This window comes from Corvus cornix, chromosome Z, assembly GCF_000738735.6.
Source record: "Corvus cornix cornix isolate S_Up_H32 chromosome Z, ASM73873v5, whole genome shotgun sequence".
NCBI classification, from domain to species: domain Eukaryota; kingdom Metazoa; phylum Chordata; class Aves; order Passeriformes; family Corvidae; genus Corvus; species Corvus cornix.
In genome coordinates, this window is record NC_046357.1 from 27,327,780 (window position 1) to 27,864,336 (window position 536,557).

A 536,557-nucleotide genomic window follows, 5' to 3' on the forward strand; every position below is an offset into this window, starting at 1 on the left:
GATAGATCCCATTCCTTGTTTTAGCTCTTGTTCCTCTTATGTTCTTGATGGAGGAATAGAAATCAGCATATTTGGAGGAGCAGCTCAAGATGCTGCTGTGGCAAGTATCTGCTTAATTTGTTGCTGCAAGCAGATTCCATTATTTGATTAAAAATAAACTGGTTATTCTTCATCCCCTTGACTGACTGCTCTCTGTAGATCATCCTTTTGGCCCACTTGGTAAAACAGAGAGGAAACAGAAAGCACTCCCATTGTGGAAACAAGTGTGGGAAACATTTACAAACACTGCTGCTCTGTTTTTTGGGGCCTTTTGATTGGTTGGTTGGTTTTTTGCATAGATTATCTTAGCTTTTCCTATTGCACAGTTAGCTCTGAATCTGCTTAAACTTAGATTCTTGAATCATAAAGTCTTATGGAAAAGGCTGTAGGGGATGGAGAAGAAGCTGGGTTGGTGTGGGGGCTGGTGCTTTAATCTGGGCATTTCTTAGACATGGCATCTTAGCAGCTATAGGGATGATACCTTCATTTCCTAGCAATCAATCACACTCCAGGCAGCCAGCACACAAGTCAGAACTGATGATAGCCCTTCATGGCATATTGTTCTCTGCAGCAAAATAGAACTCAGTTTTAAATTCTCCTTTTCATCCAACAGAAGACAAAAACAGGAGCCCAGGAAGGAGCATAGCCCAAGTAATTTTTACAGCTGAGCAGACATCAATACTTATAGACCTACTCAGGGTTTACAAACACTGCACAGTAGGGCATCTCAAACAGGACTGGCTAAGGATCAAAACAGGTTATGAGACATAATTAGCCAGGAACACTAATGTGTCTGGCAATATGGAATTACTCATAACATTGATCACTTTGTACACCAAGGGGTACGTATATCAGCTTTGAAAGCAAAAAGAGACAGAAACAAAGTCCCAGGAAACAGCATGTATAAACAGCCTCCTCTTACCACATCACAGGCACTCACTGGGCAGTAACTCTGGCTACAAATGCATGTTCGTGCACATGGTGTTTTGTTGCACTGGTTTTGCACATGTTCCTGCATCAGCTCTCCTTCACCCTGGTGAGACCCAGGCAGCCTTTGAAAAAGCCAGCCAAGACAATAATGCCCAGCCTGAACATACAGACAGAATGAAGAGTACAGACAAGAATGAGTAACATCAGCATTCGTGCCACAGATGTACTGCTTTGAGAAAACCTCCCTTTGTAGTTCTGTTTATAAAATAGTTAGTGACAATAAATATGCAGTCTGACACCACAGTAGTATATTACTAAACTCACACGAGTGAGAAAAATTGTGCACAGCTCACATCCTCAAGACTTTTGGTTGACCAGAGATATATGCACCAGTGGAACACTACACTGCCCATACTCCCGTCTCTCCTATTTCTCCTTTTTTGAGCTTTTAGAGCTCATTTTGTCCTTGAACATCAGCATAAAGCCCACAGCTACCTTACTGTAGGACTCCTACAATTTGGTGCCTTCTTTGGACCCATATGTCACACACCTTCAGTCTTCCCATGCTTGGAGGTGTCTTTGGGTAGTGAGATCTGAAGACTGACAACAAAAGCACATAGTGAGACTAGGCTTATTTTAAATGTGAGCAATCACTGCATGGATTGTAGTTTTATGCCTTTATGTCTCTTTTCTTTAAGGGTTGTAACACTGATTGACTGATAGAAGATAGTCTATAATGTTAAAAGTAGCTATTGTAACTGAAGCAACAGCATACTTTATTGGAGCAGATGCTCTGCAAATGAGCAGGGAATAAGGAGACCAGTCGTTGTTTTGATGTTGTTTAAAGGGCAAGAGTGATGCCAATCATAATTACCATCTGCTATAGTACATAAAGTATCCATATGCTCTTTAGATGGCCCCAAAATTGATTTGAACTGCCATACTGAAATTTCTCATTTGAGGACATGATAGTTCTATATACCCTTATTAGCTCCTGACTGACAAAGAGTCCTCAGAGCAGTTAACACAAATTTCTCAAAATCCTGGCTCAAGTAGTCACAGATTAAATTTATAGCAAAACAACCTTTTCCATTCTTTCTTGGATCTTCTGCCATGATAACATTTACCATCTGAAGCCTAAGCATGCCAGGCAGCTGTTCAAAAACATAAACCCAATCTACAAATCCTCACTGCCATACTCTGCAGGGCTTGCAATGTTTCTCATGGTTCTAAAAATGTCATGTTATGGCCCACAGTCTTCTGGGCATTGGCTCAGAAACCAGCTCTGTAGTTAACCTTCTGTCCCCCAGCTTCCAACTGGAAAGTGTGTTCTTTCAGCTGAGTGCATTTCCAGCAGTATTTCACATAGTTAAAAGAAAGACCTCTCACATTTATCCAACATTCAGAAGCAAAAGTATTTTTAACCTTGCAAATCCATTGACCTCTTCATACTTTGCAACCAAACTGTACATGAGCTATCCAGCAAAATTTTATGTCAACTGAGTTAGCAAATGTTATCACAAATCCAAGAAAGAAGTCCAAATTCATCTATAATAGGATACTAAAATATTGTACTAACTCACACTCCAGCTTAAATTTAGGATTTTTTTCACTAGCACAGAAAATAATGAAACGTATCAGCTATGGAGATACAGTGATCATCTATTCATTCACACATTTTTTCCACAGCAGTCCAAATAACAGATGTCTGAAAAAATGGTGCCATACCCAACATAAAATAGAAGTCGTTCAAATGGCATTCTGTTGCTAAGCCCAGTCAGTTAGCAACAGGCTTATTCTACAAAGGAGTTTATCTTATATTATCTCTCCTTTTCTTTTTTTATCAGACATATTTTCATTATCATGTGATTGTCTAGTTTTGGAACCTACCTGTGATTTAGTTGGCAGCAAAACTTACGAAATGAGGTTAAGACATCTCACATAACTGGATTTAAACACATTGCAGATTAGGGTATCTCCTTGCTGCTGTGTTCATGATAATGCATGACAAGGAAAATCTGGGGTATGGTGGGGGGGGTTTTGTTGTTATTAGAGGGGCTTTTTTGGTTGGTTTTTTTAATTTCTTCTTATGAGGCTATAAGCAAATTATGGGGCTTAGTAATTTCTGAGATGTTTCAATTCGTACTCAAGGTTTGAAGTGATCGCTTTAATGGCCAGCATGCAAGAATATGGGCAGTACTCCTCCAATTTTTAATGACATCTGAGAGACTCTGTTAAGGTTGCCCTGGCACAGACACATCTCTCTCTTTTTCAGGGACTATTACTGAAATGCCCTGGGGAAAAAAATAGCTTCCTGGGTTTCCTTCTTTTCCCTTAATCCTTTAAAAGGGGTTATTACAATTCCCCTTTCATATTTTTATTTTAGTTATTTCCCTCTTGGGCATAAGGATGGACATTTCAAAGGGAAACCACTCTCTTTAAATCAGGGATAAAAGACATGCCAACATCTTCTACAAATAGCAGCAGTTACCACAAAACCTTCCACATTCTGCTCCAGTAGCAAAATGGAACAACTCTTTTAACATGAACATGCAGAAAAATGTGTATGCTAATAGAGACTGTAGAGAAAAAATCTTACAAATATAACAGCACTATAAACACAATTACTCTCCCTCAGGAAAGGATGAGATAGAAAATTTATCTCAGGTTGTTAGTCACATTACATAATGCTAGAGGGCATTCAGCAACAATAATGATCCAGTGATGAAGCTGGAAAAGAACTATTGCAGAGAGTGTGGTGTTGTATGTATGCTTTTAGTTGAAAGAAATAAAATCCTAAACAGAAAAGTGTCAAGATAGTTCCTATTACAACTCTTCCAATGTGAAGCTCCTTTGTATGATCATTATGCTTTGAAGGTACTCTATTTTGCTTTAGTTTATTTAGGTTTACTAATCTGTGAGTAACAAGCTATACTTTGATGTGTGAGAAGTTTTACAGAACTCTATTTGATTTTATGTTAACATAGACACCCATTATTAGGATACTGCTCATAGCTAATTTTATCAGCAATATGGTTCACCAAAAGCTTAATTAATATTCTTTGCTTGGCTGGAATATTACATTATATTGTTCTTAATACTGAATGCACAGAATTCTACCTATAGCATAATTGCAACATGCAAGTTGTCTATAAGGACTAAAAGGTAGTAATAATATATTGATGACTTACATTAACATTCATTATCATTCTAAAAAGCAGCAAAAATGCCATAAAGAGTTGTAGGATTCATATAATTTCACTCTAATTATTTTAATTTACTGTAATTAATATACTAAAAAAAAAAAAAAAAAAAAAAAAACCGAACAGTGAAAGAAAGCCATTAACATCCTTTCTGTTCCAGTAAAAGAACCACACTCTTGCATTTATCGGGTGTTATTAACCAGAATCCTGGGTGAGCAGGGAAAAGGCACAAAATGACACTCCGATACTAAGAAAATCATTTATATATTTGCATAGGTATTTATAGAGTAGTAATTTTTAAAATATACTTGTGTCCCTGCATTTTGTCCTTCTTTCAAGGTCGTCACCAGCATTAAAAGCCACAGTGTCAGAAACTGAAATGTTATGATTAATGGCTTAAACATTGTTATGAAGGACTTTTTGCCCATTATGGCAAAACTGTATGAAGAAGCTGCAAGCACCAAAGCCCACCCCTCCCTGAATAGGCTTCCTGAGGGGAACTTTGGTGAGTTAAGCTGCCCAAGGGAACTTGAGGTAAGACAAAGGTGCCACTATTGTCCAACTATCTCAGGTCTAGGGAGAAGTGAACAAGCCTGAGGGGAAAGAATATATCCACAACAAAGCCAAACCCAGAAGCTTTCCCGCAAATCAGCTCTGGCTGAGTTCAGGGTGGGGAAAGCCACAGCCCACAGACTCATCTGCTGAGGCCAGGTTTGCACACACTACCCCCAGCCAAGATAGGAGGAGGAGGTGGTTTCGGGTGCAACCTCTGGTCAAAGGCAGTGGACACCCATCCTCCCTTACACAGACTGGCTCAGTTGTAAACCTTCCCCACAACCCAGGAAGGCCACATCCATGGGATGTTCACATGAGGTGCAGCTGAGGAGGTGTCACAATCCATCAAAGACCCCCAAGACTGAGGGGGTTGCACCAGGCAACTAACTGCTCAGGATGCAAGGTGATGGAAGATTTTGGTCTTTTGCAAGAGACAGTGTCAAACTTGCTCTCCCCAGGGAAGGTACCTAGGCATTCTCACCTGGCCCAAATGTATATTAATCCATTGAACTCTCTGTTTTGTGGGACCCTCACAACTAAGAAGACGAGATCGAGAAGATCAATGGGATGCTGTCAAGATCAACAGAGTGGTGATATTTTCTACTTAATCTGTCTCTGTCACTCTTTCTCTCCCTCCCTGACCTCTTTTTCTATTTCTTCCTCTCTCTCTCTCCCTCTCTCTCACTTTCTCATATTTACTGTTAAATAAAATCCATACTATTGACTTTGGCATATGGTCTCATTTGCGCCTTAATTCAGTCAGAGGCACCTCCCTAAAACTTTTAATAACTGGATCTTAAAAAATGGGGCAAAACATTGGATGAGGTCTCAAGGACCCTAGCTGCATTTACAGTCACAAGCAAGGGCTATACAGTGAAACAAGATGATTCACCATTATTTTCAACTGTGCAGTTAGGAGACTGTCCTGACCTCTGCTTCAGACTCTTAAGATCCATGAACACATCTGAACATTCATCAACCAGCCACCTGCGGTGTATACCCACTTCCTCTTGCAGGTTCCACTTTCCTATAGGAAAAACATCTGTGTATGGTATTGAGCCATCTCTTGCACACATGACGCAGCTCAGTACCAGAATGGCTCCTGTGTTTAGTTGGTAATCACTTAAAACAGTGCTGACAGGCTCACAAAGCTATTGTTGATGCATAGTCAAAGGTTTAGCTGTCAAATGGAGAGAGAGGAAGGAAAAAGCACTTCTTTTTTTTTTTTTTTCCTTTTTTATTTTCCTTTTTTTTTTTCTTAATTCGTAAAGGACAATGAAATACCTGGTTCTGATGGAACCATTTCACAATGACTGACACCACTGTTCAAACTGCAGGTGCTTGACTTTCCTGCCTCATATCAACAGCCCAGGAGTTATAGGGGTGCTGGGAAAGGTCAGGAATCATCAGTTTCTTGTCTTGAGAGGAGAGGGTGCACATGAGGAACTCAAGGGAGGGGACAGGAAAAGACAGTGTCAAGATAACACCTTCATTATTCAGACCTGGATGCTTCAAACCAGCTGCCTGAATTCTTTTGTCAAAAATAGCTCATGCATTTCTGAATACCCTCCGATCAAGTCCCTTCTACTACTGTACAAAATCTTTGGCAATTTGCCCCTGCCCTTGGCTTAAATTATTTCCAGCCCATTTGTCTCAGATGTTACATAACAGGTATTATGAATTTCTATATGCTTCCGAAGTGCTATATGATCTTCAGTTGAAAACCACTAAGTGCAAAATACCATTCAATATAGGAAAGAAACGAATATGTGAAATAGGGCTGAAAAAAACCCATTCATAATATAAAACAGGGTAACAAAAAGAGAATGTGATTTTCTTGACAGGCCATGATTCCTTTTTAATGTATAATCACTGGTCTAGACATAGAGCTCCCTTTTTATGAATGTCAAAGAATGACAGGACAAGAGGAAAAGATCTAAAAGTACAGGTCAGAAATAGCCAACAATTCAGGGTCTCAGAGGCTGAGTGGCATGGACAAAATCCACTGAATTTAGAAACTTTCTCAGCACTTCAAAGTGCTTCTGCAAATATCAAGTCTGGCATGTTCCAAGTCTTGTATTAGGATAAATTTTCCACTCTGTGACCAAGAAAATTTAGGGTCTTTAAATATTTACTGGAATCACTATATAGGTCTGTACCTAAAGCTGCACATATAGATATGTAACTAAATTTCATACAATATGTGTGTTACGTTTTGAAGTTGATTATATACTGGTAGGAAAGAAATCCAGATTTAGCTGTTTGGGTACCGAGATCAACTGCTTCTAGGATTCAGGACACGTCCACCACAAGTAAAAGTCATCAAGCTGTAAGCAATATCAGCGAAAGGTTTGTGCTTTGGACAGGTGGATGAATCTCTCGAAATTAAAACTTTTCATGCATACAAATATTTTCTCCCCTTTTACTTGTCTGTCCTATTTACAATGTAAGAACAACCTACATTAAGCACAGTGGGAATCCTTATTTTAAGGGGATTGTGAAGCACTGAAACAACACAAATGGAAAAAAATGATAAAACAGCTTCACTGTTTTACAAAGAATGTGTATGTGCTTCACAGCCTGGCATGCTGCATGCTGTCAGCATGCACCAAGATGCAACATGCATGCTAGGAAAGGGCAACCACAGAGCTGGGAGATGGCCTGGGAATTTCCAGTCCTGCGAGGGCGCTCGGTAGAGGTCTTCATCACAGAGCACAGCCTCATAGTGCTGAAGCAGGTACCTCATTCAGTGTCTTTCCAGGTCAGACCCCCAGTAATTATCACATCCAATGGGATACTGGAAACCTGTTTTGCAACACTGAGGCCCACAAATCTCAGGGCCTGGATCTCTGGTAAATCTATTTCCCGGTCACCTTCAGGGAACATAAAACAATTCATAAGAAGCTAAAGTACAGATCACTAATAAAAATAAGCATGTTAAGAGTATTTAAATGGATTCATACCTTAACATAATGCATATACATACATGAACAGATGTACCTTTCTTGAAGCAACAAGTTGATAGTCATTTAAGCCTATGCAACATTTCAGAAGATTTTCCTACAGACAGACTCCCACTGCAGATCACTGTAAGCTTATGTGAAATTACAGAAGATGGAATGGACAAAAGGTCTGCAAAATCACAGCATGCTCTTTACAATTTAAATTTCTATTTCCAGAATTTCTATTTCCCATTAAAAACAGATTTTAGAAAAAAATTGTCTGCAGGCTTTTTTTCTCCTTGAAGAAAAATCTATTTCATATGTACACTCTTCCATTCATCAAAAAAGTTACTGAACATTTGTGAGGAGCCAATTCAGTTTTGTTATGGTTGTCAGAGGCATGTGGAGGAGTGGCGCACATGTGCCAGGTGCAGGAGGCAGCTAGAAGAAGCCTTGTCTCTGGGGTGACTTCGCCTGGCAACACCTCCCATGAGGCAGGCAGCAGGAGACACTGTGGAGGGGCTTCTCCGATCAGGTTGCAAAGAGGTCTCCACCAATGGACGGCAAAGAAAGGTTGGACTGGGCCAATGGTTCCCTGTCCTCGAGCAGACTTTGGGAGGGGCCGGGGGTATAAAAACCGACTGTGTTGCTGCTCGCTGGGTGGGGGCTCGATGCTGTTCAGTTGCTGGCCTGCTGCTCTCTCCTTTGCCCTGGCCTGGCCTGGCCTGATGCTCTCTCCTTTGCCCTGGCCTGCCTTCTGGCTCTCCTGCCCTCTCCGGCTCGCTCTCGCACCTGTCCTGCCTTCCGGTGCCCCTGACCGCCGCCTTGCTGCCTCCTTGCCCCACGTCCTTGCCTGGACTGCTTGCATTCAACCTGCTGCCCTGATCCAGCCGGTCGCCACGACCCTGTCCAGGTCCTGGTCCTCCCGTCCGAGCGCCCACTCACCGCGTGTCCGGTGCCGTCGCCGCGGAAGCCACGCCCGTGGAGCCGCACCCCTCTGGGAGCTGCGCAGGCTCGGTCAGAGCCAGCCTGGCCGCAGGCAGGCAGCGAGCACACCCCGCACTGCCTGGACACCGACAGCACTGCCCTGACTCGCTGGTCGTAACGCCCTCTTTTTCTCTCTGTCCCTTCTCTCTCCTCTCCCCCAGTCCTTTTCCATTTTCCTTTCTTTTCTGCCTCCTCTAGCCATCTTTCGCTCGGGCAACTCCTTTTCCTCCTCCTTTTGTTATCAATGAACGGTTCTCAGATATAATGTTTGCCTCGTTTGGCTTCATTCCGTTCCCAACCATCCATTTTTAAAAGAACTCCTCGCAGTTCCCCACAGTGGAACACGACAACAGTGTAATGCGAGGGATGGTATATCCAGCTTCTTACTGAAGTGGAATATTTCTTTCCCAGTCTTTCTACCCACGTGCATATGTTTTGTCAGCAACTACTTCAAGAATATCGAACTTGCACATTGCCACACAAATTAGCCTGAAATAAAGGCTACTGAGGTTCAAAAACCTCTCACATTCCTATTGAAAGAAAATTCTTGGAGGCTGGGCAGGATGAAGTTCAAATAAAGGGATGTTCAAACTAGCATGTTGTTCCGGTTTGGCCAAATTTAGAAATATATCCTCTGAGAGAAGGCACAACCACCCCTCCCCCCACCAGGTTCGGGAAAAAATAAATTTTCCTCGAAGGAAAGTGAAGAAGATAAAACTATTTATTTAACAAACACCCGGGAAAGGAAAATAATGTTAAATGGTAAAATCTTTCACTGTGGAGGAAAAACCTGGGAAAGCGTTAGAGTCCTCCCTTTGGTCTACTCGGAGCTGGGGCTTGGCCCAGGGCCAGGCCCTCTGTGCCCGGTGGAAATTCCTCCCGATGTGCTCTGAGGTTGAAAGCAGTCCAGTAGAAAAGGGAGAAAATCCGGAATTCCAGAGAAGGAAAAAAGCAAAGTCCAACTCTCAGTCTCTCTCCGGAGAACGAGAAACTGAAAACAACTGGCCAAAAGCTGACTGGAAAACAGCAAGCCAGGTGCTTCCTCGCTCCCCTGCCGCAGCTGGGGGGGAAAAAACCTGCTATCTTTATATGACCTTGAACGAGCTGCAAACTGCTTTGAGAAAGTTTTACTCAGTTTTTTCCTCTTCCCCCTCTCAGGCTCAGTTTAGAGGCATAGAACGGCATAAAAATTAATTTCTGGGCATAGGCAGCGATATGGGATACACATCATAACATCACCCCAAGACACATGTAAGAATGTCTTTGATACATACATCCCACATCTGGGCTCAAAGTCACTTTAACAAACACTTTGTTCCCTCCTGCCAGCAGACAGTAGGTTTAGCATCAGATGTTGTGTAGCTGACCTTCATCTATCCAGCAAGACCAATACTTGGCTTTATTGTACATAACATTGACTAACTTATTCCACCTGTGATCCCTGCTAAACATGATGTGCCTCCTGAATTATTTAAACCTGTCTTCTGGGACCCAGATTTTACTTGAATACTATGCAGGTAGAAAAAATATGTCCATGATATTTGATAGATATCAGCAAGACAGAAAAAGACTGCAAAAAGGAAAGGAAAAGTGATATAAAGAGAGGTCTTTGTCTTTTCTCTGACAGGGTTTATGCCCTGTAATTACAGGAAAATACTTTCTCTCTCTCTGCTATCTCCCCTTTTTAATACCAGGAAGCTCCTATTTCAGATGTGAAAGAAATTAAAAAGATTTAATTAAATAGCAACATATCTTGGGAGAAAATAATACCCTGAGATACCGATGTCTTATCTTTAGTAAGGCCAAATGGACTTTTGGTGGGGGAAATGGTTTGCAAACTCTAATCCATCAGACAGTGCTTATAAGGTTTAGCACCACAGACCTGTATATAACAACTCATCACAAGATAGAAAACACCACAAAGCATGCTTTGAAGAGTGAATGGGACACAAAAATAAGATGCAGCCTGCCAAGTCTGTGGCAATGCATTTTAATAAGCTGAAGTCAATCTCTGTGTGATTGTTGAAATGCATGGGAAAGGAACTGCATTTTTTTCACTCATTCCAAATTATTTTTCTTCCTGTTTCTTGTATTTACTGAACTTAGGGTCTGAGATCTTGAGGAGACAGGGAGAAATCACTGTATGTTTCACTTAATTTCAGTTTAAAACAGAAAGGTTGGGTATTACTATTCTTAAGGAAACTAGAATAGATTCACTTTTGATGCTAGAAATAGAAGTCCCACATACAGACTTTTTTGGTTCTTTGGGACAGGCTCTAGTTGTAAATAATACTTCATAAGGCATTACCACAAAGCAGATTTTATTAATCTCATATACAGATAAGGTGATGAATGGATGTGTTTACAAACATGCATGCGCTCAGAGAGAACAAGGGAACTAGTTGTCCAGCAGCCCAACAGAAAGTCATCTGCGGTAAAGACTAAAGACTAAGAAAAAAATGTACTGCTTTGATACTAAAGGCTTAACAATGCACTTTCCAATATGAATGTTAAATACATCCTAATTCATACTGAGTTTTGTTATAACTTGAAGAAATTTGAATTTGATTATGGTAGCAATGATAAAAATGCATGACATTTGAAAAGTTGTGGCTGTCAGGTAAAGTCCCAGTTGACTGGAAAAGGGAAAACATTGTACCCATCTTTAAAAAAGGGAGAAAGGAGGACCCTGGGAGCAACTGACCTGTCAGCCTCCCCTCTGTGCCTGGGACGATCATGGAATAGATCCTGCTGGAAGCTGTGCTAAGGCCCTTGGAGGACAGGGATGTGATTTGGGACAGCCAGCATGGCTTTACCAAGGGCAAGTCCTTCTGCAGACCTTCTATGATGGAGTGACCCCATCAGTGGATAAACAGGCTATAAATGTCATTTACCAGGACTTCTGTAAAGTCTTTGCCATTGTCTTCCACAACATCCTTCTCTCTAAATTTATGTCTTAGTTTACAACAAAAAACAGGTTAGAAACTCCAAAATGAGTTGCTTCCCCTTAGTTGTAACCACTGGCCTTTCACCATTAAGGAGAAATGAGTTGTTCCTCATAGGAAAGGTCCTTCAGCTGTCTGATCATCTTGGTGGCCTCCTCTGGACTCACTCCAACAGGTCCCTGTCCTTCCTGTGCTGGGACCCCAGAGCTGGATGCAGTGTTCCAGGTGGGGTCTCACCAGAGCAGAGCAGAGGGGCAGAATCCCCTCCCTCCCCTGCTGGCCATGCTGCACTGGAAAACTTGTGGAGAGAGGGTCGGACTTTGGGGATTGATGTGGAGGAAATACGGAATATGCAGTATTTTTTTTATTTTTTTTGGGTCACCTAGTTCAACTAGGACAATTGAAGAGGGGTGGATTTGCTGAGAGGACTGTTAGGTGGATAAGGAATTGGCTGCACTGTGGCATCCAGAAGGTAGTGGTCAACAAATTGCCAGTTGTGTCCTGGGCTGCATCCAAAGCAGTGCGGACATCAGGGGAGGAAGGGGATTCTGCCCCTCTGCTTCGCTCTGGTGAGACCCCACCTGGAACACTGCATCCAGCTCTGGGATCCCAGCACAGGAAGAACATGAACCTGTTGGAGTGGACCCAGTAGGGAGGCCACCAAGTCAATCAGACAGCTGAAGCACCTCTCCTGTGAGAAAGACTAAGAGAATTGGGATTGTTATATTTGGAGAAGAGAAGGCTTCAGAGTGACCCAGTTGTGGCCTTCCAGTACCTAGAGGGAGCCTTCAAGAAGGAGAGGGACTTTTTACAAGGGCATGCAGTGAGAGAACAAGAAGGAATGGCTTCACACAAAGAGAGTAGATTTAGATTAGGTATTAGGAAGAAGTTATTTTCTGTGAGGGTGGTGTGGTACAGGAGCACATTGTCCAGAGAAATTGTGGATTAAATTAGCAGTTGTATACCAAGGGCTAGATTCTCCAGTTATACAGATATCATTTTTAAAACATCCTGCATGCTCTAAGGTTTTTAATTGGGCATAAATTACATTTGTAGTCCCTTCAGGGCACCTTTAGCCTTCTGGAACGATGACAGTTGATTTTACATAAATGAAAGCCCAACCCTAAAACTCATTATTGTACTTGGATTGAAGCCTTCTCAGCAAAGCCAGTTTGAAATAGAATATGCCAATTCACAGTCTGTTCCTCCTGTTCTCTGCATCTCCTTTCCTCTGTATTTGCATAACATTTCAGCCCAGCCTCTGAGAACTTGACCCTCCACACACCAGCACTGTACCACAGCAAATGAAATCTATGGGGCCATGGAAGAGGAAGCTGCAGACCATCAAAACATGAGACAGAGATAATGTGGAAAAATACTTTTTATTTAAAAAGAGTTCTTTCCCCTTGAGTAAATGTCAAGCTAATGAACGGTAGCCCAATATTAAGTGTTTTCAAATTTTCATGGCTAGAAACTGGAACTAAGTTAATAAACTGCAAATTTACATTGACTATTTGTGCGGCTCATTTTTTCAACTGTGCTGTTGTCTACCTCCCATGCACCTGACACTACAGTGGCCTTAGATAGCCTTCTTTTTTCATATGCCTGTATATACATATATATATATATATATGATTTGCACGTATATGTCCAGAATGTGACTCTTTATTGGCATTTTTTCTGTTAGAGTTAGAAATCCCAGGCTAACACCTTCTGGATGTCAGAAGAATTTCATGCATGCGAATCACTAACCAATGTCTGCATCAACTTCCTGCAAAATTCTATGACTTAAACTGAAAATACTCAACATGCAAGATGCATTCTTTTCTCCTCTTTTACTTTGTGTATCAAATTAATTGCTGAGCCTCCACACAGTATGCATTGTCACTATTCCGCCTCTATTTGTATTCTTCCTACATTTTTCTGCACAAAAATTAGAGTTAACAGGAAGTGAAGCATTTATAAATAATAGCAAACATTTACATGTGTAGTTACTTTGCCTATGATTACATAAGCCAGCCACTTAGTTTGTGAAATGGCCCGAATCTACATTTATAAAGTAATGATCCTGTTTCTGTCCATATACCTCACATTCTAAGCCACCTGTTTTGAATTACTGTGTTTACACTAGAATAAACAAGGAATGTATGGTCTTTTATTTAAATTGAATAAGATTAACAGCTTATGCTATATTGCTTAAAAACATGGATACTCCTATGTGTTACGGAGATCCATTCTCAAAAGTTCTTCCTAACTTATAGAAGGTAGAATTTGCATAAGAATAGGTCTGAAGTTATGTTCCACAGAGTGCCAGTGGGAAGGCAGTTGTGTTTAGCTAATACCTAGGCCTAACCAGAACTGTTGAGGAGGAATATATATGTAGAAAAAAGGATTTAAATGTTCTTTTGCTCCTTTCAGGAAAATTGACTTCATTGTGTCATTTTAGATGGATTTTTAACAAAACTATGCTGAAAGTGATTGAGAGTTTCTGCTGGCTACAACATGGGCTTTAGGAAAATCCAGTATTAAAGAAGCCTTTCACTAAAATACTTAAATAAGTATTTAGTTCAAGCTGGTTTAGGAGTAGAATATATTCCTTCACTTTTTCTGGGGGGGAAAAAAAAACCACACATTTTTTGTTGGTTAATCACATATATCATTTGAGACAGTCCAAAAACTTTCCAATAATTCCATCATTTATTTCTAATTTGAACTCTAGTCACAAGGCTTCATTTTGCTTTTATCTGAGAGATTAAATTTCCCAAGTACTATTAATCTTCTCCCTGCAGAGATACTTCTCTATTGATGATACTTATCCAGCCCCCATTATCCAAGAAAGAGAAGAATGTGCTCAAGATCACAAAGATAACTTTGATGAAGAAAGCACCTGCCAATTGCTTCTGTGTAAAAGCTTAACATCCAGACCACTCTTTATCTATGGAGATCACCATTTTGCAACCAAATAAAACTATCTCAAGAGGGAAAAATAGAAAAAAAATCATAGGTTTCTTGCTGTATCATGTTTTATGCTGATTTTCCCAAAGGTACAGAGTGAGGCTAGGCCTTACTGTGCGTCTCCTGTCCTGGACAGACACACATAGACAGAACCTTTATAGCAAAAATTCATTTTTTGAGGTCTTTTGAGTGGGGTTGTATTTATACGGTGAACAGAAGCTCTCAAATACATGGGTCATTTGGTGTCCAGATGTTGGCAGGAAGCTCCACTGCAAGCATCGGTGTGGCACTATCTTCAGCAGAATTAAACAGGATGTGCCAAACCCTGATTCTGGATAATTTGTATGACCCAGCTCACCTATGGCCCTGTGCAATTCCTCCAGCATACACACGGCCATTTATTATTGATTTACTCCAGCTGCATGTAGAAAACTGTCTTATGGCACCCCATTTGCATAAGCAGGGACAGTTTCTATTGAGTATTTAAAATCTGCATATGACTTGTTCACAACCTTCTTCCACAGCAGGAACAGCCTGGGGATATCCCTGCTGCAGACTGCTCCAGATATTCCCACTGAGACAGCTAATTAATGCATATGAAAAGGCTAACAGGGAGCCTGAGCACAGTGGGGCTCCCCCAGGGTGGGGAGTGATTCAGGAGTGCTTGGTGTGTCTTCCCCACAAGCTCCTTTACCACATTTTCCTTTCCTCTGTTGTGAAGGTGGCTATGAAAAACTCCTTTATTTTTGTTGATCTGTCTATCATTTTGAACCAGCCTGGTGCGCAAACTATACAGAGAAGAAAGTGAGGATGGACTGCACAGGGCAGGAATACAGGCAGAGCCCTGGTACACAGACACACTGCAGCTGTAACTATCAGTCAAACTTGAATTTCGGTCTGATATCTTGAAGTTGTAGCTTCAATAATACAGAGAGTGTGCCACCTGTTAAAATTCTTGTGATTTATTCCAAAAGAGGGTTTTTGCCCCTTACACCACTACAGATTAGCAAATACATTCTATTTTCACCTTAAGGTCTAAAGACCAGTATTGCAGTTGGAACAATATTAATTACATGACTGTAAAATGAGATATCATCTGCCTGGTTTCTCTCACTCTGGTATCCATCTGCCTAAATCATAAAGTTCTTCTCTTTTCTGCTCATCATCCTCAGAATCTGTATTCAAGGAAAGCCAACACCAAGAAACTAAGTGAGGATATTATGATAAATAATATGAAGCAAAGCAGGAGTTGAGTAACAAGGAGCAAATGTTTTCTCTACCACTGCAGGAATGGACAAGACAAAAGATAAGGACTTCCCAAGACTGCTGGAGAGTGGAAGGGTTATGGGGGAACAACCAGTGAGCAAGGGAAAGGAAAAATGGGAAGTAAAAATGAGACTATTTCAGCTGAGTGACTGAATAAAATACTGGAAGGAGCTGTATTGTTAATATGAGTCTGACAAACAGTTCAAAGGTGATATATCTCCCCTTACTTTAGGTATTTAAAATACTGTCCAATTCATCTTCCTTTACATGTAACAAAAAGAATTGTGCAGTTCTGTGGTGTGATGCATCTTTCCCATTGCAGGTATTTTTTAGCTTGTGATGAATTATCACTGCATATGTCATTCCCCATCTGCAAGACATGTAGTACAGCAAGCACCACTGCTGTAGAGGACTATGTGCAGCAATTCCATATTTGGCAAAGTAAATTCAATCCTCTGGAGCCAAAAATAGCAACATTTGCCTACTGAGGAAGACATAATGGAGGAAAAAAATACTTAGTCCTTTTTGTAACACTTTGATTTTTTTGTGCATTGTTTTAATTACAGCAGACTGATCTAATTCCTAATCTGCAGAAGCACAAATTCAAGCCTAAGGAATTTAATCTTCACTCATCATAGTACTGATATAAATGGCCACTGATTAAAAATGTGCTGCTCTACCTGTCAGTAATTAAAACCGTATCTTCTCTTCTGCTGGGTTTCCTTCATACAAGTGAAATCTGCTGATTTACTGGGACTGATTTACAGCAGTCAGACCTTCATATTCTTCACAAGAGCTTTAGCCAACGTCATTGGCAAGCTGTTATTTTAAATAGACAGCTGCTTTTTCCAATATAGCACTTTCATACTAGAATCAAATAGCCTTTGAAGGGAAAACCCATTGTCCTAATTCTAGCAGACTGAAGATTTTGCTTTCCTACTCATACTGTTGGTCATCACATCTTTAATAGCACAGGGGCTTCAGTCTCAGTAATTCTTCAAAAGGTCAGTTGTAATTCTGATAAAGCCTTTGAACTGTGTTCCATAATTTATTCATGCTGAGAATCACTTCTTTTATTATGAACTTCAAACTGATGAGCTAAACAAATTAATGCAAATTTACCTTGCACAAGGTACTGCCTTTCTAACATCTGTATCCAAGAAAATGTATTAGTCTGGGAAGAGATGCAACTGTAGCCATTGGTTTGAAGTTGGTCATTCTGCTACAGCTAAGATCTACAATAAAATATTTTAAGCCCTTCTAAGCCTAATGCATGAGGTAATAGCCTATTAAGGGGTCTCTCTGATACTGTTTTCATATGCAAGCTTGTGCTATCAAGCTTGATTTCAGTCCTGCGGAATTTTCTGCTTATTGTTGGTGATATTCAGCTTCTTTAGTTGGTTGAAATTTTCTCTCACGTTGCACTCTCTGCAGCTGACAGTTATATTCAACATGTTGTTGTGCCATATGCTTTACCTGTTGCAGTGCAGTTGTACTGAGGAGGCTTGTCATGAAAATGTTGTACCATCAAACAGCGTAGTAGTTGTCTGTTTGCCCTCATTTTCCAGAGCACAATACAGCACAGTTTTAGCCTGGCAAAGAGTTTCCTAGGCATGGCAACCAACTGCAGCAGTCAGATTTTCCTATTTTTCACAAGACTTCAGCCTTCAGTTGACAAGTCATAGCATTACTTCAAAGCACATCAGGTCTGCAGTCAAGAGAATTAGCTGTTTAATTCTAACTGGGCCAGAACAAGAATGCTGGCATATTCAAGCCTTTCTAGAAGGAAGGGGGAAAAGGTTGCTCTGAGACAAAGGGGTAAGACTACATCAATCAGCTTTCTGCCACCAGTCCCACTTTTAAATTGCATCCATCAAGGAGCAATGGTATGACCCTTCTACATCTTTCTTTTCTCATCTCACCTGTGAAATCTTCAAGTGCTCCATTCTTTTATTTTTTAGGCAACAAGGTCACTAGAAGAAAGATAAACTTTTGTGCAACCTATATCAAACTATCCTATTGTGCTGCCTTGTATCTTGCTGAACCTTAGCTCCATCTCTTAAAAACTTTACGTAAAAAACCCCAAACAAACACAGATAAAAGAGCTGAAATAAGGGAAGACAGAAAATTATAACCTGCTAAACTGAGAGCAGCTTTTTACCAAGTTGGAGGCAGTTGTGAACATTAAGTCTTTCAGTCTATTAATAAAAAGAAATCCCTCCTCTCAACTAAATTATTTGTATGGCAAAGCATGGAATAGTGAAAAAAAAAAAAAAATACTCTATCAGCAGTAATTCTTCAGTGCCCCTGCTGGAAACTATGCACTACCCTAGTTAATTTCAGATGGGTCTGGCACAAAGTAGCTGAAGGACCATCTTTCACCCCACCAATTCTGAAACTTTTTGCGCTATATTCTCTATTTTTTAAGAGCCTTTAGAGCAACCAGTCTGTCTGTGGATTTAGGTATTGATCTAGGCTCAGTGGTGCTGAGACATCAATTTACTAATCAGTGTTTGCTATGCTTTATTTTACTTTTCATTTCTCCCTCTATGCAGCAAAAATAGCTCAATGATTTCAGAAGCAGTACAGCAGGTGATGTTATTCTGTACAGTGGCAGAATGAATTGCTCCCTCCAAGGTGTTTAACAGCAATCATTTTCCCAAACATTTTATTACATGCAAGTTTTTCCTTTTCAGCAAGATTTTCAAAGTGGGACTATGTTGAGTACAGAGGAAGGAGGGCCTAGTCAGAACTGCTTGCCAGACCTCTGGGGACAGGAAAGGCTGAGAGATAAAGCTTGGAAAATTCAGACACGTCTCTAAATTAGCAAAATATTTTTGGATGGCTGCCCCTCTCTGCTTACCTGGCCTTCAGCTGGCACTCCTCCAGCAGCACTGCAGCACTCTGCAGAGCTGCTGCTGAAGGTTACTACTTTGGGCTTCTACAATAGGGCTGTAGCAGGAACAAAGACAGAGACCAATGCATCAGGAAGGAAGAGAAGGAAAGGTCTTGCAATAGCAGCATTTGTCTGAGATTTTGGTGATCTACTTAGCAGAACAAGCCCTCTGAAGAGCCTGCTGTGATTTTGAGTAAGTCACTTGTCCCAAGGTTTCCCTCTTTTCAATGCAGACCAAGCTGTGAGAGTAACTCACATTGAAATTTACTGAATCCCCTCCTAACCTTCTCCCAAAAGCGAAGTTATTTTGAGTTGATTCTAGAACCCTCTTCTTCCTGTCCTTCTTCCCTTTTCTGTATCTTAATTTGAAGCACATACTAACCAAAATTAGGTACAGATACAAAAAGCTGTAGATTCCAAGATCATTTTTTCTCAATATTTTGTGAAAGTAGAATTAATATGTTAATTTCAAAAATGTAAAAATTAAACACAGACTGTTTTTCTTCCTCATTTTTCTCTTACCTATTATCATTGAAACCTTCCAAAGATTAAAAACTGTTTCAGAAACTCAAGAGGAATGCACTCCTATGCATAAGTTAAGCACCTCAGCCTGTCACCTGGCTTAAACTAACTAGTTTCTAACTCTCCTGAGGGATTAGAATGAGAAAAAGGAAAGACAGAAAAATGCGGTTAAGGCACTCATTATTTCAGAGGGAGAAGTACTTCTATTGAACAGGAAGGAAGTAATGCTGTCTCTCTTGGTATATGACAATTGGAGGAATAAAAGTAAAGTCAAACTGTAAATTACCAAGGATAGGAGTTTAGTAGGTGTAGGGTGAATTTGTTTTTCCCTCTAGTAATTCTAATTTCACCATGTGCTGAAGAAGCATGTCAAAACCTAAAGTGCACCTGTTAAGGGTTGTCTGCATCTTGCTCTAAACTGGCATAGATTTCCTATGAGAATACAATGCTTCAAATAATTGCCTTCACCAGCTGTACCTTGGAACATCAGCATAGCAATGCCCCAGATACAGGCTATGCTCAGTCATCTGAGATGAGAACAGAAAGGTGAGAATGGCAAAATGAAGAATATGTTGATGAGAGGGCACTATACTTTGCATATGGAGGATAACAAAAAATTGTCTTCATTCTGGGCAGTCAAAGAGCAGACAAGAGAGGAGACATCCAGCCAACCCTATTCAGATTCAGCAGCTTCATAAAAACAGCTCAGCTTGTTAAGGAATTTGGTTCTTAGTTTTATATGCTAATGTTGAAAATTAATGGCAAAATATCATGATCTGGGGAATCACAACCCACCTCCAAATATTCACTCACTTTACTGGCAACACACTAGAATATCTGGAAGAGGAGTTAAACAGACCTTTGCTAGCCTAACATAAACCTAATGACAAATTCTTAAAAACAGAAATGTGAGGTTCTATCAACAAATGCAAAAAATTAAGTACAGTGTATCAGTTTGGAGATATACAGAAAAAGCAAAACTTTGTCCCAACTCAAGTTGTACTCAATAATACCAGTGTTGTAGCCGCTGAGCCAGCGGAGGCGCCAAGGAGCCCCAAAATAACAGAGGCCTGCTGGTGGACCGATTCCAAGGTTTAAGAACATCCCCTGACCATGGATGAAAGGAAAAGCCTCTCCCGTCAGACTTTGTGGTACCATGCAGACTGATTGACTTGTACCCCTACATGCCCCCAGACCCTCCCCATTGGCTCCTCTCCCCTAGTCCTGCCTTTGTACTGCCCCTGTGCCCTCAGATCATAGGTCTCTGATGCTCTCCCCGCTCCAGTACATAAACCCTGGAGCCTGCATGGTCCGCTCTCTTTCGTCTCTGGTCTCCTTCTTGGCAGGACTTCTGCAATAAACCATCTCCTGTGGAGTACCATACGGGAGAGCCCGTCTGACTCTTTGCTTCTGGTGACGTGTGAGCTATCCAGCCTGAGTGTGTGTGTGTGAGAGCCATGCCGTACAGCCACACAGGTGAAAGAAGCTTGCCAGAGTGCTGTACTGCACCCACCGGCACAATTCCTTGCCAGGGACATTTCAGGGACCCACAAACCCACCTACAGTGCATTATACCAGTACAATGCACTGAGTTTCCATATCCTCTCCAGCTAGTGTTGAGGAACACATTCAGTGCAGGCAGCTCAGGGTGCAGCTGCAGTGGGAGCTGCAGGTTCAGTTCTGAGTGGAAGCCCAAGGCAAGATGCCAGGAGCTGCCAACCCTTGCCCCCACAAAGGGCACGGGGACCTGTGGTGCCAGCCAGGGGACCAGACACTGAGACACAGCAGGAGCTGATGGCTCAGGAGAAACAGCGATAGTTTTGCCCTTGGACTCTGAGGGAATAAAAGCCCAGGGGTTCCTTTGTTGGGGGCCCCTCCTCAGAGGCACCAGCTCCAGCTGTTTCTCTGTTACTGCACTGTGAATAAATTGCTTTATGGAATAAGACATCTGCAGCTCTTCTAAGGGAAACCTGGCATCGAGCTGGTAAGGAAACCTGGTCTGACCATGTGAGAGTGGGGTGTGTGAAGGTGCCTGTTTCAAAGGGACTTCAGTCTCAGCAGCTGAAGTCTCTGGTAGTGGAAGTGTGACTGCCAGATTGCTACTGAATTGTCAGACTGGAAAGTTTCCTTAACACTGGCACCTGCTAAATGTCGCTTGTATGTTATGAGATTCATTAAGTTCCATGTTGCATGTGATTTACATGTCATTTACCAGGTTGGATATTCCATGCTCCCAAATTTTAATTCACATGTATTCAACAAATTTAGACTTACTGTGCCAAGGTTGGTCCTTAAATCAGAGGGGAAACAGCAGTTCAGATTGCTGAGGACATTGAAAAATAATTTTCTGAGGTTTTTTTGCTTCAGTAAGACTCTTCCAGCAGATCTGTTTCCCATCTTTCATGACATGTTAAGCAAACAAAAACCAGATATTTAAGCTAGGCCAGGTAATGAAGGGTGATGATTTGCACACTGGAGGGTAGGATTGATCTTTCTACCATTTATATATCAGCTACCTGAAGTAGTATTTAACTGCATCCAGAAGATCTTTAAAGGTCAGAAGTAACAAAAATACAGGAAAAGACAATAAGAATCTGTAGTGAAGATTTCTGACAAAAAAAGTCAGCCACAGCAGATGCTTGCACAACCTTTTACTTTTCATTTCTCTAATACACGCATACACAAAAGAAGACTCAGTTGTCATTGTTGAAGCCGAGAATAATAAGATTCAGGAGAGGACCCCTATGTTTAGCATGCTGTTCTATATCTATGAAACACTCAGAAGCAACAGGAGTTTCCACTGAATTTGTTGAGAGGCATTGAAGTGAGCTTTCTTCTCGCAATCCTTTTTTTCTGTCTCATTGAAACCATTGGAACTATATGAGAAAGCTTTCTCCAAAGCATATGCTGTCTTGGATTTTTTTCACCCTATGTCTCTCATTTCTGCTTTGATAGGGTGTACAAGAAGTGCATGAAGAGCTATGAACTGCTGTAATGCACCAGCTGATCATCTACAACATTAAAACATGTCTTTTGTACATCAACCATTTAAACACAAATCTTCTAGAAGGCTGAAGTGTACTGTTTACCATAATAAATGTAAGAAGTAGCATGACATGCAAGTGCATGAGTCTATCCACAAGTTTTTTTCTAGAATATCTGGTGTCAGCCCCATTTAATAACTATTATTGATCTGAACAAGGGAATCCAGTGCACCTTCAGTTGATCTGTACATGTTACCAAGTTGGGCAGGAGTCACTGATGTGCTGTAGGCTCTAAATAAGGATCTGGACAAACTACATTGATCGACTGAGCCCAGTTGTATGAGGTTCAGCAAGTGCCAAGCCCTGTCCTCAGGTCACAACAACCCCATGCGGTGCTACAGGCTTGGGGAAGAGTGTTTAGAAAGCTGCCCAGCATAAAAGGACCTTGGAGTGCTGGTTGACAGCACCTGAACATGAGCCAGCAGTGTGCCCAGGTGGCCAAGAAGGCCAATGGCATCCTGGCCTGTATCAGCAACAGCGTGGCCATCAGGGCCAGGGCAGCGACTGTCCCCCTGTACTCAGCACTGGTGAGGCCACACCTTGAATCCTTTGGTTCTGGCCTGCTCAGTACAAGAAGGATGTTGAGGGCCTGGAGCATGTCCAGAGAAGGGCAACAGAGCTGGGGAAGGGTCTGGAGCACAAGACTAATGAGAAGAAGCTGAGGGAGCTGGAGGTGTTTAGCCTGGAGAAAAGGAGGCTCAGGGGTGACCTTATCACTTTCCTCAGCTACATGAAGCCAGGAGGGGCTGGAGGTAAGATCATATGAATACTTCTAATTATCACATATAAGTATGTTTCTATTGCAGGGATTATATAATCTGTATTATCCATTTAGTTACATTGAATGTGCTACTGTGCCTATTCCATTACATAATCTGCTGTTATTTTATATACGAACATTGGAAAAGAAGCACCCCATCCCACAATTGTGTTGTTTTGCCCTTGAAGCTATGGGTACACATTAATTCCATCAGGAAGAACCTGAAAGCTTCTTCATAGTCATGGACATTGGAATAGTTAACAAAGTCTCCTATCATAATGCATGACTTTGTTAGAGAGAACCACTCTGCTCTGGAAAGAAGCAGTCTTGGTTTTACAAATCTACTTACCTTTGTTCTTTACATTTGTTTTCTATTTTTATTCTGTGAGTAGTCATCAAATATTTGCATGTTTCATGCATATGCTTCACTGTAGCACAGAATTTTGCCATATTCCATCAAAATTACTTCACTTTTTATGTACTCAGTGTGTTGTATGATTAAGCTGATGGTTAAATTATTTAGATTCTGGTGGATTTTTGAAACTCTTGTAATTTCCCAAGTAATTTCTGTGAAGCAATACTTGCATCAAATGCATTTATTATTCCCTCAGCTGACATCAAAGCTCACGGGGAGGCTTATGTGTGAAAAAATGTATTCTGATTTTCTATCTGGTGAGTTATTGTTGTACTCATGTGGAATCATATACAAGAATAACTCAGATAAGATCACTTGAAGTTGCTGTCTACAAATCCAACCACAAGTAGTGGGACTTCTGCCTCAAAAGCCTACTGCTAAATTCATTTCAGATTATACTTGCATGAGAATGTTTTATCCCAAGTACTTTCTAGTGTGAGAGAAAATGGTGGCATTATCCACAAAACCAGGACCAAATGTTTGGAAAATAGTGATGCAGTAAACAAGATAAACATATTCTAAGTCCAGTAGAGCCAGATACTATTTTTTAACTTAGCTCATGATATATTTTCTATATGCAGAACATTTAGTTTAAAACTAGGACATACTAGTTAAATATAGTTTCAACTAAACTTTACAAAAGGAAACTAAGATGCAAAAATAGAAGCTCCATGCAGCAGAACAGAGGACAAACTCCTGTTCCTCCCAGCACAGATGCAATTCCACCCAAACTTTCATGTCTTCACAGGCTATATCTACCCAAATATAAAAGTCTTCTGAATTACACACACAGGCATGGAGCTTACAAATCTGATTGTCTGACAAACATATCCTGCTCAGCATCAGATTACTGCACAGAATACAAGAAGTATTCAAGTTCCATTTGAAGACCTTGAAAAAGGTAGAGGAAATGTCACAGTGGGAGGAAGATTTTACTTATCTATCACTGTAGGATATTTTTTCTCTTTTCTTGCTTCTGCCTGATGGCAGCACTCAGACCTACATATAATCATTGGTGAAAAAAAACAAGCCTACTGCTTTTTAGCCTTGGCAAGCCATTAAAACAGACTGGTTGGAAATAACAAGAATATATACTGTTAATGCTTCCTGCATCTCCTAGACAGAATCACTTACTGCTGTAATTAAGGCCAAGAATAAAAGCTATAACCCTGCTCATAGTTGTGTTAGACTGTGGGACTGACTGAAATTAAAAAAGGCACTTGAACTACAGTTCAGGCAGTGACTGTGAGGAATATTTTAGCTACCTGCCCTTCTTTTCCTATGTTTGGCAACATTTCTTCCAAATTTAGAGCTTTGGCTGCCATGGCTGCAACTTAGTCCTGACAGCTGCCTTTGTTGCTGCAGCCCCCCCCTGTTCTGAACAGCTTCAATTTAGAAGATGGAAGTAAAATAGAAAGTTATCTCTTCCCACTCAGGGCACTGCCTACATGGTGACAAAATATTTCCTATACCAAAGCAATCAGAATGTTCTATAAACCATTAAGCACCATTTCTTAAGAGGAATGCCGTCATCTTCAGAGCCCCTGGAATGAGTACAGACTGTTTGTGAAGAGAACAAACTGTTGTTTCATTGTGTCTTTTTTTAAATAGGTAAAATTCACGCACATCACAAAATATCTGAACAAATAATGTTCAGAAAATAGGGTCATTTGCTTTGAGTAATTTGTATTGACTGTTTTGGTTTAAATTAAGCCTATCCAGTCACAGTTAATATCTCGGGTTCCTGTATCTTAGTCCTCACAAACACATATATCACAACCTGGAAGATATTGACCAAGAGAGTCTTGGGTAAGTGGCTGCTTCTTCTCATTTGCAATCCATAAAACAAGAATTACATATTTATGATATTTGGACAGCAACAAAACTTTGTCTCAACACCCTTTGTCAAAGAGCTCTGCCATGGGTCTTGGCCTTGTCTAAAAAGCTAATTCAAGCAGTAATGACTTTTTTTTGTCACTGTACCTTCTTAGACACAAATCAGATTAACATGCATTTTTCTTCTATCTCTAAGGCAGATCATTAGCCAAATTCTTTTTCCAGAAAGTTTTATAATATCCAGACTGAACCATTCATAAAGAAACTCATTGCACCAAGGACTTCTTCATTAAGAGAAATTATGCAAACCAGCATGCCACATAAGAGACTGAGACTACCAGGTGGGTAGCCTGCAATGAAGGGATGATTCTCCTAATTTCTGGAAACTGATTAACATTCTGCTTCTGGCTTAGAAAGAACAGTAGATTTACAGTTATCCTTGCCTTAATTATTATTTTGTCTATTTTCATAACTCAAAGAATCAAATTAGGACTTCAGCAGATAATTTTAGGTTCAGATCTCTCTACATTTCTGTAAATCATTCCAGCACACACTGTAGCTCAGTTTCCCCTTTTTAATTACTTGTGTCCAATTGCATGCCTACAGTACATTGATGACATGATTTTTTGCCTCTTCTTTTATACCCCTTTTATACCTTTTTACAACTTCTGTATTCTTAGTGCTTTTTGCCTACATTCTTGGACTTGTTTGTCAAGCTCGGAGACTCGGAAACATCTTAGAAGTTTTGTAGCTAGGGATCAGTGTGCCCCAGACCCCAAGGTCCTCTCCAGAACACATTCTGTAAACCAAGATAGAACCATCCAGGGAAAAGTTCCTTGGGGAGGGGGGGCCCACTCGAGCCTCTCATTGGGGAATTTTTGATAGATATGCTAATTAGTAAAACCTATAATGTTATACCTGATCTATTGCGGTGTGCATTTCGGTGCATTCAACCTGGACATGTGCACCTAAGGATCCTTAAAATAGATACCAAGGTAAAATCCCTTTTTCCCTTTTAACCATGTCTGGCTCTTGATTTTAAGACCAAGGAAAAGGCATCAATATGACATTATTCATTGTATGTAAGAACTAATCAAGCCACATTCCTGAGACGGACAATCATGCTGGCCCTTTCACTGTAATAGGCAGCAATTCATATATACCTACATGGGGAAGCACAGTCTTCATTAAAATCTGGCACACTTTTGAAAGCCCACATCAGTAACCCTGCACTTACACAAGTAAACCAGTGCTGGTGGCTGGCTCTTTGGTGATCCTGAATCACATTCCTGGGGCTGGTCCTGAATCACATTCCTGAGGCTGTGGCACAACATCTCCAGGTCAGCTTCCAAACACATTTGTCAACAGCATGACTTATGGGTCTGTGCTGCTTTTGGGCCAAGAGTTCAGCATCACCGTGGGCAGCTCTGGACTCTGTCCAGTGGAAACCCTAGGCTCTCTCACAAATGGTTCTGATCTGAATTTAGAATGTATTTTCTTCCCCATCCATGGAAATTTTCCCTTCTCAGGGAGGGTGGGAAAGAAACTACTAATGTGAAAAATTTAGAAAATAAATGCATGCATACATCTTGTAAAAACTAGCTTTACTTAAGTCATCAGGAGTCAGTTTAGCAAATGAACAAAGATTCAAACAGTCTCCTAGAGACCTTTTGTTGGTGGTAGTCTTTGTTGAAAACAGAGTCTAATTTTACACAATATTACCTGAAACATCTAGCCCACTTCTCTGTGGAGCAACATGTGGTGCAAAGGCATCTCAGCTTGATCCAAATTAATTTTAGAAAAGCAAAGTCTCATACCTTTTCATTCTCTTTGAAGACACAGCAGTCAAGAAAAGAGATATGTAGAAAAGGGAGATATGTAGAAAAGTTCACAGGTATGTTTTCCAGATGTATTTTTGAGCTTTGCTTCTACCTGAGGAAAACAGGAGCAAGAGTGACAAGGATGGAAACAGTGCTATCAGTGATAAAAAGTAATAAGTATCTGTAGGCAAAAGTTGAATAAAATGTTAATAGCAATTTTTTGCCCCCCACAGGCAACAATGTTACTACACTGAAGTAGTGATTCTGTGACTGACTTACTGAAGACTGAATTTTATTTTTTAGATTGTATTGTTTTAGAAACTGGATCTTGTGTTCAGACCTCAAGCTTTACAGTCTGCTCAAAAAGTTACAGTGAACTTATGTTTTCTAAAGTAAACAGGAAATGTAAATAAGCCATAAAGATCACTTTTAAGGAGAGCTTTAAGAGGCAGCAAAGCAAATGCAATTATGACAGCTTGTGGGAGGTGATTTCAGTGTTTTTGCAGCAGTCAGTTCCATAAATCTTCCACCATAAATGGTTTTGTTCAAAAACATACCTCAGCCAGGTGTCCTTTTGCCTTTTTATACTGTGAAACTTTTTGTTAGATAGAACTACTTGCTCAGATAAACAGAATTTTCCTTTTTTTTTCCCGCTGTTAGGACATTAAGAACTTGGGTTACCTATTTTAAAAACAAGATTCATTTTACTTCAATGTTCCAATCAAGGTCATGGATGTAATGCCATATTCTTAGCAAACCTTGTTTAAAAGCCTGTGCTTCATTCCATGTGCTCTTATTGAATGTAATCTCGTTGTTCAGAGGCACAGTGTCAACACAAACACAGGAAAGGCTTTCTCCAATCTGGTATAACAGCACAGTACAATTGCTTGTGTAAACGTTTGCAGATTGTTTACAAGCTATTAACATATAATTTCTAATTTCATTACTTGTAGAGAGATTAAATAGATAATCCCAACCAAATGAATAAAAAGATGCTTGGCTTAATATACACCGAGAAATAACCAAGAAAAAAGTGTATTTCAGCACCTGATGCCATATCTTTTTCTCTGATTTATCTGCCTCTGCACACAGCAGTGGATTACAGCTGGGAGCCTTTCATCTCTATCAATCCTACATTCCCAAGGCCTTTCAAATTGGTAGATAGGTAGATAGACTGAAAAATTACTGTAAATTTTTTAAGAGAGAAGGATTCGTATTGCATATTTCCAAGCTGTTCTTGGAATCCAAAGTCACACCAATGCTTCCAGGAAAGTTGCCTAAGATTATAGCAGAATTATTAGTAAATTTTATTTAGGATCTCGTATTACATATCCAAGTTTCAAAGAATTATGTTTAATGAAAAATGAAATATGAAGACCTTTTTTTTGAGAGCACAATGAAACAAATAATGATGCTATTAACTTTCTCTGATATGACAAGGTGGCTAGTTGTTTGCTGAAACTATCACCACTGAAAGAATCTGCACTGACTTTGAATTATAATTGTTTATTTCAGTGTAACATTGTGATGCATCAGATTCATAAAAACACAGCCTTATTGCTGTAGCTTTATACAAAATTTCCCAGAAACAAAATACTGAAAAACAAACCAGCTGGTGATGGATTATGGTCTCTTACTCAAGAAGCTGAATTCAATAAATGCCTCTTAAATAGGTAGCATCAGACACCCATGCTAATTCTGCCCACCACAAGACACTACAAAATCACAATGCAGAGCATAACTGCCACCGTAGAGTCTCTCAGTTGGTCTGGTTGTTGACGCTGTTTCAAAGTCCAGGGCCTATAACAAGAAAATTTTGTTCTCGCCTGTATTGGTATCATGATATCTCTCCCAGACAGCCTGTCTGGTTGTGTTAGCTGAACTCAAGTGCTGTAAAAGCACATCTGGAGACACTCAGCACCATAAAAAGCAGCTCTAAACTGCTTAGAGTCTGCTGTGCAGACGTCATGCCTTAGCAGATCTTTAATGATGGCAAACAGCACACAGCAAGATGAAAATACAAAACCAAAGATAAAAGCAGTAAAAGTCAGTGTTGAAAAGTAGGAGGTGGGGGAAGGGCACAGGGGGAAGGGAATACAGTTGGGGGAAAAAAAAAAAAAAGAAAAACAAAAAAAAACCAAAATCACATGTCAGTGCACTGAGTTGTCTTAGAAGGTAGCATGGTTTGGTATCTCCATGGGTACAAGTCATTGCTCATTCTTCACCCACAATCCTCCACTGGCCACCAGTATGTTGAACTCTTCCTGTACACCCTGCAACATTGAACTTAAAAAGGATGCCCCTCAATTTCGCCTTTATTTTCCGTACATTTAAATCCTTTCCGTTTCAGTTATGTGAAAATGCCACAGGTTAGTGATGGTGTGGCTAATTTTCCCATTTGCTTTGCCTCAGAACTAGCTACTGCCTCATTGTCTCTGTTCTTTCTGTTTAATTAAATCATTTTGTTGTCTTGTCTCTTTTTCTTTTTAAGTAGATCTACTTCAAATATTTGGTAAACAAATTCCACGGTTAAACAGTTGGGATTTTTTCCTGTAGATAGAATTTATATAATATTCATAATGCATTATCTATTGCTCATGTGTAACACAGCACTGTAATTAAATTATTTTCCAAAATTAGCTTTGGTTATGTAGTAGCTGGAATGCAAGATCTAATTTAATATTAGATTAGTGAAACATCTCCTCCAGGGATAGACGCTAGAGAGCTAACAGAGCTCCTTCACTGTACTTACAAACGCCGCAAGGATTGGCACGCTCCACTGACTGCGGCAGGCAGCAGTCAAACTACTTGGTTCCTTGTTCACAGTCCCAGAAATTGAAAAGAAACAAGGAAAAGAGATATCCTCTGGAGCAAACAGTGGGAAAATGAATCTGTATGTACCAAATAAAACAGGAAAAAAGCCACATGTCATGGCATTTTTTGCACAGGTCTAAATCCAAGGTTTGTGGTGAGTGCCCAAATATTTTTATAGCCAATGCGTTCGAAGCAGTCCTCCCCATTTTCCTCACCCTCATATCCCTCACATTTGAGTCAGTTCATACAACCCAAAAGATGCTGGGAGTGTCACAAGCGTACATCAAGCTTGAAAAAGTGCCACTGCCTACCTGGAAGGGAATGAAGACATGGGAGCTTGGCCCAACTGCTGTGTATGGTGGTGACTGTGGGGAATGCAAACTTGCCACTGAGCACAGGTGAGGATCCACAGAGGGAGAGAAATTGCTGTGAATTAATGGATGTTTTCGACTAGGAGGGACAACACTAAAGATTTTAAAAGCCTCACAAATACAACTCCCCAGTAATAAAAGTTGCCACTTAATGTTCTGCAGGCATATTTGTATCCAGCTAATGAATATACTAGCAGAATGTTAAAGCAATAAGGATTTCCATGAGCCACTTCTATACTGACGTAAAATTGCAAGAAAATGTTCATGTCTAAGCAGTTGATTTTGCAAACCAAAATGATCTGCCAATTTCCAAGTGCTGCACAGATATTTTCACATTAGAACACAAACACTTATACTAAAAAGAAAAAAAATATTTCCAAAAAAATTAAACTCTTTAAACTTTATAGATGAGAAAATCCAGTTAGGAGATAATGTCTTATTAAGACAGGTGCTTCTCTTGTGCTTAAAGCATTACTGATAAATATGACTCTCCCTGAAGCGTACAAAAAAATGAGGCATAAAAGGGAGAGGCATGCTGCTTCACTTTTAAGCTTTCATTAGCATTTCCATAGACCCCTCCTGCCAAAGTTTCACTCCCTCTTTAATAACACATTTTTGTGTTATTAAGCATGGAAAGCTGTCTTTCTCTAAATTCTGTCCTATGTCATGTCATTTCTGTGCTCTACATCACTGCATTAGGTCCCATTTAAGAGTTCTCACATGTGAGAATTTTATCTATCTATATTATATTATATTGTCTGTCTATAATATATGACATTATTACGATAGAGTCTGTGCTTTTCTTTCAGGGTAAATTTTAAGGTGTCACATGCTCATACTTCTATTTACTCTTATGATGAGGAGAATATTTTATCAACACTCATACAGTACTGAAATACTCCCAGGGTATGAGAATAGTTTTGGCTGCAGTGCTAAAGTAAATTACACAGGAGGTAGTGTGTTTTTGGAATAGCAGTTGAATATGCAGGATCTGCCTTAGTAATGCTTTTTCAACTCATTCCAGTTCATTCTCAACAAAAATAAATAGCAAATTTTGAAATAATTATTTTAGTTGCATAACTCTTCATGTGTCTTCATTTAGTGCCAAATGATTGTTGCAGGTGGCAGGGTGGATTGTCTCCACAGTGCTATTCATCCCTCCAGGAAAGAGACACACTGTCCTTTATTGAATCATGCATCTGAATTCACGTGCATACATATCTCCACACAGATCTACTATTGCAATCTGCAGAAATGCTCCCTTTCAGCTGCACAAAAGCAGAAATCTTACAAAAGGATGTAAATTGCCCTTCTGCTTAATGAAGGTTCAATGTAATCTTCTTTGACTTTGAGTGTTTTGTGTTCCTTGGTGCATGGAAAATTTCTTCTGTGAGCTATCAACTGAACAGATGAGAAAAATTCCCTCTGAATGCACAAACCAGATAATACTACAGCTCCATTCTGGGGCAACAAACATTTCAGGTGGATGCCATCGAATTATTAAGATTGCTATTGGGTATGACTAAGTAGAGGCAAGTATAAGTTTCTAAAATTTAGGTCCAGAAGGCCTCCGGATAATCTGCTGTATCAGACGTTTTAGCTGATACAGTTGCTCTCCTGCATTTTGAGGTGCAGCAACACTTAGAACAATCCCTAGATGATTTACAGGTATAGATATACTTCCAGGAAGTGTAGACATGTTGATCTGAGAGTCACCCCCACTCTGAGCTGCATATCTAATGTTCAGAGTAGAAATAAAAGTAGAGCTGCTGGCATTACCAGGAATGTAATGAGGCAGAAGCTCATCTTTACCTCCATCACCAGCTATGGGAAGAAAACAGATCCTTGAAAAATAGTCCATTCTTATAAACTGAATGATAATATAACTCAGAAAACCCAGTTTCAGCGTTGTCTGATTTTTAACAGCTGGCTGCCTAACTTTCTGTTTTGACATCTGAAGAAAATGATGACACAGTATATATAGTGATTTTAAAGTAATAAGCAAAGCTTTGCTAAATGACCCCACTGCATTGACAACTGGCTGTTCAGGGTGTCATTTGAACAGCAGAAAAAATTCAGGATACTCAGAAAACATGCAAAGGGGTACTGTATGATAAAATTCACTCTTTTTTGTACGCTGGGAAGACTTCTGGTCCTACTATTCAGAAAGACCCAAAAAGATTGTGTCCAATGGTTATTGCAAAGTGATGAAATGCCTACAGCTAAAAGCCCAGGACCTTGCAATTTTTTTGACCCGCAAAGCAAAAGATTGTTGTGCCTAAAATTATTTATTGCCTAAGGTACACCATACTAGGCACAAAGAACTATCCTGTTTATATAAAGCTATCACTGCCTGTTTAAAAAGGAGTCAGTCATCAAATAAGGTGAAAAATAAACAACTTCAAGAAACATGCATTATTTCATCTCTCCAGTGCCTATTACTTTATTTTGCTCTAGTTCTAACAGAAACAAAATGCTGAAACTGTGGCAAACTGGGACATTTTATTACCTAGAACATCATACCAACACATGCATAGTGACAAACCTCAATTCCAATTTCTCACATGCATTTAGTTTTATTCCTTGGTGCTGCTTGTACATAGGGAATTAACTTTGCACTTAAACTGGGCAATCCATTGCTCAAGCTGCTTCAGACCCTTTGAAATCTCTGAATCCATGACAGTCTAACAGCCTCACTAAGATCATCTCCATTTCTGTGGCTGCTGATTGGGAGTCTGAATTAACATACAGGTTTCTTCTGGTTTCTGCTGTAGGTATTAAAGATTTCTTTTAAAGCATTATCGTCGTTGCTCTTGTTTTTATTAATCAGCCATGCTGCCTCAGATTTATGCAGTTTTGATGCTGCAAAACAGTTTTCACTTCAGACACCTAAGGATGTTTCAGAAGCTCCAGAGCTTTATATTTACCTCTGTAAAAGGAGTTACTGGCAGCTTCTTCCAGTGTGTCCTGTTCTAAGCTTCTTGATTGGGCTTTTTAATTAACCCATCCCTTCTTAGTGTCTGACATAGGCATGTGGAAACAGATACATATACTTAAGGGGTTCACAAACAGTTACCAGTAAAATAAGTCATAATAGGGTATATGCATGTTCATTAAAATTCACTTAATGCACCACTGGCCATGTTGCATATGTGTGGAACCGCAGACAGACAAAGCATTGTGCCAAAATTTAGGTCCCAAAATTAAGGGAACTTAAATTAAAATTCTTGAAGGGAAAAAAAGTAGTGTGGTAGCCATGTAATGGAGAGACACAAGGAAAGTTGAGCCGAAATTATTCCTGCGCCACTTTTAAAGATTGTCACCTCTTCTACAGCTTTTTTTCAATAGCACTCATGTGATCAAAACAGCTGTCTTCCAACCTGAAAAATGGAAGCTCATTAGCCACCCCAGCCCATCATCAGCGAACTCTCCATTTTCCCAGATCATGTTCCTACTTAATTTCTTAACTAGGGAAAGAGACCAAAGTATGTAAACTCAGACCAACACATGAAAACCATGTGAATGTGAAACCCATTTTAATTTCCTGAAACCACACAAAAAAAAAAATCACTAGCAAAATCAGAGGCAGATTTCTAATGCACATCTAATACATCCCTCAGGAGTATGTTGCTTTGCTAATGACTGTTGAAGATCCTTGGAGTCGATCACACTGACAGAAAATACAATTAGTAGAAGACCATAGGCACTTACAATTGACTGCTCAGGGTACAACCAAACTTTCTCCAGTCTCAGGCGTAATTTATTCACAGTGGCCTTCAGTAATCTTCAAGCATGGGGAAACCTTCCCAGGTGCTCACCAAAGTTCCAAAAGAACTTGCAGCTCAAGGCTTTCCAGAGAAAGATGTAATTTTGTAGTAGTACATAGTAGACTTAGTAGAGTTTTCTTACATGAACTCATCCTCCCTCCTTCTAAACTGATGAAAGCCCAGGAAATCCCAGAGCAGGATATCCACAGCTCCATATCCACAGCAAGACATCCACTTATATCTTGAAGTCACCTCCTTTTCTTCTTTTGAACCTGTCTCCTATTGACTTTATGTGATGCCTTCCATAATGTGAAAGCAATGGGCCAAGAGCCAGTGGAGGGAAACACCACTGGGAAGTAGTTCTATGAGTACCTTTTTTATTTCCTGAGTATTTTCTCCACAATTTTTATTCCCTGTCCTTATCACTGATTCAAACACAGTAGAAAAGGCTTTCATAAAAGCAGTCTGACTTAACCTTAAGAAGCCAGGAGATAAATTGATAAGTGTATAAAGTCCTTCAGAAAATAATATCAGAAGGGTGTTCATCTTAGAATTGCTAAAGGTCATTTTCCAAAATAACAAATTTGTGGCTAAAATGCATCCATGTGAAGGTGCCACAAAGACCATCTGTCACTCAACCCAGCTCAAGACTAAAGCTTCACTGGGCTTGCAATTTAAGTTGCAACGTGTCTTGAGTTTCCTTCTGTATTGTATGTTACTTTGCATTAGTTTATGCAATTGCCCAAAAAGAAGTAAAAATATTTTGTATATAAATATTATGTTTGTAGATCAGATTCCTGACTGGTTAGTGACAGGGTAAAGCACTATCTCAAGCAGATTAAAGTTATACAAGACAGCACCACTAAACTGGGTACTCTAGTACTCCCAATGCTTTAAGGTTGTCCTCCTTTCACCCCAGAAAATGTAGGCACTGCTCACTTAAACAGTTTATCATTTTACTATAGAATAATTATGTGGCTCACAAATAAACCATTAACATTCTAGTTAACCAGTTAACCAGTTTGGGCTGAAGTAGAATTAGCTAGTTAACTACTTACCAGTGGCTAGTGTGGTGCTGATTTGAATTTTTGCAGAAGCCCGGGTTAATAACATAGTGATGTTTTAATTATTGCTGAGAAGGGCTTACATAGATCCAAAACCTTGTCTGTTTTTCATATTACCAAGCTGGCAAGGTTTTCATATTTTCATATGTTTTTCATATTACCAAGCTCCCAAGGGTGCTGGGAGTGCATGGAAAGTTGGGAGGAGACACGGCCAGGACAGGTGACCTAAACTGGCCAAAGGGGTATTTCAGACCATTTGATATGATGCTCGGTATTTAAAGTAGAGGGAAGAGGGAGAAAGGGGAGGACAGTTGGAGTGATGGTGCTGGTCTTCGCAAATAACTGTTATACATGATGGAGCTCTCCTTTCTTGGGGATGGCTGTAAGACCTGCCAGCGCATGGGAAGTGGTGAGAGGTTTCCTTGCTTTGTTTTGCTGTGGGCATGGTTTTTGATTTTCTTATTAAACTGTATCTCAATCCACCAGTCTCCTGTCTTTTACTCTTCCACGTCTCTCCCCCATCCTGCTGGTGAAGAAGTAAGTGAGTGACTGTGTGGTACTTGGTTGCTGGCTGGGGCTAAACCATGACACATGCATAACAGAAAAGATGACCTAACTGAAACGCCAAAGCAAAAGGCAATAGAAGATTAGATTAATAGTAGATTAGGATGTTAACCAAGACAATATCAGGTTTTACCTTTAAAGACTGCTAGAGACTATTCACTTTCTTTCTAGATTTATTTAAGATGCATATCTGGACTTTGGGTAGTGCTGCTGCGAGGATCTGCACATCCAGTAGAATTAAATTATATCTACATTTCAAATAGCCTATTATTATGTCATGGTTTTCTCCTGTTAATTTTGTTTGTTTGCCTGCATACGCATTGTGTAAATTTATACATACATAAAACTTTCCAATTCTTCTGCATTATTACAGAACAGAAGAAAAACTTAAAAAAAACCTCAAATACATTCATTTCTTAGTCTCCTGGGATGCCTATGTACTTTTGCTGAGTGGTCTATGTTCAGAGCTGCAGAAATTATATTATCTGTGTATATACAGTATGTATTTAAAGCTTACTTGCAAGAAGGAAACAAAGCTTCAAGTTAAAAAAAATCATTAGATAGAAAAATACTTTCCTTGTTTGAATGCCTGGTCAGCTGAAAACAAACAACAGTGTCATGTTGAAACACCAGTGATTACAAAACATTACCATACTATTCCACTTTTATTTGATAGTCTTTTAGGAGAAATAAATTGATATAAGATTATGACTAATTTTGTAACTATTTTTTATATATTAATTACATAAAATGGTAATGTAGCAGTTTTAAATGTCCCCTGGGAGAAACAAAAAACAGTCTTTGTTTTTTAAGTAACGAAGGCATGAAGCCAAAATGTTGATAGACAAGTGAAGACCAGCATGAATTAGGAACATTCCAGAAGCTCTAAATTTTGTATGTATGGTAAGTAACATCCATTTAAAAATCTTTAATTAAATTTCAAAAGTAGCTAGACTAATTCCTTTTGACTCAACACACACACCCACCCATTACTATGCCAAAGTTTGAAACATGGTTAAAATAAAAAAAAAACAACATAGAAGATGTCCCCTCTGAGACAATATTTCAAACTTATTGTCCAGATTCCACCAATCCAATTAGATTATTTGAAGTGATAGCTCATAAATTGTTAATATATTGCCCTGAAACTGAAGAAAAATACTTATCTCATTTTCCCAGCCTGCTGGCTCAGTTTCTGCACTTTACAATAATATGTTACAAAATTTTCATTTTTCCATTACTTTTTATTGTTAGTTCAGAAATAAAATCCTATTAACAGAGGATTTATGATGACAAGATAACTACAGTGTGGATAACTAAAGGAGCGGAGAGGGTGTGAGTTTAACGACACACAAAGTTTAATGAAATATTATGAAATGGAAATAACATAGAGTCTGAATAAATCTCACTGGTAACTATGTATTATAACTGTAGGAAAAGAAAATTCATAAAAGAAAAAGGCTGTAAATATAAAGAAAAACAGTACGCTAAGCAAACAGCAGAACTATCCAGTATGGCAGCACTATTCAGACTTAAATTCCTAAAGATTTCCTCAAAAAATTCTTGAACCCTGTATTTCTATGCCAGCCTCTGTTTTTTCTCTCAGTCTGCAGAAAGGTGTCTGCCAATTAAAAAAAATTAATTCATAAAATATCAATACACCTAAATTATACAGATTACATATTCTAATCTATCCAGAATGGAAATTATCAAGGATACAGCATAGTGAAATGAACCATGCAATAAAGAAATGTGTATCAAATGCTCCATTCAAAAAGTTATTTACTTTAAGCCATCTCTAAAATTTTCTAGTGAAAAAAATTCCACACAATGAACAATTTAAAACAATTAACATAAAACCGCATTGGAAGGAGAGAATTATCAACCCGTCTAACACAAATCACAAGGTATATGATAATTTACATCTTAAGGAGAAGAGGACATGAAACCCAAACATTGGGAAAGCTAAAGGTAAGTTAAAGAACAGCATAAAAACTTTGTTAGTGAAGAATTTCTATCTAATTTAAGACAAGTTAATAACTTTCACTTTCTTTTTTTTTTATATAGTCCTCCAAAGGAATACTTCTAGCAAAGCTGTGCTGTTCTGTAACCTGTGTATCCTATTTATCTTTCTAGGAATGTCTCTGCAAGATCAGTTGTTCCAAGTCATCCAAAGACAGGGATGTAGGTACAAGCCTATTGCCAAATTTGACTCTATTTGGGGTTTGGAGGTAGTTGCAGCTGTTGTTCATATATTCATGTCTCTGTCCTACCATTGTAGTCTCATTTGTTAAACTGTGTTCCTACAAATCATTTTCTACTCTGCAGAGAAATTACCTCTAAGATGCCTGTCCTGTCCACACTAAAACTCAGACATTGCATAAGGATTAAATCAGATACAGTGTCGGATTCATGGAAAATTGTGTGCAAGCTCTGCTAATTATAAATTTCTAGGTGATTGAAACTATTTGAAAATTCTTCAGCTAGATAATTTATAGAGAAGAGACTGTTCACTTAACAATAATTAGTTCAATTATTCATTATAACTTTTTGATGATGTACTATGTAACCACATGTTATATATACATCTCACTTTGGAGGCAGTAAGTTAAGCTTACTTTGAATTTGGCAAAACAAAATAATTTCTATAGATAAAAATCAGGTAATCACACTTCAATTCATTGAGCAAACTTGAGACAAAGAACATTACCAAGTGTAATTATAGATCAGTGTGCCCATTTTTGTAGAAATTATTTGTTGCATTGAATTACCCATTCATTAGGGAAATTATAGGTTTACTTATATATAACATATCTATTAATAAAATTTTCAAAACTGACCTATTAGTTCTGTTTGTCAAAGAAGGAGTATCATTCCTACTGTGAAAGATTACTTTGATCAAAACTGGCTCATAAAATGAACCCAGTGTGGTTTTGAGCATGCTTTTCTAGTAGTAATCTCATCATCTCTTTAACAGAAGATAATTTTAAAATATTTATGCCATTTAGCAAAAAAATTTCTGAAGATAACCAGGCTCAGAAGTTTTGGAAGTATGATATTTAGGTTTCTCCTGGGTCTTTTGCTGCTATCCTTATTATTTTTGAAAGATAATGAAAGGTTCATGAGAGTGTTACATCAGGAAAACTGTGGCTTTCGGTTGTCCTTCCTCTTCCTCTAATGCTTTTTAATTTTCTCTTCTAAAAAGGCCTCCAGTCTAGAGCCCTGATACAGTCTTTGTAGTTTTAAAAATTATTTCTTCTTTATTTAACTTTTGCGTTGCAGTCAAAAAGGAGTCCCCCAACAGAAACAGACTGCACTGGGATAAAAGCAGCACCTTTTTCTTATTTTGTCTTAAACTCACACAAAAGGAGAAAAACTTATATCAATACAAAACTCACATTCAATATACTGGAGATGTGTGAACACATATGGGAAGATTTTTGAAACAGTCTATAGTCAAGTTCGTAAGGGTGATGCTACTGATAACATGTATTTCACTGTCCTGGAATCTTTGGACAAGACTATGGATTAAAAGACATTCTGGAAAGATTAATATCTGGAAAAATACAGGAAAAGGTGTTGAGAATTACCCAGGAGAGGAAAAAAAACAGTGAAAAAATATTTCTCTTTCTACCACATGGAATCAGAGTATGAAACTACATCACCAGATAGCATGGGTGCCAAAAGTAAGTATGTTCAAAAATGCAAGCAGAAGAGTTTGCAGAAGAAAAACCCTTCCAGAGTTGCAAGGCACAAAGGTATCCCCTAATTTTGTAAGCAGTTTTCTGAAATCTATTTTGTTACATGTTTAAGGTAAGATTTAGAAAGGAAGTTAATTCTATCACCTCTTTCCTGTCTTTCCATCACCTCTATTTCTATCAAGAATACCTTGTATATCCTTCCCTTTAAAAGTTACTCATTCTTTTAATTATTTTCCCTGGTATATTTTGGCATTATGTCAGGGTTCAGGAATGGTTTTCCCCAATTTAGCAATTCCACTAAAAAGAAAACTACAATCCACTGCCCTCCCCACTCCAGTGAGAGATACAAGAGGCAGAGATTACAGACTGAGATAAAAACAATTTATTGGAAATAACAATTAAATAAGAAAACGAGCAGTAACTGAAGCAATGTTGGCAACAACAGTGTACAAAAGAGAGGGTGATTTACATGCAAAATGCTCATGAAACCCAGGACACTGAAAAACAATGACAGACAGACTCTCCATGCTGCCACGCTTTTTTGCCAGACTGCAAGCCACACCCACCTTCTTCTCAGAAGTGGGAATCCCTTACTCTTGCCACTGGTGGTGACATAAATGGTATAGAATAACCACTTACATAGCTCCAGACTCCACCCTCTCACAGATACTGTAAAAAAATTAAGTCTGTCCTGGCCAAAACCAGGACAACTGCCTATGTACTTATACAGAAAATCTCTTTATTTTTCTATTTCAGATTCTATGGGAGCAGTTGGAAATGCTTCCTGGTCAATAATTTTGCTTGAAATAATGTTTTAATTGCCAATTAAGTGCTTTTTCTTTTTATTTTTCTTCCACCATACTTTTTTTCCCCTCTAAATCAGTGAAAAAATACCTGTCTCTACAATCCATTGAGAAGCCACTGTTCATCAACAGATACTTTTTGTAAGCATCTTCCCCACCAATATTCTTTATGGCACCAGCCTATTTATGAAAGCTTTGTCTAAATTTCTGATATTTTTGGGTCTCAATTGTCCACTGAAAGGTCTACCCATGGAGAGCAGGAATGCTAAAGGAGTTCACAGAGAAGACTCATTTCAAACAGCTTTTAATTCACTCAAACCCTTGAGCATCTGCCAATGTGCGCAGTGAGCTAATCCTCTTTGGCAGGCAGCTGGGCTATGAAGCAATCCTTTTTTGCCATGGAGGGATGCTCATTTTGTGGTACCTTAAGGGTTTCCCCGTAAACTGAAGGACCTGTCACCATGCAAAAATGAAATTTCATAAAAGCAAGTGCAAATTTGTCCACTGTTATGAAACGTTTCTGCATTGTATCTTTAATGTTAAAATGTATGCAAAATGTTACGGAGTCTGTGTGGTCATTCCTGCTCCTGTGCATATTTGATTACCTGCCATGTAAGAAATGGAGAACTAGGAAACCTAGTTCCTGTTTGAATCAGCAGATCCCTAACCTCAGCTGAAATCAATAATTCTTATAGTGCATTTACAGAGCTGGTTTGGGTTAAGAAGGAGATGGATAGGGGAACTGGGTATTATTTTGACATACACAAACATAGTGCTCAAGTGTAAATTATTATAACAGCATGAAAAAAAGGAAAGAGAAGCTTATTTTCAGATGCAGGCTAGAATACAGTTTTTTTGTAATTCAAGTTGTCTTTTGAGGGTGAGTACAAAGAAGAAAGGATAAAAAAGAAAGGAGAAATTATGAAAGAGTGACATAGTTAATTACAAATCTGCATGTGTAGATCCTAACTTCATTTTGTACCTATCAAAAAAAAAGGGCCTATATTTTATTTGGCTTTTTCTATTGTATTTAAAAGTGAATCTTATCACCCTCAAAAGTTCTTTCGTGATAATAAAAGTGCCTTGAATTGAAAGAATCCTTACTCAAATTTGAATAAACCTATTCATAATTTTTCAAAACCTGTTGAAGAAAGAACCGAGTGTGCAGGGAGATTTGTATAGCTTTGCATAACTTGGAGCATTTTTTCCATTACACATTTGAGGAATATTTTCTTTTCCTATTAAAAAATATTTGGGATGAGAAATGCCAATTCACTGATGGTCATAGGTTTAATACAGCTTATGCATATGAAGGTCATATTAGTCTGTATTCTATGATACTCAGTTCAGCCTCCTCTGAAATCTCACATTCTTAGTCACCTTTTTTCAGCAGCCATATGTACTAGTTAGAAAACAAACCAGTGGAAGGCACCAAGTCAGAATAACAATTTAATAGGGAAATTAAAAAGATAAAGGCAGAAAACACTGGTTCAAACTGACAGAGTCAGGATACAACCCGACACCCTGTTAGTCAGGGTGGTGCTAGCAGTCCGGTAAGATGGTGGCTGCAGTCCTCCTGAAGTGGTGGGTGTGGTTCTGTCAAAGCAGTGATCCTGTAGAAGGGTCTGCTCTTCCTCGGAAGGTCCAGTGGTGGCTATGTAGCTCCTGTCCCCTGGGAATCCAGTGGAAAGGGTGTCTGTGGTGTTTGGAATCTCAGATTATATCCAGGATGGAATGCTTGGTTCCTCCCTCTGGGTGGAGCATCTCACAATGGGATGATGAGTCATGAGGCCAGGCGTTGATGGGCTCATTAACAGAAGATAGTCCAGAGGGAGGAGGCAAGAGGCAAGGAAAACACTGCCCCACCTGGTTTCAACAGCTCATGAGGATGGTAATAGAATACGCTGCAACCCAGGACACCATAAAAGTGAAAACTAATTAATTTTCAAATTCTTTTACATGCCATAGAAGCTGTGAAGTTAAGCACTATACATGCTGCACAGTAAACATGAGAGTACTTCCTTACCAGTTTATGATATGGAAGGGCTTGACAGAAGTACCTTTCTGCTTCCTGGGACCACATATGTATAAGTTCTCTGACTTCAGTGTCTTTGTGGCTAGTCAAACATTTCCCTTGGACCCACACAATCCAACTTTTATCAAGAGCATTTAGAAAGAATCTTGAGACATTCCTAGCATCATAAACCAGCTGCTGTTCATTTATCCCAATCTCTGAAAGTAAGAAGCTCTAATAGCAAACCCCAGATTGCTATTAAAGCTGTCCTGTTTGAGATGATATCATTACCCACATTTTCAGAAAGAAATTGCAATCATTTTACCCTTTCTGCATGCCAAGGAGTTGTCCGTTTCAGCTTTCTGAGGCATCCTTTGGTCTCCAAGACAAAATTTGCCTTTACTTTTTCATCTTGCTAATGTTCTGCTCCAAATTTCAGATGTGAGCTTCCTACTCTCCTTGCAAAAGGTCAATCCAGAACAGCTCAAACAAAAAAATCTGCTGCTTTACAGAATTTCTGAACCAAACACTAACTAACTTTTTGCGGCAGAAGCTTTTTTGTTTTTCTTTTTTTAATATAGAGGCCACTTGTTACAGTGTGGATACTGCAACACGATGTATCAAACAAGGAGGCCGTGGAAAAGAAATATATATGGACAGATTCATGGTAGATGTTTCAGAGATGTTTATTTCTCCAGCCGCATGGCCGGGGCTCTGCCGAGGAACTGCGGCAATCACGGGACCCGAGGGTCCCTGCCCACACAGGGGAACACAAAACAACCAATGGGGAACGAGGCTGAGCAGGGACAGGGAAACCCCGTGCCTCCCCCCCAGGGCCCCTCTCCCAGGACCACATGGCAGCAGGGAAGGGACCCCGACAGCCACTTATGGTCCTAGTTCTTCTAAGATTCTCTAGGAGCTCCCTCCATTCGAAGAGCAAGCCAGTCAACAAATGCAAAGTAGATATATGAGAAAACAACTGCACATATTATGTGTTCCCATTTCACAGGATCCCCTGCTATTTCTGCATTTCCCAGGCCTAATTTTTTAACCATTGCCTTTGCCCTTGCCAATTGGCATCTGCTGTGTGTCTGTTACTCCCCACTGACAAACACATACTCCCTCCTGAATGACAGTGGACCACTCAGACAGAAGCATAAGTGTGCCTCTGTTATATATGTACTGTAAGTGTACTATTTAAGTATATTCAAGTATAATAACCATCATTTAAAGCGCTGATGAAGTGTAATGACAATAAATTGTCTTTTCACGGTTCTGTGCTTACATTCTATTGCATTAAACAGATGTTTGGCAAGAAAACATACTTCAAAAAAAATTTTTTTTAAAAAATCCATACTGAAAGGCTGGGACTTTTCAAATACAGAAATCCAGAAGTTGAAAATTATGGGCTTCTTTGAAGGTGTTATACTTCAATACCTACTGCCTTTGCACTTCTAGAAATGTCCAAGAGAAAAGTACTATAACTTAAACACAGGATTTACTGAGATACACCCGAGACAAATCTGGCTGGTAGGAAGGAATGAGCTGTGATACTCAGATTAAGATTAATTATTTTTGCAAATAATGTTCTGTAGTCCCTGCTTGAAAAGCACTGCTAAGCATTTCAGCAGGAAACATTTCATCCCTGTAGCATTCCACAGAGATTTGATTTTGATACAACTGTTCTCAAGCTCATTGCCTGTGTGAAACATAATTTTTCCTTAAGTTTGACTATTAAAATACATTCTAAAATTGGGGGGTTTTAATCATATGTCAACCTCCACAATTTACAGCAGCCAAAGTGAAGACTGTGTTAAATATTTGGGAATATCCTGTTCCAAAAGATGTCCTACTTACAAGTATTCTGTTAGGAAATCACAATTCCCAAAGGTAAGCCTTCAAGGCTTCACCCTCAGGTCATTCAAAGATCAGAAATTACATGCAGCTGCCTACATTCAAGTTTTCTGCATAGCTGCTACAAGGCCAATATATCTTATTATTTGTGCTGCAGCAGCATCTGGATAACCCAGAAATTTCATTAGCAAGTTGTGAATCGTTAGGTGTTTTGGGTCTTAGCTTCTCTACAGTGACAGAGCATACGTAAGAGATGATAGGGGGTTACTTGGGGTTTTGCTATTATGACACTGGATTTACTGCTCTGTACTGACAGTGGCCACTGACTGTAATCAGTCATCATAAACCCCAGGAAAGGACACCACATGCACTCAGCCTTATTGGTCTGATAGCTGTCCTATAGGTCACTGATTTTCTGAACTGCAGGTGTTAAGGCTCAGCTTAGAAGGAATTTAATACTACCGTGGCCATGCCTGTAGAAAGGATATACTCCACATGGCACATGCAGACCCAGACTCACTCATCTTTCATGTGCCTCCTCCCCCCCATGGTGTTTTGGGCCTTTGTGGAATCCCTGATAGCTCACGGCTTCTCCCTAGTGTGTCACATTACTCCGGCTCTCCTTCTTCATTGTATTTCTCCCCCAGAGCTCACTCCCATCACCACTGCCCCAGTGCAGCACCCTGTTATCCCACAGCCACAAGGAAGAGATTCCACTCATCCCACTCCCAGCTCAGGCTTCCCTCTTTCACTTTTTCTCATGGGTCTGCCTGTGAGGAAACTATGGTCACTAACCAGGAAACATGCATGAGATTGCTGGTTCACACAGTATGTAACATGTACAATCTTAGATAACATAAAAACATTTCCAGCTGAAATGTTTTTTCTTTTTTCCTTTTTTTTTTTTTGATAAAAAACTTGTAGTTTTCCAGCAATGCAAAGAACAGCAACATTTTCCTCAAATGATCTTTAGCTATAAAATGAATGAACTTCAGCAGCACAGTCATTGGACAAGTTTGTTTCACTCCTGACTCATCCAGTCTTTGGTTATATCATTTTAACACACACTTTATGACATATATTGATCTGAGAATTAAATGAATATGTTGTTTGTGCCACTGCCCTCTTTCCTGTTTAGAGTCCATGCATACAGTCCAGCACATACACTGTGTGTTGACCTGCTCCATGAACAAGAATAAATTCTGGTTCATCTGAGTTGCACAGAAATGGCTTTCTTTTCTATTTTTACAAATAATTCGATTACATGTTCATGAAAATATGAGTGCAAACAATCCTCTGTTGTACCAGAAATAAGGAAAAGACATCCTTATGATGGGCCAAATGAGTCAAGAAACAGGGTTTAATGAAACAACACCTCAAAACTAACTGAAGGTTAAAAAAAGAAAATAAAAAGTTGTGGAATAATTACAAAACCATACTGAAATGCAAACTTTGAGTTTAGAGAGAAAGCAGAAAAATGTAATGGTGCAAGCAACCTGGACAAAACTAAAAGCAAAAAGAAAAATACCCTTTTAGAAGACAGAAATTAAGGAGTCGAATCATCCCTTACCTTATGAAATTTCATCCTCAAGAACATAATTATTCAGGCACCAGAAAAACAGGCACAGCTGCAGATTCTACTCATACCTAAACAAATGTCTCAAAAGTAACAGAGCAGTTGCTCTCTGAAAACTTTCTGAAGAGGCTGGATGGCTTAAAATATTCTTGTAAGAATAGTTTTTCAAAAGGAGAGGCTTAATTTATATTCCTAACACAAAGACTTAGGAAGTGATGGGAACATTCTTGCAGGTTTTGGTGAGTTTGGAGTCAGCCTTCACAAAGGAAAGGTGCTTGAAGATCAGTTGCACCCAGTAGAGTATGCAAAGTTCAGTGTTTTTACATGACTGTGCTTTCACACAGAGGGGACTGTGGCATGCAAGTGCAGGTCATAGTACTTGGTTTGGTTAGCTCTATAAATCTTTAATCCTCATCTGTGTTCAAAGGAAGCCCAGCTGCAATATCTAAAGGAACACCATTAGATCTTGCTGTAAAAGGTGTGAATTCTTTTTTCTCTTTAAAGTAAAACTACTCTCCAAACCCTAATGTGAATGAAGCATATATGTCTGTATCACTGGACAAAGAGGATATTATCCAGTTATGTGGTATTTTAAACAGTGACTTTATCATGTTACACTGATAAATGAATCTGTAAAGCTATTGCAATAGTGTTATGATTACAGTTAACATCATCTGCTCTATTTGATCACTTAGGTGTAATTAATGTAGAGGTAGTCTTTGGTTATATGCAACTTAGAATCATAGAATCATAGAATGGTTTGCGTCAGAATGGACTGCAAAGATCATCTGCTTCCAAAACCACCAACATGGGCAGGGACACCTTCTACTAGACCAGGTTGTTCATTGGATTGCTGACAAGAGTCTTCACTTTACCAAAAACTAAGCAAACCAAACTTGTCATCCTAATTAACAATTAATCTTTTTTTTTCTGACTATTTCTAATTATTGGACACCTGTAACTCCACTTCATGCGCTCCAACTGACCAGTGAACTGACCTGTCTTACTTCAGTGTCATTGAAGATGATAGAGACAGTTCTAAATAAATCACAAGCATTTAGAATAGTTAATGAACCGTTTAAATATATGAGTTAGTTATGCTGATATCTTAGTAGAAAAATATTCTTATTTTCATAATTTTTCCTCAGGAAAATATTTCAGATTCAGCACAGAGATAAAACATAAAGTAATCTTATGAATAGGCACTGTATCTTGAGTAGATAATGTGAAAGCTAAAAGCATCCAGGAGAGCTGGCAGATTATAAAGGGTACTATAAGAAAGCATGACAAGAAAGTCTCTCTCAAAGAAGTGAAAAAGACAAAAAATGACAAGATACAGCTATGACCAAATTTGAACAGGCATCTCTGAAAATCAAAACATAACACACAAAAAATAGCAGGGGAAGACAAAAGAAGAGTGCAGCAATATATGAACAGAAACCATAAGGACAGAGGTATGAGTTAAAACTGGCCAAAGATACTCAGCATATGAACAAAATCACCGTACTGCATTTACAGAATCAGAAAAGGGTAAATGGGAAGTATAGGCTCACTGATTGTAGAGCAAGAGAGCAAATAAGCATTGAAAGAGAAAGTCATGAAGTATTAAAAGGCTTATTACTAGAGTTTTGAAAACAGAACTAATTACACAATTGATTTTAACACAGAGATAGGAGCATGAACAAGGAGTGTTGAGCAGAGTCCAACTCAGTTAAAAAAACAAGTCAGTTAATTATCTTATTATAAGAATATTCAAATGTATTGAGAATAGTGGAGATAAATTGAGTACAAGCTCATAAAAATATAAGGAAGAGGAAGCTGTTAATCATTGTGGACTGGTTTCCTAGTCGAGCCCATGAATAAGGTCAAACTGTTAGTTCCATCAGGGAGAACTGAGAAACTGGATACAATTTCATAACCATTTAAACTCTTTAAGCATGGTTATCAGTAGTTTTCTATCACTTTGAAAGGACACACGAGTGGCTTTCTTAGATATAATCAATCTTTTTGCTTATGATTTGAGAGATGCAACACTTTAAACAGTAATATTAGGAAGCTTTATAAGTTTCAGAGGTAATGCAGAAAAAAGCCATAAAAATCCTCATATGTCAAACAGAAAGTGGCAAACGGGAAAAAGGAGATTCAAAATAAGTAGATATGAGAAGAATAAGTCTTGCAACAATAATACTGTGAAAGAAACCCTTCCAGTTTATACTAGCCAGCAAACTGATTTTAAGTTAATGATGCTGCTTTAAGAAAAGCAGATCTCAGTCAAGACAATCTTAGTCGAGAAAGTATTATTGTCAGCTGTATTTTCTGGAAGGCATGGGAGATAACCATTCAGCCATACAGAGCAGTGTCAAAGCACTGGATGAGGTGCTGCCTCAGTTTTTGTCCCTCCACTTAAAAGGGGGAGAAAATCCAGCAAATAAATTACAACAAGGGTCTTGAACTGTGGGAAAATATTAAAAGATCAGCTTTATTTTGACTGGAAAAGAGAACTATGATATTGAAAATTATAATTGTGTTATAGTTCTGATGTAATAAAGGGATGAGAAATCATTCTTTAACCATTTGGAGTGGATAGCCGAACAGTTAGCTCCAACTGCCAAAACAACAGGTTGGGTAAGGGGAAAAAAGAAACAACAAAGAAATTAGCAGCATATACTGGCCAGGAGATCAATTAATTTAGCAGCCTGCTTTCATTATTGAATATTCTGTTCAGAAAGCAAAATGGCAGTTCCAGAATTACCCTGCTACTTCTATAGATTCCAAAATTTTTGGTAAAAATCTGCACATTTAAGGAGGAAAGTATATTCTTAATTCACAACTATATAGCAATATACTATTGCTTAACTTTGTATTGCAAACTTTCTATTTGCAATTATTAAAAAATACAATCATAACCTGTATTTTGCTAGGTAACAGTGACCTCCTGTACACAGTGTACAGTCCTTAATCTGCAATTAAAATACTAACATTTCCTTGTTTTGTGTCTATTTTACCAACAGACTTTAATATTTCCTACTATGTAAAAATTTATGGGTTTAGTTCTAGATGATTTACTTTTGAGAAACACTTTAGCAACAACCATTGTACAACTTCATTGCAAGCCTAATTGGGAAAAACATTGCACACACTTCCAGCAAGTGGAGAACATTTATGTCAGGGGCAGCAATTCTCTAAGACAAACAAACAGGAAAAGCAGAATAAATTAGGAACAATTATACTTATATATGAAATATTTCCATTATTTAACTAACTCTGTTCTATTTTCTACCAAACTCTACAGCTCTCCCCCCAAAAGTGATAAATTTACACATAATGAGGTAATATGTGAAAGTAATCTCCTGATGCAAAATTTTTATTAATACAATAATTCTTTCTAAAGTCATTGTATCTGGTGTTTCCTCTGCACAATTAAGGATCAGCTTCTTATTTATTTAATACACTCATACAATTTTCTGCTTAGCCCAGCTAAGCAAAAGTGTTGCTCAAGCGAACTTCAAGCTCATTGATCATTATGGTGAAAAAAATACAGTCTCTCCCAGCTGCATTTCTACCGTAGACAACATTTTGCTTGAAAGCAGAGCCTCTGCCAGTTCTGTGTTACAGACAAAGTGCTTCAGAGTAGCAATGAATGCCTGTTGAATGAAAAACAATAACACAAAGAAGGAAAGATAATCTGAGATAGCTCTAAAAACAATAGGACCTCCACTTACTGAGCACAGAAATTAAGTTTCAAAGATCCAGCAAAGTGCAGATAAAATCTGCTAAAGTTGCTGTGCCTTTGCAGACATGCTTTAGTGAGTTATAGAATAGCAAATATCAAAGCAGACTCTGAATTAGCTAAATATTGGGCTTTTTTTGTTCTGTCAGGCCTTTCTAAATTAATTACTTGAGAGCTCTTTGTGTAAATTCACACAACTTGGGGAAGGAAAAGAAAAAATTGGGTCATTTAACTTGCAAAGAATAGAGTCTCAAGTGGAGGTACAGTATAGGAAGTGAGAGAGGAAGGCAAAGGGAAGAAAGAAACCCCATCCCCAAACATTTTTGTGGGTTACCCAAAGGAGACTACAGTCATCCCAGCCCTACTGATATAAGTGAAGAAATTCTAAGTGGCTCTGGGGATTACTGGCCTGACTTGTGTAAAATCCCTAGCTATATTTAGATTTGAGACTAGTCTGAGAACTAAATTAGACAAATCAAGAGCCAAGATTCCTGGAAGTTTCCTGGTTTTGCTCAGAAAAGACAACCAAGGAAATAAGGCTGTTCACCAACAGTTTTGGAAACATGCTTCAAACAACCAAAAAAAGTTACGCTCTGTAGCTGATGTGTATTAGAATTAAAATGTCTCCATTCAGTTCTGTTGAAGGAGCAGAAAGTGTAGAATTTTCTGCTTTCCAATGTTATTTTCTTAATCAAACCAGATTCCACTGAGCAATATGGGCATCTCTGCAGGACCAAACAAATGAAACATGGACATAGGAATATATACATATTAGTATATTATACACTTATATTGTATGTAATATATATATCTAATATATATAAAAATAACAAAGGAATTAATTATGCAAACTGGCATCATTTTAAAATCTCATTTTTAAAAACTACAAAAATAAAATTAATTTTATATTAACTGCAAAAATAATTTTCATTGTCTTCTGAAGCATACTTCATGTAGCATCTTCTCAGTTCTGGAAGACATAATGTGAGTATATGTGCTTGTCTAGATTTTGGGTCAGGCATTATGACATCCCAAATGAAGGAACAAATAGTGTCCTATCACATACATATCAGTGTATTTTGGGTTTCAGCTTCCTTCAAAGACAGCCTTCTGTCAAACAAATAATCCCAATAAAGGACAAATAACAATCCAAGCTCATGAAAATATCTCTGTAGATTAGGTTCTCATTTAGCTTCAATAAGAAATGGCACATAAAGTTTGCTTAAGTACTAAGGCTGGCAGATTTTTTGAGATATCATTAAAAAAATAAATCATTGGATGAAAAAAGAACAGTATGCACAATGTTGGGAAGCTAGCTGGATTAGAATTTTGAATAATGCTTCATGATTAAGGCTTGATACCCTTTCAACCGGAAAAAATATTAATGTAGCATATGATGTACACAATAAGATTAATTTACTCAGTAAAAGGTGACAATGGTTAAGAGAACAGTGGGAAGCTGGGTGATGTTCAAGCTCTACAAAAGCACTTGAGGGGATTAAAAACTGAGTCCTGTAACTGAAGTTACACAACCTGTAAAAAGACCACTTAAGCATTTAATAGTAGCTTAGACAAGGGATTTTGCGTTTAAATCCAAATGACATTTTGTGTTGTCATAGAATCATGGGATTATTTAGGTAAGAAAAGACCTTTAAAATCATCAGGTCCAACCATTAACCCAGAATTCCCAAGTCCACCACTAAAGCATGTCTCTAAGTGGCACATCTACTAATCTTTTAAATGCCATGGGATGGTGACTCAGCCACTTCCCAGGACAAACGTTCCAATGCTGAACAATACTTTCAGTGAAGAAATTTTTTCCTAATACCTGATCTAAACTTCCTTGTTAGGGACCGAGTCCAGAGAGATGGCCGGACAAACGACACGTACGCCGATACGATTAAGCATCGTTCTCCCTTTACTGTTTACCTACACAAGTTTATATCTACTTTTGCAAGATTCACACCCAGTCCCTCTAGACAGCCTCTAATCCGTGGGGGAGACAACCAGTGTATAACTTTGCCAAGGACTTTCAGGGCTGCCTGCAGCCAGGTGTTTTCCAGGCCTGCCTGCAGCCAGGGGCCAGTTCAGGGGCCTTTCCTCAGCAACCCTGGGTTGTCCAATCTTTCCAGAGGTATCATATGCCCCTGTTCCACAAGGAATCCCTCTACACTTTCTCTGGGTGCAATTTGAGGACATTTCCTCTTGTGTCACCTGTTACCTGAGGAGAGATCAACATCCACCTCAACACAACTCCTTTGAAACAGCAGTAGAGAGCAATGAGGGCTCCTGTTATGCAGGGTAAACAAACCCAGTTCCCTCAGCTTCTCCTTATAAAACTTGTGCTGCAGAAACTTCAGCAGCATCATTGCTCTTCTTTGAACATGCTCCAGCACCTCAATACCTCAGGGTCCTTTTCAACTGAGCCACTTTCCAGCCACTCTGCCATGAGCTTGTAGCAATGCATGGTGTTACTGTTGAATTCATATGGTTGGCCTTGGCCCATCAATCCAGCCTGTCCAGGTCTCTCTGTAGAGCCTTCCTACTCTCCAGCAGATGAACACTCCTGCCCAGCTTAGTGTCGTCTGCAAAGTGGGTGAGGATGCATCGAATTCTCTCATCCAGATTACGGATAAAGATGTTAAACAGGACTGGCTCCCATATTGAGCCCTGGGGAGCCCCACTAGTGACCAGTCAAAAACTGGATGTGACACCATTCACCACTTCTCTCTGGGCCCACCCATCCAGCCAGGCTTTTACCCAGAGCATATTTATCCAAGCCATGGGCAGCTATTTGTGATACAATAAGCTACTATAGCACTCAACCAAGACCAGTGTTCTCTGACCTTTCCACTGGACAAAGACTTATTACCACCTCCAGGATATCAGCGACTTGGAGTAAAACCTGTTTTGTGACTAGATAAATCAGACAGATCATCACTGCCATCAAGACATCCACTCTCTGGGGTCTCCTACAGGTATTTCTGTATTCTTCACCTTTCTCATATCCATATTTCTTGAACAATAAGACCCTGCATTTTATAGAAATCCTTTTTTCACTACATTTCTTGCTTTCCTCAATCACACAGTTCACTGATGTAGGAATAAATTAAGCAGATGTTTATTACAACATACATGAACCAGCAACACATTAACCATTGTAGGACCACATTCATAGAATTGCCACGTGCTGTTGTAGAGAGTAGAGGGAATTAACATTCTTACCAATTCCTGTGCTCTTCCTATTCCCAATATGAAGTGTGATCATAGAAATATAATTATTCAACAGTCCTCTGTGCACTTCAGTGTGTCCTGGCAGCCAGGAGGGCCACCCATGTCCTGAGGTGCATCAGGCACAGCATCACCAGCCAGGCAAGAGAGGGGATTGTCCTGCTCTGCACTGGGGCAGCCTCACCTCGAGTGCTGGGGGCAGTTCTGGGTGCCACAATATAAGACATTGAGCTCTTAGAGAGTGTCCAAAGGGGGACAACGAAGATGGTGAAGGGCCATGAGGGGAAGCCATATGAGGAACAGCTGAGGTCACTTGGTCTGTTCAGAGACCTCATTGTAGTTACAGCTTCCTTGTGAGGAGAAGAGGAGGGGCAGGCACTGATCTCTTCTCTGTGGTGAGCAGTGACAGGAGTGAAGGGATGGGCCTGAAGCTGAGTCAGGGGAGGTTTAGGTTGGATATCAGGAAAAGGGTGTTTGGGCACTGGAACAGGCTCCCCAGGGAAGTGATCACAGCACAGAGGCTGACAGAGCTCAAGAAGTATTTGGACAATGCTCTCAAGCACATGGTGTTATTTCTGGGGATGTCCTGTGCAGGGCCAGGAGTTGGATTTTGATGATCCTTGTGGGTCCCTTCCAACTCAGCATATTCTGTGATTCTATGAAAACAATAATTTCTGCCAAATTATTACTGTTTCTAATTCATGAACTGCCAATTTCTCCTTAATGGATAACATTTCTAGATAGTGGTAAATGAACCATAAGCAAATAAAGAGAAATTACATGTTCTTCCAGAACTGTTTCTTTCAGTCTGTCCACTAAATGTTTTAAAGCAAATAAACATTACCTAGATGAACAGTTAATTCCCAAAACATTAAATTCTCAATTGCAGTGGAACAAAAATTTCTCCGTCTTCCCTTTTCAAGTCATGCATTTAGGTATCCTTGTTTAAACGGAACCTCTACCATCTCAATTGTATGGCTTCCTTTCAGTAAGGGGAACAGTGATGTATATTAACAAAAGATGTTGGTGTAAAGAAAAATGTAAGGTCAGTTGAAGGATGATAGAAATAAAATTCCACTCATTTTTCTTTATTTCTTAGCAGATTCTTCCAAACGTAAAGAAAGGTATAATAATTTAATATGTAAGTCATCCTAAGATTTTATTCATTTAAATCTAATGACAAATAATTAGTTATGCATGAACCTTCCAGTCTGAGTATGCTTTAAAGTCTTTTAAGTATTACAATTCTGGTGTATTCATGTACAGGGTACATTAGCTACTCTCCTATCCCAGACTAAGAAGTAGGAGGGCAAAAATCTAGTGAAAAGTTGTGCTAACAGTAACTGTGATCACTCTAGGAATTACTGACTTTAATGCTGTAGATATCCAACAACTTTTTTATACCTCTATGTAGCAATTTAGAATAACAACCCGTATGACACACCCATAAGGCTCCAGGCTCTGCAAAAATAATTAACTCTGTCCAGGACACTCCACTGTCATGATTTTAATTACAATTGGTCAAGATGCTTATCTTCATCATCTCAGTAGTTGCTTTACATCCATACAGATTACAATATATAAATTTGCAGATGAGACCAGCAACATCACTTGCTTCAAGGAAAATACAACAATGGGACCACTACTTACTCTAAGATAACATCTCAGGGTTTAGACAATAGAGCTTCACAGCTTTCTGAGTTGGGCTTTACAACTGGTTTATAATGTCTAATAGCTACCAGTGTATCTATCTTCCAGCCTCTCTTCTGTGGACCTTTTGAACAACAACTAGAAATTAAATTTGCAAGGATGACATGAGGTAAAATAATATTTGTTTTCTTATTTTAAACTAGCTATTCAATAAATTTATTGGATATTTTATGAAGGTGCAGTATCACAAGGAATAATAGATAATTGCCTCTTTTATTAAGAGAATTAAAGCCTTTAAAATTTTTAACCATAGGAAAAAGGTATTATTTGTTTGAAGGAACAAATAAGGAAAAGTTTGTTAGAGGAACAGTGCAACCCCAATATATGAGACCACATCTGAGAAAATATTTTGAAGTTACTTTTGGAAGTTTTTACACATTCCTAGATCTAGTGTACAGTAGCAGCCCACCAAAAAAAAAAAAAAATGCCTTCAAGAAAGCAGGTACTGAGAACAAGACAAAGGTTTTAATTTTTTTCTGTTATACACACATATTTATTATAGTCACATATTGTGCTTGAATACTGTCAAGAGGAAGAAGCAGCTGTCTTAAAACGAACACCAGGAAAGGATGACATACTTTGCTTTAGAGACAAGTCTGACACAGATGTCAATAAGTTTTCCAAAACAGAAAAGTGAGATCAAATTGAGGAACCATAGTTGACTGTATTCCCTTTGCCTCAAAGAAACAAAAATACAAGAAAAGAGCAAGGTATTCACTGAAAATAGCAGAAGATCATCTTTCAATGCTCAAAAACGCTACTTTCTACAGAGGATTGCAAAATTAAAGACTGCAGTACTATGAGATCTCTGTAGAGGGAGTCAGTATTTGAACGTTCAGAAAGGGGTCTAGACAGTTTCATTAATCGTCCTTTAAATGGATGCTTAAAAAAAAGAAGGCCTGATAGAGATCTGTTACACAACATCTGTGTACACAGCATCCTTTATGCAACAACTGGAGACACAGAATATCCAGTGTACAGACAAGAGAAATTGGCTATTTTGTCCCTTATCTTGGAGCCACATTGTTGGTCTCCACAGACTACTGCTCTGATTCTGCAGATATTCCTTGGGCAATTTAAGTGCATGAGGAACACCTCTTTCACCTCTCTCTTTCAGTATGATCTATAACCAGATAATTGGAAAATTAAGAGTTGTCCATAAGTGAACAAGGGGCAGGAAGAAAAAAAAAAGGTAGGAGATAGAAGATTATTTAATCACCAGTCATGCAGAGGTAAATTGGAAAAAAAAATAATAAAAGTGAGAGCTAGAGAAAGAGGAGGAGATAGTGGACAGATTTTCTATTTTCAAAATTGAAGTAGTCCAGTCACAAACACCAAGTTTGGGGGAGAGGGGATTAATGTGAAAAAATTAGCATTCAAAATTACTCAAATTACTCACAACCATTTTTAAAAAATATATTTTTTTGACAAAAACATTATCATCATTGTCAAAAACATCTCATCTGCAGAACTGGTGCTTTCAGCTAGGCCTGCAAAAGTAAAACAGTCAAAACATGGCAAATCTCACTTTAGCTTGTCAGCTTTCATGTCCAGTTACTCAGGAGTGTTATGAGTTCAAACTCCAGGAGGGGAACAAATATTGTTCATAGAGCAGCTGTTGGCTTTGAGATATATTGTATGATTTGATTAACTTTTTTTGCCACTCCTCAGTTTTATAATAAAAGAAATCTTTTTCCAAAATATTGAATTTTCAAACAAATTTGTCTCCAAAAATTTCTAATCTCATCCCTTTAAGTTGGCCACGTTCATTTATTGAAAGTTAAATGGGAGACAGTCAAAGTAAACAGTTTGTGAATTTCCTATAAAATAACCTCTGCTAGTTGGCAAATACATAGCAATAGTGAAACACATTTGCAGAAATTAATGCCCTTCCCTCGTGGATTTAATGGGGCTCAACAGACCCTGTTCATGTAGGCAAATCTCCTGAATCACTAGGAGCAGACAACAAGGAGCTGGCTCCTTCATGAGTATTGTCTGCAATGAATTATTCAGCCAACTGTATTTATGACCACCTGTGATAAAAATGTGCTACTAACTCCAATTGGCATTAAATTGCCTTCCCTCCCTATCCCCACTGATGGTCAGAGAATATTGATGAAGTATATACTGCAGCATTTGACGTTTATTTAATTAACAAATGCTCCACTTGCTAATTGTGGGGTTCCCTTCATGAATCAAGGTAAGAGCACTTGCTCTTTAAATCCCATAAAGATTATGAAATTTCTCAGGTTCATTTCCAACACACATTCACCAAAATGAGCCAACTCCATTCCAACAAAGCAACTCTTCTCTCAAAAAACTCGGTTAAATGCATAATGTGATAAGTAATGAAAAGAGTCCATTGAGTTTGAGTGTAGTTATGAATAAGTGCCACACATGGAGAGTAATGGGATTCAGTAAACTGACAGGATTTTGGTTTTAAACTTATAACCTATGTTCTCAGCAAGCAAAGACATACTCAAAAGGGGAAAAATTATTGTGGTAGCTATCAGTAAGAAAATATGATTTTGACAAGCCCACATTGGGTAGGAATTTATGTGTAAGTAATAGTCCGAAAGTACAAGTAGTGGCTTTTGGGGTGGAGAAACAGGAAAAAAAAATTCAAATAGCCTAAGTTTTGCAGACAGCTAAAAAAAAGCCCTCTGGAAGTCACTAAATCAAAAAGTGAGACACTTAATTGGAAAAACATTTGGGGGACACCTTTGCACTTTTTGGAGTTGTTTCATTTTTTTTTATTAGCTTTTTGAAGACTGTAAAAGGGAGTTGCTTAGTTTTGCTATTAGAAACTTCAGCTTTTCTGAGTTTTCCAGTGGGAATGATGTTACCAATGAACAGAAAGGTCCCAGGAGGCCACCACATGTAGGCGTAGAGAGACAAGCTTCCAATGTTCCTTTGACCTTGTCGCAAATACCTCAAAAGGGTTAGTCAGCCAACTATTCACCCAGCAAGCGCTTTGTTGTCCAATCAGAACAGCATAAAGCAAGTAACAGTGGTTGACATGAGGGAAAAGAATCAAATGAAGCCAAAGTCCTCAGCTGAGTCTTATGTCAGAGACTGTTTCCACAGTGATGGTATTTTGTCAAAGTGAAATGCAGGAGCTGTAACAAGTGTGCAAAACTGATTGGACAGTAAACCACAAACAGAAAGTCACAAGCTGAAAACCACCAACTAGAGACCACTTCTGCTGATGGCTTAAGGTGGCAAGTTTCAGAGTTAATTAAATCCCTTATATTTCAATTGCACTGCAGGGTCACAAACACTGTCATCAGCTTTCACAGCCACCACATAAGAAAGAGAAATTCTCTACTGAGTATGGTTCAGACAAGTAGATATTTTGGAGTTATAAACTGAGGGTTAGAGTCTGACCAGATGAACACAGAATGTAATAAAAAGTCTCATTAGATTTCCCTGGAGTGTGTAAAGACCAGGATGGACAGAGTATGGAGCTGATGCTGTTGCCTGCCCCTCTGCAACAGGCATCCTTTTCTCAGAGTACTGGAGGTAATAAAGCAGTCCAGGATCAAAACAGTTCCACATTACAGCCAAACTGCTCTAATTGTTGTCTGGAGGGCTAAGTTGGGGACTAGAGTGTCCCACTATTTACTTTTCCTGTCAGCACATGGTAGAAACCTGTATTGCAGTTAGAAGAACCTCTATGTGCAAGCCTGCATACATAACGTCAGCAAAGAATTATATGGTACATCAAAGTATTTCAAGCACATCAAGACAAAAGCTGTTCGCCTGGGAGGAAAATACATGATGCTGTAAACTTACTTCTACTGTGCACGAAGGCTGTGAGGGGCCACTAAAGGACAGGATGTCTTATAAATAGTATGCCACAGATGCATACACTGGAATTTTTTAATGTGGGCTGCAAGATAAACAAGGCTTGTACCAAGAGTTTTAAATTTGTTTTGACTAATGAGGCATGTAGGTTCAGATCGGCTGGATTGACTGAGAATCTAAAATAAATTCCCAATGCATTTGCTGTGAAGCTTTCAGTAATTTCTTTCATGCGTAATCAAATCTAGGGACTCCCTTCAACTAGTCACTAAAAAAACAAAAAACAAAGAAAAAAGAAGAAGAAGCAGGGAAGTGAAGCAATGTTGCAGTTAAATGCACCATAAGCTGTCCACAGTGACATCCAGGTCAGCAGCACACAAGCATATCATTTGAGCATTTGAATCTGTTCCACTCATTACTTCAGCTTTGGCAAAGGCAGCAAGAACATTGATGCTGTGTGGGTCCACAAGTCAAGGAAAGCCATTGTTTCTGCTCTTTGCTGTTGCTTAATATCTGCAGTAAACAAACCAGAAAAATAACAAATGGGGCTATTGCCTTTTTTTCCAGGCAGAAGAAACAGATAGACAGTTTCCATTTATCAAGAGACATCGTACCAATATTAGGTGAATTGAAAAGAATCACAACAAATTTGAAATAATGAATTGAATTTTGTGTGGCTTATGCATGCATTTGGCTGCCAAACATTTCTTGGTCCCTTTTCTCCCACGTGGCAAGTACCCATCTCCCAAAACAGAAAAGCAGTAGGTGCATAAATCCAGGTTTTCCAAGAGAAGAGTTTAAATTACATCACACTTGCAGTAAAAGTTTGTACACTATCAGCCCAAAGGGATTCAAATTGTATTCATCATGGAGTCCTCATGCAACATGAAGGCTCTGCATACACAACCAGCACCAGGTCATGGTCAATGGCTGCAGAACTGCACAAGGAATCAGACCTGAGACCAACACACAGACATCAGCATCTTTTCTCTCCATCCATGGAGATACTCTTTTTAAATTGACAGGATGAACTAGGTAAGTTTTCAAGGCTAGAAGGCATCTATGAAGGCTAACAGAAGATTATATTTAACACATAGAAAAATTAAGATGCTAAATAAGTAAATTTTCTCTCTAAACATTATTATTACAGTTTTGCATGTTTACTACTGGCCATCCACATATAAGAAGGATACAGATAAACAGGAGGTTGGTGTTTGAAGAAACAGACAGAACACTGGTAAATCTTTTAGAAGGAGTAATCACATAAGAGGCATTAGACTTGCAGAGTCAGGAAATAACTCTGGACTTTATATGATTACATGGTATAAATCACAAATAAAATCAGAAATTATACACACACATATATATTACAGGGGTGAACTGCTCAGGTCACAAAGCTTAAACTACATTAACATACTTAAATCAGGATTGAAGCACCTATTTATTAGCAACGTACAAATAGCCAGCAATGAGTGAAATATACTTTCAGGTCCAATACCAGCAACCCTAGCCACTTTTAAAATGTTGTGAAACACCTATGAACTACTAGACACCCCTCCACACTCTCTCATAGGTCCCCTCATGGAGGTGTGGGTCCCTTCTCAGTGTTCCCCCAAAGATGTGCCATTAGCCACCGGTAGTTTTATCCACACTATTCAGTATCCTGTCTTTATCATTGAAAATTTATAGCTGTCATTCAGGTAAAGCAATTTTTGTCCCATCATAAAATAATCTGGGCATCCTATAATAATGCAAACAACTAAGCTCCTGCATAGATGTGACAACTCTCACCCTTGGGACACACATTGGTATAGCCACACAATCTGCACAAGATTAGCCCTGGCACACCACTGTCTGGCTACTGAAGAAAAGCTCCTCTCCTGTTACTTGAAACTTAATTTGCAAAATAACTGGTTCTTTAAATTAAAGACTTAAATTAGATTATTATATCTGTTTTCCTAATGACTATATATTTTAAGCTCTAATTTTCTGTAAAATGTTTTGATGTCAAAACCAACAAGCCAGTAAAAAGCCATATGCTATGTACCATACACTGGATTCTCCTTAAGCTCTCTGCTGTTTGCTGATATTGTGACACTTCTGGTCTCCACAGTACTGAGCAGATCTAGGAATTGGTGGTTCGGTCAAGAGTTACTGCATCCTTACAATGTCGTTTTGCCTTTCAGCACCAAAATGTATAAAACCAAAATTATAAACTAGAAACAAAAGGAATTCTCCCTCTTGGCACCTTTTTTTCCCCTCTACCACACTGTTTCTTTGCAGCTCAGTGCTGTAACTCATAAATCCTCTCCCAAGACCACCAAACTTTAGGTGTCTTGAAAGTGGTTTGACAAAAGTACATAGATTGGCCAAGTCTGTCATGCATTATTATTGCTCTCAATTTATCAGATGCAGGAAGTAATTCTTAAGAGAATTACTTAAGCGATACCATGATTTCTGCTGGAATCTTTACATTTCATTGATAGCATCTGTTTTTAACAGGATTCCTTCAACTGACCCAAAATAAAATTATTATTAATCAGATCAAAAAGACTTCAGCACTTATAAATCACTGAAAAGTGCTATTCAACTTAATATGGTTCCTCTGTTCACACTTAACCCAACGTGGGAATCAAACCAACTGCTTTGTAAGAAAAGACTATAATGCAACTAAATAGTTCTATTTCTTTTTGGAATTGCTCTTTTTCACAAAGAATGAGATCATGAATACAATGACAAGATATTCCACTTCGTGGCTTCAGATAAAATACTGGAGTGTATCACATTTCACCTCCTACCTGTAAATACAACAGCCTTTTTTTGGGGACATCCAGCTGACAGGTATAAAATCATTGTTAGCAGACCATACAGACGATTGTGAAGACATGGTGGGTAGCACAGAAGAGGGAGCAGAGCAATGCACAACTACCAAAGGCTTTTAGTCAAACTCCTTTACCTCTTGTACCTGTGAAACCATCCCCTCTCTCCAGCCTTGCCAATGTTAAACCACGAGCATATCATACATATTTGATATATGTATGCTTCCATTGTACACAGACTCGCTCAGTCATAACCAAAATCTGCCACATTTTACTGCTCTCGTCTGAAAAGTTTCCAGCATTGTTCTTCCAGATGAAAGAACATTTCTTTATTAGTGCTTGTTCAAAGAAACAAGCAATTTCAGATGAGAAGAGCATCCACTGGAAATAAATGAAGACAAATTATTGTTATTTGATTTGCTGACCGGAATGATTAAAATGGAAACAGAGGGGTTTCACAGTACAAGTGCATTTTATTTCAGTTTGGAATGATGTCTAATCCTGATTAAATATAGCTTGAGGTAGGAATGGGAAATGTAACCCACTTAACTGTGATGTTCTGAAAGAAGGTTAAACATTACAAAGGAAAACTCCTTTTCTGGCTTTCCTTAAAAACTGTTCTGCCTTAACTGGCACAATTTTGGGAATACAACTTAGTGTCAAATAAAGCTATTTCTGTCTTACACAATATTTGCACAGGAAAGTGAACTGTACTTTTAAAGGACAGAAACTAAGATGGAGAAGTATCAGGAAATTCTTCCCTTAAGGCAAAATACCTGTCAGAAGGAGAAACTAACTAAAAACTTCACCCCTGCCTATGCATTATCTCCAGTTAAAGCAGTATTCAAGCCCATAGCAAAGTGAGGGAATCTATTTTACTCCTTCTTATTCATTCTTTTGGAAGGACAGGATCATATTTCCTCTTATATGTGCAGTGTTACCACACTACAGCATAGCTCCATTAGTCTCCATCCTACAATCCAAACCACAGGTTTATGCACCCCAGCATAGACTCAGGAATTACAATGAAACTTTGAAAAGGCCAAATCAGACACACTGAGAGATCATTTGGATAACTGGGACTGGGTTGTCATTCTTCTACATTTTGTATGAAATTTTTATCTATCAGTGGGAATGAGAAAATATTTTTCAAAGAAGGAACAATCTGATTGTGTACTCACATGAAAACCACTGAGTGAGGAAGCTAAAGCCAGTTGTAAAATCTGAAATGTCTTCTTTTTTTTTTTTTTTCCAATAGGCCAGATGTCAGTTTTGAAAATGTTTCAACTGTAACGAAAGCATATCTAAAAGGGGAAAAAAAAAAAAACCCTGCACTTGAATGAATTCTTAAAGATTGTGCAAAGAATTATCTGACAAATAACTGCAGTGCTCAAGAGCAGAGCAGATGATGTGAACTACTCGAAGAGGCTGAACTCTGTCAGTTTCCTCACAATGTACTTGAATCACTTTCCACAGTTTGGCATGGGACTTCAGGTAGGGTGTATGTGTAAAACATCACCTGTCACTGTGACAACCAAAGATTTTCATGGCTTTCTAGAGCATCCAAGCACTCCAGAAATTAAGGAAAGTTTGGTTATCCCCTAAGAGACCTCCCAGACCTCTGCCCAAATGCTGCTGACAGTAAAGCATTTGTGCAGACTTCTCAACTGAATTCTGAGAAAGGACATCAGGGGAGGAGGGGATGATACTGCCTCCTGCCTTTCATTGCTAATTTGCATTTCCTTAACTATAACACTGTTCCCTGTCTCTTGCATTGTCTATTTAAAATATCAGACCCTTGATGCCTTTATATTTGAGCCAATATAAAACCAGCTACCAAGTTAGAGTTCCTGACATTTGCAGGTATCAGTCTTGCTAAACGAGCTCTCTGTTGTCTACCCCACAGATCATGTTCCTTTGCTCCTCAGTAAAATCTCATAATAATTAGCTTTTGATAAATCAAATGCCATCATTAACAAAATGTAATAAGTAACTAAATATCTCATAATGCTCTAGTTGGCAGTTATATAGATTAAAGAACAGAAACAAAAACTTTGGCATTCAGACCAGTTTAAAGGTCTGGTATCCATGGAAGTGAAATACAATTGAAGGTACAAGTATTCTATATATATTCTCTCTCTCTCTCTCTCCCTTCATATACATATATATTATATATATATAAATTATATCTAATATATAATATAAAAGTTATATATACATAAATATGCATATATTTTCTTTAACAGTTCCTTTCTCAGGGATCTATATAACTGGATAATCACTGTATGTTGACACAATACCTAATTTTCTCAGAGGTGACCTAGAACATGAAGTGTGCTTGGATGTTTCACTGGGTCATTGTGTGAAATTTTTTGTACATATTTATCCTATATGGCAGCTCTGTAACGCAGCGTTTGGTGCTCAAGGCACCAACTCTGGCGTGCCCCAGGTCAGAGGGAGTCCAGCTGCGTTACTTCCACGTGTCACTGAAGCGACTTCGGAGTCAGGAAAAGAGCTGCTGGCTCAGTTAGCTAGCTGGCTTCTTGGCAGAGGAAACATGGCAGGAGCCGATGGGATCGGCTCACGGTAGCTCGGAGACAAAGGAAGAGAGAGGCTGTTCTGGTCTGGCTCCTAACAGGTTTGTTGTTAGAAGTTTCGCAACCCAAACAAGCTGGAATCCGATGGGATGGGATGGGATGGGATGGAATGCGATGGGCTTGTGATGGGATGGCTCCTCGGAGCCTTGTCCTCAGTTTTATAGGGAATTTGAAAACCGCAGTGAAAGGGGAAAACAACCAATGAGTTACAAGCCAGGGGGAGGATACAATGTAACAGGAACCACTGGGGGAAACTGAGAGGCGGGAATTATAACAGAGAACAATGAACAACCGAGGAACCGAGAATTTTCCCGAACCTGGGGAGGCGGCTTGGACCCTGGCACGGCTTAGGCTTCTGAGCCGCCCCTCGACCTGCCCTCTGAGTCTGCCTCTTCGGGAAACTTGATCCAGGGGAGGGGCTGGGATTGATTGGCATCACGTTGCCCCAGCCCCGCAGTGGGCTGGGTCACGCCAACAGCTCTGGGCATTTATCCATTCCAAGGATGGTGACAAGGGGCACAAAAGAAAGGACTCATCACAATCCAACCCAGGCACACAAAGTCTGACAGTGCACAGAACACGCACTGTAACTCAGCATCGGGGACACATTGCCTCAAGGTCAGTCATTTGAGCTGGCGGAGTGACTGATTTGGGCATCCACATTTGCCATTTCTTTGGTTGGGTCCCCAGCCTGCAGATGCTCCATGTAATGCAGCACTTTCCCTATTCTCTTTAATAAGAACACTCCAGTTTTGCAGAGTGCCGCAGGCATTTGTCTCTGGGCTGCCCCATGGTGTCACAGTTCCTTGTGCTCAGTGCGGGTCCACAGCCATGCAAGGCACACAGTCCTCTGGCTCATTCCAGGCTCGGCCACCACCAGCCGCTGCCTAGAAAGCTGCTGTGAAAGCAAGGATCTTATGAGGCATGGAGCAAATACATATCCAGTGACTCACTTCCCTGACGATAAAAAAGAAAATTGTCACTTACATTTTCTCTCCTTTGGCTTCTAGAGCAGTATCCATCCTGTTCAGTGAAACTGCCTTCAGCATCACCAGACAACTAGGCTCTGGGACAGCTATCACAGTAACTGAATAGCATGTGGTCCAAAATATTTGAGAGACTGTTTACTTTTTCTGCAGATCAGTTTCTTAACTCAACTGTCATGACATTAATTTCTCATGGTAACTGTGGGGGAAACCTGTGACCGCTATCTGTGGAGTATCCTGAGCAACCTATTATGAATAAAAGTGAAAATAGCTTCCTACCCGCATATAAAACCCAGAGATTCTTTTTCAAAAATAGCGTTTGACCCAAATTGTACCAGAGGCATTTTCACAAAATGTCAGCTGCCAAGGAGACATCAGCTGCAAATCCCAGAGCTAAGCCTATCGTGCCCCAGCCCATTTGGAGAAGAGCTGTGAGTCCTCAGCACAGGCCTGACCCCATGTCCATTGCAGCCATCTCTGTACAGATGCCTCCTGTCCGCAGAAAATGCCCAGCACAACAGAGCTGGAAACCTAAAGCAGCTAAACACCATCACTCACAAGAATAGTTAATCTCATAATCACCAGCTCAGCTGGCTGTAATTGTCAATATATTGTTTTATGAGGTTCCATTGGCAGGAAATGAATGATTTCTATCTCCCAAAGATGAAACAACTCCCCGGGTACGGTACAGGGATTATTTATATAGAAAAGAATAAATCATAATGAAAGTGGCAGGAAATAAATAAAAGGGCAATTCTGCTGGCTGAGTGTCTGGAGTTGAAATTTCTATTTGAGAGAGGTTCCAGGGATTTTCTATATTACTTTAGTTATTTAACCCTAGCTCCAATTTTAATGGATACTGATTTCTGTTTTGTTCAGATATATTAAGTGTCAGGCTATTTGTGCCTTCAGAATGTAACTATATATCTAATTTGGAGGGGGAAAAACCTCAAATAAATGTGGAAAGTGCTTTAATCTTCTGGTAAAATATACAGTTATGAAAGAAACATCTAGTCATTCTGCACCGTCAAAGTTCCCGTTTTGCTGCACCCCTCTGCAAGGGATATAGGTACAAAGCCAAAAGTAAAGCTAAATATGTGTCAGGAAATAATATTTATCTGCTACTGAGTGTGGTATTCACTTTAAAAAAATGAAATGATCAGGTGAAGTGGCATGATGAAACAAGATTCACCATAGGAAAAAAAATAAGATTCGAAGCTGAAACCTCCAAGAGCATTGAACAGGGAAGCATCTGTGGAAGAGCAAAAATTTTACCATTTGCTTTGCCTCCTTTTACATCTCACAGATAAAAACAACTGCACCATCACTTTCCGTATAGGCTTTTTATTTTGATACAGTGTCTTTTTTAGCAGATGCAGTGAAAATAGAAAACAATGTGACTGGGCACAAGTTTGGCACGCAGCCTTCCCTTAACCAACAGAACTGGCATTTGTTTTTCTTCTGACTTTCTCACATGCAAATAGATTTATTCAATATTTTTACAGGAAACCATGAGTATATTTAAGTCCTCTTTTCCCATAATTCTCTTGCCTACCAAGCTCATTCCACAATCTTTTTAGTGTTGCACTAACATATCAATTCCATGTTACCTCAGAGCAATTAGACAGAGTTTATTCTGTGATTTTGAGTCACAACACCCATTCTGTCAACACAGTGACAGTAGTTGGAGACCAGATGTCAAAACAGCTCCAAGGTTTGTCTCATGAAGGGAGCAGCCTTCAGAAAGCCTTCAATCAACTTGTACGACCTGATAGACCTGTGGATGGGTGATGTATATCCACCGGGCATGTAGATCAACTCTGGAAGTTTTGCAGGCTTCTTCCCCTGTGCACCTACTCTTGCACTGTCTCCAAGAGCCCACATAGATTTCACCAGAGGAAAGCAGGCTGAACTAAGAATTCAATCAGCAAAAGTGGTGCTCCATACATCAAAAATCATTTTAGTTGATTTTACTATTTAAAGTGTTGAAACAAGGTTTTACCTCTAGGTAAAAACACTGTCAACAGCAAGGCAGAAACAAAAGCCAGGAACCCTAAAAACAGCTTCCTGCCCTGTTAGAGCAACTGAAGACTTTGGGTTTCCTTTTGGCATGCTTCTATGCAAATGTTGAAACTCATCTCCAGAAATACACACTCGTAACCTAACACACTTTCTTGAGGAGCAACCATATGGTCTGGATGTGAAAAAGCAGTCTGCACGGTGCATACTGCATAACTGTTCAGAGATAGATGTGGTGGTTTGATGACTTGTACAGGCTGCCTGCTCTCCTCTGTCTTTATAATTAAAGCATTATTTTAAACTACATAGCATGAATTCATCCTCTTGTGTCCTCAGTTCCTCCTTATAGCTTTTCCCTCTTCTAAATTTAATATATTTTCCCATTCTTTTTCCCTTTACAGCCAAGAACTGAAGCAATTCATTTCTCAGCAATCCCTTCTTGCTGCTTTCCTAATACCCATGTGCATTAAAACCTCATCCATCATTGTTTTCAGAGTCAGCTTTTTAATCAGATCTGTATGTATATTGGTTTGAGCATGTGGCAGTTTAATTACCCTCTTGAATATGTGAAACACATCTTTGTCATATCTACTTATATCTGAAGAGAGCCATCCTATAACACTAATTAAAGAAGGATGATGACAATTTTTCCATACTCAAATTATGTCCCATCTGTCTAGTCATCCTCCTGTTCACTCTCTGGATTAATTAAGGGTGGGGAAAGGTTGTTTCCCTGGAGTTTTGCCTAATGCAGGATGAAAAGTCTGTTTTAACGAAGAAACATACCAAATTCCTTTTTTCTTATCCCAGAATAAAACACATTGCAAGGCAGAACAGTCTTTTGTTTTGCTGCACTCTGATCATATATTGAATGGCACCATGAGTCCTGTTCATGCAAGTTTGCTGATTCTAGCAGTTGGTCTGAAGGGACGTGCAGCAAGGTCAGCAAGTCACAGCTAGATACTGTCCTCTGATACCTGGAACCAGAGTAGAACCCAATTTTGTGTTGGTATGATTAAGTAGAGGGCACCACAGTACCAAAGGGGCACAGTGTGAAGGCACAGCAGCTTTTCGGCATTGCCTTTTATCTGCATGAGAGTATTTTGCCCATAGGCATTTTCTTTAGATATTTGAGACATTGGGGTAAATTACAGAATCTTCTGGTCTTTCATAGTCAGAAAAGTTTCAAAGAATTTATTCTTATTAGCGAGACTGGGTTTGCTTCTTTCTAAACCTACCTGCACAGATCCTGTTGTACATTCAGTCAGACCTCCCAGATGCCTAAGCCATTAATCTTCATGTAAACAGCAACTGAAAAAGCTTTTAATGCAGGAAAGGATGGAAAGCCCTGAGGAGTCAGGACTGTGTATCACCAGGAAGGAAGGGATGCTACTTGTACTAGATGCTGGCATACTTCCACACAACTCTCAGAGGACACGTGCCAGCTGCTATCACATGCCAAAAAGTGAAAAATGAGGCAGTAGAATTGGTGTCAGCAAGGCCTGGGCTTCCCTGGACATCATTACAAGGGTGGGCTGAGACAGAGAATCATTTTGATCCACTCCTACTTTAAAAGCTTTTCCACTGCTTTTTCTTGCTGCTGGTGGTGGTGGGTTCAGGTTTTGGGGGCTTTGGTTTTTGCTTTGTTTGTTTTGGTTTTTGATTGTGTTTTTCTTATTCCCTTAGCTGAGACTGATGACAGTGTCCTTCACTCTTAAGAGTGAGCTGCCACCAGAGATTTTATTAGCTCAGAGAGTGACGGTGCTTTTATTATCCTGATTCTCCAGTTTATACAAGGCAAATATGCTCTATGAAATTAATTTATAGAAATTACTACATGGTATTAATTTAGGGTCATCAATTGCGTAGTCTATTCTGATCCTTTAGTTAGGCCAGGAGATAATAATGGCTATAAATTTGCATAAAACAGAGCAGCTAAATATTAAAACTGCTAAAATAAATTTCTTTAATAGCAATCATATTTCATTGTCATTGCTCATATACTCTATATAAACCTAGTTTTAATTCCAATATTTCTTCATGCCTTCTGTACATTTTTCCTTCTTTTTCCCCCTCTGGCCTAATGCAAAGCTAAACAAGGTTCTTACGAACGCTTCACTTTGCAGATTATCTGTCACATGCTGATCCATTTTCCAAACTACGTGATTAAAAAAAATACAGCTCACCATACATAACAGATTATTTACATGTATTTTTTCTTATGGAGTGTTGCAGCTCATCATTTTATAACTTTAAAATAAAATTTTCCTGGGATGATGATAAATTCAAACCATGCTAGACAGGCAGCCTATGGCTAGGTATTTCAGCATTTGCTATGACACAAGGTTAAAGAAAGTTTTTTACAATCTCAAAGTTTCATTGTGGTGAGTTTTTTAACCTCAAGTTATTACAGCACTGGAAGATTAATTACTTAGACACAGAGATAAAAAAAAACTTCTGTTTTCCTTTTTTTTTTACTTTGCATAGTTGTTGCTATTGTATCTACACTACTGCATTACTCATTTCTGTCACCATTTTCTCCTCAATTAGACCCCAACAGTCAATGGCTCTTCTCCCTATTAAATTTGTTTTATCTTTTTGTGGTCTTGCAACCTTTAACCCTTACATTGTTTTCCATCTAGACCAAACTGCCCTGGAAAGAAAATGAACTCTTCTTTAAGTGAAATTACAGAGGTTGTCTCACACAGCCATTCCAGCGTACTCCTGCATGAAAATCCTATGCAGAGCAGGTGAGAACCACACAAAACAAAACCAAAATATCAGGTTTTTTTAGTTCTGTCAGCCAAGAAACATTCTCCAAGTATTTAAAATAACACTTCCAGACATCCTAAAATCTGCTACCTTTTCTACATGCATATGGTTTTGAGCCACTTGCACAGTAACTCTTGCCTCAGATTTGGAATGCTGTTTTCTCCCATGCAACTCTGCAAGTAATCAGCATAAAGTTGCACACTTAGATTCATTTTAGAATTCTATAGGCTCCTAGGGATTTTGCACCTGGCTCATGCAGTAAGCACACATTCTTTAAGACATTAAAAAGTTCTGGCCACAAGAATATTTGAATTTAAACAATACATTGGTATTTGAGTCCTTAGACAAATATTCTTTCACTAAGTACTGTGAAAAAAGAAGACAATTTAATAATGGATCCTATTTCTAGTATTTTTTTATACCTCCAACCCAGCTCTACAATATGAATGGTAGAGTAGCAAAAGGGGACACTAAGAGATATGATGAAAAAAAATTTTTGCCTTAGTCAAGTATAATCATGAGAAAATGGGCTAACAGTAGTATGAAAAAATGTGACCCTGCTATCCACACACAGAGGTTGAAACTGCATTCTCCCACTCCAAAAAAGTCTCAATAAAATCTTCAAATGTGATTGTTTCATCCCGCCTGCAAAATAGAAAATCTAGTCTTGTAGAAAGATATGAAAGTATTTTATTTTTGTAATATGTTGTTAAGTTTCCTGTAAGATTGCAATTTAGTATTCAATTTCTCCTCTTGCCTCCCCACTGCTAAGCTGGTTAATTGGTCACCCTTTTCCCCCTGTTTTGGACATCTTAGGAATTACCTTTACAAGCAGTGTTTACAAGATTTTACTTATAAGAACAATGTCAGTAAAACCTGAGCATTTGCTTTGAAAGCAATAGCAGCATAGTCAATACCAAAAAATAAATACAAAGAGGAGTGGCTTCACTTGCAAACTCTTTTTTAACTAGTCCATCATTGTAAGCATTTCCATGAATTTAATAACAGTACTAATATTCTGAACCTAATGTAATAAATGAAGGGTGATCATATTACCCAGTTTTAAAAATTGCCTTAGATAATGTAATCATTTACTTGCTCTAATTGAATTCCACTTTACATCATTTAATAAATGAATGCTGATCATTTGACATAATTGAATAAGTAGTTCAGCTCATTCTCTGTACTTCTTAGGTCAAAAATTATTTGTGTCATCTTCCAGGATGGTATTGTGATATTTTAGAGTTAGGCTCCATTTCTTCTCTCAGCTTCTTTATTACCCTGTGTAATTCCACCTTACAAGTAGGAAGGAGCCTACCCTAGCCCAGCAGGCCAAATTTTTCAAGAAAATACATAGTGTAACTCTACAACAGACTACAAAAGCCATAATTTCAATTAAAGAGGAATTTTAACTGATTTAACAATATCCAAGTGAGGTAGGCAGGGACTGAGTCTTCAAACACCTTCTAGCAACGCCCAGATTTTCTCCTTTGTGTTTGTGAGACAGAATTTAATTTTAAGCTGAAAATACAGGAGATTTGATGAAGAAAATCTCATAATTCAGAAGCTGAATTATGTGCAACTCAGATTTAAATCAAGCCATCATTCACAGTAAAGGAAAAAATGGAAAAAAATACAGAATTATTGGGAAAAAAAGACAGAAAGAAGGAAAGACAAAGTTGAGAAAAAGCTGCAACAATGCATTTTACATTTCAGCAATAATTCTACCTTTCTGACTCTTGCCTTCTACAAAAGATATCACAGTATAATCACCAGTTCACACATGGAATATATGGGTACACACACACACACATATATATAAACTCTATAAAAGAGTAACCACAGAATGCATTTCCAGCTTTGCACTGGACATCAGTTTTTCCCCCTTCAAATCCAAAGCAACACAATTTTCAGAAATGTTAACTGTAAGTCTGCTGCTGCTTTCCTAAAAAGCTGTTAATTTTTTTAGATTATGAAAAACAACTGGTAATCCTTTCAGAATTAAGAACACAAAATGCATAGAATGCAATAGCACCCAAGGATTTATGTATCTGATAATATAGAAATAAAGTGCACTTGCTTAAAACAGTGATGGCTTAGGTTTTAACTTTTATATTTTTCAAATCCTGTACTGCACAGTGTGTAACTCTGAAGTTTCATGTAGCCTGTTAACTGCTGTTCTCTCATGCTGGTTAGACATAACAAACCTCTCCAAGCCTGCTCTCCAAGGACACCTGGACTGTCCTAGGCCTAAGATATGTAAACTAACATCTTAGGAAGGGGGAGTAAACTTGGGGTAGTCACATCATTAACTGGGGTTGTAACTGGAGAACTGATCCTGATATGCAAATGGACCGAATTTATAAAAGTGGGAAGAACTCATGACTTGGGGTCCATCTTGGGTGTAGCCCCTTGACTCCTCCAAGGGGTGTACCTTGAAGGCCCTTCAAATACATACGTACCTTTTTTCCCTTATTCTTGTGTAGTCTCCGTGTTTTTGGTGGCCATCTCAGGCATCAATAGCACCATTTTTATTTCAAGAGAAGTTATTCCTGTCCAGAAGTAATTATTCAGAATCCAACTGCCAAACACCTAAGGGGTAATAAATCTATTGTTTTGTCTTCTACTCTACTACCAGCCATTTGTAGCTGTAGTATGTCTGTCTCATGCATCCTCACACTTATTACCGGGTTTAAGATCTGCTCTTCTACGGGGAAGAACATGCAAGGGCAAAAATAACTACTAAAAGCTATTTCATTTTATGTCCAGTTAATTCATATCATATATATCTTGTAATTTTCTTAGTACAGTAAGAGTAGAGGGAGTCATGCATGACCTTAACTTTTAGCAGACAGGACAGCAGATGAGGACAGCCACAAAATTAACTCTTTAATCACCTTGAAATTATTACTTTCTGCTTAGTCATGAAAAATATGGGCATTCCCCTCTGAGAGGCTCTGGCTCAAAACCTGTGAAGGAAGTTGTAAGGTATAAGATTTGAGAAGAATAATAACCCCCTTAATAAAGGCAAATGGTAAAAAGGTACTGCATCCACTCCACTCTTCCACTTTCCTTTCTCCAACATACCCTTTTCTCCATGGGCCTGTTGCTGTCACTTCATTTTCACTATATCTTTTTAATGTCATAACCATAATTTGCATTACAAAGCATTTATGTGGTGCCAGGGTACCACAGAGTCCCTACTGTGGTGCTTAACTAGACAAACTTCATTCTTTGCCACACACATCCCATGTCAACCAACATGAAAGAAACATTTCCTTCTATTATATCACTCAAAGACACAACCATTTCCTTTATTTACTTTGGAACATTTACTTTTTTTTTTTAAGAATTAGACATCTAATGAATTAGTTATTTTTGTTTATCTAAATCAATACCTTAACTGTTTGAGGTAGGCTTGTGGGAAAGTATTTCATTTTTGGTGGGTTATTTTGGTTGGTGTTTTTGTTTGGTTTGGGGGGTTTTCCTACTGAAGAAGCTCTGCAGTATATTTCATGTTTGATCTTTACATGGCTAATAATTAGCATGAAAGAACTTACCTAATGTCCTCTGGTTTTTCTTTTTTCTGCTCATGAAAATCAGTATCTGGTGATTTAGGGTCTGAAATTTGCAGTAAGTTACCTGAAATTTAGCAGTAAACTTAGAGCAATCATGATTGAGCTATTACTTCATGTGATAAGGGAGTTGCCAGATCCAGCAGTTTTTGTGACCCAGATCTTTTCCTTGTTTCCAGTCCATTAAAACCTGATGTGGTGCAGTTGTAAGCCCTGGAGATCCCCTACATACACTTACCAAAGGACCGAGCTGCTAGAGTTCCCATTCCCAGGTCAGCAGAGAGGCTTAAGGGACTTCCCAAGCAGACACATGTATACGAGCAGACACACTGCACAGCCCGATGCAGGTAGAGCACAGCTCTTGCCAGCACCTCTCTAAACACCGACAGCACTAACACAAACAAGCATATGAGTACCACACATGCTAACTTAGTCCCTTTCAGCACATGCAGGCTAGAGGGAGACTGACAGAAAATGGGCGACAAGAGGAATTAGTAAGAAAAGGGTAGACATGCCTTAAGAAAAAGCAGTGTATTGCTGGTGTAATTCAAGCACACATGTGACCCCACATTGTTTTTCTGGCAGAAATAATTGACTCATTCCTTGCTCTGTCATGAAATAAATGAATGAATACAGACAGACTTTCTTCCTCTATGATTTGGGAATTGCTCCTGTGCAACTCCCAAGACTGCTTTACCTCCTGCTGCATGCCATCTTATTAGTTATTCTGTTGCTGTCAAACCTATTTAGATTGTACCCTCACACCACTTCAAAAACTGACATGTATTTTCACTGAAGAATAAGTTAGTTCTTAAACCAGAATTCGAGGAAGAAAAAGAAAAAAAAATATTAAACTTTCTCGAAAGGTCTTCTTATAGAAAAACCAAAGCATTCAACAAGTTTGAAAGCAGAAGAATCTGAACATTAATTTCTCTCCAATATTCTACTACAGTTTAGCTTCAGTCCAAAAGTTCAGTTCATGACCCCATAACAAGCTGCCCTGAGCCAGATATGCCTTTTCTTACTGCTTCCCCTGCCCTCACATACAGTAGTTTTGTGTCTGCACATGTTGAAGACCCAACCCCAGAAGCTTTTCAGATAAGAATGCTTATTGAAAAAAGCACCATGGGAGGACTGATCTAATATCATGACATTAAAGAAATAAATCCAGCAGTGATCAATTAGTTTGATTTACATGAAATTTTTTTTTTTTAAGTTGTATTCCAATGCAAACACAAAGTAGTACAAAACCAAGGACACATGCAGCAGGTCCAGCAAAGCAGCTAGTACCTATAGACCTGTGAGAAGGTAAACGAGTCCAGAATATTGAGGTCATGGAATGGCTGATGTCTCATGAGGATGCCGTTGCTGACACCAGCCAAGAACTCCAAGATGCTTAGCAGAGTACAACACCCAAATACGTACATCATGGCAAAACACAACTGGTCTTCCAGCTTCTTTAGACAGCCTTCTGGAGAAAGCTGCTCTACATGGTCTAAGTCTCCCTTACAGTGAGGATGCTTCTCCTTACAGCAGCTTTCAGGGACACAAGCTGGATGATACCAAGAAGATGATGCCTTTAGCCAGTCTGTGTAGTTGTGGACCCCACAACACCGCAGCTTCCTCTGCATTACATCCACAGCACTGCTTCCAGGATCCTGGGAACACGTCCAATTGTGCTGGTGAACAAGGTAACCCATAGCACTTTCCAGCTGAGAAGATGTCCTAATACAGTAGGAACGTGCCAGAACTGCTGAAGACATTTCCAGGCAAAGAAGGAGCAGCAGCAAATACATGAGAGTCCCTTGCTTATTGCGGGAACACTTAACAGAAATAGAGACAGCCAGAACTCCAGTAGGCAGCAATGTAAGTGCAGTTGCAAGAGCCAACCAACCAGGGAGAGACAAGTAAGACTCCGGAAATAAGTATCTGTAGTTCCTGAACAGCAGGATCACCAAAACTCCACCAAAGGCCTGAGCTGCAGCAGTACCCCAGAAGATGAAGCCTAAGAGCTTCAGTAGAGATTGAGCAAAGGACCTGAGATAGGTATCCTCATAGCACCACAAAGATAGCAGCCCCACCATAGCCCTAACCCTCCTCATTCTGCTTGCTCCAGCTACCTTTAACCCTCATCACCACCATTTAAGAGGCTTCCGCCCCACTTACCCAGGTGCAGCAGATGACACTTCCACCTAAAAACAATTTGCAAGAGAGCAGCTGTGATGAGACTCCTTTAGGACAAAGACTATGCCCTGCATCAGCTTAACCACATGCTGCTGCTGCAGCTTGTTCAGCACAGCCTGCAGAAACCAGGAAAGTATGTGCCCAGTTTGCTGTGGAGGGTCCCTTACACTGCTGTCATTGGAGACATTTGCACTTGAAGGACAGCTGGGAAAAAGCTGCACCCCTTTCATGTGTGGAAGATCAAAATGCTAAAGATCTAAAGACCTGAATAGCCAGAGTGGTAGCCAGCAGTGCTAGTCCAGATTATTTAGACTGCCCAATTCTCCAGCAGTAGCCAGTATGGCAAAAAACGTGCAAGTCAGAGCCATAAACAGATGAATGGTTTAAGCAGAGCTATTCAGTAAGGAATCTCCAGATGTGATACTCACCTAGACTCATTATCCTCCTCAACACCTTTATCATTCATTCAATTCTATAAGGTCTGTAATGGTGTTTATAATATTCTGCCCTTTTTCACTCAGCAAGATTTCTCTGTAGATAGCTTCAATTACTCAAGACACCTGGATGAGAAATCCCTGCCATTTCACACTTGTACCCCTCAGCTTGCATTACCAGTGATTTGGCTGACTGCTGTAATGACTGAATACAAGCAGCAGTAAGTGATATATTAACTTTTCCTTGTGTGTAAAGAAACTGAATTACACACCAGCTAAATCATTTCACAACAATAACAAAGGGAATTGATGCCACTTATCAGCATTATCAGAAGAAAATTATTGCTCAAACTTGTGGTACACATGAGCCATGCAGGATGGGAAACCTGCATAAATCTTGCCACAGGTGCCAGGAAGGCAGATCCCAAGTCCAGCAGTGATTCCCTAATCATCCTGATGAATTCCCTTAACATCTCTTCCATTTCTCGAGACATAGAGCAAGACTAATGCAACATACATACTTAAGGGAGAATACAGAGAGATGATCCTCATTTTCAGAAACATGAGCACCTGCAAACCTGGCAGAAAATCAGAATAATTTGGTACTCAGATCCCTGGAACTCTGTTAAAGTCTCAGCAAAGCTGATGATCCCACATCTGTCAGACATTTAACAAAATTTTATTGCTGGTGTATACACCATGCATACACAGATGTTGGGCGGATTCCCAACAAAATCTCTTTCTATATGCTGTACAAACAAGTTATTAAGGCTAATTATTTTGGAATGAGATGAATGGCTTTTATTATTTTTAATCTTTTCATTAACAGTAATTAGCATGCAGTGATTAACTTGTTAAATCTTAACAAAATTATTCTTTCAAAGCTACTCCTGAATGTGTCTTCTTTCTCTGAAGTCTGTGTCTACCCTCTCTCCTGTTCAGACTGCTGCTACCCCCCAGCCCTCTTGCTGTGTTGGTTTTGCTTCCATTAACTCATTCTGTTGAATGCTTTTTTCTCTGATTTCTGTCTTCTGCATCAGAGAGACAGAGAAGGCGGGCAACAGAGTTCCCCTCACATCTGTACACACATGGAAGCTACACTGATTTGTTTCCACAGAGCAGAAAAAAATAATCAGAAAAGTGTGAGGAAACATATCAGAAACACATCAGAAAATACTGTGAGGAGGACCAACTAATTTTTAGCTTGAAAGCTTTGTGAAAAAAAGCATGTGAGCCTGACTCTTCCTTTCTGCTCTTTCCCGTGCTCATAAAGCTAAATGAGATATTAAGAAATGAGTTACAACATTGCTTACTTTAAGCTTATTCTACGTCTCTGTTTGTTGCAGAACAAATGGGCCAGAGATCATACCTGACCACCAGTTCAACACGGGAATCAGAAGCACCAACACTAAACATTGACTGGGAGGTAGTCCCCAGGTGAGAGCTCTGAGTGCCCTTGGGGAAAATAGAGCACATTCAGCACCATGGAAGAGGAAATTGCAGCAGCGGGGATTACTATTGGCAGAGTTATCTAAAATCCTTCATCCACTTTGTGCTATGTAATGCATAGGAACTCAGGAAAAGAAAGCTTCTGCTCAAAATGTAAGACGAAGAACAAGAAAAATAGAATTGGCCCCTGAAGTACCCAGAAGACCTAACTAGCACGCTCAATAACACTGCCTTTGTGCTAACTAATTTTACCTGTGTACATGGACAAAAGCTTGAAAAAGCAATGGGCAGAGCTATCCTTCAGGAGACTGTAATGCAACAAAGAGAATACAGGTATGACAGAATAGGAATGCTCCTCTGTTTTCTTTCCAGTGGTAAACAGCACAACATGATAAATGCTGTCCCTGTTTTCTCTGAAGTTGTTTCTGCTTATGAACTGATGAGTATTGAAATTCAAATGTGGGTGTAACAGATAATACACCATAGATAAACTATTTTCTGGAATGTTGCTGAAAGTATAATCCTTCAAGTTAATAAAATGTCAACAGCATACTTTTTTTTTGCATTCACTGCTCTGGAAAGCCGTGACTGACATTGAACTGCTCTGACGTGCCCAGAAGGCCAAAGAGGTTCATTCCATCTGGCTCCAGGAGTGGGACCAGAGAGCCATCAAGTCAATGTTTTGTTTGTGCAATGTAGGCAGATGACTAAACTCATTTTGGATGACACAGGCTGTCATACAGATTGATCAGGGAGCACAGCTGAGCTGTAAGGGGCAACAATTCAAATCAATAAGGCCAGCTAGTCTGTTCAGACTTGTGTGAACAAGACAAAGCCTAGAGGTGACCATGGCATCAGGCTACAGTGACGCAAGCCCATCTTAGAATTATAGAATCACAGAGTCACATAATGGTTTAGGTTGGAAAGAAGCTTGTAGATTACCTAGTTCTAGCCCCCTGCCACAGGCAAGAAACCTTCCACTAGACCAGACTAGACAATCTTTGAAGTTTCATCCAGGCCTCCTATAAAAAGAGAAAAGATCTCAAAGCCATACCTCAGGAACTGCTCTTAGTATCCCAGTGACAGAAACAAACCCCGAAGATGCCTCACTAAAACAGCTGCCATTTCCCCTGTAATGCATGTACAGATGAACCTGTAGCAAGACCTTGCAGGTGAAGTTAAAACACTCAGAAGGAGGTTTGTTTTGAGAGTGTAGAACATTTTTAAAGGCCTTGTTAGATTAAAGTACACATACAGCATAAGATATGTCTTTAAAACATTACTAAAGCAGTTTTTATCAGTTTCCTCTACTTCACTTTTACATTAAGCTTCCCCACCGCTACACACCTTCTTGACACCTCCACTGGGTGGAAGCTGGTCTGTGATCCAGTTGAGCTGGCAAATCCAGAACTGTAAATGGGTATCATTGGTATCACTCCTCCTTTCACTGGTCTCAATCCTGTCTGCTGGTATTGGCAGCATATCTTTCCCAAGCCAAATAGAATTCACATACACTTTTTCCAGTTTCCAAGAAGAGCCCTGGCTGCATGTAAAGTGTCAACAATTAAATAGTAATATTTGGGGGGAAGGGAGAAAGAAACCAAAACCAAACTTTGATTCTTCTCAATCAGATCACTCAAGCTATAATGGGTACTCAAAACACCGCACAGCAGAAGGACTGTTTCCAACTGGAAAGCTATTTCTAAAACACTGAAATCTGCTAATTGTGCTGCCTCTTTGAGAATAAAGAACATAGTTTTATGCAACACATCACATTACAAGATCATTCAGACAGCCCCAATGCAAAAAGATAAAAAACCTGTAGCCATTGCCTACAGCTGCAACCATGCACAGCCAGTTTCCATAGTAACCAAAGTCAGATGATGTTGCCTTGCATGAGACTGATACCTCCCATGGAAATCTTGAAGCAAACAGAGGTAAGACTACCAGCCCCTATTCAAGGAGAATATATATTCCACTCAAGAACTGATTTACCATTATGAAGGTGTTTGAATTCAAGTCAGTCAGTTGTTTACCCCTGGCTCCATTTGCCATGTCAAAAGTGGCCCTTTTTTGTGATTGAAGAAGCACATCAAATGTTTTCAGACTTTTATTTGGTTTTGCTTTTAATATCCCACATATTCATTGGTGTTGAAAATATTCAAAATCAAATGTCAAGAGTTTGGTGTCTTCATGTATTTCCCTCTTCCTTTCCTTTTATGAACTGAACATTTAAAAAGTGCAGGCTAAAAGCTTTTTCTTTTTTTCTTGTTAAATTTTATTTTTCCCTTCCTGTTTTTGTTTGCCACTCTGGAAATGCTATGAAATATCCTGTGACTGGGATGAACACAGACTATCAAGCTAAGAAAAAAGGAAGGGAAAAAATCACTTTCTGTATTTCTGTCACTTTGGAAATTGGAGACGATTTTAAAAGACACAGAATGGCAAAAGAAAAAAAAAGAAATTAAAATGAAAAGGGAATTTCTGTTCTTTTGATAGTCTTTGTTGCAGCTGGCAATAAAAACAGGTTTGAAGAGAAGGTACTTTGTAAAACCTTCAAAAAATTAAGAAAAGGCTGAACACCATGAAATTCAAGTCACCTTGACATTTAAAGTATTTTGTGACTTGGTTTTCATTGTTTTAAACCATCACTAGCTACAATATCACTCATGTGAATGCAATACTCTCATTTGTGTTTGAAAACACATGCAAGGTTTCTGGGCATTTTCTGAAGTTATAAAAAGACTTTTAATATGAAATAGAGGCTCTTTAATCACTAACTCATAAAAATAGCTAACAGATTTCTGTTTAGGGAGGAGGCAGGAGTGCCTGCATACATTATCTGGAAGTTATTGAAGACCTGACAAGAAGCTTACACTTGTCAGAACTTCTTGTGAGTAAAGTTTGTTCTCTGTTGTGTCTCCTCAGAAAATTGAATCCTTGTAGAATACTTTTTCCTCAAGAGACAGCATTCATGCAACATTGTGCTGGAGCCCTGCTGGGCCAGCCTTCTCCTCTGTATTGCCTGTTAAAACTCAGGCAGATCCTGGCAACGCATAGCGTTCTACTTTTGACCTTCTGCCCAACAAGTGAATGAATCTAGCTGCACAGACATAAAGCAGCAAGCTGTGAATAAAAATTTGGAAATCTTTGTTTCATATTGATGCTATAACATCTATATACAGCACCTGAGACAGGTCTTTCAAACTAATTTTCTGATACACCTTAAGATCAGTCAGTCTCAGCATCCTAAATTACAGAGGTACTTTTACAAATGTTGCTTTTGGATACTCTGTTACCAGAGAATATAGGCCTATTAAAGCTCCTCAAGCTCCAAAATTTCAACCTTAATTCATCAGGGTTTATCACAATATGGAAAATTGGATCCAAATGTTTATCTCACAAGGTAAATCTAGACTCAGTATCAGTTTGTTCTTGAGAGCACTGCAGCAGCAATGTAATTGTTTGAGTGTTATTGGTTCCTATAACTACTCAAAACTACACTGTAGGGGAGAGATTCAGCATGATCATATACAAAAAAATCTTGATTACATTTTCACTTAAGCAGCAACTTAGGAGGAAAAAAAAACATTGTAGCAGCAATTGATGTTATGAGTATAGGACTGCTTCTGAAATACTTGTTCTGTCCAAAGACAGAACATACAGCAATTACTTTCAAGATGAGAGCACTGGATTATCTTGGTGTGAGCATCTTGCAGACCTGCTTAGATCTGTAATGGGAGCTCACACAAAAGAACGGAATTTGTGCAGCTCATGTTTCATGAACTCATTGGTAAAGTTTGTCAGGGTGTAAGTTCTTCTGGTGAATAACTGAATCCTTCTTCAGTTCATTGACTGGGGAAAAAAATAGATGAAAATATTCATTTGGGGTCAATCTGAATAATTATTAAAAGTTCACTTTTCCACCAAGAAAGATATTAGCAAAGAATGTTTTCAGCCTACAAGGCAGCTGAAAATTTAGCCAAGTGAAAGTAAAAGTATTATTTGATAGGGTCTCTTTTCACTGGCATAGTAGTAAGTATATCTGTATCAAACATAATGTTCATCTCATGCCAGGTTTTATGGTGACTATACAAGAGAATTTATTTTTATTACCTTTTGTAAGTCATGATATGAGCATATAAAATGTCAACTTTGTTAGAATTAGTTTTACAGCACATTTCAAAGAAGTGGAACCAATTTTAATGGGATTTTTATGCATCTCCATTCAGATGAAATGCAGGTTTTAGAGGGAAAAAATCAAAACCAAAGATATATGCAATTTATTTCTGTGCTCTATTTCTATCTCCAATCTCTCCACCAAACAATTGCCTTCAAGCGGTATTCTGCGTTTAAATGGAGATGCTGTCACTGACATGCAAAGGATCTATTAGGTTTAAAATCATACAAGCATCTAAATACAAAAAAAAAAAAGCAAAAAAAGGAAAATATATTTGAACATGGACTCTAACAACACATTTAAGGGAGAAAATGTGAATGCATTCCAGTACTGTGATGATGTCTCTGCTAACTTCCAGACCAATGACAAATAGAACAACTTGGCTTTGCCTTGGTAGGAGTAATTTTATTTTATTTCAGAATTTAGGTACTCACCAAAACTTAATTTTCAAGCCCAGCTGCTGGGAAACAGGAGCCTTTTCAGAGGTTCCCAAAATGATGAAATCCAGCTAGGTCTACCAAAAATATTCCAGTACTCCAGAAGCATCTTGCCTTTTCCCTCAGGATCTTGACAGGGCTGGTTATTGTTACCCAAGGACCTCCTCCAGCACCCTCCAGCAGAACCAGGCTCTGGGATATGTTCTCCATGAGAAAGCACAGGAGAGACTGCTTTCTTGCCTACAGTCTGGGGCAATTTTCCTCAGTACAGATAGTGGTCCTGAGTACTTGCTCCAGCATGAATATCCATGACTATATAAGCCAAGACACATAAGTATTCTCATTTTCAACAGTCAGATAAAAATTAGAGACTCAGTGTGAAGCTGAGGGGTGACAAGGGAGAAAAGGACTTGGAGGAAAAACAGTGTGAGTAGGTTTAGACAAATTCCATTCAATGTTGCTACCAATGAAAAAGACAGTGATGAAGAGCATAGCTGCTGAATCAGGATAAATTTTACCAAAAATACTCAAAAGAGAAAAAGCATTAACTGGATTTTTCACCTTGAATCACCTTCCAAATTTTTTGGGGGTGCTCTCTATAACAAAACAAGATAATTTCTATTTTTCTGATTGGCACTGTGGGAACAATCACTCAGGACAGAATAGAAAATTGCTCCATAATCTTGGTGGTAACTGTGGTCTTCCTTTTGCAGAGAATACTGAATACTGCTACCCTGAGCATTCATCCGAAATAAAGCAATCAGGTATTACCTACACTCTCATTCCCACCACCACCCACTCATTGAGCTCAACGTGATGTAGTGCCCATGACATTCAGGCAAAGAGGGGCATTTGTGTTTCATGCCAATAGGAAGGAAACCTTGCAACTGCTTCTACACATTTCTCCTCCCTCAATATTCATGTTCAGGTGGAGCATTGGAAAAATATCAGTGGTACAGGTATAAGAAACATTAGAGGTAGAAATCCATTCATTTAGGGAATTGAATGGCCATTTTGGAAAATTGATCAGCCACAATAGATAGACAAAATAGGCAGTCAGGCAAAAATATTTCTTATTTGTGGAGAATTTTTTCAGTAGTGTGAAATTTTAGGCAGGCAATCTTTCAGAAGTGACTGCTCTGGTCTAAAATCCTCAATGTGTGGATTCAAAGGGAGGTTAACACTGCAATTTCACTTCACTGGAAGCCACATGGGCCTCCCGACACACAAACACAAATGGTCAGGAACTCCATTTAACAGCAGTCCCCAGAGCCCCAGAGTCATGGAGGGAGGCAGAATCTCAGGAGCAAGACAAAAGTTCTACCCATGCCCTGAGGGCTGCACCAATGGTGGAGGTGACCAGTACAGTTTCATTTTCTCCACAGGCCATGCTTACGTATTTCACGATCAATATGTTCAGTTTAGAAACAAAGTGATATTTACGGATCTGTCATCAAGTGGAATGCGTAAGAAATTTATTGCAGGCACTTAATAAGAGCTCCAGTTTCCAGAAAACATGGGCTTCAAAGGGAGTGGAACCAACTGAAGCTTCTGTAAAGATGTTTTGCAGAGGAGGGAAGGGGCAACAAGTGAGACCGTGGACCTTCCTAGATTAGCTTTGGCACAGACTGGCTCTCAGCATCTTCCCTTTCCCTGTGTACAGAGGCAGTGCAAAATACCTTCCTCCTCTGCAAAATGCTCAGAGGAAGACAGGACATACTGCGAGGGAAAGTGGAACCAAATTCCTCTGTGTTCATGGCATTCCTAATAGGAACAAGCCTTCTCTTATTCAAATATTCAAGTCTTTCTCTGCTCTGGCTGTTGGCATGGGTTTTGCCAAGTGGCAGCCCCATTCATTTTAGCATAAAGATGTAGTGTTGTTCAACTTGTCTTTAACAACAAGTGCCACTTTGACAAATGCTTTTGATAAGCCTTAAAAATACTGAAATATCACATGGAATGGTGACAGAGTCCATCGCCCTGACCAGCATGGTAACAACCACTACTGAAAATCAGTGTTTCTTTAGATTTATAAACACTGAAGTAAACACATTCTAGGTTTGTATAGGTTCAGTCCAGATAATAACTGCTTTATTTGTAACAAATGCTTATACAGTTTACCAGGCAGAAGTATCTTCTGTTTAATTAAAAATATCTTCAATATTGCACAGTTCGTCTTCCAGAAGAATGGCAACTGTGGGTTTGGGTTCACCATGCTTCAATATTATTCTTTCAAGAAGTAATAGTGGAATGTTTGCTAGTGGCTAGTAGTAAAGCTTTTTATAAAAATACATTGTCCTTGCAAATAAGAAGATCTCAGATACCATGATCTGTGCCTCTGTTTCACACTGCCCTCTGGACAAATTTGCAGGTAGCAGTAAAAAGTAGAACTCAATTGAACAAAACACTCAGGTGCCACAGAGATGAAAGCAGCAGGAATAGAAGGCAATAAAATGAGCTTTGGTAAGTGAAAGAGCCTGCACTTAGAGAGAAATACGAACAAGCACCTGACAACACAGAGATAACCCAGCAGCCAGAACCGGCGCATTAAAGCAGACTTACTGTTTTTCTCAGTCATGTCCTCATACTTGCAAGTGATTCTGAGAAAGAAAATTGCAGAAAAAGATACAGGTGAAAAGTCAAAGTAAAGTGGAATACTACCAGGGATTTCAGAGTTGGCAGAAAAGGTTCAGTCTAAGATTCTTTTCTGTATAGAAGGAATTCTTTATGAAAAATGAAATCAGTTAATAAACATAATAAATACTAAGAATTTTTCTAGCCTAAAAAGTTAATATTTTCATGAATCTAAGTAGATTTTCAGATTTCGGGGGGAAAAACCAAATTTTTTTTTGCAAGAGTTTTTTAAATATTTCAGGGAAACTCCAGAGATATAAAAAATGTTTATTTTGGACTTACTTTACTGACAGACTTCATTTAAAATTAACTTTGATTTCAAGGGTATTTTTTAAAGTACTTTATGTATCAGGATATAATTCAGACTAACATGTTTAAGGACTGGAATAGTTTTCTGCAATCTCCCTGCAGAAAGGTATATTGCTTGATTTTTTTTCCTGAACCAAAATGAAATCAGATTTTCCACAAAACAAAGTGGAGACTACACTGGCAGTAAAAAAAGGACATTAAAATCCCCATAATTTTAAGGGAGGAAAAGGAGATTTCTATTTATATTTCCCTCTTCTGACCCAGATCTCATCCTGCCTCAACTTCTGCAAAACCTCCTACACTCTAAGAATGAAGAGAATGGTTCCAGCACTAGGCTGAATTTTTCTTATTATCAAGGTAAATGCACCTGAAAATTTTGAACCCTTTCTGATCTCTCTGTAGAGAGAAACATGTATCTTAAATAGATGTGTACAAACAAATTCAGAAAAATTCCCTAGACAATATGTGCATGAAAGAACTAGCTGTTGCCCACATTAATGAGTTTTAGTACTTTTCATACCCAGTAATCCTGCCATGTGAACCTGCACAAAAGATGGTCTCTTCCCAGTGGTTTTTTGTGTAAGGAAGAGAAAACCCTAAAAACCATTCGTTTATCAATGCAGTTCACTGAATAACTCCACAATAAAATCTGAAGAAAAGTGGGAAGACAGCTTTCCAAACCCCTGACAGTAATTAAATATGAGCTTGGTTATAAAACAACTATTCTGGAGTTGGAATGATACAAAATCCTATGAACTCAAAATAAGAGCCAGCCTGCACATTTTTATTTAAATCACCTCACATCAGATAAATTTAAACTGCTTAATCTCAATATATATGTACTGCCATTTTAGATACTAAACTGCTAAATAGTCCACACTGACAAAGCTGGAACAAGTATTAAAGAAGCAAAAAGCCTGAACAATATAAACCCATTAGTTTATCAGCAAGGATGTAAGAAATGAATATTCATGCAGCAGATAATATTTTTTTGAATAGATTAACAGGTGGAGATAGGTGCTCACTTTTGAATTTAATTTTCACTCTTTCTTAAAATGAAAGAATAAATCATATCAATGCAGACTGCTTAGACAGGATTTTACTTGAATTTGAATAGCTGCAAAAATTGACATAGTAAGGAAGGTTCACTTTGTAAAACAGGTAGTTGAATATTAAAGAAACCTTTAATTTGAAATTTAACCTTTTTAAATGTATATATAATAAAAGTAATTTAGGACAATACCTTATCTTAGATTCTGTGCTTTTTGTCTAGGAATCTTTTTTTGGAGGATTTTTCTTTTCTGTTTTCCCTTCTGTTATTTGTAGAACACGAAGCACACACCAAAACCAGTCTAATGTCAGTAATATCAATAATAATAACAATATGCAGTCAAGTAACAAAAGGTAATCCAGAGAGTCCAGCCTTGGAAGTCTTCCCAAATTTGCAGTTACCTTTTCTGTATTTTTTTAATTATTTTTGGGTGACAGAAAAAGGAAAAGCTGCATATAAAGGAGATAGGAAATGTTACGACATAGGCAACTCCAAGCATATTGTCATCATAGTGAATAAAGAGAAAAAAAATGAAGATTTGTTTTTCTGACTTCTTAAATTTGTAGTTAATGCATCAGGGCCAGTCCCATAACAAACAAAATACTTTTAAACAGAGAATGACTGGATTTAAATTACAGATAATTTTTTTGACATGTACTTATCTCTTTAGGTAAATAATCTCAGGGAAGTACTGGCATAAGGTGATCTGCTAATCATGAAGAATATAAATAAGAGTTAAATATCTCTTACAAATGAGAGTTAAATATCTCACTCCCTGTAATGACTTTCAGGGTAGGGATGGCGGGATGGAGCTCAGTAACTCAAGAGAATGATCCTGAAAATGTGTGAATCTATTAAGGGAAGATTGTCTGCAAAACTTGAGTGCAAGCACAAACTTGAGGAAGGACAAACTACAAGAAAAAGCCCTTTGCTGCCGTTTGAACTGCTCTGAGATTTCCATAAACTGTAATGGTAAGCACTAAGTTATTCTGTTGATGACACCCTATACATTAAGGCAGGCAAGCAAAAGAAGGCTGATCTCTTACCATTATTGACATTATTCCACTTCCAAACTTTGTGTCCCTATTAGACTGTATATTTTCATGCCATATATTTCTTTTCAAATTGCATGGCACTGTGTTCAATGGGGTTTAAGGTCACTTGACTTCTCAGGTAAATATCACAGTCGTGGTCATCAGGTATGTGTCTGCACCAATGTTCTGATTCCCTTTCACAGGAAACCTAAATATGGGAGAAACAAAGGCTCTGTTAGCCTCACCAGTAGCTTGTTTGCTTTGGATGGCCAGGATAATGGCTGCAAAGAGCATCTCCAGCAACACAATCACTTGGGATTTTGGTCCTGCTGCAATACTATCGAACAAATATTGCTATGCAACTCAAATAAAAATAACCAAAACATTTTTCAAGGAGCTTACTTTCTTTGCATGTCAACCTCATATTAAAACACTTGTGACTGTGTGCAGGATCTAGGTCGAGTCACATCCTCTTTATCCTAGGTAGGCTGACATTTATCCCATTGACATCTATCTGGGAAATGGCTGCCCCAGTCATAAAAGAAACACTCAGTTGTTGAATATTTGTGGCTATCTACTGTCATAAGAACAGGCAACTCTCAGAAGTCCTGTTCCAGTTTACACTTTGTCTTCACTTGCAAGAGTATGCATCAGTTTTCATACTTTATGAGACAGATTTTATTTTAAATACACCGTGGTAGTTTTTCGTGATCTAATTTGTGTCTTTCAGGTATCACAATTTCTAGTGGCCTTTTTTTCTAGAAAGTCAGTCATACGTGTAACATGACAACTACCTATATCTTCGTATCTTCTGTTAGTTATATACCCTACACCAACACAGAGTTAGGGATCCTTGTTCACATGCTCTTTTATATGTTACATGCGTAGTTTTTTGAGACTCTCAATTCATTCTCGCTTAGAATGCTTCACTGCCTTCAGCAGCCACTCCTGGCTTTTGAAGGCACATAAGAGAAGTGTTATTTTCTGTTGAGTATATACTTTACTCTTCTAACTGCATCATGAGAAGGAGCCTTGCAGTATCAAGTGTATTTCCTAAATCAGTAGTCATAACTGATATAGAAAAGTCCTGGAACCCTGCAAGCAAGAGACAAATTTTACTGCAGGAGTCTGACCCTAAATCTTTCAGAATTACCAGCACTGCATTTACCCTGCCCACAGTTCCCATAGACGCCCTCCAGTTCCTTTTGGGATAATTGAGCCAGCCACACACCTCCCACCAAGCTCCTCCTCAAGGAGGAACAGACAATATTCTTCTATCATACAGATCACCTCTTGAAATTAAATCCTAGATGAAGGACAAAAAGAAGCACTAAGGTTTGAGAAAGTTGTAAATTCAGGTCACTCTGAGTAGTGAAAGAATTTTAAAGGCCATGCTCGACTATCTATAAATCTGGGAGTATTTTTACCTTTCAGGTTAGAAGCTTTAATAAGAAGCAATTGAGAAAGCACAAGGATAATATGTGATGAAAAATTAGGTATACCACTGAGACCAGCAGGAAGTTTTCAGAGATGAAAATAGAGATCACAGCACTAAAATGGAATCATATAACTCTCCTCTTCTGTGCTTGTTTATTGTTTCTAAGTCCTGCACCTTGTCCTCAAGCAGTACTTTGCCTTCACTGTCTCCTACCAGCCTCCTGCACAACTGACTGGCTCATCAATTAGGGCACCAGAGCACAGTTCTTGAAGGAATATCCTGAGATCTGCACTCCCTTCTGGCCACCTACCTGTTTCCCCCCATACAGGTCCAGATGAATCCACCAGTGCTTACAACCCCAGACTTGATAAGCTTAGCTTTATTTAATTACATAAGTGAAATTAAATTTCCTGCTGGAGAGGGGAGGGATATCTACAATCTTATCTTGTGAAGGGAGAAACTAAGACAGGCCCAGTGGGTGTATCTGGGATTATTTCCAACTTCATGTCTCCAACTTTCACCCACAACCACCCTTCTGTGCTGCAGCCCTTGCACAGGGACATCTCCAGAGGTATTCTGAGTGATTAGATATGCAGTGCACCACATCCCTTCTGAGGACAGTCTACTAACTAGAGCCAATATATTATACAAGTTCAGAAAAAACAAAATGGTAGGAGCCACATAGAAAATTAACTTATGAATTTGTCTGTGGTCTGAAGACATACACTATAAGAAGATAGCTGAGTTGTGCTATTATTCTTAGATTTACAATTAACATGTATAAATTAATGGCAATTTCACATAATGTAATGCAAAATAACACTTTGTATGAAGTAACTGCCATGTAACTAGTCTGTACTAGCCATTAAGACTGATAAGATATAAGCTCCTTTTGCAACTGCTCAGTCCTCACAGCTAACCTGAGATACAGCATGCAAATATTAATTAAGGGACATACATTTGCCCAGGTGCTGCAGCAGAGACTGCTGAAGCTACAGCATTTACAAGTGGACCTGGAAGAATAAATCAATGACAGCAGTAAATATTGACCAGCTTTATTCACAACTCTTTTTACTCATTCATTACTTCCGCAAGGAAATATTAAAGAATAGATCTTTAATGCAAACAAGGCCACAAACTCTTACTGCGAGCAAAGCAGAAAACAGTTCTACATGGCTGAGTGAACCTGCAAGCCAAGAGAGGCAGTGGCCATTGTTGGAAGAATTTGGAAAAGAAAAACAAGTTTAACTCCTTTTTCTCTACTTCTGCCTAGACCACTGTCTGACAGTGTGCCATACCAGAAAATCTTATAACACGAACAAGACATGCTGGTGCATTTTATGAAAAACCAATGCAGAAGGAGAATTGTTATTGTCTCCTGCTTCATGCATTTCTGGAAAAATATGGTCATAATTTCTGTAAAGCACGGCATTATTTTGAGTCCTACAAAGAGTTTAGTAACCTCCTCAAAATCTGATCTGCTGCTTCCACAATTTAACCATAGTCGTTAGATCTCAGAAAAGTGGATCAATGTTAAGTAGAAGTGTTGAAATTTTCCTCTATAAGTTATACTAGTTAGAATCCCAGATAGAGTTGTCTTGTATCAAAGTACTTCTGTGCCTTTGCAAGTCCTTTGGAGGCCTTTTCTTAAATTGTGATTCAAATTGCTTAAGAAGAACATAAAATTCAAGATTAATTTGACCTGAAGTTTATCTAGGTCTTGCTAGGTCTGCTTATATGCTCTGTGACAGACAAACCATAGTACGAAATTCTCTAATTTCATCTTCCTACAAGCTTCAATGGACGCATAGCTTCTTATAGTCACAAAATTTAAAAAAACTTTACAAACACAGACCTTAAGCAGATTTAGCCTAGTCATTCATTTAATGTGGCTGATATCTAGAAAACATTGATTTGAGTATCTCTTACTTCTGTCAAAACATAATACTTAGTCCCTTTAACTGTCTGGAATTTTTCATTTGAAAACTTTTGAGAAAATTTGTATTTTATACCAAAAAACACCCCAGATCTTCTCTCTGCAGCAAACCTGAAGGAGGTGTGCTCACCACACTGCTCACTGATGCCAGAATCAAATGATGAATAAAACTTGTACTACAAATGACAGAGCCATTCACATTCATCTGCCTTATGCCAGGAATATCTGCCTGAATCTGCATTTTCAAATTAATGTGCAAATCAATTAATTGATGTGATGTTTGTACATCATTTGTTACAGATGTCATCTTGTAAAGCATAATAGTGATTCTCAGATAGGACAAAAGTAAATGTACTGTATTTCATTTTTAATTCTACCTACACTATAAAATTCAGCATCGGTGCAGGTTAACCTTATATATTGTACAAAGAAATTTTACACTAAACCAAGAAATACATCCTCACAGCTGAAAAAAGTAGTGGGTTAGAGGTGTACTCATAAATTAAGACTCTGTTCACATTAGCAGTGCAGAAGGGTGCCTGAGAACTGACACAGCCACCGAAGCTATTTGCACAGTTTGTTAAACAACAGCCTCAAGCACACACTTAACATTGCTATGCTGAAAACCAAACCAACACTTAAGGCTTTCTTGGAAATTAATCAAACAGAGGAGGGAAGTGGAATATGTAAATGACTAGACATCAAGGAAAGAGCAGATTGGAGACAAAGAGATTGAAGAGGACTTGCCAGTTACTAACCCAGGTTGGTTACAGTCTCATTACTCTCTCCAATCACACTGCCATTCTGCCTTCCTAAACAGTGAAAAAAAGTTAAGATGCATATGCTTCAGTAATTCCTTGATGAAGGAATTCCACTCCTGAAATGAAATAAAGCAATTAGTAAAACCAAGAAAAATAAATTCTTTGTTTGTTTGTCTTTGTTTCTCATACTTTTTCATTCTTGCAAAGCTCAATAGAAGCATAGAGCATGGATTCATGAGTTGTAAAACCTGAAGGGAGCATTGAAATATGTAATCCCGTGCAAACTTTGCAGTGGGAGATGCATTAAAAAGGGTTTAGTAAATTAAATCAGATACCTCCCATCCTCACATGGTACCAAACTGAGCTGCTTTGAGGATTTAAACTAATCATAGGACAATAGAATCATGGAGCAGTTTGGGTTGGAAGGGACCCTCCAACATCTTCTAGATCCAAGCCCACTGCCATGGGCAGGGACTTTCCACTTAGACCAGGTTGCTCAAAGATCCATCCAGCCTGGCCTTGAAGAATCCCAGGGATGGGGCATCCTCAGCTTCTCTGAGCAAGAGGGGTTCCTCTGCCTCACCACCCTCACACTAAAGAATTTCTTCCTAATACCTCATCTAAACCTTCTCTCAGTTTAAAGCCATTGCCCCTTGTCCTCTCACTATACTTCCTTGTCGAAACTCCCTCTCTGGCTGCTCCCACAATACAATACACAGTGCAGAAACATAGAAAGGGGGCATCCACAAGTAGAGGAGGAGCTGTGATGATCAGGTTTTTAAAAACAGTCTCATGTGAGCAATATTGGATGCAATGGGAGTGGTAGCTCCTTGACTATGGTTTTAATCCTATATACCTGTAACCCATCCCTTCTAAAAGTATTTCTGGAGGCCTACACCGAAATTGTCACAGCCCACCTTTGGTGAGCACCTCAAGGGACCCATGCAACTTGTAAAGAGAGGCATGTGTTGCCCAGAGCCTGTGGAGGGCGGGGGTATGTGTGCAACTGTGTGTGCATACATGTGGCTGCACTGGTGGGGTTAGATTAGACTTTCTTGGCATTTACCATGGAAGGGTCTTTGCAGATTTATGTCTGTTTCCTACTGTTTTATAAGTGTTTATAATTGTAGTTTATTTGATGTGTTTCTGATATTGATCCTGAAACAGTTCAATAAGCTGCTGATTAATTATGTCCCACTAATACATCAATAAATCACAGAAACCCTGAGTTAGTGTATTCTACTCAGCATTTCTTTCCATGTGATACTTCAGTGCCATTATGTTATTTGATCACAACAGAAAGTTTTACTCTTTGCCAGTATAAAGAATGAGAAATTCTGATATCCAGTACTTTGCCATCTTCAGCATATGAAACACAACTGAAATAAAACCCAAAGATGTTTATATTTACAAATAACATTTCTAGACATCACTAATGCAAATAAACCCTAATCATTAACAGATAGATGTTAATCTGAACAGAACAAAGACTGCAGATCTGCCCTCATTAGTTCTCAAGCCACCTGTATATTCAGAGGTGAGAAGTCTAGGGTTTTGTTGGGTATTTTTCTCAAAAAATAAAATTTAAATATTAATAATATAAAAGTAAGCAAAAATAATACTGTATTATTTTTATGAATTTATAGTTACTTTTTCAAGAGAAAAAAGTTCCCCTCCTCCAAATTAGGGGAGGCTAGAAGTGCTGTAATTCTCTTCCCTTGACTACTTCACAGAAGAGGTGTTTTATGTGTTGATGAGGTTTCACAAGCTGGAGTTAGCCTTCTGACCTAGCCCAAACAAAATTTGTGAGAGGGCAAAGCTTCACAGGAACTCTCAAAGAATAACATCTGCTTCCATGTGACTTCAATATCCATGTCATTATGGTTTCTCTTTTCAACAGTGCTTGTAATAATTTGGAAACTAGAATTTTTAAGCTCCATTTCTAGACATCCACTATTGCCATCTATCCAGCAAACTTCTTTCCTTATCACTATTTCCAGTCCTTCTGCTGCTGGTGCTTACTCAGCTGGATTCAAACTGTATCTTTCTACCTAGCATAAAAGCTCGTAAAAGACCACAAGGGAAAGAGTTTAAAAGAGTGAAATAATAAGTGGAAGGAATTTCAGAAGGAAATTTAAAAACAAGATTGTAAAGACAGCAGTAACACCTGAATCCAGTGGGCAGTGGGATGATTTCAACCGGTAGATCAGCCTGGGATTTATTGCAGTTGAGTTAAAAGTAAAACTTAAAAAAGCAAACTGAATACAGAAACATGTAAAGAGAAGAACTATGAAGACTTGCTGAACATTCTCCAAGTCTGCTTTTTTTCAGAATTTGTCAACAGTAAGAAAATCCTTCTTTGAAGCTGCTGTAAGGAACAAAGTCATTGAGGAGGATGTTAAAACCTGCTAATTGACAAGATCATCCCTCTGACTGTCGATTTCTAAACATGACATTTTGTAATAGATGAAGCAAGCAGCAGAAAAAGCAGAGGGATAGCTGTGCTATCATCCTTGCTGATACTGTTTTCAACCCGCTCCTTTTGTGAAGATTCCAAGTAGTGTATACCATACACATTTTCTATGACAAAGAATAACATATTCTTCTGAGTGCTTCAATACTCACCATCAAAAAGAAAAGAAAACTAACTTATCTAAAGCCTTTAGGCTGGTTTCTGGCCTCTTCTTCATCACTTTTATACCACTCTGGCCTTCACTGGGACTTCACTGGTTTCAGTGGGATCACAGTTGAGCAACGAAAAAGGAATGCAACTGGGGGTAGGCTAGAAAGGAGAACTGGAGGCACAAAAGGCAAAGACCACAGGTTGAGATAACCACAATTTACTCAAAACAGCAGTGGGAAAAGAAAATGCCCAACCCACAGCCAGTGACCCCCCACTCCGACCGCTTCAGCCACCATGCTTGCTCCACCACAAGGAACATGGGGAAGAAAACACTGAAGGAGTATAGGCTCCCACCACACACCAAGCAATCCTTGATGGTAAAAGTGGCTATGACTGCATTCAGGTGAACACCCCTAACACAAAGAAAAAGGTTGCACTCATGCAATTCAGTGAACCCTTGATTGTTTGAAACATGACCGAGTAGTATCAACAAGATGGAGAAAAGAGTTATATCAGTCCTGCAAGTCCTCTCTCTCATCAAACCTGGGCATGAGGACATGCTCTGGAAGGAGAGACTAGCCAGGCTCTTATCTCATACTGAAGGAAAATTACTCAGCTCTCACTCAGTCTGGATGAGAGGCCAGGGAAGAAAGTCATGTCTTATGCTGCCATCCCCAGACTTCACGGCTTGAAGGATGGATGTTGCTCTTGCCTTTTGATCACAGCTCTAAGGGTCAAGCCCAGCTGCACTTTCAGAACCCACTGCAGGTGCTGTCATTGCACAGCACAACACTAATCACCTGATGTGCTCTCCTTTAAAGGCCAGAGATTTGCAGCAATGTGTTTCACACCCCCTGGAGATCTTCTTTTTACTGAGTGACAAAAGCAGTTGTCAGCACTACCTTCCCCTGGGATAGCCATCCAGGTTCCCTCTCCTCTTCCCTTGTTCATAAATACCATCCAAAAAAGTCAGCATTCTCCACTGATTCCCAATCTAACACATCATTTCCTCTTGCAGATAGAGTAGCTATTTTTGTTTTTTGCATAATGATCAGCTAATCCAGGAGTTTCAGCTTTGCTTCATATTTGCTACTATCCAACCCCTATCGGGTCTGCTGTTATTCCTTTGAATTTCTATGGTATTATAAAACCTTTCATTTGTTCTTACAATATTGTCCTTTTCCTTTTTAGTCACCACCTTTTTCTGTGTTGCTGCAGCTCTGAAATTTCTTTCTGGGCTGCTAAGTGACCTGGCTTTTCTAATGAATAGGCCAATTTTAGGGGCTTTTCTTAATCCATTCTGATTGCAGCCACTGATTTTTCTGATGTTCAGCACAAACAAGCACAAAATATTTCAGCAGCCTGCCACACTAATCCTAATAATAACAGGCATTCATCCTTAGGTTTCACTTCATAGCACCTACAATATTCTGAGTACCTCTATAATGTATTATCCATTGTTCTGTGAACTGGATGAGCACTCTTCTTTCACAGGGAAGTGCCTAAAACCCCATTTATTTCCTACAGCATATCCATACCTTTTTAACATTCCCATTTTCTTTCTTCGCTGCATAGAGCCTGTTTGTCTTTTGTTCTACTCTTAAACATTATGCATAATAATATTCACAACCCGTCACATAAACTGCAGAGTATTTCTGCAGATCTGACAGGAGTATTCTGAATGATTGCTTCATGGAAGTAAAAAGACCCAGAAAGTGTGGTTTATACCACCTGTCCTCTCCTCTCCAGTAGAATTGCATTAAAATTAAAATATTGTGTTACCTTGTAGGGAGACATGAGCCAGGACAAGAGTTAAAAAACACTCTTTTATTTGGCCTGTAAATGTATTAAAAGAAGAAACCATAAAATCACTCTTTCCTATTTCCATCTGTTAATTGTTTCTTCATTCATACCTCGATAATCCATTCATTTCTTTTAAGGTTTAAATGACCAAAAAAAAAAAAAACCCACCATTTTTTCTTCTGAAAAGATACCTAAATATCTAAGATATCTATAATATCACATTCTCATATAAGTCATTCACAGCTAGCAAACCAGTGCCATAACCAGGAGGCCAGCCTTGCAGTGGAACACCGCTGGCCCTGGAACTGCTCTTTCATGCTTCCCAGTGACATTCCCTACACAATTCTTGCCTTGTTACAGCTGTCCAGATGCATATTTAACACTTTTCCCTCTGCACCCTTTTCTCCTGCAAATTATTTCGTACTTGTAATGATTAGGTTTGAGGTGGAGGGTTGTTTCCTTTAAATCTTTATCAATCAAGATGGTTAGAAGAATTCTTTTGTGTATCCCAACAGAGACACTTCCTGAATTTTTTTTACACGGACATGCCCAGCACACCAAGACATTCTCAGAAACAATAATTTAAATTCCGGGGGAATTTACCATAAAAATTTAGGTCTTCAAGCAGCAGAAGAATAAGGTCCTTATGTTCTGAATTTTGAACTACATGCTGTCAAGGTATCATATGAGTTGTGAGTTGTGTCCCACCCCTTTCGCATAGCTGGCCATTAAGGTTCAGGAACTAAAGGTGCTAAATTCTCTCATGTTCATATGACATCAACATAAGGTAGAAACTTGGTTGCCTGAAAGTCAACAGAAATTTGCAAGAAAGCTTGTTTGTCACTTCATTAACACTGTAGGAAGAGAAGTCAAGGCAAGAAGGAAGAAAATTCAGACTATTTGTCTTAGACGGTATTGCACATTATCTCTTATTCCAATTTCTTCTACAGAGACCTGGCAGTGTCCTAATGCATTTAGAAAAGGAAAGAATACCAAGGCATCTGTGTAATTAAGAGTGATGGTCTTATATTGGAGGAGGACTACTATCCCAGCCAGTTTGCTAAAGACAGGATTGGGAGTGCAGCCCTGTGTTTGTTCACCCAATGAACATCTGCACAGAAATCTGATATCAGGGTTTGCCAGGAATTCTTACTGGAAGGGAGCTGAAATATTTAGCACTTTGATGAGTCTGCTTCTCTGCCCCAAGGAGTATATAGAAGTGTGTCAGTTCTTGTTATTTCAGCCACAGTACTTGTATATCCTTATCTAGGTGCTGATTTGGCAGTTCAGATAAACTCCTACATAGCCTACTTAAGCTGCTGATTTTGCAGTTCAGACAAACTTGTACATATCTTAAATGGCACCCTGAGAATCTTCTTGTTTACTGATGTTAAGCAGTAAAGGCAAGTAGTTTAGGCAAAAACTCTCTTCCACAAAACCCACAGGAATAATTTGGACATTTTCAGACAAATTTCATGCATGTATCTGCACATATCTGTGCATGTATCTGTGCATGTATCTGCACTGAAATCTTGATTAGAAGGTCACTGTACCTAAATATATCTCAGAAGGAAACCTGTAAGGTTATAGGTAGGATTCAGTGCATTACCACAACAAGAGTCAGGCAAGAAAGATCATATAACCAGCAAGTGCTGTGTATGTGCCTGGATCTGCTCCTGCTATCAGCACATGGGTCCTGGGACACTCAAAATTATTCAGGACTGTGGAAAAAGGTATCCTTGGGCTGAGAAAACACCAAGCTAGCAATCACAGGAAACAAGAAATGCAAAATGACCCTTATATTACAGACTAATCATGTGGCTGCCCTGCAATGTCCTGGCTGTGGCTATGGCTCTCTGCTGGCAGTTTCCTCATTCCTGAAATCTGAAACTCCCCTCTCTCCCTCCCTCCCTCCCTTTTTTCCTTTTTTCCTTCTTTCCTTCTTTCCTTCTTTCCTTCTTTCCTTCCTTCCTTCCTTCCTTCCTTCTTTACTTCCTTCCTTCCTTCCCTTCCTTCCTTCCTCCCTCCCTCCTCCTCACTCCCTCCCCCAAAATATGCATCTCTGATTCAAAATACTGCATAGTTTGAAACTCAATTCAAAATGAGGCATTTCAGTGAGTAGGAACAATGCCTGCTGATACAGCATCAGGGTTAAATGTGATCAAATGCTCATCAAACATCAGCTTGCTCAAACCAGTGTAAACATTTGAAAAAGCTCCTTGTTTCTGAGCAGGATAAGGTTTATGCCCTCTTAAGAGGCCATGTTAAAAAAGGTGAAATTGTTTTGGATGGATAACGGTGCAGATACAGCTCCTCTCTTCATTTTTCCAAGATTGGACAGGTGTGGCCGCACTAACTCTGTGACATGGCTATGCTTTTACTCTGGTATGGTCAGAACCTTCTTTTGTTCAAAACAATTCATACTGTTAAACCACTGCATAAGCTGATACAGGAGGTGATCCTCACAGAGCAGAGATAACAAGAGGGTTTAGTGTGGAAAGCAAGTCACATCCCTTTCCTTTCAGTGCTATGGAAAAATGCACACACACACAGAGGCAAATATCTGCAGCTTACTTAAGACTTTCATCTACAGGCTTTAATGATGTTTGACTGTTATTCTTCTCTTTAACCAAAAACTCACCTCGGACCATGACCATTTCCCACCTCTGCTGTAGATGTGGATCCTTCCTTGGTTGCCCAATACCAGTAATAATCTTCCAGTTTTGTGGACAGATCAGCAACAGCCAGAGTAAAGAATCGCAAGCCTCTTAACTGTGTCCAACAGCAGTCTCCAGACCCTCCTCTTCTCTTTAAATGCACAAACATGAAAGCTAATGGAGAGATGGAGGTGAAATTGCTGTGTCATTTACAGCTTACTATTGTATCTGAAAATGTCTTTTGCCCTTTATGTACCTTTTTATAAATCAGTGTAAGTACTCTCCAGCAAGGAATGTGTGTACTATCACAAAACACAGGTATTGTCAGAGAAAAGAGGAATGGGGTAAAATAGTTGCATTTTTCCATTTTATGGAGCTTTTTCTCACCTATCTTGAGATCATTTTTAGGAAGGAAGGAAAGAGAAAGAAAGAAAAAGAAAGAAAGAAAGAAAGAAAGAAAGAAAGAAAGAAAGAAAGAAAGAAAGAAAGAAAGAAAGAAAGAAAGAAAGAAAGAAAGAAAGAAAGAAAGAAAGAAAGAAAGAAAGAAGAAAGAGAATTAAAATTGTTTCTTATAAGTCATCACTCAAATACATAAAACTTGCAAGAAAAGTCCTCTCTTTTCTCTTTCAGGAATAGGAAGTTAGTAAGTACACCATGTCTTTCTGCTTCCTTATACTATGGAAAGATCTATAACCTAAAGTAGCTTAAACTGTGGAGAAAAGCTGGCCAGGAACAGGTTACTGCATTTGCAAAGATTGGTTGAAGATGTTTCTCACCCTCTACACTCCTACACAGAATAGAGAAAGGCATCTGCTTCAAATCCTGCACCGTAAGTACCTGAATACTCAATACCCCAGGTGAGACTGGTTCTGCACACTGTATTCGTATGTTCTTACTGAATTGCAGCAAGTATTTCCCATATTTGAGTAGGAATATGACTTCTCAGCACATTTCTGCCACTTCTGAAATGTACACTACTGTGAACGCCAAAGAATTAGTATCAATTTAATTTTATTCATCACACATACAATACGTAGATAACAGACATGTTACATTTCTGGGCAGCTTTAGATATTAGGAACCCCAAGCTCTGTGATCAGAGTTTTCTAGCAAGAGAGGGAAGCAAGTCCTTACACTGTTCCTCACTGGCTTAAGCACATGGAATCTGTAGGAGTGGATATGTCTCCATCTCCAGATGAATTGTGCAAAAGACTGCCATCACACTACAGCACTGAGCAGTAGCATTTCTGATGATCCCTTCCACTATTTCATCTCTCCCCAGTATTCTCCCCATGCTATAAGTCTGCGTAGATCCTCTGTTCTGTTCTTCCACCAGCTCTGGGTCTGGCCCAGGGTCTAGTGTTACAACTTGATGAGGTAAGGAGTAAAAAAGCATCAGACTAATGTATATCCAGAGAGCACAACGATCTTCATCTGTTCAGACATATACCAGGAAAACATCTGTAACTGTGCAGGATTTCAGCACAGACTAAGTATTTCTTATGTCCCCCATGTGCAACATCACTCAAACAAGTCTCACTGTCTTTTTTCTAACAAATCAAAGCTCTTGGGAAAGCAAGAAGGACCATGCTGGGAACAGTAAATGTTTACAACTCCTACTACATGTTAGGAACAGACAAGGAAACCTTCCAGGTTCCACACTGGTTGGAAAATGCACTGTCCCTAAATCTCATAAACCATGTGAGAACAGTTAGGTCCATGGTAGACAGAAGTTATATGAAAGTTCAAAAATAGATGGAGCCCAATTACCCCCAGTGAAAATTAATATAATTATATTGACTTCACTGATATTTACACTATCTGAGCATTTTGCTCTACACTAATCTTGGTAATTATTTTTTATGGTTATGTACAACGATAAAAATCAATACATTTTTTAAAATCTCATCACAGACTTCCTAAGTCTAAAATAAAATGTTCATGATCATGGAAAAACTAATCCTAGGGACAGTTTCTAGGTTACCAGTGTTCCACATCAGCCCAAATAATTATAGTTTCCAGCCATTTGATTCTATTTTGTGAGAGACTTTCCCTCTTTCAGACTATCCATCTTATTCACAGTAGTGGTATAGTGGCATTAGAAGGGAATGACAGGAGTGGAGGCGGTGCCACCTGGAGAACACTGATCAGTGAACCCTGCCTTTCTCTGGGAGGTTGGTGCTGACCTGTCTGTGTCAGGAACACCACTGAGGCCCACAGAGCCATTAGGATGTTATGCATTATTAGAAATTAAAATATTCTATCTTGCTATTTCATCTTGATTCTGACTTTCATTTTAAATTACTTTGTCTCTTGTGTCCTGTTAAATTGATTTGTTATGCTAAATTTGTGCCAAATAAATAATGAGCTTCCTAATTAGCTTATGTTGAAGCAAGGCAAGGATGAAATTATATCCAACTGTCTTAGTGTCTGGGGCTCTATGAAAAAAACACACTGAAGATACTAGAAACTGTGCAACTCCTCAACACATTAGTTATAAGCATGTTGATTCCCAGTGCTTTGATGCTGCAGGGAAGTAGTTGCTTTGAATGCTTCTAAGAACACAGAGCTTAGCTCATCACAGCAGTCTCACAGAGAGCTATAACCTACAGATGAAAACTCCAGTAAGTAATAGAAGAAAAATGTGCATTCACACAAGTCTCCTGAACAAATAACTGACACAGCCCTCTGAATTAACATTTATTACTTTATTTTATTTTACCTTAACTAATCCACAGCCTAAGCAAGCAGGATAAATAGCCTAGGAACTCTGGAACATTTTCAAGCTTTAAAGGGATCGGAGCTCCTCTCCTATATTTGAAATAGGGCCTCAGCCTTGTACAGCAGAAAAATGCAATGGAAAATTTTGGCTAAAAAGATCAAGAGGGAATCTTTGCCTCCACTTAAGTCAATGGCAAAATCCTTGTTAGCCTAACAAGGCCTAAGCTGAGGATCCACATATCACCTGACTGAGGAAAGAATCAAAACTCAGACTCTAGTACGTCTGTGTGCTGTCCTAGACAAAACTATGCCTGTGACACTGGCCGTTACTACTGCTATCACAAGTGTTACTAGTATCACAATCTTTTACTATTATTACTTTCAAAATTGCTAATATTACTGTTGTTATTGACCTCTCAAGGATTACTACTCTGTCCAGACAATTTCTGGTATATTTATATGGCAATATTTCTGAGCAGATGTGCATACATTTTTCTGCTGCTCTTTTCAAGCTTTGTATTTAATGAGAAACTCAACAACAACATAAATTTTTGTCAGGACTTACATCCTGAAAATAGTGCAGATGAAGCAGAATAAGTACCAACAACTTTAATAGCAAACCAGGGAACACATCTAACCTATCAGCCATGACAAGTATTTTCTTTCTGCTTGGGAGAAGTGTCATGAAAATACATTATGAAATGCAATTAGACACATGCATTAACTCTTTAGTCAAGGTCGAGAAATACTTCTTTAGCTGCTAGGGTTCACCATAAGATGGATAATCACATGGCATAATTAGCAGAAGACTGAATCATGGAAAGGAAAGCTGTTCACCAGATATAGCTAGAAGCTAATGATGTCTAACCAGCAGAAAGAAGAATTCATATTTAAACAGCATCTCTGTTTGCACTAGATGAAAATAAAAGATAAGCATGAATTTTTTACCTATAGCAAATATTTTAGCACAAGCTTATAAACCTATGATGCAAGAATTGCCTTAAAAGCTCAAATGTCCATCAAGTTCAGTGGAACTAGACTACAACATAAGTCAGAAAGAAGAACTGAAGTGAAGAGTGAAAGAATGAAGGCATGAGGTTTACCATGAATATAGGAAAAGCTTCCTCATTATTATCTTAAAAATATACACCACATCACAACAAATATTCAATCTGTGGTCTTGAGGAATCATTCCAGGAATACTAATACTAACCTTGAGTTTAGTTAAGAAAGATGAACTTCAAAGTCATATAAGATAATTTATTTTAACTCAACATGTGTCCATATGTTTGCTGTAATGCTAATATATAAAACAAAACAAAATTATCATTTACAAGTGGGTATGATGTACGCTGCTTTGCTGTTACCAACCTGATGTAGGAGGAGTCCACTTTTCTCAAGGAATTTGGTCACAGTAAAGTCATATTTTTTACTTTAATTGGTTGGGTTTTTTTTTTTTTTCAGGACACAATCTGGACAGTGACTGGGTATGGTGAAGGGCCAAAATAGAGGGTAATACAGAGACAGCAACTTAGATTGAAGAACTGGGTGCACAGAAGTCAGAGTTATAGTAAGATCGGCTGCAAAGATTTAGTTGGGTCCCTCAGCATTGCTGAGCTGTTTGTCTGACAGACGAGCACTGTGTAACAACATGGATGACTGCAGGTGTAACAGGGAGGCTTCCTCATTTACGCTCTTAAACAATGCCCTGAAGAGTTGCATTTCAGCTCTGGTATTTACCTCAGAGTTCCTGTGTAACACAAGATATGTTGCCTCAATACTTTACAAATCTCTAAGTGTATGACACATTTTTTCAAGTGCCAGTGAGCATGGGGGAATGTAGAACCACTGAGCTCTCAGTGTTGCAACTGGAGGCAATGAGAACTGGTCTTTGACATCTTCCTCTGGCATATGAGAGTGAACCACTTGGTAACAAAAAAATTTTACCACAAGTGTTTTTCTAGTTGCTGTTAGAATCATCCTTCCATCAGTGAAACAGGTGCAAATACTCCTTTTAATTCACAAAAATATATAAAATTTTATGTTTAAAGCACCCAAAAAAGAGTGACACATTGACAGACACCTTCAAAAAGCCTGTGAAGAAATTAATTATTCTATCTTCACAGTAGAGTTTGAAGTGTGTATGATAAAGAAGGAAGATAAAATAAATGTCAAATAACTGCTCATGTAACCAAGCACCAACTGGTCACAGGTTGCTTTGAAGAAAAACAAGTGTACATGTAATTACAGTATCAGAAGATATAAAGTGGCAGCTGAAATGAGATTGGAGACATAATTCTGACACTCTGTGCTGTTTAAGTGTTTGGCTTTGGAACCCCCTAATCATGTTCTTTTATCACCAGGGGTGAAGTGAATTCATTTTTTAAATCAACAGAGAGCCACTATTTAAAATAAGGCTACTGCTTGTCATTGATTAGACATAAAAGTACCTTGCTCTCAGGACATATTCATGAAGCTCTTCAGGTACCTCGCAGATAATCTGAAAACACTTCGTAATGACACCAGGGTGATTAAACACCTCACCCTAGCTCAGAGGTGAGATTGGCTAAGAAATTTTTTAAATGTTCCTGTTGGTCTGTGGAGCTGCTTGTGTGACTTTTGTGAATAAATGGAGACTTCTGCCTGTATCAAGGTGCTCTCAGAACCACTGTGTTTCATCTGCAGGGTTGTATTTTTAAATAAAATATTACCAACCTGGTAAGCAACTGGCTACATGCCACAAAAAGCTAAATTTGTCTGTTTCTGGGATGCAGTTTAAGTTATGACATATTAGCAGCTATGAAAGACATTTGGGTCTCTTTCTAAAACTCTGTGCTCCTTTCTCTCCATCTTCCAATTCTTTTGGAAGCACCAAGAAACATTTTCAGAAGTGAAATGCATCATTTGAAGGTGCTGTGTACAAGGCAAGACTGCTGACATTTCACTCAATCTCAGGTCAGCCCCCACCTCCAGGAAGGATGAGAGCGGCTTTCTTAGAAATTTTTAGAGTGGATGCTGAGAGAGCTGACATCAGTGAGTCCCCAGATACCACCTGTCACTGTTCTTGCTATATGACCAGACTTTGCATGGGCTGTTCTTCAGCCAGTTGTGTCACCATTGTTCCCACTGTCAGCTGAAGGAAGCTGGTGCCCATCTCAGCTGGAAGTGCTCAGACCCTCTGGAGAGGAGGACGCTGGTTTGGAGAGACTGTGGATGGGTGAGAGTTCTGTTTTCTGGCTGTTTTTATCAACAGCAGGGGTCCTTGTAAATACTGAGGCTCATTAGAGGGTGGCTAACTGTAACAGCAAAATGGCTGCAGAATTTAACCTGACTCTTCCTCTCCTCCTCATTTCTTATTAAATTAGCTTCATTCATTAAGAAAGCTACTGGCTTTTCCTCCTCCAACACGAAATCTACAAAAATTCTTAGTTAAAAAGGATGGAGTGGGGGGCAGGCAGAGAAGCCAGTCCTCTAGAACAGGATCCTTGTAATTTTTTTCATGCACAGTGTCAGCTTTTTGTCCGCTGACATGGTTGTGTCAGGACAGCCATGATGTCTGAAGTGATCAGTACCAGGTTAAGGTGAAAAAAATGAAGACTCAGACTTAAGAGCTGTTGCACAGACACTCACATACAGCGAGCTGAAGAGGAAAATAAATTTACTGAGATCTTGGCAAGAGGTAATGTTCACACCAGGAATCGAATCTTCCAAATAAGGTGGTAGCTTGTTTTCTGCATGGTGAGAGCTGTCTCTGCTGCAAGAGCCCTGGCAGTAGCATCTTGAGCTGGGTCAAGCAAGATCACTCATACCTGTGCCCTTCTTAGTCCCTATAGCCCAGCTGGCTACAATCATATGTGACCACTCAAGTACAAGAATAATCCATCACTATGTATTTTATAAACCAAATACAAAATGTCTTAAATAGCTTAATGATGTACAAAAGGCTGCACTGCATGACCTCTTCTGCACAATAGCTTTAAATGCCTGCTTACTCATAGCAGAGTATTGTGAGAGCTCTGGGCAGACATAGACACAGATTGTGGGAATTAACTGGTTAACACAAGGGTTGATGTTGAAAATGCAGCAGCAGGCTTAGCTGAAGTCTGCTGTTCCACAGTCTCATAAAACCTGCTGGCCTCTTAGTAGAAAGCAGCAGGAATGGGGCTTTGCACAAGGAAAAAAATCACACTGGGGTTTGTAAGAATAAGCTGCCAATACAAGGCTGCTCTAAACTATTTGCACTGAAAGACAGACCAACATTTCCTAAGAGAAGTTTTACCCTGACATGAGAAATTAAAATGGAAAACATGGTTTTCCTGAGGACTAAAGTCAGTTTTGTAAACCAAAGGACATCACACAATAATAGTCCACATAGAGTGCATGCAATAAAGGAAAGCAGATGCTTTTTACCCAGTTTCTGGGTAATTTCTGATACTTAGCTTTCAAGAAAAGTTGAGTACTGAGTACAATTCCTGCCTAGTGGTGAGAAACCAAATGCAGGAGTCTTAGTCCAGAAACATAATTGCTCATTAATCGTGAACAAGCAGTACTACTGACCAAAAGTCTGTCAGTCATGTCTTCTGCTTGCCACAGCACCATGAATTAGGACTCCGCAAAAATTTGCTTTCATTGGTAAATTTTCTTCAAACAAGTCTTGCTGGTTTGTCATTTGCTATCATTTGCAAGGCTTCAGGAAATAAAAACCTACTAGGCTACAGATTTGTGTAAAGGGGAAGATTATAAAGGTGAAAGGAGGCAGAAAGCATAATGGGTTTTCTTACTGCAGGGGCAGACTAAGGACCTTCTACTAGATGAAGGAAAATATATGGGTCTGAAAGGCACCAAGAAAATAACTGACACCTGTGCAGAGGATATCATGAAATGAGAGGAAGCAAGAACTAGACGAGGGGAGAAAAAAGCAAGTATGTTGGCATACATCTTCAACTCATTTGGCTTCAACAGATTACTTTTCAAACAGGCTATGATCTCTCCAGTGCAGGAACAATCCTCAAGAGCATCCTCATGAGCACTGCTGATAAGTGTAGTGACATGGTTTTGGAGACGTAACATGAGAGAGGCTGTAAGGATCCCACCATATAAGAATCCCCCAACCCCCTCCCTGCAGAGCCTCACACAGATGGTGCACAAACAGGGACTCTTTCCTCTATCGTCTTTGAACCACATTTTATGAGATCAAGTCTGGAGGTGTCAGAGGGATGAGGACTTTGCAAGGAAAATGAAAAGTGACATGTTCTTCCCCAAAGTAGTGGCAAACTGAATAGCCCAGAGAGGTCAGCACCAGAGGAGAAATCAGAGTGTGACACTTGTTTGGTAAGTGAAATACCTGACAGACTAAAAAGTTTCTTTAAGTTACTGCAAAACATAATATCTGCAAAGCATAAGAATTTCATGCATATCTGAGTTTCAGCCCAGCTCTTCACTCCCAAGATCTCCTTAAAATTATAAAATCTGGCATGCTGAGAGAAAACCTGTTTAAAAAATATATTTTGCAAATCCCTGTTCCTGCTCCCTGTACTATGAGAGAAACTCTTTCCAGAGGAACACCTGGAATTTCCATGAATAGCATTCACATGCAATGATAGTCATTAAAAAGGTCTAATAATTATGCTGACTGTATTCAATAAGTTGTGAGAGTTACCTGCTCCTGGATTGTTACCTCTCCAGTGATTACTTTTTCCCTTTCATTAAGTGCTGCTATTATTTTATTTTCTTGGTCCCAGGGAAAAGGTCCACAGAATTAAAGTGTTAGATGAAAAGCTTTCATTCTGGTAAGTGCTTAAGGGGAAACTTGCATAAACACCAGGAGAAAATAGAAATAACTCATTTCCATTCCTTTATTTCTGAGGAGTGACTGATGTCTCTGTCAAACAAGTTAGCAAGGCTGGAACAGAAGTTGTTTCTCAAGTGAATAATAATGAGAAAAGAATGTGATTTGAGGTGCCTATTTAATTCTGACTTATGTATTGGCCTTTACCTTAGATCAAGTAGCTTTTACACTAAAATGAAACAGAGGCTCAGCCACAAGCCAGTGGAAAAGTCCTAGCTTTGAGTCAGGCCTGAAAAGGATGGAGATCTTACTGGGAATGGTGGAAGGAGGCTACTGGCTTTTTTCTGTTCCATTAACTTTTCTTAAAATCACTATTCTCACTTTTAATTTTCTTCTGTCCCTCTGCTAATGACTTTAAAGACTTCCAATGTAGCATTTGCAGATAATAAATAAATACACAACTAGATAGTACAACCATGAAGGTTTATTTTCTGTTTTTAACTTACCTGCATTTCACCACAAAGATGCCTCCCAGGCTTACAGTCTGTAAATAAAGAGCTGTGACTCTGCTCATAAATCAGTGCAGAAATTAGTAACTGTTTGTAGAATTAGAGCTGGTATGAAAGCTGTTTCTGGCAGGTGAGCCCACAGGCCAGACAGTCCATCAGCAGAAGACCTGCAAACCTCAAATTAGCAGAATAGCTAAAAGGCTGTGATGTATCCCTTATAACTGTTTTTCGTCCATTGGACCAGCAGGAAATGGCTATAGATGTGTCTCGTATATTTAAAACACGGGAGAAGAGTCAATGGACAGCAACCTGACCCAAGATTTATGAAAAGTGAAGCAAGCATGAACTGAGACAAAGCACTACTACATTGTAGCTGATGTTTCCTATTGGATATAAAAAAACTGTCCAAAACATGTTGTGTTGTTACCAGCCAAGCAGTAGCCAAAAGATGCAGGCAAGAATCCCATATCCTTGTGCCTCACCCAAGTGCCACATCCAGACCACAGGCATCTTGGCACTTGTGAGCATGAGAGCCTGAGAGACTGAAATCTAACTGCATGAAGATTTAGTATAATAAAAACGTCTTCCTTTTCCTTAAGAACATGCAGTAAATTTTGTGACTATTTTCTTGCACTGAAGTCCTGGTCCTGGAAGGGAAGAATCCACAGCATGTTGTAGAGGTGAAAGCATCCAAGGGGTCATAGTGATAAGAATAATCTTATAGTGGTTACTGTAAATTACAGAAATTTGAGACTCAAAATCACAGGCACAGGTAATTAGGGGAGCAAACTATGGCAGCAGCTGAGGGCTTTGCCCTAGAAATAACAGCCAAAAGTTTTATCCATCCAGTGATATGAACCTGCAGAAGGCAAAGCAAGATAGAAAAATAAATCCTCACCGTCACCCAAGCAGACAAAAAATGTGCATAGTTTGCCTCAAACAGGAAAAGCTATTTGCCTGCAAAGACGATGGGTGTCTGGAGGGCCGCCCCAGGTCTGAGTCTTAGTAAGAAGCTTCATCTCCTCCTTCTTCTGGCTTTAACTGCCCAGCTCTGAAGGCCAGACTGCAACAACAGGATAATGGGAGGTGTAGTAGGATGTGGATCATGGAAGCACAGGGAAGTTTTCCCCTGACTCCAGAGATAAATTTAAAAAAAAACAAAAAATCATGACAGCTCATCTGAAAGATGAATAAGAGCTTATTTTTAACTATCTAAGTAACACTTATTGTATCATGCAAGGAAAAGCACCCAGCAAAAAGGTCACTAAGTAGCCATGAAGGATGCCAAAGAGCAGAGAGAAGTGACAGCTAATCTGGACCTGCGAAGTGACAATGCTGACCTTTTCCTGCTTTTGCTTAAAATGTCTTCAAATACTTTCTTGTGGGCTGGGGGTTTTTGGTGGGATTTTTTTTTTCCTTCAGTTATTTATTTTGCTATTAAATATATTATATATCTCTTTGTTTGTGGGTTTAGGTTTGTTTGTTTTTTACATCCCATTAGGTTTATAAACTCTTTTCTATATGTCTGTTTCATTTATTTGAACTACAATAGATCAGACTGGATTAGTTGCTTAGCAACTTTTCAGTGGCAGAATCTATTTTGGAGAATTTGCAATGCTTATACAAGAGGTCAGAAAATTTTATAGCATCGTAAGCCAAACAGAAAATACGTTTCAACAACAAAGGTTTCTTTCAAGGCTCCTATTTCAATAAGAGAGGATTTCAGAGTACCACCAGAATGTTCTTCTGGAAAAGGGATAACATATATTTAAAATGCAGAAAGTAATAGGAAGGTAGGAGAATATGAGTAGATTTGGATGAAGTAATATTATACCTTTCTTAAGTGCTTTTCATATCTTCCTGCGGTGCAGCTGTAGTCTCTCCTCCTACACAGGCTGCATTCTTGTATTTGTAGGAAGCATAAACGGAATTAAAAATTTAGTTTTGTGAAAGTCTAATAAATTTTGATTTCTACCTGCCAATAAGTACAAAAGAGGCTATCAAATAATGGCACAATTAAACAAATTGAGTGTATGAAGGGAACAGAAGATATTCCATGCAGTGCTGGGGATGCTGTAGATTGGTTGAAAACAAATTCCCTCAGATGGAAGATTACATGGTGTCACTTTTGTGATATTTCTGGATTTACAAAACATTCTTGAATTAGTTTTGTGGAACACTTAGACACTGTACCTTGGCACATACAAACCACATCCTCCTCTGGTCCTTCCCAGAGATATTTCTAACTTTCATGCTATGATTACAGCATGCAGTACATCACACCTGGATTCTCCAAACCTGGAGATGAAAGGCATCAGTTCTGTGATGTTTTGGGTTGCTTTGTTGTTGGTTTTGTGGGGTTTTTAATGCTTGCCTTAATGTTCTTGAGATCACTACGCTTAACAGAATTAGTTAACACTTCAGTTGGTATCAGCAGCACCCAAGATGCAAGTGTATAATGTAAAACCAAAGTGCCTTTTGCAGTGGCATTCAGCATATAAAGTACACATTTTAGGAATGTGCTATTTCCATCCTGCTCTAGGTAGCCTTACGGAAATCATGAGTGGTGCTTCATTTTCAGGACTCTAGAAAGGAGGTGAATACCAAAATCCAAGTAACACAAGCTTTGTTTTACCAGAAAATTTTCCCCAGTAAAAGGTAAAAATCCTTCCCTAAGATTCTTCAGTGACCTTTTCTCCTGACTATATCAACAGTAGTCTGCATTCTGGACTCTTTTGGGATTAATCTCTTTGCCAAGTGCCTTTGCCTTTCTCTGTTTGGATACATGCATCCAAACTGGTTATGCTGGGCCAGGGAAAGATACACATTAACTGAAAAACTGAAAACCACAGGCAAAATTTAGGAAATTTGTTAGTGAAACCAGATATGCTCACCAAATTTTTGAAGATAACCAACTCCCAGCCAACTTTACAAGCACATTTTTGACTGCTTCCTGCCTTACATGATTGTTTCCCTTGGGTCAGACTGTTTAATGCTTTTTTCAGACAAACATGCATGACTACACACCACCAAAAGTAAGGGAGAAGACAATCAGCTCTCTTTCCTCTTGTTATTTCCAACATTATCTAAGAAACTTGTTTTAAAGAAAGAGAGGAAACATCACTGCATTAATACAAAGGTCAGATTTAGCCAGCAGGTGTTGTTTGTCTGCTTACAGAATACTGAGTAGTGATAGAGAAAAATGAGGTTTAGAGATAATTAATTTCCAGAGATAGAACACTGTTTATGAATAATAGAATTTATCCCATCTCTTCCAGGCAGCATTTTAGATTAAGATTTACATTATTCAAAGTTTTTTTAAGGGACAGTTCATAGTAATTTTTCAATGAGAAAACTAGTAATTTCTTCTAAGTAATCACTCATAGAAATAAAAGTGTGCTTTGATGTTTCACCATTTTAAGTTTAGCTAGCTTTTTGATGACTATTTTAACAGAGTAAAATAATATGACTGTTGCATGGTATTAATGCATTGGCTAGACAGAAAATGCTCTAGTTAATGTTCCCATACAGTTTCACATCCTTAAAAATTAATGAAACATTCATCTTTGCAAGTGGAGCTTTCCATGAAGAGTGTCACAATTATAGTTTTTGAAAAACTGAGCCAATTTTCATCTATTGCTTTCAAGTCAGCTAAAGGTGACTCTTATCTTTCATTACAGAAGAAAAATTCAAATACACTGCAGAGTTCTTAAGGGTGGGCCAACACATCTAAAAGGTCTGGCTGCAGAGCTGCACTGCAGTTGCAGGCTTTATTTGCTGGTGACGCAGGGCCTGGAGGAACCTTGAGGAGCATGGCAGGGAAATGGGAAGATTTGCAGCCTTCCTATCAGGCACTACAAAATAAAAACCTCCACTGTCGCCTCAAAAACAGGTCATCATGCCAATTCCACCTGCTGCAGCTGATGGACAGCTCACTCTGCAGAGGCTCAGGTCTGGCAGAAGGTGAGCCAGTCATCTTCCAAGATGTTGGGGTTTTAGGAGCTCTCCTGGGTTTTTTTTCTGTGAAAGGAATTTTCCCCATACGTGTTGCTAGGGGGACAAATTGCTGGGTATTTCAGAAAAACAAAAGAGCTGGCTATAGAGTGGGGTGCATCTGGCTACTCTTTTGTTTCACCTGGGTGCGTGGATAGTCAGTCCCCGGTCCCCGGCATTTGGACAGAGAGAGAGGTGGCTTCCTTCGGCTGCTTTTCCTTCTGTTAGAGAAACCCTGGGATCCCAAGCCCACCTTCCCTGCCCCACTTGGAGCCAGGTCGTAGCCACCCTGCCCCCGCTGTTGCTTCAAGCCTTCACTATGCTGTAGCCCTGCTCGCCCTGCCTGCCCAGACCTCCAGGGGGTTCCCCCTTTGGATACATGTCATCTGTCACCTGGGATTTGTGCTTGTCCCTGCCGTTCCAGTCTGCTGCTCCCGAGGGTCCGGCCGGACACCGGGATCGGCTGCCCAGGGGTTTGTGAAGCCTTTGTTCCATCCCTTCCCGGGATCCCAGGGCACCAGTGCCGCGTGCTCCCCGAGCTCGCTCCGGAGCGCCCCCTGCAGCCGCGGGGGAACCATCGCACCTGCCCTGCTCACCGGGAGCCGCCAGCGCCCCTGCCGGCTGCAAGCGGAACTGCACCCGAGGGGAAAGGGCCCGACAGCCGAGAAGGCTGGGACTGGGTTTGTGATTGTTCGCTGTTACTGCCATTGTTGTTGCTGTTTGTTTGACTGGTTATACACATATAGATATACAATAGTAAAGAATTGTTATTCCTATTTCCCATATCTTTGCCTAAAAGCCCCTTGATTTCAAAATTTTAATAACTCGGAGGGAAGGGGGGGTCGCATCTGCCATTCCAAGGGGGGCTTCTGCCTTCCTTAGCAGACACCTGTCTTTCAAACCAAGACACAAGAGATGCATTAAACCAGTGAGCTTAAGTTACACCTGGGTGGAAAAGCTGCACAGTAAAAAGCACTTGCCAGCTTGAAATTATGTGCACTGGAATGCATAGAAAAGTGGAGCTTCAGGATGGTGCATCACAAAACATATATTATGTCCTCAGGAACAGACAGGTTCATAAACTGAGAGCTGGAAATATATAGTGTGAGAGCTTCTTAATTTTACTCTAACGCCATGATTTACTTCAATCTCTTCAGTTCCTGTCCAATGCAAAAAGTGTGAGTTGATAATGACAAAAATGCTCAGAAGGTGCCTTATGTGATTTCCCAGGCAAACAGCTGGCATATTTCATGGCTGATGGTGAACACTGTCTTTGTATTCAAACTGCACTGACTGAAAAAATCTCACTTTCATGCCGTCTGCTAAACACCCTTGCTCAAAAAAGTGTATGCAAATAGTTATTTCCCTTCATTTATTTGCCAGAACCATCCAAAACTACTAACTAAAACAATAAATAAAAGAAATCAAAAACTTTCAGGCTGACACTTCTTTGTCATTGTCTTGGTTTGAAAGACAGGTGTCTGCTAAGGAAGGCAGAAGCCCCCCTTGGAATGGCAGATGTGACCCCCCCTTCCCTCCGAGTTATTAAAATTTTGAAATCAAGGGGCTTTTAGGCAAAGATATGGGAAATAGGAATAACAGTTCTTTACTATTGTATATCTATATGTGTATAACCAGTCAAACAAACAGCAACAACAATGGTAGTACCAGCAAACAATCACAAACCCAGTCCCAGCCTTCTCGGCTGTCAGGCTATTTCCCCTCGGGTGCAGTTCTGCTCGCAGCCGGCAGGGGCGCTGGCGGCTCCCGGTGAGCAGGGCAGGTGCGATGGTTCCCCCGCGGCTGCAGGGGGCGCTCCGGAGCGAGCTCGGGGAGCACGCGGCACCGGTGCCCTGGGATCCCGGGAAGGGATGGGACAAAGGCTTCACAAACCCCTGGGCAGCCGATCCCGGTGTCCGGCCGGACCCTCGGGAGCAGCAGACTGGAACAGCAGGGACAAGCACAAATCCCAGGTGACAGACGACACGTATCCAAACTGCGGAGCTGTGGTGGGAACCCCCTGGAGGTCTGGGCAGGCAGGGTGAGCAAGGCTAAAGCATAGTGAAGGCTCGAAGCAACAGCGGGGTCAGGGCGGCCACAGCCTGGCTCCAAGCGGGGCAGGGAAGGCGGGCTTGGGATCCCAGGGTTTCTCTAACAGAAGGAAAAGCAGCCGAAGGAAGCCACCTCTCTCTCCTTTCAAACGCAACCGACTGTCCACACACCCAGGTGAAACAAGAGTAGCCAGATGCACCCCACTCTATAGCCAGCTCTTTTGTTTTTCTGAAATACCCAGCAATTTGTCCCCCTAGCAACACGTATGGGGAAAATTCCTTTCACAGAAAAAAAACCCAGGAGAGCTCCTAAAACCCCAACAGTCATATGCTTAAATCAAAACAAAAAGGATTTCAAAAACAGGCAAAGGTCTTCTTCTATCCAACAAGTTTGGTGTTCGCTGCACTCTTTGACTGTGATCTGAACCAGCACATTCAGACTTCCAGAACAGTGCCATGTTGGAGCTACACAGCCATTGCCCCAGCTGGAGGCAGTTTTCTAAATACTGATTGATCTGGGAAAGAAACAACCATGTACACCCACACTGAGAAAGCATCTTGTTCAGTAATAGTATCTGTTCAGTCCACTGCCTCATTGCAATTTCCAAAAATCTGGGCGCTCCAGAAACCTTTTCCAAACGCTGCTTTAATTGTTTGGTTCATGTTTTGGCAACATCCAGTGAATTCAGCTCAACCTAGCAAGGAGTTTTTCTCACGTATATGTATTTTCCCCATATGGTGATTTACCAAAAAACTGGGCAGAAACATTAGCCAACCAAAATAATAATAGTGTGATTTTAGATGCACAAATGAAGAAGATAAAAAGGTTTTCAGACTGCCAGCAAACCGTTATATAGGTGTACCAAGAGACAATCTTTTTCATTATTCACAGCCATTCCTGTCTTACTCCAGAGAAGCAAAAATCTGTACCTTGTTTCTGCTCACTAGGCTGATGTAAAATAAGTGCATGGAAGCAAGTGTCATAACGTGTAGAGGCTGGGGAATCATTCACTGGCTTCCCTCTAAACTGCAGAGATTTCAGTTCTAAAAGCTGATGATGACTGTACTCCTTAGTTACTAAAACTTTGCATACATGGAAGGGTTTAAAGATTGGACCAGAAAGAGTTAGAGGCACGTTAGGACAATATTAAGTCAATAAAAATAAGGCTTTTGACTGACATTAATTGTACTTGTCACAAATGATGAAAGAAAAGCTGAAAGAAAGAAGACACTGCAGGAAATTGGTATGGCAACAGTTCTTTCATCGGGAAAACCTGATCACAGTCCTACTCAATGCATGTATAGGTGTCCTGGTTTCAGCTAGGGTAGTGTTAATTTCTTCTCAGTAACTGTTACAGTGCTGTGTTTTGGATTCAGAATGAGAATGGCGTTGATAACACACTGATGTTTTGGGTTTTGCTGAGTCATGTTTATCCTAAGTCAGGGACTTCTTTTTTCCCTGTCTCATGCTCTGCCAAGGAGGGAGTAGAGGGGGTTTGCAAACAAAGCTGTGAGGGAGCATAGCTGGGACAGGTGACCCAAACTGACTGAAGGGATATTCCACACCGTGGAATGTCATGCCCGCTGTATAAACTGAGTGAGTTACCCAGAGGGTGGCCATTCTCAGCTGGGGAATGGGAGTCTGGGATCACTCAGCGGGTGGAGAGCAGTTGTCTTGTGCATCACTAGTCTGGGGTCTTTTCCCAATATTATTACTATTATTACTACTACTATTATTTAACATTGTTATTGTATTTTACTTTGATTTCAGATATGAAACTGTTCTTATCTACGAGTTCTACTTTTGATTCTACTCTCCATTCCACTGTGGGATGGAGGTGATAGAGTAGGGCTGAGTGAGAGGCTGCATGGTGCTTAGTTTTCCATCTGGGTTTAAAGCAGAACAGGGTCAAAGCATATTACTTGACCCTCAGTAGAAGCCTTTTTGGATTGTTGTGGAAATGTATTAAACCCAGAGACACACAGATGCCCAAAGGCACACAGATGATCTTTACCAAGTGAGGTCAGATCTGGGGTTGCCGCTGGCATGGTCAGAGTGTGTTTTGTGTTGTCTGCACAACACAGAATACCGGTCTATGCCTTGTAACCGAGGTTGCAAGATTAATGCACAGGTCCCAGAAGAAGCATGGTCTGGCTATTTTTCATCTTGTCTTCACTGAGGGAGATCAAGCTGACAGGTTTTAATCTCACTTGGTATTAGCTGATCTCTCAATAGATGTGAAGTCAGAATTTTTCCCACAGACATTTAACTAAAATTAAGCTTCCACAGCAAACTTCAGATTTTACTTAGAGCTGCAGTAACATCTGGATAATTCTTGACTATACTGAAGATAATCTTAACAGCATTTTCATCCAAGTACTTGCACTGTTTCATTTAACTTCTTCAGCTGAACTGCAGTGAGGAAAAGGAGTAATTCCCAACAGTGAGATGCTGGCTTAAGAAGTGGTAAAAGTCCAAGACTGCTACAGACATCCTACAGGATCTGGTCTTAGCTTCATCATTCACCAGAGCTACTGGTGATAGAAGGTCCCCATCTCCCTTTAGCAGAAACATAATTAAGAAAGTGAGGCAGAAAAATAAATAAGAGATGTCATTTCTAACATGGGGAGAGATGATGACAAGAAGAGGTGACTGAAGGATGTGATTAAGACTGGCATCACAAAGGAAAACAGAGCTCCATGGAATGGGGTCCTGTGTCCTGCTTCTCTGGAGAATTTGGTGCTACCCACAAAACATTGTAAACCATAGAGTTTTTGGGGATTTTTATTTGTCTGGGGAGTTTTGAAGGTGGAGGTAGATATTTCAGAATGGGTAACAGTTTATCCATTAGAAGATTGCACACCTTGCATTGCCTGTGAGTAGCACTGCTGTGCTCATGAGGGTTGTGGTGGAACAGACTGTGCACACCTGGAGCCACAGGACTAAATCAGCTAAATGAGGAGACACCACAGTAGAATGAGTCCTGACTGAGAGCAGAGCATGTGTTAGGATGAGAGTGTTAAACCAGAAACAAAATTGGGTCATGGTTCAGCCATCTATGGCTTTTAATTTCATATACATTTACTTTTAAGATCTATTACGATATTCGCGTCTGAAAGGTTTTGGCAGTTATTCCTAATATATCTCCATTTCCATATGTCTGCAGATCCCACTCAGACAACATTTCCCATGTAATAAATTTGAAGGGCGTGTAATATTTGACACTTTATAAATAAGTAAAAATAAACTTTCAAGTGTTTATTTTTATTCAGAGGTAGAAATTCTTTCTGTGTTTTTCCAAGAGCATTACTGAGATGCAAAACAGCTTGAAGTCATCACATTGTCACTAGAAAACTATCTTTTTTCTGTGTTTTTAAGGAGATGGAAGCAGTACACTAATTATCAGCCATCTGTGATGGGAGCTAGGGACTCTCTCTCTCTCTTTCCTTCCTTCTTTTATATGTAGACAGATTCAGATCAGAATCCCTGGAGCATCAGCGAAGGGATAAAAGCACATGAAGAAGGTCCCTGTTGTGAGCTGATATGTGTCCCACAAGTGAACATCAAAAAAAGGATTGGCTAATCATCAGGTTTCTTTTGAGTATTAAGGACAGTGAAAGACCCTAAGTCTTCCTGGCTAATCCTATGATGCATCTATTGAGCCATAGGCCAAATACACAGAGCAGCACTGAAACCCAGTTGACATCTGCAGGAGCCAGGGAGGCTTGTACCCAGCTGCTGACCACCTGACAGCTCCAGCCACTGGCAGGACAGTGGGATGTGTTCAGGCTGTGCACACAGAAGTTCTCAAAGCTTGTATGCCCTGTGGAGGGCAGAGGCAGAGAGAGATGGGCCTTGCTGTTCAGACAACCCTTGTCACCAAAGCTGGGACTGTCCTTCCTGGTAGATGAACAGGGATCAGGAGAACACAGGTCAGCTGAATTTTCCTAGAAGCAAGAGCATTCCTTTGCCAGACACTGCTCTACTCAGAACCTCTTAATTTTTACAGATTCACATAAGATAAAAAATATCCTGGACTCATAAGTCTGACACTGCATGTTAAAGCACTACCAGACAGAAAACCTTAAAAAAACCTTTCCTCTGGAAAATGCCAGACTCAGAGGCTATAGAGGTTATAGAATGATGTTTCGGAACCTGTAATCTTTGGGGGAGCAATCCTCATCTATGAACTCTCTGTCTTTAGAGAGAACTTCAGCTGATTTTTTTGAGATTATTGCTCAACAGCATATGGCCTTAGCACAAAGCTGTCTGTGACACACATTGCAAATTTCTCTCTCTTCCAGCTAAACAAATTGAAAAGAAGTTTTTTTCTACATGAAAAACATAGAAATTACACTGACTGTTTCTTTGACAGTTTTCCAAAATAGAATATAATTAAAGACTAGACACCCCAAAAGTTTTAAGCATTCACATTTTTCTGGATGAAAAAAGGTGCAGTGATGGGCAATTTTAGGAAAGAAAAATGATAATAGAAGAAATGGGAGGAAGATAGCAGATACTATTCATTGTTTGAACTTGTTTCCAGCAAAAAGAAACCTAAAGGAAATCATCAAAGTAGCAGTAAAAGCTTTTTTTCCCCAACAATAACATTGTGGTTTGAAGTCTGGGGAAGTCAGCTTAGTTTCAGATTCTATGAACAGCCTTTCCAGAGCAGATTTATCAGATGATGTAAGGGAAGTTGGGGTACCCTGTCCACCTGCTCCTCTACCAGCCTCAGGTGTCCCAGAATAAACTCCATCCTGTGTGATGGCTAATACACTCATACACACACACATTAGCTCCCACTTCTTTCTGTTCCACCTGCTTCTACCCTGATCTGGAATTCCACTGAAACTAGCGAGGATTTTACCAGGTAAGATTAGGTCCACAGGATTCTACAAGGCACGTAGAATATCAAGCTCCAGGACACCATGTTTCAGAATTGTGATGGTGAACAAAACTGAGGAATTTTCTTATGTGAACAGAAAAAGAATTGCTGGAACCTGAAAAATTGTCTCTGGGAGTTGTGAGGGATGAAAAGAGATACAGATCTTCTCTATCTTTTTTCTAAGCTGGCTCACTCCTCAGTGGTATAAATTGTCTTGGGATGTGCACCTGCTATCTCTTAAATAGATCTTCCTGTGGATATAATAGGAAACTTTAACTCGCTTCTAAAAATATAATTATGGGTGCAAATTCAGGGAGCAGCCTGATACTGCAAACTGATAATGCCATTCCCTGTCCCTACTTTATACACTAGTGCTATAAATCAGAATGAATTACATTAAAATCAGTAAAGATTCAGTGATACAAAAGAAGTTGCCATTGCAGTTTGAGGGCACTGACTTTAGTGAGTGCTTAACTTTGACATGGTTTATTTTTTGTGCTCATTTTCCTCTTGACATTCTTCATTCCAGAATGAAATTGCTTCTCATAAGAAGAGGAATCCACGTAAAGTTGCAAGCTGTTCTGTTTCATGCTTTTCTTAGGCACATCATCGTATCCAGTCCTGCCCAGAGTCCCAGGGAGGCAAGCTTACAATTTACTATGATGAAGTGGCTCATGCTGAGACTGTGCCTTGTAGTAAAACTCTGGGATTGCAGCAGACCATTCCAACACTCAGTATAAGACAAGCCATTACTTGGAAAAAAAAAAAAAACACCAAAACTTTGAATTGCAAGAAAATTAAAAGCAAACACATCAACATACACCAAAAAAAAACCTACCCAACTTCACTGATCTTCTTTGTGTAATAAACACTCTCCCTTGGTTAATTAATCAGCAGGACAAAGAATTCTCCTTAAGTTTTGCCTCAAGCTCTTCCTTCCCCAAGAACTGGTTCAGAATTATTTACATTCTTGATTTTCTTTTGCTTCTGTTTCTTGGAACTGCCTCTCCTCTCTTCACTTACTAAGATTTTGTCATCCATACTATTTTCTAAGGAACAATTCTGTCCAACCAAGGGGAAGCCAAGATTTGTAATATGGGCTGTGATTTCATCAACCCTCCTTATGGAACCCTGAATCAAAATATAAAGCAACATGTATGGCAACATGGGAGAGATGAGCCCCAAATCTGCCACTGTCTACCAGATAGTTCTAGTTCACCTGTCTGGTGTGTCTCAGCTTTCTGTCTGTAAAATAAGAATGATGGCAGAATGGAAACCAGCGAAGAGAGGTCTTCAGAAACCTCTAGAGGCTTTGCTTGGTAGAAAATAATGTCATATAGTAAATCTCAAAAAAGACCTGGCTGGCTAAAACAGTACTCATCCAGACCTTTTCCACTAAAGTCAATACCAGTTTTGTCATAATTTTGATACTAGTATTTCCTGAGCTTATGATGGTAATAGGGACAGCAGTATACAGCTGAATCTGCAGATCTCTCAATAGAATCTTTGAAAGGCTCTTGAAGAAATATTTAAATAATTTAGACCAGTTTATAGTTGGGCTAACCTTCCTATACCACATCTGAGAAAATGCAGATAGAAGATTTATTTCGGAAATTATCCTTTTTTTCCACAAATAGGAATTCAAAAATGCTAGGAAAGAAAGAATTTTATCATGTGGGGCAAAATGACACAATGTCCCCTTAAATATTTGATGGACCCCCACCTTATTAGGTTCTGAAAGACGTGGTTTAAAACACAGTAATTTAGAAACTTACTAAGTTTGTCTGTGGTCTTCTTTTCTGCGTTTTACACAGTTCACTCTCAGTCTTCCCAAAATGAGGTCAATGCCAATCTGTCATCAGTTGTGGTGGATGCAATGCTGTGCTCTTTCAGTTGGTCTGTGCCACCTGAAACCATGAAACTGTACAAACTCAGTACCTTATCAGGGCAAGCTTTGCCAGACAGCAAAACACAGCAAAGTGCCCTGGGCCAGGCTGCAGATTGCAGAAGAGGCACACACAGACAAGGCTGACAGAGTCGCTTCCATGGGGAACAGGGGCACAGCCACTCCAGACAGAGAGGATGGCAAGAATATACCAATACCCCAAAGTATATAATGATATACAAGGAGGGATTTCCTGGGGAAGGGAGAGTTCTCATTGCAGTGAGATGCCCTGCAGTCTCCTCCCTGAGCGCAGAACTTGTCAGATCTACCCAGTGCCTTTCTCCACCAGGAGGTACAACCATGGTTGACTCCTGAAGCAGAAAAGTTATAAAAATCTAATGGGGAAGCTGGGGGAAAGGAGAGGTGACAGCAATGTTAACACATCTTAATTGCAGAGAATTTTGCCCTCGAGCCTTCACATGCCTTTCCACATCACTGTCGCTCTGAAGTGGGAATGATCTTGAGAGCAGAAGCAAAGCTTTAAATGCGTGTTTACATATATACGTAAGTGTAATGTTTGTGTAAAATTATTAAAAACACAACAGTGTCCCTCAGTCTGAGAGTTTCAGCATATCTAATTTATCTTCAGAGCAAACACAGAGGCACAGAGCAATGAACATCCCCTGCTGTTAGCTGTTTTTGAAAAGAGCCCCGCTTCGCTTTTCAGACGTCTCTTCCTCGCAGCAGTATTGCCCTGTAATTTCAAGTCATAAAACTAATACTGAGAGCAAACTAGAGTAAATACAGCTGCCACACTTTACTCCCACCCCTAGTCATTCCTCGTCTGTCTTTCTGGAGGGAGACCCTTTAGAGACTCACCCATGCATGCTTTATCTCTCTCCACCCTGCCTGACACAGCTGAGGGATTATTTTCCTCAGGCAGGGCTGCAGAGAGTTCAGAAGAGCTGGTGTGTTACCTGCCTTGCCGGTTTCCCCCTCACGTCAATCACCTGGTTTTGTACATTGAAAAGGCCATGGTCCCAGTTAAATGATGCAGTCACAGCAGAGGCCTTTGAAGGATCATTAGAAGCTTTACGACTGAGGAGGTGGGAGTGAAAAATCTACCAGGTTGGATAGAGGGTGTAGTGGTTTGGTCTAAAATACTCATTACTGTTTATCTTCTGTGAGATAAGAATTAGGAGAAATGCAAAGCAGGCACCAAACTTGAAAGAATATAAAGAAGTTTATTACCAGACCTAAAAGAGGGGAAAAAAAATTATACCACCTTCAGAACTCTCCTCCTCCCCCCACCTTCCTCCCTTCTTCCACTGACAATGTAAAAAGACAACCCATAAGATGTTCAGTCTGTTTATCACTTCCATAATAACCTTGTTCAGTCCATTTAGAAAGAGAAGTCTCTTCTTGCTTGTGCTATGAAAACATTATCACAACGAGACAGCCGCCCACTTCCAAATATTGTTCAGTCCATTTAGGAAGAGGTCTCTCTGTTCGTATGTGTCAGAGACTGAAATATTATATTTTATGACTTAAACATTTTCTTAAAGGACTTTTAAAAACTGTATTGCAAAAGCTGAAGAGAAGACTCCCACACCCTGAATGGGGCCCTGAGGCCTGACACTGCTCACTGATGAAGATAAGATAAAGTAACAACTCAGGGCTGGGGACATTCACGGAGCACAAGCTTAACACCTCCGAGGTGGAGACCACAGCCCCAGGGCTATCAGCTGCCAGGCTCGAACAGACCCTCGCACCAAGGGGTGGAGGGAGGAGAGGCTCTGGGTATCTTGGAAAAGCCTCTGGTCAGAGGTGCAGTGACTGCCCATCCTCCAACTGTGCAAAGGAGCCCAGCAGAGGGGTCCTCACCAGGGGGGAGGAAGCTTATCCACAGCAGAAGGGGGTGACATGGCCCATCACAGGGCCCCCCCCTCAAAAGGGTTCCCAGACCCTGCCCCAGAGCACCAGAGATGATGCAGCAGACCCTCAGTGTTGCAAGGGACAGTGTGTCAAGCTGGCCCCTGCAAGAGAGGCATGTGGGCATTCCCACCTGGCCCGAAGTGTGTATTAATCCACGGAGTTCTGCACTCTTTGGCGTGTGGCAGTGTGACATGGTGTGTGGCAGCATGTAGCAGCGTGGCCACAGCGGCAACGGGGGACCCTCACCACGAGCAGACCAGATGGAGGGGAGCAACGAGACATCATTGGGACCCTCGGAGGGGTGATCTGCTTCCACCTAACCCCTGTCACCTCTCCCTGTTCCCCCACCCCCCACGCACACTTCTTTTCTTTCTCTCTTTCTTTTCCCTTCTCTTTGCCTCTTTTACTATCAAATAAAATGCATCCATTTTTTGGCAACAACATCTAACCTCATTTGGTTTTAATCTCATTTCTGGGGATATTTTGAACCTTCTAAGTTCTTTCCGGTTTATGCACAGAGACTTAGCTTGCTTTGCTTTTCTAGGTCTAAACCGGATCGTAACAGTATGTGAGTCCCTTCCCCCGACTTGCAGCTTCTCCCACAACTGCTTTCGAGGGTCCACTCTTGAAGTTTTTTGGGGTACAATTTTAAGGTTGAGCCGTTCAGAAACAAAAACAGAGGCCCTTCTCCTTCCCTGGGAGCAAAGGGTCTTCCTCATCTTCATCGTTAGGACTATCTCTGGGAGCATCTCCAGGAACTGAGGTTTTCTCCTTTCCCATTTGGAGCAAAAGTCCTCATCTGGTCCATCTCTCCCTGTCCAAACTTCTCATGAAATTACAGCTGCATCAGCATCTGCCTAGCTCAGCGCAGGTGCTTTTGCTTACGAGTTGAACACTCCACCCCCCATATCTTCATGGAATTACAACAGGATACTCTGATAGATCATGGCTTCACAACAGAATTTCAGCTTTAAGCATCTCCTCTTTCTCTTCCCTCATGTTTTCAGCTCTTCACAGCAATAAAAGGGTTAATCTCACCTCGGCCTTGCAGCTGTGTGTCTTATCGCTGTTGGTCACCTGGCCTCTGCCGGACAGCGGTGCCGCTTTTGCTGAAATCTTGGCCGCAGTGGAGGTGGGGTGGTTCCGAGCCGCTCTGGCTGCCCACAGCCCTGCTGGGGGGGTCATCCTGGAGCCGTGGCCCGGCCCGGCCTGGCCCGAGCAGGACCTGGGCCGGCCCACTGGGTCCCACTCGGGCCCCGCAGCCACCTGTCCCAGCGCCAGAAATGAGAGAGAGCTTGGGGGGGAGTTTGCCTATTCTTAAGTGTGGATCACAGAGGCGGTCACAACTTTAAGTGGGTTAGAGAATTGTCCATATTCAAACTGGCCAACTGATAGGTTCTGTCAGGTCCCAGAGGAAACTGTAAGCACCCCTTAGCAAGGACATCCCTTCCGGGACTATGCTTGCTAACCCATGACAGAGGGGCTGTATAAACACTTTCCTAAGAGGTCCACTGTGAAATCCAGCAAAGGAAAATCTAAAAAAAGGAAGATGGTCAGGCCACTGTATCACTGCCCAGATGCATCCTCCCTGGAGCAGGGAGGAACAGGCAGCACTGCACCTCTGCATCTGCCTCTCCCATCTGTCTCACACTGCTAACACAGCAGCAATGCTGGAAAGATTATTACCTGGATGTATCTATACCAAAATCCAGGGAAGGGGACAAAGAGGAGAAAATAAGAGGGATGGTCATTTTATGCAGGAACAGAGTGTGTCATTAAATCAGAAAGGAGGATGCACCTTCCCCATCTTCCCCAAGCAAGTGGAAATCAGTGAAGGTGCATGCACCAACCATGGATGCACCTGCATGGTCCCTGTATCACAGCATCAGCTGGAGGTTTGTGCCACCAGCATCTCTGCAGCAAGTGCATAGCAAGTGGCTTCCAGCACTTCCTTAAATGCCAGGGGACCTGCAAGGTGCTGGAATGCAGTCTCCTTTGAAACAAACAAACAGTGTCCAACAAGACAACCTCAGTATTCAATATTTCCCTATAACCACCACATATCACAGTCATTTGCATGGCCTCATCCCATTATTAGAGCAATAGAGCAATTCTAAGCATGGGGGCAAATCTTTGTCACTTGTTCAAGAGGAACTCAAAAATTTATTGAATGGTAGAGACAAGTTTATTGCAGGTCTTTCTGCATGCAAAGTATGAGTCAGCATCACTACAGATCCTTATAAGGGGCAGGGGTTTTGTATTTCTTATTTCTGCATTTTCTACAAAACACAGATATGTGAGGGTAATAATCCAGCTGCCACCTGTATTAAGTGTTCAATTTCTGCATTGCTCATGAACAAAAACCCCTGCTAAAAGGTAATAGTGCCTCATGGGAGAATAAAGCAGGCTCAAACAAAAGGAATTGCACCAAAAGGAATTAACTGAACAAGTCAATATATCAGGGGAGAAGGTGAATCTATATAGCCAAAACAGGCAAAAGAAGAGTTAAATTGCAGACATAGTCCCCTCTTTTTAAATGGGTCCTATTGATTTCATCCAATCCTTCTGAAGAAAAAGGATAGTAGAAAGCAGTACAGCTCTGGGATATGTTACACAGGGGCACTGTGGCATCTCATTCTTGGAAGCTTTGAAGGCTTGACTAGGCAAAGACACAGACATGCTGACAGAAATCTCACTTTGAGCAGAAGGCTATACTGTGGACCTTCAGAGATCACTTTTCACCACTCTATCCATTATTTTAAGAAAAATGCTGAATGCTTCTCCCTAAAGAGGGTTGAATAACCATCCTGAAATCCCATGGATTTGAGAGTATTCAGCCTTCTTGATATCAGCTATGAAATTCAATGCTTATTTAACATAACCTTCTCAGAATAGGCCTGATAGCAAAGTTGCCATTCTCCCCAACTACTGCTCACTAAAAATCCATGAAAACCACCTATCCTATTATATCACTGATCTTCTATATGCAAAAAAGTAAGTCATGATGACCATTTCCAGGAAGCTCAGTTCAGCACAAAGCAAAGAAACACCTTTAAAACTGAACAATTATCTCTGAAGTCAGTACCTGTCAGTAATAAATTGAGCACTCTCTAGATGCATCATTTAATCTCACAGTCCATTAACTTTTCCCCTTCTTAGCCTGCCATTGGACTGTCATTATCTTGTAATCTTTAATACAGTGTGGGAATACATCAACCTTTAACCTTTAGGTCTCTCATAATTACTTATACCTTATGTTCTCTGTGTTTAAATAAAAGAAAGCTGAAAAACAAAATATCAAATTCATCTATACTTTTTGGTTGACAGCCAAAAAATAAGATGTTTTGAAAGAACATTGAGAGCCAGAAGAAAACATCCTGTATGAAAGACCATCATTTTCCCAGAGAGACTGTCATTAAGTTGCAGTTCATAGAAACATAAGAATTGTCAAAATGTCTCCCACTAGGAACCTAACTCCTGTAAGAACCAAATAATACTGCTTCAGGGGAAGAGAAACATTATGCTACAACAAAATATGTGCTTATATATACTATTATAACAAGGAATGCACCTCATCTAACCACTGGTCAACACTCTTTTCCATAAAATAACAATAAAACTAAGAGGTTCAAATAGATAAAATGAAAAAAATTTAAGAATCTTTTTAGAAAAAGATAATAGTAAGGGCTTTAATTTAAAAGAAAAAAAAAAGAAAAAGAAAAGGAATTTTATTCACTGCTTTTGTGAACCAAGTACGTTTCTCACAGCTGAAAATGTAGAGTTAGGCGTGTGTGTTTACCTCAGCCATGAGTCTGATTGTGACAAGGCAGATCATGGCACTCCAAAGCTGACTACAGACTGAAGATATGCAGCTCCTTCCTTGACTTTTTGTGAAAAAATGGCCCCTGCACAACTACTCCTTGGATAGCAACTATCAATTTTGCCAAATTTTGTGCTTGTCCAGGGATCTCTCCTTGATTTCTGCTCAGGAGTTTGACTTTTTCTGGTTTTTAGGAGGGCAATGAGAGGAGTCTAAAATATACATGTACCCAAAGCAGAAAATATGTCGTGCAGAACATTGCTACTGTGGTGTTCCCTAGCCTCAGTTTAAAGCTGTTCAACAGCTTATTAATTTCTGACTGATGCTGAAAATTGAGCAGACATCTTCATTGAGTTTCCACAATGCAAACCATAGCTTATTTTTTTCCCTGGGAGGTGACAACTAATTCAGAATCCATCGATGTATATAAGGAGATTAATTTGTTCCATCCGATTTGTATTCCCTTGCAGCCATCAGCAATGAATGTAATTTACCGTCATGTTGCCCAGCTGTCTCAAGCTACTTGCAGTAGTCTTTTCATCAACAAGTTTGGCCAATTTTATGTTCAAATCTCTTCATTCGGTAATAGCTAACCACGGGATATTTAGGAAGGGCATTCCCCTCCAGGTAAATTAACACAGAGCTCTGGGTAGCAGCCAGTACACGAAATAGGGCATAGGAGATAAATTATTATGTGGGCTGCATTTGGCATTCTTATGTATGTATGCAAGTGAAATTGACTGACTTCTTCTCCATCAACACAGCAACACATTTCTAAGGTGCAATACTATCCTTTTCTTAGCTGTGGGGGGAGCAAGCAGATTCAGGCCTTCTATGCCTGAACAAGCTGCTGCTGTTCTGTGGTACTAACTAGTCAAGTGCTTGCTTTGAGCATGTGGAAGCCAGGAGGCCTTTCAGGCTCAAATAGATCTTAGTGGAAAAGGATCAATTTCATTCCAGCTTACTCATGTTCATGGCCAGGAAGTTATTGCAGACAGGGATATGTCCCACAACTTAACTATGATCTCTGACCAGCCCTGGGTCAAGCAAGAAGTCAACAATGGAGCTCATAGCATGACTTAGACCTACAATAGTTCTTCAAGCATTCTTCTGTTTAAGAGGGGAGTGAAAAAGGCCCCTAGTTGATAAAGTGAGTGATATTAAGTACTCCTGACACCTTTTGTATTCCATGTATTATGTGGATACTCTGTCTTCCAGACGGTTAACCCTGTCTTTCCAGATCTGGACTGCATTAGTAAATCCCACAAGGAGTCATTTCTTAAGACTGTGCTAGTGCCACAGTCTCCATTACAATGACTTCACTTTCCAAAGGCATACAGAGCATGATAGATTGGACAGTTAGAATACGGAACATCTGAAAGCCTCAGAAGTCTACAATGAGTGTGATTTATAAGTGTGGTATTGCATTTATGCCAGAAAACATACTAACCTGCCAATTTCATTTCAGAAAGTCAGTGAATTTCATAATCCTCTTAATTCCAAATTCCCTCTGCTTTTTTCCAGATTTCTTTCAGCTTTTAACACACTGTAACCCAAGTCCTTGCACAAGGAAACAGAATTAATCAGGCAATGAATGTCACTTTTAATTGACACTAGCAAGCTTCTCCCCAGAGATACTGGGAGACTCCCAAAAGGAGTCTACAGGGCAAGGGACAGGCTGGATGCTGTTGTGGGGAGACTGACTTACTGCTGTGGGAGGGACAAGAACGAAGGAAACAGGAGCAGTGCTTTCACACCACTCTATGTCAATAATGTTCTAAAATGTGAAAGGGGAATTTCATATTCATGGAGGCTGTCACTCAATTCACAGGCTGGAGACGTATGTCCAAATGCCTGTAGCCACAGGTGATAGCTGCTAAGTCACACACTCTTTACTACAGGCCTTGCCAGTGTGTGCCTCAGTCCTGACTTAAAACTGTTACCTCTAGGTTTGTCAAGGTTACCTGCTCTGTGGCAGTAAGACATTATCTGCGATGTCTGCTTCACTTGATTTAAAGCGACAATGTCAGCCAACAGCAGAGATGTCTAGCACCTCCCACTCTTTTTTCTGGGTAGAGAAGGACACAGCTGCCCACTATTTTGTGATGGCCAGCAGAGCAATGACACTGAACCAGCTCTGCATCTTTTGTACTCCCATGTAATGATTCCAAGATGAGATACTCTGATGATGAGAATTTATCAAACTACTCAGAGGGATCAGAAGAAGCACAAGGGTGACTGGGTGCAAAATAGGTTTAAATTTGCAGGGGCTGAAAGAAGACCTGCTAGAATCTTGCCCATGCTTGATAGCGAGCAGGCATATGTGACTTTACAGTAAAGCTCATAGTAAAATTTATCAAACTTGGTCTACATTCAGTATCATCGGTCCTAATATGCATCAAAAAACAAAAACAAAAACAAAAAACCAAACTAAACCAAAACCAAAGCGAAACAACAAAAAACCCAAAACAAATAAAAAATTTTAAATAAACTTTTTTTTTAAGTAAAAATAAAAATAATAAAAACAAAACTTCCCCAAGTGCAGTGCTCTTTTTGTGAAACTCAGCACTAGGTGTGCAGATGACATTCAAGAAACAATGGAGAAGGGGATTTCATGCTCTCTGGTTTTAATAGTCAGTATAGGCTTTTATTTATCCAGAAAAACTGCATATCAACTCTCTCAGACCATCATCAAATTATGTAGTAAAAGGGAAGAGACAAAAAAAAAAGTAATTTCCCAAATCTTAAAAGGAAAAGAATCACTGTTGGAAGGAGGTCAGAGTGTTGAGGATCAGAGCAAGAGACACAACCAGGTATGCTGCTGTTGGACACTACCATGCCTTCACAAATTAGTATCATAAACAGGTTTCCTAAACAAACTCATTCTTGGAAAAGTACAAAAAATAATTACAAAAAGATAAGTCACCAGGGCCAAATAAAATTCAACAGAGAGAATAAGGACAGACTGAAATAGAAACCTGCAGACTGAAACTCAGTTAATCCGACGGAGGTCTCTAAGGTTTTTTCACATTACTATTCCGAAAACATTAGTTTGAGGTTTCTAGCTTTGTGAAATGATGAATACCTGCAGGCAAGACAGAGAAGGCACTGCAGTGACAAACAGCATATACCTCTAAAGTATATATTTTGACCTCCTTTTAACAAGGAGGAGTTAAGTCTGGCAAGCCAGTGAACAGCTATCAATCTGCCAGGACTGAAGAAAGTTGCACTATGAATGGGTTTTGCTCCCTGCTGGAACCCAAAGAGCACTGAAAATTAGATTAAAAATCTAAGATTACTGTATGGGACAGAACTGTTTTGTGGAGGTAGGAATTCATTGATCACAGCCATCATCTTACCAAGTTGTTTGGAATGCAGCTGCAGAAGACAAATACTCCATGAATGCCCTGGAAAATACTAGACTGAGCCTGTGTGACGTGCCCAGGGTCAACCAAGGAGTCCACAAGGATGGCTGGCTCATAGCCTGGCTCAGACCAGCCATAATTCTTTGTGTGTCATTGTGCTCCAGAAGAGACTAAGCAGGGCCATTTGACTATAAAGTGTGTGACATGAAGTACTCCAGGTACCTGGTACTGAGCCACACTCCTCTTCCAGCAGACAGGCGGATCAAACAGATAAATTTTCTTGTCTCCAGTGTACCAGAGTCATCACCATTCTTCAGCTTCCACAGCTTCTATTTAAAGTATCTATGAGTTAGTGCTGGCATAGTCTGTACTTGCACTTGGACTTGTAGTGGAAGTAATGAAAGAAAGAGGGTTAGGTCTGATGTCTCTGTAAAAGATATGAAGATTCAATGTGTTCCTCAAGGAAAGACTTCAAACACCCATCAGAAAAAAAAAAAAATCATCTTTTTAATAAAGATAATTATTTACCCAGAAAAACTGCAGATAAATTCTCTCAAACCATCAGCAAGTTCTGTATATCAGCAGACCAGAAGCAAACTGTACTGATGCCTGGGGTATATCTATGCAGAGTGTCTGCCTGTTCTCAGACTCTCAGCCAAACTACTCTTTCCAATACCTGTATTGTCCAGTTTCACAGGTGAAATACACACTTAAACAGAGACAGAGGTTCATGAGAAGACATGGATGTTACTTAGGTCATATCTAGTTAAAGTCTTCTTCCAGTTAACCAAAGTTTCACTGCAACTGCAAAACCAAAACAGCATGATTAAAGATGAGTTTGCTTTGCATTGAGGTAAATGTACATTTTTCCTTATGTCTATTTTTTCCTATACATGTCTAAAATAGTGTAATTGTTCATTACACTTTTGATATGGGTATGGCTATGAAGAGTTCAGAGCATAGTTCTATCGTCTTCCTCAAGAGTATCAAGCATGTGGCTCCTTCTTTTCTCGTGTACAAGATGGTTTCCCAGCCTGACCACCAAAAGTATGTTGGTCTCGGTATGCTTTTTTCACTCTTATTTAAGATATTCTGCACAGTAATGATAAAAGCTCATTAACACATCCACATCCTGAAATGTTTTATGCAGTAAAGGAAGTAAGTACAATATCATTACTGAGGAAAATGACATAATACATTCTCCATAATCATTTCAAAACCAATTGCCACAGTTCTGTACCTGTCTTAATGCTGTGGATTAATCTTAATCTTGCAATACAACATCCATTCTTCAGCCTACAACACAATCTATCAGCAGTTATGTGATCTGAACAGTACATTTAGCATTGCAAAGTACAATGTATAATTAACTGGCTATATGCACATGCAATAGACCAATGTTGACCAAATTACATACTGTGGTTTGCCCTTTAGTGCCTTATAAATATAATAAGTAAAAACAATCAACACGCCACTCTGACATGAAATTGATTTTCAAGGTATGCCATTTTCATACATAAAGTTGCATTCTGTATTACACTGAAATGTCTCCCCTCAATACCTACACAGCCTGAGATTGATTTATTTTGTACCTTTAAAAGACAAACTTAGAATGAGCAATTAAGATTCTATCCCTTCAGAAAGACTCCACATCAGCAGTTGCTATTCTTGTCAACATGAAAGATCTCTCCTCATAACCACACAGTTAGAGAAATGCACTCCTGGGGAGGGACGGGGGCAGGTGAGAACACACAGATGAAAGACGAGGAGTTTTTTAAAATAGATGAGGTTAAACGCTTTTTATGTAGTGCAAGTGGATGTCAGAGTAACATGATTTTCCCAAGAAGTTCCCAGCCAGCCCTGGAAGAATTAATAGTCATAGTCTGATGCACTGAATCTGGCACAGCTGGTCTAGATAAAGCAGTTTTTCCTCAGCTTCTTGTCCCTCCTACACATCACAGGCTATTGCCACCTCAGAGCTCCAGCATAATGTCACACATGATCTTTCCCTATCTCAGTTCACAACCAGGTTTGACCATTAACAGAAGTACTTAGTAGCAGTGCCCTTCCAAACTGTTTTCCCAAACCTGGTCATAAATTATACTGGAATAAATTATTGCTACAGCAAAGCAGCCAGGCTTGCTCACTCTCACATCCCACAGCATGCATCTGGGTGGTTTGCAGCGACCTGCTAGAGCTCTGAATTTTTGTGAAAATTATTTCCAGTGCTTCAGGAACATTAGGCCAGTGTCCAACACATGGATCCTGCCATTTCACAGAGGGGTCCTTGAATGGAAATGTAAGCCAAGATTCAGAGACACAATCCAAAGCATCTCTTGCTGACATTATGCTCAAAAAGGGGAGAGGGGAAAATAAACACTGAGGTCTCTGTGGATTTTTTCCCTCAAAGACAAGAGGCTAAGAATTTTTGGGTTTATATCTCCATATTGCTACTCCTTTCTTCCTCCCTTCCAAGAGAGGATCATAGGTATGAGCAGGTGTAAGTTCATCTACTTGTAGAGAGTACTCTGCAGTGTCAAAGGTGAGCGACCAAAACCGCTCACAACTACAGTGCCATGAGTTTGCTGCTGAATAAAGATGCAGAGTTTAAGGTTTTTTAATTAAGTTGTAGGATTTTTTCTCTTTTCCATTTTCCCACTAACATATTAGCATGAATTGAAAGCTGATTCATGGGAAAACATGAAAGGAAGGCATTAAGATGGACATCTGTTAAGTAGCATATCTCAGGTTTAGTACAGGAAGACATCAGGTCTGCACACTGATTTTGGGTTCCTGGCCTTCACAGCCCAGTCTCAGAACAAACCAGTGTTCTCTGGGCACAGTCAAGGAGATGCAGAAGAAGAACTGCTGAGAGCACCAGCTTCAGGAACATGCCAACTAGTCTGGTGGCTAATCCAGTGTTTGTCACCCAATGTATCCCTCTTCCATATGACCTTCTGCCCACTTACTCAGTGTGTGCTCATACGCTAGGATATAGAAGTGATCTATCTATTTGCACTCCAGACATACTTACAAATGTTGCCAGGGCTGCAAGGGCTTGATGGGGTTATTAACAGGTCTTGAATCCTGCTTTTCAACCCTTTACATGCTTGGAATGAATGAGAAAATTTTGCCTGCAATGCTCTGAACTGTAACTCTGAAATTTCATAAAGCATAGCAGTTTCTTAAGATCTAGCAATGGAATTTTCTATTACTTTTCTACTACTTTTGAAATAAAAGTCTTGTTGGTGCGAATCTTTCTATATCTATCAATGACATCAGGAAGAAGAAAGTGCCTTCTGTGCAGCAGCAATTTCTATAGACTTAAGCACTAGGTAGGAAAATCATTGTTCTAGGAAGCAGGGAATTTTCCACCAATGTCAGGGTTGTTCCCACTGAAATACTCTGTATATGTTCTCTGAAGTGAATGTAGTTAGCAACTTGAGATTAATACATTACTAATGACAAGATGAACATGAAATAGAAGGAAAGCGGTTTCTGTGTTTTCCCACCCATAAAGCTGCTGTCTGAAAGGTAGCATTCAATATGAATATGTAACTAGCAGTCCTTGTCCATGTCAGGGACTTTCTTGTAACAGTTTTGCCATTCACTGTTAAGGACTTTCCTAGGGATTCCATGCAATACGGATTTCAGTATATGTTTCAGTGTTAGTAAGGGTGAAGTTTTATTGTATTGTAAGTCCCCCAAGGTCACTATGAGAATTTTCCAATAACATGGAAGAAGATGTCCATTTCTGTATGACTGTGCCCATATTCCCATCATTTCATATGACACATCAGAGGTGATCCCTCTCAATACTGCTCTCTTGTTCTCAGTCAGGTTAACCCCTACTTGCTTTTATGAAAACTGAAGCCATCCCACTCCCTGCAGAGAGAGAACTCTGCTCTGCTGCTTTCATATAGAGCTCAGTGACATTTCCAGCCCAGGGGATAGGGAGAGTGCACCAATATCTCTCTCCCTAGGAGAGAATTTACCAGTATCTGACTGACAGCATGGTGGCCATTCCACCCAGGCCCATCTGTCTGCTGAGAGTTCCCAGCAAGCAGATGAGTTTATCCACCATATGGCTCGTGTTTTAGGTCTCTCTCCACACACTCTCTCCCCGAAAAAAAGAGAAGCTGTCATTTCAGATAGGAAATTCCTTTTCGATCACGCCTAGGAAACTGCCTTCTACAATGCCTAAATGAAAAGCTTTCACTACCCCCACTGCTACAAAGGCATGAAAGTACTTGGCTGGTGTTGCAGTGGGGATACTGCAACACACATATATCAAACCAGGAGTCCCGTGGAAAGGAAATATATATGGACAGACAGATTCTTGCTAGATGTTTCAGAGATGTTTATTTCTCCAGCCGCATGGCCGGAGCTCTGCCCAGGAACTGTTCCAGTCACGGGACCAAGGGTCCTTCTGCCCGCGCAGGGAACACACAACCAACCAATGGGAACGAGGCTGAGCAGGGGCAGGGAAACCCCGTGTCTGTGCCCTCAGGGCCCCTCTCCCAGGGCTACACGGCGGGGGAGGGACCCAACACCTCACCCGTTTTATTTTAATAAAAGGAGAATGAAAACAACTGGATAAACATAACAAGAACAGTTTCAAGACAAAACAAGCCACCCTCCTGAGTCTTTAAATGTCCAATCAGATTCTGTGGAACCTCTTAGGGCTGACAGAAGGGAGACAGAACTCTGAGCATGCTTTGTGGGGAAACTGAGGCAGGAGAGGGTTTAACTTCTTCCCTCCCCCTTTTCATCCCCCACTCGGCATTGGAAAGGGATTTTTGGGAAACAATTGGCAAAAGCATGGTTTTGTGAGGGAAACCATGGGTGAAAAAACGGATTGGGAATACACTGGGGGTAATAGGACATAGGGTAAAAGAGAAAGGTGGGATTAGGAAAGGGAGACTGTAGGGGGGTTTACAAGGGAGATATTGTCTAACATGACTACGATTTTTAGCATATATACTGCCTTTCACAGAAACACCATCAGGCCCAGTGACCTGCGATGCTTGTTACCCTTTTCTACCTCGTATAATTTTGAATTCCACGACTTCTCCATCTCCCAAGCCTGGGATGCATTTTTCAGGGTTATTCTTTTTAATAGCAGTTCTATGCACGAATATGTCTTGCTGGTTGTCACACCTTGTTATAAAACCACAATTTTGCTTAACATTATACCATTTTACTATCCCTAAGGTCTTAGTTACTATGATCTTTTCCTTTTTCTGAGTGGCTGCTGTTTTCTGTCTCGCTGCGTCTTTGCTCTCTCTTTTGGTCGCTCCCGTGTTGGAATTGTCAGAGCTGCTGGTGCCTGCACGCTCTTCCCGGGGTCGCGTTCGGGGCTGCGTGGGCCGGGCCGGGCCGCGCCGCTCAGTTCTCCGTGCGTCGCCTCCTCTGGTCGCAGCTTCGCTGCCGATGCCGGGCGCTGCACCCACGTCTCGGCCGGGCCCCCGAGCGGTGACCCCCCTGCACTCCGCTCCAGCACACGTTTCGGCTGGGCGCGGCTCCATTCCACCGGCACCAGCCGCCACCCGCGCGCCGCCCCTCTCGGCCGGGCATTCACGGGGCTCGCTCCAACACGCGCTGTGCGGGACCGGGCGGGCACTCCCGCCGCTCCTTGCTCCGCCGCTCCTCGCTCCGCCACCGACACTGCGGCTCGCGTGGCTCCGCCCGCACGCGGGAACTGCCTCGCTGCTGCTCGCAGAGCGCTCGGTGCACGTGGCCTGGGCCACACGGTCCCTGCGCCAGGCTTCCCTTCGCCAGGACACAGCTGACATTGCTCAACAGTCTCGGTAACTAAATAATATTCACGAAAATATTCTTCCATCGGCATATATTTTGACTCCAATATTAACTGTGTCCAAACGGTTTTCCAAAAGCCCTTGGTAAGAATTAAATCCCAAGAAACATAGAAAAAGTTCTTGAACAACCATGCCTGGAAGTGTTTCAGTTCTTTTTGAGCTTGAATCAAGCTAAAATTTACAAATCGTTGTTCAAGAATCATTTTAAGTTAAGATAAATGTCCATATGCGGCTCTGAGAGCCAAGAGTCTTCCCACGGTTCCTCCATAGTTTAGATGTGGAATAGCAAAGCAAAACCAAGAAGAGGAATCCAAAGTTTCCAGGGTTTACTCACACAAATCAGTCGCTTAGGGATCGGGGATCGTTCTGCTCTCAATTCTCCACCATTTGTTGCAGTGGGGATCCTGCAACATGCATATATCAAACCAGGAGTCCTGTGGAAAGGAAATATATATGGACAGACAGATTCTTGCTAGATGTTTCAGAGATGTTTATTTCTCCAGCCACATGGCCGGAGCTCTGCCCAGGAACTGTTCCAGTCACGGGACCCGAGGGTCCTTCTGCCCGTGCAGGGAACACAAACCAACCAATGGGAACGAGGCTGAGCAGGGGCAGGGAAACCCCGTGTCTGTGCCCTCAGGGCCCCTCTCCCAGGTCTACACAGCGGGGGAGGGACCCCAACAGGCTGGTGCTCAGTAGCCATCTCCATCTTCCCCAGCTTTCTTCCCGGTGTGCCCAGCCTATTTCTGATCTCAGAACCACAAAGACACTGAATAACAGAGCCATCAAACAAACTGGATGGGAAGGGATCTCCGGAGGGCATCTGCTCTAGCTCCCTCAAAGCAGCATCAGCGTTGGAGACAGATTCTGGATAGGGGGAAAGGAGAGACAGGAAGAGGAAAAGCAATGCAAAAAAAAGGTAAGGAGAGACAGACTCAACAAACACGGAGAAAAAGCTCACTTCCATTCCTATTCTTCTAAGAAACAAAAAGTTTAAGCAGAAGAGCAAGAAAAATTTAAATATCACTAGACTTTTTGTTAGCTCAAATTTTCTGACAGTTACATAGAGCCTCTGGCCTGACAACCAGTCAGGCAGAACCCTTCCAGTTCCCACAGCAGATGCTCTCCTTCTCAAACACACATTTAAGATTCTCAGTACCACTTCTGCTTATACATGGACAGCTTGTAGAAAGCGCCACTGACTTTCCCCAGCACTCCACTGTAGTTTTTTCCCTCTGGCAAGGTGTAACTTCATGGCTGCCTCTTGCGTACCCTTTAACGCATTCACTTACAAAGGCAGCTGTGAAGCTCAAGATTTCTGTTTGCACGCTGAACTCATCACACAAAGCAGAAAAGAGCACCATATGCTCTTATTCGCACAGCAGAATGGGAAATCTAAGGTGAGAAAACCACTTAAAGTAGACAGACACAGAAAGTTCAGCCTTGCAGGGCTGACTGCCATCCACGCAGAGGGCCGAAGCACGGCACCTTCTGAATTTGAATCATACTAATAACATGCTAATACCTTAATGAATTGAGAATTAGGCTAAACCTTGTGTTATTATGGGTTGCTATACTGCACTTGGGCCTATAGGTGCAATCCCCACTTAAAAGTTTGTTTTCTTATTTTCCATTTCTTAAGGAAGATATTTTCTTTGGTACCAGCATGTGTCTATCAATTCAAAGTTCCTTAATGAGTCTAAGGTTTCTGGGGAAGGAATGGACAAAAAGTTCATTATACCTTTCTGCAGAATTAAAAACAAACTACTTTAGTTGAACTCATTTTGTAGTGTAAGTGTGGAACTAAAACACTGGCTGAGAGTAAATTGCTGCAACACAATGACTACTCAGACTGAAGGTTTCTGATCAATCCATTTTCAATGTGACCCTTTCATTGGAGTAATTCTGAGGAAAACACAGCATGGTTTACACGTAGTCAGCCAGAAATTCATTATGACGAGTAACTCTTTCTAGTATGCCACAAAATCTTCAGGCCTAGATAGGATCAGTAATTTATATTTACATCTTTTGATAAAACCCTTCATTAATAATGTTAATAATGATAATTCTGTGGATAACACCACATCTGTGGAAATGTATTACAAATGTGGTAAGAATTTACCCTGTTTGGGCATGCAATGAAAACACTAGTTTTCTTCCTTACCCAGATGTTCTTCATGTGATCTAAGTTCATCTGGATATTTCTGTCAATGTGAAAGGCTTTTGAAAGGTTTGTAAATATGAGGTGGTAGTTTTCTGCACATAGAACAATTTAGTAAAACAAGAAAATTCATTCATTTTTCCTCAAGATTTCTAAGAAGCATTTAACTTAATAAAAATGCAATCTGGAGGAAAAAAAGCATAAACAAAAACAAACAAAAAAAGCAACCCCAACCAAAATAAAAACCCTAAAACAAAAGAAAACAAACAAACAAAAAAAAAACCACAACACATAAAACACCAAAACACAGCTCTTTGGAATACCTCTTCATATTATTTTTGCTAGTTTTACTTCCAAAAGAGCCTTCTAAATTTATATTTTTTAAAAAAAAAATGAAGTTTAAATATTTGGCTATCCAAAGCTATGCTTTCTTTAAAGGTTAGTTTCTTTATAATTTTAGTAAGAAGCATCAGAAATGGTGAGATAATATGGATGCCAGACAAAGTCTGGGGATTAAGTGATTTTCCTTTCCCCTCTTACATGAATAAATATTAGCCATCTAGTATATTCCTGTCAGCACATTGCACTGTCAGTTGTTAATAACAATATACCAATCAAAATACAAAGTCAATTGTATTTTGAGACAAGAATCACCCCATGACTAGATTGTGAGGGTTGCAGGATGAGACAGGTTAATCTGGGTTTGAAGCTTTGGTAGAGCTAAGTGCTGGGCAAGTTCAGATGACACATGAGATAATTTAAAAGCATTAGAAGGAGGGCTTCCCATTTTTGAGTTTTGCAAGAAGCCTTAATGACTCCCAGGGCATTGGAACATAACATGTATCTTTTTGAGAGAATACAAACCTAGTGTTACAACAAAATAATTGTTTGATTAGACTGTGGAGATGGGTGAAGAGAGAGAAGGGGGATTTAATATTCATTTTGCATTATCTGAATAGCCTAAGGGAAATATAATTCAATTAGGTCTATGTATATTTTTGAGACACCGTGTTCGTAGCTAAAGAAAATGAGTGCTGATACTCACTGTGCTTTCACCAAAATAAATAAATAAAAAAGACCATAGAACTGATTTCCTAAAGGAAGCTGAAAACAGTCAGAATGAATTGTATGGTGAATAGCAGTTGTAAATGCAAAATAATGAGAAGATCGTATCCTGGACTTAAATAACTTACAGGTAGTGAGTGCAGGAAATTGATTACACTGGCCGAAATGCATTGAGGTAATACTGAGAAGTGGGACTTCTACTAGAAAATTTTACAAAGTGCTTTGGAAATTTCTTGGTATGCAATTCTGTGTAGACAATTATCTTCAGATTGGCACTGAGGCCCCGCTATAGCAGTAGCTCATGCTCATGCTATCTTCTCATCACAGTGAAACACCTTGATGGGCTTAGCAGGAGAATAATGCTGAGCATACAGCAGTGTCCTGTAAGACCACAGCCTTGTGGAAAAGCAGCCAAAAAGACAAAGGTGTGAAGGCACAGGGTTAAAAATTCATGGATGCATGTCCCCTGTGGATACATCTGTGTAAACCAAAGCTGCAACTGCCTCCGAGTGCCTCCCCAGTAGCTAATAGGAATATCTTCCTAGCCTTTCCAGGTAAGCCACAGAGACCTGAAGCCCTGCAAAGGATTTGTCTCTTTTTTGCTGGGAAAAAAAACCATCTTTTAGACAGAGAGACTTTCCTATGAAAAAGGGGTGAAAACCTAGAGAAAACCTGTTAATTACCTGAGAGGAAGTCATGAAAAGATGCTTATAGAAGGAGGAAGGGCGGATGCTGAGGAAAAGTCCGTTTTATTTAAAAGCATATACATGCATATATGTATGTATGCATGTTAAAAATGATTGAGCTGAGAGGAGAATGAGATAATGGCAATCGTATTTGTGCACAGAAGGCAAATGCGAGAAAGAACGTGTGCATTCCTATGTCTGCTCAGTATATTTTGCCATGAATATTTTGAAAAGCATAAAATGTAATGGAAGTCTAGACCTGCTTTACTGTTTTTGTTGGACAAATGTTACAAATAATGCATTGGAAACAAGAAAAAGGTCTTTTTCTGTATTTCTTCATTATTTGAAACAATCAATCATATTCTTTTTACCACAATACTCTAAAGAAATCTTCACAAGGGAACTGGGCAGCTTGCTTTGTTTATTCTACAAAAACTTTATAAATAGTCACTTCTTGGTGAACATGATGATCACAAGTACAATACACATCCCTGTAGTCCTTGATCCAAGGATGATGGTTCTGGACGCTTAGCCAAGCTCTCCACCTTGACCAACACCTTAGTACCGGTGGCAGCTTCTGGGATATCCTGGAGAACTCACTGAATGATATTAACTACAAATGGACAAAAATTTCAGCTTCTTTTACCTCACTTGTTCAAGTTAATTCTCTATAGATTACTCTCACATTCACAAGTAAATGGAAACAAACAAATTCCTGCTTTCTCAAGAAAATCATCTTTGAGAGTGTTGTGAGGCAATGAGTTCTGGTCCAGACTTATAGACGGGAAAGGCAGTTAAGTGGAAGCAAAAAAGTCTGCATGTATCTGGGCTGAAAAAGAAAAGAATGATTCCCATGTCATATGACACTAATCCACAGACATTACCTGTACATGTAGACTACTTTTTCTCTCAGAGCAGCTCCAAAACTCACCTCTTTCTCAATTTCACCACTAGACTTCTGCTTTTTATTTCAAGTTCTTGTCTTTATTCCTATTCTCATCTTCAGGCTTCTCCAACATGGCCTCCATCAGTGTCTCGTCCACCTAGGCCTTGTGCCACATAGGTCTGCTGGGATGCCACAGTGGTGCATCCCGAGGTGTTTCCCACCTAATGCATCTGTGCACAGGCTGATATTCCTGGGTGGAACAGAAAAAATGTGAATTCTGTCTGGTATCTGTCTTTCTCCAGTTACATTTCAATAGCTGCAGAATCAGAATCAGAAAGGTGCATTTGTGGCTTCTTCTCGGTTTTGCTGCCACTGCCTCTCCCAGTTCATGGCATTTTGCTTCACAAACAGAACTAGTCATTTTTTACTTACTAAAACCCTGTATAAGCACTGCAGTTGCTAATCCTCATGTTTATGAAAAGAAAAAAGCCATTTAAATCTCAGAAGTTAACCCTAACCCTTCCTGAAGTTTTGCAGCTTGTGGGAGGCAGCATGAGGGGATGCTTATCCCAATCCCACTTGTAGGCAGCTGGATGCATGGTCATTAAGTGTTTGGCCTCAACAACTTGCATTGCAGAGTTCTGCCTACTACTAGTGCTCTAAAATATCTCATGTTAGCTGGTCAGAAAGTGAACTCCATTCCTAAATGCTTTGCAGTTCCCTGGAGATGACGCTTGTCTTATTTTTGCCAGTCTTTCTTCTATTCCCACTGGATCAGAAGAGAACAGCTTTATGGATAGCTGGGTCTTGATAGCACTAACACAGATCAGATGTGGTTTGCCAGAAAGAACCTGTGACATTTCCATGCCTTAACAGCAATTTGAATTACAGATTCAGACAAGGCAGCCCATTGTCTCTGGTTTAGATTTTTATTTGCCTTGAAGAGTCAACTTCCTTGAATGAAGTGTGCATAAAAATATAGGAAGCAAATGGAGCAAAACAGGACTTTGATCAAGATGCAATTAAATTTATATATCAATTCCACATTTCTTAGCCTAACCGTACGTTTGCCATGGCACATCAGGCCTCTGAAATGCATTGACAGGCTTCAATGACGAGCTCACTAAGCTGCTTCAAATATGTAGGAGGTGCATTTGCCCCCTCTGGCCACTGCTTGCCCCTCAGCCTGTCCTGGGATCTCCTTGAAATGAGCAGTTTAGAGGGTGCAGCACATGCACTGCAGACAGCAGGTAAGCCTGGCAATCATTTCACAAACAGAAATGTTGTTATTCCCACTCCTGTCAAATCTGGGAGAAGATTTGGTGTTTTGGTTTTTCTTCCTAATATCTGTGAAATCCTCTTTCCCTTAACGGGAGAACAGGAGGCCAGCAGGAAAGACAGACCAGATTTTTTGGCTCTTGTTACAGCCTCTTTCTCCCTGCAGGCAGCATAAAAATGGCTAAGAGCCTTCCACGTGGGTAGAGAAAAAGCTGTCATTTTGATTTCTCCTGGATGAGAAACTCAAAATGCTCAGCAAACACAGAGCTTCCCTGTAGCTAATCCCTCCCACCACTCTCCACCATTGAATAAAGGCTGCTGACATGCTTCCTGAGGACGACAGATTTCTGGCCAAATAAGAGACTGGTACCAGTACTGTGGATAGCAGTGGGAACTAAGACAGGGGCCACCACAGAGCCAGAGGTGATCTTTTCAGGGCAGCAGAAGACAAGTAACTCCATCAGGGATGCTAAATCCTGCCACTATTATTTCAGGATCTCCATATTCAGCAAAGAGCAGCAGCACAACCCTTTGAGGAGACACAGACTCCTTAGAAGAGCACTTCAGAGGAAGGCTCCTTGAGAGATAACTTCATTGTTATCTCTTCCTCTAATATCACCCGAGCTGCTCCAGCGTGGCTGGCTCTCACACAGTGGTTACCTGGGAAAAGTCAGGAAGCCAGTTCCAGTGAGCTGACACACTAAATCATGAGATCATAGGAATCCAAGATTCTCCAGTGCTGCAACTCTTCTGGCTCAACATGTAGAGGACCAAATACATATCAGGTTCAGGGCCCACTCCCCACTTCATGCAATTGCCGAGGAAGATGTCTCTCACACTCACTCATTTTCTAACTCATGGGTGCATAGAAGGACGTCCCTTGAAAGATGTACAATCCTCACCACTGACAGATATTAACACTCTTGACAAGGCAGGTAGGACAGGAGAATGAACCTCTCAGTCTGTGGGATATTGCTTCACATTGGAAGAGTCTCATCCCATGTTCATTCAACTTCCTCCACAAAACAGGCTTCAGTATAAAGTACCAGAATATTTGCGTTCAGGTTTCACTTGAAACAATAGGTTTCAAAATAAATTGGATGCTGCATTACATCTATTTTCCACTGGGCATGAAGGGAAGACAATAAATTTAGAAATAAACCAAGAGTGACCCAGAGCACAAAAGAAAATGAAATCAGAGGGAGAGCAAGGAAGGCTCACAAGAAAAGCATATCCCTTTGAAGCCACCTTCACATACATGCTTTTCCCTCTAGCTGCAGCCATTTTGCAGAGCTTTATTAAAATAGTGTATCTGCAGAAGAGTAACTTAAAAGAGAGAAGTAATAGATTTTTCAGGACCAATGAAAACAAACCTCCTATAAACTAGAGTGGTTTTCCTGCTCAGGTGGGAGTTCTTTAATTCCTTTCTCATCTGCATCCATCACAGGGATGAGAGGGATCAAACTATGACAGAGGTCTGTGATCACGGTGTTGTCAACCGTCTTTGGAATGCTCTGTCCAGTCAACAAACTAGTTAAACAACTGAAGACACTGCTGCTGATGTCCTGCAATCCAAAACCAGGAGGCAACGAATGTCCTTTTGAAGTGGATAAAGAGGCCACACTGAAAAAGTGCTTCAGTCAAATTTTGTGTTGTTGGTTTTGGGCAGCATTTCAGCAACTTGAACAGGAGAAGGAGTGGGATGATGTGTGGTCTCTGTGGGCAGCTCACTGTCTGTGGGAAAGAAGGAGAGCAGATGCAACCCTTGTATGCAGCTGATCACACTTTCTGGCATGCTGACATGTTTGAATTGCAGATTTGTGGCTCTTCCTTATTTCTTGGGTTTTGTTGTTTGTTTGGGTGTTTTTTAATTGAAGCATCAACTCTAAGGAGGCTTTTTTTACTATTTTTTGTATAAACTGTATAACAGTCGTGAATGAGATGCAATTACACTGGAGAAAAATAGGAATATTTCTTCTGCTTCATCACATCAGTGAAAACTACGGTTAGTTAGTTAGTTAGTTAAAGGCTAACCTGTGCAGATTTCCTTACTATAGAAGGTTGTGTATGAATGAATTTTACCTTGTTTCCAATGATTAAGTGTTCTACCTGGTGTTGACAGCTATGGCCTTGGCTGTCCATAAACTAAATGTCTTCAAGACCTCTAGGAGCAATGAGAGAATCTCAGAAAAGCCAAAAGGGGATGTAATTAATTCTCTCCCAGTGTTCATGGGCTTTCTCTCAAAAGAAATAGTTTTACTTGGCAATCAGCAGTTTCTCTCAGCTTGGTATCTGGTTGCCAGACATCAAGACTGGCTGCCCTTCTGAATACCAAAAAGGAGTCCTAACCCCTACAATGAGTGTACCAATAAGCCTTTATCCTTGGAAGCTGAGTCCAGTCCTGCATACTACCTGATCCCTGAGAGAAGCTCAACCAGCCAGTATAAAACCCTGGTTTATTACCTTCACAGTTAAAAGACCTCTAAGATCACTTCAAGTCCATTAGGCCCATTAGGGTTCTACTGGGAACAGGATGGGCTGATGCCATAGGACACACAGCTTAGCAGGTCTGCACAAACACTTGGAAGACCTTCTGCATCTCTTCTTGGGAGTGTGAAAAGTGACCCTGAGTGAGACACCAGTCCTTGACATACTTGTGCCACATGTACACCTTGGAGCATGGGAATGAACTTGGAAATGGAGAATATCCAAAAAGATGAAAGGAATTTGGTAAGGCAAGTCAGAGTTTCATTTAGTGCTGCCTAGGACTGCTTGACTGCAGCAGGGTCATCAGCCTTAACTTGCCCTGGGGGTGAAAACGGATTCTTTTGCTCAGAAGCCTGGGGTCAGAAAGGACCCACGGGTTTGCTATTGACAAAGAGCATTCCGATCTGAAGAACACACTAAAAATATCCCAAATGAAAAACTTATGACAAGACTGACAATTTATTTAAAAACAAAAAGAAAAGGGGGAGATAAAAACCTAAAAAAACCCAACACCTACAGAGCATTCATGTTATGGATCAAGCTGAAAAACTAAAGCATCAAAACTGAACTTTAAATCTGACATTAATGTTTAATGCAATACCCATTACTGAAAACATATTTGTTTTTCTGCTAAACTGGGACATTGTTTCTTTGAAAGGAAAACTCTCTTTGCTGGAATTTCTGTATTCTGCAAGAACTCTTTCTAAAAGCCAGTTCATTCCGACATCCTTTGGTAGAAGATGAAGGGATCAGAGAGCAAAACCATCACAACCTCTGTAATGTTATAACTAAATCCCTTTACCCTAAATAACAAGCTTTCTTCACTAAGCCTGGCTTGTTTGATTTCTGCTCCTGCAAGCTAGAATCTTGAGCTACTTTAAATCTTGTAAGCAGAAGAAAGCATACTATTCTTATATTTCTCCTCTATTTAATGCCTCCAGACAATCTCTGGGATAGCACTTTACCTGGTTTCAGAAACACTTGCTTCAGACAGTTTAACCAGGCAGTTACTGATTTTCCTGCAGTTCCCTGGCTGACAGTATTCACAGCAAGCAGAAGACAAACTGGGATGAACAGAGGGGTAGAAGAAAGAAAGAAGGAAAGCAGACTATTTTTTCTAGATCTGTTTAATTGTTCCAGCTGCTTCTCTGAGTCTGCTGCTCTGTTACTTCCTTCCCTGTGCCATTAATGTCTGTGGCAAGCTAGAGATAGGTGCTACAGCAACACACTGAACATAGTTTTCACCCTTTTCCACTGAGAAAAATTCTGGGCCCAAATCTGAATGAATGGGTCTGCTTCATTCATTACAGTAGATAACAGGGTTGAAACCTGTTGCAGGCACAGCTGTAACAAATGCCAGTCTTGACCAGAAATACCAGGACTGTAGAAGTACTATATACAGCTGCAATTACATCTCTCTTACATCTGTGTACACACCAGGTAAAGCTATTTTGGACGGATCACGAAAAATATTGGTTCTTGCCTTTTTCAAAATGAGCACTCTGAGCTGATACCAATTAGTAGAGTCATAGCAAGCCAAGTTCAGTTATTTGTCCATGCAGAACTTACCAACCCAGCACATCCATTTTATCTTGATGAGATTTGATTGGCTGCAACAGAGTTAATCCTGTCTTACAATGGTGTAAGTGGTAATGATCCCCAGAGTTTTTGTACATGCTGGTGATTTGAATTCTGCAGATTTTTGTAGAACATAGCTGGGACTACATTATATCCCAAGCTTTATATTCTACTTAAGTTAACTCTGACAATCTAAAACTGCTCTGAATTGCCCAGACATGCATTTATTTACTAACAACAGAATTTCTATGCTCTTTAATACCCAGGATATACACATAAAAATATTCTCATTTAAAACTATTTACGTAAGACTTTACAAAAGTATTTAAAATTAAAATAATAACCTTGATAAAATAGTCTAATTAGTGAGTAGATATAATTTCTGAAAGCTAGAAAGTTGCTAAATAAAGATCAGCAGCTTAACCTTAGCTTTGTTCTAGCCTTGTATGTGTAATCTACTTATCCCTGTATGGTGCCATGTGAGAAGACATAACATGTAGTGCAAGCCACATTGTGCCAAGCTTGACCTTCATATCCCAGGTTGAGTTGTCAAAGCTGTCAGGAAGTATCCATATGTAACATTGTGATTTTATTTATATTTATATGTGTGTGTGTGTGTGTGTGTAAATAAATAACACAGGGAGCACAGAAAGCTTCTAAAGAACAGACTGGCTTTCACACAACAGGCAATGTACCCTTGAAAACGAAATCATTTGCTTCAGTAATTTAACGACTGGATGCCTTTATCTTCCCATGATGCTTGCCCCCACATGAAGTGGGAATGGCTGTCATATCCTGACACACAAAAAAATTCGCAGGCTTAATTAACACTAGCAAGCTTGCTAAACTAAAGGACTAAATATAAATTTAGCACAAGCCACTCACACCTACACCCTCTGAATGTCTTTCCCACCAGCCAAATAGTCCCTTCCAGCAGAAACTGCTTTTGAAGCTGACACAAATCCGGCAGTCAGCAAAACACAGTGGGGAAGCTGCTTGTTTTCTGTTGTGCTTTTGCTACAGGAAGAATTTCAACCTTCCCAGCCCACCCCCCCTTAAGGATTTCTCAATCTCTGAAGAGAAAAAAGATGTGCATGACCCTGCAGAATCAATGTGATGGGTGGAAGGCTGCCCCCACCCGTATACAGTGAGTACCGAAATTATGCCAAGTCAGCATCCGCACTGCTCTACATAGAGCAAAATCTAGGAAGGGAAAGGCTGAGGTGAGTTAAGCTCCAAGCTCCCCATTCCTGTCACTTACAGCCAGTGCCACCAATTTGCTGCAGCTTTCTTTACTCTTTTGTAAATAAGTCTTTCTAATTCCACAGGATCTCAGGTTCTTCAGTGATCAAAATTTTTGGATTTGGAAAGTGTTATTTCACTTTTTTTTTTAAATTAATTTCTCTCATTATGAGAAGTGGGAAGGTATTTGCTGGCATCAAGAAACTTGTGTTGTCCTCATGCCTTAGCAGAATTTAGGCGCAGCAGGAACCCCCAAACACCAAGGGAGCAAAGCACATAAACAGTTGTACAGCATGGAAAACCCTTACAGAAAAGTAAAGAGAAGAGCTGTGAACATCTGGCATCACAGGCAGTGCTCTGAATACTCTGCATTTATAATGCATATATGCACAGTGGTGATTGCTTAACATCCTCCACTGCTTCCTGCCAAGTAAACACCCAAGAGCACTAGAGGGCTTTTGTTGGATCTTTCCAGGCTGGAGCACTGTTATAGGCAGCTTTTCATCCAGTAGCCCCACCGGTGGGGTCATTTTTCTCTTCTGGTAAAAAGTACCTCTGGAGCCCACTTTGGGAATGTAGAGGAGCTGTAGAGGGGATGCAAAAAAGCGTTCCAATTTCAAGGCTCTTATCCTGCTGCTAGAACAGGAGAGGGTGTTAACAACTGTCCCAGTTCCCTTCCCCAGCGCTGCCTCCCTGGTGTGTTGATGGGTGCTCTGAGCTCATACCCAACTGCATCACGGGGGAGGACACTTTGCCATTCTCAGCTAGACCAAACAAATGTGTGTTCAGGCTGGACATTAAACCCAGCTGCCTTTCAGCTGCCTCCTGTGACTGCCACACATTCTGCCTGCAGACAAAATTATGCAAACAAGCCTGAGAGATAGCACAACAATTATTTCTATATACATATTTATATGTGTGTATATATATATGAAAATAAAAAATACTAATATTCATTTAATTATAACAAGCACTTTCTTATATACCCTGTATCCAAAAGTGGGGAGAGAGGAAGGAATCCATAAATGTTGTGGAATTTTAACCTTATTTATTTGAAATGTCAACTGTCATTGGAATTTCTCATGCACTTTGTCTTGAGCTGAACCTGTTTTGTATTTTATATACATATTTCTGCCATTGGTTTTCAGTCCTTGACTTCAGAGGCCTGTAAATAGATGTTCAATAATAAATTTTTCTTTCGTTGTTGTTCATGCTGCATGAAAATTAGTACACCATCAGCCTAATTCTCTGATGTTCCACAACTGTATAAACACCACAAGACACTGCAAGGCAAAATCTAATACCCAGAACTTTAGAGGTATGTAGGTACTTCACTTGCATTGATTTCTTTGCAAATGGTTCATTAATGCTTGGGGAGAATGGTTCTTACTGTACTGATTTGAATCCAGACTAATTTTCGAGTGGTTCATGTCATTCCTTTTATTTTTTTTTTTTTTTTAACTTTTTTGAGGTTTTTTTAACTATAAGATACAGCTCAGGTAGAGTTTGAAGGAATGCAAGAGAATTACAAATCTTATCCAAATTTCTCAAATGTGCCAAAATGAACTTAGAAATGTAGTTCTTGCAGGATCCCCTGTCAGCTTTCCACACACTGTCCTTACGTTAACATAAGAACCCCTATATTCACCTTACAGTGCTCCTGTGTTATTATCATACCCTTCGTTGGACCTAGTACAACAGAGTAATGCTAAAAGGTGGGTCAGACAAGAGTCTATTTAAAACAAATAGTATGCCAGTTATAAATAAGATTTGTTGATGCTTATGAAGAAGTGTCATATGTCCAAATTTTAAAAGTGCTATGTCAATTTAAATGAAAATCAAAATCCAAAGCAAGAAAACTAAGTTGATATTAGAAATTTTACCTTCATATTGGTCTAGAAATTTTGTCAAACCCTTTGTCACAGTGTCACCCTTTCTGTTTCTAGTAAGGATCAAGGTTCCACTTTCACTGGATCACAAATAATCAGAAACCTGAGAAATCAGAAATCAGAAACCTGGAGAATTTGCAGCATGGGGGGTTGGGGGGGAATGGAACCAAAATTGTCTTTGCTTTCTTGGAACAGCTCTTTGACATGAAACCATATTTTTTAGTATACTGTTGACTGCCAAATTCACCTGTAGGCTTCCTTTGGGAATTGAATGAACTCTGGATCTGTCACCCTGCAGCACTGCCTCATTCTGCCACCTTCAGACATACATTTACACCAAGACACCTGCTCAATGAAGGTTGTTAGATAGTAACTGGCACATCATAATCTATAGTCATTCAGGCGCTGCCAGACAGCAGCATCAAAGCCACAGTGACAATAAAACTTTGAAACTGAAAAGTTACTTCCCCTCCAGAGCTAGTGATTATTTTTGGGAGAGCTTGAGGCATGTGTCTTAATTTAAAGATGTGTGGTGCCCAGAGAATCAATAGTGAAAGATATCAATTGTAAATCACGAGTCCAAACCCTTTTGCAGGGCTACTGCCAGACTTGCATCATGATCCAGTGAGTGTTTCACAACCAGGCAGATGCACACTGATGCTCCCAATGCACAAGCCAATGCTCAAAATGAAGGAGAGAAGTGACAGCATTTAGTTTTCTTTCTGTGCAGGATGCTGCATCAGAGCAGGCAGTTTTTGCCTACAATCTACACAGCTGTGCCCCACATCTAAAAAGAACAAAAACAAAGTAATCCAGCTTTTTTTCCTGCTGGTTAAAACGGTCTGTGTGATTCAGAGAAAGGATGACACTGTCTCTGTGCCAGACTATCTTCTTTGTCATGGGATGCATGAAGATGCAGCTTCTCTGCAGGGAAAAGTACTGATGGCAATGTATTATTGAAGAAAAGCATAGTGTTTTGGCTCAGATTTCGATTCCCATTATAAGGTAATGCTGTGACAATGTTCTGTTAATACAATGGCATTTTGGCAGTGTTTTGCTTCACTGCCCTTTTTAATAAAATAGGGAGCAAAATAGTAATGATAAATCTGCTTAGTGAATTAACTCAGGTGGCAGCCTTGTTTCTCATATCCAGACCACAGAAGAGCCCTCTTGATTGGACCTTGCACCTGCTTGTACTTTGTGACTACTTCTGTTCCCTGAAAGACAATCTGATTTGCATTGCAGATGATTCTTTAATCCTCAGGTCCTACCAGAGCATAACATTGCTAACACCTGGCTTGAGAGCTACAGGCCGTTCAGCATGATTTGAGGCTGTGAATACACATCATCTCCTGGTTACAAGTGTGTCTACAGGTTACTGCCCCTCTGCCACCCCTTCTCTATGTCACTGCCTTCCCACTCAGATGAAATTCTTAAACAGGAAAGAGACAGGTCAAAGCCACTCTGAAGAAAAATACCAGATTGTATACTAGCAGTTGATTTCATTACCCACTTTTTCTGCCTCAAACCAATTCATAAAGTCATTAACTAAACCTAATTATCTCTCCTACCTCAGTAGCTATCCCTGGTGCAAGGCTTTATTTAAAAATCAGGCACACATGGGCAAAATCAGCAGCCATTTTTGAATCAACTACCTCTCCAAAAAGAGAATGTAGGGCTTTGACTGTCCTCCAAGTTTTATGATCTTGTCTTTCCTCTGAAATTGAGTTAGACCACTGAAGGCGAAGACTGCTTATCTTTGTCACATATCAGCCCTATTTTGCAGCCAGGTTTCTACTCTCCTTCCCAGTCCTGAAAGGACTACAGAAAAAGATTCTCATGTTTTTTGAGAAATCTTGCATATGAATGAAATTCATCTTTTCACTATGTGGTTCTCGCATTCATGGTCAAAATACAAGAGAAGGAAAATCAGCTCGGAGATTTTGCATGGGTCACTTAGCAACCAAGTAGATAGCACAGAATCTGTTTCCATCTGGGACCAAACACCAGGTGTTGAAAAAGGAACATGGAGAGAAAGATCCTTTCAGATTTGTGCTAGTTTGGGTAAAAAATTGTTGCAGTGCTTTCCTGAGATGAATGAGGGAAGCTTCTTCATTTCTTTAAACTTGAGTTAGATTCTGAAATGAGTCCCAGCAGAAGGAACAAAATGCTATCAGAGAAAGAGGTTTTTATACCAACAGGAAATTTCTGTTGGTTGTAATGTCTGGAGAGTTTGGATTAGGGTCTTTTTTTCTGAGAGTCACAGTATTTGTTCTTAATCTTGTCATTTTAGTCTCACAAGTGCAGCCTCTGATGGGAGAAAAAAAAAGGAAAAAAACCCCAGAGGAAACAAATATGGTTAGTAAGATGGATAGTAGAGAATAAGAAATGAGAAAAACTGTGCAAGAAAGAGGTCACTCAAATGAGCTCCTTCGAGCTCCAGGAGATACAGGTCTTCTTTATCCATCCCTGCCTCACCGCACTCCTGGTCTTGTAGTTCATTAACATCGATCCCCACTGAAATTTCAGCATTAGCAATTCACGCAATATCAAGTGAAGTATGTGAGTGGCACTGCTGAGAGGGGTGCAATAGCGGAGGTTGCTCAATCACGCTGAAAGGTTATTTTAATATGCTGCTCGTTTACACGTCCTTAATCGCCTACAAATGGTTACAGCAAGTTGACTCTGGCACTAGCTTTTTGTGAGACCCTGGACAAATCAAACATCCATCAGCTCTGCAAAAAAATGAGATGCTGTTTGCTGCAGAGTGACCCTTTAACTCACTAGACCCTTGAAGAAAGCTGATGCATGTGCTGTGATTCAAATGCACATCACCATTTTTGAAGATCCACTTATCTCTTACTCTTTTGAAAAACAAGAGAATACACACTAAAAGAAAAGATACATTTAATTCAGTTTTACCAATATATCATCATCTTTTTTAAGCAGCTCTCTGAGTAATTTCTTCCCTGTCATAGTCTAAAAGTCTATTTTAATTCAGGGATCCTTTGATATTATTTCCCTTTAGGGAAAATATTTTCTTTTTCTAGGAAAAAATAAAGGAAAAATGTTCTTTTTTACTGAAAGAAAAACCTGTTTTTCTTTTTTTTTCCCTCTGGTACTATGTTCAGCTATACTCTCCATCCCTAGTACCTTTAATAAAACTCTTATTTGTAAATTTATTAATATATTTCATTTGATATTTCCTAAAAAGAGAAGAAAAATGGGGACTAAAAATGGGGACAAAAAATATATTCTGAGAAATTAAATATTAGGGAGAGGCATTTAATTAATATTTTTCAACTTTAATGATACAGAGCCAGTTGAAAATTCAGGTAGCAACAGGGAATTATATCTGCCTCACATGATTATCTCCAAGCATAACTTTTATAATTGTGATGGCTGGGAATGTAATTATTAAATCCACAGATCTCATCACCACATCTGAATGAATTTATTAGGCTGCCAACTTTAAATATTTTTAGTTGTATAACTGAACAAATTCAGTTTCTGTAAATATGGTCAAAACCTCACAGACTACTGTGAGTTACAAAACCTGAAAAAACTTATAGGATTACTTCTAGCTTACATCTAGTTTTTTACTGATTCTGACTTCAAAGTTTTTCATGGATTATAGAAAATTGTTTTTAATCACCAACAAATCTCATTTTGAGAGATTTCTCCACCATTATCAGACCACTCAGGATTTACCCCAAATATTTTAGAATATAAGTGTTTCCTTAAGATCAGTTTTAAGTAATTCTGCAGTGCCATAACTGGCATGAATCCTCAAAAAGCACAAGATACTCAGTGTAGTATGCTGGCTGCAAAAGATCACTCAGTCTCACCAAATGCAAGCTCCTCATCTGAGCCTTGAAAAGGGAACCCAAAGGAAAGGTTTGCACTAGCTTTCTCTCGGCATTAGTTTAGGTGAAGGATGAAATTATAAACATCTGTAGGGTGCATCTGTTTAAGAAACATCACTTTTAAGCACCACCTATACCAGAACCGCCATTCTCTGGAGCAGGAATGGTAACTTCCGTTATTTGGAAAACGTACATATGAGTTACCAGCTAAAACTTCTTCTTGGAAGAGACCCCTTGGCATCTTCGTTGCTCTTTCTGTAGCACCAAAACTTCCAAAGTGAGACATCCTCATGTCTGCCCCACTACAGAAAGGCTAACACATAGGTAACAGAATTCTCCAGGAAACAATAAAAAATGCCACAGATGAGTCATTTTAACTGGGTTTTCTGGTTTTAAATAAAATCCAGCTATGCTTTGAAACCAGCAATTGTTCCAAAATATCAAATCCAAACACTGACTTTTCTACGTCTTTTCCTAGTTTTTTCCGTTCCCCCTATCTTCATCCACATAAAAGAATTTGAATCAGTTGAGGTCACTGCAAAACTGCTATTCAGCAAAAGACAGCTGCCTGCAAATTTTTGTGGTTCTTTACCAGACTGCACATAGTGTTTCTCATTTTCTGTCCCAACATAACTGCTTGCACCATTCAGTTGAGAGAGATCATTTTGTGCATATTCCACACCTTTGTACAGATAGTTTTATTTTATATCCAGTAAAGAAAGTGCTGGCAGATGATTTTAAATGGCAATCCAAAAAAACCTCATCAGTTACTGTTTGGTTGTGTAAGGTACTCACCCACACCTCTTCTTGTAAATAGAGAAGGAACAATGAAAGCTGGTTCAGGTAACCTTAGCCAGTCATTCTGAGCTAACTCCAGATGGGATTTCTATTAAAAATAGATTGACATTGAATTCAGTGTCCCACAGGATCAACAATTAGTCCAAAAGAAGTACTTGCTAGGGGAGCAAGGAGCAGAATACTTTATTTGGCAGAGGTATGATCAAGAGGTCTGAGGACAGGGTGGATAGCCAGGACCTCACGGTGACCAATTCAGCTTCTTGTGCAGCCAAAACTCCTTTGTTTCACTTTCCTAGCCTCTGCAGCAGAGGTGATAGTTACTCACTGCATCTGTTTTACAGGTCACTCTGAGATTAGTCAATACCTGTAAAGTCCTTTGAAGCCATCAGGAAACTAGGGGACAGGATGACAAACAGACCTTTCAAATACAGTGTTGCAGCTGAACATATACTTGCTGAACCTGGTAGTTTTTTTATTTTCCTCCCCAAATCCATTTCAGGGAGCCCAAGCAAATACTATCATGTAACAGTGGCACTGAAATCAATGTCATGACAGAGCTGAATTTGGCCCAGTGTATAAAATCCTGGACAACTCCTTTAAAACAATGCATAAATCCTATTCTATCAATGTTATCTTGCCCTTACAGGCACAGCCTGAAGTCTTAAGTTTTCTGAGCTTGTGAGTTTTATGATCTCTCCCTGCCTGGCTTTAGAGCAGTTATTTATGCAGCCTTCTTTGGGTGGGGCTTGCAGGATGCCTCCTTGTATATCACCCCATCATCTAATGAGAGCCCACATGTGAGAATGTCGCACAAGATTGCACAGGAGGTGGCAAGCTGACTAGCAAGTCATCACCCAAAATGTATGGAGTGTTATGCCATCAAACAGACACTGAGGAGTTCAGCCTGCCTATTCTGCATTATGAATGCACAGGTCTGCAATTTTCAATGCCAGTAAAGCCACAGCACCAGGTGAGAACTGTTTGCGGCTTGGACTGAGTCACAGCTGCAGCTACATTTGGAAGCTGAATGAGGAAGGCCTAACATGAAGATAGTCCCCAGAAAGCATTTCTGGATGGACCCTTGAAGCAAGGTGGAACACCCTCTTCGCTCCTTGCCCCTGTGACTCAGTGCCTCTCAGCACCCTTCCAGGAGTGTTCCTCACTGCTCCCTCAACCCCAATCATATTCATTAACTGACCAAGACTCATGCTCTAAGTAACCCACAAACCTCCTCTTTTCCACAGCAATGCCTTTCAAACATAATAGCGCAACACACACAACACATGCAGCTATGCCTCCCACCCTCCCACCCACATTTCCCTTTCTCTCTGTTTTGATTTAACCAGGCTGAGCCCAGCACCTTTTGTCATATGGGATCCAATCCCTGTGGCCTGAAGACCTCAGAGGAAAGAGAAAGAAAGGGATTTTTTTAACTTTAGTCCTCTGGCATTAGACTTATAACTGTCATTAAACTTTTGGCTGGTAGAAGAACAGGACAGTGTTTTAATTTAGAACATTAGTCATACAGTTTAAGTGACAAAACAGTGAGCAAATAGTATTTTGCAGAAGAAATGAGCAGATTAGACAACTGCTACCAATGAAATAAATTCTAGCTATTATTTCCAGATATCAGATTTAACACTGGTAAGGAAGTCCTTGACCAATCATAGGTAAACTATTTTATCACTGTATCCCTGTAAAATGAAAAAGGTTTCTTCCTGCAATTAAATTCCCCATCTCAAAGCCTAACCAAATTGTGCATTACATTGGCAATGTGAGGAAACTGATCTCTGATTATCCATGACAATAATTTGGCTAATGGTAGCACTTTTAGGAGCCCTCCTGCAAACTGTTTGCCAGCTGCTGACATGCCATATGCACTGAGAAAATGAGCCTAATTGCTTTGTCTGCAGCTGACATAATTCCTGGTTAGTATATGCGGGTTTGTGGAATGCATGCGTAATTTAGACTACAAGGATAGCTGTGAGCACAAGTTATCTATTTGGCCAGGCTGAAAACTGAGGTTCTTGCTCCTTCTGCCTATCAAGGCTGTTAACCCTGATCCTGCTCTACTGCCCCAGCAAGACTCAGGCTGCATGTGATCTAAAAAGCCCAGGCCTTTGTCACACTACGACCCATTTGGCAAAAGATCACGCCGCCTCAGCAAAGACCGTGCAACACAAGTTCTGGACAGTGTTCACTCCAGATACTATAGCAAGGCTGAAGGTGACCTTGCTTCCTTTTTAATTTACTCACTACAAACTTATTATACAAGGTATTGGTATGCAAGCATAGGAAACTATTCCTATGCACTGAGGAACACAAGAGCTTTATAACACTTTTCAAATAAAAATCTGTGTTGTAACACAGCACTCAGCCAAGAAATATACAGAACAACATGTACAGTGTCCAATATGTATTATCTTGGTGAACAAATAAGCAATTATCGAACACTTTGAAAGCATTACAAATGCTACAAGTGACCCTATGGAACCAGTGAATTTGCTTTCAGGTGATGCAGAACTAGTAATTGTGAATGGCCCCAGTCTCCCTCCACACCAAGGATCTCTCCAAGAAGAGGTTCTGTCTTTTGACATAGCTCTCTCCTTCCTTCTGACCTCCTTATTCAGCCAGTGACTCAGCCTGTTATCAGAGGGCAAACACTTACCTGATGAGATTGAAAGCTGAGGTCCAGACGTGCTGTGATAATTAAAGATCATCAAGTGCTTTTTGTAAGTGGAGGTTTGTTTCCTGGCTAAATTGCACTTCAGGTAATGGCACTTGGTACCAGTTTAAATCACCTCTCTGACTCAAACAGAACAGTTTCAGCCCAGGCATAGTTTCAGCTGGAGACAGACACCTTCACTTTCTCTTCTGCTGGGATCATCAGCATATTCAGCCTTACACAACACAGAATTTCCCCTCAAAGGCTGCAAAATTTCAAACCACCTGGCTCCAATCCCATTTCACAGCTTGTGTATTAATTAATGAGATACTGTTACTCAGGCCAGACACTGAAGGGTTAGGGTTGGCACTGTGGTGATCCAAAGCTGCATGGTCTGCAGGAAAGTTGAGTCAGGCTCTGAATTTCAGGTGACCAAGGAGAAGATAATTCTTCTCTTCTTAAACACACAGGAAATGATGTTGTAATGCCTACTTTAAGCTAAGTTTGAAGGCTGCGAAGACAAAGCACATGCCAGAATAAGGTCAGACGATTAGCCCTAACTTCCTAACACTAGCTGCAAACTATTCTGGTAAGAAGGAAGTGTATGATTTAATCTCATGGTCATTCACTGGGTTCCTGCAGAGGCCCCCCAGTGTCACAAACAGTGTGAAGGTCTGGAGAGTTATTGCCCATATTCTCCTTGATAGAACACAAGATGGTGTCTGTAGCAGGCTCTGCCATCAATGTCAGCCAGCTGCTATAAAACACCAGGGCGTTTAGCTCTCTGTTGTTTGACACCACAGGGATAGTGGGACTCCAAGGTTTTTTATAGTCTCTAGCAATAAGCACATTACAATAGCTCAAAGCCATCCCTACTCTTGTATCACCACACTGTCTCTGCTCATTTAATTTCTGTATGGTGTCCTCCCTGTCTTCCCTGCCAGTCATCTGCTATGACATACCTTCTCCTCAATGGCCCTACGATTTTGTGCTTCTGATCCTCCTCTGCCATCTCTCACATCTACTCCATTTCTTTTCTCAACATTAAGACTTCCACTAAGCACTCTAAATTTCTCCCAGATGTTAGCATAGGGAGCACTTCAAAACACAAAACAATATATCCGCTTCTACAAAGACAGGTCCAAAGGATGCCCAGAACAATAAGTAGGTGGCCCAGTAGAGATGATGGACTCTAGTTATCCTCCTGTGGCAGAAAACACGTTGACTTGCTGCTGAAGCTGGTGTCCAGGACCTCCTTGTGCAGACCTTACAGTAGCTTAGCCTGGTATTGCAGATGTGGAAATAACAGCCCTTTGTTTTGAACTTCATGAGCAACACAGGGTACATAGAATATATACAGGCCCTCCCAGCGGCCCCACTAATACATAAAAACTACAAGCAACCATCACTCTATACTTGCTCTTAGATCTAATGATAAGTCATTCTTAGCAGTGTTTGTCAGGCAAAAGCTGCAAGTGTGGTCCCACCACTGATTTTTAGTGGCAAAAGTGAGTGGTAACTTTTGAAACAATTTGGTGCCAGATGAGATAAATCTAAGCAATATGTTCTTTCACTGTCACATTCCTTCTTTTTTCCTACTCTTACTATCCTGCCTCATGAAGCCCAGAAAAAAGGATTACAGAATCACAGAATAAACTAAGTTGGAAGGGACCCACAAGGGTCATCCAGTCCAGCTCCTGACCCTGAGCAGGACCATCCTCAAAAGTCACAACAGGTGCCCTAGATTATCGTCCAAGAAAAGGCAGAATTACTCCATTTGGTCCTGCTCTCCCCATGCCACAGAATTAGTTCATTTGCTGGTAGTCTGGAGAGCTTTGAGCCCAAAATCTCTGAAGGAAAGCATCAGGGCAGTCTGCCATGAAAACACACAGATCATATGTCAAAATACCATGGGGGCATGTGAGACTTCAGGAGGAGAGAACAGTGTTGCTCCTTGTATAAAAGTCACGTAAGATCACCTCATGTAAACAAAGCCAGCAAGGGTTTTCAGAAGGCAAACATGCCTGTATTCACTTCATGTGGGATGCGGGTGTTTTCCACCGAAGCTGTATCTGCAGGAGCTTCTCTTATCTGGTGGAAGGAAACTAAACCCAAATGGTGCTCTAACTTTGAGATGCAGCATTTCTTTCATCTTGTCCCAAGTAACATTGCTTTCTGATTTATGTCCCTTATATTAAATAATTTACAACCAAGGGACCTGCTGGGCTGGCTGATACTCTCAGTTTTTGTGCCAGGCTCATAGCAGAGAATATTTGAGTTTCTTTTTTTCTTTTTAATAGTCTGAAGAGAAAGGGATTTGATCCAGTTAGAGAAGTGATGTAGTTTCCTCCTTGTGCTTTCAATTGTTTGGGACATTTTTTTCTTTTTTTTTTCTTGTAATTAGAGTAACACAGTTTATATTGCCTTTAATCACAGCATATGCACTCTGTAATTACTTTGTAAATACATGCATATGAATTGTTTATATGTGTGGAGGTGGGAGAGCAAGAAAGTGGAGGTAATTATGTGTATAGGGAAATGTAATGATTAATTATCTGGAGTACATAGTCTTACCAAGAGGCTTGACAAAGTGCAAGCACAACTGTCTCTCCTGTGTGTTAATTACTTACAGAGAGTTTGATCCAGCTGTTTCTACTCACAGACATTCCCATCCCAGTCTATCTGAAAGGGAGTCCATAAGCTGAAACCTGTGAGTGCTTTCCCTGAGCAAACAACTCACATCCATACACATTCACCCTAAACGTGTGAAGCTGCCATTAGGTCATGGGGCTGGTTATGCATTTAGACCAGTTTAACCTTTCAGCCTTGGACCAACAAGGAAGAAATGAGGTGTGATATCACCGCAGTTCTTCACGTTCAGGGGAGACAGAATAGAGCTGTGCACAGCTGGAAACATCTAACCCAGGATGTCTGAATCAGCACAACATTGGTCTGGACTCTGTAACAACCAGGCACACAAAAGAAAATCCCCTTCTGCACCACTGACAGAGGGGACAGAGCCAGATTTTCACACCCTTCATCAAGGCAGTTTTCCAGAAGTGCTCCACGGTCAGTGAGCTGCTTGTAGGAAAAGCCTGCTTTTTTCTTCCAGAGTTCAATGCATTAGCAAATAGTACTTTGCCAAAAAATTGCAGCATAACTTAAGTTTGGGAAATTTCCAAGGGAAATGCCACTGTGTTGATGAACCAGGCATCACTTTAGTCAGGACCTGGTGGCCAGATGAGCAGTATGACTTATCGTGGTGTGGAGGTGCTTTGCATCAGGGAGCAGAGAAGAAGCAGATAAAGAACCCCTGAACTCCCTTACTCTAATAAGGTTGTGCTAGCCAGGCATGGCACAGTGATACCAGACTGACATGTATGTTTTCTTACTACACATACAAACCACTACAGGTCTTTCATTTTTCCTTAGCTAATTTTAGCACAAAAGTCTTTTTTTCTAGTGCTGTGAAAAACACATTTCATGAGTCCTCAAATTAAGGTCTCAAGCAGCAATACCTTTCTCTTTCTCATCCTCACTGTCACCAGAGGCCTCATTTTACTACCAGTTGTGGTGACAAGCAGAGTTGGTACAAGCATGCTCTGATGTGAGCAGGGGAAGTCCCAGGTTAGTTCATCACTTTCATAACTCCTGCTTCTGACTTTGGGGTCAATAAATGTCCATTCTTGATGGCCTCTTTCTCCTTCCACTACAGACCTCCAGATCTCCTCTCCAGAGGTACTGGTCCCAGCACACCAGCCATACATCATAGTAAGCCTGACTTGTCTGCATGCACGTCTCCTCACACTTGTCTGCTCTTCCTCTTAGCGACCAAGCCCGTCTGTCTTTTCTTGTGTGAACAGACTACATGAGAAAGTATGTTTTAAAAATTCCCTTTGGTTACTGCAAACCTAGATCTGTGGACAGGCAAGTGTGAACAGCATATATTTTCCTAATGCTCTGCTCCTAGATGTTCATCCAACATTGCAAGGAAGTGAAACGGCCTGGCAGGAAGAAATTACAGTGGGACTCATCTTGCACAAGGACAGATGTAAGCACCAAGGACATGCTTCTGTGTTGCTGCTTCACTGCAGCAGTCTGGTTCAAGAAAGAAGAATACAGATACTCCGCTTTCTAACATCCATTCATACTGGATGCCACTGTTTTTTATGAAGATGTCATTGCTTACTTTGCCTGACTGAATGCAGTCCTGGTTTTACAGGGAGCTTATTTCACTGGATTGCAATTATCCCATTTTGTTAAGTATACCATTCCATTTCTTTCCTAGGATATTCCAACCTGTGGTCTCATAGCTCATGCTAGGACACAGTGTAATCCTTGTCTGCTTAAAAACCATCTTGACATAAAACTGAGATAAAATTTTTCTTATTTTTATTACAAACCCAAACATCAGTTAATTTCTGTCCAGAGATTAATGGATCCCAGAGAAGGTATCCTGAGAATGTTTATAAAACAGCATCACATTAACTACCTCTGAAGCTACATTAATCCTTTTAATTTCATTCAACTTCTAGATGAAAACAAACACTTCAATGTCTTAGTCAAGCTGTACTGCAATATTGTCCTGTCTTTTTATAATTTCAGATCGCTCTTGTAGCAGAGAATCAGTACGAAGTTATAGTCTAAGGCTTCTGCAGTTCTCAGTTGCTGTTCATTACATTGAGGGTAGTCTCTTTTTAAATGTTTCTTCTTTCTTTACAATCCATCCTGTAAGTCAATGATATGAATATTGCAAACGTCAATAATTATTAAATATTTGAGAGCAACGCTAGTCCCCTTTCTTCACAGTGTTAGAGAAGCCATTTATCTTAATGATGTTGGTGGCATTCCGAACAATCTCAATCAATAGGCAGAATCTAATTTCACAATTCTGATCCCTCCACAGCCAGATTGTCTCAGCTGCAGTGACACCTATCAAAACACTGTGAGGTCCAGTCCTCAATCAAATGCTATTTTGATGAAATCAAGCAGAGCACAATTTCTTCATGCCCCCACCTCTAAAAAGAGCTACAGGAACATGCACTTCTCTGAAAAAACAGCACCATTGATATCAGACTCACTGTAAGTCGCTGAACTTTGTCTCAGTCTTGGCAATATTGAAAAAAAATTACTGTAAGTTCATGGTTTGATGTGAAAGTTGATGGCTCTGTTACCTAACTCACATTCAATACATGTCTTGACACTGCAAGGGCCTGAGCCACGGTAACTACAACATGTGAAATGTGAAACAGCCTATGAAACAGACCATCTAAAAGATAGTGTTACAGACAAAAAGAGACTAAATTTTACTTTATTTTTCTATAAAAAATAGCTAACTGCAATCCTTGTAAAATAGGTGATAATTCACAGTATCTCTGCCATGATTTAAGTTACAGGACTCAAACACGGTACAGTTACTAAGGCTTTAGGTATGAAAGATAGCAGAACTACTTCTGGAACATGGAAAATGAAGATAACTTGTACAAACATGAGATCTCTCAAATTAAATTTAACAACTTTAGCTTCACCGAGCACTTCGTTCCACTCCCAGAAGAGTACACTCGCTAAATATATGGTGATGATGTATAGATATGGCTCCAGATTTTCCAAGTTCCCCTTCCCCATGCAGAGAGCACAGACAGATCAGCTCACAGAGCAAAAAGGTACTAGATACAAAAGCCTTTCTGGCTTTTTGGGACCGTGTTGCACTGCACAAATCAAAGTATAAGCTTTAATTGTGTAAGCCTGAGTGAAAGCTTGTTTAAAGAGACATCATAAGAGTTCCAGCTTCTTAAATAATCATCAGGAACTTACTTGACATTAATAACCCACAGGTAAAAAATTACAAGATAACTTCAGTTAAGTTGATGTCCTGGTTTCCAACATTAAAGGACGTTCTTTGTACCTTCAAGGGTGAGTCCAAGGTACAATGGTTCCTTACTGCTGTTTCATTAACAATTAGCATCACTTTCTAAAGAAACTTGGGTTATTTGATTAATTCTGTACCTCTATCTCATTAGCAGTAACTTGATACATAATTCAGTAATCTTCAGGAGCATTAAGAGTAGGGCAGAAATGTTGAGGATATCACAGGAGTCAGAGGCTCACCAGATACTTGCATAGACATCCAAGCTACATATCATCCTGTGGAAAAAAACAGAGGAGGCCTCTAATGTGGAAAACCATGAAGATTCTTGTCCCACGGCTCCTTCAGTGAGCAAGAGGAATGCTGATCAATCCCATTTTTACAAAAACTGCTCATTAAGGAGCAACTGTAGTATTCCAGGGAGCCATGCTAATCTCTGGAGAAAAATCAATCTTTTCACGGTTGCACCACCTGACTCTGCACATACCTGCTTCTCCTAGTTATGGATCACTGGTCCATGTGCAAACATCAAAACTAAGACTTCCCACACCCATAATGTGGCATTTTACACATTTTATCCCATTTACTGATAAGAAAAGAGACAGGTTTGGAAATTGACCAGAATCACAATATTTTGTTGTCAAAACTTGTCTACTTCATGCTGCCTTGTTGTTGGGCCTGTGTGTTTAAAAGGAGCTGAGAGTAAACATGCTACCCAGCCAGAATGGCAGGATCCTGCCAAAATTCTGCATCCCCTTTCCTCAAGCATAAATGCTTACAGAAGGTGGGGGAACCCAGAACCATATCCAGCCCTATCACATCTCACAGTTCTGACATATTTAGAAAGTGTTTCTTTAAAATGCTCTTTTCCCACTGATTTCACTGGGGTTGCACTGATAAACACTAACCCACATCCTGGCCATCTGTTCAAAAGAGCAAAGTACAAGAGTTTTATGATGCATTTGAATCTGCTGTATGATCACATTGTATTATTGAAACATGATAACCTGGAGAAAACATAAAACATAAACAGAATTTACAACAGAACAGAAGGCAAATAAGCATTGTGTTCCATTGTTGAGTAAGCGTAATTCAATTATAATACATGTGAAATTAAATTTTCAGTTGCTAAAAGCAACTTGTTTTAATTCATAAGTGCAAGAAATCTACCAATATCCAGTGCAGAATATTTGTGAGCACTCTCACTTTTGAATAAAATAAAGGTACTAATGTATCAGATCAAGGAACAAATATTGTAATATAAAAAATTATGTAAAGGAAGGAGAAGCCCATTAAATAGAAATTATTAGAGTCACAGTTTCAAAGCTTAAGAAAACTTTTCCTGTTTTGGAAAATGTATAGACGTTGGAGTAGGTTGTCCAGGAAGGTGGTGGAGTCCCCATCCGTGGAGGTGTTTAAGAGGCATCTGGATCTGGTGCTGGGTGGTGTGGTTGAGTGGTTCAGGGGTTACAGTGGCACTGCCAGGTGAACGGTTAGACTGCATAATCTTAGAGGTCTCTTCCAACCGTGATTCTGTAGTCACAGCTTACTTTGGCCTCCTTGCCATCTTTCTAACTTTTTTCATTCAGTTTTAAAGCATCCTTTGACTTTGGTGGGCTTTGAATCAAGCCTCACAAGCTGCAGGCACTGTAATTAAATGCCTTCACTTTATAATTGGCATGACTATTAGTGAATCAAATGAAGTTATGCCTGCAGAGTGTGTCTGCAGTAAAACAAGTCTGGAGCAGATCTTAGACTTACTACAAAGCATTTCTGCAGCTGAAAAATTCCATGGCTTTTTCTGTGACAAAAGTCACTATGGATATTCATGATATTCTATTTCTTCAGAATGTCAGTAACTGTGATACTGACTGGATTGGGATCTTGATTTAGTATTGCCCTCTGTTATTATTCTATTACACAGGTATCAGCACCAGGACCCAGGAGGGTTGCCTACACATTGCCAGCCTGAATTCTGGAAAGGGGAAATGAAGCACATTGGGGCAGTTACTGGTGCTTTTGGCAAAGGCAGTACTTCATTACCTGAAATCAGACACTTTAGCATCAGTGAAACTCTGCAGTTATGGCCTATAGCTCAGTTTGAGGAGATTCACCCTGGGCCTGTTTCACAACTGATTCCATCTGCTTTGCAGCATGAGTTGAGAGAAACATACTGCAGCATTTCATCTCCTGTGTTTGGTACTACACTCTGCAGCCAGCACCATGCACTAGGTAACAGATAAAGAGGAAGATGCCTAAATGAGTTTTTGAGCTGTGTATGGGTGCTAGAGAAAAAAAAATCAAAGCGTCTACTACAAGCTGTTGTTAAACATCTTACTGCAATCTGCTCAGATTTGTCTTTCAGAGAAAACTTAAATAACAATTGTTAATGTACTTTGTGGAGTGAGAGCCATGCTCTTCATGAACGTCATGCCCCACAGGTCCTCAGCAATGCAGGGTACAATACATGCACAGGAAGAGATTTCTGTGAACAAAGTAAAAACACCACAGAAGAAGAAGTAGCCTTTGAGAACAAAACAACTGATACAGACAAATAGGCAAAGCCATGGAAATAGATTATTTAATAACAATTGAAATCAGCTGGGTCAGGAATCACAGGAGCCATAACAAAAAAGTAACATAGCAGGGCAACCAAGCAGTGTCCTACTCCTCTTGGCTGAGCTCTGGTTGTCACTTCCCTGCTGTCCTCCCTATTCTGTGGGATGGGATGGTTACACATGGATGAGTAATCCAGCTTCAGTGGGGTTGAAGGGGTTACTCACCCTAGCACCTTCTTGCCCTGGTAACTATGAAAGTGCTTTGACCTGCAGGAGCAACAAATCTAGACCCCACATGCTGAGGAGAAGGATTTCATTGCATGGTGAAAAGAAGTTATGGAGACTTCTTATGGAAACACACTGTGGTCAGGAACCTAGCACCAATCTTTAAAAACAGAATCTGTATCTCAGGCTTATTTTCAACCTTAGAGGAAGGACATTTATTGTGAATTAGAATGCATCCACACTTGAATGCAACATTCTATGTGCAACTGTGAAAATTTGAAAATATTTAATTATTCTTTAATGACTCGCCTTTTCTTATTTTCCTTTGCACAGCAGTTGCTGCCTAAGCAAAAAGCTATTTTGGGGTTTTTTAAGTGTGTTTTGGGGGAAGAGTCTCCAAAGAAACTTTAATGTGACAAAATTACTAGAACTGCCTGAAAATCTTTGAATTCATGCCATTTCAATTAAAAAGGTTTTAAAAAACAGAGTTTTCACAGGAGCCTTGTTCATTGTAACCATAGGACAAAAGACAACATCCACCATGTAAATTAAATATAAGACAGGGAAAGAGAGAAAGTAGAAGTTAGGAACTAATTAGCATAATATAGATAATGGGGAAAGTACCCCTAGAAATACTAGACAGGAGAAAAGTAGGTTTTGCTAAGGAGAGGGTGGATAATAACATTTTATTCCATGCTAAAAGCACATTCTTGACCATTATCATATTTAGCCTTTTTCAAAAGTGAAATGTAAATATAGATTTTCTATTCATTCATGGACTTCCAGGATTTTGGGTGAAAGATGAATGGGAGCTGCTAAGAGAGCTCTGTAAGAAGAGACAATAAAATAAATTTTTAAAAAAAAAAGAAAAAAGCCTTTCCATGCAAAATAAACAAATCTTACTGGTCTTACATACATACATAACTGGTGTTTGACATCAGGTACAGTTCAGCAGCTCCCAGGCAGCTGGATTTCTTTCTCACAGAGCACTATTGCCCCAGGTCCTGCAGGGGTCTGTAGGGTATGCCCAGCCACTGCCCTGGAGCAATGCCTGCTGAGATTGCATAATCGCCCAGCAGGACTCCCTGGAAAGGCAACCACTTCTTTAGTCACGGAGAGAAAAGACAGACCCACAGTCCTTTAGGAGACCCTACGAAGATCCCTTGTAACCCACTGGCCTTTACCCCCTGGCACCCACCCCCTGTATCCCTATAAAAGCAAGCCCCCTGCCCCTGCGAAAAGGAGATGCTCACCCATAGCTCCCCTTCGCCAGAGTACAGATAATAAAGCTACCTCGTGCAGAACCAGCTACACGAGCCTCTCGTCTCTCTCTGGTCTGGCTTGGCCTGGAGGCTGCCCTGCAGAGCTGAGCTGAAATCACGAGCTGATACCACTAAAGAGCTGACAGCCTCTGCAAGGGCCCTCCTGACAGCAGCCTCGGGAAGGCGATTCCTTTTGGGACCATCTCTCCGGACCGGTCACCTCTTCCTCGGTCAGAGCCACTGACCCCCTCACCAGCTGTAATAGGGGTCAGCTGTTTATAGTCAAGCTGGTGCAGAATAGAAGTTAAAACATCATCCCAATTTATTTTTCCTCCCTTCCCATTAGACACTGGTTTTCCAGCAGGGATTCAGGCAGTTGCAAACTTAGCAACCATGAACTTGCTGATGTTTCAGCTTTGACCAAGGACCCTGGCAGGCTGGCTGGCTACCCACTTCATCAAGGTGTGTTATGAGGGACTCTGTCCAAAACATACCCACAAACATTTTGTGTCATTAGAGCAGAGAGCCCCAAGCTGACGCCTTCAGGGAAGCTGTGCTGCACCTTTAGTGTGATTAGCATTGGCTTAACCAACAGCATCTCTGGTCTAACAGTGCGACTGAAGAGAGACTGAGGGCTCATTCTTCACAGCTGCTATTTTTGTGTGTCTTTTATGTGATATTTCATGCATGTTTACAAAATAGTTCATTTGGATGCCGGCCAATAATCTACAGGTACACAGAGCTTTTGACTTATTCTAAGGTGGGGCATTTGCTGGGATGGAGAGATGTATTGCACACTATGTTGTGTTACCAATAAAACATACACAGCATTTAAATTTAACAATATAGTATTAGACACACTGTCACTTCTCCTGTACCTGTTTCTTCAGCAGTTTGAGGAGTTAACAGGCAAAGTAGTCTATAGAGCCGATCCCTCTGCCCAAAGGAGCAAAGCACTTTGAATTGTTTTGACAATGGTTCGGTTCATTTTATTTCATCACAGTAGGGAATAAAGTTCTCTGCAGAAGGGAAGACATAACAGGAAATCACAGATGGGACTATAAGCATCAGTTTATGGAGGGGAAATGATTAATTCATCTCATTTCTGTTGAACCTACTTGGTTCTGAGACGTGGAGCAGGCTCCAAGTAGAAGTTGCATGGAAGACAAGCAGGAGCTGGAGCCATAGCCCCCAAAACCTGCGTCAATTACAGCACGACCCTTGATCAAAAAATATGAGTGTCCTGAGCAGTGCTTTCCATTACATTTGCAGCTGGCATTTTATGAGCTGTTCCTTCTTCAATTCAAGAATTAGCTTGAGAGTTAGCTGCATCCCACAGAGTAATGTTTTAATCACTAGCACTGTAACTACAATAAAGGGGACGTTCATTGCCTTTAGCATACCAGTTCTCTCCACTGTGTTTCATTCATTAGGACCTGTGTTTCCTGATTAGCTGCAGGGAGACCCCCTGGAGTCACATTAACCCTGTTAATTCAGTCAGCCTCTGCAGTTCTGCAGGATATGACTGCTAGCCACAAGATCACAGAGATGCTCTTCTGCTTGGTTTAAGTTCAGCATGGGTTCTAAGGCAAAAGCTGTGAACACCTTGCCACGTGCTCTGTGAGGAGGGCAGCACAGAGATCTAGCGGTGCTTTCACCCACACAAGTAGCAGCTCAGCAGGTGGGTGGCAGAACAGAAGGGATGCTACTCAAGTGCTGGAATGGTCACTGCAGAACTCCATCTCAGCAGCCTTCCAGCACAAAGATCACTCCTGTCACCAGTCACCTACGGTCTGCTTGCTAGGTGGGTGAGATGGAGAGCAGGCACACACATGTGCCAAGGAGAACAAATTGTCAGGGATGAGTGTTCACAAAAACCACCCTAATGGAGGTCCCATCAGCAGCAGTTCTGTGTGAAGGGAAGGAAGTCCTTTCTTCATCTCTTTGGGCACTCAAAGAGGAGATAGCGCCCAGACACCCTCTCTGGCTGTCCTGACCTGCCCTGAGAAGTGGCCATCTACAAGGACTGCCTGCAAGGAAGATTCACGAGGTGTCTAAGGATAAGGTCCTCTTTTATCTCCACAACTCCTGTGAGGCACTCCAAGACCACTGTGATAAATAAATAGATGGCTAAATGCCATCTAATAAAGTGTACTAACAAGAAACAAGTAACAAGCTGGCTGGGTGGGAAAGATTTCCTTGGCAGTTTTCTTTTTTTGCTGCTGTTCAGCTGTGGGCAGCATGAACTGGGACTTGTATTGATTGTTCTGCTTGTAATTTAGCATAAATGCAAATGCAGGTTGAGACCCAGCATGTTCTGTTAAGTAGAAACCATGAAGAGAAAAGGAAATTGCTATAAATTAAATGTTTCTGTCTCTACAGGCATTGAGATGGGGATTCAGATTTATTTTAGCAGTGGCAGAGAGAGGCACTAACAACAAAACAACATTTATTTGAGGAAGAAACATTGACTAGGAGCCTGCATCACTAGCAAAATTTTTTATCTAAGTAAGTAAAATAAGAGATTTAAGAATATTGTCAACAGATAATAGCATAGAAAACGTTTGCAAACAAATAACATGAGAGAAGCCATACATTTCAGACCAAAGGTTCATCTACTTCAGGACCCTGACTCCAGCATGGCTGCAAGCTGAATCCCAAAGAAGACTAAGCACAAGGCAAGTACACCTAGCACTTTCCTCCAAAACTCAACCACGCCTTCATTTGCAGCACTGGAATATTCCCAAGCCTACTGCAGATACATTTTTATATACCTTTGTTGGCCTGATGGTTTCCACACATCTGACATCAAAGATCACATGTGGTTTCAGCCACCTGCCAGCCCAGCACTTCTGATTCAAGCAGCTCTTTCAATGCAAGCTCAGATTAATTTAAGGTAGAAGGGTTGTCTCCTCTCCACAAATTACTTAGACCAGTGATCTCAGCTCTCTCCGTGTTTGATAGATTAGGACTTAAACAAACCCTACAGACTGCAAAATGCCATTCAGAGAGGAACTAACTGAAAGCACTTTTTTAACTGAGATGCATGACTTTAAAATCCATTCCTACCCTTGAAAATTTGTTATGTGAATGTTAAATCCTTCACCTTTACTTGGAATTTTATTACAGAATTTTATTAGCAGAAGAGAAAAGAATTTTGATTTGCATTGGTTTATTACAGTTAAGTTTTTTTAGCACTGCAGAGCCATTATGAATATGGAAAAAGAATCTGATTTTATTTTAGTTTGTATATCAACAATTGAATTATAACACAAAAGGAGAAATTCAGACTCAGCAGAGTTTCACATATGAGGCCAATAGTAAAATTAAAACCAAGTAAAAGACATTAATACATACAAGGTTTTGGGAGGATTTCACTATAGTACAGTATTCAAATTTACTGGATGCAATGAAGGAAAAATACTTCTCTTCCTGGGCAATTTTAGCCTGGGTTTTGTGGTCTTATTCCAAAATCATCACAATTGGTCTTATTCTTTGCATTCTGTCACAAAACCAAGTGATCTCTAAATTAACTCATACTGGGAAAACCAAAGCAAAGTTCACAGACCCAAAGCCCACAGTAAGAGCAGAAATTATAAAAATATTCTTGTGACTCTCTATACCTCTGCAGTGGCATTTTTTAGCAGCAGCAGAGAAGGGAGGCCCAGTGCAAAAATAACCTTGCTGTCCTTACCCTTACAAGCGTACCAAGCTGGCACACTACTGCTGTGCTGAGAACAGCTTGGGAAGGGCAGTGGGTTCCCATATCTCTCAGAGGACACATTGCCTTTGGAAACACCAGATAGTTCCTATCTGGCTGCACTGCAGTCACTTTGGTGTGATGCTTTCAAAAGCTCCCTTAATTCAGAAAAGTAAGTGGTTAGTAAGATGAGTGGCAGCAAAGCAAGGTGACATGAGTCTTGCTGTTGGTCATGCCTACATGGCTTTGGAAAGATATTGCTTGTTTCCAGAGAGAGGAGATGCCAGGGATGATGGAGTCACAGCGAGCATTCACAACTTCCCCACGCATGCCTGGAGCTCTGGCAGAGGTACTGCATGAATTTGCAGTATTTTATCCAAAAGGAAAAAAAATCCAAGACCTAAACAAACTCCAGGCACAGTACAAAACTCCAAAGCCCATAATCCCCTCCCTGAGAGAAATTAAGCACAAGCTAAGTCCTCAAAGCATGAATACAGAGTCAGACACCCACAGCCTGCCACCTGTATTCCTTAGCTGTTCCATTTCACTGCAGTCTGCACTGCTGCAGCTCTTCAATCTTCATAGTATAATCAGTCCTGAGCCTTTTGTAAAGCCCCAGTTCTAGGAGTCAGAACAGAAGAATGAGTTCCCATTTCTGGAAAAACAAAAGTCTTCCAACCTCCCTTGATGTTGAGAAAAAAATTTAAACCATGAACCAGAAAATGCAAAAATAACTAAAATGTATGTATTTATTTTTCAGTCTCAGAACTGGAGCTCACAAGTTTTGACTGCTCCACAAACTGCCACATAATTGTGTTTGTTGCATAAATTTCCCTCAGGCTCATAATTTTACAAATGCCTACGGCACTGATTTATTTTGTAGAAGTTTATTCTTTAGAAAGAGCTGAGAAACAGGTGCAAAGAAGCACGTAAAGCTATTTTCAAACTTGTAAAGATGTTTATAGTGGAAGAGTAATTTACTTGAAAAGAACCTACAGGAAAAAATGGGAACTCTTTTTCTCCAGTCGTTAGGTCAGTAGGTGAAGATGTAGAGTCGATTTTCCCTCCACCCTTTGAAGACTTTCGTGATGCTAGCCAATCAGGTCTCCTCTTGAACAACTGGTTATCATTTTCTGTTTACAGGGATGGGCACAGCAACCCCCAGGGATGCCAAGGCTCTCACCATGTTATTTACCTGGAGTCCAGTTTCCAAGAGGGGATGCACCCGTGATCTCAGGAGGAGGAACTGCTAATACAAAAAAAGCCTAAAAGAATAGTGAAGGAACTAGCAGCTGCAATTTTACCTGTGCCAGATTTTCTAGCCCAAAGGCTGCAGAGTCCCCTGGAGTTGTTGTTGCCAGACACAAAGCAGGTATCTCCATATCCACAGGGCCAGATTGCTGAGCTTGAACTTAGGAGAGTTGGTCCTCACACATCACTGTAACACTCCATGGCTGAGTTACGAATGCCAAGCCAAGCCACCTCCTGGCGACACAACTGCTTCCCCTGTGAAGCTGCAACAGCCAGTCCGTTAAACAAAATGAGTGAAAATTAGCACCTTTAACACAGCAGAAAAGAGTCTCCTGCACTAACACAAGCAGACTTTAACTCCATTCCCAGGAGATCTGAAACGTAGACTGCCCTGGACTGAAGAGATAATGTAGCTCGAACAGAGCATGCACAGTTCTCTGCTCTGTGCATTGTCCAGGCATTGAGGGCAGGTTATAATGGCAGAAATACATGGCAGAGCAGCTCCTTCCTGAGAGTCAAAGGTAGGGATTAATGTGGGGTTTAAGGCCAGAACTCAGAGTCAGTGATGCAGCACTGAGAGCTTAGTAATGTCTTCTCAATTTTTACTGGAATTACTATACTCATTTGCTTGTTTAGGAGCACTGAATCTGTCTCTGTTAGGTGAAATTTGGGGATGGATCATATACTCTAAACCATTTTTTGCTTCCCTAGGTGACACCTGTCAGTTACTCAATAGCTGACAGCAAACGTTGTTCTATTGATTTATTTTTCTAAACGCTACAAATCATGCCAGAAGATGGATGTGAGCCTCTTATAGTAAAAACATTTCTTCAAAACAGAAAGGAGAAAAACAACAAAAATAACCACTAAGCCAAGCTCACTTCCCCCTCTCCCCTAAGGTAAATGGATAGTTGTGAAAAACTTTTTTTTTTTTCCTTGGTTAAAGCTTGCCATCTGGTGGAATGAGACTAAATCAGCTGCTCTGCTGTGGGAGGAAAATAGGGGGAAACACCCTCTTTCTTACAGAAACAACCGTCTGATATTCCTATAAGACAGAAGCTGGATCAATCAGATACACCAGCTGACCTTGTCTGCCTGGAGAGCTAAATACAGGGCTGAAGAATGAATGTTGGCACACCAGTAGGTTTCGAACTTTGACAGCACAGGAGCTTTATTTAATTTGATCAGCTCACACAAGGGGTTTTAAATTGTGCTCAGCAAAGACACACTCCCATTCTCTCATAGATTTTTGAAAGCTAACATTATTTACGTTGTATAAACTAACTAAGTTTTATTATTTGAAATTAAATGAAAGAGAAATTCTTGTGACCAGATAAACACCCTTTGTCCTTGAATTAGCCCTTCATGAGGATTCTTACTGGGCAACATATTTTATTATGAGAAAAGATAGTACAGACAAAGAGCAAGAGGTGAGGGGGCGGAAGACGAAAAGTAAAAGGGAAGGAAACAGAAGGAGGGAGAGGAAGAGAGAAGCAGGGGAACGAGGAGGGAGGGAGGGGAGAATAAGGGGTGAGGGGGGGAGAGAAAGGGGAAGGGTAAAGGGGAGGGGAATAGGGAGAGATGGGGGTAGAGGGAAGGAGATAAACCAGATCCTTCACATTAATTTCAGTTTGACTGCACTAGTGATAGCGGTCCTAGTCACTTGAAACAGCTGCTTCAAAAAAGTAGGTTATGGAGCTGCCAAGGAAATGTGATCATCTTTCCATTGCTGTTCTTCATCCTATAAAAAGAGAAGAAAAAATACACTTATCCAGGGATAATCTACAGCTACCTTTCCCTCAGTTTCCCTCAGAATAGGTGCAATTTAGAATTAAAATGAGGTTAATATGACAAGATCTGCTTTTAAAGCAAGCAGAAAAATGCTTTTAAATCTATGAGCGTTTTTCCCATCTCCTGTATTTGAGCCAAAGCAATGATGATAACTTTAATTACCTTTTTTTCCTCCTCATACTCCTGTGTAGAAATGGGAACAGGTGAAGGACCTTCTACCAAGTGCTGAGGCATGAAACCTTATCTTTCTTGAAGGAAGGTACTCTCCTTCTAAAGTGAGATCCTGTTTCTGCTGAAGCCAAAGCCAGGAATTTCTAGCAGGGTCACAAGGAATCGGTTTGTTTGGCAGCACTGCAAGACACCAAACACCCTCCCTCCTCCCCTAATCCTAATCACATTTAGGGGTTACCACCTGGAACTATACATATCTCTGTATTATTTATGGGATCAAGAGCAGACAGTCTGCTCAGTACCTCTCCTGCATCCTCTCCCACTCTCCACTCCTCTTGCTGGACAGAGAGAGATGCAGGGGGGAAGAGCAGAAGCTCTTCAGAGACTCCTCCTGCCATCCTCCTTCGGTGCAACAGCAAAAAGCATAGTTAAACTCTCTCGGTTGAAATGGCTGTAGAAATGCAGGACAGTTTGCACTCTAGCCCCCACCTCTGGCTGGGAGAGCAGCTGTGGTCATGACTGCTGCTCATTTACATTTCCCTCAGAGCCCCAGAGTGAATCACAGTGTGATACAAAGGTAAACCCACCACAGTAAACAGATCTCCGGATCTGCTCCTCAGTCTGTGTACGTGTGTGTTGGCTTAATTCGCTTACTTCCATGACAAATGTCTGTGCTAAAACACTATTTCCCTTCCCTTTTCTAAATTCCTGAAAATGCTACCCCTCAGCAGAACTCCCCAGGAACATCAGCCAAAGTCCAGAAAACATCTCCCACCTCTTTTCAGACAGTGCAGCCCTGTTCCTGATCAGACTGTTTAACCCCCAAAATACCTCACCACTTTCTTAGCTCAGGGTTGCTGTGGCATGCTTGCCCTCAAGGTTTCCAGGCACAGAAATACTACTGCCTGAAGGCAGTGGGTAAGAAGTAGGTCATCCGAGTTTTTCCTGTCATTATTGTGCTCTATGTGACTCAGACATTTCCCTTTGATAGCAGTCAAGGCAGAGCATTAGGAAATAGCATGGCGATTCCACTATTGCAAGGAATGAACAGATACGTCATGCTGTTGTGTGGGATTAAAACACTAAATAGAGTCCTTTGTGTGTAAAAGTGTCATGTGAAATCATTGCACACCGTATTGAACCGCACAAACTATTGGTCTAATAACATTTCTCTTCTGCCTTGCTACCTACATGCCTAGTGGTCAGGGAATTTTTTAATCTGTTGTAATTTTGGTTCTGCTGGTCTGCCCAGCTTCCATCCCTTTTTCCAGGGCAGGTCAGCGGGGAGTTTAACCCCACCAGGTAGTCTCAGCTTTTTGCCTTGCTGAGTCTCTCACCATCCTCAGGGCCCATAATTCCAGCTGTGAACCAATCTAGATTAGCCAATGTGAAAGAATACAGAGTACTCTGGGACTAGGAACCACAGAAAATGGTGAGTTGGAAGGGACCCACAAGGATCATCAAGTCCAGCTCCTGGCCCTGCACAGCACCATCCCCAAGAATCACTCTATGTGCCTGAGAGTATTGTCCAAACACTTCTTGAGCTCTGTCAGGCTGGTGCTGTGACCACTTCCCTGGGGAGCCTGTTCCAGTGCCCAGCCACTCTCTGGGGGAAGAACCTTTTCCTAATACCTAACCTAAACCTCCCCTGACACAACTTCAGGCCATTCCCTTGGGTCCTCTAACTGGTCACAAGAGTCTAGATGTCAGTGTCTGCTCCTCCTCCTCACAAGGAAGTTGTAACTGCTGTGAAGTCTCCCCTCAGTCTTCTCCAGGCTGAACAGACCAAGTGACCTCAGCTGTTCCTCATATGGCTTCCCCTCAAGGCCCTTCACCGTCTTCGTTGCCCCCCTTTGGATGCTCTCTAATAGCTTAATGTGTTTTTTGTACTGTGCTACCCAGAACTGCCCCCAGCACTCCAGGTAAGGCTGCACCAGTGCAGAGCAGAGCGGGACAATCATGTTTGCAGCCAAAATGTAACAGCCAAGAAAAGGAAAGAGCAAATTATATATATACTGTAACACCCTAGAATTTATATGGTAAAATAAAATTACCATGTAACCATGTTACCATGTAACAAATCTGACAGAAAGGAGATTTACTTTTGTAACTTCAAGGTAAATTTGTCCTTCATCTGTGAGTAGAGGAGAATGTTTTAATGGTTTACAAACTAAACCTGTTGGGAAAAATGTGCTGCTGACTTTTAGTTTTCTGTTATTGCATTGTTGCAGAAACTTCAGGCTACATGAAGGATCAGGAATCACTAAAGACTCAGAGCCAAAATTCTTTTTAAATCAATGGAAAACTATTGAAATATGAATGATTTCAAACTGAAACAGGTAATAGAATGAGATACAGATTTATTAATAACTGGTAAAAGCAGTATGGTAGCTCTCCAAAACAACAAGCTAAATAACAATATTAATAAAGTTCCAATGTAAGTGACATCTAAGTGTGATAACCGCACCAGAGAATCACACGATGACAGAATGACTGAAGTTGGAAGGGACCACTGGATGTCATCTGGTCCTACAGCATGTTGCCATGGACAGTGTCCAGACAGCTTCAAAAACTGGATATTCAAAATGCCTCCAAGGACAGAGACTGCACAGACTCCTGGGGCAACCTTTAGCAGTGCTCAGTCACCCCCACAGCAGAAAAGTGTTCAGAGGAATGCTCAGAGGGAACCTCCTGTGTTTCATTTTGTGCCCACTGCCTCTGTCCTGTCACTGGGCACTGCTAGGCAGAGCCTGGTTCCATCTTCTTTGCACCCTCCCTTCAGGGTATTTACATCCATTAAAAAGATCCCTCCTTGAGACTTCTCTTCTGTACGCTAAACCGTCACACCTTTATTATTGTCCCCAGTCACTGAAAATTGTTGTCCCCCAAATGGAAAATTCCGAATTTTCAAGGACACATAACTCTTGCCCTTGAAGTTTAGCTCTATAAAGCCTCAGAGTTTTGAAGTCACCCAATTCACAGGCAGGTGACTTCTATCAAAATTTAGAAATTTCAAAATCAGTCCTCATCTTTAAACACCTTACTCCTTTGCAAATCTGTATCTGGAATGCTAAAAGATTTTGTAATAGCAAATTAAGTAAGCAAGTGTTGTCAAGCAAATGTTAAAAGGTGCTTGAATCAGTGCTTGAATTGAGATAAACAGACAACATAATAATAATGAAAGAAAAACCCTTATAGTCTTATTTCTATGACAGCTCTGAGAACCTTGCACAGGTCTCTTGGACAATCCACAGGGTGATTGACCACTGTTTCCACAGACATAACCAAATACTCTGTGGTTCTTACCCTTGTGTTGTCCCAAAGATTCAACAGCCTGGCCTTGGTAGAAGTATAAAGACACAGAGAACCCAAAAAGGGGCAGAACTCTCTTGTTCTTAAGCCATTTGCTTTTCCAAGGCTGTCTCCATCCAGAAAAGGGCTGCACATCTTTTCAAAAGTAAGGCTCTCCTTACTTTTGAGGTTCAGAGATTTTCCACCCTCCCTGGATCCAAGAAGAGGAATTAAAGCATGATCTAACTCTGAGATGCACAAAGGCACAGACATGTACTTCCATGCCCTGTTTGTAGCTCAGAATATGCCCAAAGAGCGTTAAGGTAATACTCTTCAACCTGTGCTCCCATCACTCTTACTGATCACACAGCAGATGTTGTTAACTAAAGGCTGCTCTGGGTCACACCCACTATGGGGTGGCTTTCTCAGCTCAGACAGCAGACAACATGAACTAGAAGCAATATCACCCTTCCCATCTGAGCCTGTAGTTCTGGAGTCATCTCTAGGCCTGGCTTGTAGATCTGCAGACTCCAGAGCAGAACTGCTGTGACACCAAATGTATGCCAACTTTCACCCACGCCTCTGCTTCCAAGACCAGATCAGCAAATGCAAAGCTAATGCATTAAAACGATGAGCAACAGGTCTCCGAATATACTTTAAAAAAAAATTACATTAGCATGACAGCTCAAAGAGATTTCTCCCTACAGTTTCCCATCTTAATTTTTACATATATATGATATTCTGGTATAAATTCAGGCTCTCTGAAATCACAGAGGCAAAAGAAATTCTTCATGGAGTCAAGTCTGAATATATTGAAGTACTTCTCTAAGTAAAAAGAACAAGTATGTCTTTAAAATTATGCAAAAGCAAGCAGGAGGGAAAACAGGACAAGGGAGAGTGAAGGCAGTTTTCTTCAATGATATAATCAGAAAGTACATCAGAAGAAGAAAATTGTGTCAAGCCATACAAGTAAATGAAATATTTAAAACAAAGCAAAATATTTAGGTCTAGAAGACCAGCACAGGCAAGAAAAACAGACATGATGATCCTATAATTAATTATGTCACATGTAGTTACCAAGTGATTCCTTTTCTTGTTTTGGATTTCTGAAGACTTTTCGTTGCCACTTCATCTAGCATACAGTGTCATTCATAATAATTTCTTGTTCCCATTTGATTACCATGTGACAGAGCTTTTTCTGAGCACAGCTCAATAATTAGTCACTGAAGAGCATGGGAGGGCTCCCCATCCCAGGCACACATGAAAGGTGAAGAGATAAACCTTTGTGGGGAAAAAATTGTTTCATTATCTAAAACAGCAAGAGATTTCTCAGGTACAAACTCTTCTCTTGTTCCTCCCAAACTCACCAGCAGGGAAGAAAGTTCATTTTTTCTCTCCCTCCCCACCTGACACACAGTGTTTCTATAAATGAAACAAACTGCTTAGATGCAGTTGTGGATGCAGAATTTGCTTGATTTAGCTGTTGGGTGAAAACTTGAGCACAGCCTAGAGCCTGGGAATTCACCAGTAAGCAATGTGTCAATAGATTAGTTATCCTGACAGTCCTCATCTTCACTTTCACTGATAAGACCTGACTGATGACTATTTTCCAAAGTTGTTCACTCTGGAGGATGCAGACCGTGACTGACAGAATAGAGCCAGCATGAGGGCGCTGAAGGAGCTCAGAGGATGGCAGCATCCACAGTCAGAAGAAGCCCTCTGTTTAGTCAGACATTTCAAAGATAATCAGGGAGAGAAGGGAGGTCAGTTCGTTGCTGGCTGAGAGTTAATACTGTGTACACAGGCACATTTTCCAGGAGCAACAAGAATTATTTCGTGTGCCTCATATCTCAACCTCGATGGTGCCTGGCACCCTCACCCCTTCCCCACCCATCCTTCAGCCCGCACAGTGCCACCATGCTGCGGATGTCGATGTAGTGTCCAGGCTGAAGGAACATGGACTGAGACCTTCACCTCTGAACTGAAAATCAACCCAGCAACGCTGTGAGACAGAGCAAAAGCTTGCTTGGGTATTTTCAAAAAGGGTCTTGCTTCTCCCAAGCAAGCATGCTATGGTAAATACCTCCCCTATCTGCAGAAAATAATTTCTAAGTTTTTAGTGATAAAATTAGAAAAACTGCTCTTACACAGACATCCCTGTGAGCCCAAGAGGCCAGACAAAAACAATGGACATGAGAAGAAAGTGATTTATGCCTCTTTTTTAAGAGAAGAATGCCTCTTATCTTAAAAAAGGACCCCATTTTTGCAGCACTATAATCTCAAAGATGCCTTCTGCAGCTTATCACAAGTTTCCAAAACTATGGCCTGTCATTTATAGCAACAATCTCAGGCAAGATGGTAAAAATCATGCTCTTAGCACCTTCTCTCAGTGATGTCAGCAGAAACTTGGCTATTCCCCTAGTCATTGTGGAAAGAGACCTGTGATCTGTTGTCAGCACATCTGCATCATCTCCTCACACATTAAGTGTCCTGTGCTGGGGAACAACTTTTGGTAATACATATTAATGCTGATCCAGATCTCCTGGAAACCATAGGAATTCTTAGAAAATGTGTGATAAAGAAGCAATATTCTTCAGCAACTAAATGGATGAAAATATCAAGTGAGGACATTATAGCTGTGATATGAAAACTAGCACTTTACTACCCTAAGCTGATAGAATTACTATTCCTAGAGGGCTTTCCCATTTGGCTCTTAAGATAACAGAATTAAAGGTGAGTAGGGGTGGGCGTCATATCCTTGCAGCTGTATAGATATAAAAATATGAACTTTCTCCCTGCTGTAGGTGGATATTAAATTCTACTTCATTATATCCAAGTACTACCAAACCCAAGGATTTAAGAATGAAAATGCTGTGTAATGTCACATCAACAATATTTTATGAACCCTAACTTCATTGACTCAGCTGTCAAAAATATAAACATAATCATTATCGGTGGAGGTAATTGGACCAATGTCCAAAATGCAATTTATCAAAACAAAATCACTACAGTTTACTGAAATGCATGGGCTTACACTATGTTAAAAAAGAGACAAACATTTCTCTGTCTAATATTACCCTCTAGATAACACCACTTCATGCACTGATCCCTGCCAGCAACTCAGAGCTTTCACTTGAACAGCAGTACACTTTGCAGACACATCTGAGATTAACCCTTCAAGCAATGAGGAAATTAAGACTCCATGTTGTCCCAAGATATTTTGCTTGAAGCTTAGTTAAGGTTTGAGAATGAAACATTTCTCCTGTATTTTGGCTGTGCTTCTCCTTCCTAGTTTATTTCTATATGGTTTGATTTCATTAATAGATTGAGGAAAATGCACTACACCTCCAGCAACTGCTCCAAGCAGTTTTATGAGGAAATGGTTGCCTAATTTCCATAATAAAAAACAAAAACCTCTCACTGTAATATAATAAGCATGAACGGCAGTCCATCTTCCAACACCAAAGATGTTCCCAGACTGACCACAGGGACCAGTATCTGGAAGCAGATGATATTTGTATTTTCAGCCTCCACTCCACAATGATAAGGTTGTGAAGGAAAGGGGCAGTTATCAGACATGTAGAGAAAAATAAGACTGAAAATAGTAAGTCCTACTTGCAGAAGTAAAATTAGGATTTGGGGGGCATTTCCTAAGTGGTTAAGAAAAGAATGTGAGGTGAGGAAGATAGCTTATAAGTCTAAATTAGTTGTCTTTTCACCAAGACAGTGAAATTGAGGGATGTCCCTCCTCAGAACATTTGCCTTGGCTAGCTTTTTCTCCTGCAGGGAGCACAAGTGTCTCTGGGCACTTGTCCAGTATTATTGGTGAAGTAGGTCCCAGACACTGGATCAATCCCATGCCTGCTCAGAACGTAAATTCAAACTGTATTACACAGACAGCAAGGCCTGCTCTCAGACATCCTTCACATGCCTTGGTAAAGCCTCTAGCTGGCTTAAAATGTGACCTCAGTGTGAGCTATAAATTTTGGTAGACGTGATTAAATAATTTTAAAGAGGAACCAGACCCAGTGGGCTGCAGGATCTGGGGAGAGTTTCCACCCCAGCCCAGTGGAGCTGAAGCAGATCAGTTCCCAGGGCCCGGATTATTCCCTCACAACCCCACCAAAGCAGGTGGCTGACATTCCCTTTTCTGCATACTGATGAAAAAGTATTAAATATAGAATGTAAACCAATCCCTGGAGAACTCAACTAGGAATAGTCAATTGGAGCACATGCCAACAGGACTAAGTTTCTCAATTTTACAATGAGTTTCTTCTAAATTAGGTTCATTCAACATACACTGATTTTGAGAAATGTTCATCTTTTTATATAGGTATAATGCAGGACTGAGAAAAATGTCTGAAGGAAGTATAAGAGTATTACGTCAATACATTTCTGACTATAAATATTAGTCTATTTCACACATTGTGTTGTCACCTATTTATTCTTTATTGACTCTGCCACCCCAAAACCTTCCCTTGTTTTGAGAGGTGGCTCCTACTTACATAGCTTATTATATTTTCCCCAGCCTCTTGTATATTTACTGAGTATTATTTGTTGCTTTTAAAAGGAAAAAGGCTGACAATCAGACTTTTTTATTATTGCCCTATGTCCTTAAAAGTCAGAAATTCTGATTCTCTGTGAAACTCTGCACAGAGAGTTTGCGGCAAATTATGAAACCTAGTTTATAATTGGCTTTTCCCATAAATTATCTCTTGGGAAAGATTGCTGCAAGCTTTACAAGTCTGTGCTGATTTTGGATAAACCTTCACCAGTTCATGACTTCTCATGAAGATCACACAATAGGCAGACAGCTTGCACAATTTTACCAGAGCTAAGCAGGAATATTTTCAAAAAAATTACATTGCATCTAAACACGTTACTTTCTGGAAGACAAGTATTTTTCAGAGACCTATTCATTGCAAGAAAGTCCACCTTTAGATCCTCTTGCTGCTGTCAAGTTTAGACAGTGAAAAATCTGTGTACTTACAAATCAGTCTCAATAAAGGAAAACGAGCTCAGACTTCTGCCTTCTTTGTGGGCATCTTCATTTGAAATTCTCTCTGGAAATTGCATTAGTTTTCATATGAGAAGGTCCCTATAATTTGCCTAATTACCAGCCTGAAAGTTTTACATGGAGCTTATGTGCAGAAAATGAAAGGAATGATGAGGGAAATTCATGGAAGAGGTTTTATTTCCCCTGACAGAAATATCATTTCAACCTAATTTGCATGTTAACATTACACACCACCCTCCAAATCTTATTGGTGGAAATATATCCACTCTCATCTATTCCCATGAAAACAGAAAACAAGGATTGACATTTGCTCATCTTGTTCCAGCAAAGCAGCTCCACAAAGAGTGAATTTGGGTCAGACTAAGATACTGCCTGTCATAGAGAAATTCGGCCTTTTAAAATTACAGTTAAAAGAGAACCATTATAGCATTTCTGCATTTTAAAAAAAAAAAAAAAAAAAGGGACAATCTAGGACTTACAGGCAAACAGATAATTGCATGCCCTTTTCTTGGACCATGTCTCAGCCAGAGCCTGAGACACAGAAAAAATTGGGTCTTGCTAGTAAATTGCTGCCACGTCCAGGTGGCCATTCCTTAACCAGATTCTTAAGAGTGCCTTTTGGTATGCAACCATTGTCAGCATTTGAACTTTTGAGAAGGCTGATATATTGTAAAGCTGTAGGACCTTCTGAGGCTCCTATGCTCAAGACTAATGAATACCATCCTGAATAATCACAGGTTACTTGGGAAATTCTCCAGTCACCCCCTGTCTTAATTTCTCCCTCTATAAAACCCACGGCACACTCATGCACACATGGAGTGTTTGAGCACTTACTTCCATTGAGGAAGGGTGTGCAGGTGCAGAGGTCTGTACTACTGATCCCTTGATATTCATTGATAGCATGTTTACAAATCTATAAACAATTGATTCAGTCACAGGATCAAGGCTAATGGGCTTTTTACATTACAGTACTTCATCTAGTGACAGAAGAACATCTTGTATGACCCAGGGCCAAAAATGGCAGGGACTCGCCTTCTTCAATCAGCCGTTACCCATTTTATTTTAACTGAGTACTATATGGCTGGAAGATGCACAGAAATTAAGGACTTAAAAGTCTATTTTCCAGGCTAAAAAAGGAAAAGGAATTGTACGAAGGACCATGTAACTACATGTAGTTGAAATTATTTGGCATCTCACCTTCTGTGTTGTCTCCTGTGTTCTGTTTAAACTGCTGTGTATGCCACTGGAACACATTTTTGTAGGTAACCAAGACACAACGGGAAAATTTGCCTCCACATATAATATAAAGTGAAAAGTTCAGCTATGTATTCAACATTTTTCAGATTTCCTTTTTTTGTGTGTGTACTTACCTATAAAACTTAAAATCAAATACATGTATTTTTACAGAGAATTTGATACGCATTCTATATAATATTTTACCCTTTTCTGTAACAGAAATTTCCAGTCAGCTCTTTTAAACATGGAGTATGCATTTAATAGGAAAAGGATTTCAGACACCTTCTATTTCTTGACAGAGACAGCTCTAGCAACATTCAGAATCTTAAACTGAAATTTTCAAGCCAACTCAACAATAATACTTTAAGCATAATATACTTCATTTACATTCTTCCTTGAGGGAATTAGAAACACAAATACCATCTTAATTAATTCACAAAAGATAGATTTAGTGTTATAACTAGATGTGTCTGCAAAGTGTCACTTGAGAAAATATAGGCAAGTGTCATTACACATAGAGCCATCTATTTTGTTAGAGAATGACTCAAAAAAACCTACAACCTTAAATCATATACAGCATCACATAATTGCTGTTGTTACTTCACTTACAGTGGGAGCATGGAAAGTGCTGATGCCAATTTATATTCGGTACTCGAAACTGTTCCAAAGGGAGCCTAAAATAGACTTAATGAATACTTTCAGAAAACTATTTCTGTTTTATATCGAAATAAATGGGTAAAAAAACCCCTAATTTAACCATAATCCATACCATGACTTCAGTCTCTGAAAATAGTTATACATACGTATTATTTGACTTCTTGTCTCAATAATTAATCCTAACACCATCATTTGTTTTGTATGTAGTTTACACATATTATTTGGCTACATCTAGAGTACAAAGTAAGAACTTTTGCTAGGATGAATTGAAGTAAAGCAGATACCATGTAAATAATATTCTGGGAAACACAAAGAAGCAAGTTATCAGGCTACAAAAGCTACCTCATGCAAAGCAGCAATGTTACTTTGGTTCTAGTCAAGTACTGACCCTCTTGCAATAAGAAATGCACAACCATCAGTGTTATCCTGCCATTGCACAGGCATAGCACATAAAAAGACTACTGTGATTATTTGCAATTTTTTTATTTCACTCTACTCTTCAAAGCTTCACTTTGCTTTAAAGATCAACCAGTCTCAATGGATATTAATAAAACTGGTATTTTATGTTAAAAGGAAGCTTCTCTCACTGTTCCCCATCTGTGCTCAGAAATCTTGACAAACTGGCACATACCAAGAACAGTAATGTTCATTTAGATTGCAATATTCAAATCTCAGGTGAACCTTCTCAAACAAGTCTCAGGTGAACCTTCATAAAAATACCTTTTTTTCAACATATGTTCGGCACACAAGTGCTGTTAATTAAAATGTACCTGTATTCAGTAATTTCTGTTTGGTGTTCATTATTGTGAAGCATTCCCTGGAAAAAGGCCTGCAGTCTGCAGAACCTCACCAAACATCTACCACAACAGATTTCTGGCACTAGAAAATGCTTTTCTCAGTTTACACACTAAATACCTGGTTAAAAATCAAAGCACTAAAATTTCAGCTTTGTGAAGAAATCAGTGTTTCACAGGACAGAGGAAGACTTGTTCAGTAGTCCAAATTAGCTGATAGGAACTAGGCATCTTCAGGCAAGTATAATGCCCTCTTACAGGAATTTCAATTTCAGGGTCCCAAAAGAAATAAATCTGGGAGGTCCTGTAGCCATTGTTAGGAAAATGCTTCTGTGGTCACAGCAGACTTCTCTAGGTAGCAGAGAAATTTCTGATGAAGAGGGGAAGATCATAGAATTGTAGAATCATGGAACAGTTTGAGTTGGAAGGGACCATTAAAGGTCCAAACCCCTTGCAGTGAACAGGGATATCTACAGCTTGATCATGTTACTCAGAGCCCTGTCCAACCTGTCTTTGAATGTGTTCAGGAATGGGGCATCTAGTACCTCTCTGGGAAACCTGTTCCACTGTTTTACCACACTCATCATATAAAAAAAATTAGTTTAAATTAGTTTAAACCCACTACCCCTTGTTCTATCACTACAGGCTAATAGTCTGTCTCCATCTTTCTTATAAGCTACCTTTGAAAGGCAGAAATAAGATGTCCCCAGAGCCCTTTCTTCCCTCCTCTAACATGCTCTCTGAGGCAGGGAGGAGCACACCCCAGAGGCTCTGGGGTGTTTCCTCTTTCTATACTGCCTGCACAGATCTGATAAGCCTGATCTTTTCAACCTGCCCACGAGAAAATGGAGCTCCTGTTGCAGCACAATGACATTTTCATGAGCTTGTTTAAAGTCATTTTTATTAGAAACGCATGGGAGGATAAAGCTCTCGGCTTTATCATAAATCCACACAGTTCAAGGGGAAAAAGGTGGCTCTCCCACCAGTGCTTCTGTACATCATACTGAGCCTCACCCTCTGATCTGCCTGCCAAGTGAATTGTGCTGATGCTGGCCTACCTGCCATTAGAGCAAACCTCACTAGCAAGTCCTGCCACAGCAGGATCAAGTGCCTGTTACGGATCTCCTATCAGGTGGGTATTAATCATTCAAGCACAGCAATCTACAGCAGACTTTTAAATGGGTGAGGGAAAAGCTGCTTCACTAAATTACAAGTTGCACGGAAGAGAAGAACGACCTACTGGTAATTGGTTGTAAGTAATTAGGTAACCTGAACAGAGAGGCTACTAATGATAGTCAGTTGCTAAACAGCTACAACTGTTAATTGTAAAAGTTTCTGGAGACTTTTGACACGATCTCTGGCAGGCTATATGCAACGGCACCTGGATGAATAAACTAATTGCAGTTTTGCCATGTCCAGAAAGAAAATGGGTAGGAAAAATGCACTGCAGCTTAAAAATAAAAAGGTGATTATCAGAATTAAATTAATCCTTCTAAAAGGAACAAAGTCAGACAAAAGACTTGGTCAGCAGAAACGTGACAAAATGGGAGCAAGTGTTAGAATACTTGTGTTAAGAATGTTAATGTTCCTTTTAGTAAAAGGTGTCTTAAGAATGATAAGTGATCAGCTACCGAATACGTTCCCATATAGATATCTACAAGAACAAAGCAGTGGTTCAAGCTCTATAGACCTATCAACAATTCACAGGGAAAAAAAGAAACAATCTTAAAATTAATTTTTTAACAGCCAAATTCTGTTTGAATTCAAAGAAAAACAAAATGAGAAACTAGATAAAATTGTCTGTTATGTCCTAGGTTTCTTTCTGCACTCATCTGACATGCTACCCACATGCATCTAAATCTGATTTCTGATACACCAACAGCAAGAGATTTAGTACAATGGACCTGGGTCATAAGCCAATTGTAAGTCGGCCTAAATCCTTTTGCAGCAGGCACTACAGTACACAAATACCCTTAGGCCTGGTCACCTTAAAAAAGACTCAAATTCTTGTCTGCTTTCAGTATTTCATACACACATTATTTGATACATCACCAGTTTTCTCCATATGGACTTTTTCACCTCTCAAGTATTCTGGAAATGCATCCATTTCTATTCAGTCTTTCTGCCCTAAGAGATTATGTTTTCTGAAATGTTTCATACAGTTAACCCTGTGACTCTATTATTGAGCTCAGAGAGTTACATTCTTCCAACTTGGCTTATGTAGTGGCCTCCATTTCAATCTAAACATCAAACCAAGTTTAAACTTAATTACAACTCAGGTTCAAAACATGTCATTGCAACTTTCAATAGGGAAGAAATTCTAACCTATGTTTCACAGTATATAGTCTGATCTGTCACATCATAATAGAAAGAAATCCCTAGACGACACAGCATTGCAGACCTTGTTAGCCAGGGAAAAAAGGTATGAAATGTAATTGGCCAGATGTAATCTCTTGACATTCCCTTGGAGGAGTGAATTATCTAACGTGAAGGAGTCTAACGTAAAAACCAGAGGTGACAGGGTGTTATTTTTGTTCCCTCCCTTTCTTGGTTCTTGTCACAGCTGAACATGGTTCACATTTTACCTGATATATTGGTTGGATATTTACACCAACATTAGGGTCCTAAAGCAGCTCATGTTTCTGAATTGCTCAGAAACCTAAGAGCTCCCACTTCACCTAACACCCTAACTTCAAATAACCATTATTTTGAACTTCTGCCAAAACCTGGGAAGTTTAACTGCCAGACAGCCACTGAATCTCCTATTACTTCCTTGTCTCCTAAAGTGCATGATATTTTATTTTAAAGTGTCCCTATTACATGTAACTATATGGTCAAGTATTATCTTCTCTGAGGTAGCTCCACTCTGGCAAAGTTACAAGTGCTATTGCACTTCCTATAACTAAGAATGATAACCTCCAACTCCTTCAAGGTTCACATGGTTTCCATAGATCCTTTTGTGTAATTTGCAAATGGCAGATGTTTCTCCTCTCAGGAAAAGTGTTTGTATTCCCCACCATTCAGGAAGAATTTCTTCACTGAAAGTGCAGTCAGACATTGGAATGGGCTGCCCAGGAAGGTGGTGGAATCACCATTCCTGGAGGAGTTTAAGGAAAGACTGGACATGACACCAAGTGCTGTGGTATAGCTGACATGGTAGGTTTTGGCCAAAGGTTGGACACAATGATCTTGAGGATCTTTTCCAACCTTAATGATTCTGTAAGTCTTGTATCATCTTCTATAAGATTTGAAGAAGTAAGGGGTCATGACATTAGATGAGGATTTTATATAATGCAAATTTATCTTTTTCACATGCAGACTCTCTGCTGCAATCCAATGAGTTATCCTGAGGATCAGAATTAACAGATTGTTCTTCTGAGAAAGTAACATAAACTCTTTTCCATGTACTCTAAAGACAACAAAGCTCTGGTCTTAATTCTGACAGATAAAGTAACTTTTCTTTCATGAAAACATGTTTTATATGCTTACCATTGTTAAGAGGTGTTTCGTGTCAGCCATCTGAGAATATCTTCATTACTATCTCAGCTTTTAATAGAATACCATCTATGTATGAAGGTCATCCTGAGCAGAAGCTACACATTATCCTAGAATGAAATACAGTGATTTTTTTTTTTTAATTGCAGTTGTTACAGGCTGCAATAGATTTTATTTGCATATCTGACTCTGGAGGTGATTTTTCACAGTGAAGCTGGTCCCATTTCCTGTAACGTGTTTTTCAGTCAATGTAATTCTGCTGCCCTCCTAGTTCTTGACCAAGTGAACAACAGCATGACAATGTACAATCCAAAATCTGTGTGAGGATACTGAGAAATTGCCACGTTGCTGTAGGAAACTGGGTTTGCTCCAAATCCATTTGCTCTGGAATAATCTTTTTTGTATCATAAAGAGTCAGAAGTAATTTGCATTATATGCAAGACACTGAATGTGGAATGAAATACTCTCTCTCTGAGCCTTGATGATGCCATTTGAACTAACAGGAGCAAGGTTTGGGATTGGTCCTTTAGAACTCCTATCCAGCACAGCAACCAGGAATTACTAGTGAGACAGGAGAGTCGGATCATTTGGCATGCACAAGGCCTCGTCCTGATGCCTGGAAACTCACAGGGCTTCCTGTGGCTAAGCAGAGCTGGCAGGTTACTGCACCACCTGGCACATCCAGCCAGGCTGCCTCAAAAAGCACAGCATAAACAGGAGAAAGGTGAGGGACAGGATACCCACACCAGCCTCACCTTTGACTTCCAGCACCTCCACACCATCCTCAGCAAAGCCCCTGAGGACAGACAGTACCACCCACCGTGCACTAGCAATTCTATTCTGCAAGTCATCTAAACATAGACAGTAACACATTTCCCTGTGAGCAACCCAGGAACTGGTTTCCAGCAGATTTGATTGTTCTAGTTGACTGACTTTTAGCTGAAATATACTGAGAATGTGCTCTGAATGAATCATGCTCTGCTGTGCTTCATTAGGCCCCTCTAGGGTGGAGAAGCCGTTAACTGAGGAATCAGGCCCCAGTGGCTTGGGCAATCACCCCATGCCTATATCCAATCTATTTGCCTTGGCCTGTAGTAGCACCTGCCTTCAAATAGCATTTTTTTCTTTTCACAGGGTGATCAATTATGTGTTCTCATTTACCAAACCAGCTTACTTCCATTACAACTACAGGAACTCCAACTATCTTTGGCTCCAACTACACCTGTAACCTGAAGAGGAACAGAGTATAGTCTTAAGGGATGGCACATGTACATTGATACTGTTAACTACTATGACATTATCTGGCACATTTTTTTCTGGTGACAACCACCCCCTACCAGGCAAAGCCTGAGCATCATTCTGGGAAGAAGCAATTCCAAAATATAGTAAAGGGACAAAGCAAAGAGAGTTTAACCATGTGAACATGAGTTTTGGCCTGGTCAAATTATAATTAAAGATTGAAAGGGGTGACGATTTAAACAAATGATTAATTTGATGATTAAACAAAAACTCTTAAGAGGGTGAACTCACATGAACCTCTCACAAGTTCATCTGGCAACATAAGCATGAAATTCGCAACATTTAAAAATAGATCAAAAGACTAGAAACACTTCTTGGCAACCCCCTACTAATGTGTGTGTTTATTCCAATAAGAATTATCCAAGTTCTCAGTGTTTCATGTGGCCATTACACACCATTCCCAGATTTACAGATCAAAATTACTAGCTTGAATATTCAAATGAATAATTGAAGAAAAATATTTTTCTTCTACAGTTTCTTTTATTTGCAGTATGTTACCAAGTTCTTACTGTCTTTATTTCATGAATGAAAAAGGCAAGGAAAGAGAAATGTCATCCCAGAATTACCCAAAAAATGACATAACTGAATGTAGAGTATGCTTTCCTTCTCTAGATGTTTACTTTCTCTTCCTTTCCTTTCTCTAGGAGCTGGTAATTTTTCACTTCTACGACTACTAATTCCCTTTTTTGTGGGTGTAAATTCCCACCACTCATGTAGCTAATATTGTTAAACAGGAAATTACTTTTCCTGATTTTTAACTCCAACTTTTTCATATCTCCCTAAGCACTGAGAAAGGCTTAGTTCATCTGTAAGTTTATATGCATTTTCCAGTTACATGAGCCAGTGTAACAAAATACACCTCTCTTAACAAATCTCTCTTCACGGCCTTAGTTCAGCACTGCTACCAACCTAACAGAAAGCCTAGTCAACACTGGAATGTGCAGATATCAGCACTGAAGATAGGGATAGACAGAACACCAACACCCTTGATGATCCTTGGCAGAGGAACCCAGACACTGGGACTGAATCCAGATTTGCTGAAGGCCACAGAGGATTTCAGTCATATTGTTAAGAATCCAGTCAAGACTACAGTCTGCAGTCGTAACCTCAGGCATTTCTGCTGTTCAGTGGTGAAAGATGAGAATAACTCCCTATCACTTAAAAATCTTGCAGATTTTTTCAGTTTTTCTCAGCACAGTTTTGTGAGAAGTGTTGGAAGTGTTAGACATCTGAGAGACCTTAATCTATTTCTTCTGCAGCCAAGCAGAAACATTTTGGCTCACATTAGAAAGCTCATTTTTAAAACTACTGACCAGAGGCACTGTAGCTGCACCAGGTATGGCTGTAACAGTTGGAAGGCCAGATAAACGTGAACAAATTTTTGCAAGACTTTGGCTTCATTCTCATCTTTTTTCAAGTCATACTTCCCAGCTGTCTTGCTGATACCCAACAGAGTGGAAGGATGGGTTTCAGCAGCACAAAACAAAGAGTAAGGAAGTCAATATTGACCTTGTAAAGATTCACAGTTGCAGCCTGTGAGAGTATAATTGTGCTTGCCAGCAATATCTGTCTAATTCATAATCTTGAAAAGTCCATTATTTAGAGATTTCCTAGGTCTTTCTTAAAAGGTACTTAATAATTGTATGAGATATTACCTTCCAGAACATGATGCAGAACAAGCTCATCATTGATTTTTCCATCCCTGTTTCCTTCTGTTCAAACAACTGTACAGATAAAAGTAGTTTAACTGCTACTCAGGTTAGCTGGGGAGAAAACTTTAACTTTACTTTCCATACCCAATAGTACAGTGCACTTTTTGCATTGTTATTCCTTATATTTGGATATACTCAGTTACCCATCCTGTCCTGTAATTAGCTGCACTCCCCAGTCCTTATCTACTTCTTAGGAAAGTACTGCTTTATAGATTCTGGAAATGAACTAGCACGCAAGAAAGTCGATAAAAGTATGGGCACACTCATCTTCCTCAGGGCCTCAAAGAATGTTTTGCCCAGGTTCTTGACCTCGGGGACCACTAGCAATTAGGTTTGAAAGATGTAGCCAGCACCAAAATCTCACAGAGCACAACAAACCTCTCAGTTATACATGAGCATCAGTTATACATAAGCTTGTAAAGACTGATTGCAAAAAAATTAAACAAGGCATGAAGAATGGAGGACAGTCCATATGTGAATACCAGAAGAAATACAGATCTCTCCCAGGACACCACTTCCAGCAGCAAAATCGAGGGAAATGCCAGTTTTGTCACAACCACCAGCCCAGTGTGCTCCTGCTGAGCCTACAGACCCTGCAACCCACACACCTGCAAGGTGGCTAGAAATCTGTGGAACATCAGAGATACCTATCTTTTTTTGTTAAGACTATCAAGAAAAGACACCTCAAACATATTTCACACAAGGAAAAATAGACAAGAAGCAGCAAAGTGATGTAAGATTTATAAAGGATGAAGTAAGCATGAACCCAAAGCAAAGGACTGCTTCTTAATAACTGATGATTTGTAAAGGATATAAAAGCAATATCCAAAAATAAGTTTGATGTGTCCTATCAAAAGCAACCACAAAAATCTGATGAGGACTTGACAACAAGTCCTTCTTTCCCTCTGTGTCCAGACCACATGGACGAACATATTTGGAATTTTACGAGTTTGCAAGTGTTGGAAAGTGAAATTATAAAATCAACTTGCTTAAAGACTGTGTGAATAAATATCATATTCCTCTTCAAAAAGATGTTGCACTGAACTTAGTTCATTTCCCTGCAAGTGAGAGTAAGCCTGTGATCTTCCTACATATGGGTTTGAAAATGCAGAGCAGGAAGGCTAGAGCAAATGGCTCCGCAGAAATGCAGAGCCTGCTCCTTATGTAAGAGAAGAGCTCTTTATACACAGAGAAGAAAAGTATTGACTTCTCTCCATCCCTGTGGGGGTTCAGTTCCTAAGAAGATGAGCAAAAGAGCAGGACCTGAGGGTGGTTACTCACAAGGTTGCTCTGCAGCCACATCTTAAATTTAAGGAAGACACCCCAGCTCCTTTAATCTACTCTGCTAGTTACGGAAAAGTTGGAACACAAAATATGCGGTCTAAATTCTCTTTGGTAATCTTTCCTTGCCTACAGAAGGGAACATGCAGTGATGAGACCTGTACTTGCTTATCACCTGGCAACAATCACAACAGAAAATCCCCTACATCATCCAGTTTCGGCACTGCTAGCCTGGAGGGACTTTTGTCAATGAGAGTAATGAATCTGAGATTAATTGACATACAGGTACAGCTAAACTGATTCTGGGGATTCATACTGCCAAGGACAGTCTCATTAAGTCTTGCACTGAAATGAATTTAGAATGCGCACATTTAGTGTGTAGGCTGAAATTATTCTGTATGTATCGCTGTGCATAGTTAAATAATAATGCTCATCAATCAAGAAGATTATTTTTTCTCCAAGGTATTTCCCAGGAATATTTTCATACTGACCACAGTGGAGTACTGTAGATAGGGTAAAACCCATCTGGCTAAAATACTCCTCAATTCTGTTTTTTCACTCCAGTTGCAACTAAAATGCCTCACAAACATCCATGTAACCTGAGGTAATAATCTTATTTCATGTCAGTAACTCCTTCATAAAAGCAAGCCTCTGCTGTTGCCCTTGTCATTTATGTTGTGGAGAAAGGGCTGGAAGAGTCTGTATTTAGCAGTTTTGTGCATAAAAACATCAGTTCCGGAAATACACAGTGATAGACGAGTCTTTGGTTTCTGCAATTGACATCTGTGTACCCACTGGAGCTTCCAAAGACAGTCTTTGTTCAGTTTAGTTCTAGAATGCTTCTGTCTGCACTGGATTACCACGGTCATGTTTGGAGAGTGGCGCTATGAGATCATGGCTTATAAATTCTGCCCTCTTTGCACTGCAGCTATCACTTGAAATTGACAAACAACCCTCAAAAGTCACCTCAGGATATGTAGCAGTAATGGAAGGAGTCAAAAATGCCAGAAGCCAGACTCAAAGATGCTACCTCTATAGTAAACTTCAGGGGAAGTCTAGATCAAAAGAAAAATATATTTTTTTTAAAAATAAATAAAGGGCTGGGGAAGAAAACTCTGTACAGAGTTGGAAAATATCTTTTAACAGCTACAGATAAAAAAACAAACAAGCAAACAAAATGGGTTTGTGTGATAACCAATCCTTGATGCTTTCCAGATATTTTACAGAAGTCCATGCCTCCATCTGTATCAATTAAATATGCTCTTTACCTATTCTCACCACCTCTATCCTATTGAAAGACCTTAATTTCTAAGAGAATCTCCAATCTCCTTGAGGACTTACTGGTTTTACAGGAAAGGCAGGCATGAAAATAAAAGAAGAATTTGCTGTGCTCTATGTTTTTTCTTTGTAGGTTGTTGCCTGACATCTTAGGCACTCCTAAAGTTCTTGTGTGGCCTGAGCTCCCTTCTCACCAGCCCTGCAAAGGGTGCAGGGCTTCCACTGTGTCTTACTCTGAGTGGTGCTTTGCAGAATATTTACTTGCTGACAGGCCAGCCAGAGTTGGCCCTACCCCTGGCCAGGCTTTCACCTTGGGCACAGGCTGCGATTCAGGCTACATCTTTCCAACAACTCCTCCATCTATCCCTGCATATACCTCCTGGGGCTGCAAACCAGACCTCACTGGGAAGTAACTGGACAAATGCTTCCTATCCCTGCCAGAAGCAGGCACCAGGGAGGGAGGGAGCCCTGGCTGCCCACGGTAACTCAACATCATCTCAGAGCAGAGGGTTTTCTTTACCACTACATGCTCAGAAAGAATTACAAGTTTCTGAGATGAAGAGGGTGGGATTTTTCTTCCTGAGCTGCAATTCCTTTGTTAAGAGGTTTTATGGTGATGTGTAGCCTGTTATTAGGGGCTGCGTCTTAGCCCTATGCAGCAGAAGGTAAAATACCTTCCCAGGCTTGTACATGTCTGTGCTGTGTGTGTCTGTATGAGAAGAAAATCTGTTGAAGCCAGCTTCCCTTCAGTTTTCTGTTACAGTTCAGCACCACAAGAACAACCCAACAATCACTCATGTAACTTGCCTGTCACATAGTCCCTTTCTTCCAACCCACATAAAACTCAAACCCAATCCCAGCCCAAAATTATGTAGGGCTAGCATCCTCAGCTCAGACTGAAGAGACCCTGGTTTCCTGTTTGTTGGACTCTCCAGCTGATGTCTTCACCAGCTATTACTGTGAGGAAATTATTGCGTGACTTACAGGTCTCTCAAGTGTTTTCTCCCATCTTAACAGCCTCTATGGAGCAATTCCCTGTAGCCTTACTGACATCCATCTCTACAAAATGGATCAAGCAAAGAGAAAGAAGGGACTCATTCCTACGGAGTCATGTATATGTCTGGACATATATTTTTTCTTTTGCATTTTTTTTTCCATCCCTGAGAATGCTTCTTTCTTTGTGCTGATGTCACCAGCTCACAGGACAGCACATGAAAAAGGAGACTGAAATGGAGCTGGCTCCCTTCTGCTCTGTGCACCCTGGTGAAAGGATACCATGCACAGCCCGAGGCTTACCTGCTAGCACAGCCGAGGGGGAGACATGAATTAAGTGAATATTTGGAGATGAACATGATAATGACCAAACCACTTCATTTATTCCTTATAAACAAAAGTATTTCTGTGTCACTGGTTCACTGAAGGCATATTGCCTTTATGTTAAAGATCAAAATAATTTGTGACAGTCCAAAACAAACAAGCCTCAGGTCAAAAGACTGCTCTCTGAGCCTGGACATGAATGGGAGTGTCTCCTCCTGCAGCACCACAGAACTGTCTGCCCTATTCCATAATTACCACCTGCAGTTTAATCTCATTCATCCTGGTGGAAACAAGCTGCTTCAGGAACCAAAAAGCAATTCTTTCAGCCTTTCCTTGTAGGACAGGTTCTCCCTCCCCCTAATCATACTGGCAGCCTCCTCTGGACTCACTCCAACAGGTCCCTGTCCTTCCTGTGCTGGGACCCCAGAGCTGGATGCAGTGTTCCAGGTGGGGTCTCACCAGAGCAGAGCAGAGGGGCAGAATCCCCTCCCTCCCCTGCTGCCCACGCTGCTTTGGATGCAGCCCAGGGCACGTTTGGCTCTCTGGGCTGTGAGTGCCCATGGCTGGGTCATGTCCAGCCTCTCATCCCCCAGCACCCCCAGGGCCTTCTCACAGGGCTGCTCTCCATCTGTTCATCCCCAGATGTGCTGATATTGGGGGTTGTCCTGACCCAGGGGCAGCACCTTGCACTTGGTCTTGTTAAACCTCATGAGATTCCTATGGGCCCACTGGAGCTTGTGCAGGACTTGACTCTCAAGCACAGGGAGACCTACCTGCCTCCAGTTCAGCACCCATCATACATCAGCAGCTTTTACAGTTCTCTGTCTGGCAGATACGCAGCTGTTTTGCAGGCAACACAGCAGAGCAACATGTACATTTTGCCAGCTCTGTAGCAGTAAAATCAAATTAACAACCGAAAAGGAACATTAATTTAGGTTTTTCAAAATAATACTTTTGCTGGGAGCTGCAACAATCACCAGTTAAAATCCCCCTTTTAGCAGGTAAAATTCCAGCCTGAAGAGATTGAACTGCGTAAACCAGATTGCTTTTTTTTTCTCTTTTAAATGGTATTAAAGTAATTTCTTACTTTTCTCATAAAAATTATTAAATGTTATTGCTTGTCAAACTTATTAAAGATTTTTTTCACTCTGTATTTACCTACCACATATCTCTCCAACATTCTTTCCCTTGAGGTCTCAATTATTCTCAAGTACTATGTCATTAACATTATCACTTATGCTCCAATAGCAGTACAGGTAAGTTAAGTTTTGCTTTCTCCTACTGGAGATCTGAATGATCACATTAAATAAATAAAAGCTTACCAAGGGCTCCTCTCTTCCTCACCTTTCTTGCTGTTTTCATGACTTTATAAATGTTTATGAGACCTGATGTGATATTAGACGTATTTTCACATTGGAAAAGAAAACAATTCAGGATGGGAAGAAGCTTGCTCATAGACTGCATTAAGGAATGCAGTGACCTTGTCCCTAAAGAAGCAGGAACTCTGTGTCTTGCCCTAAAAACACATGAGTTTTTAGGACCTGTTGCCCTATACTGGAAATAGCCAATTAATGATGGCTTGTTTATGCAATACATGTGCAAGCTGTTAGCAAACCAGCGGCTTTGCTCTTAAATGCACCTAATGTGTGAAGTGTTCTGTCATGTCACTTCTCTTTGGGCACTTCTTAGAAAGACTTCCTGATACTTTCTTTGGACACAAAGGACATATGACTTACCTCTTCTTCCTGAGTGGGTAGTGAGAAAAACACAGGTCCCCAAAACCAAAACATACCTTCAAAAATTATCTTTTCACAGACCTTGCCCAACACTAGTGACGTGCAGAGAGCTTTGCTGTGTGTTACTACAGCTCTCTTCCTCTATTCCCATTCTTCCACTTTTTATTGGCTGCTAGTCTTTGCATTATAGGAGCCTGAAAAAGCCCAGCCTAGATCGGGACTGTGTTTTGCAGGATTGTGTGTATACTAATACCTAACAGGAGACAGTCTCCTCCCTCAGCATCTCAAAATTACACTGAAAACTTACAGGAAAAGGGGAAAACATCACCATCCCTGTATCAAAGAAGCTATCAGTCACAGGTAATGCAACTTGGGAGAGCACTGAAGACTGAACCACGAGCAGAATTTCACCATCATGTTACGTGAGTATTGACATTTACCAGTGGCATAAACATCCTTGCATTTGTCCTTTGCCTGACTGCTTGGCTTGGTAGCATTTCAGCCCTCCACATCCTCATGATAGAACAAACAAACTGAAACACAGGATGGTCCACCTGAACGTGAGGATGAACTTTACAGTGAGGATGGCTGAGAGCCAAAACACGCTGCCTAGAGATCTTGTGGAGTCTCCTTCTGTGGAGATAGTCAAAAGCTGTCTGGACACAATCCTGAGTAACATACTCTAAGGAACGGTGCTTGAGCGAAGAGGTAGGACTAAATAGCCTCCAGTGGTCCGGTTCAACATTACGGATTCTGCGATTCTGTGAATCTATGATTTTTGCACCACAGAGTGAAGCAAGTCCAATATAAAGCTAGGAGGCAAAAGTGAGAAGGTGTTCAGTCTGCTTCACTTCACTGGAGAGATCCACCAAGCAACCATACAATTGCTTTCATTGGTATGAGAGAAGAGAGAAGTAAAAAGCAGCCAAGGGCAAAACTGTGTTTTCTGGAGACAGCATCAGTTAATGCAGGTCTGTGACCATGGCCAAGACATCCTGTTTTCTTAGCCAGGAGACAAGTCTTCTAGTGCAAAGGGACACGAATACTGGCTTGCCTTCCTGTTGTGCCTGCAACATGCTGTTGGGGTTTTAAGAGATCTAGGTTTTTTTCTGTTAAAGGAATTTTCCCCCATTCTGTTACTAAGATGATAAATCGCTGGGTGCTTAAGAGAAGACAAAAGGGCCTGGCCACTCTTTTGTTTCACCTGGGTGTGGGGTCAGTTCGCTCTCAGCGTCCAGAGAGAGAAGCTGGAGGGAAAGGAGCTGCTGGTTCCCTTTTTTCGGCCATTTTTCTTTCTGCTGGAAACAACGCCAGGCTCCCAAAAGCCGCTTGCCCTGCCCTGCTGGAGGCCGGGCTGTGGCCGCCCTGCCCCGCTGCTGCTTCGCGCTTTCTCTGCGTTGTAGCCGTGCTCGACCTGCGTTCCTGGACCTCCGGGGGTTCCCCTTTTGGATACATGTCGTCTGCCACCCGGGATTTGTGTTTGTGCCTGCCGCTCCAGCCTGCCGTTCCTGAGAGTCCGGGATCGGCTGCCCAGGGGTTTGTGAAGCCTTTGTTCCATCCCTTCCCGGGATCCCAGGGCACCAGTGCCGCGTGCTCCCCGAGCTCGCTCTGGAGCGCCCCCTGCAGCCGCGGGGGAACCATCGCACCTGCCCTGCTCACCGGGAGCCGCCAGCGCCCCTGCCGGCTGCGAGCGGAACTGCACCCGAGGGGAAATAGCCCGACAGCCGAGAAGGCCGGGACTGGGTTTGTGATTGCTGTTACTGCCATAGTTGTTGTTGTTTGTTTGACTGGTTACATATATATATATATATATATAGTAAAGAACTGTTACTCCTATTTCCCACATCTTCGCCTAAAGGCCCTTGATTTCAAAATTATAATAACTCAGAGGGAAAGGGGTTATATCTGCCACTTCAAGGGAGGCTTCTGCCTTCCTTAGCGGACACCTGTCTTTCAAAACCAAGACACATGGCAAGGGAAACCCATTACACCTTCAATCTGTGTAAATGAAGTACCTGTAGGAGGAAAATACTGCAGTCCAGGGGAGAACTGCTCATGTGATTATGCAGACTTTGCATAAGCTAGTAAATGGAGTGCCTACTAACACAATGAACACACTGGGTTCCCACTGTGCAGTAATCCTCATGTCTGTACGCAGAAATGTTCTGTTACACAGGACTCCAAGGTATTAATGCAGCACTACCAATAAAAAATATCAGTAGGCATACTCATGAACATTTGGTCCTTAATAATCATCATGAGGAAATTTATAATCCAAATAAGGAAAGAAAACAAAAAAACCCACAGAGAGGAGTTATTCGTAGAAATTGTGTTGCCCGCTGTGAGTTTATCAGATGTCACTCCCTCCAAAAACCTCTCTTGAGTGAGTCTTGAGCACAACACAAGGATGCTACAACCCAGCCCTGATGTTCATCTAAAGTCATTTATGCTCACAGGTGTCAAAGCAGCTCTGTTCTGCTTCCAAAACCTAGTCCTCAGGACTACATAAAATGACTGCACAAAAAATAATTTCACATTCCTGCTGCAAAATTATGCTTCTGTCCTGGGTCTCATCACAATATATGTCAATGCAGTGCAAGACATCTGCTTCTGGGCTCGATGCCAAATCCACAAGACTTAGTATGAAACCAAAGTTGTGAAAGATGCAATTATGGAGCTATAACAATTTTATTTTCTGGATCCCAAATCCCTCTGTTTCTTCAGAACCAGTGGGGACAATAGCCTTTTCAGGTAACACACTGCTCTGGAAAGGTGCCCATCCTGTATTGGCTTGCAGGAATTCTGATTTACCCCTTTTCATTTCCTTTCTCTTTATCCCTTCCACTTCCCCATTTAAAACACAAAAACAATTCAGAAGAAATAAATAGTGTGTGTGCTGTGCGTGGAAAATATGGAGTGCCTTTGCAAAAAATCAGTCATTTATGAAGTGAAAACTGGGTCAACAGTCCCTTACATAGTGGACAGATATTCTTCCATCATCTTGAGTGGGCTTTGCAAATGGTTAGTGAATATGTATATCGGGAGAAACAAGAACACTTAATGCCCCAGGCACTACCCAAAGCATCCTGCAGACTCCTGCTGAGGAGGTGGTTCAGGGACAAGTTCCATAGGTCGAAAGAATCAGCTAAAATCCATGAGGATCCAGCACTTTGCTGAATGCCTACACAAGAATCGACAATAGAATATTATTATTATTATTATTATTATTATTATTATTATTACTATCCCTCAATTTTAGTAGCCTTCCCTCAGGATTTACAGTCATATAAACAAGTTCACCTCTTCAGCTGACCTTATCCTGCCAATCCCTCTCCAACTGCTCACTTTAGTGCCAGTGTAATTATCTCCCAAAAATAAATAGACAAATAGTACAAGAGGCATGCAGAGAAGCCATTTTGAAGTCTTGTCTGAACCTGTTAGTGTTCTGAAAAACACCGCTATAACGAGAGACATTCAATAATGCTGCAATGCAGAGAAGAAGAGATCAATCAAGCTACATAAATCTCTCCTTTCCCTCCTACTGTGCTCATGTGCTTTTTCAGACAGGACACTCTGACTGTTGTAAGCCTTGGGGGCTTGGTTTTGTGTGTTTGCTTTTCTGTAAATGAGTCCATTAGCAAAGCTGTAAGAAGGAGTTACTCAATTGTGTGGTGGGGTTCATACGGACTGCCTAGGAGACAGACAGGACTCAAGCACTAAGTTTAGGGGAAACAAGGCCATCCCAAATATCAATAAGGTGGCCATAAAAGGGACCGAACCATAATCATGTCATGTAATTTGTAAAACTATCTTACGCCTGTCAGCTCAGAGGTCAACATACATTTATCAAAGATAGGCCCCAAAACTAAAGAGTAGGTAGAAAGTGGAGGGAAAAAAAGGAGCTTACAACTCTAAAACACATTTTAGTTCAGAGGCATGGGATGCTCTTCAGATGCTGCTTGAGTTGTGGCTAATTTACAGCAGAAGCTAAAACCAGCATCTGCCATCTGGATGTTCAACTCTGCTGGGAACTTGACAAACAGGAAAAGCCATGTTAAGTCTCAACATGCCTTCATTGCATTTTTCTTTTGAATCTTGGTGATATAACATCTGTAACCCATGTCTCTGGCTTTTTTCTTTTCCTAAGAAAGGTAGATAATAAAACCATAGAAGCAGTATGAGCACTAGCCTTACAAAAGTATCAAACATGCAAGAACTCTTGACACCACGCTACTGTGATGTGTTTTTATGATGACTTGAGAAGCACAGTGGCTCTGTCTGAGAACAGAATTTTCAGTGGTACAGCTCCCCACTAAGATCACGTGGTCCTTTTCCTTCACAAGAGCAGTGGAAAGAACAGCCACAAGAAAAATGCATTTAATTTTGCTGTGCAAGTGACTTTCTAAAGTGATTCTTTTATCCAGAAATGAAAAACAGTGAAGAAGAGCAAATGTTCATCTTGCAGTCTCAGGACAACTTAGCAAAAGTACAGTTTTATAGAAGTTGTGATCCTGCCTTTAGCCCCAGGCATGTTTAGACCAAGATCTTGCTCAGTACTGTAGATTCCAGACGAACGCTAAGAAACAAACTTCTAACATACACTGTGATAAAATAATTTTCCACTAAGGAAAGGCCTTTTAACCCCATCCAGTTAAATTTAACTCAATTCCTACACTTCAGGAATTTCTAGACAGTAGCTGCCAAAAATCGTCAACGTAACAACTAAGGAAGTCTAAACTTTCTAAGAATTTATGTATTCACGAACTCACAAGCTTTCATTTATTAATTATCTTTCAAAAAGAAACTACTTTTCTGCTTAATTTTAAAAATATTGTGTTCAATGCCATGGAACATTCCATATGTCCAGCTTCCCTCTGAGATAAAAAGGTAAAACATGAGCAGTGAGAACGCTTGCACAATGTCCTGTGTTATTTCTATTAAGTCTTATTTGTCTTCTTTTTCAGCTACCCAGCTGTAGTCTCCAGATGGAAGACTGGAGAGCAGGGAGAACACCACCAGCACCCTTTTCAACAGCTTGCAGCATGCCTAGATTAGCTGGTCTGCAAAAAACCTATGATGAAGAGGTTTTCCATAATACTTTAAGTTGTGCTGCTCCAGAAGCAACAGGTAAGGAGTAGTCTCATGTGGTCTTTAATATTTTCTTCAAAAATCCCGAAATTGCTAGTGCAACAAAGTACTACAGCTTCGCCCCCAGTGAATTTCAGAATAAGTCATCTACAATTACAAAAATAAAATGTATTTACACTGATCTACCTATTTGAACTTGAGTATTAAAAAACTGCCCAATTTTAAGCCTAGCTCTGCAACTGGTCAGAGATAGATTAGCACAGATAGATTTCCAAGTTAATGTGAAATATGAAAACAGTAACACTTCAAGAGGCTAACTGAACAACACATGATTCAATTTTTTGTGATGTGGGTTCTAACAAAAGTATTGAAGCACAGATATGGTATGCTCTATAATGCTTCATTTAACACTACCAGTTGTTAATGCTGTGTAGAAGTTTATCTAAAACACATACTTATACATTTTAATGGGATATACTGACTTAATTCCTCTCAGAGTCTGTCGCAATGACTGCTTTACCATAGCCCAAGCTAGCTCCGGCGGTGCGCGGCAGGAGTGGGGAGCAACCAAAGACGCAAGGCTTTAAAGTTGCTCCTCTGGAGCCCAGCTCTGCCCAGAAAAGCTGAAGCTCCAGGTGCTGTGGCTCTCAGCAGCCCTCAACAAGGGGAAAAATAAAAAGTACCAGGAAGGCTTGCCACAGAACACAACCCAAGGTTTATCCACAGCAAACAAGACACAGGTTGTGGGGGTACAACACTTTATAAAAGGGGGATTGAACAAGGGAGTGGCCCGTCTAGGGACCAATAGGAGGATAAGGAGAGAGGGGCGTTGGAGGGGAGTACCCACACCTGGTCCAATGGTCTTGGTGGGTGTAGGGAGAGGGGTCACATGCCCCAATAGGGCGTCAAGGTTTAGGGGATTTCCAAAGGGGAGGTATCAGGAGGAGCAGGGTCTTGGGGGATTGACAGGGACCATATAAGGGCAATTTAGGAAGGGCTTGGGTGATGGGCATAGAACAGTCCAGAACTCCAGGAGGGGTTTGGGTGATTGGCAGGGAAGGTGCCAGAACAGAGGGAGGGGATAACCATATTAGGAGCACCAGGGGAGACGCTTGGAATTGGGGCAGACCCACTGGGAACAGGGATGGGGGAAATAGGGATAAACCATTGGGGGAGAGAGAACATGCAGAAATATAATAAAACATTACATCACCACAGGGTCTGGTTTACTGGTTGCAGAAACTGGTTTCTGCTGTTCTGCAGTGAATCAAAATTACTTCCTGGTCATAGGTTTGATCTTGAAGAATGCATATATGAATTTTATTTTTTCTCATTATCTCCACCTGATCCATAAATGGATCTGTTAGGGATGTGGCAACAAATTTCAGCTCTTTCCCCAGCAGACGTTATAGATCCCTGGTGTTGTAAACGAGGCTGAGACTTTTAAAAAGAAAAGCCAGCTCGTTTATTTATTAACAGCTGAGAGTGGGAACCCAGGATAAGCCCAGGTTCCACGTGACAAGCCAGAATAAATCACGCACACACACAAAAAAAAAAAAAGACAGCAAGACGCACTGGGTGCTCCCTTGGACCCCAAGTTCTGCAGGAGCACCTGGTGGCTTTTAAAGTCTTTGGTACCACTGGATTGGTGCATTTCTTAATCCTCGTGCTGATTGGTCCCTTTCCTGTTTGCTGGTTGGTCTGTACCTCTGTGCATTCCTAACCAATCATTTTCAAATAAGTCCACTTCATTGGTTGGCTCGTTCTCCAATCACAGTCTAGGGTGTCGTCCTCATCCCTTGTACCCTATGAGGCAATGTGCTGGAAGGTTCTGTCTATTAAACCCCTTCGGTCCTTGTTATACCCCATCCAGTGGTTACATTCCAGTATTACACCCATACGGTCTCACAATCTCTCTTCAGTTAACACGCCCATTTATTCAACTTTCAACTCCCCTCTTTTATATCCTATCCAAACAGTAACAACCAACATCCTGAAACCGATTCGTTTACATCCAAACAGTAACGATCAACACCCCGAAACTGATGCATTTATTACACCTGGTGCTTTGCTGCATTTCTCTGGAGCTTCAGAATATGCTTTCTACTGATATGCTGCTAGTGAATTAATGCTTCTTCAATGGAAAAAAAATAAAGAGGTAAATTAGCTAAACTTTTTCAATACCATTCTGCTTGTGTCTCCAAGAGAGGGCAAATAAGGTGCTGGACAGAAGACGGAAATAAATGTAGTGAGGTTCTACAGCATTAGTAAAGCTCTGTGTTTATCACAGCTGAAGGGAAAAGTGCTGGCAATGTCTCTAAACCGGCTAAAGCTGGAAAATGTAATAAGTGCATCAGGATTGTATTTTGCTACTTTATCATTGGTGGAAGACAACGCTCTGTGAAAACAGGGAACAAAAATGGTTTTCTTCTGTTCTTGTGGATTCACTGTGAAGAATTACTCGTTAATTGTGAAGGATACAGAACAGAGGCATTTTGTGAAAAAAGTCATCTATTTTGTAATGATGCCTGAGGTGGCCACCTAAAAACAGATACTAGACAAGAATAAGGGAATAAAGATAGGTATTTATTTGAAGGGCCTTCAAAGGTGCACCCAGGGCAGTCAAAAGGCTACACCCAAGATGAACCCCGAGCCATGAGTTCTTCACACTCTTATAAGTTAGGTCCATTTGCATATCAGCATTAATTGTCCAATTATAACTTCAGTTCATTATGTAATTACCCCAAGTTTGCCCCTCTCTCAAAGACTTCTAGTTTACGCATTTTGGAGCCTGGTGTCCTTGAGGTGGAAACCTAGAGAGGTTTGTTATGTCTAACCAGAATGAGAGAACAGCAGGTAACAGGCCACAAGAAACTTCAGAGTTACACACTAGGCAGCGCAGGATCTGAAAAATATAAAAGTTAAAACCTTTAAGGCATAGCTCTCGAAAGATTACAGGTGGGACTACAATCTGATTCACTGGTGTAACAGCCTGTCTATTTTCTGTGATCTCAGCCTTAAGAAATTTAATTAAATTTTGGTCTGCTTGATCATACTTTGGGGTGAACCCTGACAAATCAATCTCTTTCTGTGGAATTATTGTAAGAAACTTTTTTTTTGCAACTCCCTTTGCTGTTTCATCAGCAAAGAGATTTCTCAATTCTGGAGTGGTTCTTCCTCTCTGGTGATCCCTAGAATGCATAATGGCTACTTCTGTGGGTTTTCTGATGCTCTCCAAGAGGGCAAGGATTTGTTCAGCATGCTTGATTTGATTACCTTGGGCGTTCAACAGTTTTCTCTCTTTCCAGATGGTGTGGACAACACTAAATGCATATGTAGAGTCAGTCCATATAGTTACTTTTTTGAGCATGCTTTTGATGAAAGTCTGTTGCATTCAAATGGTGTTACAACATTTTGCACCAGTGGAGGATTTATCCCACCCTTTTAATAATTTTCTCTTTTTTTTTCTTTTTTTATGTATGTTATTCAGCATCTTCCATCTGCGCAGGTATTTCATCCATTCCGTCCATTCCATTCCATTCACAGGTATTCCATCCTCCTACAGTTATTTTAGTACACCTATATATTTCCACTGTGCTTTGTTGAGGTTTATTCTTCCCTATATATTTGGTCTTGACTTGCAAAATGCCATAGAAAGTTAAAGAGCTGTTTACAGGTACAGTGCCATCAGCCTTGAGTTGGAGTCAACTGCACCACAGTGTGAAGTAGGGACAAGTATTTCCTTTCAATATGTAGAGCAAATCTGGAAGGAAAAGCCTTCTCAGCCAGAGGCAAGTCACAAATTGCATTCAGGATCTTTGCCTTACTAAGCCACCAAAGCCCAACTAGCCCATCTAAAACACCAGGTGCCACATATTAGTCTCTGACTGATATTTGAAGGAAGAGAACTGGCACTGAATTAGGAGAATGAAGCTTTTCTAAGAGTGGCACTAGCAATCCTATGAACTCACCTTCTGCTTGAGTTTGCCTAATAATTTTGTGTTGTCTTTATCCAGACACAGCTGTGTGCAAGGTTTGACTTCTTCATTGACACATAGGGGTGAAAGCTTGTACGTACCTTTGTACATCAGTGCATGTAGAGGTGTCCCCACAGATACTTTGCAACATGAGTGGATGCATACTCTGTATATTTAACAGAAACAATGGGAGGCTGATGTCTAGGCACCAGGGATGGCTCTAATCCAGTAGAAATGTGTGGAGAATCCAGATGGTGAGTTAGGAAGAAGCAATGGGATGTTGACACCAGGCTTGGGAAGAATTACAGGTCATCCCAACAAAGCACGTAAAAAAACTTCTGCACTTAGGCAGAACTGGAACTTCTGCTATTGAGGAACAGTTTTTTGACCCTTGCAACACCAAAAGTTATATACCCATTTCAAAACCAGCAACTGAAAGCACTACACTGACCTGCAGCTACCTCTCAACTCTTTTGTCCAAATAAAACTCAAATTCTTCCTTTTTCCTACCTCTCATAAAAATCTAACCTCTTTTTGCCCACCTTATATGATAATTTCTTCTCCATGAGCTAACCAGTTTATAACCACAGAATGTACGAATTTCCACAGTTCATGACATACAGAGAAAATTAATATTTTGCAAAGCATAAAACTGAGCTCACAAAACATTTTCTCTTAGTCATGTACTTTAATATGCCACCTCTAAGCCATCTCAGGTATATGAATGCTGGGAAATGGCATATCTGGGAAGTGTTAAGGGCCAAATTCTGCAATCAGTCACTACAATGTAAAAAGTATGTGCAGATGACCTCTCCTAGACTAACACAGCCATGATCTCATCAAGACCTTTGTTGTTGCAGTATTTCATTCTCTCCAGAACTGCTCTGCCACACAATGCACAGTTCTTCAGCTGCCTTGAATAATCTATATGCACAATGCCTGCTGCTTATTACTTTCCATAATCTTTTTCTTTTTGGTCATGGGCAATGAAGTCAATGAATCTGCAGTGTCCTTCCTAAGTGTTTTATAAAGATACAACAATGTCACAATTACAGTAAGCAAGTAAAAAAATTGTGTGTATGCACATATTATATTGCTTACAACAGCTTGCAGAATCATCAGTTCTCTCTATTTTCTTTCACTACCTCCTCTTTCATCTCTTCATTAAGTCAGTGAGCTTCTTATGACCCTCTTCACCCTTCTGCTATGAATAAATGGTAAACCTCTTCAAAAGCTTGGTACTGACAAATTCTGTTTTCTCAAACACTAATGTTCATGTAACCTGCTGGGCAATGTTTTGTAGAAATAATGATGAAATATTCATGGGAGCATGATGACAACAAATAAATGGAGCAAAGAGAGTCACAAAGCAAGACAAGAGGTCATTTATCACATTATTCTAAGCCAAAAAATGAAATAACAAGCACCCTTCTGAAGCCTGCTGGGTGAAGCATGAGCTCTCAGATAGGCCTATCAGTATCAGACTCCTCTCTGTTGCCACAGCAAATCAATCTGCTGACCTGTGCTTTCTTCTTAGTATGATAGCTACCACTGTAAAATCTCCTGGGTATACCAAAACAGATAGATTTTGCACTGTGGAAAAGCCTCTGTGTAGATAAGGCTGAATAATGAGATATGCAGCAAGACTGATAGCTCAAAACCAAAATATGAATGAGAAAATATTGCCATGGAAATTACTCAGAAATCAGGGCAAAGATGCCCTTGCATCTTTGGCAAAGTCTCAAAAGAGAGGAGTGGCTAGTTTCAGAAAGACATTCAAAAGTTGATTCACCCATACTTCTTTCAGTTTGGGGAAAGCAAAAAAAATGCCAACAGGGTATTCTTTCCTAGAAATTGCTAAAATTTCACAGTTGCCAGAGAAAAAATGTGGGACTCCAGTTTTATGTATTGATTTCCACTCCCCCAATGTAGATTGAAAGGGTTGAGCAATCAGGACGATAACAGTTTTACAGTGGAATTACAGAGGTGTAAATGAGCTTAAGCAAAGACCATGACACCTGACGTGCAGACCGCAGAGAGCAGGTTGCCCTTGTCTTCACTACTGCAAAGTCACAGCATTTTGATCATGGATTTGATTCATCCCATTTACTGCCTAAAATGATAAAATGTTTTAGTAAAGCAAAGACCTAAAATTCCATCTACTGCATAATCAGAGCTATGCTGATGTGAAACCTTCAGCTGCACTTTAAAAAACAATGGTCTATTGTTCTCTGCTTCATAAAGACATAGTGCACTTCCCAGAAAAGTGGTGGGAAATGTGGGCCCCAGAGGGCCCCTTATTCATCACCTGCACAGAGCAGTAGCTCAGCTCTAGGTTTGCAGCCTCCAAGAGTGGAGACCTCAGGGCACACAGGGCAGCTCCTCCAGGGCTTGGCTGTTATCCTTGGAAAGCAAAAGTAGTCTCTTGATTGCAGCCAAACACTGCTATAAAGAGCTTGTCCCTGTCTCATTGATGAGCACTGAGGTGCTGCTGGGTGCCCTGAGGCTCCAGACAAACTAACCCGACCCACAGCCTTGGTGTTGCTGACCAATCTGACAGAGTGTTCTTGTGACTTCCCCTGTTCACCACTAGAAATGGTAACCAGAAAAGGCCCCAGAGCAGATCCTGAAACACTCCATAGGACATGAGCCCCCAGGCAGATTTGGCCCGGTGACCACCACCTCTCATCTTGACCAGTCAACCAGGTGTTAACACGCCCAGACTCCAATCTCTAGCATGGATTCAAGGACCTTGTAGGATACTGTTGGAAACCTTGTCAAAGCTATATCCCGTGTCCTCCCCTTGTCCACAGACACTTTATCACACCAGGTAACCGGCTGTCTCAGACTTGATTCACCCCCGGTCAATGGTGCTGGCATTCCCAATGACCTTCTCTTTCATGCAGCGACGAATGTGCTCCAAGTGAATGCATGCCATGATTGTCTCAGGAAGCAAAGTGAGACTTGACTGCCCTGAGGTTCCCCAGATCATCTTTTCTCTCTTTTTGTGAAGACAGGTCTGATATTTGCCTTTCTTCAGTTGCTGGGATTCTCCCCAAACTCTCCACAGCCTTTCAAAAATGCTTGAGGATGACCTTACATAGGCATTGGCCAGCTCTCTCAGCAGCCTTAGGTGCAGCCTCTGGGGTTCCACAGCCTTGTAGGTGTTGAGCCTGTGTAAGTAATCCCTGACTCAGCCTTCATCCACTTGCTGGTTGTTGTCACTCTCCTTAAGTCCTGTCTCTGGGAAGTCCACCAGCAAAGAGTGAGGAAAAGACAGCATTGAGCACCTCTGTCTTTATTTATGCCTCTTTTCATAAAAACTGTCTGCCTTATTCAGCCCATATTTTCCTTGTTTAGCATTTCACTGTTGATGCAGAGGCATGACTTACAAGATTGAATTTTGATATTCGTTTTGCCCAAGATGAAACAGAAATGACTGCTGTAAAAATAAAGAACGACAAATTCATAGGTATTATCTGACAATGACAAGTTTTAGATTACACTGAGAGTCCATCATGCACTTATATCACACAACAATTATTATGGAACTGTCCCTTCAAACTGCTCTTTAATGAACAAAGAATCACTTTTCCTATAGAGAAAATATTTCTGCAGATTTACAGTTTATTTAATGGGAAACTGCTTTACCATTTTCATTCTTTTTCCTTATTTTCATTCCATTGGGAAGTTTTATCATATCATACCTTTCTTTCAATTGAGATCCCAGGAGATGCTTTACCAGGAGATTGCCATACTTAGACTTGATGCTCCTAGGAAAGCACATCAATGTAACATTTCTGAAAGGCCAAGTTGTTTCCTGTTGTCCCTTAGGAGACAATATCACTTCATCCTATCGTTGTTTAAATGTACCAAGAGCTTTTTGGCGCTGTGCCTGAACAGAGCTGTCAAGATTGTAAATTCAAGTTATAACCCAAGGAGTGTTCACAATTTTATCTTCTCCTGAGCTGTCTAACATCAAAAGAAATATTGAGAACACAACCAGCCTTCTGCATCCCTGAAATACGCAGCTGCAGAAGCCTCTGATTTAAAGGAGTTGAAAGTACAGCAGCTGTTTCAGGGAAAGTTGTAAATGAAACCCTGCTCCTTGCAGTCGTGAGCCAAGCAAAGTCCACACGGTAAGTCAAAAGGTGCCGCTCTAAAAGGCAGAAATGGAGGTGTATGCATAAAAAACATACCCTGACAGAGGACACTGCAGCACTCAGTTCCTTATTGCTGCCATTCCTCCTCTTCAAGCATCAGTGGGCTGAAGCTATATCATACTATCAATGATGTTTGTAATCCAAACTCATGGAGATGGATCTGGCACAGACATCTAGTAAACTGAGCCCAAACCTCTTGAAAATTTAGCAAGCCCTCTAGAGTCTCAGTTCATGGCTTGACCTATTTAATGGAAAGAAAATTTGAATCATATTTTGAGTAGCCATGCTTAGACACTGTTGCAGACATTTTGTGGTGTATAACTTACTGTCCATCATTCCTCATAAAAATTCACTCTTTTAATTACAATTTTCACATCCCAAGGGCTTGAGCCTACAGTAACTGAAAACCATCCCAAAAGTAAATAAAAGCATAGAGGACAACTGACCTCTGGATAACAATTCCATTCTGTGGCATACACAGTTTTGAAAAGGGATTTTGGTCCCCTGCTGAATAACAACTACTCAGAATCTTCTTATAAACACAGAAATGTGCTAAAATGCATTCTTTTAAATTGGATTTTCAGGTTTTCCAATTCAAGTATGCATGTCTTTGACTGGGACATAGGCCAAGCTTGGAAAAGTCCCAAATGGAGGACTCTGTCTGAATCTTTCATGTCAGATAGCTCTGAATGAGATAGATGAGGGATATAAATACATTTTCTGTATTTCATATTTGCAGTCTTACTGCAAAGCTGTTGAGAGGCAGTATCTCCTGGTCTTTTCTTCTTCCCTGCATTAACATGAAATAGTATCCATCAGAGAAATATCATTTGGCCATAAACTTACTACCTGATTCTACTACTCCCTGTGAATTGTAATATGTAAAATACATATGTGCAGGAACCAAGTAACTTTATGTGGGTTTTGCAAATGGTGTAATGGCAAAGGCACAGGTGTATAACCTAAAACATTCCTCATGAGGTGCACCTCTTAAAAAGCCATAGAGGGGTGTGTGCCAGTTACTAGAGTGCTGGGGTTATCTACAGTGTCCTCAAAGGTGTGGCGTGAACAAGAGTGTTGACACCCATCTCTCACCCCTCCAGTAGGCGTGAAGGAATGTCCACAGAACATCGTCGAAGTGTCCTGAGAATTCCCTAGAGGTTATATGGTTTCACCAAAAAGTCTTCCAGGCTTCGCCTCCCCCCCCAGTAAAACCCAGTGCTCACTGTTTCACAGGGAACTGGGAGTTTGTGACTACCCAGTACAGCACTGTGAGTCCTGCTGACCCCACAGCCCAATACAATACTAATATGGTGCATGGGAAAGAATCTGCAAGCTTTGCAGAGCTGGCCCACACCTGCTTTCACCATCTGCTGTCCTGTAGTGCTGGTTGTGCATCTCGCATGGTACATCTCCACCATCTGCATCCAAAGAGCTGGGCACACTCATGCCCTACACAGCAGGTTTCTAACACCAAAGTTCATCTCTACAAGGGATTTCCTTTTTAAGGATTCTGTCAAAGAGCCTGCATCCATGTATTGTATTGTTAAATCCAGTGCCTTAAGGTTTCATTATGAGGAAATGTGCATGGTCATGATGGGCACTGTTTCCAGAGATGCTGACTATTCTCATACTTCAATGACCCCAAGAAGTTAGGAGCGTTTAGTGGGTCTCTGATTAAAGATAAAAGTACACTTACAAATAATGGATTTAAGTTCCACGAGTCCCCATGCTTCAGATTTCTTTCATCTCTCTAAATTCTATATTCCTGAAACTCTGACTTTTTCAATACAAAACTTTTGGCCTTATCATATACCACTGTCGCATTTACAACTTACATGACTTCATGCATGATGAATAGAAGGTAAGATGTAAGTAGCTATACCAATGATAAGCATGGTTTTGATGTATGCTGTGCTGTTTACTGTGTCATAAGGACATAATAGAAAAAAATAACTGAATGGCTATAAGGCCACAGTTACAAGTAACTCTACAACAAATAATATTGTCCAAGTCTCTATTAATTGCATTGCAAACCTTCATACACTTTGAGATCTTAATTTAAAGGAGAAAAAAGCTAAAAGCTATTTATTTAATGATGTTTAATTTTTGATTTTATTGGAACCAAAAGTAAAAATACTCTAGTTTTTAGGTACTGCCAGACCAGTACACCTTAAAAATAGTATGCTTTGTCTCTCATTGGTTCACAAATTTCATGTAGAGATGAAAAAGATGTATTTCAGCTCCAGAGTGATTAGCAAAAGGTGTACAGATCCACAGCCCTGTGTCAGATCCCTCTCTTCAATCAGTTTCTTATCATATTTCTGTTGAGTTGACAGTAGGACTGTGATCCCAGCAAATAGGTCTGCATAATGCCAATGCAGAATAATGATAGCAGTGTATATGGAATGTAAAGCATGGTCTTAAGATTTCCCAGCGGGAGAATCTGTCCACCTCCTGGCAGTTCTGTACATTGGAGCAGTCCTGAACATACTTAAAACAAACAACACATTTAAGAAAAGGTCACAGGGCTTCACCACATTGGTGGGTGACGAGATTGGACAAATTATAAACTGGATTAATTTTGCAACTGTTCCTTCCCATTCCTGTTAGCATGGTGAAGCCGTAAGCAAACCTTCTGCTTAAATAATGTCTGTGTAAAAGCATATCCCCTGGAAATTAAAATGTCAGATCAAAATAGCATTAATTTTCCTTTTATAAAAACAAAGAGGTAGCAGAAATATACAAATCCAGTGCCACAAAATGGATCAGTTGCTTTAGAATACACAAATTATCAGTAGCTCTGAAAATACCAGGACACAAAGCTGAAAATGGGATTATAGATCAAATAACTAATTTCACAGAACTCTTCAAGTTGGAAACCTGACTATCCTAAATTAGAATATCTCATGCTGAACTTTGTTCCTCTTTATGTCTCATAAGTCAAATTGTAAAAAAACACCAAGAAATACAGATTAATGAAAATACACCCCTGCTGCCAAACTCACTGTCGGAGAAACAAATGTCATTACATCCAGAAAAATGATAAAACCACAAAGAGAACTAGACTTCACACACGTTAAAACATGAAAAAGCTTCACATGGTGCGGCATTACAAATATGCCCCACCCTTGGGCACAACTGACCTCTTCTGACAGATAGATCACAATTTGAACTCCAGGTCAGTTCAGTTTAGGGAGTACAAGTGAGTAAAGCCAGCCACTGTAGTTTTTTTCCAAAGCCCTATTAGTTTGACTTACTTCAGATAAGTAACAACTTAAAATCAGACCACAATGAGAGGAGCCCTTCTCCAGTAGCAAAGTTCTGGCTGAGGTCACTAGCTCAGCGGCACAAACCACACAAGAGGTCATGGAACAGCTCTTCTGTACAAGTGCCAGGACAGGGTACACACCACACTGCTCAGGGCTACTTACATCTGAATTACTGCTCTCATTAAATAGCAAAACTAGGCTCCAACCCAAAGATGATGCAGATCTTCACAGACAGGTAAGTCTTTGTATGCTTCAGTTATTTGGGAGAGAGCTAATCAAAGAATTATAGAATGGTTTGAGTTGGAAGGGACCTTTAAAGGTCATCTAATACAAAATCCCTGCAATAAGCAGGGACATTTTCAACAAGATAGGGTACTCAGAGCCCCATCCCATTTGGCCTTGAACTCTTCCAAGAACGTGGCATTGACCATTGACCATCTCTCTGGGCAACCTGTGCCGATGTTTTACCACCCTTATCATAAAAAATTTCTTCCTTAAATCTAGTCTGAATCCGTCCTTTTTTACTTTAAAATCATTACCCCTTGTTCTACCACTACAGGCCCCGCTAAAACTTATGTCCCTGTCTTTCCTATAAGCCCCATTTAAGTTTACTGAAAGGCCATAACAAGGTCTCCCCAGAGAGAGAGAACAGAGAGACCTTCTCTTTTCCAGTCTGAACCAGCCCAACTCTCTCAGCCTGTCTACAAAGGAGAGGTGTTCCATCCCACTTGTCATTTTTGTCTCCCTCCTTGAGACCCACTACAACAGATCCACATCTTTCTTGTCCTGAGGGCCCCAGAGCTGGACACACCACTTCAGGTGCGGTCTCACAAGGGCAGAGCAGAGGGGGAGAATCCCCCCTTGACCTCCTGGCCATTCTTTCTTTGTTGCAGCTCACAAGGTGGCTGGCTTTCTGGGCTGCGAGTACCCCTTGCTGGGTCATGTCCAGTTTAAATTCTGACATTTACTTCAGCCTGCTTAAACTTCAAAGTATATCAGATATTATGACACTTGAAAATAATTATTCTTTTTAGAATACCCATTTCAAGGAGCTGATTTTCAGTGTGTGATCTGCACACCCTTTAAGGCCCACAGACTAAGCACACCTGAAAAAAAAGTAATTAAGGGAAACAAGCCTATATTTGTTGACTTAAATTTCCTGTCTTAAATTCAGTATACAGTTGTCTGCATCTTCAATCTCCGTATACTTTAGGGATCTGAAAACTGAAGGAGGTTGAAAAACAGTGGTTTTACTGCCCTAATTTTACTTCATGAGGAAGACTCGATTGGCTGAAGAATCCCCATTTTCCATGTCTTATACCACAGGAATCTACACTTCAGTTGGAGGACCTTTCACACTTGTGAATATCTCTTCCGCCAACCACATGCTGAACCACAACTCAAGCCACTCAAGCCTCAAAAAACCTGAAGAAAGCTTCCTCCACAGAGTACCTGGACCTGTTTCAGCTGGACTGCCTTGTAAGAAACCATGGTGAACCTGGTCCTGGGAAGGCTCTCAGCAGGACAATGGCTGTTTGGAGCCTTACTAGCAACTCCTCTGTAACCCCACTTCAGCCACTGGACTGAGATAATACATTTGGAACCATACACTTCCATATCACAGCTCACTTTGTCTTCCTCTTTGCACTGACTTCAGGGCAAATAAACAAATACTTAAGTCCTAATTTGGATATTTCGACCCCTTTCCCAGTGTCAAGAGTGATGGATCCAAGCAATGGTCTGATCTGTGCCATCTGTGCAGCTGTGTTGATTGGCCCCTGCTCATGCCATAGGTATGTGTTTTAAGGGAAGGGGATGGTGAAATTATTAACTGACCAAGATCTGTGTCATGTTTTGGCAATGTGCTCACTTAGTGTGCATCTTATAAAGCTAGTGTGCTCAGACAATAGTCCCTGTAGAGAAACATGCACTTTCACTGTTCATGCTCTGCTGACACTGGATAATCAGCGTTGCTAATTCGTCTCATAGCCACTCAGCTTACACAGAGCCTGAGCAGAAAGCAAACAAAAGCCTTGCCCTTGACTTCAGCAGACTTCCAGCTGGGTTGTCTCATTGCTCTGTTTGTGTTCCGGGACCAAACTGTCGTACAGCACCTTTCAGGCCAGAGTGAATGCTTTCATTGCAGTACTATATTATCTGGAGGAACAAGTTTTATAATGAAAGCACTGACTGTGACCCTTAACTAAAACACAGCTTTAGATGCTGCTACTACTCTGCCTTAACAAGTCTCCTATCAGCTTCATAGCAATAAAGAAGAAAAAGCCAAGTATCATGGTGCTGTCAGGGAGCATTTCACTCATGTCCTGCACATATTACTTTTATTCAACCTATCTTTGCCAAATTTTAAAGTCTATTTCACATCATCTCCGAATACATCTGCTGTTGTCATGGCACTGTAACTTCACTTGGTCTTTGAGCTACACCAGCCATTAGATTTATGTCATCATTAACTTGCCTATCTGCGTACAGCTCACAGACTGATTTATAGCTTTAAATAATCTCTGGTCATCAGCATCTACATTCAGGCCAATTCTATTCCAAATGCAAATCACAGAAAACTCTGGCTTCTCCCGCTGTCCTAAGTAACTGCTCTGCATCTCCGTATTGACTTCAAACAGCTGAGTGGCCAGGTCCTGAAGAGGTCTCGCCTTCCCCACTTCTGCCACAGGTTTTGCTATTGTGCACATCTGAAAATGAGAGAATTGTGCAGATTTAGGAAAATTATACCTGCACAGGATCTCAAGGCTCAAGCCTATAATTCATCACACTGCCTGTGCTTGTCCATTATGCAGCACGAATAAAGCATGACAGAGAAAGTAGACTTTGAAAGCCCTGGATGTTTCAAGTGCCTCCTGCCAGCCAGCCCTCATTGCTGATCCATCATTTCACAGATGAAGCACTGCAGAGAGCTGTCAGTATTGCTGTCACTATGATGAATGAGGCAACTAGCTACAACTTTCTCAAGCAATATATTGAGCCCATCTATTGTCAGCATTTATAACATCCCTCTCCCCAGACACTCACATGCAGCTACCACTTTACCAGTTGCTTTGTTTATTTGAACTTGCTGGAGGGGTTCTTGGAGTAAACAGTCTATGATTAGAAGTACAGGGAGTGGCTCGCAGATGTGAAAGTAGACATAAGCCTTTTTGACAGTCATTGAGCTACAAAGAAAGATGCTTAGAGATCACGTTCTCAGCCATTTTAGCCATTGCAAACTATATTCCATTTTACCTAGTAATGACACCTTGCATTACAAAATATGTTAACTACAGAATTATATACATGACTGGGTTTTCTAACTCTCTCATCATTGTGGTATCTGTTTCTGTAATTTACTAAAGTATTGTCTTCACAGTAGGACAGGCTTAAGGCTTTTCCACTATCTTATCATCCACTTCTCTCCTATGTCCAGTTGTGGAATATTTAGTAAGCTGGAAGAATAAACTGATCCCAGTTTTAACCAAGGGAGTTTCCAAGCTGAAAATAATTGGACCCTGGAGGACATTTTACATATGTTTTCCCTGGTCCTAATTTCCTCTACATACCTGGTTCTGATTACAACTGAATAAGGAATTCTGCCTTAGATAGATCTTTGGTCTAACTCACCGTGACCATTTTTATAGCCCTTGCAGTGAAGAAAGTTATCTGTTTCTCTGCTAACTTACATACTAGCTTTTGGGGTATATGTGTATCCATTTAAAATTTTATGGTGTTATCAAATGACATAATGATGCACTGATAAACTCATCAGCACAGCTGAAATATTGAAGTGTTTCAAGTTTATGTGAAGAGAAATTTTTTTTTTAAGAAGTCTTATAAAATGATTTTCTGCACATGTTTCTCCCTGAAAGTTTGTTGCAAGACACATACAGGAAACCAGGGGATCAAACCCAGCCAGCATGGGCTTAGGAAAGGCAGGTCCTGCCTGACCAACCTGGTCCCCTTTTATGACCAGGTGACCTGCCAAGAGAATGAGGGAAAGGCTGTGGATGTTGTCTACCTGGACTTTGGCAAAGCCTTTGACACAGTCTCCCATAGCATTCTCCTGGAAAAGCTGGCAGCCCATGGCTTGGACAGGTGCATCTTTGCTGGGTTAAAAACTGCCTGCACAGCCAGGCCCAGAGAGCAGAGGTGAATGGTGTCACATCCAGCTGGGGGCTGGTCACCAGTGGTGTCCCTCAGGACACAGTATTGGTGCCAGTTCTGTTTAATATCTTTATTGATGGTCTGGAGAAAGGGGTTGAATGCACCTCACGAAGTTCCTAGGTGACACTAAGTTAGATGGGAGTGTTGATCTGCTGGAGGGCAGGAAGGCTCTGCAGAGGGATCTGGATGGGCTGGATCAATGGGCCAAGGCCAAAGGTATGAGGTTCAATAAGGCCAAGTGCCAGGTCCTGCCCTTGGGTCACAACAACCCCGTGCAGTGATACAGGCTGGGGCAGAGTCACTGAAAATCTGCCCCAGGAAAAAAGACTTGGAAGTGTTGGTCAATGCCTGACCATGAGCCAGCAGTGTGCCCAGGTGGCCAAGAAGGCCAATGGCATCCTGGCCTGTATCAGCAATAGAGTGGCCAGCAGGACCATGGTACTGATTGTCCCCCTGTACTCGGCACTGGCAAAGATGCATCTCAAGTTCTGGGTCCAGTTCTGGGTCCCTCAACTCGGGAAGGACATTGAGCTGCTGGAACATGTTCAGAGATGGGCAATGGAGCTGGAGAAGGGTCCAGAGAGTAAGAGCTGAGAGAAGTGGCTGAGACAGTGGGATTGGTTCAGCCTGGAGAAAAGGAGACTCAGGAAAGACCTTTTTTTGTCTGCAGCCACCCAAAAGGAGGTTGTAGCCACATGGAAGTTGATCTCTTCTCCCAGCCAGCCAGTGATAGGACAAGAGGACGTGAAAAGGTTCAGGTTAGACCTGAATTTCTTCACAGAAGGGGGTGTCAAGCACTGGAAGAGGCTGCCCAGAGAGGCAGTGGAGTCACCATCCCTTAAAATGTTTGAGAAAGGGCTGGATGTGGCACTTAGCACTATGGTTTTTTTGACAGGGTGATTTTTGGTGAAAAGTTAGACTTGACTGTCTTGGAGGTTTTTCCATCCTTAATGAATCTATGATTCTATGATCCTGAAACATTTTGTTCAGGTAAGCACAGTAAGTACATATTTATTACTTCTGTTTATAAATAATAGCTTCAGAAACAAAACTGAAATCATTTAGTGATGTAATTCCAAGTACAGAGTAATATTTTGTTGCATAATCCTAGGAGCTCGATAGCAGATCTCAAGTCCCTTGACTCCACTGTAATGACCTCCCACAGCTGCTCTGAGGTGCAGTCATTATCCACAAGTACAGAATGTGAAGTGATATATTTTGTCTTTGCTGTGGTTATACGGGAGACAGAAAAAGAGGAAACTGATCCACAGAAGGCTTCATTTTCTGGTACTGGAGATTAATGAATTATAACAACAGCAGTAGCTAGCCTTCATTACTCATCAGTTTGTTGGTTTTTTTAAGAGAGGGATGTGTTGAACTTCTGCTCCCCTGTATCACAGTACTGAATATCTTGTTGGAAAAATTCTGTCTCTGGAGATGAGACATGAGGGTGACAGTTACCCCTGCTCAGGCACATCTCTAAGTCACTCCTTCCTGTCCTGCTTCAGACTACATTCATGTCCTTGTCCAAGCAGAATCAAACTTCTGTAGCTGGAAGCAGGAGGATGTATGGGTCCATCCTTCATGGAGAAAGGAAAGTGTAGCTACCTTTTTTTGATCTTCAGAAGGATATGAAAAGCACATAACAGCAAATACAGCCCAGAAACCCAAAACCCTGATCTGCCTCTATATGAGATCAGCTGCGTTCAGGCTGGGATCATTGTCGTTTTGTTTCAATTTGCTGTAATCTACCTGTCCCTGACCCTGGGCAAGCAGGTAGAAAACATACTGGCTATCCTCCTACCTCTGCAACTGCTGCTGGTAGCCAAGGGTCACTACATCTTACACACCTCTTGCAAGAATTGCCAGAGTTTCCCCAAAGGCATCCCTACAACCATAAATAAGGCCTTTTCAAAATGCTGAGAAAAAAACTTATATAGCAGGCAAAGAAGCGCTAATGATGAATATCTGTAGCAATGGGGATGTTGCAACACGCGTATCAATCAATGAGGCTCGTGGAAAAGAAATATAAGGACCGATTCTTGATAGATGTTTATTTCTCCAGCCGCATGGCCGGGGCTCTGCCAAGGAACTGCTGCAATCACAGGACCTGAGGGTCCTTGCCCATGCAGGGGAACACAAAACAACCCATGGGGAACGAGGCTGACCAGGGGCAGGGAAACCCCGTGCCTCCCCCTGGGGCCCCTCTCCCAGGGCTACATGGTGGGGGGAAGGGACCCTGACACCTGTTTACTTTTAACAAAAAGAGATTTAAAACTTAACATTGAAAACAACTGGATAAACATAACAAGAACAGTTTCAAGACAAGACAAGCCACCCTCCTGAGTCTTTAAATGTCCAAACAGATTCTCTGGAACATCTTAAGGCTGACAGAAGGGAGACAGGACTCTCCAGGCATGCTTTGTGGGGAAACTGAGGCAGGAGAGGGTTTAATTTCTTCCCTCCCCCTTTTCATTCCCCCCTCAGCATCAGAGAGGAGTTGTAGGGAAAGGGAATTGTATAGGGAAGCCATGGGGTGAAAAACAGATTAGGAATAAATTTAGGATGGGATAAACTTAGGAAAGGGCTCATATTGGGTATAGGGTAAAGGGGAAAGTAGGTTGTGGGTAGGGAAGCTGCTGGGATGGATATTGTTTATAATTTTGTGCATAATGGCTGCCTTTGACTGGAATACCCCCAGGCCCAGTAACATTCGCTGCTTGAAAACCCTTCTTTCCTTGCACTATATCAAATTGCACAACTTCCCCATCTCCTACTCTTTGCAGGTAAATTTTAGGGTTATTCCTTTTAATGGCAGTTCTATGGATGTATAAATCTTCCCCTGTATCATCTCGTGTTATAAATCCATAGTTGTTTTTTACATTGTACCATTTCACAGTTCCTGTGATTTTCATTGCTATAACTACTCCTATCACGTGCTTGCGTGTTCGTCATGGCTGCTGGTCCCGCGTGGCCGCTGCCTCGCCGACTCCGACGTCTCGGCCGGGCCCCCGCGTTGCGGCTGCTCCGCGCTCTCCGAGCGGCGCTGCTCCGGCGCGTGTCTGGGCTCTGTGCGGCCCCGCGTTGCCATCGCCGCCGGCCCCGTGCCCTGTGAGCGGTTCCGCTCCGCAAACTCCACGCTGCTTTGAGAGCGGCCCCGTTCCGGCTCGGCACTGCGCGGCTTCTCGTGTCGCTGTGGAAACCGCTGCTTCTCCCTCTGCAGGGCTCTCCGAGCCAGTCGCTCAGAGTGGGCTTCCATGAAGACCCCCTGTCCCTGACTGCTCGTGGGGGCCGCCTCTCTGCTGCACGTGGCCCACAGCACCCACAGCACCTGCGGCATCGCTCCCTCACTCGCGGCCGCATGGCCGGGGACCCCGAGACAGGGATGGGGTCCGCAATAAGGCGCATGCTCCCGAGGGGGCCGGGCGCACCCAGCGCAGGCACCTCCGCTGGCACGGCTGCAGTCACACACTCCTGAGATGGCCGCCACGTGGTCTCGGCCACGGGATTACGGCCATCCTCTGCTCTAGGGGTAATGGGACCATAGAAATGCTCCTGAAGAGCTTCAGTGATTACAAGGCATCCACAGAGAGGTTCTATCACTAGTTCATGTTTTGTTTGAGCTATTATTTCTTCCAAGATCTCATACCAGAAGTTCCAGTTACCAGTTCCAGAAGGATCAATATCAAAAAGCAAGTCTCGAGAAATATAGAAGAAACTTTTGAAAAGCCAGTTAAAAAAATGTTCTAGATCTCCCGGAACAAATACTATCCTGCTTTGTTGTTCAAGGATTCCTTTAACTTCTAGATACATTTCTTTCTGTGACTCAGAGAGCCACATTTCCCGTGATTCTTCCATAGTCCAGAGAAAATATCCAAACCAAGGTGAGAAGAGAGAGATCTAGAGGGGTTTTTACTCACGAATTTTCTGTCCTTAGGGATTGGTGTCTTGCCAGCATTTCTCCACCATATGTAGCAATGAGGATGTTGCAACACGTGTGTCAGACAACGAGGCCCGTGGAAAGAAATATATATGGACCAATTCTTGATAGATGTTTATTTCCCCAGCCGCATGGCCGGGGCTCTGCCGAGGAGCTGTTACAGTCACGGGACCGAGGGTCCTTGCCCGCACAGGGAAACACAAAACAACCAATGGGGAACGAGGCTGAGCAGGGGCAGGGAAACCCCGTGCCTCCCCCCCAGGGCCCCTCTCCCAGGACTACATGGCAGGGGGGAGGGACCCCGACAAATATCTGCCATGCAGCTGAAATGAGGCCACAGGAATGAATGCCCCAAAAGGTGCTCTAAGAAAATAACAAAAGCCAATTAGTGCTGCACATGTCTTTTCACAAGGTTTTGCAAACCTGAAGTACCTACAGTTCCTTACTGTGTGATAGCTGAGCAGCAACAGTGTCTTTGCCCTCAATAACTTCCTTTGCGATAGAGAAAGAAAACTTCTCCAGTTTTAAGACTAAGACAGATTAAGGCCAAGAATGATCTCTCTAAGTGGCCCCTTTGATGAATCCCTTAGGATCACTGGGACATTGTGTTCAGGGTCCCTGCACCATGCACAGATTTCACCATTCTGAAAAACTGTCTTTTCCTACCTAAGACAAAATCCTCCTCCCTTAGAAGCCGGCTGCTCCTCCACTAACTTCATAGTTGTGTGTCTGGTCTGGAGCCAAATATATGCACACCAAGTGCCTACAGCTAAACAGGATGAAACCCCATACCAGATGCTGGCCCAAAATCACATATCTATAGGGACAGCAGAGTAGAGAGCAGTGATATGGCAGGATCCTACCTGCTTATTCATTGTCATTTCTCCTCAGCAAACACCGTGCCAATTCTCCAGAACAAAACCTACAAGAGAGGCATGTAAGATCTCTCCCCAGAGGTGGAAGATTAACATTTCTCTAAGAAATGTTTAGCTAATTTTCCAGGTAGTGATATATTAAATGCCCCTGTGCCTTTTTAAATGTTCTGAGCCTGACAGTTACCACGCATACCTCATCCACCTGCTTGCAGTCACAGGGACTGTTTTCTGCTCTGGCACACAGCTTGGGTTTTCCTTTTCAAGTCTATGGTGTCATCACCTCCCTACAGTTTGAAAAGTACCAGCACCACTTCCACTCCTGAATAAGCCCGCGGTTGTTTGGGCACTGGCTCTTTTACAGATGCCAAGGAAAGAATGCTCACAGCCCCTCCCTGAGTCCACTCACTTCTCCCCTGGCTGCGCTGAATGTTGGCATGGCCCTGCCCCAGTGCTCCTTCACAGCAGGAACAACGGCCGACTGTCCGCTCTTCAGCTTCATCCCTTGATGCTTTGTCTGTAGGCCTGTTAGGAATTCTATGCTTTCAAAAGGAATGTGTCTAGCATGTTTTTTGCTTTTCACACTTAAGATTATTTCTTACTTTTTCTTTCATTATTTTATCTGCCTTCCACCTGGAGTTTCCAAGCTCATATTGATAGTTGTGATATATGAGGCCCCTCTTCAAGAGTTAATATGCAATCCACCATTATCTTGTGTGGCAAGATTTAGGTTAATATCTCAACAGGTAACCTCTTCTGCATTTTTCTTATGGGTCTTCAGAAAAAAATGTTGGTATGCTGGTCCATTAGAAGCTCTCTAAAAGTGACCAACTGTTTTCTCTGAGAGCTTCTTGCCTTCACTGACACAGTGGCTATTATATATACAAGACAGAACAGTAATTACAACCTGTATATATAACATGCAACAATGTTTTCTTCTCTCATTTCTCACCAAAAGGTTAGATGCAAAAAGTTTCTTGGTCTCCTGCTTAAAGCAAAGAGAGCTGACATTCTCTTCTGTGTGCTGTACATGCACTTTCACTGAAATTTAAATCTTGTTGATGTGCTTCTTTTAATCACACCTTTCCTCACTATACATAACCAAATCTGTGGTAGAGGGATCAGCAGCAGTTTGTAAAACAGTCCTGCTCCAGGCACAAACCCATTTACCATGAAGAAAAAGCCACCGAAGAGTTGTCTTTCCCCAGCACTGCACTAACTCCATCTGTCTGTGGCTACTTGCCAGTGGCTTACACAAACAGCATGTTTGCATAGGGCAGTGTGCAGTAAGGCAGATTATAGCCAGATCTGCCTCTTTTCACCACCTGTCTTCTCCTATATCCTGTGTGCTTGCACTTGCTCTCTAACTCATCCCTTCATGTCACCAGCACAACATTCATCTCCCGGCCCCTGTGTAATATGACTGGGATATCTTTATATATCCCAGTTTACCACCCATCCCAACCTTACAACTTCACTTATTTGTGAAGCAGAAAGGAGTAACAAATAAATATCTTTGGCTGGTATCTACACTGCATTTGTAAAGGAGTACTTTAAGGTTAACAAGTGAATAGGAATGGATAAATATTGTTGCAAGAGTAGACTGTGCTTCACATTTCAAAGAATAAGTTCACATAACATCTATCTTCTATTCACAAGGAGTCTGCAGCTTAAGACTGTTTATTGTGTCTTACAGCGGAAAGAATGTGGTATGGAGTATTACAGAATCATCTGGACAGAAGGTCCTCATGTCAGCCCTGTCCCCATCAAAATGACTCTTGTCTTGTTGCTACTGCTGTCATTCTTACATAGTACTAGATGTTTATCAGAGGAAATCAGTGAGGGCTGAAGCCGTGCAGTTACTGATGCTAATATCAACATGAGAGAGTATAGGTGCTACAAGTTAATTCAGCCAACAATTTGTTTTACTCTAGTGAAAGGTAATGCACACTAACTGCTGCTCAGGTTCAGGATTCAAATTCCACTTAAAGGGGTTAAAAATGGATCTGATCCCAGAAAGTAGAAATCTTTTTTTTTTTGCTTGTTGGGACAAAGACAAAACCTGCCAGAAGATGTAGGACTTCAAAAGGCTTTCTGAAACTAAAAAAGTATTCACCTTTTCCTCACAAATGTTCTGCATTTCTGCACAAAGCCCTCACTCACCTGGCCGAAAGAAAGGACAGAACTGTAAGGAACCTCCCCCTTGATGTTTTAGACTGCTTTGTTCCTCCTTAAACACAATTAAGCCTTCTTGAAAGATTTTTAATCAAAGTGTCAGCTGTAATTATTTTCTTGAGGTGGGAGATCAGCCAACAGCCAGCAACAGTGTGAGTAGGTAGGCCAACAAATATGGTATTTTATTCTCCCTTTAAGCTCTAGAGAAACAGGCCTGGACAGTGGTCAGAGCAGTGGTTAGAAGTAAAGGCTAGTTGGGATTCACACAACCAGATACCATTCTGCTTTAAAAAAGTAAATTAAAATGCATAGCTTCCAGGCTCTTTTGAAAGAACAAAACAAAACAAAAAATAAAAACAAACAAATAAACAAACAAAAGTACAAAACATCCTGTTGGTGCCTGCTTCAGAAACAACGTAAACATGACCAGCTGCGCACTGAAAGCAGTCTACTACCAAAGTACTTACATACACGTCAGCAGTGGTGTGTGGTAGTGCATGTGCATGTGAGTATCATGAGAGTAAAATATGTCTGTACACCTGTATTTGTATAGATTAGTCACCCCTTGCACAACCTACTGTACTGAAGCAGAATGAGAATAAAGAGAAACTGAGGTGAGATGAGGTGAGATGAGGTGAGATGAGATGATGTAAACTAGCTCATCAGCTGCATTTTTAAGAGGGACAGAGAGATTGTTCAGAAAGGTTCACATGTAGGGTAAAGACAATGGAGGCCTCACACTCCCTACGAGTGTCCAAGTCAGTGTCACATAGAGTGGTACCACAGTCTCAGTGCCTTCCCTGAGGCAGGAGCTGCAAGGAGTTGGGCTGCCAAGGACTATCAGAGTAGCCTAAGGTTGTTGGCAGAGGAGAAGGTCAGCCAGAGCATAGAGAGTTGGAGGGGTAGAAGTGAGAGGGCATATCACTAACCCTCAAAGAAGCATCCTGGCAAACAAGTCCCAGACTGGTGTTAATGGCTCAGCTCCAATGTCCATGAAGGCATAATAATTTCTGAATAAGGAATCCCCTGAAGTAGGTAACCATGATGGCAGCCAAGTGCTGAACTGAAGTGCATGCTTTGTTCACAGGCACAGTGGCTATTTAAGCCTTTCTTCCCTTTTGCCCTACAGCATCATTGCAAATTAGATTCCTCACCCTGAAACTGCAACAATAAAAGCCTCTGCTTTGCAGTGTTATCCCAAAGAAGATGCAGAGAAATGGGTCGTGACACCTTCAGCTGGAGAGCTAATACATCATAATGCACCGTAGCTCCTACAAATTGCTGCCCCTGGCAGATAATGGCAGACATTTCCAATTGTTCCCAGATGGCTAATACGTAGCAATGGTTTGTAACCTGCCTACACTGGATCACCACAGCTGCTCCACTGAGTACTTTGCAATATTGATGGATGCCCCTTTTGACCCAGAACAGTGGACATGTTATTAGAGGGGTATTGCCACCAAAATCATTCCCTTCCCTTCTTTTTCTCCACATCCCCGGTTTAAAGGTCAGAAGTAAAATCAAGCTCTGTGAAACCTGTCTGTTTTCCTCATTTTGGAAGAGATATTTATGCTTTCATCTGACAGCCCAGTTGAAATACTCTATTCAATGCCAATAGAAAGGATGGCTTTGCCTGTTAAGAGGAAGTACACAAGTGAAATGATTCACACACCCTCCCCAGAAGGTGTATAGGTTCTCTTTGTGATGGAGTACACATCTGCTGATTTCTCTGTCCCAAACCTAAGATCTAGCTATTCTCTGAAATATGATGACATAGCATTTATTTTTTTTAAAGATGCTTCTTAATCTAATCTTTGAGAAAGCCACAACTGCACAGAAAATAGCCAACCGTTATTGACACTTGACACTGTGTTAGTCATAGTAGTGTCTTTCTCTCACGGGTGAACACAATTGTCATTTTCAAGTTCTGCCAAATAACCCTTCAAAATTATTTCTAGCAAAACAAACACCCGAATTACTAATGTCTGTGTGTGCATACATGCATTGGTGTACATACTTATGCTTACATATGAGTTATGGACAACTTAAGAGCCCAATTTGTGGACGTTTTAAATCTGCATCAATCTTCCATCTGACTCCTGCAGATGAACTTGAACCTCTGCTTTGTTACTCACTCTGCCCTCTTTAGAAGCCATATTGTGTACTAGTACTGAATTTCCCCCATCTTCTATCTTCCTTTTTAGCCTCCCTTCCTTGCCCTTGGGATTGTTAACAGTATTCTCACTGATCTTTTGCTCACTCAATGATATTAAGGCTGGAGGGACTTTTAAATTGTCTGTTCTGATCTTCCATATTACCCAATCCAGAAAAACCTCACCCAGGTACTTTTAGAAACATTTTATAAACAGTGTAAGAGGAGCAAATTAAAGTAAAGGTTGAGCCAGGTAGGCACTCACACAACTTCACGAATGGTTGAGCAAGAATAGCTGGACAACTGTTCGTTGATTTCCAGTAATTAAGACAGCTGAATTTCCAGTTGTTTTAATTCAACGTAGCACTGTAACCTCCAGAAAAAAAGAATTCGCCTGCGAGCTCTAAATGGCACAATTTTGAAGTCTGACCTCCCTTTCCTCCTCAGGCACATTTTTATTTCAATATGTTCATAAAATACTTCTACAAAGATGTTGCAGTGGGGATACAGCAACACGCATATATCAAACCAGGAGTCCCGTGGAAAGGAAATATATATGGACAGACAGATTCTTGCTAGCTGTTTCAGAGATGTTTATTTCTCCAGCCACATGGCCGGAGCTCTGCCCAGGAACTGTTCCAGTCACGGGACCAAGGGTCCTTCTGCCCGCGCAGGGAACACAAACCAACCAATGGGAACGAGGCTGAGCAGGGGCAGGGAAACCCCGTGTCTGTGCCCTCAGGGCCCCTCTCCCAGGGCTACACGGCAGGGGAGGGACCCCAACACAAAGACACACGAAATACTACACATAAACAGAAAACATAATCTGAAAAATATGAGAAGAAAATAATGTAGCAGCTCTACTGAAAGGGAGGTCAGGCTTACAGTGAATATATTGAGGATGATTCCATGCATTTCTGTAGGTAAACAAGAATTATACAGGCATTCAGAAACACAGCTACAGCCAAGATAACCTTTGAATGTACCCTTCCTCTGTGAGCCTGTGTACAGTGTTGCATCACAAGATTTGAACAGAACCACTTAAAAGAACCCCAAAGATCAGTGCGATGAATCCAATGAGAAAGAAGAGAAGGAACTGAGGGGTAATTTCACTGAGGGACTTAGTCTCCAGCAAGGCAAAGCGCAATCACAGAATAAAAAGGAACAGTGTGCTCTACAGTTCCATAAAATACAACAAAAAGTAACAACCTTAATTTACAGAAAGGAAAATCCAGACAAGACATTAGTGTAAATCCTGCTGAGGGTGAAGATGGAAAAGGATTACCTGAAGATGACATACATCTCCATCACTGGAGCTTTTAATAGGCCAAAAAAACACCTGCCAGAGTGGTGTGGGTGAACTTAATCTTGCCTTGGGCAGAGACATGGACTCATGCCCCCTTTAGTCCTTCCAGATCTGCTCCATACATAACTGGAATCAAAACTCAGCTAAGAAGGAAGAAGCACTGGAGCCAACCACACTTACTCTCCCTGGTGAGTTCCAGATCATATTTGCTTGAATACATTTGTATGCTTGTGTAGCAAAACCCTTTTGTACAGAAAATTCATAAAGAATTTCACATGGTGGCAAATTACAGCTGTAAATGCAAATACAAGTAATACGTGGAGAAAGATTATAATACAGCCTCAAGGTATCGTCTGGAGTCCTATCTACTTAGTTTATTGACAAAAGTTGAGCTACTCTAAATTGTCATTGAAATGTTTTGTGACCTTAACTGCAGATTAAGCTGTGATCTTACAATTTGGAATATCATTTTCAATCATTAAGATTCAAGAGCTGAAATTTTAATTGGTTTGGTTTGGTTTGGGTTTTTTTTGATGGTTCATAGGGCACCATAGTTGTCTTGCCACTGTATCACTATTTCCAGGGAAAATTAAAAAATCAGTGGGAAGGTAAAAGGACTGACAAAGAAGGAGATGAACTAAAGACAGAACATGCAAAATAGATCCTGACACTGCACCATGCCACAAATCTTAAGAGTGAGAACAAACTCACGTAACTGGCAAAACGTATTTCCTCCCAGATTCAGACTAAAAACAGGCTTAGTTCTACTGCAAAGTGCAGTGTTGACACACAACATATGAAACTCTCTCCTGATGTTTTATGTGGATTCACCTAAAAAACGTATTTAGCCTACTAACCACAAGTCATTCTACTGTGTCATATCCCAGACAGCTATACTTAAATATGGTTCGTGGATTTTGCCCTTTGTCAGCACAATGGACCAGTGACGGCTATGTAAGAGAGCAGAGAAAGCCATATGAAAATAGCCACCAGCATTAGGCAACACATCAGCAGGACTAAGACAAAGCCGCAGGGCTGATTTTATCACTCTGCATACACTCCCTTGTTGTTTAGTAGTAGCAGTGAGAATACTGCTGTGGTTTGACTGACAAACCTTTAACTGGCAAATTATGGTAGCCCTCCAGTTTCTATTCAAACCTAACCACAGATGCTAGCCAGCATCAGTGCTAGCAGTTCTGCAGACTTGCTTCCCTGTGCTAGTAAACTACTACTAGGGAGACCACACCCAAACATGTTGTCCACACGTTGTCCTGAAAACAGTAAAGGTACGATTCTCTCATATTCTCAGTCCTAAATTATGTACCCAGTCTTAGGTCCAAATAAGTTGATAGTAGTTCAATGACTTTGTGTTTTGCCTTCACTTGTCATCACATCGCAGTCATTTGCATGATTTTATGCACCATAACAGGAACATGTACAATATGCTGGGATAAAAATGCTCTATTTAATGTCAAGCATATAGGCTAAAAACAATATAGTTTACAACGGAAACATACCATCTTCACTGAGGAGATGTAAGAAAGAAGCCCTTTCTCCAAAGACAAACACTAGCTACAAGTGCACTGGCTGTTATATTATCTCAGCATGTACTTACAAGAACTGAATAATACAACTATAACTATAGAATTACTCTCAATAAGTGATTCTTAAAGAAACTGAGGCATTTAGAACATCTAAGTTTGAAGAGTGTTCACTTAAGTAAATTCTTGTGGGAAGGAAAACACCCCTCCTTTCTGATTCCTGGCAATGGCTTATAGCAGAAAACTGCAAATGAAGAGATTCTTTTTTTAATAGAGTATTTATTGTTCCCCAGAAAGGCTCATGCACTTAAAATAAAATCAAATTAAACCCAGGTACATTACTAAAATAACTCAATTAATATAATTTATTTCACATGTCAGAAAACAAGTGGGATCTCAGGTGCTCCTGTTCTATGGTAAGCAGTTCAATTATACTTACACATTTTTACATAAATCACCGTTATAAGAATACTCTAAAACCAAAGATAGATGGCATTTGTATGCCCTGATATTTTGTTGTTTTGGTAAAGTATCTAAATATCTCAATTTTCACACCTCATTTTTATTGTAGCTAGAGAAGACCATTTTCATCTTTTCATCTGCACATTAGAATATGCTCTAAACAATTTGCTTGGACTTGGCATACATGAAACAATAGTTCCCTCTTCTGGACTGAGGTAATGCTAGATTTAGGGCAGAGAAATCTCTGCAGAATGGAATTCCAGTTAACGTTTACTGAAGGTGTGGGTTTTCTTCCCTAATTGAACAACCTTACAATAACGCAAAAAGCCTTAAAGTCTATACACAAAGAAGTCAAGCACATAAAGAAAGAGAGGTGTAGAAATCAATTAAATATTGGATTGTGGGGCTTTGCATTCGATTTCAGCTGAAAGCACTGATAGCTGCAACAGATGTAAGTAAGGATCTGTCACCATTTTGATAGTGAAACATAAATTCTCTGGAATGCATTGATTCCCAAACTCTCAGGGTTTTTTAAAAAGTGGTACAAACCACCAATCTGGAACACAAAATTTATTTTAAACAAGTGTCTAATTCAATTTTGGACTGGAACATCGATTACATAACCAAAGATCAGCTACATACTAGATTAAAAAAAGTAACCACCCACCGAAAGAAGAGACAATGGATAGAGGAAGTAAGGCAAAAAAATCACAAGGCCCCATGTTCACAGAACAAAACATGCCCTCAAAGACACCAATTGTCATCCCCACTTTGAACAAAGCATTAGGAAGCAAATCTGTGAGGGGGCACAAGCACCTAAAACTAACTTTTGTTCTCTCACAAGGTTTTTTTTTTTTTTGTGAAAAGCAGCCCAGTACAGCAAAGTACTGGTATGGAAGAGCTGAAACACTCTGGGTTACCTGCAGCTGGAGATAAATGGCAGGTACAGAGTCAATCTTCTGAACAAAGGGTACCAAACTCTCCTCTGGAACAACACTTTCAAGGAAGTTCACACTACAAGCCTTGCTTCACAGACCTCTATGACTCTTGCCTTGTCTGGCAAGAAGAGTCTGGGAAGCCTGATGGTCTGTGGAGGACAGGGCCTGTATTTGAATCACAGCAACTGTTACTCTTGATCAAAATATCTCTGAAAAGAAGTTGCTCAAAGCACCCTCTCTTTGGAACAAAGCCCCACTGAAAGGGGCAAGACTCTGCAGAGGTTCACAGGGCGATGGGGAGAGTGAAAGCTGTAACTCCCAAGTCCAACTCTAGAGGTGAAATACAGATGATCAGTCTGTCTTAAACATCATAAAATTTTATTCAACACTCTGTGAACTTTGAATGGTCCCATTGGATTAGAAAATTTGCCCAGAGCCTGGGCATACTCCAGTAAGACAGGCAGAAAAGACCAATACACTTAATTTCCATTTCTTCAGTGCTCACTTGGTTTAATAACTGACTGCAAAAAACCAAGGTGAACTTTACCAGGGAACTGGGTGGTGGCCTTCCTGCTCTGATGTCTAAAAGATACTGTTCTAGGAGCCACATACTCCCAAAATTAGTAACCCAATGTTTGCTGTTGTGAAAAGTAATAAAAACTCCTCTCCACACATACGAAGGAGCCTGTGGCTAAAATGGTCCTGTGAGAGGAACATCTTCTATAGCAACATGGTCATGTTTATGGTAGCGGAAGGGGTATACTGACCTGCGCCTTTCTGGTATTGAATTCAAATGAATAGCCAAACGAGTCTGCTCCATTTGCCTTCCAATGGGGAGAGAAGCACATGTTTTGAGTCAGATGTTTATTTGTATGTTCTTTTTATGAAAGTATCTCAGACGCCTGTTCCATCACTATAAGATGAACCATATTTTCATGGACCATGAACACAGTGATTTGCTCCCTTCCAGTGGTCAGTTGAACTAAAATTAAGGTTTCTTCTTTCTGTATGATTGACACTTCCACTGACTGCATCTGACTTTCATCATGCCTTTACAATGATGTAAATTTTTTTTTCTTTTTTTTTAAGCCTTTTTTTTTTTCACTTCCAGAGCCTTGCAAAGCTTCCTATAGAATTGTGACATATGGGTCAGGGACAAAAGCACTGTAAGAACCTGAGTATGAACTGCTATGATTCACTTCTGCAGCCCTAAAAACAAGGTCCCCAGATGGGCCATACACTTAAGAGCTGGACTCAGAGATCCTTGCGGGTCCCTTTCAACTCAAATACTCTGTAATACAGGAACTATATCCTTTTTCACCACTCTTCTCAGATAAAGGCAGGCATTCTCATCTGCCCCTCACTTTTTCAGCATGCTTCACTTCCCTAAATGTCTATTTAGCTTGACAAGGATTGCACTTTTAACCTTACCAGCACCAAAAGCAATTGTGGGTTTATGAGCAGACAAAATTTATGGGTGTAGAAAACTGTAACACACTTCAGATCAGAGTGTCTAAGCCTTAAGAACACACTGACAGTCCCTCCCCTGAATCTACTTCCAAGTATTTTCAGCAGCAGTAGAAAATAAAATCAGTTCCTTATTTTGCAGCTTGCTGTAAATGCTGCTACTTTCACCACTTTTCCAGCTGGGACAAAGCATCTTGTGTCCTTGTTCATGAAAATAGTGCTTGAGCAGAATTTCACTTAAATCTTCCCAAAGAAGCTGCCTCACAAATCACAGTGGACGTATTAAACATACCTTTTGTAAAAGGCTCAGGTAAACTCATATGAAAAAATTCTGTAGGAACATCTTTGTGAAAACTGAAGAGAAGAATCCATAGTCCCAGGCTCTGGCAAAAAATATACCTAAGTATTTTGCATCACAAGCAGATACACAGTAACTGACCTAGAAATTAAGCTTTCCAGATTGCATTAAGTCAACGAAGCTGATGTGTTCTGTAAAGGCTGTCAGTAGGAAGTAAGGTTTGATTCAAAATACATTACCTTCACATTTAGGTGATTCCACCCTACAGACTACCCCTCAGGTTTACTCACCAGAATTTTTTGTTCCTTACTCAAATTTGCTCTCATCAAGTCCTGCAGAGATATGGAATCAGTGCAAAGATTTAACTTTGGCATGTAAAACACATAGACCTGAAGCTGAGGTAAGGTAGTGGTGTTATTTTCCCATAGACCTTGCAAGATCTGATCAAATATACCCATGTGAGTCAAGATGGTGAAAATACAATGCATCGAATCCAACACAAAGCAGAAGAGCTTTGTAGTCAGAAGTGTAGTCACTCTAATACAGAGGGAAGAATATGAGGCAACATTTAAAGCAGACGAAGGCCCAAGCTCTCTACTGTTAAAATAAAATTATGTTTTCTCTGTCCACTTCTAATGTCCCTCACATATGCCTCCCATATCTGATGGCTAAGTACTGGGAAAGATGAAGAACACAGATAACTCCTTCTGCTGTTAAGCCCCTTCCTCTGAGAGTCCTCAGGGGTGTTTATGGTTCAATCACAAGCTATTGGATGTGCAAATTTCTACTGAAGAAAAAACATGCAAAAAAACAAGAGGAGAGAAAATCAGAAGAGGAAACAATCTTCATTTATGCATGCATTCACCTTAAGAAGTTGCTTAAAGAGATTATTGTGCATCATTTTTTCACATACAAGGATTTGAAGAGAACTGGGCATAGTGTTTCCCATGTTGTGACACAGAAAATTAAACTCAGAAACTCTTTTTCTCTAGTTCTGCACAAAGATCTTACTCAGGAGAGATTAATTTGCTGACAGAAGCAGCAATTGCCGGTAGCTCAGAGGTGCAGAATTTTAAGCATCATAGCTCTAACCACGTAGCCTGAGTCCCAGCCTTGTCGGGACCAACAGAAAGGGGTTTCCTAGGTGCATGTGAGCCACTTAACTGGAAGGAAGTGACAAGTGATAGTTAGAGGACACTGCTGTCCACGACTCTGCTGATCAGATTTATCATTTAGGGAGGTTTGCTTCTGCAGTTTTCACTGAGAATGTTGTGCAGAGGCTACCAAGGCTTATCTGGGTTCCTACTATACAGTGCTGTTTTTTCAAGTCTGTACCAAAGACACAGCCAGGGGTGACCTGAGAGTTATCAAGTGTAACTAGCAGGCTTGAGGGGCATTGCTGAAGAGCATGGACTCCCAAGTGGTTTTCTCCATTGCGCCCAAAGAGGAATCAGCAGAAACCGTGTGAACCACTGGTTGCACAGCTGCTGTTCACAGCAGACTTCTGACTCCTGTGAGCATGGCAGCCATGGTGAGAATCTGAAAAACATAACCAGGTTTTAAGGGGAGGGAAAGCTGGCAGAGAAAAATTGATAATGTTGAGGTAGATAAGTAGATACCTGCTGCATACCAGATTAGGGAGTATAAAATACAGAGGACTGGGTTAAGGTATACTTCAACACCCTGCATGTACACAGGTTTGTGGGGCCAGATGGGTTTGATCCAAGTGTGCTGAGGAAAGTGAAGGCTGGTGGTATTGCAAGGCCACTCTCAATGTTCTTTGAAAGGTGGAGGTGAGTAGGAAAGGTTGCAAATGACTGACTCTCAGCCCTGCCTTCTAACCATGTAATGAAGAAGATGAATCAACTACAGCCTTATGCAATCCTTTGGAAGATGTTGGAGAAAATGCTCCTGGAGAGCATTTCCAAAGGCATGCAGAATTAGAAGGTGCTCAGGAGTAGTCAGCCTGGATTTCTGAGCAGAAAGCCAAAAACTGTTTACAAAACAAATCCAAAGCTGTTGAATCTCTCCATTAGTGACCTGCAGGATGTGACAGTACAGAGTCAAGCAAGTTTGCAGAGCACATAAAAGTGGGAGGAGAGGAAGGTGCAGCAGACAGTTGTGCTGCACTTTTGTCAAACCTCAACAGAAGAAATGCAGAGCTGGGCAGGGAGAAATGTGATGAAGCACAGCAAGGACAACTGCACAGTCCTGCATTTGAGAAGTAGCTCTGTGCACCAGGTGGGGACTTGTGCAGCTGACAAGCAGCTCTGCAGAGAAGTTCTGTGAGGTCCTGCTGGACAGTAAGGTGAGCTTGAGTCAGCAACACTGGTTTGCTGCCAAAATGACCAACAGTATCCTCAGCTGTATTTAGAAGTACACTGAGAGCAGCTCAGGGGAATTTGTCCTTCCTCTACCCTCAGTGCTACTGACACCATGTGAGGAGTCCCAAGTCCAGTTCTGGGTTCCCCAGCACAGTTAAGTTGTAGACAGACTGCAGTAGCTCCAGCACAAGCTCAGAGATCCCACTCGGAAATGGTGCTGCAGCATGTCCAAGAGGCAATTCCTGATACTGCAACATCACTTCAGTGCCTCCCTGCAGCTTGCAGCCACTCTGTGATAGGGTTGCATGCCATCCAGCCCAAGACCAACAAGGGTGACCTGCTGCTTCCCACTGCAGGGCAAATGAGGGGGCATCATCTCCATGTTCTCTTCTGCTTGCAGCTCCTTGGGCACACCAAGGGTACAGCCTTCCAAGATGAGAAATAAATAGAAAATGACAACTATTGACTAGGTTTTATTCTGCAGTTAGCTGCTGGCCTAGAGTAGAGCGTGAAGATGTCAAGTGTTGTGGCTCTAAATTAGCAGGCAAACTAACTGCAGGGCTGTGTTTTCCTCTCTCTTTGTGATTTAGTAACCATAACACCAGAGTCACAAAGGCACTGCAGGCTCTTCCTCTGCCTCCCACACTAATCTGCCTGCTGCCACCTTTTTCTAGGTTTTGCTCAGAGCAGTGAGACTGTGTCAGCCCCCAAGGACGGAAGCAGTCCCTGCTCAGACACTCTCACCAGCACGAGGTTCCTTACAAGACCAGGAGGCAAGGACGGCATAGCACCCTGGGGACATGGCTGGTGCACAAAGTCCCCAGCACAGTCTTCTCCAGCAATTTCCACCATTTTTTCTCCTTACATTGGCCTAAAATATGCTACAAGAAAGATTAAAAATTACATCTTGAATGCAGCCATGAACATTTCCATGCCCAAAGCTGTGACAGATCAACAAACTACTACAGTGAAAGACAGCTCACAGGACACGAGCACAGGCACTGGTTCTTCAGATTTTCATCACAGCTACCGTGCCTATGGGAATCAGAGCAAAACAAAACAAAAACAACAAAATGAGCTTTAAAGAGAGCTACTTGAGACTTGAGCTCACTTCAGCCAACACATTTTTTCCTGGTGATTGGAGATACCCAGCATCATGACAGTAAGCATAATGGGAATTTGTTTGTATTGTGATCTAGCTGGAGGTTGCAGCTGTTATATTGTGCTTGTATTGTCCATGCTACTTCAGTCTGCTAAATCAAAATCCTGTCTTCAAATAAATAAATTTGGTAATAACACACTAAGCCCTCCTTATGTGGAATCTAAAAGAGCCTGGTCAGAGTGTACTGCACAAGAGAAGAGCCAGGACTGCAAGACAGCAGGAAACACCTCATGACACAGAATGCATCTCCAGCAGGACAGACTTTACTCAAGACAACATACACAGCAATTCAGCACAAAGCAGTGTGAAACTGCCACCCCTTTGTGGCATCAAGGGTAACTGGGAAGGATGTAAAAAAACAGGGCCATCTGCATTAGACTGTGTACAACCTACCTACTAATGTAAGGCCACAGCTTGACGCAAGCAAAAGAGACAGTAGGTGATGCTCCTTTCTGACCTTGATTCAGCTTAAGTTTCAGTAACTTCAGCAATACAATAATAAAACAACAATTTTGCATGTATCAAAAAGTAAACTCTAAATATATTTATTATTCAGTTATATTTGCTTTTCATTGCACAGATTTGGTTTTTATCCCCATGTTCAACAGCTTCTCACAAAGCTTTTAGGAGTCTTAGAAACTGTTAAAATGATCACTCAAGACTATTTAGGCACAGATCATGAATGCATAACTCTATTTCCTCAAGGTTTTTTCCATGTGAAAGATTAGTGGTTGAAGTTAAGCTCCAAATTGAAATACATTTCACAGTCCACGCTTTTACAGGCATACTGTCTAAAAAAGAAGTTTTGATTAAATAGTCTCACCAAAGCCTAAATGAAAACACCTTCTTTTCCATAAATGCTGAAATCAACACAACCCTAGGATAAGAACCACAGTGACCAACCATTCTCTATGCTAGTCAGTCACAGAATAACAAAGAAACAGTCCTCAAGAGGATGTAAAAATCCCCAGGAAAAGTTACTTTACCTTGGAAATAATTTAAATAATTTATTTTGTATGGAAAAAACGAGCACAAAAAAATGCAGCCAATAAAACACATCTGGTGACAAGGATGTGTCCTAGACATATCCCCTGGACCTAGCTGATTCTGTGATTGCTATGTGCCACAATAGAGGTGCAAAGATACAGGTTAAACAGTGTTTGCTCTGCTTGGGTTTAAGACATCTCCATAAGGTCCAGCATTGAGCCAGAGAGCTGGTGCTGAAGGGCACAGATCAGTGTGGCCACAGGGCTCAGGAAGGCTGAGCAGCCTGGGAGGATGCAGGGGGCTGGACAACACAGCTGGCAAGAGGGAACCTGCAGCTGTAGATGGCTGCAGAAATGGGACAAGGTTCTGGCACCTGGGAGCTAAGGAAGCAGCAGCTGCAGGCATTAAGGACAAGTGATACTTCAGCAGCCCTGGAGGGCTGTTCATGACTGGCCACAGCCCTGCGGTCTTACTGTGGTTGACACAACTCTTCTAGCACCATTGCTGAAATGTCTGCAGTGGGTTGGGGGTCCAACTCCCCATTCATCCTTTTAAACCTTCTTGGCAAATTCCCCTGCTGTCAACACTATGCAGCTTTAAATGTTGTCCTCATTTCTCTGAGGACCCCCAACTGACTGCAGCTGGTCTTTGGCAGAAGGAGGGAAAGAAGGCCACTGACTCACAGGACACAGAGACTCTGCAGCTTCTCTGGTGAGAACTAGCCCATACCATCACCCTTTTAAAGTAGGATCCCCCAATGCCGACTCTTCTTTACCTATCACAAAAGTGCCGGCCCTTGGCACCCCCAGTGCAGCCTCCCACTCAGAGTGGGACTATCCCCAGCACCAGGTCAGGGCAGCCACAGCCTTCCCAAACCACCTGGGGGCAGAGCCAAGCTGTGAGGTGAGAGGGGTGCATGAGGATCCCTTTGGAGTTAGAGGTGCCTCTGAAGCTCAGCAGAGTGGACTCCCTGGGCAAGAGGACAGGAGCCACATTGCTGGGCCTCAGGGTGAGCAAAGGATCTGGCAGCTGCCTTCAGTCTCCCATCCTCCTGTCACATGGAGGGGCAGCAGAACAGGTTGTTCCTAGAGGTTAACATGTAGCTTCTCCAGGACCAGAAGAGCAAGAATTTCCAAAGTCTCTCACTAGCATTAACACACAAGTTTCTGACATTGGTGAGCAGGCAAGCAAGGAGAGCCTGAAAAAGCACAGCAAATCCATCAAAAACTGTCTGGTGATGATTAGGGAAACGTGATCACCACAAGCCAGGGAAGTCCATGCTGCCTGAAATATCAATTTTACCCCCAGTAAAAAACCTAGGAGGAGTTATCCACAAGAACTGAAGTCTCCCCCATTTTCCACAGATTCCAAGAGCTTCAGGCTAGCACCCTCAGTTATCCTGTGTGTCCATTCTGACATTCATGAGCTCCAGCTTCAGCTGTTTAATTTGGACATCTCTCTGGTTTACCAACAGACGTAGTCGACGGATTTCTTCCTGTTGCCGGAAATACATCTGCAAAAGCTGTAAGAAAGCACACATTTTACTTACTTTACACTAAGAAAACACAGGCTTAACCTAACAATGCCACCAGAGCTGTCATCACTTCTGAGAGAAACATCTAAGGCGGAGGCCTTCAACCAACCTATATATGCCTGACAACATCAGCAGTACTCCTGTTGTCCACTAGATTGGGCTGTGACTGCAGGTGTTCCACAGAAAGTATTTGGAGTCTAAATTCCTAGGTATGCCACATCTCCTTCTCTGACCTTAGGCAAGTTCTCTTTTCTTCTTCCAGTTGGGACTAGCATAGTCTTTCATTATGCATGCAGCAGAGCACCCAGCTCTACAAGGGCTGCTTCTGTAACCTTGGGGTGCCAGCTCAGAAGCATGTAGAAAAATATCCTTTTTCATACCACTGGGACATTAAGATGCAGAAATTCCTGCCCTATCAAGGTGCAGATGCTAAAATCTTGCAGAGATGAAAGGGGACCTCAGCACAGGTATGGAAAGAAAATTATTCCAGGGTTCCTAAAAGCAAACACATTGCATGTAGTTGAAAATGTCCCTAAGCTGCCAACAGTGGGAGGCTGACAAATCACCAGAGAGACGTACCACTGTGCCAGCTTTGATCACTATACAGAGAGGTGGTTGTCCACGACTAAAGACAAATTATGGAGCTGCCAGGACCTTTTCTAGAGCCTGTCTCAGGTGCATGCTGCAACCAGCAGCCAACCTCAATAGCACTGCACTATCAAGTTGTCCCTCAGTAGTGAGCTGCTGAGCCAGAGGCAGAAATAGACCCTTTCTCATGTCAGGGTTCACAATACAGTCAGGCAGTTAAGACTACATGGATGCACCAGGGTTACACCCACTCCTTTCACAGAAGTCCCTGCTGCCTCACCAGGCTTGCTGACTGCAGCTCTCATCAAAGGGTTATTCTGCATAAACCCCCCCCTTCTCTTCTCTAGAACCTGGAAGTCACAAGGACCTCCTTGTACCCAGCCAGCCACCAGGCAGGTCTGTGCCACAAGAATGCCTAGGAAGCGAGAACGCTGACTGCCCCCTCCTTTCCAGACCCCCTCAGCCGGGGTGCTGCTAGGACACATTTCTGCTTCCCATGTGGCAGCCAGGTCAGGCAGAGTTTTTCCCCCACAAAGAACAAAGAGCTTGCACTGACACAGGCCTGCAAAACAAAGCCTCCCTGAATTGCCACCAGGTGAAAGGCGTCCTTTTGTCATCTGGCTTTGGGCTTCCCCCACAGCCCCAACACTTCATCCCAGACATTCGTACCTCATTTTCAGTTTTTGGTGGTGGACACTCAAATATGTCAGAGCCATTGAAGAGGCACATTTTCTTACTGCTTGGCAATTCCTCCTCCGATTTCATCTTTTTTCTGCTATCTCTGATCTCTCCTAGCTTCTGCTTGTCCTCCAGAGACATTCTTCCTCCCTCTTGTTCGCTCAGGTCAGTAACTTTTGTAAATGGCTCTGGGTCAAGAAACTGTGGTAAGGAGCTCACAGCTTCAGAGCCTGGTTTTAGGGATACCAGAAGAGGTCCTAGGGAGGGAGGAGACAAGTTAGCACTCACAAACCACATCCAGAAATCAGCTGTAAGCAATTTATTCCAACAACCTGCAGAGATAAACATGGAGGCACTTGACCGGAGCAGCTTCCAGAATTCACAGCCACCAAGTTATTTTAGATTCCAGCCATATTTACTGTGTCTCTCCTTTTCCTTCTTTCCTCTTTCTCTGGCAGGTAACAGGCCAGAGAGCTAGCAGCATCTTACCCAAGCCCTAGTAAGCTGAAGGGCTGGGGAGCTCTCCATGTGCTGACCTTTGTTAAACCCGTTCAGCCATAGTTGTGCTGACAGTGCCGGTTGGGCTGCTGCAGTCAAGGGGTAGATGTCTTCCTGGTATGATTCCGACTGGAAGCAAACAAAAGTCCAGAGTAATCATGTCAGTGAGATTTTGGCTTAAAGAGGTTATATTGGATTGTGGTGGAGAAATGAGTTTATTCCCCTTCAGCACAGGGAGTGTCATGAGCACTCACTGGCACGGAGATAAAGTCTTTTCACCTGCTCTGAGCCTCTCTGCTCCTCACCCCAACTAGGAGACTTGCATCTGAAGGCCTAATTTAATTCATGCCAGTGAGGTCTTCAGACCGGGGGAAGTTGACATACGCCAACTCAACTCCCATGAAATCATGTTCCTCAGAATGAATATGTGGATACAAAGGATGGACAAGTCACAAAGCATCAGCTGATCATGAACTGACAGAAACTGGCCAAGGAGATTAAGCTGGAGGAACACGCCTGGTTGGGAGTTGCAATGAGCATTAGTTCTTTTGGGTCTCTGAATTCAAGGAACTCATACCTTCTTTTCATACTCTATTTTCTGGAAGTAGAGGGCACAGTGCTGCCATTTCCCATGTACCTATGCTCACACAGGAGCTACTTTGGCTAGCTACAGATTCAAGGCCTGTTTCTTTCTCTAATGACACCACCTCTGAGACTTACTTCTACATCACCCTCAGTGCAACGGGTCGTGCCTTACATGCTGCAGAACAACTGTCTGTAACACAACTGTACCCAAGGTGCAGAGACCCATGAATTCATAGTTCCTGTTTTGCCAGGGTGATTCTGCTTCCTTCCACAAGGAGATTTTCATGCCACCCAACATCAACTCCCACCCCTCTCCCTCTTTTGTCATTATGTCAAACAGATTCTATTGGAGAAGTTTACAGACAGCTAGCAGACCTGGTAGCATGTCTTAGAAAGTCAAACATTAAATAGAGACCTAACCACTGAGTAACTCTTGAGTTACCCAGACAGGGTTTATTGGCAGGGCTGCCCCAGAAACTGGCCAGCTATGTCCCTCACACCAGGAGAGAGAAAATCTCTTGTTCTACCTACTCTCCTGCTCCCAAGAGTCACAGAGAGGAAGCAATGCTCTCATTTTTCCACTGATATTTACCTCAGATATGAACACGACCTGAGGTTGACTTACCCGTCGAGGCACAATCATTGAGATGGGCTCAATCAAGCTTTTAGTTGGGATCAGTTTATAGAAACGGAAAATTTCACAAGCTGCCACATCAAGACCTCTCTTTGGCATCATTCCTGGGGGAAGAGCATTAAAAAATGGAGTATAAATCTCCGTAGGAAAGTTAATGTAATCAACCATGGGAGAAGGGACATCAAACAATGAAAGGAGTCATAGTATCAGCACCATATCAGCATGAAGTCTGCATCCAAAATCGGCTCAGTGGCACAAATTACAAAACTAAATAATTTTTTTTTCTGTCAGACCATGTTGTTACATACAGGGTATGTGGTTTTCATGCTAAGCCTCCTGCTCTTTATTCATTCTAATGAGCTCCAAATAGAGTGACCAGAACAAACAGAACTGGCAGGTGATGCCACAGGATTTGAGTATCAGAATCACCAGGAAGGGATTTCAGGACACCTAAACAACACCACAATAGCTATATATGGCTGAAACACCTTCCAGCCCAGTATCCTCCCCTAATGCTGTCCCAAAACAGAAATGAATATGAGAAGGATGTGAACATCTGTTCTGTCCATTTTTGTTTTAAGGACTGGCTAATCCACACAAGGTCTCTAAGTACCTGATAACCTCAGTGGGTTTCTCTCCCATTAGTTTGTACAGTCCAAAGCTATATCCATGTCAATTCCCTTAACAAAAGATATTCCCTATGCTTCTAGACCTTGTTTCATAGTGCCCAAGCTTAGTTTTCTACTAATACCCAGTGACTTCATTAAGCAGTAGATTTTACATGAAGGCCTGTTGTTCCTTACATTATGCAGTCTAAACTTACAATCTAAACTATTCTAATCTTACAATCTAAACTCCACTGCTCTACTCAGTACTTTGTTTTGGTAATATTGAAAAGAAAGTTTTGTGAAGTAGACGTGATTCACTGAGGCCTTTTAAAAACACTTATACACTTCCTTTTAATGAAATTATTTTTAAAGAGACTATGACAATGAGAAATAATGATGTCATACTGAAGGATTATAAAAACTGAATAATGAGAAGATCCTTACAGTTAAGTTTTAAATAATATATTCCTTTTAATTTTTTTTAAGGCAACCTGCCGGGACAAAATTCAGTGCTGCCAAATACCTGTACTAATTTCCTCTAACAGCAGGAGTGTCCACAGGTAGTGTGGAGGGGTGTTAATGATCCTAGAAACATGTCAGTCTGTAGAGGAATATGACTTACAGAGTAGACCAGAGAAGGTTCAAGAAAGGGCTAACAATATGGTTTGAGGGCTGAAAGCTAAATTCTGTAGCTTGAATTAGTTAAACAGCGGGTAGTACCCAGACAGGTTAATAAGCAAGGGTGTCCAAAGGAGGCGTGGTGACCTAATCAAAGTAGATCTATTTCTAAATAGGAAATGTCAGTAAAAAAGGAGGTAGACAACCAATAGACTGAAGGCATTAAGATGTGAAGCATTTGTTACCAGAGATATCACACAGTAGGAACAATGGAAATAGAGTTCAGTGACAAAAATCTTGAAGCAGATTGACAAATGACAAGGACCATTCTCTGCCTTTAAATCCGGACTATCCTCCTTTCCACCTTGACCAGGTATGTGAAAGGAGATGCAGCAGTGAGTGGTAAAACTGCCCAGCCCATGCTCTGCTGGTCCGAAGGGCCCAAGCTCTGACTCTGTAATACCACCTGTGATATATGGGTGACCTGGGCCAAGCTGACTGTAAGCACCTGTAAACCCAGGTGGAGGAATCTGACCCATTCTCTTTTCTAAATTATATTTTGGGTAGTCCTAGACTCTGGCAGCCTCTAAAATAAAGAAGCCACAATCCTCTTGAAACTTTAGACATGCTGCTACTCACCAATTCCCTTCTGTGGTAAGTGAGAACGATATTCCATCAGGTAGTTCAGGTATGGTTTCTCAGGGCTTATCTCATAGTACCGTATGTTTCCATCACCCTAAAGGCAAAGAAAATCAACACCAGCCAGACTCTGCTGCGCAGCATGAAAGCCTGAAAAGAATTCCTGGCCCCAAAAAGCCATGCAGGATCAACAATGAACCAAATGTTTACCCTAAGATTCCTATACGGGAAGGTTAGGACCCAGCTGTGTACCTCTCCACAATAAACATGGAACATCTGTAAACATGGTAAATGTGGCCCAATGCTGAAGCACCCTCTGCCCCCCTCCCATCTGCTCATATCCTTAGGTCAACATGCTTCAGGAGCATCTTTGACTTCAGTCTGTTGCAACGCCAGCTGAGAGCAGAATCAAACAGGCCTGCACTTGCTGATGTGGAAAGTACTTACCTTTCCCACCACGTAAAGCATGTGTGTGTCAGAGTCATAGACAGGAAACAGTAGTCCTGAGGAGCCATCCAGATCCTCCTCCAGTAAAGGTACAGAAAGGTCATTCTGGGCAGGACACAGAAAAAAGTCAGCTGCAATCACCTGTCAGTCACCTCAAGTCCGGACACCTCCCCTGAACCCCGCCTGGCAGTGGCATGTGAACGCAGCTCTGTGTAATGACCCACAGCCCTGAGGAGGGGGCCATGCACAGACTGCTGCAAAGCTCTGTGGGTGGGAAACGGGTGCTCTGTCCCAGGCCTTGACGGAGGGCAGGACATCAGTTCCTACCACTGTAGCACCTCAGGCATCTGATGGCATTTCAGGGTAGATACGGTAACGTCGCCTGCCCCTATGTGGGCCAGACCACAGGAGATGAAGGGGCCTTCAGGGTACACCTGCATTGCTGGTGTAAAATTCACACTAAATTTTACTCATGTTCTCTCAAAACCTCTAGTCAAGGCAATACCTCCACAACAGTGCACCACCCACAAGAGCAGTCTGCATCAGCCAAGCAGCTCAGCACTGCACAGTGGGGAGGTGCCTGTTGCAAGGACAGAATCTCCCACTGGATTTTTGCAGGTAAGCCATGTAGGAGGACACAGCATAACACTCCATATGCAAAGCTGGCATGTCTTGTACGAAGCTATCCCTGCACTGCTGAAGGGAGTGATCTTCGGAGGACCAACAGGGCAGACTATGTTGTCCCATGGCTGTTCATCTGGTGATTCTCACATAAACATGTGTGTAGCAGAGGGTTAACACACATTTTGTCCTGCAGAACTGACCAGCTGCAGGCTGCGGGAAGCCAAAGCTTCTGTTTAGATTCAAAGATGGCATGGGTGGATGTGGACCTGAGAAAGAGGCCTGCTGGGCAGGCCCTGTGCCGATCCCTGTTCCTAAGGAGACTGTACATACCTTGCCTCACAGATCTTCCCACTGAGTTTCTAAACCAAGCATGTGAAACCCTAATGTGACACCCATGATGTGTCACAGCACTGCTCAGCATTGTGGAAAGCCTTCAGACAGCAATACAGTGCTTTGCCTCTCACATGTGAGAAGAAGCCATGTCCAAACATAGCCAAAACATAGCAAATCATAGGCTTGGTCTACCAGCTTTGTCTGGTAACAAAGAGTGACAGCACTACAAAGAGACAAAAGATTGTGCTGCATGGCAGTTGATGCAGAGGGACATATTTAGATGCTGACAAAGTAAAAAATCTCACTGCATATGAAACAGTAGATGAGAGCAGGGCTTCACAAGGCTAGCAGCCATCCTGACGGGAGACCATGTCTTGGAAATGACCAATTAAGCACTACCTCAGTACACTACTGTCAGGAATCATCAGAAATCAAAAACACACTACATACTTTTCTTCATTGAGGGCTTCATCTGAGTAGGCTGTGTCTAGAGCTCATTTCTCTTTCCAGCAGCAGGACCAGTTTGCCAGTAAGACCAGTAAGAGCCACGTTAAGTCAGAGCTACAGTAACCACACAGAGGTCCTTTGAACAATTTCTTCTTGTAGTGGGCTGTTGTGGTTTAACCTCAGTCAGCTACTAAGTACCATGCAGCCATTTGTTCACTTCCCCTTGGTGGGATGGGGAAGAGAATCAGAAAAAGGTAAACTCCTAGTTGAGATAAGAACAGTTCAATAATTGAAGAAAAAGCAAAATATAGAACAAAAACAATTGTAATGAAAAGAAAAGGGAGACAGAGGAATGAAACTCAAGAAAAATAAATGATGCACAACACAACCACTCACCACTTGCTGAGCAATGCCCAACCAGTCCCTGAGTAGCAATCCATGGTTCCTGGCCAACTCCCCCCAGTTGAGCATGACGTTCTATGGTATAGAATATCCCTTTGGCCAGTTCAGATCAGCTGTCCTGGATATCCTCCCTCCCGGTTTCTCGTGCACCTGCACACTGGCAGAGCATGAGACACTGAAAAGTCTTTGACTTAGGGTAAGCACTACGTAGCAACACCGCAAATGTCAGTGCGCCTTCAGTATTAAATCCAAACTAAATGGCAGACTTGTGCCAACTACTAAGAAGAAGATTAATTCTGTCCCAGCCAAGACCAGGACATGGGCATAGCATTCTCTTTGCTCTCATAGGCTTCTGTGTTGAAAGCTTCTTCAGAACTCGGTTAGCTCTCACAGCAGTAAGACCTATCACCCCTCAGGAATCTGACAGATCACTTCTGAATTGCTGTTATAAATCAATTCTTATGTATGTGGCAGGTGGAAAAGTTAAAGAGACAGCAAAGAGAGAAAACTGAAGCTGGTATGGTTAAGATTTTTGGTCCAACTCACTTGATCCCATAATGCAATTTGCCTATTATTCCACCAAGATGTTCCAGTAGAGAACAGCTTTTTCATGTTTCCAAGGAATAAGACTTTATTGGCTTTGTGAGACTTGTAGCTTGCTTCCTGTAGAAGAGAAAGAACATTGCATAAGTAAGACAACATCTGTTGCATAGCTACATTTCATGTTACAAGACAACTTTCATTCACTAACATCTGAAAGATCTGCTCAGCCCAGCTGAACTACAGTGAGCAGGATTTCATGGGCATCTGAAAAAAGTGGCCTAAACTCTTCAGGATCATTCCCAAAAGCTGAATGACCAATCACTGATCATCAAATACTCTGAATTGAAGGGGACACACAGGGATCATCAAGTCCAACTCTTGGCCCATACAGGGATTAAACCCACCATCCTGGTGTTATCAGCACCTGCTCTGACCAGCCGAGCCAATCTCTCCTCCCTAACTATTGATTCACATATTTGCAAGACAGCAGTCTCTAGTAGATGCAGGCAGGACTGTCTGTGTACACAAACCTGTGCAAATGGCTACCAAATGCAGCCAGCTTCACCTAGCCAACAAAACCCAGGCAACAAGAACAACCTTGATCATTGGGACAGATGTACACTTGCATCCACCTGTCCACCTAATCTCTACACTCCCTCCCATCATGTCCCTCAGAAGGCTGCAGGAGGTACCTATGAAAATAATGCCATCCAAGTAAGGTTTCAGGGAGCAAGGATCACAGTATCAAGATGCAAAATCCCTGTTTTCAATAATGACAGCCAGCGTTCCACGAAAAATAGAAGGCAATAGTACCATATAGTGCCTTGGGCAATTCAGGGCACAAGATGCATCGTCCTTTATGGCAATGAAGCTACCCAGCAGAGGAAGCACTCCAAGAGATGAGATCAGCTGGATCATAAACCTCTGAATCCAACCTACCTGTAGGACTGTTCCAGCACGAGGGTCTATCACACGTATCTTCCTGTCCCTGCAAGCAGTGGCAAGGAGACTGCCATCTGTGTTGAATGACATGGAGAGGACCACATCTTTGTGAACATGAATAATCTTCACTGGCTCTGAAAGGACAGCATCCTTGACATCAAGGTTCCAGATCATTATCTGGAGCAAAATTAATAAAAAAAAATCAGTCCTTTATTGCCTCACACACCAGGGGACTTTGTGCACTCTATTCATTTTGTCATCTTTTCTCTACATGTATAGGTCTTACTATCATAAGTGATTGTTCTCCAGCATTTAAAATAACTAAAATAATTCCTGATACTAACAGCAGTGTATCAGTGTCAGCTCAGAATGTCCAATATTTTAATTTCCTTTGCAACCACATTTTATACATAAAAATAGACAACATCACTGCAGATATTTGCACTAGCACAAACAAAAGTGGATGGCATTGCATACTGTATCCAATTCAGTAAATGCAAAGTGCAGAGTAGACTGAAGTTCATCAGAAGACTCCAAAATTAGACAGTCCTTTTGAACTTGTAGCAATATCCTTGGATTATTGCTACAAGTTCAAAATTTCAATTGAATTCACCATGGAATTTCCCCCTGAAGAAAGCTTCCAAACTCTTCAGTACCATCTTACAGCTTGAAATTAAAATAAATTTCAAACACCCAGCCAAACAGGGTGCTCCAGGAGCACAGACCCACCTTGTAGTCATAGCCAGAGCTGAAGAGGATGTTACCAGCCGTGGGATGCCATTCAATCAGACCAACTCTTCGATTATGCCCAAGGAGTTCTTTCTTCGGAGTAGTGATGTTTCTTTTTAGCAACTGATTGGGGATGTCCCAGATTTTAACCTGAATGGCACAGGATGGGTCTTTGTGAGTTTCCTGAGCGGGAGCTAATTTGGAATTTACCAATAGCTATTACTGCCTTGGAATTATTATTCCCTTTGTAGTGAATAGGAATGTGCCTGGCTTTTTTGTATGCCAGTCCTTGTCATTTGTGTCTCTACTCTTCTGTGGACCTGAAGACTCCTCTTTACCTTCTATCTTCAGACAGCAGTCCTACCAGGGCTTTTTTTAAATTTGGCAATCCAACCCTTAGACCTGGCCAAGCTGTCAGCACAGTTATGGAAAGTTATTCCCAAGGGGAAGAAGTAAACCACTGATCTTGCAGACCTTGCCTCTTAACAAACTTTGAGTAGGAGCCAGCAAATCTGAGTCCCAAAAGATATTATAATTCTATGAATCTACAATATTATAGCAGTGATTGATCCAAGCTCAACCCTCTCCTGCTCTCCTGGCCCTCTTCATCCTGGTTCTGAGGATCTATTCAATGCCACCTGGCAAAGGAACTGAGAATTCCTCTGGTCAGACGACAGCTATAGAAAAGTTTGTCTCACAGAAAGCTGCTCCGGTGCTGAACGCTTTGCAAATGACACAGCCATTTGTCAAAGTACACAGAACAGCACACATGTGGCCTCAAAGTAGACACCCTGAGCAGAGAGACTGGGAAGCACTACACTGAAGTCACCCAGCACTGGGAGTGTGCTGTCTTGTAATAGGTCCACCTACAGCTCTGGGTCCTTCTAGAAGGATGCTGCATGACGACAGAAATGCTCTGCCCTCCTGTGGTGGAAGAAAACAGTTGAGGAAACCTGCAAGAAAGGCTGAACCTATGTGGGTATGAAATGTGTCTTTCTCACACTAACCCTACAAACACAAGTATTTAGGATGCTAACAGATGATTAATCCTTTGGCTCAATGAAAATTACTGTGTTTGTCAAAATTTTTCTAGGTCTTAGCTTGAAGCAAAAGTGAAATGCTCTTTGGAACATAGTTTGTGGAAATCAGCCACATCTGCGCAAGTGTCCTGCTGTTTGGTTGATGAGGATGGCTCCTTTCTAAGCCAAATAAGAAAGGAACCCAAATTCTGTGACCTCCTGGAAAACATCATGAGCACTCTTCTCAGCAGTGTTTCTCCCACTAAGGAATCAAGTCCACCAGAAACATAACAGCTGTAGAGTCCAGCAGTATCCACCTGAACTCCTGCAGCAGTTAGAGAAAAGATTGCACTTTACAGCTTCAACAGCTATCACTAAAGGAATGGGGCTGAGAGAGTAGAAAAGGGAAAAATAGGTTCTGTTCACACTGACAAAAGCTGCCTAGAATGAACCATCCACTCCTTACGCTGTGAAATGGTTGGTGATAAAAGCAGAGAAAAGCACCTGGCTGGAATTTCAGGCTGCATTAAATGGCAGAAATTGCCAGTTCTTTAGTGTGCAGAATAAGCAGGCCTTGGAGTCAGGCCTGCAGGCCAAGCATGAGTAATCCAAACATGAACAAGCTCTCTACCCTGCTACATCTTGAAGAAAACCTGATAAAATGAAGTAAAAGGCACAGAGTTTTCCCTCTAACCAGAGGGGAGAAGATCTTCAACAAGTTGAATTCTTCATGCCTGACGATTTGCCACGAGAAACAGAAGGGGTAAGATGATAAGCTCAAACTCTCAGCCCCTAGCCATTTGCATTGGCCTCAGTCCTAAGCCTGCCTCAAACAGCAGTGGGAACTGGAACTCAGTGTTCACAGAGAACATACAATCCTTCCCATGCCCAAACGTACCATTCTACATGCTCCAGCTACGCACCACAAAAGATAGCTGTAGTACTGCCAGATGAAAAATCGTCTGCACCTGGTGGGCTAACACAATGCTTATTCTTCAAAAACCACTGGCCTATGGAACTGCACAATGCCCATTCTGTAAGAAGGAGAACTGGAAAGCAACCAGCCCAGTTGTGCCGACTTTTACCAGTCCACTGGGCAGTCAGGTATGACTTTGGAGGTCACCAGCTACCAGGGACTACCAAAGAGATCCCCAGGACAGAAAAACGCATGTGTAAAGGGAAGAGAAAATATGCTACTGATTTGAGGGAAATGCTTATCATATGTATGTTTATTCAGGGAAAATCAGTGACTATGTATGTAAAATACAGTATCTAAACAGGAGTTTCTTCTGTTGTCAGCATGCACAATATTTCACAGGAGATATGCCCTTGTGCATCTGGCTGAATAAACAATGTCTGCTTCTTACTGCTATGTTAGTTTTAAGGAATTTTTATTTTTACTGCTTTTTCGTAACAGTGGTACCACCAAGGCAAGCTCCAGAAAGTCTGGTTAATGGTGAAGAAACCTCTGAGAAATGTGGGAGAAGTGAAATTTCCATCATCTACCCAGAAGCTTGTGGCCTCTTCAAAGAGAGGCCCAGCCCAGTAAGCAATTAGATGCATCTTTGCACACAAGCCAGAACAGTGCACAGGATCTGTAGCCTTAGAGATCTTCCCAGCTCATCTGAATGAGGCTTGGAACACCCCAATTCAACTGGCCACCTTTGAGCAGGGCTTGGACAAAGTGACCTCCAAGGTCTAGCTACAAGGTATCAGGAAAGACAGTCACCCCAAGAAACACACTGCTGTCCTCGCTGTCACTGTTGGAGCAGTAATGACACACATGGATAGTGCCTCAGACAAAGGGCAAAAAGCCATTTATTAAACAAAGCAGCCTCTTTTATACACCTTTTGTATGTTATCATTTGTGTTACAGATTCATTGGCTGCTAAACTACTACAATAGACTCCTTGGCTATTATTAACTTCAATATACTACCATTGGCTACCTATAGCACAAGCATTCAAGCATTCAGTCAAATAACAGGTGCAGATATGTTGCTGTTTTCTCCTTCTACTGTTTAACTTTCATGCTTCTGTTGATACTCCATTCTCATGGGAAAAAACTAATTGTATTTCTTCTCATGAACTTTTCTCACAGTCCTTCTCTAGCCAAAGTAACAGGCCTGAGCCATCATTTTACAAAGGCAACAAGGCCTTCCTTTTGTAAGGTTTTACTTAAATGCCACACCTCGCCACTTAGCAGGTAGAGAGGAGATGTCTCTATGCCATGTCACTGTGCAGAGGACCCCTAAGATACCATTTCCTGGTGCTAGGATGAGGATGGGAGAGTAGTAAAAAGAGAGTACAGTCACAGACAAACTTCCTGGAACAACTTTTGTATTGAGACCAGTGACATGCTCCATGTTTCCATTCTTTAGTCTGAGGAGTGATCCAGTGTCAAGTTTCTGTAGAAAACCAGAAAGGAAAGCTGGGGATAGTGCATCCAGCAGCCCCCTAGTGCAAGAAAGATGCTGATAAACCTGTGAGTCCAGGAGAGGCCACCAGGATGCTCAGGAGTCTGCAGCACTTGCCCTGTGAGTGGAAGCTGGGGGAGATGGGCTTGCTCAGCCCAGAGAAGAGACAGCTTCCGGGCAAATTGATAAAAGCCTTCAATACTTAAATACTGAGAAAATAGAGCCAATCTCTGTCTTGAAATGCAGGGTAGGAGGACAGGATACAGCAATTAACTATACTGGAAGGAAAAAAATTCCCCATGGGAGCAGTGAAGAACAGGAACAGGTTGCCTGGAGAGATGGTAAAAGAGACCACCCAACCTTGCCTTCAACACAAATGGTTCTGTGATTCTGTAACTGCAGTGGGATGTTTTGAAGCTTGTGTTCGTTTCTCATATGAGGCTCAAAAGAGTGGCCAAGGCAGTGCCCTCCTGCCACAAGTAAGCCATGCCATGCCATGCTTCCTGAGACAGCATGAAAACCTGGCATACAGGTCAGAAGATAAAATAAGATCTTTACCATCAGTTCAGAAACTGAAAGAAGTCTTCAAAAAAAACCCCAGAGGAGTATCCAAACAAGCAAAGACAAGTCACTAAACAGGAAACACAATCCAAAAATCTTACAATCAAGAGTGACTTTTTGGCAGAACTAAAATGGCAGAGCATGTGAACCAAGCCAGGGCCGGAGAAAATGACAGGAGAAACCTCTCTGATGCTGTACGGCAGAGTGAGAATAAACCCAGTAGGAGAAAGCTCATATGGGATCTCTGGAAAAAAACATGGTAGGTAGTCAGATGTCCTCATTATCACAGAAGTCAACATCACACTTTTTACAAGACCTCTTGAAAATGACCTTCCAGTAGGTAGATATGAGCTAAATTGTCCCTTACAAATATGACTTTAATCTTTCAATTCCTACAGTGGTGGCATCTTAACCACACTAACTTCAGCCAAAGCTCCCACTGCAGAACTGTATGATGCATATTCCACACTGCAACTGATCCAGAATGACTTCACAGAGCAACTGAGTGCAGGAACAAGCTCAGACTTGCTCTGCAGGGAATTAAACTGAAAGAGCTGGTCCAGATTATCTTGTGCTGAAGCTTTTATTCTAAAGTAAAGATGGAGTTTCATAGAGATTAAACTTGAATAGTCATTCCATTTTAAACTCGTATTTTGTTTTTATCATGCAAATACACCACAAAAAGGCACAAGCCCCCACAAAACAGATCTGCCTCATTGCACTGATTTCGTATCACACAGGTCTGAACTCAAGAGAAAGAAAGGAATCTTACTCTTACCTCACTTCTTAAGTAAGTATGTGCATGTTTTAACATCTCATCTATGGGCCTTTGGTTTCTTTTAATCTCATTCTCCAAAAAGCACATTAGCCAGGTACTAACACAGAGTACAAGGTGGTAAACTTACTGTGGCATCTTCTGAACACGACGCTATTACAAAGTCATTGAATGGGTTCCACTTGATGTCCAGAACATTTCCTTTGTGCCCACATACTTTGGGATAATGTGGATCAAGCTTGCCTGTCTGGAAAAAAAATACAATCAAACCCTAAGGTGAGCCATGGAATTATAGGACATTTTCAAGGCAGCTCCAGAGAGGAACTTCTTTCTGCTTGTTGTCCTCCAAATGCCCTAGGTGCTCTCTCTCTGTTGAGGATGGGTTTTTCCTGTCCCTGCTAGTCAAGTCTTGATGATATCACCATAAAGAAAGGGAGGATTGCCCAGGCCTTCCTAAGTACATGCATGCTGTGCATGCCTACACGCATATTAGAAGACAGTATTAGGTTCAGACACCAAAATAAAACTTGGAGGAGAAACATCTATGAATGAGTTGAATCTTCAACATTTTTTAAAGATCTGGTGATGGGGGGACAAAGAACAGCAAAATCTCCTTCAGAAGACATTTCCTACAAGCAGCAAAAAAAAAAATGGTTTACGTTTTAATTTTAGCCTCACCAGCTAGCATTTATTTAATTTCTAAAGCAAAAAGGTATTTGTGACACAAATTACAAAATTACTAAGTTTTTCTTTCAGCAAGCTATCTATTTCTCTCTGATCGTGTTCAAATCCAGCCATTCACCGAATTCAATCAGCATTCTGGATTTAAAAAAAAAAAAGAAGACGTGTTTAGGTGGCATCTGCAGTGGTAAAAATCCTGCACAAAGTGCCCTAAAGTGTATTGAGAGCCTTGTGCCACATGGGGGCTGTGTTGCATTGAATAAAGGCACACTGCAGGCATGATCTCTGCTAGAGTCAAGTTCGAATATTTAAATGATAGGAAGGGTGCTGGTGATTTTATTAACATTCAAGCAACACTTGCTTCCCCCTGTAAGAAGCAGAAGAAGTATGGGAAGTCCCCTGACCCACCCCAGGCATCAGTTCAAGAGCAAAAGTCAGTCACCTAAGAAGGGAGACATGATGGCAAGCTGGTGATGCTGACCTGCTTCCCACCTGGAAGGATCTTAGACCAAAATGATGGCAAATGTGTGCTTGCCTAGAAAGCAGACACTTCTGTTGATGTACTCCTACACCTGTCCAGAGGTGGGCCTTAGGAGTGCAGAGCCGAGGGGAATCACTGCTGCCCCTAACCTGGCTGTGGAGAGGGTGTAATTTTCCCAGCTTTTAAATTTTGGGGGGTTTTTGCAATTTTGAATGCAGAACGGGACACTGGTGTATGGCTTCACTGGAAAGTTTGTTGCATAAACTGGGACTAACCTGCTTTAGACTGAACATCCAAAGGGCTTTGAAATGTAAAAGACTGTGCTTTTTTAGACTACAAAAACAATTCCCTTTCATAACAGCAACAATGCAAAAAGATTTGGGAAGGCAGAAGAGAGATGAAAGACCTTTAATAAGAAGTGCTCCTCCACCCACAGTGTCCTTTTGTAGCTCAGTTTCGAGATGACAACTAAAAGGGGTGGACAGACAAATCCACAGCAATCCCTTGATCCCTAAGGGAACCCTGTCCCCTCCCAGAGCTAGTTGCCTGTCTGCTCCCCACTCTGTTTTGGAGACACCCAGGCTGACCTAAGTCTGTTTTGCCTGACCCATTCCGCAAGGCTCTCTTACCCTACTCCCACTTCCCCAACTGGCTCTGGAAAAGGAGCCCTTGTTCTCCCAGCCACCAGTCTCACCTGCCCCATTGCAAGCACTGGGACAGAGCAGGACTCACCACGCATGAACCCCCAAGAGCCAACAAACATATATGACATGAAGCTAGAGCTGCTGGTCTCAGATGCACATCTGCATGAGGAAGTGAAGATCTTCATTGCTGGAGGAAATTTAATTTTACACACCAAAAACTATTTGAGTAACTAGATGTGTTGTCATCCCATGAAGTGGTACCTGACTTCCACAGTTACCTACAGAGCTTGAAAATGACCCATTTTTTAACCACTCGCTTTCTAAAATTCCAGCGTTTCTGAAAAGTAGTCAAGCTTGGAGTTCCCTGACAAAAATCACTTGTAGTGGAACATCTGTCACAACTCTCCCAGCAGATTTGTACAGGGTAGATTACTATGAGGTAGGTCACCCCCACCTCTGCCCCTGAAGGGCGCTAGCACAGCGCTCACATATGTGTCAGTTACATAAGGCCAGAGGGGTCATCATGGTTTCGTTTTACAGTCCATATTCCCAGAGAGAAGGGAGAGGAGTTTGTGTCTAGGAGGTCTGCACAGCCACAGATGTCCTCCCTTTCACGCCGGGTGCTGACACACTGAAAGAGTAGAGATTGCAGACCTGGGCACAAATAACCTCCCTCTCTCCTGGGACCTTGTTCTCACTTGGCTTTTTGCTGCAGAGGAAGAGACAGATGCAGTCTCAACCGAGTATCACCATCGGAGATGGAAAAAGGCAGGACTCCATCTTTCAAAAGAAAGCCACAAAATTTTCCTCCCAGTCAAGATCCTTCCTTGGCACGCTGTGCATGCACTTCCCCAGCACATCTACACCCAGGCCACACTGTGGGAAAGCAGCTGATCTCTCAGTTACAGTCACTGAGCTCATGTCTCCTTGAACTTGCAAGATTTACAATCAGTCAGCCCGTTCTGGGCACCAGGCAGCCCCGGTGGCCACAGCCCCTTCCCTCCCTGGTGAGATGTGTTGCCCTTCCATCCATCTGGTTTCAGTGGCACATATTCACCAGGACCTCACTGATACACCCTGCAACAGACCATTTCCAAAGTGATGGCAAATATTCAACTAATTTCTTATAAGGCTGAATGCAAAGGCCTGCTGAAAGGATGGTATCTAGGGCAAAGAACTCTTTCTCTACCTAACCTCTGCTGTCCCCAGCCCCACCTCACCCCCAGGCTCTCAGAGAAGAAGACTGGTGCAGAAGGAAAGAAGTGGTATTTATTCAGGGAGAGATGAGAGACCTTGGTGTCTGTGACTCAGCAGGTGAGGAGTACAACAAACAAACAAGGAGGCACAGTTAAACAGAGCAAAGCTGAGCCTTCATTCAAGGATGTCCTTAGACAGGCAGCCCCTCTAGTAGCAGCACATGCAGAATGAACTCAAAAAAGCATTGGAGGGAGAGACAAGAACAGCTACCTGATCAGGTTGTTCATCCTCCCCAGCAAGTGCAGCCCTCCCTGTCCTGGCTACTATCTCCTGCTTTAACTAAATATGTGACATCGTGGCTCTTGGGTCCTTGGGCTCTTCCTCCACACTTTGTCACACTTGGGATGTGTCTGCTTCCCATGAATCCAGTCAAAAGTAACCACAGTCAGCTGTCCATCGTAAGAGGGCAATACTGTCCCAGACACATCTCCAGAACAGGCTGCCTTTGATGCCCTGGCAGCTGAGGGCACAAGCCAAGTGTCCAGTACACTGTCTGCCACGGTTCACCTTCATAGGGGGAGGTGGCAGTCACAAAAAAAGCACCATCAGAAGCACAAGTCAAAAGTTTCTGCTTTGCACCAGATGGTACCACTTTGGAAGTGTATCAAAGAAAACAAAGTAGCTGGTATTGCAGGTCCTGACTCAGGGAATCCCTTTCTTTGGGTGGCTGAAGCAGCTTTACCACCCAGCATGGGTAAGGAACTGGTGGTATTCAGAGAACAGTTGTGTGAAGCACCTAATTTCCCTGACACACAACCAAAGGTTAACCCTCAAGGGACCAACGCCTCTCCATAGCTCAGTTTTGAAGCCCTTAATTCTTCCAGACTCATCAACATCCAGGACAGTGAGCCCCACATCTAAACTGCAGCAGCATTTACATCTGCTGCTAACAGACTGCTCCCTGGTGTCCAGAATCCCCTTCACCAAACAAATCAAGAAGAGCTGCTCCTTAAACTTCTTCTCCTGACAGTTTTATACATCTTGCTCATTTGCCTTTTTTCCCAGACTGATTGAGGCCTGACCTGCAAAGTCTTTCCTCACATGAAAGTTACTTTCACATTTTCACTGACATACTTTAATTATCCTTTTCTGTATCTTTTTAGTTCTACCATGCCTTTGATTTCTACATGCAATATTTCAGAACTGGGTGGAGTATGTGAGCAGGTGTAAGAACGAGGAATTACTACAAAGACTAGCCAAGCTGAGAAAAGGTGAGAAGACAGAAAAATTAATAGTAAGAAATGCAAGCAACTTCAGCTACTTTTGCCAGAACTTTGAGAGCTTGGTCCCACACCACATCCCACGGTCAACAGCTGGCTGCCTACAGATGTAGTTCTGTGATAAAGACAAGTTGTTGAGCCTCAACAGACCATCATTGTGGGGGCAGAAGTGACTCAGTCAAGAAAAACAGGGTAGTGGTTAATTTTAGGACAGTCTCTAAACAGCACCATCATTGAAGGAATGAATTAACAAAGTCCAGAAGGGCCGGAAACTGTGCTAGGTTCTTCAAGCACAGCCAGTTCACTTTCATCCTTAGCAAATATATATTGAAAAAGTGGCATTGCAATAACACCATCAATTAACTTTTAATTAAAGGCTGAACTTCTGCCTTTCATCTGTTCTGTCCTGATTCCAGAGAGATCATAATCTCATATTGAAGTTAATCCACATAAGTGCACGCCTAATTTTACTGAAGCAATAAACAACAGACAGCCAGCTTCTCCCTCTCATCTGATCCTAAGTCATCAAAACTCATATACATGGCATTTGTTTCTGAAAGGGAAGTCTTCGCAGCATCAATGCTTGAAGTTTAAGAGCTTCATTGCCTGATAACTGTGCTTCCATTCTTTCACAAAGGAGAAGGTAGAACAAAACATACCATATTCTCCTTTGGTCACTGAATCCATGTTGCTAAAGCATCTTTCTGGTTCTGCTCTCTGTATCCACTAAATACTTTTTAATTTGCAGTTACTCCCAGGAGACAAACATCTGAACAGCACATTATGCTGATTATACAAGAAAGACAAACGAGTTATAAAATGAAGCAAGGTGTCAAAAATCTGCAAGCAGCAATGCAAGACATAAATACACACATGCCAGGAATCACCTGCTAGGGCAACTGGGGCCTCTTCCACCATTTTGCAATTTGGGCAACAGCATTAAATGAATATCCTCTGTGACCTAGGTCCCTAGAAAGCCTGTCCTTCCTCCAGCCTCTTGATGTGTTCTGGAAAGGCAGCTCGCCTTGGGGAGCTCACCTGCTTGATGGGAATGACGAGGAAGGCACCGCCGCCCGCGCACTCGGTCACCACCGCAATGAAGCTGGGGTTCACAGCGCAGAAGTGGTTGTCGTGGACGCTGCAGGTGATGGGCACACAGTCGTAGCACTTATCCCTGCTGGCAGCTTTGCCATACACGTGGCGGAACTTGGAGCTGCGGTACTGCGGGTGCCACGACATCTGCAAGGGGAGAAACACAATGTCCCAAGGCATAAGGACAGGCCAGGCTTGCAGAATCCCACTCCCCTCTCCCCACCACAGCCTCACCCTCCCCACTTGGGCTGCTCACACCAAGCCTCAGCCAGCAAGCCGCAGACACAGTTTTCTCTGGTGTTCACCCCTTTGCCATAATCCTGTTACACATCTCCGATGGATAGAGGAGAGTGCAGGGATGAAATGACAGCTCTCAGCATCACCAGCCAGCTGGGCTGTGCATGTGTCAGCAGTCCCTATCATTGGGGCAGGGCCGCATGGCAGCAAGTTTAAGAGGACATGAATTCTGGTAGGATAGAGCTCAGGAAGCATGGAAAATACAACATCTTGGGTAAGGAAAACCTGAAACATGGTGAGTGAACAAGCCAGTCCGGATGCATGCTTTGTTTAGCCCTCAGGTGGTTTAGGACCAAAAATTATTCTGAATTTTGCTCACATGAATGGAAAAAAGAAGTTTGATAGATCATAGGAATAGTTACAGCCACTTGTTGATGTTTTTTCAAGTGACAATTATGTTCTGCATGTCTGGTTTGTAACTGCACTACAGCCCTCTGACAGACAGCATTTTAAATGTGTTTAAATGACACACATAAAGCATGCTAAACACAAGAATCCCTTCTCACAGAGAGCAGTGAGGCTTAATGGAACTGATGTAACATTTCATAAAATCATAGAGTCACAGAGTCATAGAATGGTTTGGGTTGGAAGGGACCTTGAACACCATCTAGTTTCAACCCCCTGACATGGGCAGGGACACTTACCACTACACCACGTTGCTCAAACCAGCCTCGAACACTGTCAGGGACGGGGCATCCACAGCTTTTCTGGGCAACCCGTTCCAGTGTCTCACCACCCTCACAGTAAAGAATTTCCCCTTAATATCTAATCTAAGTTTCCTCTCTTCAGTTTGCATGCATTACTCCTTATCCTATCACTACAGTTCCTGACAAAGAGTCCCTCTCCACCTTCCCTGTAGAACCCTTCAGATACTGCCAGGTTGCTGTGAGGTCTCCACTCAACCTTCTCTTCTCTAGGCTGAACAGCCCCAACTTTCTCAGCCTGTTTTCATAGGGAAGATGCTCCACTCCTTTCAGCAACTTCATGGCCCTCCTCTGGACTTGCTCCAGCAGTTCCATGTCTTCATTATGTTGGGGGCACCAAAACCATATGCACTGTTCCAGGTGGGGTCTCATGAGAACAGAGGGGGAGAGTCCTGTCCTGTGACTGGCTATTTTCAAATAGGAAATTACCAATGTTGGTCAGAAAAGGTAATTAAGACTATTAAATCCTGCTCCTCCCACAGGATTTAGAGAGCAAAAGGCATATGGTGAATGTAGTGAGAAGATTCTACTGCCCATAGGAAAAGAAATGCAGATCAGGCAGGGAGGTTATGGGTAGGGAGCACTTCGCACAATAGCTGGGAATACGGGCAAATACTGGCAGAGGGCATGGTGTAGTGGGTTCAGTTGTAAACTGTAGTGGTTTGGTTCAAAATACCCATTACTTACTTACTTTCCTTCTGTGAGATAAGAATTCGGAGAAAGCAAAGCAGGCACAAAACTTAATAGAATATAAAAAAGTTTAATAACAGACCTAAAAGAAAGGGGAAAAAAAGTCAGACTAAACCTTCAGAACACTTCTCTTAGCCCCACCTTTCTCCCTTCTCCCATTGACAATGTAAAAAGACAGCCCTTGAGATTTTCAGTCAGTTTACCATCTCTATAATAATCTTTCTTCAGTTCACTTAGGGAGAGGAGTCTCTCTTGCTCATGCTATGGAGACATCTCCACAAGAAACAGTTCTCTCATGGCTTCAATGTCACAGCCAGACAGCCGCCTGGGTTGGTTCTCTGCTCACATGTGAGAGTCCCTTCCCTCGTCTTACAGCTTTCCCCACAACTGCTTTCAAGGGTTCAATCTTGAGCTACTGGGGTACCATTTTAAGGATGAGCTGTCCACAAGCAAAGGTTCTCTTCACCCATCTCTGGGAGCATCTTCATCTCTAGGAACAGAGGTCTTCTTTTCCCTGGGAGCAAGGGTCTTCATCACTTTCATCTCTCTCTGTTCAAGCTTCTCATCAAATCACAGCTACTTCAACATTTGCTCATTTCAGCACAGGTACTTTTGCTCACAATTGCAGTTTGAACGCTCCACCCCCCCATGCTTTCATGAAATTACAACAGGTACTCTGATGTATCATAGCCCATCACCATAGCTTTACAACAGAATTTCAGCTTCTAGGTTTGAAGCTTCTTCCTCTTTCTCCTGTCTCAGGATTTCAGCTCTTCCTTCTTCACTGACTTTGGTGTCTTTATGGTGTTTTCGTCACGTGCCTTCACCTTTCCTTTTCTTTTGACTTGGGAGAGGATTGATGTCTGCAGGCTTCATCTGTTCTGGAGGGAGCTTACAGCCCTACAAGGGTTAATGTCACCCGGCCCCGCAGCTGGAATTCCCTTATCGCTGTTGGTCACCTGCTCTTTGCCGGGCAGCGGCCTGAGATGAATTTCGGCCGCACTGGAGGGGTGAGGGCCGGCCTGGCCGAGCCGCGCTGCTGGCCCACCTGCACGGAGCAGGGCTGCGGGGGCTCTGGGGTGGCTGTCTCTCGGCCAGCCCGGCCTGCACTGATGGGGCTGTGCCGGGTGTCCAGCGAGCAGCAGCGGCTGAGATCTCAGCCAAGCTGCACTGCGGCCGACCCGGCCGGGCTGCACCGAGCAGGGCCCAGCCCCGCCCCTCTGGGCCACACTGCAGGCCCCCCCAGTTACCTGTCCGAAAGCCAGAAGCAAGAGAGCTTTCCCGGGCTTTGTTCGTTCTTAAATGTGGATCACAGAGGTGTGTCAAGCTTCTTAAGCGGCTTTAAAAAGTTGCCAATATTCAAACTGGCCAGTTGATTGGTTCTATTGGGTCTGGAGGAAGCTGTAAGCACGTCTTTGCAAAAGAATCACTTCCATGGCTGATGGAGCCTTCTTTAACTAAAAACCCAAACTGTCCTAAACCATGGCACATGGTTTTGTCCCTTATTGACCTCTTTAATGTGCATTTGGTGAACAGTATTATCAGTGATGTTGGATCAACAATACTCCAATTTGACAAGGGAACCCACCCAAGTAGCTTTTGAGCTGCAGCAAGGCTTAGACAGCTCTCTCACATAGTTGAAGGGTGAAGGGAAGCATGCATGCACTCAATGGCAGGAAGCCAAGTGCATGATCACCTGACAAGCAGAGGTCTGAGCAATTCTAAACCAAAATGTCCATGTTGCTGGCATGGTCATGCATCCTCCTGAGATGATTATTAAAGGCTAAGAAACAGGATGGCTTGAGGCTGGGCAGTCCAACTGGAGCTTTACAAGCACCCATCAATACAAAGACCCACAAAGTTCACATTCTGTGTCACACTGGAAGATTCAGGCTATGAACAGTATTAGGACACAAGTTCTATCCTATTTACTGCCTCCTCCCAATCTACTGACAGAGTTTGGAGCCAACCTCACCTTGGACAAATACACATGCCTGTAACAGTCCTGGCAGATCACCAGTGGCTTTCAGAGCCATCTTTGTTGCTCTCTTTTACCTTAGCATGTTTTACCTATGTTAACCCTGCATTTGTCCATATTTTTAGCTGAATGGATCTCTTCTGCAGAAAACATTAGGTGCAAAGGATCTTGGATACAGTGGGAGCTGCCTGTCCCAAACAAAAACAAAGAAATGCAAGTTATCTGGAAAAAAAAGCAGCAATCCTGAAAGCTAATCTTGGAAGAAGGGATGCTCACAGGCAGAAAGCAAGCTGAGGTTATATGCAACTGACTAGCTCCCCAAACAGCCCCAGAGGTGCAGTGCTCTCAAACAATTTCATGCTCATTACAGCTTTAGTGGTTAGGTTTACTCACACTGGTGGGGGGGAGGAAATCACTGTATTGTCCAGATGCAGCAGTTGCTTGTTACAGCAGTACCATTATCTTTCCAAAAGGAAATTAATTGCCTGGCTGCAAGGAACTTCTAGCTACACTGCTTTTGAGTTGGGAGAGAGTGCATGGTCTGACGTTTCAAGGCTCTTCTGGAGAAAGGAGTCACCAAGCACATGAGAGCAATTACTGAGAAAGCCAGGACTCTTAACCTAGAGAAGTTCAGAAGGATCTTATCAATGCACACCAGTATCTCAGAAGAGGTAGTAAAGAAGACAGAATCAGAGTCTCCTCAGCAGTACCCAGCAACTGGACAAGAAGCAATGGGTACAAACTGAAACTCAGAAAACTCCACTTATGTGCAATGGAACGCTTTTTCTCTGTGAGAGTCATCCAACACTGGCACAGGTTGCCCAAAACATTATGGAGTCTCCATCCTGGGAGGTGTGGTCCTGGGCAACCTTTCAGGTTGACCCTGCTTTGAGAAGAAGGGTTGGACTAGATGAACTCAAGGGATCCCTTCCAACCTCAATTATTCTGTGATCCTGTGATTTTAGGGCCTCTGGATCTCAGCCATGTGTATCTTGTACTGCCCTAAAAATGCCACTGCCAGCATACCAAGATGCACACCCACAGAGGCAGACTTTCAACCCAATAAACCTCACGTGTGCCTTGCAGGCTCAGCTTTCTCACCTGTTCCTCTGACAGGAAGTGATGACAACACATTTCTTCCTCATTCATAAAAAATGCTGTTTGGAGAGGCAACTGCTTTCAAAACAGTGCAAAGAGCAACTGGTGTAAGGAATGGGAGGGGAGAAAGTATTTTCAGTAAGTAAAAAATATTTTGTCAGTAAGACAGGATTGGTTTTACATTACAAAAGCTGACACTATCATCTCCAAATAATTAAAATACAGATTTGTGCATTTTATGATGTCTGAAAATTAAACGTTTTGCATGGTCTCTTAACAATATTACTCTAGGATTACAGATTTGCCTGCACCATTGTACTGGTTTTGCATGGCTTGGGTTTTGGTAGCAGGGAAATTACAGCGGTGGCTTTTGTGAGAAGCTGCTGGAAGCTTCTTCCATGCCCAGCAGAGCCAGTTCCTGGTAGCTCCGAAGATGGACGTGCTTCTGGCCAAGGCTGGGCCAATTAGAAATTATGGTAATACCCCTGTGATAACAGATTTAAGAATTTGAAACTAAAAGGGGTTGCAGAGTTGTAATTGTGACTAGAGAAGAGTGGAGTGAGAACATGTGAGGAGAAAACTCTGCAGACACCAAGGTCAGTGGAGAAGGAGGGGGAGGAGGTGCTTTGGGCACTGGAGCTGAGATTCCTCTGCAGGCTGTGGTGAGGCAGCTCTAGCCCTGCAGCACATGGGGATCCATGGGGATGCAGAGATCCACCTGCACCCCATGGAGGAGCCCCACACTGGAGCAGGTGGAGAGGAGGCTGTGATCCCATGCGAGACTCATGGAGAGAGGGGCCCTGCTCTCAGGCTGGAACAGCCTGTCCTTGGAGAACTGCAGCCCGTGAAAGAGTGACCCATGCTGCAGCAGTTTGAGGGGGACTGGTGCCCATGAGATGGAGCCACGTTGGAGAAGTTCATGGAGAACTGTCTCTCATAGGAAGGACCCCAGGGTGCAGGAGGAGAACGATTCCTCTCCCTGAGCAGTAGGATGAACTGACCATAGCCCCCATTCCCTGTCTCCTTGCACTGCTGGGGTAGGAGGTAGAGCTGGAAGGAGGGAGGGGTGAGCGGGGAGGTGTTTTTAAAGGGTTATTTTACTTCTCATTATCTTGTTCTGATTTTGTTAGCAATAAATTCACTTCATATCTCTAAGCTGAGCCTGTTTTGCCCATGATGGTATTTGACGAATGATCTCCCCCGGTCCTTAATCTCAGCCCAGGAACCCTTCATTAAATTTTGTTTCCTCTGTCCAGCTGCAGAGAGGAGTGAGTGAGCAGTTTTGGTGGGTGCCTGGCATCTGGCCTGGGTCAACCCACTACAACCATGCATGACATGTGTGAATTCTGGATGAATTTGTCTTGGTCCTGGACAAAATAACCACATGGAAAAAGTGAAATATGTCTGAGGAAACCCAGACGTATGGTAGCCTAATCCAAATCAAACTGAGAGCACCCTCTACTCTGGCGCCACAGTATTTTGTGAAAGACTCACAGCAGCAGTCATCCCCAATAGTGTAAAAACTCAAAACTTTGTCAACGCTTTATTCTACCGTTTCTCATCTTTGATATCCTTAGTGTTTTTGATATCCTTAGTGTTTTTGATATCCCTGGCAGTGCCAGGAGCAGACCAGGAAATTATTTTCCTTACATCCTGGGAAAGGCCTGAAAGAAGATTGATGGGCACCTTATCTCCTACAAATACCAGTTTTTGGGTGCGGCTCCACACACTGCTAGGAGGTGACCTCTCCAGCACACACTCCTGGACTGCTTGTGGTCTGGCACCTTCAGCCCCATCCACGAGCTGCTTTCTCTTGCTCTGAGCAGAAAATTAATGCGGGGGGAGGATGGGAATTATGAAAACACAAGCAAACAAACAAAAGACCACAACAACAACCAATCACAAAACCCATCCAAAAACTAGAACAAGGCACTTGAGCAGAATCAAATCATAAAGAGTATCTGATGTGGGTTAAAAAGAGCACAAATGATAGGCATCACATCACATCTGGAAGGAGGGGAATTGGAGTGTTTTGGCAGCAGTGGGATCTCTCACTCTGCTCACCCAGGGAACTACAGACAGGCAGTGTGACAGTATCACCTCAGGAAAGAAGTAGCTATGAGGCAGAGCTTGCTTGCCTCATTCCCTTATGAATAGACATGCACCAGAACATTGGGAGCCAGGACCTCGATGCATCCTGCTGCTGATTGCCAGGAAGGTGACTAATTTTCTACTTCCCAGGTGCACAGAGCAGGACTATGAAGTACCAGGCCCCCGTCTGCCAAACAAATGCCAAGGGTTCAGCATTGTGACTCTTCCAGAGCCAAGAGTGTCCACTGCCACCCATCCCAATTCAACAACGAGCTTAGCGTTGGTGACAATTTTTCACTGACTTTATACAAGGCGAAAGGCTGAATGACCTCACCACTTACCAACCCAGATGTTCTCTTGGGTATTTTCTTTCCTTCCAGGCATATTCCCTATTCTGAAAACACCAGCAAGAAATAAGGTAGGTTGGCTTTGTGCTGAAGTACCAAGTTGAGTTGTCTGTATTTCCAGGACAGAAACAATATGTAACAAGTGTGCAGACAAGAGGATGCTGTATACTGCATGCTCTCACTCCACTCCACTGGCCTGCACTGGGATTTCTGTTCAGCTTGTGCTTCAATCACCAGCAACATGAATACTAGACAAAAGACCTTCAGCTTTGGGCACTGCTCTTGAGGATGTGTCAGAGAGTTAGAGGAGAATTCAGGGTAGAACTCTGTGGATCAATGATCAAAGGTGTGAGATCTGCTAAGAAATCCTAAAAACTTTGAGGTAGAGATGAAGGAGGGAAGCCATGACAGTAGGCTTCAAACAGAACAAGTTGGTACAAGGAGGATATAAATCATCTGCTTTCAAAATCTAGGGGAGACAAGAAAGTCGAAATACATGTGTTTTAACTGCATCAAAGAAGTTTCCAATTAGGCAGCAGCAAAACTTTTATCAGTCATAGGAGTGGGAGAGAGAATGGCATTAATCTCTCCTGGCATTTCCCAGGCAGATTCAATAAAAGCCTAGCAATGACAACAGAGCTACAGCTGCTCATGATTTGGACAGAAAACAGACTCACAGAGACAGAATAGAAATTAAATAATTTTAATTTCATGTGCAATAAGTCTGCTATGTCCAGAGTGTGGCAGGGCTATACACCCACTCATTCTGGCTGCACTAACCCGCTCAGAAGTGCATCCAGTACCTCCATTTCAAGCGATTTTTGGTTGCAGTACTTAATGCAAAAATTTCAGTTTTTAACATCCAGGGATAAAGCAGCTGAATCAGATATAGCTACTTGAGAACAATCTGCTCCATTATGGTACCAAGAGTTGCACTGCAATTCAAGCTCTTTAGCAATGGCCATCATTCCAACCATTAACTGGCCAGAGTAGCTCCTTCCAAATATATCACTCTTCAGGGTTAATATTAAGAGTAGTATAATGGTAGATGAAAGCCAAAAGTTTAATCAGTTTGTTTGTTTGATGCAGAGTTTGAGCTGAAACCTTTTCCACTGCATTGTAAACAGAAGTAGGCCCTATTTCCTTGAGCTTAATCTCAGCAACTCTGTTAGACTGCAAAAAGGACTTGTAGAGGGACGAGACCACCCTGTCCAGATACGGACCTGAAGATAATGGTGGGGAAAAGGGGTGGCACCTTCAAAAGCACAGATCACATGAACATCATGGTAAAGGAAAGAAATGGATACATAAAAGCATTCAAAGCAGCACAAAACACTACCTGGAGAACTCACAGGAGCTGAACAAGTCCAACAGGCATAAGAAATTTCTCCTCTTGGCTAGGCCACATGGAGCTGCTTCAGGAAGGTGTCTGAGGTCTCTGGCACCAAAACGTTTTTTAAGCTAACCAGGCTGGAAATCACCTTCCTGTTTGCAGACAGCTGATTTCGGTGCCCATAGCTGCCTATGGCCCATCCCAACACCCATCTCCATGGGACCAGGCTCCAGACGTGAACTACACCCTCTCTCCACCTCTTACACAGCGGGGGCCTGGCAGCACCCAGCCTGCATCCACCCAACACTCATCCATCAAGACACAAGTCCTTGACCCCTTCTGTCCCCCATGCCAACACTTGTCAATGTTTGACTTACTCAAGGCTGCACAGGAAGGAGGCTCACAGCTGACTCTGGTAACACAAACAGGCATTCTTTGCCATCAGCTGTAAGATATTCAAAGCCTTTTTTACAAGGTTCATACAAACGAAGCCTGTGCAAGCACAAGATCACTTCTTGTAGAGCATCACATTAGATGAGTCTTGTGAGTCTCTCACAAGAGTGTATTACAGTTTTGGCATGGAAGCAGGGTACATAAAGTCTGTGTGGATTGCAGAAGCAGCACTCAATTAAACCAATGCAGTACTTTTAGTCCAAATAACAGTTTGTAAATTCTAACAGAAAGCTCTCCAGCTCTGTCTGCCTTCAGGTAAGCAACAGAGGGACAGCCTGCCTGTCTCTGTTCCTGTTCTCTGGATCATATGGGCCATTCAATGAAGAGTTGCATTTGATGATCCTTGTGGGTGCCTTCCAACTCAGAATATTCTGTGAAATCTGAGAAACACTACTGCAGCAATCAAAGAACAGACAGAGCTCTTCAGGAGACCAGAATCTGGCACAGCATCTCCTGAAAGGACTTGAAACTTGTACCTTTTCCCCATCCAAACCCACAATGAGATACTCACACTCCTCAGAACACCTGGGCTCAGAGCCTTCCAGTTCATAGTGCACAATGGTTCCATTGCACAGATCCATCATGTGTATGGTACATGCCCCATGCCAAACAATTGTTTTCTGTTCTCTTGTGCTGCACACCTCTGAGCAGGGTAGAAACTTGTGCCAACAAATTAGTAATGGTTATGTTTGTTTCACGCTCCCCCAGCTTCATGCAAGAAGTCTCCCTTCTCCTCGAGACCTGTTCTCCACATGGTCTATGTTGCATTCCTGCATGAAAGCTGCCCTGGCATTGGGAGACACAGGCTGAAATCCAGCCAGACCTCTGGAGACCTAGTCCTAGTGCACTCCTAGGGAAAGCACATAACATGACAGTCTACCAAAAAAACATTTAAGTACTGTTTTCTATTGTTCTTAGGCAGGTTTCCAAACTCTGCCTATACCTCTTGTGACTCTGAAAAGCACTCCAGATGTTCAGGTGATCTAGCCTGACAAGTTGGACTCTTTCTCCTGTTTCCTTACTGACAGGGAATCAAGAGAATTTACAGTTCTGAAAGACTTTTCAGAGGTCTCAATCTCTCAAAAGTTAGAGGTAAGTTGAAAAGCAGAGAGACCAGCAGAAAAAATACACTCTACCCTCATTCCTTCTCTTGTATGCAGGGTCAAAAGACATAAAAATGGGAGAAAAGAAGGAATGCCAATGTTAGTAAGGGGCATTTTGAAAGTAATAATGAGCATTTCAATTTCATATGCCACTAAAACTTCATTTCCCTTTTCACCTTCTCTTTTGGAATGCTAAACTTGTATTGCATAGGTAATGCCTTTTCCTTTTCAGCCTTCTCATTTTTAAGTGATGTTTCTATGGCCAAAAAACCCATAGGGGCAGCCTTGCAAGTCTTGTGAGACAACTGTTTGCAAGCATCCAAGGAGAATGCCACAAGAGATTCAAGCTTTCAACCTCATGCAAAAAAAGCAGATGGAAAGTGGCACAAAGATATATAGCTAGAAAACTCTTGAGAAGATACACATCCTCTTCTCAGTTCTCTACCACCAGTCCATGAAATAAAATCTTTACCTGCACTCAGCTCCAAGTAATAAAATCAAACAGAAGTAAGAATCACTGTCATTCCCAGAATCTGCCTAGATCCATTAGTTTCTCTGGTCCCTTCTCTCCTTTTTTCTTGAAATCATCCATTAGTTTCATCCTTCTCCTGTCCTGCTAAAATCTCTCTCCTCCCCTCCACTTTTCTTCCACACCACTTATTCCCTCAAAATTCATTCCTTCCCATCCAAAAATGAATAATATAACTTGATGCCAAAAGGTAAGAAGAGTCACTCTGGGAGACTCAAAAAGCCCTTTCAGCTCTCTTGTCTCTGCCAATGACAATTAGACAACGCTTACATCCAGATGACAAGAACAAGATATGTATGAAGTCAGCTTCAGTACTGCCTCACACTGAATACCAAGCTACGTATTGGAAATGGGGGATACATTCCCATTTACAGTACCCCAGGACTTGTAGAAAGGAAACAGTTAAACACATCATTTTAAATAAGGCAATTAATATATAATGAAGTTCTGCTGGTTTTCTGCCTGAGAGCCAGCTACATGCATTGCAAATTTCATGACATGGCTCCATATGGAGCAAACTGTACAAGAGAACTCCATAAAAACTACCTCCCCTCTCCTCACTCTGCTGCCCCCACAATAGATTTATGCTGAAACAGGAAGACATGTGCTACTTGCTTCCAAACCAGGCTTCTGCATTCTTCACACAGGCACAGGGTCCTGGTTTCCATGTCTCTACTTTAAACACACAGTTGTCCCCTCTCCTGATCAGAGAGGTGTGATTCTTGCTGCATCTTGGTTCCTGATGAATGTTGGCAGAGGAGTATCTGTCTGCTAAGCAGGCTGCTCCAAAGCCTTTCTGCTCTTGCCTAGCCAGCATCAGGGCACAGCTGGGAAGCAGTGCAATATGTACCTCACACCAGCAAGGTTCATGTGTCTCACACATCCTGCAGGAGACATCTGTCACCTGCATGGGACACACTAGCAAGACTCACATAAAAGCACCTTCACTGGTTTTAGCAGCTGACTAATCAACTAAGACAACTAAGTCCCAGGTCCACACAGCTGGACTGGGACAGTTTTGGCAAACAAAAATACATCACGTAATTGTATTTCCTCTGAATAATGCTACTAATGCTTCTTTCACAGGGCAAAGATCTCTCTCCCCAGGACCTGGTACTGCAACCCTGCCCCCGTGGTTAAGCAAGAGCATTCAAAGAGACAGGCACTGAAAAAAATTGTGTGCAGAGGAACTTCTCACTTCCAGACAGCTTTAAAACCTTCAGTTTCACATTGCTCCAAATGCATTCCTCACCCCTTATTCTTGCCTTATGCAGAGAAAAGGCTTCTGGCTGCAACCCTGACAGGAGCACAGTGATCACAAAGCAAGCAAGCAATGAGAAAGGTGTCTGTTTGTTGTGTTAGTCTGCAGGGGCCACTGTTTAAGTACAAGCAATAAGTGCAATTTCCTATCCCATGTGTCCCCATTTGCCACCAGCTTTCATGGCAATGAAAAGGGCTTCATTAGAAACAGTAGAATGGGAAAGACATCCCTCTTGCTAAATCAAGTATTGTAGTAAGGTGTAGTTTTCTTCAAGTAGCATGCATTCATCCCAAAAAGGTTTTGGAGGACAGGACAGACTCGTGCAAACACGGACCAGGCTCAGGCATGAGCAGTCAGCCCACTGGCGCACAGTCCAGTCATCATTTGTTCTTCCCCCCCACACCAATATTATTCCCAGGTGATTTAACCAGACCTCATCCTGCTCCCACTCTCCTCTTTTCCCTTTCATCCGAAGCAGCAGTAAGGGACAGCTTTATCACAGATACAAATTAACTTTCTGGCTAACAGAAAGGCCATCCTCAGTGACATCAGTGTAGCTGCAGCTTTCTCCAGCTGCACCTTGCAAACTCCCAGAAGGCAGACTCCCTCACTTTCCTGGTGCCCTGCACTGCTGCTGTGACCCAGCCCACTGCGGGGCTGGGGCAGCGTGATGCCAATCAATCCCAGCCCCTCCCCTGGATCAAGTTTCCCGAAGAGGCAGACTCAGAGGGCAGGTCGAGGGGCGGCTCAGAAGCCTAAGCCGTGCCAGGGTCCAAGCTGCCTCCCGAGGTTCGGGAAAATTCTCGGTTCCTCGGTTGTTCATTGTTCTCTGTTATAACTCCCGCCTCTCAGTTTCCCCCAGTGGTTCCTGTTACATTGTATCCTCCCCCTGGCTTGTAACTCATTGGTTTTTTTCCCCTTTCACTGGGGTTTTCAAATTCCCTATAAAACTGAGGGCAAGCCTCGGGAGCATCCCATCGCGTTCCATCCCTTCCGAGCTTGTTCGGGTTGCGAAACTTCTGACAATAAACCTGTTAGGAGCCAGACCAGAACAGCCTCTCTCTTCCTTTGCCTCCGAGCTAACGTGAGCCGATCCCATCGGCTCCTGCCGTGTTCCCTCTGCCAAGAAGCCAGCGAGCTAGCCCAGCCAGCAGCTCCTTTCCTGATGCCGAAGTCGCTTCAGCACAGAAGAACGCAGCTGGACTCTCTCTGATCGAGGGCTCGCCAGAGCTCGTGCTTCGAGCACGAGAACTGCGCTACTGCACCACCTTCTTTAGGCTGACCTACCCTCACAGGCTTCTGCCCACACTCTCCATGCATGACCTGGAGAACCAGCAGAGCAGGGGGAGGAACACCTGCCTCTTGCTTCCAGAGAGGACTCAGGAGCAGCCAGAGGAAAGCCAGTGGGGCTGGCCTTGTGACTCTCAATCACAGAGCTACAAATTATATGTGTGTACTCCCAAATAACAAGTTGTATGCAGGGGGGGAGGCAGTCCCTGGTTTGCAGCCTGCAAAGAAACTAGAGGAGACCCTTCAAAACACCAAGGTAATTACTGTGCTGCCAGGTTGGTAGAAGAGTGGGTGGAGACTTTGACAAGACATCGTTTTGCTTTATTGGTCTGGGACAACCTTTGTCTCAACCTTCTAGCAGATCTTGCTTCCCCATGAGGAAGGTCTGTATCATAGAGGCAAATGATCCTCTCATCTGTCCTCTCCTGCTTGGTGACACCTCATTTATTACAAGATCTTCCCATGAGAATGTACATCAATAAATCAAGGCCAAGCCCTCAATACAGCCATCCAAACTTTGTGTTGAAAGAGTCATGCTGTCCCTTCTCATTTTAAGCATTCCTTTTCTCGGGTTGTGAAAGCTTTTGGGTAAAGCTGTGTGAAATACACTGCTGTCCCTATGGAGAAAATATTGCTAAGAGCTGATCTTGGAGACAAGCTTTTAACAAATTATCTCTTCCAACACCTGGTAGTGGTACTCCATGGGCCACCTTCCAGCCTTCTGGTACTGAGGAGGCTGCTCACTGGTGCACCAGGAAGATGCATGTGTCACAACAGATCTCCTGCTTTTCAGCTCCTTTCTTAAAGGAAATGTGAGACTTTTATTTTGCCAAGAGAAGGCAGAAAGCATAAATACTAACTGTAACTCTGTTGTGTCTCTGGAAGTAGTTCCAAGCACAACTGAAGAAGTTTGTTGCAAAGGAGCAACAGAAAAAGCAGCAGGGACACTGGGAAGATTGAGGCATTGAATGCCTTCTTCACCTCAGTCTGATGCCTTGAGAGGCCACCTAAAAGCAGAGACTAGACAGGAATAAGGGAATAAAGGTAGGTATTTATTTGAAAGGCCTTCAAAGGTACACCCTGGGGAGCCAGAGGCTATTGCCAAGATGGACCCCAAGATGGACAACAGGTCACGAGTTCTTCACACTTTCATAGGTTTGGTTCATTTGCATATCAGGGTTAATTCTCCAATTAAAGCTTCAGTTAATGATGTAATTTTCCCAAGCTTCCCCCCCTTTTTGAGGCTTTTGGTTTATACTTTTTGGGACTAGGATGGTCTGGGTGTCCTTGGAGAGCAGGCTTGGAGAGGCTTTGTTATGTCTACCTAGTACGAGAGAGCAGAAGTTAACAGGCTACAAGAAACTTCAGAGTTACACACTAGGCAGTACAGGATTTGAAAAATAAGAAAGTAAAAACCTAAGGCATCATTTCTCCCCTTTAGGGGCTTGACAAGGCCTCTACCTTGTCAAGACTCTATTCTATTCTTTACTGCTATGATCAGCTGTCAGGTACCGTGGAGCCCTGAGAGATGCAGAAAATCCAAAGCAAGGAAGACAGACCCTTGTTGGAGGAAGATCAGGTCAGGGAACATTTAAACAGAGTGGATATGGACATTCCTGATGGAATGAACCCACAGGAGCTGAGGAAGCTGGCCTGTGTTGTTGCAAGGTCATTCTTGGTCATCTTTGAAAGCTCACGGGGATGGGGTATCTATTGTCCCCGAGGACTGGAAGAAATTCTTTAAAAGGGCAAGACAGAGGATCTGGGGAACCACAGGCTGTTCAGCCTGAGCTTGATCAGAGAGTTAAATGTTGAAGGGAACTTTCAGACTCTGAGGGTGATTACACACTGTGCCTGTCTCAGACACAGGTTGCTGAGAGAGGCTGTGGAGTCCCCATCCTTAGATACTCAAAACCCACCTAGACAACACCCTGAATCTGCTCTGAGCTGGCAGTGGACTAGGTGATCTCCAGAGGTTCCTCCACCCTCAGCCATGCTATGACTCTGTGAAATCTGCACTGATCTCAAGGGAGAGGGGTCCTGAGAAGATACAGTGAAAGTAGATCAGAACTTTCTGTGTGCATTCAGTGTGAAGACAGGAGATATCCCTGTTACTTAACACTGCCTGCGAGGGACTCAGCAGATGGGCCATGCTCAGGGGAAGGAAAACAAGCAGCAATTCAAAAAGATGACGTAAAGCAACAAAAATAACTTGACCACAGTGTAAACTCTCTCATTCGAGTCCAACTAGATGAGGAACAGGCAGGTTAGAAGGTTTTCTGGGGAGGCTGGTAAAAGGAGAATGACATCAAAGTATTAAAAAGTGGAAATTGGTAGATTTGCAGAGAAAAGTGAGAAAGATGGAGAGTCAACCCAGCTTTTGTAAACCCTTGCCAGGCTTCACAAGCCAAACTGCTCTAACAAAACCCAAAGTCACCATGACACAATATATTCAAATTCCAGTACTATGATAGTCCTTCGCCACAGTGATAAGGCAGCACGAGGTTAGCAAGAAGGTCCTCAGATGGGTAAGTGGTTTGTGAAAAATAGGAAACACCCACATTTGAGTGCTGCAGGCTTAAGTTCAAAATAGACTTTCACCATCATGTTTACACACCTACATGTCTTCCAGGAAGCATAAATTTGTGGAACAGAAGCAGATCGTCACAGGTTTTGTGAGTCCATCTTTTGTCCTGTCCTTCTCATTCATTTTTCTACATTTTCTCCTAAGGACTTTTTTCCCAAAATTCTCAAGTACTGGAGAGACCATCATCATCCTGCTAAACTTAACCCAGCAGACAGCTGCCTTTACAATTATGCACCTTTTCTCTGCTGTCAAAATTAAATCTCCTTTTGTGCAATCAGTGTCCCTTGCTTCTTATTCTACTTAGCCAGATCCCAGGCAAAAGACTGTACCCTTCTTACTGCAGCAAGCTTTCCTCCACAGCTAACACACCGCTTCCCAGTCTTCCCTGGTTTTTACCTCATTCTCTGTCAGCCATGTTTCCTGAACAGCTGACAAATTTGTCCTCCTTGCTTCCACTCTTCTTTGGCTCATATGCATTTTACCAGAGCAACTGCACCTAAAACTGGCATACATCCATTCCACTAACATGGACGGACAGAACCATCCAACGCTTCCTTTAAAATTTACCAGATATTCTCCAGTTCATATTTATCATTTTCTTTCTACAGCATGTCACTGGGTCATGTTGGAATGAAATGCAGCCTTTGGACACTTTTGTGCAGAACTGCACTGGGTCTGATGGTACTGCATCATCTGAAGACTCAAACTTCTCTCTGCTGAACCTCATCCTAATTTTCCCATGCCATTACTTCAGCTCATCAAGGCAGTTTCAAACCAGAGCCCTGTCATTCTGCAAGCTTCCTGCTCTACCTGGTTTCCTGTTTATTATTTATTCCTTTGTCCTGATTACTAATAAAAATACAAAAAGCATCAGATGTCAGGCCTGCAAAATTCTTCTCAATAAATCCTCACATTCTGATACCAAACTGTCATGTAAGCTCTCCTGTATAATTCTCTCACCAGACTTACATATATCTGACCACAGACAGATGTATATAGTGCATATTCTTTTATCTTAATTGTGTGGGATAACATTTTTCTAAAGTCAAGATAAATGATTCCACATCCACTGGGCTCACCACCCTCTGGAAGATGAAATCAGGGTGTTGACATGATTGGTTTCACCATGCTCATGCTGCCTTTTTCATCTCATTATTTCTCCCATGTGTTCCACTTTTTCTTATTGTTCTGATATACTCCTTATAGAGGGGCTCAAGCTTCCCTGTGCCTAGAGTTCAGGAATCTTCTCCATCCTCTGAAGAGTCTTCAAAGACAACCTGTTGATTGCACTGAGTTAATTTGCAGCTCACACTGACTGGGGTCCCCACACATCTTCCATGAGCACTGTCCAACATCACCTGCCCCACTGTAGTCCAAAGTACCACTCATCCCTTCTTGCTGTTACAGGGGAATTTAGCCAGGCTTAGGGAGGGCTCTGCGTTTGTCCCTAGAAGAACCTAATGTGGCTGGAAGTTGAGACCCCTACCAGACTGGACTGCAGTGCTGAGCTGATCACAGGACATGCCAAGCCCCTTAGGCAGCAACTCACCAGCTAAGTAACTGGTATCCCAAGTACCCACTGGGATCACCAGACTGGGCTGCATGCAGGACATTAAACTGCTTGTTGTTCATAGCCTGCAAGGGGTGCAAGTTCCTCAGGATCTCCAAGCTTTTGTTCTCCTGGGGCTCTGGGAGGAGTTTGTGTGTTTTTCCAACACACAAGACTAAGCTCCATGTCCAGCACAGCAAATACCATTAGCAGATCACTCACAGAAAGCCTTATCTGCAGCAGGAGGAGACCTCCTGTCTCACCTGTGACTGGCTATCTGGTGCAACACCCAGGAGCCCAGATTCAGAATCAGTGAACCAGAGAACACCTCCTGTCACAGCCTACCTTCTCGGGCTGCACAAAGTCTTGCTGCTCCTCCTATGGAAAGTCAGGCCCGCAGAACTGTGCAACCTGGCAGCTCTCTGCAGGACAGGCTGTCTCACACTCCTACCCCCCCTGGGTTTTGCTCTGCATACCAACAAATGTCCCTGTGCAGACACGGTTCTCTAAAGGCAAAAAGGTGATGAAAGCATCTTCTCCTTTTCCCCTGTGAGAAGCACCTCTTTTGGATTAGTTTCTTCATGCCAAGGAGGACCAGCAATACTGGTGTGATTGTATTAATATAATTACAGGCTTTAACTACTACTGAAAATATATTCCCACATAAACAGGCCTGGAAAGCCCAGTGGTAGGAACAGGATAAGCAAAGGTGTCTGTGCTTTGTAGTACATGAAAAGAAACAACTCTAGAAATCCAGAGAGCAGCTCCAGCTCACACCTTATAGCTTAGCAGATAACACTGTTGCTGTTTTTCTTCCTTTTATTCCAGCCATAGCTCTCTAATTTCAAAATAGAAATTGTCATTTTCTGCCCAGGAAAGGGGCAGGGAATTGCTCCCAGAGAGCACTCTTCAGAACATTTATACATTACGTTTGCAAATAATCTGTCATGCACCTCTTAAGTCCAGCATGTCTGACTGTTGTCCTTTGCCATCACTTCCCTGCTCCCAGCAGCACAGTCAGAGCACAGGCATGAGCACACAGAAGCTGTGCCATACACTGGGCTACGCTGAGTAACCTGCTTGCCCCAGTGTCTGTTTGCCACACTCATGTTACAGACTGGTTTGCTGGTTCCGACCCTCATCAGGGCAACATATTTCACTGATTTAATGCTCTCGGGTTTACATTTTTGAGTTTGCATTTTTTTTTTTCAAAAATCCACCCACACATGCTTCTACCTTCAAAGTTTCAAAATATAATACAAGTACACCCTTAAAAAGGCAACCCTGAAGGCAAACAGGAATGTCAGTGTTATCTACAATTTGTAAGACACACACATGAGAAACAGTCTCCTGCCTTTTACAGATGTTTCATCACAGCTTGTGTTGAGTTGAGTTGCTGCTTCAAAACAAAATCAGAGCCTTCAGAATTTCATCACCAGACACCAGCCTTCTGGGTCAGATGCCAAATAAGAACAGACCATTTCTGTCATTTCTGGTCTTGCTTCCCTCAAATCTACCACACCAAATGGTTTGTGAGCCTCTCTGCTTAAGCTGGGTTCCCCTCAAAGCCATAGACACTGTCCTAGGCATATCTGCAAGACACACCCCTAGACGCACCCTGCCATCCAAATTCCACTTCTGTGCTATAACACTATCAAAGAGAAATTACCAGTAATAAATTCCTTTGGAACCAAAGTCAACCAGACCATATGATTATACAGCAACCCACAGCTTTAAATACCTTCTGCACGTGTCATCTCAAACAATACCACAAGCTCAGAGGCTACGGGTTTATTGTTACGAGAGTAATAAACAATACCGATATGGTGGCTTTCACCCCTTGGTTCACTGCTTGGTTACACCTAATGCAGGGCACGTGGAGCCTCCACTGAGGCCATGTATCTTCCACAACTGTGGTCTGAGAAGCAACATCCTGCCCACAAAGATGTTACCTTGGAGGTTTATCAGTTCAGAGTCCCCATATCAAGAACCTAACCACCAGACCATGGTCTTGACCATGTCACTTGACAGCCAGCTGCTAACAGTCAGCAGAGAGTTACAGAAAAAGACATGTTCCCAGGCTGTCTTCTATGTATTCAGTCTCCAGAGCAGGATTGCAGCCAGTCCAGTCACAAGCACATACACTGCAGTTCTGCCTCCTCACACAAAAACAGGGCCCGTACCAAAGTATGGCACGCTGAAGCCTGCGTGAGGTCCTCCCACTGCAGCCAGTGTGCAGAAACACAAGAACTGTGTCCCGCAGCCCTGCTGCTGCTGGTGGGTGCCCCAGCATCTGTGTACAAGAGTGGGAATTTCATGGGTAAGGCTATTGAATATACATTAACAGAGAATCCAAAGTGGGACACTTATTGCAGACACCTGAGCCTCAATAGGGAAGAATTTTAAGCTGGTGCCACAAGAAAACTGAGTTACTGATGAAGTCTTGCAAACAGGGCCAGCCTAGCAAGCAGTTTTGTATGAATAATGCATTCAAAAAAAAAAAAGAAGAAAGGTGTGAATAGTTTTTGTAAACAAGAAAGGAGGTGGAGAGCCATTAACTAAGTGATCTCACATTCCTCGATTTGCTTTATCAATCTCAGTATTCAGAAAAAAAAGCTTAAGAGCAGTCCAGGCTCTCTAGTGAATCAACAAAGCCACACAAAGGACTGTACCACTCCTCACAGCCTTCAGGCCGTACATTAGCTTTTAGCAACGGTATCTACCACATGAATAATGCAGCACGTCTTCCAGAGCATCTGTACTCCAATCAATCCACAGTAGCAAATAAAAACCTTTCACCACGCCTTTCTATCAGGCAGCAGGACCTTTTTACAGCTGCTCAGAGGCATATCCTTGGAAAAACAACCCTATCTGCGACCAGAGCTGGAAGCTTTTAAATCGGCCAGCTGGGAACCAGCCTTTTAAATCAGCCATCCTGTGATGGGCCTCGATTTTATCAATTGCTTCTCTTTGTCTTTTGTTCCATAAGGATCCACACCCACCGTTCCGGAGCTCAGATTAAGGGAGCTCAGACTAAGGTTTCAGAAGGCTTTCAGAAACAGACACGTGTCTCTTCCCAAAAGCAGCTCACAGCCTGCAGCCGGCCCTTCCCAAGAGGGACATGGTGGCCTCACCAGACACACAGCATACACACCACATCCTTCTGCTGCACTATAAAGCAGCCTCATAATGAAGCATGGGCAAAGAGCCTTCACCAAACCAAGCATCAGTCAGATGCTCCAGATGCTTCGGTATTTTCAGAAGCAGAACAGGCGATGGAAAGAGGCGCTTTGTCCATGTCCATCACCAATGCTGGTTTGAGCATTGGTTCTCTGCAGGAGCACAAAGGTCCCTTCTCCTGGGCAGCCCACCAGGAGTTGTGGGAATTGCTTCTGTTACCACAGGCAGCAGCACATCATGCAGGCTACTGGCTGCCTGAGGAAGGGCATGCCACTGGTGCAGATGGACCAGCATCTGCAGAAGTCGTGGGGGACAAAATGACAGCAGCAAGCAAGATCTCAAAGAACAACATATTCTAGAGATGTTGTCTTTCATCAGAAAATCCAGCTCTAAATAACACTCCAAAATATTTGCAGCTTTCCAGCATGGCACAGATACTTAAATACGGTGCCCTGGTAAGCTGGTTGTGAATAAAAACTCTGCGTGTAGAATAAACATTGCACAGGTAGAGAGGACATGAAGTAGGAAGGTGAAGGAGTCACTCAAAACTAAAGTAATGAGTTGATTTCCTCATCCACAAAACAGGAAGGTCAATAGCTTTCTCTGAGAGCGCACAGCAGCCCCCCTTGCCCCTTATTTTCGGTGCACACTGACTGGGGCAGGACATGAGGTCCCACGAGTCCCTGCAAGGAGACATGTCAGACCTTCCCCCATGCTGGCAGTAGGTCAAAGCTTATGCAGAGGGTACTGGGTGGTCACAGACTCAGGAGAGGTGAGACAGTGGTTCCTCCACTAACACAGGCATCTTCTGCTCAGACCATAAGCAGAAAGATAATTCAGTACTGTTACATCTCCCAGTTATTGGCTTAGGTCAGGGAAGGCAAACATTGCATAGAGACCCAGCCTGTACTGAAAAGAAAGACTCCAGAAACCCACTGCAGCCATCAGCAGCTGGTACCACATTGTTTGTCTCAGAGCAGCTTTCTAACGACGGAACCCAAGGCTGCCCAACAAGGGTCAAATTCATACCAAGGTCCCAAGCTTGGCTAAATGCACATCATGCAATCTTTTTCTGCTTTAAAAGATACACCAAATGTTGTGAACCTCAAAATAATTTTAAGCACATATGTTCAGGGGCAGGCAAGGGCTGCCAGGAGTGAGTGAAACAAGACCACTCTTCACAAAACAAGGCTGAGACAGCAAAAATCCCATGGCCTTCCTGGATGAGTTTTCCAGCTGCACTTGTTTTCAGTCACAGGTTTAAATCACAATGCCAAATGACACCCAGCATAATAACGCCCTAACGCTAACACCTGTCCATGCTATTTCCACATCCCCACTGCCTGGTATTTCTCCATGGATGTGCTCTTCAGCCATGCTGGGAAAGCAGGGAGACAGACAAGGGAGCACATGTGCCACATAAAAATAGCTCAGCCAGGTTATTTTTAACTGGGTCATCCCAGCACAGCCAGCAGCAATGGTGAGGAGCAGAGAAGAGAGCAAAGAGAAAAACTGGCAGAGATCACAGCCTCAGGCAGCTCCCAAGAGGCTCAGACTCTCCTGTCACCCGATCCGGGGAGGAATCCAAGATGTTATTTTGGGTAGAATCCGCCGGAACATTTTGAAGTGCACATAATGAAGTACTGGCTGAATTGTCACCTGCTCTTTATTTTATTGCTGTGGTCACTTCCAAACCTGACACCAAATGTGCGCTTGAGCCTCCCTGCGACAACTGAGAGAAGCAAAGAGAAATCACAACAGTAATGCACACAGAACTACATAAAAACATCAGGCCAGATAGCACTTCTGGAGATCCTAAGTCCTGTCCTCAGCCCACAACAAAGCTCACTACAAAGGCAGGTCAGGTTACTTAGACTGTCCAGCTGAGTTTGAAAGACTGACGTGGATGGAAATCCCATTGGCCTCCTTGGGAAATGTGCCTATCTAGAGTCTAGTGGAGAAGCTCAGGCTGCAGCTGCCTTGCAGAGTTACCCAGATGACTCTGGTAAAATTTGCTGCCCATCAGGACCCTCACAGCCTTCACAACAGCTGCTCCTTTCACTGCAGGGAGAGACTGCACATCAGGGGCAGAAGTTGACGTTTATCTTTATTAAATTTCATATGGGGCTGGTTTTCCCCTCATTATAGGCATAAAGCAGTCTGGGAGCCTCCAGGTTCCTTAGGAAGCCCAGGGGCTGGGAAGTGCCCATGGAGGGTCTGTTGCCAGACCTTGGACTTCCCTGCAGTGGCCTGACAAGCATCGCTCTTCCAATGAGCAACCAAAGTGGTTCACCCTGGAGCGAGGGAGCCTGAGGCATCATCAGTGTCACTCCACTGCCAACAGCACCTGGAGCTCCGCTTCTTGAAGGTTCACACACCTCTCACTCAGGCACAGGGAGTGAAACATCGTGAATTGCCCCTGGTCACAGGAGAAGTTTCTTCATTAATATTTTTAAGCCAACATCAGCTAGAAATCAAGCTGAAGCACATGGACCACCCTTCAGCGTCTGTGAAGACATGTGTGCTCAGTCAATGCAAAGTGAGTTTGTGCATCCCAGGAGGCACAGGGGAATACTCCAGGGATGATCCCACACTCAGTGGTAACACCTTTTTTCTGGCAGCTCAACCTGTCCCTTCACCACTCCCTTTTCTGCTTCATGTGGTGCCACACTCTGCAAGCTCTGACAGAAAGAAACATGGTGAGTTGAGGACATAAATGTCTTCAGTCAACATGGCCTTTACAAGATACCATAGTGGAGCAGGGGAGTGTGAAGGCTAGCAAAACCCAAAGTAAGCCCAAAACTCAGCGTAGTTTCATGAGGCTTATCAGAGCTCTCAGGAAGGGCAGGAGGCAGTATTACCAAAGCAGAGGGTGGGGCAATGCCAGCCTCCCTAGAGAGTAAGCCCCTCCTTCCTCTGATTCATCTCCAGCTTTCCAAGATAGCCTGTGTACAGAAAGATAAAGCTATCTTGCCTGCATTCTCCAGAGACAATACCCTCTTTCACTCTGTTGGTTACCTGGGCAGCAAAGAAAATATTATTGCTTATTAACTTCCTTGTGAGTACTAATGTGCTTCTGAATTCAACAAGAGGGCAAATTCCATCTTACAGACCTTTTATATGCTGGCAAGATCCTCCTTCATTACAAAAGAAAAGCAAATAAAACAGTCCTGGTTCAAAGAACAATAAAAACTGGAAGCCCCTTCTGCCCTCCCACACCTGCAAAAACTCAGTTTAAAAAGGAAGTTATGAACTTTCAGACACGTTGCCACATTTCTTGTCAGAAAGGCAGCCTTGAAAAACTCATTATCAGACACTCTGCAAGCTCAGCAGTTTCTCCTGAAACAAGAATGCCACACTTTCACTCTCCTGTTTCACAGAAAGAAGTTTCTGCTATTCAAGGCCAAGCTGGCTTCCCAGTTTCAGAAACCAAGGTTCAGCTCCCCATCAAAATGATGCAGCTGGGTCTCAGTAACCTGCCATGTTCTTTGGGAAGACAAGGACACTTGGTCCCATGTGTGTTTATTGTGAGGTCTAACCACACCTGCAGACATCTGGCAGAGTGGGTATCTCCTGTAAAGGCTACTGTACAGAAGGCTTTCCTTGCAGCAAAGGCTTTCCTTGAGCATCACTGATTCAAGGGTTCAAGACTGTTCACCTTCACAGAATCCTAAGATCTTGGTTACTTGCCGCCGGGATTCCAAGTGGGATCCATTGGGCTAGCCAGTTTTCTTCTCAAACCTCTTCTGCCTACCCGAGGAGTTGTGGCCGCCACCAGAACACAGATACATGAAAAAACCTGAAGTGCCCAGCAGGATGGTGAGGCAATGGAAATACACCAAGTGCCGATGTTTCTCCTGAGTTCTGTCAAAGTTTGGAGGTTACACACTTCACTTGAATGTCCCAATATACAGCCCTTACATCCAATGTGATGTAATGTCACTGCACTGCCCCACGGCTGAAGCTCTGTACATAGGCCTGAATACTGGTAGGACGTGATGAGATCCTGGCCAGTGACATCAAGTCTGTATCTCATCTCTGATTTGTCTGGGAAGGAAAGCACAACCACATATGCAGGGGCACGGTGTAGGAGACTCCGTCTCGGTGGTCTCCAGTAAAGCCTCAGAGTCAGTCCACCCGTAGCTCTAAATCAGGACAGATGAGGAACCTTCAAAATCCCTAAGGATGATGGCCTCCACCTGCCTTTTCCCAGCACCCTCCTGGGGATGCAGTTTTCTCTAACATCTGACCTACTTCTCTCCAGCTGCAGCTTGCATCCTTGTCTCCTTATGACACTGTCAGTCCTAAGGAGAGTCTGACTCTGTAACTGCCCTTCTGGAACTTGTATCCTGTTAGCAAGTGGGTTTGGCAGCAGAGGACACAGGTACCTACTACCATAGACCAGAGAAGAACCAGCTGAGAGTTTCCCAGTCATAAGCCAAAATTAGAGGGAAATGGTCCCTGTCCTTTTGGGGACAATGACAGCAGGGCTTTGTTTCTTGAAAGGCAGCAGGCAGCATCAGAGGTATTCTCTGAGGCCCGTAAGCTACAGAGTTCTTCCACCTCCCTTGCTGCATCAACTGCATGCAAAAAACAATGAGGGGCTCACACGAAAGAGAAGTGTGGGAAACTCTCCCACACTCATGCAGTGCTTGTGGAATTATGATTCCAGTTGAGGCTTTTCTCTTTCAGTGGCTGATTAAGTCAGAATTGACATCTCTCTGTTCTCCAGAAAACTCCTAACACACTTCTGAGCTCTGTAACAGCAGGTGCCACTTACCTGAAGCATGACAAGCCAGCAAGAGAGTGTGGCAAAGGCAGGTGTCACAGACACAACAGCCAATGCTTTCTTCTACCACATCATAGAATCACAGAATATGCTGGGTCGGAAGGGACCCATCAGAATCATTGAAATACAACTTCTGTCCCTGCGCAGGATATCCCCAAGAGTCACACCATGTGCCTGAGAGCATTGTCCAAACACTTCTTGAACTCTGTCAGGCTTGGTGCTGTGACCACTTCCCTAGGGATCCTGTTCCAGTGCCCAAACACCCTCTGGGTGAAAAACCTTTTCCTAATACCCAGCCTAAACCTTCCTTGACTCAGCTACAGGTCATTTCCTCAAGTCTTGTCACTGTCACCACAGAGCAGAGATCAGTGCCTGCCCCTCCTCCTCCCCTCATGAAGAAGTTGTAACTGCAATCAGGTCTGCCCTCAGTCTTCTCCAGAACAAGTGACCTCAGCTGTTCCTCATATGGCTTCCCCTCAAGGCCCTTCACCATCTTCATTGCCCTCCTCTGGACACTCTCTAAGAGCTCAATGTCTTTTTTATATTGTGGCACCCAGAACTGCCCCCAGCACTCGAGGTGAGGCCACCCCAGTGCAGAGCAGGACAATCCCCTCCCTTGCCTGGCTGGTGATGCTGTGCCTGATGCACCCCAGGACACGGGTGGCCCTCCTGGCTGCCAGGGCACTGCTGGCTCATGTTCAACTTGCCATCAGCCCCCAGGTCATTTTCCATGGAGCTGCTCTCCAATCTCTTGTTCCCCAGTCTATACACACATTCAGGGTTGCCCCATCCCAGGTGCAGAATCCAGCATTTTCCCTTGTTAAAATTCATACTGTTGGTGGCTGCCCAGCCCTCTAATTGATCAAAGTCTCTCCACAGGGCCTCTCTGTCCTCGAGGGACTCAACAGTTCCTCCCAATTTAGTGTCATTGGCAAACTTGCTTAGTATCCCTTTCAGTCTTGAGTCCAAGTTGTTAATGAAGATGTTGGAGAGCACAGGGCCAAAGATGGAGCCCTGTGGAAGCCCACTAGGGACAGGTCTCCAGTTTGATGTCACCCCATTGTGAGTATGGTACCATGTACATCATAAATTTTAAAATTCATCATTTAGACCAGCAGTAGTAGGTTGACTTTTGCTCTTTTTGGTTTTTAGTCTTACTTTGATTGATGCTGACTAAGTGGGAAGACTACCACTTTCCTGCCAGGGAAATGAGATTCTGTGCCAATTCATTCACCTGCTGGGCTTGGCAAATATACAGTTTCTGGAAACCACTGCCATCACTCTGAAATTATTCCATCAGTGCAAGTACATAAGCATTGTTTAGTTCTGACTGGGAGCATGGGTTTGGAGCAAATCTCCTTATTGCTGCCATTCACTGCACTGCCAGTTTGGATTGCAAAGCCATCTTGGAGCATGCAGACAGGATTCCCTCTAGACAAACTTAAAATCATTCCAGGATCAGGACCCAGTGTGCTCTATCTGCTAATGGAACCAGCTGAATCAAATTAAAACATCCAAAATGCCTGTGGATATAAAAAGTCCTGGTACCGCCTCTTTCACTCTACAGGTCTACTTTTCTTGAACTATAGGTGTTGTTATAGTTAGCAGAGAGGTGAGTCTCTGCACACAGACATCCCTCTCTGTTTGACTTTCAGCCTTACCTGTCTTCATGTAGACTATTTTCTTTACCTCTTCTCCTCCAAGTATGGCACTCTTACACTGCTTTTAGGTGTTCCTCAGTCTCTGATCATTTGATTCAGCCCCACTGCTCTCCTCTGTGACCAGTCTCACTCTTCACGCCTCTCCATCTTCACACCTCCCAGTAATGAAGATCAGCCTCTCCTCCCATACAGTAGTAGTTTAATTACTACATACTTCATTCCTGCCAGCCTCTTCACATATCTCCTCCAGTATGAGTTTTGATCATCTTCCAGCTTTGTCCCACTGCACCAGCCTTCTCTTCAACCCTTCCAGCCAGAGAGCACCCCTGGCAGTGCCTCCACATCCCAGCAGACCTCCCTGCTACAGTCTCACTCTCCTTCTACCACTGCTACTTTCCATGCCAGTGTATTTCTCCAGCATAGCTGATATCCACGCCGACAAACTGATCTTTTCTATGCCTTTGAGTCAGCTCTGGGCCTCTGTGCCTCACCGACTTTTTGAGCCAAAGGCTTATCTGTCTGTTTAGCCAGCCCTAATGGATTTTCCGCCTGCAGATTCATCTAATGGCTTTTCTTGAACCACATCCCCAACATCCTGTGTCAATGAGTTCCACTGTTTATCTGTATCCTGTAGTTCCTGGGCAAAGATAAACAGAGGAACAATCACTCCATATCTGAACTCTCCATCCCATCATACTACCATATGTCAAAAGCCATATGTCATATCCCTTTTCAGACATACCTTTTCCAAGCTAAACAGTTGTCCTTCTCTGCATTCCCTTCTGCACTACCAGGTCTTCAATGAGCTGCAGAAAGCTTGTTTTGCATGAGGCATTCAAGACACAGTTGCACTATAGATGTATCCCGATAGTATTTTTATTTTTTTATCAGTGCAGTAGAAAGGAGGACCCAAAAAAAAAAAAAAAAAAAAAAAGGAAAGGTAAGGTAAGGTAAGGTAAGGTAAGGTAAGGTAAGGTAAGGTAACACAGCCCTTAAAGTCTGGCTGTGAATTAAAGCAGAACTTTGAATTCCTGACATAATGCAGGCCAGGCAGTTTGGGCTGCTATTTCCATGCCTTAGGCAGCAAAAACAAAGACTGTGTGAAGAAGAGTGAGAAGTAAAGCACTGGGTGGACACACTGGGCCTCACTGCAGCTATCTGCATGTGCAGTTTTCTCTGGATATCTTATATGTGTTCATGAAATTACATCTGTATCTAGGGCTTTCCAGTACCAGAGAGCCTTCAGGCTCCAGGAAACTTCAGAAGACTGCTCAGAGCCAGAGGAGGGTCACCACTGTGCTCCTAGCTCAGCCAGAGATGACAGCATTTGGGAAGAGTCCCAGAGGGTTCCCTGAGCATGCTTGAGGACTGCAGGTGAGTGCTACCACTGCCCTGCATGACACCGTCATGCCAGGGAACTCCAGGCACAGGAAGGACAGCAGGTAATGACACAGGATATGGAAGTAAAGAAAGGGTTGGTTTAGAAATAGCTCAAAATAAAAATCTGAATTTCCTGGGGAAGTCTTGCTTTTCTGCAGGAGTTGAAGACACTTGCAGATTTCCAGACCTATAGACTAAGACACGGTGTGGTCATCTGCCTGTACTGGCAGTGGCCAGTGGCACCAGTGGAAGCAGAACCCTGCAACAGCAAAAGGTGTGTGAAACACTTCTAGTGCCATGTATGGTGTCTGTGCCTTTAATCTTCCAAACTCTCACAACTGAGCTTGACTGCAAGACAGGCAGAAATTAGAGTACAAATGCTGCTATTTTTTGTAATATATAAGATAAGCTGTCATGAAGTCACAGACAAGTTCATGTTGCAAGATATGTCAGGGAAGGAAGTATAGGTAAGACATTGTAAAACTCTTCTGAAATACACAAAACCATACATAAAATAATGACTGGTTTCTCAAAATCGAAAAAAGCGAAGGTAGAGAAATTGTCGCTTCAGTTCCCTCTTTACACATTAAATGCATTTTCTCAATTGGGCTTAAGAAGTCCTGTTCTACTAACAGCCCACAGACGGTTGGGCACCAAATCAAAGCTCTCATCACAAGAAGATTCCCCAAGCTAAGAGCAAGATGAGCTTTACTGAAATGGTTTTTCTGAAACCTCAAGGATGACCAAGAAATACTCAAGGGTATCCTTTCATATTTTGTCTTAATTCAGTGGATCAACCCATAAAGCAGATATGTGTGCTGCAGCAGAAAGTTAGGAATCCTTACCACTCATCCAAGTTTAACATGCACCATGAACATTGGGAAAGAATCATGGAACACAGGGACCAAGGCAGACCTCCTAGGTGGATTTTAGCTGTGGGTTTCCTTGCTTTAACTTCTGGAAACTTTCACTCCTAATATCATTACCAGGTTTTTGCTTCTAATACCACAACAGAATCGCAGGCAAATTTAGGCTGGAAGTGACCTCTGATGGTTCACAGCACAAACTTCCAGTCAAAACAGGGTCAGCCTTTAAGTCAGGCCAGGTTTTTTATGGCCTTGTTCATGTGAATTCTGAAAATCTCCAAAGGTTGAGGTATTACAGGCAAGAAAACCATCCTACTAAGGCCCCTGACTGGATAATAATTGTGAACTCAGTCAGTCAATACACACCGATCACAAAAGCAGGTACTGGTCCTACACAGTGCTCTGCCTCCACAACGATGAGTCACCTACCACTCCCTCTCCACATCACAAGTCAACACAGCCCTTCTCCACTTACAGTCAATGCCAAATTAGCTCAGAAGACTCCTGCCTTCAAACTGTCATCCCTCCAGTGACTGTAAAACATAACGCAGGAGAGAAAATTAGCTGTCGTGTTAGGCAACAAGAATACCACCTTGGGACCCTAAAGGCAAAGCCCAGCAGAACATGCTGAGAGCTTGGAGAGGAAATGTATGCTCTCCTCTATGAGATGGGATGCTCTAGGGGTGACAAGCTGGGGAAAGAAATTTCTGCAGGAGGCCAGGTAGCTGCTGTTCAGCTAATGGCTATGTCACCTATTTCCAGAGAACACTGCTCTCTGCATTGGGTGACACTATTTAGAAGATCATCCTGTTCCAGTTTCAAGCAATGCATCATCCTGAGAAGCTCTTCCCACGATTCCTCCTCTTTGCTGCTAAAAACACAACTGCCTTATTAATTTGCCAAGTAATAACTTCTGCTTCCAGCTACTGGCTCTCATTGTGGTTCATCAGCCCAACTGAAGAATCCATTATCTACAAAGACAGAAGAGATTTCTCATCTTTTCAATTCCACAGAAACCAAGAGTTCACGAAAATACAGCCTGGAGACTAAGAAAGACAAAATCATCAACTTTCCACTTGAGCTTCTACCTATAAAATCTCATAGAGGGGTTGGGGTTTTTTTCTGCTCCAAGACTTGGTTTGCCTGGCAGGATGCATCACACCCAAAACTACTGCACAGGACATTAATGTATGGCAGAGGCATGAGCCTCAAATAGGTGCAAGGGGCTGTAAAGTCAAACCCTTCAATCCCTATTAAGCCTTTAAACAAATGCCATGGTTTTTAAAACTGTGAAACACTGAATTCCAATTGATTTCTATGGAAGATGTCAGATGCCAGGCTATCATTAGCAAAATCAATCTTTTCAATTAAGACTCGGGCATCAGTTACTGACATAAAGACCTTTTGCAAATTCAAAGCGAAACATGAACCACAGTCGTGACCACAGGCAGAAGGGGTCAGAAGACAGACTCTGATCCTCCCTGACTGTAAGGAAAAGAGCCTCTGTATGTAGAAGCTGAACATTACAAGAGCAGGAACTTGGAGCAATGCTATTCTGATTTTGTTTTTGTTCCCCTATGTGTGTGTTTTGGTATTCAAATTAAATTAGAGAAAATGGCAGAGAAAAATAATGTGAACTAATTACATTTAAGTAGATGTTAGCAAGACAATCTTTGACTTCTTCTGCTTGTCTCGCAATTAAAGAGCTGTCTGGATTCTCTGTGCCTATTACCCTGCAATTTTGTTGCCAGCACAGGCTCCTTTTAGGGGGCACATAGAATGGAAGAAACCAGAGGATGACATAGAAGATCAGTCCTTCCCGGCATCATTCATGCTACAGTGTTCCTAAAAACATCAATGTGAGGCTTCCTAGAAACGAGCACTGCAACTGTGCCAGCAATTCAGGCAAAATGGTAGCTATGCTTTTCTAAGGCAATATGTTTTATATTTTTCAGGTTTTGTGTATTCTTGCTTAGGGAAAACACTGTGAAACTGATTTAAATAACTGGTTTGAAATAACCTCAGTGTAACCATGTGAAAGGTGGCTGAGAACTGAACAGTACTGTCAGAGTCAAATTTGCTACAGCCCAGAAGGCAAAACTCCACAGATACCCAACAGGGTAGCTGTGGTGCTACAGGATTCACAGATCAATACTGTGACAATGACACTGGGTGGCATTCAGGGGCACCCCTTCAGGGATCCTTTTGGCAGATTGGAAAACATCCTACATGCTAAGACTCCCCAGCTAAACAAGACCCAAGTGAGGCTGGGGTAGGACAGAGAGTATCGGGAGAGATCCACTGCTCCCAGACCTGTGCTTGAACATGCTCTTGTTCACCTGCTACATCAGTCCATATCCTGGCCCACAGAGAAAACCACGTCTGAGGAAAGGGCACTTGTCCACCAAGCCCGTCTCATGCACCCTACCATCGGTTCCCAGAAAGCCTGGGATGGGATCCAGAGATTTCAGATTCTCACAAGGAGGATTTCAGCCCTTTTCACAGGCACTCTGCAAGGGAAGTTTAAATCATGTTATTTGTAGAGCAAGGACGGATTAATTTCTGCTCTTGGGAGTAAGCCCAGTATTTGCCTTGGCCCCTCCCTGCACCTTTTTTTCTGACTGTTTCTGCTCTACTTGAGCTTGATGTACAAGCTCAAGCCACGAAGCTCATATTTCCTTTATTAATGCAACCCTGACATGGACAGCCTTGCCCAGTCACCTTTTTCTGGGAGGAGCTCTCCCCCAGCATTGCCTCCTCTCCTGTTTAAGCATATCTCCCAGAACTGTAGGAGGAAGAACAAGATGGAGTTTGCCCTCTCCTCCATTCCTGTAAGCTATCTTATCAGCTTTCATGAACTTTGTCTTAATCTCAGCAATAAAAATACCACGACTGCTGGTATTTTCTAGTGCTTTGTCTTCCTTATCATTTTCCTAGGTGACCTTGTCCCATGGAGGGAGAGAGGCAGTGCAGAGTCATCAGTTGCAATTTCCTCTCTGCAGGTAGGTCCATGTTTCTTGGCACAGAAATAAAGAGCAAGCGACTCACCAGACTGGAAGGAAACCCTTCAGCAAACCAGAGCCCTGAAGAATACTTGGAAGAAAGAGGGAAAGAGAGGCCAAACTTTGGGCACTGCTCTGGAAAATTTGAAACTGTGTGAAGCAGAGCACCGAACAGGTCAACAAGGGAAGAGAGAACAGGGCTTGGAGCTGCACACTGTCATTGGTCCTACCCTTGGCAGAGGCATGTCTCCAAGCTTTAGAAAGGGTTTTGCTTGGCTGAGGGTCAGAAAGTCCTATTTGTGAATTTCAAAGTGCTTTAGAAATACTAAGCATCAGCATTAGACTAATAGAGCCCTGCAGGGTATATTTTCAAAATGGGGAATTGCTGGCAAGCCTGTAATACCACAGAGGGGAAATCCCTGGAAATACTAGGGCAGTCTGGCTTCTACTTACAAGCCAGTATAACCCTGTGAGTATCAAAATCCCTCAGCCAATACAGCCTCCTAGATGATGTAAAGGTCTTTCCTGTTTCTCCTGAGGAGAGGCAGGAGGCGCGTCAGTGTAATTGCAGTGTACTGCAGGCTGCTCGCCTCAGTCAGCTCTGCAGCCAGAGCAGCTTAACGTGCACTTACGGGAAGCCACCTAATGACTGCATGTGAAACACCTCACCACACCACCACTCCGGTGTCTTCTTGCCACGGGAGCAAGAGACCAGACCAGCTGTGTTCTTGTTGTGCATCAAGAGGTGGCCAGACACAACATGTTTCAAAGCACAGCTGCTGTCCAGCCTCACCAGGGATGCCCTTGGCTCTGAGCAGCAGTTTAGCAGCAAGGTCCAGCAGCCACCCAGACAGCCCACTGGCCAACTGTAAGACTGCTGGTGTTTATAGATGGAAGTTAGGAATATTCAGATAAGGTGCTGGGGCTTTGGGGGGGGCCGTTTCTTGAAGCAAACACTTCAAGCAAACTTTCCTGTGAGAGTGGAGAACAGGGTGTGGCCGCTAAGGACCTGCTGCGTCCCCTTGAACCAGCCAAGAGTGGATGGTGGGGAAACAATCTGGCACAGTCTCCCTCCACACTGTTTCTTCACAGAGTCTCTGTCATACCCTGCCACAGCCCACTCCCCAACAGTTTTCCTGTCAAAATCCCTGCCGGGGAAATCAGGACCTAACAAGGTGGCATGGAGACTTCATGCTATACAGCCGCTGTGGGTCAAGGAATACAAAAAAGTCAGAGGCAGCAAACCGACCACAATTTATGAGGAGCCTTCAAGGTCATGCACAAAATACACCTTAGTTTGCCTCCACAGCAACTGTCTCTCACTCAAAGCATCACCTTTTTTTTTTCTGGGATATGCCAAAGCCTTCAGTTCTCTCCCCTAAGCCTCTGTAACAGTGAGTGCCTGGGCACCTGAAGCTTACAACACAGGGACCTGCTCTGTACTCAACGATTCATCCCCAAAACACAGCCCACACAACACTTAGGCATCTGGCAGTCCAGACAGCCCACAGGCAAGAGAGAACTGCCCTTGCAGAGGCACCATAAACCTGTTCCAGAGACAGCAGCCTGCCCAGTCCCAACCCACCTGGAAAGAGACTCATAGAAACCTGCCACAGACTCAGGCAACTGAAAATCCACTCCTTATCCAGCTACTAACAAATGTAGCAGACACAGAAACGGGAAAATATTATCCACTACTGGCATTTGCAGAGTGAGAAATTTGCTGAGAGGGGACAAACCAGCATACTTGAAAGACAGGCAGAAATTACGCAGGCAGAAAAGGAGAATGAGAAACACACCACATCTGGAGATACTGACCTGCTACCAGGAAATCCACCTGCAGAGACACAGCCAGCAGCCAGGCAGATCAGTGGTATGGAGGTGATCAGTGCTGCTGGTCAGGCAGGTGCAGCTGCCACACAGAGGACAGTAGTCTCCCTCACCCCCGGACTTGCAAAACAGGCACACTCATGCTTAGGTGCTTTGCCTCAGAGGAAGAGGGGTCAGGAGGAGCTTAGGGCAGAGTTGGGGTGCAAGCAGCAGAATCGTCTGGCTCTTTGTCCAAACATCACCAGTACCTGGGTCTCACGTTCTCACGTTTCCTAGGTCCATGGCAGCTCTACAGAACTAAGGGGCTTTGATTTGTTGCTACAGAGTAACGGACTGAATGAATTTGAAATACTTCTCGTCAAAGCTATAATAATACATGTCATAATGGTAATTCACCAAACAACATCAGCACATATGAAAACATCTCCTTTTTCCGGGTCTCTAAGAAGCAACCAGCACTCCCCCATCCTCCCTCCCAAAGCTCTAGAGTTTCCTGAAATGCTCACAACCAAAACATGAACTCCCTGGTGTCTCCATCAGTCACTCCCTGTCTCTGATCAAACCAGGAAAGATCAGAGCTCTCCAAAGAGGGCACAGCCAGAGGAAGAACAAAGGGAACAGCGGGGCTACACAGCCTGCTCCTTTGTTAACCCACTGGGGAGCCTGCACTGGGAAGCTTAAAGGCAACCATCACTCAACCTTCTCCCAAATATTCCCTGAATGCTCTGAGGAAATCACTTCACTTGAGCACCCAAGGGGCCAAAAGAGGCTAAGCCTGTCCAGGCAAATTCCCTTTACAAGGGCTGCAGCACAGTGTCTTCTTAGAAAGTGTAAGTGAAAAGGGCTGGGGCAGGGTGGGGTGGGGTGGGAATCAGGAACAGACAGGATGCTCCAGAGCACGACAAGGAGGGCACCACTCCCTGCAAAGTGAACAATGTGTTCAGACACTGCACACAGCTGGCCTCACCAGGCCATCGGTCTGCAAAGTGCTGTCTGTTACACATCCGTTTGCAACAGCCTGTCTTGGCCCCTGACAGAGCTGCAGCATCAAAGACAGACCCACGGAAGAAGCAGTCTTCAAAGCTGTGCTGCCTGAAAATAAGACTCCTTCAAAGTACCAGTTCCGCCTTCAGGGGGAAGTGGCACCAGGAGATCCCGCTGCCGAAGAGTCATTTATGTGGCTGTCATCATGCCCTGTGCAAGATGTGACCTGCCCTGACATCAAGCACCCAAATTCTTCACGACTCCAGCAAAAAAAGGCCAAATTCAATCCATCACACACACAGCTATAGATGAGGCTTCTCTACAAATAATAAGCGAAGTTATACAGATGCCAAACCGTGCCACCGGCGGCACCGGCCAGCAGGGCTGGCAGGAGGCGCAGCCTTCCCGACCAGGCAGCAGGATGACTCGGGTCGCCAGGAAGCCCTGTTGCTCCGTGCACCGCCGCCTGCAGACCCCAGGGTCGGAGGGCTCCCGCCGCGGGCAGGCTGGCGGTCCGCCACACCCCGCGCAGAAAATCCCGCCGGCAGCTCCCTGCAGGAACAGCCCCGGCGCTACCGGGGAGCAAGAATCCTGCCCGCCGAGGGCGCAACCAGCCCCGGCTGCCCCGACCGCGGCTAGCGGGAACGCCCCGCTCCCGCCGCACGGACCGGGGGATGCCCGAGGCCCGCGGGACCGGGCAGCCAAGGCATCCCCCAGCCGTCGGTGCCCCCGCGGCTGCGGGCGGCGGCCCCAGCTCCGCACAAAGCGGGGTGGGGCCGGAGGGAGCTGCGGCACCCCCGGCGCAAAGCGGGCACAGCAGGCGTCCCACCCCGCTCCCCGGCAGCGCCGGGCTCCGCAGGCCCCGGGCTGCGGCAGGTGCCCGTGCCGGCCCTGCCCGCGCGTGTCCCGGCCCCACGCCCCGCACCACCATCGTCGCTCCCGTACCTTGCCGCTGACGGCGTGCATCTGGACGTGCGCACGGGAGCCGCGCCGCGCCAGCCGGGCCCGGCCCGCCCGCGGTCCCCGCCCCGGCCCGCCCCCGCGCCGCGCCCCGCAGGGAGGTGCCGGCGGGCACCGGGGGCTGCCCCTGGCCCCGCAGAGCTCCGAAGAACCTTCCCGGGGCGGTCCAGTCTGCGGCCGTGCCCGGCCCCTGGGCTCAACCTTCCGTGGCTAGCGAGGGTTTGCCCTGGTGCTGTGGCGGGGAGAGCCCCTCCGCAACCACAACAAGGTGCTCAAGTGCCCGCCCGGGCCATTCACCGTCACCATCCCCGCTGCCGGTGAGTCCCTGAGTCTGCTGGAGGCGCATGTTGAAGGGTGGGTGCGTGATCCCCCTACGACATCGACCTGACAGCATCAGGACTTTGCCATCACTTGCAGAGAGAGTACCACAAGCCTTGCATTGGCTCAGAGAGCTTCTGAGGAGACAGGCGCATCGTGCCATACCCTCAGTGTGACCACCAGGTGCCGCTCATCCTGAACACGGCACACACCCCTGCAACCCCTGTTTTAACGTGCCAGCCTTAGCCGGCAGCCTCTGGCTGTCTCAGCAGTCCCGGGCAGATGGAGCGACACTGGCCCAAAGCTGCAGGCTCTTTACTGATGGCATATGGCTTTACAAAGCTTCTCACAGAGCTCACACTCAGACTTTGGGGTCAGCTGGTACCTTGGCAGCACTACAAACCTCCTCGGTGCCCTTGAATGGGGAACTTGGTAAGTAGACAGCAGTGCCCAAGATCAAATAGCAGAGGAGGTTTCTTTGGCCAGGTCGCCCCCTCAGCTAACACCAGTCTGGTCCTGTCTGATTAATCAGAGTCTGAGACAACTAGCTCATCTACATACTTTAGTTCCATCCCCTCAGTGGGTAGCAGAGCCAGCAGCTGTGACAAGACTCTGAGACTCAATGTTCTTCACAAGTGAGATGCCACAGATCAGTGTAAGGGACCAAACAGAAAAGCAAACATGCCCAAATGATAGCTTGGATGCTGTTACCAATTAATTCCTCACAAAGTACTATTTATCAAGAAGCTGTGTATCAACCTTAGCAGACTTAGGCAAAGACAGAAGGGGTAGAGGCCCCATGAACCCTTCCAAAAAATGTCTCAAACACTGTCAACCAATCAAGTGAGGAAACAACAGGCAAATTAGCAGGGATTTAAATCACTGTAGCAGTAAGAAATGCTGACAATGCCAAGAGAGTGAGGCAGGAACTGTGTCCTTAGCTGAAAGGTAATTCCATCAAGGGGAGATCACAACCACCAACCCAGTGACCACATCATCACTACAGACCCCAACTTTAGTAAAAGAGGAGACTGCACATGTGATATCATTAGCATGCCTGTTAGGACACCTCAAGTCCTTTTGGAGAAGAAAAATGATGCTTGTGAAAAGAGCAGATCCACTGAATTCTTCAAGTGTGTTGAGCAGAATTTCAGAACCAACCAGCAACCCCTAAGAGTGATCTTCATCCTTTGCTACCAGGTGCCAGCCCAGGACATCCCAGGAGACTAAGGCACTTGACCAGATACACCACCAGACAACTGTTGAGAAGCAATGTCCATGGATGGAGCACAGGAAGAAATTCCTGTGGACACGAATTATGGACACTAGTGCCGCAGTTGTCCTGGGCCTGCCCTGCCTACAGGAATTGAGATGATTTCTGGTACCCCTCAGGATACTCGCAGTGTGTGCTCACATGTTCAGTATGGAGAAGTACAAGACAGTCAGGTATTGATGCACAGATGATTTCCAGTGCTTCCTTTCATACATGTTGTGCTCCAGCCCTGATTAAGCTGTAGAAGATTGCATGCAGGACTGACAGGGAGAAAAAATGTCTCTGTTTAGGGTTATTGGGGGAAAAGATTTTTTCTGCCTACAGCCCTGTCTGCTGTAGGCATCTGGCTCTGCTACTCATGTGCAAATGCCATTCCTGAGAGCTGTTTCAGGTGCTGACAAAGTGAATGGTTTTGCTCCCCAGTCCCCTTTGCAGTCTAAAACTGGGTGGCTGGGACTGGGGTGTCCTTCGTGACTGGGATGAATGCTACTCTCTTTTCTTCCCTGAGACATTTCAACAGGTCATCCAGCAGCAAGAACCTGGCTGAGCAACCGCTGCTGACAGCCTGTGTCCACAGAAGTGGCTTGTGGCAAAGAGCACTCCCACACAACATTTCTGCTGTGTGAAGGGCCTCCAGCAGCCAAGATGTTAGTGCTTTCTGTGGAGAAGTTGGAGCAGCATGTTCTGTAACTCTCTTCCATCCCACACCATTAGGTGCCAGAAATCATGCCAAGAGGCAGGCTGGTGTCCCACCTGGACATCTCTTTCCTGGCCCATGCAAAATAATGAGAAGTGGAAAGTTCCCACTCCAGCAGAGTTGGTTATGAAGGGGAGCCTGAGACCAGTGCAACAGAACAACACCACTGTTAGCCAGAAACCATGTGCAGCATCTCAACCTGTGGCAAGCCACTGGAAGAGCAGAACCAGCACCTGTTGTGGCTGGTCTGCATTGCAGGAGCTACATCAGCATGGCCACATTCACAGGGTCTGTGCAGCAATGATGAAGCACTTCACCTACCTGGGCACAGCTCCCTGGGAGCAGGGTCCTGACTGGCATGGAGCATTTGCAGAAGTGGATGAGGCGAGACAGAAGGAAACCTGCTTTCTGTACTGTGATATGCTTTGCAACCCTAGGAAAGGCATGACCAGTCTGCAGACACATATCCTCAGGTATATTTAATTCAAGGCTAAGTTATACCAGCATACAGCCCAGTACTTCTGCACTGAAGGGGAGGCGCTGCAGCAAGCACTGAACTCTGCTTTATCCCTGCCTGCAGAGGTCAAGGGGCCTGACATGTCTCTGGTAGTTCTGGATGGAGACACATGGAGGAAGCTGCTAATTAGTTATGACCACCAATTAGCTTCACCTTTAACAAAAACTTCACTGGTTCCCACTTTTCCTACTGTAATTATTTCCAGCCCCTTGCAGTTCACTATCACTAACTGTGCCCTATGTACAGGGGTGGGTGGCATGGAGGGCACAACACCCACCAGCTTTGGGACTGATTTAAAGCACCATTGCAATGGTAGTGTCAAAACCAGAAGCCTTTTCAGAGTTTGTGGCACTGGTGTTTCCCATCAATTTGCAAGAGCTTTTATGATGTTGAAAAATGTTATTGGAAGATGCAGCAAAAAATATCAATTGGTTTTAATTTTGTTTTGGAACTTTTCCTCCCTGCAAAATGCTGCCAATAGACAATACTTTTCTACTAACAAAATGATTTTGTAAAAGAAAAAAATATAGGCATTATTTTCAGCAGGGAATTGTGATGTTGGGCTGAGTTGTGTTTTTTCCCAAATGATAAGGACAGTAGAACAGAACAATATTTTACTCTTATCAAATAAAGGGAACAATATAGCATTGGAGAAGTGGACAAAACAAGTCATGCAAAATGCAAGCAGGATGCCAGCTCAGCTTGCAAGGCTGACAAAGCAGAAGTTATGCAAAGCAACAATATTGCACTTACTCAAAATGGGGGTTGAGGAACAGCCACCTAAAAAGGACACAGGACATTGAAGACAAACACCAAAGAAACACATAAGGACTACCAATAAGGAGTGTGACTATGTAAAATAAAGTAATACACATACATTAAGTAAGCAGGGATAGCCAATGAATGTGTCATCAGTGTATGACAAAACCTCAAGTTTTGAGCATTTACCCAATGCTCAGGGCACTCAATTAGAGGGAGGATTCTCCCAGTGACCAGCACACTGCAATAAAGAATGCTGCTTTCTAATACTCAAAACTGTGTTAGAGAGTTTTTATCTGGCCAATTTTGGTATTACAAGGGGGCTTGAAATGTAATTCTGCTTACCCTGGATATTGCTCCAAGTCTCCAAGCTTCCAACAGCCTGACACCAGAATGTGCCAGATGTTCTGTATCATGAAAATTAAGCTCAAAACCAGAGCAGATACTGAATCAACGGCTGGAGTCTCAAAGGCAGAGTTTGCACTTCACAGGAAGCTGTCATTTAATAACAAGGAGAAATAGGGACTTTGTCTCAAAGGTAGTGGACCATGTGCCCAAAGCAAACATCTGGCTGCAGCAGGACAGGGGACCTCTCGCCCCAGTTGTGTCACGGTTAGGGATACATTCTCTTCCACTGACTAAGCTGGTGTGCCATTTTCCCCTCTGGAGACTCCTGAGGTTGAGCAGAAAGCACACAGATAATCTCATGATTTAGCATCTCAGTGCAGACCACAGCCTCTCACTGAACTCTAGGAAAGGGGTTAAATTATCTCAGGTGGCATTATATTGTATCAGCTCCAGCACTGTGGCTCTGTCATGGGAAAGTGGTTTGTCTTCTTGCAGGTGCCATGTCCCTAGACGAAACAGACCTAATGTTTTGTAAAGGAGCTCTTAGCACTGGGAGACACCTGGAGAAGTCTCAGCATTGTCTCAGGCCACAAGTGAGCTCCTGAATAGGAAGAGAGCAAGCCCCAGGCCTTGTGTCTGTGATGGTGGCAGGAGGTTGCCCAGCCTGCAAAAACTGGAGAAGAAACCCAGCACTGTGTTACAGCTTCTGCTACAGGCTGTTGTTGCTTCCCACCCATGGAAAATGCCTTGTCCCTTAGCTCTCACCTTCACCCTGGATGAGAAGCTCAAGCTTAGACTAAACATTAACCCAGAAACAACCTCCCCAGTAGTGCCTCTTACCATGGCAGCATGCTAGAATACAGGGCTTAGCCACAGCATATAAAGGTATAGATCCTGCCAGCCCAACACCACCCAGGCCAAAAAGGGGTGAAGAAGGGAAGCTTCATGGTCTCTTCTTGTTGACAGCTCGGGGACTTACTGAGCCAGCAGTGGATTTATGTGTGTTTGGCACCCCTCCACCAATTTATCCTCTCAAACCCTGTAAACTTTTAGTGGCCCCAAGATCCTGCAACAAAGTGAACGACAAATTAATTGCACGTCATATGGAGGAGGGTGGGTGTGGAAATCAAAACTATTCTTTTTAGGGTTGGAGCTGGTATCCCAAGCTTTAGATAAATGCAGAAACAGAAAGCTTAATTTCACAAGTAATGTTATGCATGCAGCAAAGCTCAGCAAAGACCGGCTCTGGGTAGAAAGACACCTGTTTTATCCACAGGCACCAGCACAGGCAGGAGGAGCTTGCTGGGCTGCATAACCAGGTCAAACTGTTTCCCAGCCACATCAGCTGGCAGTGGCAGCATAAATCATTCTTGAACACTTCATGCAGAGGTAACCAAGAGGTTCAAAACACCTGTGACACTGACTGACAGTCACTCCGTGTCTTGCAGGGGCCTAAGAGATTTGCATTGGGCAAAGCTAACCTCTGTCCCAATTGGAATTTTGTGACCTGAGTTCAGCGCTTTTCAATACCGCTGAAGTTTGTGAAGCAGAAGGAAAGTAGATGAGGGCCCATGAGGACATGCGAGCTTGGCTGCAAGGTGCAGGTCTGCATAGGTCTTGCAGATATTCCTTCATCCATCACAATTTAATAAAGAATGAACACAAGTGATTGGTTATGACTAGAGGAAATGGCCCTCAACAAATACACATGGACCAAAGAACTGATGAAGACACAAAAGAAAAGAAACTTATAGCAACCCTCAGATGTCCTTCCCTTCTGATTTCAATTAAAAATTATTTTCAGAATTCCCCATCAGGGTCAATACCTTGATCCTTATGTCTGCTTCAGAAGAGTTTATGTATCACATAGACCAATGTTTATTATACACTGTAGACATATGTCAGGCTGTGGTTTAGTCTAATAATACATGTTTCAAATGCCTTTTTTAATAAACATAAGGGCAAGTCAGGAGGGAAGATTTTTAAGCTATTGCAGAAAGCTCTAGGAAATAAAATTGTAAGTAAACTTTCAATTTTCATGGTCTTGATTTAAAAGATAATGTCTGTAACAATAGCAAAAGTCTGTGTGCACCCATGAATGTAAGAGTATAAATAAATCAGATTAGCAATATCATCTGTGAAGAAAGACCTGCCTTTTAGACTTCCCTAGCTAGGTGGCATAGTTTTAAAATAAGTTCATTTTTCTGAGATACTGTAGTAGGGTTGTAGTAACATTTTCTTCTCATCCCACACTTTCAATCTGTGCAGCTCTCAGTGACATTCAGGGGATCTATCCACTCTTCCCAAAACTTCACTTCGATTACTTCTATACTGTGTGGTTGGCCTCCACAGGTCTCTCCCATCTCAGTCTTCTATAACTCATTGAAACTGGCTGACTTGTCCAGTGAGGGAGACCATGTGTCTCAGGTGAACAGGCACTATCTCCCCTAGAGTCTGTCATCTTGGCTGAGAACACTGGGGGCTATGAATGCCACCTTTTCCTTCCTCTGCAAACACTGACAACTTGAAGGGTTGGGTTATCAACCACAACATGTTTAACAAAGGCATAATCCACTTGGGTTCAAGGTCAGTCTAAAAACATTAAGCAGACCCCTTGTTATAGCAGGCACACCCGGAATAATGCACTGCTCAGCCAGAAAGTGGGGCAGCAGGATCTGGCATCATGTTAGGGAGAAGAAGTTGTATTTATCTAAATACTTGGCTCATCCGGGGTCTGCGGAGGCTGAGCTGCACAGGCAGGGTATCTAGCCCAGGGGATGGGCAAGCCTGGGAGGCAGGGGAGAAGGCTATCAAACGCCATGCCCAGAGGCAGATAGGGCATCTCTGAGTGCTAGATCCATGGAGGCTAGCTCCTTGGTTCAGGGGATATTAATGGTTTTTTCTAAAGAATATCAAGTAATATTTTGTGACCTTGTTCCCAGGATCTGCAGGTTCACTACCAGCCATATGCCATGGGTAAAATACCTTCAATATCATAAACTCCTACAGAAAAGGCCTCATCCCTCCCATACTGAATGGGAGTCAGAGACAGGGATTATCAATGTAAAAACCCAGCACAGGAGGACCGTAACTGTGGGGCAGAGAGATGGCCAGGAGTAAGGCTATCAGAAAACCCAGTCATCCCCAGTAAAGGTCCACATAACACTAGGCTCTGCCTGCAGGCAGGCTGTGGTTGGTTGCATGCAGAGATGAGAGTTCCTCTATGAAACAAACTCACCAGCACAGAGTGCTGCCAGGGTCTCAAAGCTAAACAAAGAGGAGGGAGAGCTCCCAACACTTCCCAGCCAAGCAGGAAACACACCTTGTGCTCCCACGAACTTCCACAGGAATCAGACCCTCCCACTGGGGAAGCAACTCTACTCTCCCACAACCTATTTTCTTGTCCCAGCCTGAGTCCCACTGGATGATGTCCTCCAGCTTTCAGAACCCCACAGACCTAACACTCACCTGGAGACAGTGTCTTGACTCAGTAACAATGTTAAACACACACTCTCCTGGCAAGCTAGATCCTGAAGGCACCAATACCCTCAAAGAGCAGGCTTTTTTCCTGACCAATTCAGAAGCCCTAGGTACCAATGAAGGAGTGTTCTCGGTTCATTATTTCTGGAGATTTTACGTGTACATAAAGATCTCGTTCAAGCCTCCATCAGAAAATGTATAAAAGCCCTGCTTGGTTGGGTCTTTTGCACCATGTCAGTTCCTGTCGTTATACCACAGCTGGTATTTCCTCTGCACCCTCAGCTGCAATCCTGAACTGCACAGGACAGGATGGGCTGAATGGAGAGAAGTACAGAAGAGGATAAAACTCCTCTGACACCTTCCAAACAAAGTCTGACTTGGTCTCCAAATGGTCCCATAACTACAGCCTTGCTTACTGGGGCAAATGAACTCCTGTAACAACACTTCCCCCTCTGGTCCATTTCTTACTGACAGTTGCTGCTGCTGACCTTCTGCAAGATGAGAGGGAAGTGATGATGAAGTCTCTTTTTGTTAGATCTCTTCCTCCTCTTCGCTAACGACGTCCTTCAGGTCCTGAGGTCCCTGCTCTGCTCGCTCTTTGACGTAGGCCGCCTTGATCTGTTCAAGTTCACACAGCTCTGCCTCCAGCTCTTCCCTGTGCATTGACCGACGGCTCCTCAGCAGTTTCATGGGGAAGGGGTTTAAGTCATTGAAAGCAATGTTCATCAGCTTCCTACAACAGAAAGGACAGCTCTGGTCAACTTATTTATTGACTGGTAACACATGGTAATAGATACACTAAGAGCATTCTGGAGTGTGCAAAAAGTAGTGCCTCAGACTTCAGCCCTCTGAGCTTAGAAGTCACCAAATGGCAGAGTCTTAAAGGAATTCTTTCCCACACAAGCATCCACCCAAGCAGTACTTCACATACACTTATACCATCCCACCTTTTAAAGTACCAGTGTGAAGCCATCATTTAGGAGACAATGGATCAGATGCCAATTTTGATGGCTTCTCAGGGAGGAATATTCCTGATGTTGAGCTCGTCTCATCACAGAAATCTTCATCTCAGACACATGTTGCCATTAGAGGTCACGGGTTGTGCAATGTTCCCAAACATCCCAACTACAGCTGAGAGAAATCCAGCAATCAGTAGCACAAGTACCAGCTGCTACAAGAAAGAGGCTGACCCAGACTTTGTGTCTTGCTCTGCTGTAGCATGCCTTTGCCCAAGCCAAAAAGATTTTAAGTAACACCATAAAGGGAAAGTCAAAAAAAGACAAATAGATCCATGTCCCACAGATCTGTCAATGCATATGCATCTCTCTTTATAAATTAGTCACAATTCTTGTTTAGCTGACCTAACAGGCAATCAAATACAAATAGATGGGGGAAGCTTGTCTACAACTCAGAGTCCTACCTGCCATCCATGATCATTCTTGTGAAAAAGCGTAGGTACTGGTAGATCTCCACACTGTCATGAATCCTTAGGATTTCCTCCTCGTTGTATTTAAAAATCGCAAGAGCATAGCGGAAAATGACCTGGACGATCGAAAGGTATTTGAGTGGATAAGGCTTTAAGGAGCTGAAGGTCCAGGCCATCCTGGCATAGAAGATGGTGTCAGGCACACAGCACTGCAGTACAGCCTAGATCCCGTCTTACTGCTGCTCTCAACAGTCTGTACTACGGCACGCCTAAAGGAGTACAGAGCTATCTCACGGGAATGACCATCTGTTAACTAATTTGCAACCCCAGAGAATACCAGGCTCTACAAAAGGACCCCACAGCGATTTCACAAGGGTTCTCCCTATGCACAGGGACAATGCAGGACGCATGTTTTCAGATACTGCCTATCTTATGCTCCCTTTGTCTGTAATACTCTCAGTTGTGTCACAGAGCAGGGGATGCCATGGCCTGTCAGACAGCTGTTTTGTTCAACTACCTGCTGAAAAGCACCAAGTGCACAGAATCAGGGATTAGGTCTGCCTACTAGCAGCAAGTACATAGAAAACACAGAGGCTTGGAGACATCAATGCATGACACTGAACAGGCAGGATAGGACAGCGGTTCAACCTCACATTTCTTTGATAGATGTGTATGCCCATCACCCTCTCACCACATCACAGAGGTGGTGCAGATGGGAGGAAGGCCTAGACTGAGTGTCGCACCTTAGTTCCCTCATACAAGAAAGCATCCCACACTCGCAAGAGGATGTCGCTGACCAGGCTGTCCACAAAGGCCACCAGAAACCAGTTGAAGGTGATGAGTGAGACATCGATGCGATACTGTTCAAAATGAGCCATGAGGCGAGGCAGCTTCTCAGACAGGAAGTCTTTGAAGACTCTCTGATCTACCTAAAATTGACAAAAAAGAAAACAATGAAGTCCTAGTCAAGAGCGGTGCTGGAAGAGAAGAGTGGTGCAAGAGGACAATGGCCCTTGCATGTCAGGGTCATCACTGGTGCTGCCTCCTAGTGAACCACACCCCAGGAAGAGCAGAGCATCCTTTGTCTCCCGACCCTTCAAACTCACTGAGCAGTGTACTTGTATGCAGCATCCAGTGCAAGGCATGGAGCTGAAACAGGGCCAAGATACAAGCAGAGAAACATCCATTCTTCTCACTCAAAGAAGCATATTCCTTCCCTTCAAAGTCAAAGGGAAAATCTGACACATCTTCCTGCACTGGTCTTACTGGGATTTTCTGTGATACCACGAGCATCCAGTTGAATCACAGGAATTAAAACTTGCCCAGGTCTGAATGACTGTACATGGTCCAACAGACTGAACACCTAGAGTACCTCTGACTTTGCAAGCAGGACCTGACCTTCTCACTTAAGTTTCTCTTTGTGGTCTGAGTGTTGTCTGTGCATTGCTTCTGACTGCATGAGCCAAAACACAGAAATGCAGTCAAGTAAGATCCTTGATCCAGGTTTATAAAGGTTTCATCTCAGCAGAGCTGTGCTTTCTGGAGGGTAAGTGCTAAAGAGCAGGATAATGTTTAGGGCTTCCCTATGCCATATCATATTAATGCCCAGCTGTGTCAGCCCACTCAGCTGTGGCACAGTGGTACAAACCATATAGGTGATATGCTTTGTCTTTAAAACTTGCACTTTTAAGTTTTCCAGCCAACTCACTTTATCAAGCCAACCCACAAAGCATCACCTTAGGTGTTCCTTTTTACATGGGTCTTGGCTAGACTTGCAGATACCAACCACGAGGTCAGAAATTCTTTCTAAAGAAGACTCTCAGCTGACAGTGTCTTCTCACCAAATGTAGGGGGGCCTCTTCAGTCTGTTGTATTTTCTCTGTCAGCCTCTACTTGCTGAGTATTGAATGCTGTCTATTAAATCCCACAGCTAACACAACCTGCTCTGGATAGACATTTTGCTATCTTCACAGTGATTTGACTGTTTCCCCCATCTGTGGGTTGGCCTCTCCACCAGCACACCACTGTTCCAGTAAACATTAGTCAACAAATTCAGTGGCACAATCTCTCAGCTACTGACCCTTGAAGACTCCTCTATTGTGGGCCCACAGATAAAACCAACCCTCTTCTCTCTGAAAGGACCACACACAATAGAGACACAAAGGTGATAGCCAGGCTTACCAGACTGGGCACTGAAGGGTGTGGGTGGTATGGGCACACCATTACAATTCCATTGAACAACATGGGAGTTAGCTTATCTCTTTGTCTGCCTGGGAGGACATAGCAGATCTGACACAAGACATGCTGAAAACCTTGAAATCCAGTGATTTTGAATCAGCTGGGTAAGTTACTTGCAGCACATTTGACATCAAAAGGCCAGAATTTTTTCTGATCTGCAGAGAGCCCCATGGTGACAACACCACGTTTTATCATGAACTGAGGCAAATACAGTGAATATAAAAATCTCAGTATTTTCATCTATATGTGCATGGCACTCCAAAGATAGAGTGCAGCTCCAAAAAAATCATCTGAAGGGCTGCAAAATGGTGCCCTCCTCATACTCAGGCTACACATATCAAGAGTTTGCAGCTTCACCTCTACTAAGACTTCTTTAAAATAAGTAACTGTGCAATTAATGGGTACTTTCCTTCTCACTAACCTGACTTTCATGTTACTACTTAGGAGTGGTACCCGATTTCCTAGAGTTGGTGACCAACTTTGCTGCTCTGTGTGTGCTGCTCCTGTGAGTGTAACAATTTTGTACTCTCAAGTCTCCAACACCTCTGCAACGGAAGGGATTGCAAGGTGGTATCACTGTCCTGTGAGAAATCAAACACACAGCAGGTTGACTACTCACTTTTTAATCTTTACTGAAAATCACTGTATGAGAGTCCAAGCAGATGTGAGGGTGCTCAGCTCACCTGTGATGTTATTAGTGTGTCACTGTAGTAGTCCGCTGGCATTAGGTTCTCCACAATATAGACTAGACACCAGAAAGCACTCTCCTCATCTTCCAGGACTAGGAGAGCAACAGCTGCCAATCTGTGATCAACAAGACATGGTGAGGCAATTCAATACTTCAGGGGGAGTCATCAGCACAGGAACTGAAGAATACAAGACTTCTTTTTGCATGTCTCCAGCTCCATCAGCATCTAACGAATCACGTGTGACAGGACAGCCAGACAGAGGCAAGTGATCTGTTTCTGAAGGAACCACAGGGATGTGATTTTCTTTCCCATGTGGCTCTCTCAGAACATACGGAACTGGTGTGACCAAGTCAGGTTTCCCAGCTAATGTAATGTTCTGTAGATGTGCTGAAGTTAGTAGTGTGCTGATTTGGGCTATTTCAATGCAGGAAAGAGGTCACTCAGAGGTACTCCATATTATGTGATATAGTTCACCTCTTCATACATTCTTTTATAGCCCTGACCTTCTTCAGCTCTGATTTACTCCCTTTTAGACAGACTAGAAAGATGATACCTTACATTAAGGGCTCTCAGGAGAAAAGTTTCTATCATCTTTTTGAAGACCATCCAAACATCATTAGGAATAAATAGCTTACACAGACCTTCCTCATGTGAAAAGGTCCAACTAGAAATTCCCTTCTTACAGCTAATGCCTGGTGCCTTTTCTACTTGGCAGCACAATTCTGAGAAATTTAGGTTCATCTTTCCTATAGCCTTCTTTGGGAAGTGAAAGAAGCTTTTATATTCTCTGAATCTTCTCTTTTCCAGACAGAACAACCCAGTTTCCTCAGTCTCTCCTTGTGTCATTTGCTGCAACTCCCTCATGTGTTAACACTTCCCAACACTTCCTCCAATCTGTTCTCAGCAAAAAAGGGAATCACCAGGGTGTTCTTCTGCTTTACTACTTTACATTACTACTTAAAAATTCAGCCTTGTGCTGTTATTCTGCAACTGCTTCTCTCTTCCTCCTATAGCTGTTCCTTCCTATTCCATAACTATAGAGATGCCACACAAGTGCATTCTGCTGCTTACTGGATCCCAGCAACAACGCTGGATGAAAGAAAAGACACCAAATGCAGAATTCTGCAAGTAAATACCTAGATCTAGGACAGAACTTTAGAGAGGCAAGAGCCTGGGCCTGCTTGAATCACAGCCTAGAGTATGTGTCTACACCTTTTCAGTGCTCTCTCATGAAGAAGCACCATACCTGGCTCCTCACCTGTTCAATCCCTGGCAGTATCCAATGGCAGGATTGTGCCAGGAGAATGCCAATAACACCCTCCGGAGCTTGGGGATGAGCTGGGAAGTGGGAGAGGAAAAATGCTTGTTGTTGGTGAGTGTGCGGGGCAGGTCAAGCTCAATCTGCCGGCAGGCAGGGTGCTCGGTGCTCCTGCTCTGCTCCAACAGTCGCTGATAGTGGCCACACACAGGGCTGCAGTGCCGGCTGACTATCCACCTCCACACCCGCTGCCGATGCTCCACTGGAATGCCACTTCGGATCAGACTCTTCAGCTCTGCAGAGGGGTTCAGCTCTCCAATGCTGTTCCATCTGTCACGGAGGGGCTTCTCCACTATTTCGTGGCTTCGCAGTTTGTTGGACTTTATCTCAAGGGCTTGGATTTTGGCCAGGAGTTTCCAGTCCTCAATTTCATAGTCAGGTACAGTCATAAACCCATACTCATCATACTCGCTGGAGGGACACAAGGCAGTGTTTAGTTCAAATGACAGTGCTGGTACCTGTGTCAAGGACACTTACTGCCTGGGGTCATGCCAGCTACAGCCTGTTGCCAGGCTCCCGTCACCCATGCCAGAGCACAAGTACTTGTGGGTGTGCATTCCTCCCCACCCTTTTCTAGGCTGCACTGCGATCTGAGAAATGCTCGTTAGGCCTCAACTTCACTTTGCCGCGCTGTCGCTTAATACTAAATCTGGGGTTTGCTGATACCCTTGCTAGTGATATTTTTAAGCGATCTCAAACACTCATTTGTAACAGTACTCCTCCTTCACTTTTCTGTAGACAGCCTGCCTCAGAGCCTTGACGATAAATGAGAGCCTGCAGCACTGGCATACACACACAAATTCAAGCACAACTTTTCTCTGAGCTGCAGACCAACCTCATCACACCCCTCTCATCAGTCCCTAAGGGAATATCAAGCTCACCCTGTGTACCTTCTCCCTACCATGTCCTAGTGCAGAGACAGTTCTGTAGGAGAGGACTGCAAAGGCTTTGGGGCATCAAATCCGAGAACAGAGATCCACAGTCCCTTCTGATGTCTCCCTGTACACAATAAAAATTTCTTACTCATCAGAACAGCCCAGGAGTACTGATAGCACAGCTTGTACAGGGTTTGTGCACCATCTGTCCACAGGGTGGGATACTTTTAAGATATCATCATATTTTTGACAAAGAGACCAAGCCTGGCCTACAGGGTCTCATCTCCAAAGCTACCTGGAGAACCTGCGAGGCTGACCAAACAGATAAAATTGTAATTGCTGCATAACAGGGGCACTGACTGTGCAGGAAGGCATAAACACATATGTAGACCTCTGCTATAAAATGGCCTTAGATGTCCTTGCCTGCACACTTCTCTTTGCAGACAGGCTTCTACAAAGCTGTGAATATCCTCATGCTCTCAACTCTTACCTTACAGGGTTCAAGTTAAAACCTTCATCTGTTTCTTCCTTCACATCCCACTGGAGAGCTTCCTGGATGAGGTTCTTCACCAATTCAGCATGCGAGCTGGGCAAGCCAGGCACAGCCTCCTGCAGCTTTCTCAAGACTGTCAGGTATTTGCTCTCCATCTGGCAGTTTCTTGCTTGCAGGCAGGCACACTGATGGGGAAACAAGAAGGAAAGAGCTCCCTCAGTGGTAGTTCTTTCTGCATTGCCACTGCTCTCTACTGGCCTGGTCTGCACATAAAGTAAACACTTCTGAAGAGCAAAGCCCCAGGAAACACATTTAGTAGTTTTCCACAGTCAGTGGAACTGCAGCCATGAATCACCACAATCTATGAACAAGCATGAGCTGCAGTAGCTAGCATGCAACAGAAGTTGCTTATTGACTGGGAGACCTTCTACATCATCACCTATTTTAACTACTGCATTGTATCAACAGATGGCCACATCCCACCAGCTCAGCTGAGGACACAAAGAGCCAGCACTGCATCTGAGTCCTCTGCAGTCTTTTTCCCTCACCCTCAGACAAGTTCTCTACACCACATTGAGCTGTATCCTGATAAAACATACTACTCCCATGACTGAGCTATAAGCATACCAATTTCAGGATACACAGTAGCACCACAGACTAGGTGACCACATGCCCCTTAGCATCCCCAGTCCCATGGCACTGTACACATCATTTCTCATGCACAGGAAGCCCAACTGAGACCAAATAGCAGGACAATACCTGCCACCACCATAGTCCTGGGCATAGAAAGCAGAAAAAATGAATGAGGATTATTAGACCACTCCACAAGTGGGGAACTGAGGCCACAGAGGTGATAAGACTCACCCAGTGTCTCACAGGAACTCAGTGAAGACTCCTATTTGGTGGGAAGCAGAAGTTGAAAACAAGAACAAAACAGAAGCCACAGAAAGAGTTAGGTTGCATATAGAGGGGACAGAAAGGAGCATGGTTTCTTTCATACTACCACTTTAATTAGCATTTTGCCTTACACTGAGCATGCTGGGCTCGTGTGATTACCTCCTTTTTGAAGGTTATGGCAGTCTCAGGATGAGAGGGCAGCAAGTTAGGAGGAAGGCAGGGTTTCAAAGAACTATAAAGCAAACACATGCAAGAATGGCAATAACACCCCAGAAGCAGCTTTTTGCCCTGTTCCAGAAGCCATGACCATGAAGACATACCTGTGGTGGTGCATTCCCCACGTAAGGCCACACTATGATCTCAGAAATGCTTGTTAGGCCTCAGTCTTGATGAGGCTCAGTCTTAGCACCTGGGCTAAGCTCTTGTGCTTATCAGAGACACTGTCTGCTCCCAGGAACTGGTGCTGCCTAACAAGCTTCTGTTTTTAACAAACACCATTGGAAACTTATTTTTCTCACAAACCCAAATGGAACAACATTTTTGTCATCACATTTTCAAAGAAAGTTACCAATTGCAGACAGGATGGCAAACTACTATGACTAAAGGCAATTGTCTTGTGAACCTATGAACAGTGGTCCTAAGTGAGACCCTTTGAGCTCTCCTGGATCACAGTGGGCTGTGACCAGCAACCTTCCTTTGAGTGAGGCCTCTCAGAGCCAGAGAACTCTCATATTTGCTGCACTTGCATGACCACTGTTGAACAATGATGACAGAGCCCGGGCTGATACCCCCACTCCTTGAGGCTCAACCCTTTGCCTGTTGAGAAGATGCAAAGACATCTGACAGGAGCACTTCACCGAAGGAGAATTTTCACATACTGTACATACTCTAGGTCTGTGTGAATATGCCACAAAAAATGTACCTGGAATCTTAGATTCTTAAGTACTTTAGCCTGGTAAGTAAGTTAGGCCTGTAAGTGAGTTACTGTTGTGATTACAGTAAATTCCAAGGAATCTTTTGTAAATTGTTTAAATTCAGCCATTGCTTAAGTGCTATTAAAATCTTTAGGCCCAAACTACTGTTCAAGTCCAGAGGTAAGTTTTGCACAGGAGTCCACACAGAACCTTGTGGATCGATTGGAGGGCCTTCCTTATTCCTTTCATGCTAAAGCTTTCCCATCCTTACTCTTTTCCATCCCCGGCTTCCATGTAGATTTTTGATTGATTTTAGTTTTAGATTGACTAAAGGTTTTTTAGTATTTTACATCTGCTTTAACCATCTAGTAAGTAGTAGAGTGAACCTTGCCAATGAGCTTTGCTATGCTTTCACTTCAATTTTAAATACTATTAAACCTGCTTTGCCTAACTTTTGCCAGTGATTCTTTAAGCAACCTAGGACACTCATTCACAACAATACCTTAAAACCCAAGGAAGTAAATCCTAGGCAAAACCCACAGAACCAATTCCAGCACACACCACCAGTCTTGGAATTGGTTCAGGACCAGAAAATAGGATTAGACAAGTCTGAGGGTAACCAGGTTATGCACACTTACACAGCTACAAATAATAATACAACTTAGGAAAACACAAGAACTCTGATAGAACTGCAGGACTTGGAAGAGTGCTGCCACATGGCAGTACCAAGTCCATCAGAGAAACCATGACTAGATGGAGCCAGGACTCAGTCTGTCAGCTCTAAGGAAACTTTTCTGATTGCCTGCACAGTGTTGCTCTTTTATTTGCATAGCTGAAATGCAGAAATCTGGGTCAAGTTTCAGCACCTTTAAGACTAATCTTCACAGGTATTTTACTTCTGTTGAAGAATTAAAATGGTCATGTCTAATTTGGAAACAACACAAAGCAGTAAAGAGGTCACACTAAAAAAACACGAGAAAGCTTATTCCTTGTGGAACAAAATCTATTCCGGTGCCAGCTTCGAAAATAAATTAGTTCACACCAAGGAAAAAAGGTCATTTGGCCTTACCTTCATCAGAAGGGCTTTTTCATTCTCAGCAACGCTTGTCCAGAGTCGAGTAACCTGGTGGATCTCTGAATTGAGAAACTGGTTCTGGGTTTTGTATGCATCAATATCATCCTACCAAGCAAAACAGTCACATAATGAGAGTTCTTGAGGGGCTTGAAATCCCTCCCATTTCAGGGACATCAGATTATATTAAAGACAATAAAATATCTCAAAAATTCTGTGTTCTGAGGAGCAGACAGGACTCCCCAGTAAAAATATTGCCTACAAAGGAAATCAAGGCACAATATTGTCATGCATCAACAAGACACTTGAAAATGCTAAATGTATATATGTACTTTAAAAACAGGGAGATCATGGTCATATAAAGCCAGAGATGCACTTAAATAAGATGAAGAATGTATATGTTTTGTTTGGGTTTTGTTTGGTTGATTGGTTTGATTTTGATTTGTTTCTTTTTTTTTTTAGTGAAACAAATCTCAGCCCCACGGCTGGCAGCAAAAACAAACACTCTCCATAGCAAGTGGATCTTTTGGCAATTCTCCACCTCACATTAACCCATAACTACAGCTGTGCACATAGAGACATACAACAGGCTGCATCTGAAAGATCCAGCATGTTTTGGGAAACTGTTTGCAAGACAGAAACAGAGCAACAAAGTAAGTGAAGGCAGCAAGTCATATTGCATCTGTGAAACAAAAGAAAGAAAAGAAACTGGCAGGCACTGAATGATGACAGGAAGTCAAACAAAACAGGCTCTAAGCTGAAGCCGAAACTGACCCAGATGCTTTTCAGCACCCTATTGGCATCAGGTGAGTCCCTTGCAGCCTCCCTCTCGTTTGGAGACAGATGGAGCAACCAGCAGAAGTATATTCTGTGCTTACCACAAAGAATACCCTCCCACTGAATCTGAGGGCATAAAAATGGGCCTGAAAGACCTGTGCCACTCTCACACACCTTCAGATGTTCAATCTCCTCCTGCTGCTTATACAACGTCTCTACAGTGATAGTGTTGGCTTCTTGCAGGGGGTCAGAGAACTCTCGGGCCATTTGCTCTGTCAAGGCCATGATGACTTCCTGTTTGGCATGGTTCTTCTCCATCAAAAGCTGCACATGTTCCTTGAGCTCCTGGATATGGCTGTCTCTTAAAGTCAGTATCTGCTCCAGTTCCTTCTTTTCTTGTTCAAGAGCTTCCAATCGACTTGTGAGATCTGCAATTTGTCTCACTTTGTGGCGCACCAGCTCCAGCCTGTCCTTATCTTCTGCTGCAGTGAGATACATGCTAGATACTCGCTTCTCCTGCTGGGCTGCCTCCAGAGCTTTGTGGAGAAGTTTAACCAGTTCCTGGAAAGGGAATGCAAAGCCATCACTGTGCTGTCCAGGGCAATGGCAGTATAGACAGCACAGACCCAACAATGAAATATCTTGAAATTTACTCCTTCCAGAAGGAAAACAATGCAGAAATCTTGAAACCACAATGATACCACAGTGAGACATTCTGCTCTCAGAGCTGGGGCTGAAAGATCTCTGCAGCAGGTCACAGATGACCTGATGTGGATTGCTAGCAGAAAAGCTGCTGACCACACTGTCTGCATTCTGGCTTTCCTACAATTATTCCTGGGAGGCCCAGCAGAGAACATGGAGACGTGGTCAGCAGTGTGGTAAAATGGGAGAGAGGGAAATAATGCAGTCTGTAACTAGCTGTGCTACCAGAAGGAAACTGCACTGTCCATTTTAACTTTCATTCTGCCAGAGTCCTCCTTCACTCTATCCTGCATGAAGGCATGGAACCTTGCCCCAGCAACACGTTGCTGATTCAGGCTCTGCCATCTCAGACACTTTAAGAAGCAAATCAAGACTGACTGCCCAATATGGGACCTGGCTCTCCTGACTCTTCTGCTGGAAGAGCTACCAGCATCATTAGCAGAGAACCTGGCATTGCTCCATGCTTTGAAGAACAGTATCATTCATGATTGACAGCCCTTGCAGTGACCCATGTCCTGACTTCTACAGGCAAATCACACCTTAATGGTGGGTCACTGTTCAAAAAGAATGATCTGTTGTTAACAGCATGACTCCACCTGGTAGTTCTCACCAGTGTCACAGTAACTATTCAGGTGTACTTAGTGAGCAATAGAGATGCAGGAGCAAGACAACAGCAGAGCACTCTTGGATTTATCTCCCTCTTACACCTAGCTGCACTTCCTAGAAATGGCTGAAGGTCCTCCTTTGTGCTGGGCACACTCAGGCACACACAGGTGTTAACAGGTGCTAACACCAGGAGCTTCAACTGGTCTCCAGGTAGTGCCTGCTGAGCACTTCTCAGCGCTTCTACACACCTGTGTGTAAGGGAGTCCCTGGGACCAGCCTCAAGGCCCTGACCCTTAGAAATAGCAGTCTCTTCACCACACTCACCTTCTGTGATTTGACTTCCTCTGTGAGTGTCAGAATCTGTTGCTGTAGGACACTCACTTTATCCACTGAGTTCTTCTCCCTGGACAATTCTTCAGAGCCTGGGAAGCCACTGTTCATCCACCTGGCTTTCCTAATCCAGTTCAGTCTGGGCTCCATCCTCCCATCTTCCAGGGTACCCTCCTTATCTGAGGGGAGATAGATTTAATTTACACAGGATTGCTTTGCTACTATGGACTCCCAAGTCTTGCTGTGGGGGAACTCACAACAGCTCCACAGAGGAGGCTAACATACAGCACAAGGAAAATTGACCCACAGGACTGAAGCCAAAATAGTAGGGACCAGACACTGATATGCCCACAATAAACAAAGCTGTGATGGTTTATGGTACCTGTTAACCCACCTTGCACCCTGCTCATGTATCTGGCCCACAGCAAATGCAAGTTACCATCATGGAAAGGTACACATGCAGTGAAGCTGCCACACTTAGCCTATGACTGTGCAGCAATTACACTTTTACCTCAAAGAAATAAATCTGGCACCATGGATTTTAATTCTTTTTTTGCCTCTGCAGAATGTTCCAGAGGTAGAAGACAGAGACAGATGGAACCTGAAGCAGAGCCAAAAGAGTCAGTCTTGTGGCAACAACATAGGAAGAGACTTGAGACAATGTAACAGAGATTTCACATCCCTTGACAAGTTGCCATCATCTCCTTTCCGTTCCTGCAAAGTCTGAATCCCTCCTAGAAGGCATCACACAGCTCGGAAACAATCACCTGCACGACCTGCCTCCACTTCTGCCTCTTGCTTCTCATCCACATTCTCAGGATGCTCTTGGAATTCATCAAAGCTAAAGACATTCCCATTGTTCCCCCAGAGCTGCTTGGAGCCACAAATATTGTAGACAGTGTTTCTGAAACAAGAAGAGATCAAGACAGCCTACTGAACACAAGCCATGATCACTGCAGCCAGCCAGTGCATATTCAAACTATTCAATGCCTTACCCCCCCTTACTTCCCACCCCTCCTCCCAAAACCTATCTCCTTCATGTGCCAAAAAAATGAACTCTTTATAGTGTTGGCAGATTTGAGGAGAGCAAGGTTGTAACTGGTGTAAACCAGGAAGATGCCACAAAATCAGTACAGCACAGCAACGTAAAACCAGGGAATTTCCCCATGTGCTTAAGCCCTATGTATAAACACATCAGACCAAAGAGAAGGATCAAAGGTAACAGTAGACTAACCACATCCTTCCCTGTCCCTCTCGCCTTCCCTTCCTTCATCCATCCCTATCTTTAGTTCACTGCAGAAATCCCCAGGTGCCAAGAACAGCTGCCAAGAGAAGCTCAGTTACCTACAACACAGCCAAAACTGGGACAATGATCACATTTGAAGCAGTCAGAGGTCCTGTGCTCTGAAACATTTAATAAACAACCTTGCCACTACAAAGTCAATAAACTAAAATGCAGTAAAGAGTTTCAGGAAGAAAACTGCAGTCAGACCCAGAAACAGTTTGTTACGGCTGTTGCTATCAGATATTGCCAGAGGCACTAAGAGATGACTCTACAGAATCATGAGGAACTACAAATGTATGAGCAGTTTGTGTAAAACCTACACCAGAAAGTATGCATACAGGTCTTTTCCCTTCTCCTCCTGTGTTGTCCTTCAGCTAAAACAAAGCAAGTCCCTTGTTTTAATGTCTATAAAAGACTCAGTGTCTGCTGCTTTCCTAACTGTAAATGAAACTGCTAACATGTAAATGAAACTCTGATCTCATAGGGGATCTTTCTGCACATAAGCATCAGATTGTAGCTGCAGTACTGGTGGTAGAAAAACTACAGGCAACTTCCACACCAACAGTATTTGGCAGGTGCCTAGCTGCCTACCACACTTCTGGTCACTTACTCATTTTTGGTTATATGTAAATAAGTGATTACAAAACACAATTAGGAGATAAACAAAAAACAATTAGGAGATACTGATGGCATTGTCTTTGTGAAACTGTAACTGCACAAGGCTTGTAACTTTTAACCTGATGGGGCTACTGCAACAGTAGATAGAAGCAGGCAATAGGAATATTAACATCCTTGAAACTCAGCAAGCAGGAGCAAGCTGTGCAGTCAGGCCTCATTACAGGCCTAAGCAACTTTTCCCTGGAGTTCCTGTTTTAGAGAATGCACTACAATCAAGGTCCTTTGAAACCACTGGAAAGTGCTAATGGGCTTCTATCATTACTTACTGAGTACAGCTGAACCTGACCATGTGCCCTTCCAAGACTGCTGTACAGATGCATCACACTAGGCATGCAAAGAACTGACTACACTGAAGAGAGCTTAACCAAGTCCTAGGTCTGCTACCACAATCTTTGCTAGGAGAGCTACATCACATGAAATGCATCAGAACAGGGGGATGTGGAAGACCCACTGGCACGAAGTTAACTTTGACCTGGACTAGCCTCCAAAAAGGTGCTTCAGAGTTCTCCCACCCAGGCAAGAGTCCCCTTTCATACATGACAGGCAAGGAGGCACACAGTGGTAGGCCAGCATGTCAACCACACTGCAGTTCTCTTCATGCACTTACTGTATCTCTGTCCAAGGGTGCTTAAGGGAGATGTTCTGCAAAGCAGTAGATGTTTGAGGTGCAGGCAACGATGCTGCCTTTAAACCCACTGCTTCTGTTGGTGTTTTCACCAGAGGCAGAAAGTCTTCATTGTCAACTACATCTACGTAAAAACAAAACAGGACACAAAAGCAAACGACCAAGAGAGAACTCCATTGGACTTTGGGTCCTTCATGTAACCTGACAGCCACAACAATTTACTACAAGTATACATTGCATGTTCAAGTGGTCAGGTAGAACAAGGACAGCAGAGTAGGCTTCCTTAGTTTTAGGTCAAATAACAGAACTTTCCATGTACAAAGAGAATCATCTATTCAAGGCCAGTCAAGTGATTTCAACCATATATATGAGAATGACTAACCTTAAACAATCAAACTTTAACTGCCTAAAGATATAAGGAAGGAAAATTTTGCTATTCTCTTCCCACATTCCAAACCGCATTTGATAGCTTTAATGCGCGGATAACATTCTGCAAGCAGTTTATTACCAAATTTTTGCCTGCTGCAGCAAGATGCTACCCGGAACTCTTGAGAGCAGACACTTATCAGGGAGGGGATTATTTGTTTCAAACAAAATGCGCATATAGTCATAACTTAACAGGTGGATACCCTGGTTGTGCCTCCCCTTATCTGCTGACCTGTCTACTACCACTTCTAGGAATAGACATCTTAATCCCACTGCTGAAAAAAAACCTTGCTTGCTCTGTATTTCACAGGCCTTAAAAGAATGACCTATCAAATGTGCACATTTCACATGTGTGAGGAAAATCAAGATGGAATTCATGATCACAAGACACCTGAACATTCCCAAACATGTGCTGTAGATTACAAGGCAGCTTACTCACTTTCGTACATAATAAGGCAGAAGTGTCAAACATTGGCGAAGTACTGATAGTTGGCACCTGCATTTAAAAATCTGGCCAAAACTTCTACCCACTTCCAGATGAGGAACACCATTCATCACCAGGGGGCTGAAAGCAAAAGAAAGGCTGACACGTGCAACACCTACTTGTTCTTCCAGCCAGAGGTTCATTCACAAGCTGGGAGCTGCCCACAGGAAATCTGCTCTGAGTGTTGCAAAATTCCCAACGTCTCATTTGCAGCTGTTGCAGCCAGTACATCATTGCCTGTTTGCTGATTGCCTAACATAACAGAAAACAGGAAAGGGAGGGGAATAATCTCATCAACATGAGACATCCTGAGATGACCACCACTCTGCTGCACAAGTCAGCAAATAAAAAGGCCCACTGTATCAAGCCTATGCTGTATCTGTATCCTCTGGTCCTAACACTGATTTGGGAAGACAGAGGAAATCTTTAGTATGGCCCTAAGTGGTAGAATCTCAGTGGACCACCGACCTAATTTTAAATTTGTTTTGGTTTATTATGGTCCAAGCTAAGCAGAAATGTCACAATTGTTTTAGACAGGAATCATCCCCAGAGCTTTTTAACAATGATTTACACAGAAATAAAAGCCTAGCAAAGAATCCTCCTAGAGCAACCATTTTAGACAGGGGAGTTCATTTCTGTTCAGTAAATTACATGTGGACTGCAGGCCTCCTCAATTACTTTAATTTGGCACATAGTTCAGGTTTTATTCCCACTCTGTTAAACAACAGCCATCTCACAGGAAAGGAGTCCCAGACTTGCCAAAACAATACAAGTAATTTAGGTGCAAGTGGTAGCAATCAAAGCTAGGAGGACTTCAGTGAAACTCAAGCTAAGAGATACCTTAGTACAGATGTGTGTGAATGTCCTGACTGGGAATTTTTCATTACCTTCAAAGTAAAAACTCTGCTTGGTGTTCTGATCTCAAAAACTCCTTCCCCATTTTCCATTTTACAGTCAAAGCTGGCGCTGGAGAGATCAATAGACCCCAAAGGATTAATGTCCTGGGCAGTTCTGTAGTATAGTAAGCGACATTTGTTTTCGTCATAAAAGAACCAACGAGACTTCCAGGTCTTGATTGGCCCCTTGATGCCCATCTTATTTAAATAGCCACACAGTTTTTTTCTGGATGTTTCTGTACTGGGTTTCAGCGGTACGTTTTCCAGTTCTCCAGGAGAGAGAAGTGTGTCTTTCGCTCTTGCTGAGGCTCCATTGCTGCTCTTAGTGTCTGGATCTGACTCCAGTAAATTGCCTGGAGCAGCAAGGGTGCATGCTCCGCTTTCTGGTCCTTTCTTCATTTCTTTAAGGAAATAGATTGAAGCAGGAAGTTCTCTAGGTAAATAAGCCGATCTCGATTATATCATCAGTGTTACAGAACCTGCAGCCAACAAAAAAGGAAGAAACAAGCTCAGGTCTGCCACACAATAAAAAACCACTTCCTAGCTTTCAAACTACCCAGCCAAGGTCTCCAACTCTACTTTTGGTCATTGCTCCCTGCTCTCCTCTGCTCAGACGACCTCTATACATCTGTTTTCTCCCCTTTTAATTCCTAGATTAGCCTGGACTAGCAGCCATAATCTCTTGTGCAAAAAATAAGCACAGCCTGTGGGCATACCAAATCAATAGCAATAACCAGGGCATTTGGTACTTAATGCTAAGAAACAGCCACAGAAAACACGGCAAGATAACAAGGGGGTAGGCACATAGTCAGGTCAAGGGATTGCAGGGAAGTGTGTCGTGGTATTTCCACTGAATGTTCAACTAATATTTTAAACCATGGCTCTGGAGAAAAATCCAGCCTTATGCAGCATTCTTATGAATAATTTTTGTCAGCTCACTATAATTGTTAAAATGCCCAAATACTATGTGTTAGTTCCTCATCCAGTAGGATGGATTCATATGATGGATTATGCACCAGAGAAAGTAATTCTGTGGTCCTTGCAAAAGCAACTTGATTGCTTCTGTGACCAAAGTGACCACCTGTGTCCCAGAAGTATAAAAGAAAAAGATAAAACTCAGGCTGGAAGGGATCTGTGTAAATCTCGAGTTCAACTGCTCTCTCAGACTTAAATCTGTAGCCAGGTCCGCATTCAGATAAATTTTTATCATACACAAGGACAGCAATTTTGCCATGCTTCAAGTGCTTAACCACAGGACAGGTGTGATTTTTTGCTCAGCACTGCAGATACCCACAGCTCCAGTATAAAGAAAGCTAACAACACTCCAGAAAAGTATCTATAAATAACTTCTTACATTTTTTGAAACTTTGGTTTCAGACACTAACATAGCTAAGCAAACATGTAAGGAAGTAAATGGCTGCGGTGATAAGTTAGTGGGAATCGAACTGCAGACACAAAACTGGGAAAGCTGATTCAACACAACATCCAGCTGTTTGACAACATGTCAATGAAATAGTACAATGGAGCACACTGAGATGTTCCCAAGCTGATCTTGTTCCTCTGCTTCTAGGAACAAGTTACCCTCGTGACTGAGAGAAGGTTTGTCCATCCTAGCGCTGGCTAAGCCCCATCCTGTTTATTGCTGCCCCCTCCTGTTCCTGCATCAGCTTTACAGACAACCATCAGGAATGTTCACTCTTAATGGAAAGCTACTTAAATTCTTTTCGTTCACTCGCATGACACTGTGGATCCTGGTGCTGAACACATTCACAAACGCCAACAACAAGCACCCCTTGAGAAGGTGTTGCCTCAACTAAATTTCTGAAACACCAAAAACACCTCATTTGCAAGCTAATTTTGCCTGGCACAAGGCAAATATCATCAGGAGGAAGAAACACCCTCAACTTTCCCAAAAAGACCCTCGGGGTTTCATGTCAGTACCAGTACAAGTATCTTCTGTACCGCCTGAAGACTCCATCACACTTCTACCTCTTGCCAGCATGATGGTCCATGGGTCCACACCACGAACAGGATCAAGTAAGCATTTTAGGTAATTTAATTTAGGTTGTTTAGTAAGCATTAGGTTCAAGAACCCATTTATAAGGAGCCATGTCAGATCTGCCTTGCAAAGACCTCTAGATAAGACCTCACCTCCTTAAGGGAAGTAGAGAGAAGCTCCTGGAAGTCACCGTCTCCTGGCACAGAGCTACTGCTGCAAACACCACCAAGCAGGTAACCACAGCCTCCAACAAATACAACAGCAAAAGCAGCGCCTGCCTGAGGTTTTCTTCGGTCCAGTCGCTGCCGGGTAGCTGTCTGAAAGATATATTTAGCTGAAAGCTGCCCTAACACTGACTCACCAATGAAAACGGGATCAGGGTGGACCCTGCACAAACCTTTCCGGAGCTGCTGGTGGAATCAGCACAAGACAGCCCCCACCGCCCCTCCCCGTGCCTCCCGCAGCGCCGCAGAAGCGCCTCCCAGCCCAGCTGCACCGCGGGGGTACCAGTGACGGCCGCCGGAGCCTGGCACGGCCTGAGCCTGGCACCGCTTGTACCAGCGCCGGCTGGGGCGGGGGGGGCATCCACGCCGCTGGCCGGTCGGGGATTTTGGGATGGGGCGGCGGAGCGGCGGCACGGGAACCCGCAGCCCCCGCCGGGAATACCTGCGGCGGCCGCGCTTCCTGCCGGGCCGGTCTGCGGCGGTGCCGGCGGGGCGGGGCCCCGGCGGCCCCGGGACAGCGGCGGGGACGGGGCGGCGGAGCGGGAGGGCAGCGGGGCGGGGGACGTCAGCTGCAGCCGCGGGAAAAATAACAACAGCAGTAATATAGGGCATTTCAGACGGGTGTCGGGAAGAAAGTGATTCATCAGGGTGATGCGACCCACGGCTAGCAAGCAAGCAGAAGGGGACATTTCGTGGGTTAGAGGGGACCAGCCACCTGCTATGGGGGGACTTCTCTCCAGAGCTGCAAAACCACCGGGTGACAGATGCAGACGTGCTGCGAGAGCTGGGGCAACTCAGCTCAGTCAAGCACATTTCACAGGGTAAGAACAGTGGTAACTTGGTGACTTGGGACACCGGAGGCTGATAGGATCAAGCTGGGCCAAAGGGAAAAGCCTCTGGAAAAGATACTGCAAGGAATAGGGGTGACAACCCTAAAGAAGCAGTGCAGGTCCTGGGGTGTCAGAGGGGACAGGGTGTACAGGACGGCCAGGTTCACGTGCTCTCTGACAGCTGCCTTTCCTCCTGCCAGTGCAGCCAGGCCCTGCTGGCCTTGGCAGGCGCTCTACTGGCCTGGGAAGGCACTTCTTATGCCTTTATCCCAAGAATAAGGAGTCTGGATGGCTTTAATTTTCCCTCTGTGCAGTGATAACTGTGCCTTTTCCACTGGTCTCAAAAAAGCCCTGAATTTAGCAAATTTTACTGAGTTTTATCACTGACTTTAGCCAAGTTTAGTACCAGAACAGCAAAACCTGTCCAGGTGTCTAATGGCCCATCTTTCCACTAGCCTAACTGCCAAACTGTAGAGCACATTAAGCTGATTACAGCATGCAAAATCTACAGATTGCCGTAGACAAAAACAATTTGTCTCAAATTTGTCTTGTCTTGGTATTTGGACATGAGACTGGATCATAGAATCACAGAGCATCACAGAATTGTTAGGGTTGGAAGGGATCTCTGGAGACTCTCTAGTCCATCCCTCCTTGCCACGGGAGGATCACCTAGAGCAGAATGCACTATGGTAGGATTTTAATGTCTCCAGAGAGGGAGAGTGCACAACCTCCCTGAGCAGTCTTTTCCAGTGTTCTGCCAACTTCAACATAAAGAAGTTCTTCCTTCTGTTGAACTGAAATTTCTTGTGTTCTAGTTTATTTCCATTGCTCCTCATCCTGTCAGTGGGCCCAACTGAAAAGAGTCTGGCATAATCCTCTTGGCACCTGCGTGTGAGATATTTATATGTCTTTATGAGATCCCCTCTCAGTCTTCTCTGGACTAAACAGGCCCAGCTCCCACAGTCTCTCCTCACAAGAGAGAAGTTCCAGACCCCAAATTATCTTTGTCACCTCAGCTGGACCTTTCCCAATAGCTCCTTGTCTTTCTTGAACTGATCATCAGTACTGACTGATAGAACCTAGCTCCACTAGGAAAAGGGGGAAATGTGAAGGCTATAACTGTGATTGCATGAAGTCCTTCCCCTTGAAGGCTGAACTACCTTCTCCCTCTCAGCCACACCTGGAGGCAGGTGGTAGAGTGTGACAGAAGCAGTGGCATCAGGGCAGCACTGATCTATGTGAAGGCTGGCCTGTAAGTGCCTTAAAAGTCTCAGCTGGAGTTCTTCAGCTGGTTAGTGCTAGAATGGTTCCAAAAGAATCATCCTGCTCCCACTGTCACCTTATACACTGGCACTGGCAAGGCCGCACATTGACAACTGTCCAGTCTGGGCCCCTCACTTTAAAAAGAGCATTGATGTGCTGGACATGTCCAGAGCTCATGAAAGGACCAGAAAAAACATGTCATATGAGAAATGGCTGAGGGAGCTGGGGTTGTTTAGTCTCCAGAAGAGGAGGCTTAGGGGCGACCCCATCGCTCTCTACAACTCCTGAAAGGAGGGTGTAGTGAGGTGGGGGTCAGTCTGTCCTGCCATGCCTGCAGTGAGAGGACAAGAGGAAATGGCCTTAATCTGAGACACGGGAGAATCAGATATTAGAAAAAAAATCACTGTCAGGGGGGTCAGGCATTGGAATAGTTTTCCCTGGGAGGTGGGGGAGTCCCCATCCCTTGTGTTTAATAAACATCTCGATCTGGATCTGGTGATGTGGTGAAAGGGTTACAGTGGCAGTGCTGAGTGGATGCTTGGACTGGATGACCTTAAAGCGCTCCTCCAACCTCGGTGATTCTGTTATTCTTTGTGCAGCCTCACAGGGAGCTGAGCTGTTGAGGAGTCGCAGCGCTGATTTTGCCGCCTCAGCCACAACCGCCCGCGGCTCCGGGCCCGGCGCTCCCCACACGGCCCGAGGAGGGGCAGGAGGGGCCGCGCTCCGCCCCGCCAGAGCGACACCGGCGCACGGCGCCTGCGCCCGCCCGCCCGCGCTGCAGGACATGGCGGCGCCGTGAGGCGGTGGCGCTGCCTGGTCTCCATTGCCCTTTCCCTCCGCCATGAGGAACCTGCGGCTGCTGCGGGCCGGCGGGTGCCGCTCCGCCGCCGCCACGGGCACCCCGCAGTGCTTCTGCCTCGGCGCCGAGTCCGGCACGGTTCTCGTGGGCTCCCAGTACGGGCTTGTGGAGCTGCGCTCCGCCGGGGACTCGGTGAGAGCCGGGGCTGCGGCTGCGGGGCAGGGTGCTGGTGGTTGCCGCCGTGTTGGGGTCGGCCATGGTTGTAAAGCTGGAATGAAGCGTTTGTGCCTCCGCCAGCGGGAGCGCGCCGGTGCTCGCCGGGAATTCGCCTGTCTCCTGATGCGGTCCCCCTTCGCGGCTGTGTCTGCGGCCTCTTGGACCCTCCTACTCCTCCCCGCCGCCGCTTGCTGCTGTCTCACGGTGCCGTGGAAGCCGCTGCACCGTGATCTTGGTGGCTGAAGAGGCTTGTGCTTCTAAAATACTAAATCTGCTTCTTTAAGAGCGTGGCTGTGTTAGACACGTGTCACTCGCGTGGTTTTCTCATAAGCACGACCTGGCGAACAGTTGCATCAGGACAGGTTCACAAAACAGAACCAAGCAGGCAAAGAGATAGTGAAGAGTACAGGAGGAAGTTTTTGAAACTTTGCTCTAGGGGGAGAAAAACCCCAACATACCGCTAAAGTAATAAAGTGCTGTTGAGTCATGAATTCCTGTTAGAGCTGGGTTGCTTTCTTCTCACTATGCGATTCTGAGGCATCTAATTCCTTTAGTACATTCAGTTCTGAAATTAACTGGTAAAAGACCTTTGGGGCTTTCCAGGGATTTAATTTTCAAAGATTGCTGTACCTTAACCATCCAAATGGTTTTCCTTAGAAATTGTTTTTATGCTGTGTCTAGAAGTGTGCATGCCCCCTTGAGAGTAGTGGGACTCTTTAAGCAGCTAGCCTTGCACCTCTTAATGTTTACACTGGTGAAATATGAAAAGGGTGTTGAAAGACGATTACCACAGCAAATTGTAAGCTGTGTATTGTTTGTTTCCATATATCAGTTTTCTCGTTTTCTTCTATCACTTTTACCATAAGGGATCTTCATGGTTTTCTATGGATAAGTGAGGATAAGTACTTGCAAGCTGGCTTTTTTCTTGTGCCATTGACACACTCCCTTTTGCTGTGTAATGTTTTGTTTAACTGCAGTAGGATGAAATATACCTACGGATATTAGTCTGTTATTTCTGCAAAAATCCCAATGAGGTGATGTGTAATTAGTTAGCCATTGACCTTTCTGTATCAAGGTGTCAAGAGAAGTTTCCCTGACTGTGGATGGGTTCTTGCCTGAGGATGGAAGTGGCTGCATCGTGGGTGTCGAAGATCTTCCAGAGCAGGAGAGTGTGTGTGTTGCTACAGCAGCTGGAGACATCCTACTGTGCAACCTGAGCACAAAACAGGTACCATGGCAGGAAAGACACAACAGTACTGAGGGAGTTCAGAGGAAAGAATAACACTTCTAATTTCTTTAGGAGCCAGTTGTATGCTTATTGCATACTGAGCTATGGCTAGTCTCCATTCTCTGGGCAGACAAGCTGATTTTTGTCAGAACCTTGAGAATGACTAAAGACAGAATATATATTCTGAAAAAGAACTGGAATTGAAATGATGGCTTGTCTATCCACAGCCTGGGTCCTCTGAATTTGCTCAGTGGGCTCCCAGCAGTACAGGATCTGCTAGAAAGTATTACAAAAACAGGATATTTCTGAGACTAGGTAAAGAATAAAGTAATCCATTCATAGTTCACAATGTAGCTACTGTTTTGTTATCAGTTGATACATGTTGACATGACTTAAGATATGGCAGAAACTGAGATACTTGCTTTCTGTTTCTTCCTCAGTGTCAGATTTATATGATCTTCAGCAAGACACTTAAACACCACAACAGCACCCTCTGAAATCTGAATCAGCTCCCACAATACCAGTCCAACAGTGCAGGTTTAAGTGGGCATGAGATGACAGTGGTCTGTCTGGGTTAGCTGTAAGATTGTGGTTATTTGCAGCTTGTCTGTTTTGGTTCATGTTTGCACTTGATTTGCAGATACCACTTAAATATGCAGTTAGCTGTATCTGAAAAATGAGTCCTTATTGCAGCTTACTACATGTCATAAAGGAATAGAAATTAACAAAGCCTGTGATATGGGAGACTTCTTTTGCAGTGATAGATGCATCAGAGAATAGGTTTAACCACAGATTCTTTATTTTGCGGGTTTGTGGCTTACTTTCTAGTTTTAAGGCTGTCGTCTTTTGGTGCAGTCTGGGCACCAACAAAGAGGTCTGGAAGATTCCTCTGCTTATTCTGAAATCCTCTGTATGTGAGTGATAATTACTCTGCTGACTGGTCCCAGTCCCACTTTTCTTACCTGAAAAGATTGTGGCATCCAAGCCTAATTCCTTGAATGGCATCATCTTGCTGTTTATCACGAGTGGTGTGTTTGTTGCTCTGTTCTATGCCTTTTGCAAATCAGGATAGCAATGCATAACAAAGGTTCTTTGCCCACTGCTATTACTTGCTCATGATGGCCCAGTAAAACTAGCCCAATTTTCCATAAATTTTGACATTGGTGCAGGTATATACAGTTGTCACGTTCAGCATACACAGGCTGATCAGAGTTTAACCGTGTGTTGGAATTCTCTAGGTAAGAATCATTATGTCTGTGTTTTGTGACTGAAGAATATTTACCAATGTAATCACAGGCCCTTTCAGACAATATTAGTATTGACACTCTACGTTGCTGACATAAGACTGGGAGTTGCAGAATAAAGCTCTTTCTAAAACCGTGTATGGTAGAATGTGCTAGACTCTACATTACCTGGGCTCTCACTCATAAACATTCTGGAACCAGTTTTAGTCAGAAATGTTTCTTTTGTTTTGTTCAACACAAAGTGTGAAGTTAGGCTTTTGACTTTTTTAAGCAGGAGGCAATTTTCTTTTGCCTTCGTGGCTGTTTGCATTTGTGCTGGGATAGTGCTGCACTCATGTTCCTGCATTTCTGTGATCTTATTTTGGTCTTACAGGTGGAATGTGTTGGAAATGTGGACAGCGGTCTGAGTGTCATGAGCTGGAGTCCTGACCAAGAGCTTGTTTTGCTTGCAACAGGTATCAACAACAGCCTGTAAGCTTTCTGCCTGTAGGAATGAAACTCACTATGGCCAAAGCACCAAACAACTAAGAGTGAGAGACAAGAAGAAAAAGTTATGAAACTGGGGCTAGGACTTAAAGTGGAAAAAACTCTGTCAGATCCTATACATTAGATTTCATATCATGATTCATAAGGTGCTTCAGAGATCCAAGCAGAAATTGGTTAGGCCCAAAAAGCTGTTTTGTAGAAGAGTTATGAGTCCTTAAAATCTTCCTGGGGAGTATATTTGATCTTGCCTCAAAAACATAAATACTTCTTTATATCACCATTTGATTTCTTAGTAACAAAAACTGTTTCTTGGCCTTTGGTAGGAAATACATGTGTTGCAGGCCCAGGTTAGCTATAGGTGTGACTCACCTAGAAAATTAAATTAGCCTCAGACAACACAGAATTATGGAGTGCTTGGGGTTGAAAGGAAACTCTGGAGATCACCTATTCCAATCACCTTGCTCAAAGCATGTTACCTAGAGCGAGTTGTGGGGGTTGTGCCCAGTTAGGTTTCAGACCCCACAGCCCCTGTGGACATCCTGTTCCTATCTGTAATTGTCGTCAGAGTAAAAAAAACCTTTTCTTAGGTTTAAAGGGAATTTTCTGTGATTCAGTTCGTGCCCATTGCCTCTTGTGCTGTCCCTCAGCACTACAAACAGCATGGCTGTGTCTTCTTTACTGTACCCCACCTCCCTGTAAATAATATAACACACACTGATGAGATTCCTGTGGAGCCTTCTCTCCAGAGCAGTCTGGCTTGTCTCAGCCTCCACTCGTGACAGATTTTTCAAGACCTTAATCATCGTTGTGACCCTTTGCAATTCTCATTCCAGCATGTCCTCATCTGTTTTGTACTGGGAAGCCCAAAAATCGAGTCAGCATTCCACATGTGTCTCAGCAGCCCTGAGTAGAGGAGCAAGATCACTTCCCACAACCTGCTGGCAGCACTCCTCATGCAGGCAGGTTGCTGTTGTCCACCTGTGCAGCAGGGCATACTGCCACCTAGTTCAACTTGGTGCCCCAGGAAACATAGTTTATATTTTTGCCAAGCTGCTCTCCAGACACTTGGTTCTCAGTCTGTCTTAGTGCTTGAGATTATTATTTTCCATATGCAGGATATGACTTTTTTCTTGTTGAGCTTTATGAAGTTCTGGATAGCCCATCTTGCCTGCATGACGAGGTCCTTGTGGGCAGCAGCACAACCTTTTGCTGTTACTTGCTGCTTCTCCCAGTTCTGTGTCATCTACAAACTTGCTGAGGGTCCCATGCTCCAGGTCATTGAGGAAGATGTTAATCATTGCCCCTAGTGTTCAGAGGCATGCCAGTGACTGACCTCAAGCTGCACTTTTTGACAGTGCTGGCAAGCTTTTGAGCTTGGCAGTTCATCTGGTTTTCACTGTGGTTTTATCTATCCCATACTTCATGGGTTTGTCTATGATGATGTTGTGGCACACAGCATCAAAAGCTGTATTAGAGTCAGGATAAATTAAATCCATTGTTGTCCCCATATCCACAAGGTGGTCATCCCATTGTAGGAGGTTATCAGGATGGTATGATTTCCTCTTCATAAATCCATAGTGACTGTTCCCAGTCGCCTTCTTGTCCTTCATATCTCAAGAGAAAAGGTACCAGGTACTTGTTTGGAAGGTGAAAAAAAATTACTAATCTTAGGCCAGGAAGCATATTTTTGAGGAGAAAAACTTGCTAGTGTTCTGTTCCAGTTCGAGGTTTCATGCTTTGAAGGGTATGTTCTCTCTAGTGCATGTTTTCTGTATTTAGGTACATGACAGAACAACAGGAGCACACAGGGGAACACGTGCGTTTTTATTTGCTGCAGATACCATTACCAATTCTGTATTTAATATCTGCCTTGCAGGTCAGCAGACACTCATCATGATGACAAGGGATTTTGAACCAATTACGGAGAAGCAAATCCACCAAGATGAGTTTGGAGAAGGTGAGAGGTGCACTGAAACGAAGTTGCCCTAGCTGATGTAATTGATATGTTGTAAGCATGTGGAAAGTAAGGAAATGGAGCTGAGCACTTTGAGGCCCTAGGAGACATTTATTTAGACTGTAGTGCTGCTGGACAGCGGAAGGGGAAAGTCAATATTTTTACTTGTCAGAATAAATTCAAGTAAGTTCCATGTACCAAAGTACTTTCTGGGCAATGTAACTTCCCTGTGGGTTTTTAGAATAAAATTTTGGGAGAATGTACGGGTTGCTTGAAGCTGTGATTGTGTACAAAGTGCACAGTAGTTAAGGTATTCTCTGTGAATCTTCCACTACAAGGATTATTTCTTCTTCAGGAAAGTTTATTGCTCTTGGCTGGGGTAAAAAGGAGACGCAGTTCCATGGATCAGAAGGGAAACAGGCAGCACATCGCAAACAGACGGTATTATACTGCTTTTTTTGTGTCAAGCCAATGCTCTCTCAGGCAAAACACGTATAAAGAGAGTTTCTGTTATTCCTGCGGTGCCAATTTGCTACCAGCTTTCTAGTAGTTCTCTTCATGGGCGGCTTCTGTCTGTTTCTGTGTTGTCTGAAATCATGCATTTTTATCTTCCTTCTAATTCAAGAAAGCAGCAGGGAGTACTTACTGCTTTTCAAACAGAGTTCAAAATAAGATTTGCAAGCATTCCAGCATCAATCCTGAACCAATCTCAATTCACTCTGTGTCCAGCTTATGCATTGCTGGTCTATAAGTAAAGACCCAGGTGCATGGGAAGGATAGGGTGTGATCATGTGAAGAGATAGTCATATGCACTTGGAGGAGGAGCAGATTGAATTAGATAGTTTTAATTCTAGTATTTCCTGAAACAACATTTTGAATAATGAGTTTTTAACTTACTAGCCTTGACACTTCTTAATGGACGGATTTCATGCTAAGGCTCTTCAAAGAGCAGTCTATTTAGACAAAGACCACAGTTGCCTTCCCAAGTTTTGATGCAACTTTCTTCTGTGTGACTTCAGGAAGTGTTACCTACACCAGCCTGGGATGATGGCAGGCCTCGGGTGACGTGGAGAGGAGATGGGCAGTTCGTTGCAGTGAGTGCTGTCTGTCCAGAGACAGGTATGGCACCAAACTTCTTTGCAATACCAACGTGTGTAAAGGGCTTCTTAAGCAGAATCTAGGTAAGGCAAGAACTGTTTGTGGTCTGTCGGCCACTTAAAGCAAGAGTGAGTTAAACTATTTAATTGCCCTTTGCTCTCATGTTCTCAGAGCCATACTATAGATACAGTATTTTGAATACCTTCTTTGCAGTTTGGTTTTCAGTTCAGTGAGATGCCAGGAGGGATTACTCCTTTGTAGATACTGTCTGAACTGCTTCTTTCACCTGCTCAAGTTTTAAGGAATACCCGATAGGCTCTCAATGCTGAATGGATGAATGTGTTTGGGTTCATATAACCACTGTCCCTTATACTAGAGTTTAGCCTTGCACACTTTTTTAAAAATACTGGTAATACTTTTCCCTTGGTTATGCCCTGAAGTCAAAGAGGTAATAAGCATATGCATTACTTCTAAGACTGCAACTGATGTTTTCCATGATAAATACTACTTTTTGAGGAGTTCAAATGTATTGGTCAACATATTGAACTGCACCAAACCTCACAGCTCTTCCACAAGTTTGGGTTTTTACCTTCAGTACTACAGATTAGGGAGGATCATAAATTTATAGGAAGATTCTAACATTCCCATGGTGAAAGCTAGAGGGGGAAATGACTGTGACTGAATTACATCAGATTGAAATTCCTAACACAGTTCCTTCAGTCACTTGGTTACTGAAGGGAGAACTGCCTGAGACAGAACAAGTTGTTAGCCCTTAAGGTGTACACAAGGAATCTCCTTTTTACACATGTGCATCAAAATTTGCTCTTCTACCCTCATAAAATTAGGAAAGTCTCTTCCCAGTGTGTTCTTAGACCTTTGTGTCATTGGTCTCTCAACCTGTAGGTGCCCGGAAGGTCCGGGTGTGGAGCAGAGAGCTTGTGCTGCAGTCAACAAGTGAGCCTATCTCCGGATTAGAACAAGCACTGTCCTGGAAGTGAGTAGTACAGCAGTCTGCATGCTGACAGCAGTGTTGCTTTTTATTCCCTGGTCACAGTCTTTGATCAGCATCATTTTCATTTCTTCAGTGTTTTGTTGATTTTTCCCAAAACTTGAGAAAGCTGCCTTCTGATTCAGCATGAGGAAGAGTAGGCCTTTAAACCCTGAAAATACTTGCATTGCAAGTGGGAAGAAGGGTTAGATTCTCTGCATATGGTCAGTGTCAAGTGGGTTTGGGCTCAACTGTATAAAAAGGAATATTACAGGTTCCTTTCCTAGTGCTGGCATTTATTTGGTCACCTGTAGATATCATGAGCTCTGATCTGTGCTGGACCTATGACTTTTTCTGAACAGCGCTGAGGAAAACACATCCTCTGCCTTTTTCTTCATGTCACTGGAAAAAATGTGAGATGACTGGGGTCTAAGATGACAGTTAGTGACTGTGTGAATAATGACTTTTCATTTGGGTCTTTTTTAAGGCCTTCAGGAAACCTGATAGCATCTACACAGGAAAAACCCAACAGACATGATGTGGTTTTTTTGGAAAAGAATGGTCTTCTTCATGGAGAGTTCACCCTCCCTTTCCAGAAAGGGCAGGTCAAAGTAAGTTCTTTGTCTGGGCTTCTTTGATGTAATGGAGAAAAGGGCTAGATCTTTTCCAGATTCTAGGGAGAGGTTTTAACCTAATACTTCGTGCTTATCCTAATGGAGGAAGTGACCTGAAAAGAGAACAATGAAGAAGCCTGTGGAGAAGATGCAATGCCCTCTGCATGCCCATAGTACAAAGACATGTAGTGCATGATGATTGTAGCCCTGGGGTGTTTCTGGGCTCTGTTTACTTTCTACCAGGCAAATGATTCAAAAGTACTTTTCAGCAGGTCAGCCATTGCAAGAGTGAGGTTATATACTCACATTGTCCCAAGTAAGTGAGAAGGTATTGCTAGGGCATTACTTCAGCTTCTGTGCTTGGATGCTGAGAGGTCTTTTGGCAGATTCTTTCTCAGTGTCAGGGGAAGCAAAGAGAACGCTACTGTCATTTTTGTGGCCTCTTCATCTGTGGGGTTTTCAGGATGCCTTCTCAGGAGCTTTGCGATACATGAGGGCTCTGTTTTTATATTAACCCACGCACCTTTCATTGCTGAAGATAAGGCACACCTCCTGGTCTTGTAAACTATCTGGAAGCAACAATATCAGTAAGAGCCATGTTTGTTTCTGCAGGTTAATGAAATGCTTTGGAATGCAGATTCTACAATCCTGGCTATATGGCTGGAAGACCTGAAGGTGGAAAACTCCAACACAAACACTTACGGTGAGAGCACCCCATGAGGCTCTGGCTCATAGTTTTTACTGCAAATGTGGTTAGCAGTGGGTACTTACCTGCAAGTTAGGAGACCCTGTGGAGGCTTACCAGTGGCTTTGAGACCACTGTGCTGGTGTCATGGTTTAACCACAGACAGCAGCCAAGCCCCACAGAGTCTCTTGCCCACTTCCCCACCAGCAAGATCGGGGAGAGAATCGGGAAGGTAAAAGCTGGAAAACTTGTGGGTTGAGATAATAACAGTTTAATATGAGAAAGCAAAAGCCACACATGCCATAAAAGGCAAAGCCACCACTTCTCATGGGCAGGCAGGTGTTCAGCCCTCTCCAGGACAGCAGGGCCCCATCATATTCATATATCCTACCGTTACTTGGGAAGGAAAATGCCATCACTCCAAATACCCCCTCTTCCTCCCTCTTCCCCTTACCTTATATATGAACATGATGTCACATGGTTCCTTTAGTCAGCTGGGGTCACCTGTCCTGGCTGTGTCCCCTCTTGACCTCCTATGCACCCCCAACTTCATTGCTAGCTTGGCAGTACGAAAAGCAAAAAAGACCTTGGCTCTCTGTAAGCCCTGCTCAGCAATAACTAAAACATCGCTTACCCACCCTGTGTTCAGCACAGATCCAAAACACAGTCCCATAATTGACACTGTGAATAAAATTAACTACCCCAGCCAAAACCAGCACAGCTGGTGAGGAAGAACCAGTTGTCAGCCTGAGCTGAAAGCATCTTCCAGGCTGCTGTAACTGGAAGTGGTACAAATGGAATACTAAAGGTGTGAGCCCTTCATTAAACAAGGGTTTGCCATCTCCCAAGGGTAGCTCAATGAATTCTAGGACTGACTTTTTCACAGTGTGGTGTTTTCTTGTGCTGTGTGATGTATGACACAGCTCGTGGACTGAAGGCTACGACTCTTATTTTAGTTGCAGTTAACTCACCCCTGGAAGAGCAGTGGTGGTTGGGAGGGAGAGTTTGAGCTGGGTCTCAAATACTAGGCTGTAGTAACTATCTGTTTCTCTATAGTTCAGCTATGGACCACAGGGAACTATCACTGGTACCTGAAGCAAAGTCTACACTTTGGTAGCTTGGAGGAAAATCAGTTGGTGTCACTGCTCTGGGATCGAGAGAACCTGTATAAACTACATATACTCTGCCAGGGCTGGCATTACCTCTTCTATGACTGGCATTGGACCACAGACCATGGGCTGGGGGAGAACAGTCAACATATGGCAAATGTGGCTGTTATAGATGGAGGTAAGCAGTGGGGCAGCTTTCCAGCTCCAGGGTCAGAAAAGGTGGTATAGCATTTTGTATTCAGGCTGGATGGGATTATGATAGTTTTTCTTTTAGTTGTTGTTCCTACAAAGCTTTTAGGGAGAGATCCATGTAATTGATAGAAGCTTCACGGGTGGCTCACTGAAGATAACCACTAGCAGCACAGCAACCATTTTCTGTAACATTATTTCTACTTCAGTAAAGAATCCAGAAAGAGCCTCACTAACATTTGTACTGGTGTGCATCTTGGATTTTCTTCTCTTCCACAGATAAAGTGCTTGTCACAGCATTCCAGCATGCTGTGGTGCCTCCACCCATGTGTACCTATGAGCTCCAGCTCCAACAGGCAGTTAATCAAGTTGCATTTCACACAGATCCCAAACATAGTGGGGATATGGCTGTCCTGGATGCTGACAACAGGATCTCTGTATACAGATACGGTGAGAGCATGTTGCAACCTTGTTAAAAGAAGCCCTGTGTACTGTGTGGGGCTAGTAAGGTGGTGGTCACTCAAACCTTTACACAAGACGTACTTGGTTTAAGTGTGAGTTCAAGCTCTGCTCTCGTTTCCAGTAGACTGAGTGACATACAAGCATTTTGGTGGTGCATTGACTTCATGAGAAGACAGTGTTTGTCTCTTGACTATGTAATTGTGCTGGTAATAATTCCCCTGCCTAGCTTCAGCTTGACTGCAGCACATGGTATTTTGCATAAGCTGCTCTGATGGTATGATGCTGACTGGCACCGGGAAGTGTCTGAGAATCTGTTTGGGCACCCAGCACTTCCCAGAGCAGTTTTATATACAGCATGCTGTGAGAAAACAGCTGTTTTGTACTGCAGTGTTGGAATGTGACTGTCTTCCTCAGAGCAAGTGTTAATGAGAATTACATTTTAGCTGTACAAGTAGGGATAGCATCGTCTGACTTTTTTAATAGTTTCATGTAGCATCTACTTTTTGATAAGTTTGAAGATGGAAGGGGCTCTGTTGGGAAGATCTCTAAACTCTGCATTGTTCTTCTTTGCGTTTGCTAGGACAGAGTACAGTAAATGACCCTACTGTCAATTTTGGAGCTGTGGGAGGAAATGGGTTTAGAGCAGCTGTGGAAACACCATACCTGGATAAAACCTACAGGTAATGCAGAACTAGTACAGCTGTAGAGGGGAGAAGAGGGTTGTACCTGGCTGGATGCTTTAGAGGTCACAGCTCTGACCACTTTTCTCAAGATTATTAGAAGGCTGTCAGATAACATGGTTTCATTTTGTTCACACTGTGTCTGCAAGTAGTGCTGAGAAGTGCCCTTTACTGAGGTCTCTATCTGGCAGAACCAGTGACTGTCAGTGACAGCACTGAGATATCCCTTCCTGTGCCTGGTGCAGCACTTTGGCTCTGGGAGCAGGAGCACAGAGGAATGATGGTGCAGGCCCATGATGATGGCATACAGAGCAACAGAGCTGCTTGCATGGCAGAGACAGTGACGAGGTTAAAAATCCCACCATGCTCTCTCTCTTTGTTCCTAGAGGTAGTTGGCATGGAAGCAGTACCACCTAGGGAAAACAGATGGAACTTCCTAGGTCTCATCCTTTATCTCCAGTCTAGCCTGCGGCAGGATTCATGCTTTGGGTATCTGTGTTTCTGCACTGGAGCCCTCCTAGCCATGCTGTATATCTGAATAGCTGGGCTGTGCTTAGGAAGTCCTTTGCCTCTCTAGTGAGGTGGCCTACTGAAATCAGGTTCTATTTGTGTCCCAACCTCTTTTACTTTGTGACAGAGTTGATGTGAGCAGTGGCAGCAATGAAGTGATGAATCCTCTGGGGCTCCGATTTCTCACCTGGCTGCCAGATGACAGCTTCCTGGTTGTTGGTCAAGGTCAGCATGCTGCTCAGTCTGTCCTTCACCATCTGACTGCAGTGCCTCATGTGGCTGGAGCTGAAGAAGAGTGCCTGAATTTACGGTACTAGAGATCTGTCAGTTGTGGCTGAAGTCTGAGAACGCTTTTGGACAGTGCCTAGAAGGAGTTAAGTCTTTTAATAGACATGCAGCCTGAAGCCGTGGTTTAAGGAATTTGGCTGTCTTCCTGCAGGAGAACCAAACAGCTCATGAGGCTGGCTACTGGTCAGCGCTTGCCTGTAGTCCTAATGCCTACACCTGGCCTGGCAAGGGTGCATGCTAAACATGTATCAGTACAGGATGGCTCTGTTCCTTGGAATTTGAGGCCCTTGCGGGAGGGGGGATAGCACATGATACTGAATTCCTCCATTCTTTGCCCACCATTATCAAGGTCCAGAAGGGGATCAGTAGCCATTGAAACTTCTGTCCTCCTCCTTCTCCTCCTCATCCTTCTCCTCCTCACCTGCTGGTCTTTGTGGGGCTAGTTGAGCTAAAACCAGACATGAAAGAAAGCCACCTGGGGTACAGAAATACGGTTCCCAAAGAGATTGGGGAGCTTTCTGCAGCACTTACACTGCAAAGACAGAATGATTTGCATATGAACTGTAGAACAGAAAAAGGCATGTGTTTGCGGAGTGCTGCAGTGCAGACAGTGACCAGCACAGTTAGGCAAATGCCTGTTGGCTGGAGTTGCTGGTGCTCTCTGGTGCCACTGTCAGCTGACACAGGTGTGAGAAGACTGCAGAAGATCCTTACATGAGCGAAGTATGTCCGTGCTGGAGATCTGCATCTTTTCATCTGGCTACAAGAAAGGCAGGAACAAGGTGTTCAGTTTATCTGCTGTGACTGATGTTCTGTGTTTTCTGTCTTATGTCAGCTTGTCAGTGCCTGTAGATGGAGAAGTGATCAGCCTGTACAGCAGCCCAGTGACCAAAACTGTAGCTCTGCAGCTGACTGATAGACGGATCCTAAAATACCTGTGGGGTAAGCTGGGTCATGTTACAGTACCCAGTCTTAGGTGTAGTTATTACATATTTCTTAAAAGGTTTAATGAGATTATTTGACTTTCAGCGACTTGAGTGACTCTTGCTGAATAGTTGGTGCTGTGTTTCACGTTTCCTCTGCTCCCAGAAATGGGCCAAAATTAGTGATTTGTATCAGAATTCAATGAACAGTAACTTTATATGTATACACATACATATGTTAATGCACATATGCACACCCACAAAGTTCAGTGCTGACTGACTGCCACATCCATAGTACTTCTCTCGCATTCCATGGTGGAGTAAAGGCACTACTGAGCCCCTAGAAGTTACCACCTTCTTGTCCACTGCATCCTGGACTTCTGTGCCAGCATTCCTCCCCTCTGTCAGATAGTGTAGCTTATTCCCAGTTCCAGTTTTTTTGAGATATGTTTTAATGTCTGAGTTTTTGATTGGTTGGAAAACAATTAGATCTTCTTTGCTCCTTAGAGGCTTCTACTCCAGTCCTTGAGCCCTGGCAGAGCAGCAGTGGCTCTGCTGTTCAGTTCCCCTACCGTTGTGTGCAGATTTCCATCACGAGGATCAGTGATGAAGTAAGTGAGACTGTGAGCAGATTAAATTCCCTCCTCAGTTGTTCTCTGTGTCAAAAGTACGCCATGGTCCTCTGCCCAGGGCCCAATGATACTTGTTCGTGATGTTCTTCATAAGGTCCTATGCAGAGCTGAGAGCTTATCTTCTCTTGCCTTCTAGAGCATTTCTGGTGGATTGCAGTTAACACCCAGTCACCCCATTCTATGAATAAAATGAGTAATTTCATTAAAGAGTGAGAAATTTCATATTGGAAATTTCTAGCAGTTACTGCCATGCTCTTTTTGAAAGGACCATTTTGCTTTGTTTTATATGAACTTAACCTATTAGCCAGTATGGCTGCACTGAGTTACTGCAGATCTCCTACTACTGGTTTTTCCTATTGGAGATGGTTTCTTGATAGTTACAACAGCTTAAAGAATGACTAGATGTTTTGCTGATATTTGAGAGGTTTCTGTTCTTCAGTGTGCATCCAGCTGTAAGAACCTGCCTTGCTCTGCTCTGTAGTGGTCCTTTTCCTCTGGTATCCTAGACCAAGTGCTGCTGGAATAGAAAAACCTAGATTTCTAATGTGGCTTCTGCTTCCATTTTGTGACTGTGCAGTTACAGGTTAGGCCAAGCTGGATTTTCAGCCAGCAGTGTTTAAAGATGCTTAAGTTTAAGCACTCCTGGAAGAGAGGTTGGACGACTTGCTGTCCAGCTTCTCTTAAGTAATTCACATGAGGTACTTGGTACCTAATTGTAAGGTACTTCAATCAACTTATCAGTGTTGTGAAATACTGGAGGTTTTGATGCTGATAGCTCATAGTTGTCATCATTTTAATTACAGGAGGTGATCTTGGGCCTCACAGATCGATGCCGGTTTTTTGTTAATGATATTGAGGTACAAAGCTTTTGCTCTTCATTCCATCCCCTTTTCCTCTGCCAAAGGCAGCTTTCCTATTCTGGTCTAAACTGTGATAAACTTCATTTTTTTACAGGTTGCTTCTAACATCACATCATTCGCAACATACAACGAGTTTTTGTTGGTGACAACCAACTCCCACACCTGTCAGTGCTTCTGCTTGAAGAACTTATCAGTGAAAGGTAAATATCAGCAATGGCTGCCTGCTGCTGGTAGCTCTTAGCATTTGTCTTGGAAGCACAAGATGTCCCCATTTTTCACATCCAAACCTGCTGTATTTGGGTTCCTCAAAGGAACTGTTTAAGAGACGAGAATAAGAGAGCTGCTTTCAGAAACCTACCAAAAAGCAAGGAGCTCAAGAAACTGACTATATATCACGTGCTTTTTACAGGAAAGAGAATTTGTGGTGTAGCTGACCCTTACACTGTTTTCAACAGCCTAGCCCTGCATTCTCTCCCTTCCCTCCATGTCCAAAAGAAGAAGTCTGTGCTATTTGAGGATGTGTGGTAGAGAGGGGATCACTGTAGAAAGAGTTTCTGGTGGTGCCTGGCTATGAGAAGTGTGATGACCTTGGTAGAGGCAGAATGACAGCTTACTGGTCCTCTACATGTTTTAGTGCTACTCTTGCCTGGTCTGTTGAGTTCTGTCATCCTGTTGTACAGAGGACACACCTCTGCTTTGTGTACAGGTACAACAGTGACTAGCACTGAGCAAGTTCTCATCCTGTCAGGAATTGCTGAAGATCGCTGCTGTATTGGTGGCTTGGTTGGTCTAGTACAACGTTGCCGGGCTCCTGCAACATAGGAGGTCCTTACTGGGGCACTGTGCTGCATGTGCCATGTGTGCTGATAAATGTTGTCTTCAGCCCTCCAGGCTGGCCTGAGCAGTGCTGCTGCACCCAACAGTGAGACCCTGCGCAAGGTGGAGCGAGGCTCACGTATCGTCACCGTTGTTCCCCAGGACACAAAGGTGGTGCTGCAGGTCAGTGCTCTGCCCATGTCTGCTGGCATCTGCTTTCAGGGTGTACAGGGGCCTGTCACAGTGGGTTGCTGGCCATCCTGCAAACAGTGTGTGCCGTGCTACAAAGCTGATGCCCTCTGGTGCTGCAGCACACCACCTCACAAATCTCCAGCTGCCCGGCTGGATGCAGAGGGATTTTGAGCATGCCAGTGGGAGTTAGGTTCAGTATAGGCAGAGAGATACCCAGTGCAGAACTGGGAAGGACTATTCAAGTTCCTAATGGCTGAGGTAGTGCAGTGCTAGTATTGTGGTTTCTCCCCATGAATCTCTAGACTCACTTCCTAGTACTTACTAGCAGCCCTCCCTTAGCCTTGGCACTTAGTTTTTTGCTGAGCTCACTCTTCAGAGCTGGCAGAGATTCACAGAATGGAGAATGATGTCGTTTGAGAGGCACTTTTGGAAGTGTGGAGCTCAACATCCTCCTCAGAGCAGGACTAACATGAAAACTTGATAGGATTGCTCCAGGTCGTGCTTGGTCGGGTAGAGTCCAGCCTTCTGAGGAAGGAATGTTTCTGAACTGAGAGAATATATTTCCAGATATTTTTCCACAGTTGTTGAAATTGCACGTCCTCGAGTGGGCAACGAGGCCCATGTGCTTGCAAGTAGCAGACAGGCCTAAGAAATTGGCCACTTTGTCTACAATGTAGGCAGAGTAACTACAAGTAAGTGATTGTGTGGATCTTGTGTTATAGATGCCAAGAGGAAATTTGGAGACCATTCATCACCGTGCTCTGGTTCTTGCCCAGATTCGGAAGTGGCTGGACAGGTAGATGGCACTGGTGTATTCTTGACTTCCCTCCACCAGTCTGAATTGTTAAGAGGTTGACTGACCTGGAAAAGAGAGGGAAGCTAAACTAAGAGGAATTGCCCATGTTAGGGGGAACAAAACTGTTTCTGGGGTGACCACCTAGAAGTCTAGCTTTCAGCGGTGCCAGGTGCTTCTCACTTCCCCACCGAAGGGCTTACTGTGTGTTCTGAGATTGGGTGGGTGGGAGAAATCTTCATCTGCTCCATTCTCCAGACATCTCAGTCACTTCAGGATTAAGCTAGCTGTTTTCCATTTTTTACTGAATTCATTTACAGTTAAATTTTCTGAAAGGGAAATTGATCCAAAATGTAACACTCTCTTTTAATGGAAGTAAAAATAATATAAGTTCTGTATTGCTTCATCAACCTTGCATGCTGGTGTGTCCCACTGCAGGGGGCAGCAATGAACAGTACTGACCTTGCGCATTTTTGTGGAAGGCAGTCTACACAGCTTATTGTGTAGGCTGTTCTTTCTCTTCCACCTGGTTCTGTGCTTAGCTCTAGTCACTTGCCTTTATTTGCGGGTATTGCATCTCATCCACTATGTAAACTGTCCCACTTGACTCATTTCTCCAGGCTTATGTTCAGGGAAGCTTTTCAGTGTATGAGGAAGCTGCGAATCAACCTAAATCTTCTCTATGACCACAATCCCAAGGCAAGTCTCCCCAGTTCTCTTGTGTTGTTCGCCATACTAATCTACCCTGGAATCCATCACCACTGAACAGTGGGCTCAAAACTGTAGGTGGTGCTTTGATTCTGCTTTCAGCAGTGATGGCTGTTCTGTACTGTAACATAATCATGCAGACAGATCCAATTTAGCATTTCATCCTATACTTTCAGACAAGGCCTCTGAATTTACTGTTGTACTTGATGTACATGTTCTTAGTGTTTAGAATAACAGTGGTAATATTCTTGTTCATTTCAGGTATTTCTGGAAAACACAGAAACCTTTATCAGGCAGATAGATTCTGTAAATTACATCAACTTGTTTTTCACAGAACTGAAGTGAGTATAAGTCTGCAAATGGAAGCATGCATGTAATTGGTGGGAAATTATTTTGTCAAAACATTGGCAACTCTTTGATGTGGGTGCAAGGAATCAGAAATCTGGCATGTTGAGTCATAAAGGCTTGAGTAAGCTTAATAGTTTCAGGGATAGTGTGTCTTGTTGGGAATTCCAGCTTACAGGCAGCCATTAGATTTTTGCAGCAACTAATTAGTACGTTATCTGAGTACTTTGACTTTTCTGCTCGTTTGCTGTAGAGCAGTAAATGAGAACAGAGAAAATTTTGTTCCCTTATAAAGAGGAGGAAGGTGGCACTGCATATCTAGAGTCTGAGGCCAAGATACTTGCTTGGATCCTCAAATCAAGTCCCCTGACTTCTTTCTTAAATGCTCAGTGAGGAAGCTTTATGATGATGGTAATTTCAGGACTTCTCAAGCTTGCTAAAGTAAATAATTGTGTAGGAACTGGTGCTATCACTTAGGTGTTTGGTTTGATTTTCAGTTTTAACCTGACCAGAAATAATAGCAAATGGCTTATTTTTCTGAATTATTCAGTGGATAAATCCACAGTGGATTTAGTAGAAGACAGCTGTATCTTGTAAATCTTGCCTTCCTTATTTTTTTGCGCTACTGAAGTAGTTGTTTGACCAGTTTTAGGGGTGTTTTTTTAATGCCTCTCTTGGCTGGCAATCAGTTGGGACCGACAGATTTTGGAGAGCTTTCTGTTAGTGTGGCAGCTGATGAGTAGTTATTTTCTGGATGCATTTGAGTTCCTTAACCTTATTGTCTTTGTTCTGGGCTACGTGACGGACAGTGCTCTTATTCACATTACCTGTTTTTATCTAGAGAAGAAGATTTCACAAAGAGTATGTACCCATCTCTGAATGGTAGCAGCAGTACCCATCCACGCCAGCATCCTGATCAGAAAAAAGTAAACCTCATATGTGACGTGATGAGAGATGCCATGGAACACATTGACCCTCAAAAGTGAGCACTTTGTTAACTGTAGGTGAAGAAACCATTAGAGAGATTTCTAATAAGTCATTGGCAGGAAGTGAAGCTGTCCTTCACATCAGTCAATTTGCTCTAGGTTCTCTGAGGTGAGCTTGTGCTTCACAAAACTAGCTAAACCATGCCTTGCTTCTGCTGAGGATGCTGTCCTGGAAACATCTAATAATTCCACAGATAACATACCAACATTTTACTACCAGAATTAAAATAATAGATGCAGGATGCTTGTGAAGGTTTGGGATACACCCTCAATTTAGGATCAGTCCATGTGCAAATGGAGACATGAGCAAGATTTTCATCTTGGTGAGTTGCTGACTGAAGCAGCTGGCCCTTTGGAAAGGTATCAGCTGTTCCATTTGACACTGAATTACTGTGTAAATGATGAGCTCCATATTCCTGATTGATCACCTTTTTGGTAACCATCCTCCTTGAATGAATTAACACCAGACAAGAATAAAAGCTGGGAAAATAGGATAATAACAGTGCCTGGTGAAATGGTGCTAAACTATTGGCTGCTTAATATTTAACAGTGGAGAGAGGAGCGACAGGTGGTGGGTAGCTGCTGAGCCCTGAGAATTTAGACACTTTCTAGCAAACAATTTCAGAAAATAAAGTATCTGCTTGGCTGGGAAACCTATTTTGAAGTAGTAACTGTGAATGGTATGAAAGTATAAATAACACCCTAGAAAACTTTCCTTTTATAAAAAAAGGCTATTTTCATGCCAAATTTCATTTGGAAAACTGTGTCCAGCTATCTGAAATGTCAGAGAGAGGTATGTCCTCTTCATGCTGGCTGGCATGGTAAGGAAGCTCATTCTACTCAAAACTCATCTCCAGCTTTGTGACATATTTGGGAAGACATGCTGAGTAGAAAAACCTTTCTGATATATTCTGTTCTTTTCCCATGTTTGCTGCCTTCCTTTAGGAGGATCAAAATACCTGAGCAGTTTCTTTTTTTTTTTTTTGTTTACTAAGACATAAACTAGAACTTCCACAAACTGCTAAAAAAGGAATAAGCTGTGTTTCTTGCCATCTCACTTTTTCATTCACCACTTCTCTTTTCTTCAGGTACTGCCTATCGATACTGACAGCACATGTAAAAAAGAGTCCTCCAGAACTGGAAATTGCTCTCCAGAAGGTCCATGATCTTCGAGGTTTTGTATCAGGAACTCAAAAGTTTTGAAAATGGGTGGTTTTCAGGGGCTTTGTGTTAAGGAAACTTTGCTGTCTGGGGAAAAAAAAAAACTGTTAAGGAGGAAGCCTCCCTGTCTGACCATCCAGGAGCCACACTGGCAGTCACGTTCGCACCACTGGAGCTGGGACCACCCCCCACACTCAGACCAGGGTTCCTTACCAGCTCAACCCCAGGTTTCTTTCCCACAGCAGAGTCTCAGACATCCCCAGCCTTAATTTAACTTAGTCTTGGCACAATAACTAAGTAACGAAATAGAGGTCCAGCTGGTCCCTCTGAGGAGGGACCCTCAACAAAGGAACCCCTGGGCCTCTGAGAACTTCTATACCTTCACAGTCTATCCCTGCAAAAATGTGGAGGTCCTCAGCTCCTGCTGTGTCTCAGTGTCTCACAGGTCTCTGTCCCCTTTGTTATGCAAGGGGTTGGGAGTTCACATTGGAGCTCTCACCACCCAGAGCTCAACCTGCAGCTTCCGCTGCAGCTGCACCCTGAGCTACTGCACTGAATGTGTTCCTCAAAACTTTGATTGTTAGCATGGTTCACCAAGAAAATTATTTTAAGGTGACTGTTAATGGAGCAAGCCACAAAACAGAAATGTACTTGAAACTAGCTGTGTGTTTAGGTACAGCAGCATATCAGTTAAGATATGCCCTCAGCTCACCCTTTTACCTAAGTTTGCTGGCAGATACCCCAGAGTTGGACCTGTTTTCACTTTCCAGTTGGAGCTCTACTTCTCTCCGCATGGAATAGGAGGTTCTTATTCTGGATCGTGCTATCTCAAGCTAGCAAACTTCGCCTTTATTCTGTGCTGATGCTTCTAGCTTGTCACAGTTGCACGCTCAGTGCTGTGCTTGGGATGGTCCTTGAAGTTGCCCAGTAAAGGCAAAATAACCCTTCTGCAAGGTAGAACAAGCTGTTAGTCTGATGGTCCCTCTCTGATGTCAGGGTTGTGCTTGATGATGCATCCTTTCCTCACAGCAGGTTCCACTGCTGGTGGTGTAACAGACCATATGCCACTTTACCTTGTTGCAGAAAGCGTTACGCCAGATGTCCAAGCTGTGAGTGCAGAAGAAGCACTGAAGTACCTGCTTTTCCTTGTGGATGTCAATGAATTGTATGATTATTCCTTGGGGACGTACGACTTTGATTTAGTCATCATGGTGGCAGAGAAGTCTCAAAAGGTCTTGGCTTATAGTTCCAGCTAAGGAACTTATTTGTTTACTTTCTCAAAGGTTCTTTGGAGTCTGCAGATCAGCATGCATGTTTTCTTAGTAATGGCTCTCTACCCAGGCTGGATTCCAGTTGCTCAGGAGCCCTGTGTGTGCTTGGGCTGATGCTGGGAAGATGTCATGTCTCTGCATCCTTTGGTACTTCCTGAGCACAGCTTTGGAAATTTATTAGTGTTCATGGTGAAACAGTGCTTTTCTAGAGCAGCAAGGCGAAGTAGCTCTGGGGAAGGGAGGCACTAGTATCTGGAGCATTGTGAGTGCATGCCTTCCAGTCTCAGTTCTGTGCTCTTGATTCTTGCTTGTGTAGTGGTGCCCATGATAATAGCATGTGTCTTCATGTGGGTTTAATGTGAAGTGCCCATCTGCATCTTCGGAGTTTCCTAATGTTACAGCAAATTCTGCTGCCCGTCAGTTAGAACACCCTATTCATGTTAATGGGTTTTATGACCTTTGGTGTGGGGAAGTTGATCTGGCTGCAAATTTATACGTAATCACAGATAATTGAAAACAACATTTGATATGACACATAAGCTTGAATTTTAAGTGTTACCAGCCTTTAGATACTGCTGAAGTCCATGTGGGAGCCTGGTAATTTAAGTTAGTAATTTTTGGCAACAGTATATGCACAAATCGATTTTTCAAGATGGCTTACATTTGGAAAAAAAAAGCCTTTTTTTAGCATATTATCATATATTTTCAAAATGGGACTGTGTGTTGGTGAAGATGGGTGCAAATAAGGATTTTAGCAGATTAGCTCAACTGCAGTTTTTATTGTTCTTTGCAGGACCCAAAGGAATACTTGCCCTTCTTAAATGCCCTCCAGAAAATGGAAACCAATTATCAGCGATACACAATAGACAGACACTTGAAGAGATACACAAAAGCTCTTGGCCACCTCAGCAAATGTGGTAGGTGTCCTAAGGAGGATTTCTGCAGTGTAACATTTCCATTTTGGAGATGCTCTGGGGGGAAATAGCTGAAGAAAGAGAAGGATTGTGCAAGACTATCTTCCCATTTGGTAATGTCTGGTGATCTTCTACTACGTGCTTTTTGTACTGTAGCTTGGTGCAGGGAGAAAGAAATGTTTACTGCTCTGTGGTCATGAAGTACATGAAGTCTCATGTTGTTCCTGTTTAAGTAATTTGTCCTTAGTTAATATCTCTGGCAAAAGCGGAGCAAACCTCAAAGAAGTGAATGCCTTGATTTTACAGTAGTAGAATGGGTGCTGTTTCACCCACGCACCTCTGGTTGCTTCTTGATGGTGTGAACCCAGACTGTCTGGGAGCTGGGAGGGCCATGTACTTTCTCTTTTATTTTTAAAAAAACTAAATTATTTCTGCAGGTCCTGAACACTTCTCTGAATTTCTGAACTTGGTGAAGGATCAGAATCTATATTCTGAGGCCTTGAAACTGTACCCTTCTAGCACTCAGGAGTACAAGGTGCGTAAGCTCGTGACAGTGCAGTGTCAAAGGTTTTTATTCCTTTATGCATGTGTTCGGATACCCTCAGCACCTTGCGTGAGGGCAGGAATGAAGCCGCAGTTCCCGGTGTTCAAGTTCTGTAGGTCATTGCTATTGCAGTGTTGTCTGAGACCCTCCTCTGAGGTAAGGGCTGGAATGACTCTCACTCAGCACTAACCCTGCGGGCCTGGTCATCAATGGTTGTTATTCCTTCAGTCCTGTGACTCAGAGAGCACCTGGAAGTCCTGTTTCTTCTGCTGCACTGTCTTGGAGTGTGCTGAATAACTCCCATAACCTCAGAAAGACTTCTTCCTGTCTTGACCTCTGTGTGGCTTGCAGATTGTGTGGGAACAATTTGTTATCCTTAAAGTATTCTGAAAAGTGCTGGAGAGCTTGGACGCTTTTAGATGTGCTGTTTCCTAGTACCTAGTGTCCCTTATTGGTTTCAGTAGTACTGAAGAACTTTAGCTTGTCCAAGGTTGAGATAAAACGTAAATCTAAATGTAATCTAATGTAGATATTGTAAATACACAACACACAAGCCTTTGTACAAGGAGGAGTTGAGTGAGGGGGGAAATAGAGAAAATTGATCTGTTTGCAAGACAGTGAAAGCAGAAAGGAGTCTTTACTCATGAGGGAGGTCTGTTTCCAAATGACTCATTGGGAGTGTTTTATTATTCCCCCTGTATCCTTCCAGTCAAATCCACTTGCCCCTTCTTCATGGAGATAGTGAGCTTTGAGTAGCCTGTGCCTATAGAGTTACAGGGCTCGCATGTTCCCTTGTGCCACAGTTTCCTAAAGTAGGTTGGTTCAGAGAGACATTCTAACAAAAACTGTTCATGTGGGTGGGGAGGAAGGGTCTGGTTTCCTGCAGTATCTAGTTTACCCAGCATTTGGTTTGGAGAGTTAGGTACCTCCCTGTGTCATTTGCTGTAGCTTTGTGAAGTGTCTCCGTGTGCTGATCATCAGCCCTTAGCTTGATACAGTTTGAAATGGGGTTGAAACTTTGTGCCTAGAAACTCCTTGTAGAAGTTGGATAGTAGGCTTTTGTTGATGAGATGTTGATGTTAATTTTTACTAATGGAGGACTGCTACTGATGTTAGTAATTTTTTTTAATTTTTTTTTGTCCCTTTCTTTCAGAATATCAGTGATGCATATGGGGAGTACTTGATTCAGAAGCAGCTGTATGAACAGGCTGCATTGATACTTGCTCGTGCTGGAATCTTTGCAAAAGCACTTGGTGCTTTTCAGAGCAGTGGCAGCTGGCAGCAAGCCCTGTGCATGGCATCACGGCTTGGCTACACAAAGGATAAGCTGTCCAGCCTGGCACGGAGCATGGCAGGTAGGCCTTGAAGAGATGGAAATGTGCAGAGCAGGAGTGGCTGCTGTTATTTATGGTTCACTTTGGTTTTTCCTAAAATTCAATGAAAACCTCAGTATTCAGCAGCGTTTTTCTTAAGTGAGAACAAAGATCCAATGTTTCCCCAAGGGTTTGTGCATTTGGACATGACCTTTGTTTCCCAAAGGAACCAAAAGATGTTGAAGCTGAATTGGTAGGCAACACAGGAGCTGCCAAACAAGCTGTGGCCTTGGCTGCTGCCCAGTGCTGACTGCTTCTTGCCTTGTCCCCTTGCAGCTGGTTGCCAGACTGCTCTTCCAAATTGCCCCGTTGGTTAACCTCCAGGAATGGACATGCACTGAAGTGTCTGACATTACTGAGGCCTCTAGGCATTACTGAGGCCTCTAGGCATTAATAGGTTGGTGAATGTGCCTATTCACCAACCTTAAAGGCTGTTGGATAATTTGGAGCTGCATCTTGTTTTCTCCTTGAAGCCAGCTAGCAGCTAGGACCAGCTGGTACATGTAAAGCTGTGTGCTGTCCTAAGGAGAAAAAGGTAGCTGGTCACAGAATTTGTGCTCACTAGCACATATCAGTCCTGAGATGTGTTGTGGACCTGGTAAATATTTCAACAAGAGAAATTTCACCTATTTCAGCAAGAGAAATGGAGCATTGTCCTGAATTCAGCCTTACTCAGAGGTGGAGTTTGTGAAGGGCCACTTAACACAGAGGGAATATGGCTTCTGGAAGGCTAGTCTTCCAGAGTTGGATACTCCAGTATTTGCTTTTCCTGTCACTTAATATGATTTAAATCCTTCATGCCTTTAATGGTTTTACATGGTGCCCCTTTTAAATCGCAGTTTTAATTTAGCAATTGAGTACATGCGTGAGCAGATAGAAAGTGTCTTAGTGAGTGGGATTTTCCTCTACTTTGTATTTTTGTGGCACAAAATCCAGCTGTTTCTTAAAAGCTGAAACTCCACTTTTTCTGGTAGGAAAACTGGTTGAACAGAGAAAGCATGCAGAGGCAGCCATACTCCTGGAGCAGTACACTCAGGTAATGTAGTCACCCTCCTGCCTGTGTCCCAGTAATGCCCTCTGTCAAACAGATACACCATCCATGTTTCCTCTCTTCTCCTGCACCACCTGTGGCTCCATGCATGCTGACAGCAAAACAGTCCATGCCATGGGCCCTCTTGGGGAGGGCAGAGCAGGTCCGGGTGATGCAATGAGCAGGCTGGGGATAAATGTGGCGTCCTTGAGTTTTTCCACTTGTGAAGCTGCCCGTGCTTTGGTATGAAAAGCTTTTGTCTCAGCTGAAACATCAGGGCTGGAATAAGGAAGAGAGTTCCAGAGGGATTTCCCCTTAGTGTGGGAGAAGTAACATAGTTTCGCTGGGTTGGTTTGTGGTTTTTGTTTGCTTGTTTGGTTTTTTATGTCAACAGATCAAAGTAGCTGGCATAGTAGTGTTGTCCTCTCTTGACTGTGGTACTGCTGCATAGAAATACCCATCTGAATAGCTTCTACCTCAATGTGTAATACTAACATCAGCAGCAGGCCATGGTTGCTCTTTTCCTTCTAGGACTATGAGGAGGCTGTTCTCCTGCTCTTAGAAGGGGCTCTTTGGGAAGAGGCTTTAAGACTGGTAAGATACTTCAAATCATAAGAACAGAAGTGGTAATACATCTTCAGAGTGCAAGAACAGAGGGATATGATCTGGATTAGATCCTTAAATGATACCTTCTTTTCTTTTCCTTGATCCAGATTCACAAGTATGATAGACTGGATATCTTGGAGACCAACTTGAAACCTGCTATTTTGGAAGGTGAATCTGTGCAAGAATCTAAGATTTTTCTGTGCTATAGAGGCTAAAGAAGATCTTTGCTGGGTCTATGGGAAGTCACAGCATTCCAGTATTGGAAAGTGTATGGAAGGATACTTTGCTTCCATCTAATTGATGCTGCTCAGTTACCTGCATTTGCCTCTCCTTGATGCATCTTGAAGCCCTGCAGTGTCATGGTATCTTTTTAGCTTAGTCAGGCTCCTTTGGAGCTTTTCCAGACCTCACAGTCAAAAGCTGCAAAGGGGTCTGTGTCTGCATGTCCATAACAAGCAGGACAGTCCTTGTTCCAGAGCACATGTGGCAGCAGACCTATGGATCAGGAAAATGGCTAGCTGTCCTGTAAGCTTTGATAAGTAGTTTTTGGAAATAAAAAATTATTTGATAGCTGTATTCTCCCTTCCACACAGGAAGGATCTTCTGTTACTATTCCTTGTTCTTTCTTCTCATGCTTGATGAGTTGAGGGATTTTTTTTCTTTAATTTAAACCTAATTAATGGAGAGAGACTTAGCCATAGAACTTTCTGTTCTTACTGTATCAGAAACAAGACTCTTGTTCTAGAACATATTTGTCTGGCAGGTTAATTCACTCCACATCCAGGTGTATCTTGCTTGGTGGGCTCCTGTATTATAAGCTTTGAATTTCCTTCCACTTGAGTCCTTTTGTGTGCTTTGCACCTGATTTCTGAGCTTGTTGAAGGACTATGCTTGTGTAAAAAATGCTTTTCTGTTTCTCTTGCAAAAAATGTTTATGTTTTGATTTTCTTAATGAGCAGCTCAGAAAAGCCAGCTGATCTTCCTAGATTCCCAGAAAACAGCATTTCTTCGCCATAAGAGTCGCCTGCAAGTGGTCCGAGAGCTGAAGGAGAAGGCCTGTGAGAGCCTGCAGGGTTGGTATTGAAGTGCATATGACTTTCTCCTGCATAAGTAGCTGTGATCATATTTGTGTCTGTGGTTTCTATTTGCTCTGATGGAGCTGTGCTCTCCTCTAGCTCGAGTGGAATCTACAGCAGTGAAACAGCACCCTTCTCAACCCCTCCTCACTTCGTACTTGGAGTGTGGTTATTCTGTATTTTCACCTCTACCTTGGGTCACAGCTTTCCTGGAATGAAAATGCACCTGAAAGCTCTTCAAAATGACACAGCATTGTCTCCACAGTACCATCTTGGCTGGGTGAGATAGTGCTCAGCATATCCTTTGTGCCAAATATCTATGGGCATATTCACCTGCCAGCTCACATAGGCTCAGGGAGTTTTTCCAAAAGCAGAATGCTGTGTCCTAGTGCAGATCTGTTGCACTGAGATTGTCATCCCTCTGATGGTGCTGTTCAGTGTCATGATCCCCACCAGGGCAGAGGAACAGTGTCTCACAATTACTGTTTCTTCTTGTGTGCTGGCTCAGTGGGGTTGGGAGCCACAAGGCTCCAGAACACCAGCAGGTAGAATAAATCTGCCCAGCAAGCAACACAGATCAACCAGAGAGAAAGTTTGAAATAACTGACCTTTTTCCATACTGTGACAGTTGTGACCATGTTTTGCAGATTATGAAGTGCCAAATTGCCCAGAATTGGAGCTTTTCTCTGAAACCAGCAGTGTTGTGACAGCCAGTGACATGAACAGCAAATATTCACACAGCAATTCAAGAATATCGGCGTAGGTATCTGCCTTCAAATCAGGTAGTGACTGTTCGGGCGTCAGCATTCAGGAGGTCAGCTTGCTCATGCTTGGCATGCTCCTCCTTGCAGCTGTGTGTGCCTTGGAGCTGCTTTAATTACAGGCATTTCATGGTTATTTTAACTCTCATTGGAAGGGAAAGAGCAGAAAATGCCAGAAGCTACTAGTGCAACAGGAACTGAGAGCCCGGCAGAGGAGCTGTGAACACAGACTCTGGGCGGGTTCTGGCTCCATGGGTGTTGGGCATGTGGCCAGAATAGCTGGCTGTAGAGAGCTAGACACAGAATACAGGCAGAGCTTCTCAAATATTAACAGCATGTGCGCATGTCTTCTGTTCTTTGGCCCAGGTTTTGCACTTGGTGTGTGGGGGTTGCTACTAAATCTCAAACCAATGTCTTCCCACAGTGGTTGTCTGCACTGAGTGCTCTCAAGAATATGAGCTGCAGTGTGGGGTGGGGTGTGTAACAGGCTGGTGTAGTCTGTGGGACCACTTCTGAATTCCCTGGCTGAACTGTGGAAGAAAACAGTTGTGGGAAAAATGTGGACTTTTTAGATACTTTTTTTTTGTGGACCGGATGTAAGCAGAAAGAGAATGCAGCCTTAGTATTTAGCGTCAGAGTGTGTGGATCACTTGGGAACATCATGCAAGTAGGTCTGGCCTATGAATGAATTTGCTTTCCTGTGATCATGGGTAGGAGCTGAGCAGGCTCTGGAGATGGCAGAAATTAAAATGTTCACAGCCAAGCACAGACCCTGGCCACCCGTGTTTTAAGTGAACGTCAGCTTTGCCTGATAGTGACTACTGCTTTGTGCTTGGAGCAGCTCCTGCTTTGTGTTGTAGACATGCTTTAACCTTGCTGAAACATGGAGCAGTCTTTTTTGGAGCAGAGAAACAGCCTGACTCCTGTCTTGTGTTTCAGACCACAAAGGATTAAGGGTTGAGTAGCACTGAAAACATTGTCACAGTGCTTAAGGTTACATGCAGTCCTCTGTCACTGAAGAGAGCAAGCACTTGAGTGACAGGTGTCATGTGCACTGTTGATGTTCCTTCACACTTACCCTGTTAGGAGTTAATTTTGTTGTGCACATTGTAATTGAACACGCTCTTTTCAGGCGATCCTCAAAGAACCGACGCAAGGCGGAGCGTAAGAGATACAGCCTGAAGGAGGGGAGTCCTTTTGAGGATATTGCCCTTCTGGAAGTCCTGGGAGAGAGTGTTCGTGCTGTTGAGACTGTGAAAGGTAGGACAATTGGTGATCTTAATCCATGCTGCAGCTTGTGAGGATGAGGACAGCTAAGGTAGTGTGCCCCCTCTTGTCCTTACTCTGTGTGCTGGGGAGAAAAGCTGCCTGGTCCATACAGCCATCTGTGTTGGACCTTGGTTTAGTTCATCTGCCTCTGTGCTCAGAATAATGTGTGAGCGCTCTGCATTTGAAGTTTGGGAGCAGAGAAAAGAGGCCTTCGCAGTGCCACTGCAGATTTTGTCTTTTGTTCTTGAATGCTGTAGGGACTCAGTAGGAACAGAACCGGTTCTGAGTTCTGCTCTCCTTCCTGTGTGAGCTGATAGCAAAAAAGTGCAACTGTTTATTTAGTATACCTGTGTTAATTGCTATTTATTGCTGTGCTTCTGTTCCCTCCTGCAGGAGAGATACACATCCTTCTGAAGCAGCTTGTGCTCTTTGGTTATGATGAGCAAGCTGGGGAACTGCAGCAAGTCCTGGAAGAGGTTTTGCAGTTGATGGAGACCTCAGTCCCAGAAATCTGGACTCCAGACCTGCAACAGAGCTCTGTCAGCCTGGTCTGTGCTCATCTGCAATACGTGTCACACTCACTAGACAGTATCAAGTGTTTAGCAGTATTTTGCCTTCTCAGCAGAGAACCCAGAATCCTTCCCTGGCTTTCAAAATCTGGGGTTTTTTTCTGTTAGAGGTTCAGTAGACATTCATTCCATGCAGGACCTGCCGAGTCAGTACACTGTAGATGTGTACATGTTTAGCCTACTGTGTGCCTTGCACTGAATGCCACACTGGATGTGATGAGGTCTCCTGAGGCTTGTGTTGCCTTGTACTAGTGGTGACTTGTTTTTGTAAGCTCCATCTTAAGCAATTTCTAGAATATAGAAACACTCTCTTCTTTTCTAGGCCTAATGGTAGAAGTGTACTAGAGTAGTTGTTGTCCAGCCTGGGACTGGTCAATTTAGTCTGAACCATATATCGTAAGGTGTATATTACCAAAAAAAAGGGTTGTGTCAGGCTTCTAAGCTTCAGCTTAATGCAGAATAAGGAAATCACAAGGACTTTAGTTAGTTCCCTTCCAGAGTTAAAAAAGTCTTTATTTCTAATAAGTGGTTTCTGAGCATTTATGGTGAACACAAGATGTTCCCCAGTATCTTCTCCCTAACTGTTGATAGCAGGACTCTTAAAGACAGATTAAAATTGTTCTGTGTGACAAGGAACAGAGACTCCCAGATGAACTTCAAATATTGATGGTGCTGTAATGAAATTAGTCCTGCTGAATCATTACATTTATGGCGCTGTGAAGAAGTAGGTGCTGGGAGAAGAGTTCTGTGTCCTGAGAAGCTGTGTGAAAGGAGTTATCTCTTCCTGCCTCTGTGTTAACTTTTCTGAGACATTGCTGGGCTTTGATCACACATTCCTGTTCGCTTTGTACTGTGAGGTCTCCTGGTTTTGGACAACAATAGCAGAGTTTCCTTTGAGAGTATCCCTGCTTGTGCTTTGCTTTGTTCAGGTTGGAACATGGCTATTGCTTCTTACAGGTCCTGGGACCCAATTCAACTGCAAACAGCATTATGGCTGCGTATCAGCAGAAGAGGATGATGCCTCCTGCTGTACAAGGTTAGTTGAGGCTCTGAGTTAGGTTTGGATGTCAGGGAGGTTAGTGGGCTTCAAGGCTCTCCAAGCACTGCTACCTGCCAACACTTGTACCAGTTACTCAGCTGTGGTGGTTCCTTGCTTTTCTTCATGATGTACCATCCTGCCTTGTGGCAAGTGAGCAGCTTTCTCAACAAAGTTTATTTTGCTCTGAATTCCTGTGCTAAAACTTCCTCAGTTTAAAACTGTCTCCTGTGCTAAAATGTCTCAACTGCTCCTGGCTTCCTGTGTGTTTAATGTCAATCTGTTGTGAGGAAATTGAAAATGTGATTTCTTAAGGAATGTGTTAGATAATTCTTCTTGTAACTTACCTGCTGAATTTTTCTCTCTGGCTTTGGCAGTCAGGCCAGGCTCTTGACCAGGCCAGGCTAGAATCTGTCATGTTGCTTTGCCATTTTGAAGTCCTTACAGTGAATACAAAATTAGGGCTGAGAGACCTAGCAAAGGGTGGTCCCAACTCCCCAGTCTTCGCTCTGCCCACTAGTCCTGTGTTCTCTTTCCCTGCTAGTCCTGGAATTGCTTGGGGAAATCTTCAATTGAATCTATAGATGCAGCCTGCCTATTGCCACTTGCCAGGGCTGGCTTCAGAAAAGCCTTGTGCCTCTTACTCACACCAAACGGAGCCAGGTCACTGTGGTGCATGATGGGCCAGTGACAGGTGAATGATTTGAGTTCTGCTTTGTGCCACTAATGGGGTTGTGGCTTTGTGCCTGTGCCTCCTTGTTCTGAACAGTAACACTTAACAATTGAGAGGGGACTTGGTGTGCCCAGAGGTTTCCTGGTGTAAGCAGGTCTTCTGAGGACACTCTTTTGTGCAGGCTGGTGATCAGTCACTTCAGGGAAATTATAGATGTCAAGAGCTCTCTCAGCATCCTTTGATGTAAGAAAAGTGAACAGAGTAGTTGACAGCTCTTGAAGGAACTATATTGCTGTTACCCCCTGTTCTGACACTTGCTCCATTTGCCTTTCAGATCCAGAAGTACTGACTCCACCAAAGTTCAGTAAAAATCTACAGTGGAAACTGCATCTTCTCCAGTAACTGAAAGCCAAGGAATCCTTGTGGACTCTGAACTCCAACTTTTCATATAATTTCATTATATCTTTACAGAAGCTGTTGTTGTTCTGGTGTTTCTGATATGCTGTTCTTAGGGCTGTGCTAGTGAAGGGTCCCTCCACCTCATGCATCTGTGACTGTGACCTGTATGGTGACAAGCTTACAAGCACAGCCACTCACGTCCCATTGCAGAAGTGTCTTGTGAGGCTGGGGAACAAAAGAGTGTGTGGCTCTGAAAGCTCCTGCTACTTTCCCCCCTTCTGGATGAAGCAATTGGGTATTGGATGGGTTATCTTCTCTGCCATCACTCCCTCCCAGAGTTGTTACCTGCCACGATGACAGGCCACATTTTAAGCACTTCAGCCTGTTTTAGAGAACTCACCTGTAAGATTGTACGAATAGCAAATTGCTGTAGTTGCTAAACAAATTTTGTGTTTTCTCTGCTGAAGCTGGATGTTGCTGATACCAGATTTTCATCATTGCTTTGTTACCTCAGAATGAATCCTTCAGTGCCAGCAGCCATTGCTGTCCTGAAACTGGGCCCATTCACACCACGGAGGTCTTGGACAGAGAAAAACATTAATAAATGCAGGGCGGAGGTGCTGGTGTCACACTCTGCTGGGTAATACTACTCTAATTATCTGAGTTCAAAGATCAACTAATGCTGCTCTATGGCACTGACAGATCAGCAGCTGTACCCTGATAATGCTGTGCACTATTGCAGAGCTGTCATCTGGAAACTGGTCTCATACTGAGAATTAGGTTTTACCCCAGAATACTTCTGCAATCTGATGCGAGAACAGCAGCAGTTCTGGGAGCAGAGGAAGGTGACAAGGCTGGAAACCCTTTCAGTGGTAGCATCGCCTTCTTGGTTAATTTTGGCCCAGCAGCTGCAGTGTTCAGTGCCGGCCATTTCCAATGGGTGCTGCAGAAAAACAACATACAAACAAGGTGCTTCCTGTCTGTTGGAGGTGTTTAATAGCACAACAGCAAGCTGTTCTGACTGCACAGCATGCGTGTGTCCAGTGCTGCAGATTGCTGTTTTTGTGTGACAAGAGCTCCATCAGATTGGGGTGGCCATTTGGTCTTGCACCAGATGTGTTGTGCTGGCTTGGGCTTGCTGGAGTGGAGTGGTAGAAGTCCTTTGTCAGTGTGAAGCATTGGAGCAGATCTCGTTTCCAGCTGTTCTGGGTTACATGGCCTGTTCTGGATGGTGTGGGGATGGCTTAAGCCTGTTGTCAGGTACTGTGACTACACTGGAAAGAGATTCTCCAAGAGTAAATAAAGTCTTTTGAGACAGCAAAACACATGAAAGACTTTACAGGGTAAGAGTGTTTCACAAGATCTTGGTCTTCAAAAGGGTAGCAGAGCATAGTCCATGGTGAAATACAGAAGCCATCTACCAGATCTGGAGAAAGGGTTGATGAGGGAGTCTGTGCTCCTCTACAGAATGCTCTGGTCCTGCAACTGAAATGTGACACTGACACCAGTAATTCTTAACATTCCTAAATCTGATGCCAGGAAATGCTGAGGTCTTGCACAACCTAATCTATTGTCTAGAAAGAGAACACAAGAGAAGATAAAATTGCTGCTGGCTTACTGAGGATTCGTGTTTGTACCTACATATGTGTATGATTTCTTCTGCTTTTGCTTTTCCATTGTGGTGATGGTGAAAGTCAAAGACCCTTTTGTCTTAGGCATACTTTCTCGTTCTGCCACCAAGGCAAAACCCCTTTAAATCTGCCATCCAAGTGAAAGACCCATCTTCTAAATCATTCATCACTGAGCTCTTGTCTTCCCCTACACCTTTCCCTCCCAACTGAACTTCAAGTAAGGAGCAGTAAAGCTGGGAGCAGCACCTATTGTCTGTGAGCCTCAAGGGGGGGATGTCCTGCTTACAACTTCTGCCGTTGCTGAACCTTAGTTTCTTCTCAGCAGCAGCTCAGAGTCTGCTTTCCCTTGATTTCTGCTGGCATGTTCTTTTGCTTTCTTAGTGATGCATGTAATCTTGAAATGTACTCAGCTTTAGTTACTGTCATTACAGACATACTGAATTTGCTCTTACAAATTCTGTGGAGGCTCCTACAAACAGATGGAGTTACCAGGAGTGGAAGTAAGACATTAATGCAGAAATATGGAGTTAACTTTAAAAATGTCTCAACCTCTGCGCAAATGTGGCTGTATGGAAGCCTGTTTCTCTTGTTAGATATTTTTCACCTGTCTGCTGATTAGCTTCATTAAACACAAAAGGAAAAGAAATCCATCAAGTTCAGTAGGAGCTTTCATTAACAGATCCACAAATAGTGTGGTTCACTAGAGCAACAGATTATCGGTTCCTGTTAGATGGTCAATGATAACTGCACCTGCAAAATACAAGTGTACAGTGCTATGTACAAGTGTTCTTGGGTATACTCCAATGGAGTCAGAGGCACAGATCTTTCCAAAGAGTCATCCCTGCTCTTTGGGAAGAGAGGAGCAAGTCCCTTGACTTGTCTGCAAGGTGGTCATGTTCTCATCCTCTGCCTTGGAGGCTTTCAAAGGATAAATTTATTCTTTTTGGGAGAAGCAGAGATGAGACTCTAGTCAAATACTTTGTTACTGCAGTTGTAAACGGGGTGGAGGGGGAGACAACCGCTTTAGGTGTAATTGAGTATTGAGAGTTGTAAAGAGGACAGAGGCAGTGGAGTTTTCATAAGGGTGGAACAGAACTCTTGAACCACTCTCTTTTCCACCTGGATGGGTGCAGTGGCCAGGGTCATCTTGCCCTCCACCTGATAACCTGTCACCCCATCAGTTTACCAGCAGCCCATGTTAATCCCTTCACCACTATCTCATGGCAAATCTCATGAAAAGTCCTTTATCGTATCTTCCTTGGCTTTAGGCCTCATTCCTGTAACGATATCACAAAAAATAATACAGCTCCAGCAGAGGTCTAATTGCAGCCAAGGGTGGAAGGGAGATGCTTTATCACTGTTTGATGAGTGTTCAGGTTATGCTGCTATTCTGAAGCTCTCTTCCAGCAAAGATGCTGTATTGGTTGCTCACAGTCTCCTGTATGGACTTACCAGCTGTCGATGAAAAAATACAGGAAGGCTGTGGGTCCCCCTGCAAAGCCACGCATGAAGTAACCTGTGCCAATATCTATGTCCTCTGCCTTAGTTTCCTTCACGGCCTTGAGGCTACCCTTGGCTTCAGAGAGCTTGTGCCCACTGCTGGCATTCCTGCAGACCTTTCCCATACAGCGATGACCTTACACAGCGAGCGCTGGACATGCTGCCATCCTTCCCCCAGGGGTCAGCCCTGGTGGCAGTGGTTTTCCTGGTGACGCCACTGATTTACATCATACATAGGCTTGTCCCTCAGAATCGTGCTCTGCATTTGAGTGTGGCAATTGTGACCAGAATAGCTGCCTTTCCCATAGAGATGGACTGCAGCAGTTTGTGCTTCACTCAGACCTGCTCTGAGAGGTACTAAAACCACAACTCCCTCCCAGATGGGATGGGCTATGGGCCATAAGCAGTGCATTTCACTGTGAAGAAGCATGGCTTCCCTTCCTGCCCATGAGGAAGACCATGTCTCTCCAGCATTCGCAACTGGCCTTGGTCCAAATTAGTTCCCATTGAAAAGCATTAGCGCTTCACCTCTGGAGCTAGCTGAAGCCCTAGTTTGTGTCAAGAATGAATTCACAGACTGGCTGTGCTTTTGTCATTGTTCCTTACTCTATAAGCTTTGTTTTGTAATATAAGGCATAATATTACTGATGTCAGAAAAAGCTAGTGTGACTGGTGTTTTAAATTAGGCCATGGCCAACCCTTCACCTTACTGTACTCCATTCTGGTGAAAGATGAATGGTTTAAGAAAAGATTTTGCACAGTGAGGCATAGGAGAACAATAAATACTTTGAAGACCCAGAAAAGTGGGAAATGGCAAGGTTTGGCAAAACAGTTTTGAAACAAGTGGAGAATGTGAACAGAAATCTTGAGTTAGATACTGGACCCTGCATTTGGCAACGTTCCATATGTTTTACTGAAATTAACTAAATCAGACAAAAAAGGATCCTTTAGATGAACTTGGTTCATTATAATGTGAAAACCACATCTCTAAAGCTTAGATTAGCACTTAGGAGGAACTTCAGTGGTAGGCAGAAAACATCAAGAGAAAGACTTCTAAATCATTGTTTGTTTCCTCTCAGTAGAAACCTACATCTGGCCTCAGTTCAGCTTCTGAATTAAAATAAATCCTTTCATCCAAACAAAGCACTTTGTCCAGACTTCAGTTCACTTACAGATTAGTGTGGCTGTAGCACAACAAAACTGCAAACAAAAAGCTTCAAGGTCAGAAGTCACTTTATTTATATTTTTAGTAGGGAGAAAGAAGAGGGCTTGTTTTTTTGTTGAAGCTATTATTAAATTAGTATGCTGCTGTTTCCATGCTACTTTTCCCCACATTACATTTGTCATTCCAGTTAACAAACATACATTTCCATTAACATTTGGTGGTCTTTGTGTTGGCTTGAAATCTGAAGACAGATTGAAAGATGCTTTTTTGCAAAATCATTTTGGCCAGTGTTTCCTAAGATGTTCCTTTAACTGTGGGATTGTGGACAGCTGTTGTTTACAACGATGGCATCTGAGGGGAAGTTTGAGAAGTTCAGAGGTATGGTCTTTCACCATCACTTTTCCCTTGCTTCTTACCATCTCTATCACATCTGGGAATAAAAATAAGAGACCATAAGTATCAGGACCACACAGTGTCATGAAGCACATGACACTGCAAATCTCTCTGCAGAGTTTCACATGCACAGTGTGTCATTGCTGCCTTCTAATTTAAACCAGCCAAAAAATTTGTTGCCTTTTATTGGGGGTGCTACTCCCCAATACCTTAAATTAAATAAAACCTTTCACTTACTGCAATAAAATGTATGACTTGCACATTTATTTGGAAGAAAAGCCCAAAGCCAGAACCTGCAAGCAGGATTATATGTTACGAAATACTTTTTCTAATCATTACCTTGAGAGTTTAAGAAGTAGTCTGTAGTAAAAGAGTTCCAGTGCTTTTTTGTTTTCAGGGCCGGAGAATCAAAATCCTGGCTGATTACATGCAAATGTAGCTGACTGAAAAAAAAAAAAGTAACGTAGATATGAGAGAAGAAGGTTAATGACCAAAGTTGGTTTGCAGATGTATCAGTTGCAAACATGATTCAGCAGAGTGCCAGCCTTGTGGGTCAGTCCTGACCCTGTGACAGAAGAAACAGTCTGTTCTGACTCTTGCCAAGCATTTCACTTACAAGCAGTCAGGGTCACTATTGTGCATATTCCATTGGCCCCTCACTACTATATTCCTGCTAGTTTCCAAAAAGGTGGAGACGGGAGTGTTAACAAACCAAAGGTTTATTAAAGGCTTAGTAATTAACCAAAGTTTTAGTATTTGCAGGGTAATTGAATGGGACTTACCAGTATCCAAAAGCTTCATTCAAGAACTGGTGAACAACTGACTGCAGCATCTAAGGCACTTGGACATTCTAAGGTCTGGACTTACACAAGACTCAAATCCTTGCTCAGTATCAGGTAGGACTCGACAGGTCTAGGAGTCAGTCTCTAATCCCACACTGGTGCTCTGGGAGGGGGATGCCCTAGGACTTGGTGTTGGCAGCACTGCCCCTTTTGCTGGGGCTGGACCACAGGCATTCCACAGTCCCAGACACCAGCCTCTGCTAGCAGAGCCCAACAGGCACTTCCCACCAGGCCCATGAAGTCCATTGGGATCTATACAGCAGTGTGGAGCAAAGGCCTCCACACTGACTGAGCTGTCTGTAGTGTTGAGGATTGCCTGTTCTTGAGCAATGCCAAATCCCCTCACAGATTTAGCCCCAAATCTGTGTAACTGGAAAAGCAGCACCTCCACCAGATGACTCCTCTAGATCTTACCTCATACTGGGGATAGCATGGTAGCCCAATCTGAACTCCAGGCTCTCTCTGGCAGGGCACTGCTCAATCATTTTTTGCCCAACTGCATGCATATGTTCCAGGAGTTCAAGGTGGTCCCTGGTGACTGACTTCAGGCTTGAAATGGGGTCCCATGGTAAGATAAGCCAGTGGAAACGTGCTTTGGGATATTTATCCTTGATGACTACAGTCTTTTCATCTTTGTAAACCTTGGAAAAAACCAAATAACTAAGTTACTTTCTGATTGAAAGTTAAACATATTATTCCTATAAGCACTATATTTAGTGGAGAGATGCTATCCAAGGAGAACTTTTGTTGGAACTAAGTTGCTCCGGGATAAGCACCTTCTTCCATAATATATATCAGGTAGCTATGGAGAAGTGTTCAAGCATCCTTTTTCATATACTTTATTAAAAAAGGAAAAAAGCTTTCTAATCTTACTTTGCAGTAAGTTAACCATAGCTATAGGTGGATATGAACTCTTGAAAATCACCTGGACCGAGATACTAGTGAGTTCTAGGGAGCTCTACTTCCATCAGGCTACATTCAAACTGCAGTCACAAACAAAAAACACTGTGCTCAATACAGAACATGTAGGAATGCACTGGGCTGCCACATCTGTCACAGATTTCTGGAGTGAAATACAAATCTCAGACGTGCTACCAGCAGTGTGCTGCAGACCTCTACCAACATTACAAAGACAAAAACATTCAAGTCTGAGCTATTCAATTCAGTGTGCTGCTTTGTAAGATCACTCACAAGCCGGAGAACAGATTCTTGTCTATCATGCCCTTCTTCCTGTTTTCATTTTGTCTTGCCTCCTGCAACAATTCAATGCAGCTGAGGAAGAGAAATGGTTGGGAAGTTTGTGGACAACAGTGGAGAGAACCCAGCAATAAAAAGCTGTCAGGTTGTGATGCAAAAACTGTGTATTGTGTCTCTGGTCTCTTAGCAGTGGATCTGCTGATGAGAGATGGATGATGTCTTTGTCACCTTTGCTAATTATTCTCGTATGTTTATATACAGATTGGTCGTTACAGGAAGGAAAATTAAAATTCTATAGGTACACAAATCACAGGACTGATTCTTTCAGTAGCAAGATATTTTATATACACGTTAGTGTCTGCTTCTGCAGCCGGCAGGAACAGGATCACTTTCAAGTCTTTTCAGAAGAAAGAAATACTGCCATTTAATAACTGATTAAAAAGCGAAGATAGGAGTTCTATTGTTTGTGTATTCAGATTGAAACTACAACTAATAAAGCTGACCTTCAGTCATAAACAGTTATTTGTGTCTAACATTAAAAGAACAGTTTTAAAACCTGCTTATATTTTGGGTCAAGAAAGCCTTGTTTTAGTAAATACTATATGGAATTCTGCTTCAGGGATGAAAATTAAGCTTCATGTTTCAAAAAGTAAGCAAGAATTTCCATAGTTTTACTATCCCCTATAGATAGACTCATTTGAAAGTACTGGCAATTCTAGGACAATGGGCAGTTACCCTACAAATCTACGCAGTTCAACACTTCACACTTATAAAAAAATCAATCAAGAAATTGGAGCCTTCTGTTCAGTTATCAGCTAACTGAGGAACTGGCTCACAGGTTGGGCACAAAGGGTTACAGTGAATGGGGTGACATCAGACTGGTGACCTGTCACTGGTGGGGTTCCACAGGGCTCCATCCTCAGCCCTGTGCTCTTCAACATCTTCATAAATGACCTGGACGCAGAACTGGAATGAGTAGAAAACAAGTTTGCCAATGACACTAAACTGGGAGAAACTGTCAACTCCCTTGAAGGCAGGGAGGCCCTGCAGAGAGACCTGGACAAATTAGAGGGCTGGGCAGAAGTCTAACAAAGGCAAGTGCTGGATTCTGCATGTGGATGGGGCAGCCCTGGACATACACACTGGGGAATGAGAGGCTGGAGAGCAGCTCCATGGAAAGGGACCTGGGGGTCCTGGTCAGTGGCAAGTTGAACATGAGCCAGCAGTGCCCTGGCAGCCAGGAGGGCCACCCGTGTCCTGGGGTGCACAGGATTGCCAGGAGGGTAAGGGAGGGGATTGTCCTGCTCTGCACTGGGGTGGCCTCACCTCGAGTGCTGGGGGCAGTTCTGGGTGCCACAATATAAAAAAGACATTGAGCTCTTAGAGAGTGTCCAGAGGAGGGCAATGAAGACGGTGAAGGGCCTTGAGGGGAAGCCATATGAGGAGTGGCTGAGGTCACTTGGTCTGTTCAGCCTGGATGAGGCTGAGGAGAGACTTCACAGCAGTTACAACTTCCTTGTGAGGAGGAGGAGCAGACACTGACATCTAGACTCTTGTGACCAGTTAGAGGACCCAAGGGAATGGCCTGAAGTTGTATCAGGGGAGGTTTAGGTTGGATATCAAGAGAAGGTTTTTCACCCAGAGGGTGTTTGGGCACTGGAGAGGCTCCCCAGGGAAGTGGTCACAGCACCACGTCTGACAGAGTCCAAGAAGCACTTGGACAATGCTCTCAGGTACATGGTGGGATTTTTGGGGATGTCCTGTGCAGGGCTAAGAGTTGGATTCAATGATCCTGATGGATGTCTTCCAACTCAACATATTCTGTGATTCTAAATTATTTTCAGCCTGACAGTGATCATCACCTGAAGGGGCCCAGTGAGACCAGGGGTGAGGTCCTGTCAACAAAGGTGTGAAAGTTAAGACTTTGCTGGGAACCAGGAAACTGCACTAAGAAACAAGGCAATGCTGACTGCTGGAAAATGGGAATCTCTGTGACTTGCTCAGCTTCAAATAACAACCCTGTTTTAGCTGGTTTCCCTGAGGAAACAAAGCAACTGCATGGCTCGCCTGCTCTCCATCAACTGTTTTGAAATCTGTTGGCCAAATCTCACAGTACAGAGGGCTCAAAGTACTTAAGACAATGACACTCTGCAAAATCAGTACAGTAGAAACTCCCAAGTTAATGTTACTACAGAGAGATGCAAGTACATTTCAGCCCTTATGCAGGACTCCACTGATTAACCAGATTGTTAAAGCAAATTGCAGAAGGAAGAAAGAAAGCTCATTTAGCTTTGCTAGACAGGATCTGCTGTAACGTACAAGTATACAGCTCTCACCTGCATTTTTGGATCTTGCATGGAACTCTTTAGACCCTGACTCCAGTGTCCTAAATGTTCCTATAGCACAGAACGGGAAAAATAAATTATAAGACAATTAAGCATCCAATTATGTATTTTAAAGGATTCAGTTAAGAACATTCATTAGTATACAGAAGTATAATAACAGCTGAATGACAGCTGAATTATTTCCCTTCTGTAAAATGCCAACACACCAGCTACTTTTGAAAACTTTTAACAAGATACTATGAAGATGAAAAGTTCAATATTCCAAATGTTCAAAATTTAACAACAGGGAGCTATAAATGTGTTTAAATTTAGTAATTTGCCTGCACATGTCATGGCATAAGGCCCTCTGCTTCAGGGATCGCAAGGGCCAAAGAAAGAACAAAAGTCTCCATTAACTGTCCTATCCCATACTGCTCTGCACAGCACAAAGTAGTTGTGCTATGTGGCCTTATCCTTAGACGTACTGATTTTTTTATATTGTGCAGTGGCTTGTAGAGAAAACAAGAAAGGTACAGGAGGATCAAACCAATACAAGCTGTTTCTTAACTTGGTTACTGAACACCTCATAGAAGGTGTGCCTTGAGTGCACCTTTTTCAAAACAGATTTTTAGCTGTTCAGATCAGCAATGATATTAATCATATACTTATAGAGGAAGATATTCAAGCTATTTAAGTTGAACGTAAGTATAAGCTGGCAGGGAAACAATGTGAGTCGTTGTCTCCCTGCTCATTCCACCACAAGTCTGGCCCTAATATAACTAGGCCAAGTCCACAAATGAAATAAGTGGTTAACTCAAGGCAACCTGAGACTAGAATTTTGTCTTGAGGGGTTTCATTTCTGTGCCTTCTCCTCCAGCACTGCACTTGTTCCAAATGCATTAAGGTCTTTTATTTTGTCCATGTCCAGGGCTAAAAACTCCCTTTCAAAGATTTTGGGCAGTAGCATTCACTAATGTAAACATGGTTCTGCCACATGGAATGAACAAAGCAGGAGGAGAAAAAAGCCCCATGCAATTACAAACAAATAAAAGAAAGGCTCAAGTTGTTCCATTCTCTGTGCGCTTGCTTTTAGATAACCATTCAAGAGCCAGGACAGCATCTTTGGGTAACTCCAGCTAAATGGAGCTCATGTAGACTGTCCTTTTACCAGAAACTGCAGCAGAAACCAGAGATTAAATCCTCATCTGCTACAGGGAAGCTCCCTCACACACACCTGACCCTCAGATCAGGTTAGAATGGGTCCCAAGTAACTTTCCCAGGGTCTGGGTAATGTGAGGAGTACGTAACACCTCTCATGCTCTGTATACTTTGAGGATGTGGGTTCACATGAGATGCCTCCCACCAGGAGAATCCACAAACGTAAAAGACCATGTCTCCTCATGGAGAAGACAAGCCCAGGAGAAACAGCACAAGTATTAATACCAACACACTTGCCTGCTTGCTCGAAGTTCCTTCATGTGTAGATACACTGGTATTGCTTAGCTTGGGATTCGTAGAACTGCCTTGTGTATCCACCACCTCCAATTTCATTGTTTTTCTAGGCACAAGCTCTGTATCATCATTCTCACAGGAGTCCTCATGTGGCGTCTTGTCTGCTTGTGGAACAGTTTTCCCAGACTCTTCAGCAAATTGCACCGTGTAGGGGTAAAGATTATTCACAATATGCAGAACTTGGCCTGGTTTCATTTTCACCACTTCATCCTTGCCAATATTCACAAGATCAACACTAGTTGGGTTGACCCCCATCTTTGGTAGACAGAAAAAGGAAAAATAGTAGAAAATTATGTTGTAAGTGGAATCACCAACTTCTGCTCCGTCCTCCTGGAATACCACTATCCTGGAAAGCAAATGCATTTTGTATTCACTGCCCACATCAACCGGCTTTAGTGGGCCAGGCAGTCCAGACCTGTGGACACCTCCTTGTGTCCCAGTCTTGCGAGCACAGCTGTCAGCACACAACCTCATGGCGTGGTGTCACAGCTAGCCGGGGTCTGCAGCAGCTACAGAATTACAGCATGACATGTGCTGCACTTCCCTCACAAATTAGCAACCTATTACACAACTAGTAACAGTAGCAACTATTTCTGAGGAGTAACAGTAGTTTTAGTGAATTATTTTAGTGCAGTAGCACTGCGGTGTAGGCAACATACAGTGATTGCTTGATAGATGGAATTTTCCTCATCATGTGGGTGACCCTAGGAAAATTAGGAGTCTTCAGCAAAATGCTTTTTGTTAATGTTTATGCATAAAACAGGCTTTAGGAAACCGGCTCTCTTCTGTGACTGATGAACTCTGTCAAGAGAGTGTTTAATTAGCTTTGTCACTACAATACCTGCACGCTTCACAAGATGATACTATACCTCTCACTTGGTATTCACTGCAATGAAGCACATGCCTGATTCCAGCCAGGATCTCTTTCATCCATAGTTCTGCAGTTTCACTCAGGTCAAGGATGCTTCCCATCAGTGAATAATACAGTACCAAACAACTGATCACTGGAACCTTGTGCCACACACCTCTCACCTGGGAAGCAACTCTTCAACAGGCAGAGACAACACTCTAGCACCCACCACCAGAAAGTATTCCCAGTTTTGAGATTCCAGTAACATAATACTCAAATCATGACTAGTGTTGATTTCTGTGAAAAACTCTCTGAGAGATCTCTGCAGGATTCATCAGATACTAGTGGGGTGCCTGTGCTTAGTGAGCTCTAGAGGCATTTTGAGAGATGGCGTTACCCCTTGGTAGGCAGAACATGGTGTTGTGTTGTCCACACAGGGTGATGCTGTGGGCACACACACACAAACACCAGCACCAGAGATTTTCCCCTTCATATTATCTCAGAGATACTGGGCCTCATAAGTGTCAGGAAGAAGGCCTGCCTCCATGCAGCTGGTAGCACAACATGCCTGCAGTGCTGTCTCACATCCCATCCCTTCCCAGATAACCACATCTTTGGCTCTATCAGCCAACCAAACAAAAACCTTCTACAACTGTGTAGTCCCATTAACACAACGACTTCAACCTTAAACAAAGAGCTGCCTTGTCTTACGAAGTTTAAGGCTCAGGAGGAAGATAAGCAAGTTTAGTGGAAGAAGTCCAAAATCTTCCAAATACAGCACCTTAAAGAACTGACTGAGGATTCACAAGCACATTCTCTGATGCTGCAAGTCTGGCTTAGACTGGAGCGTATCTGGAAGGAATAGTGCAGTCTTTCACTGAGGTGCACATTTAAGAAAAAAAAGTTCACTTCTGAAGGCCACTAGTTGTAGTCTCCCTTGGTGATAAGAAAGCTTCAGGTCCTTCAGACCCAGTGATCAGAATCATCACTTGGAGCATTTTCGGAGTTAAGTACAACTGTCTCAGTAAGTATCAAAAATACTGTACATCCATACATGAAAACCTACCTGCTTAACTGTGACATACCCCTTGTTACAGTCTGCTTTTAACTGAACTGCAAAAGAAACAACAAAGTGTCACAACACAGTATAAATAAAAAGAACTCTGCTGAACCACCCAGTGCAGAAAACACTCCTCTTTCTGAGGATCTGCTTCCTTCTGAGGCTGATCTTTGTGAATGTATGCCAAGAATATTTCTGCCTCGTCTCTTCTTTTCAGGACAACAGGCAAAACAGAGCCAATCCATACACTGAGCCAAGGGTGGAATTAATTCAGAATAAAGGTGGATTCTGTTGATGTCTTCTACACATTCTTGATATTCTTACCAGCCCTCTGTGACAATAAGGCATAGAGCAAGACTGTGTTCAGAGGCAGAGAAGGTAAGGCAGGGAAAGTGTGCAGGATGATATAGATGACAGGTATTTTCATATATTCTCCAAGACCATGTTATTTTATGTATAAAATAACAAGTCATGCGAAAAGTCAGTTGGTGGAATACTAGGGAGAAGAACTGCTGCTCATGAAGCATGGGTGCAGGCAGCGAAACACAACTGTGGGCCTGGGAACTCACACTAAGGTTCATTGCTTTAGTTTACAGAGGCGGACATCCTGTCATTGGATGTCTCTGATTTTTTAGGTCCCAGAGATCTCCGCAAGTGCTTATTAAAAAGGTTTGATTACTTCAAGAACCAGGCAACACTGCAGACCACACAGAGGAACGAGGCAAGCTCAGCTGCTGCTGCATGCAGAAATTTTGAGCTAAACCACTTTACCTTGCTGCCGTGAACACTTCTTATCTGTTATCCCAGTCTCTGGGCCACGCCCAATTACCACGGCTTCCAAGTGTGGCAGTTTCACTCGCTGAGTCCATTTCTCTTTCCCCACGAGCCAGCACACACGCATCACTGTGCTATAGAGCAAAATAAACAGTGTGTTACCAACACACCACTTCCCAATGGGCCACCTTCCTGTGGAACAGGGTCCATGAATTCTGCTGCCAGCCCATCCATTAGCTGAACCAATTCTGCTAACTGGGTTCATGTTTCTGAAATTCAAGGCAAAGCATGTCACTAGCACTTGCATAATCTAAGAGCAGGTTGCTGTTGGAAGGGTAATCCTGTTTTGCTTCCTATATTACCATACATTCTCATATCCATGAACTCTACATAGGAAAAATCAGTTGGATTGATAGTTCCATCTGACAGAAGAGCCTACCCAGAAAAAAACGTGATTTGTTTCCCATTGAATCAAGAGTTCATCTGAGAGATTAACTTAACCACCAAAACATGAGAGAGCAGCAGAAGACATGAGAGGACGAGAGGGTCGAGATAGCTTCATCCAGCAACAGCACACGGACCATGCTATGAAACCCTCAAGTTTACACTAATTTGACCCTGGACAGCAAAGATCTCTCACCCTCACCCTGCCCAGTGCTCGGCGCTGCTCCTCCCAGCTCTGTGGTGGTGAGCTCATCTCGGCGGAAGGCAAGGCTCCGTCCGCAGTGTAACACCGGCAGTGCCACACACCCCGCATCCCTACGGCACACCGTCCCCGCGGGCCCCATCCCCGTGGGTCTCGTTCCCGTGGCAACGCCGGGACGTACCCCCTCTCCCTTACCGCGCGCGAGACGTTCGCGCCGCCGCCTCCGGCAGCCAATCAGCTGCTGCAGGGCGTCTCCCACGTGACCAGGCAGCGACTCCCGCCGCGGCGCGCGGCTCGGCGCAGGCGCACTGGGCCCGCACACCCGGGGGTGGGCGCTGTGGCCTGGCACAGGCGCAGTGAGGTGGAGCGGGCGGGACCGCCGGCCGGCTTCTGCGGCGGCGGGGCCAGGCTCGCGTAGAGTGCGGGGGGGAGAGGCACGGAGCGGTGCCGGGAAGGCGGCGGCCGGGCTGACGCTCTCTGCCCGGTGCAGCTCGGTGCCTCCGAAGGCGGGAGCCGCCCGGCGCGCAGGCGCGACGCGAGGCCCACGCTGGGCGGGGAGGGAGCCACCGCCCGCGCGGGGCGGGGCGGGGCGGGGCGGGGCCCGCGCTCAATGCGGGAGGCAGGGGCGGGCGCTGATTGGCCAGACCCCTTCCCGTCGGGAACAACCATTGGTGAGCCGCTGGCCCGGGCCCGGCGCGCGGCGGGGCAGGACTTCCGGGGTGGGGCCGGCTGTAAGGCGGACGGGCTGCGGGACCGGCCCGAACTTTCCAGAAGAGTCGGGATCGGAGCAGCGGTGAGCGGGATCTGCGCCCGCCGCCCCGGGGCCTCCTGCCGCTGCCGCCACCGCCACCGCCATGGTGAAGGAGACCACCTACTACGACGTGCTGGGCGTGAAGCCCAGCGCGTCCGCCGAGGAGCTTAAGAAGGCCTACCGCAAGCTCGCGCTTAAGTACCACCCGGACAAGAACCCCAATGAGGGCGAAAAGGTTGGTGGGACGGGCCGGGGCGGTGGGGCCGGGCGGGAGGAGGCCAGGTGGGGGTCCCGCCGGGAGTGTTGCAGATGCCTGAGTGCCGGTGACTGTCCTTTCTGCAGTTCAAACAAATCTCCCAAGCTTACGAAGTGCTGTCGGACCCGAAAAAGAGGGAGCTGTATGACAAAGGAGGCGAGCAGGCTATCAAGGAGGGCGGCTCTGGTGGCGGCTTCGGGTCACCCATGGACATATTCGATATGTTCTTCGGCGGCGGAGGAAGGATGCAGAGGGAGAGGCGAGGTAACGTGTCGGCGGGCGTAGACGGGATCAGATTCTCTGAGGAGAATGCCGTAGGTGTAAGAATTTAAAAAGAGTTAAAGTGAAGTTACAGGTTTAATCTCAAAACTGGAGAACACTGTTGTCCTTTAACGCTTGAAACTACAAGGGAGGCGTTTGGTTTGTACAGTGGTAGTTTGGTCTCCTGTGCATTGTCCCCTGTTAATCGCTAACCAGATGTTGTGTTTGGAGAACCTTTATCTGAGTGTAAGCCCGGCTAGTAAACAGAGTAGGAAATGGAAAGGTAACCTAGCTTAAAATGACCTGTTAGCTAAGCTACCGTGACTGTAGCGTCTATAAGCAACTATATAAACAAGAGATCAAGATCCGGTTCAGTCTGGGAAACCTTTCTATGTTCCCACACCATGCAGTAGAATTTAGTTGAAGCTGCAGTAAAACGCTACTCAGAAGTTAAGCTCAAGTTTAATCACACTGGGAAAAACTTTAAAATTGTTAAGACCAGTGCTGACCCCATCACCTGCAGATCTGGTGCAAAAGGGAAGAAAAAATGTTTTGTATCAAATTGTTATGAGTGTTGTGTCAAAGTACTCCTAACAACCCAGAGCTCAGCATCCTTTGCAAAACTAAGCCTACAGAAGCTAAAGTACTTAGTACTTTCTGAGTGTAAAAATGTAATTGCTCATTTCTGGTTCCAGAAAGTCAACTGGTGAGAGGAAGAAAGTGCTGGAGTGGAGATTCCAGACAGAGTCCCTTCACTTGTTTGTTGGAGACTTGTTCGGTGACTTTGTTAAAACTGGAGTCCTGCGTTATAGAACTTAAATGTCTGAGGTTCTCTGTGTTCTGTTGCTTGTACTGTTTGTACTTTCACAGAAGGTCTTTCCTGACTTTAACAGAGTCAAAGCCATGGCACTTGTTACCTGCTATGACAGCAGCTGGGAGGGGGCTTTTGACAAATACCAGCAAAACAAGACAAAGTTCTATTGAAACAAGATGTTAAAGCCCACAGGCTTGGTTTATCATGACTTGACAGGGAGATGTGCAGACCAAGCTTCCAAACTTGACTAAATATCTGCGTTCTTTTACAGGTAAAAACGTGGTCCACCAGTTGTCAGTAAGTTTAGAAGATATGTACAATGGTGCAGTGAGGAAACTTGCACTGCAGAAAAATGTTATCTGTGACAAATGTGAAGGTAATTTTGAAACTGAAACTAAACAAAAGATTTTTTTACACGTTTTGGGATTTTTTTTCCTGGTAGCACATAATCACCCATCTCCAATTTTCATTCTCAGGTCGTGGTGGTAAGAAAGGTGCAGTAGAGTGCTGCCCTAATTGCAGGGGAACAGGCATGCAGATCAGAATTCACCAGATCGGGCCAGGAATGGTGCAACAAATCCAGTCTGTGTGTATGGAGTGTCAGGGGCATGGGGAGCGTATCAGCCCCAAGGACCGGTGTAAGAGCTGCAATGGCAGAAAAATTGTTAGAGAGAAGAAGATCTTAGAAGTTCACATTGACAAAGGTGAGGTGTCTTACTGAGGTGAAATATTGAACTTGGATGTAGTGACTGACTTTGCAGCACTAAAACAGAAGCTTTAGCAAATACGTGGTGTTGATTTGGTGAGTAACGCTGCTGAATACACATACAGTAAAACTGTCTGTTGCTGCCTTATAAAAAGTTTACTTGTTTCTAGGGAAGGTTGACTACCTCTATGTTCACTTCTAAACCTGGCACATAACTAAGAATGAATTCTGAAACCTGCATTATTATAAGCAGTGAATTATTTTTCAGGTCACTCTCAGCCCAGTTTGTGATCAGGTAGTCTAATCAGTTTTCACTGCCTGCAGCAAAACCTTGCAGACTCCGATCACTTCTGCTGTGTTTCAGTGTGAGCGGGAACCAGGTCTGCTATAAGATAGGGTGCAGAGACAGTGCTAAGCCTCTCGTGCTTAGAACTCACTCTGTTGGCTACACAACCCTGACAGTGCTACTCAGCGCAGGTATAACCTCCTTGCCTGGCAAAATGCAAGTTGATACGCAAACCCTCTATGGGATGCGTGAACATGATGGTTTTGAATGACAGATGCATCTCTCTTGAGAGGGCTGCCCAAAAGCTGGTGGGAGAAGTCTCTGGGGTAGTGCAGCTTGTAAGACAGAGCAAGCTGACAATATATGGTTTTTACAGACTTGCTCATGATTATCACCTGCAACTGTTACACGTGTAAGGAGAGCTTATGCAAGGCCTGAATTTGTAGGGGAAATCCTACAGTAATAGTAAATACGAGGACTAGTAGGGATGTGTTACTGACATTTTGAAGAGGGAAGTCAGACCAGAAGAATGTTTTTCTAGAAGGAAGGAAAAAGAGACTGATCTAGCATAAGAAAGCTAGTATTTTCGGTAGATAGACTTTTTGTGTGGATGAAATTAGTTTCTTACAGGAGGTTTTCAGTCCATGGGGAATGCTTCTTGGACTTGTCAGGCACTAAGATCATAAGGAGATGTGCCATATATTTATAAAACTGAAGAAGCTGAGGTCAATTTCTCTTGAAATACAGTTTATACACAGTATTTCTGCTTTCTTTTTTGTACTTGTATGTATAATGAAAACTGTTTTGACGGTATTTCCCTTCAGGACTTTATGTTGGTGGGTCTTTTTGGCAGTACAGTTAAACTTGATGGTCTTGAGACATAACACTGAATTCAGGTTAGCACCACTAAGATCTGTTGAACAAGTGAGCGGATTGAAAAAAAAATTAAAAACAAATGCTTCAAGGGAAGATTATGATGTTCTTGCTTAAAGATACAGTGATATCTTGATACCAGCTCATGCCTATAGAAGTGTTTCTTGTTGGTGCTTTTATCTTAAAAATAAGAAAAATGTTTATTTGTTTTCTGCACTAGGAATGAAGGATGGTCAGAAAATAACATTCCATGGTGAAGGGGATCAAGAGCCAGGTCTGGAGCCAGGGGATATTATTATTGTTTTGGATCAAAATGACCACTCTGTATTTAAAAGGTAAAGACTTCTGAATCCTCTTACATTATCTCCTGTGATGTTTTTTTCACGTGCTTCCCTGGTTACCACTCATCTTGTACATAGTGGAGTGTCAGGAGATAGGACTGTCACTCAGCCATGAGTTTGGGTGGTCAGAGAAGCACTGAGGTGGGGGAATTCTGATGCAACTAGTCTGGCCACTTGTGTTCTAATAGCATGGGGTAATCTCCTGTGAGCTTTGGCAGCAGGAGGGGATAGAAGGCAAACAAAAGTAGTTACAGTTAAGAGTTTACAAATCTTTAATTTTAAGAACTCATTGAAATACTGAGGTTTTGTTTAGTAGTTTTGAATATTTGTGACTGTTTCCTTGCTCTCAATTACTTAGCTCAGAAAATTGCCGCTTAGTGTAGGCAGCTGTTGTCCACTTGGCCTCAAGGCACAGAAAACTTGGAGTGTGTGCACATGTGTTCATGGATCTTACTTAGGACAAATTTACGCAGTATAGCATGCACCCTTCTGATCAAACGTGGTTTCCCTCACTTCATTTCCTGCCTGAGTGCTATGGGGCAGGATAATTGGTCCTGTCTGGTTTTTGTTGTGAAAGCAAACGTGACTCAAGTAATACTGACCACATCTCAACTATTTCATGTTCCCAGGCAATACTGCTGGGTGTTGCACACCTCCCTGTTTCATGTTACTGTTTGTGGACTTAGTCTGTCCACTACATTTTGGTCCCATTAAAACCACCGCTGATGGTCTTGCAGAAATGTGTTGCATTTGGTGTCTCACTGCCACTGTTCAGAGTGGTTACAAGGGAATCGGTAGATGTAGAGAAAGCACTTAGTTGTTTCAGCACCAACCACTGACCTTGTGCTTGTAAATAGGAATGGCGAGCCAAAGGTTCTCGGGAAACCTGCAGCTGGTCTGCCTGACTGTCGTGTATGGTGCTGAGCACTTTAAGCTGGTGTCAGAATTCTGGGCCAAGGAACACTGAGCTTACAGGTTAAGAATCAGTTCTGTTTGCTTTGTATGAGCTTACTCAGCTGATTTTTCTTGACTTCCAGTGAAACCAGACACTGAATCAGATAGGCAAACTGTTCTCATGGTTTCCTGGGACTTGAAGTCACAATTCTGTTCAATTATTTTTGTCTATCTTTCGCCTACTGCCTTCAGTTCTGGTGTCCTCCAATAACCCTTGATATTACTGATCTTGTGGGGTTATTCTGAGGTCATGCTCTTGCACAAGTGGGATGTTCCTCCTCTCCTGTCAGAGTCTAAAATTATCTTTTCTTTCAAGTCTCCTGCCAGAGACCTTTTAAAAACAGGGTGAGTGCTCTACATTCCTTGAATAAGATGGATTTTGTAGCTTTTGAACATGTAGACAATCACTAGCATTGCCATACTGAAGTCAGAATACAGTTAAAGCAATTAATACTATCTATTCCAGATACTTCTTGGTACTTTCTAAAAGGTACTTGTATCATTACCCGGAGTGGCCATTACCTGTTCAAACTTCCCCTGTAATAAATCTTTGGAGCCTTACAGATTAGCAGTAGTGCAAGGTGGTGCAATTAAGAAGGTATTTATCTACACAAAGAAAGGAATTAATTGTCCCTGTTTCAGTATTTATGAGGCTGAGAGATTTTTTTTTTTTTTTTTAATTGGGAAGGAGCAGTGAAGTGAAACTGGATGCAAGTAGGCCTTGCTGTACTTACTTCTTTTCAATAAACACTTCTAACACTTCAGATAGCTTGACATGATCATAATGGCTCTCAGGGTTGGTGTCATTGTGGTAATTGCTTGAGGAGCTACATTAATATTTGGTATTCTTTATTTAATTGCCTGGGCTTCAGTTGTAATTACAACTTACTGTCATTTCCAAGTTAAATACTGACATTGGGTATGATCCTTGTACTGTTTCTCTCTCACTGTGACTGTTGTTGATTGGTTCTGCCTTAGACGAGATGAAGATCTGTTTCTGTGTATGGATATTCAACTGGTTGAAGCACTGTGTGGCTTTCAAAAGCCTATCACAACGCTGGATAACAGAACTATTATTATTACCTCCCATCCTGGTAAGAGTTGGTTTACTTTCTGTTGTAAGTTCTAGCATATAGTAATTTAAGCTGGAAATTTAAAGGAACAGAAACATCCCATCTTGATGTAAAAGGGGTGTGTGTCAAGTTCTTTGCCCTAGTCTTTGCAGTACAAGTCTTAAAATAATAAAGGATTTTTGCATAGCAGTCAGCAGTAACTTTCTCTTTGCGTGACATAGTAACAGACCTTACCTCATGGACATACTTGCATCCTGAGGATATCTCATGAGAATTGAAGGCCGTGGGTCTCTGAAAACCACTTTTTCAGCCTTGGAAGCGATGGAGCACTTAATAAATTTGTAAGTATGCTTCCTTTGGGAAGCATAACAAGGTTACAGGAATGTAATGTAGACATCAGTCTGCTTTCCTACTCAGACGTTACCAGGCAGTAAGTTCCTATCAGACTACTACATGTTGGTGTTGCTGCCTAAACACAACGTAGAAAGCTACGTAAATATTGAAGGAGATTGTAACTAAAGCTGCTTCTGTTGTCTGCATGGATCCCTTCCTTTTCTGGTAATTTTTGTTTTGGCTTTTTAGGCCAGGTTGTTGAGCATTGGGCTATTAAGTGTGTATTGAATGAAGGTATGCCAATTTATCGCAGACCATATGAAAAAGGCCGTCTGATCATAGAATTCAGGGTAAGTGAATCAACTCAATTCCACAGCATTTCAGGACTGAACATCCATCCAAAATTTTACCAATAAACACTACCTCAGTCAAGAAGAGATTTGGTATTTGTTCTTTACAATGGTGAGAACATGCAATCCATCAAACAGAATTACAGTTCAGAACAAAGAGAAAACTTCCGGAACACTATGTGCTCAAAGTACATTAGGTACCAGAGGAGTTTCTTTAGCAACCTTGTGAATTTCCATTTGCTTGACATATTCTTTAGTTTCTATTGTCCTGTAGGAAGGATGGATGAGTAACTGACTTCTGTGCTGGAGCAGAAGAGTAGGCTGGAAACTGCTGATTTTCTTCCCTGGGGAGAAGCTAATGCTGGGAGTTATAGCAGTGGGCCCCATCTGCTATGGCTTAGAAGATATTGAACCACATCTCTAATGCTGACATTTTGTTTATATATATAAAAATACATAGTTGTATATGCCATTATAAATATGTAATTGTATGTGCTATTATATTACATATATACTTTGCTTTTGTGGGTGATTCCAGAGGGCAGCCTGAGGCAGAAGAAAGGTGTTGATCGAGTTGCCAGAGTTAGAAGCTAACTTTGTGCAGGCATTAAAAAACATCTTAGTAATGTTGATAATTTTTTTAAGCTCTAAATTAAAGTCACCTATGATGAAAAAGCCGACTTGGGCAGATATTTAACCTGAAGGACTATTTAACCCAATAAAAGACCAGTTCTGATAGACTTGAGTAACGTTAGTTCTTGATGATTTCAGGTTATCTTCCCAGAGAGTGGCTTCCTCTCCTCAGATAAGCTGTCCTTACTCGAAAAACTGCTACCTGCAAGGCAGGAGATAGAAGAAACTGAGGAAATGGAACAGGTGGAATTAGTAGACTTTGATCCATCTCAAAAGCAAAAACACCACTATAACGGAGAAGTGTATGAAGATGACCATCAGCCTAGAGGTGGCGTTCAGTGCCAGACATCATAAATGGGCCAGTGAATAACTTGTGATGCTTGTTTTGTATGCAGTAGTGGATGAGTGAAGGACTACAAGCAGTTTGCCCTCACCTCCTGCTATTTGTTGTTCTATCCAGCCATAGTTATTTCTAAAAGCATAAAGAAATAAACTAAGTAATTAAACTGACTTTGCAATTTGTATAAAGATCAAGGATGCAAGCTCATATGAAGTTGACTGCACTTCACCCCTGCCTCTTGGTCCAGAAAACTCCCTTACCTGCTTGTCTTTTATTCCAAACCTTGTAATTCCTGTATGTGTGCAATTGCCCAGGCTTAAACTAAGATTCTGTGGTGTGCTTTTTAGGAATTCTAGATCTTATACTCTGTGAATAAAGTATGCACAAGTACTTATAATCCATGGTAAGATGTAGTTAAGTTTTGTACCAATTAGGATAACAGTATTTGGGCTTGTACTGGTGTTTGTTAAGTACAAACCGGCTCTAATGCAACCACATGGTACATGAGGCTGACACAGATGTGGTAAATCTTCACAGGCCCGTTAAATCATGCCATCCCCAAGCTCTCCAAGCTATTCCACGTGAGGTCAGATAGCCCTTTCCTGTGCCAGCACTGGTCCTGACCCCAGAGCTCGCTGTGTTTCATGGGTGACTCCCATTTGGCTGCTGTCCTGTGCCTGTGGAGCCAGTGGTTGCTTGGAGCTGCCTTTGCTATTGCACATTAGTAAAATCCTCTAGGCTTTGGCAGCGCACAGGTGGCTTGGAATGTCAGACTGCTGCTAGGTGAAGCCTGATTTCCACCTTGATTACTGAAATCAGATAACCCCTCATTGGTTGGGGGGTGTGTGTGTGTGTGTGTGTGTGTGTTACGGAAAGCAGTACTAGCCCTCTTAGTGGGTATATGTGATCCTGCAGAGGAGAGAAGCTTAGTGAGTACCACCAACCAATGCATCTAGGATGTTCTGAAATTAATGTATTGTGTGCATTATTTCAAGCTGACTCTTGAAATTTCTGTATGAATGTTCTAATTACTGTAGATGAAGCATTTCTGATATAATTACAAAATTGTTCATTGCCTCTTTTCTTAGACCAGATGTTGGTTTAAAAACACCACCCCCATCTTTTTAGACAGCTATTCACAGAAAAATCTTAAAAATCTTCTTTCAGAAAATATGCTGAGAAGACAGGTCCAGATTTAACCTCTAGTGTGGTAGTTTAGTCTTGCACAACCATCTGGCTTGGGACAGAGCTTACGCTTTTCATACTGCTTTGAAACAAAAGTATCATGAGAACTCGTCTAAGTAGCTGCTGCGTGGCAGTACATGTGTTGTAACTTGAATATCTGGAAGCTCTTACATAAAAACATCTCTAGCTCATCTAAGCGTTAACAGGCTTCATTTTATGAAGACAGCTGGTATGCAATGGGTTTTGTACCTCAAATATAGTCCCTTTTAGATACCTACAGAACTGTGATCTTTCACCTGCATGTTTCACCTACTTCTTGTTTTCTTCCTCAACAGAAATAAAATTCTGTAGGCCAAGTGTTTTTCCAAATTCTACTTGAGTGAGCTCATCAACGAGCTGAAAAATGTGACCTGCAGGCACCTGTGTGCTCTTATCACTAGGATGGTTTCTCTGAGTTGAAGGGAGAAACTGAAAGTAATTACCTTTGGCAAGGGCTGAGTCCTGCACAGCTGTCTTGAGACTTAAACAGCAGTAAAATACACTGCTTCTTTTCAGCTCAGTACCCATCCTTGTTTATTTTTTCCTTAACTATTAGATCAAAACAGCAAGGGCAAGCAACACTCCATTCACAGCCTTGAGGATGACAATGGTTTTGCTTCAGATGACTGCGTATTATAGTAAAAAAACCTCATTCCATAGACTTTATTTTCTCAGGAACACTAGTTTTCCTTTCACCACACCCATAGCTGCATTGGCGCAGTTGAGGTCATATTCTTGACTTTGGCGACCATGGACAATTGTGCTTCATTCTTGCTGACACCACAGAGGATGGGCCAGGTCCAGATTCCAGGAGGAGAGTGGCTGACCAGAAGCTGCCTCTAGAAGCCTTAGCAGAGCAGTCCAGGGAAAGATGCTACTGCTAGTGCAGGAAGGGCAGCAGAAACACCACCAGGTTAGTATTCTGTTTTGAAATGAGCTGGTTACTTATATAAAATCTGTGTCCCAAACAAATACTGGCAGCAGTAGAGTAAGCTTTTGGCAAAAAGCACTGGATGGCAAGAGCTAGCAGGAAGGACCCAGGCCTTACAGCTTCAAGTACAAGGTATGGCCTCTTCCAAGCTCCTTTGTTCTGTGATATTCTGGGTATCATACAGTTAGAGAAAGCAGAGGTGCTCTATGCCCCCAAAAAATGAGGATTTTTTTTCTGACTTGTTGCTGTATGTGGGATACAGTTTCCAATTTGGGGAAATGAACCGAATGGACAGCTCTAGAAATTGAGGATACAGTAGCACAAAATGGCTGTTTCTGTAAGTACCAGTGTAGTAACCTGACCTATTGTAATCTGAGTTTGCAATTACTTCCAGTGTTTCAACACCACCTAATTCATATGATCAAGCTTATAGTTTAGTCTATTACAATTATGCTTTTCACCATGCACCAGGCATTTAGGACTTTATTTTTCTCCCATAAAACTAGCAGCTCCACTATTGCACAGGTTGGCTGTGAAACTAAGAACACCCACTGCAGACTCATTTAAGAACCAACTCTGATTTTTGCTTCTGCTTTCAAAGCCCTTAGACTACAGGTCCTCTCCTTGCCATAGTTTTGAATACGTGCTACCCAGCAGCAGTGGAAGAGGTTGGCTCAACCCAGGGGTGTAAACTCAGTCATCCCAAATCTGCTCTGCCTTTGCAGTGTGAGGCAAGGTCAAGCAAGCAAGCAACTTGCCCTATGACTTTCTCATTAGCAGCTTCACCTGGGAAGAGATGTTTGTGACTGATTCCTGCTCAGAGCATTAGGAAAGCACACTAAGAAAAGTGAGGTTTGATTTAAGCCACTCTTTTCCAAAACCACACATAAGCAAATGCCAGGCTCATTGTTTTCTTAGTGGGTAAGATGAGCACTGTTAGAGTGCCCAAAGAATGGGGGGACTTCAACTACCCTGTAAAGTGCTGTCAGGAAAGCACAGCACAGAATACTACTATTAATACTATTAGTATTAATACTATTAATACTACTATTAATAATACAAGTATGTGGGGTATGTCCAGCCCTTGCCCTGGAGGGATTTCTGCTGAGATAAGAGATTTTGCAGTCGCCCAGCAGGACTCCCTGGAAAGGCAACCACGTTGGTCACAGCGAGGAAAGGCAGACCCACAATCCTTTAGGAGACCCTATGCAGATTTCATCGTAACCCATTGGTCTGTTCCCATCCCAGATCCTCTGTAACCCATTGGCCTTTATTGATCCCCTGTATCCCTATAAAAGCAAGCCCAGTGGGCCCCTGTGAGAGAGACGGTTCTCATCCCTGGCTTTCCCCTTCGCCGGAGGGGACCCACAATAAAGCTTCCTTCGTGCAGAACCAGCCACACGAGCCTCTCGTCTCTCTCTGGTCTGGCTTGGCCTGGAGGCTGCCCTGCAGAGCTGAGCTGGAATCACGAGCTGATATCACTAAAGAGCTGACAGCCTCTGCAAGGGCCCTCCTGCCAGCAGCTGAGGGAAGACACTGGACCTCAGGAAGGCGATTCCTTTTGGGACCATCTCCCCGGACCGGTCACCTCTTCCTGGGTCAGAGCCACAGACCCGTCACCAGCTGTAATACAAGTAGATCCACATCTCAGACAAGTGCTAAGTGCTTTTGGTCTCTGCTGTCATGGTGGGCATTCCAGAGCCAAAGCCAGTGTGTCTACTGAAACAGCCCCTGGGAAGCCCGATGCTTCCACTCAGACAGAACTGGTGAGGAAGGAGGTGTCAGTACAGGTGGTAACTTTCAATGGATGCCCAGATACTTCTGAAGAAAAGGCTGGTACCTGCACAAAGCATGCACAGGTGGATGACCAGCTGCGGCAGGTGGCTGGATGGCAAGAGACAGTCAGTTGGCTATGCAGCACTAGAGAGGCTGAAGCAGAGATAGGTATGTGGGTTCAGAACCACATACCTGCAATGGATACCACTGAGCCTGAGGCACCTTGCACCCTGGCACAAAAGCAGGGCTCCAGTTCAATCTCCACCCTTCAACACGCAGACAAAAAATGCAGATCTGGTGCTTTAAAGGCTTTAGATGTCCATGAGCAAGGCAAACAAAGAGAACCTCACCAGCAGTGCATGGTGATTACTGTAAAAACAAACATCAAGTAATTTTAGTGGGCATTGAGTTGTCCATCTGCCAGCCTGATAGACAGTCACAAGGGATATCCTGCCATCCAGGAGCTGGGATCCATGGTGTTGCTGAGAGGGTATCCTGACTTTTCATGGACCACTATCTCCATCACTTTTTCATATAGGTACAAACGACACAACACACCAAAAAATAGGTGGGATCAAGGAAGATTATAAAGCCCTGGTGAGGCAGGTGAAAAACATCCCAAGTCCCATCCCAAAAACATCCCCATGCCCATCTCCTCATCTGTCCTCCCTGTTAGAGAAATCGGGACAGCCAGAGGCAGACACACTGTGCATACCAGTGGCTGTCTGCATGGCGGGTGCCATTTGAGAAGGTTTTGGCTTTTATAACAGTGGGTTGTGTTTTCGTGATTGTAGCCTGTTAGGGGGCAATGCATCCCCCTGGCCAAAACAGGGCACGAGAATCTTTGGCAGCACGCTGGCCAGTGTGGTCTGATGGGCTTTAAACTGAAGGACTCGAGGAGTGAGGGCCAAGGTGGCAATGATTGTGCCATTGTTTCTTCCTCGGGAGCAGGTCATAGCAACCAGTGCAGAGATAGATATACCTTGGCTGCCCCTGAAGTTGAGGATCAAAGCACAAAACACTTCACTGGTGCTCATGGCTATGGTGAGCCCTCTCACATCTCTTCTAGGGAACCCCTTTCTTTGATAACCCCTGAAGTGTCTGTATATGATGCAGCATGGGTAATAAACAAGAACTAGAAATATATATGTGCGATCACAGGGCCATGATCTTACTGCAATGCCTGCTGAGACATGGTGGGATAGCTCACGTGACTGGAATATCGTCATGGATGGGTATGTCCTTTTTAGAAAGAACAGAGGAAGGTCAGAGAAGCAAGGTGGTGGAGTTTCTCTTTACGTGAAAGAGCAAATGGTATCTAGCTCTACCCACAGACAAATGAACAAGCTGAGAGTTTATGGGTGAGAAATGCACCATGTGCCCTGGCAACCAGGAGGGCCACCCGTGTCCTGGGGTGCATCAGGCACAGCATCACCAGCCAGGCAAGGGAGGGGACTGTCCTGCTCTGCTCTGCACTGGGGTGGCCTCACCTCGAGTGCTGGGGGCAGTTCTGGGTGCCACAATATAAGAAAGACATTGAGCTCTTAGAGAGTGTCCAAATGGGGGCAACGAAGATGGTGAAAGGCCTTGAGGGGAAGCCATATGAGGAACAGCTGAGGTTACCTCAACATGAGGAAGAACTTCTTTTGAGGGTGGCAAAGCACTGGAACTGGACATGGACTCTCCCTCTCCAGGGACATTCAAAAGCCACCTCCTCTAGGTGACCCTACCTTGGCAGGTGTGTGGATTAAATGATCTCCAGCATTTCCTTCCAACCCTAACAATTCTGTGATAATCAATCCAGGAGACTCATGGAGTGCATCAATGGAAACTTCCTGACCCAACTGATAGGGGAACCAACAGGAGAGGTGCTCTGGTGGACCTTGTACTCAAAACCAAAGAGCTTGTTGGGACTGTCAAAGGCAGCCTTGGCTGCAGTAATCATGAGATGGTGAAGTCCAGGATCTTGAGAGGAAGGACTAGGATGAAAAGGCAGTTCTCAACTCCGGACTTCAGAAGAGCAGATTAGTCTCTTCGAGGATCTGCTTGGAAGCACCCCAAGGGATAAGGCTCTGGGATGAAGAATGGCCCAAGAAAGCTAGTTAATATTGAAGGCTCACCTCCCCCAGGCTCAAGAGCCGTCCATCTCAGTGAACAAGAAGTCAGGCAAAAATGGCCAGGAGGTCTGTGGGGATGCACAAGGAACTCCTGGCTAAACTAGAACACAAAAAGGAATAATCTGGAGGGTGTAGTGAAGGCTGGGTAGATTGGGAGGAACACAGATGGGATGAAGATATGGAAGCTAAAGCTTAACTGGGTAACAAGGGCCTCTATAAATACAAAAGTGGGAAAGGGCAGAGAAAATGTGGGGCCATTACTGAATTACATAGGGCATCTGGTTACACATGGAAAGGGACATGGAAATGGTTGAGGTGCTGAGTACCTTCTTTGCTTCAGTCTTATTTAATGACCTCTCAATTGCAGAGATCAAGGGAGAAAGTCTGGAGCAAGAAGGAGGTACGCTTGGTATAAGGATGATCAGGTCAGGGAAGACTTAGGCAAACTGAACATACAGAGAAGCATGGACCCCAATAGGATGCATCCACAAGTGCTCTGCGAGCTGACAGATGTCATTGCAAGGCCCCTCTTGATAATCTTTGATTGATCATGGTGACAGGGAAAAGTGCCCAAAAACTGGTGGAAAGTAAATGTCATATCTGTCTTTGGGAAGGGCAAGATAGGGATATCCAAAGAACTAAAGGTCTGTCAACCTCACCTCAATCCCTTGGAAGGTAAAGGTGCATCTAAACATAGAAACCATTTCCAGGCACATCAGGAACAAGAAAACCATCAGAAGTTGTCAGGAGGGCTTCACCAAAAGGAAATCATGCTTAACCAACCTGATAAATTTTACAATGCAATGATTGACCTGGTACACGACAGGAGGGAAGTGGGTATTGTGTCCCAGGACTTCTGTAAGGCCTGTGGTACCACCTTCCGTAAGATCCATACAGAGAAGGTGTTGAGATATGGGATGGATGAAAAGTGAAATGGATTGAAAACCAGTTGAATGCGAGGCCCAGAGGGTGGTGATGAGTGCAACCAAGTCCGACTGGAGGGCAGTGCCCCAGGGTCAGTACTGCCTCAGCCCTCAGCAAGTTTGCAGATGGCACTGAAGAGGGAGAAGTAGCTGATGCAACAGCAGGGTTTGCTGCCATCCAGAGGGACCTGGAGAGGCTGGAGAAATAGGCTGGCAAGAATACCATGAAATTCAAGGGGAAGTGCAACCCAATGCAACAGCACATGCTAGGGGCCACTCGGCTGAAAACAGCTGAGAAGGAACCTGGGGGTCCTGGTGGACACCAAGCTCAACATGAGCCACCTTTTTGGAAGGAAGTCAATTATTGTGTCCTGGTTGCCAGCAGTGCAGGAAGGTGATCCTTCCCAGCTGCTCAGCACGAGTGAAGACACACGTGGAATGCTATGTCTGATTTTGGGTCTTCCAATACAAAAGGGACAGAGTTGTACTGGAGAGAGACCAGTAAAGGGTCACAAAGATGCTGAAGGGATAGGAGCATCTCCCCTGCAAGGAAAGTAGTTAAAAATACTTTGTCAAGATCCTCCCCCTTAACAGAATTACTAACTGCCCAAGGAGCTTATAATATGTATCACTATCACATATTTCTGGTTTTTTCAGGCAGGAAGAATAATCACTTTTTAATATATAAAACCCCCCTCTGTGGATATATCTAAGGAAGTAAAAAACAACCTGGGAATTCAGATGACACAGCTAAACAGAGACCTAAAACACTACACTTGGAGCAAAGGTGCTGTGTGAGAATTCCAGCTGAACTTCTGCATTTCCCCACACCACTAAAGACACACACGAAATAATTAAAGTGGAACTAATTTATTAAGTCAAAGGCAAGTTATTACTGTTCAAAACATTACTGCAATAGGAAAGCATTCTACAAGATGAGGACAGAACACGGTGCAGCAGATTCAAATCTACAGGCGTTTGATTTATCATTACAGGAAAAGCCTCATTTTTCTGCATCCTAGAAAAGACACAGACTTCAGAGGATTCTGATGTACATTCAGAACAGTGTACATTAGTCAGAATCTCTCAACAAAAAAATCATGTGCTCCAAACTGAAGAGCCTGAAAGTATCTTTTTACCATCTTGTGGGACCTAAGTATAACATCAGCTAGGTCCACAGGCATATGAAATTAAAAAAAAAAAACCCCACAAACTTAAAAATAATGATTTAAAGCATTATCACAGCACTAGGAACTCAGCCTATGCAAACCAACTTTTGCATGTTTTAAAATATTGATCCCCTGGAGCCTATTTCAGTTCTAGCTGGTCTGAAGACATTTTGCACTTACAGGAAGAGGGCCCCGGTAATAACTCCTTTTAGTCTTGAAGTAAAACAAAAGAAAACAAACAAAACAAAAGAAATCCCCAAACAAAATCAACTGTATCTCACTGCCACATTAGGCAGGTTTACAATCTCCAGTAAGAAGTGCTGGCAGATGGGGAAGGATAGTTTCATTCTGAGGCAGCTGTGTGACACCACTTTCCAATATAATTGGAAAACTGATAGTGAAAACTGAACACAGCAAAACCCAATGGCCTAGAAATGACCCCATCTTCAAGCTCAGGATACTGTATCCTCATCTGCACTCTAGGAAACTATTCCTGTTTCAGCAGCGGGGAAGAGACAACTTCCCCATTCCACATTTCACTCAAAAAGAAGCACTCTAGAAAGTATTCTAGAAGTCAGCAACCACTCAGAAGTGTGTATAGTTGCTGTCTCATAGAACTTTTACAAACATTATAGGAGGAGTACAGACTTCAGGAGACAGAAAAAGCATTGTCACCGAAGCTGCTTCAACTACTCTAGTAAAAATAAAAGTATATCAAATTAAGTGATGCTATATCTATGCATCAATCCACTCTAGGTAGGCAAAAATGTAGTTCTCTGAAAACCTGAACTGAAACTTGAGTAAGTATCACACTCTGCATATTTAGACCGGTGTTAAAGCACAAACACTAGTAACCTGCAACTAACAGGCATGCTTCAGAGCTCGCTGCAAAGTCCATCTATGGCTTCCAGAGCTTGAGGAGGCCGTCTTCACTGTAAGTGGCAATCAGGTTCTGGTGGGGGTGATGAGCAATGCCAATGACATCTTTTTCATGGACCTAAAGAGTAAGCAGAAAGATGCATTAGGAGAGTCTTCCTTTAGCGGATTCAAGACAAATACTCTCTTCAAAAAACAACTGGAGAAAACTGGACTGAGGGTTAAGGTGCTTTGTGCATAGAGCAAAAGCAGGGGTACATAGCCCCAACATTAAATTCCAGTCACAACAATTTTTGCGACATGGCAGTTACTTTTTGTTGGGCAAAGGAAGGTTCAGTGAAGGCTTACATCCACTGAAACCCACAACACCTAAGTGTTCCCCATTAAATTTAGACATTCAAGCTGGTATTCCTCTTTAGTTCAATCTAAAGCAAATTTAAACCCAACACCTTTAAATCTGACAGCTTGGTCAGGTTATCCACCAGCTGGAGCCCAGGTCAAGACAAGCTCTCATTCACAGAAGTCTGAACCAATTCACCCTTTGCTTGGTGGGTAAATACTTCCCTAATTTTTACAATTAAATTGTTCTAAAAAACCAAAACACATTCTATGGCCAAATGCCCTGAAATTCATTTGTTACCAATCATGTCCACTAAAGATGAAAGATTCCTTGGCCTGAGATTACTCCTTATTGACTTCATAATAAACATTTACATCATCCCTGTGTTTAAAACTCTGGAAAAGCTCAGAGCTAAAAACTTACAGTCAGAGTTCTCTCCAGCTTGCCTGTCACTGTGCTGAAGCAGTACAGCACAAAATCTTCACCAACACAGTAGATCCATTCACCACGAGGTGAAAGTGCACAGCAGACAAAGTCACCACCTTCTCTCTTACCAGAGCTAAAACTTCTTACAATCTGTAAAGACACACCCCCAAAAACATTTGTCAGGATTAAACAGCAGCACATCAATACCATGTTTAGGGCAAAAATACTGAAGTATTAGGTTTGTTTAGAACACAGATGTGTCCATAGCTGCAAGAGCTTTCCTGTGTTCTATAAACTCAAGTTCAAAATAGTTTGTCATGAAAGCAAATCAGAGAAATCAGGTTTAACCCTGCTAGCTTAGGGCTACATTTTTAACTAGGTTTTCTGCATTCTTGAAATGACAGAGAGACTTGAAAGGACACCAGTAAGAGCACATACTTGTCCTTGCATATTCATGATGACGACTGTGTTTGATCTGTTGCAAACAACGAAGTGTTCTGGGTTTTTAGGCAGCAGAATGACACTGTTCACAGTAATGTCTGTCCCAGCAGTGCTACCAAGAGACTTGAAGGTGTTGGAACACTCTGTCGTCTTGACATTCCAAACCTAGTAGAAGAAATAAAAAAACTAAATTAGCTTTAAAAGTTTAAAAATAAAGAGCTGATACGCAATTATTTCAGATAAGGTAATCCCCACATCCTAGGAGAAGAGGTGTCACAATCAATTCCATGTCTAGAATAAAACAGAACAGGCAGTAAGCACTGCACTTATGCCCCCATTTCATGAATGCAGCAGAGACAGGCCCTGCAAGACACTGTAAGTGGAGTAAGAAATTTCATCAGTTCTCACACAAATCTGCAGTAAAGTCACAAGCAGACCCATTACTGCAGATAACCCAGTCTTCTCCAGTGACTGCAACAATTGTAACAAACGGGCTATAACACAGCAAGAGTCTGAAGGTGTTCTTGCAAGGGGTAAATGCCATCCTACCTTCACTGTGCCGTCAGAGGATGCACTGATAATATAGTGGCCATCCTGGGTAAAAGTAGCTTCATTGACAAAGGAAGAATGACCACGGAATTCCTTCAGGGTTTTCCCAGATTTTAAACCATGAATCCTGTCAGACAACATAGATGCAAATGAGTGAGCAAACTCCACTCAGTAACCAAAGTGCAGGATCAGAATTACTGCATTACACAAACAATAATCAGCACTTTCCAGATGCTAAGAGCTACAGGAAAATGGGTTTGATGAGGTTCCTATTGCCTGCTAAGATTATAAAAGTGTTTGAGTATTTTTCTGAGCATATTTATTCTTCTAACCTATCTTGCACTGATATTTAAAGAAAAAAAAAAAAAAAGGAAAAGAGAGGGGGGATATTCACCTAAATAATTATAACACCTAAACACCTAAAAAATTCTAACTATTGGGTTACCATCACTACCCAACATGTCTTTACAGAATAAATGGAGTTACACTCCTCAAAAGGTGCACAGCTGAAGTACAAAAGGTAAAGCATACAAGAAACCCAACCCCAACAAAAAGACACCAAAAAAACTCCAACCAACCAAAAAAAAAATCCAAAAAACACCAAAAAGAACCTAACAAAAAAAGCAGTATCAAACCAACCCAAAATATCTCTTCCTATATCCAAACAGGATTTTCCCCAAGAGAAGCAGCGGAACAACCCTGGAGATTTTGAAAACTCAGCAGGACAAGACCCTGAAGAGGCTGTCCTAACTGAAAGGCTGGCTGTGCTTCGAGAAGCACAGTGGACTAGAGACCTCTACAGGTACCTTCTAGATTACACTATTTTATGGTTAAACTGCTTAATGTGAAAAATCCGTTTTCTTTTTTCCCACACTAAAGCTCACACATTCTCCGTTTATTTACCTGATTGTCTGATCAAAAGAAGCACTCAGAATTTGGCTGCTGTCTTTAGAGAAACTGAGGCACGTAACACCTTTACTGTGTGCTCGTTCAAATCTTCTCAGACACTGACCACTCTGGATTTTCCACACCTGAAAAGGACACAGCAAGTAAGTGATTATTTTGTTGTGAGATCACATGAGCTTAAGCATCAGAGCCAACACACACCTGTTTCTGAGCCATGCTAAACTTCCTTTGGGTTTTTATGGAATGGGAACATTACTGCTATTGCAAACTAGTCCTTTTGGTCACCACCTCTCCCAACATACCATACAAAAAGATTTGTACCTTGATCTTTCCATCTTGTGCTCCAGTTGCCAGCATTTCTGTATCTCTACTGAAGCACATGCACAGCACTGCATCATCCATCATCATGAAGTTATCTTGTGCCTGGTACTTCAGATCCTAAACAAAAGCAGATTCATCAGTCAAAGTAGTGAAATCAATGAAATTTATTTTAAGGGAAAGTGCAAAAGTATTAACAGTTTTAATTTCAGTTACATTTTACAATCTATTGTAAATCAGACTTCACAGCCTTATAATACAGGGTACTACCATTATCACCATTTTAAAGGCAACAACAACAATGCAGGAAGGTACCAAAGTTATCACAGAGGAAAATCTGTGACAAACCGAACAACTAAACCCACATAAATATTCCAGACTGATATTTGAATCACCTAAGCAGATAACCCTCTCTGTTTCAATTTCTTAGGGACTGTGAACCTAACAATCTCAAAGAATAAATTCAGGTGCTCTGGCAAGTCAAAGTTACTCTGTGTGAAATAAGGAGTAACTCACCTTCCTAATCTTTCCAGTAGTGAAGTTCCATACTTCAATGAAGCCATCAACAGAGCCAGTAACCAGATACTGTCCATCTGGAGAAAATCGAGCACACTCCACATGTGACTTCTGCCCGAACTGTTTAAAAGAAAAATGTAAGCAAAGCTTAATAAGCAATTTAAAAGACACAACTCATCAAAACAAAACCGTAGTATTATTATGATGGTAAAAATACAGTATCTTCTAGAAATATGTATTCACAAATTTAATGCAGAGGTACAAAAAAAATCTGTCAATACATACAGAGTAGCACTTTTTTAAAACGGTAGAACAAAAAAACCCAAAACCTTATTTTGATTTGCTAATGTCCATGAAACTTACAACAAACACTCCATGGTACAGGCAGGAGCTAAATTGGTTGTCTTTATATTTTTGTTTTTGCAGTGTATTGTCTGTTAACAAACACTTTTCCAATACTTCACATTTATCCCAAGCAGACTTCAGAAATTTATGAATTCCTGAAGTTGCTTCATTTGGAGTGATGTTTCTCCAGTGTAATTTTTAGAGAACATTTGGTATTTTTTCTAATATCCAATTTTGCAATTTCTAAATTTTTATATACAAGTGGCCATGACAATTCAGTACACAAAAAAAATCTTCAGTAGCCCAAACAAAAATACAAGATCAGCAATGACAAAAAAAACAAGTTCTAATAAAGCGTTTTTAGCAAGTTGTTACTGAACATCACAAATTGATTTCAGAATTTCCAGCTCATGACTTCTGAAAAACAGTTTAGAACACAAGGATTTCCTTGCACATATAAAGCAGGGGACTATGCAAATTCCTGTAAACTGACTGATTCTGAACTGTGGAAGCAAAGAAACTACGCAGTTATCTTAACCACAAATACCATAAGCACACAAACTTGTTAAAAGACCTCCTCTCAGATTCCCAGGAAGAAGTCTTCTGATAAGATAAAGAAAGCATGGAAAAACGAGGAAAAGACACAGGTGTGTGGGGGGAGGGGGTGCGAGGGAGGAGGGGAATGATTTACAACAAAGAAAAGAAACGTTCAGAAGATTTCCCCTTATCTCGCAACGCAAAACACAGGAAGGACAAGCACCAGAAACACAAAAGCAAACATTACCTTAATATGCCTGCTCAGCTGCGTGGGGAACTTTTCTTCTTCTACATCTTTCACAGCTGCTTTGCCTCTGAACAAGTCAATTGTCATACCGGGAGGAAGCAGGCCCTGGTGCTGCTGCCACTTCAGTGCCTTTAGAGGAGTTGAAAGCCACACGGTTAGCTATCAGTTAACACAGATCTACGACATAGGAAACACTGTCTGCATAGAGTGCCAATGAATACATTCTGACAATCAGAAAGGGCTGAAAACGCAACAGAAAACGTGTTACAGAATGTTATTCTCAAAGTGCACACTATGTGCTGCGTATTTACTCTACTGGAAGAAATCTACTGCTGGAGTGACACGTTTTCCTACAACTGCAAAATCCTTGACACATGTGAAAAACCTTTCTAACTATACCACATTTAAACTTCAGTTTTATAGAGCTGGAAACTCAACTACATCATAACTAGTTTCATGCACCAACAACATAAAGACATGGCTCCTAAAATACTTTTCAAGACTCACCTGCCCCAACAATGCCATAAGACGAGATGGAGGTACCACACTGACTTCTCCAGCCAAAGCTTGTGCGATAGCAGCTCTCCGTTTCTCTTTGCTACTTCCATCGGGGTATGCCTAGAGAAGTTATTTTTATGAGGTTATTGTTCTAAATAATTATTTTTCTTTTCCCAAAAAGACCTCAATTGTTCTGAAATTGGAACCCCTTCCATATCAATTTTCTATTAGACCTCCAAAAGACTTTTTCTCTTTAATACTAACCTTAAAAGCAAATAATCACCAAGGTTGGAAAAGATCTCTAAAATCAGTCCCTTCGCTACGTTAACCATTAACCTAACATGCTCTCACCAAAACTATCAGGCTGATGTAACCAGTCAGAAATAATGCCTTGTTATTATTGTTATTAAATAGCAGTATTTCTATTCACACAACTCATGTTTTATTCTGCTGCCTATATAACACTGAAAAAAGCAAGCTACAGATTGCCATCCTGTGGCAGGAGACGGGTACAAATCCCCAAACTCCCAACTGCAGCACACTTCAAAACCACTGCTCTGCTGCCTCACAATCAAGTGTCATGTACTACTTCCCAAACACTTCACAGAAGGTGTAAAATCATCAAACTCTGAAACTACACATTCTCACTCCCAGAGACAAGAAAAAAAACCCAGTGCCGTGAGCCATCAGCAGCTTGTAATGATGCTTAGGGTCATGCAGGAGAGGTCTCTACGGAAGGGAATTACATACCTCACGAGGATCAAAATAAGATCTGGCCAGAAGATTTTCGAGGTGGATATAGCGCTCTGGCTGAGTTTGTTTCAGCATGATCATGGGATCTGTTTGTCTCAGAAGAGACCTGGCAGCACCCAGTTCTCGGAGCTCGATCAACTCCAGCACAACCTGCACCAAGAGACAAATATCTACCTCAGCAAAGGGTTAGTGGAAAACACCACACAAAGGCTTCCACACGGACCAGAAGAGTCCACAGGAACCCCGCGCTCGCTCACCTGTTCATAGAGATCAATGAGGGTCTTGTCGGGCAGTTTCAGAGACTGTATTGCCTGCAGCACCGTGTCCCAGTGCCCGCTGTTGATATCTGCCACGAAGCTCTCAATGCTGTCCACGGTGTTGAGGGACACGGTGGTCTCCTCCTGAAGGGTGGCGAGCGCCCGGTGGAGGCTGTTCTCCTTCAGGTACTGCATGATGAGCCGGATCACGCTGCGGGCGACGGCACAGCGCACGGTCAGCCCCGGACACACGGGCCGCCCTCCCCGGCCGCGGCGAGCACCGTCCGCAACCCTCCGCCCCCTCACGGCCCCGGGGTCTCGCCTCCCTTCCCCTTCAGCGCTGGCGCCTGGGCCAGGGCCGCCAAACCGCTCCCTCCCTGACCCCCCCCCAGCCGCCGGGGCCGCCGCCCGTGCCTCCCGCGCCGCCGCTACACGTACTCGGAGGACTCGATTTCGATCGACATCTTGAGCCGCCGCTAGTGGTGGTAGCAGTAGCAGCGGTGTCGGTGTCGCCGCCAGGCCTTCCGCCACGACTTCGGCTTCGGCTTCGGCTTCCGCTTCCCGTCCCCCCCCCCCACGCCTGGCGCGGTGACGTCACGCGGCCGGGACCGCCCATCCCGGCGGCGGCGGGGCTCGCGCGCCCCCCGGCGGAGGAGCGGCGCCAGCGCAGGGCCCCGCGGGTGCGGCCTTGCTGCTTCCCTGTGGGAATGCGGAACGCGGGTTTTCCGGCCGGCTTCCCGCAGAGCCGCAGTACAGCTCCCGCCGGCTGAGCGTGAGCCAGCAGTGTGCCCGGGTGGCCAAGAAGGCCAATGGCATCCTGGCTTGTATCAGCAATAGAGTGACCCGCAGGACAAGGGCACTGATTGTCCCCCTGTCCTAGGCACTGGTGAGGCCACAACCTCCAGTGTGTCCAGTTCTGGAGCCCTCGGTTCAGGAAGGACATTGAGACCCCAGAGGGCAAGGGAGCCGGCGAAGGGTGTAGAGCACAAGCCTTAGGAAGAGCAGCTGAGGGAGCTGGGGTTGTTTAGCCTGGAGAAAAGAAGGCTGTGGGGTGACCTTAGCACTCTCTACAACTCCCTGAAAGGAGGGTATAGCCAGGTGGGGATTGGCCTCTCCTCCCACGCAACCAGTGACAGGATGAGAGAACACAGCCTCAAGCTGCACCAGGGAATGTCCAGGTCAGGCGTGAGGAAGATTTCTTGACAAAACGGGTGGTTAGGCATTGAAGTGGGCTGCCCAGGGAGGTGGTGGAGTCACCATGCCTGGAGGTGTTTAAGGAAAGAGTGGATGTGGCTCTTAGTGCCATGGTCTGGTGGACAAGGTGGTGTTCAGTCATAGGTTAGACTCAATGATCTCAGAAGTTTTTTCCAGCCTAATTGATTCTGTGATTCCACCCGCTGTCTTTAATTCATAGGGATCTCCGAAGATTTCCTGTGGTGACACAGACATGTCAGGCTGCAGGTGAGGCATTCTGTCAGGGACACTCAACAGTTCCTTGGCCATCTGTTTCTTTGCACGTGCAGGTTTCCAGGTGTAAGTCTGGGGTGTTACTTGCAGTTTGCACGCCTTAAAAAGCCACTGTGAGCTCTTCATCTCAAGAGTGTGGTCACATATGAAAGAATGACAGTGCACAAACCAATACTAGTAGGGAAATTAATAGCACATCTTGGTTGCTTTAATTATGGACTAAGAATTGGAAAAATGCTGCTCTACTGGGCAGAGCCCTCCAGTGGTGCCTGGATGAGCATGAGAGGACAACTCTCCTTTAAACACACTTAAAGTGGCTCTGGCAGTCTATCCATCCTGCTTGGTCTCTGACTGAGGCCAACAGTCTTGTAGACCTGGCTAGTGCTACAAGATGAGTAAAAATGACTGTAACCCTCCTGGCTGCACATAAGGTTAGCTGGCCTTGTCAGGAAGAGAGGCTCCTTGTTCCCTGGGCAGCACTGAGATCATGCTGCTCATGCCTTTCTGGCATGCAGCACTTCCCACCTGCATCCAATGATCCAGTGACACCACCCAGCCTGATACCAGTGCTAGACTGATATATGTGGGGATGTGGAAGCCACGGTACTTGGCCCCTCTTAGATGGACTTTTCCTTGCTGTTTTTTCAGGCATGTGCGCTTTGCTAGATGAGCCATGGAAAATAGAGCCGTGTGTGAGAAACTGCCTCCCTTTGCCAAGGAAAGCTGTTCGTTGCTGTCTCTGTCCCCAGAGTGCTTAAGAAAGTAATCCAATAGCATGAAGTTGAAAAAACAGTGAGTGAGGCACACGGCTAACATTCTGTGTTCTGTTGTTTCCTCTCTGTGAGCCCAACTAATTTTTTAACTGCTTTTACACAGGGGCAGGGATTACATCAGGAAAGTATTTTTTAATTGTTCCAGGCATATTTGTTTTCAATGACAGGTATATTTATGTTGTTAGAAGTTTGTTTTGAAAACAAGTCTGATCCAGACTTTAACAAAGAAAAGCCGTAAAATCTAAAGATGGAAGCTATTTTTGTGCTGGCAGCACATAGAAGTCTGGCTAAATTCCTCAGTAAACTCAACTGGTGCTCTCTTGCTGTTCTCCCTCCAGTGTTAATGGCCCCTAGCAGGAAAAACCCAACAGGCAGGCTACCTGGTCCTGAACTGTCCCCGTCCTCAGGATGGCATTTTTCTGAGAGGTGAATTCAGCACAGGAACATGCTAATAGACTGGATTCAAAAGTAGTCAGGTTCCTTCTTTCCCCTCCTGTATGCATCCTGCTCTTGCTTCTCTGGCAGAGCAGCTTGAGCACCCAGCCAGGCATGAGGTGTGCCTTATGCCAACCAGGTCACCAGTCTGCAGTGGCTGTGGAGCAGGATCCGTGAAGCAGATGGGGTGCAGAATCACAGCCCACCCCACATCCATGAGGACGTCACATTCCCCCCCAGTCAGACATCTGACTTAATGTGCAACTGTCGGCTGCCTCACAAGCTGCAAGGCGTGTTTCCTATGCACCAGAGCTGTGCTATGGCACCAGGAAGCCACGTAAGCTTACAGTGACAGTGATGTCCTTTTGCTGCTCTCTGATTTACTCTAGTGATCTACAGTGAAGTTTGGCTTTTCTCAGCTTTCAGAGCACAAGGCCAGAAATTAGTCCTTCTGTCAAAGTGCATTTACTGTAGTCTCAAAATAAGATGCACCCCTCTGAGGCCAGCCTCTTGAGAGATGTGCAGGGGAAACAGCCTGCATAGTTTCTGTTTCTCAGTTCTTGAGAATACTTTCGTGGGTCCCTAAAGAAAAACCCCACCCCAAGACTGGTCTGTCTCGAAGGGAGAGACCTGTGAAGGGAGATTGATGTGTGGTTCCAGAGAGTTGTTAAACCTGTGCAAAACCAAGCTTTGTTTGCCATTACTGGTGAGGCAGACCGTGTGCTGGGCCGTGTGAGGACACACAGATAAAGGGACATTGTTATCCCTTCTTCTAGGTATCCATTAGGGAAGGATATGGACAAACTGGAGGGGGACCAGCAAACAGCTGCAAGGCAGGAAAGGGCGTGGAGCAGCACATGGTCTGCTGGCACGAGCTGGGCTTGGGTTGCCTGGATAAGGTGAGGCAGGAGGGAGGTTTAACATCAGCCTGTAAGTGCTGGAAGGGTAATTCCAAATGGCTGAAGGCTCTTTGATAGCCTCAGCTGACCCAAGGAGGGGCAGCAGCCACCTAGCTCTGGGTCTATTAGCCAGCAGCAGTCACCAGCAGCTCTGGGACAAGCACCAGGGAGGTAGGGGCATCGGAGAGAGGGGGGTTTAGTTGTGGAGACATTCCCTGTCCTGGAGACAGGATTTTAGTTGTGGCCACAGAAAGCCTGGAGGGGGCTGGGCGAGCTTTATCATCAGTGGGGCTTGGACTGAGACATTTCCCCCTCCCCCCAAGAGCTCTGGTGATGCTGGGGGCCTGCAAACTGCAGACCACACTGTGTCTTTATCCGACCCTCAGTAGCACAGCAGGGAAGATTGGTAATTTAGGCCAGGCTCTGAAAGATACCCAATGAAATGTATCTTGGACTAATTAGGCCTTAGGGCTCAGGAACTCAGTTCCAGTTTGCCTGGCCTCTGTTTTGACCCCTCTTTCCTTTGAAGTTCATAGAGGAGAGGGGAAAGGAAATGAGAGGAGAGGCCCCGCTTTTCCTGTAAAATGCCTCATTCCTTATAAAATTGTTTGGCAAAAATCTCTTTCAGCTGGACAAGCTGAATACTTTAATACATGCCTGCAGTCATTTTCCACCCTTGTCTCATTCCCCTGGCTGCTCTGTCACTGTTCTGCATCAGTAAAACTGTAGATGCATAGACCCAGATACTTCTCAAAGAGGTAGTAGAGAAGATCTCCAAAAGCATGTTAGAGGGCTCTGAGTTGCAGCATTATTTTATTTCCTGGGCCAGCTGGAAGTGCACAGCACTATGCAGTACAGTGGTGCCTGCTCCAGCTCAGCTCTGGGTTTTGAGACCTTTTTTGCAGGCCAGCCTGCTGGGACACACAGCTTCCAGCCTTTGCCATTCCGTGAAGAAACCATACTGAAAATCCGCATTTCCATGTTAACATTGCATGAGGAGGAAAGCAGCCCAGGGATGGTGAGGGAGAGGCACACAGTGTCTCAGATCTGTCCTAGGCACTAGGGATGTTTCAGAGCAGGGGGAAGCCCAACACTCCAAAATAAGGCAGCTGTATTCCCTGTAATATCAAATTTCCAGGAGGTCTTGGTGGGAAGGCATCTCTGGAGGTCTACAGCTCAACTCCCCAGTCCGAAGCTAGATCATGTTGTGTTCAGCCATGTTGACTTCTGCATACCTCCAAGGACAGAGACTTGACTTCCAAGTCATACCACCCTCAGTGGAGGAATTTTTTCATGCCCAGTTGGAATGCCCCATCCTGAAGCATGTTTGTTACCCATGTCCTGTCCTTGTCTGCCTCTGGAAGAGTCTGTGTCTGTTTCTTCCATGACCACCATTCAGGAAGTGGATGACCCCTGTGAGAAATCCCCAGTAGTCTCTTCCCCAGGCTGGAGAAGCCCAGTTCCCTCAATGTTCCTTCATAGACCCTGTGCTGCAGCCTCATCACCACTCTGGTGGTCACTGCTGAATTCTCTCCAGTTCGTCAGTGTTTTCCTTGTACTGGGTAGGCCCAAACTGCAGGATGCAGTAGTGAGATGAGTCTTTAGCAGCACTAAGTGGTGAGGAAGAATCACCTCTCCTGTGTGGAAATTGGCAAAGTTGCTTCTGGCCCCTTTCTTCAACCTGCTGAGATCTCATCTGGTGACAGGCCTTCTTCCCGAAACACAGCAGCCAGTTGGTATTAGTTATGGGCTTTTTCTTATCTCTCCTTGGTATGGGTTGAAATCCCCTTTCCAACAGATGTGTGTGCAATGGGTTGGCAAGGGTCCTGAGAACTGCCCAGGGTTTCCTCCACTTTTGGCCAGGGATTCAGAAAGAGCAGTCAGAACTACTATTTCCCTGGAAGGTGGCCTTGCTGCAAAAGGTGAATGGCAGAGAGTGTATTTAGAGCTGGAGTCATCCTTACTTCTCCTTTTGAGGGTGAAAAGATGGCCCAAGAGTGGTCAGAGATTTCCTACACCTACATTTAGTGCCCATCTGCAGTCCTTAGGCTGGAGGTTTCATATCCTGTTTCATACCAAGCCCGCCCCACAGCTGCAGGAAAGAGGACTGGATCCGGCCGCAGCAGGGGCTGAGCTCCAGTTTGGGTAAACAGCTGGTGATAGGGAGTCTCCAGCTTGCCTCATGATCCTCAATGTGCCTATATGGGAGTCTGCAGCAGCATGTAAAGGGCCCGTGCTCAGACTGCCCACTGGCTTCACCTGAGTTCATCTGCCCAGCTGACTCCTGCCTTGGACATCTTGGAGGCACTGGCACCTTGCCCAGGCTGTGAGGAGCAGCTAGCTGACCTGAGGCTGCTTCATGCAGGTTGGTTTTCTGCTGTTTGCAGTGAGGGCAAGGGGAGATCCAGCACAGCTTGCAGATGGCAGGCAGTTGCTGGGGTTCCCAGAGAGGACAGCTTCCAAGTATTGTTTCCACATGCAATTAGCAGAAAATGTCTGCAGAAAGCCACATATGCAGCTATGCAGGGGCACAGATGCATTATAAAGCCACAAGCACCCCTGCAGAGTTTTCACAGAGGTGGTTGCTGTGGTTCTAATCTGCATGGTTTTGAAGTCCTACACCAGCTTCTGATGCGAGGACAGACAGGGATGGATTTGGGCGCATAGAGAGCAGAGGAGGCCTCGTGAAAGCAAAATGTGGCATGTTGTACTTCGGTTGTATCACCTTGGAGGGGGAGGCCACATTAGAGCCTTATTTTAGAAGCTGGATTTTCCAAGCCATTTGAGTGATTTTAATGTGTGAGTCATGTCAAAACTGCTTCAAGGTTAGAAGTGAAATTAAAAATTAGGCTGAAAAGCTGTTATTCACAGGCAAAAATTGATTCAAGAAATTAATCTTTCATTTTTAAGGACTGTAGACAAGGGAGAACTGTGAGAAGACTAATTTCCATGTAACTGTAGACTAATCACGAGTAACGACACTCCCTGGTGATATTTGCTAGGATTGAGTATATTTAACTTGCAGCCTGTGTTATACTTCCAAGCTGTAATCTTGGGCAGGGCCCTTGGATGCTTTTACAAATGAGGCAAGAGGCAATAAAATGAGGAGCAGAAGTAAGGAAGGGACGGGAAATGGTGTTTGTGGCTTGGCAGGTGGCAGCGTTTCTTCAGGGTTAGCCCCAGTCCCAGTCCTTGCCTTGAGATTGTCAGCACCAGCAAGACACTCAGTCTGCACTCCAGGAGCAGTGGTCTTGCTGCTCTGTCACCAGTGTGAAATGCCTTTGCCCATGATGGGGCTTGGCTTTAGAGAAAACCAAACTCTCTGATAGCACGGCGAGGCTGAATCTGCACCCAGTTTGCAATTTGGCGGGCTGGGGCTTGATAGCACACACTGGCCACCACAATGCCCTGTGCCCCATGACAAGAAAGCATCCAGGTGGCTGGAATTTCTTGTTCTTTTGGGAACAAGAGCTGTCCCTTCAGGCCATTTGTCCCTGGTACTCCAAACAAAAGCAGTCTCGGTGACTCAAAATGTCCAAGCTGCTTGTCCCTCATTTGGCCGTGTCTACCTCTGGGTGTTTCTTGCAGGCTTCAGTGCAGGAGACCAGCTGCTGTCCCTTAGGATGGGCAGTGTCCAACTGGAGAAGGGTAGTTTCTCCCAGATTAAGGGAGTGCACAACAACCACAGCTCCTCTCACCTGTTTGTGTAGAAGCCTGGCCGGGGTGGGGCGGAACTCACCTGGCATTTTTTCCAGGATGGGCTGACAGGAGGGACTGCCACCGGGTCAGAGACAGACCAGCAGCCTGTACTGCTGCTTGGCTGTGAAGGCAGCATGGGAGCTGGTGTCCTCCTGCTGCTTTGTGTGTAGCCTCAGAGTGGACAAGGTACAACTGGTTGACTCGAACAACCCTTCAACTCCAAGTGGTTTTGAATCAGGGGGATGGGAAGCAGGAGAATTAGTTTGTTAGGAACAATGCATCCAGCTTGGTCAGCATACCAGGGCAGGAAGAAAAGATAAGAGACCACTGATAAGGGCAGTGGTCTACTACTCAGACAGACATCCTGCCTCATCCCAAAACTAGCTCAAACCAGTCTCGAAGCTTAAACCCAGGCCAGGGGTACAAAAGAGCATGCGTAGGGAAGAAAGGTGAAAAGTTCAGGATGATGAAGACTCCTGACTTCATCAAAAAGACCCTCGGAAGACCCCTACCAAAGCCACCAAACCACACTGCGCAAGCGCAACGCGGATGTAAATGACTTTTGGGTTCATTATAATACGAAGCGAGGCTGGGTGGGGCTAGGTGATGAATATGTATAGGCGTGTTGCGAAACTTAATGAATATGGAACTTGTAACCCGATAAATACCGAGCTGAATGCAGCTGTCGACACGCATGGCTTTGGAGGCGAGATCCCCCGTGCGTCCCAGCTGGAAATAAACATACCTACTTTACTACTTATTTAGTAGTGGAGTTCTGTCCGCTCTTCAGTTTGTTTGGTTTTTAATCAATACCTGTAATATCATCATGCAGCAGGGTGGCTGGAGGAGATCCCTGAGTATCCTGTCCCTGTCACTGGAAAGCACACACATAGACCTCACAAGGGGCTGAAGTCAAAGTCTGAGAGTCTTGGAAATATCTGCTGGCACCCTCCTCCTGCTGTTTTCACAGTCAGAACCCGAAGCCGAGTGGTGGAAGCCCAGCTCCTCCTGGGAAAGGGAGGAAAGCCAGCTATTTGACTGCAGAAAAAAACAAAGCAGTTGCCTGCAGAATACTTGCTAAGCCAAGGTGGGAACACACAGCTGCCAGGGGGGTCAGTTTGCACCCATCGCAGAACAAAGACAAACTTTGCAGGCATTTGCACCTAGGCAGGATTTTCTTTTATCTGTGCAATGTGAGAAGCTGTAGGCAATACCTAGTGATTTAATTTCAGTTGTGTACCATAGACCGTGTTTTACGCTTCATTGAGTAACTTAGTAAAGCACCTTCACCACTGCTTTTATGACCAATTTGTCTCACCTGACTGCTTTCAGACCCCCAGCAGTGCTGGTGGTGGTGGAGCCTCTGGGAGTTCACACCCCTCCATTCAAACTAGGGATGAGTAATGTGAAGCAGCTCAGCTCAGAGGTTACAGGGGCTGGAAATGTCCCTGGTGAACACCTGCGGCAGCCCCCGGTGCACCTCTGTGCGCACACAACTCCTCCTACTGTCACCTGCACAGAATGGCCGGGGGCTGCAGCTGAGCCCAGCGTGACATGTAAGGTCGCATGGGGCCCAGCAGCACAAACACCAGCAGGGCATTATGAAGGTCTCCCGCCCTGGCATACAGCAGCTCTCTCCTCAGAATAAGGTCAGGGCAGCTGTGGCTTTGTGCAGCCATGTCCATGAACCACTCCCCTGGGGTGGAGACCTTCTCCCTCCCTGGTGCACTGTACATTTGCCTACCCAAGTTGTGGCAGCGTGGGTGGTGGATTTCTGTACTTGCAACAGTGGCAATAAGCACACTCACAATGCCTGCCTATGCTGAGGGTATCTGAGGAGGCACACCTTGCAATGGGTGTTGGCTGTGAGTCTGATGCTTGCACTACGAGGAAAGGAGACCTGATGGAGACCTTTGAGACTTCCCAGCTTGGCTATGCAAGTCCTTGAAGCTGTCCTTGCTATGAGCAGGGCTTTGGAGCTGGGCATCTCCAGAGCTTCCTTTCCAACCTAAATTTTCACAGGATTCTGCTGTAATGGCAGGTGTACTAAGGTTTTGTTCATTTTCCTCTAAACAAGAATTTTTTGAGAACAAATTTGACATAGTAGGAGTACTGTTGGGGTGGGAAGGTTGTACAGAGCCTTTTTCATTAACTATTAGAAGAGCTTTACCAAAAGGGCAGGTTGCCATCCAGTATCACTCCTTTGATCACCTGGGGCCTTTTGTGGTTGTTGGCCAAATCACAGCACCGCTCCAACACAGAGGCCATGGAGTTGGCAGAGGACCCAGTAAAGGTCCCAGATGGTTACTGGCATCTACAGGTATGAATCTCAAGAAAACTTTGGCTCCTGTTATGTACTTTTTTTGTTTGTTGAGTATTTTTGTATTTATTGCTTTTAGTGGAAGTATTTCTTTGCCAGGGACCATAAAAAACCAGAAGTGCAACAGTACGCGTGTGCAGACAAAAGATTAAGTTCTAGAAGACAGGAATGTTCTACGTCTCTCTCTCACCACACATACATATATACGCAGATATATCCTTACATATCCTTTTTCTGTTTTTTACAGTGCTGGAATAATCATTATGAGGGAGAGGCTGACATGGTGAAAGGCAGAGCCTCAGTCCGAAGGCTCTAAATAGGAGGACTGGACCACCAGGACTTCTACAGAGCTCAGCAAGCAGAAGTGTCAAGAGGTGAGGGAGGAATAACCCTGAGCATTGGTCCAGGCTGAGAAATGACTGGTGGATAGGACTTAGAGGTAACTGTTAAAAGAGCTGGAACATGGGCCAAAAGTAATTCTCATTGTGTATAATGCAAACTGCTTACTAAGCTGTGCAAGGAGGACCACAGCCAGCCCAGTGGAGGGGTGTTGGAGACTCTTGTGTAGCTGCAACTCCAAAAAGCTTTTCAAGATTATACATTACAGTAAGGAGAAATGGATAATGATGCTGGCGAAGTTCAAGAGAGATTCTTTAACAGCCCTCTGCAAAACTGCTGAGGTTACAGGCAGTCAGACCAGTGGAAACCCAAGTGTTTAAGCAGGGAGACTGAAGGCAGGCATGCTAGCAGAAAACAGCAGGCAAGATGTCTTGCTGTATGTTAGGCACTGGAATGAACAACACACAGCCTGCTGGCGTGGCCTAAATAACTCATTACCTGGATGGGGCAGCTGTGAGAGCTGTGCCAGGGTGCAGGGTACCAGCAGCACTTTCTGCTTCCTCCCAGGGCCATCACTTCCAGTATGCTGGTGATGTAAAGTTTAGGTTGAGTCTTAGAACACAGCCTGTTCTTTTCTAAGTCAAAATGGCACTTTTTTGGCACTGTCTACTGTCCCTCAGCTTGTTCTTATGTTTTGCTGCTGCTAGGTGGCATTTTCTCTGAAGGCCTGGGGTCCTTGGCCACAACATGTTTCCAGTGTCGCTCTTTCCAATACCACTGTGGTTCCTGCTGGATGGGTTTCTTACTATCATACCATCTCGTGTTGCATGAAGCAGGGCTTGCTGAAATGGCTGGAACAGTCTCTGCCCTGAGCTGTTTGTGCAGCAGCAGCCACAGCTTTAAACACTAGCAGAAGTTGCTTATTTCCCCTAAAGGGGGATCTTTATAGCTCTGCCCTTATTTTCTATTGTAGTCCCAGAACTACTGTAACTCTGACAGCAGGGGTTAGAAATTTGATTTGTTAAGACATTGCAATGGTATTATGTCTTGGGCTTTTTCAGAGTTTCCTGGATGTTACTGAAACAGGATAATCACTTACTCATGTGCAACCAACGACCACATGGAAGCTGCTCACAAAAGAAGCAGAAGTTTCTTTGCTAACAAAGGAACTCCTTAATGCTTTATTTTTCCAACAAAAATCCCCCAAACATAGTAATTAAATTTATCCCTTTGTCCCGGTTTTTGTGTTTATTCTCACTTACAAGTCAGCCCAGTGAGGGGATGGAAGATACGGTTCTTCAGTATTATAATAAGAGCCTTGTTCTGAAGTTTTTTCTGTGGGTAATTATTCTTAGCCCAAAAATGCCAGAATGGTGAAGCTTTTTCTTCTCTGGACCCTTTTGTCTAGTGTATTCACATTACCATAGATGGAATACTTCGGAGAAGCTATGAGATTTCAGTTTAATCAGGTTCAGGCACAAATTTTGGACCAAAACCTAATACAGCGGAGCATCAGCAACATCTGTCTCCTCTCTGCACACAGATACAAGAGGACTCAAGAGCTAACTAGGCATTTTATGACAGAAAGATTTGCTTATAGAAGAACCAGCTCCCCTTTTCTCTTCTTGTCTTCCTCTTGTTCTCCCAAATGCAAATCAGTAACATTTATTAACACCAGGTCTGAGAAACATTTCTATGTTTGAATGTGAAGACAGATGGGTGTTTGGTTTGGGGGATATTAGTCAACCAGGAATGCATAATCAGCATGGGTAATTAATTACCCTCAAGATGTCCAACGGGTTGGGCATCCTTGGGTCAGGATTCCTAGGACTGAGACCTAAGAAGGAGTAGACCCGGGAGGAGTCAGCTTCCCAAGGGGAATGAAGCTGTGGTGAGCTGGGGTAGAGCGGTTTGCCCATGGGCATGGCTGGAACTGAGGAGATGTGGCAGGAAGAAATGCTGGTGCAGAGGGACATTGCATGGTAGCCAAGCAGGTCTCAGGGACGGGTGGAGGGGCTGGGTTGGGTCTCTGTCCCCACGTAGGTCTGGTGCATGAGCTGGACCTGTGGTGCGGTACAGGGGTGGAGAGTGCTGCCCGGGGATGGCTCAGCTTGGGTCACAGCAACGGGAGACGCCCCAAAGTGAAGGGCCAGACCCTCCTGGGGCCAGACCACTCTCCTCCTACCGTCATTCTGGAAACGGAGCAGAAAAACGCGCGTGGGGCTTCACCCAGAGTCGCCTCTGCCTATCTCCTGTGTTTTCAGGCAGGACGCAGCACCGCCAGAAGGCATCGGGAAGCAGCGAGAGTGAGGGCAGGGGCGGCATGCGTTCAGTCTTCCCTAAAGGCTGCACCTGAGGTTAATTGTATTGGGAAGTGCCCAGGTTACTTTTTCACAGCCTCAATTCCTGAAGTGATGTTTATGTGGCCTTTTCTTTCTCCCTGCACCCTCACATTTTCAGATGATTCACGGGCCCCTTGCCAGAGGCAGCCAAATCAATCAGGTGTTAATAGTCCACCTGCAGGCTGGACTTTTGCAGCCGCTGTGAACTAATTATCTTTCTGGGTCACATACCCAAACGGTGAAACGTTATGTCATCTGACAACAGCTGTTGTCCCTCTTTTGTCTCTCTGGGGAAGGCAAATATATCTAAATAGGCTAAATCATGAGACCCCCATCTCCAGGTAGGTTTGCTGTGGCTGGTAGCTTCAGCAGCCACCAGACAACAGTCACTTGAAGGACTGTTAGCCCTGCATCTTTGCAGTGTTAAAGTAGCACGAGCGACTTAACGGTGGGGCATCACAGCATCATGGAATGGTTTAGGTTGGAAGCGAACTTAACAATCAGTCCAGCCGCCCCTCCCCCCATCCCAGCCCCGCCTAGGCAGGAACATCTTCCCCTAGACCCGGTTGCTCAGAGCTCCATCCAATCTGACCCTGAACACTTCCAGAACTGGGGCATCCACAGCCTCTCTGGGCAACGTGTTCCAGTACCTCACCACCCTCACAGTAAATAAATTCTTCCTAATACCTAATCTGAACCTGCCCTCTTTCAGTTCAAAGCCATTTCCCCTTCACCTATCACTGTGTGCTCTTGTAAAAGTCCCTCTCCAGGTCTCTCGTAGCCCCTTTAGGTACTGGAAGGCTGCTACAAGGTCACCTCAGAACCTTCTCCTCTTCAGGCAGAACACTCCAACTCACTTGGACTCTCCATAGCAGAGGCATCCCTCTGATCATCTTGGTGGCCTGCTCTGGAGTCAGTTCAACAGGTCCGTGTCCTTTTTATGGGGTTCCCTGGGCATACAGGGACAGCAGTGAGACGTAAGGCCACAAAGCACTGTGTGCCCACTAGGAAGGAGTCTTGGGGCGGGGAGGCATCTGTGACTCAGACTGAGTGAGGAAGTAGCAAAGAAACTCAGTACTGGAGCCTGTGGTGGGGCTGGAGCTGAAACAGAAAAAGCCCTTCTTGAAGCTGAGACCAGCCTCGTCTGCCCTCTTACTGTGCCTGCCAACAGAGGGCTGGTGGGAGAGACAGTGGCAAGGATAGGGCTTTCTCACTTTCCCACAGGCAGCAGTGCCAGGGTGAGTGTCTCTCTGCAGTTTCAGCTGCTGCTAGTGGGTTGGAGTTGTGCCTTCCAGTCAGGGGTTTGGCCCACAGCTGACTTTTACCCTGGGTTTTAAGGGTTTGCAAAGGGAGTATGATGACATTTCAGGCATGATGACTATGGTTTCCATAGCAGCCTGCAGGCCTGAGTCAGCACCTGCCTGCTGCCGTGGCTGGGAGATTTGTTCCAGGTATGGCACATGAAAACACAACACTGGGGTAGGAAAGGGTAGTGTGTATAAGGTCTGAGCTACCCTGAGGGCAGGAAATATATCAAAGAGAGGATCAAATCAGTTTTTCTCACAGTTAAATGTGGGGATCCCTTTTGAAGAATGGGGGTTGCCCATGCCCACCTGAAGGATGAGTGCTCTCCTTAGCATGAAGCTCCTTTCAGCTTCTTCCAAGCATATCTGCTTGTGCTCTTGCCATGTTCTGGCTGGGGCTGTGCAAGTGTGCAAAATGCTGTGTCCAGATACACACTGGCTCAAACTTCCTGGCTGGCAGGAGAGCTGAAGCATGGTTCTCCCTTAGGCACAGAGATAACTGTGTTTGTCTTTGCAGCTGCAATTTGAGAGCAAACACAGTGAGAAGAGATTCGGTATCTCTGCTAGGATGGCCAAAACCAATCCAATTAGAAATGGAGAGGTAAATCCCCCTCCCTGGTCTGAGAAAAGACATAACTAGTCATTTGAGCACTATCAACCTTTCTGGCATTCAAAATAAAGGTCAGTCTTACCTGTGCAGCAGAACATGTTTTCTTCTGATGGGGCATTCTTCCGATGAATGGGGGAACAGATTCAAATTACCAGCTCACTGTGTCCCCCTGTACAGCACAACCAGTGTCAAATGGCACTATAAGGATGTGGGAAAGCCCCCAGTGTTTCTCTATGTGCTCTATTTTGAGACCAGTAAGCACTTCGTAAATACTGGTGTGCTGGGAAGCAAGCTGTGCTTGAAACATGAAACTGCTCTGAGAAAGGTCATTTGCTGCCTCTGGATGCATCACAGCATTGCTAGCAGGAACCAGCTCAAATTAAGCACAGTGTGGAAAAACCTGTCCCATGTCCATCCCTCAGGGCTCATGTCCATCCCCAAACCCCTGCCTTGTCTGTCTGTACACACTGACGCACAGGACTGACACTCCTGTAATGGGGTTTTCACCTCCAAAACTACCCAGATTTGCCTGGAGCCAGGGTACATCCCTAGCCCAGCAGCCTTATTCTTTGTCTTGTGTTCCAGTGCAAGATGTCTCCGCTGCCTTCTTATGCACAAGGATCTTGCAGAACCACCTGTATGAACAGAGACACACAGGATCCTCAGGATGATGTTTTACCAGGTACAGTAGGCCCAGGGTAAGATACACAGAGATGTTCCATACGCAGTGTGGACCCACAGCACAACGCAGTGTTTGGGCAGGTGAGAGAGAGTGTAGGTATGGCCAAAGGTTTTCAGCTTCTGATCCAATTCCATGCTGTCTGGCTTTCTGGGTGCTCTGCAGGCTGTTTCCCATCTCTTTTTGCTCACCCATTTGGGTCAGTTTGCAGTTCAAAGGACTTGCTCTCTTACTTTAGGGATCTTCCATGTGGATGAAGTGCCTGTTTCTGGCTGAAGCAGAAGTCCACAGTCTGCTGGTAGCAGTACAGCTTTGTAGCAGGCGGATTTTGGGGGTCCTGACAGCAGTGCCCCCAGGCAGTCTGGCCTGTAGACATCTGCATGGTCTTTGCTGGCATGAGGCGTGCGTTCATTGTGTGTGCATAGTGACGGACCTGGGTGTCCCTCCTTCAGCCTGTCCAGGGTCTCAGAGGTGGGGATGAGTTCTGTATGTGCTGCAGCATGGCTCTGTCCTGTGCCTCAGCCCATTTTGGGTCTTCTGCTCCCCAGAAACATGTCAGACAAGCCCCTGATCTGTGAAACTGATCTGCTTTCTAGTCATGCAAGCTATTGCTGCCATCAGGCTAAGGTTAAGAGCACATCTGCCCAGTTCAGTGCCAAAACCCCTTTCCCTATTGAGTCCTATTTGGGTCAGGATGTTCCCTGTGTACTTGGCTTGCAACTGTCTCTTGAGGGGACCCGGACACCAAGCAGCTGTCCGGGGCTGAAAAGCATACAACTATGCCACAGCTCCTTTCCCTCCCTTGATATTTGACTTCCGAGAATGCAGTTTTCAGCCCAAAGACTAGTCTTCCTGCCAGCATATTCAAACACAGGCCAGGAGCCCCCCCTTGTCTGTTTTCCAAAACACCCATGCTCACAGACTCACCTGTAACTGCATGTCTCCTCTCAACCAGTACAGATATGAATATTTTAGTGGGCAAAACATGAAATACCATATGGTGGCCACCAGAGAGAGCAAAACATGCCAAAGGGCTTGGCAGCAGTACTGCCAGATCCCTTCTGCTGAGCTGCAGTACTTAGGAGGTAGTTTCTCCTTTGGTTTGCACAGTCCTGAAGCCAAGGCAGAGGCTTGGAGTTGGAGCAGCAGGGTTGGAAGGAGTGAGCTGCTTTGCTGTGCCACCACTGCTGTGCAGCAAGGTGCTCAATCATAGAGGGGCTGTAAGTTATGAGACAACAAAAACAAAACCGACATCCTCAGCAGCTGCCAGACTGTGGTATTGCTTCCCCCAGACACCCCTGTGGGTCCACATGGGCAGGGCAGCCTGTCACACAGATCCAGGGTAAGTGCGACTTCTGACACCAGGCTGCTCCTGCATCCTCCAAGATTTCCAGCCAGAAACTGTTGGGGAGAGGAATTTCCAAAACAAGTATTGCTATTCAAGGAATGCAGCAGGGGGAGGAAATAATCACAACAGAGATAAGGAGAAGTTGGTTGATTTGACAACTGTGCAAGTTCCTGTGGCTCCTGGCTTGTTTAGGATGAGACTTCAGCCCATCTCCCTCTGCCCCAGGTGACACAGTGCTGCTGTAACATCAGCTTTGCTGGTGGGGCTGGGGAGGCAGCTCTGAGGCAGATGCAAGGGAAGATGAAATACAGCTTAGAGGGGTCAGGGCAGTAGAGGGGCATCTGTTCTCATTCCCCTCTGCAAATGAGCTAGCCGAGCTCCTCTCCTTTGGAGCCATCCACTGGGCTTCCTCTGGCTTTTTGGTCACAAGGCTCTTTCACTAAGAGCACGTGCAGGTTTCAGGCATTTCTGTGGAAAGCCAAGTAGTTGTACTGCACTCTTGCAGGGATTTTGGGGGCTTATCTGCTTTTCTCCCGGTCCTGGGCTATGTTGCTCTCAGCTGCCAAGATTCTCCGTCTCACCACCAATCCCCTCAGGGACCAGCTCTGCTTAACATCTATCTGGCCACATGGCACTCCTCTGGCAGACTACTGAAGGCTTTGTATAAGTGGTCTGCTATAAAACATCTGGGCTCCAAGGTCTTGTCCCAGGGACAGAGAAAAAGCTGCATTGATCTTGGCTTGGAGTTCAGGAAGAATTTGTTTGCTAAAACCAAATGTTTGCATCCACTTTTGCTGACCCCACACTGGGGCTTTTGCACCTGACACTTGCAGAGGGGCTGTTCTCTCACTGACAGGTGGCAAGGGATTTGTCAGAGCCAAGGTTGATATCCCAGGACTGTGCATATCTGTAGCTTGGAAAATAAATTATGTTAAAAAAAAAGGTTAACTGGCTGGACAGCCTGCAGAAGGGAAGATGGACAGATAGTGCTCAGGCAGGCGGATGCATGGCATTCACCTGGCTTTCCCCAACACACTCAAGTGATGGGGCTCATACTCTACACACAGAAACTAAGGGAATGCCTTGAGTATTGAGACAACATTAGGAATTAATAATTTCAGCCCTTTGAAGTGAAATTATCCACCCAAAGGAATGGCTTCAGGTCTGCAGTTCTATCTCGGCTCATAGGTATGCTCAGCTTTGCTTGTCCACCCTGTGCCATTCAAGCATACTGCTCACACTGGTCATTTTAACTCACTGCTTTTCAAACTTGCTCAGCACTTTCATCTCTGACAAAACATTGGTAAGAATCTAAAATACAAAATGCAGTTGGCCAGAGGTCATTCTTCCTGACTCCTCCTAGTGTCCAGCTCTGTAGCCTGAGCCCTGGTTTATAGTCTTGCTGCAACGTAAGAGACACAGAAGTTTCCTGAAGAGTTGTCAATGCCTGCTCCCCAGAGACATACCCCGTGTGAGGGAGGAGCACAGCAGAGACTTTATTGACCTAAGGCTAGAGGGGACTGTTACAGCCTTCTCCCTTTTGCTGCGCTGCACCTCTGAACAGGGGTTGGAGACACTCTTTCCCTCTTGCACGTGCAGCATAAGGTGAACTTTTGTAGCGCTCCTTGCTCATTTCTGCAGTTCTTTGAATATGCATGTGCCCTTGTTCCTCTGGAAATACAGACAGCAACCAACTGCTTTTCCTGCCAGGGCTGTGCACAGAAGCAAAAGCTGTCTGTTTCTAATGCTGTTACCCAGTTTTACAGCTGGAGGTTGCATTATCCTTATTAACTGCAGCACAAAGAGCTCATGGTGTTACCCACAGATACACTTCAATCTCTCGGCAACACTGCTTTCCAAGGCAGATCTCACATCTGACGTTATTTGTCTCCGGGTTACATTTCTCTAATTTATTAAAGTTTATTTCACAAACTGTAATGATTTGGTTCAATCCAGAGCCTCCCGGAACACAGAGACATTATTTGCCATGCCACAATGTTTCTGCCATCTGCAAACTTCTTAAAGGTTTTGTAACAGCTACTTTTTGAAAGGTCACCAGACCATTTTTAAACTCCTGTTTCTTTTGTATAAGACATGGGTCTTACCGAAGCATCATGTGATATTAAGTGAAAAAAATGCTTTGAGGAAATCCGGTTATATAACAGAAACACCGTTCCCTTTATAGGATTGAAGCAGTAATCCTGTGCTGCTTGCTTTTTATTCTTTTGTGTTGGTTGTTTTGTTTTGTTGGGGGGGTTTGTGTATTTGTTTTAAGGAAGAAAAATAGAAGAAAACAAGTTTATTTGACAGTACTGTGCCTCATGGGTGACTGTGGTAGCAATCTTCAGCCTCTTTGTTGGTCCTGAGTATTGACATTTGTATAAGGAGCAAACTGTTCTCTTGCCCGTACTTCTTTTATCTTCATGGAAATCCTATGCTGGTTTTCTTTATTCTTCAAGGAAAACGTTGACTGGTGTGAATGGAGAGTATGTGGGTGCAGGAGCACCTGCAGGAACAAGTGGCAGGAGCAGCCATAGGGTGGGCAGTCATGGATGGCATCTGCATTAGCTGTCTACGAGTTCCAGCTGCTTTCCAGACCACTCCAAAACAGGGATGCTCTCAAATATGTGACAGCCTAAAGGAGGATATACTGAAGCCATTAAAAATAGTGTTTGGAAGACGAGACATGAAGCATCCTGATAAGGAGACAAAGAGCAGCAAGTATTTCTTAATGGTTCCCAGAAGAGGAGCAGAGATGAAGAAAATGGAGACACAAGAGACCACAATCACCATCAGCTCCTAACAGATACCAAAAGTCAAGACTCAAAAGCAGCACACATTTCCTGAGGTAACAACACAGGAGCCATCATAAGCCCTCAGTAGTGAGTGTCCCTTTTATTCTGCATCACCATTCAGTGTCCTTGGACAGGCTGCTTGCATTTTGGTGCTTGCATCCTGGACAGACCGCTCAGATGCTCTCGTCTTGAATATCCTTGTGAAAAAGGAGAAACTGGCTTAGTTTCAAAATAAGTATGCCCTCTTCCCATAGAGTCCCACAGTGAGCTTTGCTGTGTTGTTGCAAGATGAGCTTTTGCTCTGAGATTTCTGATTTGCTTTTTGCCATCTGCTGCTGTCATCTGGGGCTCCACGAGGAAGGACATTGCTGCTGCTGGTAACAGTCCCAGCCTTTACACTAAAACAGTGTATGCTCAGCATACCAAGACCCTGTTGTGGCCTGTTATACATGTTGCCAGCTCCTTATGAGTGCCTGGTGTGTGAACTGGCCTCTGGTGCCAGGTGTCTCTTGTTATTAATGTGTGATGTAAGCACGATAGCAGCAGGGGCCTTGAGAGTTTTGGAACAGGCCAGAAGCAGAGGCTCCAGGACTATAAATAATTCACTGGCAGCAGGTTAGGTGTGCAGCCTCAAAAGCTGGGCAAGAGCCTGTGTTTAGTGTTCCAAAGAAAAGCAGCGGCAGCTGAGCAATGAGAAACACATCTGAGCAACAGGGTCAGGCACCTGCTGTGATGTGGGAAAGCAACACCTGCCAGTGCTGCGCAGGAAAGGGGGTGGAGGACAAGGGCGAAGAGCTGTCTAGAAACTCAGACACCTTGAAGAAGTGCCAGGATGCTGAATGTGGTGTGATTCTGGGGGGTTCTGTGCCACAGCTGTGGGCACCTCTGCTCCACACAGCTCTGCTCTTCTGGGGACCACATGCAGCTGAGGTTGGAAGGGAAGTTTGGAGGTCATCTGGTCCGAGCCCTCTGCTCAAGCAAGGCCACACAGAGCCAGTCACCCAGGACATGTCCAGATGGCATTTGAACATCTCTAAGGATGGATATTCTCATCATCTCCCTGGTTGCAAAATGCTTTTGAGCTGGTAGTAGCGGGTGCATGGTGCCATGAGTGTGTCTGAGCATGGCTTTTTGAGCCCATCTAATGCTCCAGTTCTCAATGAAGCTTTAATATGTATGTGTCAATGTGTCTAATCATGATTTTGGGCAGTATTATAATTAGTGTACGTGGGACAGAGCACTTCCTAGCAAAATGCTTCAAAGGTGGGCCAGTGGCAGTGGTTTAGACATGCTGATTTAAAAAGCAGCAATTTTGCAGAGACCCACATCAGCCAGTCACAGCCCTGCTGCTTGCAGTAGCCAACATTGACTGTGATAGTCAGCAGCCCTTTACATGTTAAAGGCCCTCACCACCTCTGCAATCAGATGGCATCTTGTCCACCAGAAACTCTCACTGCATGAGATCACAACTTCAAGGACAGCTAAGTAGATCTCTCTGAGAAATCCCACTTTCCACTCCTGTTCTCTGTGTTGTCTGGGCAATCCTTGTTACATCAACAAGGTGTGCTGAGGCCTTGTTTCTACAGGATTCTTGCTGAGTACCACGATGTTCATGTAAGTTAGAGGTCACCAAAACACAGTCAATTGCTGCCTCTGTAATTGTGTTTTCTAAGGGTATGATGGTGGTTTAGAATGATTATGGCAGGGAAGGATCTCTTGAGGGGTCTTGCTCAATCCCTTTACTCAAAGCTAGTGTAAATCTGAATTCACACTCTATCATCACTCAGGGATTTGCCCAGTTGAAGTGGAAGCTGTAGTCTTCCTCCTCCTATTGCTTCAGAGACATCCAACTCGTCCCCTTAGCTTCATGCTCCCTTGTAAAACTCCTACTTAGACCGAAGTTTGGAAAACCACCCAGGCCTGGTAAATATGTGAGGCAAACTTCTAGCAGCGGGGTGAGAAAGCAAGTTTTAGAAACACAGGCAGAAAGTCAGTGTTTTCCACCCGCAATGAGCAAAACTTGGTTATTCTGCAGAGCACCAGATATCATCTACCTGAACTTGTTACAAAGAGTTTGACACTGTTTCACACGATGCCTCTAAAACCTGGAGACACATGGATGCCCCAGTCCTGGAAGTGTTCACAGTCAGGTTGGATGGAGCTTTGAGGAATCTGGTCTAGGGGAAGGTGTCCCTGCCCATGGCAGGTAAGTTGGAAGGTCTTTAAAGGTCCCTTTCAACCCCACCCATTCTATGCTTCTGTGACATTCTGAGGCTGTGTCTGTGGACTTGTTTCACCACCACTTGACACCCCACTCACCTGTGCCATTGATCTCCTTACACAGCCTTTGCTCTTCCTTAGGTCAAGCACATCCCCAGGCACTGCTGATTAGTGAGTGAATGCATTAAATTCATAAAGACCCCAGTGCCAGGGCTGACCATAGCACTGCCTCCTCTGTAAGAACACATCAGCCCTGGTCATACTACAGGCAGAAAGACAAAGAAATTTGGACCATGAGCAGAAGAATAATCTCTTTTCCCTTCAATGCAGATTTTCTCCAGTCCTGGTCTCGTCTCCAGCACATCTCACTCTTCCTTGGGCCTATGTATCTTTGACAGTATTTCTGGAAGTGGGGAGAACAATTACACTGCAGAGACATCTTCTCCCACAATGCTGGAACACATGCTGCTCTGGAGTGTTGTGACCTCAGATCCCAGAGCCCCTTCATCAGTGCTGCTCTTCCCTGTGAAGACTTGTCAGCACATTACCCTTAAAGGGGTCACTAGATCCCATGGGAAAGAGAAATGGTGGCTATGCCTTCTTGGTTTTTTGTTGGTTTTTCTTTGGTTTTTGTTGGTGGTGGTGGTGGTGGTTTTTGGGTGTTTTTTTTTGTTTTGTTTTGTTTTTTTGAGTTTTGTTTGTTTCCAGATTGTGGTTTGGTAAAAGAAAACAGGCATTTGCTGGGTCGGGTGCTGCTGGAGGGATGACTTTTCAGCCTCTTCTTCACATATGAATCTACCAATGTTTTGCATTTTTTGACTAAGTTGTTGTCAGGTTGGATGGGGCTTAGAAAGTTGGAAGATTAAAAAAAAAAACAAACGGTCAGTGAGCTCTTAATGTGATGTCTTATGTGCCAACAGTCAGCAGCACCTCCACATGCTCCTAGACATGGGCTTAGCATCTGTCTGCCAGCTCTGGATGAGTTGGACACAACCTTGGAAAGCTTCACAGCTCCTCCCTTTCTCTCTTGCAGCATGGCAGATGGTCACAGTGTAAACACCATGCCAAGTTCTGGTTATTAAAATGCAGTGTAAAGAAAGTTTGGAAAGCACAGGCAACCGTGTGACTCCCTGCTCTTTCCCTGGAAGTACCCTGCAGGCTTCTCCAGGCTTGTTGGCATTGTCCATGACCCTGGTGCAGCAGTGTCCCTTCACACAGGGACTGCAGTCCTGCTGCTCCACTGGCTCTGGCTTGGAGCTCCTGAGGGGCTGGTTTATTGCTGTGTCAGTCACACAGCCTGGGAACCACTGATCAACCCTTGAAACCTCCCAAGGTGTCAAGACCCCCAGGACATCGGTATGCTGTCCCAGGGCTACATCACCCTCCTTGGGAAGGGGTTTTTCACAGTGTTCATCCTGAATATCCCAAGCCTTCCCCTCTAGGAAGATTGGGAATTTAACTAGAAGTCCTGCTTGACTAAAAAGGGCACTTCTTGTAGCAAAACAAAAGAAAAGAAAACAAACCCACCAACCCCCCCAAAAAACACCACCACCAACAAAAAAGCAGCATGTAAGAATGGGAAATAAAATAGAAAACAAAAGAACGTAGTAAACATTGCTTGCTTGTGTAGTTAGAGGTGGTATTGAGCATGCCCAAGTTCCACCTACAACTCAGACTAGAAAGCATCATCAAAGGTAGTACAACAGGACCCTACAGGCTTTCTAGAAATTGGGGAAAATGCACATCCACTGACAGATAGAGAAAACACTGTGGTACTGGACAATATGGAAAAAAATACAGTGATCAATGGATTTTTGTAGCATCTTCAGAGGCAAAGCCTGCTCCCAGATCTCTGTATTCACCAGCTTGGTTTTGGAAGTAGGTGGGAAGACCAAATGTGGGGTTTAAGGACTGCTTAGAGAATGACTAACCCAGACGAGTTATCAGTTCATGTCAATGAAGCTGCTATCAGCCATGGTGGAATATCATGGCAACTGGGAAAAGGCTGAATGAAAAACCTAAAAATGATGCCCACCTTTAGGGAGGGCGAGGAGAAAGATATGTGAAACAGCAGTAGTACCTCTGTCCTTGTATAGTAATTACAAAAATTATGATAAGCAATACCTCCATCCTTGGAAAAATCAAGGAGCAAGAATTCTTGGAAATAATTTCATGCATGTGAAAGGCACGAAAGTAGTCAAGAAGAAGTCCACCGGTCCAGCCTTTGGACTTAACCCAAATCCCTTATTTCCCACACTTAGCTCATCACTGCAAGATCTAGTGCAGACTTGGGAAGTCAGTCACCTCTGACTCTACAGAGATCTTTGTGCACTCATCTGCATTGCTGGTAGTTATATTTAGAGCAGTGGATATAAAAGGAAAATGGGCTTCAGGAGTGGGGTTGCTGCCTTGGGTAGACAGAGGTCTCATGTGAGTGCATTGTCCCTGAGTATATAGACATGCACATGGGATGTAGTCAAATAAGAACAGATCCAGCATCAACACTGCTGTGCTAAGACAGAAAGCAAGAACAAAGTACAAGCACACCCACTTCAGACTCCTTCCAAGAGGGTGAAAAGGTTTAGCAAACTCCTGCTTAGAATTTTTCTTCCTTCTAACAACAGCTTCTTTTTTGTTGTGGGTTTTTGGCTCTTTTTTTCCCCTGTCGGCTGCAGAACAGAAAGTGTAGGGTAAACATGTGGCATAAATGTAAGAAACCTCTGCTCTCCCATCCTGGCTCTTGGCAGGCAGGTGGAGTATAAGGAGGAAAAAGCTCTGCTAGAGCAAATATGGTCTCACAGCAAGAGTCATGGGATCCTTTACCAGCCGCATGCTGATCTGATCCAGGGAAGCCTTGGTAACTAGTGGGGAGAATGGTGAAATCCTGCTGACACTTCTCAGCTCATGGTTTCAGCAAGGGACAAAATTTCCACACACAGTTTCCTCCCTGCCACTGAGCACTCCTCACCCACTCAGGCAGTAGAGAGGAGGAATAGCTCAATACTCTGAGGGCATTAGTATTCTGCTCACAGAATACTCCTCCCTTTTGCAGGAGGAAGTGGAAGGTTGCTCTCAGACTATTTTTCTGCCTGTAGATTGTTGTAACCTCTGGACTCTGCCTAGCAGGCTGCTGTGGCCTGAAAGCTCAGCGAGGGTTTCCTAGGGCCGTGTGATCAGTCGCATCCCAGAGTCCATTTCGGACGGCCCTGCGATCTGGCTCCGGCAGCTGGCAGCGTTACAACGCAGTGGTGGTAAAGAAGGTAGAGAAGGGTCTCTCATGAGGGTTTGAGATGGCTTTAATCATATCTCATCCCTGCGATGTTCAGAGGTAGAGAGACAGCATGGTCCGAGTGCGGGGTGGTTTTGTCAGGGGCCCAGGGGCGGTCCCTGGGTGGGGTTGGGATACAGGAGCAAATACAGAGAAACCGAGGGAGTGGCCAGGGCTAGGGAGGGAACAGGGGGAACATGTGAAATATGAAAAGCAATGGATTAACAAATCCCCACAGTAGATGTCAAACTTGGAAGCGTGAGAAGGTAACACCCATGATTCCTGTGCAACATTTCAGAGTTCGAGAGTCAACAGAAGATGCTACAGGGACCACCCAAGCCTGCTGCAGTACCCCACTTTGCTGGCAACTTCCGTGTGTTGATGGTCCTGCATTGTTCCCAAAGCCCTTGGAAGCAGTTGTGAAGGGACAAAGCAGGCAGAGGCGGCTGCCCTCTTCCAGAGCTCTCTGTCAATACAGAGCACACCCACAAGCAACTGCAGGGCTTGGGGCTGTCCTGCCCACTGTGCCAGCCTGGGCCCAGAGGCTGGTAGTTGGTCTCAGCTGGAAACAAGCCCACCTTTCCCTGGAGAGCACTGGGGAGCTCATGGCTAGCCTTAGCCACAGTCTGGCCAGAAAGATCTCTTCCACAGAAACTGTTTTTGTGAGAAATTGCCAAGGAACACAGGCAAATATTTACATCAGTTTCCCAGGAATTACTTCTCCATTTCCACACTGTAGCCAAACCCACAAGCACTCAGGGAGCAAGCAGTGGCCTGTTCCCCCAAGCAGTCACAGCCTGAGTGAGAGTTTCATCCCCTGCCTGGTTTCAGGATGGATTGCATGCTGTCCCCCTACCCAGAGGTAAAGGAACCACCCTACCCTACAGTTTTCTGGTGAGATCTGGGGACTCTTAGGTCTCTTTCTGTAATGGGGAAAAATTTTGCAGCACAGAGAAATTAATTCAGGGGGCAGCCAGAGGGAGGAAAAGCTGGAGAAAGTTAATGCAAGGAGATTAAGGCATGGTCTAGTCCACCCTTTGAGCCAGAAACCCACCCAGACAGAGGGTAATCCAGAGCAATTGCTGCCAAATGTTGTAAATGAAAATACTTTTATTTGAAATTAATAGTAAAGAAGGAACATTGGATTACACATCCCTTGATATATAAATGATAAGAATGCAAAAGCAAAACCACCTATAGGAAACCCAGAAGCAGTCCAGTATACAAGTAGCATCCTCGGGAAAAGCAGCGTATCACGACACTCTCTCATGCCAACATGCAGACAGTCATCTCAAAGAATCCAAGCATTAGTGTTTCCTTTGGAGCTGTTTTTTCTGGGTTCCAACCGTTAGTTACATCAGTATCACTTTGAGTGTTTTCACCAGTAGGGGAGAGGAAAAACCACCCACCCTAGGACACAGTCAGAATTGGCTTCTGTGCAAGGTGTTTGTAGATGCGGCCCCTGAAAATCCCAGGGAGAGAAATTTCATGGCCAGGTCGAGTCAAGAGCATTTAATGAGTTTGACTGATACAGTTTATAGAGAGACAATGAGATCTAGAAATCACAGGTCAGCACCAAAGGGCAATATGAGTACAAAAGGTGGCTTCATTTCTTTACATGGCTTGTGGCTTTAGCACTGGAAGAGAAACTGCACAGCAGCTTCTTGCACTGCTAGTATCTCTCTGCTGAAAAGGGTTTTCAGGTTCCCTGATTTTCCAGTTTCCATTTCTTCCCTCTTTCAAGGCACATGTTGTAGAAACCTTTGATCACAACAGCCATCCCACCTCCATAACATTCAGTAATTTCAGCATACAGCCAAACAATGAGTTGTTGCACCAACTTTTTTCTAATGGTCAAAAAATCCCACTGCAAGGAATGCTCCCAGCGTCTCCCCCACCCGCCTGGTAGCAGGCAGACACCACTACAGCTGAAGGTCCCAATTCTTCGACTTACAAAAGGTTCAGCACAAAATTGAGGTGCTCTCGGCAAAGACATGGCATTTTCAAGTACAGCCTTGATAAATTTTTGGTGGTGATCTGCTCCTATCTGTGGGAATGGGGCCCTCCTTCTAAGGCAGCTTTGGAAAAAAAAAAATAGTGCTCTCCTGTGTCTCCATTACTGTTATAGACTACACCCATGGCACTGTTTTACAGGTAGACATTTGACCTAATTTCTGTAAAACACATCTTGTACTCCCTTGCATTTTTAAGACCTGGAGCCCGATCTGCCAAAAGGACTACTATATTGTATTTTTTTTTTTTAAATGCAATGATAAGCACAAAGGATAAGCTCTTAATCACAAGCCTCCTTCCTTGCACTTTGCTCCTGCTCCACGCAAGCCCATCTTTGCTCAGCTCCCAGCATGACTGGAGCAGCAAGGCTAGCCAGAAAGAGCTTTCAACCAAAGGAGGGGAAGACTTTTCCAAAGTGAGACTGAAAAGGCATCTAGTATTTAAAGTCCCTATGCAGCCTGTGAGGCACTGCTGGCCCAAGAAAAAATGCACTGTTCCCTGGTCCCTGCAGGATCCCACCCCTGCAGTGCAAGGGCTCAGCAAAACCTTCAGGTCTCAAAAAATGCAACAAAAAACCAAACTAAACCAATCAAAGGGAAAAAAAAAAAAAGGCAGTGCTGAAGATGATCCCCAATACAACAAGTGTCCCTGATTTTAACAGCCTTCAGCACAGGCCAAGGAAGTGCAAATTGCTGTGGTCAGAGCTGGTGGCAAAGTACTCACCAGAAGGAATTCAGTTCTCAGTTCTGAGAGCTTAAGTCACTTAAACCAGCTCCCTGGGTGTCAGCACTCAAGGCTTTCATACACGGTCAAGGGGAGGAAAAGCAGGGTCTGCACAGGTGGTGCCCTGGTGCACTGACAGAAAATAGTACTGCAGAATGTGCATGCCCCTCAAGCCTGAGACAATCAGAAGGGAGGTTCCAGATAGAGGACACACACTGCAAACAGGCTTTAGGCAAAGAAAAATCATTTGGATGTCAGCCCTGCTGTGAGTATCTCAGCACCGCAGGAGATTTAATAGACAAATACGCAGAGCAAACAAAATACATGGCTTATATATAATGACACACATGAAAAGCTTACTAGTCCAAAGATAAAGGAGGCTTTGAATCATATCCTATTACTGCACCCTAGTTTAATCTGGTATTAAATATACTGATTATGATATAAAAATTACTTTAAAAAGTTATTAAAATGTTACAACAACAACAAAAGTAATAAAAGATTTCAAGTTTTATGCACAACCTTGTAAAAGAAAATTTTGGTTTTAGGAAGCTTCAGACAATACTTAAATAGCGTGGTAACTTCCTACCACTGGTAACACGTTAGCAAATTTTAAGGCCATAATTTAATTGTGCAATTAAATTAATCTTTATTTCAGGGAAAAAACCCCAACACCATAAACCCACCACTCTCTAAACTCCCCCACCTCCCCGAAAAAATCCCAGGTGGTGTTGTGCTGAAGCAAATAATCTCTATCATATCCAGAAGTAATGTTATCTGAAGCCAGTGGTTTTTAGAAAGGCCATCTGTATAGCTCCCACCCTATGCAGGGAACTCACCCACAAATTCTGGCAAACTGTCTCAACTCACTCAAAGCCTCTTTTGAGACTAAAAGAAATAATGACATTCATTGAATCCAGACTTGATTGTTCAACACCTGCTCTGCACATAGAGGAGATGTTTGTTTTGGTCACGATGAGAAAAAAGTTGTATTATGCTGTCTCCATTAAAAAAATCTAATGCAAAGCGTAAACTTGGACAATTTTAGCAGCATTTTACAGTCCTTCATAAAGTAAAACCGGGAATGAATTAAAAAGAATGCTTGCATGCACCTCATTCAAAATACCAAATGTCATGGGGAGTAACTGTTGATACATCACAGTCATAATCAGTAAAATTTGAGTCAAGCAATTAACTCAACAGGGGGAGTACTGCAGAAAATAGATCAGATTCAACATTTTCTGGCTAAGTAACTATTTACAACTCGTATGTACAGCTTCTGGACTTACAAAACAACAAGGAGCTAGAAAGTTGTGTAAAGTCAAGTTTGAAATTTTTAAGAAATTTAAGAAACGCACTTGTCCAACCAATTTGGAGACACTTTGGCATGCCAAAAGAGGCCTTTTTTTTTTTGGTTCATTGCAACTGTTATAAAACCAGCAGATATAATCCATCAGTGAGGCCAGATATCCTGGGCAATATAGGCAAGTCTCTGTTGTGTCTCTGATGTTAGCTATTGGGGGAGCCAATATCCACTGTGATCTTTGTATACAGAGGGTACTTGTCAGTTCTTAACACCTTGTAGGATAATGTATTTAAGCCATCAGAATTCATCGTTTCCCTTGTGTGAGCAATTCGGTCAAACCTGCAGGAGGGGAAGAAAAAAAAGTGAGGGAGAGGGTGGAAACAACAAAGAAAGGAAAAAATGTTTAAACAATCTGATCTTTGCATGCCTCTCAGGAAGCATCACAGGTGTTTCAAGAACAACCTGAGTATCAGTGCCATAAACATCCCAAGACGTGGCCAGCCTGAGCAGTGGGCCAAGGCATCCCTATGGGGTCAAATTTTAGCTAGAAGAAACAGCCAAGCTTTTAAATCACACAGGTCCTTTTCCAGCTCTGCACTAGAGCAGAGGTTTATACCCCAAAGACAAGCTGGAAACAATTGCTCGGAATCTAATTTCCTGCATTTAAGAAATAAAAACAAGAGGAGAGGCCTTCATGCTGTATTGCAATGCTGGGGAAAAGGTCTATAATCAGGTAATAAACTGGCAAGGGGAAGGTGGTAGCTTAATGGAGCAGGAGCAGAGAGCTCAGTCAGGGAGGATATGGCTGCAGCCTTTCCACATTCCACCTTTGTGCACGGCAAAGAGAAAGTCAAGCAGTCAGAGCAGCAAGGGCAGGAGGCGCCCCTAAACCTGCTGTGCGATGGGATGAGACACACCTCTCGGGGTTGGGTTCATTCTTCCTGTCCCGGGAATGCCGGATCATTCTGCACTTCCCAATGACCGCATCTGGACGCGATATCCCCATCCCTTTAAACACCAGCCTGTAGAAAGCAAGTACATTGAACACCCAATGGATGTGGGATGCTCTGCTGCGCCTTCCACAAATAACCATTGGTTTTACCCACTTTTTTTTTGAGGAGGGATGTTACTCATGCACTTCCAGGCTTGCCAACACAAGGAAGGAAAGCCAGTCCTTCTCCACACAGACACTATCTATCATGGGGAGTAGAGACCTCCCCTGCCAACATCAATATAATTCACCACACCCTCACACTTCCATCTCCTCCAACCAACACCCAATGCCCACATTAACCCTGCTCCAGGCTGCAGACTCCAATTTGAGTGGGAGTCATCTACTTTTTAACCCATCTGGATAGGAGCCAGACAGAGCACTTAGTTTTCATGACGTGAAAGCTACAGCACTGGGGAAAACCAAGGTGAATGGTGGTGAAGCAGCATAAAGGAGACACATGGTTGGAATCACAGTGGTCCCAGCTGGGACCTATTGGGTGAGGGGCAGCCCTTCTTCGTTTGCATGCTCTCTACAAAGCACCTGCACAGTTATTTCATGGATGCCTGTGATGGAAAGGTACTTGATTTCTTCTTTGCCTCTCCCTTTTCACTTCTATGTAGCATCTTCTGTTACTCAAAACCCAAGTGCCCCAAAAAGAAAGGACTGCCACCTTGCTCTGAATGCCCTGCTAGAAGGCTGTCCTTCTCTTGGTTTTTTAACAGAAGTGCAAAATCTCAGGAAGGTACAATTTTTTTTTGGAAGAGCCTTCCTGAAGCCTGGAAGAGCTCAGAAACCCCAGAGAAAAGATCACAGAGTGGTTTTGTCACTGAGAAACATGAAGGCAGCTTCCAAATACAAGCCCTTCATGATGATTTCTCTTAGTGAATGCTGTGGATATGTGAGGCTGTAAGGTACCACAACCCCATGTTCATTCTTCACCCTGGTCTTCGCAGCCTGCCCTGTGAGAACACCTTCCTCCTCTCCTGCAGTTCTGAGCCTTGCTCAGCATCCTTCCAGTCAAGCTCACGTGGCTCACAGCATCATACAGAGCTGTTTACAGCCTGACAAGTGGAACTCTCCTGGGAACAAAGGGATCTGCTACAACGCTGCAGAGCCAAACAAATCATGGGCTGCATTGGGCAAGGTGGGTCAAGGTCTCATCCACCCTCCTGAATCTCCTGCTTTGAGCCAGTGCTGGGAGACCAGAAGCACACTGCTCCAGCCCATGCACTGGTGTGGATGCCTGTGAGGCTACAGGGAGAATGAACAATGGGAGGGGGAGGGGACAGGGCTGGGACTTTTCCAACCAGACCCACTCCCCACCGCATCTTGGGAGCTGAGAAATGGGGTGCCAGCACCCAGCAGGAACATGTTCTTGCTGAGCCAGCAGGTTGCCCACACACCACCTTCACCTCCTGGAGAGGTGACACCCCATGTCCCCCCATGCCCAGGTGAGAGCAGCAGGTCTGTGTTCATCCCCACCCTGAATGTACCCCAGGGTGCCAAGGAGGAAAATGTATTTACCTGTTATAAATGTCATCATCTTCACCACCCCAGCCCCAGTAATTGTTTGGGAACCCATTGATCTTTGTGAACTGCTCTTTGCTCAAGGCAGACACGCCTCCAAAATACTGATTGTAAGGCAACCTGGAAGCAGAGAAAAGAGCACATTAGAGGAGGAGAGGTGCAAGCCAAGGGGCAGCCTGCCTGCCTGAAAAGGGCTTGCTGTTGCCCTTCACCCAGCCCATACAGAGCCAGCACGCACTGCAAGGCACCTTCCTGCCACAGGGATACCCTGGACTCAACTGAGGGAGGGTGAACTGGGGGGGAGTCAGTCCCAAATACATCTGAGAAGTATTTTGCAACTGGAAGTAGCTGCAACCTTTTACTAAGCAGCACGCTGTCCTCAAAGGACAGGCTGAGATGTGTATCACCTCAACAAAGGCGACATGAATTCCATGCAAGTGGCAAGAGCTCAGACAGCCATTGGATGGGCCGCAGAGCTTTCTCCTCCTGCAGCTCTACCACTCACCTCCACACTCCTTAGTGCCCCAAAAGGAAGCTTGGAGCCCAAAACTGAGCTGGCAGTGTGACCTTGCATACAGACAGCCAACCAGCTCCCACTTGAAACAGGGGACAATTCACCAGGCGACTGGGGAGATGAAATTCAGACCGACCCAGAGCGTAACAAGAGGGTTCACACAGGGATTACCAGGACCTAGTACAGACTTGTCTCTGCCTTAACAAGCAGTGGAATCCCCAGGGCCATGCATTTCTGTTTTAAGTTTCACCTTAGTGAAAGAAAGACCTGCAGCTGCTGCAGTGCCAGTGGCAGTCCTGCTCCAAGCAGGGCTTGGGTCTGGAGTGGAGACATGTAGGGACCCTGCCAATACCACCACTGCTATAGCTTTAGCACTACTGGCCACCACAGGGTCACAACCAGTTTTCACTTTGTAGATGAGATTTTAAACTCCCCCTTAGGCATTTGGGACAGGGAAAAAAAAAACAAAACAAAAACCAGAAAGGAAAAGCAAGACACGTTTTTGTTCGGAACAGCTTGCTGAACCCAAATGTATGCTGCAAGAAATTCACTTTGTGCTGCTCTCACATACCAGGGCAGGTCTCTCAGTGGCATGAAACCAAACAGCCAAAAAAATTTTGTCTTGCTCTTAAAATAGTGTCTGATGCAGTCTTTTTAAAGCTGCACATAATCCTCACTGTGTGAGGGCGTCTCACTTTTCAGACAGGGTGGAAACACTAACTGTCTTCCAGCTTCCAGACTGAAACACAAGAAGGGGTATGTGGCCATCTGCAAAATGAAGGGAGCTTAGCTCTTCCTCACCCTACGTTTCACCTTCCAGAAGCTGTGAATTTTAATAAACTGCTCAGCTGCATTTCTCTGCCTTGCTCCCCTGCAGCCACCCACTCCCTGCAGGGACCTGCACGTTAAGACAGGCTTTTGGGGAGACGCTTTCCCATGCTTTCAGTGGTGGGCGGGGATGTGTAACACTGCGCCTGCCCTGCAAGGCTAGCAGTGGTATTAGGAAAAAGATGCCACTCCAAAAGGTGTCTCACCGAAATCCAAATTTATCCATGGATACAGAGAGGTGCCGTGGCTGGCTGTAACATTTGTAGGTGTTCCTGTCATCCATGGGGATGAGGTCTACATCACTAAACACAAAGCAATCATAGTCATACTCCTTCAGGGCCTCTGCAAATCCAATATTCAGCAGTTTAGCACGGTTAAATTCTTCTTCTCCATCCTAATTTAAAAACAAATAAAAACAGTTAAGTGACTTAAATTTGACAGTTGATATCAGCAGTTTCTTACCTGTTGCCAGATGCTGGTGTTGCTGCAGAGGGCTGACATGCCTCCGATGGACTGAGCTCGAGCCCAAGCCTGAGCCCGAGCACTGCCCTTGCAGCACCCATGGCATGTTTGCAGCAGACCTCCCCTGACCCCAAATGCTGCCTGCAGGACAATGACACCTGGGACAGCCACAAACCATGGGGGCAGGAAAAACGGCTGAGGAAAGGTTGGACCCAGCTCAGCTCCCATCTCTGGGTGGGAGCCCCCAAGAAGGCAGTTTTGATACCATACTGAGCGGTCCCTGTGTCCTGCTCCGCGCAAAGCCATTTAAGGATTGAATTTTCTGATACAGGGCAAGCAGGTGGGGCTTCCTGGAGCAGCAAAGAAAAGCAAAAAGAGGTGAGCTCCTCTGGAAGAAGAGACTCTTGCTACAGAGAGAAACACTGGCAGTGATTTATTTAGCTTACAGCCATGACAAAGGACCATGGACCAAAACCTTGCTGTGGCCAGAATTTCAGCACCCTCCTCCTAAGCTCTGCCACAACATGGCTGTGAGTGGCTGAGCAATGTGTGAGCACACGCCAGACCTGATCTGCAAAGCATGAGACGGCACCAGGAGCCAAGGTCTGATGCTCTGCTGCTCACCTCTGACCCTCTGCCAAGCCCTGGGCAGCCATGCACGCACAGGAGTAGGATGCTCCCTGGGCCCCGGGAAGCAGGTTCAGCACGTGGCTGAACACACAGCCTTGGTTACTGGATGGCAGGCCAGCACGAGCTGCTGCCTGCAAGGGGTACGGCTCAAGAGATGGATGCTGCCACTGCTGCGGTGGCACATCCCCTTCTTTGGTGCTCTTCCACTACTGTTCATCTGTCCTGCAGGCCTTGATAGAAAAATGAAATCAGGAAGGCTCTCAGCTTGATGGGAAGGACCTGAGCACAGCTGACACAACAGCAGGGCATACTCATCCCAGGGCAAGCACAGCTAACAAAGGGACTGGCAGAGAGCAGGGCAGGAAAATCTCCACTTTCCTCCCCAAGCAATGAAGCACCTGAGGAGAACCTGTTTGGCCTTTTTCAGGCAGAAACATATCAAAAGCACATGTGGATTTGGGCACAAGTACAGCTCACAGATTGCTGCGTACTTTGAAAAGCTAAAAAAATCATACCCACAAACTCAGGAATACTGGTGGCTTGAGAGTAAGGATTTTCAATCCAAGATGCCACTCTGCAGCAGCAGCTTCCTACGCAAACTCTGTACAAGGGAACAGAGCAGGTAGAAAGAAACTCATAGGGCTTCGCTCAAATATACTGAAGGTTTTTGCCAGCCTGGAAACCAAGACTGCCAAATCCATTCTACCTTTAGTTCTCCACGCTCTCGGAGCACTGTCAATACAAAGGACTCCCCCACTGTGCAAGCCGTCCCCCCCACCCTGTACTACCCACACCTAACATGGGATGCACATCAAGGACGGATAAAATACTGTGCACAAGGAGCAGCAGCTTATAACACCACATCCTCTGTAAAAGCTTTACCTGGTTAATAAGCAATCATTTTGGTAACTGTTTTATCCAGACTGGTTAATGGATCTGCTGCTGAAGAGCCAATTCGGGTTCTTGAAACAGCCCCAAGTATATTCCAAATGAAGGTTTTAAAATGCAAGTGTCAAACCAAAGTTTTCAAAAACATTAATCACCTGCCTTGGGCATAAATGACTTCACAGGGAGGAGTAAGCTTTCATGGAAGAGGATCTGAGCAAATTCTCAGCATCCTCACCCAAAGCAAAAGGGTTCACATAATAATAAGGTGGTGGGTGGATGATCACCACCATGCAGAAAGTGAGAGCAATGAAAACTTGAGTACAGAAAATGAAGGGAAGTGGAACAAAGAGGCTGGGGAGAGGAAGCGGCTGAGGTCATGAGATAGGAGGGTTTTCTTTCCCCAGCAAAGGGGTTTACCAGCCCTAACTGCCCAGCACCCCTCAGGTCCCACGGTACCAAACTCAAACTTGGCTCCAAGGTTCCGAGGGGGACTAGTCCTGGTGCTGGTGCAAAGTGCAATGTGCTCACACCTCAAAGCAACCATTGGACCAGTCTAGGAACTCATTTCATACCCTTTGGCTGCTCGTTTCCTAATGAAATTCAAGGCAAAGGGCACTTCACACCGATTTTGTTACCAGCAGAGGCTCAGCTGTAATTAACCAGTGCCTTTGGGTAGCCTCTAACTCTTCCGGGTTGACACATGGAAATTAACAGTGCTATGAGGAGCTGTGTTTTTAAACCTCTCACCAAAAAACCTCAAAGCACAGAGACTTTTGCACCAAGAGCATGCGGCATCCTTCCTGCCACTTCACCCACGGGACCCTGGCAGAGTTCACACAGGAGCCCTGTGCATGGAGAGGGATGGGACACAGGGCAGACACTTCACGTGGGCATTGCCACTCTACTCCCAGATGGCCGCACAGCTTCACGCTCCGGCATCCAGAAGACTTGGAAGAAGGGAACCACAACTAATACAAGAAAACAAAGAACCCTCTCCAAGCCATTTCTTAGTAACTTTATAGCGAGCACGTAGCTCATGCAGCAAACTTTGCAAGGCTGTTATCAGCTGTGACTGCTTTGAGGGCAGGAGGGTGGTTTTCTGTCCCAGGAGATACGTGGGGCTTTACTGCACGTATTGGAACACAAAAAGACTGACAAGAGGTTTTGCTTTTTGCAGAAGCTCTGTTTCTTTACCTAAAGTAATGTAGAAGCACTGGTGTGCTTGTGATATCTGAGATTCAGATCTCTCAAAACTCACAGGCACGCTGCAGGCCGCCATCTTTAACTGATCCCAGACATTTTGGAAAAAAAACCCAAACAACAAACCAGAGCTGTGAAAACTTGCTGTGCTGACATTCCTTCCAGGTCAGCACAGAGTGCAGTACCCACAGGTGACCTTTGAGAAAGCAGATAAAGCAGAATTGGAAAAACCTCCATCCCTCAACTCTGCCTGGCAGCTTGTCATCTCATGGATGCTGCTATTTGTCACAAAGAAATGGATTCGTTTGGCCTTGCTTGGACAGAGGAGCATTATCCTGAAGAGCAAGGCAGTGCACAGGGGACTGCTGGTTTGACAATGCACTCAAGCACCAGACATAGCCTCCATGCTTTCATAGGCTTTCAGCCAGAAAAGCTGTAGTCCAAGCACATTTTTGCTGTTTTCTTTTTCCTGACAAATTTTTTCCCAATGTTCTTGTTCTGAAACTTCGCCCATGTCTGAGTTCAGTGCTGGTGCCCAGCACCTGCTTCTGGCTCCTGAATTAACTCTCTCTGTCACTCCCAGAACTCACTGCTGCCTCAGTCCTGCAAGGTCTGACACCAACTCCTGCTTGTACCTGGAGGTGAATGATCAGCCTGAGCAGAACAACATCCAGGCTTTTTTACTTCCTATCCCTTACATCAGCTGACTGTGGTTTGTTGAGCCGGACCTACCAAAGGAGGGTTCCTTTTTTTTTTAGTGCTAAACAGAAAAAAATCGAGGTTTTTGGAACAGTTACTCAAACTAAAGGGGATGCAAACCAGTAAGAAGCCACATGTCCTAACTTCGTTCTGCCTTCCACATCCATGTAGGAGGCAGCTCTGTGATTCCTCCTGCAGACAGCACAGATGACCTGTGCCTGCCATCTCTTTCACCCAGATCCTACACTCATCAGGTCTCAGGGAGGTGATGGTGAGGATGCATGTTACTGGCCAAGGAGGAGAGAGCCATTACTTCCAGCCGGGCTTGCTAGCTACATCAGGGATACACCGAGACAGCCTGAACCGCACACGCAGTGTCCATGGGAAAGTCCTTCTTCCAGTGGACTTGACCAGGCAGAAACAGATTTCCAGAGCCATAGAGAGATACCAGGAGATACTTTGGTGTTTCTCTGTGGAAGGGTGTTTTGTGCCTCAGCACAATTACACTGGGCAGTGGGAGAGAGCAGCCACAGTGGAAACTTGCCTCCCCCACCACTGCAAGGGTAAGCAGGGGCTGAGCACAATCCCCTCCTTTGCCCACACACCTGATACCCTCTGCAAAGTAACATGAATAAGAGTGATGCCCCAACCACTCCACACTCACACACACACACATACCTCTCTGGAAAATTGCTACCAAGACACTACAAATAGCACCAGGGGCCAGTGGAAAATGGTTGAACAACTGCCCAGTTTTCAGGAAATTGGCCGAGTCTCCCGTTTCCCAAACTTTAGTCTGGCTGCATAGGCATTTACGTGGGCTGAAATGCAGAGAGAATATTAATTTCTAGACCTGAGCATCTGTGTGGCAATGGCCGCAGGTGCGGGAGAGCACACGGATAATGGTGGCAGTGAGTGAGGCTGAGGGAGATGCTGCAAATTCGTCACTTGTGTGGCATCGATGGGCGCTGGGCAGAGTGTGCCCAGCTGTGTGTCCTCATTTCAGGTTTACCTGAAAAATCCTACTGCAGCTACTCCACACACCAGATTTGGGTTTTTCTAGGGGTGGAGTGTGCAAGGTGAAACATAATACATATTTTCCACTGGCTCCTGTTACATGCCAGACATTTTACAAACATTATCCCCTTGACTTCAGCCAAGTCCTACTCAGAGGCATTCAGACACACAAGAACAGCATGGTGGAGACACAATGGACTTGTGACAGAAACACATTGCGCTGAAAGGAAGAAGTTTGACATTACCAGTGCAGCAGTAGCAGGGCTCAGCGCTCCTCTTTCTTTCTATGAGATGCGGAGCACAGAAGAGCATGTAGGCAGCGTGTAAGAACCAGATCACACAGTAATTCTCCTTGCTTCAGTGACTGCTTTGATATAGACAGGATTAACAAGTAAAGGTAATATTTCCCCACTAGAAGGAAAAATAAAATAAAAAAAATAAAATAAAAAAAAAAAGGAGGGCAGATGCAAAGGGAAGGACAGACAAGAAAAAGAGAAAAGCAATTGTCAAGACAGCAGAGAAATAAGACTGTTTTCCTACTGTACTTCTGGAAGAATTAACACATTTTCTGCATCTGTCTCTATTCAGTGTTCCCCCTCACCCTTGGGAGATGCATCCAGCAGGTTTACTACCACTGACCACTCCACTCCTTCTAGACACAGCTAATTAGAGGCATTTAGAAGGAGAATGTTTATTTTACAAATCAAGCAGTCTTACCTGCTAACCTACATCTGCTGGATGTGGCCAGGGCATATATACCCTGCATACTGCATTTCATTCTCACTCAAACTATGCCCAAGGGATAGCACCTGAGAAAAAGCATTTACTTCAAAAACTTCTGTGAGAGTTAACTGTAAAGCAGACAGCCCTAGTGCTGGAGAGCAGCACCACAGAAGAGGAGTAGCCAGCAACACAGGGCAATGCAAGCCAGCATGCACTATCACAGCAGCAGCGGGGACTCCAACCGGGCTTCGGACACTGCCTGCCTTTATGGGCACCGGCACTGCTTTCCTCACCCTGGAACACCACCGATGGGGAAACACCGCACACAGCTGCACCGCCAGCTCTTCGCAATGGAGATGGCTGCTCTCCCCCAGGTGATCCCCCAGACGATGGGCAGGCAGCTCTCACAGCTGGCGGGAGCTACATCCGCCTGGGAAAGCAGCGGCCCCTACCGCGGGACCACTACTGGAAGCCACACCTCACCCTCCCTTCCGAGCCTCGCTCAGAGCAGGAAGGCACTGTCCAGCCGCCGGCACCACCGGCCCCCCACCAGTGGGGACGCAGCTCAGCCAGCCCTGTGGCACCCACAACTCGCACAGGAAAATGCTGCACGTGCAAGGAAACGCAGCCCGAAGGATGGAGGGCAGCGGCTGGCCCCGTGTTGCTGCACCGCAGTGGCAGCAGCTGCTCCTTGAGTTACACAGGAAGGGTTTCCTTACAGGGCTCAATTCTAGGGCACAGTGTGCCAGTCCACATGCTGTAGAAATGCCTTGTGTCCTCACCAGTGTGGCTGCCAGGCCACAGACACCAAACCATCTTGGCTGCTGCGCTTGGGAACTATTGCTAATCCGCAGAAATCTCTTTTGTGCCGATCTCTGGCACCCTGGAAATGAGCAAAGTAAGAGAAATTGTAGTAATGGAGTACCAGTTTTCTCTCTCGGGATAGGTCTCCCCCTATTTTCAAGTCTGTGATGAAATGCATCGCTTGGGTGACCATTTTAAATATTCATGGTGTTTGATATGCCCAAACACACCAGCTGATCCAAGCAGAAGTTTAAGGAGTTAACATTTAAAGAAGCATGCTATTTCATCTCAGTTCTTACTGAGCTGAGAAAACAGGATATAAATATAGATCTCCAAGAGAGAAACTGCAGTGGGATTGTCCAGAAGGTGCTCTCTGCTGGGGCTCTCAGAACTGCATCTGCCTTTTTCACCCTGCATCCTGTACAAATGCCTGCACATTTTAAACCTTTCCAAGGGTGAACAACACTCACTTATTTAAACACCATTATGCTATAAATTAAGACAGCTTGTCTTGAGTGAAATGTGCATTTTTATGCCTTTTGTTTAAAGGCCACCAGATATCAAGGAAAAAAAAAAACCCAAAACCAAAAACCCCAAGAACCTGCCCTTGACTGCTTGTTTCTTTTCTGTTCTGTTCACCGTAAGGCAACCACTTACCTGCCCCACTGCCAGAGCTTTGCTTTCTCCATCCTGACTTTGTGCACTAACATGAACAGAAGGTGCTTGATAAAGTGAAATCCGACACACTTATGGCACATCCACTACCAAACTAGGCATTAATGCCAACTTGTCACCTTAAAAACCTCTGCATGCCATTCTGGCAGCAGCTGGGAAAAAAGGACACTTGGAAAGAAATATTAAATTGGGTTGTGCTATTAGGAATTTTTTTTCCTTCTCATCAAGTGATTTCTTTAAGCAGAAGCTATTAAGAGTGAATTGTACCTGAGATAAAGAGGGGATCTCAGGTTTTCCATCAAAAGCATCGAAGCAAATCTTTTTTTCTTTTGTTTTTTCTTTTTAAGCAACCTTATCCCTGCCTGCCAACCTACTGCTGTTCAAAGTAAAGCAACCATTCCTCTATTTTAAGGGGCATGAGCACTGTTGTGACAGCTGTATAAAAGGTTGTCTCTAGCATCTTACCTGGTTGATAACATACACTCCATAATCTAGTTGCTGCCTTTGGAGAATTGGGTGCAGGTAATAGAGCCAGTACTTCAGGTGCTCCTCTCGGTTCCTGAATGGTATGATTATTGCTACTTTCTGAAGTGCTATACAGTCCTTCGGAGCAAAACGACCTCCTGCTTTGACCTCTGGGTTTATTCTTGCCACTTCTTCCAGGTTTACGGGCTGGGAAAACTCCACACGTAGTGCACCAACTGGAACAGAGGCATAACACAAAGCAAATTAACACACACTATCTATTTCTCTGAGCACACATCCTTTACACACATTTGGGTTTTGCTTGGGTTTGGTTTTTAAGAAACAGCTTTTGGTCCCAACACAATCCCAGCAGTACATGGAAGTGCTGAAGCTTGGACCATCCATACCCAAAGCAACCTCACACCACCATTCAGAGCAAGCCCACGAACACTGTGACCTCTTGGTATCAGAACCCAGTGGAGTCACTAACACTGAGTCCTGCAAATCCTGCAATCTGTGTGGCCAACCAAGAGCTGTGCTCACATTGGAACATGCACCCCAAAACCAGCCTGAAGTGTTGCCTTCTGGGCTCTCACCCACCTCAGGCAGCCCAAGAGTCAAGTACTTAAAAAATAGTTCTGCTCTCCTGCCAACAAAATCACCTATGGCTAGTCACATGCTAAGTGAATAAAATCCCCTTCCCATTTTTTTTCCTTAGAGATATTTTCAGTGCTCTGAAGACATGCCCCTTATTTATTAAAAGTTCTGTATTAGAAATACTAAAAAACCCGTATCCAGATTGGCCTTCAGGTTGGCAATTCCTGCCAATTGTTTCAAAAATGGCAAGTTTTGAAACTGTTGAAACAATCTGTGCCAAAACCTATGGTTAAAACTGAGAAGCCCAGGTGGCACCAGAGGGAACCCTCTCAGAATATCCAGGCTGGCCCTTCTATTTGCTTCCAGCTGCTCCAGCACCGACGGAGCGACTCACCACAGACTCACCACAAAAGCCTAAGGAAGGGCCTCTCCTGCTGCCACGTCCTGCCCCCAGCACCAGCCAGTTAACAAACTGCACTTGGCACAGGCACTCATCTCTTGCTAAAGCCTCTGCAGCAGGGGGTCAGTTGCTGAGGACCCCCTGTGTAAGGCATAAAGTATTGGCTATAAATACCAGAGTGGGGATCACCCCTTAAGGATTTGGCGGCTGCACCCTCCTCCTCTCCTCCATTTGGGCGTGCTTGAGTGTCCTACAGCTACCACCTCACATTGGTTGCAGAGACCCCCAGGTCCCCAAGGGGGAGTACACTGCCCTGGGGGAGTCCCTTGAAAAGGGGCACAAGTGATTGATTTATGGAGCTCAAAAAGGCAGTGGCTGTCACCATCAACCTTGTGTATTCTGCAACACATGACTACTGAAAAAAGCAGAAATAATGCTCCACACTCATGGCTCGTTCCCTGGTTGTTCAGAAGAAGCAACTTCGGTTTGGTTGTGCTGCTTCACTGTGTGCTCACTCACACTGGAGAGGACAAGGAGGAGACTGGCCAAGCTGACAGCAGTGCTCAGTGTACCTCCAGAGGCAGCAGGGAAGCTTTGCTGCACGGTGCCTGCACAGTGGCAGGATGCAAAGGGATCTCCTCATCTCTGCATTTTGCACTGGTTAAATGGGCAAAAGTTTCCCTCTCACATGAGAAGGCAGTGATTTCTCAGACTCCATGGGCACTAGGATCAGTCTGCCCATGCTCTCAGCACTCCAGGAATTCCAGCTGCACCGCTGACATGTCTGCCCAGTTCTGCACCCTCTCTGCCCCACGGCACAAGCTGGGCCCTGTGGATGCCTGCCCTGCAGCTGCAGGGCCAGGGCCAAAGCCTTTCTGCTCTAAAGTCTAAATGTGGCTTGCAGGGAGAGCTCAGAAGGTGCTCTGCAGCAGGAGGAAGAGGCAAAAATTGGAGGAACTGGGGCAGGAAGGAACACGCAGTGGAATGACCGGGACTGGGGCTCAGTGGTGTCAGGATCAGGGGCCAGGCACAGCCACCCTCATGCCTATGGGACAGGCATCATATCAATGAGGCCAGAGGTGGCAGGAGGGCGAGACAGTGCATCGCTTCCTCTGAATCTGGGGACTGTTTCCACACCATGGTGGTGAGCATTTTCCCAAAACAGCCTGTTGCCCCAACCCAGTTCCATGCCCACTTCCCCCACCTGTCCCTGTGCCCATCAGTGTCACCTCCACTAGGAGACCAGCACTCAGAGTCAGGATGATGCTATACTTTTGTGATTTTAAAACAGCAGAGGGCATTGCACTGGGCACAGTTCACCTAACTGGTCACAGCCAGCAAACAGGATTATGTTGGGCATCTGTGCCCAGGGACTTTATTTTCCTATCCTGCTGACACCTGGTTGCCAGCAGCAGGGCCAACCCAGCGGGATGCTGCAGGAAGCAGAGGGACAGAAGCAACACGTCCCCCCATGAGGCCCTGCCAGCCTGGTCCACTGCCAGGCACTGTGTGGCTGCTGTCCCACCAAGCAAGCCCCTTCCTGTGGGGACAGGCTGCTCTGTGTTCCCAGTTACTGGATTCTTCTCCCAGTTGCTGCTCCCAAGAAGCAACTGCGAGCCCCATCAGACCAGAGAATGCTTTCTGGTTTAACAAACAAAGGTTCTTTTAATGTCTTGAACCCACTCAGTGTAAGGCGGGAGGAAATGAAAGTCTGCCATTTAGGTGAATTTACTGAGGAAATCTCCCACTAGTGACTTGTGAGCTCCAGCTGGGCAAGGACAGCCACAAGCGTTTGGAACTGCAAACGGCATTTTGCAGGCTGGCATCCAGCAGCCCCCCAAGGCGAAATGTGGACCACTCATCCTGCCAGCACTCACTCTTGCTTGCCTTATGGAGACTGGAACATTGGCAAGGAAAAGATTGGAGTAGAAAACATATTCATTGTAAAAAGCAGCTGCAGAAGGCAGAGATTTAACAATTTCGTAATCTTGAAGGGCATTGGTGATAAATGATCTCTACTGCTCCAACCTCCTGCTTAATAAATCAGTTTTAAGGGCAGCACACCTCACAAATACTGCCCTAAGGGATGCAGCCAACATGCAGGTCAGTGAGGAGCTCTCAGGCACCAGTGCCATCCATGTGCAGCAAGGCAGCCACTTCTGAGACAGGCTGGACACAAATCACTCAGTTAATACATTCACTGAACACAAAACCAGAAAAAAAGCTGAATAGGCTGTTTTGAAATACAGAATGACTAAAACAAACTAGACTTCATAAAGCCATGTGGCTGACACAAAGAGCAGCAACATACCACCCACTGCAAATTGACACTTTCAGTTCATTTCCCAAGCAGGACAAAGCTAAAGCCAAATCCACAAACACACAGGCTCTCCAACTGGTGAACAGAGTCACAGTTCCAGTTACTAATTTTAAATCATTTTCACTGAAATTTGACTACCTGGATAGCAAGCAGCCCTAGGGCTGTTGTTTCCCAAGGGTGGTGACTCAGGATGTAATCTGCAATGCCAAGAAAACATGCAAAGTCTGCTGCAAGTGCTGTCCTGCCTGTCAAAACTGTGTCCCTGTCTGTGTTTACTAGGTAAACTTTCCAGCTCGATTCACTCCATCTGAATCTTTTCTGCTTCTGTTCAAGCTGACTGCCTGACATAGGAGTCACTGTATACGGAGTCCCTTATAAAAACAGACAGGCATGACAGCACTGTGTGGACTTTTAGCTCTGGTCACCCCTACAGCCTGGCATCTGTAGTCAGATGCCTGTTGGGCTCAGCATCACAAAGCTCCAACACAGCAGCTTCACGAGCCTCCACTGTGTATTTTTAGCAAAATAAAACCTCGAAAACATAAATAAAGCAACTGCAGGAAGCTTGCAAAAGAACACAAAAGCACAGCATCACATCAAAACATTTCAGAGTTTGTAAAAGGAGGCTTTAGCTGGCAGTGGCCGGGTAAGAGAGATACACACACCAAAAAAAGCCAGCCCACTCCTGCCCCTCACCTCTGACACTCAGAAGCATTTCTGCTCACAGAGAAGATGCACAGGAAAAGCCAGGGGGCATTATGCTGCTCACAAACAGGAAGCAGCTTCTCACACAAAGCAGAAAGTGAGGCTTGCAAAAGGCCAGAGATAGTGCAGTGCTGGAGCCCCAGGAGCCTGTCCCATAGCGCTGGTCATTTTCCCGTCCCCACTTCCCAAGGGCCATGCCTGCCACAACACCTTAACCTCCGGCCATCTGAGGCTGCCAGCACACATCCTTCCTGGTGCTCATCCTGCTGATCCAAATGAGAGGACCCTCACACAAGCAGTCCAGAATCCACTCAGGCTGATGCTATAATAAATCTAGAGACTACTTGAGCCTCCCTAGACCAAAGGGAGCTATCTAGGGAGGCTCTAGGGAACATATTCCCAATACCAGAAGTGTTGGGCAAACTCAGGCAGCAATGTCTCGCAGGGCCAGAAGCGTACTCATGCATCCCTACAGGGGCTGCAAACACCACACTCCATCCAAGAAGGTGGGAGCAGGTGATGCAACAGTATGGGCAGCCCTGGGGGACTCAGGCAGGACAGAGTGGGGGAACCCTTTTCTTCAGAAGGGCAGTGTGGAGGAGAAGGAGATAGGAAGGAGGGAAACTGGTCTCATGGACAGGCTTGAAGTGATTCAGCCATCTGAATCACCCTCCTGAGAGCTTCACTGGGAAAACAAGCAAAATCCACCTGCATGCTTTAAGCCAGGCATCAGTCTCAGACATTTAATTTAGTGAAAATGAAAGCAAAAACATGTGTCAGCAGTTGGAAAAAGGCTCTCCCAAAGCAGAGCCAAAAAGAACATTTCCATGGCCCTGGCCGAGAGCTGGGCACTGTTCTCCATCTGCTGAGCCGTGTGCACACCCGCACTGCCACACTCAGACAATCCTCATACGAAAGAAAAGCTGGAAAAGAGGAGCAGAGCTCACAAGAGAGGCAAAAAAACCAAACAACCCTCTCTTTGCAGAGGCCCAACAGAAAAGGGAAGGAAGGGCTCGTCAGCCACACCAAGCCCGCCTTGACGGGGAAAAACAATATCAGCTCCGCCCCAGAAAATGTGAGAGCAAGTTCCCCCACCCCAGGCTGTGAAGCAGAGCTGGACCCCAGTGCCACATGGCAGCTCCATGGTGGGCAAGCAGCTGCATCCCACAGTTCAGCGAAGCAGTTATTTCCTCTTAAGGTCATTAAAATAATTTCTCATCAGCTAAACTTCAAAGCTGTGCCAGCACCTTTTCAGGTGACACCAGCCAGACTCAAATAATGGCTCAGGCCCATGGTGGGGGGATGGGGCAGCCCCCATGTCCCTTGCCCATCTGGGTCTCCCAAGCAGAAATGTCCTGGGATGCAACCCACTGGCCAAAATGGCCAACTGGCTGGCAGCCGCTGCTTCTTGCTGCCTGCAGCCATCACTCCCCTATGAGAGCTTAAAGAAAAAATTCCTTGGGTCTTTCTAGAAATATCCCAGTCACAAAAAAATGCCCTCCCAAGGGCTGGGATACATTTCATTTGGCTGATCTACACTTGTGAAGTTGCATACTCCCACAGATGTTAGCTATGCCAAGGCAAGGGAAGCCTGCTACATGGGCTCATCTCCTGTCCTGGGCAGGCTCACACAGTGCCTGGCATCTGCAACTGTGGACCCCAAGGAAACAGGCTGAAAAAAATGAGGATGCATCACATGTGCTAGCAACATTGGGTCTGCATGAATAACTCAGCAACTACAGCCAGAGAAAAATTTTTCTTAACCCAATCCCCTGCACTGCCTGTTCTAACATAAGGTCTCACACTAGCACATGGCATCTTGAAAACAAAACAAAAAAAAAAAAGGGAGACAGTCTTGTTGATGGAGGGTACTTCTGGGAGAGAAGCAAAGTCCTCCTTGGTGGCTCAAATCAGTGCACGCTCACTGAGGCGGCTTTGAACTGCCTCCCTTCGAGCCAGGCAATCTGCATGTGATTAGCTCTTCCCACCCGCCACAAAATTAAATTCCAGGCTCTCTAACAGCAAGCTACAAACAAACAAACAGGCATGGATCAGAAAAAGGCTGAGCAGCCATCAGCCAGAAACCCCACACTGTGCAGCAGGATGGGATGTGTGGACAGGAGCTCTCCCGGGCTGAGTGGTGTCCCAGGCCCGTATCTCTGCCAGTGGCAGCCCCAACTCACAAGGCAACACCCCCAACCCCTCTCCCTTGCCCCATCCCATCCTGCCTGTGGCATGTGCACCTGGATTCCAGTGCTGCCCCGGGGCTGGGGTGTGCTCCCCAGATAGGTGGGGGAGCGCCAGGTGCCAGGTGGGGTGGAGGTGTGTCTGTCTGGCTGAAAGTCTGCCAGGGTTTGTGCGCCCCAAAAGCACAAGTTGCTGCCAGCGTCGGGGAGCCCAAGAGGTGAGGATAGCAGCAGGGTCTGGAGACATGGCTGCTGCTTCATGTGCTGCCCTGGAGCACACAGGTTTGTGGAAACCCATCCTGTAAGGCCTTTACAGGGCCATTTCCAGATTCAGCAAGACAGGTTTGCAGGTAACTTGTCTCTTTGCCCTCAAAGCAAGTCCAGTGACTCCCCAGTCTGGGGAGATGACAAAAGCAACCCTCTTTCAGACAAACATCTGCAGAGGGCTTGGAGACTGAGCTCCCTGCAGCTCAGCTGCAGCTGAAAGACTGTTGGGAAGGCTGTTTGCCATGCCCCTGGCCATGGCCACTGTTCAGTGAAATCAGCACCTGCAGTGCAAATCCAATCCACACCTGGCTCACCAGGCACCTCTCCTTGCAGGCAGGGGCTCTAGGCACTGATTTGCACAAAAGAAAACACTGTCCCAGTGGGGACAGGCTGAGCAGCAAGACCTTCTCGAACCCAAAGAAACAGGAACAAGCTGGACATTGACACTGCTCCATTACGTCCCCCAACACCCCAAACTTTTGGCTGCATCACTGCAGTATTGCTGTGGACTGGTTGGTTTTGTCCCCAAAACCAAACGCCCCTTCTACCCTGCAGAGAAGGGTGCAGAGGAGGGAGCAGAGCAGTGGCTGCAGGATGCTGGCTAGACAGTAGTGTCCACTGGTGAGGAAAGGAGGTGAGCAGTGCAGCCCAGCAGTGCAGTGGAGCCCAGCTGCCCAGCAGCTCCTGCTTGCGAGGCCATCAGACATAGAGCACCTCCCTACTGAGGACTGTGCACCCCCAGCACCCCGCCCTTTGGGGAGGAGAGGGCCCTCAGGACAGGGAAAACGTCCCCTATCTGCTGAATGAAGTCAGACTAAGATGCTCCACACCAGAGGAGGAAAGTTAAAGAGCTTAACTGAATTCTGCATCCAAGTGCAGTTTTGGAAGCTGCAAGTTAATCTGTCTCTTTCCAAACACAAACTTGGCCTAATTTCCAAAGAAGCTAGCTATTGCTTCAGATCAAGGCTGGCAGAGAAACAAGCATGTTATAAAACACTACACGCACGAGACAGAAAACTTTCCTTTTCTCCTCTGTCTATTGTGCTGTGTCCCTGAAACAGCTGCTCTCCAGCACAGCACAGTACCTTTCCAAGTTATTTTGCGAGCCTAATTACTCCTTGACCTCCACTTTCACCAGAGAAGAGGATGCTAGGGATATTCTCCTCACAGAAGCTGCTCCCTTGCCTGCCAAGAAAGCCTGTGCTTCAGAGGTATGATGTGCTCCCAGCCACACAGATAGATAGCTGTGGAGCTGTTGGTGGCATTGCCAGGATCACACACCTGCTCCCTGCCAAACATCTTAAGCATATTCTTTGGAGAAGTTTAACAGTTTCTCAAACCCTCTTTTGAAGCCAAGAAAGCTTAAATTTGAGCAAACTGATTCATGTGTTAGCTTCCCCCCCTGCTGCCCTCTCCATGCTCTATTTTACTTTTTCCAGAGGGACACGACACAACCTCCAGCATCAAAGCAGGCAGGAGGGAACAGAGACTGGCTATATGAAAAAGGTTAAAAAAAAGGCAGGTCCAGGTGAGAAAGGAAAGGGAGATGCTACATGTAAAGCAAATGTTGTCTCCACTGCCTGGTATTGAAAGTAACCCCACAGATTCAGAAGCCCTCAATTCCTGGGTAGAAACCTCCCACAGCAAGAGAGCCCATGACTGCAGGTGGGCAGCGTGACAGGATGACCAGACCCCAGGCATGCCAAAACTACCAAATCCCTCTGGCACTGCCACCACTAGAAGTCTTGCTAAAAAATGGTGGGTTTAGCATCTCTTAGGTTTTCACCCTCTTGCCCCAGTTTTGCCCTTCTAGGATTCTGCCAGTGGTAAAACATCTTCTACCTCTGCCCACACAATGTCCACATATACAGGGGCCTCAAACTACATTATTTATTAATCTCAGGCAGCACATAACCTCTAAACACTTCTGTAATACAGACACTAAGCATCACCACTGATTTTACAGGCTACCTCAAAGCATCAGAAAACCCTCATCCCTTATCTTCAGCATCAACAGTTTAGAGCACTTGCTTGTACTGACTACAGAGGCATCAGAAACAGTGCATTGAAGAAACAGCCTGTGCCATAGGTCCTCCCCTCCCTGAGTGACAGCTGCTCACCTACAAGCTGGCCAAAGGACTTTTTTTCTTTCAATCCTTGTTTTTTAAAACATGCCTCACTAACATGGAAGTGGGAAGCACCAGTTTATATCTAGAACCCTGACATCTTGGAGAAACAGTTCTTCTTCTCATATGCCCAAGATCCCTGAGCAGGACTTGGGGGTGCTGGGGGATGAGAGGCTGGACATGACCCAGCCATGGGCACTCACAGCCCAGAGAGCCAAACGTGCCCTGGGCTGCATCCAAAGCAGCGTGGGCAGCAGGGGAGCGAGGGGATTCTGCCCCTCTGCTCTGCTCTGGTGAGACCCCACCTGGAACACTGCGTCCAGCTCTGGGGTCCCAGCACAGGAAGGACAGGGACCTGTAGGAGTGAGTCTAGAAGGACACCAAGATGGTCAGAGGGATGGAGCACTTTCACTATTGAAGACAGGCTGAGAGAGTTGGGACTGTTCAGTTTGGAGAGGACAAGGCTCTAGGGAGAAAACAAAGCTGGAGAGGCACTTTTTACAAGACAGTGACAGGACAAGGGGCAATGGCTTTTAAGTGGAGCAGGTTTAGATTAGATGTTAGGAAAAAATTCTTTACTGTGAGAGTGGTGAGGTACTGGAACAGATTGCACAGGGAAGTTTTAGATGGCCCATTCCTGAAGGTGTTTGTTCAAGGCCAAGTTGGATGGGGCTCTGAACAACTTGGTCTAGGTAAAGGTGTGCATGCCCATGCCAGGGAGTCGGGATTGGATAATCTTTAACATCCCTTCCAACCCACACCATTCTATGACATCCCAGGAAACAGCCATTTTTAAACCTTAGTGAAAATGAGTACATCTCTAATGGTTTGTCCCTTGGACAATTCACTGGTTCATACGTTAACCTACATTTTTGTTTTGTCAATATCCTTTAATTATTAGTGTTCAGGGTTATTTAGTCTAAGCTTAAACCTGGGCATGAAAAGCTATTAAGACAGACATCTGACTGCAATATTTAGCGCACTTGGATGAACTTTCCCAGAAGATGCTCATGGCAAAAAGGGCAAGAGCACATCTTTTATGTTTGCTATCCCAGCCACACCTGTTGTCTAAATGGGGGTCAAAAATGGCTAAGGAGACAGCTGTACTCTAAAATAACCTCCACAAACACATACACTCAGCTGGGCAGGACTTGAAAATGACATCCCAGAAATACAGATAAGCCTGTCCACGCAATGCTGCTTTGCGGACTTCTGGCTGCTTTAATATGAGCTCTTTTGGAAAGGGATCTTACAGCCAAAGAATCTGACCCCTTGTGCACACCCTCCTTAAACCAGCAGGCATGTAACTACCCCAACACCAAAATACAAAAACCACATGGAACTGGTAGAAGAAACACATTTGACTGTTTTGAAAGCGCTTAGGCCAACACACATACTACTTCTACAGAGCAATTTTTTAATTAAAAAAAACCAAAACCAACACCACGATACCCTTCTGCAGCTCCTAAAGAATGCAACAATTTAGGGAATGGACACCTGCAGGAAATACCTGGATTTACTTGCTTTTACGATTCTCAGAGAAGCCAGAATTTCTTGGAATTCTTGAAATTTTACTGCAGCAATCAGGCTCTGCTTCTTGATACCCTGTTTAAGATACTCACTGGCATGCAACTCTAAACTGGAGCATAAATCCAAAATGCTTCTATTACCTTGTATTAGAGAATTTAATAGGTGGTAAGGACTTTCAACTCAAAGCTGAATTATAGTATTAGCCCAGTCCTGATTTATTCTTTTAAATTATAAATAATGGCAAGTGACCCATAAAAGCACATTTAAAATTTGGCAGCTTCTTGTAAGAGATTAAACCTCATTCAGCTAATGCATTTGTTGCAGAGCCAGACAGCAGGGATTGTAAACTACTCTCTGAAGACTGCTAGGAAGAAAACTGTGGGCCTCTGAAATGAGTACCTGGCTATTTTACCATTCAAAAAGCCTGAGCAGTTCAGACACACATATCCTGTGTGAGTCATCACATGCTTCCCAACAACGATGGGGGAGGGGCAGGCAGGAAAGAAGTTAAAAAATAGAATTACGTATGTTTCAATAAACTTCGGTTTATGCTCAGGAAATTGAGCTATTGGAGCTACCTGTTCCCATCAGAGCACTTCCCCATGGCTTTGGGAATACAAGAATCACAGGATGGTTCCTGCTTTTTAAGTTCATACTGATAAATGAGTTTTGAGCTGAGAAAGAAGGATTTCTGAGTTCTGGGTGGGGAAATTAAATGTCAGAAATGCCCACAAAGCGCATGCCACTCTACTCCTCACAGTGGCCTTAGAGACACATGAGATGCTGATCAGGGCAGACTCGGCTCTGACCAACATGTGAGGCACAACACAATTGTTTTACAAATGATGTTTGCTACCAAAATATGAAAAGAACAGGGGAAAAAAAGAACAAACAGTTTCTCACCTACATGCTGGCTATAAATCTTGAGGCTGTGACGATGCCAGGCTGCTTGTGACTGCACCACCCCACAAATACTGAAGGTAACACAGCTAGAAAACATTTGCCTACTCTACTGTAAAGAACTATTTTTTACGTGGCCCTGTAGCTCTCGACCATCTGTAACCATTACCAGTAGCTTCATATGGCCTTTGGCAGATTCAGTGAACTGCACTGAAGATGTTACAAAGATGATTTAAAATATCTTAAATGATCCTTCAGCGACTAACGCCAATAACACTTTGAATCTTGGGGTCACTAAGAGCATTTCTCTAAATTCCAGGCACTTCCAAAGCACATGACTCGCTCCTGACAGGATCGGACTAAGTGGAGACCATTCAAAGCAAAGCCATATTCATAAAGTGCTCCCACATCCATGCTCTGAGGACAGGCTTGCCCAGCCACTTTCAACTTAAGTGATGGAGGGGAAAAAAGTGAAAGATACAAATCAAAGACTACAACACAAAACACAGCACAGTTTCTTTTAGCGACCTCAAAACCGCCCTCCTAAAATAACAAACCAGTCATTTGTAATTTAGATGCATTGATCCATAAACAGCTGACCAGCAAGCGCCTAGAGAAAAGACGAATTTTTGGGTCGGTTTTGTAAACTGAAAAACACAGGTAGCTTCTCTGAAGTCTTCTCCTCTGTTGTGATCTCTGGTAACAGAGGCACCCATGCTAAAATGGCACACTTGGTGGATGAGGGAGATCATTCCCAAGTTCAGGGGTCCAAGGTGTGGCCAGGCTACTGTCAGCTGGCATGCCAGTAGGTCACGGTAACAAACCCTACCTACACCACAGGAGTGTCTGTTCAAAAAGCAGAAGTTACAAACAGCGAGTTGGGTGAGAAAGTCTTTTAAAGGGATGAAAAAATCTGAAATTCCCCTTGTCCCCAACTCTGCCTTGTGACAAAGCCAGCAGATCAAAACAGGTCTAGGTCATCACGTAATAAAAATGAGACCACCAGCAGGCTACAAACCCGCCAAGATCCTGCCAGCATGCCAGCACCCAAGAGGTTCGGGAAAAGACCTATGGGGAGCATAGTGCATCTACAGTGCAGATAAAACACACGCCAGGCTGCCACGTATCACGGTACTGCATCACAGGACCAAATACGTAGAAAGCGCCGCTGGGATGCATAACAACTGTACTCATGACCCTGCCTCGCAGCCCATTTTAAACCCGTGCCGCTCATTCAGCAGGTCCGCGGACACAGAAAGGCTGCGAAAAGCCTGCACAGCGCAAACAGCCCTCCTGAGCCTTCTCGTGGCATTGCGCAAGAGCAGCACTTCGGGTAGAGTTCCCAGAGGAAATTACCCAACCTCGACGACAACCAGAAAGAAACCTAGCCGGGCGGGGTGGGAGCGCTTCGCGAGAGCGACGGGGCTCCGCTCGCCGCTGCCGTGCCCGGGGCAGCATCCGCGCCGCGCTCCCCCGCGCACCGGCTCCCCGGGGATTCTCCCACAATCCCCTCCGCCGGCGGCACACGCGCGAGCAGCCCCGCCGCTGTCACACCGCGCCCGCTCCGCGGGGAGAGCCCTCACGGGCGCACCGGGACCCGGCGGCGGCCGCCCGCGCCTCCTCCCCTACGGCCAGGGCGGGGGCGGGCACCCCGGGCGGCGGGCGGGAGGCGGCGGGGCCCCGTGCCCGTCCCCCCGAAACCCTGCCCGGACGGCACTCACCGAGCAGCGGGGAGGGCTCGGGGCAGGGGCCCAGCGGCGGGCGGGCGGCCTCGGCGTGCGGGGGCCGGGCCCGGGCGGCGGGCGGCGGCGGGCGGGAGAGCGGCAGCGAGAGGTTGGCGGGCGGCGGACGGCGCGGCGGCGGCTCGGGGCTGCCCGGCGGCCCCAGGGCGCTGCCCGCCAGGTAGTAGAGCAGCGTGGCCGAGAGGTGGAGGGCGCAGAAGGCGACGAGGAGGCGGCAGGCCCGCTGCAGCGAGGTGCCGGGCAGCGACGGCTCCTTCATGCCGCTGCGCTGGCGGGGAGCACCGCCCGCCCCGCTCCGCGCCGCCGACGGGGGACGGGGCGGTGGCGGCGGCGGGCTCCGCCCTCAAGAGGCGGCCCCGAGCCCCGCGCCCCGCCCATCTCCGCCGGGAGCACCGGCGAGACCGCTGGCGCCGCCCGGCCCAGGCGTCCCCCTCCCGTCCCCGGCATTCCGCCCCGGCCCCCCGCCCGTCTCCCCCGAGCCCCGGGGTGGACAGCCCCGCCGCTCCGTCCGGCCCTTGCGAGCGCACCCCGCCTTGGCTGGCTCTCTTACACGGTGCCCGGTGGCAGTGTGCTGGAACGGTCGCTGGAGCAGCCCCTAGAAGCGCAGAAGCACCCCAGTAGCAGAGGGTGTAAGTGGCAGCAGCGAGCTGCTGCGGGGCAGCGAGGGCTGTGTTTGTATCCACGCCCTTTGGAGGGCTGCACGTTGTCTTCGCTTGGAGCAACTATGCATAAACTGTAGTTTTCTGTCAGCTCGGTGGAGCTTGTTTCAACTTGTTTCCTGCAAAGCAAAAAAAGACCAGGACCACCTTTTTGTTAAACGTATCACAGCATCCTAGCAGTGCCAGTGGCAGGGCCTTCTGGAGGTCTCCAGCCAAACATTCTTCTTGGAGCACGACTATTGCCAGCAACAGGTGAAGTCAGCTGTGGTGTTGTCCCACTGAGTCTTGAAAGCTGCCCAGCATGGTGATCTACACCTCTCTCGTGCCCTGTCCCAGAGCTGTTCACATTTCTGAGGAAGACTTTTCCTCATCTTCATCATCAAGCCAGTAGTAGTGCCTCTGCAAGCAGGTTTGGGCACCATCCGACTTCTGTCAAAGTTACATGTGTTTCTTATAACTAGTGAGTCCGTGAGCCTGGAAAGAAACCATCTTGGTCCCACAGGAAGAAACCTATCCTATCTCAGCCAGCAGAGATGATGGGGGAAGCTTTATAGTGCTGCCCTGCTGCAAGAGCAGCGACAGTCAAGAAGCCAGTACTAATCTTGCTTTTTCCCTGGGCGCTGCGGGCATTTCACTCGCAGCTGACTGGAGAGTAATTGGTGGGACATTGGTGACTCACAGGGTGAGACTGACAGCTGACCAGGCAAAATCCTGCTCATGGTCCGGCAGACTTGCATGTATCTGGGCTTCAGAGTGCTTCAGGTACTCAACCGTGAAACACTTAAGTGGTTTTCAAGTGCAATAAGTAATTCCTGCTAGTAGCCCTTAATGCTGCTGTTCACTTAGTCTCAAGAAAGCAAAGTAACTGCAGGGAGGAAGTGAACCTCATTCTTCTTACTGGTTAAAACTACTTTGTAACACTCACACACACACGTGTATGCCACTCCTACTGTCCTCAGCCTTCGTGGATCTGCTGATTTCAGCGGCCTCTGGTGCTGCCTGGTGGGCTGCCAAAGTGACGAGAACGAGCTATCCTGCTGCCAAAGTGCATGACCAGAGACATCTGCTTCCTCTGTTCTGTTCACTTAGATGTTTCTCAATTCTTTCTGACACATTCTGCAAGTCAGTCCAATGATCGCCTTGTGCTTTGTTTAAACCTGATGTTGTGAGCAACATGATGATATGCTGGTGTCCATGACGCTGTAGTGACACCATCACTGATGGCACTGATATTCTCAGTCAACATTCAAACAAGCATCAGCTCACTAAGTGCCTTCTTCAATGAGTAAACCTAGCTTTCAAAACCTTCAGGCTCTCCAGACATCTTTTATGGATTAATTGGGAACCCACAATGTGAGCCAGCAGAAAATCCATTCTTCAGAACTAGCAGGTCAGTCCAGAGTTTCCATGTTTTGCTACTGTCAGAAAATGCGTGTACTTGTGCTACTGAAATTTGGCAGAGTCAATTTGATTTCCCATGACACTATTATCTATGTCATCTTTCAAATTTGTCTAGCAATAGCAAAAGAAGTGACAGCACAGTGTTCAGTAAAAACATCAGAGAGTTAGGAAATGCCTAACACATTTTTCCACAGGTCCACTGTAGCTCCCCACCATGAACTTCTGCTATGTTTTATGTGAATCCTATAAAAATATTGCCATTTTTTCCATGGGACCACTGTCTCACTTGGTCTCAACATGGCACTGGAAGTAGAGGAAGGCTTTGTGATTAAAGAAGGCTCTGTTGCTGGAAGGAATCATTCACACTCTGCACCACTCAAGTGTGCAATGATGTGTGAAAGCATAAATATAGACTTACAGACTCAAGCAGGTAACGGCACTCCTATTTTTGGTAAAGAGGTAAGGTGTCCTACTGAACCCATGAACGAGGAAAGAGAAATGTAGGCCTTACAGGGAAAATAAAAATGATCATGTGCTTGTGCAAGGTCTGGCTGCTCACACTGCATGTCAGCCCTCTCCAGCTTTTCACCATTGCAGTCTACACCCCAGCCCAACCTGCAAGGAGGCCTTGGAGATCTCACTTTTCCAGTCACACCATAGTCTGCTCCAACCTCATCATGTTGGTGATGTTCTTTTTTGGCAAAGCTAATTCTTAGTCTTTTTCTCCCTACAAAAAAATTACCACTTGACTATAATGCTTTGCTACACATGAACACATCTGTCCATCCATCATGCCTAATGACTTGTAAGTCTGGCAGCTGGAAGATATTGTAAACATCTAAAACAACTGCTGAAACAAGCCATCAGGGTGCAACAGAGTGAAAGTTCACTGGTAATGTGGCAAAACATTTGTAGTTAGGCATCAAAGTGTGAGGAGAAAGAAGGAAGTTATAACCTCTGCATTCTTAGAAGAAAAGCAAAGTTCTCAAGGAGCATGGCAGAATCCAGGAAAGAGCATGGATCAAACTGGGGGCTCTCAGTCAGGCAGCTCATGCAAGGATTAGTTTCCAGCTTTCCAGGTCTGTGCTGGGGTCAGTATTTTAGCCAGAGTGATAGCATCATGTACTTCCACTGGGCAGCCACACCTCACCTGAAGAGCAGTGTGTGGTCACCACCAGCACTGCAGGGATGTATCCACATGAAAATGCACTGCCCCACAGCAAAATATGGCCCATCTGCGTGTGTGGTCTTGTGGAGTTGAAAGTGGCTGGGACAGTGGTGGTGCAGTAGCTGTTCTATCCCTTCTGAGTCAAACCTGAAAAGCCCCTTTCTCTGGGCCAGGGAGGGCTCAGTCCCACAGCAGCTCTGTCTGCTTATTCCAAGCTCAGCATGCATCATGTCAGCTTCTCCAGGAAGAGTGGGATTTGGGCTTGTGACTCTGCTCTTCAGTGGGGTTGTGGCAGCCCTGAGCATCTGTGGGACAAGAGTGGGCCCCACATGTGTGAGCAGACCTGGATTGTGCTGGAATGAAGCCCACAGCCCTGAGTCACTCACAAGAGCAAAAAACATGCAGTGCACATCCCCAGGGCATGAAAGGGGTGCCTGGGATGAGCACAGCTTGGGCAAGAAGGAGGCAAGAGGAGAGGTTGGAAGGTAATGTTGAGATTTGGGGCCCAGCCAGACGGAGAGGGCTTTTGGAGAGTGGTGGATGGCAGTAGAGCCATGCACCCTGCGGCGTGTGGGGGTATGTGCCAGGGTACCCTGGGTCGCAGGTGCCCTCTGCCTGCACTGTGCTCCTGGGTGCTGGCAGGGAACCCGGGTGCTGTGCTGTGCAGCTCCCCAGAAAATCCCGTGCAGCTCTCTCAATAGAAATGCCTCCAGGAATGCCAGCAGGACAGAAATATGCTCCCTCTCCAGTGGTGTGGGCTGGGGGACACACACCCTCTGTGACATCTTCACATCTCACACTTAAAGGACCTATTAAAGTGGTCTGATAGCTTTAAGGTATAGCTTTCCTTAGTATCAAAACAGGAGTTTGTTTTGGCTTTATTTATTTTAGAGTGTGCTTGCAGCCCAGAAAGCCAACTGTATCGAGGACTGCATAAAAAGAATTGTGGCCAGCAGGTCGAGGGAAGTGGTTCTCTGCTTCTGCTCTGCTCTGGTGAAACCTTACCTGGTGTGCTGTGTCCAGCTCTGGGGTCCCCAGGACAAGAAAGATGCGGACCTGTTTAAAGCGAGTCCAGAGGAGGCCATGAAGAAGATCAGAGGGCTGGAGCATGTCTCTTATGAAGACAGGCTCAGAGTGTTGGGGTTGTTCAGCCTGGAGAAGAGAAGGCTCCAAGGAGAGCTTGGAGCAGCCTTTTGACAGTTAAAGGGGGCTTTATAAGAAAGATGGGGACAGATTTTTTTTTTTTTTTATCAGAGCCTGTAGTAACAGGAGAAGGTACAAGGCTTTTAAACTGAGTGTAGATTTAGACTGTACATGAAGAAATTTTTTTTCAGTGAGGGTGGTGAGACACTGGAACAGATTGCCCGGAGAACTTGCGGATGTTCCATCTGTGAAAGTGTTCAAGGCCAGCTTGGATGGGACTTAGAGCAACCTGGTCAAGTGAAAGGTCTCCCTCTTCATGCCAGGGTGTTGGACTAGATAATCTTTTATGGGTCCCTTTCAGCCCAAATCATTCTATGGGTTTTTTTCTGTTGCTCCCTTCAAGGCCTGAAGAAGGCCAGGGATATGCCCAGTGTCTGTCTCTCGCTCACTGCCTCTGTGTGGATGGGTGGGCGGCATCCCTGCTGCACGGTGCGGCACCATTCAGGCAGTTCCTGTTTTTCTTCTAGCGCCGTCGTGGCAGCAGTGAGGAGCAGTGTACTTCCGCAGGGCAGGGCCCCGAGGCACAGGCATGGCTCCGTGCTGCCTGCAGGTCACCCTGCTGTGGCGACATGAGCCTGAGTGTCCCAGCACAGGCCCCTGTCCTGGGATCCTGCTCCACAAGGTCACTGCTTGCTCCTGTGCTGAGGAGCTTTTCTGCCAAGGTGCTGGTTTAGGAGGAGGACTGTGAAGGGCTGACTTCATCTGGAGGGACAGGTAGCAGGCAAGGCAGATAGAGAGGTACAAGTAAAGAAAGAGAGGCAGAAAGCTCTAGAGATCCAATTGCAACATCCAGTTGCCTTTTGCTGAGAGCCCAGAAGAGTCAAACCAGGAGCAGCACTGTCTCCTTGGGAAGAAGTCTCATGAGAGACAAGGCCACAAGCTTTGTCTCCAATTTGCAATGATCATTACTTGAAATAAAGACTTGGAGACCTGAACAAAGAAACTTGAATCATCTTACAAACCTGCAAGTCTTTTTGCACAGTTCTGGTGCCAGCAGTGAACTGGTTTTGTGGGGTGGTTTTGCACAGTGCAGCAATTTGGGAGGGGTCCCAAGCAGCCCTGATACAGAGAGTGCTTACATAGACCATGTCCTAATCCTAATCTCCTTGCCTCCTGAATGGTGCTGGCCGGTCCTGTTGTGGACTGAGGGTGTCCCATACTTGTGACAGGAAAGACGCTTGAGCTTGTACCTCCTCACCCAACCCTACCAGGCTTATTCCCCCTTTCCTCTCAGTTGCATCCAGTCCTGTAATGTCTGCATCTTTTTAACCACATCATGGTTAAGATGTGCCTCATGTCTCAGGCCCCGTTTTGTGTGCTTTCCTCAGAAGCGAAGTGACAATAATCTTCTGCATGAGGCATAGAGTCAGGCCTGCCAGAGCAAAGGGAGGTGCCTGCAAAGCTTTGGTTGTGTGTAGGTTGAGAACAAGAGAAAAAAATAGCTTCCTCTGCAGAGAAATTAATCACCAAGCAAGAAGACATGTTCTATACATGCAGCTACATTCATCTAATTGAAGAGAAACTTTCACCATTCCTTAGTTATAGCTTGATAGCTTTTAATCTTCAAGTTTTCTTTATCTGTTTTGGGGGTTTTGGTGTCATACACATCTTTTTCTAATCACTACAATACGGTTAAACAGGCCTTGGCAAAATCTGACTCCAAAGCCAGCTCGGATTTGGTTACTGCTGGACTTTCCCAGTTCCATGCTCATCTTCTGTTGGTTTGGGTGGCTCCTGTTGTAGTGCCTAAGATACTGCCTGATTATTTGTCACAGAAATTTAATATACAAATCACACAAATCCATTCATTATAAGGGTGCTCAGCCTTTGTCCCTATCAGCAGTGCATTTCTTCTTTATGCACTGCTTTGCCTCCCTGGACAGTCAGCAGCAAAAATAGCATCTGTCCAGAGGTGCCAGGACCTGGCTGGACCCTTGGAGAGTGTATTTTCTGGAGCAGAACCTGGGATAGCAGTTATGCTCAAAGGTAGGGTTTGTAGCCACTGTTGAGTTGATTCTGCCTGATGGTTCCTAAAGGAGAAACTTCGCATAATATCTGGCTACACAAGAGTAAGCTGCTTTCAGTACTTCTAGTTCTGCTCTGATCTGCCAGCACACATCTAGATTATCACAGTGTTGGAGTGAAAAACAGGGCTTAGAGAGTTAACAGAGGTTATCGCTATCTCAATGCAAAGGAATGTGTTCCAAGAAACACCATGCGTTTGTTTCACTGAGGGTGACAGTGCCCTTCTGTTCAGTGATATTTGTTGTGGCTCCCTCCTGGTGTTAATTCATACCCACCCAAGTAGTTAATAGGTCATTTGGAAAAAATTACACCTGCACAGTAGGTGGGCTCTGAAGTCAGAAGTAGCAGGCAGCATCAAGGACACACATTTCTGCTCTTAGTGTCTGCGTGTAAACCTGCATCTTCTGTCTCTGGCAACTTAACTAATGCGGAAGTGCTGAGCAGTGTGTGTGCCTGCACATTCACTGGATAAACAGAACACTTAGAGAGCTTTTTATTCCCTGTTTCTTCTTCATAAGGATGATGCACCTGCAGATGTGTATGAGAAAGTGGAGACGTGAATGTTAACTGGTGGCAGTGTGGAAAGGCAGCCAGGCATGAGTGGGTGATGCCCTGAGAGGCCTCCTAGAAACAGAGACTAGACAGGAGTAGAGGATTAAAAGAAGTATTTATTTGAAAGGCCTTCAAAGGTACCCCCTGGGGACCCTGAAGCTATTCTCAAAGTGGACCCCAAGATGGACCCCGGGTCACGAATTCTTCACCCTTTTATGGGTTTGGTTCATTTGTATAGCAGGGTTAATTCTCCAATTAAAGCTTCAGTTTTCCCCACAGCTTACCCCCCCGTTATAGGCTCTTTGGTTTATACTTTTGGCCTAGAACAGTCTTGGTGTCCTTGGAAAGCAGGGCCGGAGAGGCTTTGTTATGTCTACCTAGCATGAGAGAGCAGAAGTTAACAGTCTACAAGAAACTTCAGAGTCACACACCGAGCAGTACAGAATTTGAAAAATATAAAAGTTAAAACCTAAGGCATCAGGGTGACCCTGCTGTCAAAGATCTATGCAAATGCAGTGTCACAGAACAACATCCCCTCAAAATGCAAGGAGAAAAAGAAGGATTTCCCTGATTCTCTTACACTGTGTCCCTAATTACATCAATTCACTCTGGGCTATCTTCAGGGACTTTAGCAACTGGCAGACTGGGCAGAGCAGGCCTTTCCTGCAAAAGTCAAGGGACCTCCTCCACAAAAATTCACCAAGAGCAGCTGTCACTTTGAAGGGGGGAGCTGGCATATGTGCTACCCATTTTTCTCCAGTATGGTGCTAAATGCAGGGTGATGACAGCATTCAGTCCCACACAAAATGGAATTAGCAACACTGTTCTCAGAAGGTACAAAAAACTGGGGCCCAGTACAGATTTGTTCATTCAGAAACAAACTCCAGGGAAAAAGAGACTGAGAAATATACAATTTTTTGTAAATTACAGTGGGTGTGAGCTCCCAGATAAAAAGACTGAACATCAGTATGCTGGGGACAGCATACCTACCACTGCTGACAGCATCTGGGTTATCTTTGTCAGCTCAGAGCAGGAGGGGACTGTACCGCAGCAGCGAGGGAGTCTGCCTACCCAGCCCAGCCACAATGCCTCGTCCCATCCCTGGCACCAGCACTGGGGCTCTGTGTGCCTCGTGACAAGCATTTACTGGGTAAAAAGTAAATCTGTGGTTTTCTGCTGTTTTATCGGCTGCACTCGGAATTTGGTCACCTAGCCCTCAAGTGCGAGTATGTGGGAAAAGGCAGGTCAAGGCCATCCTTAAGCTGTCAAGGAGCTGCAGAGCATTTGCAGATGCATTTAGAGTGTGTCTGGCAGAACAGAGGTCTGAACAGGCAGAGGTAAACACAAGGGAAAGGGGAAGTTGCAGCAACTTCTGCCCAGCTACAGCCATAAGCTGCAGCAGGGGAAGAAGATGTACAATGGATATTCCCTTAGCCTGTTGCACTTCTGAGGTCCAGTGTACAGCCTGGCTTGGCAGGAAGCTGTAGTCTTCTCCAGATTGATGCTGCCTTGGCCTAGACTGCATCTGGTGAGAGTGTCAGCAGGCAGGATTAGTCTGTGTACTCACCATCTTGTGTACTCACAGCTGACAGTGTCACAGGGAAGTTTTTCTATCATAAAAGAAATAACGAGCACTACTCACTGCCTGACATGCTGCAATATTGTCTTGGGGTGACTTTATGATGTGTATCCCCTCTCGCTGCCCTATGCCCAGAAAATAACTTTGTGCCTTTCTGTGCCTTTTAACTGACCCTAAGAGTAATAAAGTAATTCACAGTATTAAAACGGAGGAAGGTGGCTAAAGGTGTGATCTGAATCCTGGAAGTCTGGCAAAACTGCTGGGAAATGGTGATGGCTGGTCCCTGCCCCAGTTACAAAGGGTGATTTCAGGTGTCGGGTTTTGGATCCATGGTATATCCAAAGACAAACTTCTGGTGGTCACTTGCTTTTCTGGTGTTGGTTTTGGCTTTTGGTTTGTTTTGGGGGTTTTTTTTTTCCATACAAAGGAGGACAAATTGCTTCTTCTCTCTCTTACTTGTGTGGAGACCTCAGAGTGGTCAGAGGAACAGAACAGAGACTGTTCTCTCTATAAAAACCATCTAGATGCAGGGAGTGAGCTAAAGATGACAATAAGCATGGCACTTGCCCTCCTCTTTTTGCCTTGCCCCATTGCGCAACAGGAGGGTAGATGGTGGGCTCTGGTTTGGGCTGCACAAGCAAGGCAGCGCTCTGCTCTCAGGGTACTGCAGTATTTGTGGGACCCCGGTGTCTACTGGTACACCAAAACCCTGGGAGGAGCAGCAGAACAAAAGTTAAAATATCAGTGTAGGTGCAGGATGCGGGAAGGCTGAAAACAGCCATGAAATCCAGGAAAGGCAACAGATAACAGCAAGGAAACGGCAGGTGCTGGATGGAGTGCTGACAACACCAAGGCCATAACACCGGTAAGGCCACCAGGCAGATGTGAGGCAAGAGCACTGTGGTGCAATCTGGTCTGGCCAGCTGCCATCTGTGCCCACTCAGATGGAAAGCCTGCAAACAGAGCTGCAGTCCCCTAGGAGAGGACAGGTGTAGCAAACCTGGATGAGCGCACGGATGTGGGCCCGTGGGTGCCGCAAGTGTGGCGACAAGCAAAAAGGCAGGGGCAGCACTGCAAGGGAGCAGGCCTGAGATTGGTTTTGTAAGTAGAAGTCTCCTTGCTTGTAGCCACTGTCTCCAGCAGAGTTTATGTGTCTTGCTGGTGGTGAGACTAGGTCTGCATCTCCTCAGGCAAACCCAGAGCCGTCACATCTGCCCATCCTATATCTTGAAGCCTCCTACATCACCGTCGGGCTGGTGAAAGTGCAGGGAGAAAATGGCAGAGCCAGCTGGAGCTGCACAGCCAATATGAGGGAAAGCAGCCACCAGAAAACTTCCTGCCCCACCCACGGAAGAATTTCCCCTCCTCTTCTTCAAGGGGTGCAGTAGGCAGGACTTCCATTAGGGGCTGCAAGTTTGTGCTTGGCAGAAAGGCTTGAAAAAACAAAACTAGTTTGCAAGAGGTCATTTACCCTTTCTCATCTCTTAGTGTATCATTTTAATTTGCTTTGTGAAGGCAGTGGACTGTGAACACCACTGAGGAATGAGGTGAAGAAAGATCAAGCCTTATATCAGCCAACAGCTTTGCTACAGCACCGCTGACCTTGGTGCCTCCAGTACAGAGGGGATGCAGACATTTCCTGCCACCTTCTGTCCAAGGAGAGTGATCTGGAGCACACCTGTCCCAGCAGCACAGCCCCAGCCTGTTGCTCCTGCACTACTGCTTTCATGACCAAAGAACCAGGCCATGCTTGGAACCAGAGGCACCAGAGGTGGCACCAGAGGCAGTACAATCAGCATTTGGATGTTTTTCTTGGTAGTAAAAACTTTGAAGAAGACTTTAAAGGCCAAAGATAGCCCTCATCTAGTGCTGTGAAGTGTGTTGATGTGCGAGCAGTTTGCAGGAGGGGGCTACCTGTGTCGTTCATGTTGTTGAGTGTTGGCTAGGACCAGATTTGCAAGATGTGACTCTAAAGACATATATCCATCTGTGCTGGAGACTGACAGCTGCTTGTCCCATGGACCCAGCCTGCTGGTGGCAGGGCCCTTCAGGGCTCACCCAACAAACCTTGTGCACAGCAGGGCATGGTCAGGTACATGTCCTGCTGAGGATGGAGATGTGCTGCCTCTCTGCTGGTTTGGGTTGTTCACCCTCTGGGGTAAGGCTTCTTTCCTGACTCCTGACCTGATCATCTCAAGGCTGCAGTTTGTGACAATTGCTTTTTATTCTGTCATCTGTCACCACCAAAAAGAGATTGGCTCCATCAGCTTCCCTTCCAGCAGTTGTAGGCTGCTATCAGATCCCCCTTGGCCTCCCTTGTACTAGACTAAACAAGCGTAACAGGACCCCATGTCCCTCAGGAACAACTGCTAATGCAGTTAAATATTTACTTTAGTTGAGGTATTTCCAAAGTGGCATAATAATGAAAGCCAAAGGTTATTGAACTGTGTAAACTCCGTGAAGAGGGAATATAAAACATGTGCACAGCTGCCTCAGCAGAGCAGAGGAATGATTCTGCAAGGGCAACCCTGAGCTGGTTATGTTCCCGCTTCCCAAAACCTGGTCTCAGCCCTGCTGTGTTGCATGGATGGAGCTCCAACAGAAGGAGGTAAGCAGACCCCGTACCTCTCTGGCCACAGGGGATGCTCCAGCTGTCCCCTTTTGTCTCAGACAGACAGGGCCAAGGTGTACCTTCCTCTGGGAAAGAAATATCTCAAGCACAGTCATAGTCAGGTCCTCAGCAAGTGCAAATGTGAGAGCTCCATGCATCTGGAGCTCTCCCAGCCTGCTGGTGGGAGGGCACCTACCCCCTGCTCACCCCTTGTACACATGATACATCCCATCTGCTCCCCTGGGAAAGGTGACTCTCTGTCCCTTCTGGCCCAGATATTTCAGCAAGTCTGACCCAAAGGAGTTTTTAGTCAACATTGGTCTTACACTGACTTTATGACCAGTGGTCCTCTTTCCCATCTTTCACCCTTCACCAACTGATTTTGTTTCACCATAGGAAAGTGGGGACAGATGTAGAAAATTGAGCTTCTGAGAAAGAGCAGATAAGGATGCTCACACTGATATCAAGCATCCAGTCTTGCAGGCAAAGCATCTAGGATATTCTGTGGTCACGATGCTTGTTGAAAAGACACTGTTTCTTACCACTGAGGATCATCTCCAGCCTCTCTGTCACCTCCCTCCTCTGTGCCACCTCTGTGTGCCACCTCTGTGTGCCACCTCTGTGTATTTAATTTGGGTATCGATGCACACAGCCCCCTTCCAACACACTGAATCTTACAATAAAGATAATTTTGCTCTGTCAATCTCATCTGCAGCCAAAGTGGGGAGTGCAGTAAGGTATTAAACCGCCTCTGTCTATGTGGCTCCTCTGAGCATAGGCAGTGACTGCATCTGCAGCTCCCTGCTCCCAGGCAGATGAATTTTGTGCCCTCCAGACCCTCTGCACCCCCAGCCTGTGCCATCCCACCCAGTGGCTGTGTGGGCTTGCTGCAGCATGGTGGCAGGCCTCCTGTTGTGTTTGGGATCCTGATCAGTGTATCAGGCACCTCAGTATCCACCTGGCTAGGTCTGGGATAATGCCACAGTGCCACCACCCAAATCAGCCTGAATTTCCTGGCTTTTCTGTCTAGTCTCACAACTCCAGTGGAGATACCTGTCATGTATGAAGAACAGCAGCTGCAAAGCTGAAGGGATGGTTTGGATGACATATATTCAGAAGTAGCTGGCTGGGGTAAGCAGAGAAGAGCAGCGTTGCCCAACCCTGATGTGTTGGTTTTGCATGGCCTGGTTTTTGGTAGCAGGGGGCCATGGAGGTGGCTTCTGTGAGAAGCTGCTGGAAGCTTTCACCATGTCTGGCAGAGCCAATCCCTGATGGCTCTGAAGATGGATGTGCTGCTGGCCAAGGCTGGGCCAGTTAGAGATGATGGTAATGCCTCTGTGATAACAGATTTAAGAAGAAAATTAAAACAAGGGTGGGGGTGCAGTTCCACTAATTCCAGCCAGAGAAGAGGAGGAGGTGAGAACACGTGAGGGAAACAACATGGCAACACCAGGGTCAGTGGAGAAGGAGGGGCAGGAGGTGCTCCAGGAGCCAGAGCCGAGATTCCTCTGCAGGCCGTGGTGCAGACCATGGTGAAGCAGCTGTGCCCCTGCAGCCCACGGGTCCATGGAGGATGTAGAGATCCACCCACAGCCCGTGGGGGAGGTGCCCACGCTGGAGCAGGTGGATGCCTGGAGGGGGCTGTGATCCAGCGGGAGACCCGGTGCAGAGAGGGGCCCTGCTTCCAGGCTGGAGCAGCCTGTCCTTGGAGGACTGCACCCTGTGGAAGAATGACCCACATCACAGCAGTCTTGGGAGGACTCCTGTTCATGAGATTGGAACCATGCTGGAGAAGTTCACAGAGAACTGTCTCAAGTGGGAAGGGACCCCACGGTCTCAGATCTCGGTGATGAACTGACCAAAACCCCCATGTCCTGTCTCCCTGTGCTGTTGGTGGGAAGGAGGGAGGGGTTGGGGAAAAAGGTGTTTTTAAGGGTTTATTTTACTTCTCATTATCCTGCTCTGATTTTGTTAGTAATAAACTCACTTTGTACCTCTAAGCTGAGCCTCTTTTGCCCTTGGAGTGTTTTCTCCCGGTCCTTATCTTAACTCATGAACCCTTTGTTAATTTTTTCTCTCCTCTGCCCAGCTGTGGCAGGGGAGGGTGAGTGAACAACTTCCATGGATGCCTGGTGTCTGGCCAGTGACAAACCATGACACCTGACTGCAGTGCAAGGGATTGTAAAGCAGTCTCCAGTGCTGCCACCTGAAGCTGACAAGTGGAAAGCTTCAGGAGAAAGCTTATCTTATGCCTGAGAGTGCCTAAGTGATCCCTTTGGGTGTATGGTCCAGCTGCTCCCAGCACAGATCAAAACACTGCTTTTCCCAGTGTTCTTGAGATAAGGCTCTGCCCTCCCCTATAAAGGCAGGCACAAGCAGAGCGAGGTGCATGAGCAAGTCTGCCTGAACTGACCATGCCTGCGAGGGAGCTGCTGCTGCTGCTGCTGGTGGCAATGGTGACTCTCATTGCTGCCGGAGGTAAATCTGCTCTGCTGCTGGAAGCTGGATCGTCGGTTGTGGGTTGGGAATGACAGAGGGGCAGTGGAAGGAGGGAAATGCACGATAGGGTAGAAAGACCCAGAAATTCTGGTTTGGAGAGGAGGTGAGGTGAGGGCAAACAAACAGTGGCAGCATGGTGAGGAAGAAGGACTGGAGCAAACACATCGTGCCCTCCTTACTAGCAGTTTCTGGCAAAGGTTACAGGCTGGTTCATCAAATATATTGCACTTGGGAGAGTTCTGGAATCGGGGAGAGTCCACAATGTGAAGAGGAACCAGGCCCTGGGAGGACAGCATGTACACTGCTGTGGCAGCTGCTGTAGTTCCTGCCTCCATGAAAACTGGCAAGTCTTTGCAAGAACACTGTGTGCTCAGCATATTTATGTAGGAAGCACCTGTTTGTAGGCACTGGAAAGCCATGGCTACCTACATGCAGGTAGTGGTGGTTCTGCAGCTGCCTGTGTGTGAGCCTTTGTGCTCCCAGGACGTTTGTGCACTGCACAGGTGGGCTGTGAACTGTTGCTACTGCTCTGCTTGCCTGAGAAAAAGGAGCCTGCCAAATGCTGCTCTGCCTAGAGGTGGCAGGTGTCCAGCTGTGCAATATCACCAAGCCTCATCCTTCTGAGGATACCCCATGACTCATACTGCATTCCATGGTTTCCCATTTCCTGAGATGCATTGGATGCTCTGTGGAGCTTCTGACCCAGAGACTGGGGGAGAGGGTTGTTGGGAGAGGGTTTAGGGGGTGGGAACAGCCATTCACAGCTTTGTCCCAGCCAGCTCAGCTGTGGATGGAAGCTGTGTACTGTGCTGCTGGCAGGGAGGGTGGGAGTGGCATGCAGCAGCAAACTGATCCCCCCTCATGAAACCCACAGAGCTGATTCAGTCCTGAGTGTGCTCTGGATATGATCCTCTGCCAATATCTCGTGCTTCTGCCATCAGGCACAGGTGTGCCACACTCATGGGTCTCTGCTCTGTTTCAGGGGCAGAGATGAATGAAGGGAGTGGCCTGAGAAGGGTAAGAGGTTTCTGGTTTTCCTTGCTCATGGCTTGATATGGGTATGCCTGGTGTGCCTGGGAGAAAGACTGTTCCCAGCAATCATCCCCAGCCTCCTGGGAACTGGTGGTCCAGCACCAAAGACACACCAAAGCCCAGGCCATGAATCCCACTGAGGGATTCAGCAGCTCCTGCTCCTCTATGGGCATGCCTCGCTCCATCTGAGACAGAGGGAACCAGGTTGCCAGTGGCACTTGCTCCTGCCTGAGTGTTCTGGGGAGACAAGATGGGTGCTGCTGGGACTGAAATGCATGCTGTGGTTTCTCCTTTCCAGCCGGTGTGTGAAGACCTGGTTCACCTGCAGGCCTGCCCCCTCCTGTACTTGCCCATTTGCGGGAGCGATGGGAATACCTATGCCAATGAATGCCAGCTCTGTGTGGAAAAAATGTAAGCTTATGCCCTTGGCAGAGACCTCCTGGGTCTAATTTTGGCTGTCTGAAACTGGGTACCTGTGAAGTACAGTCATTCAGGCTCCCCAGAGCCTGGGAAAAGCCATGAGCAGGCTGCACTTGCATGGCAAATAACACAAACCATGTGCTGGGCTGCAGCAGGGGAGGGATGACCAGCTTGTCAAGTGAAGTTGCAAGGAAGTGCAGAGGAGCTGCACCCAGCCAGTCTGAGGAAGGGAATGCCTGGGGGTATCCAGCAGCAGCCTGCAGTTGCAGATGGGATGGAGCCACAGTCTTCTTGGTGTGGGCAATACAACATGGGGCAACAGCAACATACAGCAGCCCCCAAGAGTGGAAATTTGACAGAGGCATCAGGTCAAAAGGGTGGTGCACCACAGAGGTGTAAGGGGGGTCTCCATTCTTGGAGGTGGTGGTTAGGGCTCAGATAGAGCCATGGCCACCATAACCTCACGCTGGGGACAGCCCTGCTGTGACCAGGTTGGGCTGCAGATGGACCACTGGTGCCACAGGCCCTGGGAGGGCACATCCATGAGCCAGGGTGTTACAGCCACCTCAGCTTTTTAGACAGGAAAATGAGCAGGTCAATTTTGTAATAGTCAGCTCCATTCCACTTGATGGAATGCAGCCAAAGTATGACTCACTGAGTTGTTTTTTTGATCTCTTACTCTTTTTTCCTATATTATTCTAGGAAAACCAGGCAAGACATCCGGATTTTGAAACACGGGGAGTGTCAAGATACCTGAGTTTTCTGATAGTTTTCCTGAGCCTAGAAACAGGTGATTAATTGATCCTGTATGCTCTGTGCTGATTGGACATTTATGCTACCTATGGTGAATAATAAAATGACATGCACGATCTTGATTTCAACAGCACTTTTTTTTTATGCATGGCTGGGGGAAAACAGCATAAGCCAGTTCCCATCAAGGGCTACTAAAACTGTGCAGTCAAAACAGTGATTTCAAATCCACATAACAAACGAGGGTGCTCTGCATAGAGTATTATCTCACCCACACTCCTGTGAGAAAGACCATGGGGGAGTAGCAAGAAACACACAAGTCCTGGTGAAGAAGATGCTGAACAAGCACAGCTTTTTTCTGTAGGAGGCAATTTAGTGAAGGGAAAGTAAAGTTTCTCTGGCACGGGAGAAGATGAGTCCCTGGCTCCCTAGTAAACTGCTTCACTGCTACCAGAGCAGATATAAATTGAAAATAATAACATCTGCATTTCCCATATTAGGTGTTATTCTACTTTTTATCTAAGGCCCTTTAATACAGCAATCAGCTCAGATAACACATGGGAACATAGAAAGAGCGTGAGCAGAGATGGTGAACACAGGGGATACCAGATGTCTGCTCCAGCACTTGAGAAAAACCTTAAGCTGAAGAATTTTCAGGTTGCTCCTGGTGTCAGGGCCATCTTTGAGATTGTGGCAGGACTCAGTTCCACCAAGGTAACAATGTCAGTGTGCATCAGCAGTCTTTGGTGCTTCCTCTGCTCTTTCATCTCCCACTTCTAGCACATAGACACAACTCACCTTTCACAAGGTATTTCACAAAATACCTGCAACAAGTCCATACAACTTGGGCATGCAAGGGCCCCCCTTTGCTCAGAGTGGCAGAGATCAGAGGGCACTGGCTGATGCAGGACTTGCCTCCGGAGTTCAGTTCAGTCTCACACCAGATCTTGCACTTGTATAGAATTACTGGCTGAGATTTCTGATCAGCTTTGAAGAATGCTTCAGGGTGAATTGAAACCTTCCAAGGATAGGTCTGTGCTCACCCTCAGGAGATCATGCTGCTCTGACCTGCTACTATATTAGTATCCTATACAGCTCTCATTTGCAGGCATCTGAGTAGGAGTCCAGGGTCCATCATGTGGTCAAGTGAGGTCCCTGAAGTCAGTGACCATCCTTGGAGACTGAGAGATGTGCCAGTATCATGACTATTGTGCTTGGTCATCTGGAATTTACCCTCTCACCCAGTTCTGCACCTTGCTGGAGCCACCAGGTGGGACACCCATAGCACCACAATACACAACAAAGCCACTGCTGACAGATTTAATGCTGCAGTTGGAAATAGTATTGAGGAGCATAAAACAGCTGTGCTCAGTCAGATGGATTGCATGCACTATTTTCTGTCCAGAGGCAGCTGCTGTCATCAAAAGCTTTATTCTCCTTAGAGAGCTCTCTCCCAGGCTGAAAAGTCCTAGCCTGACTAGTTGCTCAGAGTTGTCCAGAGCTTTGATTTTCCCTGTTTTCCTTTCCTGGACCCTTTCCACTTCTGCAGAGGAGGGGACACCTGTAATAGCTGCTGCTATTACACCACCTGCTCATTTGTCCCAGGGCTCTGCAAGCCTGTTTGTCCTCTTCCAGTCCCCAGACAGCATGGAAGAGGTGGTCTGGCTGTGTGCTACTCTCTGTGTTGCCAGTTCTTCTCTGCAGACCTTGTTGTCTCCCCTGCCACATCACAGGGAAGGGCTTTGGTAGGGTTATGAACCCCAAAACATATCCACGGTGAACAACACAAATGTATTGCTCACTTCAGTCCTGAGGTTTTCTGCTCCTGCTGCTGCCAACTCAGCCACAAGCAGGATTTATTTGGGCAGCTCTATCCCAGTTTTCTGCCACAGCTGAGGGGAAGGTTATGCCCAGCTTAGCACAGTGCATAACTGGGGTGCATTCTCCCCCGGAGTGGGCAAGTGTCACCAGCATCTCCTCCCCACTCCAGGGCTCGAGCTGCACCAGCAGAGTGGCTGCAGCCCAAGAGAGTGTATGCCCTGAGAGGCACAACTATTCATGTGCAGAGGCTAGGAAAAAACAACACAGACGATCCAGAAGCTCTTCTGAAGAGGGAAACCACATACCTCCAGCACAAAGTGGAGTGTTTATTCAGAAACTGCAGAACTAAAGCACAGTTTAATAGGCCAGACCTGCAAGGTCAGAGCATGGGCAGCCACAGGACAGGGTCGGTGTTGACTCTACACACAGCAAATTCAGAGATGCTCATCCTCCCCAGGGACTTGCGGATTTGGCTGTTTATTTCACATGGCTCAAAAGCAAGCGGCAGACCAAGGGAAGGGTGAAGGCAGTGACTGAACACCACCACAGACCTCAGGGCCTGTGCAAGAGCAGCCAGGTGCAGAGAGCCTGACTGAAGCCCTGCAGATCTGTGTCTGGCAAGGTCAGGTGAGACTCAGGAAGCAGCTGGTGGACAGCAAGATGCCTCCAATGCCCTGATCTGTGCCAGAGAGTACGCACATGAATTTGCACTTTTGCATATGCTTTTCCTGTTCAATTTATCCATCTGTTTCTCATCTTTTCATGCTTCAGTCAAGGCGGGGAAAGAAAAGGATTATCTGCTTTCACAGGCACCATAGTTTGTCACACAGAGCAATGAGTAGTCCTGCTACCAGAGCAGTGTGTTGCAACCAGGGAAGTTTCCTCAAGTCAGTGGAAGGACAAGCCTGCAAGTTGCTTCTCTGTCACTGCCATGTGAGACAAGACTGGAAGAGGTGCCCTGACACCCTGTAAGAGTGGCAGCAGCGTAGCTCCCCCAGCTGCCCATGCTGAGCAGGGCTGCATCCATGACTGCAGGGAGGGATATGTAAGTCTCTGGATATTGCTTTGCAGTAGCCTTGCTGGATAGGAGGAACACATACCCTTGTTTTTGTTGAGGCTCCCTTTGACTTACACATAGATCCAAAGCCTGATGTTGTGTCTACAATGAAAGCAGTCCCACCAATGAGAGAATCCAGCCCTAGGAGTGTTTGTCCCTTGAACAAAACTTTCCCAGGATATTTATGTGTTAAAGCGTGTGGGGGCATGGTGAGATGTACCCAAGGTTGGTGATGTTCCCCTACCAAGCAGTTCCAGTGGCATTTGAGGAGTATGTGAAACTGGAGATGCTCAGGTTGCTGAACACTCAGCTGACACTTTCCAGGGCCTCACCTAGGAAACTGGATGCATCAGTGAAAATAGCCCAGGGCTAGCTGAACTGAAATGTGGAGAGAAAGGGGAGGGAAGCAGCACTTGGCACACTGTAAAGTGTCCAGCTACAACAGTTCATGTAGCCAAGACTGGCCAGGAAGTTTAACCTACTTGCACAAATTCCTCTGCAGCAAAGGGGGTGCAGCTTTGGCCACATCTGCAGGGGAGCTCTGCTTGAAGAAGAGTTTGCTGCATTGCTGGTGCTTGTGGGACACAGTGTTCCTGGCACTGGGGGCGAGACTCTGACTCTCAGTCCCTCTGCTTCAGAGCATAGACAACTTGAAAGTAGGTGGTGGGGCCTGTAATTTCCATGTTGCTAACCATTACCAAAGTTTTCCTGGGGGATGCTGAAATCACTTCCTTGGCATTTAAAGTAATTTACACTCAAGAGACAAGTGTCTTACAGATATTTCCTTCCTGAGAGATGCAAGTGGAAGCTCTGTAAGATTTTAAAGTCCATCTATTCCATTAAACACCTCTAAAGAACCTGGGGGGCACAGTGACTCTTTCTTTTACAAATGCCCCCTTCAAGGTTGAAGACAGGAAATGGAGAAACATTCACAGTACCAGCTCTGCAGTGTCTTATGGCAATGTTTTGCTGAGTCAAGAGTCACTTATCAGCCGTCACCAGGCTTTGGGGTGACTGAGTAGATGGTAGGTGTGAGAAGCTGAGTTAGCCACAGCCTGAACATGCCCCCAGTTCCTGTGGAGCAACACACAGGAAACACACAGGGATTTCCACCCTTTTTTCCATGTTTCATACCACCTGCAAGCAGCCCAGAATATAGAATCATAGAATCATTTAGGCTGGAAAAGGCCCTTAAGACCATGAAATCCATCCATTAACTGCCATGTCCAACAGGAAACCATGTCCCTGAGCACCATGTCAACACATCTTTTAAATACCTGCAGGAAGAGTGACTCCACCACTGCCCTGGGCAGCCTGACATCCAACCTAAACCTACCACAGAGCAATTTGAGGTCATTTCCTCTTGTTCTATTGCTTGTTACTTGGGAGAAGAGATGGACCCCCACCATCTACAATCTACTATCAGGCAGCTATAGAGAACAATAAGGTGTCCCCTCAGGTTCCTTTTCTTCAAGCTAAACACCCTCAGCTCCCTCAGTCACTCCTCATAGGACTTGTTTTCTAGACCCTTTGCCAGCTTCTTTGTTCTTCTTTGAACATGCTCTAAGCACCTCAGTTTCTCCACCTGGGATGGGGCAACTCTGAATGTGTGTATAGACTGGGGAATGAGAGGCTGGAGAGCAGCACCACAGGAAGGAAGCTGGGGGTCCTGGTCAGTGGCAAGTTGAACATGAGCCAGCAGTGCCCTGGCAGCCAGGAGGGCCACCCGTGTCCTGGGGTGCACAGGATTGCCAGGAGGGCAAGGGAGGGGACTGTCCTGCTCTGCTCTGCACTGGGGTGGCCTCACCTCGAGTGCTGGGGGCAGTTCTGGGTGCCACAATATAAAAAAGACATTGAGCTCTTAGAGAGCGTCCAAATGGGGGCAATGAAGATGGTGAAGGGCCTTGAGGGGAAGCCATATGAGGAACAGCTGAGGTCACTTGGTCTGTTCAGCCTGGAGAGGAGGAGACTGAGGCGAGACCTCATCGCAGTTACAACTTCCTTGTGAGGAGGAGGAGCAGACACTGATCTCTTCTCTGTGTTGACAGTGACAGGACTTGAGGAAACAGCATGAAGCTGAGTCAGGGGAGGTTTAGATTGGATATCAGGAAAAGGTTTTTCACCCGGAGGGTGTTTGGGCACTGGAACAGGCTCCCCAGGGAAGTGGTCACAGCACCAAGTATGTCAGAGTTCAAGAAGAATTTGGACAATGCTCTCAGGCACATGGTGTGATTTTGTGGTGTTCTGTGCAGGGACAGGAGTTGTACTCAATGATCCTGCTGTGTCCTTTCCAGCTCAGCATATTATGTGGTTTTGTGATAATTTGTGATAATGTGTTTTTTGCAATGAGGGACACAAAAACAAAAACAATGTTCAAGGTCTGATATGTTTTTCCCCCTCCACAAGCAATGCCTTTTCACAGGAAAGTATCCTGCCAGGACACAGTTTTCAGATGTCTGCGTGACCAGGGTGTCTCTAGGGCTGTGCAGAATCACACAGTGCTGGAACATGGACACCCTCACCAGCTTGGGACACCTTGCCTTCATTTGTGACTGAGCTACAAGAAACTATTCTGTGAATGACTTGGTAGCCACACATCTCTTTATGCCATCCATGCTCCTGGCCCACCCTCCCATATCAGAGCCTTCCCATATCTGCTCTGCTGCCACCACCCTGTTGCTTCTTTTGGGGCTGTTAGCCCTACCCCACCTCTCTGGAGGTACCATGTAATCTGCAGTGGACACAGGGCAGGAGTCCTAGAGCAAAGTGGTAACTCAGGGGGTAAGAAGAGTGGCAGCAGAGATGACCAGGGACCTCCAAGGTTACCTCTTAAGAAATCCACATGCATGAAGTTTCAAGCTTTGGACCTTCCAGGGACCTAGAGAGAGATCCTGCTGAGAGCAAAGGATGTACACTAAAAATAAAAAAGACTGGCAAAGATTGGAGGCAGCCAGATCTGCTCATTCCTGAGGAGCTGCTGTTCCTCAGGGCAGGTCCTCAGACTGCTCAGGGAGGGGGGATCATCCCTGCCATGAAAGGCAATCAGGTCCCGGAGGACCTGGGGGTAGACACATTGTCAAGTTCTTCTACCAACCTTTGAACCACTTTTGAATTCATGGGGGGCAGGGAGGGAAGGGATTAGGGGCACTAGCACCTCACCAGTGCATAAGCAGTTGAGTGTCTCATGGAGAAAAGTGCTGGTAGCAGCTGAGTGCACTAGAAACTGGCTGAAGAGATGTCTCTGGTCCATCAGAGTTGTTATACACAATATAAGCTTGAGCTTTTCTGTGCTATTCTGGCATAAGAAACTATGAAGGCAGTTTTCAGGAGAGGCCAAGATTACTCCCTCATCCCATATGCACTGATCTAGGGCCCTGGCCATTCCCACAGAGCAAGGAACAGGCTCTCGGCATCAAAGCCATTGTACCAAGCAGCAGCTTCCCCTTTGCAGCAACACCAGCCCCACAGATGGTCCTGCGGAGGCTGCATGAGTCTGCAGGCTGGGCAGGGCTGGAGCTGCAAGGGGCCATCAGCAGCTAGGAACAGCCACTAAAGGAAGTCATCCTATGGGAGCAACCAGAACGGCTGGGTCTTCCCACTGGTTTTACTGGGGCTGCCCATTGCCAGCCTGCTGCACGAGTGAAGTGCTTTGTTCATAGTCCTGATCCACCAGGGACTGGACCAAAGAATCATTGGGAAGTCCTCAACATGCACAGATAGGCTGGTATGGATTTATTATTCTGTCGGGATCCCAGGAAAGTGGTGCAGCTCTTGGACAGGTAACATGACTTTGGCAGTCTCCGTCCTTAGAGTTTTCCAAAGAATATGACAACACAGCAGCCAGTCCTGCCATGAGGGAAGCTGGAGGATGTCCCTTCCCACCAGCACTGCTAGGATCCTATGCAAACACCTTCAGGCAGCATATGTCCCATTTCAGACCTCTCAAGGGGTCCTTAAGGACTAACAACACGTCCCTGCATCTCACTCTGGAAAGCAGCAGTGAGGCAGTGCCGAATCCTGCCCTGCCATGCAGCTTCTGTCCACTGCAAAGGAGAGATTTTGAGTCACAGTTTAGCAGCTGTGAGTGTAAATTTCCTATCTGAAGTGGAATTATTTACAGTATAAAAGCACTAACATGTTTTTCAATCCACACAGTAGATCCTGGACAGAGACTCGTACACCTTTGCACTCTGATAAGGAGAATATTATTACCCTCCTAGTGGCCTGGCCAGATAAGAGGTTTGGGGCGGGCAGTCTGCATTTTTTTCAAGCTCTCATTATGCTGCACCAGTATCTTCAGATGCTGTTTCCAGGGAACTAAGCTGCTTTCTAATTAAAACTGCAAAGAGCAATGGAGAGTTTAGGCAAAGACCATGCTTCTTCGGACTCTTCCCTGCCACCCTCTGCAGCCTGTGAGGAGTATGCTGTGCCAGGTAATGATGAGAACATTCCTAACTTGAGTTTTCGGAGAGAGGAGAGAATGATTTTTTTTACCAGTGTTTCTTAAAAAGAAATTAATAACTACTAGTTTATGTTTGGGGGTGGAGGATGCACATTTAACTGCGAATACATCTGTCTTTTTACATGTTATACTTCAGATCACAAAGGCAGAAGCACATATAAAGGTTTTTCAACTAAAGTCCTTCAGAGAGCATCAGTAGATTGTCTGCAGACTGGCAGTACTGTCTCATTGTTTTTATAATTTAAAATTTTTCTTTTCATTTCTGTTTCTTTGTGTCCTCTAGTAAATATTTTTTCATCAGGATGCATATGTCTTACTGTGGTCTTTCCTGTTTAGTGCTGGCAGGTGACAGACAGCTTTGGAGCTGTTGTGGGAGTGCTTTCTCGGACCAGTTAGAAGCAAATGAGGGGTGTTTTCTTAGAATGGACTGGGAAGGAGACTGATTGCAAGCAGCTAAAATTGCTCTTACAGCTCACAAGACATTTTGAAAGGAAAACAAAATTACCTTGGCTGCAGACAGGATGTGCAAGGGGTAATGTACTTCAGTAGCTGAACTGAAGCCCTGGGCAGATCCTGCTACTGCAACTTGTAACCTCATCTTCCCAGGGAGTTTACTGCCTTTTTCTATGTGGATGGCAGAGTCATCTCCTGCTGGCTGAGCCTTACTGTCTCTGTTACCGTTTCATGTCAGGGAACAACCTCCCATTTGTCCTGGAGTTATTCTCAACTTCCCTGGACAGGGTCCTGGGCAGTCTGATGTAATTTTAAAGTTGACTCTGCTTTGATGAGGACATTGGAACATAGACCAACACAAATGCTTTCCAAGCTAAATTTCTGTAACATTATTATTAATTATCACAAGTGTCTTGTACAAAAGTCTACTTTGGGTAGAGACTGGCTCCTGCTGTCAGTTTTGCATTGTCCTGTCCTGGACTACAATTTTTCTTGCACTTAATAAACACCTGGGATAAAAGAGCTATAATCCGAGCTCAGCCTCAGAAGTTTTTCTCACCTTGACACTTCTCCCATCTGATCAAGGGTACAACAAAATGACAATTTTTCACTGATTTCACTACTTTAGTGTAAGCTGAGGCTTTCTGTGAAAGGAGCTGGATCTGATTACATGTGGAAGGAGCAGATCATAGTTTTGCTTTTCCATTGTGTGGGTTTTGTTGAAACTATGAAAATCAGTTCTTTTGTGATCTCTTCAGTGTACATTTGGGAAGAATTCCCTCTCCCTCAAGGCCTCAGGGCAGTAGTGTTGCTCCTGAACAATACCCTTTGTCTCTCAGGATTGGGTCTCATGCTGCTTGATTTGAGAAATTTTTATTATCACAGCTTAGAGTCTAAGCTAGAAATCATCAGGGATTGCTGTCTTTTAGGACAAAGACATAGAGAAGTGAAGTTCAGACCATTTGCCAGGCTGGTCTTTGCCTGAGGAAGGCATTTGTGGCCCTTTGCAACCAGTGAAATGGGCTCTGCTTAACCTGGCCAAGGAAGGCATGTCAGAGGGTGACTGGGATCTGGGGAGTGCTCCTCTCTGCTGGTGGCTGTAGGCAACCTGCACATCCTGGCCAAATAATAAAGCCAGCGTTGGAGCTTTCTCACATCACTTAGTCTTTCTTCAGCCCTGCCATGGTCTTCCTCACAGCTTCAGACCAGCTTGAGGCTGTTTTTGTGGTGTTTGGGACCAATCTTCTCATCCCCAGAAGTGTGTATGAGCCCTGTCTTGGTCTCTGGTTGGATCACCATCCCCCCACAAAGTCTCAGCCTAATGCACATGAGCAACTTTGTAGGGTAAGGCTGTGCCCTCTGGCTCATTCTTGCCCCTACAGAGCTGTTCCTTTTGTTGAAGGACTGTCTGTTCTACAGGTCAAGGCTTTCTCCTTGGTTGCTAGATAAACATCTTAATTTTAGCAGTGGCCAGTTCCAGCTATCTGGGAAAAGGGGTAGCAATGGAGCAAACATGAAGAATTGTCTTGCGGGCTGTACTGATGTCTGACCAAAGGCATCAGGTCGGAGTAGGTTGGACATGGGTCCCCCCATGGAACAGCAAGTGGAAATGTAGAGTAATTGTCAGGCTAGGAGCCTGGGAGTGTTGGGTGCTGTGTCATCAAATCCTACCCACTGAGGCTTCGCTGGAAGTACAGCCCTCAAGTAATTTCATATCAAGACCCTCTTTGTGACAAAAAAACCCCATGGCCTCTTGCATCAGTGCTCTAGCATCAGGCAGGGAGGGATCAGATTGTCCCTTGACCAGAATGTCATGTTAGCACTCGCTTTATCCTTGTAGATGTCATCATAACCCGTCGCTTGAGAGACCGGGAGTTGCTCAGGAAAAGAAAGGCGGAAGCCCTGGAGAAGGATTCAGCTCAGTGGGTTCTGAGGTAAAGCTTGCTTTTTCTGTCAAATTGCTTTTGTGATGCACTTAACCTGAGCCCAGGCATGGCCCAGCCCCTCCGTCTTTCACCCAAGGACAGAGCCATCAGTCTTCAGTGGGAAAGGTGACCTGCAGCCAGTAGCTGCTCAAGGTCTGTGCAGGCACTGGGGGGCAGAGATGGATGGGGGGGTGTAGCAAGCAAATTTCAACCATAGGGTGGAGCTGAGGGCTTGTTGCCCAAGCTCCTGCCCACGGGTGCAGCGGACCCAGAAAAGCAGCCTTAGGGCAGACGGGAAAGTCCTTTGTCCTATTCCCAAGTAATCATCCCTGTGAAATCCCCTGGCAGAGATTATAAGAGCAAACAGCAAAGGAGAGCCAGGAGAGCCAAAAGAGGACGGGGCCGTCAGACAGTGGTCAAGGCTGTCCTGGAGTCAGAGCCAGCAGTGGACGCCCAGCCTGACACACAGGAGAAGGCTGAGCCAGTGCCCTCTGAGCCAGCACTGCCTGAACCAGTGTATCAACAGCAGCCACCTATGCTGACCATCCCGAACATGGTCAGTGGGATGCAAGCGGTGGCAATGGATGGGGAGCTGCCATCCAGGAGCTTGGACCCTGCTGGTGAGTTGCCACAGAGCTGCTGGCCCCGTGGTGGCTCGGGGGGCAGTGCCATGCTGCCTCTCGAGGACTGTCAGCCAAGGGTGCCCACCTCATCGACAATGATCCCACAGCATCTCCCTGGCATGGGCCCCTACCCCACAAAACCTGGGTAGCTGAGAAAGGGTGGGGGGATGGTGGGACTGTGGGGACAGACAGCCCTCTCCAAGTCAAGGGGAGTGATAACAAGTCCACTATTATCAGTACAGTCACTGGGATGGGGTTGTGGACCTGGTCTTTAATAACTCCTTGTCCTAAGAACACTTCTGTGGCTCTGCCAAGAGCCATATTAGTGCAGAGGGATAGCTCTGTGAAGATCTCATCTCTGTGGAGAGATGTGGTTTTTTGAGGTCAGAGCTGGCTGGGGAGCCAAAGTCCAGACATGCTCTGTCCACAGTCCATCTAGTTTCAGGACTGACACTGGGCTGGTGGGAGAGCAAAATGGGCACTGGGGCAAGGGGTGGTGTCTGCAGGGAACCACACCTTCAAAACCTGCCAGGACTGAGGCATGGAAGGCGCTAAGCTGATCTGAATGGCAGGCTGGTGTCTGGGCTCAGAAAATCTATTTACAGCTACTGCAGCAGGAGTTGCTCCCAGATCTGGCATGGGAAGAGTAGAGCACATTCACTTTAGCAGTCAGTGGGTCAAACATGCAGGTTGCTTCAAAACCAGGAAACCTTGGGATCTGCTTCAGAGGAGGTGAGAGTCCTCTGATGCTCAACTACTGCATTTCCAGCAATGTCTGTGCAGTGGGGAAGAAAAGGCCTGTTGCTGCAAGACACGTGGTGCCCTCATGCCATGGAAAACAGCCATTCTGTGTCCTGGGCTCTGGGGCTGACTGGGGCACATCACACCAGTCCAGCTTCCAGCCCTGAAGTCTTGAAATGGGCAACCACCAGGGTTGGGGTTATTGCCTCTGGCTTTAAACCCAGCAGTGCTTTGCCTTCTCCAACTCCCCTCCACAGCTGGGACTGCTCTTGAAAAGCAGGAAATCCACTCAGGGCTACCTAACAGCTTCTCCAGGCAATTGCAGGAGACTGGCCACGGGGGCTTTAACACGGGACAGAGGGGTAATGCATGAGAGCCCCCCAGTATGAAATGATCTGTCTCTTACATGCCTTATAGGTGAAGAGGATGTGCTGAAACCAGCAGATGCAGATATACTAGAAGAGTTGAATACTCCTCTGGAAAATGACCACCAGGATAACGAATTCAACATACATGTTCTGTATTAACTTTCTGATTGATTGGGGATATTTTTTTTATTTTGACTCCTGCCTCAAAAACTTGATAAGTATGGCACAGTGATTTTGAGCAGCTGCTTTCTTGGGAGTCATAAAGCCTACACCCTCCTTGTCACTCTGCTTTTCTATGCTTCTTCCAGGTTAGAGAGGCAGCCCCTAGGGCATTGCCTGTGGCTTATGAGCCACCTGCTCTCTCTGCAAACAGGCTGTTTTATTTGGGTCCATGGAAGACTTCACAGTGCTCTGCCACACTACAGTTCAAGAGTACAGTCCAGCATCCATCTGTGTTTCTAAAAGTAATTCCTTAGTTGTATAAATGTGAGTGGCATTGTAAAGCTGACACCCACTGTGAGTTTCAGCTGGCTGGAGCAGTCCAGCTTGGGCTTTTTACTGCACCCTATAAGCTCCAACACCCTTTGCACTATTATTTTTAGTCTGAAAGTTTTTCTCACAGCCTGTTTTCCTTTGCAATAAACATCTTGCTTTCCTAAAGCTGGAAATATCTTTTGTTTTTAGTTTCTGGGCAGCTTCCCTCTGACCTTGTAAGACAAACAAAAGATGGTTGAAAACAACTGAGTGCATTGGGCTGAAACTTGGCTGAATTATACACTTTTGTCAGGAAAATGCCATTTGGGGCAGACAGGAGACACTCTGCACTGTCAATGTGTTCCTGGCTCCCCAGTCTTCACACAGGATTTCTCCCAAAGCCAGGAGGTAATGGAGCACCCTGTCTCTGTCTCTCCACATTTTAGACCTTGTGGTCCTTGTTCCTGTGCGTAGCAAGGGAAGTGGCTCTCTTACACTCCTGTAATATCCTGACACAGAGAATCCTTCTCCTCTTGAGGAGGAGTGGAGGTCATATTGTCATTATCTGACTTCCCAAGCACCTGTCTCCCAGAGCACAAGGCTGACTGGGCCCTGGGGGCAGCCTTAATTTGGGGGATTTTTTTTGGCTCTGGACATGTTTCTGCTGCTGTCCCAGAGCCCTCCAGGCTCTGTGTCACAGCATGTGTGACATCTAACTGGTGACACCAGTAAAAGTCTCTCCAGTGACAGAATGGACACCCTTGACATCCCACCCCTGCTTTGGTCCCAGGAGTGTCACATGAGGGGCAAGTGCTTGCCAGCTCTTTCAGCTCACGCTGAAATCCTGGGGTGACCTCTACAGATAACACTGCCAGAATCTCTAAAGCACCTGGTGGGTGTCAAAGCAGAAAGCATTCAGCAGCAGCACACCAAAGCAAATGCAGCCCATTCCCCATGGGCAGCTCCTGGAGGGATGGGGTTCCCTACACAGGGATCCTGACACTGTTTTGGTCTCCACAGACGGATCAGTTAACACAAGGTTTTGCTCTCCCCTTGAGTCACTGATACCGGCAGCAGTTGAACAAGATCTCTCAGCTTCTGCCATGAACCACCCAAACCTCACCCCATTGCCCCAAAAATCTAAGGTACAACACAAGGGCCTCGTGGAAGCCCTGCAGCATGGAAGGAGCCTCTATCTGGGCAGTTTGCTCCTAGACCAAGGCACTGGGGAAAGGCAGCTGAGGCTGCACTGGCCTGGTGGTCATGTTATGGTTGAGCATCATCACAACATGTGTGCAGGAGCCTGCCTGCAGGTGTGGTGCCCACACCATGATGCAGAAAGGCTGGGCTGTGGCTGCTGCCAGCCAGGCCAGGAGACCCTTCCACCTGGTGGAGCCCCACATGTGCCATAGCAGAGACCAGCAAGAGCCAGCGGCCCTTCCCAGCTCTCCAGTCCTCTGTAGTGCTGACCGTGAGGGGGAATCAGCCATGCTGCCCACTCCACATCTGCAGACATTTACACTCGCCTGGCTTCCAGAGTCCTTTAGATTTTGGGGAGAAGAAACTTCTGGGGGGGCTTTAGACTGATCTTACAGCTCACATCAGTCAAGGAGGGCACAAAACAACCACTTTCCACCTTGTCCAGTGTGAACTGGAACTATAGGAGGTGGTGAGGGCCTGGCAGAGTGAGGTGTTCACAAACATGCGGTAACACTCACTCTTGAAACACACATGGGGAGCAGTGCTAATCCTTGCACTAAAAGGGCTGGGGGGGCTCCCTGCAGGCAGAGATGTGCAGGAACCAGAGCAAGCACCTCTGTCCATCTCTGTGGAAATGCCTTTGGTGGCTAGGAAGTCCTGGAGACATCCCAGGTACCACACACTCTCTCTTAAAGATGCTCTTACTCTAAGTGTCTTCTTTGCCAGACAGTAAGGAAGGTGTGTCTGCAAACAAATCCTATCGCAAACTAAACAAGGGAAAGATAAAGCCCTCCTAATCAACACTTTAACTCACCATGCACTGCTTCCTTCTCTGTTGAGAGGACAGATAACAGAGCTCTTGCTTATACAGATGGGGTTCAGGTGTGAAGCTGGATGCATGGTGGTCCACGTGTATCCCTGAGGTAGCTGCCTGAATGGAGCTGGGGACAGGCCGGCAAGGGCAGCTGTATCTAGGATAGGGAGGCTGCTGTTTTGCAGGTGCAACAAATCACCTTCTCCCTCTCTTCCCTCCTTCCTGAGCCCAAGACGGATGTCTTTACCCAGGGCTCGACAGAGAGTCCAATAAAGTAAATTTTCACCCTCTGGGATGACAACCATGGTCTGAGTCTGACATGAAGGGGAAGTCAGAGACCTTTAACTGACTGCAGCCTTCTTACTGGCAAAGAGCAGGATACAGGTGCAGGGAAACAGCTTCTAAGCTATGGGGCCAGCACAGGGAGCCAGGTAAGTGCCTGACACAGTGATCCTTGCTGTGCTGTGAGGTGATAGGGCTGCCTGAGGCTCCTCCAGGATGCTCTGACCTGCTCCCTGAGGCATGCAGACCTAGGCATTTTGTGGTACACAATGGACACAACCACTGTGGTTGTCTCCTCACTGGTGGGATTCAGTGGGATATTGGTTAATGTCAACTGGGCTGGACTGAACACGTTCCTGTGAACTTTTCTCAGGGCCTCAGGTCCTGTCCCCCCATTCTGCAGAGCACAGGAAGCCATCCTGAGGGCTGACAGCCATGACATGACAGCTAAGGAGAGGAAACCTAACATCATATGCTGGAGAACCAGACTCTCTGCGGTCCATGCCAATTACCTTTCAATATTCTTTCAGGAAACATGCTTCCAGCTCTATGGGAGAAGGGAAGGTGTTTGGTTTGTGCACCCTGGCTTCCCACTTCTCAAATTACTATTATACAGGGTCCCCCACATTTGCTGAAAGTCAGGGGTGATCTATGGCAGGCTGTTGCTCATGGGTGATGTTTTGAACCAGAAAGATCTTCCCGTCCTTAGCAGAAGTGGTGGTAGCTAAGCCTCAGCAGAAAGAAGTGCGCAGGCAACTTAGAGCCAGAGGCCACTGCAAGTCAGTGAAAACCATTCCACCCCATAAGTGCCCGGTCTTGCAGAGATAAGAAAAATTTGCTGATTAATTTACTAATATTGACTTTAAGCAGTAAATCCTGGAGATGGCAAACACCCACTCCCTCTTTGGCCACCACTTCCTGCTCAGAGCTTGTTAGCTCTGCTCCTTCCCATCCTGTGTTCACCATTTAAATAAATACCTCTGTAATGCTGCCAGGGCTGCCACAGACTGGAGCTGTGTGTCCAGCTGGGCTCATCAGTGCTCCACCACCTGGCTTGACTCTCCTGTTTCACCGGAAATCATACAACTGTAGAAAAAGTTAAGAGAGGAGAGATTTCTGGAGATCTTGAATCCATCCCCTGCTCAGAGCATGGCTAAGTCTCACCAGACTGCTTTGGGCTTTCTCCAATCAAGTGTTCACCTTCTGCAAGACGTGAGATCGTCCCTCTCTTGTTCCCATCCAAGGGCTGCCCCACTTTTAAGGAAAGAATGTTTTTCCTTTATGTCCCACCAGTCTTTCCCTCAGCACAGCTTTAGTTCCTTGCCTCTTTCTCTTGTCTTGGTGCACTTCAGAGAAGACTCCAGCCCCATCTTCTCTGTAACCCTCTTTCAGACTGCAAGTTAGACTCCTTGCTCACCTACTCTCCCTGAGAACAGCCCTGATTCCTTCAGCCTGTCCTATGCACAGCTCCCTGCCTTGATATCTCAGCTGAGCTCCAATATAAGAATGACTTTCTTGCTCTGGGTTACCCTAACTGGATCCAGTATTCCTGGTGTGGGCTCACATAAGGCAGGGGGAATGGCCACCGGCTGAAATTCAGTCCATCCAGATAGGCTTGGGGTGTTGAGCATGAACTGTGCCTGTGTCTCCTTCGGGCAGCCTGAGGTTTTCACTGACAGGACCCAGAAAATACAAAGAAACCAGGATAGAGCTTGTGTGGTAAACAGCGTGATCTGAACTTCGCAGCCTTAATAACGACGCTTTTATCAACTCTCTCCTCTACAGACCCTGGGAACTCAAGAAAGCACTAAATCGGAGCTTGGGTGCAGTATTCATCACATGCCCCTGGACAGGGCTGCTTGCTTGTCCGAACTCGGATCGCGGGCTGAAGGCGCAACTCCCGTGTGCGCCTTTGGAGCTCGGCGCTGCGCCCGGGGACAGGAGGAGCCTCCGTCCGCAGCGACCCGCTCCGGCCAGCGCGGCCGGCAGTGCTCCCTAGCGGCAGCACCCAATAGCTCGGGTTGGAAAGGACCGGAAAAGGTCCTGTCTTTCTTCCCCAGACCGCATTGTTCAGAGACCCGTCCAGCCTGGCTTTGAACACTTCCAGGGATGGGGCATCCAAAGCTTCTGTACGCAACCTGTGCCTGTGCCTCACCACCCTCACAGGAATTTCTTCCAATACCTGATCTAAAACTACCTTCCTTCACTCTGAAGTCGTTGCCCCTTCATCCTAGCACATGGCTCTTGTCAAAAGTCCCTCTCCAGTTTCCCTGTAGGCCTCCTTTAGGTAGTGAAAGGTTGCTCTGAGGTCTCCCCAACCGCCTAAGGTCTTCCTGGATTTGAGTTCCTGTTGTGGCAGAGAGTACTATATCTTATATTCACTGAAGTTGGAAGGCATGAAACCATTTTCCCTGGTTGCTTCAAGAGGGCTTTTCTTTTGCCTTTTCTCTAGAAGGGAAGGGTGGAGAAAACCTTCATGAAAACAAAAGAGAAAAGAAATTATCCAAGAAGGAAAACTTTTTTTTTTTTAAAACAAATGTTTCTTGCATAAAGTTCAAAGCCCTGAATCATCCTCTGCTTCCTCTTTGAAAAAGCCACCAACATCAACAATAATACCCAAGCACAGCCTCTCACACCGTGACAGGGTGGCACTTGTCACTTAGGCATTTATTCTGTGTGGCTTGAATTGTCTGTAACTCCAAGGTCCAAATCTATTGCAGTGGTCAGTCACTCATTGCTGCAGAAATGCAAGCCCACATTTACTCAAGTAAAGGCAATTTTAGAGAAAACAAGGAGAGCAAAAAAACAAAAAAAAACCCAAACCACTAAAACTATTTGGGACCCACTGAAAAAGAATACACATACAGAAATAAATTCAAGTGTACCCAAAGACAGAGAAGGAAAAAAATCAACACCATCAGTATAATGTGCCTCCTCATGAAGAGAAGGAAACCTCCTCTGCCTGTTGAAGACATCACAATGCTGATACCCTGTAAGTCTTCCTCCCCCACTATTCTTGCAGCCATAAATCTGAGGACACATGAAGGGTGGCCAGGGAAGCCAGTATTTAATTGGCCAGTTCTAGGGCCAGCACTCCAGTGAGCCTGATGACAGGCTATGTGCTAAAATGTATGGCTGTAGAAGTGATATGAGGCCTAGGACATAGTTTGTTAACCTCAGGAGGGGACAGCCTGGATTCATGAGCACCTTTTCCCAAATGGAAGAGGTCAACGTGAGATGCAGATGGTCTCCTTGCAACGGCTAGCCACAGGGATAATTGACTCAGAGTGGTTCATGCATCAAGCAGGCTGTGTCTCAGTGATCAGACTAAGAACTCTGGTGCTGGCATTGAACAAAAAGGGTCAGAAGCTGTTCCTTAATCAATTAGGATCTCTTTGTACAGTTCACATCCAGAAAATAGCTTGCAAATTCTTAAATGGCTAGTGAATCTTAGCTTCCTGGCATCAGAGAAGAGATAGCAGTGAGCTCAGTAAGCTCCTCTGAGCCAGCCCACAGCAATTATTCCTGCTTCCTCCATGGCCATTTTCAGCCAGACATAGGGCCCTGAGTGTACAACGGCCCTGTGGACTTCCTATCATCAGAAGAGGCTAGGATGCAGCCTCTTTTCGTCTTAGCCCAAGCAGTGTGGCCAGGGTACTTCACATTGGCCAGCTGCACCCTGTGTTCAAACGCTGCAGAAGTGGTGAGAGTTCAGTCTGGCAGCCCTGAGTTGGGCCTCCCTCCCCCATGTCTGCCCACATAAAGAGGGGTTGGATGAGTGCACCACACCCAAAAGTAACTCCCAAAAATAACACCAGCTTCCAGGTATAGCAGATGCCACCATCTCCCTCCTTGACTTCTTGACCTTGGACATGGAGAAGACATAAATTCCAATTGGACTGAGTTAAGAAATCAGCTCTGCTGTCTAGAGAAGGCTTCCAATGAATCAGGGCTTCAGGATTACACCAAGACAGGTGTGTAAAGCTGTTCTTTGTGCTAACACTTGCCGCTGTACTCTCATACTCTGTAAAGTCAGACCCCCATCAGCCTTCCTCTGCTCATGTTAGTTCACATCCAGATGCTGCATGAGTGGGATGCCCTCTCTGATCACTGGCACTGCTGCTCTAGGTAACGGATACAGCTAAAGCCCAGCTCCAGCTACATAGACTGCTCTCCAGTTACAACTCACAAAGCTCTGGACTCCTTCCAAGTTACTCCCTCCTGGCCAAATGGCAGCTGCCTCCCCCACCTACTCTTTCTCATAGATTTGATCCACTTCTTGTCACTCTCAAAGGCAGACAAATCATACTTGGGAGTCCCAAAGCTATCGAAGAAGACTTTCCTATCTGCTCTTTGGTAACTTGGCAGATTAAACTACCTGTTCCCATCTCATTTATAGCCCTCCAGGCAGCTTGGGCTGTTTTCAGGGCAGCAGCTGCAGAATTCACTATCCCTCAAACAGGCTCAGGAAGCCAGTCACCACCCTCTCAGCAGGAGAAGGGGCAACATCTGCCATCATCTTACCCACGTGCAAGCCAGCTCATCATCCTGAGGTGTGGAGTTGCCCCTCAAGGCCTGTTACACCCCCCACTAGCTATGGTTATTGCTTGATGAATTGTTCCCACAGATGTTGCTGTTGCATAAGGTGAACAGAGTGTCAGCCTGCGGCTGCGGGAACTCCATCTCTGCAGCCAAAAAAACTAATCGGCCTGGGGTGTAGGAGGCAAGACCAAGCATTTCTGGTGCTGCTGCCACAGGACAGGCAACATAATGTTTGCAGTGGTAACACCTCCTCTAGCTGGCCCAGCTCCATTTTGCAGCAGTCAGGGAGTAATTCATGCCAAACACGGTCCCCTTGCCCATCCTTGAGCTTCTGTTCCTCTCACAGGTAGTAGCCTTCCCTACCTGTCCCTTTTCCTAGCAGAGACACATGGCTGGGATGGAGCTTTGTGCAGTGATGTCTGGGGTGTGCATGGCCTGTCAGGAGACCCTCAGAGCAGACTGGTGACTCAAGGGGTTGCAGAAGTTTGATATTCCACCTCTGGCCTGGCCTTGCTGACCCATCCCTCCTCCTTCCCTCTGATGTCTTTAGCAACCCAGGAGACCAAAAAAAGCCAAGGTAAGACAGACAGGGTGAAAAGCAACGAGCAGCACATGTCATGCATCTTGCTCTGTATCTCTCCCAGTCTCAGGAGTACAGGGAAGGCTTGAAAGGATGAACTCAAGAGACACTTCATTATAAACAAGACAAAGATTTATTTCCATTTCAAGTGAAGTAGAAGAGTAAAAACAAAAAAAAATCTCCAATACAGAATATAATATTCTCCTAGGCTGTCCAGTCCACTTCTTTCTCAAAGTCTGCTCAGGGCCTGATTATACCAGAACTCAGGCAGAACAGGAACTGAGAGGCTCCATCCTTTGAGGAATGAGCACTTTCAAGGCCCCTCTCTCTTCTCATCAGTGCTTACAGTTAAAAGAGTTTCCTACAGGTTTACGATCCAGATTTATTGGACTCTTCTCATAGAAATCAAAAGAGTAGTTTGAAACTTAGACTAACTTTGCTAAAAGGAAGGCTCTCAGGTATTTACAATAAAACTTACAGAAATCAAATGTTTTTTCTTATTCTTGGTGGTGCCTGAGAATTACAAGCAACATGCCAGCCAAAAATACATTGAGATCCAAATGTTTAACATATCCCCATGGCACAAACGTACATTGAGATCCAATTGTCTAACATATCCCCTTGGCATATCCCCATATCCTCACAGAGAGACCCAACCCCATGGCTCCCCAAGGACACAACAAGTGTATCTTCCTCTGTCAGCGGTCAGGCAGTCCCATGTCACACATGGGCAGCACATCTCACCACCATAAGGCACAGCCTAGACAGAGCCACCCATATTCAGCACACCCTTGGCATCTGAGCCTACACGACAGCTCAGAGAGGTTGGAACAGCCAAAACCACAGCAGTGCTGGTGGGAAGGGATCACCGGAATTTTCAGGCCTGCTGCAAGCAGGAGGTTGGAGCACTGCCAGTACTAGCAAAGGGCAGGTATAGCTTTGTCTGGTTTTGCCTCAAAAACCTCAAAATGCAGACCTCACACAGACCTAGAGTCCCTTGAATGGTCACAGTAGCTCTTCACAGTTCTGCTCAGAGTTTCCAGCTGTTTGTGACGGACGTTTAGGTGGTTTTTGACCATATCTCACATTCTTGATGCAGCAAGCTCATCACTGTACCTGCTGCAAAAAAATTACCTTCTAGATATGCCCAGTTTCTCTAGTTTGTAGGTATAAAAGCTCTGGAGAGAAACAAGAACAAGCGTCTAGACCTTCTCTGCAAACAACATACAACTGCACCTACCCAATCTGTGCATTCTGAGTCACCAAGATCTATCAGGTGTGTCCTCCAGACATTAAGTTTTGTTCCCTGAACTGCCTACAGATGCTATCAGAAGCATCTTCCACAAAACCTCTATCATCACTAGTGACCTTTTTTTAGACTGAACCCTAGACTAGCACGAGGGCTGAAGCAGAGAACAAAACCAGAGGAACAAGGGCCAGAAGACATCTAGGCTCTTCACTCTCGTGACCAGTGCCAAGATTCGTGGAGGCATGAAGGGACGTTTAGGCTGGGTATCACCCCAGAGGGTAGCTGAGCACTGGAAAAGGCTCCCCAGGGAGCAAGCACCAAGCCTGACAGAGTTCAAGAAGCATTTGGACAATACTCTCAGGCACATGGTGTGATTCTTGGGGTGTTCTGTGCAGGGACAGGAGCTGGGCTTGATGATCCTGATGACTCTCTTCCAACTCAGCATATTCTATGATTCAGTGAAAATTATCTGGTCCACACTGACAACTGCTTCCACAGGAAGGAAAGAAAGCATTAAAAGGTAGGACAGCTCTTCTCCCAGCTACCCCCAAATGAGCAAGAGGCTGGCATGGCTTGTCAAAGTGACACAGTCCAGTCCTTGCAGGCAAGGAAAGCAGAGCCAGAAGCTATCAAAAATACTAACAGCTGGCACAGCTAGGTGTACAGATCCTCTTCCAGATGGTGAAAGAAGAGTTGGGAGAGGTTTTAGCACAGCTGCTGAGGAAATCTGCCCCTGGCTCAGCCAGCCAGGCTGCAGACAGAACTCTGCTCTCTCCAGGATGGTAGCAGCTTCTGGATGTGCTGGGACCAGGAAGAACAAGGAAGATACAACACAACTCTTCCGAAAGGATAGGAAAGGAGAAATCTGACTGACCTCAGCACACCGAAGAGCTGAGTGGTGCTTACACTTGCTGTCTGTGCCCGCCCCCCACTGGTGGCAGTGCAGCCTCTCGAGCTCTGTATGGACAGCAGCTTCCTGCGGTGCCACAGACAGGTCTACACGGACATGGGGCAGTGCTCTCAGGCCAGTCTCAGCCTCCCAGCCCAAGAGGTGGCTCACCACACGCCATCCCCGTGCACTCTGAACCCTTGAATCCAAAACTCATCTCCGACTTCACAGCCCAGGGGAAGGCAGACATACAACTTCTCCTGCCCAGCTGCTGCAGATGGCTTTACTCTTCTCCACACCAAGCTGTGCTGTGAGAACACTGAGAACACCCAACCACCTTTCTGCTCCACTCCATCTCCTCTCTCATGTCCCACCTGGATATGTGGACCGTAGGACCCAGAGAAAGCAAGGAAGCTGCCTCTACACAAATTTCATCCTGCTGAGGACCTCATCAGAAAAATACTCTGTGGAGCAGAAGGTACTGGTGTCTTCATGGGATCAAAAACTCTTTGCAGCAAAGCACAGCATTAGGACAAGAGACAGTAGACACGAAATGAGGGTAGAGAAGTGCTAAATGGAGGGTACAAGGAGAAACTCCTCCCCCACGAGGACAGCCAGGTTGCCCAAAGAGACTGTGCCGTCTCCATTCTTGGAGATGATGAAGACTCGACTACATAGGGCTGAGCCTACTGGTCTGAGTCATAGCTGACCCTGATTTGGGTACCAGATTGGAAGAGAAACTTCCCAAGATCTTTTCCAACCTGAGTTATACTATGATCTACACCCTTCTCCGGTGAGAGAGACTCTGGTCTATGTGCACCCTGTCTGTTCTTCCAAAGCTCCTGTTGAGGCTCTGGCTGCACTTTCTCACTCCCTCTCTCCATACAAGGCTCCACGACACTGCAGGATCTTCTCACCAACCTCCTCCTGGCCCTGGATACACAGGTTCCCCACCTCCACGTGAAAAAGGAGCTGTATAAGAAGATCTGGGAGCAGGGCTGTGTCAGTTCCCTCTACATCTACAGCCCCAAGCAGAGCCCTGGGTACCCACTACTGCTCCAGGCCCTTTCCAGGGTGGTGGGATCTGCTGGGAGGGGTATGTCTGAGTTTCAAGCCTTTGCCTCTCACAGACATTCCTATTAGTTGTTCCCTCTCCATATCTTTCTCTAGTCTCTTTTCCACCCTAGGAAAGCTTGAAAGTGGAGCAACTGAAGATGAAAAGGCACTATGTGCCTCTTGTGTTCCAGAAAATAGTTTTCTCCTATATAAGCCAATTTTTCTAGGCTATAGACAGAGCTGAGCTGACCTCAGGATCAAAGTAATTTAGGCTGTAAGTACCTCCACAGACCTCAGGATCAGGTCTCCACTCAAAACAGGTCCAAATTCAACATTGGCTACAACTTCAGAGGCAGATCAGGCTCCGTCCAATCAAGTTGGAAAGACCTCCAAGGGCAGAGGTCCCACAGCCTCCCTGTGTCCCTCTTCCAGGGGCTGGGCATGCTCATGGTAGAAGTTTTTGTAGTTCCAATCCCACCACGGTTCCCACCCCTGAAGCACAGAGCACAACACTGGAAGGATGTGACTTGATGCGTTTTCCTGCAGCCCTGGCATCCAAACCTTCTCCAGCCTTGGTCACACTGCTGGTGTGAAGCCTGGGGCTAAAGCAATAGCCATCAGGGACATGCCACCACACTAGTGCCATGCAATCTGCTTTTGCAGCTTTGCCTGCATGAGGCCAGGGAATGCTTCCTCCTGCCTCCCTCCTTCACCTCACCAACAAACATTTAATTCTCTAAAAAAAAAAATCAACAGCAGAGAGACATTTAAACGTGAAATCTTCCTGGGTAGACCAGAAGGGGCCCAGTTGGGTGTGCCGGGAAGGTGGGAGCCTGGCAGGAAGCTTTGAGCACCTGCCCCAGGAAAGGCTGCAGAAGAGGAATAGACTGTTTGCCCCATCCAGGCACTTGGGAGTCCCCAGGACTTTTCTGCCGAGAGCAGACAGGGCTGGGTAGGACACCCCAGGTCCCCAGGGCTGACTGCGACACTGCTTGCCAGGAAGCCCGGGCAGATGGGAGAATGCAGAGGTGCAGCCTAAGGTTCTTCAGCATCTTCCCGGGCGGCCCCGGGAACAGCGGTGCCGGGCGACCCCCACAGTCCGCCCTCTCCCGGGCTCCGGTCCGCGCTGTCAGGCCTCTCCGGGATGGGTCAGAGCGCCTGGACGAACCTGTCGGGGCCTCCAGGGTAGGTGCCGTGCCGTGGTGCGGGCTCGGCGGCGCCCAGCTGCCCTCCGGCGCCGTAGGCTTGCGGCAGCGGCGGATAGGGCGCGGGGGGGAGCGGCGGCCGTAGAGCGCAGCGGGGCCGGGCGAAGAGGCGGGCAGCACGATGCGCCCCGACGGCGCGTACAGCGGCCCGTGGCCCGAGGGCGCATAGGGCCCGGGGGCGGCGGGCAGCGGGGCGTAGGCGTGGGGCAGGGCGGCGGAGGCGCAGCCCTGCGCGGGGAAGGTGGCGGCGAAGGCGCAGGAGGCGGCGGCGGGTGCCGGGGGCAGGTCGGCGGGGGGCGGCGGGGCGGGCAGCGGGACGAGGCGGCAGGGAGCGGCGGGGCGCTCGGCGAGGAAGGCCGGGTAGGTGGAGAGGTCGCTGCGCTTGAAGCGTTTTCTGCGGCGGAGGAATGACCCGCTCTCGAACATGTCGCGGGCGTGAGGGTCCAGCGTCCAGTAGTTGCCCTTTCCGGGGCGGCCGGGCTCCCGTGGCACCTTGACAAAGCAGTCATTGAGGGTGAGGTTGTGGCGGATGCTGTTCTGCCACTTGCGGGGGCTGTCGCGGTAGAAGGGGAAGCGCTCGGTGATGAAGCGGTAGATGCCGCCGAGCGTCAGTCGCCGCTCGGGCGCCTGCCCGATGGCCATGGCGATGAGGGCAATGTAGCTGTACGGCGGCTTGCCCCGCTCCGCCGGACGCTTGCGGCGCCGCCGCCCGCCCCGCGCCCCCGCCCCCGCCGCCTCCTCTCCCGGCGGCACCGCGTCCGCCTTCAGCGGCGGGGGCGGCGGCGGGGGGCCCGGCGGCAGCCGGTTCTCGGCTGTCATGTGGCCGTCGGAGCGGCTCCGCGCCGGACCAAGCCGCGCCGGACCGAGCCGAGGAAGCGCAGCGCAGCGCGGCCGCGGCTTTTATGCGGCGGTGTCCGGCGGCTCCGCGCCCGGGCGGCCGGCACTCCCCCTGCTACGCCCCGCCGCCCGCGAGGCGCGGGCAGGGCCGGGCGTGCCGCCGCTGCCGCCGCGGGTAGGGGCAGCGCCCTGCCCAGCACCCCACGCCCGCCCCTCTCCGCTGGTCCCCCTCCCCAGTGCCGTCGGGGCGCCGCGGACCCGCCGCCGTCGGGAGCGTACAGCTCCGAAGGACTGACGGGCACCGGGCGGAGCGGGGGCATCTCCAAGATCCCGGTGCGGGGGTCCGGGCACGGGCATTTAACGCGCCTCCCCGCAGGGCTCGGCGCCGTCGGGGCCGGTTGTGCTGGCGGCCACGGGGGGAGGTGGAGCGACGAGCGGCCGCCGCTGTCGGAGGGGATGCTGCCGGTCCGCGCGGGGCTGTCGGCCCCGGGCAACGTTTCCCAGGGAGCCCCACGCTCCTTCGCGGAAATCAAGCTGTCGGAACAGACTAGGCTGGAAAAAACCACCCGGTGACAGATCTGCGTGGGGAGCGATAGTAAGTGTGGGCTTAGGCTATGCGGTTTGCGTGCAGAGCTGCTACGTAGAATGCAGTGAGGCTACGGCCCTCATCGCTGGTCCCCAGCAACGATTTGGCACGGGGCTGGGCTCCCGTGCCCCTGCTTTATCCCTGACCTGCTGACCTGCTCGTCCGTGATCCTTATGCCACAGGACCCCAGAGGTCCATGGTCCAACCAGGAAGGATGCCAGGCTCTCCACAGTTTAATGCCAGGACATACCTGCTAGCTCCCTCATGTTTGCTCAGATACTTGGGGCTGAGGGTCAGACCCCAGATGAATGCTTGCCCAGGACTTGAACCCTTGTGACACACACCCACAGGCCTGGGGACAGCACAGGCTCCTCACCTGTTCGCATATTCCTTGCAAGCCAGAATATAAAGGAGATGTCAGGGTGTCCTAGAGATGAGATGGAAAGTGTGTGCAGGTGTGCACAGGCATGTGTCTGCATGGAAGGGTGTGTGTGTACGGGTACATGGGTGTGTGAGGGCACTGGTGTGGGGGTGAGGATGTGAGTTGAGAGTTTGTGGGTGTGCACTGACAGGCATGTGTGCCTACAAACAAATGCCAGCACACACAGGTATGTGGCTGGAGCCGAGACTTGCATGTGGGTACATAGGGAAGAAACAGATGTGGGCAGATGTATGTGCAGAGAGGTGGATGTGCACAGGTGTACAGGTGCATGGCCGTACACCTCATCCTGCCCATGTCTTGGCATCTTCTGGCAGTTCTTCCAGAACTCAAGTCACCAGTGCACTGCTGAGTCTATCTTTGTAGGAGAAGCTTTCCCAAAGCCCTCTTGGGCATTGCACAAATGATTTTTAAGGGAGCAAAGGGAGGTAAGAGTTGTTTATCCTGGTGAAACACAGCTCCCTTGGAGGTGTCCAACAGAGTTGTTTATCTGCTTGGAGAAAAATCAGTATGTGTGCACATGTGTGTGTGTGTATCCATTTCCATGCAGCAAACAAACCCCAGCCCTGGTTTCTAGCTAAATAAGGAACCCAGGAGTCACTGGCCACCTGCTTATTTGTGCAGCTTCCAGCAATCTGGGACATAGCAAAAAATCCTGTGGAGCTAGCAGAATAAACCATGAAGTGCCACTTGCTGAAGACCCACGTGTGCGTGTACTGTGTCCAGTAGCTGGATGCACACACGGGGCAGTATTTCAAATCACATGCTGCAGAGTTTGTGTCAAGAGAAAAAAATCAACCTCCTGTACCAACACACTTCGTTCTTGAAGTGCACAGCAGACAAGGGTAGTATTCCCCTGTACGTACCAAAACCCCAAGTCCTTCAGTACGAAGCTGTCTCACAAGTAATGCTCTGCCTTCTGACCCGTGGGAAGCTGCAGCTGTGAATGGATTTTCCTATCAGATGTTTCAGAAGGCAGTGTCGTAGTTCACTCACCTCTGGGGCTGTGTCTCTCTGTGCCATGCCAATTCCATGCCTCCAGAGGGCAAAGTCAGATCGTGCTTCGCTTTGCACTTGTAGAGGATGGGGAATGAGAGAGGTGTGTGCTGAGGAGGGACGGTGTGCTTAACAGCTGCTTTTGCCCTCCCTGCTGGTGATGAAAATCCTTTCCCAAGTAAGCACTTTCCTTGGCAGAGTCCAAAGCAGAGTGAAATGGATACCCAAACAGCATGTGCTGGCTCTTGTCCCTTCTCCTTTCCACATCACACAGCTTAAACTGTGGTGCCAGTATTTGTGAGTTAAGTGGGAGTTGTGTAACATGGTGCGCTGGAGACTATCCTCAATTTGACATTATCATAAACCTATTTAAAAACACTTTTAACTCTCTACTTTGGGAGCAGGAGTATGTCCCATTTAAGGCATTGGTGTCTTTTTTGAGTACCAGTTCCCATGGGGAGGGAACTATGGAGAACATGAAACTCCAACTCACCCAGGTGGATCTTAGACTGCAGATCTCCTCCACCTGTAAGTCAAGTGGTGCCTGTTGCTGGAGCAGTACAGTTGGTGCTTTTCATGCTTGTGAAGCATTGTTTTCTCTTTTGATTCAGTCATGCTGGAGGAGGGACAAGGGTAAGTAACATGGAAAACACCATGCATTGATTAAACCTTTGGAGTTCACAATGCAATCAAAAATGTATGGTATCTACATAGTATTACCCATACAAAAATCTATCACTTGAACTTTCTTTTGGTCTCTGGGACAAAGTTTAGAGTCAGCATTTTTTCTGTCTAAATTTCTCCACTCAGATCCTGCTGACACTTAAGGTCTGTGGCCTTCAACTGGGCAAAGTGGTCATTGATTGTGACACCACTGCACTGCAGAGGGTGCCCTGCACAAGGGCACTGTGCCTTGGCCTCTCAAGAATGGAGTTTGTTAGTACTGGTAGGTGCTAGAGAATTACCCCAATGAGAATCCCATCTGCTTGGATCTCCAAGAGTGATTTCCACCCATGGGAAAAAATCCAGTTCACTCCCCACTCAGTTGCCATGTTACAAACCACACCAGTGAGATCCCTCAAGGGTAGACTGCTGGGACACCCTGCTCTTCCTTAGTCCTGTGGCCTGAGCTGCTTCTTCCACTTCAGCCAAACAAAGGGAAGTGGACATATTAAATGTGTGGACAGTCCCTTCATGTGCAGGAGGTTGATAGCTTTGGTTCCACATCAGAATTCCTCTCCTCTCTGAGGTGAGGAAAAGTTTTGCCTCTGTGTCCCAGGAACAGCAGGGCTGTAGTTAATGTGCTCCAAGTTAAGGGTCTGGCAGAGTCAAAATCCCAGACCATATTGGCTGAATGCAAATCAAGTGAGAGCATATACCCATGGCACAGCCACCACCCCAAGCTCAGATGCATCTGTGATGGAATGGCAAGTTTGGCTTTTTTATTGGCTGTGTGTTTGGTGCCAGGACTTTGCTGTTAGAAGTGTGGAGAGCATCACAGCCAGTCACTTCACAACACTTTGTGACAAAGAGCTTAACCCTACCTGCAGCTTGTGCTTAAGATCTGAGTAGGGACCATAGGCCTGATCCTTTTGGAATAGGACAGGTGATGGCATGACATCATTCATGCACTTCCAGAGCACATTCCACAAAGAAGTGTTCAAAGTGACTGAGCTTAAGATGTTTTGCACCTAACTGGAGTTAGTAGGAGACAAGAGCAGGGAGGTGATTGCATGGATTTTGGAAACACTTTGTGGCTAGATTGTGGTATGGGGACAAAGGTGAAGTCTCTGCGGGAGAACTGATGTGCAGCTGAGCATGGAGTATGACCACATGGCAGAAGAGAGGCTGGAAAGCAATATACTACAAGGATACTACATATTTTTACCAGTGTTCACTTGCGTTGTCTAGTGGTGGCAAGGTTTCACTCTCCATCAGCGGCCTGGTTGTTTAGTGTCAGTGTTGTTTTTCCAAATTACTGCAGCTTCTCATCCCTTGGTTGAGTTTTCTATGGGAACTTGGTGCTGGAGGGGAGAAAGAGTTGCTTGCTGAGGGAATCACACAGATGTAGCCAGGTTCATGTGGGAGCGTTGAGTTAGCTGTTGTGGTCATTCTTCTGTAGAAAAAAAACAAACATCATGGTAGCTTTAAAATAGGCCATGTCTCAGGCCAGAAATGGGGGCAAGAGCCATAGGCAGCCTTAGCCTCCATTCAGCTGGGCAGGGCACCGAGCATGCTTGCCAGACAGCCCAGCAGCTCCACAGGACCTGCAGCGGGTGAGCTGCAACAGGGGCAGCTGCAGGTGGGCAGGGCAGGCTCTCTGCAAGCAGAACACTACCTCTGATCATTCCCTTGGGACCCTACTCCACTTGGGAATTCAGTATGTAAAGGTAATGGCAAAAGGATTGGCCGTACGGCACAGGAGATGTGCAGGGCCGGTGCTCTGGGGTGAGGGTAGCGCTGAGCTAGAGGCAGTGGCTGACGCAGGAAGAGGCAGGAAAGACAGGAAGAGGGGCCACCACAAACAGGAGCAGGCGACTGCTGGAAAGTTTGGGAAGCCCAGCAAAGGAAAGATGCGAGTGGTGCCCTGGGGCAGCAGTGCCCTGTGTGCCAGTCCCAGCTGGGGCCCTGCTGCAGAGGCTCCGGGGAACGCCGTGCATGAGGCTGGACACGGGCCAGGAGTGACTCTTGCCACAGATGAGGTACACTCCATACTGGGTTTCCTGAGGAGCAGCACAGCTTGTCAGGCAAACCAAGGTCTGTGCCAGCACTCCTAAACAGTTAAACATGGAAACTCACTGTGCACACTGGCAAGAGCCCCTTTTAGCTAAGACACGGAGCAACAAAACAAAGCAGTAGATAACACCACATGTCCACATGTGATGTGGGCAGCAAGGAGCAGGCACCTTCTTGGTGGAAGCTGTGTGGATGCAGCCTGAGCTGGATGGGCTGTGATACATTCATTTGTTCCCCTGCCGAAGCAGATTTTAGAGTTGGTTTCCAAGAGAATAAGCTGCCCATTCTTGCCTTTGCACCACCAAGATATCACTGGGAGTAGTGCAGATCTGTCAGATGCTTCAAAAAGGAGGAGCTGGCTTTTTCTGGAAACATGCAAAGCAGAGTCAGGCTCTATAAGGTGAAAATCACTTACTATGCTTTTTGGGGTTTTCTTCTTTTTTGGTGTGCAGGTGTTAGGAAGTTTGCATGGCTCTTGCTCCCCTGAAGCCTGTGAATTTCAGCACCTCATGAAAATCTTCCGGATGGGTATCTTTGAATAGCCATCAGACACTGTTGGCATGGAAATAAGTTCTTTCTGTTTTGCCTATCAAATGCCCTATTTGGGTAGTCATTCAACAGTTTTGAGAGGCTTAATCTCCAGCAGGGTGAACATCTCCTACTCAGTATTTCCCAGGTGCCCTGCTGGGACCTGTCTGCTCTGCTGGCTCTCAACAGGTGTCAACTGGCATCTGACAGAAGCTCCTACAAAGGACCCATGGGGTCAGAAAGACCCTGAGTCTTGTGGACAGGAAGTGTCACCTGGTGACAAATTTTTTTAAGACAAATTAGCATTTGCCAGAGTAGTAATTCAACCCTTTTCACAGCTACAAGTAAAACCTGATGCTTGATAGAAAATGATAGAATACAGTAGTTTAAAGGGAATTATTTATTGCTTGCTTTGGAAGCTGGGAATTTTATTTAAGTGTAATTATTTAATTAATTGCCATATTGTGAACAAAATATGTTTGCAAATATCCTACTTTTCTTCAGTAAGCTATGTGGAAAGAAGTATTATTTGTTTTCTTTTTTCTTTGTTGCAGACAGAACCACATTTTCCTGGACATTGGCTTTTTCTAACTCACACTTAAGCATGGGATGGAGAGGGGACAGGTCATTTTGGCCAAACTGTAGAGTTAAGAGGTAAATTTCCCAGTGCAGGTGAGAGAAATTTCTTGGTGTTCTTTGTTGGCAGTGTTCTTCATGTTGTTTCACCAAAATACGGATATTTAAAACTCTAACAAATTGCAGTGGAGTTGTTCTATAATTTACTAACCAGTTTCCTGTCCCAAGACATGCTCTGCACTGTGGATTGCTGAACACTTTCCCTGTGGCCACAGACAGTACCTCAGCCAAGGAGGGAGATAAAGGGGAGCAAAGGTGTTGGGAGCTAGTAGATGGGAGCAGTGGGTAAAACTGGCAACACATGAAGGAGGGGAAAGAGAAGTACCCTGGAAAAGCAAGGAATGTGGAGAGAAAGGGTTGGGGGTGGAGCTGGAAGAATATGAAGAGCCTTTGCTGGAACACTAGTTGGGAGGTTGGTTTTGCAGAGAGAATCTTGTACGGGAAGACAGAATAAAGCTGACCTAAGTTTCTTCTCCTCTGCGTCTTGATGTGGAATCAAAGACTCTCAGCATCACTTTGGTACAAGCAAAAAAAACCATCAAAAGTAATGTCACAGCTTTCTAGGACTGGTCCACACAGACCACGAAAAGGTGCTTTTCATCCTTACTTTTTTCTTTAAACCAAGGGAAATCACTGATTAAACTGTATTACTGAGCATTATTAAACAAAACACTTGTTGCCCTTCCCTGGAAGCTACAGCTTTTAGCATGCTTTGCGTGACTCTACTTGATTAACAAAAATAAGCTGTTTCAGTAGGTAGGTTCAGGCACCCAGCCCTTTTGTGCGCCAAGTTTCTGTCTCTTCTTCGGGGTTTTCTGGGGAAGCCCTTAGCGACAAAGCAGGTCAGAGGCGGCAGAGCTGGGGAGAAAAGACATCGGGTCAGAGCCTGCGTCGGATTGCAGGGAGAGACAAAGGCACAGCCACAGCGTGGCCCTGCGGCTGGAGGCAAAACCCCCAGCCTGAAAATAGCTCCCAGTTAAAGCTGAGGAGCCTCTCTGGGCTCTTTCCTGCCCTTGGGCACAGCCAGGTGGATGCCCAGGCTGGGGAGTGTGTGTCAAGCACTGATCGAGGAAAGAAAAATTGTACTTAAAGAGGTATATACAGAAAGTGCAGTGTTGTGTTGTGTGTGCGTGTGCCCGAGCAATGCGCAGTGCACCGCTGGATGTTAAACCGCGCCTGGCTCACAGCAGGGTGAGCTGTGAGCCCCGCTGCCGCGGATGCATTCAGCTGCCGGGTTGATGCCGATGGGGGATCGGTAGGACCCAGCACTACCCTGCTGTAATTCCATGCCTACGGGATGTAAATAGTCTTCATTTAAAAACCGAAGTGTAAAGTGGGGATAGTTCGAGCTTATTGGCACTGGCAGACAAAATCTGAATACTTTTACAAAGAGCTCCTGTTTTTTTTTCCCTAGGCCTCTTTGTTCTCATTGCCTCTCTCTGACCCTTTAGCAATCACCATGGTAATTACCAAGTAATGCCCTATTTACAAGTACCTTCCGAAATCTGCTGGAGTTTTGCTTGAGCCCGTAGCAAAAATGTCTCTCCCCAGATGAGAAAATGGGTTATTTCTCAAATTCCAAGCTTTTTTTAACAAGACTGAAAAGGCAGTGAATAGCTGGCATCCTGCTGAAGTTAACAGATCTGTGGGGGTTTACACTAGATAAGCATCTGCCCAGCGTTTGCCTGAGGCAATACCTCTAACCAAAAGTGTGTAGGTCGTGGTAATCCGGAGAGAAAGAAGTGGTTTTAAGTTTTTTGCTGCTAATAGAAATAGGCACTGCAGTGCATGTATTTCTGGGGACAGCAAAAAGTTTCAGAAATCTCTTTCTGATTTTGGACAGTCTGGTCTTACTTGTTCTGTGACCAGTCCATATTTCTTTCGTGAAGCCTGTGCCATGGGACAAAGACATGGTGGGATCTCTGTTGGGCTTTTTAAAATTTGACTGGTCGCGGCCCTGAGAAAGCTGATCTAACTTGAGGTATAACCATGCTTTAAGTTTTTGCTGGAGCAGAAACCTTGTGATTTCTACAGTTTTCCCTGTTCCTGTGGTAGAAACACAATTTCCAGGAGTTTCTGTCAAATCAGCTCAAGTCCTGTCAGCGATACAGGAAAGGGATCTGAGAACACAAGCAAGAGGATTTCTTAAAATGCCAGGTGCTCAGATTTTCTTTCTTCCAGCTGGCTCTGATAGTTTTGCTTATGCAGTTTGGGTATTCATATGCAAATCACAGATTTGCCGGCCATGCTGGACCATTATCAGAAAACAGATCTTCCAAGTGATTTAACAATCACTTCCAGGATCACTTCATGTTTTGGGCCTGGAAAGGGAAGGAGAGCGGCACCATTTTGAGACCTTTGAGATTCCCTCCCCTTTAGTCTGCTGTGAGACAATGCAGTGTTTGCTATGTGAGAGCAGCCTGGTTTTGGCTGGGATCGAGTTAATTTTTTCAGTGGTGGCTAGTATGGGGCTGTGTTTTGGATTTGTGCTGAAATAAGTGTTGGTAACACAGGAATGTTTTTGTTGCTGCTGAGCAGGGCTTACACAGAGCCAAAGCCTTTGCTGTTGCTCAGCCACCGGACCAGAGAGGGGGCTGGGGGTGCACACGGAGTTGGGAGGGGACACGACCTGGATATCTGATCCCAACTGACCCAAGGGATATCCCACCGCATATGGTGTCATGCTCAGCGTAAAAAGCTGGGGGAAGAAGGAGGAGGCGGGGGAGGTTCGGAGTGATGGCGTTTGTCTGCCCGTCACTGTGAGGCGTGAGGGGGCCCTGCGGTCCTGGAGATGGCTGAACACCTGCCTGCCCGTGGGAAGCGCTGAATGAATTCCTTGTTTTGCTTTGCTCGTGTGTGTGGCTTTTGCCTTACCTCTTAAACCGTCTCTATCCCCGTTTTCTTGTTTTTGCTCTTCCAGTTCTCCCCCCTATCCCACCGGGGGGAGTGAGTGAGCAGCTGCGGGGCACTCAGTTGCTGGCTGGGGTTAAACCACAACAGAGTGTGTCTTTATTACTTTAAAAAACAGAGAACAAGGGAGAGGTGGAAAATTAAATGTGAAAACAATTTTTTTAAATACTGTTTCTTCCTGTAAGAAGTGTTTATTTAGATGTGAACTTAAGAAAAGGTCTGAGGGCAGGGACAGGCTAAGATCTGCTTCCAGTGAGTGAGGAGGAGACTCTCTGGGTCTGGACAAGGTGCTAAACACAGGAGGTACAGCACTGACCTCTGCAGTCAGCAGAAAGAGGGGGCTTCCAGAAGGTACCTCCACCCCGAAGGCAGGAGATCAGAGCTGGGCTCATTGCAGCCCCCCTGATGCTCAGAGAGCAAAACCAGGGCAGTGCACCCCATGGGCAGCACATGGTGCCCCCATTCCTTCCTGGGGGCCCTTGTAGGTCATCCTTGGGACACCCGCTCTGGGGTGCGGAGCAAACCAAAATCCCTGTGTAGACCACAGCGACAAGGGGGAATAACCCCAAGGAGGGGAGCAGTGGTGCATCCCCTTAGCTGGAGCTGCCAGCCCAGTGCTGTCAGCGACCTGTGCCATGCTGAGGGCTCGGCTGTGGTGGAGAGATGGGGTGGTTCTTGCTGGTTCAGTGCAAATAGCTGAGCACTGAAGGTAATTTCTTTCATTCACTTCTTACACATCCTGAATGGGGCGTGTCAATTTTCTCTCCTCAGAACTAGTCTGGGCAACACTGAGAGAGGAGTTGAAAAATCAGAGCTAATCCTGCAGGAATGACTCATTTTGGCATAGGATTTGCAGAGCAAGATGAGAAGTTCAGGTAAAACAAAGGGAAATGGAGGCTGTAGTAAAACTCTGTGGTTTGGAGCACGACAGTTAAACTGCTACGAAGTCAGAGTTGGAAACCCCCTCCCATCAAATTGCTGTACTCAAAACCTTGGCAATGTCTAGAGCACGTCAATATTCAAGCACACTAGTTGCAGAAACGGAGGCTCTTTCCCATGGGAGCTGTACGTTGGATTGCTAATTACTATGGGTCTGGAAAACAATTACTATTATTTCATTATTATTTTTAATTAAACACAAGCAATGGCTGCCCCTTTAAAGTTGGACTTTGAAATATTTTCTGCATTTTTTAGCCAGGGTTACACTGGCCAAGTCCAAACAGAGAAGCACTGGAGTTTTGACGAAGGTTTAAGGTAATTTCCAACCAGATTTCTCTAGCAAAGACAATAGAGTAGTTGGGGTGAAAGCACAAGCCCAGCCTAAATATCTGGGCCTGGGAAAGGAAGGTTGGATTTCTTGAATCTATAATAGACATAGAAATAATTTTCCCCTGCATCCTTTCCTAAGTCTTTTAACTACTTTAGCTTGCTCTCTTCACCTGGTATCTTTGCAGACACATCCACCCAATTGCAGATCACTAGCTCAGGAGAGCTCACCTCCAGAGTGTGAGTTAGAGAAAGTAATTTTTCCATTATTACTTAAAACATTTTACCTGGTAAAATAAATATGTTGGTGTGGTTATAGCAAACAGCTAAAGCATCAGGGAGTCACAGAGAAGAAGACACTTTTCCATCCCAGCCTCTCCCACTCTTGTTTGTACACATGTGACACTTGCAGGAAAATTGTACTTAGATGAGGACAAAGACTAAGTTTTGAAGGAAGATATTTCTGAAATGCCCAGAACATTGGCAGAAGTGCGGCAGCCTTTCAGTAGGTGTGGGTCCTGTTCTACAAGCCAGGACAGGAGAAAGCCAACTGACCTTTATGGATAGACCAGCTGAGACCTGCTTGACCTCTTGGTGCTTGTGCCTGGCAGGCAGTGAAATGCTGGAGTCCCCTTGGCAGGGCTTTGGCAGGGACTGTCTGTGTCTTGCTGCTCTTTAAACTTAGCTGTGGGCAGATCTGAGCTGCAAAAGGGTCTCCAGCAGTGGCAAACGGGACAAGGCTTGCTGGTGCTGCAAGCCTGGTGGGGCTGGGGCCGGCGCCAGGCGAGGCCAGCACAGGCTCAGCTGCGCCTGTGGCCAGGCTGGCGCAGCTTGGGGCTGCTGTGCATGCCGGCACATTCTCCCGAGGATTAGCCCTGCAAGGAATGTGGTGCTGGAGGAATGTCCTCCTGGTGCAACCTGAAACCCTCGGTCTGCTACAGCCTGAAAAGCAGGGTGGGCTGGGGCAGCTCTGATAGCGCCATGACCCCTGAGTCTGAGGCTGGGGGATGGTTTCTGGTGTTTGGACTCCTGGGAATCCGGACCAGAGCAGTGGCCTTCCATGCTGTGTGGCTGGGGTGGAAGCAGCATTCCCCAAGAGCAAAGGAACTCAGGTGAGGGCACTCTTGGCAGGCTTGGACTCGTCTCCCAGTGCATTCTGCCAGTTTCTGTGGCATCAACAGTCACTGCCACTGCAGAGCGAGCTGGACAGTGGTTATGGGGAAATGGGTTTTCACTTCAACACTCGGGGGCTTGAGGCTTCTCTCCGCTCCCTCTTACACCCAGCTGCTTGGCATGGCTGTCAGTGTAGATGCTGACCTGGTGCTGGAACCTCAAGTGCCCTTATCAGTGTGGTATCAGGAGGTGTGTGCTGCTGTGTGCCCTTTCCTACAATACCCCTTAGGCAAAGAGGGTGTGACTGTGGCCAGGAAAGCCATGTTAGTTCATGTTGCTGTTTTAAGGCCAGCTGGCAAGTGCAAAATAAAGCTCTGTCCACATATGATGCTCATCCCAATTGATTCCATCACAAGAGTTCAGCCTCTCCCCACAGTGCTTGCTTCAGATACTGACCACAGCTGTCTTTCTGGTCCCAAGCTTTCCTGCAGCACCAAATATCACGCAGCTTGCACGGCAGTCAGATGGTGCTGCCTCACCTCTCCACCGAGTGAGGGGTGTTTCACACTGCATGGGCCTGCGGGGCCATGGCTGGGTGTGGAGGGAAGCGTATCTCATGCGGCTGCTGTGCACAAAGCTGTTTTCCAATGAACTCATGGAGGGGTCAGCGCCAGAACGAGGGCAAACAGAGCGTAAAGAGGGTTTGCTCCCACATGCTGGCCCCATGCAACCTGTATTTGGTAACTGGGACTTAAATCCTGATCAAATTCCTGCCAGGTTATTGCTCAACCTCCTTGTAGGGGCAGGAGCTGTGTGCACTAGGTGAAGGCACTTGGCCTCATGCAGCTCTAAGGCAGTATCTTTTCTGGCAGCTGCTGCTTTGGGTTTTTTTCCTTCTCCTTGTCTGGAGGGGCTGCCAGATCCCACGGTGATGACTGGGGATCCTCTCCCCTTATGGGTAGTTCAGCACATTCCTGGCAGCACCCAGCTTTACCTGTGGCTAACCCAGCAGATAGCTTGTCCTGCTGCATGAAGCAGAGACTTAGGAGCTAGTCCAGCATTAAATACGCTGGGACCCTAAAGCTCAGAGCTTCCTTGTACTCCTGCTTGATGTAGCCCTATGAGATCTCTCAGCTGCCCAGCTCCTGTCTGGGCAGCTAAACAAGGAAAGTCCCAGCTAACAATTTAGAGACTGTGTGAGATGGAAAGCTGCACATTTGGCTCATGATTTGTGTGAGCTCACCTGCAGTCCTTTTGCACTACAAAGACCTGGGGGCAGGTGAGCCTGCAGAAGGAGGTGGGAAGGGAGAGAAGGAAGGAAGCTCTGAGAGCACCACAGAAGAGCCACAGCAGACTTAGGGAGTGCCATTTCTGTCATGAGTAGATAGAAGAAACAGAGTTTGGTTCTCCCTTCCTTGAAAACAAATGTTGCACATGGCCATGTGCTCCGGGTTGACCCTGCCCCTCAAGCAGGGAGGTTGGACCATAACACCCACTGTGGTCCCTTCCAAGCTGACCCATTCTGTGATTCCATGAATTTGAAGTACCAGCCAACACAGGTGGCCCTGGGACCTGCTGGTGGCAGGAGCAGCTGGACTGAGCTGCCCTCTTACATACCTGTGGCCCAGGCACGCCAAGCACTGCCAAAGTGAGGCTGACTCATACTGATGAGCAGAACAAAGCCTGATAGGGTTGGGGTCACAGCCACAGGGAGGCTGAAGCAATGGAACAGGATGGCCCCCACAGGCCTCAGACAGGTCTTCCAGGGCAGATAATTGTTCCTTTGCTCTGCCCTCATTCCTTTACTATTAAGAAAAAGTTCTGCATCAAAAGCATGGCATCAACCTTCCCTTTTCACCCTATCTTCCCTTCCCTGCAAACCAACAGAGCAGCAATGGCTGTGGGATTGCGATGATCAGTTTTCCATCTCCTGCATCTTATGTCCCAAGGAGCTTGAAACCTGTAGGTTTTCACCCAAGACCCTCAGCCAATTCCTGGCATTATCCTAAGCACATATTCCTTCTGCTCAGCTCCTGTTTCCTTTCTGTGAAGCGGGGATAATGGTTTCCCTTGTCCTTCCCCGAGAAGGTCTGGCACACTGGACAGGTACTAGGTAGGAAACATGTACCCAGACCTCAGCACTGACTCATTACCACTCAGGCCCTTAAAATGTTCCTGCACAGTGGACTTTTCTCCCAGAGCCTTTCCCAGCCTTCTAGGCATTAAGCATAGATGGCACAGTGCCGGAGGAAGGAAGACACAGTACTTTCCTAAATGGTGCCTGAGGTTCTTCTCCATTTTTTTGGTTTTCATCATATTCCATTTCTTTGATTTTTTCCCTTTGTTTGTTTGTTTTGGAAGCCTAGAGGGCTTTCAGGGGAGGTCACTTAGGGAGAGAGGCAGCAGAAAGACAGACATTTCTTTCTGGTTTTATTCTGAGTCAGAATAGCAGGTTTGATGCAGAGGTTTATGAAAGGACTTGGGATATACGTCTACTGCTCAAGTAACTCTCGTGGTCCTACAAGCACCTGGAGCTTGTAGGCATGTCACTTCTCCCAGGCAGCTATAGCCTTTATTATGGTGCAGGGCAGCTCTTGGGCAAATAGCACATTACCACTACTTGAAGTCCTGGAGCTGAGGTGGGAAAGACCACCTGCTCCCAGTGCTCAGACCAAGTTCACTGGGGGTGCCTGGCACCTGCAGCCCACCGGCTTCTCCCCCCGCACCTGCAGGAACAAGGACAGGAACACACTTGGGCTGCCAGGGCTTCTGGCCTTGTGGGTGGCTGGGATTGATGGCAGGTCCTATGGCCCCTGGGGTCCATGTGGACTCAGGGCACAGGGGGTGACCAGATCAGCAGCAGCACCATGGAATGCACACCCCTATGCATAAGGATGAGCCCAGCAACAGTTCAGCTCTTGCCATTTAGCAGGCATGGGGGACAGCAGCTAGCACTGCTCTGTGTACTCACAGACCACAGTGGTATTAGTGGCCGGTGCCCAGTCCCTGAAATGGCTGGAGGAGTACAGGAGTGCCTCTTCTGGACTGGCCACCATCATCCTCTTGACCAGGCAGGGCTAATGTCCACTGCAGAGGAGCCAGACCACCCCACCATGGGCTGTGCTGTGTGCTGCTCTGGGCCTGGGAGGACCTTCAGTCACAGTCAAAACAGCACAGGGCTCTGAGGGGAGTCACCTGGCAGCCACAGCTGCCCCTCCCAGAAGAGATCCATTGTGCCTGTCCTGCTCCAAGGACTTCTGGAGTCCTGTAAATGGAACCGCCAGTGCATGAACTATGTAAATACTCCTCTGAGCAGTGATGCTGACCCTTGGTTCCTTTCTGGCCCACTGATCTTTAAATAGTTTAGCCTTAATGGAAGGGGGTCTGACACGACCTCCTAATGCCCTCCCACTCAGAGGGCAACATGTAGCCTGGAGGAGCAGGAATTGCTCTGTAAAGGGGGTGAAGGAGGGAAAGCCCAGGGTTGTCCATGGGCAGAGAAGGGGTTGGCATGGGGGGTCCAGTGCACGGGGTTTAGGAGGGAGAGTGCTCTTTGTTTAGGAGGCAGAGCAGGAGTGCCCTGGGAAGAGGGTTGGTGTCCATGTGACAGGCTGCAAGTTTCTGCTGCAGTTGTGTTCCTGGAGTTCTCCATTGCCCAGCAGAAGCTGGGTCCACACGTCTGCTCACACCAAGAGTACCTCGAGCACCATGTGCCCCAGCAGCTGCAGGGGAAAAGGCCTGGTTTGGGGCTGGGCTGGGCTTTGACAGAGGAATGTATGCACAGATCAACGCCTGAGCTTCATCCGCTGTGCTCAGGCTACATTACCAGCAAGCTGCTGAGTAACTTCTGGGTAGCATGAAACAGTATTTCCCAAACCAGCCCTGCCGTGATTCATCAGAAGAACTCTTATCTTCGTCTTTCAAAAGCTTTTGTCATTTTAATGAAGAAACAACTTCCTGCTGGCTGGATGGGCGATTACCCAACACAAACTGCTGATATTCAAAGGGAAGGGCCTGTGATCCATTAGTTCGCTAAGGGCTATTCTTCAGCCCAAGAGCCAGGATAATCCTAGGTGGGAACATCTACAAAGGGGTCAGCTGTTAAAGGAATTTAAGTGCCTTTACACTGGCATCTAGAGCCCTGCTGGGAAGCTGAACTCTATGGAAGACCTCCCGTGACCTTTTTCACAAGTCTTGGGGGAAGGCTTCTAAATCACTGAGGCACGTCTGAAGGCTTCGCTCTCTGTTTTCTCCATCACTGGGCTTTCAAACAATTGCATCCTTGTCACACATTTTTCAAAGAGAAAGGGGGGGTTGAAGAAAGAAATTTCAATAGTCTCAGGGCTTTGCTTACGGCTGTGTTAATGCTGAATAGCACGCGGAGGTGGAAGGGATATCCTGAACAATGTCTGGTCTCCAGGCAGAATCCGTTTCCCATGACAGTGCCTTTCTGAAGCAGGAATGCCAGCATGAAGCAAAACTTGTTAAAGTAGTAAAAGAAGAGGTCTCTATTGTGTCCTGTGTGACAGAATAATCCTCCCTCAAGAGCAGACTGCTGTCTTTTTCCCTCCCATCTGTGAATTTTGGCTTCACTCAACTTCGTGATTTTCACAAGGTATAAAATTAAAGTCCTACCCCTTAAAAGCAACCAGCCAACCTTGCAGGATCTTCCCACAGACATGCCCACAACTGTGAACGTAGTTTTCCTGTACAGACTCTAAAATGTCTGACTGCATTAACTTGAAATAAGGTTTCCTGTTAGGAGTTACATTTGATAAGAAGAAACAAACAGTTTCAATATCTCCATCCATTGCACTAGTTAAACATAATTTCCTTTTCTCAATGCTTTATTCACAGGTTATCACTGTGTTCCTCAATTTTCTCCTTAATTTTCTCCTAAATTTTCTCTTTAAGGCTTTCCCTTCTGAAGTACCTGTGAAAACCAGCAGAATATTATTTAGACTTATCAAATGCGCAAAGCCATTTTGCTCCTGTCTTTCCAGCTCCTTGTGCCCTGTGCTTGTTCCACATTTCTCTTCTGTGTTTGTAGCCTGGACAGAGGTGTCTCATCTCACAGCTCAGACTCTTAAGGGTTGTATTAATAATTAATCACAAGCGTCATCAGTATTGCCAGTGTATCTATATAGGAGCTGAATATACCAAATTAAAAGTGAAACAAGGCCTTAGCAGGGAAACAGGCTTGTTCCTTCCCCCTGTTTTATTTCAAAAAGTTACTGATTGTCATGTCCTTTCCACTTACCTTCTCTTTTAATTCCAGCAATACTCATTGGAGGCTGTTCATAATATGCCTGTGATTTTGCCATCAATGGAAAATGGATTTTTTTGTTTGTTTTCTGGGGATGGAGAAAATCCTAGTAGTGAGTCTAGTACTGGTGTTAAACAGTCTTCACTGGAACAGAGCATCTCTCCAGGTCCCTGAGCACAAAGGAAATGATGCATGTAGGGGATGCCCAGCTATTGGAATCCATGCTCTCACCTCAGCAGACTTCATAAAGGATCCTGGAGACAGAGGTTTTTAACTTCATGTGCCCATGGTGAGCGCAACCCTTGGACACCGGCCACCACAGGAAAAGGGCTGTCAGAATCAGCCTTGGGACCTGGCTGGGCTCATGTGCAGTCCCTGCCTAGGAACCACTGGGCAGATGTGTTGCATGCTTCTGGTGTCCTCACATTCCTGTCTTGTGAGATCAGGTGGGGGGGATCTGTAGCCTGGCATATTTGGAGGGAAGTTACCATGTCTAACACCAGTGCCAGTGTTGGTGGGACCTTCGCATTGCTGGTAAGTGCCACCCAGATTTGGCTCTGGCACTTAAGTGACTTGTTACAACCTTTGCACACAAGCAAAACAATTCCTTCTAACTTTCAAAGCTATACATCTCCAAATCTGATTACAGCTCTGCACTGTTTACTTAGGGATTTCTTACGTTTTTGAAACAGAAGTCTGTCAGCAAGCTCTCAGAGCATGGATCTTGGTTACTAGTTCATCAATAATTTAACTATGTAGCCTAAGTTTCAGACTGCCTCTTTCTGAAAGGTCTGGTCTAGCTGAAGCAGGTGGGTTTGGTAAAGATGATCCTGTACCACAGTCGAAACTGGTCCATTTAGCTTCACTTATAGTGATGCTCATAAACAACGCGCTCACTGCACACACAAGAGCAGCATGATGCCATACAAGCAGGGTCCACACCACAGCTGGAGTCTCCAGATGCACCCTTCGGACTGTAAAGGTGTGCTTTGGTGGCAAACTAAATTATTTATTGAATTTGATCCAAACTGACAAATGGCTTTAATTTAAAAGAGGGAAGTAAAAGTTCCTGAAAGCGGAAACAACACATTTTGACATTTTCCAAAGGAATTCCTTTGCTTTCTTGTTTCCTGTGAAGCTTTCAGTTTGAAACTGTTTTGTTCTGACCCTAAACTGTTTTGTTCTTTTTTTTTTCTTTTTTCTTTTTTCCTTTTTTTTTAATTAGTAAAAAAAACCACCCACAACCCTCTGAAGGGAAGAAAGAGGAAGGTTTCCTTTTGGTCCAGGTGAAGTGGAATAAATACTCTGGTTCACGTGCTGCCATGCCCAGTCAGAAACTTGCTCTCCATAGGCATTTGCATGCTGAGATTAAGTGTTCTCTTCAGAGGGAAAAGAGAGTTCAGGAGAAGCACGGTGAGATGCGTGCACAACCTCTCAGGCAGGGTGTTGTAAAAATTGTTCTTTAAAAACTCTCTAATTGCCAGTTTCTTCAAAGTGTGGAGGGATGCAGTTTCTGTTCATAATCCCACCACCACTGTACTGTTGTTACAAGTGGGCTGGTCTATCTGTAATGAAGAGCCCATCCATGATACTCTTAATTTGGAGCTGCTCAGAGAGGAACACCCGCTCCCTTGGCTTGCCTGTGGGCTGAAGTAGTTTCACTGAATCCTTGTTATGCATTTCAGTGAGTCCCCACTCTCCAAAAATTGCTGACAGTAGTGCATCCTCCATGTGTGGGAAGTGTGGCACAACACGGTGTGTTTGCGTAGGTACCAGTCCATTTGTGCTTCCATCAGCTGTAAAATTCACAAGAAACAGTATCTTCTCCTACCTAGATCTTTGGCTACTTTACTTTGGAGCAGTGCACCAAGAACAGATGTCTGCTGGATCTGTGTCAGGAATAGTCAGAAAAAGAACTTTCCACAGAGTTTTATTTTATCAGTTGCTTGCTTTTTAATCCATGTGACAAGTAGATCACAGATCTTCAAGGGATACTAATTAGGCATCTAAAATGAGATTAAGTGGACTGGCAAAGCCATTTGGCTGCTATAATTATCATCCTCCTGTTTACATTGTGCCTTTAGCTGAAGTTTGGGCAGGACTGATGACAAACCAGGATCACTCTTGGGTGTTAGTTAGCATTAGTCATATTTCCCTGATTTCTGCATGGCTGCTGCAGATTTCAGATGGGAGCCAAGTGGAAAGGAGGTGAAGCTTAGTGGTGCTTCCTCCAGCCCAGGCTCTCTTACACAGTCAAGATGTTTCAGCACTTTTGGGGTGGTCCGTATGTCATTGGGATTGTTGTATGTCTTCATATGTGACCTCCTAGCCACCTTCACAGCACTATGAAATCTGCGGTTCCTGCAGTTTCTTTTCAAAGGATGGGGAACCCATGCCCCTCTGAGGAGTATGCTGTGGGAATAAGCTCAGATATCAGTTGCTTGCCTCAGTTTATGTGAGTAAAATGCCATGCATTGTGATGGAAGAGATATCAAATAGAATCTCATTAACAGATTCCTCTTTGACGACGTTAGGTGATGAGATGAAAAGTGCGGTACTGAAACTTAGTTATAATTTACAATTCCTTTCATGCTAAGACACAGTTTTGTTTGAAAGGAGATGGGATTGCAGTGCATGGACACAGTCCCTATGCTACCATCCTAAGGATCAACAGTAATGGGAGTTCAGTTCAGGAGGCAGTGCCTAAAATCAGTGGACTTACCGCACTTAGGAGAACAGCACAAGACTGGTGCCAAGCTCCACTTAGCTTAGTTAGCCCTGGACTTAATAGATAGATACAAGAGTCCTCAAAATTTGTCCAGAAAAGTTTGCATTTGGAAACAGAGGCCTTGACTGGAAAAACGGAGATGTCTGACAGAGAGTATGTCAGCAAGCAGAAGGGATGACTGCACATGCATGGGGGTGTGTGCATAAATTTTCCATTTACATAAGGATGGTTGGCAAAGGCTCTCTGGGCTCTAGAAGGAGAGAGGCCCAAAAGCTCTGATGACATTTGCTGGAGAGAAGAGAAAGGAGCTTGTGGGCAGGCCTCAAACACATGCAGTGTATTTAGCTTGTCATCATCATTTCTGGTGCATTTTGGTTGTGAGGGAAGAAATCCTGGGGAGTGGAAGGCAGCTTGTGCTTTTAATACCAGACAAAAGTGAAAGACAGCTAATGTACTGAAGTATGTGTAGGTGGGTCATCACCCTAAATTTGCTTTGGGTGCAAACTCCCTAAATTTAAAAAACAAAAGTGAAACAATCTGTTCAATACAGACTTTGTAGCAGCAAGGATTACTCTGTGTGTGTGTGTGCCACTGTGCCAGGAGAGCCGACAAAGAGAAACTGGCAGCAAATCTGCAATGACCAGCGAGAGCAGCAGCCTGCGATAAGGCAGCATCCAGCCCTGAGGACTCCAGGAAAACAGGTGAGGAGAGCTTGGAGTTACTTCACTTCAGGAGAGGACTTGTTACTCATTGTGTCTTGTCTCTCTGTTGTCCACTTCCTTTGTCTGTTCTGGGACATGGCACCATAAAGATTTGGAGTTTGATTTCCCTGAGACCGAAGCCAGCATAACATCAACAATCCTAAAATCTGATTTTTGTCGGTGTTGTTGCAAACAAGAGATGCCAGCTGCTGGGTGCTCCACACACCCAAGCAAGGCAGTGGACCACGACAGACTCTGCTGCAAGAGAGCTGTGGTGAGCCTCTCTGGCAAGGTCTTCAGATGCCCATTGCCCTGCAGTGCTGTACCACCTATGGCTGCTGCCCCCGGGAAACCACAAAGTGATCCTCAAACTCCTTCGCTCCAGTTTCTGTCTCATGGGGCTGAGATTAGAACATATGTTTCAGCTTAAGATCCTGCAACTTTGCCTGGCTTCCCTCCCAAGGAAAAGGGGTGGAACAGACATTCAGAGAGGTCTAGGAAAGACTCAGGCAGAGGGGGAGCAATCCATCACTTTGTTGAGAGGGGAGTTCCTCTCAAAAATGGCAAATCCCATGTTAAAAAGTGATAAACTTCAGGTGTGGGCTTTTTTTGTTAAAAATAGTTGAGAATTTTTGTGCAGAATTCGATAAAAACCATTTACAGTTGAAAGCTAAATGTTTAAGGACTAATTTAAAAAAAAAAAAAAGGTCTTCCAGTGAAGCTCGAATTCAGTCTTACGCACTCATGGAGAGCCACATCCCAGTGGACTGAGCTAGCTGCAACTAGGTAGTGCCGGATGGCACCCCACTGGTGCTGTGCTCTGCAGTTTCACAGGGACAGCTCACACATAATTCTGCGTGGGGGGATCCTTGCCTGAGCTGTTCCTCCAGCTTACTGGTGACTCACAGGCATGAAAGACAAAACTGAGAAATTTTGCCAAAATTGAGCCAGCAACAGCCTTCATTACATCCAGACCATCTCCATAAGCCTCCAGACCTGTGTCATCCCAGCCATGCTTGATCTCTCACTTGTCTGTTTACCTCCATCCTTCCAGAGGCATGCAGCAATGCCATCACTGGCCAATAGGCTGCTAAAGCCTTATCTTTTTTCCATCTGGGTTTCTCTTCCAGGAAAAAGGATTGCACCCAGTTCCTTCTTGAGGAGGCAGGGAAAGCCAGACCCCTCTGCCAGTGCTTCTCACACCACATAAGCCCAGGAGGAGGCCATCTCTACCCTGAGGTAGTCCGTGGGCTCAAGAGCTTATTAAATAATAGAGGAACAGAAGCACACACCTATCACAAGGTTTCATATTCAGTCAGTTAGCGTGGACAACAGCTTCCACCTGTGCTCTCTGCAGCAGAGACAAAACCTGCCTAGGTTTTCCTGATTTTCATTCCCTATGCAGCCCGTAGTGCAGCATCCTGCTGCAAGCTCAGTGGATCATTTCCAAGTCAATGGAAACTTCCAGCTGAGCCATGCTTAGCAACTTCACTGCTGCCTTTCCTGCTCTGCAGAGCCCTTGTTTCTCTGCATTCTTCATGCCTCTTCTCACCTGCGCAGAGCATGGAGAAATCACCAGCAGCTGAGATCCAAGGCTGTTTTGGCTGCCACGTCATGGCTGTTCCTCCAACGATCAGTGATGTGACAGGCTTTGCTATACAGAAATCAAACACCATTAGCATGCATGACATCTTTTTTTTTTTTACATATGGTCATTAGGCATCTGTGGTGAAAGATTTAGCTTTGGTTTCTGAGGCCTTTGTAACAGTCATCAGAGGGTGATGGCAAGGACAGCGAAGGAGGAGTGTGTGGCACTTCCCTTCTCCGCAGGAGGCATGTGCACACCTACATCCCAGATGACAGCAGCTTGGTACCCTCTTGACCTTCTCCTCTCCAGGCTGAAAAAGCCCAGCACCCTTCTCTTCTGCCCCTTACTGTTTATTAAGCTGTGCATACCCTCTCAGACATCAAAATGTTTTCTTTTCTTTTTTGCTGCTTCTTCCTTGTGTAGTTATCTCCTAAACGCCTCTCCCATCATGGGTCACTCAAGTGCAAAGGGATTGCTTCTGACCACTTTCAACGAGAAAGTGAACCACCCTGAAGAAGCAGCCCAGAGACCCAGCCAGTGTCCCACCATCCAGATCAATGGAAATGTGCTGCAGAGAAGTGGTAATCCCAAGAAAAAGCCCACTTAAACTCCCTGTAGGTCTCTTTGGTCTTTTTTTATTGTCCTTCTCAAACTCCTCTTGCTGGTGCTTAGCTCTGAGGAGACGCACTGCTCACAGGGCAGCAGGCTGCATTACCATCCTAAGAACACTCTGTCTCCAGCAGATCCTCTTTGCAGTCTCCACTTGCATGAGCTGTTGAGTGGTTAAGTGTGGATTCAAGCCTCCTTGTCATAGCTGGCTAGGCAGGCATTTCCCTGGTGACACCTGGTGCTTCCTGCTGGAGAGGTGAAGGCCCTTGAGCCAACTGGAGTGGGGGAGCACACAGACCTGGGGACTTCTCTTTGCCACTGTGCTTGACTACAAAATGTGCTGTGGCCTTAATCACACACGGCTTGTGCCTGTGACACAATAGGATACAATGTGAGACACAGCCTTTCCTGAGCCACCGAACAGCAGTTAAGGCTGTTTCTCTGCAGCTACTTCTCCAGGATGAACCACAAAATATACCCTAGTTAGTGAATGGGAGGATTTAGCTGGTTTCAGTGCTTGGGAGCAACTAGTTTCTGCTGAAATCATTGGAAATCCCTGCTCCCACATGAATCAGGCATCCAAAGTCCATGGTTCTCCACACTGAGATGCTATAACAAACTATCCTGATGCATCCTAGCAGCCTAGGTACCAGGCCACTAAAAACTGCATGCTAAAAAGTTCCAAGTACTTGCTGATGCCAGTCTCATGTCCAAAAGCTGCCAGGCAAATCAGTGGAAATACCTGAGAAAGACATTTTCATGTAAAAATCTTGCCTTTCTCATCACTTTTTTATGCAGGCCACATTTTGTGTTGCTTGATTGTCCAAGGAAAGAAAAGCGCTGAACATTCAGTGAGTAGATCTAATGTGAAAAATGGGATTTGGGGGGTGCTTGAATAAAATTGAATAGGGAGGTGGACATGCTCTGCAGTGTGTTGAGGATGTCAGAGGCAGTTGCTGCAGGTTTCCTGCACATGCTGCAGAGAAGGTGATGCAGGACTACAATGCACTACAGAGGGACACAGCTTTTCTGACTTCTCTGTTTCCTAGGCTCCATCCTCTTTTCTGCGTTCTTTTGTTTTGTGACTGCAGGAAAGACACTTTCTTTAAGAAAGTCCTGAAAACTCAGAAACATGGATCTTTCTAAACTTTCCAGTTAAATATTTACTGTCCCAGACAGAAAACGCTTCATTCATCAATTGTCTGAATGCCCCCACCTGCAAAAGAGTTACAGAGCCTCAGAGATCTTTCAGCAAACAAATTCCCTCTCATTACTGACTCTGTGGGCATGACTGCTCTCAGAAAACTTGAAAGTCAAGCTGCTCAGGAGTGCTGCCCATACATGTTTACCTTGTACTCCAGCTTCCCTCTTCAGACTAAAGCAGGTACTTTTTGTCTGGTTTGCCTAAACAAGTACAGCTGAGGAACAAATGCTGGAGCATTCCTGGGGGTTCAGCCAGGCTAGCCCCAGGTTTCTGACACTCCTTTCTGTATGATTCCTGTAAACTCCAGGTTAACCAGCAACACCTGCATGCTCCTCAGCACCACACAGAAATATCAGAAATGCTTATATATGTATATTTTTTATGTGTACTTGACCTTACTCCTATACCTTGCTTCAGGCTTGTTCTTTCACATGAAGTACAGCTGACATCTGCAAAAAGCTAGTTTTTAACCCAAGGTCAGACTGTGGGCTGCCCTGCCTGTGGAAGCAGGCATTTTAGGCCTTGAACTTGAGCTGCCTGCCTCTGAGAGGCCATGGGGCTAAGCTGAAAGTTGCAAAGGTGGCCGTGAAGGGCAAACCATTTCCTCTGCAGCCTGGACTGGTCCTGTCAGAGCTTCACAGGAAGGAGCACAACCCCACGATGTTCCACGGAGGTGTGGTAACCATCCCCCTGAGCATAACAGGCTGAAAGACGCCACGTTCAGCAGGAGTAAATAGCTTTGCAATGTGCTGGGTGGAGGACATGACTGCAGTGTGGTGAGCTGAAATCAGTGCAATAGTCTAAAACCACCCACACCCCAGCTAGTGAACTTGTGAGCAGTGAGTGTGCTGCGTGTTAACAGTTTCAGTGAAATTTCAAAAACTGATACCAAATGTTTTTCTTTCCCAGCAATTCAGTTTATTTAATTCCTCAGATATTAAGTATTGACATATTTCAGAGCATCACAAGGAGAGCCTTCTGTTCAAAGGATAATGTGAATTCATACCTGATATGATTACTGTGCTGTTGGCTGGTTGGAGTAGCCCTTGGGAAAGATCTGGCCTACAGATTTTGCAGCATTGCTTCACAGTTATTGTCTGAAGCTTGTACCTATACTGGAAAGCAAATGGCAATACTGCAAGCAAACAGTCATTTGCCTAAGCCAGACAGGTTTCTCTGCAGCTGAAGAGAAAGTAGCCAGAGCATTATGTCTCCAGTGGTCAATGCCTATTGAAGAAATGTATGCAAGAGCATTTTGTCAGTAAAAAGAAAATAAATGGTAAAAAAAAAAAAAAAGAGAGAAAAAGCCAAACTAATAAAGGAGAGAGCAGAACATGTAAGAGAGAAGTAGCATACTTTATTTACACATTTGTTCAGTACTGACATGGAAGGGGGTCAGATGAAGGTGCTGCCAAATGCCAGGATGAAATCCTGCCTCTAAGTATCATTCTCTAACCTGTCCAGAGTCCAGACATTCACCACCACCTGACCACAAGGTCCTGCGCTGCTCACACTCCTGCTGCTTAATGCCTTGCATGGCAAACAGCACCTCTTTCCCGTGTGGGCTCCCACTGTTACCGGTGTCAGTCTCACATGGGAGAGGACATGAGCCATCATTGCAGGGACCAATTCTAGTCTGTGTGAACAGACTGGTACATACAGCCATAGAAGCATTAGAATATCATCAGAAGAAAACTTATGTTCCAAGGGTGGCCACAATTCCTGTGTACACAGCGGGGGTGGAAGCAGACATCATTTGCTGGCAGATTGAAGAGTGATCAGTGCAAGGCCACGGAGATGGTGGGTGGGTCTGGTGCACCTGGTGGAGAGAGGAGAGATGGAGGGAATCAGGCTTTGTCAGCATGGAGAAGGGATGTCTCAGGGAATCCCTAATTGCAATGTCCTCTGACTTACAGACAGTTAGAACCTTCTCTTACAAGTTCACAGGGATGCCTTGTTTTAAAAAGTCTTGTTTTGACCCTTGTCCTAAGGGACAAATGGGACACATTGCTGCATGGGTAATTCTGTTTGCACATAAGGAATAAAACAACAGTGGGAATGGGACAGGGCCAAAAGAGGTGGTGGGAAGTCCACTGCTGGACATGTTCAAAATTTAGCTGCTCAAGGCCCTGACCAAGCTGACCTTGCTTTGAAGGCAGTTGAGCTTGGAAAGGGGGGTGGGAAAAAGACCTTCAGATGTGCCTCCCCACCTGGATGTTTAATTCTGTGTGCACAGCCTGCAGCTCCCAGTCATGTGTTTATCATGCCTTAAAAAATAATTTCTGAGTAATCCTGAGGATTATTTACGTGACCCTGGGGCTCATTCATGTGAGTACCAAGTGTAGGACTTGCTCTTAATTGAAGAGCTAAATATAAATCAGCAGCCCAACAGGATTACTCAGTCTGCAGCAGTGTCTGTCAAATGGGCATGTGTGCTTTCCATTCATTTCTTTCAGATGTTGCTCTGATATAGCATTTTCTGCAACATTGTGTAGCTACATAGAATGATTGAAATCGGCAACTTTCCACCTGTTTCTGGTAGGAAGGAAGGTCAGGTCTACTTTCAGTGTGTGTTTCAGGTTTGTTTCATGTCAGGTTAGAGAAGTGCTGCAAATCAAGTTTTACATCATTGACCTGTTGATCACTATTATCAAAATGTTTGGATGCACACAGAAGAATCCCTAATTCACCTTTACTGGTGCTTTGTGATTTCATGGGAGTGGGTCTTGTCAGCACCTCTGAAACCAGTTCATCTGTCTCAGCTTTCATGGACCAAGAAAGCTATTTTAATGTTAAGCAAGCTGGTTTTACTCTTATTCATTCACAGATTTTCCCCACACCACGCTCACACATGGGAATAGAGAGGTCTATTCCCAAGTGATCTGGTCAGGATCACTTGGGATGGCACAGTGGATGAGGGACACCAGGTATCAAGTTTTTCATTGAGTCTCCTGCAGCCCCTGTTGGGGGTACCTCTTGGTAAGTTGGTTTTTGGGCAGGTCGTGTGTACTCTCTAGGATACACGTGTTGCTACAGGGGGATAGTTTTGCCTCTGCTGCTTTCAACATCATTTTTCCTCAGTTTGGGTTTCATGAGAGGCAAGAAAGAAATGTGTTCTGGGCCCTGGTTGCCATCCTCCTGCTGTCAGGCCATACGGTCTCTTGTTTGTAAGTCACCACCTAATCTCAGCATAGGCCTCCTGGGCATGGCACAAGAAACTGCATTCAGTCAAAACAAACTCTCCAACTTTAGGCCTGCTACAAGAGTCCTGTAAAATGCAATTAAAGGAGCTCAGAAAAATTCAGATTGGAAGGTATCTTTGGAGGTCTCTGTTCCAACAATCTGCTCCAAGCATGGCTGACCACAAAGCCAGATCAGGTTACCTCCAACAGTGGAGATTCCACCATCTCTCTGGACCACATCCAAGGACTGCACCATGCTTGTGTGATGATTTAATCTCTGTTTTCTCAAAAATTTTCTTGGATTGAACTTAATTCGGGATGCTGCCTGATCAGTGCCATCAAGCAGTGGAGAGGCACTTCCTTCCACTGGCTTTCAAGGACCACCCAGACCCTGGTTAGCCACCAAGGTCACAGCTGACCTTCCTTGCTGTCCACCAGGATTGCAGCCCTTCTGTCCAGACCAAGGGCCTCATTCACTGCTGGGCTCCTCACAGCCGGGGCAGGACACATCCTTTGCTCAGGCTGTGCTCCAGGAGGTTCATGGCACCCCATTTCTGCAGCCTGTTGAGGTCCATCTGAAGGGTTGTGTTCCCCTTCAGCTGCTCCCCCACTGTGGAACAATCTCCAGTGCCCTACATCCTCTCTTCTAAATTGTTGATAACAATATTAAAAATACTGGCCTGGTATTAACCCCTGAGAAATGGCATGTGTAGCTGTCTGCCAGCTACTCTTTGACTGATGGACCTCTATCCTTGAACCTAACAGCCCATCCAGTTTTCCACTCACGTAACAGTTCACCTGTAAAATCCATAATTTCATCAGTTTACCTACAAAAGTAATGATCAAAAACTCCAAAATAACTCTTGCAAAAAGATCTCCCTTCCTAAACCATCATAATTTGCAGACAGAAACTTTGTTTTTGTCAGTTTGATCCTTTGGTGTTGGCCCAGCCCAGGAATCAGCAAGTTGGGTTTTGTGCCTGCTATCTGAATACCCTGTTATTGTAACAAACTACACCCACTCGTCATTTAATACTGGCACCAGCAAAAGCAGTTTGTCATATGTGAAAACAAGCAGGGAAATCCATCTTTTTAAACTCCTGAAGTTAGAAAGTTCATGTATTGTTGATCAGACAATAAGACAGATATCATGAAGGAAAGGGACTGACAGTGCCTTGTAAATATAGTTTTACTAATTAGAAAAAATAAAAGCATTGATGCTTTTATTATCTTGGGACAAAAAGTGAGCTACTGGAAGGAGTTATAGGCAGCAAAGAAACATGGCTTTGTCTGCAGGTTGGGTGTGCTTTAATCTGACATCCTGACAATGCTGTATGGTGAGTAATACCTAGAGTATGTCTGCCAAAGCTCTAGAGCCAAAGCACAGAGTCTACCTGTCACTCCAAAAAGGCCCAAATGAATAGCAGGACGCTAATCCCTCGGGCACCACATAGCCTGATGCATCTGTCTGCTACAGTAGGGAGGGAGATGATGCTTCCTTTCAGATTGCTACAGGTGTGGAGCTCCCACACAGAGAAAAATGCACTGCTGCTAAAGCTTTCTGGTAATGGAAAGTAACATGCTTAAACTCCCAGGGCACTTGTAATTCACTGTTTCAGAACTAAAACTTACCTTTCTCAGGATGACCCTATACCTCCATGCATTTCAAAGTTTGCTTTGCTATGACGAAGTATTAGGTGAGAAGTTTAGACATTGTTTCTCTGCATGCTTCCCTAAAACCTTACCTGTTTCTTTTTAGAAAAAAGCATTTAACTGACAATCCATGAATTGCTCATACAACTGGTGAACACTGTAAGTTATTAGATCTGAACCAATAAAAGCCTTTTCCAAATGATATATATAAAAATTTTGACTTTTACTTTACAGGAAATGTATCTCGAATTGTGTTTACACCACAATAAAGGTTAAGAGAAGATGTCACCTCTGTATTTGGTCTTTTTTTTGTAAGTCATTATTGTGTTAGTACTGGTGCTTACTGAGCAGGAAGTAATACTTACCCTCTCAATCAGTATTTCAAAGAATCCTTTACAGAAGTTCCTGAAAACACCCAGCATCACCTTCCTCCTGAAAGGGTCCTTCAGATGGGCTTTTTCTATCAGTTTCTCACTTCAATCACCTTTGTTTCCTTAACTAGCTGTGAGCACTGCGTGATCTACCTGAATAGCTTGGAATCTCTGCTACTAGCTAAAGGCTGTGGATTTCACCCATTTTAAAAAGACAAACACATCTAATTGTATCTAGAATAACTCCATTGCAAACCAAACAACAAAAAAAAGCACTTGTCTGTGAGAACTTTCTTAGTCATGTCAGCCTAGACACAGTATTGTCCTATCAGTTTTGCAGCTGAGAAAAGAAGCACATTTTTGGAAAAGTGTTCACAGATGAGTAAAATGAAACAATTGGCTCAGTCGCTGCATGGGTACAATAGATTTCAAACCCATTAGATAGCAACAGGGAAGTTTTTCTGCAATTGTTCTCAGAAAAAAAGAAAAAAGTAATTTTAGTGCACGGTCAACTTTTGATCTCTGCTTCTTCCACTGCCTGGAATGGCAGGACCTGGATTTGTTTCGATCATTTCATTATTGTCATGTATAGGAGAGATGGAAAGAGGTGCCTTTCTGGAGTGTTCAGGCACATATTTTAAATAGAGTCCTTTTTGCTACCAAATCAATTAAGTGTCTATGCTGTCACAGTGCAAAGCATTTCAGTGAAAAGGATGCAGCAGGAACATTGCACCTGCTATCAGGACGAGGCCCCTGACTTGCTTTTCTCCCTAGTGAATCCCACATCTCAGGAGTACAAAAATTTTCAGTCCTGCTTTTGGGGTCACAGATTTGAGCTCTGCTGGTTCAGCTGCAAGAGGTGTGAAAGGTGCAAAGCTGAGGGTCATCGGCAGACACAGACCTTGAGTGGCTTACCCTACTAAACCAAAAGACCTCTCTGTTGAATACTTACTTAGTAGATCAGTGACAACAGGGTACAAAGGCTTTACTGATCAGAAGCCACCTTTCGAACTCCACCCTGAAACCAGAAGCATGCTATGCTGTCATGTGCATGTACAAAATATCCAGCTTAGCACGGATCTGCCATATCCTGCCCCAGCTTCCGCTTTCAGAGTGATTTAAGGTGGAGCTCATGTGGAGTGACTGTTATGTTGCATCTCCAGGTGATAACTGCCCTGCTGATGAAACACAGTGTCAGCACCTAAAAGCTGTGGCGGCAGTCTGTTGGGCAGTAGGAAGAAATAAAGAATCACTGCTACTCAATGCTACTCAGCCTTCCAGGAACAAGAAATCTAGCTCCTTTGCCTGGAGAGAGCTGCAGCTGCAAATGCAGACACCCCTCAACTACAAAGCAGATCTGCTTTATCCCTGTCTTCCAAGAACCAGCCAACATCCCATGTATCATAGTTGGATTAAGCTTTGACTTGTTTCTCTCTTCTGGCCCCCAAGCTCATCCCTGTGCCTGTATTTGGCAGCTGCAGCAGAGCTTGGTACTGCTGGCAGTACCTGGAGACAGTGCTGAGCCATGCAGAGGGAGAAGTGGGAGGGTAAGGGGGGAGAGGCGGTGGCTGCCCAGGTCTGCTTCACCATGGCTCCCTGCGCTAGCAAGCTCCCTCTAACAGGAATGCCATCAGCTCCCCTGGCCAAGGAGGGATGTGACAACTAGTTTACTTATTGGCCCCTCATAGATCGGTGTCTGTGCTTGGACTGTGATAACTTTTGGGGCTACATCAAACTTACCACATGCAACAGGTTTAATTGTTGTACTGGAAATACGTCTTCTGCTTATCTTTGGAATCATTTCTCCTCCCCTCACCCCACCCTCCCCTGCATTTTGAAGACTTAAGTATCAAGTTCACATCTATCAGTACAAAAAATAGCAGGACATGCTCTATCATGTCCTGGACACTCTAAGCCAAAAAATGAGGGAGCTGCACCCTTTTCCCCTCATTTAGATTCTATCTTTTATATGCACTTAAAATGTTCACATAAAGCTTTATCACGCCCAAACCATTTCCGAAGCAATGACAGTCACATTTACTATTAGAATTTTGAAGGACTGTAATTCCATAGTAATTTTACCACTCCCTCTGACAGTCGTTTTGTATTTCTGATTCTATATGTGTCTCATAAACAAAACAGCCCAGAACATGTCAATCACATTATCAGCACAGAGAGGATTACTTAGAAAGGCACTTAGAATTTGCTCTGCACTCCTGGCGAGTCCAAAATAGCAGGTAGCCCATCTTACTCTGCAGTAGGATTAACACTGATGGAAAAAGTGTTAGTACCTTTCTGGTGTTCATGTAACCCAATCCTCCTATGAATTTAGAGATGCATAAAATAACAGATACTTTAGTTGGATATGTATGAAAAAAATCTCACAACTTTACTTTGGAGTACCAAAACCTACCCATTCTTTCTGTAAACTTCAAAGTTTGAGCTGAAATGGAATTTTCCCTTGAGCAGTCTTCAGGACAGTATGCTAGGCCGGTTTGTGAGCCCAGAAGTTTTACTATTCCATGTTTTTTCCACCAGAGAAATGTTGTATTTTGGTGCATTGTGGACCATTACTTAAAATGGTTTCATAGCTTTGAGGCTCAGCACTTCTAGAAGGCCTGCTTTGGGTACCTACACCCTGAGGATCTCAGACACCAGGGAATTGAGTCCTGTCTTGATTTTGTAACCACAATGCAAAACAGCCAGTTGAGCTTTAACTCCAGGAGCTAAATAGTTGTAACCAAACAGGTGGAATTTCATTTTTGCCTGCCTAGTTATCTCCTCAGGCACGTAAATGTGACCACTTTCACAGCAATGAAATTAGGCTGAGACACAAAAAGTCATAAAGACCTGTGATTATGGAATAGTTAAAGCCAGGATAAAAGCATTACCTTCCTCTTTATATACAGGAAAAATTTATTTCAAAACCCATGGGGAGTATTTTCTTAGAACATGCCTGCAATATTGCTAGACACAAGTCATACCCCCAGAGACAGAGGCATGTTCCTGGATTGGGAAGTCATCTTCAGGTCCTGAAGAGCCCACAAGGTCCATCTAATTATCATCAGGTTATTATCATCAGACAACTACGGCAAAAAGGCATGACAAAAGATATTTCTTGACTGTGTAGCTGGTATGATCTTCAGGAAAAAGCCTTACGAATTTTTGATGTTGATACGGAAAGTCCAATCTGAACAGCAGCAAGGTTTTCCTTGATGTGCAGAATCCAACATGCAAAAGTCAGAGCAAGAAGTATCAAAGGACAGTTCATGATTTCCTTTCTCAGTAAGAGATCAGGGTTGCAGGTCAGCCCCTTTCTGCTGAACACCTGTGAACCTTGTGCACTGGGTCATCATCAGTGCATTTCCACTCCCTCCCCAGCAGAATTTCTGCACCTCGGGAAGGACAGGGATCACCTTGATGGTTACGCCTTGAGCCTGACTGCAGGCAGGATCAATTGCAAATCGTGTCTTCTGTCACCCTGCGTGCTGCTGGTACATCTCTCATGAGCTGAGTAACTCTCAGTGGGGCTCAGTCCATTTAAGCATCCGTCAACCAAGATGTGCTGCAGCATTGTGTCAGCCAGCATGTGCAGGGTGTGCTGCCACAAGCTCTGATATATTTCTTAGGGTGCTCCATACTTTTCTAAAAGCCATGCTTCCATGGACATAGGAGTACATAAGTATTTCAGCTTTCAACTAGTGGTAGGGAAAACATGACATTTGAACCCAAAGATTTGGAGGAAAAAGAATTTCAACTTCAAGTCCGGTCTTGAATGCCTAGTGGCATTTCGTGATGGAGTGACTCCATCAACAGACAAGGGAAGGGCTACAGATAACATTTATCAGGACTTCTACAAAACCTTTGGCGTGGTTCCCCACAACATCCTTCTCTAAAATGGAGAGAGATGGATTTGATGGGTAGACTGCTAGACACTTAAGAAAGTGGTTGGACTGTCACACCCAGAGGGTAGTGTGGCCAAGAGCTCAGAGTCCCAGTGGACATCAGTGACAAGTGGTGTGCCTCAAGAGGCTGTATTGGGACCAGTGTTATTTAATACCTTCATTAATGACATAGACAAAGGAATCAAGGGCACCCTTATTGAGTTTGCAGATGACACCAAACTGAGCGGTGCTGTTGACACTCCTGAAGGACAGGATGCCAACCAGAAGCACCCGGACAAGCTCGAGAAGTGGGCCCATAGGAATCTCATGAGGTTTAACAAGACCAAGTGCAAGGTGCTGCCCCTGGGTCAGGACAACCCCCAATATCAGCACATCTGGGGATGAACAGATGGAGAGCAGCCCTGTGAGAAGGCCCTGGGGGTGCTGGGGGATGAGAGGATGGACATGACCCAGCCATGGGCACTCACAGCCCAGAGAGCCAAACGTGCCCTGGGCTGCATCCAAAGCAGCGTGGGCAGCAGGGGAGCGAGGGGATTCTGCCCCTCTGCTCTGCTCTGGTGAGACCCCACCTGGAACACTGCATCCAGCTCTGGGGTCCCAGCACAGGAAGGACAGGGACCTGTTGGAGTGAGTCCAGAGGAGGCCACCAAGTCAGTCAGACAGCTGAAGCACCTCTCCTGCGAGGAATGACTGAGAGAATAGGTTTTATTCAGCCTAGAAAAAAGGCTCTGGGGTGACCTAGTGGCAGCCTTCCGGTGCCTAAAGAGCTTACAAGAGAGTTGGAGAGGGACTCTACAAGGACATCTAGTGACAGGACAAGGGATAATGGCTTCAAACTGAGAGAGAGTAGATTCAGATTAGCTATTAGGCAGAAATTCTTTACTATGATGGTAGTGAGGCAACAAGTTACCCAGAGAAGTTATGGATGCCCCATCCCTAGAAGTGTTCAAGGCCAAGCTGGATGGAGCTCTGAGCAACTTGGTTTAGTGGAAGGTGTTCTTGACCATGACTGGGGGATTAGAACTAGGTGATCTTTAAGGCCCCTTCCAACCCAAAGCATTGTATTATTCTGTGATTATTTATTAAAAATTTACTGTTACAAGATAACACCTTGCCTTAAATTTGCTTCTGCTTCGCAGAAGGAAATTTGGGGCATAATGTCACAATCAGATGTGGCTGTGCACGTATTACAATACAAAGCGAAGACACACATCCAATTCAACTACAAGCAATTACGTGTAAGTGCCCACTCTTCTGGGAAGATGCATTTATGTGGAGTTCACCCTAGATGCCTTTTCTGCTTATTTGTGAAGCCTGCTTATACAGGAATGAACTACCCCAAACACACAAACACAGCTTGACATGACCATCTTCGGGGCATCCGATCTATTCCTGGCATTCAGAGATACAAGGCACTGCCAAAGAACAAGGAAGCAAAAGAATCAACTTGTTATATGTTCTCAATAGATAAATCCTGGGATTTCAGCTGTTCCTGAAAATCTGTTTAATGAGAATGGATGAGTGATCTGCTATTCTGACTACTCAAAACCTTGAAAATAATCAAGATGTCATTGATTTCCAAAAGGCAAAATAAAGCTGTTCCTAAACTCTTCCTCCTCTGTGCAATCCTGAAAAAAAATTGATGCAAGGAAATATGCATCAACTTTAATACTAGAGAACTCAGCAAGAGCACTTCCAATCGCCTCTGGGGAAATGCAAACTTGCTTTGCAGTGTACAGAATTTAGTCAGCTAGCAGCTTACATGAGCACCTTCTGGTTTTGGAGTGATGAGTCAAATCTCTTAGTTATTTCTGTCATAAAAGAAATTATTTTCTACATTTAAAAAAAATCTTGTGGTAGACGGAGGGGAGCAAGGGGGCTGTACAAGAGACTTGATCCTTTTTGGGTTTTTTTGCTTTTGCTCATGGTAAGAAGATCTCACTTCTCAGAGACAGATGAATCTTCTGGAACCTTGACTCTTCCTTGCCTTGTACTGCTGTATAAACAGGAGACAGTGAATGGAAAGCTGTACAAGAAGGCAAGTCTCCCATTTGAAGGCTGTTTTAACCTCCTCTAACAACCCGGTTGTCACAATGGAATGAAACAGAAAGACCATCTTTCCTACACATAGGTTGAAGAGGCATTTTGTGCCCATGTAAAACCTGTGCCATAAACAAAACCCCTGACTCTAGTACAGCATCTGGTTTTTTAGCAGAGGGCTGGACTGCACCACTGCTCCTGTTGCTCCTCAAGCAGCCTCAAGCTGTATTCCTCTGAGGAAGACTAACTGAAAGCGGGAGCAGACTGACTCCAGTGTGCTGTGCCACTGTGCCTATTAAGAGTTGGTCAAGCTTAACTGCATACACACAAAAGTGTATCCCATACTACAGCAGCTAAAACCAGTGATAAACAGAAAAATGTAGGTGCAGCTGTTTCTTCCCCACAACCTTCCTAATTAGGTCTAAAAATGTCTGTAAGGCGAGCCCTGCCCCATCTTTCTGAAACCAGTCACTACATGTGCTTGTCAAAAGTACTTGCGCCCCATTCTGTAAAAAATGCTGGTTAGAAAATGCAAAAACATAGAGTGAAACAATGTAAATATCAAATAATAAAAAGTCATTAAGAAATGTTTGTAAACACAGGGAAGGTGGCAGGATGTCGGTATACTGGACTTGCACAGAGGATTTCTAAAAAGCAGTATTATTTCATGTATGAGTGTAAGACAGAATATATGAATTGGGCAAGGAATATAGCCCTGTGCAGCTAGAGGTTTGTAGAGAACTCTCAAAATTAATACAGCAAACAACAGGAGCTCTGAGCCAGTGTCCTGTCACTGTATAGAAGCATACTCCACTGTTCCTGTGTGTCCCAGACAGCTTTCAGCAACAGAAGGCACGCATTGTGAAGATGTGCCATCACTTTCCACACAGCTGCCAGACCCAGCAACAAAAGATAACGTCAGGACACATCTTAAAGACTGTCTAGCACAAAGCATACCCAAACCCTGCACAGAGTGGCTGTGCCCCTCTGCTCTGCACATCTGGAATTTTAAAGACAAGTTTTGGGTTCCCCAAGAGATGAGAGATATTGATAGACTGAGGAGTTCAAACACAAGATCACAAAGATGTCCTGGAGATGGGAGTGCAGAACACTACAGGTAGAAGTGGAGGAAACTGATCTTCAGCCTGAGGAAAAGACTGCAGTAGGATCAATTTGCAGTCAGCCACTGCCTACTCAACCAAGAGACACCTCTTCTCTGAGGCACATGAGGAAATGGTGAGACAACAGGCATGAGCTGCAACACGGGAAATTCTAGTCGGATATAAGAAAAAAATTCTTTCCATCATTGGTGCAGACAAGGCCCAGATAGGAGGTGATGGGACTTCTGTCCTGGGAAATAATCCAGAGTAGACAGGAGAAGGCAACCTGACCTAGCTTTAGTGAGTCATGCTTTGAGCAAGGGGTGGACTGGGGGCCTCATTATGTTCCTCTTCTAATGTAAATTTTCCATGCTTTTAGTGACCCTCAGGTGTGGATTTTACAGTTTTTGGATTTGGGGACAAAGCATTTCTGAGCTTCATAGCCGTTGGAGTAATTGAAAGAGGGCCTGTTTTGCATGTCTGTGAACTCAGCAGGGGTCTGAGTATCCATTCTCTCACTCAACCTCTACCACTGTTTGCTGTGAGGCTTTCAGAGCCAGAACATAATGAGATGTTGGATATGAGATACAAGTTTAAAAGACCCCCGCCCACTTTTTCCACTGAGAGGACTAAAAAAATGAAGTTGTTTGCCCTCTGCTTTTCTTTTTCTAGCTCCAGTCCCTACTTTCTGTGGACCTTTGCATCTTGGTCTGCTACCACATCCAGAAGAGCCAGTCCTGAGCCTCCTTGGCAGCAGGCTCAGCCAAGACAGGGATGCATACCCTGGTGCTGCCTCCCACCCCAGTGCCCTTGTCCCAGATGTTAGTAGTGAGGCAGGATGGAGGCGCACCACGGTGGTGTGGGGCAGTGCCATTCCCCCCTGGCCCCTCTACAGTCCCCTCATTGTGAGGTGGCCGCTAATGAACCTGGCCTTTGGAGCCACTTTTGGCTGCCCAGGAAGTAATGGTGTCCAGGAGAGGAAAGTTACTGCTGGAGAGGCCTTATCTCTGCTAGTCTTTGTGGTCCATGCCTTCCTTCACCCAGGCCTTACCCTTTCCCTTCTCTCAACCTCACTCATATATTTCTGTGCCCTGCTGTAGCTGAGGCACCTACCTGTGCTTTTTTCAAGAAGAAGCAGCCACTCATCTTTTGGTTTGTTACATGTGTTAACCCACTTAACAGCACTGCTGGAAGGGGACAAAAAATGAAAGCCTGGAAGGGAAATACCTCTTCCATTCATTTCTATCTCAGTTTTTTCAACTAAAACATGAGCCAGGTGCTAGTCTCACTCTTCCTCTTTTAACACTAAGCAAAGAGTTGGAATAAGCTGGTAGGACACACTGCGGGAAGCTTGTGGGCAGAGCCACTGGCCAGAAAGATTTGGTTTCATAGGTGTGTTTCTTTGACTTGAAACATTATTATTATTCTGTAAATGGGTTGACAAGGCAAACAAGCACAATTGCTTCGTAGGCAGTCAGTATGGACACTGAAAGAGTCCCTGTGCCCATCCCTTCCACAGACAGCTACTGCCTTCCCACAATACTCCCAGTACAGAGCCTGTCTAACATGTTATTTTGTACGAAGAATTCAGCTAAATGAACCATAAAGCAATGAGACAGCCAAAAATGAAGCAAGTACAAACCATGCCCACAGCAGCAATCAGACAGGTTGAGAACTGTCTGCTCCTCCTTCATGGATGCTGTGATGAAGACCTGGCTGCACCAGCATGGCAGAAGGACTCTCATGAATGTTGTTCTCACCAGGAGCAAAGAGCAGAGTATCAAAGAAATAAATACCCTCCTTTGCCCTTTTTCTTCCTTGCTGGCCCAAATTCCCTCTCTCTTTAGTTTCCAGCTCCATTCTCTTTGCTGAACACAGCTAAAGAGCATCTGTGCCTTCCCGAGCAGCCAGTCAGCACCCACCATGGGCCAGTCCTGCACAGTGCCATTCCTGAAATCTAAGGTGTTGTTGGGGCCGCCAGAAGACTGCCAGTATAGACAAGCCTGTTTTCACTATCAATAATTTATCCTTAGATTTCCTGCATATTCCCAAGAGCTGAGCTACATGGCAGAAGAGCTGAAGCTGTCGGGGAGCTGGATGGTTTGCATGGCAACTCTTACATCTACAGAAGCCACCACAGCTGTCCTTACCTGGGCAAGGGCATGAAGCCTCCAGACTTCTTTCCCTTTGGTGGCTAAAGGCCCTGAGATGCACAGCAGATTGGGAGGTAGCAGGGACAGACACTGTCAGCCAACTCCAGGGTAGAGCCCTGAAGGATGCACCCCGGTAGGCCATGCTGTTCCAGTGTTACCAACACACTGGTGTAGGTCTGTTCCCCACAGCCCTGGCAGGAACATGTCCAAGCTCCTGCGTGATGCTGGCTTCAAGGTACCCCTCCTAATAACCTCTCACCTAAATATGTATAAACACTCACAACATCTGTTTTGACAGTGTTGCTGCTTAGGGGCAGGCTTCAGTCAGTGGAAGGAAGGGCAGTGCCCAAGGGCTAGAAATTCAGGTAATCTGGTGGGTCACCTGTGTGAGTGGGTCCTTATGTGTGATTGAAATGGGTCTGACTTTGAGGGGATATATGTGAGGATTGTTACAGGAGTTTCCCAAAGGTACTCCCAGGCCTGGGTATTGTCTGGGAGTGTCTGAGCCAAAGCAGTGGCAAACACAGTGAAGGACACCACACAGAAACAATGGTGGTGGTATAGTCAGGCCAGAGCCCAGGTCCTGCCACACTGCAAAACACCCATACCCTGAAAAGTGGGGCTGATTCTACCTTCCTCCACCCCAGCAATCTCCAGGGACTGAAAAACAGTGGCAGAACTGCTACGACACATGGTCAGATAGATACCCACAGTCGAAGAGGTTGTATGAATGATATCTCCCTGCACCAGTCAGCTTTCCTCCAATCCTGAGAGTCTGGATGCCACCGACCCCAGTGTTTCATCTCATGGCATGTGTTTCAGTTGTTGCCAGGAGAAGCAGCTTTGTCCTGCCAGGACTTTGAGAGAAGGTTAATCTCCAATGACTCCTTGATCAAGAAAACAACTTGATTCTCCCAGTGGACATGGATTTGCTGCAAGGAATAAAAAGGGAGCACAAAAACGCTGCCCACCCTTTGTGTTTGTTAAAACACTTCCTTTGATATGCAGCCACTGGAAGAAGCTCTCATATGTAGAAGATCCCCTGCAGGATTTGGTGGGAGTTAAAGGAAAGCATAGAGCTTGTATTTAGGTGAAGTTTTGGGTCATGAAGCTAAACTGGGGGATGGGGAAGGACAGGTCCCTGGGATTTAAGACCAAAGCAGCATACCTGTCAAGTCTTCTCTTATCACAGGTGATGCATATCTCATTGCACTACAGAGCTGCCCTATTGTTGTATGTGTACCTAAAGTGTCACCATAATGGCTGTACTTTGACCTGTGGGGGTAGCTCCTGGGCAAAGGCACCAGAAACAATGGTTTGAAAGAAGGGTTTAGATAAAAATTTGCTCCTTGCTGCTTTCTGGGCTATTCTTAAAGCACAGTTTTTTCTTGTCAGCAGTATTTTATGACTTTGAAGGAGAAAATATTCTAACAGAAAGAGAGGATAATTCTGTAAAAAGCACAGGGCATCTTACTAGCATAACATTCCTAGTAGAAAATTACAGACTACTGCTTCATCTGTTCTCCTGCTGCCCCCCTGAGTGCCCATGGCTTACTTTAGGACAGACACATCTGCACAAAGAGCAGCTCTTGCTCTGAGTGCCACAAGTCTCACACAATAAGCTTCTGAGTTCTGGGCTGTGCCAGCAAAAATGGGGGCTAACTCCTAGGCCAAGTCCAAACCCGTGTATTTACAAATATTTAAGAGATGCTGAAAGCAGATAGAAAATCCTGCCAGTCTTCACCCGTCTAAAAGCTGAGTGCTTTTCAGCCTGAGCTGAATTTTAACACTCTTCTCCCCAAACACTGCGTCCCCCCCGCTCAGTGATTTCCTTTGCAGAAGGCAACTCAGAAAATAAAATAGCTCCATTTCTTCCAGGGATGTCTGAGAAGCCATTTTCTAACAGTAAAACTGACAGATTAAGCTGCTTTAATAATTATGGTATTACCTTGACCTGAATTGCTTTCAGGGCTTGAGGATTCTGCTGTGACCCTCTCACATGAAAGTGCTTGCAGGGGGAATGACTCCAGTGTTTGTTACCTGTTGTGGGGCCTCCAGGGTCCATTGCAAGCTGCTGCAAGAACTCTCTTCTCCTGCCAGATGTTTCTGTAGCAGCCTCACTTCATGGGTCACATCACCTCTAAAGGGCCTCTTCTACTTTCCAGTCTTCCTAGTGCCACTGCAGAGTAGCTCTCGTGAGTGCTCCTGCCTTAGAGGCCACCACTGAAACATCCTGCATCCTCTCAACACCTGGAGCTGACAGAGCCATTCCCACACATGGGATCAGTCTGGACTCTGAAACTGGCCCTGGTAATGAAACAAATATGTAAAACTACTCCACATACATCTGTGGGGCTGTCTGTGTTACTCTCCCAGTGACAAATGAGTGAGTTTTCAGAAACTGTCTTCAGCAGTATCTTTTGACCATTGTAGGCAGGAAAGAAAAGAGGGAAATTAAATAAAAGGAGCAATTTTTCTTCAAAAGTGCTTTCATAATACAATTCTCCTCCTTGGGGCAGGGGGAGGGACTGTCTCTGTTTCCAAGTGCATCTCAGCAAGCAGAAAATTAGGCAACATGGAAATGGTCACACCACCACTGGGACCTTCACTGAAGATGCCTAAAGGACCAGGGCCTGGAAAAAGGATAAGGTGACAGTGGTGATGGTAAAGTCTTTTCCAGGTCATAATTTTTGTCTACATCACTGAGAAGCCTTCAACAACGAGAAAAAACATTACATAAACAATCAGCTAGTTCTTTCCTCCTTGCTAAACATATCCAAACACCCTTTTAAATCTCCTCTTTCACATGCCTCTCACAATGCCAATGGAGTAATGTTTAACCTTTATCTCCCTGGCTCAGAAAGGAGATGGAAGAACTGGAAAAGGACAGAAGTATACTGGGAGGATAATGAGAAGTAAGAAATAGCCAACTATACGAAGACATGGTGGTCTAGAAAAGAGATGACTAGCATGAAAGCAGATCCTCTCAGCACTGAGAGGCAAGGAGAAGGTCAACAGGCAGTTAAGTACTCATGTGTCTCCCAGTACAAGAATAAAGAGGCAACAAATGAAACCAGCAGATGGCAGCTTCACATTCAGCCAGAGGATTAATTTCTTCTTACCACACACAATCCAGCTGTGCGACCCATTATTGTTAGTCGTTGTAGATCCAGTAGTCTTGCCTGGATTTAAAACCCACGAGATAAATTCACAGAAATAGATGGACAAAGTAACAGGAAAAGACAAAATCCACCAAAGCAAATACTGCTGTGACCAGGAGGACCCAGAAAACAGTAAGCAAGAGCATGAGACCCTCTCCTGGGGCAGCCAACCATGGTGAACCATTCACTGAGAACTACACACAGCTGGACTGTGTATGGTGAGAAGAAATTCATCCTCTGGCTGAATGTGAAGCTGCTGTCTGCTAGTTTATTTGTTGCCTCTTTATTCTTGTTGCCCCACTTTATCCCTGTGCATTATTAATTACTGCTGTCACTGAAAACTAGCCATGGCAACTTCCAATCAGCACATTGCCTCGTGCCTTCTAAAGAAAATGTACCCTGCCTTCACATTACCTGCTGCCAGCTGACTGGAGGTTAACTTATTCTTGACTGTGTTAAAGAGATGTTCTCGGCTCAGTCCATCCTGCAAAACATATTTTGCTTAGCATGGAAAGGAGACAGCTGAGGAGGGTCCTAGCTACAGTCTCCCACTGCCTATAGGGCATTACAGGGAAGGTAAAGCCAGACTCTTCTCAGAGGTGACCAGTGACAGGGAAGAAGTTCCTGCAGAAGGGGCACAAGGGGTTTGGATGTGAGGAGAAAGCTTTCCTTGAGAGCAGTGCAGCCCTGGGACAAGCTGCAGAAAGGTGGTGGGATCTCTGTCCTTGAAGATATCAAGCACTCAAGCAGATGACGGCCTGAGCTACCCGACCTAGCATTGTAGTGAGCCATGCTGGGCACACAGGCTTGTATTGAACACTTCCAGAGATGTCTCCTAACACAAATCTTTGTCAGATTTTGGGAACCATATACCATCCAACATGACCAGCCTTGAAAGACAGAACTCACCATCCATGTTTAATCAAAAATGTATGTGCTGTTGACAGGGGAACAACATCCTCCATGCATGATTGTGACAACAACTCACAGACACTATGGGTGGTTTGGTGCTCAGCCATCACCTCCCTGGCTCACACAGCCTGCCCTGCAGTACAGGAAAGGATCTGCACAAGGGAGGAGCTGTACCTGGCACATACACTGCAGCACCTTTTCTGACTGTCTCATTGAAGAATATCTGTAGTAGTGACTCCCACAAATGTCACAGGTGTTGCCTTGTCCATGGTAAGGGCAGGAAGCCATGAAAAATCATCACTGGGACACGGCATGTACCAGCCTTCATGTGGTGCCCTCTGGGGAATACTTGAAAGTTTTAAAGAAAACAGAAGCCATCTCTCTTATGTCTAATTACTCTTTAAACAAAAACATCACTACCAGTTCCCCCCAAGCTCAGTGCCACATTATGCCAGGTACAGCACCAGACTGTACAGCACCATTTCCACTGCCCTGAGGAACTGTAGTCCAGACAGAAAAGGTGGGAACCAGCAATTTGCCTGTTGTCCCACATGGAATCAGGTGGACAGTGGAAAGTGGTTCACTTTACTCCTAAGGGAGAGAAACAGGCAGCTCCTGTGATTCAGCCCTTCCTAAGACACAAATCCAAATCATCTGTAGCAGTCTCCCATGGACTCCAGGTAACAATACCATGGACAGTTTAAAGGACCAGCTTTGATGAGAATTTTTGCATGGCTGCAAGAATGAGCAAAATCATCACGTTAGAGAGACACTTGCTGGAGCTAACAAAAGAGGTATCACGCACATGAGAGTGAGATCTGCAGCCTTAGCTGAATCCCTTCATAAAATCTCCCCCACCCTCTCAGTAATAACAACAACATCATTTTTCTATCTCTCTTTCTCCCCCTTCTGTCTGTAATTTGTTCTTCCTGGTGGAAGGGAAAGGAAGCATAAATGATTACAACACTGACAAGTCCTGAACAGCATCTTCTGTCACTACCAGTAAACCTTCGGAAGCAGAACAGACCTCTGACAGGGCTTTGAGGAATGTGGAGATGCTATCCATGTGCTTCTTTACCAACTGAAAACTGTAAGCATGAAAGCAATTCAACCTGTGCTCCTCTTTTTCTGTCTTTCTTATTTGCCCAGTTTCTGGCACATCTCAGGTATTTACTAAACAAATTCACAATTCTTTAGCAATGAATGTACTGAGATGGGCCAGATCTAACTACTCAGGCAGGCAAACTAAGGTACACTTGCTGTGTCCTTTTGCAATGAAGAAACTCAAAGCACTTACTCTTCCTGTGCAGCTGGAGGGCCCAGAAGTAATTCAAACTGATCTAGCAATGTGTAGACTGCAGTATCACAATGGTGGTCAAATGTTGTTATCTTGTGAAAGATTCTTTACATGGTTGTGGCTGGAGACAAAATGCCTCAAGCAGAAATCTGACACAGGATTTTTTCATCCTCAATCGGACTCTCAGCTGGGAGTAACAACATAATAATCACTAACACTTTTTTATAAGGCTCCCGTATTCCTACCAGATGATGTCTCAATGCCTCTGTGTTGTGCAGCAGTTTCACAGTGAGCGCTACATATGAATCCTGGACTTACTGAGCACACACAGGAAGATTTGATGTGTGTGCCAAGACCAAAAAGGACTGTTTGAGCACAAGCAGCTGACACACAGAAATCATGAACCAAGGTTTTCCAGCTTCTATGTAATTTTGGATTCACTGGCTGTACAAGAAAAAATAGGTCTGCACACGTTGTGGTTGCCTCTCAGGATGTGTGGATATTGACTGTGCCGTTGGAGATTATTGCTGCATTACACAGCATTACTCTTCCAACAGTTTACCAGACACTCACAAATGGCTGGAAAAACATCCCAGATTCTGGTTTTTGACCTGGACAAAATTTCTGCATGGGAAAAGGAGACTTGATCAGGGATTCTGGTTCTACAGATACTCTCCATATACTGAGGTCTCCAAAATTTAAGAAAGGCTACACTTCAAATTCACATTAAACTCACATGGGTGGTTGTCTACGTCTCATCATAAGCTGGACTACACACTGCTAATCAACCGAGCTGGTGTATGAAGAGAGACAAATGATGCATGACAATCCACCATGGAGCCACTTTCTACAGAAGATGATAGAAGGTTGTGGTGTCTCCCTCACTGGAGATACTCAAGAACTGTCTGGATGCAATCCTGTGCCATGTGCTCTGGGATAACCCTGCCTGACCAGACAAGGTTGCTCCCTTGCAACCTGACCCATTCTGTGGTTCTCTGATTTTAATGTAAGCATTTCAAGTGCTTTAGGGTCCTGTGAGCCAGCAGGAGGACACCCAGTGCAGGCTCTGTTTAACTGACTGGTTCCTTGCTTCTGACAGGTGTCCAGAGATTTTTGCTAGAACTGTGCCCCTGATCTTTTGTGTGGTCTTGTACCATCCTGCCAGCAGCTGTCTTCACTGGTGGTGTTAGACACTCCCAACACAGAGGTCACTGAAGAGACATCACTGGCAGCTGGAGGAAACTGAACTTCTGAACACAGAAGTCATGTGCCCATGACTTCTGCAAGACTTCTATGCTGACTGAAAGTTAGAGGGATACACCACTGTTTGCCCTGCAGCATGCACAGACTTTGCTCATCTGTTTCCCTTAAAGACCTGTCTTTTTAAATGTTAGTAAGAAGGTCTGGGAAATATGCTTCAAAAAACAAGAGCCAAAATAGACATAAAGTACTGATCTGGACGAATGAATGGACATTTTGGAGTAGCATCATGTCAGCAGAGCCAACTCTAACACGGCAGAGCGACTCTGTGCTGATTATCCCTAGCACAGCCACAGCCATAGGCACAGCATAGGTCCCAGCACAGGCACCCCAATGCTGCTGGTAAGCAACTCCCTGGTAAGGATGGGACAGAGGCTGCACTGCATTTCCATGGTGGGTGGCAGTTCTAAAGTGCAGATAAGCCATGGACTTCTGACTCCAGAGTGACATAGCTATGGTTTGGGTTAATTCAGCAGTGCAGCAGCTTTCACCTCAGCTGCTGTCCTCTCAGGGCTGCCTCCTTTCAGTTTTACAGGAGCAGAGGAAAGAACGAGCCAGAAGCCGGCTGTCTCATTCAAAACTGCACTGTGTGACTTACAGCGGGAGTAAGTCTCATCAGTTTCAACTTCTACAGAGGCAAAAGTCTCTTCTTTTACTCTTGATCTTTTGTTAGCAGCATGAACGCACAGAAAACTGAACGTTGCTGCCATTATTTGAATGTATTGTTCTATGAGCTGGCAGATTCAGAGGACCAGTATTTAAAAAGAAAAAAGAAGAAAGAAAAAAAAAAAAGAGAAAGGAAACAACCCAAAGGTCTGTCAATTGTGCAAAATGCATTCCTGCACTGCAAGGTGGGTGGTCTGCTTGGAAGTTGTTATGGTTTCAGCACAAACTGCCACAGAAGATTAGTGATGTGTGCGCAAATACAGCGCTGCATTTGAAACGAAGAGGCTTACCTGTGTATTGAATGATGTTTAACACAAGTACTCCACTAACTGGCCGTCAAGTGGGAAGCGCCACTTCATGGGAAGTGGCACTCTAACATCGCATCCACTCTGTCAGGAATTTAAGTGGCATTTTAAAACTGAGATGAATACGCTCTCATTTCCCACACACAGAAACAGACGCATAAAACTCACAAAAAATTACAGATTCTGGGAGTGGAAAACGAGGTGTCTTTCAAGACAGAGCAGCAAGTTAATTGTCCAGCTTTACTGATTAAATTACTAATAAGGTGTAAAGCCAAATCAAGCCCTTTTGCAGTAGGTCGTTCAGTGCACAAACCCGGCTGAAGTACTTGCAGTGCCAAACACGGAAATTCTTTTTCTTTTTTGGAAAACATCTGGACGTCTTTTCATCTGGAAATTGACTATTGTGTCAAATACAATATGTTTAATTATGTACTTTGTAGGTGTGAGAGTTGTAACTAAAGTAAACGAAAATTCTCGCTGTTCTTACAGCTGTGTTAATGCAAACAACACACGTGAAAGGGAAGCTGAAGGTAGTGTCTGGTTTAGCTTCAAGTTAGAGGAAAGTGTATTTGGGTGGGGATTATACGACCAAGCATTATGGCTGGTTTCAAATAACTTAGGTAGATTCGACTTATGACTAATTCACTTGATGTTATAAGTGTTAAAATTAGTTGTCCCATTGGCTCCGAGGACTGAAGTCCAACGGCATTCACGGAACAGTAATTAAGAGCACCCTCTTGTGGTCATTATTACGGATGTTAATTAAACCTTTTATGGTAAGCTGTTAATGTATCTGCTCTCTCACGCCAATAAGGTGCTCAGAAAGCTTATTAAAATATGCACATGAATGTGCTGTACATGATCCATTCTATATCAGCCCAACAGACGCAACTGCAAGGTTTTGTCTTGCTTATTCACCAAAAACTGTATGCTTTAAAATAAAAATATTTTAACATTTCATGCAGCTTAGGGCAAAGTAATTCCTTTATTTGCCATTTTCAAAATTGGCAAGGAAACCCTCAGAAAGGATACAAAAAATAATAGAGCAGTAAGTTTGGTCTCCATGCCCATGAACTTAGCAAAAACTATAACAGAGGATGGAATTAATGCACAGCTGTATGAAGACAATCTGTTGAGAAGGAAGCAATGTGGCTACTGTAAAAGTGAGTCATGATTTACTGATCTTTACAGGTCTGTTGCAGTTCTCTGAAGCAATCATGGAACATGTACATCTTCCTTTTAACCATAACTTTTCTTAAGATGCCTAAATACAGAAATTACTCAAATACAGAAACTAATGTCTGATAGACATTACACATAAAACACAGTCAGAACATAAGCACTAGGTGGGAATGTTTGAGCAAATTATGTCAGCTCCAGTCAAGTTAGCTTTGGTTAGACTATATGAGAGGTATGGCATGAGAAACTGTCACAGGTAAGGGACAGATGGAAATAGTCTTTACAGAAGCAGATTAGGAAGAATACTTTATCAGTATGAGGAAATTTGCAACCAGGATTCTGCCCCAGTTAAGACAATTTTATGTTGCAATAAAATCTGAGCAATCACTTTGGGAAAATTAAGAAAGAGCAAGGAAGCAAGTTTCACAGTATGAAGTCAATTAATGGAATGATGAAACAAACAAGGAAAGTATTCAAATTATCAGTGTATTAGAGAAGAAACTGAGGTTGTGCTACATAGTACTAAAATGTTCCAGAAGACCATTTCTATGGACAACAGGAGGCATACACTCAGAAAATAAAGGCATTGGGCTAGCACGTTCCAATACTTTTGAATGTACCATAAGAAATTACATTGCTCAGAGAAGAGACGGGGTGACTAGTGCAGGTAAACAGTCCAAGACTATGGATATTTGGGGTTATTTGTACAGGCACTTTCAGATTTTGGCAGACACCAAGGTAAAAGTTAATGAATCTGTGAAATGTTGCTGGGACTTCACCAACTCTGCTTTTATTGCTTTCTCAGAAAAGAGAAGGAACAAAAAAAAAAAGTTGAAACTAATAAAAACACCTCAAACATAAACTAGGAAAATGTGCAACACTCAGAACAACAAACGCACCCCGAAAACCAGAAAAACAAGAAGTGAAAAAATGGGACTTGAGGAAGATCCATACTTTGACAGATGAAAATCCAAGCTGGTTGAGTTTAACCATGCTGACACACCCTAGAGAGACCTAGAGCACCTGCAGACTTATGAACGAGTAACATATCCCTCCTGGCATGGGACTGTTCCGGCGGTACATCAGTTGCAATGGCTGGCAGCTGAGTATGTCAGGTCTTCAATTAGGGAATAGTCAGTTGCTGGACAGGATGCTTTCCTAGACAGGTGAGGATGCTTTCACTCAGTGGTGTACACTTTCATTGCCTCCAAATTCAAAGAGGATGCTGAAAACTGGAAACTGTTGGCCACTGCTGTGAAGAAAACTCTTGCTGAGCAAAACTCAAGAAAGTGCAGTCCCTTGCAACAGAAGTGTCCTGTCACTAGATCACTAACTAGGTTCCAAAATCACTTAACTAGATTCCAAATCTAGTCAGGAAGAGAAAAACCTCATTTTTTCCCCTCTCTTATTTTTCTTCATGAACTACTTCCCACACTTTAGGCATATCATGGCCTTTCAAGGGGAAAAAAAAAGGGGGTTCCAGTAAAGGGCAAAGCTCAGTGTACCTATGCTACAAAGAGAACAAATTCTAAAAAAGTTTGATTTGGACAGCTTAGCCAGAAACATTTGGATGAAGTCGAAGTAGCACAGGAATGTAGTATATGTCAAACTCATAAGAAAGGAGTGAGAGGCATCATGAATTCTTTTTCTTTTCTTTCACTCATAAACAGTTTTGACTTAATCAGAGGTACTAAAACCTTTGGAATCCATTCTTCCCTGTTCCAAGAGAGAAATCAGTTAACATCATCTGTTAAATTGCTATGGTCACTGCTCGTCTTTCTAGCAAAGCAAAGCCAAGTTTTCACACTGAGAGGGAAAAAAGCAATCAAAACTAAGACAACAAAATCAACTACCTGAAGTAATCCAGGTAGCAAGACCCTGATCAGAAACTATTTTCTGGTCATGTTGAGAGGATACATTCAGATTATGTTCGAGATTCAAATTCTGTGGACGGCATAGACCCTCAGAAGCACCTCCCACTGGTCCTGCATTCCTAGGGGGCTTAAGTCATATGCTGGCTCCATATTTCTCTCACAGGTAGGTTGGTGTGAACCTAGAATGTATAGTCTCTAAGATCAGTTCCACATTCTCCTCCTCCTCTCATGCTTCAATGAGCTGAACTGGTCATGGCTCCTGGTGGTGTCTGTCCTGAAGAGCATGACCGGGGCCTGGAGGTGCATATGGACAGCACTGTGAGATGAACTCATCATATGTTTGCAGCTAACACTGGGAAAACAAAATGGAGAGAGAGATCTGACCAAACCTGTGGACAATGGCACCAAAATGTTTTGCAGAGATTTGAAAGGACCAGAAGAGATACATCTTGCTTAAACCCTGGAAACTGGGACATGATTTTCTTGCTACAGCAGACTTTGCCAGCTGTTTTATGGTTTTCCATTCCAGGTACTCTGCACACAGGAACAAGTCAGGTTGACTTGGAAGTAATAGTAAAAAAATCTCTTTATTCTATGGCTTGGGGAAAAAAAGGTATAATACACTGTGCGATATAAAGTGGAAATTTGAAGAATTTCTTTTTAAATACTTACATTCCCCATCTCCTTAAATACTTCAGCAAGGTCTGAATTTTCACTTTCCTCCAGAACACTCAGCCTTTCACCATCAATACAACTAAAGCTCATGTTTTGGAGACTATTATAATAGATGACGTACCTATTTTCTGTCTCAGAAATGCCCAAGATCCTCTTAATAGAACAAAAAAAGTAACTAAAACATTCAGCAACGTTTCTTTATGTTTCTAAGTTGCTACAGGAAAGGTTCTTGCACGGATTAAATAACTGTCCATATAGAAATACTAGGATGGAGAATAAATTTGTCAATATATAGATCCCTTTTACATCATATGTGAATATTCCTACACATGACAAGCCATGCACATTTGGAAAAAAGGCCCCAAAACCTGAATAGCTCAACTTTATGACAGCTGAGACAGGTCTTCAAACCCATTTCTATAAAATCTCCTCTGCCAGCCACCAGTGGGGCAAGAAAAATATCCTAGTACCTTAGTTTTAGAAAAAAATACGTGTTTTCCTACAGTATTTTTTGTCCTTTGTATTGAAGTTATCAAATCACCAAAGGCTGCCATGCCACAGTTACAGAACTTGTTTGCTGTTTTGCCACAGTTTCCCACTCTTTATGTGCATGGAAGAGAAAGATGACTTTTTCTGGTAAAATACTGAAAGAGGATTTCTCTTTCTGGATTGCCAATCAACAGCAAAAGTGTGCAATCAGCTTTGTAGCAATCTCTGAAACAGGAAACAGCATTTTTTCATCATGTGGCCATCAACACTTTCCTGTTCACAGATTTGAAACTAATATTTTCTACTGATATTAAAAGCCAACATATTATATTAAAGTCCTATTCAGGAATAAAACAGAAAAGTCATGTACAATGCTAGAAAATAAAATATATTTACATTGTAATTTCACATTCAGTCATCTCCTGTAACGAGAAAATGATAAAAAACTTGCATTAAGATCTCCTGTCAGAGAAGAATGCCAATTTTTGTCTTTAAACATTTGTACTTTGATTCTTGCCTGTTTATTTCAGATATGTTGCTTAGGCATTCAATACTTCATGTGTTTACTCCATTACCTATCTGTTCAACCAAGATTATATACATCAACTGGGGTATGATAAATGGAGTGTGAAGACAGGCCACATTACTATGAAAATCCTCTCCTACAGGTAGTGAGCAAAGGAGAAAATCTCAGAGAGATGACAAACTTAATTTAGTCTGCATGTCCCATTCTGTTCAACAGGATGATTCACTGTGTATCCCTGATCCATGAGCTATGGCATAGGTGAATTCAGAAAGAAAACATACAAATCGAAGCAAGTGCACTGTCTGGTTTTAACAAGTTCGCTTTGTTTTCACCAAGAAGCCAGCAATATTTCTCCATTTATTTATTTAACACAAAAAATGGGTGTATCAAACTAAAATATGATGGAAACAAAATCACAAAGGGCCTGCTATTTTTGCCCCACATTTGTAAGGATGCAATTGAACTATCATCTCCCATTCAAAATGCATTTGAAATCACTGGACAAAATCCAGTCCCTTAGTCATGCTCAGAGGCAGCAACCCAACACCATGTGTGTATTGGCCAGTCAGCTTCTGGCTACTGAATTCGAATGTGGCTAAAATAGATACTACCATATGAACCATCAAACAGAGGGAGAGGGATAGGTGGGAGAGAGGGGGAGGAGAGGAGTAAAGAGATTTTTGCCCACAGCTGCTCCTTCAAAAGACAAACTCATAGAAAAAAGTAAGACTGTTAGGCCTGTTTCTCAGGGAACGAATATTTTCTACTGAGGAAGGACAAAAGGATGGTTTGGTTGTAGATATGCAACTGTAATGCAGCTGTATGCATATTGCTACTAAGATTTTGAGGACACATAGAAAGAAGTATATCATGAGGCAAAATAGAAATATATGCCCAGCGGCTGCTCTGTAAGTAACTCCTGGTCTAAATGAACAGTGTATTTGGTTAGAAAGACCCCATCACACAGGCTTATTGCTATTATGTGACTCCAGGTGTTTCAGCGTGTTCCTCCATGAATACAGAGGAAGAGGTGTACTGCCTTGGATTAAGAACCCCCATTCAGTCCAACATCCTGTTTCCACCACAGGCCACAAGCCAACGTCAAAGGAAGAGGAAAAGCAAGGCAAATACATGATATCTTCTCTGCAACACTCCCACAGCTTCCAACTGCTTTCAGCTCTGGGAATTTCCTGAGCATGAGGGGGTGTTCATTCATTAACTCTCAACACAGTCCTCTTCCAAACACTTGGCCCATCTTCCCTGCACCCCAGAGAAACACCCTGCACTCAGCATGTGATTCACAAAGGCACTGAACAAAGAACCATCTCATCTTTAGACTTGGGCTCCCGCTACCACAAATCTGATGGTTTGTACTCAAAAAGTCAGCTGGCATCCACCCTCTACAAATTACTTAGAATGTGAAGAGCCCCAGGCATCCTCCCTCTTTGGTGACAACTCAAAGCCTCAATTGTCCATTTAAAGGGACACAAAGCCAGACAGCTGAGCATCCTTGTTATTCTTTTCTAGTCCCAACATTTTCTTTCTAAGAAGCAGGAAACGCAAACAGGGAACAGTGCTCATGGCACCAATGCACCACAGATTTCTGGAGTGCCATAAATGTGTTCCCTGTTTTGTTCTCTATCCCTTTCCTTGAAATGTGCCTTGCTTTTTCCAAACCCCAAGATGGCATTCATGCAGAGCATACATACTTAAAAGTCACACTCCTGAGTGGTAGCAACCAATTCATGTATTTCTACCTTTTCTGTGAAGTTATGACTAGGTTTCTGCACACACATCACCTTGCATTTATCTACTCTGTATTTAGTCTACTTTTTACTGCCTAATTACCCACAATTCTTTAGAGATGACCCTCACCCCTGCTAACTTAAAAAGGCTTTGCATAGTCAGCAAACATTCTTGTCTTGCTGATCACCATTTCCTCCATGGAAGTGATGAATTGTGAAGCACTGCTCAAGTGCCTCCCTGCGCTCAACTCCTCACTGGTGATGGTCTCTGTGGCTATGAAATAATGCACATCTGTGCTTGACAATTAATGACAGCCTACCTTCTAATACATGGCTACCAGCTTGGTATTACTTGGCATACAGAACCTGAAAAACTGTTTAAAACACAGATACCATTATAATTATTAACTCGTGCACACATTAAGCTACATGTGTTTAATATTAAGCACAAATATTATTGCATGATCAGAGCAATGCATATGAGATAGTTTGCAACTCCTTGCTAATACACAACTATTAGTTTTACTACCTTCTCTTGGCCATGAAAATTAGGAGCATTGTATTTGATTCATTCTGGTCAGATGCAGCGATGGGCAGAATGTTCTGTTTTAATTGCCCCATCAGACTGCCCCTGAGAAAAAGAAAAAAACAAAAACCTCTAGTATATGTTCCTAAAACAGTTTTACTTAATAAAACACTATTGCATAGATAGTTGCGGCCCACAGCCAATTTTATGTGAACGCCTTACCTCTGAATTTGCTTTCGTTTATGTATTCTGATTTTCTTTTAATCCTAATTCCAGTTTGATTGCATAACAATTATGTCCTTTTGCCCTTAAAACCCTTACACAGGGTCTCAAACTTGGCTTCACTTTAAGACAGTTTTGGTTTATGAATGATACAGAACTATTTGTTACCCTACAAGCACAACTCAGAAGTTCACTCCTCCCTAAATGTCTGCTCCTACAAAACAAGGAAGAGACTGACACCAGAATAGCATAAGGAATCCAAACATACGTGTGTTTGCTTTTCCTGCAAACATTTCCATTTCCAAGACATCTAGTGAACACTTTTCTTCAATCTTTTTAAATTTCACTTATTTCTACTGTGTTTATTAATTTGTTTGGAACTCCACTGTCAGTAAGTCCAAATGTATGCTCATACTGTATAATTGCATAAGCTGCTTCCTGTAGGCTGGGGTTACGATTTGCATTTTCATCTATTAAATACCTTGTGTTCTAGATCCTTCTCTCTGACTGTGAAACGTATTTGGACATCTCCACTGTGGCACTTTTCCAACTTTATACAAACACTGGAAAGCAATCTCACTGAAAGCAGACGGTTTAGTATGACTTGGTTATTAATTTTTAAGGAAGAGGTTCTGTGATCTGCGACAAGAGAAGTATTTTAATTGACGGGAGGAACTATCTAGCACTCATGCAAGTATTAGAACCACTTAAAATGTCTTCATCTGCATTTCTGTACGTGTGTGTGTGTGTATATATATATATATATATATATATAGGGAGATATATATAAAAATTTCCCAGAAGCAAGATGTTCTTTTCACAGCGTTTACAGCACACTCTGCTGGCTGTTGTCGAAAGTTAATGCCAAGCGAGGACGACAAGCTAAAAAGAAATAAAATGTTTTAGGACACAGCAGAAGCACAATCCATGCAGGTAATTACCGCGGGCATTTGAACGGAGAGGCACAAGGGACGTATTCTGGGAGCAGCAAGGAAGGGTTGGCAGAAAACTAGTTTAGTTTCACGGAAGAGTGTGAGCTTTTCTTCTTTTTTTTTTTTTTTTTTTGGGGGGGGGTGGGGGGGAAAGCAAGGCTTCTCCCTGTGCTGAGGTCATCCCGTTTCAGCATGGAGGCAGGGAGCACGCATCTGTGCCAGTGCCTCCATTTCCGTTCCCTCAAGGACAGGGCAGGCATTGCCTGACGGGCGGGCGAGGATCACTGGCTGCTCGGCATTAAGTGGCTTTATATGAAAGTGGCTTAGAGCCACATTTGCATGACAAAGCCATTTGCGCGTCCCTCGTCAATAAGGGAGGCTGCAGCCTCCATTTATCCTCCCTTGCGTGGAACACGCGAAACCATTAAGGGCAGGACGGGGATTTTGTAAGGAAAGCGCCCATTCCCCGCGCCGAACGAGGCTGGGATCACGGCGGGCTGCGCACAGCAGGAGCAGGGGCTGGGGAGAATGCTCCAGTACAGT

The 536,557-nt window shown here is 44.0% G+C and overlaps 11 protein-coding genes across 20 annotated transcripts; 4 read left to right on the forward strand and 7 right to left on the reverse strand.

Annotated features, from left to right (window-relative positions):
• Nucleotides 1-74,169: 74,169 nt before the first annotated feature.
• LOC104689797 (tetraspanin-3-like) lies at nt 74,170-74,988 on the reverse strand. Its single transcript, XM_010400117.3, has one exon. It carries the CDS (start codon nt 74,986-74,988, stop codon nt 74,170-74,172), a length of 819 nt encoding a protein of 272 aa, XP_010398419.3.
• Nucleotides 74,989-228,132: 153,144 nt separating this feature from the next.
• Nucleotides 228,133-292,440, reverse strand: CORO2A (coronin 2A). Of its 2 annotated transcripts, XM_039567371.1 has the most exons (12): nt 292,366-292,440; nt 256,365-256,565; nt 251,174-251,290; nt 246,273-246,422; nt 245,541-245,720; nt 244,605-244,721; nt 242,253-242,357; nt 241,806-241,902; nt 239,932-240,044; nt 238,760-238,850; nt 238,215-238,480; nt 228,133-236,945 (listed from the first exon to the last, which is right to left on the reverse strand). In XM_039567371.1, exons 1-12 carry the CDS (start codon nt 292,384-292,386, stop codon nt 236,814-236,816), a joined length of 1,590 nt encoding a protein of 529 aa, XP_039423305.1. In that variant the 5' UTR covers nt 292,387-292,440; the 3' UTR covers nt 228,133-236,813. The 2 variants fall into 2 exon arrangements, with proteins under 2 accessions (XP_039423305.1, XP_039423306.1); XM_039567372.1 differs by lacking the exon at nt 251,174-251,290.
• A 976-nt stretch (nt 292,441-293,416) lies between these two features.
• Nucleotides 293,417-319,204, reverse strand: TBC1D2 (TBC1 domain family member 2). 5 transcript variants are annotated; one of them, XM_039567501.1, is made up of 15 exons: nt 319,169-319,204; nt 318,655-318,819; nt 316,495-316,982; nt 315,727-315,859; nt 314,680-314,821; nt 312,877-313,013; nt 312,104-312,288; nt 310,646-311,032; nt 309,692-309,802; nt 306,809-306,996; nt 305,384-305,854; nt 304,120-304,240; nt 301,942-302,127; nt 301,193-301,314; nt 293,417-300,505 (listed from the first exon to the last, which is right to left on the reverse strand). In XM_039567501.1, the coding sequence occupies exons 3-15, from the start codon at nt 316,900-316,902 to the stop codon at nt 300,304-300,306; spliced, it is 2,793 nt and encodes a 930-aa protein (XP_039423435.1). In that variant the 5' UTR covers nt 316,903-316,982; nt 318,655-318,819; nt 319,169-319,204; the 3' UTR covers nt 293,417-300,303. The 5 variants fall into 5 exon arrangements, with proteins under 5 accessions (XP_039423435.1, XP_010398416.1, XP_039423436.1 ...); XM_010400114.4 differs by lacking the exon at nt 319,169-319,204 and adding an exon at nt 318,900-319,107; XM_039567502.1 differs by lacking the exons at nt 318,655-318,819; nt 319,169-319,204 and adding an exon at nt 318,864-319,107.
• Nucleotides 319,205-321,580: 2,376 nt separating this feature from the next.
• On the forward strand, nt 321,581-354,587 carry ELP1 (elongator acetyltransferase complex subunit 1). 2 transcript variants are annotated; one of them, XM_019286206.3, is made up of 36 exons: nt 321,581-321,810; nt 322,910-323,062; nt 324,680-324,761; nt 326,669-326,749; nt 327,102-327,187; nt 327,766-327,865; nt 328,748-328,838; nt 329,320-329,443; nt 330,059-330,149; nt 331,188-331,418; nt 331,709-331,879; nt 332,472-332,571; nt 333,209-333,391; nt 334,205-334,311; nt 334,800-334,903; nt 335,728-335,781; nt 335,879-335,984; nt 336,668-336,783; nt 337,515-337,588; nt 338,206-338,284; nt 338,555-338,634; nt 339,480-339,620; nt 340,713-340,798; nt 341,818-342,017; nt 342,850-342,973; nt 343,408-343,505; nt 344,668-344,869; nt 345,862-345,923; nt 346,449-346,511; nt 346,631-346,691; nt 347,483-347,596; nt 348,247-348,358; nt 349,493-349,620; nt 350,023-350,177; nt 351,156-351,234; nt 352,242-354,587. In XM_019286206.3, the coding sequence occupies exons 1-36, from the start codon at nt 321,661-321,663 to the stop codon at nt 352,307-352,309; spliced, it is 4,056 nt and encodes a 1,351-aa protein (XP_019141751.3). In that variant the 5' UTR covers nt 321,581-321,660; the 3' UTR covers nt 352,310-354,587. The 2 variants fall into 2 exon arrangements, with proteins under 2 accessions (XP_019141751.3, XP_010398409.3); XM_010400107.4 differs by having other exon boundaries at nt 341,869-342,017.
• Nucleotides 354,588-356,652: 2,065 nt separating this feature from the next.
• Nucleotides 356,653-366,757, reverse strand: APTX (aprataxin). Of its 3 annotated transcripts, none has more exons than XM_039566677.1 (8): nt 366,396-366,757; nt 365,552-365,688; nt 364,787-364,833; nt 362,814-363,125; nt 361,371-361,430; nt 358,252-358,478; nt 357,335-357,438; nt 356,653-357,032 (listed from the first exon to the last, which is right to left on the reverse strand). In XM_039566677.1, the coding sequence occupies exons 2-8, from the start codon at nt 365,679-365,681 to the stop codon at nt 356,878-356,880; spliced, it is 1,035 nt and encodes a 344-aa protein (XP_039422611.1). In that variant the 5' UTR covers nt 365,682-365,688; nt 366,396-366,757; the 3' UTR covers nt 356,653-356,877. The 3 variants fall into 3 exon arrangements, with proteins under 3 accessions (XP_039422611.1, XP_010398410.2, XP_010398412.2); XM_010400108.4 differs by lacking the exon at nt 366,396-366,757 and adding an exon at nt 366,201-366,342; XM_010400110.4 differs by lacking the exons at nt 364,787-364,833; nt 366,396-366,757 and having other exon boundaries at nt 365,552-365,640.
• A 102-nt stretch (nt 366,758-366,859) lies between these two features.
• DNAJA1 (DnaJ heat shock protein family (Hsp40) member A1) lies at nt 366,860-374,578 on the forward strand. Its single transcript, XM_039567099.1, has 8 exons — nt 366,860-367,186; nt 367,294-367,471; nt 368,554-368,658; nt 368,759-368,986; nt 370,368-370,482; nt 372,421-372,536; nt 373,098-373,198; nt 373,970-374,578. The coding sequence occupies exons 1-8, from the start codon at nt 367,055-367,057 to the stop codon at nt 374,183-374,185; spliced, it is 1,191 nt and encodes a 396-aa protein (XP_039423033.1). The 5' UTR covers nt 366,860-367,054; the 3' UTR covers nt 374,186-374,578.
• Nucleotides 374,579-381,996: 7,418 nt separating this feature from the next.
• On the reverse strand, nt 381,997-389,886 carry SMU1 (SMU1 DNA replication regulator and spliceosomal factor). Its single transcript, XM_039567550.1, has 12 exons — nt 389,759-389,886; nt 389,321-389,531; nt 389,061-389,213; nt 388,320-388,430; nt 387,813-387,941; nt 386,684-386,803; nt 386,171-386,287; nt 385,847-385,974; nt 384,944-385,070; nt 384,392-384,559; nt 383,951-384,103; nt 381,997-383,308 (listed from the first exon to the last, which is right to left on the reverse strand). Exons 1-12 carry the CDS (start codon nt 389,782-389,784, stop codon nt 383,210-383,212), a joined length of 1,542 nt encoding a protein of 513 aa, XP_039423484.1. The 5' UTR covers nt 389,785-389,886; the 3' UTR covers nt 381,997-383,209.
• A 25,022-nt stretch (nt 389,887-414,908) lies between these two features.
• B4GALT1 (beta-1,4-galactosyltransferase 1) lies at nt 414,909-442,371 on the reverse strand. Its single transcript, XM_039567181.1, has 6 exons — nt 442,039-442,371; nt 429,287-429,522; nt 421,930-422,117; nt 420,379-420,501; nt 418,778-418,882; nt 414,909-418,199 (listed from the first exon to the last, which is right to left on the reverse strand). Exons 1-6 carry the CDS (start codon nt 442,316-442,318, stop codon nt 418,064-418,066), a joined length of 1,068 nt encoding a protein of 355 aa, XP_039423115.1. The 5' UTR covers nt 442,319-442,371; the 3' UTR covers nt 414,909-418,063.
• Nucleotides 442,372-453,129: 10,758 nt separating this feature from the next.
• On the forward strand, nt 453,130-458,083 carry SPINK4 (serine peptidase inhibitor Kazal type 4). 2 transcript variants are annotated; one of them, XM_019286142.2, is made up of 4 exons: nt 453,130-453,254; nt 456,739-456,773; nt 457,087-457,199; nt 457,911-458,083. In XM_019286142.2, exons 1-4 carry the CDS (start codon nt 453,230-453,232, stop codon nt 457,963-457,965), a joined length of 228 nt encoding a protein of 75 aa, XP_019141687.1. In that variant the 5' UTR covers nt 453,130-453,229; the 3' UTR covers nt 457,966-458,083. The 2 variants fall into 2 exon arrangements, with proteins under 2 accessions (XP_019141687.1, XP_010398453.1); XM_010400151.3 differs by lacking the exon at nt 453,130-453,254 and adding an exon at nt 455,211-455,735.
• A 7,021-nt stretch (nt 458,084-465,104) lies between these two features.
• Nucleotides 465,105-470,076, forward strand: HEMGN (hemogen). Its single transcript, XM_010400104.4, has 4 exons — nt 465,105-465,269; nt 467,592-467,685; nt 468,025-468,296; nt 469,458-470,076. Exons 1-4 carry the CDS (start codon nt 465,188-465,190, stop codon nt 469,565-469,567), a joined length of 558 nt encoding a protein of 185 aa, XP_010398406.1. The 5' UTR covers nt 465,105-465,187; the 3' UTR covers nt 469,568-470,076.
• Nucleotides 470,077-478,933: 8,857 nt separating this feature from the next.
• FOXE1 (forkhead box E1) lies at nt 478,934-482,518 on the reverse strand. The gene is given in 2 exon segments (XM_039567763.1): nt 478,934-481,766; nt 481,769-482,518. Coding segments are annotated over 2 exon segments (873 nt in total). The 3' UTR covers nt 478,934-481,643.
• Nucleotides 482,519-536,557: the final 54,039 nt, after the last annotated feature.

What these genes read in the sequence shown, in the direction of transcription:
- LOC104689797 (XM_010400117.3), bottom strand. Translation starts at nt 74,988, where the DNA reads ATGAGGAGGGTTAGGGCTATGGTGGGGCTGCTATCTTTGTGGTGCTAT.
- CORO2A (XM_039567371.1), bottom strand. Translation starts at nt 292,386, where the DNA reads ATGCACGCCGTCAGCGGCAAG. An exon ending in CTTACCACAGAAGGGAATTG is followed by an intron (nt 240,045 to 241,805) that starts GTGAGTAGCAGC and finishes CTCTTCCCCCAG; the next exon opens with GAATGATGCCAAAGAGAGGT. An exon ending in GCTGAACGGGTTTAACAAAG is followed by an intron (nt 238,481 to 238,759) that starts GTCAGCACATGG and finishes CTCCCTCCCTAG; the next exon opens with GACCTCTTCTGGTATCCCTA.
- TBC1D2 (XM_039567501.1), bottom strand. Translation starts at nt 316,902, where the DNA reads ATGAAGAAAGGACCAGAAAGCGGAGCATGCACCCTTGCTGCTCCAGGC. An exon ending in TTTAACTTGAACCCTGTAAG is followed by an intron (nt 305,855 to 306,808) that starts GTAAGAGTTGAG and finishes GTGTCCCTCCAG; the next exon opens with CGAGTATGATGAGTATGGGT. An exon ending in AGAATGATCATGGATGGCAG is followed by an intron (nt 300,506 to 301,192) that starts GTAGGACTCTGA and finishes TTTCTGTTGTAG; the next exon opens with GAAGCTGATGAACATTGCTT.
- ELP1 (XM_019286206.3), top strand. Translation starts at nt 321,661, where the DNA reads ATGAGGAACCTGCGGCTGCTGCGGGCCGGCGGGTGCCGCTCCGCCGCC. An exon ending in ATTCGGAAGTGGCTGGACAG is followed by an intron (nt 337,589 to 338,205) that starts GTAGATGGCACT and finishes TCATTTCTCCAG; the next exon opens with GCTTATGTTCAGGGAAGCTT. An exon ending in TTGTTTTTCACAGAACTGAA is followed by an intron (nt 338,635 to 339,479) that starts GTGAGTATAAGT and finishes GTTTTTATCTAG; the next exon opens with AGAAGAAGATTTCACAAAGA.
- APTX (XM_039566677.1), bottom strand. Translation starts at nt 365,681, where the DNA reads ATGCGTGTGTGCTGGCTCGTGGGGAAAGAGAAATGGACTCAGCGAGTG. An exon ending in AAGGAACTTCGAGCAAGCAG is followed by an intron (nt 361,431 to 362,813) that starts GCAAGTGTGTTG and finishes TCTGTGCTATAG; the next exon opens with GAACATTTAGGACACTGGAG. An exon ending in TGCAAGATCCAAAAATGCAG is followed by an intron (nt 358,479 to 361,370) that starts GTGAGAGCTGTA and finishes GTTTTTTCCAAG; the next exon opens with GTTTACAAAGATGAAAAGAC.
- DNAJA1 (XM_039567099.1), top strand. Translation starts at nt 367,055, where the DNA reads ATGGTGAAGGAGACCACCTACTACGACGTGCTGGGCGTGAAGCCCAGC. An exon ending in ACCCCAATGAGGGCGAAAAG is followed by an intron (nt 367,187 to 367,293) that starts GTTGGTGGGACG and finishes TCCTTTCTGCAG; the next exon opens with TTCAAACAAATCTCCCAAGC. An exon ending in AGAAGTTCACATTGACAAAG is followed by an intron (nt 368,987 to 370,367) that starts GTGAGGTGTCTT and finishes TTTCTGCACTAG; the next exon opens with GAATGAAGGATGGTCAGAAA.
- SMU1 (XM_039567550.1), bottom strand. Translation starts at nt 389,784, where the DNA reads ATGTCGATCGAAATCGAGTCCTCCGA. An exon ending in TTATGGCATTGTTGGGGCAG is followed by an intron (nt 387,942 to 388,319) that starts GTGAGTCTTGAA and finishes ACTCCTCTAAAG; the next exon opens with GCACTGAAGTGGCAGCAGCA. An exon ending in TCTTTTGATCAGACAATCAG is followed by an intron (nt 385,071 to 385,846) that starts GTAAATAAACGG and finishes GTTGTCTGACAG; the next exon opens with GATTCATGGTTTAAAATCTG.
- B4GALT1 (XM_039567181.1), bottom strand. Translation starts at nt 442,318, where the DNA reads ATGAAGGAGCCGTCGCTGCCCGGCACCTCGCTGCAGCGGGCCTGCCGC. An exon ending in GAGTGTATGTTATCAACCAG is followed by an intron (nt 422,118 to 429,286) that starts GTAAGATGCTAG and finishes TTTTTAAATTAG; the next exon opens with GATGGAGAAGAAGAATTTAA. An exon ending in AATGAACCCAACCCCGAGAG is followed by an intron (nt 418,200 to 418,777) that starts GTGTGTCTCATC and finishes CCCCTCCTGCAG; the next exon opens with GTTTGACCGAATTGCTCACA.
- SPINK4 (XM_010400151.3), top strand. Translation starts at nt 455,672, where the DNA reads ATGCCTGCGAGGGAGCTGCTGCTGCTGCTGCTGGTGGCAATGGTGACT. An exon ending in GACTCTCATTGCTGCCGGAG is followed by an intron (nt 455,736 to 456,738) that starts GTAAATCTGCTC and finishes GCTCTGTTTCAG; the next exon opens with GGGCAGAGATGAATGAAGGG. An exon ending in CAGCTCTGTGTGGAAAAAAT is followed by an intron (nt 457,200 to 457,910) that starts GTAAGCTTATGC and finishes ATATTATTCTAG; the next exon opens with GAAAACCAGGCAAGACATCC.
- HEMGN (XM_010400104.4), top strand. Translation starts at nt 465,188, where the DNA reads ATGGAGAGTTTAGGCAAAGACCATGCTTCTTCGGACTCTTCCCTGCCA. An exon ending in TGAGGAGTATGCTGTGCCAG is followed by an intron (nt 465,270 to 467,591) that starts GTAATGATGAGA and finishes TTATCCTTGTAG; the next exon opens with ATGTCATCATAACCCGTCGC. An exon ending in TCAGCTCAGTGGGTTCTGAG is followed by an intron (nt 467,686 to 468,024) that starts GTAAAGCTTGCT and finishes ATCCCCTGGCAG; the next exon opens with AGATTATAAGAGCAAACAGC.